The sequence below is a fragment of the Anas platyrhynchos genome, chromosome 3, assembly GCF_047663525.1.
Source record: "Anas platyrhynchos isolate ZD024472 breed Pekin duck chromosome 3, IASCAAS_PekinDuck_T2T, whole genome shotgun sequence".
Taxonomy (NCBI): domain Eukaryota; kingdom Metazoa; phylum Chordata; class Aves; order Anseriformes; family Anatidae; genus Anas; species Anas platyrhynchos.
In genome coordinates this window covers 114,799,660-115,376,375 of record NC_092589.1, presented here as the reverse complement: position 1 = coordinate 115,376,375, position 576,716 = coordinate 114,799,660, and the positions used below count along the sequence as shown (strand labels likewise).

Here is a 576,716-nt window from a genome sequence, read left to right as displayed (position 1 = left end):
TTAGAAGTAATAATGGGAATTTTTGCTAGAATATCTAAGGCATCAAGTGGAAACAACTGAGATGGAGTTTGGTTTGGTTTGCATTGGTTTATTAGCTGATAGCACATCGTTTCTGAGCCACCAACGTGATGAAACCAGAGTAACATGAAAGTGTTCCCAGGATGGAAGATATTCACAGCAAAGACATTTTAACACTGTTGTGTAAGATCTTCAATATTGCCTACTTCCTGGGGACCCATTTTCAAGAAAGATGGAACCATCTGTGGTGTTGACAGGGCAGATCAGGGGGTGAGCAAACCAGCTCTGTGAGAGCAGACTAGAGGGATGCCAATAAGTGGGCTAGGCTGGGGTGCAGAAACAGCTTCACCATGTTTGCAGGAAACTTTCTTCAAGATGATATCTTCCACCTGGGATGTGTCTGAATATGAAGTACCTCCTGCAGGATTTTGGAGGCAGATCTGTGAAGGCAAATCTCCACGTAGGCTCCCTTCCATTAATAATACACTTTGATGGAAATGCAGCAGTAACTTTCTGGCCTGTTTACCCTGCAGTTGTCCTCTTTAATGTGTCAGCAAAGTCTTCTGTAGCATCTGATACCAGTCACTCTCAGAGACGTGACAATGGTGAGATGAGCAGCTATTTCCAGTTTGGCAGCCTGGCAATTTTTGTTTCCCTGGGAACTGGCAACTGCCCACATACACAGAGCCACTGTGTAGGAATCCATAATTAATGTCACATTTGCTCTACCATCAGTCTAGACACATTTGTCTAAACTATTGTTTTTAAAAAAGAAATAAAAATATAAAAAATGTCAGTCCCTAACAGACAGGGAGTAGAGAATAAATAAAGCCTGGCAGACTCTTTTGCCTTTGATCACTTTTGATGTATTCCTGGTTGTCTTTCATAAGGCTTAGGCATAGATTTGCAAAAAGTGATTTCCCTTACCCACTTTGGCCTTAGAGTTGCCCTATCTTAGCTGGCATCCCACTACAGAAGTGCAGTTAGAGATAAATAAAGTACCCACTGTAGCTAGAGTTTAGCAGGGCTAAATTACTTGGGCTCTTTCTTTCTTTCTTTCTTTCTTTCTTTCTTTCTTTCTTTCTTTCTTTCTTTCTTTCTTTTTTTCTTTCTTTCTTTCTTTCTTTCTTTCTTTCTTTCTTTCTTTCTTTCTTTCTTTCTTTCTTTCTTTCTTTCTTTCTTTCTTTCTTTCTTTCTTTCTTTCTTTCTTTCTTTCTTTCTTTCTTTCTTTCCTTCTTTCCTTCTTTCCTTCTTTCCTTCTTTCCTTCTTTCCTTCTTTCCTTCTTTCCTTCTTTCCTTCTTTCCTTCTTTCCTTCTTTCCTTCTTTCCTTCTTTCCTTCTTTCCTTCTTTCCTTCTTTCCTTCTTTCCTTCTTTCCTTCTTTCCTTCTTTCCTTCTTTCCTTCTTTCCTTCTTTCCTTCTTTCCTTCTTTCTTTCTTTCCTTCTTTCCTTCTTTCCTTCTTTTCTTCTTTCCTTCTTTCTTTCCTTCCTTCCTTCCTTCCTTCCTTCCTTCCTTCCTTCCTTCCTTCCTTCCTTCCTTCCTTCCTTCCTTCCTTCCTTCCTTCCTTCCTTCCTTCCTTCCTTCCTTCCTTCCTTCCTTCCTTCCTTCCTTCCTTCCTTCCTTCCTTCCTTCCTTCCTTCCTTCCTTCCTTCCTTCCTTCCTTCCTTCCTTCCTTCCTTCCTTCCTTCCTTCCTTCCTTCCTCTCCTCTCCTCTCCTCTCCTCTCCTCTCCTCTCCTCTCCTCTCCTCTCCTCTCCTCTCCTCTCCTCTCCTCTCCTCTCCTCTCCTCTCCTCTCCTCTCCTCTCCTCTCCTCTCCTCTCCTCTCCTCTCCTCTCCTCTCCTCTCCTCTCCTCTCCTCTCCTCTCCTCTCCTCTCCTCTCCTCTCCTCTCCTCTCCTCTCCTCTCCTCTCCTCTCCTCTCCTCTCCTCTCCTTTTCCAATATCTTCCTCTGAAGTAGTTGTCTTGACTCCCATTATAATAAAAATCTTATCAGTATGGTTAGTGGAGCCTTGGTTACATCAATTTGACCAAGCGTTGGTCTCTACAGCAAAAAGAACCTCAATGTAAAAGTCACTGGCTGTTGGGATTAAACATCCACTGACTACAATAGGGGTCCAGATGCCCAGCACAAATGTAGATATGTATCTTGAAAGCACTTTGGGCATGATTCATCATACCCTAGATGGCTTACATGTAAATAAACCATTTACGTGGGGACTTCCAACTTTAATTTGATCTATAAGCTAAAAAAATCACTCTGGAAAAATGACCTATTCTCACTGTTATAACTGTCTACCAAACTTGTAACCTGTAAAGTTGCTGACAGTGAATTTTTTTCTCGAGATGGGTGTGTAAGAATGACCTAAGTATTGAACCCATTCTTTAGGGATCATATCTGCCTATTTATAATTCAAACTTCCTATCAACATATCACGCCAAAGCCTTTTAACTAGATATAGGAGAGCTAGCTCTTGTTTTTAATGCATCCAGACATTTATGACACCCTCTTTCTCGTGGTTTCTGAGCATTTAACAAAGAACATAAAATAGTGAACTGTGATAATCTGTATATTTACTTTCTCCAGGTTTTCCTTTTTATTTCTCTGGTAAGAAGTACAACTCTACAAAGTTTCCCACACAGCCTAACTATACTCCTGTAAATAAAAGGTAACATTATTATTAAATTTAAGGGAAAAGAGATACACAAACATCAAGTGTACATTAGCATCTTAAAGTGACTATAATACAAATAGTGTAAAATCAGGGAGAAGTCTATCATAAGTTTGTGCACAGTTTGCATGAGTGACTTTTTTTTGTTGTGTGGAACAGTCTTTGTACATTTCTGTCAGAGAGCATAGGTTATCGAAGATAAGTGAGAGTAAAGGAAATTTTAATGAAGAAAGATATAAAGGAGGAAAGTCAGGAGAGTAAGTGAATTGCAAGAAGTGTACTGTACAGAGATAATGTTTTCCTGATGCAAGTAGCCTAGACCACACCCAAAACACTGGCATAAAAATGAGGATCATTTGGAATAAATTATGTTTTCCCTTCTGTAGACATTTTAATAAAAGTATTGATTCAGTTCTGTTCAAAATTTATATTTTGTCTGAAGACCTCAGATTATTTTTCAAGACTCAAAGAATGCAGAATTTTGGGGCATTATTTTGGGAAAAAACAAAACAAACAAAACAACAACCAACTCTTAATGTGGGCTCAGTACTGTAAAACTGTTGCAAGCAACCATTTGGTAACCTTGTCCATACTATAGCTCCAAGACCAAACCTCAGGGACAGTGCTGAAAGGCCAGGGTGTATCTCCTAAATCTCAGTACACCACAGGCCTACAAACATATAACTTTCATCCAGGCATTTAAACATCTCCCCACTCTTCTCCCTCACATGCACACATGTGTGCTGGGCTCCTGCTCCCTTTCCCTAAGTGAACATCAGCAAGCAAACAATGACCTGCAAGTCAGTTGAGGAATGAGACATACAATTAGCAGTGAAATAAGAAACAGCTGGTGCAACTGAACGGCTGTTATTCTGAGCACATGAACCTGAAAAGATACTGTTTATTTTATAAGACAAACAAAATTTCCCTTCTGTTTGATCTAGGAGAGCATCTACCATTGGGAGCTGTCCATTTTCATTTAGTCTTTCTGGTGCCGGGGCCAACTGCGCAGAGTTATAAACAAAGAGCAGAAAGTATCACTTTCCTTGTTAATTTGACAGTAAACAGTACTAATTTGACTGTGCAGCTGTTTATTGATACCACCCCCACCCCAACAATTTAATATACAAAACGGTAGCCAGTGCACTGGGACTGTACTGTTTATAAAATTCAAGGAGCCAGAGTTGCCACAATCTCTTGTTGTAAAGCAGACAGGAGGAGGTGCTGTGATTTGTGCTTTTTGCCTTGCACCAGGGCAAATTTTGGAAATGCGTTCCTGAGATCAAGATGAGCAATTTTGTTTTTCCACTGATCTCTTCAAGACAGTGTTTCCAGAAACATTTCTTAATAGCTGTTCTCTGATTTCTGAAAGGTCAATGAGAGCATTACCATGTACTTCTGTAACATCTGCTCACTAGCTTGCAATATCTTGACACAGAAAGGTATTCTGTGTTTAATTATAAGACATTCTTAGTGCTAAAATAGATGAAATGATGTGTTGTATAAAATAGTGATTGGCAATGTTTGTGCAGAAAAAAAATAAAATGACTCTGAAGTCGCTCCAATGTTATTGTGAGATAAAAATGGAGGAATGGAGTCATTCATAAGCATATTTATTTTCTTACAAAAGCATACACATCTGGGACAGCAGGAGCAAGGCTACAGCCTTCACCATCAGCTCCCAGGAAGAATGTCCTTAGACCATCTAGTACTAAGGGACCATAAAGGCAATCCTTTCAGTCTTTGTTTGTTTCCTTGCTAAGCTCCTTCTGTTTAACAATGTTCTTTTGGTAAGATTTTAATCTTGTGCTGAAATGCTGAATCCACACAATATTCCCATATTCTTGTCTAAAACGTATTAAAATGGTGGCGTTAGGCTAGCAATCAGCTAAAAAAATACTTTTTTTTAAATTTTCAACATTTCTACAAGGATTTATTACTTTACACATAACAACTTCAGGGCTCAAATAGTTGCCTGAAAGTTGCTGGTAGATGGATTTTGAAGCCTGCACTATGCTAGCTACTACCACTTTCTATGCACCACAATACCACGTTTTTGTGCCTCTCAATTCATAAAAATTCTACATGCCCTTAATGTACTGGTGAAAGCTGAGTGCTCTTTGCAGCCTCTCTTCTGTATTTTTAAGGGCAAAATTAAGAGAATCACAGAAGTATTCATAGTTCTAAAGGGCACAAATACTGGTGAAGTATTTTACTTTTTCCCCTTGGTCCAGGCTGGTAAGGGTTGTTGGTTATTATTCCCAGTTGTATTTGCAATTTGTGTACTTGGTTGGAAGATAAGGGTCATGGAGGAGAACAAGTAGTTACTCCCACAACATTTTAAGAGTTCAAGTCCTGCAGATTTCATTCAGATAACAGGGGCTGTGAATGAGATGGAGAAGTCCCAAAGCAGCAGTTGGCCTCTAATTCTGTGTCTTCCTTTCTGGTTTTGAAGGTATGAGTTGATCAAACTGGACTCAGAAAACAGGTTTGAATGGAATGTTTCAACTTTAGTCAACAACAGTGGTCTGGGGCCTGTAGTTCACTTCAGCCAGCTGTTTCCTGGTAAAGTGAACACAATGTTTATGTGCATAAACTCACTTTTTAAATTATTATTATTATTATTATTATTATTATTATTATTATTATTATTATTATTTTCCCTTTCTTTTAATACATAGGTAGACATATGCTGCTATTTTATTGGCAACCTTTCCAAAGCAGAAATAGTCCACTAAGTAACTAAGTGACTATGGTGTCTTACATCTTCTTGATTGTGGGTGTTTTGGTCCTTGAAGACTGTGGAGAGTAAGGGGATCGCAGTGAATCAAGCCAGGACTGGACTGTTGTGACGTCTTTCTTGAAGAAAGAATGGAAGCTGAAGGGGGCTATTTGCAGTCCACACCAAGAGCTGGGGAGTGTGGATGGGTCAAGGGTAACTCTTCTGGTGGCCCCATGAGCAAGAAAACACCAAGCTTCCAACAGAGGGCATGCTGAGAAGGTAACTAGTTTTGCAGGAAGGTCTGTTTGGGAGGGTAGGGCTGGCGCTGAGGACAGCTTTCCCTCATAGTGGTGGAGGCTGCAAAGGCTCTCACCAGCCAAGGAAAACTTCCACCTTTTTTTTTTTGTTTGGTTTGTTTGTTTGTGCTTGTGGTTTTGGCCTGGAGCTAGCAGATGCTGGCAGAGATCTTCAGCATCCCCTAGGGCAGTAGGGGAGAAGTTACACAGAGATGCCATCTTGCTGGATTTATTTTCTTAAGAAGAATGTAGGCATGGTCTTTTTGTGCATGTGGCCACATCCCCGTGACACACTGCCAGGATGTAAAGCATTGTGCAGAAATGTTGGTGTCACCATTCAGACAATAATTAGCCCACACTGTTGACAAGCAAAAGGAAGCAACGTGGGCTGTCACATTTGAGAAGTATGAGTAGGAAAAACAGTTATTCCTTGCCTTCGTGCCTTTGAATGATTTTTAGTAAAAGGTTTTCACTTTTTCCTTTTCTTTTCTCTTACCTATTTTGCTAATGCTTCCTTGGAGTGATGAGTGATGCTGCATCAGCCTTTTGGATGAAGGATTGTTTTAAAGATTGAAATGAATGCTTGGAAGAATTCATACCATTTGATTACGCCAAGTTTTGATTGGATCACTCTCACTTGGCAAAGATGGTGATATCAATTTTGACTTTTTTTTTTAAATCACTGTTGCCCAATTTTCAAAGTCAACATTTTTATAATTAAAAATATATGTATGATTTTCACTGAACTGAAAGGGAATTTAAGTATATCCATAATACTCCTACATGCATTGATGATTTAAGGTGTAACAGAGAGATGAAAACTGCTTGCCACCAAATACAGTTACAAATCCACAGAATTCAGAAGAGCAACATAGGTGAAATATTATGAATTAGCAGCAGAAATAGTATGACTCCATTTGAATTGAAACGTTTCAGAGAAATTGAAAGAAAAAAGTCTTTAATGTCTGTATTTTTCCCGATATATATATGTTCAAGTATTTGAAAAAACATCCTGACACTCTTCTTGGTTTTCACTGCATGTAGGATCAAGGACTGCACAAATCTGACCTGTGATTTGTTGTCTGTGGTTTCTTCATCCTAGGTAGCTGCTGAGATGGTGCTGAGTTCTGCTGGGTCAGTTCATTAAAATTGCATCCCTGGTCATAACAACTGAAGAGCACTGCTAGTGCTCTCTGTGGTGGTGTGCTTTCAAACAGGTAGGTATTATATACACCCTGGATATGGTTGCAGTAGTAGCAGAAAATTTACAAATGTTGCTGAGAATTGTAGTTCCTAGTGAGCCTGAAAGAAGTCTTCTCCTCACTGAGCTTGGACAATACACTTTTCCTCCCCTTCTTTGGTTTGTATTTGGGTGGCACCACTGGTAGCTGTGCCCAATGATGGATCCTGTGTCTAACTGAATCCTGAAGCCAGTTCGTTTTATATTTCTGTCTTTTCCCTACAAGATACCACAACGTGAACAAGGGAGCATAGGTTTGAAAGGCAGAAAGTTGCCTAGAGCCAAAAATTTACTTTGTACTGCTTACCTGCTGTTTCCTACTACTTCATGAATCACTCCATATCCGTTGGATGGAGGTAAAGAACAGTAGCAGGAAAGCCAATGAGTGGTCAAAGCAGTGGTCTCATAGTTTATCTGAAAAAATCACTCATGGAGTCCAGTTAGTAAGCGAGAAAGAGTAGTCGAGCTCTTCTCTGTAAGTCACAGAGACCTTGCACATCACTTTCCACTCATTTTTCTTCTGTGTATGTTGGCCCATCTATTGGCTCCAGACGTAGACCAGCACTTGGACTTGGTGAACTTGGCTTGGGTTTGTCTCTCTCCAGGCTTTCAGAGGAGCCAAGGTCCATTGAGCATTTACATGACTGGGGTCTTAAAGATCTTTGCAAATGATAAATTAAATAGTTTTAAATACTTCTCTTTTGTTGTCCTGGCTTCAGAACCCAGTTTGCAGGTTTTCTGAGTTCCTGCAGATGGCAAGTGCAAGAGAGTTGTCCCTAGCTCTAAGTTAACATCTAAACTGTGGGATTTAAACTTCAGGGAGCCAGGAACAGGAAGGGTCCTCCCAGTTGAAACTAATTGGATCCATGCTCCGATATCCGTGCCTGTTTCCAAAAGGGTATAATGATTCCAGCCAGACTGTTTGCTCAGTGTCAGTCTGAATTTAACTCCATGCTACTTTGCTTTATTTTAATTTGACATTATTTTCATGTTTATTTTACCTAATAAGTGAATCATTTAACTATAAAAGACTCATTTTGGAGGGTTAAGGGTGGAATCTGGAATGGGTGAAGCTTGGAATAACCACTGACCTGCTCGATTATGCTGGAGTACGGCATGAGCAATGATGTCATATCAGGGAGGCAAGCCAGACACGTAGGGGTAAACAGGCCTGCCATTCTCCCTTCCCCATCATTGGCAATGTCAGTAGACTTGCTTGAAAGACAGATACGGTAGAGTTTATGATACAGATACCCTGAAGTCTCCACCAATCAGGATGCACTGATGCTATTGTAGAATTTCACTTTGAAAATGGATTTTAAGAGAAAACTAACGGCATTAATGCCTTGAAAATACCATTTCACTCAATCTGCAATATCATGATGTAAATGAAATATGAGACTTTGAATGTGGCTACTGATTAAGTAAACCTCACCCAAAAGATACACTGTTTGTGATTCAAAAAGTGTATTGTGAAATTGGTATAAGCTGTGAAAATCAATCCCTTTTATCATGTCTCAGACTCTTCCAAAGTAAGTTTTCAGTTGAATTTGAGATTCCTTCACTGTGATTTGAATTATTCCTGGTTTGCATTTTTCTGAAGGTATAATTTAATAAGATACATTAACGTCTCCTGACTTTAAGGAAATTTGTTTCTTTTGTTGTCACTTGTGATAGGATCTCATACAACTTCAGAAATCTACAGTGAGGATATCTACATCTAATGTAGTCACCCAATGTGTCTTTTGTAACAAAATGAAATAAATAAGATATCTTGGAGACTGCTTCATCTGTCTTATTTTTGTTATCTATATCTGGAAGAGACATATCACAACTTTAAAATGCTTCTCTCCGAAATTGACTATTAAGAGAGTCCAGCGTGACTAGCTCTGTGCAGAGATCTGTAATTTAGGTTTCTACTTATGATCAGGTGAACTTGGTCTCTGTGGTCTAAAACTGAAAACTTTGAAATTATGTGATCTGGTACTGGTACTGGTACAAGCTATTACAGTTTACCCCATTATTCCTGTCCTGGGGCATGTCTGGCTTCACAAAAACTTAAACTTTCATGTGGCTACCCATATTTTCCAGAAAGGCATTCACCATTAGTCTGAAGATCTTGTACACAGTCTGTACTACTTAATTCCAGAAGTAGATTTATATTTGGATCTGCTGAACTCTCTTTTTTTTTTTTGACTGAGATGAGGTTACTGACTGATCCAGATCACTTTGCATTGTGGCTCTGTCTTCATTTATTATTCACTTGGAAAACTTCATGTTATCTGAAAATTTTATTAGCAGCATTTTTTATGCTTGTTTTCCGAACAATGATTAAAGCACTGAATGACATGGCACATTATACCAATCCCTGCAGGATCCCAGTGGATGTACCATATTCAAAACTAATTTCCTGTTGACATTCCTATTCCTGAGATCTACTGGCTAATAATTTCTTAACCCGTATAAGATATGTGCTGTTGAGACTATGCAGTGTTCATGGTTGAAGAAGAATAACAGCACAGTCAATTGACCTTGCAAGAATGGACGTATCTCATATATGTTGGCAGATAGTACTATAGATCAAGTGTGTTATTTCAAAAGAGAATCAGGTTAATTTGAACTTACTGACTGGCACTAATTACACCTTATGCCTTAATCCTTTACTTACTGAATCACTTTTCTGTAGTCCTTTGATTTTGCCATGACCTGAAGTCAGATCTGATTAGCTGTTTGCATCATCTCACATTTTTTTCTTGGAAACTTAAACATCAGTCTTGATTCCACCTTCTGGAATTCTCCTGAATTTCTACAGATATTACAAATAGGCATCAACTTACTGAGTTTCAGGTAGTACTTAGATGCAAATTACCAAGATTTGTTGAATTAAAAATTTTCCTCAGACATTACCAGTCCATGTTTCCTGTAAGCAGTTTGTCTGAAAGCAAAACTTTTTCCAGACTTACAGGACGGGATTTATATGGGATTTATGCAAGCTTTGACTCAAATGCATGAGTATACGTGGTTTTTTGTTTACAATATGCAACACTTCTTACCTTGAAGAAAGTTTATGCAAGATCACTGTATTCAAGGAATAACTAACCATGAGATTTTATCACCTGAAAGAAACTGAACAAAAGAACCAAGAAGCTGACTTGCATAAATTCATATTTTGACCCTCTTTTTTTCCTTATCCATCCTACTCAAGTTCTGATCCCTGAAATCCTTTTGCAGGCACAGTAATGCCGTGGCAAATCCTGCCCTCATTAATACCGATTCAAACCCACAGAAGCTATTCGGATTGGAATAATTCAGCTGACTGTTACTTTTGGCCCAATACTGGCACCATGTTACTTATGTAAAACCTCATCAATTAGATTTTGGAAAATCACATCCAAATGTGACTCTGATTTAAGAGAAGGATGCTGTTGTGGTGAAGCACTAGAGTTGGACATAAGATTCATAAACTCAATTTCTGGCCATTTCATAGTCTTCCTGATTGATCACGGATAAGTAACACTGTGAGGGTATTATAATAATAGATGCTATGCATGAGTTTTGGATAGCTCTGGATCATATTTTAGCTGAGATAATGAGGATCTAAGTGAGTTAATTTACATTCCACAACCATAGCAGACCTGACAGAGTCTTTCATTCCATAAAAAAGTAGTTATTAAAAGGATAAAGAGGTTAAAGAGATAAAGGATAAAAAACATAAACTGCAATGTCTTGTCAGTACTTGATATCTGAGTAATAAGTAGTTGATGAACATTTAGTCTTTCATAGAATATCACTGTTACCAAGATTATTTTTTTTCACTGTGCCCTAATATTAGTAGAAAATGACTGTCATAAGGGGACAAGATGATTTTGCTATAAGGTTAATTTTGTTGAGGCAGAATATAGCCAAATAATTGCCTTGCTATTAAGTAGCAATATTTTCTTGTTGACAAGAAAACAAGTTTTTTTTGTGCGATCACAAAACCTGTGTCAAATAAACTGAGTTAGACAGATTTGTCTAAAGTTGTCTTGGACTCTCACCCTCTCCCCACCACAGTAATCTGATCCTGCAAACTTTCACAGTGAGTTTTTGGCAGTTGTTCCCCTAAGGTCCATGACTCTTCCGATAAAATCCTAGACACTGATCGGAAAAAAACCTTCAAAGCTAGAGAGAGCGCACATTATTACAGTGGTTGACATAATGACATCTGGAGGAAGACATTACCACTCAAAAATTGACCGTGGCGGTGTGGTGAGCACTGTGGCTTCTCCTAACTTCAAAGCTCAACATGCTAGTTAGCAGATGACAATACCCACTTCCTTGGGCCTTACTGAATTTCCTTACTGTGCTTCTTGAAAATTATCTTTTCTGCCACAGGAGTGACCAAAAAGAAAACCTCTAGAGAAAAAAAGTCATTAACATCTGTACTGTAGAGTCAAATCTATCCATGTTTATACAGGGCTTTGATGTGTGCAAACAAGTGCTGACTCCAGTTTTTGTGATTTTAGTACTGTGTCCTTTTTTTTTTTTTTTTTTCCTGCAGATTTTGATCACAGTGTGAATATGAAATCTGTTAACAGAGATTTAGCAGGTTAAAGAAACACATGCCTATGTGTATGCCTGTCCACCTGTTTAGGAGACTTCTGTCTTGTTCTTCAGTCTGTCCATCCAGGGAATCATGTAATGCCCACAAGCATAACCTGATTTTTCTGCTCTGTGTTGAGCATCAGTATTTGAGACTGTCTAGGTGAGAACGATGGGATTAGGTAAAGTGTCAGAAGTAGGATAGACTGGGAGAAGTCAAAAGGGAAAGGAAAGAAGGAATCAACCCTGGTTTTGTGCTCATTGCAACAAGTTCTAAGGTCTGGATGGCTCCCAGCATTTCTATTGCTCATTATTCCTTTGAAGTCAGTAAATGTCTGTGAAAATTACCGGTGAAGTTTTCTCATCTCAGTTTAGCTACAGTTGAAGATGACAGTCTATTCCCACTGCTGATTTCTCTCTTAGCTTTAAAAGTCTTTGGTCCATGGTCTACATCAAAAGAGTCCAGTCCTTCCCTTGAGCCAGGTGGATTTCAGCACGATGACACCTGATGGACAGTAGTAGGGGAAGGGTGAATTTTTTTCTTTTTGACTTTTTTTTTTTTTTGAGACCCATGATAGTACATTTAAAAATAACGAGATAATCCCAACAACTTGGAAAACAAAACAAAACAAAAAAAAACACCACATTTTATAGCTGTAAAATAAGCACTTAAAAGCTGATAAATGCTAGAATTAAGGATGTCAGTCAATGTCAAAACACTCCTTTTTGGCATTGTAAATTATGATACAGTCTTTAGTTATCTCATCACATACATTTTTTTCCTCAAGGTTCCTGTCTCTATTAATGCACATGTAGCAATAAAGAGCAGAAAAAAATAATAATAGTTGCCTATTAAGTTTGAATCAAATGAAGCAGAGCTAGGTAGAAAAATGGAGGTGCAGAAAAGGACCTATCAGCTGCAAAAAGGGAGTTAAACTGCTAATTTTTAGATCATAAATTTATGACAATTATTGTAGTGTTTTCCTCATGTCTGTATCTGGGGAAGTGCTGACTCTTTATAGCCAATAATCTAAGCAGTCATCACTTTGACAAAGTGGTTCCTCTGAGGCATAGCAGATTCTATGTTGATTGTGAAGCCATAGATGCAATCTTCACACCCACACAAACAGAAAAATTGTAGAGAGACATACTAGAATTTTTATTGTACCTTTACTGTTTTGACTGAGCCAAAATTGATAAGTGATTAAATCTCTGGAATATATTGCCTAGCAAACTGTGCAGTCCTAGTTTTTGTAAGCTCATTCATTGCTTCCTTGCTGATAGAAAATGTGATTTAAAGTTCATCTGTTTCAGAGGGTATTTTTGTTACAAAGAATCAAGGAATGTTGTGTGCATATACATGCAAGTCATGTACATACATGGTCCTCTTGATCTGTGATAAGGCATTCACATTGATAGTAGAACTGATGGTCTTTTTCCAAGCTGTGCAGAAGAAACCCAAATCAAAGATCATCTTAGCAAAGTCTATGATGTCTCTTTAGTCTCTTTGTTTTGTTATTCAAGGGCATTTAGTCTTAACATTAGCAGCAAGGACAAAAATGGTCATGTTTGTACCTACTCCAAACTAGTCTTAAATCTATCCCACTATAACAGCTAGTAGAATAAGCCTGAGCCTGATGAACAATTTTTTCTGTTCTGTTAGCAGATCCAGGCCAGTCTTTTGACAATGCATTGCAAAGGTGAGTCTCCACGTTGATCATAGCTTAGTTTTGGAGTAGAAGGCCCTAGTATTTAGACCCCACTGCTACACACTGGGCTACTGTAGTTCCTTCTGTCCCTGTTACATACACCAGATTCTGGGGCTGAATTTACAGTTCTGTATAGAAAAGCTCAGGCAGTATCCTACAGAAACCTCCCCAGCTTTGAAGTCTTGATCTATTTTCTGTGCTGGACATGCTTCTGGGATGGGTGATTTGGGAGTTTCTAAGCAGGACTGCTTACTGCAGGAGGATATCTGAGGGCCAAAATATGGACACTGTGGACAAACTGAGTCTCTCTTTGGAATTTTATCTGATGAATATTATTAAAGGACAAAACGCTGGCTGTCTTGCTGTGCAGGTACACAAGGGTTTAAAGGAAAGGAAAATCTCAGAGAAGTGCAAGTCTGGATTTTAAGAACATTTTTTGTAATCTTACTGATTCCTTTCTGATGTATTTTTATTTGTGTGCGATGTTTCAGAATTAAGAAATGTAAGTGTGGAAAAAAACTTGAAGATGACATCAAGTGGACATTTGTGGACAGTCGGCTGAATATGAGCCAGCAGTGTGCTCAGGTGGCCAAGAAGGCCAACGGCATCCTGGCTTGTATCAGAAACACTGTGACCAGCAGGGCTAGGGAGGTGATCGTCCCCCTGTACTCGGCTCTGGTGAGGCCGCACCTCGAGTACTGTGTTCAGTTTTGGGCCCCTCGCTACAAGAAGGACATCGAGGTGCTTGAGCGGGTCCAAAGAAGGGCGACGAAGCTGGTGAGGGGCCTGGAGAGCAAGTCCTATGAGGAGCGGCTGAAGGAGCTGGGCTTGTTCAGCCTAGAGAAGAGGAGGCTCAGGGGTGACCTTATTGCTCTGTATAAGTACATTAAAGGAGGCTGTAGAGAGGTGGGGGTTGGCCTGTTCTCCCATGTGCCTGGTGACAGGACGAGGGGGAATGGGCTAAAGTTATGCCAGGGGAGTTTTAGGTTAGATGTTAGGAAGAATTTCTTTACTGAAAGGGTTGTGAGGCACTGGAACGGGCTGCCCAGGGAGGCGGTGGAGTCACCATCCCTGGAAGTCTTCAAAAGACGTTTAGATGTAGAGCTTAGGGATATGGTTTAGTGGGGACTGTTAGTGTTAGGTTAGAGGTTGGACTCGATGATCTTGAGGTCTCTTCCAACCTAGAAATTCTGTGATTCTGTGAAGTGAGTCTCCCAAAGAAAAGACTGACCTTTTTCCATGTTGCTCTTGACATGTTTTCCCGGTTTGTTCTTAAACACACTTGGTGATGGTAAACTCCGCTTCTCAAGCAATTTGTTGGCTTAGCTCTAAAGATGTAGTCCTCTTGTCAAACCAAAGTTGTTCTTGATAAATTTTAAATTCGTTACTTCTCGTTTGTCTTTCCTTGCTCTTTGTGTGTACTTTGTGTCTCTAAACCCATAAAAATTGTGCACTATCCAAAGCAGGGTTTTGAATCCCTCTGTCTCTCAAAGGAAGTTTTAACTTCAGTTATGTGTTACTGTCTTGGAAGACATGGTCTAAAGGACTAGGATTTACACTTTGATCCTTGAGTACTATTTTTAACCCTGGTATTCATGGCTTGAGCCAGCTCTAGAAGAAGCTCTGGTCTTCTGCAGCTCTGGGGGAGGCTGTCCTGTGTCTCAAAGAGCAGCCACCCACTGCATGATGAAGAATTACTTTTGTGCTGAGGAAACTGTGCTCTAGTCCTTTCCCATTTAATGAGTAATTTCTGAATGCCTTCTTTCACCAAGGATCTCAACAGGCAAACCTTTCTCAAGCACTGTCCAGAATAAAAACTTTTGTCTTTACAATTAAAAAACACTTCAGACACTGACTAGTTCTTGTGGTGAAAGGCACTTGCCTAGAAAACCACTGTAGTGAAATTCAAAGTGAAAATCCAGCCACCTGCTGCCCTCTCTAACAACTACATAATAACTGTGTTCCTTTGCATATTCCCTGAGAAATTTAAAATATGTCCAGATCAAATCTGACGCTGTCTCATAAAGAACTATTTTCAGTTCTGTCTGCTGCCTCCACTTCTAAAAATGTTTTTCTATTGCTTGATGGGTTTTCAATTTTTTCATTTTCCATCTAATAACATTACTGAAAAGTGATGTGAGATAGATAAATCTGTCAGTTTCCTCTTTCATTCTCAGACTGACAAACGTAATAAGTAGAGTGTGTGTACAAAGTGGAGACAGAAAACAAAATCACAAAATTCAGGCACACGCTTTTTTACTTCTTCAGTGAAAACTGAAGGACCTGAAGTACCAGAGACCTGCAAGAATGCATGCTGCCACCAGGAACATGCTGTCATTTGTGGCTCCTCACACTTCCTTGACCACAAGAGAGCCTCAAGACAGGAATCCACCACCACTGAGGCTTTGAAAAAGCTGTATTAGGTTATTGAGCAACTGAATTCATAAAAGTCTCCTTGTTTTCTTATTTGTGGTAGCAAAACAGCAGTTTCTGACTGCATTTGTATCTAGTACATCGTGTATTTTCACACTAGACAGTCTGATGTCTGTCTTAACCCAGACACAAATTAGCTGGGAAAAATATATTACATGCATATGCATGCACATACACCCCTATGCTTCAAGAACTTTAGGTCACAAAGTCAAGTGAGAAATTAGGGAAAGTTTATTCAGCTTTTGCAACCTCAGTTTTCTTTCCATGTGCAGAAGGTTCATGGTAATGTCTGAAATGAAATGATCATGCCCTGTCTGTTCCATACAATCTGGGTCTCATCCAGTGCTTGGGATCATTAGTCTTGGGAGTGACTGAGGAATGTGTATGGAGCCAGGATCTGCTGTATGGCAATACTGTACCCCATGTGAGGATGTGGGAAAACAGAGCAGAGACTACAGGGAGAGGATGAATGGTGTAACAGGCCCCATCTGCTTTCTGGCTGTGATTCTGACTGTTGGTGCTGTGAACACTTGTGCTTATATCCCAGCTCTCCTGATAATTAGAATTATTTATTTTCTTCTAGCTGTAAATCTTGCATAGAAAGTTAATTTTCAATTTAAAACTGATATCAATTGCCAAATCTGGTAGCTGCAGGAAAAACCTTAACACACGACCCCTCCTCATTGACCTGATCAAACCCATACTCGAGGGTTTAGCTTTTTTCTTGTCCTGCTTATTCCCACCTCCCACCCACCTACTGGGCTGCCCATTGCCCTCTTGCTGCCCAGATCCAGCAGGAGGAGCAATGGGAGCATACGAGAGGTGTCTCCAGCTCCCCAGATACTGTGCATTACAAGCATCCCTTCCACAACCGAGAGCAGCAAATTATCTGGAAACTCATAGCTGGCTCAGGGCTAGAGGAAACTCCAAAGCTGTTAAACTTGAAAAAAAAAAAAAAAAAGTCTCTGTGGAGTGAGTGCGACCTGAGAGTTCCCAAAGGCTCATTTCATAGGATAATTTCACTGGGTAATTTCACCAGGGAAGGTTTTCACAGGAAAAGGCATGTCTCTGACATTAGGGTAAGCCCCTTGCTGAATTCCAAGTCTCTGCTCTGGAGAAGAGGGATGGTAGAATTTTTTAATGAAACACCTATTCAGGTTTTATTGTGTTTCACACTGTAAAACAATAGATAATTTTTATTTTTTTTTCCCTTGGGCTCTGTTTTGGGAACAGGTAAACAATGTTGGTAAAATTTCAGCCCAAATGGTTAAATTTACAAAATTATGAATAGCTATGAAGAGTGTCATAGTGGGAAGAAGTGCCAGGTTCTTTTATTGTAGGCAAGGAATTAAAGTCATGTATAGATATATAGGAAAGTGTCCTATAAACAACAGTATAGAGCTATGGGCTCCTGCAGTGTTTCCCCACCTGAGGATCTGTGCTCCTGTCAGCTTCTTCCCAGAGCTAAGAGGCTATGTGTTGTGTAGAGAGAGGGATACAGTTTCCTTAGCCTCTCTTTCCCCCCGTAAGAGTATTCCTGGACAGATGCAGATGAACTCTTAAAAGAGGATTGCAAGTATTTAGGGGTGCAGCATGGGTTATGCTCTTTGCTACTTAATGGTGTCAGGAACCAGGATTTGGGGCAAATGTAGGGAATACAGGTGATGGTGTCTTGGAAGCATCTCCAAGGTTAGGCAGGGATTTGGATTTCTTAGGAGCTTAGAGGGTTAGCGGGGATGATTTAAGTACCCAAAACATATTGTGGCTTTTACCCTTCCTGTCTGATCTCTGCTAATCCAACAGCTGTGTGATGAAGGTGAGCTGTGTGAAGTATATTGTTACAAATTGGGCATTTTGAGCTGGAAACCACTTTTAACAAAGCCAAGAGAAAAGGCTTGAAAAACTCTAGCAAATGCCAAGCTGTCACGAAGGAAGAACAAACACTGTTGTAGTCCACCTGGACTTTCAGAGCTGTTTCAGGGATGCAGCAGTGCCACATGGAGGACGTGACTGCTCAGAAACAGCACCGAGCACACCAAGAGATCCATACGTCGGTGGTCAGGGGTGATCCAAAGTGCACGGCTGTCACCCTTCAGCAAGTCCCTAGTGCACTGCTAATTACCTAGATGGCCACAGAGGCAGAGGCAGCTGGTCATAAATTACCCTGAGATTCCTGAGGCTGCAAAGGGCTGACAGGGCTGAGGTTGGAGTGCAACACGCTGGGGCTCTTCTGCTCTGCTCCACTGGGAAAACAATGAGACTGGCTGGGCGCAAGCCACTGTGAAATGGCAGGACATTCTTGTGGCTGGTTCCAGTATAATTTGCTTTGGAAATATTTTGGGCCTCTCTTCTTTGTTGGAAAGGGGAGGAGAGGAAGACGTTGAACCTTTAAACTCCGGCTGTGTTCCTACTGACAGCAGCGTGAGAGGGTGGAGGAAACACTTGGGCTTGGAGAAACAGCAGAGCTGGCCGAACCATTCACATCTGCTAAATGCGTTTGTTAATTTATTCATCTAAGGGTTGTATGCCAATGTCTTAGGTTTTCCTATTTCACTATCTCTAAAGAGCAACAGTTCTTTAGACAGTGTGCAGATTATAAAAAATAAAAAATTGGCCTCTCAAATGATTTTGCTGCATGCAAAAACTGTCCAACTTCTTTTATACTTCAATCACCTATACATGTTTTTCTCACAGGACTTTGGAAGTAAGGCAATACTGCAATAACAACAAATTATTTTTCAGCAACCAGCAAAAGTTTTTTATAGATAGTTATCATATGTATGATATTGAAGGGATTTGGGGGTAGCAAAAGACAAGAATTCAGCATTTGCTGCTCCTAAATGTAGATTTAACATAATTAAGAATCTAACAACAGGGAAAGCAGGATGGTGTATAGGGCGGTGCACAAAACTCGAACTGTAAGACCTAGTACCAACTATTTCACGTCTCTGTGCCTCAGATCTTTATCCTATAAACTAGAGTTAATTATACTTGTCAGCTCCATAAAACACTTTGAGGATTATAGGCAAAAATGACCATCTAGGAAAAAAGTGCTATTAATATTATTAGGGCTGATGACACGAAGTTAAGCTGTTCCAATTTTATCCAGCGACCAAACATGCTCTCCAGTTTTACAAATTATAGTGTGGGTTATCCAATTTCACAAGCACACTTGCCACTCAGTGCCACAGCTTTATCCCTCTGGCTCCACGGTTAAGGTGAACATGGTATAATCACCCCAGAATTTATGTCAATTTTGTGGAAATGTTATGATTATTCACAGCTGAGGCTTCAAAGGCATCTTTAGAGCACTTGATAGGTGCAGGGTTTCCTGTCCCGAGTCTCATGAGATCTACCTGTTGTACTCAGCACCAAGCCTCAAAATTTGCCCCCTGAACTGAAACCTGGCCCCACAAGGGGAGTCCAGCTCCTGTATTTGAGGGAGTGGGTCTGGGATAGCACCATTCACCTTTGCTTCCATGGTTCAAAAATGAAATTTTCTGGGTCTGTGCAAAGGGATGGACTGGGGATGGTCCATAGCCAAAATATATAAAATGAGGCTTTTCATATAGATTGCTTCTTTTTTTAGAAGTGTATTTTATTCAATAATAAAAACAAGCAGAAATGCCCCAAAGCTGGAAAACTGACTTCAGGTAAACCTTTGTACCCAAACTCAGCCTATGCCAGGTACACCTTATTGCAAATATTAGATCAGATTGATCCATTTTTTTTAAGCTGTGTTTTATGAAATACATAAGCACAGCTTAGTGGAACTATGATGGATCAACTCTTCCTTGAAATTACATCCATAAAAAGTATTTATTGAGACAAGTAAATTAATTCATTAATATCCTGGCATAGGATTGTATGGTCAAAGGTGCTCTCTGGCATGGTTTTGATGGATGCCAACATATGCTCACCTGGTCTGTACTGCCCAGCTACTGCATGATGTTCCTGATAGGCTGGGCAGGCCAGGATACAGGGGAATTTTGGGGAGTGGGGGAGAAGATGTGGACATAATCTATGCTGTACCATCTGTCCTCAGGACCAGCAAAAGTGTCCTGACCCAATTTAATTTATTTTTATAAATATATAATATTTTAATATATAGATGTTCTGAGCAGGATCCTTTGGACTCTCTGGTAACTTAAATCTTTAAATAGTGATTTTCAGGAGCAGAAAATTAGAAAATTGTTTAAAATTAACTAAGTAACTGAAAATGATACAAAAAAAAAAACAACAACAGTTTGTTTTATCAGATGTAAGCCATACTTTTAGAACCAGAAGTATCACAGATAAAATCTAGTCTGTCACCTTCCCTGTAGTGACCAAATTTTCTGCCCACAGTCTCGTGGTTGACTGGCAGATGATCTTGTTCATTTATCTGCAAGAACTAAGGTTCTCATAATTATTTCTATTGAAACCCAGGAAAAAAATCTCTGTTGATTGCAAAGGGGATCTATGGGGTAAGTAAAATGACATGAGGACCACTGGGACATTGGACAAAATGTCCCAAAACAGAAGCAGTGCACAGGAAACAACAGAGCAAATAACACATATAATTTAGCTCAGACAATTTATGCTTAAGCAATGACTATCTGCTTTTGGTGCAATTCGGTAATACCTATTTGAGAAAAAAATTGTGAATTACCATAGCGTGGGAACTTAATTAAGGTCTCAAATAACTTTTTTTTTTTTTTTTACTATGGTGAGGAAATGAGAGGTCTGAGTCAAAAATCAAGGTTTTCTTAAGCTACACGTTTTACAGAAAGAAAGGAAGAAGTAGGCTCTGTTGCTAAAAGATAACTGTCTGGAGAGATGAGATTACGAGCATTAAAATACAAGTACTGTTTTCCTTAGGTTATAAAAGAGGAACTAACAACTACATACATCACGCACAGGATTGAATATCAGTTTTATCTGAGATGAGAAACTTGCAGCTGAGAAAAAAAAAAAAAAGATAAAATAATAAAAAAAACCACCTATTCCAAAATGTTTCAACCACTGGAGCCTCTCCAGCAGGGTCTGATCCTCATGGCAAGGTAGGGGGATGTAGATGGCATTGTAGTTGTATCTGGTCACTGTAGCTTGGACAGTTTGATGTGAAAATGGATGCAGGTATAGATGTCAACTTCTGGCTTTGAGGTTGGCAGTCAGTTCTGGTCCAGCACTCTGTTTGCATCTTTCTGTGCCAGACAGGGAAGCAAGCAAGGTGCTGGGCTTCATTTCCTTTTTTTTTTTTTTTTTTTTCTTTTTCTTTAAATCTTCCAGGTGGTTTGTTGGTGCTCTCTGCTTTCAGCAGCTGCCTTCTAGGGCTTGCAAAACAGAGGGTGCTGCTAAATGCAAGACCATCTTCTTTTTCTGAAATGTGTCTGAGGGCCCTGGCTCCTAGCCACCAGGGGACTAACCTCCTCCTCCTCTGCTCATCTGCAGCACCAAGGTCTGAGAGCCTGGCAAGTGTCAGACAGGCTTCTGCTTACCTGACACGTCATGGTGCAACTCAGGAACCTCCAGACCACAAAGCCAAGCTAGAAGTCGTAATAACTCATATCCTCTGCAGGTCGGAAGAAAGAGGACCTGAAACTCAGGCACACCAGTGGCTTGACAAGCCAGATAACATTCTCAGAGCCAGATTTTGAGTTTTGCATTAGAATGAAGGTTTGGTGTTAAGCAAATAAAACACCTACCTTGTGTCAGGCGTTCAGCTGCATTTATTTTTTTCTTTTTTGAGAGGTGAAATGGTGGCTTATGCATTTGCAGCTAAATATGACTACAAGATTAGGTAAGCATGATAATAAGAGGTTATGGAAATACACTGACCACAACTCAAAGCGTAAGTCACAGTGTATGAGAATACACATGTTTGGGGGTTAGGTTTATGAGAAATAAAGATCTGAATGATGCTGTGCTTGCGAATCACGGGCCTTGTGTTTTCTTAATGCCAGGAGTGATTTATTTCTTGTAAACAGTTTTGCTCAATTGGGGCATCCAGTTACTACAGACCTTGTTTGGTATAAAAACTAACGACATAGATAAATATTGCTCTAGCAAGGTTTAACTGGTTGTCAGCCCAAACATGTGGCTGAACATGAATTCCACTGCTAGAAATATCCTCTAGTCGCTCAGCAACATCTTAATGTCAAGAGGAGATTATAGTCAGCGTTCCCGTTGAGCCATGACTCAGAGGTACTGTATGGAAAGAGGACATTTCCAGCAAACGCATGATATGGAAACTAAACACTGAAGTGCTGGAAATCTTCCCTTCCATAGAAAAAAAGAGATGTGAAAGCTCTTATGAAGTGGAAGTTCATCTGTTGCTGGGAATGTTATGAAAATACACATTACATTCATGGTTCCTCATATATAACTGTGTTTCACAGCACATTTCATCACCCACCTTTGCCCTCCCTTTCTTAATTCAGAAAAGATGCGTAAAGAAACTTAGCTTCTTAACAAATATAAGTGCAAAACCTTGGGAAGGTGACATTTTATTTTTATTTTTATTTTTACTTGAGAAGTAGGAACTCTGATAGCTTTAAACAGTGTAGTTTTGCTTGCGTTGCATAAAAGCTGGCTATTAACATACTGTAGATACTTCAAGAGGTATGGAAATGTTTAAAAAAACATGGACTGAAGAAATCGGCCTCAGTGAAATTTACATTTAAAAAAAACAACAACAACAAAAAAAAACACACAAGGACACATTGAAATATTCATAGTTTCCATTCCTAATCTTTCTCCCTGTAAGTTTCCTGATGTACATAATTCTCAGCTATGTTTGTGAGATGCCCAGCATTCTGAAGTTTGATGTGTATTTCTTGTTTAGATCCAAGGAGGTTATTCTAAATGTTTGGATCCTATACACACAATAGTAACTCTAAAATATACAGTTTAAAAGCCAGACACATACTCACATATATGCATGTAAATATTTACATGACCACGTGACAGAATCTTGGTGAGAAAAGAATACCAGGCGAGTAATTTGGCAGGCTTGAAAGGTTTTGATCAGTGGTGTGAAATCCATCTGGATGCCAGTCACTGGTGGTTTGCCCCAGGGGTTTATACAGGGAGCCAGAGCATTTAACATCTTCGTTAATGACATGGATGATGGAACAGAGTGGACCCTCATGAAGTTTGCAGGTGATACAAAACCAAGAGGAGTGACTGAAGGACCAGACGTGCTGCCATTTAGAGGGACCTCAACAGGCTGGAGAAATGGGATGACAAGCACCTCATGAAGTTCAGCAAAGGGAAATCCCAAATCCTTGCCCTGGGTAGGGACAACCCCATGCACTGGTACAGTCTGGGGAGTGACTGGATGGAAAGCATCTTTACAGAGGGTTCTTGGTGTCCATGAAGTTGACCATGAGACAGCAATTTTTGCTTTTGAAAACCCAGGATGCATTAGGAGGAATGTTGCTAGCAGATCAAGGGAGGTGATGCTTCCCCTCTGCTCAGCACTGGTGAGAGACAGGTAGTGTTCCTGCCAGGGCTGGACATGGGCATACTGCAGCATCTGTGGACAGGCTGAGAGACCTGTGATTGTTTGGCTGGGTGATGAGGAAGCTTAGGGGGATCTTACCAGTGTTTGTACATAGTTGATTGGTAAGAAAAAAGACAGAGCAAGATTCATCTTAATGGACCCCAGTGTAAAAATAAAATGCAGTGAACACAAACTGAAATACAGCAAATTCTACTTAAATGTAAGAAATAGCTTTTTCTCTGTGCAGGTGCTCAGAGACTGAAATGGTTGTCAAGAGAGGTTGCAGAGCTTCCACCCTTAGACATATTCAAAACCCAAGCAGACATAGTCCTGGGCAACCCGCTGTCAGTGACCCTGCTTTAAGAAGGGAGCCTGGACTAGGCAGTCTCCAGAGATGCCTTCCAGCCTCAGCGGTTCTGTGATTTACTGATTTTGTTGAAGAGGAGAACACAATTATTTCTATTTATCTAATGAATAATTTCCTCATTTGCTTTACTTCATAAAAGCCCATAAAAGTTTATAGGAAAATGAAATTATGGCACTTGTTCCAAAAATTAAAAACCCGCTCTGTTCATACATAACATATGTTCATTGTTGCTTTCAAATCAATTATTTGTTTTACGTCCTCAAGTACATTTGTTAATCTTATCTAAGAGTACTGAATTTCACAGGCTCACTATGCAGACTGTTAAAATACTCTTTCCTCTCATATGTTTGAAAGAGCTTCCTTGATATTTTCTTTCAACTTTTAATCCTTACACTGTGAGGGAGAGAAAATATGAAAACTTGGGTTTTGCCTCTTATCTCTAATAGCTTCACGTGAAATAGTGGCTATGCAAAAACAGTATGTGTTGAATTTTCCTAGCATTGAAATAAAAGTGTGAAAAAATAGGGTTAAGCAGCATTAAGTGTTATGAATGGAATACCCAGGTAACAGCCTTTGGATGAAAGTTTTGGCAATAAATTTTTGTTTGCAGCATTTTTCTTTTCATTTGAGAACTTTCCAGTTTTCTATGTGCAGTAATTCAGTTCCTAGCAGAGAATGGCCTGGGTCCAGTCATGAAACTAGCCTTAGAAATCATTTGAAATGAGAATCTGAGCTGAATTTCATAACAAGGAACAAAATTTATGGCTGTTCAAATCCTGAATTGGATATAAATTTTGTGGTTGGGGTTGTCTGAAATTGTTGTTGTTTTTGTTGCAGAAAATCTGGACCTCACTGTCTTCCCTGCACAGACTCATTAAAAGTGGTTTCTTCCATTAAAAAGCCAAAAGTCTGTCCCAGAGCCATTTAAATTTTCTACATTCAAAAGCCACCTATTCATCAGAGTAGTTTGGGACTGTCCATCTTTTAGGTGTACCAACACAGCGGGAAGTGTCTGGTGGCTGAGGGCTGGAATAAATCATCCAGATGGATAGAGCTGACCATGAGCCACCAGCTGGATGAGAATAAGTCAACAGACAGCCATGGAATTACAGCCACTGAGCTATTGCGAGCTATTGCTTCCAAGTATGATAGAGACTGGGAATATATATATATATTAAAGTTGGTCATCTTCAAGGACTATGGCAAAGGAGATATTTAAGGTGGGAATCAAAGTCATGATAACAGGGTAGGTGTGCAGATATTTATGGGAAATTTCTTCTAAATGTGAGAGACAGCCTGGAAAAAAGAATGAGGATGTGTGTCAGAAAAAACAATAGTAAATCAACAACAAAGATTAGTTTCAGAGGTAGCTCAAAGCATCAAGTTCCTACTGGGCGAAGAAATACACCAACATGATGCTAACTCTTGGAGAGCTGTAATTTGATTTCTTCAGCTGCAGTTTGGAAGAGAATCCAGGCTCTAGTTACTGTAGCGCTGAAGATACTATTAATGCTGGCGTAAACTGGAACCTCTTCCAAATCCAGATAAGCAGTGAGGGATGCACTATTGAATTATTCTGCCAGTTTAGAGGTGACCCCTCTGAAACAGGCTTGAGGCCTACATGTGCATGGCAATGTGGTGAGGTATATCCCACTACTGCTTTCACTATATCTTTTCTGTGGTTAGGAGAGGGCTTCAGCCCTTGGGGCTGTCAGCTGGGCATCTTTCCTGAGCACTAAATTTATTTTAAAAAGTAAATATTGTGGGGCTGATGTGTGCACTTAGCCTTGATGAAGTCATTAATGTGGTTTCCAGCAAACTGTTCATAAAATTCATGGCTGCACTTAATTGCTACCATGTTCTTCCTCCTTGCATATTCTTATACAAGTAAGAAAAAATGCTGAAATCCCAAATAAACTGCACATAGATGAGGAATGCTTGAACTGAAGTTAGCTGGTCATATCACCACAGATATGCAGGCCAGTTGTCAAAAGGGAGATTATGTGTCACTTAAATCACTGAATAAGCAAGCTGGCTCCAGCCCAGTTGTCCTGACCTAAATACCACCAGCAGACACACCTCATGATATCTGATGGATGGGAGGGGAGCAGAGGTGACTGTTGCTTCACCAGATCTACTTGAAGAGCTGTATCACCTTTTTTGTTGGTTCTCTACTCCTGCAACACTGAGCTGTGGGCTCACCAAAGAAGACAACCTGCCAACAGTCTTCTAGGAAAAGGTAGTGTTGTCTAGCAAGTGAAATCTGAAATTAATTCTTGAAAACTCGTATGTGGTGTTTCTGAAGTTATACCTCTGCAAAAGGCCAGGACAATGTCTGGGTGATGCCCAAGCCTGATTACTTTGGGGCTTTTTCGTGGCCATGTGAAAAAAGGGGAGCATGAGGCTAGTTAGCTGATACAAATACCAGGCCATTTCAGGTACCTGAACTCATCATTTTACCTCTATCTTAGTGCAGATTTAATTAATACAGTCCATCTCACCTAACTAACTCTACATGCTAAGTGTCCTTTCTAAGCAAACTATTTGGTCTCTCTATAGAGTCAGCAGCACCTTCAGAGGGCATTAATTCCCCCCCTTTAGCCTAGAAAGGAATATTTTAGCCCTTGGTAATCTCTCTATTCACGATCCTAATCCCTCCTTGACCTTTTCCTCCTGAGTGCAGAGGGAATCTCAATGACTAGCCTGGGTTAGGCTACTAAGTTGTGGAGAGCCAAAGCTAGGCTAGACAAGTCCTACCATCTGTGATTGAATTTCAGCCCCCCAGCTGTTAAGAGGCTTCAGCTAACACCTGCCAGGAGGGATTTCCCTGCACAGCCCCAGAGCCTGTGCTGCACAGGGTGGCAGTGCCTTGCAGCTAGGATTGCCATTTCTCAAAGTAGAATCTCCAGGTGGAGTTTGATGCATGACTCTGCATAGAGATCAGCACTTCAAGGGCATCACCTTGATATACCTACCTATGAGAACAAGGCCTTTTGCTCTGCAGGCATAGCACAACACAGTGAGATCAGTGGAGTTATGCCAAGCAGGCATCTAACCTCAAGTGTCTAACTTATGCCAACACACAGGTTGCTGGAGGACATTGTCAGAGAGCCAGGATCCTCCTTCAGCTGGGTTAGATGACTTTTCCCACTGCTGCAGAGTGTACCAATGTATGCACAGATCCATCTACCATAGTGGCTTTCCTTTTCATCAATCTTTTGTTCTGGCCCAGGGTTTTGGTTCTATGGATGGCCCAGCAGCTATGGCTGGGGGTTTGCCACTCTCCTGCAGAAATCATTTGGCCCACTACTGAAATTTGGCTCAGAAAGCATCTGGCTATGCATAACTCCACATAGCACCTCAAGACAACTGAAAATGTATTTTACCACTACCCACTATGGATGGAACAAGCTGTAAGCAGAACATAACTTTCTGGGCAAGATTTAGCCAGAACATGGGGAATGGCACCTTCAGTTTAAAATCACTTATTTGTAGCAACATAGAGGGGAAAAAAAATATTTCCCATCTCCCTCTAGAAGCTGACATTCAAAGCTTAGCAAGAGGCATCTACAAAATGTTTGAAGGCTAAACATATCACCATCTGGAATGGGATTGCCAGAAAGAGAGCGAGAGAAAGACTCCTTTTTCACAAGTAACTTGTTTAATAAAAATAAAATTCCTCTTACATTTCTGACATGGGACTGTAACCGCTCCACCCTAACTCGCTTTGTCATACTCAGATCTATGAAGTAAGAGGAAATTATAGAAATTTATCATGTCTGGGTTCTCAGGATTGATTATGACTTGCTGCTTTTATCTTCCAAACAGTCACTAAATCTAATTGCCTTGTTGTAATGGATTAACCCCTGTGGTCCACAGTAGCATTTATATTGTGTTCAAAGAGACTGTTACACAGTTAGGGTACTTTTTTGCAGCAATATACTTTTATAATATGTAGGCGTTCTTTGGGCATAACTCACCCTTTGTAGGTCTTGGGGGTCTAATTGGCTCTTTGCACTGCTATTCTGTAGGGGATGGATTTCACATCACTTTGAGGGCAACTGTAGATGGGTCAAAGGGCCATCCACAGCACAACTATTTCTTTTAAATTACAATGCAAGCAGAATTTAAAGCCCTGTGTATAAGCACCAGCATCTGTATTGTAATCAAAAACATTCCCTTGCTGATATTCATAGGATTAGTATTATTATTAGTCATAGCATCTTAGCCCCTGGGAGACCTGAACTCAAGGGTCAGGTCCCCAACAAGGCAATGTATAAATAAGGTCTCTACGTTAATAAAGTTACAGGCTGGCTTGCCCTGTGTTTGTTGAGGGCTATCAGCTTCCACATGGGCCATTTTGGTGGCTCGGCAGGTTTTGGTGACTCTCCATGTGGTGTTAACAAGACTTTGTACCGAAGCTGTAGGTGTGAGGCAAGAAACAACAGATAGCTACTGATAGTGGTGGCAAGGGAAGAAGGCAACTGCTGCTCAGTGTGACAACCAGTAGCCAAAATACACTGTCATCCTAAGCCTGACCTGTGTCTTTGGAGGTACAATAGGAGAAAAATGTTTTAAAGTGGGGTAGGACAGAGGAAAACACAGTAAAAATGAAAAGGAAATAGAAAATACAGAGGAATGAAGGAAAGGATCTGAGAAGATGTCATGTGTGTAGGGCCACCAACATTAGAGGAGGAACAAAAACATACCTGTCTGTATAAAGAGGAAGAACAGAGAGTGCTGTGGGACAGAAAGGGGTCAAGAAAAATGTCACTAAAAATGAGGGAGGTAATGTTTCACCTTTGGATACACTGGTGAGATCTGATATGGAAAAAGGTCGAGAAGAAAGGGAGAAGAAAGGGATGGCAATGAGTAAAATGTAGGGTCAGGTAAAGCCAGACCAAAGTGTTTGGGAGTATTAAGGCGTGAAGTTGTCTGGAAGTAGCTAAAAAATAAGTCACTAGAAGATCAGCAGAGTTACACATAGGTGTACTGGACAAGAGGGAAATCAACCATGTCTTGGGGTTACTGCAAGGGAGTCTCTGCACACAACACAAGGGTGAGCAAGAAGGAGTTGTGGGTGAGCCCCATACATGGGAAGCAGGGCGGACCTGACAAAAGTAAGGGTAGGAGCAAGGAAACATGGGCAGACCCCACAGCCAAAGCGGAGACCAATAACAGAAATGATAGGCCATACCTGGTGAAATCAAATCTAATGGGCATCCAGTTTGTAGAAGGGGAGAGGTGGTAAGGTGTGCATCTAAGGAGGGATGCCAGGACAGCAGGCTGATATGGAGAAGCATTTATATGAAAAGCACTATAAATGAGACTTAAGTTAGCTTTGAAAGTTCATAAAAGGATTTTTAATGGAATTATTCCTGACTGATTCTAGGGTGAACAGGAATGAGTTGTGATCCAATCTACAAAGTCAGAGTAAATCTGATCTAACACTTTCTCTTCTTTCATCATGTAACACCAGATCACAACCTCAAATCAGTGTAATTGAATATTTAACAGCTTCAAGCAAATGAATAGAGCAGGTGAACAATTTTATTTAAACTACCTTATTTAAAGAAGAGCAAATCACTTGATAACGTTTTTGTGGGTGCACAATTGCCAATATTATTAGTTTTATTTAACTTTTTACAATGTACTTTTAATTAAAATGATTAGGGAAATTCTTGTCTTCATCCGTAATGACATAATTTCTTTTAAATATCATATTCACTCCCAGGTTGGTTTTATATCCTGACTGTCATAGTGATGTGATTAAATTAAATATATTATGAAAACTAATTTTCTTTCGAAAATTGAATCTACTTAAAGCCTCTTAAATGAAAATAACTTTTAATTACAGCAATTACTATAAAATGTTTTCTCACTGCCTGTACAGCTTGAAAAGCATGGCTTAGTTTGTGCCTAAGTGGCTCGAACTGAACTTTTGTTTCACCTCTGAGTTTGGTACAGTGGTGTCCAGAGGTTAGTTGAGGAGACTGCATTATGGATCCCTCACTCTACATCTTTGACCCATCCTTAATTCTGATGTTTTCCCACTGTAGCAAGTCACGAGGATTCACACGAGCAGGCTGAGATTCCTATGTCTAGGGATACATTATTACTGTGGGTATAACCATGACATCTTTGCAAACAACAAACCTTTCTTATCTGAGATGAGCTTAACTGTACTATTCAGAATCTGTATTGCAGGATAATTTACAGCAGTTCGTCAGGACACAAGCTGATATAGAGAAAGAAAACAACATTTTTACATTTTCATGCACAGTTTTTGCAGGAACTGCAGCCTGGGTTAACTGTTTCACTGCCTTTTAAGGAAATGTGTTAATGAGTGTAGACAGCAGAAATTTGCCTGTTAGGAATGCAAATTCAGTGCTGTTGTCCACATGCACATATTTTTACGCTAGCTAAGGTAATTCTGGATGTTTCTGTGGTGTGCTTCAGCATCCACATTTTGAATATTAGTACAACCTTGGTTTCAATTCTATCTAGTGGTGACGAGTTCCCCAAGTTAATTGTGTGTAAAGGCTTTGGAGAAAGCATCAGCAGCACTTGAGAAACCTGCTTTTGTTTCAAAACCCAGGCAATGCTGGGCTGCTGGCTTCTCCATGGCTGGTAGCTTCTCTTTGGTGAGAGCCCTGAGCCTCGTTATAGCACCTTTGGGTGTGCTCCTGTACGGCGAACATGTTCATGTTGTAGACAAGAGCACTTAGGAGCAAACCTCTATGCACCGAGGACCTGACCTTTTCCCTGGAAAGTGGCCATGAGGTTTTGTGAGCATGTGTGCACATGTGTTTCTGTGTGTCAGAAACAGAATGTTGGTTCTGGTGAGCAGAAGAATTACTAAAATAAAAAAGAAAGAAAGAAAAAAAAAAGAACAACAACAACAAGGATAAATGTGCTGGGTAATGCACTTGGGGCAAAACAACCCTGTGCAATGGTACAGTCTGGGGGAAGAGTGGCTGGAAAGCTGCCCTGTGGTAAGAGACCTGGGGGTATTGGTTGATGGCCAGTTGAATGTGAGGCAGTAGAGTGCTCGGGTGGACAAGAAGGCCAACAGCATCCTGGATTGTATCAGAAGTGGTGTGGCCGGCAGGGCCAGAGAGGTGACTGTCCCCCTGTACTCAGCTCTGGTGAGGCAGCACCTCAAGTACTGTGTTCAGTGGACAAGAAGGACATCAAGGCCCTGGAGCATGTCCAGAGAAGGGCTATGAAACTGGTGAAGGGCCTGGTACACAATTTCTGTGAGGAGCGTCTGAGGGCAGGGCACTGTAGCTGTTTAGTCTGGAGAAGAGGAGGCTCAGGGGAGACCTTATTGCTCTCTGCAACTGCCTGAAAGGAAGGCATGGGGAGCTGGGGGTCGGCCTCTTCTCACAGGTAACCAGTGATAGGACCAGAGGGAATGGCCTCAAGTTGTGCCAGGGGAGGTTCAGGTTGGAAATGAGGAGACATTTCTGCTCAGAAAGAGCAGTCAGGCACTGGGACGGGTTGCCCAGGGACGTGGTGGAGTCACTGTCCCTGGGGGTGTTCAAGGAAAGGAAGGAAAGGTTGGATGTTGTGCTTAGGGACATGGTTTAGTGGGTGACAGTGTGACATTGGGGGTATGGGGATGGTTGGAGCAGATGATCCTAGAGGGCTTTTCCAACCCGAATGATTATGTGATTCTAAAAAAGAAAAAAAAAAAAGGCAAAATAAATGACTAGTCTCAGAATGAATTTGGCAGCAGAAAGCTTCTCCCATGTTCAGACATCTGCAGAAGGCCCAGGCACTGGCAAGGGGAGGATTTAAACAACAAACTGAACAGTAGAGTACTGTATTTATGTGGGACCAACATGACAAACTCTATTTGGGTTTTATACCAAAAGCTTAACCTTTTGCAGTCTGTGGGTTTGAGCTGCTCTAACAAGAAGCAATTACTGTGGTGGATTCTTTTTTTTTTTTTTTTTTTTTGCTTATGGGGTAAGGCCTCAAGCTTCTTAGTGTGGCTTCTCTCATAGCTGGCACACAATAACAGGGGCATATGCCAAAGTCACTCTTACCTCTCCAAGGCAATGAACCAGAAGGAGCTATGGTGTTCTGATCTGAACACTTTCTCTGTCTTTTGCTAAGCTGAAAAGCTTTTGAGTAACTAGACAGAAGTTGCAACCCCTCCTGTTCTCTCATGTATTCCACCACAGATAGCATATATACATATGTTTAAACTAAGCAGCTTGATGGATGAGGAGCTTGGTCACATACAAAGTGCAACTTGGTTTATTTAGATGTCTGCTCCTCTCCTGTAGAGAGCAGGTTACAAGGACAGGCAGAGCAAGCCCTCCTTCCTTGGTTGTTGTATCCCAAGATGTCTCAACACAAAAAATAGCTCCAATCACAGATTCAGAGAAAGTCTGAAGATTAGAATCGACAAAAGTTCAGATTCAGTAAGTTCCTAAGAACTCCTGAATGTGTCTAGGCTCTGTGCTTACCCTTGAATTCTCAGGGTTCAGTTCATGCTTTGGATTTTGTAATCTTCAGTCAACAATTAACCAGTAAAATAAAACTCATAACAGTGTAACAGCATGCCTTTACAGGGCAGAAAAATCTGCTTGCACACCAAGAAAAAGAACTGGAGATTCTGTGGGAATTTGTGCCATTTGGAGGCATCTGCTATAAAAATATTTATGTGCACAAAGATGTGTGCATGCATGTATTTGTGTGCAGATCCACGTATGTTGGGGTTTGGCTTCATTGCATGGATTGATCATGACCACAACAAATTGAAGGCCTAATCTAATATTCATTCACCTCAAAAGGAAGTTTTCCATTGGAGATACTGCCTAATGACTATAGGGATTGGAATGTTAATAGCCTGATTATTAAATGGGTACACATATATAGTACTCGAAGGCTCATCTCTCTCTTTCAGTAGTAATTGAATGTAACTGATGGTTCACACAACCTGACTGAAGATTTAAAAAAGGAAAAAAAAGATTTTCAAACTGTTTTCATGGAGATATAATCAGTTTGAACAGCTAGAAGATTCACTGTAATTTAAATCTATCCTGAGACTTCTTTTCTAGGGAAAATATTTTATGTAAGTTGCAATGTGCTATGTACAGACTTTTGATTAAAAATTCACACACAAAAAATGTAACCAGTAAATTTTATCACTTCTTTTTTTAAAATGATTTTTGTAAATGCTTCTAAACTCACTTGAACTAACTTGTCAGTCAGTTTTGGCTATTTTTTTTTTTAATTATTATTATTTTTTTTATGCAGGTGTCCACAATTTTCACAGTTTGGAAAATCTGTTGACATGACATGCTTGTACTCTCACTGAGTTATTTGCACAATGGGTGCAGCCAGGTATACTATGATGATGATGGCATACATTTTCTTTGAAAATTCTTAGATTTTCTTGAAATTCACAGCACTGGAGAAAATCCCCAGCAATTAAGCTTTTGCTAAGATATTTTGGTTGAATAAAAAATTAAACAGAACCCAAGCAAACAAAAATACCATCTGTAGATGAAATGCTTACATGAATGAATAGTCAGAATATAGATTGTTTGCTTGTCTTATTCACATTAAATGTGTATTACTTTGTGTGTGTCTGTGTGTGTGTGCTTCTAATGAATGCCTCAAACAAATACTTTAATGGTTTATAATATTCATACTTTGTCAGAGCCATGACTGAGTTTTCAGAATCTAATAGTTTTGCTTCAGCTTCATTGAGAAAGTATTCTATGATTTATTTATATATATATTTTTTTGTGGTTGTGGTGGTGTGGCTTTTTTTTGGGGGGGGGAGAGGGCAGACTTTTATTGGTAGTGCTTTAGCTCAGTACAACATTAACTGATGCAATGGAAGCGCACGTGATCCTGCAACGTCCACCTGATTTATCATTTATGAATTTCAAGTTTTGATGTGGGCATTTCACCTAGTAGCTCACTTGACCTACACCAATTTCAAAATATGGCACAGAGGAAATTCTGTAAATCATGGATACTATTCATAGCCAGCTAGCATCAATAGCTGATCTAGTTCAAATGATACACCTCAGGCAGAGAGTGGATCCCCGTACACGTGCTTTTGTGTGTTCAGACAGATGCTATTTCAGTTCTGCTATTTAAACAGCCCCCGTTAGGAATGTATGTTTTATTATAGTTAGTTTTACGACCCTAAAGATGAGCAGTTGCCATTTCCTTGAGCTAAATAGGCAATGGATCTGCATTTAGAGCTTGTAGCTGACTACTTTACTGCGATCTCAGTTCAAGGCAAGTTACAGCTCTTGTAATTTAGATGGGAAGACACTGCTCCACAAAAGGAAGGACCCATCTGCATGTTGATGCCTAAACCCAGACTATTATGTACACAGCAGCCAGGGAACAGCCAACACCTCATCCCGAAGCTGTAAGGCAGTTGGCTGCAGAGAGCTCCCAACTGCTGGCTGACAGGTTCGGAGCTGTCTGGAGACCTGAGATGAGGGGGTTGATCTCAAACTCAGGGGAGTCCAGGTGACACCCAGGGCTCTTCATAGATGTCTTCTGTGACAGGGGCCAGAGGGAAATGTATTCATTTGTGTTTGCAAAAGTGAGAAAGTGAGCACGTTTAATGGACATTGCATGCAAACAGAAATAGAAGATACCTCCAAGAGATGTTGCAGGTTTATTTTCTTAAAAATTGGTCTTTCAGTTTTTCTTCCCAGGTCAGGTTTCTAGCCATCCTTATCTCCATGCTGTCTTCTGGCTTCTTCCCACCCAATTTATACTTTTCCTTAAGCGAGGTATCAGAGCTGGATGTGCTACCTCAGCTGGGGACATACTGAATGGAGTGGTATGGGTGATCCTGCTTGGTGCTTGTCACATTTACCTTTCTACTCCAACATCATGATGACATTGAGTTGCATTCACTCAACTTCTGCTCCACTCCTCAACCTTTTTCAACACAACCGCCAGTCATTCTCCACTTTGTTCTGCCCTTCCTGAATTTTCTTCCAGCATGCACATAAACTCTGCCAATCTGCTGATACCCTTACATTTATTAACCATGATGTCCATTATTCAACTGATTTATGAAAATACTGAAAGTGCCAGGCCAGAGCAGAATTCTCCATCCGATTTATTTTCTGAAACGTGAGTTTGGTTTTGTGGAAGGAGGTAGGAGAGCTTCTACAATCAATAACATCAAACAACCATTATGATCTCTTTAAAGAAAGGAGAATTGGGGTGGCTGTTCATCATGCAGAATAATTTACAAGCTGATATACTGACAACCACTGCAAAACAAGGCACATGAGCAAGATACTGCCAGGCAGCTTCATTTTTGCTTTTCTGGTTGTCTAGAGTTGTAAAATTTCCCTTCTTGGAGATCTTCAGAAGCCACCTGGTCATGGTCTTGAGCTCTGGGTGGTCCTGCTTGAGCTGCAGGTTTAGACCAGATGGGCCCAGAGGTCCCTTCCAACCCCTTCCCTCCTATCCTGTCCTGTCCTGTCCTGTCCTGTCCTGTCCTATCCTATAGGATACATGGAACCATAGAAACCATTCTGTGATTCTGTGATTCTTTCTTCTATGTCTACCTGCACACACTTCTATTAAGTGACCAGATGGGTCCAAATCTTCATCTTGTGCAAATCTAGACAAGATTGTAGTAGTGTGCAGCAGCTGAGCCACCAGCTTCTTGTCTTTCTTTGTGAAAAAAAAAAAAAAGCCTTTCACACATAGAAAGATAAGTTGGAAAGAAAATTTCTTCACTAAACCCCATGAAGGTGCCAATGTGCCCTGGCACTCCAGAAGATTTTATTCTTTCTGTTTTAGAAAGATTTGTCTAGGTTAAGGAGGTTGCTTTGGATAATAAAATGGAATGTTTTCACCTGTGCTGGGTATTCTTCATGAGCTGATACTAATAGATTTTGTATAGTCATAAAAAACAGCAATGGGTTACAACAAAAATAATATCCATTTTGGAAGTGAAATAAAATCTTCAAGAAAATGTGGAAGAATATGTTACATTTAATACTGAAAAAGCTGTCTTCAAAATCTCAAGAATTTTTAGAAATTTATTGATTCCTTATGGCAAGTAAGTTATGTAAAGTTATGAACATTAGTGTAATTACAGTATTTTACTAGTAAAAAGCCCCAACTACAAGAAAACTTAGTATAAATATATTTATATACATATTTGTGTATTTCATAAACGGTTCACTGTAACATGCAAATTCCTTGGCTCTCAACACAGCTCTACACAGATGGTGAACTTTAGTCAGCTAAATAAGTGGAACATTTCACTACAAACTTTTCCTTTTATCTTTCACCTTTCTCTGCTGTTTCCCTTCCATCTTTTCTGCCAGCTACTCCTCAAAGAAGCCTGGGAACAAGTATAAGGCAGTCTCCTCAGATTGCTTAATATTATTTCTGTGAAGACAGCCTGAATTCAAAGGCTCGTTGTGAGAGACTGGGAAGATCTTCTTTTCTCTGTTGGCAAGGCTTTTACACTGATAAATAGCAGTTTGCTCTGCATATTTCAGTTTGGAGAGAAGATCTGTGCAGGCTGACAGCATTATCAGCCCCCTTCTTGAGCAATCAAAACCCCTTTCAGCTCATTTAGGGCACCACATACACTAGTTATCCATAACCTACATCAGCTTTTAAACTAGATCCATGCAACAATTACCAATATTAACACCATAATTCTTCTGTTGTGCCAAAACACCATGACTGTGTGCTGATTGTGCAAAGATTTGACCAGTGATTTTGTAGCTACTCAATGCTGGAATGGGGTACTGTAATACATTAATTGATTCAGAGAATTTAAGACCAAAAAAGTACTAAAAAGACATTTAATACTGTGAAGTACCTATCAAATTATCCACAGTAACCTGGTTGTAGACTCCAATCATTTTTGTTTGATAATGGAATTTTGTTTTGTAATGGATTTTGTTTTGTTTTGGCTAAGACATACCTTTGACCTTCATATTGTCCTTTGAAAAGTTCCACAGGTGAATATTTCAGTGCTTTCCTTGTTTGTGATAATGATCAATCAGTTTCATTGTCTTTTTTCTATTAGTAATTTTTAGGCCTTTCACTCCCATTATCCCTTTCACTGATAGATTGAAGAGCCATTGTTTGCGGGTTCTTTCCTCATAGAGAACATATTTATAGACCCCAATTGCACCCCTGTTCAATTATCTTTCTGATAAATTCCATGGACTGAATAATGTTGAGAGACTGAATTTCTCATTGACAGACATTTTCAGTAATTTGATATTTGCCTTCCAATTTTCCAAAGTCTATTAAAATATAGAGGCAGTGCGAGAATATAAAATACTCTAGTGCTGGCCTCACCTTGCGTTCTTGCTTACCACCTTTCTTTTCATATTTCAAGTTTGTCCTTATCCAAGAGTGTTCTTTTAGGAGTCAAGGTGAAGTAGCTCTTTGCTTTCAAGACATTGCGTTCAAGAAGAGAATGTCCCTCTCTGATCCTAGGCCAGACCTTTGGCCCTAATGGGATGGTTTTTTTTGCATTTATGTACAGTAAACTTGAGGCATGAAACTAATCTTTTTGTGAGAGATCTATGGGAAAAGTGGCACTGACTTAATGAGAGTTTTATTTGCCTGATCCCACATATAGAAACTATTCAGTTTATGCATCAGAAAAACAAAATAAAACAAAATAAAATAAATAAAATAAAATAAAATAAAATAAAATAAAATAAAATAAAATAAAATAAAATAAAATAAAATAAAATAATAAAATAAAATAAAATAAAATGGAGACTTACCTCTTGTTTAATTACAAAACAAAACAAAAAACACAGTGTTTTCTGTGCTGCAACACCATGTTTTAAACAGAGGTAAGCATAGGCCATAAGTTGGGTCTGAATTTGTATCCTAAGTTCCATATGGTCTGAACTACTGGGTGGAGAAGTCACTGAGAGACATTCAAAGGCAAACCATGTTGCCTTAAGTCTTCTCAAACGGTCATACAGCTGATGGCAAAGGTCTATGAGATTAATATGTCTGGAAAAGTGCTATTAACCTGACTGAGTCATCTGGGTATTTCCTCTGGCCTGAAGAAAGCTTGATATAAGTCAGCAATTTCTGTTTAGAAAAATAAATTTTTCTCATTGCATTTTTTCTTGTTGTTTTTACAAGCTCTGGGTGCATTTTCCTTTTGCTTTGGCAAATGGGTCAAACTCTTTTTCTTTTACTGCTTTGATTTCAGTAGCTTGATTACTACCAGTTGTTTAGCAGTGTAGCATGCGTAATGCTTTGCTCTGTGGGACTATACTTTATTGAGCATGGATGTTGGACTCTGGCTTTTGGCTGGGACTGACCAGCAGAAGAAAAGGAAGGAAGGTCTGTCTAGTTTATGATGAACAATGAAATTTCCAGATGTTGAGGTTTTTGTTTGGAAATATGCTCCATCCTATGTGTGAAAATACCCTAATTTGAAACCAAAGTTGAAAAAGAAAGATAACAGGCTGGTTCGTTTTATAATCTCCTTTTCTTTCTTTCCTTCTTTCTTTCCTTCTTTCCTTCTTTCTTTCTTTCTTTCTCTCTTTCTTTCTTTCTTTCTTTCTTTCTTTCTTTCTTTCTTTCTTTCTTTCTTTCTTTCTTTCTTTCTTTCTTTCTTTCTTTCTTTCTTTCTTTCTTTCTTTCTTTCTTTCTTTCTTTCTTTCTTTCTTTTTTTCTTTCTTTCTTTCTTTCTTTCTTTCTTTCTTTCTTTCTTTCTTTCTTTCTTTCTTTCTTTCTTTCTTTCTTTCTTTCTTTCTTTCTTTCTTTCTTTCTTTCTTTCTTTCTTTCTTTCTTTCTTTCTTTCTTTCTTTCTTTCTTTCTTTCTTTCTTTCTTTCTTTCTTTCTTTCTTTCTTTCTTTCTTTCTTTCTTTCTTTCTTTCTTTCTTTCTTTCCCTTCCTCCCTCCCTCCCTCCCTCCCTCCCTCCCTCCCTCACTCTCTTCCTTCCTTCCTCCCTCCCTCCCTCCCTCCCTCCCTCCCTCCCTCCCTCCCTCCCTCTCTCCCTCCCTCCCTCCCTCCCTCCCTGCCTTCCTTCCTTCCTTCCTTCCTTCCTTCCTTCCTTCCTTCCTTCCTTCCTTCCTTCCTTCCTTCCTTCCTTCCTTCCTTCCTTCCTTCTTTCAATTCATTTTCTTAATCTTTTTGTAGCTCATGTTAATTCCACAGATGCTGAGGGGAATGGCAGATAGACAAGTCCTGTTCATTTTCTTTTCCTTTGTTCTAAAGGGGGTAAACTGTGAACTAGGTGGTAACCCTGATTCCTGCCCTCTCCTTTCATTCTCCTCAGAGAAAAGCCTCCATTTTTTTACTTCCTAATCAGACATGGTATTTCCCTGTTTTTGGATCATTGCCTCTGACAGTGTGCAGGCCAAGAACCCACTGGAACAAATAAATACTCATTGATTGAAAAGGTGGTCGTCTCTGCTTCATTATAGAAAAAAAAAATCATTATCAACACATGTTGAAATCAGATGACAAGTGATGAGGGTTGCAGAAGGAGACATGTGGCCTGGTTCATGCAGATACATAATGCCCAGGAATGTGACTTTCCTCCAGTCTCTTTTCTACTTCCTTGCTTTCAGGCTCCATTAGGATACAATCTGAGCAGTTTCAACTCAGAGCTCCTATTTTAATAGCATTATTCACTGACCTGCTGCTCCTTGTCTGATCTGTGCTCCCTTCAGCCTACCCCCTTTGTGTCATGTATGAGTGAAGGAAGGTTCTTTTGAGATCTACACTTACTTTTTGAGGACACTTCAGGAGAAATTCAGCCTGAAGAAGGTGTATGGTGTGGAAAAATATTAAACAAATCTCCAGAGACAATTGAACACAGGGTCCTGTGATGAAAAATACCATGCAACATTAAGGCAGGTAGAACAATTCTAAAAGTATTACCTGAAGATAAAATCTGCTTTATAGGTTCTACAGAAGATACATCTGATCTTCAGAAAATGCAGTACCTTCTTTACAATCTCTTCTGCTATTACAAGCAAGATCCTAAAAAGTCCCCAGGTGGTCCCCCTCTACTTACCTAACTTCTTGGCCAGCCTAAAGTCGGATCTATGTCCAGAAAACTGAATCTCAAAACTCATGAACAAACAATCCAAGACACTATCCTGTCCAAGGTGGACTTTCAAATGTCACAAGTCACCAAATCCATGGAAACTGCTGTGAAGCCAGTCTGGTGCTGATCTATTTTACATACCTGGTGATGGGCACCAGGATAACATCCTAAAACTGATAGCTCTGACTTTTATACATGGTGAGAGCTGTATGCTGCCCTAAGGTTAACAGAAGTGCGATGTGTTCGGTTTTATTGATGTTGTGTTTCTTTTCTTTTCCAACAGTGAATACTGTTTAAATTACAGAAGAAACTTCCACAAGTCCTGATAATACGGGTGGGGGATAACCCTGGCTTATAGCTTGGAGTAATATATACCCCTCTTCCCAACACTGCAAGCTATTAGCTCAAGGCTTGTCAGCCTCTTGGGTTTTAATTAATGAAGTTCCTGTTAAGGACATTTTTTTCATCACTTGCTCTATTCCAACACATTTCTTTCATTTGAAACCTGAGCACTCTGCCAAGCAGGCCCACAATGTCAGAAGGGGAGGGAGAGCCTGTCTAAACTACAGTCGTCTCTCTGTTCAACTTGATTCAATTTAGAGGAATTTCACTTTGTCGAATGACAAGATGCTGTATTTTGACAGTTGCCTATTTATGCTAAAGTGGAGGCATAATAAAATCAGTTTGGCGTCTGGCTCACTCTATCTGTAGCTTTTACTTAAGAATCTGATGATCCTTCTTTTTTTTTTTTTTGATATTACTGTTTATTTTCTGATTTGTTGTATTGGAATGTTTTTCTGTGTGTGTGTGTTTTGCTGTTTTTTTTTTTTTTTTCGTTTTTTTTTTTTTTTCTCTTTTCTTTTCTTTTCTTTTCTTTTCTTTTCTTTTCTTTTCTTTTCTTTTCTTTTCTTTTCTTTTCTTTTCTTTTCTTTTCTTTTCTTTTCTTTTCTTTTCTTTTCTTTTCTTTTCTTTTCTTTTCTTTTCTTTTCTTTCCTTTTCTTTCCTTTTCTTTCCTTTTCTTTCCTTTTCTTTCCTTTTCTTTCCTTTTCTTTCCTTTTCTTTCCTTTTCTTTCCTTTTCTTTCCTTTTCTTTCCTTTTCTTTCCTTTTCTTTCCTTTTCTTTCCTTTTCTTTCCTTTTCTTTCCTTTTCTTTCCTTTTCTTTCCTTTTCTTTCCTTTTCTTTCCTTTTCTTTCCTTTTCTTTCCTTTTCTTTCCTTTTCTTTCCTTTTCTTTCCTTTTCTTTCCTTTTCTTTCCTTTTCTTTCCTTTTCTTTCCTTTTCTTTCCTTTTCTTTCCTTTTCTTTCCTTTTCTTTCCTTTTCTTTCCTTTTCTTTCCTTTTCTTTCCTTTTCTTTCCTTTTCTTTCCTTTTCTTTCCTTTTCTTTCCTTTTCTTTCCTTTTCTTTTCTTTTCTTTTCTTTTCTTTTCTTTTCTTTTCTTTTCTTTTCTTTTCTTTTTTTTCTTTTCTTTTCTTTTCTTTTCTTTTCTTTTCTTTTCTTTTCTTTTCTTTTCTTTTCTTTTCTTTTCTTTTCTTTTCTTTTCTTTTCTTTTCTTTTCTTTTCTTTTCTTTTCTTTTCTTTTCTTTTCTTTTCTTTTCTTTTCTTTTCTTTTCTTTTCTTTTCTTTTCTTTTCTTTTCTTTTCTTTTCTTTTCTTTTCTTTTTAAAATAAAAGCTTTCCTAAGAAACTGGCATTCTCTTCCCTGAACACACCCTTCCTCAGATTCAAATCTCAAAAAAGGAGACAGCATTGTTATAAGGAAGTTTTTGTGTTTTTTTATTTTTTCCTTTAAAACTTACTGTAAGAAGTTAGATGCAGCAAGAAAACGACAACAAAAACTGTTAAAGTTTGACAGCAACAAATTCTGAGGTTGTGGATAAGAAGTTGTAGGCTACTGAGGCAAAATTCTCCCTGGCTTTGGTATGAAGTTTACCTCATGATGGGCTATCAGATTGTGTGTTGTTGTGTTTGTATGTTCTCATGTTGAGCTCCCCAACATAACATGTGACTGCCTTCCAGTAGTCCATTCAGAGACGTGACTGGCATTTATCATCCGCTGTCTGGTCTTTCTCATACTTTCCCCAGGAGAGAAGTGTGTGCAATAGGGGATTTTGCCATTCCAAGGATTTTTTTTTTTTTTTTTTAATGTTCTGTGTTAGAGGAGATAGCTCAGAAGAGTACATCTTGCATTTGAGCAGATGATGATGAGTTTCGTGATATTTATTAATTCTTGGGGAATTTAATTCTATGTCTCAGCCGAGAAACTAAGAAATCTTTGTCCTGAACTTTTTTTCAGAAAATTCACTGGAACCAGATTGTTTTTGATTGCTTTTATTCTGATCTTTTTCTTGTAGCTTTAGATACCTAGTAGCATTTTAGGTGTACTGAATTGTAGTGGTTCCAGATATAGGATGGGGAACCCCAGAAACACCAAAGCTCTGCACTGCAACAGGTCTTACCTGATATGATGCACCAGCATCAACAGTTTTCTTTCATCCCCAGATAAATACTTCTGGCAGGGAAGAGCCACAGCTGTGTCAAATGCCAGAATATAATACTCTATGTTTAGCCCCGTCCTGCCATTTATAATCACAACACAATCCCCAAATTAAAAGACAACATATGGAGAGCTGAACCAAAAAGCACTTGTGTCAGGAGAGTTTCTGTGGTCCTCTGTACCGGAAGGCATAAGAATTTTCAGAAAGAAGAATTAATAACGCTATAAGGGTCTCAGGATTTCACTGGAAGAGAGAAAAAGATAAAACAGCTAAAATAGGATTGCACATTAGTAACTCCTCAGAAATAAAATATTAGCATTTCTATTTGCTGCTTGGGCAAGGTATTCTGTATCACTGTTTTGTGCAAGAGAAAGTGATGCAACTAGAGATGTAACAGACACGAAGACCAGGAGGTCCCCCAAGATTCTTTTCTGTGCACAGATCCAAATATCACCAGCCACATTCCCCAGCATTCAGTGAGAAAATCATATCTATTGCTCAAGAAAGCAAAGCAGGCTCCAAAACATTACATTTTAGAAGATGACCCTGGGAAAGACTGCTGTTGACAATGGTTTGGGCACCTCCTATGCAGGACACTGGCCACTGACAATTCCCAAAGAACTGAGCTAATGCACAAAATTATTGCAAATCTAATAATGAGAAAAGTGTCCTGGACCTGTAACTGATGAGTAGCTTAAATCTGAGTTTAGGAGCAAGAAGAAATTGAGAGGGAAGCAACACTGCACCTGATCTCATGTCCCATGTCAGACTGCCGCCAATCTCTGATGATTCTGAGAAAAGTAGGGAAAAATAAACACACACAAAAAAATCAGCAGCCAAGTTATTCATCAAAGGTGGGAAAAAAAAATCTTCCTGGCCTCTATAGGCATACAGTGGAAACCCTGAAGCATGGAATTAATTAAATACAAAGAGACATAATTAATTTAATTAAATGCAGTCCTTTTAAAAAGGGCTGCTCTGATTAATGCCTGCTCCTGCAAAAGCTTATGAATATATTTAGCCCCATTCCCAAAGACATCATTTGCAGGATCTTGATTAGAGCAGCTAAAGGTTCACTAATATGAGTGCAAGTGAAAACCTTACACTTATGGTGTGAAAGTAGACGCAAGAAATGACATTTTAAAAAGAAAAACAGCAAAGAGATCAAACCATCTCCTGGTTTAATATCTTCTGGGACCAGGGGGCACCACTCAGACCACCTAGACTGACTCTCTTCATAACGCCAACCACAAAACCTCAGTCTTCAATTCTCACATTATGTCCATCGGTCTCTGATCCAGTCAGATCCTGCCACCCATTTCCATAGCATAAGGTGTTTGTTGGTTGGTTTTGGGTTTGTTTGTTTGTTTGTGGGTTGGTGTTTTGTTTTGTTTTGTTTGTTTGTTTGTTTGTTTTTGATACATCATTTTCACTCTCTGATAGCACTTAGCAGCAGCTGAGCTCAAATTTATTACATAGAACCATTTCCCAATTAAGTGGCAGACCTTATCATATCATTGGTCTAATTCAGTTCCCACACTACAAAACCCACTAAATAAAACATCCCAGATGAAAGCTTTGGAAATGATTTTCAGTCACCTCCAACAGAGTTCGGGAAACTGAGGCCTAGAGACTGCTACTTTGCTGTTGTTGGGTGGTCATGTATTCTCCATGTGCCCCAAGCCAGAATCCAGTAGATCTACTGTGTTTCCTAACCTTGCAGATTAGGTAGAAATATCTTTTTTTTTTTTTTTTTTTTTCTTCTAGACTTATTTCTCTATTCTTAGAGGAATATTTTCCTAGTGTTTAATATCATGAAGTTATCTCCTCAACAAAGCTGACCTGCATCATCTGCAATTGTAAGAAGCTACAGCCTTCTGTATTTAATGTATTTGACCCATGAAATTTCGTGTTGTTAATTCTTCTGCTGCAAACAGTGAATATTAAAGGAGCAGAATTCATAACATTTCCTCAGTTTACCACTCAACAATATGAATGCTTTCATTTCTTACAAATGGGCTTAGTAAAGGTTTCAAGAATGAGAACTGTGATTCTGTAGAAAAATTGCTACTTTTCCACTGATTTTACTGCTCTGTGAGAGACAGTGTAAATAGGAAGAGACTCATTATTTTTTATTCAAGCTCATACTTTGGTGTTAATTCTTCCCTTTTTATTTTAGTCAAAAGCAGAAAAAATGCTAATATCCTCTACCTCCAGATAGGAAGCAGATGCAGGAGATCTTAGCTGTTCTTCCCAAGGCCTGTTATGAGTTTTGGCTCAAACGTCAACATGAGTCAACATTTTACTTTCAGTGACAGGTTGGTTTAGTTTCCTATTTAGTATTGGTTGAAACACGGTAAATCCCCCTTGGAGACAAAAAACTGACTGCTTAACAGAAAATTGTTCTAAAAGCCTTAGTGAAATTTTCCAAAGTATTTTGTGCGTTTTCTCCCCATTTCCTTAAAATTGCAACAAGAAGGAATTTTATCATCAAAGAGAGCAGAACTGGCAAGACATGAATGTGAACAAACCAAAGAGGCTCCTGATTTTGCCTGCTTTTGATGAGATCCATACACAGCACCTATGTGCTCCATCTGCAGGGATATCCCAAGGGATATCCCAGCTGTCATGCTGGTGTTTCAGCTCCACTCAAAATCTTGAAGAAGCGGCTAGAACCTGCACAGGTTTCATACAGTTCATTGGGTCATTTTTATGAAATCCTTAAGTGTTTGTTTGTTTGTTTTTCTATTTATTTTTTCTATTTTTTGGTTGGTTAATTTTTGCTTGGGTTGTTGGAGGACTAACTTCCACACAGGAACTTGAACCACAGGGAACCTTGGACCTTCTCAACATGAGCTAAGCAGATATAATTATTTTTTGTGAAAATGTATGAAAGTCATTGATGTGCAAGAAATGTAAGCAAACAGTTAGGCAACTCACCTCGAGAACAACAAAGTGAAGGTTCAAATTTTGGCTGTGAACTCAACAGAACATGGATTTCAACATAGATTTTGAATAACTCAAGAAGTAGCTGTGAGTGCTGGACAAAAAAAGTTGCCCTCACAAATTTGTCATGAAAATTTTCACCATTTTCACACAAAGCATTTCTGGTTTGGGGGGTGACAATATTTGTTGGAACAGTTATTTGCCAAAATTTTGGCTGATCAACAAAATTGTCAATGTATACTCCGCTTGTCAGTGTTACTCCTAATTCAACCTACACTATGCCCGTCTCACCTCAGTTAAGGTGGTGCCAACTCCAAGTACCAGCTCTGGGTACCAACTACATAACATACCAGAAAAAGGCTCCAGCAATACCCAACCAGACAGGACAAGCGGAAATGGTTTTAAACTAAAAAAGGGGAGTTTTAGATTAGATATTAGGAGGACATTCTTCACTCAGCGGGTGGTGAGGTACTGGAACACGTTGCCCAGAAAAGCTGTGGGTGCCCCATCCTTGGAAGCGTTCAAGGCCAGGTTGAATGGGACTTTGGGCAAACTGGTCTAGTGGGAGGTGTCCCTGCCCATGGCAGGGGGTTGGAACTGGATGGGCTTTAAGGTCTCTTCCAACTCAAACCATTCTGTGATTCAATGGTAAAGACTGTTTTAACCCTTCTTGGACCTCCTCGGACATACGAACACCACAACACAAGTTATCCTCGGATGTAAGCTAAAGTTATTTCCTTCTGCCCATGCTTCTGAGCTAAATTTCATTTCTTGTCAAGACCCTGATGCTAAAGGGAAATTTTGGATATCAGTCTATGCTATATTGCTCTACTTTCCACTCCTTCCATATAAGTGTCAAATGCTGAACTCTACTCTTCTTAATTCAGACATACTTGGGAGATTCTTTCTTTTTCATGTGTTATAAAAGGACCTTGCAAACATCATCAAAGAAGGGCTTTGACTTCCACAGTCTGCTACTCCTGTCCACAGGTGGCAATAGGGAAGGGGACTTTGTGGGGCTGAGCCACTGAGGCCAGTTTGAGCTGAGGACACTCCATTAATGTCACTGGGAAAGAAGACATATCTGTGCCAAGTGCCCTTTCAGCTTCTGCCAGGTGCTCTGACATCATTTGCCTGCCTGAAGCACTCAAAGATTCAATGAGTCTGAGACTAGAGACCAGTTTAAAAGAAAAGAGAAATCATTTTTCCTCCTAGCTGTCAAAACTCCATAAAAAAAAAATAAAAAATCAGGTTGCAGGAAAAGGATCCTGTTACTGTGTTGAATTTGTTCACTCTATCTTATGCTTTTTCCAAAACTCTGAGCTTTACGGGGTTTCTCTCCTGTTTTAAAAACAAGGCAAAGAGGAAAACTGGACACAGGCATCACATGGAGCTGTCGTCTGTCGTTTCATAAAATATTACAATGAACAAGATTTACTATTTCACAAAGACATCAAAAGCATCATGTCAATACCCGGACTTTGCCAATAAGATGGCAAGAACTTCATATTGAGCTCTAATCTCCAAACTAATGTGATCACAGCAGACAACAGACTAGCAAACCCACCAAATTTGCCTTTGTTTCATGTTTAGAGGCTCATATACACAGGGCAGTTTCTATGGAGTAAACTCAGGTGTGAGTTTTCAGCTCATGTTTTTTTTTTTGCACTGCTGTCTGAACACAATTTCTACAGTAAATGTGGAGTAGGTTGTTTTGCTGCACTTTGGGACAGGTATTGGGAAGAGATTTTCAAATCTCCGAAGGCTTTGACCAGTCAGGTTGCTTGCCTACATGAAGCAGGAGTCAGGTACGTCACTGTTATTTTTGCCAATAAATATCTGTTCCAAAATCTCAGCTCTATCCCTGCCTGATATAGCGCTCTTGGAAAACAATGAAAACATGGGATAAACTGAATAAATAAAATATGACTACAGTAAAGACTGTACTGGGATTAAAAACATGACATGCTTATCCATGAATAAGAATCAGATTTGCCATTGAACAGGCCACAGTGAAAATACATGAAAGCTTTTAAGAACATTTGGAAGCTTTTCCCTCAGTAATATATATAGAAAGTAGATACCGATTCCTAAATAATTACTGAGATGAGAGGTATATTTCAACTGGAAAACACAAAGTGCCTGAGCTGCAAATATGACGCATGGGAAAAATGACTCACTTACAAAAAGGGGTTGATTCGAAATGGAATTATTTACTTGTGAAAGAATCTATTTATGGGATAACATGAATGAAATATTGAAACTAAGGATTATAATACATTTACACTAAGCAGGAGTTTCAAGGACAGATGTTTGAAGGAGGAAGGAATGCATTACATAGCGGAGAGAAAGCTTTGTATTACTGCTAGAACATGAACTTGAAATCCAGAAAACAAATCATGATTCTGTTTGCTAAGGCTTTACACAGCTAAGACCATATGTATCTGTCTTTGGCTAAGTTTTTTTGCCGTACCTCAATTCCCCACTCTACAAAGTAAGATATATAATAATTCTCTGTTTTTAGGGTCATTGTGAAGATTAATCCATCGATTTTTGTAAGCACATCCTGAATTCCTCAGATGATGTCAGCATAAGAATTCAAGGAGGCATTGTTTTAGAGAAATAGTAAATAGTCAGGAAGTATACCAGTTCAAAGGAGCTGGAGGCAAATAATTTGAACATCCTTAAGCAAAATTTAGATGACTTCACTGCTGATGATAAGGGAGTATTCAACAGTTTTACTCTTGAGAGCAATCAATATGTTAAAGGAAGGCAGGATTTTTTTTTTCTTTTTTCTTTTTTTCTTTTATTTTTAACCAGTAAGCTGTATTGGGTCAGCATTATAAATGACAGTTAATTTTCTGAGCATTTATATAAAATAAAATAAAATAAAATAAAATAAAATAAAATAAAATAAAATAAAATAATAAAATAAAATAAAATAAAATAAAATAAAATAATAAAGATTGCTCTTCTCTAGCATAAATATTCAGAGTGTATTTTTATAAAGATAGCAGTATCAACACCAAGACATTGCAGTACCAAAGCTCTTATAGCCTGTTCCTGGGCCACAAAACCTTGTACCCAGATCGAATACACACTTCGTGTATGGCTTACAGTGGAGGATAGCTTTCAAAATAATCTTTTGCTTCTTGCAGTTGATGGAGAAGATATTTAATTTATGGCAAAGTTTTCACAAAAGGATAAGCCTGAAGAAGCAATATAGAAGCCAAAGGCAGTGGGTCTGAGATGATATTCCTTAATTTTAATCACAGCATCTTTCATCTGTGACTATCATTCAATATAATTTTCCTTCTCGAGTCTCCTTGTATCTGTTAAAGTATTAAACTAATCAAAAGAGTAAATATTCATAAATTACAGGGCCTGCCATATTTTTAAAGGGACTCAAAGCTAAGGAAAAATTAATTTATATGATAAAATATTGTGTGACTTGCACAAGCATTTCAGAGCCACATTAAGTTTCTCCAGGCATTCACTGAGGTCTGTTTTGGAGAGGCAGGTTAATGTTAGTAGTGATCACTGTTGTAAACCATTTTTCTCAGCTTCTAGTTGAGGTTTCAACTGCACAAGTAGTATACAGGTTGATGCAAATAAATGCTCCTGGTTCAGATTCATCCCACCTAACTGAAGTGCAGCATAGAAATATTGCCCTTTAATGCTTCCTATATCAAAAAAAAAAAAAAAAAAAAAAAAAAAAAAGATACAATCTGTTTACTACCTTAGGGTTGCTGATCTAACTACTCACATACCTTACCTTTGTAGATCTTGGAGTCAGGTGAGAAGGTCTGGACACAAGCACATTGGTTTAATGAAACTCTTATAAAGCTGTATCTATTCTTGTAGGACCTGACCTACTACCCAGTTAAGTCAGTGGAAAATACTTACACTGACTGAAAAGAAAGTTAAAAAGCCAGCAGTACCTTCAGCAAAACCAGGGGCATCTAAGTGATAGTTATGAAAAATTTTACAGGTTGAATATCTGTATGGTCAAGGGAGCTACCGTAGGTGAGGTTTAATTTGAGGCAGTAGGCTCTGAAGAATTTATCTCTTTTGAAATGTCGTTTCAGTGTTTTCTACTCTATCCTGAAGGATATTGGGGATTCCTGCAACATGCTGTCAGAGCTGCCAAGGAAGATTTTGGTTTATCCTGCTGTCTTGTGGCACATGTCCCAAAGATGAGGCTCATCAATCCAAAACAGCGTGTGCAAAAAAATTCTGCAGATGTGGGGAAAAAATTCATCGTAGCTTTTTTTTTCCTTTTTTTTTTCTTTTTTTTTTTTGAGATGATGTGTCATAGTCTTTCTAGCTAAAGAGCTTTCACAAACAATATGCTAAGAAACATGTGAAATTGAATATTAAAAAGTAGAAATTAAACATTTGCCTTTTAAGATACATAATAAACAGTCAAGGTTAATTAGTTTCAAAATAAATGCTAAGTACAGTCTACTAGTACTGCTTCCAAAATGAAAAGAAACCATGGAAAAGGTCTGCAAAGAAATGTGTTTGGCATCTGCTCTGCTTCTTGGAGTCACTCTTCATAAGTGTTCAGGGCAGGATTTTCTATGACATCTCTTTTTGTTTGCACAGTAATCACTCACTGAAATATGCAATCAGCCCTCAAGAAAACAGGAATTTCACTTATGCTGTGAACTCGAGATCATATGGAGAAGGACCATATTCAGTTCATCCAAGGAACATGATTAGATATCAATATCAAGCTAAGGCAAAGATATATACCCAGTATTGAAGTCACGTCCTGTTTAATATTATAAAAATGCATAGGCTTTTCATTATGTACTTCTGCCAAGGTCTACAAAAATCCTAGGGTATTTTGCCTACAGACAGACTATGGCTTTGTCTTGGCTTGTGGTCTATATCTTCTGTCTTTGGTACTTATTATATTGAATTTGTTGCTCTAGTACAATAAAATGTTATGATATTCTCTACTGTAATACTCTTAAGTCCCATTTTTAAGAAAAGAAACTGAAGTACTCAGCAATATAGCCTGACACAAGGACGCTATTACCAAGGAGTTACAGCCAGCCCTTTTTTATATAACTGAAATTTTAATGGAAAAAAAACTATCTTTGAGTGGAAAGAAATGCCAAAGTCTTTAATCTCCACACAAAGTTGTTATTCAGGATAGTGTGAATTTTAAGAAATAAAGATCAGCTTCTGCTATCCTTCTTTTACTATTTTGTATCCTGCTATTTTAATTCTCTAAGGATAAGGACTACATAACATGGTTATATGGAAGTCTTAATAGAAGAGGTCTTCAAATCAAAGATACTTAGAAGAACAATACAAAAACTCAAAGTATAAGGGATTAAGAATTAAGAAAGATTATTGTGGAAAGTGAGTGCATGTTTTACCTGTTCTTAAGCACCTCCCGTGATGGAGATTGTACAACCTTACTAAGCAATCCATCTCAGTGCTTAATTACATTTATGTTTACATTTTTCCCCAGAGGCTATCCTAAATCTTTCTTATTGCAATTTAAACTTCTTGTTCTACCAGCACTAGGCATGAAGACAGTTTACTCCCTTCCTCTTTGCTGCTAATTCCACATATCTGAAGACCATTATTGTATCTCTCTCCCTGCGATCTTTTCTAAAGAAGAAACTGAATAATCCCAACTCCATCAAATTTTATAGAAGGCCATGTTTTCTAGATTTCTTACCATTCCTGTTAAACCTTTTTGTGTCTTCTGCAACTGGCCTACATATTTCTTGAACTGAACATATTAATTCAATTTAAATTTAGCCAAGCCAAGTAGAGCAGAAAGATTACATCACATGTTTTATTAATAATATTCTCTATTGTCCTTGTCAAATAGCATCCTAGCTTTTCCAAGCCATTTCTTTATTTTGTGAAAATTAATTTAATTTTACTGTGCTCCCTGAATATACTTTCAGTCTTCATTTTTGGATGCCTGCAGAATTCACGATCCGTATATTTAATGAACTTTCTCTCTCCTCTATCACCTATCATTCATAAGGGCATTGTATAATTCCATAGAAGCACCACTGCAAAACTCTGCTTATGACATATTTTAGTATTGGCATACATTAGTTTCTCAGCAATTTTTTCTCCCATGTATTATTACTTTGACTTGCTCAATAGAATGTTGTTTAAAACAATACCAAAAGCTTATTAGAGGCAAGATAAAACATCAATGCTTCTCCCCTATCCAAAAGGTCTGTTGTTGTACCAGAAAAAAATAATAATAAATAATTAAAAAAAAAAAAAAGACAGAGAAGGTTTGGCAAGATTTCTTCTTAGAAACAAATCCACAAGACAGATTTTTAATCTTGTGATATTTTGCAGTCACCCTAATTCTCAGTTATCAAATCTGAATCATAAAGTCACCTGACTGGACTTTGGTAAAAGATGGGAGATATCAGCATCCTGATTTGGGTAACAAGTGCCCCACAGTCTATCCACCTTGACTGTAACAGTGTGAGCAGACTGGGAACCTGCTGTACATCTCTACATTTGTCTAAAGATGATGCTATGATAGGGAGGTTGCTTCAATATCATTTGCGGCACAACCTGTGGCTCCCACATGTAAGATTAATATTATTATTATTTAAATACTTACTGCTTTTCAGCTAGACCTCAGTTCTGTAGGGCTGGATGTAGCACCTGCCCTGCTGTTACCCCAGCATCTGACCTGGACTTTGCATCAGGATGGGTGCTACTAACAAGAGGGCTTTTGCTCCATCTCCCACCCCAGCAATGCTGGTTGTGGGGTTTTCTGCAGACAAATCTGCAGTTGCTCTGCAGCCACCAGCCAGCCCTGCTTGTAAGTTGTGTGGCTTCATTAGTGCAGTGCTGTGCCTAAACAGAGCTATAAGACCTGCTGAAAACATGGGGCTGCTCTAAGTGAGCTGCTTCCAGCTTCTGGATAAGAGCTGCTTCCTCTGCAGCCATGCTGTCCTCCACGTGATGCAAGTGCAGGTCTGTTCTCTGCAACAGGTTCTGTTAACACATTCGCTTTCTAACGATGTTTGACACTGGCTGCATCTTCATTTTGGAGGGAAAAAGAATCTGTACCCATTATTTCAGAAAATTTTACAAGACCATTTAAAGCACTTTCCCAATGTTATTCTTTCATGTCCCCAAAAGTCCTTTCAGGCAACTAACCAAGTGAGTGTTATTATCTTCTTTTTTTCCTAACAGATGAAGACAGTGAGGGGAAATGGTTCTCATATTCCAGGGTGATTTCCAGCTCTTTTCTCTAGTCAGTGGTCCTAAACCAAGCAACTGCTGGATCGTGGAAGAAACTCACATATTGGGATACTCCTGGGTGGTTCTCAGGAGAATGAGAAAGCAGAGAAGACAGCTCAACTAGCCTGCAGATATGTGGAAAACAGGATAGCCTTGGATTTGACCTTTATTTTAAATGAACACACGCTATAAGGCAGGAAAGTGCATGTTACCCACCACAGACCCAGCACAATAAGATGCTGGATTCCAAATCTCTTGACTCCAAATCACCAGGGAGCCACCAGATACTTATCACATACTTCAGAAAGACAGGGGGCACTCTCCAAAAGTCCTTTGTAGGAGGAGAAGCCAATGTCCCATTGCTTCCCTGCAGGATAACCTCAACTGGTTGCTCACCTGCATTGGGTTAACCCAACAAAGTTGGCTTCAGCTCATGGGGTTCTCTCCAGGTCAGTGATTTTGAGTGTCTAAGCATCAGTGTATCAAGGCAGCTGCCTGCCATAGGCAAGGCAGGGGATCCATGGCTGGGCAGCCTGCAAACTGTGTGTAATTCAGGAGGCTACATTGCCATCAAGACAATGGACAGTATGTCATTTGGCTCAGCATCCTTGTTGAAAGTAATTTCCAGTTTTTGTACTTCACATCCTCAGGTAATATTTTGCTGATTGACTTGCCACCAAAGCCAAGGAACAGGAGGGTGAGAGACTTCTGTCCATCATGCAACGGCTAAAGAACTGGCACTGCCTTAAACTCCCTATTATTAACCCCGGGATACCTCCTGTTTAATTCTCCAAATGTAAAAAACAGAGAAGGTATAATTCATGGTACATTTGCAAAAAAGCTCAGACTATACAAATAAGCATCTTGCAGCAACTGCAAGTAGAGGCAGGTTCCAGAAAGGGAAAAAATAGTCTGATGCATGTCATCTTGCGGTTTTTTGTTAGATTAATGAAAAGCCCACACAGCATAATTATGTTTACAATAAGCTTACAGGAGTTTTCCCACAAGGTAGACGAGAGTCATAGAGGGATCAGGTTAAACCAATTATTTAACCTTTACAGAGCTAAACTTGCAAGTGTTTCAGAGGGAGGGAGACTCAAGTTTTATTGGTTGCTTAGCACCATGTATTAAAATAGTGGTCTTCTTTTTTACTCTATCACATTGCAAGAGCATAGGCTAGCAGATCAATTCAGATGCCCGAGAAAAAAAAATTGTTGGATGCCTAGATGATTTAAATATCCCACTGCTAGCACAAATATGCTTTTAACTGCTATGAATGAGCCTCCTCATGAATAACCTAACATGTCTGGTAAGGCTCTTCACAGAACATGGCATCCAGATTGAGGGGATTTAATGACAGAGGGAACAAATAAATCAGTGAGCTTGACCGGGAGTTGTTGCATTCACTAAAATCAAGATTTCCTTTACTGGAGCTGGTCTTTTGGGCTTGAGACAAGTGGGCAATAGTGGGAAGCACTGAAAAGAAAACAATATAGTATCATTTATCAGGCCTTTTGCAATGTCAGCTCTCCATTGTTCTTGTTTGAAAAAATACATACTTCTTGGCTTTCCTAATTCATCAGAGAGACGTGCAGTTGTTCTGGTTTAGGCATTAGCATTTGTTTTGTTTATTTCAGTTCCAGTGGGCAAAAATCAAGTAAACCTGATTAATTCAATGGTCTACCTACAATTTTTCCAAATGATATCGCAAGATATGATAAAGTAGAGCTTGAGAAACACAGATATAACACCCTAGGGGCTAAATTCTATGGATATTGTTGACAGTGCATCTGTCTAAATGATCTTCTAGCTAGTGCTGGGCAAAATCTTTTTTTTTTTTTTTTTCTGACAATTTAAAAATGTGGGAAAAAACAACTGTAACTGCTCAAAATTCAAACACTTTCGCAAAGTGCATCTTGGGAGAAATATTCAGAACACTTCATGTGTTTAATCCAGATTTGAGACTCATTATTTTTCACTGAGATAAAAAAAAAATAAAAAAGGAATTTTGTAACAAATTGTCACTTGCGTCAAAGACACCAAGAGATTTCACTAAAAAAGTGTGAGCCCTCCTGAATTACTAGTTATAAAAACCACAGCCAGCACCATGATTTACATACATGTTAGATAATAATTTAGCTAGTATATGTGAAGAAAACAAACAAAATTAATAACTGAGTGGTCAGTTTGGGGTTGTCCAGCTACTTGCTCCAATGCCATTTGCATGGGTTCCATGTGCTGGCACTGTGCAGAGGCTGGGACCCACAGGGAAAGCCAGCCCTTTAGCTGCTGCGGAAGCCTCCAGCACGGGTGCCCCATCCCACACGAGGACTCATTCAGAAATGAGTAATAGGACCCCACAGGGAGACATTAACCTTTTCCACCTGTGAATGCCTCCTGGCATTCCTCCACTCCTCAGCTCCCTGATGTGCCTGCTTTGCGTATTGCAGCTCTCATTTGTATGGTGATTTTGGCAAGCAGCTCACGGGTCAGGGAGGTGCATGTCCTGGGTGTGCACAAACTGATCCTTCCAGCTCTGTGTCCTACAGCAGGTGACATTCAGAAAAGCTCTTTAGAAGGAATCCCAGTGGTGGCAACCAACAATAAATTCACTCGTGACTTATCATAGAGCTGTCTGAACAAGTGTTAAGGCATGAAGCTGTACATCATTGTAGTACTCAGATTTCTCATTGGCTTTTATACAATGTAGATGAGATAATGAACGCTTGAAGACCAAGGTCAACATTTTCAGTTACAGGGTTTCCAGTTCAGCAACTCATTTCCTATTTGGGTAGCTAAGAGGTGTAATTTTCCAGTTTTGCTAGTCAAGCACAAGAGATTTGTAAGATTTCACACCTCTGAAAATTAGGCCAATTATCTAGATACCATAATGGAAATGGTTGACTCAAGGTCTCATCTTGGAGTGGGAGTGGGAATAAATGTAGTAATGATCTGAGGTTTTTCATTGCATATATGTTCCTTTCCCTATTTTAACCACAGCAGTCAGAGTACTACCAAGACAAGCAGAGAGACTAAGCAATCTGGTAATGGATCACATTTTTTAATTCACCTGTATAGTTGCAAGTGAACTGTATCAAAGCATGGGCACAAAGTAACATCTTTTGCCGTTTTATCTCTAAGATCATGTCCTGGCTCTAAGAAGAACATATAAATACCCTTTGTAACAATGCCCTTTAACATTGCCCAACAACTACTATCAAAACACGCCAATTTTCAGTTCACTGAAACTTTCCCAAGATTCTGTGTTGAGACTGAAATTTTCCATTTTGGTTGCTAGTTTACAACTTATTTTTTTATTTTTTTTTATTTTATTTTTTTGGGGGGTTGGGGAATTTGGGGTGAAATGTCTGCCATTTTCAAGAAGGTTATATTAATTTCTGGTGTTAGATTCTGAGGTCATTTCCTTTGACTTCTAATGGGAACCTCACATTTTACAATCGACTGTCTGCTATGATGGGATGAATCTTGCATTCCCCGTGAGAATCTGCCCAGAGTTGGCAAAGTTTCAGGCTTTTGAAAAACCACAATTCACACAGTTTTAAGATGTCAAGCAACCTCCTCAAAGCTTCCCTCTGCCCAGCTATTCTGTTTCCTTCAGTGGCAGAAGTCTGAGAGGGTAATACGGAGTCTCCAGCCCTGCTGATGGTCCATCCACATGCCTGCCAGGATCAGACCTTCTGCAGAAATGTCCACTTCTCCAAGCTGACTTCTTAAGTATCTAGGAAATGAACCAATAAATAAAATAAAATAAAATAAAATAAAATAAAATAAAATAAAATAAAATAAAATAAAATAAAATAAAATAAAATAAAATAAACTGCAAAAGTAAGGAATTACCAGATTTAATAGTGCTTGTGTATCTTCAGTTTGGTTTCTTGAAGTGGTGTTCATGCAGATTTTAATGATTCAGTGACTTCCTAAACTTCATACTGCTCCCTGCCTAATCCAGTGCAATGAGGGTCTGCTTTGGGAACTCATGTTTTGGAAAAAGGAGTATTATTTTCAGTACAACTATCTCACTGCTTTCAAAGATTGGGAAGGAAAAGAAAAGAGTAGAAAATGAAGGTTACAGGAAAAGAAAGGATTGATTAAATTCTTTCAGCTGAATCCTCTTTTATCTTGGTGTCTGTTAGGCCCATCTTGTCACCGAAACCAAACTTTTCCCACAAGTCATTAACATTTCTCATTTTCTAGATATCTGATAAGATCGTACATTCTGATTCGCAGAAATGTTGATTGTTCTCAACTGCAACTGATTTCAGTGTGCAAGCTCAGGTCACGTATTTCATACCATGTCCTCCAGAATCTCATTTTTGGCATCCCAGTCTCCCTGTGCCTTGTTTCCTCGATAGACCAACGGGCATGGGGACACCCCCTCCTCACCATTTTGGGAAGGGTGATGAGTGAATGTTTGTAAAGCCCTCGGATCTTGTGGTGGGGAGCCCCACAGGAGAAGCCACAAGGAAATTAATAATTCTGTCTTCAGAATAAGATTTGTACTGTAAATAAGGCCTGGGGTCACACTTCAGATAATAAGCAGAGAACAAGATATTGAATTAGGAGTGCACCATCCATTCTGAATGAGGTGGTGGAAAATATACTAGGTGTTCTTTTAATTAAAGTCTTATATAATTCATACACGCAAGGGAAATGATTTAAGGTTCATTTCTGAGCTAAGAATTGATTTGCAACCTTAATAATATTCGTTTAAAACAGTGTGTGGGTGGCATGTATGTTTGTTATAGCCTGCCAGCCAGGTAATTCAGGGAAAGAGGGAAACTTTCAGCTTTCAGCCCCTGGTCATTTCTTATGGATAATTCACTACCTGCACATCCTTCCTGGAAGCTGCTACATGTATGTTACTGATGGCTTATAAAAACAAAACAAAACCAGAAAGATGTAATGCAATATTTATTTAAAATCCCTGTTTTGGGAAATCATTGAATCATGTCTGTCTTGAGGCATTGTGGTTCTTTTTCTAAATAACTTCTTACTGAAGACATTTGACTGTAAAACAACCAGGCTGCCCATTCTGAGGCCAGGGAAGAATTGTTTGTAAGGCAACTCTCAGCCTTTCAAAATTAGAAATTCTTTTTTAGAACACTATCTATTTTCTTTAAGATCAAAACTCAAACGTTATTTGAAGACATAGAGACATTATTTTAACAGGTTTTAAAAACTTGTCCTGAGCAAACGGGTGTGGATTACCCTTTTATTTTTTATTTTTTATTTTTTATTTTTTACCTGTATCAGTCTTCAGTCTCTACTTCTTTCTTTCTTTCTTTCTTTCTTTCTTTCTTTCTTTCTTTCTTTCTTTCTTTCTTTCTTTCTTTCTTTCTTTCTTTCTTTCTTTCTTTCTTTCTTTCCTTCCTTCCTTCCTTCCTTCCTTCCTTCCTTCCTTCCTTCCTTCCTTCCTTCCTTCCTTCCTTCCTTCCTTCCTTCCTTCCTTCCTTCCTTCCTTCCTTCCTTCCTTTCCTTCTTTCTTTCTTTTCTTTCTTTTCTTTTCTTTTCTTTTCTTTTCTTTTCTTTTCTTTTCTTTTCTTTTCTTTTCTTTTCTTTTCTTTTCTTTTCTTTTCTTTTCTTTTCTTTTCTTTTCTTTTCTTTTCTTTTCTTTTCTTTTCTTTTCTTTTCTTTTCTTTTCTTTTCTTTTCTTTTCTTTTCTTTTCTTTTTTCTTTTCTTTTCTTTTCTCTTCTCTTCTCTTCTCTTCTCTTCTCTTCTCTTCTCTTCTCTTCTCTTCTCTTCTCTTCTCTTCTCTTCTCTTCTCTTCTCTTCTCTTCTCTTCTCTTCTCTTCTCTTCTCTTCTCTTCTCTTCTCTTCTCTTCTCTTCTCTTCTCTTCTCTTCTCTTCTCTTCTCTTCTCTTCTCTTCTCTTCTCTTCTCTTCTCTTCTCTTTTATTTTCTTTCTTTCTGTGTTATTTTTATTACAGCAAGCAGTGTCATGGCTTTTGCCAGAACCTAGCTGAATCCTTCATGCTGATCCCACTTGCATCTTTAGACATATTCTGGCATTATGGAAACAGAAAATTGATGCTGCATTCTGAGGCTGGCATATAGGGAAGATCTTTTGGCTGGAAATGGCAGGGTCCCAGTTTGAGGAGCCTTATAGGGGGCTTGAACTGTGATGTTACTCTGAAGGGTCAATGTGATGTTAAGCTGAAGTGTCACTGGGGCCATGTGGGGACAGGGCTGAAGGAAGCATAGGAGGAAACATTTACATGAAGTGTTAATGCTCCACGTATGTGTGATGTGCCTTCCTGGAGTCAGGCACATGTCACCTGAATGGGACAGCTTAAAATGAGCAATTTTTATCTACAGCTAATAACATGGGCTTCTGGCTGCAATTTGCTTCTTATGATATCATGGAATTTTTTTTAGTGCAAAGATACTATGACAGTACAGACAAAATGTTGGGGCAGCTGTGGTCTACTGGGTACAACAGAGAAGTGGGTCCCAATTCTTTTAATTAGCTGTTTAAATTCACGTGAGGAAAATCTCCAAGAGACACAAGTCAAGAGCATCTCTAGTGTGACCATCTGGAAGCCAATGTAATTTTCACTATTTGCAGGCAACTAATGACATACTTTTTTTTTTTTTGCAAACACTGTCACCTCCTGTCAAACATCTACATCTGTTTTGTGAACAAGTACAATTAGAGCAGGCTGACAAAATAAAGCACATTGAGCCTCTGCAGGTCCAGCAGAAGTCTCTAAAAATCAGGGTTTGATCCTGTGACCTCTGACTTTTACCACTGATGGCAGTATAATGGGCTCCACAACGAAGATAACACTTTCCTGGCTTGGTGGTGCAGTTTGAGAATTGTGGCAAAATTTGATTATTTAATAGCAGATACAAACAATTAGAAGGCACTTTAATGGGTGGAAGAAACTGGTTTCTCACCTGAAGCAAAGCCTTCCCAAAACCTAGAGTGTGTGGCCCTCCAGTTTTCGGAAGGAGGGGGGGGGAAAGTCTTTTCCCCTCTGTCCATTCATTCCTGTTTCTTCTCTCCTTTACTGCACGTCTATTTTGCTCACACTAAATAAAAAGACAAGGTTGCTTTCCTGGGCCTGCCAGGAGAGTTTAAAAAAAATCCTAGAAGTGCCACCAAAAGGATATGTAAACATATCTGTCTCTTGGATTCAATTAGTAGAAAGAACTGTGGAACCAAGTGCATATTTAAGGCAATCTAATAGCCTGTGTCATGATGAAGTCTAACACGCCAGTTTGCATCTGAAAAAGAGAAAGGACATCTTCACTGTCAAAAAAAAAAAAATCCAGAGAAGGCCATAAATGATATTTTTTCTGTTGCCAGTTCATCAGTTCTCATTTAGCCAGCCAATGCAACAAAAGCTTAATGCAAAAATGTACTGCAACCTTCTTCTACCCCTCCCTCCTTCTTCTGCTCTCTCTCTTCCCCCCTCTCTCTCTCTGGGATTGGCTTATTTAAAAACTATATTTCTGCCTAGGCATTCAAAAATGCTGAATGCCTCAAGCAAACTAGTAGAATAAGCATGTTTCTCTACTGTTTCTTGGCAGGGTCCACCGCCTGAGTCCTGCTTTAAATTAAAGCACATGTGGCTTGAGTTTAGCATTATCATGAAAATGAAATTACCACTTTAGAAAAGTCAAGTTATTTTGGAAGTGAAAACTGCAGGTCAGAGCCCACCAAAATTCCAAAAACTTGCTCGAAAAATGTCTTGTTGAAGGTTCAGAGCTGCTGCCGTGGACAGTGCATCAGTCTGGGTCCTGATTTATAGTCTTCTCCTTCACGATTTCTTATACACTCTTGGGAAAACCTTACAGACCTCGGCTCTTTGTCACTGGCTCCTTCTGCAGCTCCTCCTCTGGAAAGGGAGAGAGAAAAAAAATCTATCAGAAATCAGCTGCATTGACCCGAGGCTCATCCTATTGTTTTGAAGTCCTTTTGAAAATTGCCCAGGCACTGGTAAATACAACAAAGCCATGTTGAGTTGCTGGTTGTTTGCTCAGCTAAAACCCCTCTGTACTGTTACATTAATTTTCTTGCTGGCAGCCTAGCACCGTGTGGGGAGCAGACTGGAGTCCACACTCCCCTGGCTGAGAATCAGTTCTCCTGTGCTCTTTGTCATGCCCAAAGGTTTGAGTGGGTGGCAGATCTCATCTCGTGTAGCAACACAGTGGTTTGAACAGGGTTTGGGTTTTATGCTTGTGTGTGTGCACATGTGTATATTTAGAGTTTGGTTAGTTAATACTTACATTAGCTACATATTTTTCTTTTCCTCTGGCTTGCTATCATTCAAAACTAAATATGTCAGGTCAAAAATGAAAACAGATATACGTCAAGTCCCACTCCTCCTAACAAGAATGCAAGAGAAGTGGATATTGGCATGTCACATCATGGTAGTAATGAGTCTGTCTATAAGATGCTGCTTGCCAGAATCTGAACGGCACCAAATGAGCTGGTTGTTAAAGGAATATTGTCAGAAGGGCTGGATTATTTTGCTCCACGACATTGATTTTATTTTATTGCAATTCCATTGACTTCAGTGGAGTGAAGCCAGTCTCTGGGTGGGTTGGGAGGGAGGAGGAGTCAACCTTCAACATGCCAAAGAGTTCAGCTGAAGTTGGAATGGCCAGCATGTTGTATAATCCTGTGGAAACATGTACGATGATTGTGCAAATGGAGCTGGTAATCTGGCTAAGAAGTCAAGCCACAATAACTCACCCTGTTCCCTACACACACAAGCATGTACACTCATACGTACAGAGAGAAAACTGTGTCTGGAAGAAAATAACTCCTCAGCCAACAGCTTTAGAGACAGTTGGAAGAACAAGGTAATGGTGGGTGCCAAGAAAATTTTCCCCAAGCTAAGAATTACTAATACTGTCTTGCCTTGCCTGTTGAGGTTTGCCAAAATGACTGAAATTGGTGGTGAAATGACTACTGATTTTCAGTGAATGTGGGTCAAGACTTCATCCCTTCAACGGAGCATTTAGGAATCCTTTAGTAAGTGCGTATCCTAAGTTTAAGCCAGCCCACCTACTGACCAAAGAGTTGTAGTTTTACCAAAACATTACTATAATTTGGTAGGCAGTCAAGGGCAGAGTCTAGAATTGAAGTGCCTTTGTGTTGGACTGTGAATACTACCACTGGTCTCATCTGGCGATGTACTTCTCCTGCAACCAAAGGACTGGTCCTCAGGCTCCTGTAGAACTACTTTCCCTCCAGACACATTCATTTTTTCTCCTACCTGTGTGTCTTCTACAGGGATTTTTAATAAGAGAAATCATGACCTGGCTTTCCAAATCACCACAATTACCAAAGGGAGAATTTTCTTTCACAGATGGATGCAGGGCAAGAGGTATGGTTTTGTCAATCACAGTGCCTCAGGGGCTGGAGATGAGGAGAAAGAGCATTCAAGAGGTGTGGAGGGATGAAATTCATGGATGGCGACAGCCTGGGGATAGAGCACAGGACTTCAAAGAAGCAAAGAGGCAGCTCTGGGGCAGCGGAAGGGAGTGACTGAAGTCGGAGGGTCTCAGAAAAATTGTTGATGGGCAAGTGTATGCTAGTGGATATAGCAATCACCTTACATTCAAATGAATCATGGCTGTATTTCATTTTGATCAGCGCATGTGGAAGAGCACCTATCTTGAGATTGGAGGGGATGGGCAGGTGAGGGATCCAGATTAAAGGCTACTGGGGCAGGGTGAGGGGTGGCAGGGAATGAGGATGCATGCCTGCGGAGGGGCCTGTAGCTTTGCTCTGTGGAGAAGGAAGCCCAAGAAGCACTTTGTTGTGGCACAGCAGGGATCAGTAGAAGGTAAGGAACAGATTAGTGCGTCACCATATGCCATGCCCCCATCTCCCTTCCTGAGCAATTTTCACATATTTGTGTGCAGGATCTGTTGCCCTAACTTGTCTCCATCCACTCACATCCCAGTGTCTATATTTACCCTCATGAGTTGAACATACTGGTTAGACATTAGGTAGTTTTCCAATGCAGTGGTTATTTGAAGCTAGGTGTTATAGGTCTCCTAATGCCAACAGAGCACTCCTATCCAAGTTCGTAGAGCACAAAACATGCAATGAGTGGCCACCTCTACTCAGGTGAACCTCAGATCAAGCAACCTGCTCCTGTAATAAGCTATATATATATACATATATATATTTATATTAGGTAAGGAAGATGTACAAGTTCCATATATGAAAATTTGATGCACCAGGTGGGGAAAAATAAAATTAAAATAAAATAAAATAAAATAAAATAAAATAAAATAAAATAAAATAAAATAAAATAAAATAGATCCTGCAGATAGTTATTTGAAAACAGGAGCACAGGTAGCAGCAGCAATATAAAAATTAAATAGACAGATAGAGCTTGCTAGCAAAGAACTAGAGTATAAGGCAGAAAGCATCACTATTTAACTTTATGGCTTTTTGGTCTCATTTCTTTAAAACTGCGGATTTGCTCACCTCATCTCAATAAAACCAGAAAGATCAGGAAAGGTAAAGGCATCTGACAGAGGGTTGCAGAACTGTGAGTGTTAGCAAATAAGAAACGATTGTTTTCTGCTTTGTGGAAGAAGAGGGGTAGAAGACACTACATGAAATCATCAGGCTGCAGGCTTGGAATAAAAATAAGTATTTTTCTATCAAAAATGTGATCTCCTCGTGGTCTTAGATACACTGAAAAGACTGCAGCCTCTACTTCAAGAAACATCTCTGCTGAATAGTCTGTAGGATGATGTGTGGGTATAGTAGTAAAATACATATATTCTCACCCTTCTAATTATGAGATTTAACACTTGCTTTATCACAGAAATAATAGGGGGTCCCCTTAAATATAGCTACCCATAGTCTAGTGCACTTAGAGTTAGTGTGGAAAGTCCCACATTTGAATCCTCTCCCTGGCTTTTGACTCAGTCTTCAGTCTTCTTTTTTTTTTTTTTTTTTTTTTTTTTTTTTCTCCCTTCAGAGTGCTGCATATCTGCTGAGCCATACTCTTCCCAGAGTACATCTACAGTGTCATGTTAGCTCATGCCTCAAATTAGCACTCTGCCCTGAACTCTCTGATCATCTGTGCCAGTTTTAAGCTTATTCCCTGACTCATGTCTGCAGTGAGCTAACTGGCTCTCCAGGCAGAGGAAATTCAGGAATTCAGGAGCGGGAAGGTAGGTGGGAGATGATCTTGTCTAGTGGTTAGTGTGTGCACTTGAAAAACCTGCTTGCCAGTTATGGCTAGTATATATACAGGAATATATATATATATGTGTGTGTGTGTGTGTATTCAATATATATATATCCTATAATATACTAACATAAAATATATGTAAGAAATATTTAAATATTTGTATTACATATTATTTCTTAAGTATATAATATATCTAACAAGGAGGAAAACTGAAGGGAGAGAAGAGTTATAAACTCTATGCCTCAAAATTGTATAGACCTTTTCCACAGCTAAAGGCCAGGTTTCACCTTTGCATTCCCATGTCACACTATGGAAAATGACACTAAACCCTAAACAGCCACACTGAGGGACAGAACTTCAACCTTACCTCCTTCTCCTGTGCTCACTTGGCTCAACATTCAAAGGCTCCTTAAAGCCACAAGAAGGTCATAGCTCTGCACACAGTCCTTTCTCTCACAGAGGGGCTGTGGGTCTTTTTCCTCTGAGAAAGCCGTAAATCAGAGGAAGTCAGTCCACCGGTGAGATCCAGCTTGTAGGCTGCTATGTAAAGCCAGTGCATAGCCCAAAGGCCTTGGAATTATTCTAGATGTCTGTTGGGATGGGATTCTGGTTCATATTAAGACATGTCAGTGTGGATAGCAACCTGCAAGCTGATCTCAAAATTTCAGTTATAGCTGACAGAGATCTCACAGGCAGAGTCTGTAAGATCAAAACAGTAATTCAGATGACCAGACCTAGGTATCTTGACCTGTAAACTGGCTCCCATCCTGGCTTTAGTGGCTCCTACATTTCTGAAGGATATATATGGTTTTGTAATGTTAGATTACAACACTAAAGCTCTCAAGAATCTAAATTTTGGCAACAGACTCTGGAAATTGCTTACTTAGGCTCCTTTATTGATTTAACCCTTAGCCTCTCTATCCTGTATTCCCCCCCTTTTTAATAAGGTGACAAGGTTACTTCCTTTCCTTTATGGGATGTAGCAAAGATAAATATAGAAACATTTTTTTTAAGCTTTTTAATACTATCATTCAAGGGATTTACTTTATGTAGATGTCTGCTAATGCTTGGAAAGGAAACTCATGCTGGCAATCCAAATTGAAGAGAGGTTAGCTTGACTAGGCTAAAAAGTAGACATAGGTACTGGATGAGATGCAAAAGAGAATGGTGCCCAGTTTTCCAGTGCACCAGCTGAGACTTACCCATATGCTTCTAGGTGATTATTCACATCTTGAGGAAAGATTCTTCCATCTTTGATATCAAGTTGCCTTCCAGTGCTCTTTGCAAGAAAAAATCTCTCTTGCTCCCAGTGAAAACAATGTAGAAACATACAACACTTTTCATTTACAAAGATAAGAGTTATATTTTTCTCATTAATCTTTTTTGTATGCCCCAGAATTCAACTGCTCTATCTTCATACTTATTGTGTAAGTGTGAGAAAGAAATGTATAAAGACTCCAGTATCTCTTATTTGGTTAATGCCCTACAACTATTTAAATAAGTCATTTGATGGCTCTGCTCTTCATGATTGGTTAAGCTATTTAACATACTTTATTGCTTCCATGATTTATTACCTGATGAGGACACTCAAGAAAGTCTGAGAACCTCTTTGGGGTTTATTGAGCTGGTACATATTTTATGCTTATTTCAAATAAATCAATGTCTTTTACAGAATAAAAAATGGGAGCATTGGAAAGAACATTGAGGAGAAATATTCCCGGAGCTTTGTATTCTGCTTCATGAATAAAGCATGAGGGCTTCATTAGCATGAAAGTATGTATATGTGAACCTTTAGGTCCCTATTAATCATTTTGGTGACTAATACATGAACTCAATGATTCCCATAAGCTTCTCTAAAAGGAACCATAACACACACACGCTGTGTGAGATGGTTCCCCGAAGGAGTGTATAAAATAATGTCTCAGATACCCTAAGTGTAAGAATCTTTTGACAGATACTTGTGTTGTTTAGCACATGCTTCCCTGCTCCACTCATTACATTTCACACAAGCCCACTGAGAAATAAGACAGAACATCCCCAACCCTTGTCTTGTTCAGCTGGCACCTTGGTCATTCATCACCATTTCATGGTTCACATCCCTCACAAGCTCTACTGTGGATTGAACGAGAACAGGCCTGAATTCTCCCTGAATGAGGAAAGAGAAAAATATATGATGTGTGTTGATCCAGAACTTCACTGTGAAGTGCAGTATACAAGTGTGAAGTGCAGGGTGCAAGTACTCCTGCAGACAGAGCTAAGGTTTCAGGATGATTAAGTCATGACTCTTAATCCAGCAATCAGTGGACTGTGAAGTCTTCAGGCACCATTGTGAGGATGGAGAAAAATAAGAATCCCTGATGCTCTACCTTGTGTTTAACAACAGCAGGGGTAGCAGGTAGAGAAGTGCTCCCCAGGTGTTTTCTGGAGTGGTCATTCTCAGAACAGGCCAAGAAGGACAACTCATGGTAGTGCTGAATCTTCTTTCAAGAAGTCATTGTCAGTCTCCTCCAGCCTTGTGTTGTCTGCAAATGTAATGCACCTACTCTGCACTTCACAGCCTGGATTGACCTCTGTGGAAATCTCTTGACAAGCAATATCTTCTGATTTTGGCAGGTTCCTACTTTCTCCACAGATACAATAATTCTGACAGTGTTACACCTAACCTAATTTCACCTGGACTGTATCTCTAGTTTGCTTTTGAGAATAACAAGTGAAACAAAATTGCTTATGAAACACTTCATTTTTCCCCAATCAAAAAGACCTGTTTTCCTGTTTTGAAAGAATACTAGATTGGTTTATTCTTGGCAAATCCTTACTGGCTGCTACTCATCTCCTTAGTATTTTCCATGTATAATAATTTGTTCACTTGCTCATTCCAGAATTTTTCTGAGAATAAAATGTAAGCTGACCGACCTATGTTTCCTTGGCTTTTCATCCCTTCTCTTTTTAAAATAGGCACTATTTCCAATATCAGTTTCTCATTTCTGCCAGAGACTTGTCAAAGATAATTGCAAACATTTGTAAGATTGCTTTACCCTGCTCTTTTCGGCTATGTCTGCTTGTGCAAGCACTGTGGTGCAATTCAAGTGGATTAGTTGTACAAAACAGTTAGTTCCAATGACCACACTCTGCTTCTTGTTTTTTTCTTTTTCTTTCTTTTTTTTTTTTTTTTTTTTTTTCCTCAGACTAGCTCTACTTTGGTGCCAAGGACTTTATGCTCATTAGCAGCTACTAATTAACACCCTCAAAGCATGTATTCCTGTTTAGTTTCATCATGAACTCTAAGCCTGCCTGGAAATCCAACCAGAGCATGGTAAATGGAACTGATTAGATCTTCTCTAAAATTGCATTCCCCATCCAAACTCACGGAACATGGAGTTTCATCCTCAGCATCCTAGACTGGGGTTCATCAGACTCAACCAATACACAGATATGTAAATAATAAATGTTCCTCTTTGTTGATCATCATTGAACTTTAAATGAAATCTGATTGAAAAGGTGTTAAGCATATCCATGTTGTCAGCATCATCTGACAACACGTCTTCCTCTTTGTTGGGTAATACAACAATTTTCCTTGGTTCTCACCTCACTGCTGATGTATTTATAGAATGATTTTTTGATTGACTCCATGTTTATTTCTACTTTAATTTCGTTTTGTATTTTGGCCTCTGTTTTTTTTCCTAATGTGTTTCTGCCCTTGTCACATACTCATCCTAGTAATGTGCCCTCACATCCACTTCCTGTATGCATCTTGTGCTTGAAATCTTCCAAGAGCTCGTGCTTTAGCCAAACTACGTACTCCTGTGTTTCTTATTGTTCCTCTGCATAGGCAGAGAGTTTATACCAGAGCATGAAGTGGGACACGATGATCACTTAGGATCCCTTCCAGACTTCTATTTACATGATACTATGATGCCTTTCTTTGTGATGCCATAACAATTATTTATTAATATTGCTGGTATATTGCTCCTTGGAGAATCATAGTCTGTTCCAGTAAGGCTGTTGCTTACGTGTGCAGGAAAGGAAGCAGATCATGAGCTGTGTCCAGATCTGCAACAAGACTGCCCAGAACATTTGGGTCATTCAAGAATAAAGTAGGATGGCATGTACAGCCACAAAGCTGTGTCTGCAGAACAACACTTCATAGCTGGTTGTGAATAACTATTTTCCTTTCCTTTCCTTTCCTTTCCTTTCCTTTCCTTTCCTTTCCTTTCCTTTCCTTTCCTTTCCTTTCCTTTCCTTTCCTTTCCTTTCCTTTCCTTTCCTTTCCTTTCCTTTCCTTTCCTTTCCTTTCCTTTCCTTTCCTTTCCTTTCCTTTCCTTTCCTTTCCTTTCCTTTCCTTTCCTTTCCTTTCCTTTCCTTTCCTTTCCTTTCCTTTCCTTTCCTTTCCTTTCCTTTCCTTTCTTCTTATATTTTTTCTGTACAGAAGTTGTTCTGAGGACACAAAGTTCTCGTCCAGAATCAGAAGTCATGTCTTGTGTTACAAGAGTACGGGAGAACTGGCAAGACACGCAGAGCCCATGAGAACAAACTAACAACACAATGGATTTGCAATATTTAATCAACTTCTTGGTGATCACAAATCTTGCAACACATTCCAAAACTACTAAAAACGCTATACAGAAACCAGCTGAGCCAATATTTAAAGCCTTTTTAATTTAACAGAACCCATTTTTTATAGTATCCAGGATATGTTTCTGGCTTTCCTACTTGTCACATGATCTCCTGTCCAGATGTGCTGGTGTATATCTAGGAGCGGACCAGCCAAACCACAGCACTTTCCTCCTGCTTGTAGCGCGTTACTGTAATTCAACCATACTTCTCCCAGCTACAGAAGCACTACATTAATATGTGGTATAACAACAATAACACAGGAGGGGATAAAGCTAACCATAACTTTAAGTATGTATCTAAAAATAAAAATAATAATAACAACAGAATGACCCTATTCAAAGAGGTTAATTTGTGTGCAGAGTATAACATCCAAATACACAGTTGTTTTGAAAACTTCCCCTTTTTTCTCACCTGCAACTGAAAATTTGCACTGAGGAGATGATTTCCTGCAGCTTTCTTCAGGAAATTAACTGTTCCCATTGTTTAGATCCCACGAACTGTACTGTGCACGCAGACAAACTCATGGGCAGCCAGCTCAGGTCCTGTAGGTTTCTGCAGCTGTTTTTCTCAGTGGCCACTGCCATGCAGGCCGAGAAGGGAATTCCAGGCTTGCGGGTTGATTATTAACTTGGTTAAGCGCTGGCAGCATGCTCAGAATTAGAAAGGAAAGGCCTGAGGGCTGATTCTTCCCTCCTGTTCATGGGATAACCCCTCTGGGCTGATGACGACCTCCCAAGGCAAGGGCCGTATCCACACTCCCCCATGGAAAGTTAATGGGATTCTTATGAATGGCTCCATTAGGAGTCGGATTGGCTCGAGGCCAAAGAAATCAGTGGAGTGGCTTCTGATTTACACTGGGGTAAGCATGAGGGTGTATTAAATCCATAATCCTTGTCCCCACAGCAGCCAGGAACTCAGCAGCTGGATCCTGCAGTGCCACAGAAAAACCCTGCTAGTGTCAAAAAGCATCAAGGGCCTCATCTGTGTCAAAAAGCATCGAGGATGCTGACACAGCAGCATATCAGGCAGTGCCGGAGATGAGGAAAAGCAGGTTCAACCAGCTTGGTCCTAAACTATAATTTCACCTTTGCATTCTCGTGTGCTTTCGTGGTTTGCATCACCCCAGGATCTCAGCACTTCATCTTGTAGATCATTACGGTGACTTCAGAAGGTGGAGTGATGTTATTTTACAGAAGTCCTAGTTCCTCCTGCCTGGCTTTTTACGCTCAGCTTAGATGGCAGAGGAGTCTAGCTGGCTTAGATACCTCCTGCAGTCAGTGCTGAAAGAGACCACCAGGAACTCAGCTGCTTTCTGTGGGCAACCTAAAGCAACCTAAAGTGCTGGAGATGTCCTGCCATGGACGGCAGGAGTCTGGCTAGTGATGCCTGGTCACCACAGAGAGGAGCAGAAATGTTGGAAAAACTCCAGGTGTCCTTTTCCCCACTAACACGCAGGGCCTTACATTGCCAAAGGGGAAGATGAAGCTCTGCAAACCAGGGACTAACAGGTTTCTACGCCCCATATGCCCCAGAAATACCACTCCCTACAACACCTGTCTGATTTAATTATTATTATTTTTTTTCTTCTCTTGCTCTTCATCTTTCCTGATTGGCCTCCATCAGAAAGTTCTCAAGTCCTATTCGGCTCCTGTCTGAGCACTGATACTGGAAGATTTATTTCTCTATTTTCCCATGAGGAGATGTCACAAAAACTCATTGTTCTTAACAGGGATTTGATGTAAAGGGAAAAAAAAAAAAAAAAAAAGAAAGAAAGAAAAAGAAAGAACACACCTAGCTTTTTGTGAAATCACTGACATTAAAACACCTCCTGGTTTCCATTTATTCCCTTAATAAAACAATTTTTAAAAGTCTTTCACTCACCATGCAGCATTAACCTTCAAGCAGGAAGGGGATCAACTGCTTTTATTATTTCAGCAGCGTTTCCTAGTTTGGCTAGGCAGCTAGTGCTAAGAGGGTGTGTGTGTAAATATACATTATAATCACATTACAAATCACTGCCAAGGAGAGCAAACACAGACTAAAGTATGTCTGCAATCAGAAAAATTGATTGTAGATCCAGATCCTGCAGTGCTGGATGGAGTCAATGGGAAGGTGCTTCCCAACTTCAATTTGTAGAAATGTATACAGAAAGGTGGCACCTTTGTGGCCAATGTGTCTCCATCCCTCCCGTTGTGCTTGTATCGTTACCTTTACCTGGCTGACCAGCTACATTTATTTATTTATTTATTTATTTATTTATTTACTTACTTACTTACTTACTTACTTATTTGTCTATTTATTTATTTATTTATTTATTTATTCGGCTTTACTGATGCACATGTTACAGAATCAACAAAGCCTTGGGAGAATAAACTAGAGTCCATTGTGCCTTTGTGCAACACTAATTAAAACACAAGTTAAGTTCCTAAAATAGAGTCACAAAGATTCTGAATTCATAATCTTTCACAAACTAGCAAAAAGTCATTGAAGACAAATTTCTGACAAATAATGTGGTGCTTTTCCAAGGATCTGAATTCAAAGATCTTCCAAAATTGATGCTAAATATTTTTTTTTTTTTTTTTTTTATCATCGTGTGGGAAGCACGGTGCAGCAAAGAGATGACATGGGATTTCAACTTGTGCTATAGCTTGATGTGTGAGGTAATTGAGCAGCCTGAGCTACACAGAGGAGACTTTGCCAGAAGAACCCAGAGACATCTCTGGCTACACACACCACCTCAGAATGTAATCTAGGTTGTAGCTTTAATTTCAGAACTGATTTTGCTCCTGATGGAAAGGTTTAGCCTAACCTTGAGTAGAAGTAGGGTAGCATGCAAATCATGAACTTCTGAAAATGAGAAAATTCATTTCTTACATCATCAGCCAGAGCATACTAGACACACAAAGGTTTGGGTGGTAGTGAAGGCATTTGTCATTGAGAGCCAACACCATGCTTGAAGACCTCTTGCTACTACATGACAAGTACTTCATAGAAACTGCTAAAAGTAAGGTCCTTTCCCCATAGAAGTGATGGTCCAAAGGAATGTCTCCAGGAAGGTGTCCACATGTACATTATGGAAAAGGAGAAGGGAAGGTGGAGAGCACCTTCCAAGACCCTGGTCATATCTTTTAATCATAATTTGTTTAGAGGATGGAGTTAAGGCTGTTGTGCATGGCTTAGGTAAGGGAAAGCTACCTTCTCTGAAATTTCAGGAGAGCTTCAGCTCTGTGGAGAGGGGTGACTTAGCACAGCAGGCCTGGGAAGAAGGCTGAGGTAAGGGGACAGCCTGGGAAATGGCATCAGAGAGAGCTTGGCTGTTGCTGTCAGCTGCAGCTGCTTTGGTGAGATGAGGGGGAGGTTACTTCCAGAGAGAAATTCAAAGGCCTGTGGAAGCTCAGAGATGATTTCTTCAGCTGCGACTTTTATTAGGATACCATGCACCCATAAATCTAGCCAAAGTAAGCGTTATATAAAATTGAATTAACAAAGCCAGCTCTCCCATACACCAAAACAAACCATTGTGCTGTTCCTTGGCCAGTTTCTCTCCCTTTTCCATCCTCCTCCACCTCACTCCCTGCCCCAGCTCCACCCCAGCAGATTGTCCCTGCACTGGATGATGCTCAAGTTCTCGAACAAAATCTTTCTGATGGTGAGTCAGGTACAGTGCCTTCTCCTGGCAAAACAGCCCCATGTGAACAACGCTGCTTTTGTTAACATTATTTTAATTTCCTAAATCCTACTATTAAAAAAAAAAAAAAAAGAAAAAAAGAAGATGGGTCCTAAAGGTATTTGAAGGACATCAGCCCTTAGTAGGAGATATTTCCTTACACTGTCTGAAGGATAGATCCAGTGAGGGTGAGAGCATGTTTCGAAGGAACTGAAGCAAGGGCATTACGTAAGGTAGGAAAAGGGATATCCCCACAGGATCCCTGGCTATTTCTGAAATCACTGAAGATTGCAATCAAAGGAGGACATCTTTGCAGATGATTTGAGAAACATTTATAAAATCTGTCATACTCTTTTTTTCTTTTTTTTTTTCTTTTTTTTTTTTTTCACTCTCTTTTATCCCACCCCTATCTCAAACTGTTTACATGTTCTGATAAAGTGCTCAACCAGCATTTCAAAATGACCTGCAAAATTACACAAGCAAGGGAGCAAAGCCGGGGCTGGCCGGGCTGCAGAGAGGCTCTCTGAACTGCTGAGTCTGTTTTGTTCAGGCACATGGTTCAGACCCAGAAATGAGAAAAACAACAGCAGGATCCCAGACCTGCCATGGTTTCGGCTTCTGCAACCCTTTGCTCTCTGCAAGTTGTGAGGCATGGGGGAATTGTGGCTGCAGGCAGTCGAAACTCTGTTTTACCAATCCAGCACAGTAACCAGCAGCCCTGGCCAGTTTGTTTTCCTGTTTGTTGAAACCCTAGCCACCTGAATTTCTGAAAGCTCCTTTTAAAGAATTTTGATGAATGACATTTACATGGGGGTTATTTCACATTTCACATTTGTGGGCACCTCCACATTCAAAACAAAGTATTTTCTTGGTAGTTAGAGGTAACCTTTATTAAGCTCTCCCACGAAAGAATATTCCTTCTTGTTCCCTGCATTTCTTTTGCAGTATGATCTCACTTTAGATTACCAAGGGAGCCAGATGCATCCTGGATAATTTAACTTCATACAAAGTGTCATTTCCCTGTGATCTCTATTTGTACCCAAGTTGTTGATACAGTTCAACATTATCCAGTGCTTAAAACAGGACCAAATCACATCTCTGCACTTGTGAAGACCCATTCTACTCTGGAAGATAGTTATATACAAAAGAGGCTCAATTTTACACAATAGATACCCTGCTCTGAATTTAATGATGGTGATAATATTCTTGGTTCCCTTTGGCTTTGCACAGGTGATGCTGGTGAGACCTGTTGGGAAACTCCTCCCTGGTACCAGCATGGTTTGAGGAACTCAATCCTGTTGATTGCACACTCTGTACAGTGCTTTACACACACTCTGACTCTGTCATGGTGCCAGATGCTCCAAATAAAGAAGATTTTTGAAAAAAAAAAAGTGAAATAGAGTTGTCATAGTGGTGAACTTAAAAAGAAAGGGTGATGAGAGAGGAAGGGAAAAAATCCATGCAAAATTTAGGAAGTCCCAATATCATGGTATGGTACGGAGTTTCAATAGGAATCAGAGATTCATGATATTACATACAGATGAACTACAGCCATGCTGTCGGGTCTGCACTCACATCTGCAGTGGTCTCTGTCTTTTACCAGAATTTTTACCACTTTCAGTGAACAAAACTGTTGATACCACAGTGAAGTGACTACTTAATTTTAAATGGTTCTTTCTACCCTCCTCACTGTACATCATGGATTTGTCTGCAGCCAAAAACACATGTTCTTTTAATTGAATTCAAAGTGGAGAAGGAACCAGCAAGGGTTTGAATTACAAGTGGAAAAAAAAAAAAAAAGGGAGTTTGCAGTGAGGCCAGTTCTGTGACTCTTACAACCCACTCTCCCAAATCCCTCACTCCCTCAAAAAAAAAGTTCAAGGGTTTCACTTGCCCCAGACTCCGCAAAGTTCAGCCCTTCCTAATTTAATCACTCAAACTCTGCTTAACTGCAAACTCCAGCATGTTCACAGCTTTCTGTAGATGGTTATCACATCCCCTTTAGCCATTGTTTAGCCAAGCTGCATACACGACATTCTTTTAATCCTTGTAAAATCAATGGAAACCAGCTATCATTTTTGACTGTGCACAGAAAAGCATCTTTTCCCAATGTTATCAGTGACCCACGACCATTTATTAGCTGTTTTAGCCATCCACATAAATCCAGTAGAGGGAGGCATTACACAGATGTGGTTCTTCGGCTGAGGAACTATCTTCAGATATTTAGGGTCAATAAAACGAAGTAAGGTCACAAACAACCAAAGCTCTGTCTGTTTTTGTGGCCAGGTTGGTGGGGAAAAGAGAGAAAGTTTTTAAAGAAGGGGAAACATGCTTCCTGGGATGGCAAAAATTAATCTCCCAGTGTTAGAGGTGTTAAAACAGGGATGAAATTACTGTCAGGAAGGGCACTTGGGGGAAAAAATAATCTCTGATTTAGACATTCCAGAAAATATGTGGAATAAAGCTTTTCCAGGAAATCCATGCATGAAATCCATAATGTCTCATGTTGATTTAGCAGATGTAACTTGTGTAACTCCACATGTAATTTTCTCACCCATATAGTGGCCTAAAAAAAAAAAAAAAAAAAAAAAAAGGTTAAAATGCATCCCTTTTACTTATTGCGCCTGTTCTCCTTATTTCTGCTCTACCAGTCTAGTTATAGCTCTGGTAGCAGGAAAAGTTGTTATAAGGCAGGACACTTACGCTGCAATGTGTATGCTCCCACTGGGAGCCCACAGAATCAAGTTCTCATTACGAACTCTATTTTCACCTCCCACATTGTGAGCATTGGAATAGAAAAAAAAAGAAGTCTTGGCCTGTTAGAATATAGAATTTCATCCTGAAGAGAAATGAATTGAAAACTAATTTTCAAGGAAGAGAAGCTTTCTATCAGCAATACCATTATTTCTTATTATTGGTTTGTATAGCTTTAGCACCTGGAACCTCCAGCCAATATGAGACTTTCTCATTGCTGGTTGCTGCAGGCTAACACGGGGGAAAATCCCCTACTACCAGGAATTTACACACTGAACAGGCAAAGGAAAGGAGCTAGATTTGTTCCCATTTTACAGATGGAGACCTGGAAAAGAGAGACGTTAAGGCACTTGTCCACGTTCACGCTGCCAGCAATGGAACCCAGATCTCCTGAGTTTGAGTCCAATGCTTTAACCACAAAACCCTCCTCTCTCCAGTTTCAGTGTTTAATTAATGATGATGATGTCTGCAGCTTCCTCTTATCAAGCCACCCTTTCATCAATGATGATATTGTGGTTATTCCCCTGCTATGTGTGTGGCTGTCTTCCAGTTACATTACCAGCTCCCGAAATCATGTTCACAAGCATAGAATTTGCTGATCTTTCCCAAGTCCCTTCTTAAATGTGAAGCCAAACTTTGCTTTCAGTGCACACTTATTCTATATTATTGAATAGCATAAAACAGTAATGGTAAAACTTCTTGGGATACACAGATTAACTGAGGTTTCTGTTACCATCCACATTACTGTCTGAAGTGTGAGGTCTGTCCCTTCCTTCCTATTAGCAGTTCATAATTGTAATCTGTTTTCTAAAGCACTTTAAACATCAGAGGATAATAACCTCCTTCCTTCATGCCATTTCCAGCTAAACTGGGAGATAAATATCACTTGGTCCTGAACGTTTTTCAGGCATTGGGGTGTGATTCTGTGCCTATTTTGTCAAGTCCCTTTACTTCATGTTGATATTTCTCTCTTCTTTGTGAGCATTCAGGACAGGGCTTTGTAGGGAAGTTTTCTACCACCTTTCTCTTGTCAAAACCAGCTTTGAGCTCATGAGACAGGTTGTAGACATCTCCATCAGTTTTGCATGAAGAGGAATACACTACAAGGGGTGTCAGCAACATTATTTTTACTGACATTGCATGAAGGTGAACAAAAGATACCTCATGGTGTCATCATAAGTGGCTTTGCTTCATTATTTAGCTTATTTTATTTTATTAGCTCTTTTTGGGATAAAACTGCAGTCTGTGGGGATGTGAAGAATGTGTGTCTGTAGCTCCTCTCAGTGAAACAAATGAAAAAAATTAGCAAAGTTCATTCCCCCATGCGTCACTCTGTGTGCTCATATGAATGCTTTTTACTTATACTCAGTCTCAGGTGCATCAGTAACAACATGTTATTTTACACCAGAAAGTAGATTGGGATTTAAAATTCATGAGTGAAGTCTCTTGTTACTGTATGAATAAATAAATAAAACAGGCCAAAGATCAAGTCAAGTGTCTGGGGAACATCCCACGAAGGCACAGTTCAAATAGTCTCCAGAGCCAGGTGTCCATGTCCAAACACCTGGTTGAGAAAGACCCTTGATCCACACCAATAATCAGACAGCAACACTACCTGTCATCATACTAGTTAGCATGGACAAAAGGCATTGTGGCTTATGTACTAACAATGTCACAATCTGGACAGTCATATTTCAGAGCTTATGCCTATTCTGTTGCCCTTTGAAATGCAATGACATAGTTTGTAGCCTCTGTTCCTCACCTTACCTCAGCATTCATTTCTGAGTAAGAGTAGGAAAGAGTGGGAAACTTGTGGACCTTAACTCAGCTATGAGAGGTCCTATTGGGTAGCACAAGGTAGAAGAGAATGTTCTCCTTTTGAGTGTCAGCTTCCTGCCTCTGTGCTCTAGAATGATCTGATTTATCCTCCATTGATAGGTAGCCAAGATAACTAATTCAGATGCAGCTGTATGCACACGATCATGTGGATTCCTACCCTTGTGCCTGGCTCAGACATCAAGATGAAGCAGCAAGACGTGTGATGAGGTGAAATGAAGAAACAAGGGAAGTGGCATCCTACACAGACATTTGTCCACCAGAGACCATTGGAAACCATTTTGAGGGCTCCCAGCCAAGACACCGGGCTATTCAGTGTTTCCGTTATTATAAATCTGCTGCTAACACATCACATCTTTTTTTTTTTTTTTTTTTTTTTTTCCTTGAATTAATGCCATTTAATTAATATATTCACTTTTTATGAACGGGAAATATTGGCTGGGGTTCCTATGGGAAGCATTCGGTTTCTTAAGGTTTCTAGGCTATTTCGTCTGAGCAATTTTATCTTGTAATTTTAAGAAAAAAAAAGGAGATACTCAGTCTGGCCTTCACTGCTGCCAACAACACCTGGCAGCCTGGTTGCATATGCAGAAAATCTCATCTGTCATCAGTAAAAAGTCAATGCTGCAGTCAACACTGGGGCAGTCTTCCTACCCAAGATACTAAGAATCCCTCCAGAACAAGGGAGGTAGAGCTGGGCTCTTTGTCAGGGTTCATCTCTTCCTGTGTATTGGTTTTCATCTCTTTTGACAGAAAATAAAATTTGTTCTAGTTCGTTGGCCATTTGATCATCAACTTGTGTCTAGGTCTGAGATTGGCTCACTCCCAAGGTTTCAATCAAAGCCAGAAGACTGAGGGAGAAGGAGAGCGGGAACAGCCCCTGTAAAGATCCTGTCATCCAATTTTGCAATGTTCCAGAGAAGGAAAAAATTACTTACTGACCCCTGTGGTTACCAGCTTATACCTTGAAACATGAAATTTGATTACCTTTCTCCTCTAACTGGTCATCAAATAATCCCACTTTTTTTTTAACTCCAGCCAAAGTATTTGACTCACTGGTCATCTACAGTATGAATCCATCAGTCTTGTCTGTCCTTCATATGTTTTTTGTACTTTTGCATCTGTTTGAGCTCCAATTTAATCTTAATGCACTGCTGCTTGGCAGCACTCGTGACACTCGATCGTGCATTAATTGATCTTTGGACATAGTCCTTCCCCATCTGCTTCACTGATTTGTTCCATTCAATTTCACCAAACACTTCTCACAACAAATTGTACCATAATTTCCTCTGCTGAAGTTCAGCATCCTTTGTGTTTGACTCCTGGGTCTCTCCATAGTTCTAATTACAAACCTGGAGGATTTAGCTGGAATTTTAATGGTAATATAATATTAAGTCTTGAGCCAAAAAAAGTACTCCATATTTTGGAACTACCACGAACTGAGAGGCAGATCAGGGCTTTAAACACAAACGTACAAAAAAATATTTAAGGAGACTTATCCTTAACATTTTTTTTTTCCTTGACCAACTCATTTTATTAGGGAATGTTTAATTTGTTAAATCAAAATGTTCAGATTCCTTACAGAGAAAAGACTCAAAAAATGCAGTGTGTATGTCATGCCAAAATGTTATTCCAGAGTTTGCCACCCATTTGTATTTCAGTAGAAATACTTGCCTCCCACTCTTTGGCACTGTCTCAAAACACTTTTTCTCAAAGGAGGTGCTGAAAAAGCATCTGAGTATTAATTTGTCTTTTGTGGGAGGTTTTAGTGTTCTAATAAATCACTATAAATCACAAATCAGGCTTTAAATGGGAGACTTCATAAGCCACTCTCACTGTGTAAGGTTGTGAAAATTAAAAGTTTAAAGCAAATGTTATCTTGATGTGTTGTATTTAAATGGCCCCTAGCAGACTTACTGGACTACCTTTGCCAGTGTCTGACCTTTTCTTCCAAATGGTGAAGGAAAGCTTGGTGGCCATCTTCTCCTACATTGATTGACATGGTTCAAAGCTCCATTTGTCGAAGGGAGCTTCTTCAAATACCACATTCAAATTTGTTGGGCAGTCTTTTCCACAGGGATATCATATCCTTACAAGCATTGTCAGTAACTTATCCAATGCCTGATTTGAATTTAAGATTTTAAACACTGCATCAGCACTTCTTATTCTAATATCAGCTACATAGAATTCTATACATGCAGCTCTGAGTGTTTCAAAACCCCAGCCAGACACATAGCAATAGTGTATATTTATATGGCATTTTTCTTTCTAAGGTATTTTTCTGAGTTGGATACACCAGCCATGTGTAGGTAATTATCAGTAATCATCACTAATTGTTTTTACAACTTTTTTTTTTTTTTCTTTCAATTTTGGCATCTACTTTGAAAGGGCAGCTTAACATGAGCTCATCAAAATGTAGACTTTGTGAAGACAACATTTCTGAATAGGCGCTGTATAGGGAGCACAGTGAAACAAAGCATTCCAAACTGGCGTGTGGCCAGGACAGCAAAGTCATTGCTACAAGTCATGCGATCTTTAATGCCCACAAAGTGGTCAGGACCTCCGCTGAGTTTTATGAGTGTAATGTCTCACCCGAAGAACAACTTCTTCAGCAGCACAGTACCCCATTGTATCGCACCGGACTCGTTCATGCGCAAGAAGAGCACCATTCAGTGAATCGCTCATGCCAACGCGTCCAGCAGACCAGACTGTCTTAGTGTGTCTTCCAACCCATCGGACCACCTGTCTTGGCTCACCACATGTGGCTGAATGCCAGTGGAAGATGGCATAGCTCTCGGCCTTCTCAGATAAAGACCTTTTTGGGGCCTCGTGGGATTTCTCTAGCTTTACTGAATTTTGTTCATAACTTCATGCCCTGGCCTGACAGTTTGCAGAGCAGAAGGGAATCCAAACAAGGGTTGGACTCCTCTTCCTTTGGGCCTACAGCAGCTGGGGTTAGCATCCAAGCTCTTGGGGCGGTCCAATGATAATAGACTACTGAAAAAATGCACTGAACTGGTATGTCTGAACACTGCCCAGGCCAAGCTACCTTTTACATGTAGGTCCATACTTCAATACACTTAAACTATCCACTCAGCTGCAAGGAGAAGCTGTGGACATTGCAACTGCTTTACCACCTTCACTGATATCTCAGGTCTGATTGTTTCTGTTAGTGTCACAGTCCTACTGTGAGTTCAGTCCAGCTGTGATGGACTGGCACATTTTCCTTAGAACAAGAAATGTGTGCAGCCCAGCATAGGTTAAAACGTGTGCTTTTGCTGTTTCCTCTGCCATTTACAGCTAGCCACAGCACTCTGATACTTGCTTCAGTGGCTTTTGAACATTTTCCTGCCCACATCCAACAGGATTACAGCAGCTCTATATAGCAAAGAGGAAGCCAAATTGAAACCTTTAGGTATGTGATGAATCTGGAGACTTGTTTTAAGATGTCAGAGCAACTGCTATAATTATGGGTCTATCCCAGATTCACTTCCAATAGTTCAACCCACTGTCCCAACCTAGCTCACCTCCACACACCATCAATTGATGGGTCTAGGAACGGAGGCTAGGACATTATTTCATACAAAATAAAAGGTGAAGGATTAGTTTACTATTTAAATAAATAAATAAATAAATATGTATTTCACATTTCCCTTGGGGATTTAGGCAGAGGTTAGATGCCTGTGTACGTAACTGAATCTTTATTGAAGTCCAGCCAGACAGGTCTTGGTGCATGCATATCTGAGCAGCTATTGATAAGAACCTAAGGAAATCTCAGGATAAAAAGGGAATTTTTCAGTGAATCTAAGTGATGGCTGCACAAGGCAGTCATGAAAAGCAGACTGGCTAACCGATTACTTTGAAATTTTTTGAAATTTGATTATTTTCAGATACCTAAATCCTACCAGCATTGTGATTTAGGTTGACCATATCCTGTCTGAAGAACACAAGCATCATACAACATGGATTGATATGGCTTAGCCTGCAGTTTCTCCAGAGAAGATCTGGAAATCACAGAGAATCATCTGATCATGAGCTAACCATGGTGCAACAAAAACAACAAAATACATGCAGACCCTGGATAGAAATAAGAAAAATTTCTGTTAGAATAGAAAATGGACCTGTTCTGGTATGTGCCTTGGTAGAAATCTGACAGATTCTCTTGAACTTTTGTGTCAGGCTCTCCTCTCCAGCCTTCCACAGTAAAGTAGAAGAAGATACATAGGGTTCAAAGAAGAACCCTGAGGATGTTTTAAGGATCAGATCAGAAGAACAGCTAAAGGATAAGTACTTCTCACAGTGCTCTGTGAGGAGGGCAATGTTACAGGTCATTTGACAACAGTCAAGTGGTGCCCACATGGAGAAGGGAAATTTGAAAGCAGAGAAATCATCAGTGTAACCAGCAAAATATTACATGTAAAACAGACTGGGGGTGGCAGTTATAGAAGCTAAGTAAAATAGACGTTGAACGTGTGGTATGACACATGATCAACCTTTAAGACCTTTGCTGGAATATCTTCACTGGAAAATCTGAACAATTGGGGATTTTTTTCTTTAAAAAAAAAAAAATCCTGTTTCAAATAGAAGTCTGGATTAGAAATGAGAGTAAAAAACAAACAAACAAACAAACAAACAAAGAAGTCCTGTAGACTGTAAAGATAACATAGAGATTTCCATGTCTCCAAAACACCTGAAGGACCAAAGGCTTGGGTTTGTCTTCTGTCATATAACCATACAGAATTCAGGTTGCAAGGGTATGAAAACAGGGATCCATCTAAAGAACGCTGTCAATAGAGAGCCCAATAGTTTGACAACGGGGCCAAAAATATGTTTCTGTAGCATCAGTGGAACATCCATGCAGCATGTTATCCATTTGTACACACTTTTGGAAAAACAGCCTGAGTGGGTGGGAGGGGGTGAGGAGAGGGTGGAGAGAAGGGAGGAAGGGAAGGAAAGTATTGTTGATTATAATTTTTACTATGGCTTGTTAATTTTGGCATGTGGGAGGTGGAATAGCTCCTGGCTTATCTTTTGTTGCGATTGTACTCTTTAATGTTGGCAAACACACCTGGAGCTGACAATAAGCATTTTTCAGTAGCACATTGTTATGCATAAACTAAAAATAAAATAATGAAGCGAAACACAAAACCGAGTGTGTGGTTATCTTAAAGTGACACCCTAAGGCTTTACTGTTGTACTTTCAAACTGTATAAACCTGTCACCCTGGCAACAAATAGATAAAAGAACAAAGATATATATTTACTTCTTGAAAGTGAGGAAAGCATTTGTAGGGCTAATTCCTGTGGTCTTTCTGGAGGTAGAAGTTCTGAGCAGTTTTAAGTGAGTGAGATCTAAGTAAAGACATCAGGCCTTGACCAGCCAACATACCCTTTCTGTTCTTTCTTCTCCCACTTACACAAAAAATAAAAATAAAAGCCTGTGGGGTTATGATTGACTGAAGTAATGTAAAGGAAGTAAGAGTGTAAAATAAGGAATGCTGTTGGGTGATAAACGTGTTCTTGAATAGTGCACATTAAGTAAATGCTGACATACATTATGTGTTCAGAGATATAACACTGAGGTTACTGTTTATAATTCCATAAACTTATGTCTTCATAAGAAGTATTTGTATAATAGTTATCTATACATTTATTCATATATTCATGCACACGCATACATACATAAGCATGTACATTAATAAAATGTTGTTTCTTGGAGGTAAAGGCGTCTTTGCTTAAGGATTTTCAAAGGCAAGATACTCCTAGCATTTAACCTGTAGATAAATTTGGAAGAATTTTCAAAGACGACATTGTTTTTTGCATTGGTTTGTTAAAATCTATGGGTCTCAGTTGGTTATTTCATGGTAGTAACTCATAAAGCAAGACAAAACTGAGGGGAGGGAATAACATGTACTCATTGATTTGGAAATGGTCCCACATTTGATGAGTATAAAAGATGAAAGCCACTTTTCTTCTGCTGCCTCTCACATTACTATTTCTACAAAAGTTCCAGGTTCATTTGTAAGTCCCAGAGCTCTGGGTGCACATCAGCCCAACAGACCTGTGTTGCATGGACTCTGGCACTGTGGAGGAGGTGCATATTTTCTTTCTGAATATTTGGTTAGAAGTTACAAATAGGAGGACGGTGGAGAAATACACAATACTGACTCCCAGGGTTGGCTGTCTTTCCCATTGCCAGGCTGTCACCATTGCACAGCTTCAACAAATAACTGATGATATGAAAGAAATATTTAGAAAGACACTGGAAATCGAAGCCAGAATACAAGACACCTTAGTTTTCCAAGTTTGGAGTAGAATATGGGGGACTGAAGATGGAATATAGTCCTGAATAAGCATTATTAAAGGAAAATTTGGAAGTTATTTGGTTCACATTTGAACAAAAAATATTTAATATGTGGTTGACTTCCTTAAAATGTATTTTATTTCACTGCAGATGAATAACAGCAGTGGCTAGGCTCCTGTAAAGACAATAAACTTGAGAATTTGCGGGTTTCTGGGACATGGGCACTCATATTTGTGGCATTTATTGATTGTCCTTAGGAAATTAATCCTGAAGAAAGAATCACTGCTTTTGAACAATATCCTGAAGACATGTATGTTTACATTCATTATTAACAGATGGCATCTGGGTCAAGACCACAGGAGAAGAATTTAGCAGGTGGTCTTGTGAGGTGACTCATATCACTTCTGCTTTCTGCTGGTAAGAAGAAGTGATGGAGGCTCAGCAGAAGAATAGCTTCTACCAAAGGAGTACCGTGCCAACAGGAAGCAGTACCAGTGACTCAGTGGGTGGCACACTCTCAGTTTGAGCCACTCCTGCTCCTTATCATCACCCAAAACGATGGTAGGAGGGTTTTGGTGACATGGAGATGGCATTTTTCAGACAAAGGGAACAGATCACAACTCGATTTCTCACGATCATTTTTCCTTTAATTATGTTTTTCCAGAAGACGAAGGGTCAGAACCATAATATAGAACCTATTCAGCCACCTCTCTCAGTGTGACATACTCTGTACTGCAGCCTTGATACCAATTAAACAGTCCCACAGTGAACTCACACCTGCTGACGTTCTTGGCTATCATGTCTGGGAACTGACAGTGCCTAGAATTTGATGTCCACTGACAAAACCCCTGTGAATTTAACTAAAGGACTCTACTGAGTTACTCTGCATCCCTTGCTATATGGGAGGTCTCTTCTCTCATGGCTATCTATTAGCAGCCAGATCTCTCTAGGTATGACACAAGATTGGCTCCCTACCTTAATTGTTCATGAGCCATTCAAAGAAGGCAAGTATCAGGTAGAGCAAAAGGGTCTAACAGGAGAGTAAGGCTGGGAAATGAACAAAATAGCAATTATTTATTTTTTATTTTTTATTTTTTTTTAACCTACTGAGCAAGGGTGGGAACCATGCAATCTCCTTCCTATATGAATGCCAGGTATACTGCGCTAACCAGGAGCCAGAAAGCATTTTCCTTTTTCTCTTCAACAGGTAGAACAGAGTGTGCTTGTTCTCCAATGCTCTAAAGCACTTTGGAGCTCCCGGGAGACAGGATCACTCAGGTGGAGCAAGGATGAAAGCTCAGCTTTTCTTCCCAGAAAAACATTTGGAAAGGTTGGGCATGGTGCTTAGGGACATGGTTTGGTGGGTGATAGTGGTGTTAGGGGGATGGTTGGACCAGATGATCTTGAAGGTCTTTTCCAACCTCAATGATTCTGTGATTCTATGAATTTGATCACCAGCTTGTTGTACAGACCAAAAGCCCTCTCTGCCACCCCATGTTGTAAGGATCCTCTATCCATAACTGGGTGCTAGTTGTGCTTATGGGTCCATGAAGAAATGTGCAGCCTGGTCTGAAGTGTGGGTTACGCACCAAGTTGCTTGGCCTTGTGAAGACTGGATGTGGGCAGATGTGGTCTTGAGATTAATTTTGAATAACAGAAGGGATGTACAATACTAGAGCCACCATTAAACAAAGAGTTTCAGATGTTGGAATGGCCACCTCTGTTTCACGTGTTTCCACTTTATTGGCTCTTGTGACAGGGCCAGGAAAAGGTCTCATTAGCCATGAACCTTAGCTGGCTCTCAAGTTACAATAATATCAGTTTCTCAGGCAGCATTGCCATTCCAGTGGCTTTGCAAAGTGAGGCAAAGTGGTTTGTTCCAAGTCATACTGCAAGAAGAACCCAGACTCTACCAAACCTCTACCCTCACCTAAGTCAGGTTCCTGACTGCTCCCTCATCCTGCCTCCCAGGCAGGGTTTGTGCCGGCTTGCAGTGAGGGCAATGGGCAGAGTGCTCAGAGCTTCCTTAGGAAGATTAATCACCAGTACTGGTAGGCCTCCTATACAGCTTTTCTGCAGCCTGAAATCTATTTTCCACTTGTCGAAGGGTTGTATACCCAGAGAGTTATATTCACAGCACAACGGAAAAATTAAAACGTACCTTTCAGAGGCTTGCTAAGATCACTTACAAAAAATCATATTGAAATGTGTCTTTTCTCCTCTTGTTTCATTCACATGGTCTCTCCACTGTTTGCTGCTGTAGAAACAAATCCTCTGTTCTCACTGCAATGTCTCCTCAAAACAATGCAGTTGAAGCAATAAGTAAGATGAAAGGGGATCCCCTGGGATTTCCAAGAAGTACCAGAAACCTCCCAGATTGTTATCTCTGTTTATGTGACAGACCTTTAGTCAGCACAAGTTTTCAGAGCTTCTTAGAAATCAGTGCAACTATAACAGGTCTATGCCATCACTGGCTATAACAATAAATGAATTAGTCAAAGAAAGCCAGGGCAATCAGTTTAGCTAATGTAAATTAGATTGGATACGTTGGCTTTGGTGCAAATGCAATGATTTGTACTGATCATGGATATGGGCCACAGTTTTTATCACGCCTTTCAGCCAGTTAAAGATGTTCAAGAAAGATCTTCCTACAAGTAGAAATTTCCTTCCAGAAAGCAGCGAGTGTTTTCTCTTTCTGCTTTCTTCCAGAAAGAAGCCCAGAGAAGAAGCTGGCCAAATGGATAGACCTTTACATGATCACAGTAAATATATATATTTATAAATTATTACACTGGAGCAGTTCCAAACTGTTTTTTCTTCCCAGAATGGTGATCTGGGATATTTTTGTTCACATCTTGATAGTTTTTATTGGGCGATAATTTGTAGGCCAGCTGATGTCAGCATAATCAGAGTTCAGTATGATTTTTTTTTTTTTTCTCAGCAGTGCTATATTTATTGGCCTGTTAGGTTTCATTTTAGTAAGGTGCTTTCTGAGCCAATGGAACATAACTTTGAAAAACTCCCGCGAATGGTGTTTCTCTGTGCACTTCATACTCCCCTTCATGCTTTATATTCTCATAATATATTAAATGATTCTAATGACTCCTTCCAAGAAATATCCAGCTTTTACACATAAATAATTTTTTAACAGGTTTGACTTTTTGAATATTTGTGGTTTTTACTTTTTTTTTTTTTATTTTATTCCCACTTTGTCTCCAAAAATGACAAGTTCAGGGACAAAGCCTGATTGACTGACCCACATGAGACATTTCACAACCATCTAAGCACAGTTCAGATGTCACCAAACCCACTCAAGAGGTCCCTATTGAGTTCAGCAGGTTATCATTTTCCTACTGATTTGTGGTTACTCTGCTTCAGTAAATGTAAAGAAATTAGTTCCCGGCTAGACAGGAACTGGTAAAATGAAAGTGATGTTGATAGAGGTGTTACTAACATGGACATTTTTTTTTTCCCCTGGAAGGGATATTTTTTCTGTCTTGTCCTAGTGCATTTTCCAAACAGTCATTGCTTATTAATTGCTAAGTTGTTTTTTTTTTTTTTTTTTTCTTTCTGTTAATGTGTTAATGTAGAAGTAAACACTTTCTCTAGAAGCCTTTTTAAACATCATTTTGTGTTCACATATCTACTTTTTACAGTCTGCAGTCAGCTTTCACTGAATACAAGTTTGGTCTACTGCCTCTCTTCCACGAAGTTGCTCTTTCATTGTTAGATGTCAGTGCAGTCATGCATGCACACAGAAGAGCAGATGTGAATTCAGACTACAGAGCTAAACACTGATGAAAGCTACTGGGAAGAAAATCTGAATCCAACTTGCACAAATTAAATCTATATAAGAAAAACTTCTTCTCCAGTCTTAGTCATCATACACTGAATATGTCTTATCATATACCTATTGTTTTTGCAAGAGATATATTTCAGGACCATATTTAAACTAAGAATAAATATCATGTCCTCAGAACTGGTATAAAAGAAAAGGCCCTTCATTATCAATCCTATATTTTCAACTAATTCCTGCTCAGGCAATAAATAAGTGAAAGAGAAATATATTTTCCTGTACTATGAGAATATTGATATTTTGAATTTCTTTTTGTCTTGAAATGTGATAAAAATATCCAGATACAAATTTCAGTGTAGTTGGGCATATTAAACCCTTTTTTTTTTCCTGAAAAAAGTTTAGTTATGACAATAGAGTTTTTTTTTTTTTTTTTTTTAACTTTATCTAGTTAAAATTTGAAAAGAAAGACTGCTTTTTAACAAAACCACCATGCTGTTTCTTTCAATAAATGTCTAAAGATGCCTTTTGGAGTATGAATACTTCAGAGTTTCTGCCTTGAGAAATGTAATGAAACTGTCCCTTCCCATGGAAATCTTTGGGTTTTAATGAATCAGCTTTTTAAAAATATTTATAAAACAGTCCTGTGAACTCTATCAGAAGGACCCTGATGTTCAAAAGTTAGAATAATAACTTTTCCTCATTACTGAAGAGTCACATTTTCTTTCACTGAAATAAAACTATTAGCAGAATACATCCATTCATTATTTTGTCCAGTCCAATATGGAAAATGGGTCCATTACAGTTTCACTGTAAGCTATTTTGTCATTTTAAGTTCAATTTTTTGCTCTGAAGTCTCCTGGTTTGATCCTGGGTGTCTGCCAATGTGTTAGCTGTCACATGGGCATCACCAGATGCTGAGAAAATCCACTTCTCTCTCTGGTTTCTGCGTAGCTTGAATGTGCCTCTTAAGTTGTGGCCAAGCAAACTTAAACTGATTCTCCTAGAGAAAAGTGCAGTATCAACTTAGTTGCTTCTGAGATGAAAATATTTGCAAAACAGGAGGAAGAAATCAGGAAAGAAGTGCACAGAAAAGCAAATCTGAAGAGTGGAAAAGGCATGGTCAAAAATGTTCGGAGTTGTCCCCTGGGTTAGTGTCGTAGGTAGCCAAAGGTTCCAGCAAGAGCAACCTACACCTGGCAGACTCCAGAGAAGATGCCCAGGGGTCAGAGCAGGGGTGCCTTTTACATCTTGAGGATTGGCTTCATGGAAAGTCTTCCCAAAACAGTACTGATGTGGCAGAACACAGGAGTCATGTACTATACAGTGTACCCTTGTAATGGTTGAGTCAGAGAAATTAGAGATGGAAAATATGCTTAGGTCACTTGGTCCATTCCCCAACTGTTTCAACGTTGCTCCCTACAATGTGTTCTTCATTGCTTTGTCTAGTCAGCTTCCCCCATTTCCCTGGGGGGACCATTCCACGTAGTAATAGACCTCGTTGTTAGGAAAATTTTCCTGATGTGCAGCCTAAATTTTCCTTGGCTCACATTCATCCCACTACTTCAGTTAAAACCTCCTAGTCAGCTCTTAACTTCTCTCTACCTCAGGCCCTTTTCTTCCATCAGAGGAAACAAATGAGTCTGATTGAGTCAAGCCCTGTATGTTTAAAAAATAATGACACCCTTACCTCTTAAGAGTGATAGTCAATACAGAACTGAAGTGAAATGCACACAAATTGCCCTGTTTTATAGGGAAGAAATTAATAAGCTCCTGGTAGCTTTTATCACATTGGTTGGCATGGCTTGAAAAGTCCAACATATGCCACCATTAACTAAAGCACACAGAGTCAGGGCCCATCTGGAATAGATCAAATTAGTCTGGCTGGTCAATCAAAGCTCAAAGTCCCATGGAAGTTTATATCACACATATACTACTTCACTGATGGCATACAGCACAGGCCGTGGGACACCCGGCTTGTGCCACCAGCTCTTTCACTGCTCTGGAGGATCTGGAAGAAACTGTGAGGTCTGGATTTTGGCTCAGAGATGGTCAAGTTAACTTCAGAATTCAGTGCATGCTGCCAGCAGAGCCACACAAGTATCTGGTGTTTTGATTCTGCTGACTGGGAGAAGAAATGTCATTTTCTATTGATCGCAAAATAAGTACTGTCAAAAAATGTTGAGGAAATAGATAAAGTAGCAGTGCAGATGAAATAAAATGCTTCAATTAATTCTTGAACTACTGACATGGTTTTAATATATTTAATAAAATAAATATAATGAAATATAGTCCTAGGCATTTTTCAAGCTTTTTCAGGGCCTCTTATTTTTGTTTTGTGACAAAAGCAATTTGTTGCTCTCACCATGAATCACCAAGTGCTTCAGCTGGCCCAAATACACATTTTTTCTGTACAAAATATGTTTTGAATGACAGCTATAAGCAGTAAAGCTCTTTGTGAAGGCTGTTCCAATAAGATCTGTCTCTGAATAAACTGAGATTTCAGCCAAAGTTCAAGATAAATGGGAAACCCAGACAGAATGGTAGATGGGGATGATGTGGATCACATCAGATGTCGACATTATGCGATGTACAGCAAGTGTCTGGGAACCACTTCCACAAGCAAAAGCAGTAGTGAGAAGTTACTGCTTCTGCCCAGCTTATTTTAGAGAGACAGCCTGCAGCAAACCCCAGCAAAAATTTGTGGTATACTTTTCTCTTTTCAACTTCTACATTGCTGAATTCCTCTTTGTTGGGACAAAGATTTCAGTTTCATGATATCATTCGCTATTAATAATTACTTGTGCCGTTACGGTGTTTAAAATCCCCTTCTACACTAACCTTTGTACAATGGCAGAAGAAAAATACAGTCCTTGCCTTGAAAATGTAAAATGTACATATCGAACAATCAATGAGGGCAGAGAGTGATCAGAGTTATGGAGGAACAGATGAACAGCATTGCTCAGCACCGTGGTCCTGGTGCACCTCGGAGAAAAAACAGAGTTTCATCCCTTCACACCTTCAGAAAACCTGGCCCAGAGTACGTCACCTTTATTTCCTTTGAGAGCAGTGCCAACAGCCTGGTGTCTCACAGCCTACCATTTCACAGCTAAGCAGAGAGCTCAGCTTTAGTGTCTGCCACACTTCAGCAAAAAAAAAACAACAACAACAACAACAACAAAAAAACATTTCTCATGGTGGGAAATTACCAGAAGCATCAAAACAAACACAAAATACTGTGTCTTTTAACTTATGTCATGTGAGAGCGAAGTGTCCCAGCTCAGCCATAGCCACTGGGGTTCCTTCAACTCCCATGCAATCTGGGAGCAATGCTACCTACCTCGGTGCTTCTCTGCCTCAGTGGTCTCTGATGCACAACCACTGTGCCTGGGACAAGGACAGCCACAGCCTCAGGATATCCTTTGTCATGTTGGCAGTGTAGGATCTGCCCCATGAGAGCAAAAGAGCATTTATCACCAAGCTTGCAGCTGTGGGTTCAGGATATAGCCTTGTGGTTAAGGGTGCAGCAATGCAACCAATATGCCAATACAGGTATCCTGGCTGACTGCTCACAGACTGAAATAAATTCAACAGAAACCCAAGTGATTCTACAAAATGCTGTAGTGAAAGGTCTGGGAGGATGCTGGAGGCACCCTGACCATACAGCTTTGTAGGCAGAGATGGGTCTCCATAGGAGCATTTGCAGGTGGTCCCTGCGTTTGGTGTCCCAGACAAAGCTATGCTGAAGATCTGTCTTGTCTGTAGGAAGGAGCTCACTCCCAAGCTCTGCATGCCACCAGCCTGCAGCTGGGTTATCACAAAGGAATACCTTCCCTTGCATTGCTTCTTTCTAAATTATTTTACCAGAGGATTCGAGTGTCTTTGCTGTGAATGTGTGTACAAATATTGGAAGAGCAATCTGTGCTAGAGAAAACAAAGTAAAAAACATCCCGGCCTCCTATTCCTCCTGGGTAAACCTGTGATTTCCCCCACCTTCTTGAGTTGCAGTCTCATACAATATTGTACAGCCTGCTGACTCCATAAATAATTCCTGCTGGAGCAGCTGACACTGAGCATATCACTCAAATGCTATAAAGTTGCTCAGCTTCCAGTCATGCATCCTGAGGAGTTAAATCTCTAGGAGAATGCAATGACCTGGGTGTCCCACTGGGTACTCTCCTGGCACAGGATAACTCTCCTGGCCCAGAATTGGAGCTGGATATTTTGCAGGGTTTCCAGTTTCACTGACAGTCCTATTCTCCTGGGCTCCCTGTTCCTCTCTTCCAGCTCCTCACACGTCTATCAGGGCTCTATTAATGTGATATCCCAACGCTTCACTAGTTGGAAGTGAACTGCAATTATCAAGCAGAGGATCCTTTTCATTTACTTTGAGCCATCAAGAAGTTAAGCACCTGGCTTAAATTTTTTGTCTATAATCAGGGGAGAGGGATGGATGCTTCCAGAAGGCAATTTATCCTCTTCATTTTAAATGCCTTTCTGAGGCTAGAATCAATCACACGCTGAGAACCCTTGTCTCCCCTTGTCTGAAGAGGAACCTAGAAAACCAAGTTTTTGATAATTAAAGTGTGGTGACATGAAACCTATCCTCAACATTTGCTTATAAGGCAGCTGTGAAACATGAGATCAGTGTGTTTAGGATTTCGATGGTGGAGACAGAAGGGGATGTGATAGTCACCCATCCTAACTCTAAGAATAACATCCTCACCTCTAGCTTTTAAGTTTTGCTCATCTGGCCTGTTTCTGATGATTTTACTAGAAATTCAGAGTAACATCTGTCAATTGTAAAATGAATCTTGCCCAAAGGATTGCTGCCTCCGTCCTTCACAAATAACAAGGCTGTGAAAGAGGAGGAGTAAGGAGAGACTGAAGGTGTCCCAGAAGAGAAGGCCATAGGAGATTTTAATAATTGAACCAGAGTGTGAGCCCATGATGTTATTTATACACAGGACTTTGAGCACACACACACAGACATGCACTAAAACATTATAAATTTTGGCCTCTCCAAATCAAAATGAATAGCTAAGAGAGGAAAGTCTCTTGGACTCTGTCTTGGGTTACCAGGCCACGTCACGTTGGAGCATGATGTGCAGGATGTGCCACCTCCACAGGTGCTGTGACACTCTGTGGGGACAGTGCCAGCTGCACCGGGGTTTCTGTCCTCCCCAGCTGCTCTGCTGCCCACTTCAGATGTTTTAGGAGACTTTTGCTTGTGAGCTGCACTCCAGGTTTCGACCATCGGAGTAGCATGTGTGCAGCAGCAGCTCAGCAAGGTGCAGCAGAGCTGGCAGCTCGAAGCCAAATCTAGGTGGTTGCAGATGAAAGCCAAGAAGAGCAAACAAAAATGATATATATATATATAATGCACTTTACTGAATGAGGAGCCCATGGGCAAGGTGGCCCTTTACTTAGCCCTTTGGTGCCCCAGTGGGACTGCCCTGGGACTGCATGGACATATCTGAGCTGGGTTTTACCCAGATGGCCTTGACACTGCCGCAGCCTGGAGCTGCACACAAACCCTACAGGCAAATTTGTAGAAGTGTATCCTGCAAACATCAGCCCTGGGCCTCATGGCACCACATTTTGGGGATCCCTACCCACGGGCAGCCTGCCTTGGTGGCTCTCCAGCCAGTGGCTGCACCCATGTGAGAGCTGGTGGTGGCTGCCAAATACATCTGAAAGTCTTTAGTGTTGGCTACAGGCACTGGTCCTGCTTTGTCGTCAGGATGCCACAGGACCAGACAGCTTGGAGTCTAGTCAGCAAGGGTGTTCAGCATCTAATATCTTTGGCTGTGGCACCAGAGAAATCTTGGTTCTTTTGGGAAGAGGGTAGAGAAGAGCTCTTTTCCTTCCCTGCCAGCTGGATTGCAGTCATGACATTTCTTGAGAATGAAGAGCACTGCCTTCACAGCTGAATGTCTAATGCTATTTGTAACTTTTCTGGGCTTTTTACATGTCATGTAAACTGTTCCCTATTTCCTTACACACCTAAATGAAGCCTCAGTTGATAAAACACCAGCAGCTGCACAGTAAAGTCTGCTGAAGCTGCCTGCACAAAGGAATATGTCTGCGTGTCTTTCACAGGTCCAGAAAACTCCACTGAGATTTTCATCAATTGAAGGCTGTGAAAGGTCGTTAACTGGAAAAAAAATAAGATAAATCAAGTAAAACTACATGTCCTTATCAGTCATATCACAACAAGAGTGGGAGAATATGCTGTTTAGTTTTTACCATGTTAAACTGAAGGAGGGAAAGCTGGTTGAAAATGAAAAAGATTCCTGTTCATTTGTTTGCTTGTTTGTTTTTAACCATGGAATTTTTCCCATTTTTCCTGTCCTGTATTGTCTACTAAAAGGAGGGAAAGTGAAAACTTTACTGTCTCTATTTTATTTTATTTTATTTTATTTTATTTTATTTTATTTTATTTTATTTTATTTTATTTATTTTTTCCCTATGGAAACTGCAATAGCCAAATCAAAAGCCAAACTGTTTCTAAGACATTCCTTTTATCTCATTTTCTTTGAAACACTGACAGGTAAGGAAGGCCATCTATGAAATGTCTTTCTTTTCAGCTTTTTGCCAAACACATCAGAAGAAAAAAAAAAATCTGATCAACCCTAGAAAGAAACATGATCGAACAGGGCAGTTGCTTTGTCTTTCAGGCACAGACACAAAAATATGGATAGGTTTATATATAAATATATATACAGTAACCAAAACCTCAAATTCAAATACACCTGAGCTTTGGGGAAGTTTGTATATTCATTCAATCTTTGTGGCTTAGGCTCATCTGCAACAGAAATATTTGCAGATAGACAGAGTACTTCCTCTTTAATCTTATCTAGTGATCTGTCTGTTTGTCTGGGTTTTTCCTGGAGATGGCCTCAGATCCTGATATCTGAGGGCTGCACAGCTAAATTAAGGCGAGCTCGTACCGAACTTCACAGAGGGCTTTCTTTTCTCTTGTTGCTATTTGTTCACTTTAATTCACTGGGATGAAAGCCTTATCAGCCACGTGGCCCAGCTCAGCCTCCACTGGCCCTGTGCTTGGCCCATCTTCAGGACAATATTTTATTTTGACTGCTGGATATTTGCTCTACAGGCCAAAATATTTTGCTGCCAAGCTGGGCAGCAGCCAAGGGAACCTCACCAGCTGCTCCTCAGGGTACAAATTTTGGAGGGAGGAGAGATATTGGTGCCCTCTTCCCCACATCTCCAGTGCCGACTATCCACCAAGAGGACTGCTTAAGGTTTCACGCCTTCAGTTCCACCTGTAGGCAAACCACTACAGCTTAGCAATAAGGAGAAACAGGTGGATTGATCCACATGTGCCTGAATAATTGGTGTAAATTAGCTTGGCCCATTAAAAAAAAAAAAAAAAAAAGGAAATCTGATAGATTCCAGCCAAGTTCTGCACTGCCTTCAGCTCAGGCTCTCTAAGGATGAGAAATTGAGGAAGATGTTTGGTTGCTCTTCAGAACAAATATGGCTGAGACAGCTACCTCACATTGTATTTTGGACAATTTATCGCAGCCTTTACCTGTTTTGGCAATTACAATTACCCTGAGATTTAAGGCACTGGGAAGTGCTCCAGCTTCAACGGAGCTGCACCACGCAGCTTGGCCTGAGAGAAACAGGAATTTATTTGCAGATTTGTATTGTATAGTTTCCTGTCCTGTCTATAGTTCCCATGCTGCTCTGAGGGGTTTTGTCACCTCCCTGAGCATTTTGTCGTGGGTAATTTCTCACCACTTTAGATTTTCCACTTTTTCTGTGCAAAACCTCACCAATTTCTGAGTGTTCGTGTGGTTAATGGATGAGAGGAGGGGAGCAAGCACATCTGAAAGGAACGCAAGAAATATAAACAATTTTATTAACAAGACCACAAAACTATTCTTTTTTAATATATGCAGCTGTTTACAAGGAGGAAATAAACAAGTAGGAAAAAACACAAACAGTCGGGTTTGTCACAGCCTGTGTCAGAGAGTGAAATGGAATGGCACAGACAATATGGGCAGGTTTGCAAAGTCCCTTTCCTCCAAACACCCCTGGTGGGGTGTCCCCAGTTAAAATCACCCCTGTGATGTCCTCACTTAATGTGACCATGTGCGGGGTGAGCTGGTGTGGGGCCAGGCACTATGGAGGTGGGGTGCCACACGCCTCCTGCTGCGGTGCCAGTGATGCCGCCAGCTGGGTCAGGGCTCGGGCGATGACGGAGAGATGGCTGTTCATGGTCCGCAGCTCTGCCAGGATGTCGCTCACGTTTGCCGATGCCTGCTCGGAGCTCGGGGGCATGGCGTGAGCAGCCGATGGTGGGGATGTGGTTTCTGGAGCTCCATCTCCTCCAGATGCCCCCTGGTGATTTCCATCCCGGGAGGGCTGCGGGGGCGTGCTGCTGCATCGTTTCACGCCTTCCAGGGAGCACGTCCTTATGGGTGGCTGGTCTTCCTCTTTCCCTCGAATGGTGGCAAGTGTGGCAGAGGCAAGGAAGGGCAGCCAGTTGATGAGGTGGGTGGTACCACCAGGTGGGACCATGGGCAGGTAAAGCCCAGGGTGCAGGGATGAAGTAGAGGCAGGGGGTGCAGGAACAGAATGGAGTCCAGCATGAACTGTGCCAGCAGAAGCTGATGTTGATGGTGAGATAGGAGGCGGTTTGGGATGTAAGGCTGCGACACAGGCAGGTAATGGCGGTGAAAATGATGTAGTACCAGGATCAGAGGAAGAAGAGGGCGATGTTGGAGCTGTGAAAGGTCCAGGATCTTCAGAAGTTGGTGGTGAAGTGGCGGCAGGTGGGGCATCTGGTGTGCAAGGCTCTGAGTCTGCAAGGAAGATACATCATGGGCATTGAGTCACACATATATAAACTGATGTTTGATTTAACTTCAGTGGGACCAGGCATTTTTGATGCACGGGAGAATTTCTGCTAGTGATACTTTCTGTAGGCCAAATAGACAAACTCTAAGCTAAGAGAACATTGTAGGTAAACATGCAGCTAAATAAATATAAATTATCCTTCCAGTCTCGTTCTTCTTAAAGCCTATGGGTGGAACTTCACATTGTTCTGACTGATATTTCATGGGTATGTATTAGATGGTGAATTACCTACTGTGTCTTCCTGGCCAGTTGTGGAGCTAGATGGTAGTGTCCTAACTGACTCAGATCAGTGCAGGTGTGAGGGCTGTGTGCTTGCTGCTGGAGCTGCATTTAATTGCTACTTGATAGCGGGTCCCGGTTTTCAGCATTATGATTTGATTGTACAGGTCAACACTAGAAGCAGCAAAAGCTAGTTGGTGGCTTAAACTCTTCAACAATTTTATTTTTTTGTGTGGAAGCATGACAAGTTATCCAATTCAATTTATATGCAGATCCCTGCCTGTAGATATTTATCAGCTTCAGCTATGTGAATCAACAAAGCAGAGGCTGAGAAAGAAGCTGTTGATGCTGTGCATCTCAGCCTGACGCCTATGCCAGTCTACAAGCAGCACAGTGGACCTCCTCCAACGTCCGCTGAAATCATCAGAAACATTCATGCTTGGACTGAGTCCAGTGTATACCGTGTAAGATGATAAAGTAGCCTCTGGGGGATGTGCAAAAACCTGGCAAGCCATTCTATGGTCCTAGGTGTTGTACCCACTGTGCCCAGTTGGTAAATACTGCATGGTAAGGATGATCTTACTTTTACAACGATTCTGAGAGCCAGAAACATATTAGAAAACATCAGCCTTTCAACAGCTTCAAAGATCTGCATGCATGGAATTACTATACCATGGCCAGGATCTTTATTTCAGCATTGGGAATGCATTACACAGGAGGTGGTGAGATGCTACAAGAATGGTCTGCATAAGACAGATGGATTTTAAAGCTACTTCTGATGCAATTAGGTGCAAATTTTGAAGTACTTATGTGGGTACAAAGACAAAAATTAGTAGATTTATCTAGGTTAAGACAACCTAAAAAAAGCCAAACGCTGAGGTGTTAACAACATACTATTATTATTTCTGGCATCTAAAAAATCTGATGCTGTGAGAAATTTGTTTTTATTACAGATTGGTTTGGTATTCCAGATAGCAAACTGAAACTGTGAGTCAAAAGCAAATGAAGGCTTTTCCTTGTCTTTCTAACACCAAACCAATTAGACATGCAGCCTACAAAAGTCCATCTTTGTTCCACATGAGACCACCATGTCTTCCCTAAACAAACACACATGTTGGTTGGAGGGGATTATGACACAAAATTCAGCATGCCCTTATGTCACTGAGATTTTTATGGAAAGTTACTGCAGGTTGCTTGAGACAGTTTCCTTCCTTTGTGTATTGGCTCTCTTCCCAACACAAAGCCACTGCCTACACAGGAGCTCAATTCCTGTTCGCTAGAGGTGGGCTGAGGATGCTGGATGTTGGTTTTCCAAAGTGTTATTGATTGGGTTTGGGTTTTTGAAAACAAAAACAAAAATAAAGCACAGTTCAAATCCAGGTGTCACTTCCATCCAAACCACCAAAGCTTGCAAAGAGTGAGATGAAAGGTTCAGGTTTGGCTCAACTGTAGTGTTAACCAGAGCAGTGTTTATGGTCCATATATAGCATTGCTAATCCCTGTCTACACTGGCCAAACAAACCAAATTAAGAGTAATGTTTTTCAATATGTTGGAGAGGAGAGGAGGCTCAACAAACCTTGGGATAATCTGGTCTAGCACTATGACAAATAAGTGTCACAAATGATTCTTAAATGGTTAAAGTCTGATCAGGATTAAAATACAAGGAGCAGTAACTAACACAGACAAAAATAGAGACAAAAATCTGGTCACCAAAGGCTCTTCCTTTTAGTTGCAGTCTTTCCAAACATAGCATGGCTTCCCTATCAGAAGCCACAGCCCTGTCATCTCCCTAATCCCCCCTCAAGATTTATTTATGCCATGTAGCCTTTTAAGCACATCTTTCTCAGCTTGATCAGGCTCCCATACTTCCATCTAAGAAATTCCACATGGGCGTCTGGGTACCCGCGCAGGGAGCCCGGCACATCCAGGACATGTGGAAGCTATTGCACAGCTCCGCTCAGCAGCCGGGTGTGCACGCAGCTGATGCAGTGCAGCCCGTGCACCCGGGGAGACTTGCTTGTCTGGATGGGATCTGACCTGACTGCTCTGCATCCAGCAACCCAAGCCAAGTACGAAAATTGTAGAATCACAGAATTGCTGAGCCTGAAAGCCACCTCTGGAGACAGTCTAGTCCAAATCCTTAAAACAGGGTCAGCTAGGGTCAGTTGTTTTTTCTCCATGGTCAAAATTGCTGGGACACGTTTGAGGAAGCCCAGGAATATGGAAGACCTAACCATGATGAAGCATGTCAGCAAGCTGACACAATTGCTTATCATATACAACAGCGTGATTCTGCATATTTCCTTCCCTTCCAATTTTGTTTGTGTAATCTGAATGTTGCAACTCATTACAACTCTTCTGTTTTTGTTTTTGAGGTATTTTTTGTACAGCTCTAATAGAAAGAGATCCTTCTTAACTGGAGCATTCAGAGGCACGCTCATATTCTGGCAATAATAGATTTACACCTAGACAGAGCTGTAGGTGAGCAGGGTTGGATTGATACCTGAAGAGAAGAGATATTCTGAAGTCAAGGTGCTCAGGCAAGTGTAGAGACCTCCTCTAAACATAAAAACCCAGCTGTGCATGATCCCTCAGTATCTTCCTGTGCATCCAGCCACAGATGCTTACAGTCTGCTTTGCTTACTCCCACATACAAAGACTGACTGTTCAAGCAGGCTTCTAGCTTAGAAGAAAAGAAAGTTTACCAGTGATGGAAATTAATCTAGGACCCAGAAAACTTGGGTTGGGATTCAATTCTTCTAAATAACTGAATGGTAAATGTCAATGTGAAGACATTCTCTGAAAACACCTACATTTTTTATGTTGTACATATAAAGTCCCCAAGAGAAGTCTTAGACATGTAGCCTGTAGCTCTCTGAATATTTTCAGAGATACTTCTTGCTGTGGACATAAGGGAGCTTGGTCTCATCCCTTAAGATTGGTTTACTGGAATGGGATTCATGTCATCTTTAGCTTCAGCAGTCGACAGCATAGCTGTCTACATCTCACCTGATTTTCTGGCCTTTCTTCTCAGGCAGTGTATTGAATAGTTCTGGCAAGTAATACATCTCATGATAAAGCAAACTTCTGCCAACAGGGCAGCTGAATCACCTCTTTATTGCTGGAATTAGAAATATATAGAGAATCATGGAACATCCCAGGTTGGAAGGGACCTTGAAAGATCATCTGGTTCAGCCTTTCACAGGAAAGGGTGCCTAGATGAGAATATCTATTTCTATTCTACAGAGGAATTCTGTCTAGCACCCTTTCTAACTTCATCTTTTATTCTCAGAGATGTATCTTCATCTCTTTGCTGACAATAAAAATGGGAATAACTTAGGATAACTAACTCAGCAATGGACACCATGTCCTGGAAATGCCTGAATTTCAAAAGATAAATTCTATGCCTAAAAATAAGATGATCTAGGATGGATCTCCCATAGAGAAAGCATGGAAGCTTCCCCACAGGGAAACAGGGAACATCTTTGTGTTCCCCATTTACAAGTAACAGGGAAATACTTCTACGTGCCACCTCTGAGATGACTTAGGATCCTCACAGGACTGTAAATAAGCCAGGTGATACAGTAATGAGAGGGAGCAGAGGATTTCCTGCTATGCTACCCGCCTATGATGATGGTTGTTACCAAAAGATTAATGGGTTGCCTATGAGAATGGGGAAATTAAAGTTATTTTAAATGTATTCATCTGTATGAGAAGAGCATGAGTTTAGCTTTTCAGGCAGTCTTGGCTATCTTAGCTGCTTTTGTTTGACTACTGATTTTATCTGCCTTGCAGGCAAATTGCTGCAAACTGATTTCTTAGTCTTTTGTCAGCTAACAAGGGAAAGGTCTGTGAAGTAGAAACCTTGAGGGAAAAGCAAAGGCGTGATTTTCCACTGACTGGCATGCTGCATGGGACTCAGCTCATCTGACTTGAGCCATTTATCTGGCATCTAGTGCAAGCCAGTCTTCTGGGTTCTTGCAGAGAAAGAAGCACCTCTGGGGATAAGCTGTCCCAGGCTATCAGGTCCCTAAGAAGGGTGTGACACACATGCTCTGGAGTGTCCCTTCCCCTCCAGCACTTCTCATAAATCAGCTATCTTAGCTGGGCTAACCAATTTCTAAATGGCGGAAATTGGGTGATTTGTATATCGATGTATGGAGGAAATTCCTATTGAATCAGAATTGTAAGTGGGTAGCATTGCCTCTGTGCTCCAATGGATGGCATAAAATCATGTAGCTAAGGTGTAAGGTGCAAGAGAGCAGAGGCTCAGGCTCCTGCAGTGCTTTGAGAAATGAGCTGGAGGTTTAGCAGGTGATAATCTTCCAAGTGAGTCAGCACTGATCAGACGACCTATTTCGATGATAAGGATGTTCAGATGCTGAAATGAGTATTGTGGTCACTCCTGTGATGCAGCAACTGCAGGAGGCCTTTGTACACCCTCCTTTCTGCTTCGGTTTCTGCAGTTGCTCTTGAGCTAGCGGTGTGCTTGTGTGTGCCCGCGAGCCTGAATGCGTGCACACACTCCCAATTCATATTGCAGCTGCTTCCCAAGAAAATCTAAATATACTCCTGCCTCCTCTTTCTGGTTAGAAGTGAAACTGAAGTCCTGGCAGCTTGTGGTAAATGCAAGTCCAATAGCAGCATTTGCGTAAGCAAGGGTGGTATTTCTTTTGCACGGACAAATTCCATCTTAGGAATCTGAATCTGGCCTCTCAAAAGCCAATCCTTTTGTGCTGCTCAGTTTTGATTTGGATACAGAGTGGTGTTTCTTTCCACTGCTGGTCTGTAGTCAAGCTTAGAAGGGCTTCATACTGTAATACAAGTTTAGAGGGGATGAAATTCCAGCACCAGATTAAAGACACTGCTGGACATTGCATTAGAATAGCTGTGAACAAAATCATCATTGTGAGCACTCCTGGTCCATGTCTACCTACGTGTGATTTCAGAAATTCAATCTGGTTCCAGACATTGTGTCAAGACCTTAATTTTCTAAGAATCCAAACAAATAAAGGCTCTGAACCCTGACATGTTTTTGCGTGAGGAGCTTAGGAGTGCATGTCTAATTCGTAAAAGTATTAGGCAAGCTTATTCTAAAGTATCTTTTAAATAAAGCAAATCACATTTCTATCCTAAGAATCTATTCTTCTCTGCATACATGGAAATATCCCAGATGTATATAGATATGCCAGATATTAAAACCCTTATTGAAAAAAAAAAAAGTGATTTAATGCAATTAAATATGGGTATTAAATCTCAGGGGTCTGGTATGAAAAATTAATTTGAAAAAAATGACACATCAATAGATCACAGCATTCAAAATCAGCACTGTTCTTCTAGTTATGAAACTCAAACTCGCCCTTCACTCTCACAATTTAAAAAAAAAAAAAAGAAAGATTTTGGAAATAATTGTGTTACCAGAACCATGCAGTAATGGAGAATGTGGCAAAGTCTGTTTCAGAGGCCAAGACCTTTCATCAAAAATACCCTGACTCTGTCTCTGTGCTGTGAGATTAAACCTGGTTGAGTCACTTCAGCAAGACTCCTTCCATTGGCCCTTCACTTTTTGAGCATCCTAATAGCAATCCTTGAGCTACCCTAAAGACTTTAGATCACTTATGAATTTTGGAGCAACAGAAAGCAACTTTGGAGCAACTTCATAAACTTGTGCAGTTGTGTGCACATTACTTGTGCAGTAATAATCTTTGGATTATTATTTTTAAAATTATTATTATTATTATGTTCTGCTAAGGGGGTCTGTTTCTCTCTCTTTTTTTTTTTTTTTCCAGGTACAATACATTAGGCCTAGCTTGATTGGCTTTATGTGACTAATCACATTATGACTCCTGTGGAGTTGTGCTGTTTCAAAATTTCTTGAGTAACAGTCTGTTATGAGTACATACTTATTCCCATGTCATGCGAACAAATTTGTTCTCACAATTTGTCATGGGCCATCTGCTGTTTCATCTTTGTCTCTGGCTTAATTTCAGTGAGACTTTATTCACTTCCTGACAAAATGTGCATTTTTACACTCATTTGGGACCAGATTTTCCAGGAACCTGAGGTCCTCCTTTGACACCTATGGGACAAATCCAGATTTCCTGAAGTGCTCAGCAGCTTCTGTTGCTTCCTACAACAGCAGAGCCTCTGCGGATGCCCTGACATCTCGACGTGGAGGAGTGGGGGAAGAGGAGGTAGGCACATTGGAGAGGTAATGCTGTTGGGCAGCCTGCGATTCCTCGTGACATTGTTCATTGCCTAACACATTTTTCCCGCTGTGCTCAAAGTGCTGCACAGACGAGTCGCACACAGGCTGCACTTTATGGGGGCCAGACACATGAAAAATGACATGCCTTGACAGGGCCCCTGGCAGAGCCAGGAGCTTTCATCTTCCCCATCAACTGACGTTGCCGACGCAGCCCTGCAATGGCTCCTTTACCCTACCCCTGTATTTATGCTTCTTCTGAAATTGGGAAAGCCATCTTTCTTTCTCTTTTGCAGCACAGAAATAAGGCAGAGTGGGGAAATCTGTTATGTATAAAGAGACTGCAAGGCTAATGTTCACTGTAGCCTTGCAAGGGCATTTTCTCTTCACCCTCACAGGTTCCCCTTCCCAGCAACTCGCTGAGGATGGAGAAGTGGCTGGAGAGAGGGTTTAGGTCCTCTGAAACTGAAATTTGACTGTCGGCTACTTCAAGAGAGATGGAAAAAAAGCAAAGGCAGGAAAGCATTGTAGCTGATCAGACCAGAAATCCCTCTGCTCTTGTGTTTTGCCTCAGTGAACGGTCAGTAGCTGCTGCCTCCAAGGAAGCTGCTCTCAGTTCTTCATTAACTGTAATGTCATGGTCTGCTGTAGGAAATTGCCCTGATGTTCCACCAATGAATGAGATTTTTTGGCCCCAAAGACATGTTTACACTGTCTAGGTCACCTTTTGTACAAGACAAACCAACAAATTTTATTTAAGATCATTAAAGAGGACTACAAACACATGAACTGCAACTGGAATTAGAGTAGATACTCAATTACCTTTTTGGATCTGTCCATTAGCTACACCACAGAGAAACCTGAAAGGCTTTTCCTATCTTCAGGCAGATAGCTCTTCCATCACGTTTAATTCTTCTGAGAGTCCTGTTTTCTTTCCTTAATAAGAACTATTGTATTTTTAAATGCCCTTATTATGCTCTTATTAACACTGTAAACTGCCCATCTCGTTCCTTTTTCCTTTTTTCCTTTCTTTTTATTTTTTCCTTTTTCCCTTTTTCCCTTTTTCTTCTTTTTCTTTTTCTTTTTCTTTTTCTTTTTCTTTTTCTTTTTCTTTTTCTTTTTCTTTTTCTTTTTCTTTTTCTTTTTCTTTTTCTTTTTCATTTCTTTGGAGAGGTTCTGGTTTCAACTGCTATAGCAATTAGTTTCCCAGGTTAGTTTTACATTACGTGATGAAGTATTTCCATTTACACAGCAGATTTTTGATACTAATGAGCCAGATAACACATTCTCTAAAACCACCTGTGTGGTGGTACTCTTCACACCTTTCTCAATACCACTTCCTGCTTTGTGTGGTCCTAGTATAAATTCATCAATCAGATGAAATTCAGAAAGTATTAAGAGATAAAAAAAAAAAAAAGAGAGAGATAGGAGATGTCTCTTTTGCCTTTAACCGAAAATCTGAGGTAACCAGAAACATTATAGAAACAAACCTGAAATTCCATACATTTTCTTTTCTTTGCTGATTGAGATTTGTTGATTTGTTTATTTTCTTTACATATATGCTCTGAAGCTTTCAAAGCAAATTCAACTGTTTATTAACCAAACGTAGTTACATTAATCTTTTTTTTTTTTTTTTTTTTTTTTTTTTCAGGAAAAGTATGAGACACAGCATGCAATCCTATGGTTTTTGTAGCCAGTGAGTCAGGTCTGGAAATTCAGTACACATGAGTCAATAAGATTTCAGGTTCCTAAGGACGTTGTTCAACTAGCAGTGGACAGGCCTCTGTTGCCTACGCTGTATGGCTCTTCTTGGGCTGAGCAATGAAGTATACTACATCCAGACTGGGGTACCCCGAACCTGTGACATGTTATGCTGTAGGTGGCATTATCATCAAGGGCTTCTCATGGCAGTATTTCCCTCTGAAATACAGAGACCATGTCTTTCACTGGTATTCAACTTCTGACTGCCTTAGCACAAGGCTTCTGCTAAGTTTTATAGTCCATTACAAGAATGATTATTCTTATAAGAATAGAATTATTATTCTATTATAAGAATTTTATATCATAGAAGACTGATAGTCTAGCAATCCTTGTCTTGTACCTTTTCTCAAGCTCTTGAAACAGTACCTAAATGCAAAAGACAATGAAAAAGAGTGTGGGAAGTCTCTTATCCAACCTTTAGCAGAACCAAGGCTGTTGGCCTTCACTGGTCATCAATATTCGGATGAAAGAGGGCGGCTTGGCATGAGGCTATGACTAAACATAGCACAGAAGACTAGACATGACTAGACATAGCATGTCTACAAGATTAGTTTGGCTGTTGTGCTGCCTAAGAGTCTGCAGGCCAAAACCTCCTTGTCAAGCTGAAGGTGGACACTTTGGCTGTAAAAAGCCCCTAGATCTGAAGATGATAAGGGAACGATCTTGACTTAAGTATATGAGAAAAGTAGGAACTAACTTGCAGAATCCATTAAATTTTCATATATTTCCCAGTATGCTTCATCCCCAGAGGGATGGTGCCGTTTTTAGGAAAATAATCTTGTAACAAAAATCCCCTGAAACTGCACAGCCTGAGGTGCTTTTTAGAGTGTTCATACAATGAAGAACTGCACGGGCTCTATCTTTCCTATAGAGTTCATCTGGATGGGAGAGAGTCATATCTGAACACCTGAATTATGCCAGTCTGGACATGAGTTATCTCCCGGAATGACCCTACTGCATCTTTTTGTGAGCTAACCAGAGTGTGTTGGGAGAGTCGGAGGGGAGGAGGCATATCTCACAACCCTTTGTATTTAGATACCCTGGGATTCTTTCCCAATCGCTTGTGTCAGATGTGGGAGAGCTTGTTTACTCCAAGGAAAGGCTTTCGGGAAAGTCCTGAAAGATTAGTTTTACTCGTGATCTAATCTGGGTCCTCAGTGCAGAGTGGGTGAGTGCCAGCCCATGGCCAGACAGGACACAGGGTGCTTGTTTCCCTCCTCAGGGCTCCTGGCCTGAACTGAGACCCCCTCCCAAGTCTGAATGAAATTTTAACACATGTCCAATGCAAGATGGTGCCCCGAAGATATACCTTTTGTCCTAACTTTCATTTCAGATGCTAGATATGCCCAGGCAATTGTGGCAGGAATCATGGAAATGCTGTCTTCACAAAGACATTTTGTCTCCAAGAACATTTTCATTTTACACCCAAGTCTAGCCGGAGGTGAATTCTTTTGTTTAATGAAGAGCCACAGCTCCTTTGGAACAAAATGTTCTCCTGTAAGCCGGGTGAGCCTCTGGTTTTATTGAAGAACAGTCCTGCAGACCAAGACAATGCTGTACTTCACTACCCTTTTTGAATTACCACTCTGTCATTTCCCAGAGGAACATGATCGGCCGACCACTAAACTCTGCTTTAAGATCTTATGCCCGATCTAAATGAGACAGAATGAAGCCCTGGAGAGATTTCAACCCTTGCTTTGTTGAAACAACATTGCTTTGTTTGGAATGTATTTGCCTTTGTACTGGGGAATGAAAATGTAACCCAGTGCCCAGTTTTGAAATATATAAATACAGCGCTTCCCATATATATAAAGAGGTCCATAGCATATGTTTTTTGTTCCTACTTTTTGTTCTTTTTTTTCTCTGAGATCTTCAATCAGTTTTGAAACCTTCCAACACTGAGCCTTGTGCAGCTCAGTGGAGGAGGAAGGTGTCATTTATGTGCTACAGCCTGGAACCCAGTTAGGAAATCTGTAGCAGACTTGAAATGAAACCCAGACCTGTTCTGTGACTACAGCCTTAGCCTTCCCCTACGTTCTGTTCGATTACACAAGCCAGTAGCTACCCAAATGAACGTGACACCTGCTCACGGCTTCAGCCAGTGGTCACCACCACTTGCTCCTGAGCCTTCTCTGCACTTTGCTTTATTACCCTCTGATTATGACCTCAAGAGATCTGCAGATATGACACACAGTCATAATGCCTTATGGCTGAATCCTGAGCCATAGTCCAATAGTTGGACCACTGGCACTGGATCTTCTCCCTGCTCCTTCTAACAAATTCACTGCCATTTTAATGCACCTTAGAGCATAGTTTTCATGAAACCAGGCCCTTCCTTTGCTCTTAATGGTGGCACAATGCCTTTATCAGCTGTGTACCAGCAGTCAAAAAATGGGGTGAGAAGCACATAATGAGGGTGGAAGAACAGTGCTAGGAGCTCCCCAGTCCCTTGACTATTTGCCTGCCCACCTTTCCTACTGCATGTCCTCCTGAATAACCGTCTTGAGAAGACATTCACCCACTCGGAGAGCAAACAAACACGTCAGCCCTACACAAACAGAGGCACTCTTGTCTCTCCATCGGAGTCCGCGTCCCTTGAATACCACCAGTGCCAACTCCCATCTGATATTTTGGGCTGTGCAGGGTGGGCTTGGACACCCGCTGGGTGGAGGGAGACACCTTGGCGGGGCAGGAAGGAGTGATTCAGCCTCTCCTCTCTCTGAGTCAATATTTACCCAGGGGCCCTGGGCTTGGGGCAGGGATAATCTCCCTCTGGGGACACGTTCCCACCCTCCTGAGAAAGGTAACCAGAGCTACAAGCCTGAAAGGGTGCTAGCAGCCTTCTCCTGGGAGCATGCCCTCTTTTTTTTAAGCTGCATTTTGGATGCAAACTGGCACGCTGTGGCTGTGTCTCTTTTTCTTGCCTTTTTTTTTTTTTTTTTTTTTTTTCTAATTGTAGTCTGGAGTTTTCCTTAATGGGACAGAGAAGTCTTTGAGACTGGAAATGTGCTCTTCTCTTTGTTTCTGGTAAGACATAACACTGGTCTCATGGGACTGCGCTCCAACAGGGATATTTTAGTTCTGCCTGGCTCAACTTCTTGCTGGCCCGCGGTCTGATTGCTATTTGTCACTGGGACTGCAAGCGCCCTGGAACAGAGACTGCCCTCACTGCGGCTGCTCTTCTAGACTGGAGCCCTGAATTTGGCTGGGCTTCCCAAGTGTTTCCACGAAGCAAATAGTAACACTAATTTCAGCTGGACACTATACTCCTTGCTTACATTCCTAAAGGGCTCTGTTGTGCTCCTTTTGCCTTCTTCTCCATGTTAAATGCATTGCTAGATTTCAGCCTGTGGGTAGTTGCATCCTGCTGGCAGATGGTTGTATTCTCTGTTTGAGAGATTGAAGATGAAAGAGCACTTTGAGATCTCTTTGATAGATGGCGATAACCTTCTGGCCCAGGCCCCGGCCATGCTTTTGAGAAAGTGTTGAGCATGTCCCATCCTACAGAGCTCCCTCTCTTATACACCAGCATGAAAGGAATAATTTCATTGGCATTAATGTCTTTATATCAGCATAATCATGGAAGAAGGAGAAGAAATAGCCCTGCAGGGTTTTGTTTTGTTTCGTGTGTGTTTTGTTTTTTCTTTTTTTTTTTTTTTTTTTTTGGGAGGGGGTGGGGGCAAGGGGGAAGACATGCTGACTGTAAAACCACAGCAAAATTATTTTTAAAAGAGAAAAATCTCCTTAAGACAGATCGGCCCCTTAAGAAGAGAGACAAATGGAATGAAATTCTACAGTTCAGAAAGTTCTGCGGTATTTAGTAAATAGGGCAGCTGGCTGCAAAGGGAGGAGCAAGTAGCCAAAGACAGGATAGCTGCAAAAAGAGAAAGACCCAGAAAATGAAGTTGTTTATGAATTACATTATCAAAACTTCTCATAGCACAAGAGATGAGATTGTAGGGGCACGTATATTCTCAGCATATGCATGGAAAAATGCAAACCTCAGTAAGAACCACTGAGTAAACCTGAGAAAAGAAAATGACTGTGCCTGGAAATGTTTAGGGGATGGTGTTTGTCAATTAAAGAAATGAAAAGCCACCGTTTGCAGCTCAGAACACAGCAAAGATGCAGGCAGGCTAAATCCAAAGAAGGAGATTTTTCTTTTTTTTTTTTTCCAACAAGATGAAGGCAGGGAGATCTTGCTCTACTTCATCTGCAAATGATTTTGTTGTTGTTGTTGTTCATAAAACCTGGTGATTATTGAAAGGAGAAAGTTTGCTCCATGTGGCTGGGCAGGGGGTCACAATTACTCAAGACGCCAGGTTCCAGTTTGCCTTCAGGTTTGTTGAGTTTGATGACAAGCCTTTACCACTCGGTTTCTTACTTGTGTCAGCAGCTTTCCCAACAGCGCGGCGATGCTCTTTGAGTTGCGCTGCGCAAACAGGAGACCAGCTCAAGCCAAAAAGCATATATTGAGCTCTGACTCCCAACTAAGTAACCTCATACTTTAACTATGTTTGGACTCAGACTCATGGTTTGGACTCATCTCTAGTAGAAATACACCAGTGTCTCCAATGATGTATTTTAATGGAAAGAGGAAGCTTTTTAAGGGCACAATGCACGCACCCTGTTGGGGATGGTTCCTCTATATGCCAAGAAGCTCCTCATTCCTGTGGGAGCTGCTTTTTTTACTCATGAGACTGCCTTAAAAAGGGGAGGGGGATTCTGGCAGCTTTGTGAACTTTAAGCATGCCATAAGGAGGAAAGACCAAAAGGTCAGCTGCCTTGTAAAAGGAGGGCTGCTTGATTAACTTTATGAAAAGAAACTGAGTTGTAAAAAGACAGCATTTTGTTGTTAACAAGGAAGCCAGGAACACAGCCAGCTGGGTAGTCTGTGCTAGGCCAGGAATATCAGGAGACCAAAGTCGGAAGGAGCTCAGATGCCACCAGGAACACAAGGGGAGCCGGACTGGTGAAGCAGTGATGTTGAAGAGACAAGGGGCAGCTGCCGAAGTCCATAAATGAGTCAACAAGCAAAGTCATGCTTTATCCCAGCTTAGAAGGGAGACAGTAAGGAATCCAAAGCAAAAAGAAAGAAAAACCCTGCATCCGTCTATACATCTGTTCTGTAGGTGTCAATTATACTGGAGACACGGGCATAGAGACAAAGAGTCCATTCTGAGAAAAAAATGTTGCTCAACTTCTCTGGGCATTATGAAAGTGGATACACCTTCAGAAATGATTACTAAAAGCCCATATAATCCCCGGATAGCTCACACTACAGCTAATACTTTCAATGTAATAGCAGCAGAGGTTTGGAATAAAATGTACAGTCCAACACATTGCATACAACGTCAAATGGAGGCACTGCTCTCAGCCAGTCCTTGTGGCATTATAATTAGAGATGGGGCTCAATCAAAAATCCAAATGTGGAGTGTTGCTGTGAGTCAGCCAAGATGTGCACACCAACATTGTTATTATCCTGAATTTTGTCATTTATAATGAAATCCAAGCACTGCAATCTTCAGGACGTTCAAAATTTTGGTCAAGAGACAACCCCAAATTTGGTATTTATCCTTTCTCTCCAAAGCCCAAGTTCAGTCATGTTTAAAAACATATATATGAGTCTACAGGATTTTGGAAGCTCCACTTGTAAGAAAAAAAAAAAAAAAAAAAAAAAAATCTGCATGAAGCTGAGCTTTCCAGAACTGAGATAGACCTCGGCATCTCAGGACCCCCTAATGAGCACACATCCCCAGTTCAAGCAACCCTAACTTGACCTAAAGGAAAAACACTGAAGTTCCGTGTCTATGTCTAAATGAGATAACTCTGATGAGAAAAGGGTTTCTTTTGTCACAGAAAAAGAAAAATCTTAAAGATGAAACTGACTAAAGTGATTTAAAAATACATAACCAAGTCATGGCAGATGCCTGTGAAACCTAGACTTTTGGGGTAAGATCTGCCAGTCCTGCTGAGCACACCATCTAGCACAGCTCCCTTCCTGAGCCTGTGGGAGTATTCTCTGAACAGCATCTTGAGCTAAAGGTGAGATGCGAACTGTCATAGGAAACATCCTGGTTCATATGTATTTCGTTGCTGACATGCCATATTTCAGTAAGGAAAAGTATTTTTGTAGCAGAAGTGGCTGGGGAGCACCACAAAGCAAATGCACCTGATTTAAGAGAAGTACAGTGGCACGGAAGCATGTTAATGTGCCAGGCACAGCAGGGGCAGGGACTGCAGCTTCTTGCTGGCCAAAAGAACATTCACAGGCAATGCTCTTTGGAACACTAACTTACAGCCAGGCCTGCCTGGGGAAGCTAAAAGTCCAGTGCAATGTCCAGTACCCACACAGAGCCTAGGAAGCCCATTGTGAGCACTGGTACTCTCTCTGCAGGTCAGTTCTTTTCATCCCCAGTCTTCCTGCTGCATTGTAAGGAGAGACACTGTCAGAAAACTAGAAAGCCTGACCACCTATTTGCCAAGCACCTTTTCCACTAAAGGCCAGATTATGCTGAAAAGATGAGAAAGAGCGTGAATTTTGGTTGAATTCACAGTTTTCCTTATTTGTGTGCTGCTGTGCAGAGATACTGTATGAAATGAGCCCTTCTAAGAACCATGGCATGAGAAAACACACTCTACAGTTCATCACATGTTTGTTTGTTTGTTTGTTTGTTTTACTTTCTTTCTCCATAGAAGCAAATAAAATCATCCAAACATCCCAGTTGCTTACTCCAAGCATTGCACATCTTTGGGGATGATCCATCTCAGTGCATCAACATCTGGCCTCTGCACCTCATTATCCAGGATTTCTTTTCCTTGTAGGCATGGCTAATTCCATATGCTTTGCAGACAAGTTCACAAGCACAGAGTCATTAACTTTTGCCAATATAGCATCTGCACAAAAGATAAGGACTGTGGGCATTCCCTCTTCTGGTCCTGAATTAGATTCACTTAACAAACACAATTCAACTTAAATATCTGGTAAAATCTATGGAAAGACAGATTTTATCCACTGTGGTAGGAGTGGTATCAGTCCCTGAAGTAACAAGTTTTAAGAAATCCCTGTGAGATACGTTGAACAAAGATGGACCTGTACTCTTAGCACCAGTAACCAGAAAGTGTGTTAAAGGGTAGGTAAAAAGAGGAATCAGGAACTCAAGTTTTAATTCTTGCATGTCTTATCAATTTAGTTGTATAGACTTGGATATCTGTACTGGAGTAAAAGTCACAGAATCACAGAATTGTCTAGGTTGGAAGAGACCTCAAGATCATCAAGTCCAACCTCTGACCTAACACTAACAAGTCCTCAGGTCACTGAGAGCTTTGTCTGCCTCATGATTTTGCTGTCACCCAACTTGTCCCTGTCTAAGAGTAATTCTTCCTTCCTGCTGGTACGGCAGTTTTTAGCTCCATGTGTGCAAAACTCATTACAAGTCTTGAATGAAACATGTTAAAGAAGAACAAAACAGATTTTCCACCTTTTTTATATGGAGAGGTTATGAGGTTTCCTATGAGTGTCCACATTTTTGAAGATCAGTCAGCTTTTCCTAAGGATTATGCAAAGTGAAAGCCTACAATAGCAGGAGGTTGGGATCAGTGACCCAGAAGGTTCTTCCAGCTCTGTTCCTGGAGGCTTTTCTAAGACATACTAAAGAAGTTAAAGACCACTTGTGTGGTCTGAACTTAATACCTTTGATACACACTTCCCACTGATTTTTTTGTGACCGTCATTTAACAGGGTAGAAGCAGGGGAGGCATAGGGCTTCTCTATGAAGGTGAGAGAAAGCATTTGTCACAATAATGACAGAGAGCACCTTACAAGCTAGCTGACAGCTCAGGAAACTGAAGTGGACATATATGCCAAGAAATACCTCAACAGATGCAAACAACTTCATCTCTCTGCTCTCAAGACCCCACCTCTAGAATCTTCACTCGCATTTCAGTCCTGGACCTCCTTTCTGAAACCCAGCAGCTACAGCAGTTATGATGGTGGTTTTGTGGTGTAGACACCTGTCCATATGAAACTAATCTGGGACCACCAAGCTCATTTTCCTGTGGCAATTTACCAGCTTACCATATGGCAATAATTTTTGACAGCCACTGTCTCAATCTGGATTAAAATTAGTGATACAGTAATGGAAGATGCCTTGGTCATGCTCTTAGCCAAAGCCCATACTTTACCTAGCTGGAAAGTAGGCAGTGGTGTTGCTTCCCAGTGTTGAGCAGGTATAGTCTCACCCCACCTCCAAACATAGCCCAACTCAGAAAACCAACAGTTCCTGATTTTCAAATGTGCTTTGCCAGCCAAAACGTCAACCGCATGCCACCCCCGAGAAGGCCACAATTCGGTGGTTGCACATCAGACCAATTGGCCCATATTTATAAAGTGCTTTGATATCCCAGATGAAAGGACAGTATATAAATGCCCCATTCATTTAGGTTACATACAGTAGCAGCAAACAGAAAAATCATTACCCACAGGGTTAGAAAGGCATATTCCTGTTTATTAATTGAAGACCACATAAAGAATGCTTGGTTAAAGTATTCCTTTTGGAGTGGACATTTCAGTGCCCGTCCAGCGAATGAAAATAACTGAAAATTTGCATGGGCAAATGGCATAAACATCAAGTTTGCACAACTCCTCAGAACAAAATCCTCTTTAAAAATGCAGATTTGTTTTTTAATATGGGACTACTCTTGTTCCCTGCAAGCCAATGAGAAGTTAGACAACTAGTCCTTTGCCAGGTCAGGACTACAGTGAAATTATTATCCTAGCAAATAATAATCATAATTATAAAAAAAAAAAAAAAAAAAAGAAGAAGGAGAAGAGCTATACTGTGAGCATCAGATACTCAGCAACTTGGTACACTTCACACTAAACCATCTATGGGTTCACTATGCATTTAGGTTTTCTTGTATACTGTGTTCCTCACTTTTTTCTCTGTGTATCTTTGAGACACATGACCATCTCAGTTCATTTGGAAAACTATGTTAAATAAAACCCTTTCTGCCTGTCAACTCTGTATTGAAGTGCTGAGTAGATACCCATTCACAGTCCCTGGGAGCAAGCAGTGTCTTTCATATATCATAGCCATAAAAATAAATAAATTACAAAGCAGAAAGAAGATAAGGCACAGGTTTAGGCTGCCTTTTGAAGATTTATTAAAAACAAACTGATATTTCTTATAATGTGCATGTAACCAGAATACATAATTGACAATGATAATCATTAACAGGTACTAATGTTATTTCAGAACAGAGGATGGAATGAGGCAGACTAAACCTCCATGCATGCAGTAGAGGAAATCCAAGCTGCGATAATTAAATGCAAATAAAGCCTGGGGGCAAAAATTCCTGGTCTCCCTAAGATAAGAGAAATGTATTTCTACCATCTATACTTCATTTATTTCTCTTGAAGACTCTAATTTGTTTTTAAGCTAATAGATCAAACATTCTTGTCACAGTTCATACAACTGTCTCAAATATGTGAGAAGTACCCGCCAGGCGAGGACCACCAGCAATTTTTATGATTTCTTTACACTACAAATATTTGGCAGAACTGAAATCACCCAATAAAATAAACCTGTGGATTCATCTGCAGTTTTAGACTCTCTCCAAGTATTCTTTGGACTCCTTCCCAAAATAACTGATGCTCATGATATTCCAATATCAAATGAAAATAAGTCCTAATTTTCATGTCTCACTACCACCATCTGTTATTAAAGAGAAAGTCTTCTTTTTCAGAGCAGGCCAGGTGGCTTGGTGACACCCATACCCATGAGTGAAGCCCTGGTCCAGCAGTGCTTCTGTTCCTTGATGCCATTGTGTTGGTTGGATTCAGCCATAATGCAAAGGCAGAACCATGGAGCAGTGGTGGTGAAAAATCATTTCTTCCAGTACCATCATCATCTGCCAGCTGGTCCCCTAAAATGCTGGCAGCACTGGCACATTGATGTCTCCATCTCTACAGGAGGGAAGCTTGGAATTTAATTATGGGCAAGAAGGGCTTTAGGGAAAGGTTTGGGATCCTCTTCGGAAATGCCTTTGGCAAAAGGTAAAAAAAATGCCATGTTTGAAAAGTCTTTTCAGCACTAGTGACACTGCAGAAGTCTTCCATGAAAGCCCCTACAGAAATCTTGCAGTCGCCTTTAAGAGACCAATCAGCTAATACTTCAGAAAGTCAATATCTAAGCTTTATAGACATTCAGCTCTTTTTACTATTACATCCATGCATTAAGTATAAGAGTAAAGTCTTCCTCCTCCAAACCAGCAATGAATTAATTTACAAACCTCCCCAGCCTCCTGCCTCTGCCTTTGACTTGGACAACCAAAATATATCACCATTTACCTACCCCAACAAGGCGTCCAGAGAGCCGTTCCTGAATGTCTGAGGCTGCTCTTCCCAGGTCCTTCAAATATTTTTCTGTCCAGAGATCTCAAGCTGTACTGTTTTACCAAGTAGGGCTTGCAAATCCCATAAACTACTATACAATCTGGTGCATGGTGTCAACTGAACGTGTTTTCCAGCAGAAAGGAAGATGACTTTTGTTTTTATCAGTCTCCTGCCTTATAAGTATTACTTGTTAAGGTTATCACCCACTCTGATTTTGGTAAAGCATCCTAATTTTATGTGACTTGTCTCACACCTTGTTAGACTTGCTGGCAGACTGGCTAATATTGACTAGTTAGCAGAAGAAAAAAATCTTTATTCATGTAATACTCAATTAAAGCTTCATTGTTTCCCATGGATCAAAATGGCATTTTGATTTAGTAGCATAGCTCCACGGCATTCATATCAAGTCAGGAGAATAGGCAAGTACAGCTGCTCAGAAACTTCCCATCTTGGTGTTTTTTTGTGGTTGTTGTTTTCTTATTTTGTTGTCATTTACTTGTTTGTTTTTAAATACCAAATTGTTTTGTACAAAAACAGTGCTGCTCTTAGGAAAGCTAGATTTTCCTGAAATGTTTCTATTTTCCATTAGGAGAAACTGATGGAAAGTATTTAACTTTGAGTTCATATGATCTAAATAAGATTCAGGTCAGGTCTAAACAAATTAAAATTTCTGTAGGTCAAGCCAGTTTGACATGAATCTACTTTAACATTATGTGTACATTCTACGAGCTTCATATCTGTTATGAAACAATGGAGATTCACTCCAGCAAGCAAGTTCAACCAATAAGATATGAAAGCCATAAGCAAATAACCTGGAAAAGGTGAATAGGCATTTTCTGAAAATACAGCTTAAAGTTGAAACAGCCCAGGCAAGCAAACAATTATATATATATATATATATATATATATATATATATATATATGTTTTTCCCTCACACTAACAATAAACATTTTTTTCTGTAAGCATCATGTTTTATAAAACGTTTGTAACAGTTTCTAGTTTAGGAAAATATAAGGATGGAAATGAATGTTTAAAGGCAGGAAACTTGTCTTTGTGCTAGTGGCATCTTCTCAGATACACAGAACTATTCTGTTGACTGTCAGGGAATACTGGATCATTTCCTATGTTTCCTATGTTTTCCTATGTTTCTATCCTATATATACTAGAAGACATTTTATGCTGTCGTTCCCATTCCACAGGTAGGAAACTAACACCACATGAGCACTGCTATGTGGGTAATATGGAAAAGACTGAGGACATTAGAGGATCTCTGTTAAGTGGCAGATTCAAGAAAAAGAAAAGAAAAACAAAGACATGCATCTTCATAAAATGTGCAGTCAATCTGCAGGGCTCACGCTGCAAGATGTTGTAAAAGACAAATGTTTCCATGAGGTCAAAAAGTGACCAGATATTGGCAGCTTGTGTAGACATGGGGTGAAGAAGAAAGGGGGTGTTTTTTTGAAGCCACATTGTTTTTTGTGATTGTCTCTGGCTGAACAAAAGTCCCTTAGGAGAGGAGAAGTCTGTCTGTAAGCTGCTGCCCGTCTAGATCTGTCCAGTCTCACTGTGTCTGCCCTGTTCTTGGCCCAGGTCGCTGGCAGCCCATCGAATCTTTCTTGTTCTCCTTCCGTGACACATCCCAGCTGCAATGCTAGGTCTTTTATTACAAGTCTGCAGATGGCTATAAGGGTTGGAAGCTGGGATATGTTGTGGCCTGGGACCTTTCTGCAGACACATCTGAATTTACCACCAGTGCACATTTGCCTGCAATATGAACGACTGGAAGTGGCGACCAAAATGGTCTCTTATAATTTTATAGTTCTACTCTCACGATCCCACAAATGTGGTGTCAGTCATAGAGGTCTACACCATGTCAGTACTTACTGTGAAGGGGCCTTTTCCAGTCCTGGTTAAATGCTGAAAAAAAATATTTCTTAGGGATTACTGTTCTTCAGGAAAAAGTCTCTCTATCCATCACCCACTGTCTACACAAGCTGTCCATGTCCTCCATGTGACAAGAAGAAGAAAAAACAGGATTTTGGAGCTCTCCTCTGTATGCAAAGGCTTTATGGTAGAGGAAAATCTCAGACATGAAGGGACATGGCATGAAGACCTAAGGAAAGCTGAAGATGTACAGAAATGGTCAACATTTGCTGAATTTCCAGCAGGTGCAGTCTGTAGCAGCCTACACGTTCAGCCAAAACAATCTCTCAGTTCTTCTGCTCAAGTTTTGGAAGAAAATTATTTCAGTGCCAACACTGAGACAGAATGCTTACCATGACTCAGAAATTGCAGATGGAGATGCTTCCACCAAATGCCCACCTGGAGCAACTCAGTGAAGACTAACCTCCTACAGATTGAAGCAAATAGACAAAACCTGGCAAGTGGGAACTGCATAAGTCTCAAATCCTCTACAAGCATCCTATAACCCACTCACCATCGGGTTAAGCTCCTATTGAACATGAGCAGAGCTCCTTACATGTTGTGCAACACAATGGAAAATTGAGACCATACCATAGATGAGGACATACAAGTTACGTGGTTTGCCTGAGGCCACACAGTGAGTCAGTGGCTAAATTATAAACTTGGGAGTCCCTGGCTCCAAGTCACTTATTCAATCTATGCTGCCTCTAAGGCATATTACATTGGGGGTATTGTATGGATATGGAAATGACATTAACTTTGAAGAGCAGTGTACAGTAGAAGCAAGCAAAGTAAGTGGGCTTTATTGTGGGCTGTTTTTTTCCTAAAATAAATAAATAAATAAAAAAGCATTAAAAAAAAAAAAGTGACATGAACAGTTTTGCAAGCCTACAGTGCAAAATGATTTTGCACAATTTGATTTTGAAACCTCCCTCCTGAACTAAAAAACCTAAACACAAAGTTTCAGGCAGCAATGGACTCCTCTTTTCACTCTTCTTTTTTCTTCTGTCTTTTTTTTCTTTCTTTCTTTTTTTTTTTTTTTTTTTCCTTTTTTCTGGCAATTCTGTTAACCCCCAAAAATAGAGGTTTAATATGGAAATGCTGACAGCTCCTTAAGCAGAGCATCACATTTGCAACACTGTAATTATGTCTACTTCAAAATGCTCCAAAGAAAACAAGATTTTCTTGTTCAAAGAAATCTTGAATGGTTTTAGACCCAGAATTAAATCATTCAGACCAAAAAGGACTGTGTTAAGCATGCTGAACCAGGGCTGTACCAAGGAGATGTGGAAAGAGATAAATGCAAACTGATTTTACAATATTTATGTAATTGGATCCACATCTCTGTTTTTCTCTGTTGAATGAGTAAAGACCAGATTAACCTTATTATTATTATGTTTATTTGATTGACTTAGGAATTCCATCTGGATAAAAGAGAGTCTAGATGTCTCTCTTCATTCACGCCCAGTGTGAAGCCAATCAACATGCCTCTCTCAGTAACAAATTTGTTTTATGTCATCTATCAGCAAGATACTACAATATTGGGTATAGTTTTAGTTCAATGCATGACTGCTCCTTACAGACCACGCAGTTTGGAGGTTTCCATCCTGCATTCTTAAGTCCCCGCAGAAAATTGCTTCTCAGATTTTCCATTCTGGTGAAGATGGTTGTAAGTAAATGTGTGGTGCAGAAAGTGTGCATGGCACATTTCAGTGAGAACACAATCAACATCTCAGCACTGCATTTTTATTTATTTATATATATATATATATATATATATATTTTGGTGGGGAATGTTTGCTTATTTTGAAAGACTTTCTTAGATCCCATTTCTGTTCTACAGAACAAAGACAGAGATGTCTGTAGGTACAGGATTCCTGTAGAGGTGATCAGGGAGCAAGAGAGAAAGGGGAGATTTCTTCCATCACTCATAATGTTTGATTGTTTTGACTATTTCATGCAAATAATCATTTCTAACAACATTTACTATATCCCCAATTAGCATGAGTAACATCAGATCAAAAACAAGGAGGAACTTGGTGTCAGCCTCATTTTATTAGTAAGGGGGAAAATGCTGTGAGTTAATAGGAGAAACCTTTGCAAATGGATTGTTACTTCCTTTGAAAAAAAAAATACGTTGTACTGTCTAATTAAAAACTACAGTCAAGAACCTTCTCCAAGTAGTTACCCTCACTTCCCAGAGAAGGATGATGTAGTGGGCTGAGACTAGGACAGGTTGGATTTATCTCCCAAAACCAAGACAGAGCCAAACAACCTCTATTATCTTCAGCCTGGATGGCAAAAATACTGATTTCTTCATCATTTTTATTTACTCAAGTTGCCATCATTTCTGGACTGAGCTCTGACTACGTGCAGTATGACCTCTCAGTGCTACTCAGGGGCACACGATTATTCCAAACCGATGGCCACTGGACTCCAATCGCCAACAGTTGTATCGTCAAAGTGGCCATTTTGTAACTGTAAATGGACATCTCGTGAATGTTTCTATTTTATCTGATTTTCCGTTTCTTGCTTTACAGGAACCGGCCATCAGACTGCAATCTGTATGAGGCTCTGTGTTATCTCGCTTGTAGGCTCTCTTTACCGCACGGACTTGCTTTTGACTTCCTCTCATGCATTATCACAACAGTCTCCAACTCACGCTCTTTGCTCTTCTGTTGGAGAAATATTGTGTAACTCACTACAGTTGCACAGCAACCCTTCCCCCACAGGGAAGTGAGCCTCGAGCCAAACGAAAGCTTTGATATTAAGAGCACGGCAATGCATAAACCTATAATAAGGCACTTGGAGTGCAGCTCTCCTTTCAGAAAACAACAAAACAAAACACTCCTAATTAAGCTATTGGCTCGGAGGAGGTACCAAGTCCAAAATGATTTTGACTCCATATGGAATTTATATGGAATGCAACATGCAATAAACACCAGCACACCCAGATGTGGATGTTCCCCAGCTGTCTGTCTGCTGCTTTGATGGCAAGCTACAAAGGTCCTTCCCTACACAGTCATCTCCGCAGGAAGCATGAGGTGACTCCGCCGTGCTCACGAATCAAAACGAGGAGTGGAAGGGAAACTTTTGAAAGTGAACATGTGAGCTTGCAAACTCAAACCTTGCACTCAGATTTCTTTTCCTCAGCAGGCTCTTACTCTCTGATCCCTCTCAAGCTGAGCAACAGGTCACATCGGCGAAGTTCTCATGAAGCACGGGCACCAGCTCAGAGCTGTCGGTGCAGATGTTATTTTTCCCTGCAGCTGCTGGGGGCAGTAGACAATCAGTCCTGGCTTTCTCTAACCTGCATGACCTGGGTGTGGATCATATATGGGCTGCATACGTGCTCTGATGCCGAACAGTTTTGCAAGCCAGCTGCTACATCTGGGAATATGGGGGAAACATGAGTCCTGCTTTGAGAAATGAGTATTTCGGTGGTCCCTGAGGTTGGACTTCAGCACTTCTGATCAGGGCCAAATTCTGCTCTCTCAACTTGCAGTATCATTTAGCCAATGCCAATTGATTTTGGCCAGAATTTTCCTACTTTCAAGCTGTAACTATATCGATTTTAGAGTTAGCTGCTGAATTTTTCTGAGTTCCAGGAGGTGAATTGTACATCCCAGGGTCAAGAAAACACATTTGTTTTGGACACTGGCAGGAGCCAGAGTGCAGGCAGAGACTAGCAAGACAAACTTTTGGAGGTTATTTTTACACTAATGGTTACCAGAGATTTTTTTTTCTCCCCAAAAACCCACCCTGCAGCCATAAGGCTTGCTGGGCACAGCCAGTGGTGGATGCCCAGTTACTAGCTGGGCACGCATGGAAATTTGTGTCAGGCTGCACGATGTGGGAAGGCTACTGTGCTGATGTACAGCAGGAATAAGGAGCCAGGTTCAATCAATGCAGCAGCCACCAATTATTATACATTTTAGCACATTGTAAGATTCCCTGCTCTGCTCTGACAAACATGAACAACTTTAGAAGTATTTAGAAGTCAACTCCACCCTCCAGCTCTCCAGCATTAGAAATCTACCTGACCTTCCCCTTTTCTGCAACCTTCCATCTCTTCTTTGCTGTGAAATATCCAAGCAAGAGTCACCTTTCCATAAAAACAGCACATTGACAGTTTGGGGCTTGCTTAAGCAAAGCTTGGGTGAGCTGAGTTAATGTTCTCAGCCCCAGCCTGAGACCTCTGATAATCCTCTCAGGTCCTAGTAGCTGTCCTAGATTTTTGTGTCTGTTTCTGTCTGCTTACGATGTTTCATTTGCTTCTTCCAATATGCAGCGAGATGAATGCAATGAAGAGCAGAGATTTGCATTGTAGCTGCCTGCACCTGGGTTACTAGTTTAGGCTTAGAGCCAATGGGGAGAAATAGCTACATTGAGGGCACAGCTCACCTTTCCTGAAATAGTTAATAAAAGAAGCCAGGTTTTGTGTAGTTTTCATGTTTTGTAGGAAACATCTACACTGTGTGCCTCAGCTTCACTTGTGGTTAAAAGTTTGGGGCTTGGGTGTTTTTTGTTTTTTTTTTTTCTCTAGAATACTTATACTGAAAAGTAAATGCATGGTTGCATACTGGTACCCCACTTTACCATACTGGGGACCAGCCAGAACAGCCCCGCCTGCCTCCTGGGCAGGGCTGGGACAGGGAGGTGGCTGGTGCACACCAGGGTCTTTCCCCATATAGGACTGCACCGTGGTCAGGTAATTGTAGATGTCTAGTACAACAGGTGCCAAGATGCTACTTTAATAAAATCATTGCTTTTAATAAGAATACGAATGAGGAGGAATGCCCAGTAGCTACAAAGCTAAGCCTTGATCCTGAAAATACATGCTCACGAGTAATTACATGCACTTAACAGTCCTGCAATGCTCTGAGAACTTAGGGAAGGTACCGATTACCTTTGGTTCCCATGGGCTGCAGCACAGACAGGGAGCCCCAGACTGCATGGCTGGCTTCACTCTGCATGAGGATGCTCATGTTCCTGGTTCTGACCAGGCTCAGAGCCCCAGCCACAAAAAAACAGCCATACTTCCTAAATATCCTTTTTTTGGACTTCTGTAGAGAAATCCCCAAAGCAGGCTTTTGTTATTTTACGGACATGGTTCAAGTTTTTCTTATCCTGCAACTTCCTGGCTTCCAGTCTGACACTGCTGACCTGTGTGACACGGTGAGGATCAGCTGGGTCTCAGGAGCTTTACCACGGGTTAGCGGTTCCCGTATCTGAGCTACAAACCCAGCCATGCCAATCACTTCAACCTCTCCATTCATGCCAGGAGGATACCAGAAGGTCCAGTTCACTTTTCTCTTAGATTTCACCTTCCCATTCAGACTTTTTTTTTTTTTTTTCTGTTTTGAATGATCATCCACAGATAACTGGATAGGGGATTATTTTAACAACTAAGCTCCAAAACTGGACCATTTACATTGCTTGCTTCTAGCTGGCCTTCTTGTCTACAACAGACTGAAATGGTAATCAAAACTCATAACATATGATATATCCAGGTGTTTCATACAGTGGCCATACATATTTCCTAGAATTATGACATTACTACAAACAGCATTGTTTAATATCTGTATCAGAGAACTTCTAGGAATAAAGAGATTTGACTGAAGGAAAATATTCTAACAAAGGTTTTCCTGTACAAGCAGTTGCCCTTTGACACAAACACAGCTCCTTATAACTTAATATTTTTAATAATGGGTTTGTGAGCAGGGCAATGAAAAGCTCCAGCCTGGAGACCTAACATTGCAGGGAAGCTCACAGAGGGTGGTTTCTCTATTCCACCCCAGAGGTAGCTGCATTTCCACTCCATGACTAAGCAGATGATACATACATGGGGTTAGACAGACTTATTTTACTCATATAATGTGGGAGCAATTCTCCAGCCTGCAGTGGGGCTTCTGCTGCTTTACAAGATGACTAGCACCTCACAGCATGTAAAGGACATTTAGTCTGAGTTGGTGAAGACATATCAATGTATTTTGGGAAATGTTGCAGTGTGACCCTTCCGTTTCTCTCCTTTGGGTCAGCATAGACTTGTCTTCTGATATTTTCCTCATTTTTTTTTTTTCAGTTCTCAGGATGGCAAAGAGATTCATGAGGGTATGTTACTGCTGTTGAAAGTGAAATGTAACCTCCCTCTTATTCTTGCATTTTGCTTAATAATCAGCATATAAAACAAACAATTAAAAAAAATTGCAACAACACTGAGCAGACATATTGCACTCAATCTTATCCATCTTATAATCGATACCAAGAACAAGTTACCACTTTAAATAACTTCATTCCCATTGCCAGAGCACCGACTGCCCAGCATGGAGCTTTTACCAAGCACAGCAGGCAGTGACCCTGCTTCTCACATGGCTCTCACAATCTCAGTGAGGGCTTTCTGCAACATCCCTTCCCCATGGGTCCAACAGCTCACACCTGCGGATTCCTACAGGGTTGCTAAATCCTCCTTTGGCAAATATCCATTTCCACATGTCATGTTGATTTCAAATTATGCCATGGAATTAACTCATGCAAATATTACAAGGGTCAGAAAATTGCACCTACAGACTGCCTGCATTGAGTGGGAGGTAATGGTCCTATCAAACATTCATTCTTGTCTGTATCATTCTGTGTAAAAGCTCCATCCTTCATCTCCTTATCTATTCATACCTTTTTATTGGAATTAACTTCTCCTCCTTAACATCTTTCTGCTCTTGATTTTAAAAGCACCAATCCTCAAAACTGCCATCAGGGAAGCCAGCCTCTGTTTCACCCTCCTCACAGGGGTGTGTGGGGCTGAGCAGAGAGGGACTCAATGGACCAGTAGATGCCCTGCAGACCTGTGTTTCTATGAAGAGTGGACATTTTTCTACTTGTGGGTTTCTACCCACAGATAGAGCTTGGAGGTAAGGGCTCAAAGTATTGTATAATTCATACCCACAAGGAGGGACAAGCCGTTGTGCCAGGTTTGAATCTTACTCTACAAACCAAAATTGCTTTTTTCCATCATTTCCCATTGTACAACCATTTCCTAGTCACCCATAACCATCATTACTAGTTCTTTTAGAACATTACTGTTTTTTCAGATCTCTCACTCTCCTATTAAATATCTGTGTTTTGGATTATTATTCCCAGATTTATTAGTTTGCCTTTTTCCAGACAGAATCTCATTCTGTTTCCTGCTCATATTTCTAACCTCTGGTTCCATTAGTGTTATTTCTCTGTCTTCACTTGGTTTACAGTTCTTTCCAGCACAGTGTCGTGTGCAGACCTAGTTAATGTACTCGGTTACACCTCCTTCCAGACCATTAATAAAAGTATTAAATAATGTTGCTGCTAGCACAAATCCATGCAGCACCCTGCTGTTCACCCTCCATCATCTTCAAGACCACAGCCATCCATTATGTGCACCATTTATCACTGGCAAACAGATTTTGCAAACTAAAGCTGTTCTGTTTGAATTACACTGCTAATTCTGGGTAAGGACAGAAAGGAAGAAATGTCAAGTGGCAGTGGCAGGAAAAGGTGGGACAAGGGCTGGATGATGATATCACTCAAACCTACTCCTTACCGATGAAGCCAAATGGACTGGTAGAGAGAAACGCAATCCTTCTCTGCATCCTACTGTGTCCTGTAGCAGAGTTTGTACTCTGGTCTGGAACTAGGGACCACATACTTGAGGAAGGAACCATAAATTATTCCAACGGTTGCCAATACACAACAGGGATAAAAGTCACCAGCTGAAGAGAGATACCGTCTGTTCCCACATCATTATTTCTGGTAAGAAAAGATCACATTTTCAGACATTAACTAAAATCAAAGAAGTTCAAAGGAGTGCTGTCACTCTGTTCACTGCAATGAGGGATGCTGGTGAAGCTGAAAATCAAAAAATCCCAGGCTGCAGCAGGCAATTACCTGGGGACTTCTACCATTTCTGAGCTTCTCTGCTGAGAAGGAGGCTGGCAGAAAGGAAGGAGAGGTACTCTTCAACGAGGATTCCTCTTTAGGAAAACAACATACTCCCCACATATTTGTATGGACTTGGGGCACATAGAGCTTGATGTTGGGAATGTAAGCATTGCCACACTGAATTGAAGACCTGAAGTCCAACAAGCTCGAAGTCCTGTCTCAGGTGGTGGTCAGCATCTCCCAACACACTGTTGGGAGAGGTGGAGCTGTCCCTCAGCAAGAAAAGCTGGAATAATCTTGGTGTGCTTCCTCTGCCCTGGTTTTAGGAGTTACTACCAAACCTTCAATAATGTAAATCTGTTTTAATCCCCAAAGCATAGCCCATAATAGCTTTTCAGACTGTTTGGTAGAGTTGTGAGAACTGTGGATTCCCTGGCTCACAGTGGAAGTGTCTCAGACTCATCTGTAGAATAATGAGCTCCCAGAAGTCCGAATTCAGTGGGAACAACAGCGATTAAGCCAATGAGAAAATCACATCCAGAGGCAACACATGTGAAATAGGATGGCTGCTCTGGCCTGACTAGTTAGTCAATAATCTGGGCTCCTGCAGAGATGCTTCTATTAGGAGAAGAAACTTTTGTGTTTCTTGAGTGTAATCCTAGTTAACTAAGAAATATGTCCACAAAATCCCATTTCTTTAAACACAGTAGAAAAAGAAAATAACAGCAAGCAGTTGCTTTGCTCTGAATATCCAAACTTGCTCCTGTAGCAAATTCAGTACCCCAAATCCCATTTGTACTCCAGAAACCCTTTAACAATGCAAATGAAATAAAGAAACTTGGAATTAGGTAGAATTAGAATTACAGAGCTAGAGTTTATCAGGGCAGCTGGCAGAAAAATAAATAAATAAATAAATAAAAAAGCCTTTTAAAAGAATATAAAAGTATTTATTGACTGTACACACATTTTTAGCCTTAAGTTGAATACACTGATAAATTTTAAAGGAATTGGTTAATGAGGTTACCAAAGCACTGGGAGTTCAGTTTTGAACAGCTATGGTAAATGGAAGATAAAGGATATAAGGAGGAAATGGAGGGGAAAACATATTGAAATCTTTGGTGTTTGTTTTTTTTTTTTTTTTTTTTTAATTAAAAATAGCAGTTTGAGCAATCCAGTCAACTTACATTTCATTGTTCAGATATTATAATTATGTCTATAATAAACAAGTCTGAACAGAAAGCAAAAGAGCAAGACAGCAGAGCATAAGGCTGAAAAGGGGGTAATAAAAATATGAGCTATAGAGAATATGACTTCAGTCAAATAAAAGCAGAGAATTTCTTAACTAAAACCTGAGAACTGCTGCGCACAGAGCTGCATAGACTAGAGGGAACATAATGAATTTTAGCGCGGTATTTGCAAAATAAACAGATAACTTATCACAAAGGTCCCCTGCAGCAGATCAGATTCCTGCATCCCGCACGCACTGCTCCAACCAACCATTGCTTCTGCCACAGTGCTCAGGCGCTCCTTGTCAGAGGATCTGCCCCTTTGCAGATCGTGTGCTGTGATCGTATCAGATCCCATAAACCGGCTGCTCTTGGGTGTGCCAAGCTACTTACATCTCATTGGAAATTTTTATCCCACGCAGGTAGGAGGTCGTATTCGTTCTCCTGGGCCTGAGCTGAGCTCTTGTGTGCCCCAGCATGATGCAGCTGGTAGCTCAGCACTGCTGGGCTGGGTACGATTGATTAATAATCAAAGAATAATTTTTATCTTTAAATATTTCCTTTGTTCACAGTGCTGAGCAATAATAATAATTAAAAAAAAAAGGAGTTGTTTTTGTATAATAATTTTAAATACTGAAACTGCTTGCATAAAAAAAAAAAAAAAGCGTTAAGTCTGATGCACTTCCAGTTGTGTGCTTACATTTATTTATATTACTTTAAGTACTTTATATCCCCATGCCATTTAATCTAATAGGGTAATAAATTTCACTTTCTGTCCTGAGCTATTGCAGAATTGTTTTCAAGTATTAAATAGCTGCTAAGTGCCCAGGACTTGTGGAATTGATCCTTGCTATTAAAGACATGCTTCACCATGCCCATAGCACAGACCACATGCGCTTCCATTGCGTTGTGCACCATCTCCTCCTCCTGCTGCAATCCTGTAATACGTGGATGGGAATGACAGCCCACGATGCCCACGATGAAGTTGTGCTAGGAAAATATTTTCTGCTTGAATTTCCTAGCAATATGGCATTACAGCAATAAAGATAACCTGATCTTTTGAGAGGTGCCAATATGAGCAAGTATTTCAGAGGGTACCTGGTGTCAGCAGCGAAGACAGCACAGTCATAGAAGTTTTAAACACATCTACCCTTTTAAACCAAACCTGACAATGACACTACCTTTTCCTACTTGGAACTAGGTGCAGTATATTTTGTCATTTTATTTCTCAATTAAGCAAGCCAAGGGGGTAAAGCCATTACAGTAGAAGAAGTTGCCCCTGCAACACCACACAGCCACCTCCTGCTCCCATCTGGCTGCTGACATTGGCTCCTCCATCTGTTCCACAACTGTTTATAATTAGCTGATGATTAAACACACCGATAGTGGGTTTCTCCCTGAGCAACACCAGGGCACATGAATCAAGACAGGGTTTCTCCTCCTCCTCCTCCTCCTCTGCCCCTGCCCAGCTGTCCAGGCTTGCCTTACGCCAAAATTGTGAGTGCCAAGAGAAACCCTTTGCCTCATTTTTGGATAATCTGAGGTTGTGTCTTAGGCTGTCAGTGATGGGAACCACAGAATCACAACATCACAGCATGGCTGAGGCTGGGGACACCCCTGGGTGCCCCTGTCCTCCCTGCCCCAGCAATGTGCCCAGGCCCACATCCCTGGGCTTGGGGAGCTCTCCAAGGAGCAGCGCTTGGAACCTCTCGGGGCAGCCTGATCCAACAGCAGCCCTTCAGGAGCAAAACTGCTGTGGAATTTAGATGTAAGCCTATTCAATCCCATTAGAAGAACAGGGACCATAAATGGGCACATGGGACAAAATGAGAAAGTGTTTCCTGCTGCCCATCTACCAGGAAAGTGGTTTTCTTCCATTTAAAAGTACTGGCAGAATGTGATCTCTTCGTGCAGGATGAGTCCCACACATTGTGGGGTGAATCTGCTTCTTAATTCAGATCTTGCAAGGTGGTATGCAGCTGGCAGATTTAATGAAGGGGCCTGTGCAGTTGCAAGAAGAGGTAAAACATCATTTCTTAAAACTATTTTTATATACTGCTCTCCTCCAACAGGTGTGTCCTTATCAACAGCTGAGAAGCCAGGCACATCCTACCCAACCAAAAAGAAAAGTTTGTGCAGCCACCAAGACTATCAGCAGAGCGACAAAAGGAAATCAGATATTTTAATGCAGAGAGCAGTCTGGACCTCTCCTTGCTGTTAGGAAACGTAAGGAAGGGTGTGAACTTGCAGTCGAGTAGAGAATTTCCTGTTCTCTTCTTGATTCCCCACACCTTTTGGCAAAAGGCAGGGTTAAGATTGTAAACTGAAACACAACAAAACCTTTTGTTGTTTTTAGCAAGAGTTTAGCTGCAGCTAACTTGCACTGATGTGGATGCAAATCCTCATTTGCACAAATTGCACTGAATTCATTGTGGCTACTCGGGAATATAAATTAACTGGGTATTAGATGCAAGATCTGGTTACCAATATATATGTTTGCTCCAGAGAGATTGAGAAATAATTACACCAGTTTATTTCTGAGAATGTACTATAATTTCTAATCTCAAGGTATACCATCTTTGAACTTTAAGAAACTATGTAAGACCCAATCCAGAAATAAGTTGGCTTCTAATTCCTGTCTTCATCCCAACTGATATCCCTGGAGTTAAATGCCTGGATGCTATTCAGGTATGAGTCTAAACTACAGTATTATTAATTGCATAATAACAACTAGTAGTATTAATGTTATCTAACTGCAGTGCAATCTTCACCCCTGGTCATCCTAGACCACTTATTCAGTCACAGGAGAGGAGCTGGCAATGCCCCATTTCTCTACAAAGCCGATATCCAAATTAGGTAGAAAACTCCTTCCAGAAGTGATTGCTTTTTTCTATGGTGAGTAAGACAGCCCAAATCAGTAGGGCTATTTCCTCACAGACTGCTCCATCCTTCTGTCTCCACTCTCAGAAGTGCCCTGGCCTTTGATAGACACCCATAAATTAGGACTAAGTCTTGGGGGAGGAGGGAGGGCTACAGAAACAGCTCAAGCAGTGCTATCAAGTTTCTGTTGCCACTTTTCTCAAAGGCAACCTCCCTTGGTTCAATTGTCTTGAGCAAATGGCAAAAAGACCTGTTGACTCATGTAGTACAGGTTTCAATGCTGCCCAGAAATGAATCCTTCCAAAGACGTTAGCATTACTTAACAGCTTAACCTGTGTTCAGCCAAGGCTTTCAAGAAGGATTATTATGGACACCACTACTGCTGGTGCTACCCACTTGGAGATATCTCCTGGCTTGGTTCTGTGATTACTGCCCACTGGCACCAAGAAACAAAAATAGCAAGATGTTACAGAGAGGGTTACTGATACTTATTCCTGCCTCATGATCTACAAACATTTGATATTTTTGACAATAAATTCAGCTACAGGACAAAAGGGATCTGATGTTAAAGCAGAACTTTTACTCGCTTTCAGTAATCAACAGAAGTTGCTTTTGTGTGATAGTCTTGGGTGAGGAATTTCCATCAGAGTAGCATTCTTTTAATGACTTCATTAAATCAGTATACATCTAAACAGAAACTCTTATTTATGTTTAGCTAGGCTAATAAGCTTACGTCAAAAGTAATTATGAATCAGTTTTTGTAATGTAACTGTAAAAATTAATCCCTAAGCAGTTTCGGTTAAGCTGAGAATAAAGTGTAAGAAACATACACAACAAAATGATTTAAAATGTAGATGGTTTTTCGTGTTGGTACTGCTGTAGCCTGCCAACTGATTTCATTCATTTTCTCTGTTTCTTCATAGCCCTCCTTGTAGAAAGAGCAATGCTCTCTGGTCAAGTGGAAATGCCAGACTTTAGCTAGGCACCCTCCTGGGCTTTCCATCCTACCCCCAGAGAGGCATCCAGTCTTGTGCCCGGCTCAGCCTTTAAATAAATAGCTATGGCTATTCTGTAATGCAGAGTGTTTAAAACCTTCCCATTCCCGTGGCGATGCTCTGTCTGCTCACAAACAGGGTTAGCAGAGCTTTTCTCTGCTCTCTGCTGAGTTCACTTGCTGCTCCTCCAAAATCACTGGCAGCACCTGGGCCCAAATAGACACTTCTTTAGATAAGTGCCAGCCTAACTCTTCCAGCTTCATATCAGCCCGAGATAGAAGAACTGGTTTTGGAGGAACAATGCTATCTAAATAGCTCCAAAAATGAGCATGATGCAAGAGGCTCCCAGAGGTATGTTTGTGTAAATGTAAACATCTGTTTCTGCATTTGTTTTCATATTAATGTTATTTTAGTATCTATTTCATTGCTAGCATTCGAATGCCATATACTGACGGTGCACATTACAGTCCTCCCACACAGATTGTTCCTGAACGCAGCGATAACACTCTTCCAGCACTTTATGCATCAGAAATATTTATTCACTTGCCTTCATGGGAATACAAGGCAAAGCATACTAAATCAATAGCTATGCAGAGGGTTTTGTTTTTCAGTAAGTCTCCAAAATAAAAATGACAAACTGATTAAACGGATCACATCGTGCAGTTCCAAAGTCTGCTTTATGGGCTAGGCTATCTTATTAATCAAATGCTGAGCCAAAGGAAAACATTGATCAAACCCTTTATAGAGAATAATAGAGTCAGACCCTTCACTGGTGTAAAATGGAATAATTCAGTATCTCTACCTCGGTTTATATTGGCTGAATGTCTAGTCCACAGACTTTATGCTGACAGCTCTTTTGAAAAATCTGTGTATTAGACACTACATATTTTCACTTTCCTATTCACATTATAGTAAAAGGTTTAGACAGCAAGTTCTTTGAGGCAGGGATTTCCACAGCTGTCTACAAAAGCACTGTGTGAATATGTAACTTCAAGCGACTGGAGGAGAAATAGGTTTTCCCACCCCCAGAAGGGTCTCTCTAGCTGAACGCACGAGTCCCTGCACCTGTTTTCCATTGCGCTGTCAGCGTGACGTGCTCATCGCTAACCGTAAAAACACGACCCCGAGCTCCTCAGAGTGAAACTGCTCGTCAGAGCTGTGGCCAGGAAGGAATTTCCCAAAGGTCTTAATGGCTTTTTTTGATAGCTTTTTTTTTTTTTTTTAATTCTTCTATGGCAGGTGGCACAGTTTACTTCTAGGATTGCCTGAAATGTTGCCAGCCTCCCCGGATCGCAAGCATCAGTGTTTACTCAACAGCTGTTCCTGCCACCTTTGGGTGTCACAGGCCACAGAGCATTTCCCCAAAGCCTAAAATATAGAACAGAAACCACAAGTACAAAGCAACAAGATGAGAATGAGAGGGATGAGGAGTCCGAGGTACCCGAAATAGGTACAATTTTTTCCAATTATGTGACATGCCATCCTATCAACAGGATGTCTACATCTGTGCTGTGCCTTTTACCAACAAAATCATAAGCCCACAGATAGCTGACCCCATGTGTCTGCTATAGCAAGCAATATGTTTTTAAAAAAGCAAGTGAAAGGATGCTATTATGGTCCAAAATCACAAGTAACAAGCCAGAAATCTAGATTTCCACCTGGCCAGGAAAGCTGACTGCCAGATTCTGACGTCTTTCCTTTTCCTCTTTTTAACTCCTTTTATAAGCCTCCTGCTTTGCTGCTGAACTGGGAGCACACTCATGACTCTGCCCATTAATGTCACATGACGAAATAATTTATATAGACTTTATATAAGTAACCCCAAAATGGGTCGGGTCTAAGATCCTTCTAGTCCACTGTCTTGCCTCTGACAGTGGCCAGCATGACTAGTGCAAGAAAAGGGCATCAGGCTCTGATATTTCCCCAGTATGCTGCAGCTGGGGGCTTTGGGACTCTTTACCGTAAGGACAACTGTGTGCTGAGTGAGTCCACATAAGAGGAACGGCAAACTTTGGGTTGCACCATCCCGTGCCAGGTTACTATTTAACCCTGAGCTTCTTATCTCCACTAAATCACTTGTATAGGGAGCCTCCCTATACAAGTCAGGCTTCCCAGTCGACCTTTGGTATGGTGGTAATACAAAATAGTTGCCAAAGTTAGGAAAAAAAATCAACAACCATTGCTACACAGTCCTGGATTCACCTTGCTAAATGATGGGAGACTGGGATCTGGCAGCAGGTGGGAAAGTCTCAGTGACACCATGATGGGATGCTTGATTTTGGGAGGCTCCTGGCTGCTTGCAGCTTCATGCACAAAGCCAAACCTATTACCACCTTGAAACTGAAGCTTAACCCCTTGCTTATGCTCCCTTTATCTCAGCCCAATTGAACACCTTCAGAGCAATAATTAGGAAGACAGATTCCCCTTCTAAACATTTGCTGCTTTTGTGTATAATTTTTCCACTTCCTAGCCCTGTGGGATCATGAGCAACAGAACAGTAAATCTTCAAGATCTATTCCCCATATGATGACGCTTCTCTGTACTTTGCCATGTTACAAGAAATATAATTAGGGGTCCTTCACCTGACAGATTAATGAGTCCAACAGCGAAGGTCAGATAGTAATAAACTAAACTCCTAAACACTGCAATCTCTGCACATAATACAATCATGAAATGGCACATCTTTTGTAATGCTCTCAGCTGTTTCAGCACATAAATTCTTTATAACATATCAGTTTTATGGTACTTTTTTATTGTACCTTGGTATAAATATTTATACACGTGGCTTGCCTTGCTAGTAAATATTTAGCATTTTATTCTAAATGGTGACAGCCTTGGGTGCGTACACACAAAATGCAGCATGGAGCCATCACGTGAGAGCCTTTAATGAGCCACCACGACTGTGCGTTTGGCAATAATCACCTTTTAGAAGAACTAACAAATGCTCAAGAAGCTGCTTGTTAAAGGCTGCGTGCCCTCAGACTCAAAAGACAGAGCGCCCGAAGTGGTGAAAGCAGACACATCCGTGGGGGCCTGGGGGCTTGATCAGGTTAGATTAACACACACTTGTGGAGGGAAGAAAAAACAACCCAAAACAGATCTGTGCTAAAGTGCTTAATCCTGTTTTAACAAGGAGTAGCCGGATTATGCAATTTTAGGGGTAAATTTAAGAACAAAAAAACAACAGATCAAGTCATTTTGGGCTTGCACTGCAGTTTTATCCTACTGATGCAGTTGGCAAAACTTAAGGGTTTTGTATGAGATTAGATATTGAATTTCTGTCCTCAGAAGGAGCTGAGAGTAAAAAAGTATAATAAAACTAACAAACAAACAAATATTTTTGCTTATTTATATGATGGCTATGTCTAAAAACACAGGTTAGGGCACTAGCTGATTTCTCACATACCTTAAACTTCCCCAAGATCTTACAATTTAGGTATAAAATGGGATGCCACAACCTGATTCAATGGATAATCTCAAGAGACGCTGCTTGCTAAGTGTGTAATAATTATAATAAAGACCTCTTCAATGCTCAGCTTTTCAGCTCTCATCTTTTACAGTGAGCTCCCAGCCCAGCCACACTCTGTGCGTGCCAGCTATCTGCAAACACATACCCAGCAACTCATTAGCTGCCTCCATTTCCTCACCATGAGATTCATCACACGTAATTAGCTCTCACCAGGCCAGTGGTCTGCACAGAGCTCATGTCACAGGTTGCCCTGACCGGTGGAAAGAGCTGGCCACTTCCCAAGAGCCATTGTTTTTCCTGAAGACAGAGGGAATGGCCCCAAGAAGGTGTGGGAATCCCACAGGGTCTTCAGCAAAAAACTGAATGGCGTGGCTAGGTAAGACACCTTGGCGTTAGCTGGATAAAGTTAGGTGAGAGAAGCCCAGCTTGGGGTCAAAGCTGATCCTGCTTCTCCATGTGGCCATCCCATTCTGCTCCAGAAAAAGGGTTTCCTTCAGGTGAGGCTCCATGTGGACGTTCCAATGAAGGGGGGCAAGGAAAATTTTGAAAGGAAACAGTTTACAAGAAAAAGACCTTTCCCAGCCTTTTCACAGGAAAAATAAATAAATAAAATAAAGTAAAATAAAATCCTTCAGACTTCTCAAAAAATCAGCTCAAGCATAGCATTTGATTTCCCATCCACTCAGAGGCAGGTAGCTCAAAGAGCGCCGTGAGAAACCAGAGAACGTGATGTTCCTCCACGTAGAGAGTGCAGCAGTTTGCTAAGGTTATCGTGCGTGCGGTGACTGCGTGTGTTGGGTAGACACATTGCAAAACACTTGTTCCAGCCCTGCTGACACTTATCATTCATCACCGAATTAAAATAGAGTGATTCTGCTAAAAAGCAGGAAGGTTGTGTTCGTGTTACCCAGGCACGTTACCAGCCTACATAGCACCACTGCAGCCTCATCTGAAGTCAGGTTAACCCTAGCACAGTGACAAAGAACCACCCCAAATTTTAAAGTGACTAAAACAAAACCCCAAGCCAGCTCAGCCCAAAATACAATTCAGAGGCACAAGACTGAACAAAGCAGTCAATAATCTTCATATCTGAATTATCCATCCGGTTTCAATTCTACGCAGGAGGCTTCGTTTCCTCTCGCAGACAGTTGAGCAATGTCATCAAGCGCTCATCAGCTTCTGCTGCCTTCTGCCTCCGAGATGGCCACCCCTCAGCAGTGGACAAAATAATGGAAGCCCCAGTTGCAAAGCTTGCCAGGCTCCTTGGGATGCTGCTGGTGGAGAGGGACAGTACAGCACATGAGCAACTGTGTGCGTGCTCTTTGCTGTTTGGGACGAGGGCTTTGGGCACTGCAGAAGGCTGTCACTGCTGTGTGTTTGCTGTCTGAGGCACTGCAGAAATACTCTGCAGCAACACAGCGGTGTGGGGAGTGGATGCATCAGGGCTGAATCCCTTTGGGATCAAGGAGGATGGATGCGTCCCTGTTTCCCCAGATGCCTGCCCAGGAGAGCTTTAGGACTCCACTTTTGGAGGTGCTGAGCTGCCTGCTGGGGTTGTCTGGCACTGAAAGACACCTGCCCCCTCCACTGATGTCACTTGACACTTGGGGTAGTGCAAATCTGCAAATCTGCCCTGCCCGAGAGCACGGTGAGAGGTGGCGGGGCAGGAAGTGGGTTCCCGTCCCCAGCCCCGCGGGGAGCTCGCTAACCACAGGGCGAACACCAGAAGCTGGAAACAACCACGCTGCAGCTCAGGCGCTGCAAACGTTGGGGGGGTGAGAGACAGAGAGGGGCCCCAAAGGCCTGGGGACCAAGAGAAGAGCAGCTGGGGAAGGTTTCACTATCGGAAGAGAAGCTCAGCAGACAGGACAGCATTGCCACGTCCCTCGTCTGCCTCCGTGCCCTGGAGAACCCACTAACGAGCATCCCCTGACGCAAAGTGCACTGCCACCCCCCTAAAAAACAGGCAGGGGAGGTGTTTATTGCCGTGGGTCACCTTTCTAAAGCTTCCTTCTATAAAAAGACCCTTGCTGAAATAGCAAAGGGTGAGCACCAGGATATTAATCACTCAGCAAAACCAAGGGCCGATGGGGTTAGAAGGAGGCCTGGAAGATCCCATTCTTCAGGTTTCAGGATTTATTCAGCATTTAGCTGAGCTCTTGTGAAACAAAACCCACCGACGAACGCACACGGGCCTACGGGGCGGCCCCCGGCCGAGCCGAGCGCCACCACACCAGAGCAGCTCGGGTTCTATTTTTCTCTATTGCCCTCCCCCCTTTGATGCCGGGATGCTGGCAGGGCAGGGGGGAAGGAGGTGCGAGACCGAAGGGGCCTGTTTTGGCTACGTCGGCGTGGGCGTGCGGCGGGGACCGTCGCTTTCGGTTTGCGTGAGCGTGTGCGAGCGTTGAGCCGCCGTGCCGGAGCGTGGGTGGCACCGGTGTCTGCGTGTGACAGACCGTGTGGGTTCGGGGCTGCACGGCTGCGGTGCGGACGGGTTTGTCTGCGAGCGTGTCCCGTAAGTGCTTCTACTGTTAAAGGCAGCGCCGAAGCCATTTCATAACAATAACAACAACAACAAAAAATTAGCGGCGCGGGCTGCTGGAGGCTCCACGCTGCTCCTCCGGCTCCCCAGCCTGCGCAGAGCATTCCCCAGCTTTAAAGACAACCAGAACGTGCAGTTGTTCCTCCCAAACCAAACGCTTGTGTTTTGAAACAAGACGAGCTTTGTTATATAATCCCAGCTTCTGACCTCGGACAGCTTTAAACCAGAATGGTTAGTAGGCTTTTCTTTTTGTTAAGTGCCAAAACCAAACGAAAATAATCCCGTTCTCATTTCCGTGAATGCGAAGAATCGTAAATTGTCCCCGCTTTTGGCCTTGTTGTTTACAAGTGGCAGGCAAAGTCAAGAGAGGGACTTTGGCTGCCCATCGGTGTGACAGTGGGTGTCTACTGTGTCTACTGGGCTGGGGTGCAATAAAACCTCTGCTGCCTTGCTGGACAGAAGGGGTTATTTTATTTCACCTCATGCCCAGCTGTCGAGAGGGGATTAAGACATAGCTAAGGAGAGTGACAGCCCCTGTGAGGTGGGCAAATCAAGCTTTCCAGGGCTGCTCGTCCCCATCTCACTGCCCCAGTAAGCTCCCAGTGCTGGCCATTTCATTGGGTGCTCACACTGGAAGCCGAGTTAATTCATAGAGGTTAAAGCAGATTGCTGAAACACCGAGTACTGAAATACGCCTCGTTTATCAGCCTATCTCTGTCTCCGTACGATCTACATGATAGGGATGAATATTAACTTCCTTTGAAGAAAATAAAGCGAAGCAGCCACATGTTTTACCTGGCAAACGTATTCAGGGGTGATTCATTCCAAGAACGCTCTGAAAAATCCCCACCTCACTTTTACCTCTAGGAAATTCCCTTTTCATGGGAATGAAAATCACAGCTCCCACGCCCACAGATCGCAGGGCCTTGGCACTTCGAAAGGCTGCGGACAGCTTGCCGCGGCCTCTCTTGCCGAGATTGCTCAGCTATAAGCAAAAGCAACGCTTTACCCTAGCTGGATCTTATGTATGTATATATATATATATATATATATATATATATTTTAATCGCGCATTTTTACGGTGGGTTTAAGCAGCTTCCTCTGCTCCCTGTTGTTGCTTTTCAATTTTTTTCCCTACATCGGGTGAAACCCCTGCAGGGGGAATGGAGCAGGAAAAAGAAAAAGAGAGAGAGAGAGAGAATAAATAAATAATGAAGAAAATGTTTCTCTTTCCCTCTCGATGTCAGGAATGTATGGAAAGCTTTAGGCTGCAGCAGTATTTTGACACTGCGCACAGTACTGCTCCCCTCCCCTATTCCTTTGAGGTTCATCTTTCAGACCACAGCTCTGTTCCGCTGCCAACTCGTTGGAAGTGTTTAGTGACTGGAGAACTGTTGCCTGCTCTCTTCAGAACTTCACACTTCATTTTTCCAGATCCCTGCGAGCAGCAGCAAATATTTCACCAGCCTGGTTTGCTGGCTACCACCATAAATCAGACTTAGAACCCAAAAAAATATCCAGGCCTGTCAAGGCATTAGGCTTTTATTTTCGGGCTGGATCCAGTGGTAAATGAGGGCTTGTATTTTCCTTTAAAACTGTAAAGGGATTTTAAGGATTGTCGTTGGACAATGGCCAGCTTCAAAAGATACAATGCAGAATGTAACTGGTTCGAGGAGATTTGAAAAAGTCTTAAGTATGAAAAATGGCTTTTCTTAAAGGTTTTTCAATGAAATGTGAAGCTGGGCTTGAATTTCATAAAGGCTTTGGCACAGGTTGTTCATGAGGAAATCGATTGGGAAGGTGGACAGGGGGATGCTCCTGAGCGATGGAGTGGGTGTAGCTGTTCCTGCACCTTCAGGTCTGCCGTAGCTATCCCATGTGTGACAGCGAGCAAAAATGGATTGGATGATTATTTGCTTGATACCAATTGCTTTAAAATGTATATATGAAATAGGAACCTATTTTTTGATTTTGGGGAAGTTTGTAAGAAAAAGATGCTCAAGAAGCTTGCCTTTAACTGTCCAGGCCAGCACTGGGTTGCACTGTTTTTTGAAAAAACAGCCTCTTGTAGCAAACAGCCCAAATTTCCTCAGTCTGCTCTTCATTACCCTAAACAAGCAATGAATAGAAACTAGATGGGGAGTCTAGGAGCAGGGCCTGACTGCCAGCATTGTCATAGGCTTGCTCCCCGACCTTGCTCCGCTAGGGTTCGGCAATCTGGTAGCTGTACACAAATCCCTTTTTTAAATGATAATAGCCAAACTGATTTGCACAATTTAGCTGTAAAACGTGCCAGGGAGCTTCCAGGCAGCAGCATCCTGGGCATTAGTAGCAATCAAGGCACCATGACATGTCCTATGCCTCAGTTTCCCCAGCTCCTGAGGCAGGAGGAGGAGATCTGACCCCGACAAAGTGACAAGAGGTGACCACAGTGCTGTTCCTCATTGCTCCCATTACATCCTGCCTTTGGGGCAAGCTGCTGAGCTGCAGAGAGCAGAGGTTTGTGCCCCTCTCTGCCACGTATTCCTAGTTATCCAGCACAGGTTGACTAAGTTTTCCTCCCTTGGAGGGACATCTGTGTCCTGCACATTTACAGGATGTTCTGGGGACAAGCTGATTGACACCTGCTTGGTGAAAAACCCATGTAAAACTCTAAATAAATCAGACACAGCAAAGCTACTGGGTGTATATATTTTTTCCATTGGGCAAGTAGCCTTCCCCCAGCCTCATTATTACCTACACCATCCTGTTCTGCAGACAGTAATTTTGTCTGTCACTATCAACCCACCACACCAGCACTATCCCCACTGTGCGGACACTGGAGCAAAATGCCTCTCCATCAGCCAAACCTCCGTGGAGGTGCCTCCAGCCACCCTGAATGCCAATTAATGGGGTTTAGCTCAGCTTTAGGCTGCACTGTATTGTGCCTTGGAGCTGTTGTGTTTGCCAAACCCCCCAAAAATGAGACCTGAAATACGGTACCGCAGAGGCATGCTGGTAGTGATGCATGTCCTTATGCTGCATGTCGGGCAACGGGTGTGCTCCGAGAACTCTTTTTTTCCGTATGAAATGACAGTAAAAGCACTGAATTCAATAGGACAGGAGTGTTTATGGAGTGGTACCTGGCCATTGCTGCTTTTTTCTCTCCAGGAGTGCCAAGGGGCTGGCTCCCAAGCAGATGGCATGCCTGAGATAACCTACATAATTTAAGATTTCTTTACACAGCAAAGATGTTGCTGTCTGCACCCACAGGAGCTCATCCTCAGGGTGTTCTTTGCATGTCCTGACCAAAGGTAAGGGCCCTCCTGAGCCCCCCACACCCCTGGAGAACTGGGGGCATTCCCTGCCGCAGGCACCGCCAGCCCGCTCTGGCTCCCCCAGTAAATACCAGCACCTCCCAAGGTCTCCTTGCCTTGTCTCCCATGGCTGTGGCTGAGCTGAATGGTTTCCTTTTACATTTCCCCACTGGTGCCCATATTCTGCTCAGCTTATTGCTTGCTACTCCTCCTGCAAAATTTCCCACCTCCTCTGACCTTGCTACCGCCGCGTCTTGGGTGTTCTGCGTTTGAGGCTGCTTCAGCAGTAGGCTTCGAGTCAATTAATTTTCCAAATCGCAGCTAACTCAGCAAGGCATTCATGAGCAGCAAGGTGGGGAGGCCAGCCGTGCACAGGGGGGGAAAGAAAAAAAAAGAAAAAAAAAAGGAGTTCAGTTTCCCAATTTAGCCTGGTGTGTAGCAGGGGTGGCCAGGAACCAGCGCTGGCTGCGGAGCGGTACAATTTTCCAGGTATGCCGAGAGTGCAGTCAAAGAGGAACAAAAGCACCAGCCCTTTCCCCTGCGGCAGGATCAGACCCCCGGCAAAATGACTTCCTACCCCGGGAGCTGACATAAGACTCCACACTTCCAGGCAAATAAACACCTCTTGGTCTCAGCAGCTATCTGACACGGGGGTAGCAGCAGGCAGGGCAAACCTCCTCTGTATTTCTAATAGCTACGAACACACTGCTCCTGCTTAAGGAACGTGCTCATTAATAGCTTTCCTGACTGATGAGCGTGAAAAGGTAGATTGAGGTGGTTCACATGAAACCAATTCCTTTGCCTCCAACACAGATTTTTGGGGTGGTTTGGGGCAAAATCCCTTGGTGCATAAGCAAGTCTCCCCGGTGGCAGGAGTCAGCCCTGCCACCATAACTGTGTTTCTCACCCTCCGACAGCTAGGCAGCTGGGAGCAGATCGTTCCTGCATGGAGATGGGACGGCAGCTGGCTTCCTCGGGGTAACAAGCACACACAGGTACGGTGGTGGAAAAAACTCACGCCCTTGTTTGCCCTGCGGCAACTTGTTTGCGTGCCCACGCTCCCAGCCTAGCAGAGGTGTGGCTGGAACATGGGTAGCAGCTCCTGCTGCTTGCCATGGCTCAGAACCACAGTGAAGACACGACACCACAATTTCCACCACAACGATGATTCAAGAAAGCATCCTGCACTCCACTTCTGACTACGTCTTTAGGATATTTGGGCTCGTTAACCTGCTCGGTGCCAGTTTCACCCGCCCCATCGCTGCGCATCAATGTGCAGACAGACACATCCACCTCTGGTCCCTCCCGCTTCGATAAGCTTAGCAGCACTCTCCCACCTACCAGATGGGTTGCAAAGATAAATGCATCACTGGTTGGGAAGCACTCAGGCATGCTGATAATAAGGTGCAGCTATCTGCTTTGGGAAGATAACAACAAAAAGGAAAAAATGCCTGGCCACATCAAATAAGAAAGGACCAGGGCCCATTCTTTGGCCAGAAGGCCAACAGGTGTGGCTTGGCTATGTCCATAGGATTCACTTTAGCCTTCAGATCGGGGTGATCATACCCATGGTGCCCACAGGGAAGGGGTCCTGGCCTGTGCTGTCTCCTGAGCAATGCCAGACATTATATTGGAGAGCCCAGGCCAGCATTGCCCAGGCCCTTCCAACAGTTCTGTTAGTGTAAATCCATGCTAGCAACAGCTGATCAATGTGCCCATTGAACTGCTTATTTATTATCATAAATACACCCTTTCATGCTAGCTTTCACCATTAAAATGCTTTTTCTTTGGATAACCATCTTTACCCTATTGTCATCTTTTCATTGCCTGTCACAACTCTTTGCTGTGGGCATTTGCAAGAAAATCTGGCTCTGCGTTCATATGGCATCAATTATTTCATGTAATCTCTGCCTTCTCTCCCAGCTGGACCACCTCGTTACCCCTTCTCCCCACCTCCATCTCTAATCTAAGGAAAACAAGAGTGATTTCCATCAAAGGACCTGGGAGTCTCCTGCTCCCGCGCCCAGGTTCACCCTTGCTCCACCTCATCCCAGACACCAGTGGGTGTAAAACCAGAACAAATAAGCTCTGCTTTGAAGGAACTAGCGAGACTCTTTTTAAAGCCTGTGCCACAGCAGCCATTGGCGGTGATGGAGAGCTCCCTCTGATTCTGAGAGCCTTAGCACCGAGCTAGAACACCACACAGGCCCAGACTCAGCTGAATCCTTCACACCCACCCCATCCACGTCATTCTCCCAAACCCCAGCTGCACAAGTTGCTTCAGGAGGCACAAGATATATTTTAACCCAGTTTGCTCCAATTTTCATGAAGTTGCAGGAAGCAGTTTGAGCTCTTGAACTCCGTGTGCTTTCTCTTCATTTTCCCTCACCTTGTCTCATTTATTCCACTTAAATGCATTGAGTTTCTTTAACATGCCCTGTGCTAGAGGGTTTTGTTCATCTGAGCAAAACCTTGATGGTGTTTTACCATCTGTTTCTGCAGTGGGCTCCTCAAGCCTTTGCCTTTGCTTTCTCAGAGTTGCCTCTGGCTTTTTCATGTGCTTGGGGTGCAAGACAGCACATCTGGGTGGCCATGTCCCTCAGGACTGCAGCATCCTTTTATCTCACCTCATCTGAGCCATGTACACAATCCTATTTCCTCTGAAAACTGTTTTTTGCATGATTTCCTCCAGGGTTGGGTGACTGGAAGAAGCATAGGGTAGTTGCAAGGTGCCTGCCCTGTTGTGGGCCTGCCATGTGAATTTATGGTTAAGGTGAAGTTCATTACTAGTAGGATCATCTCACTTTTCCTGAAAAGAAAGCACCTTTCTTTTATATTTAAATGCACAACATTCTTTAAAAAAAAACTCAGCTCAAACTGTCCACCTTGAGATGCCTGTCTGGGATTTTCCAAAACATCCCATCCCATCCCATCCCATCCCATCCCATCCCATCCCATCCCATCCCATCCCATCCCATCCCATCCCATCCCATCCATTTTTGACTTCTCTCAGAGTTGAGAATGGCAATATGTCCTCATCTTCAGGAAGTGTGGCAGGTCTTACATTCCAGCTGGAAAGCCAAATTCCCATACAATTTAAGCGAGCCTAGCTCTGTTGAGGTAGGTCACTAATGAGTAGGACATTTCAGGCTTTTCAGCACCTTCCTGCCTAAGTCCCATCACTCACTGAGCCCTTTTGCTGCCTGTAGCTCCCATCCTGGACATGACCTCTCCTTACAACCATCCCCAGTCTGCATCCTAAATTCAGCACCACTGATGGTATCTCTGGCTTCTCTAGCACTCCCAGCCCCCAGTAGCACACCCCAGGAACATGCCCAGGACAACCCTTGTATGACAACCAATGCACTCCAGTTAACAGCAAAGCCACGAGGAAGAAGAGGAAGAGGAGGAAGAAGTAAGGAGGAGCAGGTGTATTTCCACAGCAGATCATAGCACTGATATAGCACTTGATTCCTGGGATGGAGCAGTGTTGGTAGCAGATCTTTGGCAATACCAGGAAGCCCCAGCAAAGAAGCCAAGATAGAACTGGGACAAATCCCATGAAAATGGCTTCCCGTTGGAAATTGTAATTCAAATATTCAAATATAATTCAAATTCACTTTCACTTTTTTTTTTTTCTTTTTTTTCTTAAGACTTTGAAGATACTTTCCTGAAATAAAATAATTTCTTTAGGAAAAACTCTGCTTCAGAGCAAGAACGGAAAAAATGGGATTTGGTTGTACTACACTGCAACTGCTCTTTTCTTTGTGATGTTTTTTGGCAACTCTGATTTCCTAATGCCTCAACAGTGGTGTAAATACAACAGAGCAAGAGATGAAGTCATTTAATACTGTGGCAAGATGTTGAATAAGACATGGTATAGCAGATGAAATAACCTATTTATTTCATCTATTTATTTATGTATATCATTCCTTTTTTTAAAAAAAAATAAACATTAAAAGCAGCTGTTAGCACAAACAGAAGAGCTTGTCGTATCCCTTAAATCAAAGCCTATCCTTTCAGTGATGTCATGTAACAGTTTGCCTCTGACATGTAGTATTGGCATTTCCTGCAAAATGGAACTAATAAGGCCATGGGTTTTGCTGAGCACTTCCTCTACACGTACATAGACACGTGTTTCTCCTCCTACCTCCCCCCGTCTGTAATCACTGCTCTGATGAAGTGTGACCAATCCAGAAAACAAAACAAAACAAAACAAAACAAAAAAACCTTATTATGTGGGATCGTGGATTCAATGGAAAAACATCATTTATTTTCTACCCAGAAAAAAAAATCATTTTTGTTACTGCTCTTTGATAAACTATGGTTTGCGTTCTTTTCAGAAGCATTGACAATGGTAGCCTGTGCCTTTTCATCACTTGAATGCTTTTGCTTTCGGTCGCTTGGCCATAAATAGGAAAGCCTTTGTTCTGTCCCCCTTTGGATCACAGCTACAAACACGAAGCATGGAGGACACAGGGCTTTCCATGTTCCTCGGTCATCCTCCTGCGAGAAAGCAGCCACACAAACAAACAGGCTGCTTTGTTTGTACTTTCTCTGAAGTCGCAATTTCTTCCACTAAATGTTTACGCATTCCAAAGTCAAGAAACTTTGCCTTGCATCTTGGGAACCCAGTGCTGCTGGTGATTTTTGTTATTTGCAGGAAGATTTGGAGATGCAGATTTAATGGGTTTGGTGAACAAGGTGATTAACATGTTTTTATTTTCTCAAAGCTAAACTTTTGCTAAAATCAAAACACAGCTAGCATTTACTTTGGTGCTAATGGAAGAATTTTCATAAATATCAAATTTAGAGCTAGTAGAAGGATCCTAGCTTGGCAGATTTTCAGGGGAAGGGCTCAGTCCAAAGCTCTTTATGAATTCACAGTTTTTCCTTCTCTTTCAGCAAGTTTGGAGTCAGCTGCTCCATGTCAATGTAGACCATATAAGATCTCCCCAGTGTCCTCCAGCCTGACCTGGAGGACCTCTTCCTGGGGGTACAGGACAAAGATGATGTTAATGGTCACATCAGGCCCTGGTGTCCCAGCAGTGGGTTCTGCACTGAGTACAAGCGTCAGGCTGAGGACAGAGTTGGCTCCTGAAATTCTCTGCCTGCTCAGCACTGTCTTGGCATAAGACTGAATCAAGGAGCAAGAGGCAAGAAATCTGCTCTTCACACAGGTATTTGCAGGGTTGCCAGCCTCCTCAGTTGCCCATTTGTGAAGGTTTCTCCCACCTTGTTTTTATTGCTCTTGCAGCTCAGCCTCTTTCTCTTTTTTCTTTTTGAGTACAAATGAACTAAATTCTTCAAACCCATCTGCATTGCTATCAGACAGTATTAAAAAAAAAAAAAATCTTGGCATAATTTCTGAAGTTTCCCTATGTACACTTTCCTGTTCGTGTATTTCCGTCATCCAGGTATCATCACTCAATAACCATACTGTGGCTGTAATGCTTTTCACATGGAAGGAATTGTGTTTTATTGATGGCAAATGTTGTAATGCACTTTCATGTCAAGATGAAAATCTGAAAGAGAAACTTTTTATAGTGCATGCTACATGAAACCTCTGCACTGAACTATACTGTAGAGAGAATATATCCAAGTACACATATGCTATGCGTCTATACAGTAAATTAAACAGTCCTGGCATGAGGGAATGGGCACAGGAACACATCCCTACTGCAGGGGCACCATCAAGTAGCACTCTCCCAAACCATTACCAGGCAAAGACCAAGTATTAGCAAAGCCAAGGACCGCTCTGAACAGGCAGTTTGGAAGTGGCTGTTCTCTTCTAAAGGTTAAGAGCATTTAATGGCATGGTTCTGGCAAAAAGAAATGCCAAGTGGTCTCAGGGCCAGAGCCAGAGCCCAAGCACTGGTTCATGGGGCTGCAGGGATCAGTCCTGCCCTGGCAATGGGCAAGGGCATCTTGGGGGCATTGCTCTCCTCCCTGCCCTGATTTCCGTGATCACAGTGGGGACCAAACACTGCATGGGTCACATTGTGGATCTTTTTATTTGGTGGAGGGGTTCCTGTTGAAGCCCCAGCACCTAGAGGAGAGGGGTTCAGAGCAAACTGCTTCCCAGCAAACAGCCTCTTTCTGTGGAGGGGCAGCTGCTCGGTGTGCAATGGGAGAGGAAAGCGCAAGTCCCAGCACCCACTGCTGAGCTCCTAGACCAGCAGGAAATCAGGACAACATAGTCCAAAAAAAAAAAAAAAAAAAAAAAGTGCAAGAAAAATAATGGTAATCAGTGCTGGGGACTGCCTGGGCATCCCTGGCCCTCGAGATAGGGGATGTAAGGGCAGCCTGGTCATGGTGCCAACTGAAGGGGACCTCTGGATCCCAAAATCAAAGAGGTTCCCCTTCCAGCACCTCTGCCAGTACTGCCTCACCTCATTTCTGAGTGGAGCTGGTGCAAACTCTCTGTCTGGAAGGTGCACGTGCTGCCTTTGGTGGTGGGAACCAGCTGCATGGCACAGCCAGCTGACGCAGGGTGCCTGCTTGACATCGAGGGTCTGACGGCACGATGCAGCTGGGGACATCCATGCCTGCAGGATGGCATTGCCCCACAATCACCATGACTCTTGATGTCCCCTCCCTATGGAAGCCTGCAGAACAAAACCCTTGCCTGAGTGCCACCTGTGCCCATGACAGGGCTCCTACTACTGCTTTTGCCCCTTTTTCTGCCTCTCTCAACCCTTTCTCGACTTACTTGCCTCATTCACTGAGGGTTGGAGGGCATTTGGCGTTTCACATTGTGATCTCTAGGTTACTATTTTTATATTTCTGGTTGGGGCTTCCTGCTGAATGAGCACATGCAGGGCTTCCTCCAGCCTTCCTGCTCAAATCCAACACTGATAGCAAACAACTGGCACATTAATCTTACTCTCAGTATTTTGGGGGTTCCCTTGCTCTGCTCAGTACCACGACTGATGTGGCTGAAAGGCAGAAGACCCATCCCAAGACCAAGTTTCATCCCAGTTCAATATCCCAATGTCCTTCTCCAAATACACTCGTGTGGGCAGTAGACAAGTTTATTCCTGCAGCGATTTTAGTCCCACTGGAGCAGGAGGTTCAGACACCTCTTTGGAAAAGCCTCCTGGGAGGTTTCCAGCTTGTGTTTTCACAAACACAAAATGTTTAGCTATGCTTTGGGAAAGGCTCCAAGTCCATGGCTGCTTCTCTGAAGGACCCTTGAAACTTTTTTGAGGTTGGATTGTCTCTCCAACCCACTCACAATTTGTGCAATTACTTAGCATCAATGAATTTGTATCAGATTTATACACCAGAGCAGTAAGATTACCACTTGCACAAAATGCTCATCTCCTCCTCAGCTGATTCCTGAAGCAGTTTTCTGTTTGCCACTGAGATAAAAACTAGAAAACTCAACCTAAAGGCCAGCAGATAATGGGGTCAGATCTAGGCTCTTGCTTGGTCCTGTAGCTCACCAAAATCAATTCAAAAGCTCTCACTATTGTTCACAATTCCTGAGACACTGCTTGGGGCTGGCAATTTTTTACAAAAACACTTTCCTGTTCACAAATATTTCTCTTTCCCTATTTTTGTGGACAAACATCAATTTAAATGGTTAAAAAAGAATTCTGACTTCAACACCTAGAACTGTTTTACAACCAAAAGATATATGAGGTCTACTGCTAAATTGCCCCTAAGACCACGGCTTTTTGCACCTTTTCACATCCCAGATCACAGGGCAGATGCCTCTGATCTTCCTTTGCAGTCACAGAAGAGGAACAAAATTGGGCAACTAATCCAGTTCAGATCAAAGTGCCACTTCACCTCTATTGGCTATAAAGGGAGCAAATGAAGGGTAACTAGCCCAGATGCGGATTCAGCCTTGGCTTACATGAGCTAAACCCTGTCTCCTTGGGTTCTAACAGTGGTGAATTTTCAGCAGGTATTCCCAAAGAGCTCATCCCCACCTTGGGTTCTGCTTTGCCAGGATGGCTGCTACACATAAGCATCAATTAGTCAGTGATTCAGAGTAGAAAGATTCACACCTGGCAAAACCTAGGTGGAAATGCACTCCTCCTTCCTCCCAGGGGAACTCCACCGTTAACACACCTGCTCTCTTTCCGTTTTATTTTCTCACAGGCTTCATAAATCTTGCTTTCCTTTCCTCACCACAGCCTAACCTCGGGAGGTGTGAATGCTCCCGTTTGCTCAGCTAGAAGGGGGAAAAAAAAAAAAAAAAGATTTCTACAAGCTCAGCTTCACTAGGGCAAATGAACCCTGTGTTTTAGGATGTCAGAGCAATCAGGCAGATTCAGCTGGGGGTCCAGGAGGATGGCAGAAGTGCACAGGATGGGCTAAAACAAGCCCAAAGTGTGAAAACCTGTAGCATCCTGATAGGCAATCCTGATAAGAGAAAAGCCTGCTGCAAACAGCTAGCAGAACCAGGACCAAAGATCTACTCTCACTTCGTGTTATGTCCCCACCTAGAAGTTTGGGCTACAGCAAACTAAGTTTAGAAAATAGCCAAGACTAATTTAACAGTTGGTTGTTTTTCATGGACGGAAAGACAGAGCTCGACCTTTTCTCTGAAAACACCCCACCCGGGGTTCCTGGAAGTGGCTGAAGTCTCTTGTTTCTGGAGGTGCTGCCTCCTACCCAGGGCTTAGGCTGTTTTTTGACTTCTGCTTCAGTTCAAGCCTGCAGAAGATCTCAGGAATAACTCCAGGAGGAGGGCAGGGTCTGCAAGGAACTGTCACTAAGCACCACGAGCTTCACGTTCCAAAGGATTTGGAAAGTGGGAACTCAAATTGTTTTAAATTGAGCATCTTCCTGTCTTGCTTCCACACTGCTGAGACTTTGAAAAGACTTTTTTAAAACCTTAATTCTTTCTTCTTCTGCATTTTAAGGGTTGAGTGAGAAGAGTCATCGTTCCCTCCAATTTTTTTAGATGTTTATGTTCAACATCCTGAGTTTATTCATAAAGCAACGAGCCTGCCTTTAAAAATCAAGGCCAAATCTAGGTCAAATCTGATAAACATTTTAGCCTTTGCTCTGCAGAATCGGAGGGCTCAGGCACATGATCGTGTTACTGCAGCTCAATGAGCGGCACCACATCAGCTGCACGGCACCAAGGGGCCGTGCGCGCTGAGCCACAAGGGTGAGGCCAAGCACATTAGCCTGAAACCGCTTTTATTGAGGTTTCAACAAATGTGTTTTATCTCACATTTGCCAGCGGTAACCATTTGAGTTGCATTATTTCAGTGTTTGCCTGGGCCCTAAACCTCTTCAAGGGCTCATGTTTTTCTACTCACAATAATTTATTGCAGTATTTAGAAGAGAGGACCAGGAAACATGGCACGTCTGTGGCCGAGACTATAAATCTGGTCCTGGGATGCTCCATGCTGTGCACTGCTGGTCTTCCAGTTGTCCTGTTTAGGGACCCACTGGTGCACAGGGGGGGCTGTCCAGCCTCTATTTCCTTTGAGGGATAGCCAAATGCATAGAGGAATAGTGCACAGTCCAGTTTTCTCCCAACAAAAGAGCTGGGATATGGCAAGAGTGCACGGAAGCCAGAAATGCTTGGAGAGGAAAAGGGCATTACGGAGCACTTCCACTGCCTACTGTAGTGTAGTTGCAGCCTTTACTACAGTCCAGATATGAAATCAGCTCATCATGTGAACGCCAAAGAGCTGCTTCAGACCTCAGTAAACTCAGCCACCACACAATGAGCTCAGGAGGCTCCTGAAACTGTTTTCTACAAAAACCACATACACATGCACATGTGTGCACACAGGCACATGCAGACAGACACAACCAGCTACTGTGGCTCTGTTATCCTTTATAAGCCAAACTGCCAATTGAAAAGGATTTAGATTTGGGGATAACGTACATTGAGAAATACATCGTACAGTTGGATTCTAGGATGGAGTTATTCCACAGTCATGATTAAATCCTTTCCCACTCCTGTACCAAGCAGTAGTGTGTATGGGCGATCATGGCCACTGCTTCAGCTTGAAGCAAGAAGCTACTTCAAGAGAATCCTTGGGATGAATGTGAGGAGGTCTCCAAGTCTCCCCCCACCTTAGTTTAGGCCCAAAATTTAGGGTCTGTAAAAGTATGAAACAAGTAGAAATGCTCACACAAATTTTATGATGAGTCATTGCATTAAAAGCAAATGAGGCTTGTTGATGCCTGCTCTGATGTAGGATTGCATCTCTTGGTTATCCTCTTCACTGCATAATAAAAGTTTGCATCCTAACCTATCTCTGGACAAAGGCATCACTGCTAGCTGGGGAGACATTGTCGTGCAAAGTGTTTGAGTTCAGTATCTCTGAAGCTGCTGAGTTTCACAGAGCTGGGTCCGGCCACGGGATTCAAAAGCTAGAGGCTAGAGGACAGATAGACTTCACCATTGTCTAGTACGATCCCATTAGTTCTGTCTCCTTGGAGATGGGATTGGAAAGTTAAAATCTTAAAAAAATATATCTAAGTTAAACCTTTAAACTGAAGGGAAGATGTATTACTTTACTAAGTCTCTCACCTTGTTTCCCTGCGCTTTGTGTTTGTAGAGCTCCCTTCTCTGATTCATGGAAACAACTCAAAGCGGCAAGAGTTATTCATAGAAGTTGCTTCTACACATGAGTCAAACAAGGCAGTCAGGATGCAACAGCCCAGACGAAGTTAGGGCAAATAAAATGCAAATAATGAAACTAGATTCATGTGGTTCAGCCCTTTTCCTCTCCTATCTTCAGCATCTTTGTGACACCGCTGTGATGGCTGATAAGAAAACAGAGGTCAAAGTGTCAAGAAAACAGAGGCTGTTTCCTTTGCATCAGATATGAAAAGCAACATCTCCCAGCTTTCTCATGGCTTTGCCCAGCCCAGAGAGTGGCCAAACCTCATTCTGAAGAAACTGAGAGGTGCCTGCTGCAAGTGGAAAGTATCTGCACAAAACCATATTGCACCCAGTAGCATGCCTCAAAGCCTGGGACCCCGCATTTTTCCTGGATGCTCTGCTTTTCTGCACTGAGCAAAGGACTATACAATTTCTCCTACTCCAAGAAACAGATGTAAAAACTTGTCAGTAATGGTCAGTGCACCAGTATATCCCCAATTTATCTGCTGGAAAATTTCTCTGTGAAAGAGCTGCCACCTTACAAGCAACAAACAAGTAAGGTCATGCATCTTACCATGTTCATATTATCATACGGAGCACAGTGTCCGGGCTTCGTGCTGAGAAAAAAATACAAGGTCACAGACCTAAAATTCAAGCTGCTGGAGTGAAAGGATGAAAACTTCATGAAAGAAAAACAGTCAGGCTTGGGGAGGAAATAGTTTTGGGGCAGCTGATCAGACTGACTGATAAACTGTGAACTCCCAAAGACAACTGAAAAAGCTAAAGGCTACACATAGAGAAGATTACAAACTATGTATGGCCTCTAAGTCTTGGAAGAAGAAGACAAATGCAAGATGAATCTGGGAACTAAAATTCATAGTTGTACTAGAAAGTAATGACCGTGGTTAGCAGTTGGTCTAAGGGGATCCCCTTCGCAGAGCACATCTTGGTTCAAATGCCTTTCTGCTTGTCATTGGCATGGTGAAGGATATTAATTCTGGAATATAGGTATCGGAATTAACAGTCTGTGTTTCCTATATCGTTTGTTGAACATTTTTCAGGGCAATTAAGGGGTTAAATTCCCAGCCTAGGAGAAAGGTACTCATTACCCCCTACCCTGAGCTCACTGGGGGCTGTGAGGGGTCATCATGATGCTCTGGCAGGTGACAAGTTGGGAGGTAATGGCTGTTGAAGGCTCTACTTTCACCTTTCTCTGCATAAAAACTTTAGATGATTTTTTTGTATAAAAGAAAAATCAGCAGGATCTCATTCTACCATTTATTACCTGAAGTATTCCTCTACGTACCTTGCTAACAATGTTTCTATTTTTTTTTTTTTTTTTGTTATCCCAAACTAGAACAAACACCTATAACACCCATGGCAGAAAAAAAGAAAAAATCCCAAACCAACAGCTTGCCTTTTCTTTCTAACTGAGATTGGTATTGACCTATTAAGAAGAAATGTGCTTACTGGCAAGGTATTGGCCTGTTCCAGAAAAATGGCATCACGGGCTTTCAATTCTTTGAAATTTGCCTTGTCACAAATATTAACAAATGGGTACATATTTTACGAAGAAATACTGATTTCTTAACAAAAGTTGTAAGGCAGCCAAAAACACTTGGAATTAAACCAATAACTGCATTTTAAACTAAGAGAAGTAACCAAATAACAATTGCTTTTCCCAAACAGACCAGGAACTAGAGGAGTCCTAGTCAGATCAGTTCCCCTGTCCCACACATACTCTTTCCCATTTCTGACAATATTTTTAAAGCCATCCTTTACTTAACGTGGTGGTAAATGCAGAGGCTTTTCACCAATATCTGTCTAAACCATTACACAACTTTTATTAAGTGCCCATCAATTCTGGGCACTTGAGACGTGAGTGAGCTTAAGAAAACATTTTCAGAAATGAACTACTTCTCGTTCTGGGAGGCAGTCGAAAACTTTGTTTCCCCCACTTTCTCATATTCCATATGGGTGTGTTTCTGAGCTTCACGTCTTTCTTCTCTGAGGTTCAATTTCTTCTTTGCAGTTGTGGCAAAGAAACACTAAAGGAATGACTTTTGCATTTCACTGGCTATGTCTGAGGTCTGTGGTCATCCTTATCTCCTGCAGGAGACCTTTGCAAATAAAGTATTAGATTTTCCTCTGTGGGGTGGATGTTTTCATGGGTCTTGAGCAAGGAGCAAGCACTTGCCAGGTTGCTAAATTTTTAATGTATCTTCATCCACAACACCTGTGTGGGACTGAAAGATGCTGGCAAGTGCAAGGACACGATGGGATGGGAGAAGTGCACCAGAGATAGGCTTGGGCTGCACCCAAGGGAAAGGGATGGATCCCAGCTGGTGTCAGCCTCACGGGTCAGGAGGGTTTACAATGAAATTACTTTAACAAAGCAGCACCTGCAATGCCAAAGGGTCGATAGTGACATCAAAGTTAAAGCTAGCAATGTCAGCAAACATGCACTTCCCTAAAGCACAAACAGGTTCTGGGTTTAGCTTGTTTTTTAGGTAGAAAGAAAGACCCAAATGCAAGACATGAACACTGATCCCAGACCTCCAGATACTTCTGGGGCAGCTGGACCAGGGACTGACTTCAGGGCCTTGCTGCGTCCAGAGGAAAAACAGGATTTGGGTGTAGAGATTTGCCTTGGAGAGGGTTTTTGTTTATGAGATGTACTCATTCATCCACTTTCATTGGGGTTTCACTCCTCGGCCCTGCTGGTATGGGCGTGAGCCCCCGAAACTGGACTTAGGGCCGTGCCAGCTCCTCACAGCTGCTGCTTTCTCAAGCAGCAGCGGTTTCCCTTTTCCTGTCTCTGGGTCCTGTCACGCTGCACATGACCTAAATTACCTCTCTCTAGTTTTTTTCCCAGATGGGGAGGCCTGATGCAGTCAGGTGTGTGTCTGTGAGCAGCCAAACGCCCTCAGCCCTGAGCACAGGGTCCTCTCCATCCTCCACCGCCCAGTGCTGCTGATGCAGTGGGAACAGGGTTTGTCCCTCTGTGCCACACAGACCTGGATCAGTGAGCACAAGAGAAAATAACCAGGTAACATTGAGTTCACCAGCATGTTTTTTGTTGGTATTTTCAGCTGGCAAGCTCCCTTAGGCCAGAAATCAATAATAAACAAAGTGCCAGGCTTAACGTGACTATCCCGAAGAAAGTATCTTTAATAAACAAATGCGGAACACAAAGAAAAAAAAAACATCCATGTGCCCTGTTAAACAGAGTGACTGAAATGAGTTTCTAATTGGAAACTTATGAAAATAGCAATTGGGGGGGATCCTCTTTGTCAGGCAGAGCTGGGAAGGTTTGAAACGGCACATACTAAACCTTCACTCACTGGCAAGGAGAAGAGTTGCACAAGTTCTCTGTAAACATCTTTATCTGCAGTCATTAGCCGGCAATCCTAAACATTGGATGAGTTCTCCCCATCGTTTCACAATTGTGTTTTTTTTCTTTTTTTTTTCCTGATTTCTAGGAACTGTTTTCAAGGACTGCCATTCAGCACGAGAAAAAAATGTGTGAACATGAGGCACTGTCCCGTCTTTTTCCTCTTGGTCATTGCCCCATTGCAGAAATACGAGATATCACGTTACCTCGTAGCCTACTTTTCTCTAACACTTTCCATCCAGTACCTATAAGTGCATTACAACCATGAGTGATTTTACTGTGATTTTCAAGATCCCTGCCTGGAGGGTATCACATAAGGAAATAAGGAAAATATGATGGAACGAGTGGTATGAGGGGAGTAAGAGACATCTTTCTAAATGCCCAATACAATACCTTATAAAAAGACAATCCTGTCTTTATCTAGTAGTGTGAAGTACTCTCTTCCAGACAAATAAAACAGACTAAGGAAAGAAAATAGGGTGGAGGGGAAAGTAGAAAAAAAAATGGAACAAAGACGCCAATTTAAACCCCTGGCCCCTGTCCACCATGTTACCATTTCTGTGGCAAGGAGCATGTCAAGCAAACTCCTCATCGACTGGTCCTTTCTACAGCTTTCCTACAAAAGCCACAGGCTGTGGGCAAAATTCCTGCTAGTGCTGCTGTTTGTTCCTCAAAACTCGTGAGCAGTGCAGAAAAAATGCACCTTCACCCCCAGCATGGAGCAGCAGAGGGACAGAAGTAGAGGCTCGATATCAGTCCTGGTTTCGAGATCCAGCTGCCAAACAGGGGGTTACAAAGAAAAACCTCGGGAGATTTCTCATACTTTTTGGCTTATTCTTCTGGTGTTCATCTTAACAGAAATCAGCTGTTCTCCTTCTCACTTGTGCAGCATTTGCAGAATAGACGTTAGCATCTGGGCTGGCTATTATTAAAAGATGAGGACATCCTACTTAGTTAGGAGAACACCACAACTGGCAACGAAGGGAGAAAGATCCTTCACAGTCAGGTTTCCAGAGATCTGTCTGGGTTATTTGCTATTTGTTTTTCTTGTTCCCTTTTTCCCCTCTGCAGACAAAGCCACTGCTTTTTTCATGCCTTTTTCCTGGCACTTCCTAACCCGCCTCACATGCCATGGCACCCTGGGCAGGGATAAAGGCTGTGCTTTCCTGGGAGAAGCTACCTCACAGCTCTGGGATGCAAGAAATGGAAAAGCAAGTAGTCCATGGGGTTGACTACCTTGGTGTTTGTGTTTGGATTTTATTTTTAAAAGGGTTTTAAAGTCGGAGCCTCTCCAGGCTCCAGGCTTCCCCTCCATGAAGGGGTGGGAAGGAGAGGCAACCAAGCACTGGCCTCTTATAGACATGCAACAAGGTTTTAAAACCTGCGTCCCCAAACCCATAGGCAGGGAAAGGAGCCAGGGGAAAAGCCACAGAGTGGCTTTTGGGGTGGGTGGTGGGAGAAGAGTGTCCTGCCGGAACCCCGGCTCCATCTACCTGCTCAAAAGATTTCCAAGACTCACTGGACAAGGTGAGCAGATCTGGTGGTGGTGGTCCTTCACTGTGCCTCTATCGGACAGAGAGACCCACAGAGACTCTTTCCAAGCAGCGTTTCAGTGATCTTTCACTGATAACACTGACATGTGTGGGCTGAGAATTGCTGGCATCCAAAAACGCAGGGCTATTAATAGAGGGACTTCAGCTGATCGCTACTGGCGTAATCACCATCTGCATTTGGCCCGGCGGTCCCATTAATCAGTGGCAAGTTGCTGCAGCATATCAACTTTACCAGGGGTTGTTTGCTTTCCTCTAAGTGTTGGGACATCCCGCGAGCTCCAGCTGCTCATCCCGATAAAGCTGCCGGGAGGGAGCGGCCAAGCGCCGCGCTCACGGACCGCAGCCCAAAGCTCCTCTCTGCTTGTTTCCCTGCCCCACTGCAAATGCCGAGGAAATCTGTTGAGACAGCACAACTTGGCCTTAGCTCCGCATTGTTTTTTGACCAGATCAGCAGTCTGGAAACTGGGTCAATTTTTCTAAACATGTGGTTTAGAAATGTGCTGTTTCAAAGGACACTGTCCAATGGTGTGAGACCAAACATTGGGTTTGTAGTAAAAAGAGCTAAATAACAACAAAAAAAGTTCAAAGCTCCTATAAACAGTGAGTGCATGGGACACCCTGCTAAAGTAAGAATATAGTAAATTCCTAGTTCTATGTTTAGGGAAACTGAGGCATAAAAAGAGGTGTCCAAAGCTGCCTGGAAAATTACAGATGAAGCTGAGATTTCCCAGCTGCAGAACCAAAGGTAGTTTGTGTCATCTTTACAAGATCTTACAAATATAATTATAGGGGTTTTCTTTTATTCTCCCACTCCAGTTGTAACAGCATCTGGAGCACAGAGAAGTCAGAGAGTGCTTCAGAGAGCTGAGATAAAGAGCTCTGGCTGGGTAAAGTCTGGGAATTAGTATCAATGAGGGAAATTCAAGACCACTTGACCTTAGAAACACAGGTCGTATCCACCCTAAATAGTACATTCAATTCCTTTGCGTGAAAGCAAGTCAGAGCAGAAGTGATAACTTCAATTTTCAATTACTTCATAAGTCCCAAGTTGTTTTCTTTTCAATGCAACAGCTCACTAGACGCTTTTGGAAGTTTCAGCTCTCTCTTTGTATGCCCATGCATCCCTGGCTGATATTGGACCATCAGATCCGCAGGGAAAAAATACAATTACAGAATGCCAAAGACAGCCCGTTCAAATACCACATATTTAATTGTTTTTCTTTAAGCTCACTTTAAAGGTTTTCCTTCAAGATGTTGAATAGAAATGCTCAACGTGCTCCCAAAATGTTATCCACCACAGCCAGCACAATCACTCATCCACCAGTTATAGGTTTCTAGTGGATTTTCCCGTAATTATAACCTGTCCAATAACTATTTTTGGAGAATAGTACTCTCAGGGTGTTCTCTGCAAGTGTTTAATCATGTGCTGAGTGCCTGTACTGCGAAGCTGTTTCCCAGTGCTTCACTATCCCCTCTGCTATGCAGATGTGGGATCCAGAGAGAGCGGATCCCATATCCCATGTATATGGCTTATGGTATTGGCCATCCATGAACAGACCCCTAGGGAATGGATTTCACCCCAAAATACTGATTACTTCCCTCCTGGCCATGCAGGAGGTGACTAGATGGTTCATGTCAATCCCCGAATATATCCCCAGGTTATTTCCTCCTTTCCTCCACTAAGCAGTGTAATGAACTTTTTTATTTGGTGCCAACGCAGGGCTTGGTGCTGAGCTGTAAAGTCAGACCCCACTCCATCTCCCCTGTGTTCCTCCCCAAGAGCTTGTTTTAGGCACAGAAAAGACCGATTTAGGCCTGTGGCTGCCAACATGTGGCTTGCTTTGAGCCCCACCGGTGCTGCTTACAGCCACAGGAAATTAAAAAGTTAAAACTGAGGCCAAGAGGGAGAGGCAGAGCGGGATGTTGCCCTCTGCATGCAGCAAAAGCCTGGCTCCAGAGCTTTTCTGGAGTCCTCGTTCAACCCTCACAACCCAAAAGCAAGAGTTTGCTTACCGACACCGAAAGGTAGAAAAGACAATGATCATTATTCCTTGCTCGAAGCATCTTTAAATCATATTTCCTAACAATACTTGGAATTTGGTCTTTCCCCCTACTTCACTCATCTTCACATCGGGCAGTCCTCCAGGCTGACCAGCACAGGTCACTTTGCCTTGAAGGGGGTTCTGGCTAGGGCATGACAATGAGAGTGACCTCAGCGAGAGAGTAAATGACTCAAAAGCAACACCCCTGACACAATCAAAGAGGGGAAAGCATGTGGGAATCGCTGTCCTGGATCAGAGTGACGGTCTTATTCTTCCAGCCCTTGTGCTGACCACGTGTGCTGTAGATATCCCAGAGAAAAAGTGCCAGAAATCAGCAAAAGATGGAAGGATTGCTATAACTCCTAGATAGCCCATTTATGCAGGAATTTCATCCTCCCGAAGCTCATTTTTGGGGGTGTTTTTAGCTGAATACATTATCTATACAATAACATGATTGGCTTTTAGCTTAGCCAGCTACCTGCATCAGGGAGCACCCCCTGCCCATGGGGCCATGGGATAATGAGGCCTGGAGGGCACCACGGGAGGTCTCCAGCCCAACCTCCTGCTCAGACAGCCTCAGCTCCAGGGGCAGACTGGATTGCTCCAGGCTTCTTCCAGTCAGGCCCTGTAAACCTCCTAAGATGGAGGTGGCACGGCCTCCCTGGGCCTCCACTGACCGGCCAAACGGAGAAAATTTCTTTTTACGAGCATCTGGACCATGAAAGCAGGAATATAATGAACCTCCATCTGTGCTCTGACTAGCTGGGATGGGTTAACCTGTATATGGGAGGGCAGCAGAAAGGCTTAACACTAATATTTATAGCACAAGTCTCCCTAGAACTACTCGTACAGCAGCACACCACACGACATTGACTGGCTTGCTTCGTTCCTCGCTCTTGAATAAAGCTTTCCTAAAATAAAGACCCAGGTTTTGGGATAGGATAAAAGTACTCTCAACCCCCCAAAGAGTATCTCAGTCTTCAACCACCACGTAAGAAGTGTGTAGGTAAAGCAAACAGAGCTTACAAAATCAGTGTTAGTGACACTCCAGTTCCCTCATTAAACTTCAGAGTTAAGGGTTTCATGCCCCTCTGTGCTACTGTTCCTTTTTATTTTGCAGACTCAAGAAATAGCTAGAAAGGATATGAACTTACTATGAAACCAGGCACAAAGCTTGCAAACAAGTCCTGTCTTCTCCTCTCCTCCTGCAGAGAGCCCTGGGTGAACTTAACATCACCTTCATTAGCTGGATCTCCCCCTAGCACTGACACTAGGCTGGAGGAGAAATAGCCTCCTTCCCCAGCCTCCTCCCTATCCATATATCTTTTGCTGCTTGGAAACTATTCTCGCCTCGGGCCATGCAAATCACAAGATTATCTGTAACTGCATTCCTCAGGCCTGACCAGGAAGAGGTGGGGATAGTGCTGCCCCCATCCTGGAAAAGTGCCATAAACCCAAATCCCTCCTCCCGGTTTGGAAACCCATTCCATCTTATCCTTGTCCAAGCTCTGCTCACAGCCACACTGCACCAGAATATCCCTGCTAATGGCATTTGTTAGGTTTCAGAGTTAACAGCCTGGCAAGATGCAGTCTCCCAAGAAACATGGGTTTTCACAGTTTGCAGACTCGGGAAAAGGAGCAACAGTTGAGATTAGGTTTAGAAGGGTTCCTTTACCACCTGTAGACCTGGAAACTTATTTTTATTTTTATATATTCAGTTGAAAACTTAAGCAATGCAGAAATTGATGGGGCCACTACTGAAGGGCCAGTACCGTGTCCTACTGCATCCTGACTTTACCCGACCCTGCCTGGTCACGAAAATGAGCTGCATGGCTAAGAGGAGATAGTGTAAGAAAAAGAAGCAGAGCAGAACATTAACAAAAAAAGCCATTTTATTGAAAATGAAATTCAAACTTCAAATTAATATTACAATCATGAGAAAATGCCAAACAATTCAATTTACAGTTGCAACATACAATACAAATAGTCCCTTTGAAGTTGAAGTAAACTGATCCACAATCATCGTCTGTGGCATAAAGCAGAATGTGTTTGTACAATATGTGCATGAAAAGCAAATCTCCGGTGACAGCATTTGAAAAAATAAAAAAATTAAAGCTTGTATTTACACAAAATGCTACAAATATTTTGTTCCAGCAGAAATTCAAGACTGGTAAAGCATATTTAACAACAAAAAAAAAATGGAATGTCACTCATTACCTAAAACAAAAGTTACTGTAAAAGTATGGTTTTGGCTGATATACTTAAAAGTACTGCATTAAAAAAAAAAAAAAAAAAAAAAAAAAAAAAAAAGCAAAGAGTTATCTGTAAACATGGAAGTAAACAAACATCTAAAAAGTTCTCAGAAAATGTTAAAATGAAATGCATTATATTTAAAAAACAAGAAGAAATTCAGGGGTTCAGAGAATTGGGCTTCTTTGATCTTGTACTCATGGCTGGTCCAGGTTTTAATTATTGCTTTTGTTCATGGCTTGTTGTCTGCGTTCAACAGCAGGCTCCCCCAGCCGCGGCGGAGCTTTGCTTTGCTAAGTGTGAAAGTGCAAAAGTTCCCCCACTCGAGATGGCACCTGTCGAAACTGGTAAACCCTTGCTCAGGGAGCTGCTGGCAAGAAGGTCAACACTACGAAAGACACAGCAGCTGGTCTTTGAAGAGAAACGACAAATGCCACGCTAAGGACGCTGTCGGTAGAATAAATTGTTTTATCCTTGGTCCCAACCCACTGACACCAATGAGGTTAGCCTCGGGAGGATGGGGAGGAGGATTTAATCCCCCGTTCAGCAAAAAGGGACATCGTGCCTGTTCTGCTGGAAGTAAGTCTTTGGTAGGATAAGAGAGCTGGAGAGTAACAAAGGCAATTTTTTATCTTTACATCTACGACCAGTGCCAAAGATTGCCACTCAGAAGGGAAGGGCTGTCGTACCTTTCAGAGAAAGCTCCTTTCTGTCAATGCTAAGCACCTCGCAAAATGTCAAATAATCTCACAAGGTTAACTACGTAATGCATGTTTTTGGTTGTTGGTTGGTTGCTATTTTTATTATTATTATTGTTACTTATTTATATTTTTTGGTTTGAAATCCTGAATCAAAAGCATTTCCAAGTGGACTTGGAAGCATTTTCAAAAAGCTTTGATGTGCATTTCTGTGTCAGCCTGCACAATTCCCTCATTCGCCAGTCTGATGGACAGGGAGAGGTTTTTCAAAGGCACCACAAGGTTTCAGGAGCACAGGATCTCCCGAAAATCAACAGGCTGGTGCTCCTCCATCCATAAGTGCTTAGAAAATCCTTTCCATTCTATCTCTCTGCTCAAGCAGGCAGAGTCAGATATCTGCCTGCATGGTGTGATGGAAGCCCAGAGCAGGGATCAGGCATGTGCTCCTCAACCAGGTGGAGAAGACGTTTTGAACGTTTTGTCCCCAACGGCCCAGGTCAAAAACCGTGGGGACACAAGCAGAGTTCTGTCGGTACTGAGCAAAACAAAAGTCTGGTCTGTGCTGGATTTATCCAGAAACAAAAACCAAGTGCTTGAATTTTACAACAAAGTCTTAAAAAAAAAAAAAATCTGGGTTGCTGCCTGCAGCCACTCTAACAACATTTCAACACAAAAGCACCCTAAAAATTACTTAATATGCATACAGTAAACCTTAAAAAGCCCTTCTCAGCAATAACAAATAATGTACAAATATAGTACCTTTTATTAAATAGGAAACAGCTTGCACTGGCAGTACATCTTTTTCTCTTGCTTACTAAACAAAAAACAAAACTGAAATGTGTAACCAGACACTGGCTTTTTAAGTGCTGCTGAGACTAACAAACGTATTTTACAGTTACAAATAAATGGACAGTGGTATGCTTCAAGCTACCACAAACCAACAATAAATAGAATCAATTACAGCTTCCATCTTTGAAGGAAAACTATTAGAAAAAAAAAAAAAAAAGAAAAAAAAAAAGTGTCTTACTTATACTTTAAGCATACTTGGTATACAACCTTTAGAAGGCAAAGACTTTTTTTTTTTTTTTTAAGAGCACATAGTCACACAAATTGGAGGAATGTACCATGCTAAGGATGACTTGTTTTAGTTTAACAGCTTTGCTATCAACTAACAGTGATGGTGGCTGTGGTGTCCAACGAGCTCTTGGCTCTGTACGGCCATGGCCACCATGGATTTATTGCAATACTTTGGAGGTAACCCAAGTACAGCCGAGGAGCATCGTCGTGACTGGCAGCCCCTGAGGAGGATGCTTAGAATCAGAATCATTTAGGTTAGAGAAGACCTTCAAGATCATCAAGCCCAACCATCAACCTGACTGTTGGTTATGGCTATATGAAGGCAGGGGAAGAAGGGGGTGCTGGGTGCCAGCTGGTCACAGCCCTTTTGAAGGGTTAAGAGCAACACTTGGGCAACCCCATCAGCACGTGCTTAATGTTCCACCAAGGGTGGGCAAAATGTGGGCCCCTCCAATGGACACTTGGGCAGCAGACAGGTTGGCTATGGGGTTCGGGTGCAATTTGCTCTCCCTGTGTGGGTGCACCATGCCTGGGAGCCCCGGGGTGGCTTTAAGGTGACTTTTATCTTCAGCGTTGGGTTTGAGGAGGCGAGTATTGCTGAGCTTGTGCTTGTTTCTCTAGTATGGCAAAGTAAACACAACAGCTTTAGGAGTCTAGCATTTAATGCTAATGATGGGTAATTCCCTAACAGGATGGGAAGTTTCTGTCTCAGCTTTAAACCTTTTAATTCCATAGAATGGGTTGAAATTTCAGGGGGAGGAAAAAGTTACACCAGTTCTCCCTTACTCCCATTTCTGAGAAACTTAACAAATGATTAGTTTTAAAGTACAACTTTTGAAATGATTTTGATATTTCTTTGGAGAAAAAAGTCTGTCAGAGTTCAAATCGTGTTGTCAGAACATTTTAAATATGAAAACTTTCAAATTTTGAAGTTCTGCGAAAAATTCTGGGAGAAAAAGAAATCAGGGGAAGGGCAGAAAATATTTCATCCTTCCTACCATTTTTCCAGTGTCTCCACAATTACTGATTAAAAGGCAAGACTGTGTTGAAGGCAACCAGACAGATAATAAAATATTTTAAACACAATATTTCCTTCATAAGTTATATAAAAAGATCCTACATCCAAAGACATTTGATGTGGATGTGTTTGGGTTGGGTTTTTCATTTTTAAGTCACATTGTAAACTGGTTCACACTGGAACTGCTTTTCAGAGTTGGGTCAAGTTTTGAGGTTTACACCATCGCAGAAATGTGATGAAGTAAAAGAACAAACACTTTTAGAGACCGAAGTCGATATATCATTACATTAAGAAACGTTTAAAGGGTCCAAATGTCATTAAATAATTATAAATATTCTTTTAAAGTTATATGATGATTCATGTTAGCAAACAACCTCAAATTTTACACACTTATAATTTAAAAAAAAATATAAAAAAGAACATAGCCAAACACAAATACTATGTATACCATTTTGGCTCTAGTAATATATATTGCCATTTTTTTCATATTTTGCATAAGTAATAACATTTTCTTTTTGTTTTTTAAAGGTTTTGGGTTTTATTTTTGGTTTTTGGCTAATCGAAGGCAAAACAAATGGGCACAAAAGCAAAAAGGAAACCCCAGGGTTGTCTAGACTAACTTGAAAACTTGTTCTTGTTAAGTACCCCCCAAAAAACAAAACAGACTAAAAAAGCAATGAACACAGAGAAGTTCCAACTGTTATCTGCAGCAAGGCTTGGACAGAGTTTTGGGACAGCTACTTTCATCTGAATGTATCACGGCAAAATGGAAGCAACTTGATCTTTGCTTTCCTTTTTATGTGCACCAATACAAGCCAGTTGAATTGCACTACATGTGTGAGCAGGGTCCCGTACGTTGTATGATTGCAACTGTATCTGGAGTTCATGGTTAGTTGTTAAAAAATAAAAGGGAATGCAGCCTTTGCCTTGCATCACCATGTTTCTCCTGATAGCTGGGGAGTCCGTTCTCTCCTCATTGGCAAAAGAACTTGCTATTAAAACACTTCAGACAGAAGGAAAAAAAAAAAAAAAAAAAAAAGGTGGGGGGGATTTTTTTTGTGTGTAAAAAGTACATCTTAAATATGAAACAAGGTAAAATGGTTCCATGAAAAAAATAATATGTGCTTTGATCCACATAATCTGAAACATGGGTGGTGGTGTGTTGGTAACTCTCGTGTTATTTATGGCCATTATCATCCCATCTACACAGTTGCACATATCGGTAAAATCTTTCTTTTTTTTTTTTTTTTTTCTTTTTTTTTTTAGGAAAAAAGAATAAAAACAAAAACCAGGCACTTCGTAGTTAGTCGACCATTTGTTTTTTGGCTCGCGGAGGTCGGGCCGGGCAGAAGAAATCTCAGTACGGCCTCCAAACGGACTCATCCATTCTGCCACTAGAATTCAAAACGGTTGGGGAGCTGCTGTGGCTGCCATCCGCCTCCACACCGTCACTCTGGTTGGGCAAGTTAGGGTTTAGCAGCGTGCTGCCGTTGGCCGTGGTGGTGCACGGAGGAAGCATCCTGGAGGGGGAGCGGTCCCCTCCCGGCACCATGGGGAACTGGTATGATCCTGACGAAGTGCCATAGTAGAGATATGGAGTGCTGCTGGTCTGGAAAGGTCCACTTTGGTTTTGGGAAGAGCCGGGGTAGGGTGGTGGTAGGTAGGTGTGGTAGTGAGTGGTTGCGGACATACCCAGTGACATGCCTGAGGTGACTGGCGGTGTATAGGTAAAGGTGGCTGGATAGTGCATTCGTGGGTTGGAGAAGCGGCTCTCAGTGAGGGATGAAATGCTTGTGAACTGCCTGGGATCTGAAAATGGGCCCAGCTCTGAAGCACCTAAAAAATTATAACAGAAGACGGGGGAAAACAATTCTGTAAATACCATTTTTTGTATCAAGTGATGATAGATTTTTTTTTTTTTTTTAAGAAAACCCACTTCTTTTGGCCCCCAAAAGAACAGCAGATCATATCAAATAACACATTGCAAGGAACAGAGTCATACACCTCTCTTCTACAAGTGCTGGGCCAAATTCATCCCTAGTCTGACTCCCCTGATGCCAATGGAGGGAGCGGCATTGCCAACCCAAAGCGTTCCAAGGTCACAAGTCAGGCCCAGAAAAAAAAAAAAACCTCCTCAAAAATTGAGAGTTTGAAAAAGAGCCAAAAATAGAAACGTGGACTTGTATTTGATTTGCCTTCTGCTTTCTGAGCTTTGAGGGTGCGCTTGGGTCGCGTGGATCCAGCTGTTTGCTGCGGCCTCTCTGGAAACCAAGGTCTGGTTTTATGCGAAAAGCTGGGGTTCCCACCTCAGCACGCGCCTCCAGGAGCTGGGGTTTGGGGTAAAAAGGGCAATTATTGTGCAACTTGTAATAAACGTACGGCAGTTGGCAACACCGAGTGAGCTGCACCACTGACACCAGTGGAGTTACACCGGGGGTGACTGAGCCCCGCTTCTTGCCTCGAAGCGACTTATTTAGGTGGGGGCTGACAAATGGCATTTGCTGTGTCTCAAGGGTTTCAAAGTGGGCCCGGCCACTGAGCTGATAGCAAAGATGCAAATTTTACTTTGCAGGGCAGTCTGTGGAAAATTACAAGCCCAGCACTCACTTTGCTATTGAAAGAAGCTGTTTTCCTATATAGCCTGCGCAGTCTGGTTGAAAAAAAAAGACCACACAGTTTATGGCTACTGTAAACGTCTGGATGGTAACACTGCGAATTTGATTCTAACACAAAACAGGGATGGGTAAACTCATTTTGCCTAATTCCTAATCCCACATCAAACGGCCAAAGTTTAGGAGCAGAACTGGAAAGCAAACGTTAGCAGCTTGGTGATCTGCTTAGGAGACTGCGGGGTGGACAGGAGCAGAAAAAAAGGTTGGTGGAAGCTTGCGCCGCGAGCCAGAGAAGCGGGGAAACATAAGGGTGTGGGAAAAGGGACAAAGAGAAATAGAAAAAGCCCAGTGGAAAAGTACGGTGCAGAACAGAGGCAACTGCTTCAGCCAATATGCAGTAGGTACATGTACGCATATCTACAGAAAGATGGAAAGAGAGGGGTGTAATGAAAGGAAAAACCCACGACGCCAAATCGGCTCCCCCTGCGCTTCCCAGCTGACACGTCTACAGCTTTATGAGCCTTCAGATCCACCTCTTGCCAAGCTGCCGAATCTGATTTGCTTTAAAGGAAAACGCGGGGTCCTGTAGGTGCCAAACTGATGTACTAAGCACTGGAACACCCCTCACAGCCCTGCGCAGGATGTAGCACTGCTCCTCCTTGCAGACAGCTTTGGGAGCTGAGCTGCAGACACCAGCATGTGCAAGAGACTCAGCCCCTGCCACCTTGTGTGGTGCGTTTTGTGTCTTAAACCACAATTCTCCCCCGTTCTGCCAGCCCACATAGCCTACACCATCAATTCAAGGCTGTATCAGACAATATCTAAGCAGCAGCAGGGCAAAGCGAAGCTCCGGCACAGCCAGGATTCAGAGAGGAGGAGCTGGGCCGCTGCCAGCCAGGAGCCCGACTCCCGCAGCTTGAAACCTGGGGATTATAACGCGCCGTCTCACGAGACACCACGAGCACGGAGCTTTACATGGGCAGTAAAAGCCCGTTTTTAACTCCTGATGACAATGTGATTACTATTAGCTTTATCTGGAACCGAATCAGTGACCTAGGGGTGAATGGGTCTGTCTCCATCATCAAGCCCTGAAACCACAGCAGCGTGGAATGTAATATAACTTGTACCTTTACAGCAAACACTCCGCTGCTTGATGCAACTTCTTTCGTTCCCAACTGCAAACAATAGCCAGAGGCGATACCACCCAGATTCAAAGCTGTAATTTTGGAACACTATCCTGTATATTGTGAACAGGTCTGATATGTATCTGGAAATATAGGGTTAGAACATAATTTCCCCAGCTGCTCAAAATACCGAGTTTCAATCTGCTACTGCTTACTCCCCCCTCCTTTTTTTTTTTTTTTTTCTTTTTAATTGTTATTGCAACTCTCTCAACATGAACAGAGTTGCTTTTAGTTTACCCCGATAGAAGCTAAACAAGAATTTTACAATCAAAGGTAGACCTGTTATGAGCGCAAGGGTGTAGAAGAGCACTGGCATTTTTGGTTTCTTTGCAGCTGACACTTTTTTTTTTTTTTTTTTTAATAACAGTACTATCCACACAGTCTTACACATTAAAAGCCGATCTCTTTTTTGGGGCTAGATCCAAACATTATTCAGCTGGATGCTGCCCACAGATCATGCATGTCCTGTATGACCAGGACTGTGCGCACCAAATTTAAGCATCTCTAATATGGGGCTACAGACCTCCTTACATACTTAGTAAATTTATGCTTGTTTCTTTTTACTGTTTACTGCCTGTGCTAAGCACAATCCTATTTTTTTACCCAAAGGCCAATTATTAACTGTTGCCCTTTCTTATCTTATGCCTCATAGCTGTGTCTGCACCACTCCTGCACACTCAGGTCTCTGACCCACTTTTGCCAAAATACCTATAGCTATCTTCGTAACACCCTGCAACAGGTTTTGTTCCTCCCTCAGCCTTCTACATCGCCATTGTGTAAAGATATTTATTTTGGAGACCCGAAGAAGTTTTCTATGATTCATATTGTAAAACCTCTTTTCTAACTGAGGCTGGAAACTATTTAAAAAGTCATCTCTAAAAGTCAGCTTCTCGCCATCCTCACTGCTTGGCAATCTCACTGATGCTGTATCACCCTCCTCCCCCTCTTCTCTGGGCTCCCTCTTTCTCTTGTGTGAGGGTTGACTTTGGTTCTAACTTGCAAACACCAGATACATATTCATGTATGCATGGTTAGCTCTTTGCTGGACTGGGAACACAAGCAGCTTTTCTGGGTACGGCACCCATCTTTGTATATCTGCTCGTACCCAAGCAGCAGTGTTGATCGGCAATATAGTAACATGACAGCGCAAGTAAATAATTTATTTATTCCTCTCCCCGGCAGGATTAAAGATTTATGCTAATTTTTCCACTGTCAGAGCAAGAAAATAATTTGCATCTGTGAATTCCCACTCTCGTGATAGCGTATATTAAACGGGGGAAGCACAGATCCTCCGCCCTTCGCCGTGGCCGCAAAATTGTGAAACCACAGTGGTGTAGAAAGAATCGCCCTTCTTCCATGCTGCCCGAAAGAGAAACATGACAACAAGCACAGAGAGTGATCTTCTCTTCCCCTCAGAAGCTGATCAATTTGCAGCGTTCAACAACACAAAACCAAAATGTTTCACATGCAAAATCTTAACCTCTGAAGGAGCACAGGGTAAACCTTTTTAAAATCTAGATTCCTCTCTAAGGTAACCTGGCACTCAGGTTTTTTGAGAGATACATGCGTAGAGCAGAAACGTGGTAACGTTAATGTGCCAATATATATGCTCCGATACTAGATTCAAGAATACTTCACCAGTGTGTTTCATATTTAGAATAAGAACAATTAAAATTCCATGTGGTTTCACTTATTTTGATGCAGAAGCCTCATTAAAAACCCTAGACTTGGGGATTTGCCAAGAGCCGACTAAAATAGTTTTGCATTCGCCTTTAAAAGACAGTTTTACCTGTGGCAGCTTTGCAGCTCTGCAGCTCGGAGCTGAGCGAGTGCCGTGGTCATTTCGCTCTTTCAGTTTACAGGTGCCAGCTAATGCCAGTTAATGTTCACTTCTCAATTAATACGCTGTGCTTGTGGTTTGCAGAAAACAAGGCAACAAATTTCTGCCAGGTTTACAGCACTTTGGCCAATCACTTCCAATTATTAAAGATCACAATGTCCCGTGGATAGGTTAACTCCTTGTGGGCATAGTAAGCTGACGTCAGCTTTAAAGAGCTGTAGGATAAGTTTGTAGCTAACAAATATTGCAATTTCTTCGTCATTTCTGCAATTTGCTTTGTCGCTTTATGCTACAAAGTCATTAGCAAAAAGACAAAGGACCCCTTGGTTTATTTCGCATGTCTGACAGGGAAATGTCTAGCACATCGGGTCAATGCATCACAAGATGCAAGAAGACAGAGCGTGGTGGTGTTTTAAAGTCACTGAACAGACTGTCTCAAGGAAATTCAGTTCCATAAATATTTACCAGCAACTAAATGATCCACTTGTCTTTTTGGGGAACTTCAGTGCTAAGTCTTATGGAGTAGATATTAGATTTTATACTTTTTCTGTTCATTTGTTTGATTCAGGCTGGGATATAGCTCTAATTATTCTACCACAGCTTTTTTTTTTTTTTTTTTTTTTCTTTTTTTCCCTAACATTTACGTCTATGAATTGTATGTGCAGCTTGGACTACTTACAGCTGATAAAATCGCCTGGTATGAAGCATGCCACACACTTCACATTATGAGACGATTTTCAGTCTCGTACAGCTTTGCCAAACTTTAAATGTTCTGGCTGAAATTGTCCATGCTGGGCGTCTGTCTCGGGCTAAATTGTGATTTATGCATTTATTTGTTTTTAAAATTTCAGCTGAAACTCTTCTGCTGGGAAAAATATATTGTTTTACTAATCTTAAACTCTGAGAAGTCTCCCTTTGAAAAGCTGTACCAGTTCCATGCTTTGAAGTAAGGACTTGAACTTTGGAATAGGAGTGGCTTTTGTTGTGAGAGATGTTGCCACGAAAATCCAGCTAAATATGAACAAACTATAAGCATTCTGCCTAAAATGGGCAGAAGACACTGTGTCCCCACAAAGACACTTGTCCAGAGACTGCAAAGAAATTGAGGAGTCCTGAGTCTCATTTTCTGAAATGCTGGCAAGTATTGGTGACACACGGGGACATCCCTACCCCTCCTCACACCAGTCCTGACCAAAAGTCCTTCCCTGACTGCCAACGAGCTGGAATTGCAGCAGCCTGCATAGAAGGAGATAAATGATGGTTCGGGTGGATGTTTGTGTAATATTGCAAGGAAAATTTGGGCAGGGCTATTTGGGGTTTGCTTTTTTTTTTTTTTTTTTTTAATCTAAGAAACTATACACAAAGCCAGGACAAACTAAAGAATATCATTGAGGTTAGCATGTGAAGAATGAGAAAAGTAGGAAATATCAGCGTTCAAGTTACTTCTCCACATGCATTTTGAGACAGCACTGAATCACAGGGGAGCATGCTATTGCTTTTACACGATCCCTCCTGAAGGCAGCACACAACCAGACCTCTGTGGACGAGTATCAGAGCCGTGTAATAAAAAAGACATCTGTCTATCTCCCAGACCCACTGTTGAAAGAAATTAGAAGAGGGAACAAGACCAGGGAGACCTGACTATTTTTCTGAGCAAACGGGACTTTTTGCATGTTTCTGCCTCACAGTTCCAGCGTGACTCAGCCAAAATCTCTTTACATCAGATTTTTACAGGTGGTGACTGCCAGTCCTTTCCTTGGTTTCTGTGCCCAGCAAAGATGCTGGCTGCTGATTTGCACGTGTGCTAAATGTTCACAGCTGCAGCTGAAGCCCAAGGAGCTCAGATCTGAACGTTAAGTTAAATGCAGAAAAAATGTCATGCTGTAGGTGACAGAAAAAAAGGGGGAATGAATTACATTACACCTTAGAGTCAGTCTCAGTACTCTTTTTTAAGCAAGTTCAATCATTCTTGGGAATATTGCACTGGAACGAACTACATACAAATGCCATGGCAGAAATATTAGAGCAAAGCCCATCAAGAAATTAAAAATTCCTTCTTCAGAGAAAAATTTAATGCTCTGCAACAAGCAAAGCCTGGGGAAATGCAAAGAACAAGAAGAAAACAAAATATTGAAGAGCTGCTCATTAAGTTAGCACTGTCCATCCTGCACACTGAATGAGGCAGGAATCCCGTGGGAAAAGTATCATGTGATCCTGTAATTAAAATCTGTAATATAATGCATAAGCAGAATGAGGCTGATTTAAGGTTGCAGAGGCAATGTAAGCACTGACATTTCCCAATTTCTGAGCACTCAGTTTTGCAATCTCCAGAATTGTTTCTGATGTGTTTGCACGGGGTAGTGATTTTTTGGTAGCTGTAACTCCAAGTATCCTACTCCATCGGGGGAAGAGTTTTACTTCGCTCTTCATTTTGTTAAATTCTTGTCACCTGCCTCTGTGAATAAGCTTTCAGTGAATCACACACAGCACGATCCTGCTCCCAGCTCCTTCCAGGTCAATCTTTGGTTCTCCAAAGGCTTCGTACCAGCCTATGTCTGGATGCAACTGTGGGATGGAGCCTGGGACTGCAATTCCCAGGGACCCCAAGACATCTCCTCGTGCATCCATTCCTTGTTAGTCCCTGAATCCTACAAATGCAAGCCCCATGCCCGAGCTCAGAGATACTCCTCCCAAGCATATGGCTATGTGCCGCATGGGTCATGCAGCACCACTGAAATAGCACCCAGAGCTCTGCCCACCTGCTTTTGGTCAACTATTGGGTTGACTGTGCTTTGTTTGAATGCTTGCAAGCTTTTAAGGTCGGAAATTGTGTGTTTTCAAATGTCCTTTCCCACCCTTCAATTCAATAAAAATTTCAACATTCAGAAAAAAATAGAGGGGGGAAAGGGAGGTTCTTAAGTTTTTGCATTTTTTTTCCCACCTCGCAGGTCTCTCTGCAAACAATAGCAGCAGGAAAGGTGTGAACTGCCCCCCCCTCCTCTTTCCTTCACCTCAACAAGGTGTTAACTTCAAGGCCTAGTTGGGACCATTTAAACTGCAGCATTATTAAGCACAGCAGCCTCACAAAAGTCAGGCAAGGAGGGAACATTTTAACCCCTTCAGAGCCTCACACACAACACACGAGAACCTAAATCTAGCACATCTCCTCGGGCCGTCCCTCTGCACCTTAGCTCACACCTAAACCCATGCCTCCTGGTATTTAGGTAACAGGACTTTGGCACCTCAAATACCACGGATTAATTTACAGATAGAAGTTTTCATGGAGTTTATGGTGCGGCACCTAAGCTCTTTGCTGGGAGAAACACCCCATAAATAACGTAATTAGCATCGACCATTAAAGAACCACTCGTGCAACAGAAGGAGAGTGTTTCCCAGGCAGAGCTGTTACATTGCTTAATGTAAAAATGGATCTCTGCACTTCTCCAGCCTGGGCTCCACCACGGGAGCTGGACTCGGTTGGACTGGATGAACTGTGCAGAAAGGAGGTGATGTTCTGTAAGCACCTAAGCCTTGCTGGGTCACACTGCATGCCCAAACACAGGTCGCTGCTGTCTGTACCTCAAGAAACAGCTCATCTTAAATTTAGCAGTATGAATGGGTAGAAATTGCTCCCTTGAGCAGAAAAAAGCACCCTTGGATGGGCTATTAGGAGCAGCACGGCAAAAGCCCAAGTCACCTGTGTCTCATTTAAAGATGCTGCCAGTTGTGAAACTTCACTTAGCCAGGAATCACACACCTCTCTAAGGAGAACCACACGAGGGGGACAAAATGTCATATTAAAGAAAAACGTCCTTGGCTTGTGGTTGTGGCCTGCAAGTCGTGCATGGTGGGGAGCTTCTGAACCTCTCCGTCACAGCTACCTCATCTTGGTGACTTCAGTCTCGGGTGATTCACGCGGAAAGGAATTGGTAATATTGTTTAAAGTTTGTTTAAAGTCTCACGCCATATACGCATTACTTTGGAAGCAAGAAGCAAATCACATTTCCTGGAAATAAGTCTTTAGTAGCTCTGCAACGCTGCACGGCACACGCACACAGGCACACAGGCGTGCACCGCTTGCCGTTCACTTCTCCCCAAATTTTCCTGCCTGAATTTCAGCCGCTGCTGGTTTTCACAAGTCCCAGACAAAACGCATCAGAGGGAACATTTGAGGCTTTTCTTGGATAGCAACCTAAACAGAGTTGTATACATCAAGGGGGTGAAACCACAGGGCTGAGATCTGCGATGAATGTACGTACAGTAATGGAGAGCGTCAGCACAAGAATCCTCCACAAATCCAGTGAATGGGAAGATAACATACATTGGGGCTAGCAGTCGACTTCATTACTTTTCTTTTTTTTTTTTTCAGAAAAATGTGCCTTAACTATCCAGTATAAATATTTGTTTCCAATGTTGTCATGAATTGTACTTTTCCACTGCATGCTAGCAACTCAGAAATACCATCTGATCCTCGAGCAGACGAAAAGAAACTGTGTTTTGCAGGGGCGGGTGGCGGGGGGGGAAGCCCTTGGCATTTCTCTGTAATTTCACCCTTTAAGCCCCTCTTTTTCCTCCCCAACCCAACTTTCTTTTCAAGCCCCGTTCAAATAATACACGTCCCTCCTGAGGACGAAGGACAGAGGATCCCTTGCTGCTTCTTGATTAAGAGCTTTTAAGAATCCGGGAAGGAAGATATTCTTTGAAACTGGATCTACTGTAGGATGGGAGCCAGCACACAGGACACCGTGTCTTTCAGAAAGGGCCACACACAGTGCCACTCCAGTCATATGACTTCTCTGTCACATCCTGAAGCCATTTCCAGCTCGTGTGCGAGTTTGTACTCCCATTTAGAAGAGGATGGGATATATTGGGAACACACATATGGAAACACTTTCAGGGAATCAGTTTCCATGAAATCCATAATGAGCCAAGTGGCTTCAGATGTGGCAGCGTGCCTCAGATTAGCCAAAAAAAAAAAAAAAAAAAAAAAAAGGGGGGGGGGGGGAAAGAGAGAGAGAAAAAAAAAAGAAGGACAAATCTACCCTTTCAGCCCTTATTTCAGTTGCAAGGGAAGAAGAAAAAAAAAATTAAAAACCACTAATGACTTATGGCTACCAAAACAGGGAGCCACAAAAAATACAAATACCGTGAGCACTTCTCCCGCCCCCAAACGGCGGCACTGCTATCGGCGGCCCCGCAGCTCCCAAAATCCCTGCCAGCACGGGCGTGCTGAGCTGGCGTGGGGCGGGCAGGGAGCCTGCCCTTTGATAACATTAAAATGCAATTAAAAGCCTTTCCGAAGCTGGTGGTGAGCTGCTCGTTAAGGAAAATCTCCTGAGAAAGGCTGTGTTCAGGAGGGGCATCCTCCGGAGCAGCGTTGGTTATATGTGGATTGTATTAAAAATGGGGATTTATGGCTGGGACAATGAGGTAGGTGTTCGGAGGTGATGTCGGGATGATGTACATCGCCAGCCCCGCGTGCTCCAGCGGCGAGGCTGTGAAATTCAGGGGCAGCCCCCGGGTGCCCTTGCTGACGGCTGCAAGGGACGGTCCCTGCAGCGCCCTACTCATCCCAAACGGCACAGTGAAGGACTGGGAATGACAGCAGCCCCTGTTGGGAGGAAAGCAGACCTCTCAAGTGAGCTAGCATGATGCTGGGACTGGTTTGGGATGGCGAGGAAGTGGGAAGCACGGAGGAAGGAGCACAGAGCAAGTGGCAGGAGTTCAAACGGCGAGCGGAGAGATGCGACGTGCATCTCTACGACAGCTCGCTGCGTTTTTATCACGAGAAAATAACCAGGAATTTGGCTGCTAATTGGGGCCGTATCCTACAACCCCTACTTTTCCTGACAAACAAATTACTCCACAAATAGTCCCTCTGTTTTCAATAGGGTTATTTGTGGGAGGAGAGACCACCCAACATGAGAGAATCAGGCCCTCAGCTCCCTCCGTCTGGAGCTGGCTGAAACCTTCCTGAGCGAAATTAGAAAACAAAATCCTCACGAGCGGCGAAGCCTTTCCTTGCTGCTGCTGCTGCTGCTCAGCCCTGGACTCGAAACGCCGTGGCAAGGTCTTGTGTGCTATTAATACAATGCTCTCCACCACTTCCGCCTCCAGAAGTGGATTTGCGATTTGTTTCTCAGGCTGTTCTTTCCACTGGAGCCCGGCTCAGTAAACTAACTCGAAACTTCTGCATCAAGGAGAAGGTCTCTTTTAAAGTTTTGCTTGGCTTTGCTTTCAAAGCGGTGTCTGTATATTTTAGAATATGTAGAATTTTCCTTTGATTTAGACCTCGCTCTTAACAATAGACAAGAGAAGATTTCTCTACTGAGCGCCTTAAACAAAAACAAACATATTTTGGTTACCCAGGCCTTGTTCTCAAAATGCCTTTTTTTTTTTTTTTCTTTTTTCTTTCCAGAGAAAAATCAAACCCTACAAATTGTAACGCTGCTAGCAAAAAAACCCCTTAGCCTCACGGACATAGATAGACCGTTTTTTTCCCTTCCGACATTAACTAAACAATATTGTACACAGAGGAAGAAAAGGCATCTCCCCAGCCCCCAGACATTTACAAACGACAAAATCCCCTCATCTAAACAACACAAAACATGCTCTTCTCCAAAATAACTATTTTTTTTTTCTTTTTCAGGAGACGTCCCCAGCCTCAGTACTTGCCCACTTCCAGGGCCACGACGTTGGCTTTCCTCCTTCCCCAGGAAACAGCCCCTGTCTCCGGAGGGTGAGCAGACACACCTCGCCCTGTAGGAAGGCAGCTGAAAGCCACTGCTTGTTTTCTGAGCGGGAGCTATGTGCAATGTGCAAGACCACAAGAGCAGCAGCTCTGAGGCTGATTAGAGCGCTTAACACACGGAGAGCTTCTGGATACCAGAGAAATTATAGGGAAGACACTGCGCAGGCATTGCCATCTTAGGTTAAGGTTTTTAGTACCGGGCAAAATAGGCTGTTGGTGTGAAAGCAGTGGAAAATAACTCGCCCAGTGACAGTGAGGTTTTTTCCTTCCAGTGCTGGGACTGGTGGGAACACCACATTTCCCCTAAGTACCACTAACAGCTGTAACGTCAAGCCTTGATAAGATTTTCAGGTCCATCAGTGTGGCTCAGACCCAGAGGTCGAAGGAATTCAGGAGGCTAAGGGAGTGCTTGCACGCTGCAAAGGAGCCCCACGGGGCAATGCGGCACTGCCCCAAGGCGCTGTGCCCACTGCTGGACACCTTTGTGTATCAGGGACTGATTCGCTTTTTCTATTCAGCACCGCATCTCTTTAACAATTTGTGATTTTCAAACTCATGTTGTAAAACCACTGTAAAAACCTCTGTGTATTTTTTTTTTCATTTATTTCAAAGCCGACCTGAGTTTTTTTTACCAAGTTACGGAAAGCTACAGCAAATTAAGTTACAACCCATCCTGAGCTTGTCCACACAGCGTTTCCATTCATAAGTTGGGCTGAAGCTTCAACCAGCACAACTTTGAATGCTTCTCAATAGATGCTTCTTCTCCATAGTGTACAGTCTGAATATGGTTTTTATCCTCCCAGGAAACTGGTGATGAGAAAGAGAAACAGGCTTTGGTCTGTAATAGCTCACATCGCAAATATGCTTTAGGCTGTTTGCTGTATGGCAACTTCTGCGCTGCCACGAGCAGCTCAAATCACTATTGATGGTCTAAACTTAAAGTCAAGTTAACCATGTCTCAGATAAACCACAGTAACAGTCACATGCGTGGGCTGAGCTCATGGTAAATGCAAGATACGGCAATTCTGTAAAAGAGAATTAAGACTCGCTGCCTTGCACTTGACATAGGCTCTAAAGACACATTTCGACAAAGCCCAACTCCTGCCTAGCCTGTAGTTCAGTCAGGATAACTTGTCTCGTCTCTGAATTTCCTTTATTTCAATAAGAAAGTGGGATGACTTCTAACTAGGCTGGCAAAAAAAAAAAAATGCGCCATGGAGATATCGTACAAGATAGTTGCATATTGCCTTCCCCTCCCCCCCAAAAAAAAACAAAAAGAAAAAAAAGAGAAAAAAAAAGAAAAAAGTTATTTAGGAGTTGAGAAAGCCCACTTATCCATTAATACTGTTAAAACTGATGTCTTGTTTTCTGGCTCCTGATACTGATTTGTTTTGTGATCATGGGCATAAGATTTGATTTTCCTGGCTAAGGTGAATATTTAATACTTCTTATTAGCCAAGCGGCAAAGGTGAGTAACATGGTTTGGAAAACACTATGAAATCATTTGTTGGAAGGCTCTGCAAAGGTACAAAGATTAAAGGTAAACCTCATTAGACATATTTCTGACAAGCTCTTTAGCAGGTGAAGACGCACAACATGTAGAAGTCAGAGTGAGGAGAATTAGCTCGAAATAAACTTTTACAGGCAGTCCAGATAACTGAAATAACAAGAAGGCATACGAGGCCAGCCGGCATTACCATCTTCAGCTGCTGAAGCCTGAATGCCCCTCGGGCTCACCCGCACAGCCGGCCGCAGAGAGGCAGAGGCTGGCCCGGCTGAGAACCAGGCGCTGGGCTCCGGCTCCACGGCAGCTGGAACGGTTCCTCCGTGGGCAAGGAGCCTTTCTTCAAAACAGCTCCAAGCCAGTCTGGCCCACCTACGTTGGCCAGGGCAACGTAGGAATTGGTTGGGTTTGGACTACCCTTAAGCCCAGCTTCCTATCTAATTTTGGAATCTAATACGATGGGGCTCCTAATTAGGCTCCGGTGGTACTTAGATCCTCCCCTGCGCTCCTTTTCACCCATAAAAATAATCACGGGTTGGCTTTCAGCAGGAATCAAAATGAAAACAAAAACAAACAAAAAATCCCTTTCAAGAGAGATATTTGAGAGAGGAAGAGGGAAGAAAGGGGGAAGAGAGGTGCCTTTTTCCCATTGCCAGGATTCCTCTGTGGCTCCTCCAGACCTGCCAGTATCCACATCACAGTTCCCGGGGACTTCCTCTGCGGAGCTTGTGCGAGACGCTTCTTCCAATGAGCCATTTCATCTCGGGCTTATGTTGCACAGATTCTGGGTCAGCAGCCCTCCTGGTGTTTTGGAGGCACTTGCTTCCTTTCCTATTTGGTAAACCAGTCACCTTCTGCAGAAGGTCTCATTTTCAGTCCTCAGTCCCAAGTCCAGATCCCAGCTTTTGCTATCTGAGCCCTAAAGGCTGCCTAAATATTTATGCTCCTTGTTGCAGAGGTCTCTGCTCTATATGGTCCCCTGACAGGCTTTTTGCAGCTCTACATGTCCTTGTCAGTCAGAAACCATCCTGCAGTGATGACTCCCACTTTATGGCCAGCAATCTAGTTAAAGAGCTCGGAGGTATTTTGAATGTATTCATCAATCCCCATCACTTCTGAAGCATTGTATGCTAAAATTTTTTACAATGTTAGTTCTGACTTTCTCTGTTTTTAAGTTTATCTTTTAGCTGTATCGAAATTATTTATTTCAGCTTCAATGAAATTTTTTGGCTGGGATATTTCTTTCTGTGGGACATGGTTTTATTTTTGTTTTGAATGGCAGCGATACACATAACTAGCTGGCTACACTTAACAGGAATGACCTACAGATGTTCGATCCTGTTTCTGCACAGAGGGACACATATCATGTCACACAGTCGACGTCAGTCCATATAGACTACAAGCCTACAGACTTACAGGAGATAGAAGAATTGATCTAGGAGCTCCTTTGGGGTTACTCCCACCTACCTAAGGATAAGTAGATTCAGAGAGATCTCTCAACAGCTATTAAATACAACAATCCAGATACAAACCTCCAGCTTTGGAAACCCCTACAGCTCAGGGTCATATATATTCTGGATTTGCACTCTATGGGAACTGAACAACCACTTCTGGCCACTCTGAGAAGGCAGACGGGTCCTGGGTCTAAGTTGGTGGGGGTGATGATGAACGAGGATGCTGACCAACACTGCTCACCTCTCATCACAAGCTGCAACGAGCTGCTTTGTGCTTATTTTCATGCTGTCCCTGAAGCCAGGGAGGAGGTGAATAGCCACAGAGCTATCTCATTATCATCCTTCAAACCACACCCTTGCATTCCCTTCTGACTGATGATTACGGAAACTCAGCTCTACTGAGGCTGCAGCCACTGCGATCATGCTGAACAACCACCGCTGGCTCAATTCACATTTCCTTAATTCCCTCTTGTATTCTTTTGACCAGCATATCTTGTAACCAGTTTTATTGTACTTAAGAGTGTGAACTCGGAGAGGACAGGGCCAATCTCTCATTTTTTCCCTGCCTTTCTACAATTGTATAGTGCTTAGCACTACAGCTCATGGTTTGCAGCTCAGACTTTCCAACACTACCGAAACACAAACAAATATCAACAGCCGCTGCGTATTGTATGGTCAGAGGCGATTCCAGCACAGGCCCATTAGCTGCTCACAAATATAACCACTACTTTGATCATTGAGCTGCACCACCAGCAGTAGCCAAACTGCTGAGTGAGGGTAATACCTCGTGCAAGTCCTTGTCAAGGAGATTGGGTTCCAGTTCTTGAAATCTCCTTCCAACCCCACATTTAGCTTTCAACACAACAATACATAGCATAATTTCAGCATGGATTTAAATATAGGCATTTATCAGCTAAAAATGAAGCAGTTTATACACTTGGTCCTGTACCTGTGCTACATTGCTGCTTTCCAAGCAAGCCCATTGCTCAACCTAATAATACAAACTAAAACAAGGTGGACATACTGTTAGCTGCCAGATTCGTAATATCCTGCTAATATTCATAATATTCTAGACCAAATGTTAGTGTATTAAATAAAATGCTTGTTTGAAGGAAAAGGGTATAAACGGCACTGATACCTACGGTTCAGACAGTGACAGCCCAGCTAACCATTAGAAATAAAAAGTGCAAACCATGAATGTAGCATTGCCAGCACCTCTGAGCTCATGTATAGACTCTTTTCATCCCAGCTAAACGAAAGAGGCTTTGTGGTACTGCTCTTAATTCAGGTGTACTATCCTCCAGTTCTCAGCTCCAGAGAAATGTGATGCTAACAGGCAGAAAGATCAATGTCTCTGTTTTCAGAATTGACCCTTGTCTGAAATCAGCCAGGCTCTTTCTCTGCAGTGATGTTCCCTTTTCTCAGCACAGTTGCTCCTCTTTCTCACAAGAGCCCCGGGAGACTTTTTCTGGCCTTGCACACTCAGCTGGGTATCCATACTGTATGACAAAATACCATATTATGGTAAGCATTAATGGCCACCACAGGATAAAAGGTCAAGTGGGTGGTTAGAGAGACCTTTGGGAAAAACAGCCAGAAGGCTTGGAGGTGACGTGGCCCAGACAGGGCTGAAGAAGCAGCACACCAACCCCTCTCCTCTTCCACAAGCACCTCTAAAAGGTCACAAAAACCCTGCATAATGTTCTCTTTTACCAGAACTAAGCTTCTTCAGGAATGAGTGCTTTGCCTGGTCTGAATAATCTCAAGGGTTTAACGCAATTTCAACTCTCTTCTTGTAAAATTGCCCATGGGATAGGCATGAAAGTGGACAGCCAAGAGGCTGCTTGGCCATATACACAAGGGACCACAGTGCTCTGAGCTGAAGTTTTTCCTTTGCTTTTGACAGAGCAAATCCTAACTACAATTGTAGGGAAAAGCCCAAGTGATGATAGCTGTCTTTCTCTTAATGAAAGGTTAAAGAATTCCTGAAGGAACTGCAAAAGCCCACAAATTCAGTGAAAAATGCCTTCTCAGTGCTTTTTTTTTTTCTGGTGGGCTGGAAAAGCAGCTTCACATCAATAATTCAACCAAAACCATCTCCTGTTCATCAGATACCCTAGGAGAGGTCTGGCTGACTAGGGAAGGGAACTTCCCCTATTTGATACGGTGTAGTGAGCCTAGAGCAAAAAAAATCACCCAGCTATTTCTCACCCCTCCATCCTCCTCATGAGTCAAATCAGTTCTGCATCCCACAACATCCAGCATCCCTCAGACCCGCCGCAGAAACCTCCTTGCTCACCCACCTCCTTTCTGCGTCGGTCACTGCCACAACAAGACCTAAGGGAAACCGCTCGAGGCACCGAACTGAGAAACGGCGCTGCAGTCTGGCAGGCAAAGTTGCAGCAAGTTCAAATGAGTGGAAACTAAAGTTAGACAAATTCAGACTAGTAATGAGACCCACATTTCCAAAGCGAGCTTAATTAACGTCTGCAACCAAAGGTTGTGGTGGATTGTGCTTCCCTGGAAATTTTTAAATGAAGACCAACTGAGGTATCTTTTTGTTGTTGTTGTTTTTTCCCAAAGAGGTTATTCCTGAGTTCAAATGAGAGCTAATTTGAGGAAATCTTGCAGCTGGGTTCAAAGCAGATGATCACATGGGCTTTACTGTATTAATAACTTCTGAACCTATATATCTGTGCAAAGCCCCTTACAGCAAATATTTTCCCCTGAGCTTTATATACAAGGCTCCACCATTGCTAAAAGTCCTTTCTCTCCCCCAAAACTGGCAAGGTGAAGGACACAGCCCTGCCTCAGCCTTCCTGGGATGCTGAAGCACTGTGTGCATTGCCTTCCACATCAGTCTGGGACAGCAGCTTGCAGCAGGGCACGCGTGGGTGCCTGCTTCCAGCCAGTGGTGCTTGCTGGGACCCTCCACCGCCCACACACCATTTTTGTGGACATGGAGAACCTGTCCCAGCCATTGCCTGCTTTGATCCTTTCCCTCGCTCTTTTTGAGTCAGTCTGAAAGCAAATATGAAGAGATTTCTAGATTAGTATCCCCAAATACCCTTCCTTTATGCATATGAAACAGTTCCTTCTCCCTTAATAACATCCTTTAGGAGCCACGTAAAGGTGCACACCTTCATTTTATCTCATTCATCTTCCTCTTCTTCACTGCCTACATGTTTTTTTGAACAGCCAAAGAAAGCCTGAACCACTCATACGTCTCTTACCTTTTCCTTCTGTCACCAGTATAGCCCAATATCACCGGTATCAATGCTCTTTTTAATCTCACAACCAAAGTGGTTGACACCAGTTTTCCTTTTCTGCTGAAACACCCACCAAGAGTGGAGGAGGAGACTTGGAGAGCTGTAACGTGGGGCCACCAACTACTACTAAACCACTTCAGAAAAGTGTCGTGAGGCTCTGCTGGGCTCCAGCGTTCCCTCCCTGACTCAGAGCTGGCCAAATTCTTCATGGTCACAAATGCCAGGAAATTTCAACCAAAGACAAGGCAGCTTCAGCTATTTCTATCAGCAGCAGACTTTGCCTCTTGCATTGTATTTTTAGGTGTAAGGTTTGAAAAAAAGAGTTTGAAAAAATGAAAACCTTCACAGCTACGGGATGGTTTGATGTACTTTGATGTACTTTTCTGCCTCTCCTGTACCAACCCCAGTCACAGACCAAAGGACCAAATTCTTCCCTGCCTGTATTTTATGGAACCATTTCAAAAAACTCAACTTGTTCAACTAATTGAACAAAATTCAATGCAACAAAGACTCAAGGCCACAGAGAATTAAGGGCAAAATAAGTGATCCTGACCATCCTTATCTGGTTTTGCACATGTAACAGAGTTTCACATATGGGGTTGAATTCCCCCTCTGCATATACACGTGGTAAGGCATCAGTCAACACCACTGGCTCCATCTAATGAAATCCTACTGGCTGTGTGAGCCATGCACAGCGTCCTTCTTGCTTCACTGACTTCACTGGAAGTTACTCAGCGCTTTACAGGATCGGACCTGGAAGCTGTAAGTGACTTTGAGGAATAAAAAAAACCTCTACAAAATATTAATAGCCTATTTCTTCTAATTTTGGTTGATGGAGGTGGTCTTGGGAGGTGCATAGGACAAGGGAAGCCTCGCATGGCCTCAGTAATTCTTTAAATATGATGCTGGTGATAAAGGTGGGAGAGATACTACTTGGGTGCACACGTAGCCAAAGAATCAGCTGTCCCCATAGGTCAAAAACCAGCAGCAATTCCACTGAGAGAACAGAGAAATCATCACATGCCCTTGCACAAAGAAAAATCAAAGTGCTTAATCTCACAGCCTTCTACTAAGAGTTTATTGACCCTATTGGGAGTACACCTATAGGTAATGAGTCAGGATCTGGGCCTTAGAATGTCTGGAATCAAGCGTCCGATTGCTCCATTAACAATTAGCATTCTGTTTACAAAACCCAGCAGAGTCAGTAAGAATAATCATTACACAACATGCTCAGACTGTGATTCCGGTTTAAGTTAATATAATTTTAATGAGTTCTTCAGAAAAGGCCTGGCACTTATGGAAAATTTCCTTAATTAATATCAGACCCTAAATTAGTAATAAAAAAAGCCCTGAATATCATTTGGTCTCAAGCTGGAACTAAAGTATGTTTTGGCATCATTACTAACTGTTAGCAGCAAGTTCTGGAAACAGATGCAAATCTTGATATGTGTCCTAAATATAAAACACATTGCAAAAAAAAAAAAAAAAGCTCAGATAAAAATATATCTATACATCCACATATATTTGAGTGTGCTATTTCCTGCCTGTATCAGCAACAAATTTATTCCATTTAAAAACATTCCACTTGTTTCTTTTTGGTATTTTTAAAATCCCTTATTTCAGGAATAAAACTCTCTCCCTCTGCCTTCATTTTTCCTGTTTATTTCCTCTACGGACAGCAGTTTTAAGTAAATGAAAAGGGCTTAAAGACACGCATTATAATACTCAACCGTCTGGAAATCAGCCCGCTTGTTTTACCACCTAAATGTGGGTATAGGTGCCTAATTTGAGGCCACCCACACAAGAAGAATTTGGCCCTCATCCTTGAGGTAGGGATCATGCAACATATCTTCTGGACAACCGTTCCAATGAGAGATTCCACCTGGGAGAGACGCTGCTACTGAAACCCCACAGACGAGTGCCAAGGTGCTGAGATTCCCAGGTGGCACCAAGTGGGCAGGAGACTAAAAATGGAAAAGCTGCGGTAAACAAAATAAACAGTACCGCTGAAAAAAATAAAGAAATAAAGAAGAAGAAGAAGAAGACAAGCTACAAGTTGAGGTAAGGTAGCAAAATGAGCGGGTTGTTTCTGAAAAGAACAGAACTTTCCTAGCTCGCCTGAGTTCTTGCTTAGCCTTAACTCGGTTATACCTCGCAGTGGAAGCATGGAAAAGGAGCTGGGAGAAATGGAGACAGAGACAACCTTGAGTCTCTCTGCTTCCATTAAAAAAAAAAAAAAAAAAAAAAAAAAAAAAAAGACAGAGTGAAAATTGTTACAGTCACCAAGAAAAACATCACAGTGGAGTGAGCACACCAGAAATGGAGCTGGCTTCTTGGGTTTGCCAAGAGCCTGAGACAATATTGCTGAAGCGTGAACTGCCCATTCATTTCAGGAGCTGCTAACACAAACGCCTTGCTGGCAATGGCTACGGGATTAACTATTTCTCTGCTCCCCAGTGCACTTAGGGAGAAAGAGAATTGTATTGTGAAGACAGCTCTAATGTCTTTTCTTTATGAAGGCTCCAGTCCCAAAATGTGCTGAGTACATCTAATGAAGTTAGTAGGAATTAAGGGATTCAGGAGTAGCTACTTCATAGGACCACAGTTTTTATTCAGTTAGTGGTTGTAAAGTTTTCTGAGCTCCCTGGAGGAAGACAGATGACTTCCCTTTCTTCAAGTTAATGTTTTTCAAAGACCAAATCCAAAAAAAAAAAAAAAAAAAGGAAAATCCTTACTACAAAGATCACGCGTGCACATGACATTAAGTAAAATCCAAGGCAAACCAAATTCAGGCTTAGAAACCCAAGACGACAACCAGTAGAGGACCTCAAGTAAAGCCAGCACAACCCTGTGAGCCACTTCCTCATTAAGGAGCGAACGCCCAACCCAGAGGTTGAGGTTCAGCTGCAGCTGCCTCCCTGAGTCGTGTTCTCCTCTTTTATGATTTGTAGCCTTACAAGAATGAACATTAAATTGTGTAAAAGAGTGGTACTGTCATTGATTAGACTGCCCAGAATTTGCAGGGTTGGATTTATACTTGCCAACCCTCAATGAGCTGGGAGAACTGGAACATTTCTTAAATTTAATATCAGATTAAAGTCCAGGATGGTCCAAAATGATGCTGTGATATCCGCAGAATGGGACGAATTGATGGGAAAGTTTGGTTACACTGAAGCTAGCAAACAGCCCAAGGCAGGAGCCATTCTCTGGCTCTAGATCCAGCCTGTATGGTCTGGCCAGAGCTGTAATACTAAATCCTTTAAGCTTCCACAGCAGGGTAGCTGCCTACAAGCTGCCCATCAGGAATAGGTTCAGGACTGTGCTCATTTCCAAGGCAGGACCTGTTTGGTAGCATTCTGGCCAACCCTTCTCTGAACCAACCCCGCTAACAATTAAGCAGCCCAGGCCCTGCCACCATTAAATGTATCAGTCAACAGATTCCTTTATGGCCATTTTACTTCAGGGGACTGGGTCTGCAGACTTCTGCTCACAGGCTGAGCCCAGTGTGTCCTCACCTGTCTCAGCATGTCCCAGTTCAATGACATGGTAAATGTAAAGATAGAAAAGTTCACCCAGTGCACTGTGAGGACTCCAGTGCATGGGAAGGGCAAGGAGGCACAAAGCCACCATCTCCAGCCTGCGCCATTCACAGCAACATGTCCCAGCTTCACAAATACAGCTGTCTGTGAAGGCGGTCACCCTGGGGCTGGAAAAGGAAGCTCTGGTGATTTGTACTGCTATCTAGCATCATTTTTATCTTTCTTTCTTTTGTTATATAGGCATTTTTCAAATGCTGTTGCTTAGAATAGGCTCCTTCACAGCCAGCACTGGGTGTATTAATGTTACTGAGCAAGTCCTCCAGCAGCTGAAGACATTGACCCTCCATGTGTCTCTCAAAGGTGGAGAAAAAAAAAGCAAGATTTTGCATTTAGGCAGAAGCATGAGCAGAACTAGTATAGAAGTCTCCCTGCCTCCCTTCTCAGGAATATTCTCAACACAAAAATTCAAGCTCAAATCATGATATGGGCCAAGGTGAGGCAGAACCTGGCTGGGTTAATCCAGGACAGCGTAACAGTGCTGTGACATGGGCATGTTTATTGGACAGATAAACCACCGCTTCGGGATTCACCTCACCAAATGCAGACTATCAGATCAGACTTGCCTGTGCCTGAGCTGCTCATCTAGACTCACTTCAGAGCCGTGGACAGAAACAGGCTCCTGCAAGGCACCACCAGGGACCAGTAGACCTATCTGGTCAAGTGAATTGAGTCCTCCAAAGGCTGCTTTGTCCCCACTGACTCGAAAGGAAGCTCAGGGTGACTGTCTCAGGTACCCTATGGGCATCTAAACTCAGAGTAAACCCGTACCTCCTTCAGCCACTGCACAACAACCCTCTTGTGACTGCAGGAGCAACGCAACCTGTACTCCTTGCTCTGAACCTTGCATGTGCCAAAGACTTGTTGGATCAGTCCCAAAGCTTTATGTAAAATGGCTCTGATGTGTATTTATATGAATCATATACATTAATTACATAATAGACACTTATGCTCCCCATCCCACATACAGTTTGGTTATGCATAGGACACAAAAACTGAGTGCCTTCACTATGAATCATGCAATAAGACTACATCCTCCAGGCAAAACTCTCTCTAAAATGACCATGTTCACATATTCCCATGGTTTCCACTACAATATTATTTAATTAAGAATATTAATCTGCTAGGCCACCAACTTTCATTGTCTTTTGGGGAACTCTAGGCAGACAGGTATTTTAATAAAATACGGGGAATCCTGCTCTTTTTATAATTGAGTTGATGCAATAAGGTAAGTCAACTGTATGGCCTCGTGGGTTTATTTTTTATTTATTCTTGATATGAACATGAGACTTATACACCAGAGAGATCATCAGCCCAAAGGTTGCATGAGTTTTTCCAGCTAGTCTTTGGGTATTTTTTTTTCTGCTTTTCAGCTGTTGCTGTTGAATACTGCCCCAAGATGTGTGAAATATCATTAATTAGTTGCAGATACAGCACTGGTCCCCATTTGCAGAATAGAAGATGAATATTTGAAGTTTCACACCTACGCTGCCATGAGCGCTCATTTGCACGTGCCTGCAGCATGCAAGCAGACATTTCAGCTGTGCAAAGCCAGCAGGTATGCGTCTAGACACTGGCACAACCCGTTCAGCCACATTACACCAGCCTGCCCGAATAACGCCTCGGGATTGCAGCCTGCTGCCCTTTTCCCCTCTCTCATGGGACGGAGAAATGTATGAATGGGTTGGTAATCCCCTGTCAGCTCACTTCCCATGGCCCCAAACCGATTTTGATGCTCAACACAATGACCACAACTGTGGTTGAAACAGAGGTGTCCTCATTGCCGAGAAAGGCACCCATCCCAGGATGGGGAGGAACACAAGCGTTTTGGTCAAGGGATGGATGTGTTTCCAGTTGTGGCAGTACCTTCAAAAATAGCTCTTGAGGGCTGCCACTGACCATACAAGCAAGACCCACTGGGTTATAAACCACTTTGCTTTTTTAGGTGGCATGTTTTCAACACCTGGGTGAGCACAGCCTAAGCAGTGGTCTAGGCAAAGCCACAGTGGCTTGTAGAAAGGCTGAGCGATGCGAAGCTGGGGCAGGTAGGAAGTCCTGTGCCTGTAGGTGTGACATCCAAGGCCTAAGGGGGAAATTTTACCCATTTTTCCTCCTGCATGATGTTAAGCAACAGGCAGTAAATATGGCATTCATTAAAATTACCTTGTATATTTTTAACAGCCTTGATAATCAGATTTCTGCCACCGTCTTGGGAAGCAAAGTTTGTTTTTATTCAAGGCCTTGTAAAACACTAATTCCTCCCTTATGCACTGAGGATGCCTGAAGTTTTTTAATATTTTTAGAGTCCTTTACTAGTTATTTTTCCTCATCAAAGCTCTGTTCTCTTCTGAAAGATGTGTTAAGTAACTGAGTAGAGGCTCCTTTCTCTCAGAACGTGAAGGATAAACTGGTTGCTGTAATGGGCACCTCTAAACCTGCATTTCTCTCTACTTTATACACAAAAGGGACCAGATCCTGCCCTTTTGTCCTGAGGCAGTACATGGAAATTTTCTCCTAGGCAGAAACCCTGGAGAAGAACTGCAGCGTTTGCAATAGGGGCTGCAACACATCTCCTTGATGCCTGAGAGCCAGGGCTCACCCAGGAACGCTGTTCTATAATTCTGAACGTCAGCAAACACTGCAGACAACCTCTGGCACTTGTGTGGAAGATCAAAGCCCCTTTTTTCCATTCTGAATCTAATTGGAAGCAAGATCCCTGTGTTGGGAGAAGGTGAGAGCCGCATGGAGATGTTGGTCGAACCCCCAGAATATGAATGGCAAGAAGAGTGATGGCAATCGACCGTGGAGTACAACAGAAAAGTTCAGGCCGCGGCCACATAATGTACACAGCCAGGTCGTTTAGTCATTCTGCCTGTGCCCACATGCCAGGCACTCATGTCTGAATACACACAGACAAGCAAGGGCTGCAGGGCAAGTACGCGCGGTGCAGCTGCCACGGTCCCAGCCGAGCCTCTCCTGGAGGTATTGCCGGAGGCACAATTGCAAAAATAACTGATTCAACAACACAGACCATCAGGAGACTCCGACTCAAAGGGAACTTGTTTCGGGCCAAACAAAGCATTTCCTCAGCATCAAGCCAATCTAGTTTTCTAAACCAAGTCAGCGCATTGCATGGAGAGCCCACAGGAACCTGCTCCACTACCCCACAACCCTTGGCCCACATGGAGACGTTTGGCATCTCTGAAAATGCAGAGCGTGCTAGGACCACAGAGGCTTTTGCAGCTGTTTGTTTGAGAAACAAAGCTTCCCTCTTCCAAGATGAAAGAAATCAAGGAGTCTAAACTAATCAAATCCTACATGCCTGCTGGCTGAAGTTCAGCTTGTCAGTGATGCAGCTCAGTGGAGTGATCAACATTTCCAGCACTACGAGCTTGGTGGAAGGGGAAAACACGACAGCAAGAAATTCACCTGGCTGCAAGTCAAACAGGTGTATGGCAGCAGAATCCGAGATTATAATAATATCTTGCAAACATGGAAAAAATAGATGTAATAAGACTGATTCTTTGGTTTTCATTAATGAATCATAAAGGCTTTCTTTACATTACACATGCTTTTTGGCATACGCTGCTAATATTTCTACACTTGCAAGGTTGGAATTTTCATACTGAGCCACCCTCGCCTAAGGTTCCTCATTTTTGGCAAGCTACAGAAGGTGACTGTGTGCCATGACAGGCTCTATCTTACTTTGGGGCAATCAGATTACTTCACACAGATGGTTTTATCACTGAGACCACTACAGATGAATTGCACCGTATGTAAATGTACATTTGTTTGATAAAAAAAAAAGTCTCAGTTCTTAGCTGCTGTCTTGTCTATATTCCTAAACTTATTTCCTCTCTCCTGCATCATTCCAAAGCACAATTTGTCCAATCTTTACCCTAAAGTGACTCAGCTAGTTTCTGATAGGCATCTTAAGTACTCATTAACTAAGGAAATAGGCTTTCTTGAGTTACTGGATTAAAACAAGGGAGAATGAACCTTAGCCTTAACTACTGAAGAAATAAAGGCCTCTAACATCACACACAACACAGAAGACACCAAAAAAAAAGAATATCACAATTATGTTAAAACACGTAAGCAAACATCCTCTTATGGGGGGTTAGAAAGAATTTGATCATAGAACCAGGTTCACAATATTCACAGTAAAAAAATATTCAGATCTGAAATGAACCTAGTGACAATCAAATGATACATGCGCCGAGCAACACAGCAGCTTTTCCACTCCAAAAAGAAAGGGACTTTGACCCTCACCCTATTAGGGTTTGTCTGCAGCCATTTAGGCAGCTTCTGCCAGTCCTGTACCTATCTGCATAATTGTTTTAGGAGAAACACGGTCTTTACCTGAGAGGCGTCTGGGCACATCGGTGATGGCTGGAAGTCCTGTGCCTCGAGTGGAGGACAGGGGAGTTGTGGAGTGAATGGACGGTGAAGTCATCTGGCTCAAGTAGGATGGGTAAGACTGGTCGTAGGACCACGGCGGGGATGACTGTGCCTGCCTGGGGTCTGGAAAATAAGAGAAAGAGCAAATAAAAAACAAGGAAGAGAAATTTTAGGGCACCAACAGTTGAAATAATTGAAAGAAATGAGATTACTGAACATACACACATCAGTGCTACAAGGAATGAGAACGCAATGAAGCACAACTTGCTCCTCTAGACTCAGCAACTTTAAGATTTGCTATGTGCTTCTTCTTCCCCATAAGATTTTTCTGAGGAAATGAATGGAGCAGTGAGCAGAATTTAAGAAAGATCTAGCAGCTGTTCTGTAAACTCCTGATATCTCTCGTCCAGGCCTAAAAGAGCCCAGCACTCCCCAGTCCTCAGGGATGCAGACAGATAAACTGACAGTAAATGAGAGATACAAGGCATGCTGCAGCTGAGCTGACTGAGGAAGTGGACTTTATAGGCAAGAAGACTCCAAAGTCAGCACTTGGCACGTCTGTCAAGCTGTTATCCAGTTCAAACATTACACAGAAGTGTTTTTAGTGCTGAAAATGCTCTCCAAGAAGGAAAATGTCATTAATCTTATTAACATCTGTCCAAAAATGTCATATTTGGATACTGGCCCAATTACCTACAGCCACTTCAATTAGAACAATATGAACCCAAATTGTTTGGGATAACTATCAGAAGCTAATGATGCTTTTTCACGTATTTGTTACTACTCACTATGGAGGAAATTATTTTAAGGATAAATACAGTTTATTTTTTGCTGAAGCTCTCTGGTGGATTGCACCAAGTGAGAAAGGGGGAGGGATAATTTTACGCACTGGTGTTGGGATTCCCAAACCGTTTGTTCTCACTTAATATCTAGTGATAAAGATATCACCAAATTCCTCATCAATTAATGATTAGTTTTATTTCTTTATATTGATAAAAACAAAGCATTTTCAACCCCAAAGTGTTATTGGGCAATCCCTGATAAACAGAAATCTATTTCTGAACTGGTTCGCGGAAACTCTAGCACATCCCTCCAAATTCTCCCTAATATTTTCAGTGAAGCACATCATGTCTACTCAGTTTGGAGAACCTGCAATATCAGAGCACTGTCCTGAGACCCTGCTTTGTAGACAGAAATGTGATAGCCACATGGCACAAGCAAAGGCACTTTTTCAGGAAATTCAACTCTTTTTTTTTTTTTTTTTTTTAACTCCTTTCCCTGCTCTTCCACACAGCAAAACCTTGTAGTTTCAGCTACTCCTTGTTTATTTTTTCTTTCAGTCATTATTTGTTTGAAGAGATGTCTGGAAAGCAGATACTTCCTTGAAGCAAAATAACTGTATAGATTAGGAAAAAAAAAAAAAAAAGACTTTCCAATTTAATTTTAAGAGGATTTTCCCTGAGTTTGCCATTTATACTAGAGCTGAGTAATACAAATGGTTAATATAAACTCCTCAGAAATCTGAAGGACACTTGATCATTAAATGTAATGAACTTCTTTGTTTTAACAATTTCAAGGCTAGGGTTGTATAGATTGGCACAGGTTCAAATCTGACTGACTGCTCGTTGTTATATCTGATATCGACATATTTCTCTGCCTCATTCCACTACTATAATTCACCATTCAGTCAATGGTAAATGATCTTCAACTGGGAACGGAAAGCCTACGCTTGCTGGGAAAACAATCTTAAAATTAATGATGTGTCAGGAGCACAATCTCAAATCCAAGCTCCTTCAAGCTTTTCAATTTCTATTTCTGAATCCAGAGCAGAAACCCTTAAAGTTTTGATTTCAGGTCAGCTCTGGTGCTGGAAGGAAACTGTATAGCAGGTAAGGATTGAGCAAAATCACAGCAGAGGATGTTTTCACAGGATTTTGGACTAAGATGGGGAAAACATCAGGAAAGGAGCTGCCTCCTGGAGGTTCATGCCACTTCTTGTGGGGTTGTCACGGTGTGAGAAGACCTTGGGTGACCCTGGCACCCTCCCCTGCTTTGCACACCCACACTAGATTTGGTTTTCCACCTAACATCCTTAATTCAACAAGCATCAATGCCTTTGTGAGTAACAAGAAGGATGAAGAGCAAAAAGTGAACAGACTTTTGTGGTCTTTTGAAACAGTATCTCCTATGGCACCGTCAGAGGCAGAACATGGGGCTGGACGGACCCTCTGTTGACCCAAAAGCATTTCATAGATTCTTAGGACATTTAGCTTAATTTGTACACTTCTTCTACAGGCCATCCCCACTGCAGCACATTATCAGATTTCTTTTTTTTAATTTATACTTGATTTAAAACCCCCATGAATCCCAAACTGTGAGATTTTAAACTGCAAAGTATTTTCAAGAAAGGGAAGAAAGAGAATAAACTGTTAGTGAAGACACTTAACCACTTATAGCCCTTACACTGATCTGCTGTTGTACTCAGGTAATTCACCCAGCCTCCCTGTGATGCAACTTCTACCTAAATTTCAGTATAATAATGATAAATTATTCCCTAACTGTCTTACATATTTAGTTGGTTGTTTCTTTACGGTGCTGGCACCGAGTACCTCATTCACAAAATGGGGTGCTTATCTTGGCTGGAAGCTTTCAATCCAGATGTTCAGGTGTGAACCTGAGCCCCTCTGAAACTAGAGTGCAAGAAACTTAGCTCCAGGGAAATGATATCATGTCTTCTTATGGAATAAAAAATAATACCAAGGAAAATTTTCAACCGAATTGAAAATCAGAAGATGCCTGAGAGCTCACTGACTGAGGAAAAGGCCAGAGAACATGAGGCTGGAGGGTAAATATGATTTCTACACACTGAGGCAGGGCCAAGGTCACGGCTAAGGTGGGGAATTTTGCCCTGTGGCATCAAGCACTATCTTTGGCCTGTTGGGAAAGCGGAACTGAAGATACGAGTTTTACCAGATCCTGGAGTAAATACCCTAAAATCAGCCTCCACTCATTGATAACAGACACGGTTTGTAAGGACACGTGAGGAGAGAGCAGAGAAACACTTTTTTGCCCTCATTTGCACTGCCACCCCCCTGGAGTAAAATGCAGTGAAATACAGAGTGAAAGGCCACCCCAAAGGCAGTCATGGAGCTGGGTCACACACGGCACCATTTGGTTTGGTGAAAGGATGTTCCCTGCAGTGCTGCTGCAGCAGAGGATTCACCCACAGGCCCAACTTCGCTTCTGGCTTCCTATCCCTCAAAACCAAGCCTGGGAGGAAGGAGGCTGCCACGCATGTTCCTTGGAGGTGCCTGCTTCCAGAATTTCCACTTATGAGGTAAATCTAAGGGGATACCAGAAGGAAACACAACAAGATCCTGGGCAAGGTCACTTCCTTGCTCTGGCACTGAAGGGGTGGTGTGGCCACTTGGCACACACCAGTGAGGAAGAAAGTACGAGCAGATTTGCGAGAGGTTTTCCTTGGCCTCCTACGTGCGGGACAAATCTTCCCGATGGAACCGACTGGAGGGCTTGTGTGTGTTTGCCAGGCTATCAGGCAGCTCCCGGGCCTGCGGGCCAGAGGCTTTGGGCTGTCGCGTGAAGCACCACGTGCTCTGGCAGGCAAAGCACCTCTTTCCAATCGCTAAAAGCCCAGAACATCTGAGAAACCCCAGAGCTCCGTGGCAGAGAAAACATCAAATCCTGCCGAAAGGAATCCCTAGAAAATAAGGGAAAATGCGAACACAAAAGTACACTGAACGGCTCGGGAGAAAGCCCACCCAGCTTCCAGCCCTGGAAGCCTGGAGAAGGGCTGGCAGAGCGTTAAACAGCAGCAAAGGGGGCGGCAGGCTGCGCTGAATTTGACTTTGCACTTGAAAATTTTGGAGTGATTGCTAAGAGCAGTCCTCCTTCTGTAAACATTTTTGTTACGCCTGTGTGGGTGTGAAGAAAAGTGCAGCTTTCATAATACTCGCTCGCAATGGAGCATTTTGCGTACGCGAAGAAGCCCTGGGTGCAGATCGGCTGAAACAAGTCAGCGGGGCGAGGTCTGAGCTAATAGACAAGCAGCTCCTTCCTGATTGTGGTGCCAGGTAAACCTCGATGAAGCAGGAAATCATGAGCAGTGCAGATTATTTTTTCTCTGGGTTTTGCTGCCACATGGACAGTCAGCGGAAGGTTTGCTCTGTTCTTGTTCTTTGCTGTCTGCGATTGACTGCACAAGCTTAGAGAACGAGGAGTGTTTTGAAAAATCAGCCTGAATTTGGGTGGATTATATAAACCTAAAACAAGAGACTGAACAACCCCCTGTGACCCAGTTCTCCCACCGAGGACATCGGCTCTCCAGCAATGTAACTTCTCTTCCTTCCATGGAAAAGTGTCAAAAAAGAGAAGAAAAAGCCTATAAATAGCCCTGAGGAAGTAGTTTTTCTCTTGCTTTGGCAGTAATTATGAAGCACACAGATTTACTATAGAAAGAGATCAATTTTCCATTTCCCAAGCTGAGCTGCAGTACTCAGAGCATACTCACAGGCTCGCAGCTCCTCAGCATACAGTCTATAAAACCCAAATGTCACATATGTGCATGCACTTTGCAAAAACACTTATTTAAATCCAGTCATCAGCTCTAGCACTGGTGGCTGCTGACTGTATTAGTGCTACTGTCGATGCTAAAAAACAAGCTGTCTGGAGCTATCTTTGGTAAACACTTAGAGCAAATATCTTTGGTTATGATCTTAACGAAGCCAAGATGACTTTCTGCATGAGTAAACACGCTATTGTTGTAAGCCCAACCCCAGCAAAACAACAACAAAAAATGCAACCTCCTCCTCTTCTCTGACTATTTCTTAGGCATATTTAAAAGCCCAGGGCTTGATCTGGATTGCCCAGTTCCATCAATGAAGTCCAGTCCAGCGGCGTTACACCCCAATGGACACTGGTGTAATTGAGACCAGATTTTGGCCTCAAGAACCTCTCAAACCATTTCTCCTCCCTCCTCCCAAGAGTCACATTTCTAAAGGGGGAAAAAAAAAATAATAAACTGAACAAGTATTGTCAGTAGGACAACTGAATTGTAAAGGGAAAAAAAAAAAAAAGGTTAAAAAAAAAAGAATACTTTAAAATATTTTAACAGGAGTGACACAAACACAAACGTTACCAAATGGAGGTTCACAGTGGCAACCAGCCAGTTGCCCCAAGGATGCAATCAATTTGCATAAAACAGAGCAGACTGCCGCCACCCTGGTGTTAATGGCAGAAGAAATCCCAGCTCCTCCACCTTACACGCTGACTCTTGTAGCTTTTATTCTATGTTACAGTGTACTGAAGGCACAATTCACCCGGTAAACCTATTACTCGGGTGTTTCCTTTCTCAAGGCTCTTTTCCAAGCAAGCATGTACTTTGCCTGGTGCACTCAGCAGGCTGGTGTGCACCAGCTACAGACTGATGCATGCTTTAGTGTGCTGCTGGTCCCAGGTAAGACACATGCAACCCATGGGAGGGCACTCACATAGCGCCAGTCTAGTAACACCTGGTTTCAGTTTCAAACCTGTCCTGCAGCCGATGGTCTCAGATAACAGACACTGGCAGTATGAATCAACCTGAAAAAGACCACGTGAAGATCTCTTGAAACTATCGATGACGGCTTTAAGTTACCTATGAGTCTTCTACCAGGGTAAATCATCCTCAGTAAACAAAGACTTCTCAGAAGCTGCGTAGTGTCTGCTTCACTACGGTACTTTCCCCCCCCTCCCCCCCCCCCCCATTCTGGTCTTTGAAGCATTTGCTTGATGGCTTCATATTCACACCCCATGATGATGCTGTGATGTGAGGAGCTTTCTGACACCTCCCTGAGTTTGCAAAAGGGCAACATCCAGCCTATTGCCCCACAAGCCCTGAAGAGGAGAATTAAGGGCTGGTACCATTTGGTACCATTCTCAGCTTCCATCTGGGGAGCCGAAGGCACTGTCTGCCCACAGTCTTCCCATCAGAGTCAGGACCTGTCCCCACTTGACAGCTCAGAATTCTTTAAATCTACTTTCTACAACCCTTAAAAATAGATAAATGATCAGAACTGGAAGCGCAGCATCACTGAAGAGTGTGGGAGAGGGGGAAATAAAAAAAGTAAAAAGAAATCACAGGACCTGCTTTCTGAGTGCTGTACTTTCAGTGCTGAAAGTCACAGATTGCCTATAGATCAGACGGTGCCACAGTGGTGATGGAGCATGAAACCTCACTTAACTCCCACTTCGCGGCCCCTGCAGCCCTGCGCTGGGATCCCAGCCCTGGCGCTGGCCACATTCCTGCCATCCACCTCGACAGAAGCTAAACCTCACCGGTTGCATTTTAGAAAAACAACAGTTTTCCTCATTTCATACTGAACCACTGATGCAACAAGCCAGTGTCTGAATGGGACTGTAACCTGACCCGCTAGCAAGTTGTTCAAGTGCCATTAGGGAAAGGGAAAAGAATAAAAAGGCAAATATACCAATATCCAAATGTGAACAGACAGGATTCCTGATTTACGGGCAGCAAACAGGGTTCAAATTGAATCTGCATTGCCTCAGCAAAGGCATCTGCTTATTGGACGATTTGTTTTTTAATGACCCTTCAAGGTTGCTTTTGCAGAATCCTAGTTAAAATGCCATGTTGAATAAGGGCAACTCTGTGCCTTGTACTGCTGCAGCCCGCTCCTGTGGTAGGTTCAGGACTGTGCTGTGATTTGTGAAACCTGTACTCTGATACTCCAGCAAAATAAACACAACCCAGACAGAGAAAAGAAATATAAGAGTGAACCCCAAAGTGCTGAGTTCTTTCATACTCAGGTGTGGGCCTGCCAGGCTTTAAATATTATTTCTGTTTAATCATGCAATAGCTATGCAAGACCTCAAGTGGAACGAAACAAAACCAGTTTATGGGCTTACTGGTAATAATATGGACTCTGTCATAGGAATGCACTATTTACTGTTAAAGTTATTAAGAATTAATTATTTCCCCTAAATTGCTAGGTAAAAAGATTAAGAAACAAAGGTATTTCTAAAGGAATGTTTGATTAATTCCCATAAAGGTAATAAAATGTCATTGTATTTCGGACAAGCGTCTGCACTCCTTTTAACACATACCCAAACCACACCAGCCCAGTGACCACGCTGAGAAGCCAGTGGGTACTTCCCGCTGAAGATCACACCACAACAAGGAAACCGGTGGAGATGGACAGCACAAACAGCTCATGCCTTATTACCACACCAAGCAGGCATATGTTTAGCAATTTCCCATGGTCAGCTAGCACCTGATCAAAGAGGTGCCTGGTCTGAGGCATCCACTTTGCCTCCCATTGGCACAACTTGTGTGGCAACGAGCATCCATTCATCCCATAAGAACTCGGAGGGACTGTCCGCAGAAGCATCCCAGCATTTTGGTTGAACATCAAAGCACGTAGAGCTTTACAGATTACAATCAACATCCTGAAGAGCACAAAAAGAGCCTTGTGGGGAAGACAGTGCAATTCACAGAGTTCACACCGATGCAACATGCTCACACTAATCGCCTTATTAAATGGGAGGGCTACCAGAAAGCTAACAAGTAGCCTTTGAGGGCTGGCTATTTGGCTTTTCTAAACTGAGGAGGAGACAAGAATGGGGAATGGCAAATACTGTACTGGATCACAATAGAGACCCTTATTCATTAAAAACTTTAATATGCAGTGGAGTCCTCTTTGCTCTGGGGGAAATGAGAGCACTTTTGGGTTCTAAAGTATCCCATGACTATGAGTTTAGCTGTCAAGAAAAGCATATAATCCGTAATAGATGGGAAAGTCAGCCTGCCTTTCTTGGTTCAGCTCACTTCCCCCTCTGCCCTACCACCACCACTTCCCTGTCTGGATGAAGCCTCAGCTGGACCAGAGCTCCTGGCTTTGAACTGCTGAGTCTTCAAACTGCAGAGCAGATAGGGAACACCACACAGCTTTGTCTGTAGCCAGGCTTATTTAAGCCTCATCTGAAGTTTTCACCTCTCGGATCTGTGAATGCTGCTGCTGATTCATAACGAGGCAGAGAAGTACTCTATTAATCAAACCCAGCAGAACATTTTCTACAGGAGGCATTTATGTGAATGAGAACAGCATATGAGGTTACACTTAGTGAGGAAGAAAATTACAAGGGGATCTCAGTTCTCGTGCTTCGGGGCATAAGCTGATCACCAGATGGGGTCAGGAAGAATTTCCCCCTCCTTCATACTTAGATATACTGTTGCACAATAGGTAAACTATGGGGGCACAAGGAAGGAAAAGAGAAACTGATTATAGCCCCAGATTTTCCCTCTGTTTTTTGGGGGACTGTCATGTCCCCAGATACTGTCAGACAGAAGACAGTAGGTTAGAAAAAATATTGGGCTTCAGTCTGGCAGTTCTTACCCAGAAAATGATGTGCACAAGAGTCCTGACTTCACAGGTCCAACTAATAAAATGCTAAACCCGGCCAAAAAAACTGCTGGTGGGCAGCAGGTACTGTGCAATGAGTGCTAGCAACATATTTAATATATCGTAAACATGTCATACTAGTTAAAGGTAGACTTCTAGATCTGGGAGTACTTTGTCACAGCTCATGGGAACAATTTTTTGTTTCAATTCTATGAGTGCTTTGGGTTCAAATTAACCCACTTACTTCTCTTCCTTACTGCGAATTAATAAACCAGTTGAACTTTAAAAAGAAGAAAAAGAAAGAAGAAGAAAGCCACAACACTTTGTTAAAACCACTAAGTTTCAGCTGGTATCATGTCAAAACCACTTGAAACATGAAACCAGAAATCTTCCTAGGTTGACTCAAAGACTATGTCTACACTAGGAGTGCTTTACCAGTAAAGGAATACTGGTGTATTACATTGGCAAAGGACTCCGGGTGTTAGACACAATTATAGCAGCAAAACTGAGTTTTAAACCAGTCTAGTACATTGAGTCGAGTTTTTTTGCCAAACTTGCACCTAAGTTAAGTTCTCCAACAGTTCTAGTAAGTGAATTGGTCAGGGCCAACACCTCTTCACATCCCAGACAGACATGAATGCATCAGCAGAAGTTGTGAGTGCAGAAATGTCCAAAATTAGATAGAGGTTGCTTTGAAACTCTTTTGAAAAATATAGACAGCTCTGCATTTAGAAAAAAAATATGACAAAATCAGTATATTTTGTAGGCTATACAGTTTTGTTGCAAACTTCTGGCATAGCTGCAGTTAAACATCTTATTTCAGCCTTATAATCTGTGACATGTGGTATTTTATGATTTCTCTCAACACATTGAAATCTGTCTCTCAGCATGCAATCATAAATGTTGCATATAACCCTCATAAGCAACCTTTGGAGATTTCTCTCTAGCCCAGTTCGTTTATTGTAACATTGGTCAGCACCAGTGCTAGAACGAAACTGTCACATGAGAAGATTGTGTTATTGTTCTGACAGAAAGACCATTGAGTTCTGGCTGCTTCACTCAACACCAGTGCAAAATAAAAAGGCTGAATAAAAATGTTCATTCTAATAATGCACTAATATGTCCTATTGCACATACAGAGATAAAGGCAGAGCAACATGACAGAATTTCACTAGATTCCTACTCGATTTACCCAGATTGACTATTTTTGGACCTATGGCAAAAAGATACATATTTAAAAAAAAAGACATTTTCAACTTCAAATGCTATAGAAGAAAACTATTCCCACCTAGCTTTGCCTGGAACACATCTCTCACTATGTAACAGCCTCTTTTTCTACAGTTGAGACACAAATATCCATCCATAAGCAATTACTACCATTGCCTGTGCAAGTCAAACCTATGGTTCTGTCTCTTACCTGTAATCTGACTCTGTCCTTGTGGATTAAAAGGACTTGGTGCAGAGTTCAGAGAGGGCCGTGGGCTCTGGGTCGGGACCCCTACTCTCATACTGGGATGAGGAATGCGCCCTAAATCACTGAGGCGTTCAGAGAACAAACTAGGTTTAGAGTCATCAAGCTTCTGTCTGTGCCCTGGAAACAGTAAATCATAAAATAAAAGCGTTAATAACAAGATTTAGTAATTTAACATACCAAATAAAAAATAGAAAAGGCCTCTAAGGACCTGTTATTAGATTAATGGACTTCGTAGGTATCACAGCTACCCCGTATCACAGCTACCCCCAATAACACAGCAACATCGGTGGGGGGGGGTGTGTTTTGGACATGGTTGTGCTGGTGAAAGCCTTAACTAGCACAACTGTGCCCATACAGATACGTAACATGTTGTAATTTGGATCAAAGTAAGCACTTATGGACACCCACACAAGGTCTTTTTTTTTTTTTTTTTTTTTTCCTTTTTTAGCTATACTGATAGTTAAAGGGGCAAAACTTTTTTTTTTCCAAGAGCAAGCCTCACATGTAGGTAGAAGTTAACAAGTGGGACAATTATTCCATGCCTGGTTTATATGTTGTTGTGGATTTTTGCTAAGAAAATGCATGTTTTTCATCTCCCCAACTTTTTCTCTCTTTTTATTTAACTCTGTCATGGTTAGTTATAAGCTTCCATTCCTCTGTAACTTGGGAGCTTTTCCAAACAGAAAATAGTCATTTGAGAAGGGCAGTATCACAAGGAATACTATCAAAGCTTCTGGCAAGGACTGGGTCCTACACTGCCCTTGCATGGTCAGCCTTCCTCCATGCTCCTACTTCTCTCCAAAAGGATGTTCGCTGCCTCTGTGTCATAGGGCTGCACTCGGAAAAGTCTTTTATGGGTGCTCAGTTGTCAAATGTAGAGGGGAAAAATTACAAGAGCAACAGGATGCACCAGCTGGCAGGTTGTTACTCTTCATATTGTCATTTAGATGTTTCAAGAGTAAAGGTTTTACTTCTCTAATTGTTGTATTTTTGCTCCTAAGTTTAATTACTTTTCAAAGTAATTATAGATGCTTGTCGCACAATGGTAGCTTTGGATGTGAGGCACAGAAGGTGTTATTTCTATCGTTCAACATATGGAGAAACAGGCACACAAAGAGATTAAGGTCAGGACTAATTTTACTTAACTTTAGCCATTCATAAATCAGGCATCTAGTCTAAACTCTTCTAATGTAGACTTCCTCTAGAGTTAATGGAAAGAAATAGCTACTTCCAGAGGGCAATTCATCTCATTTGTCTCTGACACCAGTCTTAAAACGGGATGATTCACCTACTGAATTTGCTTTCTCTTCCTTCTCTGATCAGAGAGGGAGCCCACATGACTAGTTTAATTAGACACCCTCACCATTAGTCAACATTAAATGGAATTAATCTTACCCTAAATTAACAACTAAGGTCACACGAAAAGCCCCTGGCAGAGCTGAAATGGGAACCCAGACCCCCAGATTGCACAGCTGCCTCCATCCTTGTAAAGAGAGCTGGGGTATCATCACAGGCAACAACTGGGTAGGATATTTTTATGCTTTTAACGTTAAGAAGGGTCCCTGGTATGATTTGGTGTTGAAACATTTGGTGATCTCCAGTGGTTTGAGATAAACTGGATTATCCCTCAGCAGTGTGAATGCAGCCCTATGCTAGGAGGCTATGAGTTCAGCTTTGCAGACACGGTCAGATTGCCCCATCAGTCTTAGGGCCACAGAGCCATCTCTGGCACTGCTTAATTTAACTGTATTAAATGACGCCATGGAGCCCCGGGATCTAACTATCAGACCATCACTCTTTATAAAATGCAATTTAATGGTGTCTGTCACTACAGAACTGATGTACATGAGTTCACATCATCTAACTGGGACCATGGTGCTCAAATATGACTGAAGGCAAAGTGATTTCTGTAATAACTAGCTTTTAACTAGATTTAGAGAAATCAGTGTTCTAGATTGTAGAGTCTCCCTCCTTGGAGATACTCAAAAGCTGCCTGGACAAGGTCCAGGGCAACCTGCCCTGGGTGTCCTTGCTTGAGCAGGGGGGTTGGACCAGATGGACCCAGAGGTCCCTCCCAACATCAGCCATTCTGGGCTTCTGAGAAAACTGAAGGATTCAGGTCGGGAGATGAGAAGAAACTGAATGGAATTTAATTTTGGATAAACTTTTCTAGTAATTTTAAAAAATTAATTAGTTGACCCATTATTCTGTGCTTTGAAGTATGATTTTTCTCCCCCATGATGACTCAATATAAAAACACGGGGTAGGTGGGAGCTCTCTCATTAAAGAGAAGGAGCTGCTGTATGTCAGAGACCTAGAGAACTACCAGCTAACACAGGTGACTCCTTTCTTTAAGAGGTATCGATCACTTCAAATGGGGAATGATTTCTGGTGGGCTTGTAATAACTCTATAATGGCAGCTTAATTAATAGGATAACATCTAGCCTGTTAGTCTTTAGCATTATCTCTTCCATCTATGTAAATTACAAGTTGTACAAGCTGGGTGCTGCTAAATCTAAAGAAATAACTTTCACACACACAGTCGGTACTCTCTTGGGATTTGTCCTGCATCTTTTTTTTTTTTTTCCACATTTTTTCTGTTTTTGGCTTTCCATTTGCCAGTCACATTTTCTAGTCTGATTTTTTTCTTTTTTTCTTTTTTTTTTCTTTTTTTTTTTTTTTTTTTTTTTTCCCACAGAATCCCTTTCCCCTCCCCTTTTCTCTTTAATTCATTCCTAATTGCATTTCAGCAATTTCAAGAGGGTCCAAAATAAGGCAAACGCTATTAGCCTATCTCTGACCTTATGCAATAAGGCTGACTTTACCTGGGAATGAATCTATCCCCAAAGTGAATTTGATTTTGAATTTTGATAGAAAAATCCTGCCCCATGTTTATACAGGGTCTTTTTTGCTAAAGAATTATAAAATGCTTTCCTAACAAACCAGTGCACAAACTATTTGACTGTCTTCTACACACTTACTGAACAATCACTATATAGGGCAGCACTCCTGCATCAACCCATACCCAGCAACCACCAGCTTTGTTTCCATCACACTCATTTTGCCGATAGCTTTTCTAGAACAGATATTGTGTTTAACTATGTGTATTTAAATGAATTGTGTCTATCACTGAAAGATAAAATTCAACAGGATAGCAGCGCACTTCAATGTAGGCATGGGGGTGGGGAAGAATAAGAAAGATTCCCACATCTGTTTGAACTGAAATAATTGAGAGATGTGTGGATTTAAGTGTTGTCATCACCACCATCCCCTCCCCTCCAAAAAAAAAAAAAAAGTAGGGAAAAGAGATCTGTGCACATCTGGAAGACCCCAGGCATCAATGGAACTGCAAGTCCCCAGAAACCAGCAAGGGGCCAAAGACAGACTTGCCTTCCTCTTCTGGTCACTTAAAATTTAGGGCTGTAACACATAGTCATGTTGTTACAAAGAGACCCGCAAAGAGCCACATTCCCCCAAGCGAAATGTCCCAGTAAAATGAGATTACACTACAACGTTGTATGCTATGGGTTACTGTGCTTTCATAAAAGCTGATGTGCCCACATTGAAAATAAGTAGGAAACTCAACAAAAAAACTTCATATTCAGGAGGTGCTTGCAAAGAAATGTAGGAAACTTAAATAGTTCTTTTGCCCTGATTTCTGTGAAAGAAAAAATAATATCCTATTAAGTACAGAACAGCCATGAAGCATGGGCTGAAATACTGGTAAAAAGGCCTTCTAAGTAGCACATAAGCAGCAGCAATGAAATATGCGATACATGTTTAAAACTCATTCCACAAGCTGCTTTTCATCTCTCATTGATATATGTGCCCGTTGACAGAGAAATTCCTGATCCCAGGGGAGTGCGCTAAGAAAAGCTGTATTCCTTGGTCTCAGTCATGAGGCATAATTTTATTTCAGGAAAAAAGATTAGGGTAGTAAGTGTGGATAGCTCAGTGAGAATCTGTGATCTGCTGCAGCAGTGATTACATTAAAAAGCAGTATGAGGCTACACAGAGGATAGGATAAACTAATGTTGCAGCTATCCCAATGCCAGGACTTGGCGCCTAGGATGGTCCTGCCAGCAACACTGCATTTAGTGTTGGTTATTCTGTTACAAAGAAGATTTTGTGGGATGGCTTGGGCTTACTGAGAGGGGACAAGATAATTAGGGACACAGGCAGCCTTTGATAGGAAATGCAATCAAAAAGACTGAGGCTGTCACATGAAGTGACACCAGATAAGGATGAGACCCAACAGCCACTGGAATAGAGTGGGTCACAGGAAAGAAAGTGGAAAAGAAATGAGAATAGTGTGGAGTTAATAGACAAAAGCTATACGGACAGTTCTGGCTTGTCTGCTGTCATAGCACAAAACGTGTGCCGAGCAATACCCAAATCTCTCTCCACCACGTTCAAACCAAACACCAATATGAATATCAGTTTCTGGAGACAGAAAGCATTGCCATTAATCTTCCTAGCGCCAATTTTGGCCGTTCTGTATGAACCGACCTGGCAAATAGCACTAAGGGGGTGCAACAAAGTCGGTGCAAGCCTCAGCCAGCCAGCTGGGGCCTGCACCCACCGCCTCGGCCCGATGGGCCCCGACAGCCTCAGAGCGTGCCAAAATAGCACCTGGGAGCTGCTCTGTTCGGTTACCACATTCCAGCCGTGGCAGGAGATGTAAGAAGGCTTCATCTCCAAATTAATCATTCCAGTTTAAATGAAATGAAGGAACGTCTTCCAGATCAAAGCAACGCAATCTCGAGTCGGCTGGATGTGGTAACTGGAAGGGGACGCGAGCTCGTCCCTCAGCCCTGAGCTTCCACTGCACCGCAGGAGAAGTCAAGATGTAAATCGGGCCGTGGAAGAGGCTGACTTGCAGAATGTAAATGTGGTGTTGATGCTTGAAGATCTTTCCCTCCTCGGGGAGGAGGGGTGTGCGTTTTTATCTTTCAGCTTGTGGGTGTGGAACTGAAAACTAATCAGATTATGCTACACGTGGCCTAGCCAGATGCTGACATTCAGGGACACCCTTTCTTTGTACCATGTACACCACCCACCGTATTTTTGTTTTTGTTGATGGTGGTAGGGTTTTTTTGTTGCTTTTTTGTTTTGTTTTGTTTTTTCTTTCCTTCTGGTACCAAAGAGATCTGGTTACCAGATTGTCAACAGATGTTTTTATCACTCTCAAGTGGAATAGCTATTTTCGGTCATCACCCATTTCTATCTTTTTCGTTTCTGCTGTAGCAAAAACAAAAAGTTGCATGGGAGTCAGGTGTCTCTTATAAAAAATTCCGAGGGATGTAGAAAGGTCACAAAAGCAAAAAGTTGGGCCATCTCCTGCTGGGGACACATTTGCTAGGATGACGGTCAGACACAAAATAGCACCACTGTTGGTGTTCTATGTTGTGAGCGTACTCAGCACCAGCAGGACCCAGGGGAAATTTGGAGTGTCACTCCATGGAGGTCTACATCTTGCAATCTATGAATGCTGAGGCCAGTAATCAAGGCTTTCTACACAGCAGTGGCTCTGGGTTGAGTGTTGAGATTGAAAGAGAAGAAAACTGCAATGGAAAAGGGTCTTACTTTAAGGCTAAGGGGTAACACAAATAAGGATCACCTAGATTACAACCTATAAATTACAGCCTATACAGACCAAGCTTTCCCTGACTTCAGAAGAAGGACATCTGAGCCCAAGAGCTCAAGTTTTGATTATTCCCACTGTTCACTAAAGGTAAAGCTCTTTAGAAATCTAAAGAATGTGTATATATTTTCCTACTAACTTTATAAATAGAGACATCTTAGAGACACTCTATTTTTTAAAGTTAATACACTAGTGACATACTTCTGTGTACACACTGTAGAAGACAAATTCACATCACAAAAAAAAAAAAAAAAAAAAAAAAAAAAAAAAAGTTACATGTCCTGTGAATTTCATCACATTTTTTACTTAAATTCTCTTTGGACATGTTTCCTTTGATCCTATGGATCTGATGTAACTGGAAGATACTGATTGTGAATTCAGCTACAGGCTTGTAAAGCTGAAGTCACATTTAAGCCACGGTAAGAGTTCAGACCTGAGCCTAAGGCTTCTTAGCAGCTGTTGCACAGGGACTGAATAATGCTGCATATTCAGCATGAAGCAAAGACGTTCATTGTTCTGTTACAAATTTCAGACAATACATCATTTCTGCAAGATAGCACTCCAAAGCGCTGTCAGTCTATGCTCTGAAGGTAAAAATAAGAGAGCCATCAATCAGCAAAAGCCCAGAAGACTCACATCAGCTCTTCGCAAGCAAAAATGTGTGAAGCAAGTCACAAGAGTCCCACTTGTGACGAACCCATCCTCCCCAGGCTGGCTTCCCTCTGCCATCCCCTGGCCCACTCCTACCAAACACACACAACCCAAGGTTCATGAAAAAGAAAAACAAAATGCAAGAGAGCCAAACAATTTTTACCCACGAAAGGGAAAAGCTTGGAACCCTTCCAGTCTCTTGGGTAAAGACACAATTATGAGAAGAAAAATATAATCTACCCAAGAGACATAATTACATAATTAGGCCATAGGCTGTGCATAGGAAAGGTTCTTATAATTCATATAACAAGGATCTACATAGGTGCAGTAACTGCATTTAATTCACTCAATAGAGGAAAAAAAAAAATGTTTGTTTTTTAAATAGCTGAGGGCACTGGTTTGCATTAGACTGGAGAGTTTATTCTCCCAGCTGTACACAGAGCCCTATTAGTGTCAACAGGAGTCACACAGGCGCAGGCAGAAAACACGACCCCATCTCTTTTTGTTCTCAAAAAAAGACATATTTTCTACCCAAAGCAGGCAAGGCCTGGACCTGAAGCTATTGCTGAGAAGTGAAAATAAGTAGCAAACAAGAACATATGCTGTGGATGGGCTCCGATCCTGCTCAGCTGATCTAACGCAGCCCATTGGCAAAATCCCACTGAACTTCTTGCCCTGACCCCTGCTCTCCCAAAGGTCTGCGAGGATTGCTGGTATGGCTCCAGAAGGGCCAGATCCAGCTCCCAGGGGAATCAGTTATGCTAAGACCTTCCAGGAGCTGTGGCTCAAAGCCAAGGTGAGCCGAGGCAGAGATAAGTTTGAACGTTAGTTTTTCCCATGTTGAGGTCAAGCCCTGGGAGCATCTCTGGTGTCAATGGTGATCTCCCCATTGACTTATTGGGAGCTAAAGCTCAACTTGCAGGCTGTCCCCCTAGTCTGGAATGAATTAAGAGCTTCCAGCAGGTTAAAGGGAGGAAGGGGCAGGAAGGGTGAGGGGAAATTATCCCATGGGTGCGTACTCCGTGCCCCTGAGTGCCCATGGGAATAAGCCTAACTCAGTCCTTGAAAAGCCTTTGGGAATATAAAGTGTGATCAATGCTTTTTAAAATTCATCTGGGGTCTGTGAAAAGCACATATCTGGCTGAAAGACAGACCCAGAGGTCAGGGTTTTTCAGCAATTTGCAACAGCTGCAAAGTAGCCTCTTGCTCCCAAAAATTCTCTATGCAAGGAGGCGGGAGCAGGGCTCCGAGAGCCCCAGGCTGCTCCCAGGACACACAAGGGACACGTGGCAGGGACCGAGGTGGCCGGGAAGCTCACACAGGGAAAGCTGTGTGAACAGAGCAAAACTGGAAGATTTGATGAATGAAAATGGAGAGGCACTTTGAGGACAAGGACAAGAAGAGCAATAAGGTGCTGGAGTGTCTGCTCTTGCTCTGGTTCTCCCCAGCATCTCAGCTCACCCCAGTGATGCCAGGTCCACTTCTGCCCCTCTGCTGTGCCACCCCTCAGCTCTCTAACTCGCTCAACAAAGCAGCAAGGTCTCTCCTCACCATGGGAGTCCCCTGAGTTCCTTTTTTTCTTTTCTCTTTTCAAGTTTTTGAATTTTGACTTGTATCCTGAAGCTCGTTCTGCACAGCTAAGCAACATCTCATTGAACATCATCACAAATTGGCTGGCTGGGGAGGGAGCAGGTGGGAACCCCTCGCACCACAAGGCTCTACCTTCACCTTTTCCATCGTTCAGGAACATAAAGGAATCTGTGTTCACATGTGCCAGGAAACCAGCTAAACACTGCTGGCATCACTGCTCAGAGACATTAAAGACAACTCATATAAACAGAGACTGTCACGCAAGTCTCAGTCCCTGCCTTAATTCCCTTTACATGCTGGTATCTGTTACACTCTCCCCCTTCTCCTCCCTCCTTTTTCTTTTTTTTTAGCAGAAGGGGGGAAGGAAGAGAGCAAGGGCCGTACTGCAAAAGTGCAAGAGCTGCTCATCTCAACTTTACCATCCTCATGCTAACCCAGCAATATCATTAAGGAATAGGAAGACATTCCTCCCCCCCCCCCCCCCCAGAGGTAGTCATCCCAAAAAGAGCCCGCCAACTTCTGCTTGCTGCAGCAAACAGCAGTAAAGATCATAGCAATTGAAGGGGGTGGGGGGCGAGAGAAAAAAAAAATCTCAAGCTGGCCTCCCTCCAGCTGGCAGGAGGGGTTGGTTTTCTTAATGCTTGCGAAACCTGATTACTTGAAAAGAACGAAAAGGGGGCGATGTAAACACAACCATTAAAACAGATTTAAGATGCTTAGTTTAAATCTAGCCTCAGAGCTCTCCGATGCTGTGCTGCCCTGCAACTCCCTGCTCTCCAGACATCAGTAAGGTGCATTTCGGGGCTTTGGTTTTGTTTTACACCCCCAAAACCAAGAGCGTACTGCAGACGGAGAGCTGCGGTTACAATGGGAATTCAGGCATGGAAGAAACAACAGTTAAGCAATAATAGATGGATGTGTGTGTGTTTGTACTGTATCTTTCAACAGATTGTTTTGCTGCATTAGAAGACTACTGTGTTTATATCCATGCAGCAGGTTTTAGGCAGATTGTTTAAACTTGATTAAAGTGGGATATTTCTAAAATAACCTTACTAATAAAACTCAGATGGCTAAAGAAACCTGAAAACGTGGTTAAAAATAAAAAAGATGCCATTTCAATCCACGCTCGCCAGGGTAACATGATATAAACTCCAAAAGAAAACAGTCTTTACAAGTTAGACTTGAAGGATTATCTTGTGTATCAGCACCCTCTGTGGCAGCGTAGCATTTATCCACGTATCCACCCATGTTAATGCTGTTGCACAATTTACTACAGCCTTGATAGACAGATAATTGCTTTATCCACCCAAGTGTAATAAACGGAGTCTACTATGTTAATCCTTGTATTCTTATTGTCTGTGAATGCCAAGTGAGGGAGAGACTTACACCAAAAACCCTACCCTCTCATTCCAAAACTACTGGAGTTTACTCACCCTCAGACCTGCTAAAGTGTTCTCATTACATTCCACTCCCCTGCCTGCAGTGCCAAGTATTTTGAGTAGTATCAAGTTATTGTTATATAAAGGGCACCTACAGTCAGGCTAGATGGAGGCAAAAGCCAGGATGCTTCAGACTTTGGGAAGAAAAGAAAACAAACCACCCTGAAAGATCTTTTCCCACTCAGTAAGTAATACAGACCAGCCATTATTTGTTCTTGGGCATAGCAAAGAAAGTAATTAACCTGTCCTTCTAAACCCGGGCATCTATTCGGTTTGTGTGGAGTCTGTCCGGCTGTTGAGAAATGTCATTTAGCTGCTGGCCCATCAGTGTTTTCCACAAAAATCTATAAAGACTTTTTATTTTAAATGTCAAAAACAGGCGTATCCTTTGAAAGGTTTACAGATTCCTGGCGGCTCCACGAGCTTAGGTTTGTGGCATCTAATTTGTAATGACAGTTTGATGGATGTCTCCCTTTCTTCCTTCTGAAAGGTATAAAGAATTGGTGGTTGCCCCAGCAAAAATTATGCTTAGCACCATCTTTTGCTCTTATTTGCACACTCAAAAGCCCATTTTAAGTGGCCAAAATATAATAAAAGTCTGGTGCTGCTGGCAGCGAGTGGGTTTATTGGGGCAACTGTCATGTTGGAGAAGGTGTTCGGCTTTCTGGGTAGTCAGAGCACTGGCACAAGGCCGGCACACTGCACAAGTTTTGAAGTTGGACAGCCTGAAGCAGCTCATAAATGATGCACCCAGGCTTAACAGAGGAAATGTCCTCAAGATCTTGCCAACAGTCCTGGAGGTGACTCGCAGTTTTGATCCCTTTGTTACGCTCCACCTTCATCTGCTACTGCCAGCAGGGGCATTTCTGCCCGGGTGAAAGCTGGGGTGGATCTAGCTCTGCTCTCAAGCCTTTGAGGGAAAGGCAGGATCATTAAAGGCTAAAGCACAGCAACAGGATGCGTGAAGTGGCATTACAGGGCTGCCCACTGACTATTGCTATGAGATCCAATTGGGTTGTATTTTAAGCATCATTTTGTCTTCAGCCAATTAATATTTATTATTTTCTTGAATAATTTGGACGATGCAATACAAAGCAGGATTTTAAAACCTTGAGGTAACACGTGGTGGGGAAGAGTCCTTCAGATTCCGGTGAAAGTAGTCCGAATCCAAAAGGATCTGAGCAAATTGGAGAAATGACTTCTGCCAGATCATTGATAAAATAGCACGAAGTAAAATTGAAGTACATTGCACTAACACTTGGGATTTAAGAAATGCACCACAACAAACAGATAGAGCAGAGCACTGCTGAGGACGATCTGGGGATAGCAGAGAGTTGCCAGTTGAATGTGAGTCAATAACAGAATTCTGCCTTTAAAAAAATTAAGCAGATGCAGCTCTGGGAAAGATTAATGGTTGTGTTGCAGCAAAGACATAGAAGGTAACTATTACACTGCTCAGAAGTGGTGAGACATCAGCTGGAGAGCTTTATCCAGTTTGGGACACCACCCTCTAAGACAGATACAGAAGAATTAGAGAGAATCCAGAGAAGAGCACCAGGAGCGATAAGAGAGTTAGTAAGCATAGCCCACATGGAAAAGTTGACGGAAATACATTTGTTTAGTCTAGAGAAAGAGAAGAGTGGGAAAGGACATGATAAGAGTAAAATGTTTCCTAAAGAGAATGGCAATCAATTGGTCTCTTTGTCAGCAGAGAAGAGAACAAGAAAAAGCTGGCTTCATTTGAGGTGGAGGAGATTTAAGAGATTAATGTATGATATTAGCAACCTCCTTTTTAAGTATGAAAGAAAAAGCACGAAAACCAGACTTGGTAAGTAAGTGGAAGGCACAGTACCGGAGGATTTAAGAATCTGGACAGATGTCAGTGATGATCTAAGTATATATAATACTTATCTGAGGAAAAACGGACTAGGTTGCCTGAGGTTTCTTTTAGGCCCACTGTCCTAGGACTCAGTGAGCGTTTGTGCTTGGTTAAGTCACGTACACAGCACTTCTAACACGAGTGTATCAAGTCAAGCAGCTCAGGCTTTCTGTGGGCCTGATGCTACAAAGCATTCAGCATCTCCAGCTCCCGTGAAAAGGCACAGTGAGATTCAGGCTGTGTCTGCTTGGGTATTGCAGTCCACAAGAAACCATAGATTGGAAACGCTGGTATTAACCCATAGTTAATTAATTAATAGTTAAGTGCCATAGTTTCCTTCAGCTCTAACTTCAGAATAACTTTGACATCTCTTTGCCTCACAGTGGATATTGCAAAATTAATTTCTCCACAAATTTAGCAAGCATGACTTTTAGTTTCCACTTATTTTCAAGGGAGAAAAAATGAAATAAAACTAGTATTTCATGCCCAGTGCTCGAGAGTGTTCCCACATCCCCAGGTGAAAGTCCTGGAAATCATTAACATGTTATGAGTCCACAGTTGGTTTTGGCTGTTGCTTTCTTGTTGTTCATTTGCCGGTTATTCAAAGAGTGATGGTCACACACAGAGTAGCCTTGGCCATCCCCTTCCGCTAAAACATGTGTTTTAGCAAAACCTCCTCCCCATGCCAGTAAGAAGAACAAAACCCATCAAAATGACAAACGTCTTGGGGAAAAAAATCCCTAAGCAAGGAAGCAAATGTTTTGTGTCTTCTTTGAATGTAGGGAACTCCTCGACACAGTGAAAGACTACAAAATGCTGAGGTTTTCCAACCAGACAGCCTCATTATGGGCATTATTTGTTTTTCGTTGTGCTTCATTTCCATCCACCTCCACTGAACTTTTTGTTTTTTGACAATCGTAGCAAAGACTGGTAGAAAGCAAACATAAATCCATGCTACAGAAACTCTACTACAGAAGCTATATACATTCATTTCACATTAAAACTCCCAAGCCCTAAGGCTGATTGCTGCTGCCCCAGACCAGCTGTTTAACAACATCACGTCCGAAACTCAGCAAAGCACCGTAAGCTTATGAGATGCAAGTCCCTAGCCAAAGCTTTGTAGGTTCCTAATTCAGTCCCTAAGCCAGAGTCAGGGCATTTAACCTGCTCAGAGGTGATGCCTCACATCAAAACAGAGCCAAACCCCTGGGGAGACCAAGGGGAAGGCGACACAGCTCATGGGCTGTGTTTGGCCACCAGGCACGTCATTGTTTTTGAAGGGCTCGGGCAGGGGGCTGACCCTATAGCCTACGGTTGTAAAGTTTGTTTAGCAACAGGGAGCCTCCCGTGAACTTAAAACAATAGGAAAACAGAGTCCTGGAGAATAAATCTCGCCAGCCGGTTGCCTGCGAGTTTGGCTACCAGAAGGTAACAAATCCCGAGGAATGCGGGCGGCGGGGGGGACCTGCCTGCGAGAGGCCGCTGGAGGGTGTCCAACACAAGCAGAGGGTGATGCCAGTCACTGAGCAGCTCTCAGAGCTGATCTACACCCAGGGAGAGCCTGGGAAATGCTGGGGCTGCCACAGGAGAGGATTTCCAGTAGGATTCCCTCATTGCTTTGTCAAGGGGTGGGCTCTTGAGGCCCTGGGGGGCTGAGAGAGGAGCTCATGAAAACCCCAAACACCGTTCCCACTGCTGCTAGCAGCATCCAGCTTAGTGCTGAGCGGCTGCTCCTCAAAGTGTGGCAGAGCAAGTTGCTCCAAACAGCACCGGAGTTTTAGGGTGGAATTGGTGAGTCTCCCCTCTCCTGTACAGCAGGGGAACTCAGAGGACATGAACTTTTTGGTCACTGCCTCCCTGGGCTGGACAGGACACAGAATGCTGGACGTGGGAAACTCTGTCTTGGTACCAGCACCCTGAGCTCCCACAAGGTTCAGTTTTTAAACCAGATCAGAGTTCACGGGATTTGCTTTCACATTACATTGTGGGTGCAATCCTCTGAAAACAAAACAAAACAAAACAAAAACAAAACAAAAAAAACACGAAATTCAAAGAATTATTTGGAAATTGAAAGAGACAGAAGCTGTAAATGCCTAGTTATAAAATTCACAAGTCACTCAAGTGGGCAGCTGTGAAGTTAACAGCTTTCAAAGCCGTACAGCCGTACACAAGCACGCTCATACAGCCCTACCTATACGTAAGCCTCTAGTTTGGAAATACGCGAGAGCGCATTGGTTCATCACTGGCACGCGGTGCGAATAATCTCTAGGTTTTTTTATTATTATTTTGGTGAGTCATGAAGTCTGGATGCCCACCACAGTGCACCAGTGGAAAACATCTCTGCAATGCAAGAGTGACAAGGCTATTTTATGCCGTTCTCTTAAAACATTCCAAAATAACACTGAAGTACTTAAATTCTGGAAATACTCATCATCCCCATGCTATTAATATAATCGCAATAGCTCATTCTATTTAAAGCAAGTTTCTTTCCTTGGGTTTCATTTTGTGGGTGGCAAATCCTTATTTAATTCGCAGGATAAAAAAAAAAAAAAAAAAAAAAAAAGAACCTACAGTTGGAAAAATGGGACCGTATGGAGCCCAAGGTTTCAGCCAGAGCCACGAACAGAGGTTTTGCCACAGTCTTCAGTGGGAGACAGACTGGCCCTGAAGTTTTTAGAGCTTGCAGAAATTTAAACCTTATTATTCACTTTGTTTTTAATGTTGTATGACTCATTTTAGGAATAACATAGCTGCTTCCACTATAACAGTGACAGTTAGGTGTTTGATCCCTTTGATATGGGATTTTAGATACAAGCTGTGTAGTCTACCTTTAGCCCTACTGCTTTTTTTTTTTCCACTGATGAAATAAACATCCAAACCATAGGCACCATTTATTACGGGATAGCACATTCAGATGAGATATTCTTTTTTTCTTTAAGCACAAACTTGATTTAATTCCATCAAAGAATAATGGAAAATAGAACACAAAGTGCTGTTCCCCTTTTGTCCAAGAAAACTAAAATAAGCAATGCTGGTGACGCTGAAGAAATGGGATATATTTGAGTGGTGTGTCGCCTTGCTTTTTTTTTTTACAAGTGAAACTCATCTGTCTTAACCAATTTGAATGAAGTAAAAAGGCAACAAGAGGGATGGAAAACTTCTTCCAGTTTCAACACAAACTGCAAGGAAGTAAAGGCTTAAGAAAAAAAAAATCAAATATTTTTACGTAAAAGTCTACAGAAAGCTCAGCACTATGAGAAAGAAATAAATTTCTTTTTTTACCTCTTCTCCAGGTAGGACGGCTGTCCTTTCACCCTAGCTTCCCACAACACCCATGGGATGATTCCCCTTTTGGCAGCAGCAGAGGGGTTTGGCTCTCAGTGTCCCCATCACTGCTCCTTCTTGCAGTGACCAGTTTTGATGCCCAAACAACTTATTCCTCCCTTGACAAAGGGTCGGTGTGCCAATGATTCCCTTTCACCAAACGACCAACACCGAACCCAGTTTCTAACCCTTGATGGATTTAGATCGCCAAACTATGGCCAAGGGTATCCCCCAAGTATCTGACAGGATGGCCAAGAGGACATTGGTTTAAAATCACATCTCTTGCATAAAGTAAGGAAAATTCATTCCCTTCTCTGTGTCACTGTACATTTGTACCAAATTGATGTAAGAGGATGCTGAATTAAAAGTGAAAGTCAAGGCACGCTTGCTTGCCAGTTGAGAAGATTGTAATTCTACCAAGCTCTGTGGTTTTCACACCTTCGTGTTTAGTGCTTGGATGTTTCCTTCTCTGCTTTCACAAAAACAGCGACACGAAAAACGGGCCAAAACATGCAAGCAGTTCCCTGAGCAGCTCTGGGGTGGGTGCGGGTACCGGGTAGGAGCTGCAGTGAGCGCTGCGGTGAGCATCCTGAGAGCACAGAGCAGGGCGCTGCCCGGCCACAAGCTCAGGACCACAGCACAGCAGAATCGGAAGCGTGAGTGCATTAACAAGAAGCTAGCCAAGCTCTCATCGCTTCAAACCAGGGTAACCCCTGTGTCACCTGTAAAAGCAGCACTGAAATGAGCATGACACGTGTTTTTGGTCTATCCTTCCACGTGCCCAGTGATAGGACGAGGGGGAATGGGCTAAAGTTGCAGCAGGGGAGGTTTAGGTTGGATATTAGGAAGAACTTCTTTACCGAAAGGGTTGTTAGGCATCAGAATTGGCTGCCCAGGGAAGTGGTGGAGTCACCATCCTTGGAGGTCTTTAAAACACATTTAGATGTAGAGCTTAGTGATATGGTTTAGTGGAGGACTGGTTAGTGTTAGGTCAGAGGTTGGACTCGATGATCTTGGAGGTCTCTTCCAACCTAGATGATTCTGTGATTCTGCGTTAATGGAGTTTCTTCACTATGCAGTTTGGGTATGTGTACATGGTGGCACATTTCTTTGAGGTCTCTGACTTTGTTCAGAGGCAACATCATTTATTGTTGCTTCAGTAAACCGAAATGAAAGCTTACATGGGTATGCAAGCACACCAGCACCCTCACACATGCTAAAAATGAAATTTCTGTGTCTGCTCACAAGGAAAAAAAAAAGTATTAATTATGCACAAACATAACAACTTTCTCTAACTCTGCCTGGAGATCTGAAAGAGAAGTGGCCCTGTAATCACATCTCTTCTGAGAATACTGCCATATGGTTTTAACAGAGGTTTATTTCCTGAAGCGAGAGAGGACTGCAGATTCTCAATCCAACTAAAATAATTATGCAGACAATTTCACTCCATTACTTGCAGTGGAACCCAAGCTGTGTGGTCCTCACATGCTTGCTGACACCTTTAAAGAGACATTAAGCCATTTTTATATAAAATTCCCTTAATGGGTGGGATGTAGGATGAATTTCCTGGAAGATTAGCACCTGTCACAGCGCATAAGGCTTGCCTCTGACTGCTGCTTTAATTCCCTTTGGTTGGAAGACAGCAAAACTGAGATCGAAGCCTCCAGAATACACAGCAGCAAAGCATCAACCTGGGGTAACCATATCTTTACAAAGGGAAACTTCTCCCATTGCTGAGGTTTCCTATGCAATTATTTTACCTCCCACATTTGACCCTGAAATAGCACAGGCCATATACAAATGTGTGCCCCACATCAAGTACAAGGAAATTTAAATATAGCCTTAAATTTCAGCATGTGCTTCAATTCTTTGTTGAATTATGCTGTGAGCACAAAGCGGAGACTTTGCCGAGAACATTTTTCCAAACCACCCTGGGCTGCTGATCTTTCACCTCAACTAGACAGACCGGAGGGCAAAACTTCCAATCTTTCAATCAGCAGTGGGTAAAAGTCCAGGCAAAATGAAACTCCTTCAACTAAAAACAATAGAAAATGTATTAAAACATCACCTATCCAACTCTGAATGTAAACTACGGGAATACTGTAAAAACAGGGATGTTAACCAAGACACACAATGATTAAAGGAGACTTTAAAGGGAGAAAGGAGACCACCCTTTAAGTATGGAAATATTCCTTTTGGACTAAAATGCAATCTGGCTTTTTTCGGCTATTCTGTCTGATTTTAGTTACAGTAGCTAGTTTATGAAATTAGCAAACATGTTACGTTTCAGACTAGCAAATCCAATTAAATCCAAAGAAAGCACACACATAATCCTAGTGTGCCAATCTGCCTGTGCTATCACAAAGCCCTAATTCCTGGTAGCAAGAGGGTGAAGGAAGGGGAAGGTCTGCTGCAGGATTGGAGGATTTTTCATTGAGCTCTTCTGAATTCAATGTAAAATACCCATTTCTCCAGATCAAAAAGAAAGAAAGCAGTGGCTGGGACATCAGCTCAGAAATCAGACACACACCAGTAAGCAGGGCAGAACCGAATGGGTCATGGCCTTGTTTTCTTGATGGGTTGCAAACCTTGCTGAGGTGCAGTTTGAGGCTCCCCAGTGAGCACCCTCCTCGGCCGGGTACCGCGGCTCTGCAGCAGTTAATGGCACGCTCTGTGTCTGTGTGGCCTAGCAGCGAGGAAACTGTGCAGGAAACGTGTTTCTAATCTTCTTCTAGTGACAATTTTCAACATTATGCTACAGATAAATTATGGTCATGTAAATAGTAAAATCCATCTCTTCAGCTCCGTGTCCTACCACAACCTTAGGCTTCTGTATGTGGGGCAGGAGCAGGATGCTCTGCTACAGGGTGGAGGATTGATGCTCAGTTCCAGATCATGCTAGTTCCTCCCTTGGACTTACTGCTTTCCACGTTATCCATTCACCTTGTAAGCTCTGGAGAATTTTCTCCCATTTCTTAAATACCTTAAGTGCGGGACACAGAGGGATTTGGTCAACTTCTTTTCAGTGGTTTGTGGGACCAGGACAAAGGGCAATGACCACAAAAGGGATCACAGGAAGTTCAGCACCAACATATCAAAGAACTTCTTCATGGTGAGGGTGATGGAGCACTGGGACAGGCTGCCCAGGGAGGTTGTGGGGCTATCTCTTCTCTGGAGATATTCAAGGCCCATCTGGATGCCTACCTGGGCAACCTGCTCTAGGGAACCTGCTTTGGCAGAGGGGGTGGACCCAATGATGTCTTGAGGTCCCTTCCAACCCCTACAATTCTGTGATTCTGTGAAAATGCTCTGAATGAGCCTTTTGACACACCAAAGAAATACTGAAAATGCTAGTGACAGCAGAGCTACCAACATATTTTTGTCCAAGCTAGATTGAACAATGCTCTCTCTCTCCCCCAAACCTTCTGTTTTCGAAACAAAACCTAAATTTTGGGCCAATGTTTCCTGTGGTGATAGTTGTGGTTAGACATTATTTGTGAGCTTTGCATGCTTGATAAGGTCTCAGTACCGTGGAAAAATAATCGGGTGTCAGCTGAGGTGTGGCAAATGGAGGCAGAGGTTTGAGAGATGTTAAATGGGGCAAAAATGGCCAGATGCGGTTCTCTGAGCTCACGGCAAAACTCCCACTTACTTTAGAAGCCAGATTTGGGCCAGTACAGCTATTCCGGTTAGCGTTTGGTTTTGTGGGGAGTGGGGTGGCAGCTTTTCCTGTGTGATTCGCTGAAACAGAAGGAAAATGCTCTCAAGGATAAGAGTGCCTGGGTTTGGCCAGCTGCACCTACGCTTCACGCTACATGCCACAAACGTCTAAAGTGGATCTTGGGGAAATAACCCATCGTGGTTTTGAGGTTTTAAGTAGGGACTAGAAAAAGAAAAAAAAAAAAGACAGGAAAACTGCACTTGAGCACTGATTCACTCTATAAATTGATCTAACTTTCTGACAGATGAACTGAGTTCAAAGAGGCAATCCACTTTATTTTAGTAAGATGCCACTCCACGTTGAGATTATTAAGCCCAAATCTCACCTTCTTGCTCAAGAGGCAGGACCATGCCTGTGTCTAGCAAGTCAGATTTCATTTAACAACAATATGTAATGTCAGGTAATTTGGGGATTTTGAACAAAACTCAGGAACTCAGCAGTCACATAAAATATTGCTTATCATACAAAGCAGCAACAGGAACTCATACTCACATGGCTCTAATGGCTGGTATCCGTGGGCCACTATTAATGTGCTTGTGAAAATACAACGAGATCTCTGATCACAAGTGATAACATCCTTAGTTTTATGCCACTCCCTAAAGGTAAAACTTCTGGAAACGCCATCGTTCCCTTGGCCTTTTCAGAAATGGCATGGGCTGTTGGTGCAAGAGAAATATCCTTCCTTATCTTGATGGGGATTTCCACCGATCTCAGTTTCTTGCGATGGAACTTGTGAAGCTTTGTTCCCCATGCCTGAACACATGGGATGCCTGTTTACCTGACTACTATATGAAGGCTTAGCCTCACTCGTCCGTGTCAAACAGGGCAGCAAGTGTTGGTAGTACGTGACTCATAACACCCCAGAGTTAATAGGCAATACTTTTGGAGAACTAAAACCCTGTCAAGCAGGGAAAAGAGCCACCCTGCCCTATGTTGAGGTCTACAGGAAACTGCCAACACTCAAAATAATTATTTCATGGGGCATCTCATCAATTAGTCTTGAAATTATGGGCTTGTTAGAGATCATTCTCTTCCCATCAGCACTGTGCAGAGTTTATTAGCAGGTTCTGGAGCACTCTTTCCCATGCCTTAGAAATTACTGAAGATAAACCAGCGTTATTAATATGATCATCCAAAACTTGCTGGCTGCTCAGTTTTCAATGGAGCAACTAAGAAGGAAGCAATTTATCAGCCAGCAGGACTAATAAATAATATTTACATGGTTCTTTCCCTGTCTTTTTCCTTCTTTGATTCCTTTTAAACAAAATCTATTTTTTTTTGTCTTCCTCTTTGTTATTCTCTGGTGGCTTCTTCCAAAAACAAAACAAAACAAAACATACACACACACAAAAAAAAAAAAAAAAAAAAAAAACAAAACAAAAAAAACAGAGACCAGCAAACATTTCCTCTTCTTTCTCTCCCATTCATCTTATTTTTCCTTCCTTCTATTACCATTTGCTGCACATGTATTTGGGGTGGTTTCCCCTGTTTGCATTCACTAAAAGCTTTCATTGCTCTAGCTGTAGTACCATTAGATATTGAAATTTACTTTCTTAAAAATTATAGTTTTACAAATCTGCTCCACTCCTCCATAAACTGCAAGCCTTTAGAGACAGGTATGCTAGTAGAGAAGCTATTTATTTCTTGGCTACTCCAGGTTCCCTTTATTTTATGGTTGCACTCTGGATTACACGTGCAGAGCAGCAGAAGCATGAGCTACTTGTGTCGGCACAGCTGCAAGTATCACAGTAACTAGAGGAAAGAATTCACCATTTTTACAGCTTTTTCTTTCTACCTGAGTTTTTCTACATCAGCACTGCAATGAACAGGAGGGACATGCCGAATGGTAACACATAGAGGAACACACCTGGCATCCCAAATTGCTCCCATGTGCTCAGTCTTGCTAACGAAAGGCAGGGTTAGCAAATATCAGAGGCTCCATTGCAGAAATATTTATATGGGCAGCAAGGGGAAGTGACAGAAAAGCAAGTTATTAATTACAAAAGACAACAAAAGAGGTCATTGCAATACCATGAGCCAAAGCGAAATGGGATTTCACAGTAACTGCTTTAGTACTTTGCGTTTAGAAATGCAACAAGCCAAGTGTTTCACAAACAAATTGACAATTTATTACTGTCTGAAATGTAGACATGAACTGGGAAAAAAATGGCCAAAAAAAAAAATAGTTTTTCTCATTAACATCAGGTTGCAGAATTACGGATTAAAACAGCCTGAAGGCTTTCTCCCCTCTCATACAACTCCATTATTTTCAATCCCTTGGGGGTGAAAAACCCAACCAAGTTGTGCAGGAGCAAGTTGATACCTAGTCCACTGTCAATATTTCCAGGATAATGTCTGTTTTTAGGGCTTTCTGACATTGTTGTAAAGCTCACTCTGGCTAACATCTCCTTTGCCTACCAAACTCCATAAAGTTTTAACTAATGCTTCAAAAAATAAATCTTGCTTAGGCACTGGGCTAATGATTGCTGACTTTTTGGGAGCTTGCTCTCTGTTCCCAGAGCAGAAGCTCACTGAGACCTTTAATTGAAACCTGGTCACTGTCCATGTTGCAGGGCTTACACATGTCCCAGGTTTCCTGGAGGCCTGCAGGGAGTATAAGGAGCCTATGGCAGATGCCTCCACTCCAACACCTCGCCTACGGTACTTGAGGTAGGGTCTGATATCAGCTTCCTCTGCTGGAGGGGGCATGAGAAATGGGCTCTCAAAGGAGCTCAGGGAGTTACCCATTGCTGACCCACTTTTTTCTCTTTTCCTCCCTTAGAAAAATCTTATCTTAATCGAGAGGGAAGAGATGGGATCTTCCCCATGGACATGTATATTTATGATTATCCACGGATTGTCTGTATCTACATATAATAAGAACCAAATGTTGTTAGGGACATCAAATGTTAGTACAGGGACAGGCACCACTTCCTAGAAACTTACACAGACACAGAGTACAGAAAATGGCCCAGAGGATCCACAAGATAAGGAGCTAGAAATCCCATCTGTTCAAAAGGGTGGAGAAAGTGGAAAAACCAAACCCACTAATTTCTCAAATCCCTTGTCTAGGGAGGGTCATAACTTGCTGAGGAAGAACAGATTGAAGAGATCTTGTTATAAATCCAGAGGTACGCGTTTAGATAATGTACTTTGAGCTGAAATGACTAAATGAGTTATCACTTGTGCTTGAAGTCCAACGCCATGCTCAGCTGCAACTTACTGCGTGTGGCTGATGGTTTGCCCACTTTCACAGTGTAGCCTTACTTCCTAGCATGGACCTCACAACCATGCTCTTTGCCTACATCCCATAGAAGTCCTGCAACTTCACCCTCCTCAGCAAGCAAGGGAGGCCACAGGAGATTTCAAAAGCAAACGCCTTAAATTGGCCCTTGGCTGTTATGTGCTAAATCCTGTAGACTGTGGGAATTGCAAGGCAAATAAATGAAAGGTATTTCTCCACATTCAGAATATGTGAAAAGTCAAAAGTGGTGCAATTCAGGGTCTAAAATACCTGTTAAAGTCTCTATAAAGATGTCTTTCCCCATTTAGGCTGAGGGATAAATTCATTAATGTTTTGAACGAGTCCCTCAAAACAACACTGACACAGTTTCCTCTGCTGCTTTTCTGTGATCAGCAGTGCTTGGGGGGCTGAGAGAAGGAACTGGAACCAGTGTTTTTACACAAGCCAACAAACCCAGCTATACTAAGGGACTCAACGACTAATTTTTAAAAGAGAATGTAAATGTTATCCTAAAAAATTGCCTCGACTGTTGCCGATACGGAACCATAAAGATACAGAGCCACTCTCCTGGGGTGGAATAGGCTACTGTGTCCCGGAGCTGGATGGCAACCATCTGCGTGCATGCTCTCTGGCTGCCGCAAGTGTGCAGCGATTCTACTTATCTTAAGCCTCTTTTATTGAGGGCTAAGCTAAATCAAATCAACTTCCATTCACGGGGGGCCAGGAACACCTACCGGGCAGCTGCAGTGGCTCAGCTGACATGTGGTAACACAGTCATCCCCTGTAACTCGAGCATGTGTCTAAGCCCTGAAATTTTCTCAGTATGGACTCAACTGGAGGCTGAAATTAAGTGCAATTTCAGGTCTACCTTCTTTCAGACTCAAGTGGTGCACAGGTCTAGTGGTAACACTTCACAGCAGAGCAAATTCCGTGCATACATACCAAAGCTATAATGATTCTGTACGTTAGATCTAAACAGTTTTGTTTGTGGTTAAATATTTGATCATCTGTCTGCAGCGTTGCGAGCCCAGCTAGTAGAAGTACGCTACTGCACGAGAATCAAATGATGATAATTATGGGATGGGAAAAAACTTCATGATAGACTGTTTCATAAGCATACAGCATTATTATATACACATATATGTATAAGTATTCATATAGCATAATAAAAGAAAATGCAAAAATCTCAATAAACACTAATAAGAAAAATTTAAATGTTAAAAGTTTGTCTCATTGAATAAGTGAGACTGTGGTTGGAAACACAGCAACAGACATTTATACTCGAGTCTTCAGCATTTCAACTCTCTTAGCAATGTAAAAACAACAAAAAACAATGGTGCTCTCATGAAAAGGCCAAATTCACAATGCAGACACTGCTCCTCCCATTCAGACAGGGTATTCATTATTATTTTAAATGCGCAGAGTCTAAAAAGCTATAAAAATATTTGAGCGTGGTGCGTATCCTTTTAATTCTGCACATACTCATTTTGTTGTTCCATCAAGCACTTGGCATCAAAGCTTTTCTTTATGTGCAGGTGTGAAAGGTGTGTGCACAAATTAAGTAGCTATCTCACTAGCTATTCAGTCTGGAGGAGCACATGAAAGAGCCTGATTATAACGACCCAAGGGAGTCATTTTTGCTCTGAACTAGGATTCCCGGGCTCCAGAGCTGCTCCTTTCCTCTTTGCACATCCCAGACACACGCTGCCTGCTGCGGGACTTTTGCAGGAGTCCCCATCCTGCACAAACCCTCCCTCGCTGCAGAAGCGGATGCGAACGGCTACGTCTGTCTTTTCTATTAGTAAATATCGTCTGAAAACGTCAAAAGCCTTTGGAGAGATTCGTTTGTAAATGAGCCGCACATCCTGACCGGTGCAAGCGATCTGCTCCAATTTACATATTTTGCAGCTCACATGCTGCAGTCGCCTTGCCCCCGCAAGGTTAGGTTTGCCAAGGACCGTGCCTTCGCTGCAGCTCCAGATGGCTGCGACTTCAGTCCTGTACTCTGGCCAGTAGTCTCCAGGCTGGGGTTAAACAAGCAGTTTGTTCCTCTCTTACATAAGCACCGAAAGACAATACTACATTCGAGCTCATAAAAATATTTTAATTGGTGATGATTTCCAGACAACTATGTCAAAATTAACTCCGAGTTGATGCCCACTCGCTTAAATTTCATTCATCTGGGTTCAAATTATTTGCTTAAAAGAAGAAACATTTCCTTTTATACACACTTTGGTTTCAACCTCCAAAACCATTGCTAGAAATTAGTCCTAACCACCCAGTCGGCTGCCTCAGAAACCGAGCTCAAATCCATCACTTTAATGACATCAATAACAAATACACAATTTTAAACCCTATTGTGAACAGTGGCATACCAAGGAGCATGTGTAGCTGTCATCTCGTTAGTCACTAGAAAAACACCAATGAAACCGAAAGAGCCTAACCATGACAAATTATTCAAGAGTTTAACCTGAGACACTAATGAGCGCTAAATAGCTTGTTTTCATGCTCGCTTAAGGAGATTTGTTTAAAATCCCACCAACCTCCCTTGAATGTCGCTTGGCGAAGCAGTTCATTCTTGTCAAGCTGGTTTTCCCATCGCAGCTAAAACAGCAGGTTGCACGTGTTTGTTTAAGGATGCCTTCCCTCCCCACCCTGCAAGACACACACGCGCGCGGCCGGAAAGCTGCCTCCCCTCGGCTGCACGGACCGTCTTCGTCTCGCTCCCCAGGTTCACGAAGCGTAGAGCTGGCAAAAAGCACCCGCACCTGCCTGCAAGCACATCAGCAGCCAGTGGAATGATGCTGGTGTAAAGTGTGGGGAGGGTGGCTATCCCGTAGGAGTTTCATCTTTTCAGATTTTCTGTTTTGTCTGGTTTTCGTCTCGGCAGCCTGTACTAGAATAAAGCTTTCCTAGAGGAAGGATCCTAAGCAGAGCCTGGCGCTTGCCATTCTCTGAAAGCAGCAGCACTTATTTAGCTCTGAGTAAGGGCTGATGTAATGAGAGGCTCACACCTACGAGCCAACCTTTACCTCCTGCAATGCCTTCAAGGGGTTGAAGGAACTGGAGTTTGCAGCCTAAGAGAGCTTCATTGTTCTGACACGGTAATACAGAGCATGTCTGTATGCTGGGAGCTCAAAGCTCACAGCATGGAAAAAAAAAATAAAAACGCTTCTAATCTTGAGGATGGACTAAAATAAAATAAAATAAAATAAAAAATAAAATAAAAATAAAATAAACTATGTTTTTATTTATGAAGGGAAACTGAGGCTTTCCAACTCACGTTGTGATATGCCCTGTGTGGGAATATGCCTTAAAAATGTTACTCCAGTAAACCAACACCTTGATTCATACTTCACACGAGAGGAGCTGAGACCAAAAGAATGAGGTATCCAGTGTACAGTGATATCAGTACATTCGGACATCTGCTTTTTTCGAATACACCAACAAGAGACACATGAGCAGAGGGGATGGACCAGGTGACCTCCAGAGATCCCTTCCAACCTCATCTACTCTGTCATTCTGTGAAATGTCACAAAGACATCAGAGGCAGATGACAGACCTGGAGGACCCGTGTGCAAATGTCTCAGCCACTGAACCGTCCTCCTACACCCCTACCTTAATCCTCTGACCACAGAGGTCTGGTCTTCAGAACTTCCTGACATGAGAATGAAAGGAAGAAAAAAAATGGCAAAGGGTAGGTGTGTTCTGTTCTCTTTAAAAAGAAATTTTTCTTCTGACAGACAGCCTTTACACTGATGTTCCAGATACGTTAACGTTGGGTTTTGCTACACGCAGTCTAAATCGTCATTCAAACAAGACATGAGCACGCTTCCAAAACAGGAGCAGTCTCAAATGCTCTCCAAAAAACTGCATTGTGATCCAATGTAAAACTATTCTTCAGTCCATATGGGAGATCTCAAACATTTGCTGGGTCTGGCTTTACTTTTAATGGAATTTATGTTGGAAAAACCATTTTATTTTGACCAGATTGTTTTTTATGCCAAAACTTTTTTTTTCCTTTTAAATTTTGGGCCAAATTTCACTTGACAGTATCCTCTTTGAGGAGGTGATCAAATATATGCAACTGTTCCATATTGCATATGAGCCCTAAAATCTAATCTCTCCCCAAACTCATGTCCTTATAAAAATGTGAAGCCTTCTAATAGCTTTAAGTTGTTCTGCATACTGGATGTAAATTAAGTGAGGGCTTTGGAATTTTTTTAATAACTCGTAAAGTTGGGAAGTTTTCAGCTTGGATTCTGGAACCAGAGCTCAGGGCACACTGAACTAATTTAAAAATGTAAATGTAGAAAGATATGACCCATAAGTGACAAATTAAAGAGGGAACGTAAATGATTTTCGGAACGTGCTGCCTTCCACCACGGACTGCTTACACAGTGCGGCCACTCTGGGGTCAACGTTTTCTGGCAGCAAGAGACAATAAAAAACGCATAAACTCAACTCACATGGTAAAGCTACTGTATCTGACATAACACTAACGCGGAGGCCCAGAGAGGTTACTGAACCCTGGCTCCCAGCTGCATCAATCCATGTTTTAATCACTCTCCTGACAACACTTCTCTTTCAGCCCTCAGCTGCTTGGCTCCTAAGGACGGGAATACCGCGGTAGTAAAGGAAATGGGAAAAAGCTTAAATGAAGTTGTAATAGGGAGGAAAATAAAACTGCTGGTGGGGGTACCTTTTGCCCAGCACTGCAATCTATCTGTCTCCAAAAAAAGGCTATTTTAACTTCTAAAAAGTACCAAAACCCACAACAGACCAGTCATTACTAAGCCCTGCTCTAGTGAACGACAATGAGATAAGCAGCAAGCTCCCTGCAGCACAACGTCTTGCAGCAGCTGGGTTTTCCTGCAGTGTTTCTCACTGGCCTTGCTCTCTCTTTGACCAAGCTGGAGCTTGTTGAAAGTGAGAGATACCATGAAGGACATGGTCTCCTCATTTTCTATGGCCCATGGAGCCACAGACAGCTTGGAGAGCTCGACCAGCACTGTAAGACAGGTAGGTCCCCTCCTTTTGCTCTGTTTGCACAGCCATTCGTACAAACACAGACCCAGCCATCACCATAACTCCTATCATCACCTACCATCTGCAAATAAGAGCCTGCATATTTTAAACAGGAAGGAAAGATTTCTATATAGGAGCAGATCTCAACCATGAATTGCAACTCTGGATGATTCTGAGCAGCTTGTCCAATCTACCAAGATGAAAACTTATTAAAACAACTCATATCACTGGTTTTAAACGGACCCAGCATCTTCACAACTCTGAGTCATGCAAATCCAAAGAACGAGAAGGCAACTAAAAAAAAACCTTCTTTCAGTAGCTTACATCAGAGTATACAAAATACAAAAGTCTGTGCCTCTGGATGTGCCTATTACCAAGGAATGCTCTCCTTACTTCTGCAGAAGGGCTGGTAATTTGCCCTGGGTTTCACACAGCTCCACACCCTCCCCAGGAGGCTCTCAGGTGCCTTTCTTCACATGCACTGACTGGAACTGGTCTTCAGTGACAAAATTGGGTCTGTATTTGGCCCACCTTGGTGTTTGGATGACGACCGGGGCCAGGCTGTGGCTGCCCCTCACCCAAACTAAACCAAGCTTGTTCACCAGCCCAAATCCGGCACTGGAAGTTATTTAGGGCAGAGTTTGGAGTAGTTTTTCAATGTTAATTTCCTGTGGTTGTTGTTCTTAAACAACTTTTTTTTTTTCCCCTAAAAAAATTCCTTGTCAGAAGCAAATAAAAACTGACACCGCTGCGCACACTGGCGCTGCGGAGGGGCTGCAGGAGCACTCGCAGCCAGACCTGGCTCCACACGCCAGGCGCGCTGGAGGAGTCACGGTCTACTGCACAAACTACTCGCATTGCGGGTGTGTTCCAGCCTGCAATGTCTGCGTGGATTGTGCCAATTCGGTTGAAGTGTATGCGCACCAAATTGCCTCTCTGAAGAGGCTCAGGGTGGGGAAGGAGAGTCCTGCCAAATGCTGGTGCCTGGAGGCCTGGTAAACCCCAATGCCACCAGAGGGCCTGCAGGCCACAGTGGCCCTCGTGCCATCTTCTCCAAAGGACACCACTTTCTCCGGCATATCCTTGGCACTTAGGAAGGATCCACATCATGCTCGAGTTAGAGATGGAGCCTTGCTCAGCGCCTTTTGGTCACCACCAAGGACCTGACCTATCCAGGTCAATGCTGGAGCTATGGCAGACCATGAGGAGAGGCTGCCCTATACCAATTCATTCCCTACACAGAATTTCCATTGCATCTAATTAATTGTTATAAAGTGCAAATTAATAACATGGTAGATTAAATGTTAGAGATGGGGCCCATAGAACTGCCTGTGGTTGAAGTTGCCCAAAATTAGAAGTTTTCTGCCGCTTGTGACTCTACTGAATCTTGACTGTTTGGATTCACTTTTTTCTTGCATTAGTGAGAAGCATATTCCTTCAGTTTTGATCAAAATGGCTGAGAAATGAGTTAGCAAAGGGAAAATGCAGTGCCTCAAAAAAATTTTTGGCAATAATTTCTTGAAAGAGGTTTTTTGTTGCTGTATTTTGGAGTGGAGAAACTTGGCTCGGCAGGTTAGCACTTTTGTCAGAAATATGCAATTTCCATGGAAATATAGTCAAATTTGGTAAAATTTGACAACTTTGAAAAAACTTTGAAAAATAAAATTTCGTACAATGGAAATTCATTGGGTGTTATCACCTAAGAGCTTTGTTAGCAGCTTGGCAAAGGTAGCTATTGCTGGCCCACAGATTTTATGCTCTCGCCACACGATTTCTTGTTGTCACAATAGTTCAGTTGCTCAAAGCCAAGTGTTCACACATTGTATTCACCATGTGCTCATACTTTTCCCAGTGCCATATATGAGACCTTCATGTTTGCTCTTCAGAAGCACCAACCCAATCCAAGAGCTGTGCTTTGAACATATAAAGCACTATATATTGTTAAGAGCTCTGAAAAACATTATCCTGTGCATCTCATATGGGGCACTCTGGATTACCAGATACTTTTGGATGGAATTCTTTCAGCAATGGAGTCATGTGAAAAAATAAGGAATGGGATCACAGTAAGTGGACATGTTCTATCCCATAGGACACTGCTGTCCGACGGATAAACCAGCACATGCTCATACAATGAAGGACTCTTTTGCCATGCATACTTGAGAGGCATGAATTAAAATTGCACTGATAACCATAATCTTGGCATTTCCAAATAATGTGTACTCAGACATGAACTTTTCCTACTGTAATTTTTGTCTGTAACGTATGCATAAAGCAAGACCTAAGAACTTGAGATATCTGCCTTTTAATCCATAAAATCTATTTCTTTTATGTCAACATGTTATTATTTATCTGACGTGTAACTATCCCCTTGTTGCCTACCTTAAATCTACTGTTTATACACTTTTACACCAAGTCACCACAGAAAAAAGTAGTTCTCAATTTAATTCTTAATGTGGTATGGCATGTATATATTTAGTGAGGTGTTCACTTCGTACCTCACACAAAATTAAATATCCTTCTCAAAAAGCTTCCTTCATCCTTGAGCTGTAAAGAACAGTCCCTATTATATGGATTTTGGGAGCACTGAGTCCTTAGTACTCTCATACCTGTCTATAATAAAGATTCTCCACAAGCTAGCTGCTATCAGGTTTCTCATTTGCTGCCATCTGTGTCTTGCAGGAGTAGCAGACATCAAGAAGAGTGAAATTAAATGCATAGGTTGCTAAGCCAGCATACATGCAGAGCACAGACCCTACATAAATACAAAGTCTGCGCGCCCTTCATATGTTGTAATTCCGCAGTCCTAATTCTCAGGGATGCTCATGACTGTGTGCCATACTGCAGGCAATGAATACTGCTGCGTGAGACTTCACATCAGTAATAAGCATACCCTGGGCTCATTCTTCCAAAGAAAAAGATAAAGGTTAATTAAACCGTCTGACTCCGCCGTGAAGCTGAGGAGGCTCCCATATGAAAGCCAGATTACTGCTGAGCTGCAAGGGCCACAGCCTCTGGGAAAGGAAAGCAATAAGCACATCAGCATGGAGAAAGGGAACATTTCAAACCAGGGTGGACATTTCTGCAGACTGACTGAGAGTTTCAAGCAAGCAGGCATGGAAGAGGAAAACATGAAAGACTACACACTGGTTATTTATGTCTAACATGGAGGGGCTCACCAGTATCCTAAAATATACTAAAATGTGACAGACTTCAAAGTATAGCCCTTCAATGTAACTTTTGAAAAAGCAGGCTCTAAAGCCCCCTTCTAAAAGATTTAAACAATAGTGTTCACTTACAGAGATCTGCGCAACCTGTGGATATATAGGGTAGGATAAATCAACCTTTAAACATACCAGTTTTTCTCTTCTGACCACAATGGGCCACAGATGACTAGCTGGGACACCATATCTAGCTTTTAGACAACTGCACTTGAAAACCAATCCACGCTGCGTCTCTCTGAAAATTTTATCCATATGTCCCTTTACAAAAATGATTTTCATTTGGATTGCTTAGGTGATGAATTAAAACACTGAATAAATTACATTCACAGCTCTAACACTGAGCCCTCTTCTGTGTTCAACACTTCTTTCTACAGAGGTGGTAATTTTATTATAGTGCTGTTTTTACAGACAATTGTTCAAAGACATCAAAAAAAAAAAAAGACTAAAAGTGTAAGTGGACCCATAGCTCAGATCATCAAAGCCAAGAAGTATCCAGTGTGAAAATTAAAAAAACAGGTTCCACAAATCTAATGTTTACTGTAACAAGAGATCCCAGGAACAAAAAAAAGTACATTATTCGTAATTTATTTGGTGTCCTAGAAGCCTGGAAACAACATTATTGCATTTCATATGTCTACAGTGCTTAATAAATTCACTTCATAAATTGAATTAATTGCAGTATATTGTTCTCTAAGAATCTATATAAAAATATGGGTCTTGTACAAATGTGGAATGTATGCCCAGAGAAATTGTAGGAAATGCCCAAGGCCAGGCTAGATGGGATTTTGAGCAACCTGGTCTAGTGGCAGGTGTCCCTGACCATGGCAAGGGGTTGGAACTAGATGATCTTTAGCTTCTCTTCCAACTCAGAGCATTCAATGATTCTGTGATATATATGTAGTCTCTGCAGAGTACCCTCTATATTGTCTAACCCAGTAAGTGTGTTGTATGTCCAGGTCCCTATTTTCCAAACTCTATACTAGAGAGAAACACAGGTTTGAAAATATGTATTTGAAAATATGTCAAATAACTGTGAATACCATCCACTTTTGATGGGCAGTCTCTGAATTTCTGACCCTTTTTAACACTGCCATTTAAATTTGGGCTTCTTTTGCAGATTTAATCTAGGATTTACCATGTGGAAACAACCATACTACAACATACATACATCATACATCATACAACATACTACAACCATACATACAACAACCATACAACACGTACTACAACGGTGCCTGCTAGTACTTCTTTCCAAGAAGGCTCTGCAACAATGTGAAGATGCTGTACAGAATTGTCTGCCTGACTTACTAACTTACTAACTTGCTCTTAGAACAGTGAGACAAAATACCACAAGTGCCTCTGCATGCACGTAACATTTAAGACCATGCCTACTACTGCGGGAAACCAGGAATGGGCAGGTATAGTTCCCCGGTATTCTTTGTAGGTAACACCCATAAGGTGTATTATAACCTTTACACTGTTTCTAACATGGCTGCAATATTTTAATTAGGGTGAGAATGTTACTGAACACTATGCCAACCGCTAAATAACCTGAGCTTTAATCTCAGCAGTTCACACAAGCCAAGCTGAGTAGGACCTGAGTAGTACCTGGCTACTTAAATCCTGCAAGAAGTGATAAATGATGTAGATAGCAACATTTTTAAAGATGTGTCTGTATGGCACTCATTATGGCAGCTGTACTGATACTTCAAAGGCAGCTTTAAACAAACCCTTATATTGTCAGAAATGTAGCATGGACAGTTCACAGTTCGTTAAAAGACAAAACATCCACCAAAAAGCTGGGAAAATCCATGCTGAGCTCAGTATCTGTGGCTGTATGGTGCTCACTACTGGAGCTACCTGCTTTAAAGCTAGCACAGGCTGTCTGAATTTAATAGCAATGATTGGCTACACCCTACAACTATAATATCTCATCATCTCATCTGACTTCATCCACCTCAAAAACAGGGCGCCTAGTCTAGGCTAGTCATCTAGCCTCCATTTATAATCAATGGAAAGGGACGGACACCCCTCAAGGGCAATTAATTCCACTTTAAGATAGGTATTAAGATAGGTGGGATGAATCACTCGCTCCCTGGAAGTGCCTGGATCTCTTCATTCACTACAGGAGAAACCTACCCTACATTTCTAGTTTTCAGAGAGCTGAAAGCTGTCTTCAGCCAGTAGTGACCACTGTCTTCTCCAGGCAGTGACAGAACTGTGCTCAGTTAGCAGGTCTACAACATGTGAGATGTGTAATAATGGATCTGAGTAGACATACGCATTAAGGAACCTGGTTGTCTTCATAAGAATAAGGTTTCTGGCACCCCAAACATGCTGCAGCATGAGATCATTACTAAGTTTCTTCCCCTGAAGTTTCAATTAAGTATGATGTTCTTCCTCATTTCCTCTTCTGCATTCCTTGTCTGGTTAAATCAGCATCTGTGTCTCACTTCTGGGATGACCATGTTTCAGTGGAGAATGAAGTTTATGCGGAGAATAAAAACAAATTTTATATAAAATGTATAAAGAAATTTAGGACTGCTATCAAGGAAGACCTGTGTAAGTGCTCTACTTACACCACTGTGATGCAGCCTCTCCCAGACACATTTGCCCTGTTCTCTTCTTCCCAACCCACTTTCTAGAGTGGAAGGAGGAAAGAGATGATACACTGAAGTGTGAGAAAAAAATGCTGATATTAGAAACAATGAGCTAAAAGCATTTCAAAAGTGAAGGTGTACAAGAGTTTAAGTTCTTGTGGGAGGAGAGTATCGAGCTAAGTGGTCTGGGAAAAGCTTCTTCAAAGCCTTTTTTCTACCATCTTCTTCCACAGTATCTGTATATAGTGTCACAGATATAAAAATCGCTTTCACTTTTCCTTTCCTCCTAGTTGTGCCATATGGAGATGCAAAGTGCATTCACTTACTCTGCTGACTTCATCTGTTTGGTTATAACCCCTTTTTCCACATGTATTTTCAGTGGAGGCTGTAAGCTATTCGGAGCAAGACTCTTCTCATACAGCTGTGTGGCACAATAGGGCCACGATTTTGTTTGTGGCTTGGAGAGACTTTTTGAATACAAATGACAATAGCTGCAATGTATCAAAAACTACCATAATGGTCATCCTGCATGCCAAACGTACTAGGACAAGGCTGTTTGAAGCCTCTACAAAAGAATGGAAATTATCCGTTTTCAGTTGACAAATAGAAATCATTACCATTGGTGAGCACATCTTAGGGAATGGTTTTAGGGTCAGGCTTGCCCACTTGTTTTACATCATCTTCTAAAAGTCTTTTCCCTCTCATTCTAATAGGGAATCCACAGTCAGCTGCCATCACAGCAATGTCCTCTTATGGTGAGAGGCAGCCAGTGGATCACTTAGTCCCATAGGATCACTTAGCTTTCACAACTGCATTATAAATTCAAGCCGTGAGTGAACCAAGTAGGTTTCGCTTTCGTCTTCCCCTACGCACTACACCAGCAGATGAAAGGTGTGATCACCGGAAAAGACACGACTTTGTCTTAGACTTTTCCTCAAACTGTGAGTTTTCTGACCCAGCCCCTGTCTAGCCGCAGTGGAAAAACACGAAGCTGCTAGTCCTTGGGATGTAGCTACCATCCAAAACAGCAGCCTGACGTCAGCCTGGTCACCTTGCTCCAGAGGCACGCACCACAGTCGGGGTGCTGGAAGCCCTGATCTGTGGGTTACACACCTATCTGAGACACGAATCTAAACCACTGGCATACGTACTGCCTGCCACGTCTCAGGAGGAACACCTAAACCAGCCCTACAGTTTCTCACAGCCTCCGGAAATGCCCAGGAGCTCTTCTCCAGACCTGAATTAATGAGATTTTGTCAAATTCCACATTAGCAAAAATAAACCAGCAGCAAATGATACCGAGTGAAACTATGTCTGGCATTTACACTGCAGAAAGGGCCTGGTGCTGCGCCCCTGGGACCAGAAACACTGAGGCTGCTCACGGGAGCCCAGGACCACCAGCCTGCAATGCCCTGCGGTTCCCCACTTGGCTCAAATATGGGAATTATATGCATGGTGAAGAACCTAAACCCCACAGCACAGCCACGCCAAACATTTCTTGGGCCGTATAATCACATTCTGCCTCCTTTCTTACAAAGGGGCATTGTAACGCAAACATTAAACTTTGCAGAGTCATTTAGAACAATTTACAAACCACCAAAGCGCCCACTGCGCTCCCAGCAAGGCTGGTAGAAATCTGGAATAACCCAGCTGATTTCAGTAGAGATGTGTCACCATGAAAGACACCAGCACAAGGCACAGATTTTCTCAGCTCAGTTTAGATGAAAGCTTGGGACTTTTTCATCGTATCTCAGGGTGTTTAGCATCAATTTTAAAACCTCCTGGCTGTGCCCAAACACGTGCAGATGCAAACTTCCATGTTCAGTTTCGGCAATGGTATCGCTTGCAGAAATTGCTATGCTGCAGTTCTGGTGCAAAGCACATGTGAGGAGTACAACCTGCTTGTAAAATTTCCTCTCCTGCAAACTATACCTCTCTGCACTGCACAAATTCACCGCAGTGAAAAAAATTCAATATATTCTTGGGAAGGAAGGGGGCTGGTGTAGTGGTTTTTGAAGGCAAGCCAGAGAATATTCTAAACTGGGGACACACAGCATGCTTTAACTGCTGTGATAATTCTGGATAAAGAGATGTTAAGGATCTAGCTCCTTGCTGTAGCATGCCATGTGTCCCTGAATAAAATTACTGCCATGCAGGCTGTTAGCGAAGGAATGCGTAAACAGACAATGTATCCTTGCATCAGTTCCACAAAATGTTGCACAACACAAATGCCTCTCGATGTGTCATTTCCTGCTTGGCCACCAGCCCAGCTCCTGACAGTCAGTCAACAAAAAAAAAAAAAAAAAAAAAAAGAAAAGAAAAAAAAAAAAGACAAAAAAAAAGTAAAGAAAAAAAAAAAAAGAGAAGAGAAGAAAAGGAAAAAAAGAAAAAAAAGGAAAAAAAAAAAGGAAAAATGAAAGAAAAAAAATACTCAAAGATTTAAAGCTATTCTACTCACAAGCACATTCCACTAGCCCCAGCTTTATCCCTCCACCCTCTGCCTTTGAAAGAAAAGAGAGAGAACTTCCTAAACACTGTTATGGTTTTAAGTCTAGGAATTTCAAAAATCTCAATCGCTTATCTGCATTTTATAAGTCAGCCGGCCAAACAGTTAATACAAAGGCTGACCAGAAGCTCTCGCTTCTCTTTTGCTGTCTTTTGTACTGCAGGGACAAAAAGGCAATGTTTGCTCATACCTTTCCTCACGTGTGCACCTTACAAGCTAGGGCGGCAGGGAAATATTCGGGAGCTGAATGAAATGCAGTAGTTTCCTCCCACCAAAACATCCTAGTCCAAAGCTCACAGATACTTTTCCATTCATGCTGATAGACAAAATTGTGGTCAGTGACTTCCGAGACTATCTTTAACAGGAGATGAACTGAAGTCCTTGGAAGCCAGGCAAAATATAAAAATATATGCACTTCTCCTCCCTCTTTCCTCATGATTTCCCTACTGACTGTGTTTGCAGAAAAAGCAGCCAGGAAGGAGGACTTGTCTCCTGTTTCACAGGTACCGCCATGGAAGGGCAAATCACTATTTCTGTGTTTGAAATGAGGGATGGCAAAGCATTAAAGGGGATTTAGGTAAAGGATTTGTTTTCTTTTTTCTTTTCTTTTTTTTTTTTTTTTTCCTTGTAATTCCTTTACAGTGAAATCTTTCTATCTGTTGGTCAGTTATGAGCTCATGACAACTCAGTTCTCCAGAAAACTTCTTTCAGCCCTCCCAGCTGGAAGGCAGCTCTGCTGGATAAGTTCTGTATATGGCAGAAGTTTTATATGGGATATGGGGAGAAAAATAAATATCTGCAGGATTTCCCAATGATTCCCAAAAATCTTATACAATCCAGTCTCTTGACTCCATCATTCAGAATGCAATGCGCTGTCTCAGTTCAGCACAGACACTGTGCAACACAGTACATGTCCCTCTTTGGTAATCTAGATAGACTAAAATAATTCTAAAAAGAAAAAAAAAAAAATCTTTTCCTGGGAGTAACCATCGGTATACCTTTTCTCACATAGAAACGGGTAGGTTTTCCTAGCAGAGCAACCTGACATCACTGTCTCTATTAAAATATTTTAAAATAATAATAGAGAGGTAATGCAGCAAGCTTCTACAAGCACACGTTTAATACAACTAAATGGCATTTACATTAAGAACCTGACTTCCTGAAGTGCTGAGCATCCAAAATACCAACTGGAGTCACTGCATGCCATGACTGTTCAGCGTGCTTAATGTCAGGCTCTAAATGATTGTGATATCTGTCATTGTCTTGCTGCTGCTCCTGCTGCTGCTGGAAAACATGCAGCATTTATTTGCTCGAGTCAACTTGCCAGCAGAAGGTCAAAGTGCTTTGCCTATAAACAAGCCTTACAAATTCATGATCTTAAGCATGATGTCATGTCTTAAAATGATAAGCTGGCAACAAAGTAAATGACATTTTGTAAAGACGTGCATAATTTTATGTTTACGCTACTTAGAATGAAGGTTCTAATAAGTCATTGGTTGTGTTCCTTTAAAGGGAAGTTTTATAACTGAGATGAATCACAACTGCAAAAGATCAAAGTTAAAAAACATCAATGATGCCATGGGGTACTTTTTAATCTTGTAATGAATGATGATCATGTGCTCTTATGAAGTTGGTCCAACTGCCAACGCCAGATGTGTATATTAAGAAAAAAAGTTGTTTGTGATGTGACAGCTCTGGTTGAGCTGCCAGAGAGAAGAAAACTCGGATAACGTGCTTGAGATGTCTGCGTGAAATACAGATCCTGGCAGAGAGGGGCACTATTTGCCGATACATAATTTGTTAAGAAAAACACATTTGCTATCAGAGCCACTTGTAGGCTTGAATTCCTCCTTGCCTCCAACCACCTAATTTTCCTTTTGCAATGTAAATGCCAGATACACTTCTTGAATGATTGCTAGCAAAGAGTAATAAGTCTACACGAGTGCAGGGGCTCCCTGAAGAAAGCAGAACTTCAGTGAAACTCCCACAGTACTTCTAGAGCTACAGTTTCCCTGAAAACTCAGTTTAAATAGCTGGTCATTCTAGAGGCATCACAGATGACGGCATCCAGCTGAAATGACAGAACTTGAAGAACCAAACTGACTCGAGCGTAGAACTTCAATATATAGCTGAAATACTAAGATTCAAGGCTCCTTAAAAAGGGCTTTCTCAACAAATAAATAAAGACAGCAAGAAGTCCAGACAGAAAGTCCATCTGGACTACAAGAATTGATTTTGTATGTTACTAGGCATTCCTAGTTTCGGCTGAAATCCACGGCAATAGCAGATAGGTATCATGTGCAGAGGCTTTCTTCCAAGACTAACCTAAAAAACTCAGGAAGAACATGGAAATCTTATGAAGTTATATTAACATGGCCTCACTTTTAATCCACAAAGCCTCAGAATGGTTTAGTCCCAGTCTAAGGACCAACTGCAGGTTCCCTTTCTGTGCCACACCGAGTAGCCCACGCTGTTCTCTGTACCATTTTCAAATCACTCTGCTCTGTCACAGCATTTTTTAATCTCTGCTAGGAGATTTCCTCTCCTGGAGATACCTCAACACCTGAAAGCAGCTCAAAATGGAAAAGGCTAAATGACAGGTAACTTATTCTCTGGGTTTTACACCGTGAATGCATTTTGCTCAGTGTCTCCAAGCAAGCTGCACGCGACAACACTTGTGGGTGAATATCAAAAAGGGTGCTGCTTCAGCTAGGGAGGGACGGCAGAACAGAAATCCCCTTGCTGGGACAGACAGACACCTCAGATGTCAGTGGGCAGCAACACAAGTATCTACGGAATGAGATGCATCCACAGCTATCTGTTTTCCCTTATCCGTTACTCTAGGTGAGACACTACAGCCAGGCAGCTCTTACAAAAGGCATTTCAGTGGCAGAGGAGATGGCACCACAGCGTGTATTAGCACGAGAAATACTTCACTGTGTGAATCCTCTCTACTTCTGTCTTTGTGGTATTTCAGCTAAACTCCCTGAAAGCTCCTTAAAGGTCTCATTTGTATGTGCAGATCAAAGGCAAAATAATTATTTGAGATGCTTCCATTACAGGGATTTTTTTAAGTGTGGTTATTCATCAAATAATTCTTAATCTCTACATGTAATTTAAATACAGCTATACCTAGGTAATCCAATCAATTTAGAAAGAGTTGTTCTAGTCAGATTAAGAAAAAACTGGCTCATCAGTGATATCCATAAGATGTGAGACTGGTTACCAGCTAAATGTGTGAGACAGAGAGACAAACCAAGAAATCATGATGGATTAACCAGACTTGACTGTATCTAAAAGCAAATGCCATCCACAAAATTGCTGGAACATGGCAAAACACACTTGTCATAAAAATGTAGCCAGTAATCATTGCAAATATATTCTTAGTAAATTAGAAAGGTGCACTGCTATGAGGTTAACATGCTGGGTGAAAATCTGATGGACTATGCTTAAATTAAATATACTTTCTGTGCACAAATAAGAAACAAAGATCATGCTGTTTATACACTGCTTTCATAGCTTTCTTTGGCCCCCAGGGTTTTGTGATGAGTCCACAGCCGAAAACCAATTTCAGGTATGATGAGATTAATGAGGTACATTAATTATCTGATGGCAAAAGAATTTAAGGGCAAACAAAAAGGCACTATATTATATATTTTCTCTCTGTGCTAGGACTGATCCTGTAAGATCAGTCTGCTATTGTGTTCTAAACGTCTCCAGTTTGAAGCTTATGGGAGTTTAGGGAATTCAGCATGTTGCAGGATTGCATCTATTATGCCTAAATCAGATTATATATAAATACCGTGGGTTTAGTTCTCATTTACACTGGCAGATAATGTATCAAGACCTTGATGTGAATGAGAATCAGGTTTGTGATTGCCCAAATTCAGCCAAGCACTTAAGTGTGTGTTTAATGCAAGTATGTGTGTGGTCCAATAGACTCCAAATTAAGCATGCGCTTACAGATTTTGCTGAGCAAGGCCCAGTGTTTGACAAAGATATATATTTCATTTATGGGTCTCTGTTAAACAAAATTAAGCAGGCGTAAGTGTAAAAATAAGAGCATAATACTCACTTCTTGGCTCCCTTGGCCCATCCACTGTAACCTTTATAGCTCTGTGGTATGTAGCGACTTGGGGGGGATTTGTCAGGACAGTTATTGTCAAAGTAAAGCTCTTCCCTACAAAGGGAAAAAAACAACAAGGAATGAGTGATTACAACATGAAAACAGTCACATGCATGTTCAGTAAAGAATCAGAGACGTTTAAAATTATTCCCTGTCGTTACCACAATCGTGAAAATTAAAAACATAACTGACCATAGGAGTTTTCCTCCCCTTCAGTTTTACTCTATGTCAAGAATATGTCCATGTGTTGACAATCTAAATGTTCCTTATTTAATAATGGGTCATCATACAATGACAGAACAAAAGTGATTCACTGCTGAGGACAAGCCAAATTCTTTTCTGTATTGAAAGTGGTGTAAATCCAAAGCAAGTCAGATAATTTAAAAATTTACTCCAGTTTTGCAGCTGTGTGACAGAGAGCAGAATGTGGCCACATGTTATTTACTTCACACAGCTTTATCATTTCATTTGTTTGACTCGACTACAATAAGATGAGGAAAGACTGTATTTTCCTCCTGGGAGTCATTTTAACAGGGAACCAGTGTCTCCTGTCCTTCATATGCCAGGGGTAATGTAATGATATCATTATTACTGGAACAGACTTTTTTTCCTTACATATATTCCATCTATTAAACACTAAGAAAGCCCTCGGTTTTCCAAAGACAGCAAGAAAGCCCTTTGTGCACACACGCTTCCCTCCTAAGCCTGCATCTTTACTTTTCAGAGCTCAAATTCACACAGATATTGCACAAGCTCATCTGGAGCCTTCGGCTGAATGAAAATGTTAAAAATAAATAAATGAGCTGAGCTGAGTGAGCCCGAGCGCACATTCTCACAAGCCACTGGCCTCCGTTCGGGGGACTCACTGACAGTTGTAATCTGTTAGATATGCAACGGTTAGTCATGTCAGATAGTCAAAACTGAAAACTGTTTCAAGACAGGAAAAGGTGGGCGTATAACAGTGACTCAATAAAAGTCAGCAATCTTGGGCCTTCTTGCTCGTTTAAACTGCTACTTTACCAGACTCTTAAATATTTTTTTTCTTTCTCTCTGTCTATGTGCATTTTTGTTGCCTGTGCTTTTCCTCTTGTTGAACTCCAAAGGCATTCGATCAAGACACAAATCTTCAACAATATGTAGCAGCACAAACTTAACGCAGTTTTTTCAAGCCTAATATAGAACAGCTTATATAAAAGGCATAATACAGAACAGAGCTTTGGCTGTCAAATCTAGTAATTGGTCTTTCTTTCTGGTCCAAGCTGTATATATGCCCCAAACCTGCCTGAGACATGCATCATTTATTATCCAGAGTGCGACTTCAAAACGTCTTGGCTATATTTTTCATGAATCAAAATGTGACAAGGATTTATTTTTTTTTAAAGGAAATATAACTGTCACTTGGAGTAAAGTGATTTTCCAGGTTTAGCTGCGCTCCAGCTGCACCCACCTCTCCGTGAGAGTGGAGGTCAAGACGCTGGCAAAGGTGTAAAAATCTCAAGAGGCTCAGTTCGGCCTCGGATGCCAACAGAGATGCATGGCTGAAGGTGGCTCCCCCCAGTTCCACGGGGAAATGGGTTATTTCACACCACTTTTCAGAATGGCCACCACGGGAGAGTAAGGTGTTTGTAGGATGTCCAGTCTTTCAGTCCTGCCTGTCCTCAGCCCCCCCATCTAACCTGTTTCTTTTGCTGGTGCCGGCATGCACGCAGGCAGAGCTCAGACGTACAGCAGCTTCCCTAATGAAGCATACAGTGCCTGCATGCCTGCTTGTTTAGGTCTGAAAGGCTCTGAGCCTTTTATCCCTATCCAAGCAGGAATTCAGCCTATTGCCTGGATACCTATAAATTCACCAGGGACAGACTCAAGGCCTCCGTTAGCACTAGCCTATCGTGTCAAAGAGCTCGTATGAAATCATACGATGCCGCCATGCAGACCACAGTTACCCATATAAAACGAGTAGAATACTATTGGCAGCTGCCAAAGATGCTAAAGGGATTTTCCATACACCTCGGAATGAAGAATTTGGCCTTCCAACGCTACCGTTCCTACTTCTGTGCCAAATCAGTACTGAAGTCTATTACAACTAAAAATTAGCCCAGCAAAACATACTATTTCAAAGACTCTGTAAACTCATTCTGTAGAAAAGCACTGCAAGGTTTTCTGCACTAAATATATCCTCGGATGATACAGCAGCCAGCAAATACACACTCCTTCATAAAGAGCTGCGTTTCGACCTCGCCTGTGAGCACTTCATTACTGCCTCTCAGCCAGCCCAAGTTGAACAGGTAAGCACCTAATTTGAAAGGGAAACTGGTTTTGTTCCCTAGCTGGTATTCTAACACACAGAAGCATTAATGAAGTAACATTCATGAAGCCCCACCGCACTCAGTAAACAATACATCGCTTTATTGCAGGGCGCTGCACAGCCCTGCCAGCACGCTCAGGTTCCAGAGCTTTCAAGAGATGATTTACATATTACAGGATTAAGAACAAAATAAATTTTTAAGGTCACACGTTTCAATGATGCCTATGCTTTCCACAGATAGATGTAACTGATTTCACAGATATCCTTCCTCTGCTACGAAATCCTTTAATGCACTTTTTACCGTTTGCCTTTATGCCCTTAGTCATTTCAACTATCCACTTTCAGAAGCTAAAGACTAATTGTAGTACTCTTTTATTAAATTCCCTAGCCAAGCAGGCATCTGGCACTACTGCTTTAGTGTGTCTAAACTGTGCATTCTTTGTTATTCACACATGTGAGTCTAGCCGACACAGAAAAGGACGAGATGGACATATGTTGAAGCACAAGGCAAAAAACAGAAATTAGCTTGAAAGGAGACTCAGCAGCTTGTGTGTGTTGCATATTTTTTCAGTTAGATACTAATGTGATTAAAGTATCAGGAGACAACAAAATTAAGGTTATGATCCCCTGCTTATTGAAGACAGGAATTCTTTCTTCTCTGCGCTGTGGATAAGGCTTGTAAAAGTGAGCTACTGCCTCAAAACCACATACAAACAACTTCTGCATTCACATAAAGAGCTCTGGTTACTTATTCTGATGAATCCAGAAAGGTGTTTAAGAGACATTATACAAACAAAAGCGTGAAGTCAGGGCTTCTGCCAGGCAAGCAGCATTAATATGTATAAAATTCAAGTTTCTCCATTGAGCCATGGGAAGCAAGAAAAAAACGTGGGAGAGAAGGTGAAGTGGTAAGTTGATGATTCAGACTTCACAATCAAATTTAGAGATACAGAGATCAAAGAGCAAGCTGTTTAGAAAGATGTAAATCTAAAGTCAGGAACAGGTGTGGATTAGCTTCTCGCCACCGAAAAAAATGATTTCTTTATTACTTTATTTTTCCTGTTCTACTTCACGACCTGCATCTACCGACATTTGTCTATGTAAGTAGCTTTCTCACTTCTGTTTGCAACTACTGCTTTCTTTCCTGCTATTTTAAGCGGAGTTATAAAAATCTATCATTAATGATAACTCTTTCTCCTTTTCTCTCTCTCTCTCTCTCCCTCTCTGTTCTAAGTCTGGAAGACAAGTCTGGACCAATTTCTCCATCCTGCCTCTGGCAGCAGAATGCAGCATTTCAGATCCTCCACCGAGTCCCGGCTGCTTCAAAGGAAAAGCCCTACTTTCTTCCGTTAAGATCATAAGAAATATAGGGGGAGGGGGTCAGCTCTGTTTGGACATAATTACACTTCATCAAAAGAAGCTTTCTTCATCTTCCATGCGTGAAAAGTCTGCAAGCAGTTAAGTCTGTCTTTTTTCTTCCTTTTTTTTTTTTTTAAATATAAAAATTGCTATTTGGGAAACTAGCCAAAACTCAGAAAGCCAATATAGTAAAACAGTGCACACCCTTTGTTTTTCTTTGAAGTCTCTTAAATAAATATGTTGAGGGTTTGAAAAGTACACTATCGCTTTTCCATAGATTCTACCCAGACTGATCAGAGAAAAGTTCTATTCCAAATCTACTAGATACCAATATAAATTAAATTACTGGAACAAAATTTCAGAAGTTTTGTGTTTACATGTGTCTATATCTATAGCCACTGAGGTTGTAGGCTCTCTAGTTCATTTCCTATGTTTTAATAAAAAAGTATATATCATACATTTCAAATGAAATTCACAGATCAGAGGTAGTACATCATATCTCAGTTCTTTTTCAGCTCTGCTGAAATACTGATACACTGCTGAACTTTTACTGTAAGGCAAGCATTAGTGATGGAGCCAGGGAACCTTCAAACCTAATCCATCAGCAGAATAACAAAGCAGGCTGTTTTTTCAAAGAAAGCAAGACAAATGGAAGAGGAAGGTAGCACCTTATCCAAAAGGGCAGTGAAGTTTGCATTTATACTGCATTACTTCTGCAGTAGTTATTCTGCATTTTGAGTTATTCTTTATTATCAATAATTTTCAAGTTGTAAAATAATTGTTTAGCCAGGTTACTAAAATAAAAAAGTAGCCACTCAAGCCACACTTATGGAATCACTTTCACAAAACACCAGTAATTGTAAAAGCATTCTGACTGACTTAAACTATCTAGGCCTCTGTCATATGTTTGATTTTTTTTTTTTTTTGACAAATGTTCTTTCCTTACCTATGATGAATTACAACTGCTTTTTTTAAGGAATACTATTGTAAATTAGCTTTATTGCTAATTCCCAGCACAGACCGTTCAGCTTTTATTTCTTTGTTTCCCTCCATGCAGGGCTGGTTTAAAAATGAATAATTACTGTGAGTACGTAAAGCAAAAATATTTAGGTTGAAGCAAGGACTGATATAACAAACTCCTCTGAGGATTTCTGCAGCAAAGACTGAAGTGCCAGCTTCCTTCAAGCGATCCTTTCAATCATTACCTCAAATTTTAAGGCAGCTACAAGAATCTTAAATTCTTTTCCGGCTTGCAGTGATTACAAAGGCTTTCTATAACTGCAGTGTGCTTCCCAGGTTACAGGAAGGTCCTGAACAGCTGGAGGACAATGACAGCACTCTAAATCTTCAAAAAAATTGAAAGTCACCCGCCCTGACATTTAAAGTAAAGGTTAAATTTCGTTCAAGCCAAAGCTTATAGCAATTCATAAAAAAGTCAGCCAGGTTACTAAAAAGAAAAGTAAGGCGTATCTCTGCGGGTCATATGTAGTTTGATCGTAAAGGGCAGGGAAGTCACTAGAAAGCTTTCTACCAATAGCTGTAAGCCCTTAAAGAATATAACCTATAGCACATGTGATATGCAAAACCGCCTTAATTATAGCTCTTCTGCAACGACTTCAGAAGAAGCTCTGCTGCTAAAGGGAATTCTGCGTCTCTCGTTACCGTGGCCTGAGATGCACTATCTGACTGTACAAAACTCATCACAAATATCCTCACTTTCTTCCACTTTTGCTGTTCAATTAGAATAGGGAACCAAGGTACTCTGTGAATCATTTTTGTAAAACTGGTGTCTCAAAAATGAACAAAGACGCGGCAGAAAAACTTTGCGAGGGAGAAAAACACTTCACTTGGTTGGACAAAGTTTGCTGAAGCTTGCAAATAAAAGATGCATTCATAAAAGGCTGACAGCGATTTATTTACACGCTAATCTGTATTTCCTTGTGAAATGAGTCTGATGTCTAGACTTTTCTTTTGCTTCACTATGAACGCGTACAGCGCAGTGGCCTACCTCTTCCACTTCTTCCCACAAATCGTAAGTCATTGAATCTGGCCACCTGGTTCTTCATCACGGCAGAAGCGTTTCGCAGCTCTGCAGAGTAGTTCTCATCGTTTCCAGCCATGACAGTGACCACGGTCCCATCGGGCACTTCTCCCAAGGCCACCACCTGTTAAAACGGGAAGAAAAACCACAGCTCGTGAGACAACCCTCGAAAACGCGTGTCGCCGTCCCAGCTTTGCACCCGGCCATGCTCATGACGAAGCTCTGTGGCAGCTTCTCCAGCCAACTGTGGTGAACAGTCATGTGTTAGCTGAACACAGAACAAAGTGCCACATCAAACAAAGAAACATCATGTATTGTCTCCCTCTCTCACAGCCTAATAGGGAGTTACTTCTTTGTTACATTTCTTCTGAAACATTCAACAGCCTTATGTAGAGGGCCTGGTTTAATACTTCCTGAAGGCCAACTTTGTTCTCAGCAACCAGTGTGCAGCAAGAAAACACGAGGCAGGGCTCGTAGCCATAAATTACACACGAGAGCACATTTGAAATGGAAAGTCGGGGATTGCTATCAGCAGCCACAGCACTCAGGCTGGGTTGGTGGTGGTCGGGCCCAGCCTCCCAGCCTGTGGCCGCCTCACGGGGCCACCAGCAGCACCCGCAGACCCATCGCGACGGGTGGCACCGGGGTGGCACCGGGCACGGCTCAAAGCGAGCTGCAATGGAGCACTCCGTGGCTGCAAGTCAAGCTCTTCAGATGCAAGATGAAACAAAGGCTGCATTTCCTCGCAGGCATGTAAATCTTCAGAGCGCTCGCAAGAGTCGCGTGTGGTTAGCACCGATACCCCGCTCAAATTCCAGGATGGGTGAGCAGAATAAATTAAAGTGTTTCTCCCTACGTTGCAGCTCCCTGATAGTCCCACTTCTATGCCTCGGCGGTTCTGTAGTGCTCTAATCTATGATGAGATAAATACCCCAGAGCGGACAGCCACTATATTTTAATTTGAAAACACCAGTGATACCTAAGTTATTGCAACACTGTGACTTTTTAAAGCAAAAACAAAGTTAAACAGGAATACTAAGTTACTAGGAAGAAAACATACACATTTCTTCACACGGTATAAAAAAAAAAACAACTCCACAGAAGTGGAAATAATTTCCTGTTGCCCAGTTAACTAATACTGATGCTAGAAATGCATTTACAACAAAAAGAGGTCCACAAATACTGCACAGCTGAGCTGCAACTTCAAAAAAAAACATAACTTTGAGACACAAAACCTGTTCTTTTGCAATTTCTACCAGTTTACATGGTGAGCTATGATTTTTTATATAACTCATTTTATTCTGTCTCCTGAAATATGCATGACATTTTGTCATAAGCCCTGCTTGAAATGTTTTTCCCATAAATGATCATGCCTGAAACTAATAATTGAAGGTTGCACTGTAATATTAATTAAGTAAAAAGAAAGAGTTCTGAATATATGTGGAGAGCATTGCATGGCCCAGTGCACTGTAAAGTGTTTCTACATGACAACAAAAATTAATGACAAAGGTATACAAAACCTGAAAACATTTAAAATAGACTGTGTTATTGAAAAATGGGGTTCATCTTCTTAAGGGAAAGCATAAAGCAAAGCTGACTGAAAAAAATAAAAATGGATTACCCCGATGCCTTTCTGTTTTTCCACAAAACACCAGGTAACACCACCCAAAATTGAAAACGGAGTCCTGCCACTAACTGCTGTGAGGTCTACGTGGAAGGATTTGACTTTAAAGTGATTCAAATGTCCCTGAGCATGAAAACACAAGAGCCACCTTTGTGGATAAGATCTGAGATGCCACCAGCTCCCTGCCTTGGGTCTGACAGCAACCAGGTCCGAGGGCTTCAAAGCGAGGTGTAAAGAATCCCACTGGAGGCAAATGGTAATCACATCACCAATAATCATCGGCTGAGCAGAGGGGCTGACTCGAACCCTTAATAAATGGCTATCAGCTTAAAGTTTTAAAGTAAGGGGCTGCTTTTAAAGCGCTCCCTTCTCTGTGACAGTGTGCTAACTCTGGGCACTCTTGTTATGCACATTAACGCCCAGGGTGGTTGCAACCTCTGCTTTTTTATTTGTCACAAACAAAAAAAATCGCATTAACTCCAGAAATGCAAAGAAACCGAGAGCACGGGAGGAAGTGCGAGTCTGTCGGGGGCCTCAGAAGAGGGAGTGAAATGACTGCATCCCCTGCTCACCTCCGGCTGCCTAGGAAGCTGGGGCACGCAGCGGGCAGCCTGCAGCACCCCTTGTCCCCAGCTGCATCGCCTGGGCAAGAGGAAGAGAGGCGAACGGGACTCAAAGCCTCTAAAAAGGCCCTTCTGCACCCCTGCCGGTACTTCTCACAGGTTTCTTTCCTAGCTTTCCTCTGTCGATGCTGGTGCAGTTTGGCAGCCCAGGTGGTGGCGTGGAGCTTCACGTGCCGCTGCCGGGCTGGCTGCGCTATCACGCCTGATCGAGGACCGCATCCCGGCTGCAACGCACCGGCTGCTGATGCAGCATGATGCAACATCTCCGGGAGGCTTACGAGGAGAGGGCTGGAGGAAAAGGCGAGCTGAGATCGGGGGTGAAAACACGCAACTTCGGCTATTAAAAGAAAGTCCTCTTACACAAAAAGCTCCCCTGCTATGCTACGGGAGTAAGATGTTTGTAATTTTCCTACTTTCGTGTCTTTTTCTGTCACGAAATACCAGAAGATTACTGCACGTGTAAATAACAGCACTGCCTAGAACAAAGCTTCTTCGCAAAACAAATTTGAAACCTGGGGAAATATAGATCACTGAGAATTTTAAAATGTAACTTTACACATTGAAAGAATTGCATAAACCTTGATTTGGTGATTTTATGCCATGTCTCAATCAAAAATTTTTTGAATATTCATAGAAAATGGATTGCAAGTGCACTGTGAAATGAATAAGAACTAAGTAAAAATTTAAAGATGAAAAGAGCCACAATGCAAGTTTTTTACCTATTCTTCAAACATAAATACCTCCACCATTTCATAGCATTCATTTTCCATATCAAGCTACCTACACATTTTGATGATTAAAATTAATTTTGCTTTCTTTAAAACTCAACATGATACTAGAACTCAGACGAAACCACAAAATAAAAACAAACCTATTCTTACAAGACAAAAATAACTATGTATTTTTTTTGCATAGCACAATTCTCATCTGGTCAGGCAACCTGTTTGCCCGTTTTCTGTCCAGAGGGATTGAAAATTGCCAAAGAATGTATCCTAAAAGATGGAAGCTATATGCATGAAGCAGAAATACTGAACAGGAGCAGGTACTGAGGCTTTCTACAGAGTGAAACGCTTGTTTCAAAAAAAAAAAAAAAAAAAGCTAGTGTACTTGCTAAATAGCTCCCCTCAGACATTGATACCTATCACTTCAATAACTCCTCTTGCAAAATACCGAATTCAAACAGCCTCTGAATGTCAAATCTTCCGTAGTGAGAATGTCTTTTCCAGAGATTGCCAAAAGAGCATCTGATACTATTAAAAATATTTTAATGTTCTATAACTTAAAACAGAATAACTGATTTGCACTACTTTTTTGTTTAAAAATACACATCTGGGCTGACAATTTATACACCAGGTTTCAGCTTGAAGTTATTTAAAACAGCTGAGTTATAAAGTCTGAAAACTGGGGTTTGGAGTGGAAATGCTGACAGACCCTGAACTACTGTGGTGCTACTGGGAGAGATGGTATATATATACCTCACGTCAATTTTTTTCCTGCCTTTATGTCCACTAAGGTGCTTTACTGTTACCAGCCTCATGCAAGACAACATCCAGAAGCCTCTCGTAACATCTAGGGTGGCAATTTGGGTCTTTATGACTTCAGTAAAAACTCCCAGACAGCAGCATAAACAGAGGGCCAAATCCTGATGACTGTACGCAGATAAAGGGCGGCTGGCTATTAAGAAACATCAGTGAGTAAATATGATGTGGATCCCAGTGCACAATATCCATTCCTTTTCTGCTTGAATATTACGAGATTGTGAGAGCTCTGTTAGGAAGTACATGTTTAATGCTCTTCACCACAAAAACAGTTTGCATTAGCAATCTTATTAGTTAGTACATTCAATGCGGACTCCCTCCCCAGAGTGTGTAAATATTAATACTTAAAATTCAAATGTAATACTTAGCCAACATTATTTCACAAAATTATAATCAAACCCAGCACTGTTTATAACATACTTCCTTTCCTGCATATGATTTATATCTGTTTTTTTCTTAAATTAAAACAGTGCTATATCCAGGGTACTTTTTAACTGGAGATCTCTGCGAGAGAATTATGACACACTTAACGCACCACTCAAAACATTATCATCAACATATTATTTATTGCCAATAAAACTTCAAAAAGTGTGTTGTCTGTGAGCCATTTTACTTTCAAGTTACTGCTTAGCCGAGATTTCTATAGCCCAAATCTGTCTCTTTTTTTTTTCTTTTTCTGCGATAATTCCCACTCTGCTGTATCACATCAAGTGTTTTGCTGCAGCTTCTTTGGTCTAAAAGTACTGGGCAGCTGCAGACAAGCCGCATTTGACAAATGACATACAATTTTAAGAATTGTCAAATTTATTTCAACTGAGTTTCTAATTAATTCACCAGTAAGTAAGGGCATATATATATGCCATATTTGAAAGAGAACAAAGTACGGATCGCATGCTACATGGGAAAGCACAGACGTACCCAGAGCTGGAGGGACAATTCAGCAATCGTGAGGCATCAGTAGATCGGTCAGACCCATACCTGCCTGTCAGCAACCCCACTTATGACCCAAATACAAAACACGTAGAAGTACATATGAATATTAGCAGTTTGGGAAATGCTCTGATCCTTTTTCAACCCCTTTATCGCATGGACGTAGTCTTATTGGGGTATCATTCTAAATACTTTAATATTTAGTGTAGATCTCTCCCTTATTCTAATGAGCTGCGACCGCATCCTTTGAATCGCCGTAAGGTGGGAGAAGGCTCGGGGTTTTCAAATGAAAACAGAAATACGGATACGGTAATGTGAGAGCTCCCACACCGCGTCTATAGAAAGCGGCTACAATACCAAGCTAATCTACTACTGAATTAAATCACAATCACGGCCCTGGGAGAGCTCCTCCTCCTCCTCACACCGCAGCCCCGTGAAGCAGAACCGCTCCGTGGCCCACGCCTGGCCCACCAGCACCCACCGAGGCACCGTTTTTCTGTTATTTGCACTCAGCCTGACCCTTGCCGACCACAAAAGCAGGCCACGTTCGGAGCCGTCCTGCACCTCAAAGCCTGACAGGTTCCTTGCCTGTACCCGCAACCTTTGGCCTGCCCTGGCCTGCATCCCTACTGCCTCCCATCAGCATGGCACCGTTACTGACAGCCCCTTGAGAACCACTACGTTTAGCCACTTTTAACAATTTTCCCCGCAAAAAGCGGTAATGCCAGTACAGCTTTCCAGCGCACGGCCTGGAAACGCTCAGACCCTTTACAAGCCCAGCTCCCTTCCAGCCCTCCACGGGCACCCCACATCCCAGGCCGAAGCCGGGCAGGTGTCCCAGGACACCCGTCCCTCTCCATCCCCACCAATGGCCACGGGAGAGGACATCCAAAGCTAATGCTGTCGGATGCTGCAGGGAAGGAGGAGGGCTCGCTTTCAAGCACACAACCGGTGCTGTTGATGGAGCAGCCAAGCAGCCCTCTCCTCGCCCGAGGTGGGGATGCAGCGGGACATGGCATCCGTTTCTCCTCAGGCCTTGCTGAGGAGGGAGTGTCCCAGGGCCAGGCACTTCCCTGCTCCTCCATCAGGAGAAGCGAGGGGGTCCCGGCCTCCCCCCTGGGGTCTCCCCACCCCATCTCGGCCCGCGCTGCCTGTGGGCCACAGGGGGGCTTTGGGATGGGGGAGGAGGGGTGGCACTGAAGACCCACTCCCGTTCTCCCACCCCAGCCTGACCCCCCCCAGGGACCCCATCCCTTACAACACGTCTCACAGCACCCCCCCGGTGTGCACCCCGCCAGCCTCAGGACGGGGATAGAGGCAGAGGTTGAAGGGGGGGGCATCCATTTTGCACCCAGCTCTTGCACACGAGTAAATTGCCCATTCCTCAATGGGGGGGGAGGGGGATTTAAAAAAAAAAAAAAAAGTGGGAAAGAGAGGATTTGGGCTGGGGGTGGCACACGGACAGAGGGAGACGCTTGAGGGGGGGGACACCAGTTCTGCCCTGTGGGGAGAGAAATAACAGGATGACCCCCATAGGGTGGGAGGTGACGGGGAGGGGGGGGTGACCAGGCATTGCAGGGGACACGGGAAGCACAGCGGGATGGGGTGGGCACAGGAGACAGCAGGACAGGGTGGGTACAAAGGGCACTGCCAGGCTGGGGGGGTGCAGGGGGTACTGAAGCACGAGGGGGGTACAAAACCCCTATAGGCCTGGGGGGGGGACACAGGAGGCACAGAAGCTCCTGAGGGTCAGTGGGACACGCATACACCAGAGACATTGGGGAGGGGGAGGAAGGAGTCAGTGCAGGATGGGGGTGGGAGGGGGACACAGGAGGCACTGGGGGGGCACAGAAGTCACTGCAGGACAGAGGGGACACAGAAGTCACTGCAGGACGGAGGGAGGGGGGCACAGAAGTTGGTGCAGGACGGCAGGAGGACACACAGGAGGCAGTGCAAGACGGGAGGGGGGGGCACAAGAGGCACAGCAGGATGGGGGGCACAGAAATCAGTGCAAGATGGGGGGGGCTCAGGAATCATTGCAGGCTGAAGTGTGTGTGTGTGGGGGGAGACAGATGCAAGGAGGGAGGGGGAGCAGGAGTCATTGCAGGACGGAGTGGGGGGGCAGGAGACACTGTAGGGGGGGAGCACAGAAGTCATTGCAAGACGGGGGGGACACAGCAGGCACTGAAGGATGAGGGGGGGACAGAAGTCATTGAGGGGGGCACAGAAGTCACTGAGGGGGACACAGAAGTCATTGTGGGGGCACAGAAGTCATTGCAGCGCTGAGAGGGGGACACACGGGGGGGACACGAATCAACACAAGACGGAGAGGGGGCACTTCAGGATGAGGAGTGCTGAGGGGGGGGGACCCCATACACACAGCAATGACTCCGGGAGGGGGGGGGGGGGGCACGAAATCCCCTCTGCCAGGACAGCATCGGCGGGGAAAGGCGGGGGGGGCGCCGGGGGGGCTGGGTCTTGAGGGTTGTTGGGGGGGGGCGTTGTGGGGGGGGGGGGGGGGGGGCTCACCTTGAATGCCACCGGGAGGGTCTTGTTGCAGCGCCAGTGCGAGGGCAGCACGGAGCACAGGAAGTTGGGGCTGTCGGTGCGGACCAGCTCGGCGGGGTGGTCAGCGATGATCTCCACCATGGTGCGGTTATCGTGGGGGCGCAGCCTGGGCACGGCGGCCGCGGCTTCTTGCTGCTGCTGCTGCTGCTGCTGCTGCTGTTGCTGCTGCTGCTGCTGTTGGGCTACTACGACCGGGCTGACTTCGCTCATCTTGCCGGGCTGCAGGCTGCTGGAGGGGGGGCTGAACCTCCGGCTGGTGCTGGGATCTACGGGAATACGCATCACAACAGCCACAAGTTAGCGAATTGGGGGGCGGGGGGGGGGGGAAGGGGGGGGAGCGGTGAGGGGGGATCGCTGGAGGAGGCGTGTAGAAAAAAAAAAAAAAAGGGGGGGGGGTAGGGGGTTGTAAAAAATAAAAATTAAAAAAAAAAATCGTCGAAAAAAAAAGGGTGAATGAAAAAGTGGAGGCGTCAAGATCAAGGGCCAAAAAGCGAAAAAAAAATAATAATAACAATAATAAAAAAGCCAGCAGATTAAATGCACGAGGAAAAAAAAAAAAATCTCAGTCTGTTGTTTTTTGGTTTGTTTGTTTGTTTTTCTCCGAGGCAGCCGGACGGGGCGGGGGGCGATGCGATGCCGGTCTGGGGGCGCCTGCAGCCCGCAGCAGCGAGGAGGGCGACGGTGGGCTTGGGGCCGGGGCTGCGGCTCTCAGCAGAGCCCGGCTGGAAGCTGCATGGTCCCGGCTGCACCGCGCCGCTTCTCCTCCTCCTTCCTTCCTCCCTTCTCGCACAGTCTCTCTGCTCCTTTCCCTCCTTCTCGCCACCGCTTCTTTCCTCAAGTGCTTGAGTTTCTTTCCTTTTTTTTTTTTTTCCTTCCCCTCCCTCCCAGTCCTTTTTTTTTTTTTTTTTTTCTTTTCGGATTTTCTAAGGTTGGCTGGGGAGAAGAGAAGGCGCTGCTGCCGCTCGGGCTTCCTGGGCTGCTGCTGTGCGCGGCGGCCAGCAGAGGAGCGGAACTTTCAAGGGGGGTGTCGAGGGGAACGTCCCGGTTTCCTCCAAAGAAGTCTTCCTCCTCCGGACAAATAAACAGCGAAAAAAAGAAAATAGGAGAAAAAAAAGGAAAAAAAAAAAAAAAAGAAATACGGACGAAGTCCCGCTGGGCTCCCCCCGCTTCTTGCCCTTGGCTTTAGGAAGCCGGGGCTCCGAAAGGCGCTCCCGGAGGGGGGGGGGGGGTTGGGGTGAAAAGAAAGTTTTAGGGGGGCCGGGCCAGGAGGGAAGTCCCACAGCTGAGAATGAGAAGAGAGGCTTTAGCCGGTTCCTCTGGGAGGCTTCGGGGCTTAAGAAAAGTTGAACTTTCGGATTCCCAGGGAGAAAAAAAAAAAAAAAAAAAAAAAAAAAAAAAAAAAAAAGCGGGGAGCGCAGTTTGGGGAAAAGAAAAAAAAGGGAAAAAGGAAAGAAAGAAAAAAAAACAGTTCTCTTTAGGCTGATTTCTAAAATATGCCCAAGTAAATTCTGGGAAAAGGCAGCCTCGGTGCAGTCCGGTCCTTTTAATTAAGTCGCTGCTGGATCCAAGTCCGTTGAGTTGAATAGGCTAACAAAAATCTTTCCTTTTTTTTTTTTTTTCCGCCCCTGATGAACAACAGCAGCAAAAAAAAATCATTAAAACGTCGGTTTGTCTGAGTTATTTTTCTTTCTGAAAATCGTTTTGAAAAAAAAAAAAAAAAAAAAAAGCAAAGCAAAAACAACAAAACTTCTTTTGGGTCCCAAGAAGTTGAGGTCGGGGAAGATGAAGGAGCCGAAAAAACACGCCACGGTTTTTTGTCCTGAATGTGGTTTTTGGAGGCTGGGATTTCTAATGATTAGGTTTTTGTGGTTTATATATACAGGACTCTCTGGCTAAGGCGATCATTATGCTGATGAGAGTCAGCAGCACGTGGTGCTTCAGTCCTCAGACTTCTGCAGCCTTCAAAATAAATAAAACAATGTGCATCCCCCACAGGAGGAGAAACTCTGCTCCGAGCCGGGCTCACCCACGGGGAGGGGGACGAGGACAGGGAAGGGGGGCAGCGGGACACGGTCTCCGAGCTCCACTTCTCGCCGGGTTTTTTCCATTAACACTTTGGGGCTTGTTTGTTTTAAAATATATATATATGAAAAATCTTGTTTAAAAAAAAAAAAAAAAAAGTAATAATAAGCTGGTGCCAAAGTTTTTTTTTTTCTTTTTTTTTTTCTAAGTCTCCGGTAGTCTAACGCCTAAAACATTTCCTTGAATGAATGAAAGCTATAAAACCCCCCTCAGACTATTAAGGTAAAGGGAGTCTGGTTTGTTTTCTGCCTTAAAAAAAAAAAAAAAAAAAAAAAAAAAAAAGAAAAAAGAAAAAAAAAAAGGCAGATCTTATTAAAAACAATTTACATACCCAATAGTAAAAAAGTGTAACCGCCTCCCGGGGCAGATAAGGACCTATCACATCCCTCCCGCTAATTTCTAAGGTTTTGCTCCTTCGGGCTCCTGCCACCTTCTTGCGAGCGGCCGGCGTGGCGGGGGGGGGGCCGTGCTGGGTGTCCCTGGGGGGGTGCCCATGGGTGGGGGCCTTGGGGGGGGTGTCCTGGAAGGGGGACCTCCCTTCCACGCATCCTTTACACCGAGCCACCCTCCGTGCAGAGATGGGCTGGCGGAGCTGAGCCCCCCCAGGCTCTCCCCGTGCCCTCCCGCCGGTCCCCTTTTGATCCCCGCCGGGGGTGGTGGGGGGGGGGGGGGGTCACCGTGTGTCGTCCCCACACCCCCGGGGACCGGAGGGGAAGGTGGGGCAGCAGGAGCCGGGCGGCCCCGCCGCGGCGCTCGGAGGCCGAGCTCTGCCGATCGGTCGCAGGGGAGAGCTCTCGCTCCGCGCACCGCCGCTCCGCGCGGCTCGGGGGGGGGGCGGCGGCTGCCGGGACCGCTCCGGCCCCCCCCGGGGTCTTTCCCACGGCCACATCGGGGGGCGACAGCCCCTGCGCCGCCGCCCTGCACGCAGCTACACCCGTTTTCACTCTTTTTTAAATTTTTTAAATGTATTTTTTTAACTTTTTATCTTTTTTTTTTCATTTTTTTATTTTTTCCCTTTTTCCTTTTCCTTTTTTCATTTTTCTTTTTTTTTTCTCCTTTATTTCCTTATTATTATTTCTTTATTTCTATTTTTTGTCTTTTTTCTTTATGTTTTATTTCTTTATTATTTTTATTTCTTTATTTCATTTCTTTATTTTTTATTTCTTCGTGCTTCTATTTGGTATTTCTTCATTTCTTTATATTTTCTTTATTTTTTATTTATTTTTATTTCTTTCTTTGTTTCTTCATTTTTTTATTTATTTCTTTATTTTTATTTCTTTATTTATTCCTTTATGTTTTACTTCTTTTTTTTTTTTCATTCCTCTTTTCCTCTTCAAATACCAGAGGGGATGGGGGAAGTTTCCTACCCTACTGCACCTATGCAGTCTCTGTGGGTAAGGAGCAAACCCTCCCTGAGCTTGCCCCCCCTCCTGCAGCAAGGACAGGGGGCTGCTTTCCCCCAGGGGCCACAGGCACCTCCAAAGGACCATCACACTCCACCGAGAGCACAGGGGATATTCAGAAGCTCCACCTTACTGTAGTTGCAATACCGAAAATACACCTTTTCATAATTATTTGAGTAAAATGTTTGTGACCACCATGTTTTATTAATTTATTCCCCCCCACCCCCCCTTAGCTGGAAGGGAAAAGCTTTCCATTAGAGCTATTCCAAAGGTGCTAGAAAGAAGGCAAGAGGATGTCTTATACCCAAATGCTATATATACCTGACAGTCATTACATTTCAAACAAGAAGATACATTTCCACTTTTAATTGGCCACACTAAAAGTTTTACAGTCGCCTCTCTTCCTACTAAAATAAAATAAAAAGTTAATTAGGATAAACCCAAATATGTTATTGGAAGCTACCAGTGTAAGGTCACTTAAAATAGTCCACGGTTATTTATAATCTTGAAAGAAAATTTTCCACTGAACGCCCTAACAAAGTTTCAGGTATCTGGCACAGCTGATTTTCAGTCTCCAAGCAAAAATATCTTTCTGCTGAACATTTACACATTTAACAGGAACTTACTACAGCCTGGAACAGATCACAGCTCAGAGTACTAGCATTTTATTTAAATGGTTATGGACAAATTAATAAAAGTACCAGTAATGTTTATGGACTTGCATAAAAGCTGGACGGGATTTTTTCAAAATAGTAATTCATGTTATGATATATATAATCTGGAACTTTGGCTGGGATTTGGCTGAAATGGAGAGCAACCCTGCTGCTCGGCTTTCCTCGGCTTTCATTTCAGAACTTCTCGGAATTTTAGCCCTGGTTGCAAAATGGGTCATATTTTAAGATGTTAGAGAATTGCAGGAGGGTTAGTGAAAAAATGTGCTTGCACTGCAAATTATGTCTCAACAAACACCTTCAGATCCACTTTATAAAATAAGATTTTCATTAGTACAGCTACGATTGCTGCAATTTTGATTGTCTTTCAGCTTTTTCCCTTTTAATTAAGTTATGGATGCAGCCATAATTATATCGCTTTTTGCCAAAAAGGTAATGTTTTAAACAGCACAGGGTTTGTTTACTGTTACTTTTCTAAAACCCGGGCCTAGCGCGCTCACGTTGTAAGTATCGTATGCTCGAGAGGAAAAATAATTGTCGAATTTGAAAGATGCAAACCTGGATGATGTTCCCTAAATAAATAGTTTCGATGCCAGTTTGCCGGGCTGGAATGTGCTGTAAATATGATGAGTACAGGATTTATTTTGAGCTATAGAAGTAAATAGCCTTTGTGAAAAAGGAATAAGTGAACGGGTTCATGGGGTTTGTTATTGCCTTGGATATTTTTAGTTGGAGTGACTACAGCAACGTCAGCAATTATTACTATAGCTGAGGACGTGCCAATATTCTCTTTCCAACATCTACCTGCTAAAAGTTTTTAATTAATTCGTGAAAATGAGCATCAGGTCAAAATGTGTCAACTTCAGTAAGCTTAGTGCTACAGAAGGGATTGCCCAAATTTCCATTCATTTCAGCAGGGGCAAGATAAGCTCCAGTGGCTCTTGGCAGTGCTTTGCTTTCGCTTTGGCTGCGAATTGACTGTTTGCCCAGCTATTCTTTGCACTTTTTTTTTTTTTTTTAAAAAAAAAAGACAAATAGTAACTCCAGATTTGCATGTTATTTGGTCTGTTAAGTAGACATGTGGTAATGGGTTCTGTAACTACAACGTTCGTATTCAGACTCTGGACAACTCTGGTTTGTTTAACTACTGTGTCCCTGTCCCCTTGATTTACGGCCTAGATAAAAGAACACTCGTTGTGTCCTGAAATTAGCTGACACCATTTAATATTTCAGCACCACACACTGATTTTTAGTATTTCTAGTCCCCAATACAAATATAAGCACAGAGGTTCAAAAGTCAGGTTGGAAAATGATCATATTAAGTAAATAATAAATAGATAGACAAATAAATAAATGAATTCCAGAATATTACTTTTTTCCACTAGGTTTTTGGTAGTAAGCAAGGACTGATGGCTGAAACTTGTGCGCTCTGCCTCCGGATTTGATGCTGACTGGCTCTGGGGCAAGTTTTGCTTCAGTGTAGAAAGGGGTACTAGTTATTAACACATGCTTCCAGATATAAGAAATGCATGTAAAGTCCTCAGAAGTCAAAAAAGTAGCAGGGCTCTGCTCCCGTAAAACATACCAGTAATACCAGGAGATGAATTCAAAAAGCTGGTAAGAAACCTGCCGTGTCACTACTGAAAAATGGTTGGCTTCTCCGTGGCATGCAGCGAAACGCATGTTATGCAAACAAGAGAGTAAACAGTTACTGAAGTCTGGATTTTCTCCTAATGATTTATTTTCTGCTCCACTAACAAGCACAGGCTGCAAACCTGGCTCTCAGTCCTGCCGTAGGGTTCTTCCATTCCCCACCCTGTCTGCAACCCCAGTGGGACAGCATGATTTTCAGTGAGGTATCGAGCAGCAGGTGGCCATGCCATCGTTGTGAAGGAAAAGGAAGGAGGGCCAACTTCCCACCTTGTAGCAATATTTTAAAGGGAAGGTATGGCCTGTCTGGCAGTAAAAAGCTGCCAGCATACTATGATCAGAAAAAAAAGTTTGGCCCATCTTTTTCAAGTAAATTATATTCATCTTCTTTGCTCGTAGCATGCGATCTGAAAATCTAACTGAAGAAAGTTGTTAGGGTCCCATAGTTAGGGACAAACTTTTTCCATGGCAAGATTGACTTTGTCCCTTTCCATTAAGCCCGGTCACAAATTCTGTGTAACCAATTCAAAATGAGAAAAAACAAACTAACAGAGAAACCGTCTTGAACAATTTCAGACAAAAACAGCACGTTGTTTTAGAGACATAAAGGCTAAAAAATGAACTTTTTTTTTTTTTTTTTTTTTTTTTTTCTGTTTCTGTTTCCTTCTTTCAGCATATATAAAAGCAGCATGAGCCAGAAACTTCACGGTTATTTTTTCTGTTGACCTCAATGAAAACTGGTTCCCTTGACTAACTGTGGGGAAAGTGGGTGGTATAACTGTTTGTAATTAAAAAGGGTTTATACATTTGGAACCTTGCAGAGTCCCTACGTTTTGCATGCTGGTTTTTAAGAGACTAATGAAGTGCACTCTGGCCAGATACAAGCTCCATAAAGCTCCCGGGGAAGATCCTCCATGAGTATGTCAGACTCAGGTAGCAGAGGTAATTTTTAATGCTCCCAACCACAAGAATTTCAGATCCTTGCATTTACCCTCCTAGTGTTGCAGTGGTGAGGATTCCCGTTGGAAATCTATTCTCAGTAGCACGAATGGCAGAAATAATTGTTAGGCAGATTTTTTAATATCACGAACCTAGAAGCTGGAGGAATAGAAAGAAAACAGTGCAAAACTTGCTCTAAAAAGGGATGGAAACATGCAGTATTGAAAGAGGTAGGGGCAGCCTACAGGGGTGAAATAGAAGATCAAAGCACTGAGTAATGGTAAATGTGAAGTGAACATAATGTACGTAGTAAATCAGCTATTTGAGGAACTAGAAAAATTAGTCTATTTTTGCCCTTTCTGTCTTGATATTCCTTCCAATGATGAACTGAGCAATGTCAGGCCAGACCAGAGGATCAAGAACACAACTATATTTGTGATATAATGTAATCCAGAAAATGCTGAGCACGCTGTTCACGTTTTAGTATAAAACACCTGCACCCCTCATTAGGTGTGGTCTTAAGGCCTTTGGTGTGTGGAGAGAAATATAGGATCACTCCTTGGCCATCAGCTGGGGCATTGGCAGCCGTGTCCCAGAAGACAACAGCATCAGTCCAGAACCAGGCCTTGAGAGCTAATGACAAAACATTAAACATCACAGGAACAAGTCTCTCTAGTAATAAAAGACAAAGATCTGGCAGAAAAAATGTTATAGGTGAAGCTGCCAGGAGTATCTGCAGTTAAGCCTGCCTACCACTTTCCAGTGTAAGACCTTGTTTTCACTCAGGTAACGTTGCCAAATTTTAACTGTTCAGGATGAGATTTTCAATCCTGAGTCTGCCTCAAGCTGATTTTTTTTGGAACCCTCCAGCAGGAATACTTCTGTTGCTTTCTAGAGCGGTGGTAAGACAAAGCACATTGTTTCACCAAAGCTTAAACATTTCTTAGAGCCATCCCAGTGTCTATTCCGGAGCAGCAATGGGAAGTTTTACCAAAGAAGAGAGGAGCAGGGACAGAAAATCAGATAAGTTCCTTTTGTTGCCCTTGACCAAAAGGATCCACCCAAACTTGGCTGAGCTGTAACCTTCTGAAAATTGTTGAGGTTTTCTCCTGCGCGTGCGCAGTGCAGACAGAGCAGTTGGCAGCTAAATTCTGCAAAGCTTCCGTAGCAGCACCGGGCTCGCTAGACTGGATTGGATCTGTAGTCAGTCTCGTCTGACCGCTGTTCTCCCTGACAGTAGGCTGCACGAGATGTTTTAGAGGGAAGGATAAGAAACCCTAGAGTCAGCAGCGAGATATGGGATGTGTTCCTCCTTTAAGGTCTCATCCTAGTTAATGGTAGCTTATAAAACATGATCAGAATGACTGTCAGCAGTTCGGTTTTAAATTGTGTCTTTTAGAAGTCTATAATTCAACCATAAAAATTCCTTCCAGGCTGAAATCTGGCTTATGCTGTCAGTTCAGAAGTCAAAATTCTTTACAGATTTTTTAAAATAGCCTGTTTTGAAGTGATAGAAAAGAAAAATAGTCGTGTACAAATTCTGGACGTTTCTGTTCTAACGCACTTCATAATTCAGTGATGATAAGTTTCAAGATACTTGTCTCAAATATGGTCAGGCTCCTAAAGTAACACGAGTAATTAAAATTTTAATAATTAACACTAGCCTTTCAAATGTGAATAAGATTCTCTGAGGTCGGAATATTAGGAGTATTCTGACATTAGGAGCTTATGTGATATAATACCCAAACCTGTTATTTAAGTTTCTTTTATAAAAATTTTATTTATTAAATGCATAAGTGTTGAAAAGCAAGAGAAAATCCTTCTGTCTTCTCATGACAAAACTCATAGTGAAGTCAGTCAGTCAAACATTTTCCTAATTTAAGCAATAATAATAATAATAATAATAATAATAATAATAATAATAATAATAATAGCTATAACCTGGAAGCATCCAGGAGGAACAAGTAAGAGGTCCTTAGAGGGGGCAAAGCAGAGGCAAAACCTTTCGTGTACGACCACAGCAGCTCTCATTCCTACCAAGCTTCCCTTTGTAGTGGAGAAGATGCAGCAGCTCTTCCCATCCTTGGAAAGCTTTCAAACACACTGTGCTTGGCACCCTGAGGTTAGCGTGATTTTGAGCAGATAAAAGCCCATTACATGAAAAGGCAGATCCCACCCTCTGTCTTTTTTTTTTTTTCTTTTTTCTTCCCTCCCCCCCCCTTTTTTTTTTCCCTTGCTAAGTAAGAAAGAAAAGCCTTATTCTGCCTGCAGTCCCATTGATTTCAATGGGAGCCTTCATGGAGTAAGGTGCTGCTTCACATAAGGGAAGTGGAGGCAGGCCTTTAGGTAACTGGCTACTTTGCATTGTTCTCTTATCCTTTCACATTGCTATGTCTGAACACTGACGGATATGTAAAGCCTCTCAGTTCTTCGTTTCCACTTAAAGAGCTGGAATATTTCTTAGTTTTAGGTGTGAGAAGGCTCTGTTCCACTGTTTTCGACAATTGCAGTACAAGGACTGAGGGAATCAGAGGAAAACTGTTTACTAAACACCACATGGAGATTGCCACTGATAGTTTTTCTAACGAAATTTATGACCTGTGTGAAGTAAATAAACTCCCTTTTTGGTAAAGAATCTGCAAGCCAATCATTCATGCTTGCTTAGAGACATTACTGTTCATGGTGCTTTTATGTGGAAGGCTACAGCAAAGGGTGATGTTATGTCTAAAATAGACAGTTGGCAGCTCCAAATAAAATAATAATAATAATAAAAAAGCCATTCCTGACATTTACTTATCACGAGATTCTTAAGAGATTATGGCACATTCACCCTGATTCAGGAAAGAAAGAAAAGATAATGATAGGACAATTATAATTCTTGTAACTAATACGTTATCTTCATGCACACACTTGCATGCCTAGTTGCATTTACTGGCAAGTTGCAGTGTTTTATGCATCTGAAATAAACAGAGAGCTCTCAGTATGTTCAAGATGTTTAGTAAGTCTGAAAACTGTCTGGTCTGCAAATCTGTTTGCTCTATATCTTAGAGTAAATTAGAATCGGACAGACACTTCTCTTCTCCTGGCTGCCCACCCTGAAATCCTATCTTACACCCCTTCCCTGCTCCTTTCCTCTCCATTTTATGTTCTGGATCCACTAGAGACATAGCTGCTCAAGACAATCATGAAAATTAAGCGAGGAGAGGGAAATTCAGCAGTGTCTTTATATCATATTTTCTGAAATACTGAAGTGTTTCTCATGCATAAATAACTAAGTGTCTTTCAGTGGTCCACATCTTGATTTACAGTGGTGGGAGAGGAGAACAGGACTGTCAATATTTGTGATGTCCGCCTAATGTAATATATGTATACAATATATGTGCTTATTTTCTTTACCCAATCATATTTGAAATTATCAATACAATCTTTAGTAAATGCTATTCTACCTGTGAAAGCACTCTGAGTTTAAAACTAGTGAGTGCCTCCCTGAGTGATGATCCCATGTCCTTACCTCACCCCATTGTATTTCAGCACATATGCTATGGAATGTCACCGGGGCTTTGTTTTCTCTAGAAAAATGACCTGTTTTTGAAAAGGGGTGTCAAAAATAGTTTTCCACCCTCAGGTTCACTCAAGCAGCAGTAGAAGTGGTTGCCTCACTCGTGCGGACAAGGTCAGGTAAGTTCATTGCTTTCTGTAGCAAATCATGCCTGTCGAGGGCTCACGGGAGAACTTGCCTGAAGAAGGCAAACAGGACTTGAATCAGTGTCAAGAACAAAGAATTTGTTACAATAGTTGTTGAACTTGGTGGCTTTGTCCACACTGGAAGAGAAGTTGGTTTCAACGCTACTCCAAGATGTGTGGAGAGCAGGCAGGTGCTTTGACAACACTCATCAAAAACACATCATTTGTTTGGGGTAGTACATACCTCCTGCTCTGAGATACCAGCAGTAGAAAAGTCACAATTCAGTAAAGCTACAATACTGCAATGTCTACGGTGTCAACATGGGTTGAGACTTTCTTTGCCAACATATACTTGCAGAATATCAGATGATGACCACTTTTTTAATACAGTGTTATTTGTCATCTTCATAAATATAACATGCAAGGCCACAAGCCAATCATCCAAATTGGATGATTTTTAAGATTATGCAGTCAAATTTAAAGAAAAAAATGACTTTGATAGAACAGTTAGTAGAAGAAAGCACCTAGGCTATAAGCAAGTGATCAATATTCTCATCACATGAAGCTGATGACACGATGTATATTGCTGAATCTGCAGACACTTCATATACCATTTTCTCTTACGTACTCTTATGTGAAAAGGTATGCTGGAAACTGGTTTATCAAACAGAACCAGACTGAGTATCTCTGCCTCTGAGATGCTTGTTATTAACTGCCCAACTCCACGAGAGCATCATGAAAGAAGTGGATTATTACATAAGTTTCCTTTTCCTTTGCTATTTATTCCTACAACTGGGCAAAGAAACAGGTAGCATACAAGGAAGGAAACTGAAGCAGAAGTTTCTCTCAACCTGATTACATACAATGTTATTTTGTATGGAACAACTTCTAGTTGACCTTTGCAATGAATGCCATAAAATAGTATTTTGACTAGAAATGGAACAACATTTTTAGGATTACTGTTTTATCTGTCTGTCTGTCTGTCTGTCTATGGAGGAACTAAAGGAGCATAGCAGCTCACTCTCACTTATAACTTCAACTGTAAAGCTTTAAAAACTGTGCAAGATCTTTCTCAACTGTGCTGGATGCCATTAGCATTAGCATATTGCCACAGAAAAAGAATCTAAAATAGACAGTGAAATTCATAAAAAAATCTTCCAAAAGCCTTCCATTCCTCAAAAGCTTTAATCCCCAAAAAGAACCCGACTTTCAGAAAGTCCTCTAAAATATATGAACTGTTCAGTACACTCACAGAGTTGATAACAGTCAGAGTATTTTTTTGATAATGAGAAAACCCAGAGCTATATTTAAGATGGGAAAAAGTAATTTTTGAGGAATTTCGAGAGTGGTCAGTCACTGGGCTTGTACTTTTCTTTCTTTCTTTCTTTCTTTCTTTCTTTCTTTCTTTCTTTCTTTCTTTCTTTCTTTCTTTCTTTCTTTCTTTCTTTCTTTCTTTCTTTCTTTCTTTTTCTTTCTCTCTTTCTCTCTTTCTCTCTTTTTCTTTCTTTCTTTCTCTCTCTCTCTCTCTCTCTTTCCATTTTCTCTTTTTCTCCCTTTCTCTCTCTCTCTTTCCTTTCTCTCTTTCTCTCCCTTTCTCTCTTTCTCTCCCTTTCTCTCTTTTTCTCTCTCTTTCTCTCTTTTTCTCTCTCTTTCTCTCTTTTTCTCTCTTTTTCTCTCTCTTTCTCTCTTTTTCTCTCTCTTTCTCTCTTTTTCTCTCTTTTTCTCTCTCTCTCTTTCCTTTCTCTCTTTCTCTCTCCCTCTCTCTCTCTTTCTCCCTTTCTTGCAGCACTGTTTCTTCTTTTTGGCATTGCTAGAGGTTTTTATCAGACAGCATGTCCTATGGTTTTCACACAAGATTGCACAAGTACCACACAGTCATTCTTTGTCTTCCCTGGTCCTGGATGCTACGTGATTGTACAAATACAAATGAACTTACAAATAAAATGGGTACTCAAGAATCTAGGTATTTTACATTATATCTTTGTAATAGAGGGATAAAGAAGACAGCAAGAATATGGAAAGGATTTCTTCAGATTCAGGCCTTCTTTACTGGCACTGTGTCTCAATTCCTAGAAAAATGCTTCAGCTGATCTCAGCTGTAATATTGGTTCATTGGAAAGAGTGACCAGATATGTTCTTTGGCTGATCTGAACACATTGCTTGTAGGTTAAAATCAACACCTTAAATTGTTTATAATTAAAAAAATATATATCTAATTCATTATTCCAAGAGTATCTTAAAATGTTTCTGTATTTTCTGCCACGATGCTAACTCAAAACTAGCAGAGTGGAAATTGGAGAGAAGTAGCAGAGAAATAAAAACATATCCTACTCCATGTCCCAGCTACGTAACTGATCAAAGCTGTCAAAGGAGCACCTTATAAACAAAAGAAAGACTGTCTAGAGAAGGGGTAAGAGTATTCTCAGGAGCTCTGCTGAAGGCAGTGCTTCTTATCCAAAAGAAAGACAGAAGCATGTAATTGTACCCTTTAAAAGTAGGTCTCACCACTTTGCTGTGTGTTACAGATCACACGTTATTTCACACTGGAAGCTTAGTGCTAAAATCTAAAACATAAGGGCCAAGTTCTGCTCTTAGATACACACACACAACTCCAATGAACTCAAAGAGAGCTGTGTTCATATGTTTAGCAATGGAATTTGGCCCTAAATATTTAAACATTTATTCAGAGAAAAAAAAAAGTTTCCCTGATACATTTGTATCTGTTATCTTATGTACACAGATTAGCACCACTGGGCACCCACATTAAAGACCAAAATGTTTTGGGGAACCATAAACTCAGCATTCTACCTGCTCTGCATGGTCAAATAACATTAATTTGTTCCAGGACGTTGAGGAAATTAAATCCTTAGCAACCTGTGGCTGATGTTATTTATTCTGCAATTCGGGAGTAATGTGATGCAAATTCCTGGCACTATTCCTATATTTCAAAAAAAAAATACTGCTTTGGGTGTACCTGATTCTGGAAGTTTTCATTATATTAATATGCAATCCAGAAAGAACTAATGCCCTTCTCTGCTCACATTTCCTCTGCAGAGGAAAGCTCAGTGTTCGGGTTAATTCTCACTTATCTTTCAAAGGCTAATGACAGGAGTCCATAATAACCTGAACATGTAATTTGGAAATGGTTAACCTGAGGATCCCACCTGCCCTCTGTGCCACAATGGCCCCAGCTGTATTTTTGTTAGGGATACAAAGGACTCAGAAACCTGCAAATTTTCTGTGAGCAACATAATGCTTTGATTTGTATGTCTAATATGACTAAACAATAACTATATATAATGCTATTTTCCTTGGACAACTGACAGCTGGAGGAGAGCTGTGTTCCACGTTCAGACACCTGAATTTAGTTGTGTACAGTGTAAAAGTTTACATTTAAGCTCCCATTATACTCAACAGTGACCTAAAGGTCAATTCACTTGCCTATAATTAAGTATCCAGTGCCATTAGAGGTGCTTTGGGTTGCCTAAGAAATGGGGCTGGCACATGAGTCAGGACCTGTGGGAGGCCATTCGCTCTTTGGAAAGGCAGGTAGAGGCCAGACAGCATTGCCCAGAGCACCTGGCATAGAGAAATGCAGTCAGTGGCTTCTGGAGAGCAATTCTGAGGACCAAGCATAGGTGTCTGCTTTAGGATGAACTGAGCTGGTCCCTTGCTTGCACTGACATTGACTGGGTTTCCATTGACTATAACAGCAGCCTAAAGGAGACCACATGCAGACAGCTAATTTTTGGGGATTACAACTGAAACCTACTCCTGACATCCCAGTTGCCAGAATACGTACTGGTATTAGTACAGTGCTTTTGGTTCACCAGAGTTAAACTACTTCGGTTGTCTTTTTGTGCAGTAAGGTGGTTCCAGTTAAATGTTGGCAAGCAGGAGTAATCAGCAGGGGTAATTACATGGGTGAGGAATCTCTCGTCATGTTGCTTTGCTTCACTGAGTTCCCTGAGATCCAGAGGGAAAATGTTTAGCTAAGGCTGCTACCTGCTCCCTAGCTAGGGGAGAGTCTCTGGCTACTAGCGACGGCTTCTCCCCTTGCTTGGGAGAATTGGAGCTTTGCCTTAATTTCTTTGACTTAATTTCTTTCATTAGGACAGAACTGGCTCTGGCCTGGAGCTCTCTAATCACAGGGGTCACCCCTGAGTACTTCTGGCTGCAGAGGTGCAGTGCAGGACGTGCCAAAATGCTGTGGCCATTGTAAGAAGTAGGTAAGAACAAAAGCACATGTAGGCTTACTAGTGTGTTACTAAATCATGGAAACTTGGGCCTTGCACTTGGGTTTTGCATCAGAGCTAACAAGGTAAGTTATGAACGATCCAGAACCAAGAAATTCTTTGCTGGTACAAGTCATGATTTTGGTTTGCTCTGCTGGTTATCTTGGCTGGGATCAAACCCCAAGCGTTACTTCAGATAATATATAAAATTATTAGCATGAGTTTCCTTGATTGTGTGTGGAAACTCCTAACCTCTTTTGTGGAAGCCATGGTTTTGAACAGTGCACAATAAACCAGAGTTATTTAAAAGACTCTCTCAGTTAGGGCGATTGATTGGGCTGGCTGAAGGAGTCGGTAGCAAGGAACAGGACCCCCCAGCAGCTTTTCTTCAAGTGAATTCACACAGATCAGTCAGGAACAAAACTCTGCTTTTATCCTATTTTCTATTTCATTAGCACACTGCTTGCACGAGGACGTGCTCATGGTGTTGGCTCCTGATAGGAGTGCGAACATGTGTGCAAAACGACCATTACAGATTGAAGCTCTTCATCAAAACTGGATTACACTTCACAAATTTCTATCTTCAAGATCATGATGCTACCTAATTCTGTTTCTCTAGGTCTTTAATCTCCAGGCATTGGAGTTGCCTCAAATCCATTTTGGCACAGAATACATCATTATTTTCATATTGTACTCATCTACTCTCCTGCTTTTATCCATATGAGCCAGGAGTGAATAAGAGTTGGCAACTTCATACTCGACTATTATATTGCAGAGTACACTTTAATCAGCACCCTAATAAATAGCACGCCCAATTAATTGGGACAATTGCCAGCAAACCAATTCAATCCCTACACTTCAGTGGTTGTAAATGATGAATAAATAGCATGCTTGCTGTTGTCTGCAAGCATATTTGTTGTAATTAACAGGTATGATTTGGTGTTTGCTGGTGTATGTTTCCTCCACAGTGTTCTGCTCATTTCTTGAGCATGTTCCCTGTTCCAGTGCAGTTACAAAAAGTAAAGGACAGATTTCTCTTTCAGTGTTTCCTTAAATCAACTCGGTGCTCTTCTATTACATAAATAATACAGTATAATATAACTGAAGGGGCTTTCTATGTATTGCATTCCTATATAGTTTTGACAATAAATGTGATAATTTAATTAGCATGTTTCTGTTTTAACATGTATAACAAATAAGACTTCGCCATAGCATGAAATAATTTAAAATAAAGTGAATGATTTTTGCTGAAGCTTTTTAACCCTATATATTTATTTATTTATTAACCAGGGATTGCATGATGGTTCGCTTTATATTGGCGATTCCTTTTGGCAGACCTGCAGAAGTACAACTAGAACCGGTACGTGCTATGATTTACTGTATGCACATGACACTTTCTCTCATTTGGACACCCTTTGCCAGGGAATTACATAAAATTGAACACAGAAAACCTTTCTAATCCCTTCATTCCTCAAAGATTGCTTTTAAGGAGACTGAAAAAATATTGAAAGTAAATGAATATGAAAGGGGAAATGGTACTGCGGAAATCTCAACAAGGGATCTTAAAAACCAGGATGGCTATGGATCAACTGAGGGTAGAAACATTTGTGTAATTAAAGGAGAACATCATTTGTGGGTTATCGGAAAAGAACAGTCCATGTTGGCATTTACTTTGACTTCTTGGCAGGAGGAAAAGAAACCACCCTGTACCGCTGCATACGGTTCCTTATTAGTTGTGGCTTCTACTGAGGCTCCGTCTCTTCTTTGGAGCATGGAGGATTTCTTTCATTACATAATCTGGCTACACTCTTTTTTTTTTTTAAATAGATTAAATTTTTTTTCTCTTGTGTGTGCAAATTCTCTTTGCACCAACGCTTCTATACTGAAGTTATTATGCCAAAGGAATGCAAGCGTCTAGAGTAACAATGGTTCATTTTCCTTTAATGACTTTGTCGACAGGATGGAGACATTTTTGTGGTGTGATGAATTCACTCGGTCTCCCGTTGTGTTTTCTCCACATGCTTTGGAAACTCTTTCTCTCTCTTTCTCCGAGAATTGTGGCCATCCACTCCAGCAAGAGCTTCATTACTTTATATTCATTGTATTTAAATGACACCCCAGTGGTACTGACCTCCTGGGATGATTGATGTAAATTATATGCTATGTAGGGGAAAATAAAATCCTTTTCTGACTTTTTATGTTCTGCAGAGAAATAAAAGTGAAAACAAATGACAGAGAAAATCGGGCCTATTCAAAGAGAAACTTTGTAAGCATTATGGTTTGAGCAGACTCCAGTTTGTAAAAGTGCTGAGACAGTTTATAATGACCTTATGATCTGAAAGGTGACCTGAAAAGGAAAAATAATTCTGTTTGTGCCCTTTTTTGGTTCTGTGTAATGCATAACAAAAGCTTGATCAGGTTTTTCTCTTGTCTCTATGAAGTTTTGTAAGAATTCTGACTCAACTATGGAGCAGCTACAGCACTTTACCAACTACACAAGCACACGGTATTGTAAGGGACATAATGTTCCTCAGTCCTCTTTCCTACTGTCTTCTACTAATTTTTTGGGGATTGATTTAAGATTTCATAACCAGTAAGTACTTGCCTTGCTCATCTGCTCTGACAGAAGTTATCACCTATAGACACAGCAACACAGGGAATGTTCTTTCATAAGCCCAGCCCATTGCTGGGCTCTAATTTAAACCACTTCATAGCCAGTAACCTCTCACTGTGAGCAAAAGCATTTTGCGCAGCAACAAAATTTGTCAGTAAAAGTTCTTTCAGTGCTTTTTCAGGCACCTCACCAAGTTTCATTGCTTCTATTCAAGCTCCTGGAAATTATGTAGTTCACATTGGACATACTAAACCATATTATCACAGTAACTACCTTATTAAAATTACCACAAGGAATTGGCATAGTAACTTCTCTAACTTATGTGTTTTCACATTAGTCCATCTTACCAATTCGGATATATGTAAAGATATGCATGGTGCGTATCATAGAAATACCAGCAATATGCTGCCTTGCCTTCCTCACTTTAATGTAAGGTTTTGGCAAATCACAGAATTTGGCTAAATACTTGAGTTGTCTCATGAAAGACTGCAGTATCTTTCATAACTTGACAGAATACTTTGATTTGCCTTTTGGCCAGGAAAATGCTTATCAGTAATCCTGTTTTAGCTGGGGTTGTCCAGATGTTTTTAAAATGTGTAATAGGAAGGAACAGCTCAGGTCATCCTCCTTGCAGCAAAAACTAGAATTTGCTGTAAGTGCAAGAATCAGCAGCATGAGGCCTCTTGTTCTCTAGGATGTTATCTTAGCTGCTTGGTGTTTTGCCCTGCTGCTGTCAGTGCTTAGGCTGGTATCAGCTTTACTTTCATAATCACAAGCAACAGAACGGAGAGCAGCGAGCAGCAGAATCGCCTCGTCTTCCTAGTGCTGATGTGGGAGGCAGGAACAGAGGAGGCCACCAGGAGAGAGCCCTAGGGATGGAATGGTTTGGGGATTGTTTGGTGTGTGGCAGCAATGCAAATTCAACATGGACTGACCAGGGCACAGCAGAAGACTTAAGACTGTAACTTTGGCTGTTATTCTCTCCACAAACCTTTGGAAAAGCAAGATTTTTGCATTGGTCATGAATAAGACGAAGTACTAACAATTACTCAGCGTGCCTCTGTTGGTCACGTTTAATAAGTCCAGTTTATGCGACGGTACAAATTAGCCAGTCTCCTGACAAACCCTGCAGATGAGTGGAATGACCGAACTGAACGCACAGAACCCTACAATCGAGGTGTCAAGGATGGTTAAAAGAAAAAAGGAAAGGTTAAAAAAGCCTGGGTGTCTCTTAGTCATGCCCTTCACCTTCTGCCTGCTGGACTGAGAGCACAGGAGGAGGAAAGGAGCTACTGCTGTGAAACACAGAAAACAGGCCCTGCTTGTGTGTGGAAGATAAACTTAAGTATCTCAACACATTAAACTACCACAGCATGTTGCAATACGTGTTACATTGTAGTAAGGATCCACAGCTAAAAACCCATTTGCCCGCAGTTTGCTGTTTTTCACCGTGAGGTGAAAGCACTGCTACTTCCACACGTCTTTACAGCGCTGTCACAGCGGAGCCAGGAGCGCAGCGCTACCTGACTGAGGCAGCAACCCAAACACCCGCATAAATCCAAGCTCCGGGGGGGACCAGCCTCCTCTCCCCAAAGCCTCTCCGGCCTTTAACACCGAGAAAAGCCCCAAAATCCTCCCTCAGCCTCCAGGCCGCACCTGCCCGAGGCGGGCGGGCGAGAAAGCGGCTGAGGGGAGCGGCGGCGGCGGCGGGCAGGAAGAGGCGGCGGAGGAGGGAGGGAAGAAACCCAGCGGCTGCCGAGGGAAACGGCCCAGAGGCTGCCGAGGGAAGGATCCCATCGGCGGCCAGCTCCTCCCCGGTCCCACCCCTCGCCCTGGGAGGCCGCGGCTGCCACACAGCAGATGGAGGCGGCGGCGGCCGCTGTGTGGCGGAACCGGCCCCTCCCCCGCGGGCGGCGCCATTTTCCCCCCCGGCAGCCCTGCGCCGGAGAGCGGCTGCTGCTGCTGCTGGGGGGGGGGGTGGGGGGAAGAGATATTAGCCCCTATTTTCGCCCCTCTCTTTTCTCTCCTCGGTTCACGCAGTGCCTAGAGGGGAAGGAACGAGGTTCAGTTCCTGCCCCTCGCTTTCCTGTTTCGGACAGCAGCACACGGGGGGGGTGGTGTGGGGGGGGAAACTGGGCACCACCAAGCCAGGCTGCTCCTACCTTCCTTCCTTCCTCCCCCCGCTCCGCACACCTCAGCCTCCTCCTCCTCCATCCAACCATCCATCCATCCATCCATCCCCGGGGGTGAGCCTTTGAGTGAGTCACCAGCAAAAGCAAGCAAACGATGCCTTGCTGTTAACCGACTAACTAAGCAGGGTCGCTCCTTGGGGCGGGGGGTGGGTGGGTGGGGGGCTTTAGGAATATTAACCTCGCTGCCGGGAGGGGGTGGTGGTGGTGGTGGTGGGGTGTTTCTTTTTTTTGGGGGGTGTGTGCGTTGCCTGTGGGTTGGGAGGTGGCTGCTAACCCCGGGGTCGTGCAGGGGTTTTTAACATTTCCCAGGTCGTGCCGGGCAGCACAGGGTGCCCCGTGCGACCACCGCCGGGCTGGGTGGCGAGCAGCCTGGGCACGGAGGGATTTTCCTCCGCAGAAAGCCTCCTGCGCTGCAGCCAGAGCCGAGATGCTCAGAAGGGGTCCTGCCTTCACCCAGGGCTGTGTGGTGAGGGCTGGTGCCCGGCTGCCAGCTCCCCAGCCCCTGGGTGCTTCATAAAACAGTGCCAGCCCCTGGGACTGCTGCAGCCAGCTGCCCTCGCTCTGCTCTTGCATGGCTTGTGGCCTGCGTGGTCGCTTGGTTGCCTTGTCGCTTTGGTTGTCCTCTAGCTAAGTTGGGAGATGGTTCTGGATTTTTTTTTTTTTATTATTGTAAACTTAAGGTTATGTAACCCAGGTCGGACTCTGACCTGCCATGTGCTGCCTACTGTGGGGTGCAAATAATTTCTCGTCTCTCCAATGCTGTGAAATGTCAGGCGTTTGTAATATTTCTCTGGAAGGAGTGGATTTTGTTTATTTTGCACAAGCAGGCATGGTGGTTTGTTGATAGAAATCTTGTGTTATTCCTTAAGGAATTCATTGGTTACTGTTAAATGCTAAAACCTAGGGATAACTGCTGCTCTGAAAGAACACTTCTCTGTGTAGACTTTAAGTGGTTTTATTATTTACTAACTATATTTTCATATGTCCTATGTTCAGATCAACTGCTTATAAGTTCCTAGAAATTATACAAATGAATTCTTTGCAGTCTATGAATGCAAAGCAATACACATGCAAAATATTTATTAGTGTGTACGCGGAGGGGAGGCAAGAGCCTGACGCTGCGCGTTACCAAGTTTGCTGTGTGGCGTTAGTGTTAATGGCTTATTGTGAGACATCAGATTTCCTGAGAGTGAACCTGTTTCCAAGTTTGCAGTTCTGTTGATGATATGCTTAAACTTTCTTTTGAAGTCTTTGATCTAACTCCCACGTCATTCTCGTTCTCGGTGCAGGCCTCTTTTTCCTTTTGACTTAAGGCACTGCACCCAGCGCGGTGCTGGCTTACTTGGCAGGGTGCAGTGCACCCTCCCTTTCATCCCTTTTACATATTTTTCTTTATTGTTGTCCAGATCCAAACGGCATGGAAGGCTGTGTCACTCTTTCTGTTAACTTTGGTGGACCTTGCGCTGGCTCATGCGCTCATGTTACTAATATGCAAATCAGATTTTATTTTGGTGACTTTTTGTCCTTCGTATTGTTGCTTCGTATTGTTGTGTACAGATATGAATGTTGATATTGCAAGCAGCATTTCCAGTTTGTATGGCTTTCTGAAAGTCCTGTCTCTGAGTCTTGTGAATGTACAAAGTTGTTATGTTTCATTTACGTACCGGAAATTGTGTTGATTCTGGAGAAAAGGTTGACATCTAACCAGAATATGCTAAAAAGCCAGGAGCAGGAAATCTCAGAGACATGACTTTGGAGCAGTAAATGAGAAATCTCTCTGTGCTTTAGTGGCTTTTTACTCATGGGTTTTGATTATATGGATTTGGAAACATGGCCTAAGGTTTAACAGGATTCAGTGGCCTCTAGATTATTTTCTAAGCCTCTGAGCGTCATAACCAACAGAATTGTTCTCAGGGACTTAATGGTGAATAACACAGAATGGAGCTGTCTGAAATTTGATTAGTCAATTAGAAACTCGTCAGCATAAGCAAGTTATTATTTAGTAAGCTACAAATGTTTGAAGAATTACTTACTATATAATAGTCTAAGGTGACCCTGAATGCTGTTTGTGTTGTTATTGCTTTTCTGCTGTGATGCCCTCAAGCCGTGAGACCAGCTAGACAGTGTATTTCTAGGTCATTATTGCAAGGGTGTTTTAAGGCATGGGGCCAAACCCACTCATCGTGATTATCCCAGAGAAACTAATTGAGTTGACGCTCTTGTTGCAGTTGTGAAATACCCAGAAGTGTAGATATATCAAGTATGTAAAGAAAAGGAAGCTGGTTAGGCTTCATATTCTCATGGAAGCAGGCAGCAGTGACTCAGTTATGAGCTTTCTGGGGGCTGAGCAGAAAGCTGCGTGTCAAAGGTACTGAAAACATTATTGATTAGATCAGTAATTTGTGTCTGGGATGCTTGGCATTCATAGTGCTACATGTAATCATTATTAACTTGAACTACCCTAGGTAAGCGATCATCTCCAAGATCACTCAGTATAAAGTTCTATTTATAAATAAGCTTTGGCTTTCCACTACCCCTATATTTTGCATACGTTTGAAGTACTGTGTTTGATTACAATCAGGTATTTACAGAGTCAACTGTAAAGTTTCTAGCTCGCATGGCTTGCTGTGCTGCCACAGGAGAAGTAACAGTAATGGTAAAAGGGGGCCAAGAGCTAGCCTGGAAGGGGAATCTGGAGCACCTCGGTGTTGGCCTAACTCTGGCAAACATCGCCCATGTAAACCATACTGGATCTCTCTCTTGATATTTCTTAATAGCTTTTAAAAATGATACACTTAATAATGAGGGGAAATGTATGTTTTCAAGAAAGGAATATGTTTTAGCAGAAATCTATCAGAAATCATCTGTGATTGTGAGATTTCTGGAAGGGGACGTTACTGACTTACCACTAGACCTAGTTTTTGCAACTGTTAGACCTACTTCTTAGGAACTAGGTTTAATATAAACTAAAATAATGAATATTACTAACTAATAATGACTCATTTACATTGGAGCTGTGGCTGTTATCATTTTAGTTTGCTTTGTGTTGGTTGTTGTGCAAATAAATAACAACAGAGGTAAGCGTTTTCTGCTTTAGGGAATTTAAACTTATGATGGCAAGCAGTGATCTCAGAAAGGAGAGGAACAGATCAACAATAAAGCCAGAAAAAAAACTTATAATCTCAGCCATGTACTTGACTAGTGTTGCTTCATTTTGGTATACTTGAGGGCAGCAATGGGGCAAAGTATGAAAAAATATGCCAGAGTATTCGGCTATGGTCAGGGTCAACTGTATCACAAAATGATTCTAATTGTACTCTAAATAGAGAATTAAAGACAGCTCAGGGTGATGTCGAAGGGGAGGATCAACGTGATGGGTTGTGGAGAAAATGCCATCCTGAAAGGAGTTGAGCAGGTGGAAGTAGGTGAAAGAAAGATTTGGAAAGAGAAATTCTACAGAGGCAAGAATAATTTAAAGCTGTTGCTAGGAGGCAATAAAGTTGATACTGCTTTTCAGAGAATCCAGCTGCATTCCTGAAACCTTAACATTGAAGTTACTTTAGATGGAAGTGAGGGCAGATGGGAGCCAAGATGACTGATGGATTTGCTTGTTGGCTGAAGAGCAGTAAAGCACACTGGTAGAACTGGGTTGAGGTCTATGTATTCATATATGGATGTTTTGCTCTTCAAGAAAAGCGAATTATTGAGTAAATTACAGGTTGGGGGCAGTTCTTTGTGTGCTGGAATCATTTTGTCAGTCCCAAAGATTCAAAGCCAGTTCTTATCACAAAATGTGCAAGCTATGGTTGCTTCACAGAAAATTGGCAGGGTTTACTGCAGGAAGATCCTGGTCATTAAATTGCGTGTCTATGCAATAATTAAATAATTAGTACAGAAAATCTAGAATGCTGCCAGTATAATGCATTTTGGAGAAACAAAAAAACCTATTACTAGTGCAAAGTTATGGCTACAAGAGCTGGATTCTGGAAGCTGTGGAAATTTGGTGTCTGAAGGAAGGAAGAAGAAGTCATTGGCGTTTAATTTGCAGTGCCAAGAGCTGCCAGAAGTGGCAGATTTTTGCAAATCTGCTGCGTGTTCGGTTCAGGGGGTAAGCATATACATGAGATTAACTTTCCCTGTCTTCTTGGTAAAAACTCACTTCTGGGGAAGGACAGAGCTCTGATTAGACTTCAGTTAGAAGCTCTGAGAGAAGTATTTGTAAACAGCTCCAGATGTGGAGACATACCTCTGATGTAAGATTATGCTGTATGTTTCTCAATCTCAAATAAAATAGTTACATCTGGGTATTAGTATTCGTTCAGTAGTCCAGGCCATTCTGTGGTCTGTTTCTGAAGAGGCTTAAATAACTGTCATGTCTAACTCATGGATGGACAAATAATAGCTTAAAATATGAGCACATAGAGTCATTTCTAGTCAAATGCAGTGGTTACGGCGTAACTGAATCAAGAGGTTGTGCTTTAGTCTGTAGTAGGTTAGAGGCTTTCTTTCTCTACAAGTTAGTGAGAGAGAGTCGTGCGTGTTCATTGCTTTCATCTAAGGTCTTCAGTAAAATTAATACACAGATAAATTCTTATCAGGTGTAGAAATGAACATTTCAGATTATTTTCTCTCTAGGCATGTGGTACAGGACAGTCGTAAAGATAAGATCAATGCGATACAGCTTAATCTCAGGGGCAAAACCAATGGGTACGTGTATTTGAAGATTTGTTTTGCTGTTTGTTTTCAGGCATGCTTGCTTCTTGTTTCATTTCTAGATGGGAACAAATGACTGAGTGGCCTTTTAAAGGTAAAGGGGGAGAATGATGTCCAGTTGTGAACTGAACACATTCTTCTGGGCTTTCTGAACATGTTTTGCTCCAAGAAAGAGAGTCATGGTTAAAAATGAGATGCTGATTTGTCTGGGTGACGAAATTGGGGCAGCACCTTGACAGCCATAAGATGAGTATTTCATTCTGTTATTCACTTTAAAGTAAAGCTATTGTAAGAATCGAGTCTATCAGGTAACAAAAGGAAGCAGCGATAGCAGATGTAATGTGTTATCCTTAGCATGGATAGTGTATGCGTTCCACTTTGTGATACTTTGTTGAGTAATTAAAAAAATGGAAGAAAGCTCATATTGCATCCCTAGCTTTGAACAGCATTATTGCGTGCAGACCTGACACAGATGTATCACTGCCTGCCCACACGCTTCTCATCCTGCATTTGATCTGGCTGTTCCTAAAAAAAAAAAAATTGTCCCTTTGCTTTATCTGCTTGGCTTTTAAGAGGCTGTGTTCAGGGAATTTGGAAGTCGTTCGCCCTATTGCTTATTTCTTATTTGTTACACAGCAAGTTGATTGTGACCTGGTAGACCTGGATTTTATCAGGTAGACCTGATAAAATAATTTTGTTACAGATTTTGAATTGTTGCTGCGAATTCTAGGTCATCCAGGCATTGTACTTATATGAGACCTATTGCTTAAGACCATTTCTGGTTCCAGTCTGCTTGAACAGCTCAGGGGAACTTAATATGTTTTTGAGTTATTCCATGCTACTGGAGGAGTGGATGATCAGTGAAACAATACATGTACCAGCATTTGACTATGTTTCTTAGATTTTTTCATCGTACACTTACAAAGCTAGTCTTGCATGTGTTCAACAGGGTGTACAGATTTTTATTTATTTATTTAAGAAATGCACTAACAAAAATCTGATTTCCTGTAGTTAATTAAGTTCTCACATCTCCAGTCCTAGAAGGCTGTATCTTCTGCTCTCTTGTGTGCTGGTGAGCTCGTGTATGCAGTAAAATCCTTGGTGGTAATAGTCTAGTTAACCTAATTGCTCTGAAGTAGGGGGTGTGAAAACACAACTGTTCATTTTAATTTTGTGTTAACTCATTGTCGTCTTGGCATTTATTTCCTACCTGTTTTGCTTGGATTCCTATAGATGAAAATCTGTCAGTCTTTACATTTCTGCACGGTTTGGGTTATGTGCAAAATGTATTTATGAAAGACAAGAAAAGATGACTGGTGCAGTATCCACAATGGATGCATGTTTGAATTAAGTCATCATAAAATCTACAGTAATGTATTTACTGTAAGAATTTGTGCAGGATCACTGTGTTTTTTCAGCAGTACCATGCTTTACACTGCCACAGACATAAGAAAATTTACAAAATCTCAAGGAAATATAGAAAGGTTAGCTACGTGACTTGATTTTGCAAACACTTTGGGGGACTGAAAACAAATATAGCCAGTGACTTTATACATTATTGAGTTATTATACACTATTTAATTATATATGGATTGAGTTTTACTCAAAACTCTGTTAGGCCTTTCAGCTCTGAATTTCCCTCCTCTGAGAAACACTTTTGTTTTAAACTGACCCAGCTAAGATGCTCATTTGTCTTTTGTTCAAAGTGAAAGCTGCAGAGATACAAGTTTGCTCTTCCTGATTACGTTTTGATCAATTCTTGAGCAGATATATCGGAGGGCTGGCAGCCCTGAGATCCTCACGCGGCAACTTGGCCGTGGTGGCTGGTGGAAGTATTTGAGAAGTATTTCAGAATAGAAGATGGAGGTGTGGACAGTATCTTTTTTTTTCTTTTTTTTTTTTTTTTTTTTCCCCTTCTCCCCAAGGCTGCTTATGTATTTTCCAAATTAAATTGAGCAGCTTGGAGATTGGTGCTGTACAAGTCTAGCCTGTGTATTAAATCCCAGTTTCAGGAGCACTGGAACTTGATCTCTCAACTAGATCTTGAATAAATGCATGAGTTGTACGTGTGGCTTATTGATTGAACAACTTTAAGTGTGAGTTAGTGTTGCTTGGGAACTTCAGTTGGATCCTATAAAGGATGGCTCTGAAGTGCAAGTCTGCCTGTCCGTTTTAACTCGGTGAAAAGGATGGGTCTACATTTGTCAAGAAACATCTTAGAATTGGTTTCCCCCAGCCAAGATTTCTTTTCTTCTGCTGATTTATATGGAACAAGTGCTATCTTCTATTGTGACTGCTTTATGTGACAGATATCAAGGTTACACTAGATGCTTTAAAATGTGTATTTATATTAAAGATTATGTATTTTTATTACACATACTACTGCAAGATTCTGATTATGGGAAAAGAATTTGTAAAAGCTGGAGCTGTCTGGATAAGACCTCGTAATTGCTAGTTCCAGCTAGCGTTAATCAGAAGTTATCTTCTCTTTGCTAGAGTTCATGATTAAAATACGGCATGTTGAAATAATCTGTGACCTAATCTGAACATCTGAATTCGTTTTGTAGAATATGGCAAACAGCTGCATTTCAGTTTGGGGCTAAAATAAATACAGTATATTGACCCACTGAAGATTACAGTAGGCTTTTCAGTTCCATGTTAGCTGTACTTATTGAAGAAAATTGATTTGAGAGTGCTTCTGCTTTTGAATGATTTTTTTTTTTTTAATGTCCGGAAGAAAGGAAATAGAACATACGGATGATGGGACTTTGATGTGTAAAGAAGTTAATTATCTAAACCATCAAACAAAACATGGGCTGTGGAAGTAATTATTGTGAAGGGTCTGACGAAGCCTGACAAGCTGTTGGTTTTATGTCAAGAAAATGCTGTACACCTGCTTGATTTGAAAGTTAAATCATTTGGTTGCAGAAGGAAGACCAGAGCTCGCAGGGAAGCAGTAGCTGATAAGCTTTCAGCTCCTAAACATACTGATACTTGTACAGATGTACAGCCCCTCAGTTTTTTGAAGGAGACTGTTCTAGTCCATTGGAAGCACCTTAAAAAGTATTTACTCCAAAACAGGACAGCTGTGAATCACAAGTGTTATGCTGAGGTGGCAATTGTGGAATTGCCCCACGTTTTGGGGGGGAGTTCTGTATGGATGCCTCGTTAAATTAGCAGAAGAGACTCCACGGATAAAACAAAATGTCTGTACTCAATGTTCAAAGAAAATAGCCATGTGCTTTAAATGATCTTGATAGTTGAAAAAAAAATCATTCAAACTTATACAGGGGGTCGGGATTTTTTTTTTTCATCACTCAGTTTTGAAACTTTAAGGAACATACAAGTGGTATATTTCAGGATTTTTTCTAAAGCCATTTTTGGGGATATTAACAGAGATGTTCACCTGATTGCTCTCTCTGGGGTCTGGGTAAAATACCAAATATTACAAGACTCGCTGTTGCCCATGGTGAGAGCTCATTGGCAAAGACTAAAAGGACCAGTTGTAGAAACATGATACATGCTTTGGGTCTTGTTTGTGTAATGAAACACTATTTGCCAAGTGATAAAACCAAATAATCAAAAAATAAACTAATAGTCTTCATTCTGCAGATGATTACAGGTTTGGTCATATACGTAGAAGGCAATGGGTGTACTGATGCTTGCAATTAATACAGATGAAATCAAATGGAAAATGGGTGTGTTATGGGAGTTTGGTGGGCAGAACAATTTTGTTGTCCAATGTTTGAGTAAGAGTTTCCATGGTTTTCAATGAAACTTTAAAATAATGCATAGTCCCACGAGATTGACTGCATTAATTTTTATTGAGGAAATACTGGTACTGTGGTATTGAATATAAATGTATAGCTACTAAATGTATCACAGTGTGTCTAAATGAAATAACAAACAGTAAAATGCAGATATATTTCCAAATTTTTTAGGCTGTGAGTATCAGTGCAGCTTCCTCTTTATTCCCCTCTGTGTGTACACAGAGCTTTCCTAGAAACAGTCAGCTTCCTTCACGTTAGAGAGGCATTTTTTCCATTTTTTTGGTGTAATTCACTCGTTTGACAGTTGAGTTTCTATGGCTCTTTGGTGACTGCTGCCTATGGCAGGATTCTGCCAGCACTGAAGCCTGGTGTAACTGCTCTTCTGATTAAAATCAGACTGCAGTGGGAGTAAGCATGTGATTAAAGTTACACATGTGCATAAGTGCTTGCAGGATGGGGACCTAAATTAGAATCTGCTTGAAGATAAACAGAAGTCTGTTTAAAATCTACTTGAAAGCACTAATAAAAATGTAAACTTATATGTAAATGCATAAACTTCTTATTATATTTGTTGTCCATCCATAAGCTATTATATCCTCAGCCTATGAAAATCCTAGTTTTGTTGTTCCTTTTTGAATGTGTCTTGCACTCCTTATGTAGTGTTAAAATTTTTGTAAACCAGAGCCTAATATTAGTGATTGATCACAATGTTTTTAATGGCATTTAATATAACCATTCTAGGTTATATTTTTAGAAAAAGAAATCCATCTTAACTTTAACATTTAAAGTGAGAAAAGGTAAAATCTTATGGCAAAACAAGTTAGCATCTGCTTTTCATTATCAGTGCTACTACTAATAGTACAAGGAATGATCAGTACAACTGAGATGATACTAGTGTGCAGCAAACTGGTTAGAAGAGGTAAAAAATAGTGGAAATGTGTTCTGTTTGTGAGAATTATTGCTTAGTGTGTGCAGTTCTGTGCTTAAAAAAAAAAAAAACCTTGAAGGGGAAAAATGAAACTCCCTATTCTATGGCTATGGAATTTTCCATAAATAAGCTTCAATTTCCCAAACTTGTAGTAATTTAAGATATATTATAAAATGAATTTGCTTAAAGGCACTCAACATTTTATTAAAAAGGAAAATGTATGTGTGTTAGTTTTACTTCGTAGAATAAGAGGAGAACTGTCCCTGAATTGTTTTTTTTTTTTTTTTTTTTTTTTTCTTTATAAGAAATATGCATGGCAAAGCTATAAAATATTTTGCATAAAGTTATACCTCTAGTTCTGGAGGTATCATGAAGATGTGCAGGTACCACCCTTTCCTTTTACAGTGCATTTCTGTTTTAAAGACTTAAGGCTGGTTTTGTAGTCCTGCTGATGAAGAGAGGTTGAGGGAACTGGGGTTGTTTAGTCTGGAGAAGAGGGGAGACCTTACTGCTCTCTGCAACTACCTGAATGGAGGCTGCAGCAAGGAGGGTGTTGGTCTCTTAGGAGACAAGTGATAGGATGCGAGGAAATGGCCTCAGATTGTGCTGGGGAGGCTTAGATTGGATATCAGGAAGAATTTATCCATGGAGAAGGTGGTCAGGCATTGGAACGAGCTGCTTACAGAAGTGGCAGAGTCCCCATCCCTGGAGGAATTCAAAAGATGTCTGGACGTGGTGTTTAGGGGAATGGTTTAGCAGTACTAACTTGTAGTGTTAGGTGTGTTTCAGAAAGGAACTTGTGATAATAGTGCTCATCAAATTTTACCTGGCTTTTTCTAATACTCTGTTTAATTCTTCTTGGTCTCAGTGGAAGCAGCACAGACTGATTTACCACTGCCTGTGATAGCACAGGACTAGAAGAGCATGTTTTGGGTAGCAAGACATTAGCGGCAATGAATATCATATATTCCAGAATAACAGTAATTTTAGTCTAATAATTTTCTTCGGTGCTTTTAGGGTACCTCTAAATGGGTTCCTGAGAAAATATGTTTAAAAATAGCACACACTTCCAATTTTTCCTGAGGTTACAGTAAGCATCTACTCTCTCTTATGGTGTCTCAGGCATCTTTTTGCATGCAGAGCATTTATGTTCAAGTCCACCCTGAATAGCTTGTCTTCCCTTTTGAATATCTAGTGTGGAACATACATAGCAGCCATTGAGGTGAACTTCTTCTACAATTATTACAAGTTTCTCTTACGTGTTCAGTCACTAAAATGAAAAATACGCTTTTTCAGTTGGCTTTCTTAATAGCTTTCATGTCATTGCTGCATGAAAGGCATTGTGAAGTTCTATATGAAACACAGAAGTAGGCCTGGAATTTCTAAGGCACATACACTTTTATGAAGGGATACATAGTTGTTACTGTTCTTCCATATGTTCTCTTTTAAAATATATTTATAAGTTTTGTGTTTCTTTTGTTTACTCAGATGAGCAGCACAGTGGCTAGCCCGATGTCAGCGGTCGCCTCTTCGAGCACTGGAAGAGGGACAGGAAAATCGACAAGCTTTACACCTGAATTGCAAAGTATGATGTAAGTAATAAGTCAAAATACCTGGTAATATCTGCCTTTTGTATACTTCTTCTAGCTAGATCTTAGAATGTGTGTATAACAGGCAGGGGAGAGCGGGTATTGGTGATGAAACTTATGGATTTTTCTGGACTCTTTTTTCTGAATGGATTTTATTTCTCATTTGGAAAACATTCAAAGATTAAAAAAGCACAGACATATAAATAACAGAACACTCCCTGTATTGAATGGAGAGAGAAGTCTTGCTGATTCTATGTATCTTTAATGTTACTTTAGACATAATTTAAGACCTATGTTTCTCAGTCCTTCACCAAAGAAAGCTGTTCCTGTTGTCCTTTTGCTTATTTAATTTTTCTTGTGTTAACATCTTCCAGTGCTAACGTAGAAAGGTAGACTGCCGAGATCATAATATTGCCCATGAAATTAAGATATGGAACAGTTGCAAATAACTTATCTTTGTAACAACTTTACTTCATATCAGCCAAAAAACATTTGTTGTTGTACTTAATGAGACTTCCAGGCTGTTATGCTGCATGATTTTGTAGTTTACTTCTAAACTTTGGATGGTATATGAACAGGTGGGCTTTGTCAGTCTCAAAGGTACTTGCATAATCAGAAGGGTTCCTTCTGGAGAAGTCTTTATCTTGGCTAGTAACCTATTTCACTGGGCTGACTGCAAATCTTCATTTGGTGGAAAGCAACATATTCATCAAAAATGTGGCTTGCCATTTTTTCCCCTTTTTATGTGTATCCAAGACGCTGTACTGGTGGGATGGGGGGTGGGAAAAGTAATGAGCTTCTTCCATGTGGATTTGTGCTCCTGATTTATCAGGAACTTTAAAGAGTATTTCAGCTTAGAGCTAAAAGATATCTAAACTCAGATAGAAAACTAGGCTGTAGTGGCTCGTGTCTAAATTGTGCATTTTTCAAGATATATGATTATGAATGTTACTTATTGAGGGGGAGAGGATGCACATTTGCCAATTGCTGAGGTCAGCTGCACATAAAAGGGAGCTTTGCTTTATGAAATCTTGCAAAAATATCTTAAAGGATTTTTCCCTATGTTCATTTGTCAAAGTTGAAAACGAAATGAAGAAAGCTAGCCCCAGAGTACCAAAACATAAATCCACGTTCTCAAAAGATAGTGGTAATCATTGGCTCTTTTCACTAAAGTTTGAGCTCTGGAAGACTGTTCAGGATGTTGTTTAAGATAGGGTGAGTTAAAGTAGGATGGACTTAAAAGGGAATTAATTTTGGGCTACTGATCTTTACTTTGTCAAAGTCATTGAAAACACTCAATATTTGAAAGCTTCGTCATACTACGTTGCTTCATATTTTACTTTTTAATTTATTTTTCGTAAGCTATATTTCAGTAAAAATAGTCATAATGTTCATCTTCTGACCTGTAGGTGAGTAACTACATTTTAAAGGTAGAGAAGTTTTTCTGTATACAAATTATGGGTGCATCCTGATGGTTTTTATGATTATTTAATTATTTATTTACAATATTGTCCTTTTGATTATTTTACTTCAGGTAATATAGTTGAATGTGTACTTAATTGTATACGTGTCAATTTTTAGGTAGTTTTATCTTAAATGCTCTACTCTCACCCTTCCAGTTTCCATGGTGTTAGAGCTGAATGTAAGAATAGGATGAATGTTAAAGCTTTATTTGTGTATTTATATTTACAAATATGTAAATATTTTTCCCTAACAGTTGTCTTCAACCAGAAAGAAGTTAAAGTATCTCAGGCCTCTACAGGTTATAATGATTTACCTGGATAAAAACTATATTTGGCTTTTTGACGCAATGGAAATACTTGACATCTTTAGTATTGCTCTATCACTTTAGGTACTCTCCTTGTTTTTACTTCTTTTGTAGTTGTGAAGGAGTTCAGTCAGGAATTAAAAGGTGTCTCAAGTCACTTCAGACTACATGTGAATTTGCATTTTTGTTTGTTTTGATCAGCTATGGACATGAGGATACTATGTAAGAAAAATGGTAAATTTCTTCCATGTCACATGCCAAAGAGTCAGGTTCTACAAAGAGTTCCCTGTCAAAAGCAAAAGATGTAACTCATTTTCATTTAAATCTCATTAAGAGACTATTAGACTGTTGTAGGTGGAGCATGGGACACATTCTGTTAGAGTATTTTTTGCTATAATGTAAATGAGATAATGAACTATTTCCTGTGTATAGCTTCTAAAGGAGATGAGTGCTTTCTTACAAACCCAGTGATTTGCTGTACTGAGTTCCTTTTCTGATAGGAAATGTAGGTTTTCTCCCTCAAAAGAATCCTGTTCAGTTATTGTTCACATCTATAATAGTCATGTACACTGCAAAATGCATCTGTTGTGCTTTGTGGAGAAAATAGCTCTAACTAGGCTTAAAAACAAAAGAAGAGCCAGGAAGCTTGGAGTCAAAGGAGGCTGTGCATCTCTTTGGGTCAGTATCTGAGGAGCCTGCGTTTTATTTAATTGTGCACTTCCTGATAAAGTATTTGAAACTACCCTCCCCGCCAGTATACACACGATCCTGTCAGAATGTAGAAGTTATTGTTGGCCATATAAATGGAAGAAATAGACATTTTCCTTTTGCTTCAGAACTGGTGAAGTTATACTTCGAGAGCTATACAAACAGCTCTTCTGTGCGTGAAACGCTTTACACAAACAGTTTCATTTAAATAGTAGCAACTGAAGAAATTCCCTGGATGTAACGAGCGTGTTGAAAATCGCATTTTTTTAATTGTTTGCTTGGGGAAAAAGAATTGGGAGTCTTGAAATGATAAAGTGCCAGGGATGAACCATGTGGAGAAAAAAAATGACAACTGTTTCTTTTGGCCTGTGCCGCAAAATGAAGTTACCACTTTAAAAGAACTTTCCAGGCTCTGACAGAAGCTGACATTTTTTATAAACTACATAATTTAGGAAGTTACAGATTCTCCCATTTAGGCAATTTATAATAAATCCATGCTGTCATCCTAAGATCCTGGGAAATACTGAAGGCTGGAGGATTACAGTACAGAAAAGGTGACATCTTTCTTAAAGGAAAGAAAATAGAGGTGGTAGCTGCATGGTTTCATTGTGAGGTTGAGGAGGAGCACCTATTTCACACAATTCATATGGAGTAATATGAAGAGTACCTTCATTTTGTCCTGCCTTTCTCTACAAAAAATGTGAAAAGATAAATTTGTGAGAAATAAGTCATGTTAGTGACACTGGGTGCTAAGCAAGAATGGCATTTAGTAGTTGCTAATGTTAAAAAATGGACTGCTGGATCACGAGGACTTAAATGGCAGAAGAAATGTAAAGGAATTCTATCTTCGATGTAAAATATCGCATTCTGTTACAACCCTGCAGTGAAATCTGTAAGTCTGTGTTTAGTAGTGCCTCACAGTCTGAACATGGTATCTTGTAAGTTTGGAACACGCAGCACCTAAATGTTGAGTAAAGTTTTGATTCTCCAGAAGGCTTGAATTTACCTGTAATGTTAAGCTTGTGAGTAATCCCCTTTAAGGTGACGAGGTTATATGCATGCTATGTATATCACATATGCTATGCTTATTTTTTTTAACCGAAGCAGTAGAGAATGAACTGAATCCTTCTGGGAACTGTGTTTTTATGATAGTCTCACAAATATTATTTCTGATGCATTTGAGGAAATGTACAGGGGTCTTGAAATGAAATCACAAAATACTGCAGAAACTTTGTCTTAAAACGCATAAATCAGTTTTTCATAATATGTTTATATATATATATATATATGCACTCACTAATAAAACAGTTCTGGTTTTTCTATTGACGATTAAGACTTTGTTTTTCAGAATAAAATCTGTCTAACGTCTAGTGCCCTCATGAATAGCATTAAGTATAGCTGGGGATAGCACTTAAATGCTGATTACTTTTAGAGGAATAGAAAGTTAGTGCCAGACTGTCACAGACTGCACGAACGCATGTCAATGTACAGGTGCCTTTTACCTGGGTATGTTTGTCTTTTAATTGTTAAGACCTTGCAATTATTTGCTATTTTACATAATCATAATTTAAAAGAACAAAATGCCCTGTAGATTTTTCTTTGACTCCCACATTATTTATTTGTATTTAGTTATCTGGTTATGTTACTGTAGAATTATAGTAGTAAGGTGTTAAAAATTAAAAAAAAAAAAAAAGTTTCAGCAGGTTTCATGTATTTTTCTGAGGTTTGTTTTAGGTGGTTTCATTTGGCTGATATACAACTTGTTTCCAAACTAACTGCTAACCTTAGGTCAGTTGCACTTAAATTATAGTTCTGCCCAGAAGGTTCTCAACCATGATGATTTCACAGTAGCAGCTAAAATTCGTAATTTGGTTGAAATCATGTGTTGTAATATAAGCACTGGTTATACAGAGAATTTCTAGAAACCGTGAAGTTCTAAATACTAGTATAGAGCAATTTGCAGATGGAGGGTTTTTTCTTTCTGTCAATAACATGCCTTGAAATCAGAGCTATTTTAACTGTTTGCAAAAATAAAAAATACTAATTATTGTAACCTGAAGTCCATTCAGAAGTTGTTTTTATTGATTCAGTCTATTTTTTTGAAAACTCTTTAAACAAAGGGAGAATAGGCTATGTTCAAGATTAGTTTGTTACCAACAGAATAATTTTAAAAATCACGTGAGTAAGAATTTTACAATGGCAAATATATATTGAAAACTAATCTGACACATTTCAGTTCACTGTATCCTACAGCTTCATCCCGTAGGTGACCCCAGTGTTCAGTTTCGTGTGCTTCAGCGCTTATATATCAGCTAAAAAGTTGCAGAATTTGGCTCAAACTTGATGATAAATCTTGGAATTACATAGTGCTAGTTAGTTATGCTTCATTATACTTCATTATCAAAGAGTGTGTTTGTCAGCAGCATTCTCAGTGCCACCACATGCAGTGTCATTGGTAGTGGTAGCCTGTATTACCTTATTAATGCAAGCCGGTTGAAAATAATGCCTTTTTTGTGAATTCTGTGTTATTTTATTTTCAGACTCAAAGTTGTCCCTCCCCCTATCTACTTTATATGCAATCTGCAACCACGTATTTTGTCTGAAAAACAGCTTTTTTTGTCAACTGTAACATGATTCTATGTTTTCTTTATAACAGATTTTTTTTTTGTTTAAATGAAATGTTGAAAATGTGGTCCTTCAAAAACAAAAAATTAAAAAAAAACAACAACAACAACAAAAAACAAACTACTTTCCGTAACAGAAAAGGCCCTACTTTCACTACTCTGTTTAGTCAAAGCTGCCTATTTTTATGGATACCACTACAAATGGATTTATTTTTCAGGACTAGCTCTTGGGTAAACATACCTCGTGGTGCATTTAAACAAGGAATTCTGTCACTGAGACCTCTCTGTTGGCTTGTTCGTTAGCTGGATGTGTGGCTGCAGATTGTCTTGCTTGAGAAGATACAGATACACATTTTCTGTAAAGTTTAACTCTTCTCTTTGTTTATGTTAGAAATTGGCCTTAATGCAGGGCAAAATGCAAATATGTGAGAACAGATTTATTTTGGTTGTTCTTTTGGCTTCAGTATGTAGTGTGAAGACCATCGTGATATAGAAATATTTAGGATGATGCTAGTTAGCTGCACAGAAGGCCATGGATAGGCACTACATTTGAATTTAGAACAACTTTAATTCCATTTTTAATAGTTTATTTTTCAGGTGCATATAACTGCCTATGACTCCAGTGATGAAAACAAACAAAAAAACCACCACCACCACCACCAAAAAAAAACACACAGTATTTTATGCTTAAAATGTAAATTTAAACATTTTTTTGCGTATTTGGTTCAGCTCAGAGTTACCAGAGCAAGGAAAAACACTGTTGCCTAAGTGCTTTTTATAAAAATTAAAAATAAAAGTAAAAACTTCTAACTCTGTAGATCTGTGGGACTGCTGTGGAAAAGTTGCATTGTTATAACTAACCAAAACTCAAATCTCAGTGTAGTGACACTGTGTTACACCACACCACAGGCAGTAGCTGGATGCTCTGTGTTGACATAGGAGGTCAAAAACACGATCCCTGAACTAATCTTTTGTCCCACTAATGTATTTAGATAACTCCTGCTGACTTGAGTTGGATTAGAATTTGTTCAGCACTGAATGCCCGGGAAGATTTTACTGGTGTGTCCCAGTACTGGGTCTTAAATTTATTTTCAAATAGAAAAATGCAAATGTTGTTAATAACGAGTGCTTTTGTATGCTAAAATAGCATTTCCATGTCAGTTTGAAGGTTCAAGGAACTTGTTTCTCAGTGCTGAAGAAATGCATACCATATATAACATGAAAGGACTAAGATGCATACAGGTGTGTTTTGCCACCTAGGTTTTTGTTTATTTATCCAGCTCCAAGTATCAGAATAATTATAATTAAATACAGAATAATTATAATTAAATACTTCATTAAGATTACATGCTAATTAAATAAAAATAAATATGCATTTTATGCTGTTTGCAAGACTTAACTCCCTGTTGAATATTCTACCTAAAGTGTTTTGTTTTATGAATTAATAAGAAAACTTTTAAAATATTCTCTATCTGATTTCTAGCTTCTGCTGCTACTTGTTTTTTGATAAACATCTAATTTATTATCCTGGTCTTCAAAACTTTGTTTTTTATAATTCTATTTGTGATAATGGCCTTGATTACTTTGTGAGTCTTTTTTTCGTGTTTTTTTTTTTTTTTTTTTTCCTGTTTTGTTTTGTTTTCTGTTTAACACCCAAATGTGTAAGATGACTGGCCCTTGTGAGCAAGCATAAACACCAGAGCTGCCATTCCCCTCATGCCAGGTTCCTCAGGAGGTTTCCCCTCATGCCAGGTTCAGTTCTTCCCCGGGAGAAAGAAAGTTTTTAGAGTGTTGCCTTTCATATATCTTAGGTTTCTTGGAATGCGGAGTGCATGCGGGCCCTGATTCTATTTGAAACAAGTAAATGATTATGGTGACTAGGAAGTTATGCTGAATAGACAGTCCATGTGATTGTTTTTAATAAAATGTTGCAGGATCCATACAGCATGCAACACCCAATAAACATGTGCTTGAGTTGAATATTAATAATAATTTGTTTTATCTTACTGTAATGAGATATGATAGTGTTCACAGAACCCTTTTATGACTATAACCTTATGACTTCAGTCGTTCGTGTGCCTATCCCTCTTTGCTTTGAAGTTGATCAGCGAAATCATCTGACTTTGGATAGTTCATTTGGAATGATAGTGGAAGAAAACAGCAGTAATGACCTGGCTTTGGGAGCATTCTGGTTAACCAAACTGTAATTTGGGATTGTAAAGAATTTCTCTATTCTGTCCTGTACTTGTTTACCATATCTGAACCCTGAATTTTGCTGAGATTGCATTGTTCAAAAATAACCAGTTTAGCCTACTGAGCTGAAAGCCCTCTCTGCAGACTTTTTTTTGACCCTTTGCTAAAGAGGGAATGGCAACAGATGTGATTGGAACTTATTTACCCAACAGTGTTTTTCTTCCTGTGTCTACCTCATCAAATACATCAGGCAAGAGTGGTACGAGATAGAAAACTAGGAGCAGAACTAAGTTTTTCTTTCACAGGTAGGGCAGATTAGAGGAAGGACATTCCTTAGAGAAATTGCTGCAGATCTTCCTGCTGCTGAGGTGATCAGTTTATTTTTAAGCTTTAAAAGGCAGAGTTTCTTCCGTATACAGCCAATAGCACAACATGATTTTGTTGAGGAGGCCTGGTAGGGTTCAAACAACTGATGCTAAAAGACTCAAAAGCTGAAAATGGAAAACTGTACCACGTTTCTGTACAACATTTTTAAGTATAGTTATTTTAGATGACCCTTTAGTAATACTGAAGTTACATTTTACCATTTAGTAGCAGAATTCACTTAAATGATACCTCTCAAACATCATGTCTGAAATGCGCTCTATCTCTTGCCTTTCTCCTTTTTCTGTTGATTATCTTGTCTTTGCTTATGAAGGGGCAAAAGGATCTTTCTTAACGTCCAGTGCCCAAGCAGCCTCTTACATGGAGAAAATGCAGTGCTGTGTCTCTTCACAAACTGCTGAAGGAAATTTCCCGTAACTAATTTCAAATTTGCACTCATATTCAGAATGTTTGCAAAAGAAACACATGAAGGATGTTTTTATGGGGAAAGGCTAACGGGCTTAATCTGGACAGCAGTTTTTACCCTGAAGAGAATTAGCCAAAGTTTAGCATAACGAGATGCACAAAACCCAAGTAGTTCTGCTCTACTAGCGCTGCATTTTTCTCTTGAAAGTTCAATGTTAATGTAGGTTTTGCAGTTAATTTGTGAAACCTGTTTTTATAAGCACAGGAAGAGTTCCTCTAAGGAAGGTTACAACATGCACGGTTCTACTTAGTTATTTGTTCTGAGTTGCATACAACTTCTCAAGTATGTCCTATGTCTGGATTTTTCTGTTTGGTATGGAAGTACTTTAAGATACACGATTCCAGGCTTTTGAAATGAGATTCCTGGAATTCTCTGGTTTCGGATTTTGGTAAGTTACTTTAACATATCTTCTAATAGCAAAGTGAAAGATTTTTAAATTTGGAAGTGAACTGTCCTTCTGAAGTGAAGACATACAGTTGGTATTGTAACTGAATACCAATTAAATCATAAGCTAGTATGTTAATTGAGTTCAGTGTTTTCTACTTGTTTTCTCAAGTGTAAAAAAAAAAAAAAAAAAAGTAATACATTGGTTCTAGCAGAATGAATCTGAAAATCGAGTTTAAGTACAGCCATAACCATAACTGGTGAGTGAGTCGTTTCTTAACTGCTGAAGTCTTTAAACTGCAGCTGTATAACTTGTAATTACAATTTATTTGTTCTAGTCGCATCTAATTTGACAGTACAGATTGTACGTGTCAGTACGCAGCGCTGCAGTAGAACATCATTTAGCTGTACAGAACAGTAGTGGGATAGATGCTGTAATTATTGTGTGTGTGTTTTTTTGTTCTGCTGATGTCATTGCACTCTGCAGAATTGTTTATGGTTGTATCAGGTAAGGAATTGGAAGTTCACAATTGGAATATGTGGGAGCAGAGTCAGAAGGAGCAGAAGGAGCCTCTGCAGACTGCACTGTATCTTAAGTAGTTGAGTCACAATATTCTTCTCATCCAGGTGCTCTTTCTGCTCCTTCAGCTGTCTGCCATGGCTTTGGAGAGGAATATTTCTGTTTTTATTTATTTATTTATATTTATATTTTTCCCTCTGAGGCACAAAGGCTCTATAATCCTTCCCAGCTTTTGCTTGTCTGGTGCTGATGTCTGCCACCCCTGGTAGGGAACTGCCTCTTCGGAGCTACAAGATATCCCTTAGTGGTTAGAGCAAGGTGTTTGTGTTTTTCTCTGTCATTGCGATTGCAACATAGTAATTTAGATTATGACGTTCTCCATAAATTGGTCTGTAAGGTGATTAGTTTATCCTCAAATCCCACACAGGCTCTGGGACTTGCAATAAAAGAGCTAAAGAGTGAGAGTTTAATATCATCACTTTTTTTAATACAAGTCTCCAAATGGCTTTATCATACCTTTAATTTCCATTGGATGACTCCCTCTGCTTACTCTTCCAATTGACTTTGTTATATATAATACATAAAATTAATATATAATATACTGCATATTAAATGTTGCTGTTCGTTATTTCTAATGTGCTAGATTTGCTGAATAACTGATACTGTTTCTTTTAGCTTGGCTTTAGAAATGGTATAATAATTTAGCAGTTGTGATATAATTGGATGGTAGAAACATCAGTAAGACTAACGGCGGAGTGGGAGGAGGGTGGAGACAGGACACGTACAAGAATAGTCTAATGGCAAGTGTTAGGTTTATTCTACAAAATAGTATTGGCAGTTTCTTAATATGTTAGCAATGACGTGCTTTTTTGACTTTAAAATAATCCACTGCCCCAAACACGTAGTTTATGCTTAAAGCTCTTTTTTTTTTTTTTCATACAGAAAATGCTGAGCAGACAACTTACTTGCTCTTCTCATTTGATGATGGTGGCTTTGTGTTTCTACTTGGGTTTTCGAACAGAAAGCTGTAAGCACTTTATGCTGTTAAAAAACAGCAGCTTCTGACCTAATGTACCCTTGTCTGAACGATAATGTTTCTTTGTTACTTATTTTTAGCTCAGATTGTTTTTCTCCCCTTTCCCCTAACATGATTTGTACAACCTTTAGAAAATTGAGTAGTTGTGGTTTTGAATCATCCTCCATTTCTAGACTCAGTGAGTATTTCTGAAGAAGCTCTGCTTTGCTTATGTGTGGGTCTTTTTCTTACTTAAAAAGGCAACAGCCATGACACAGTCTTACGCCTGGAAAATGAAGATGCAATACTATAGAAACTCAGTAGGCTGTGTTGTGACCCTGGAAAGGACAATGTGTTAAACACTCATTTAAGTTTTGAACCAGTGTTGTATCACTAGCAGATGGCTTGTTGTTCTCCTTTAACTATGATTCAGAGTCATTTGGATAAAATATCTTGAAGGAGTGTGTTTTTGGTCCTGAAATAAAGCATGACTATCCATTTTGAAACTATAGTGATACTTCACTATGAATCACTCAATGTTCAGCTTTTTGTTTGTCTAAAGCCTTCAGCATATCTAGTCCAAGCCTAAATCCTGTTTGTGCTTTTGGTGAAGTACAGCAAGATAACACAGACATTTGATATGTACACAGTGATATAAAAGCCTTACAGGAATACAGTTGAGTTCTGCCAAGTATTAATACATCTGGCCATTTTAAAACTGGGGGAGATGGCAAATAATGAATTTCATGATAAACTATACTCTCTTATTAAAAAAATTAACACTTTAGCATTAGGAAAGGTTCCTGGCATTCCACAAATAAGGTAGCTCTCCTCTCAACCATACTCACAGTTCTTAGTTGTTTAGCTTTTTACTCTGAGTTTTTCATAGGAAATCAAGAACCTGAGGGATAGGTCTATGCTTTTTTTTATGTGATCATACAACTTGGGTTTCTGTTTAAATGGGTACACACACGTGTGCACATACACACTCATTATCAACAGATTCTGCACCAGTTAAATAATAAGACCATAGAATGGAGTCGTGCAAAAAGTGAGTTTGGAAGGGATGTCTGGAGGTCATCGGGTCCAGCCTACCTACTCAGACTGTATATCGGATTGCTCCACAACTATATGAGGAAACTGTGTATTTATTTTATAGCCTGCTTTGTTTAACTTCTGTGACCTGCAGTAGAAAACTGCTTTATTTCCAGTGTATCTAAGCTAGTGTAACTACTCCGGAAAAAAACTTCTAAATGAACACTAGACCTTAATATTAAACAGCATCTAAAGTTACGAAAGAATTTTTAATTTTGTGGAAAGTCCCTTTCAGTAGCCCAGTTAAGAGCAGAAAATATATAGTCCTTATGGAAGGTATGTATCAATGTGGTTTAATAAGCCACTATGGCTGCTTTTTCTGCTAGACTGCAAAGCTAGTGGAGATCTATATTTTAAAATATAAATAAAGTAATTCTGCATATTTCCCAGGGAAAAAGAAATAAATAAAGTTAACAAACTCTCCCCAGACCCCAAACACTCTGTTATCTGCCCGTAGTTTTGGGGGAACTTATGCAGAAAGTATTGGAAATTACTGTTTCACTGACCAGTTATGACAAAACATACTGGTAACATTGTGTTACTGGTAACACTGTGTTACTGGTAACACTGTTGTAACTCTTAAACCTGAAGTGTATTTTGCATTACTGCTATAGTGCTGAAATTTATTATGATTTTTTAAAAAACGTTTTTCAAAAAGCTTTAAAAAGTTTGAGCCAACTTTGAGATTGTATCAGTTATTTGGAAAAGATGGAAAAATATCCCTCCATTCCTCTCTCTTACTAAAAAAATGTGTTATTTTTATTAAAATAAATACTGTCTGCTTCTTTGTTTGCATGTATGTATCTGCAACATTTTGTTGACCTCAAGTTAATTTTAATCTGTTTGCCTAGCTATCTAGGAAATATCATGGGAATCAAAATGTGAGCATGCAGGAAGAGATTGATTTGTTTGAATGCATTTTCTTGAACCTCCTGCTCCTCAAAAAAGCTACCTAAAGAAGTCAATGTTTTGCAGCTCTTGGTAGCCTTAAACTGAATGTCTAACTGGTTGGTGGCAGGTTTGTGACAGGCAGATCTCTTTTCCACAAGTACATTTCATCTAATAGTTAAGTAAGGAGGTGTAGTCAATAATGAGTTATTTGGCAGCCTGCATTGCTGTTTTTTGATTTGCAGTCTTAATAATGAGGACTTCACTGTGGTATACTGGGTAGTATACAAAAATATATGCATGTATATATATTTAAATGTATGCATATTTGTGTGTCTGTATACAGACTTGAGAGAAGAGCAAACATCTATTCATAGCATGATGCTGATATTAGGGGCTGAATAAGACTACCATGTTGTCTTTTTAAAGGTTGCATAGCTTTGAGAACCATAGAACTGCACAGGACTTTGCTTGCTAATATAAGCTTTGATGCAAGTGAAACCATTTTTCACTATATCATCTGCTAAGAGGGAATGCGGACTCTGAAGATGATCAGAGTAGTCTTTTGTGTTTAATGCAGAAAAATGCTACAGCTGTTAGACTTCCTAAGCTTCTGCTGATGCCCTGACAATTCCAGTTTTGCTTTTTACAGCAGACAGATCAGTCGTGGAAATCAAAGCTTGTGCAACTCTGAAATGCAAATCGAATGTGTAATGCAAATTGTGTAATTAAATCTATCTGTATGTAAACTACCTTTTAAAAACTGTAGGTTTATAAATGTTGATCATTCTGTGTGCTTCTAGGTCTGTTTGTGCTTTCTGAACTGAAATGGCCAGTAAGTAGCCCTGTGTAGGGGATGCTGAAAAATCAAGTAAACTGAACCAGCTTTAATCCATGCTGCACAACCAGGCTAGATGCATATCTGGTGACTTTCAATTGGAAGGCTCTGTAGCTAGTTGGCAAGCTTCCTTCTGCTCTGTTTCTCTATTAAATGCCAATCTTATACTTTCAAGAATGAGACCTTCTTTGGAAAGAAGTGCATTAAAACAAACTATGCCTTTGAGTGTGCACTGGCAGGATTTTCCACGCCACCTGCCCAGGCAGGACCCCTGTACAGACGTACTGCTCTCGTTATAGTGACCAGCGCTGCCTTTGACGTGACATTTCATTGTCTGTCAGGTCCTTTTATGCTTCAGAAGAATGAACCAGATGTGTGTGATCAATTTATGGAAAAAAAGCACCAGCGTTTCATCTCTCTTTCTAATGAATTACAGAACTATTTCTGAAAAATGGGCAGCTTTTGAATAATCAAAGTCATGTATATTTCTGGAACTGGGATTAGGATGGCAATATTTATCTTTGAATTCTTAAGACAGATAAAAATCAAAAGTCCAAACCACCAGCTATTTTTGTTAAATGTTTAGATTAATCTAGAGAAATCGACTGAATCTTTAAAATTGCTTATTCAAATGTGTATTTAAGAACTTTATGCTGAGCATTTCATTTCTTTCTTAAAAGACTTCTCTATATGGCAACATAGCTTTTGAGGGAAAGATATTATTTGATTAATCATTATGATCTTTTTGAAACAGGCAAGTCATAACACTATTTTCTCAATTGAAAATTGAGGCCTTAGGCAGAAACTTCTGCAGACCATTTAAAGTTTTAACTAATACTTTTGTCTTCTCCTTAGCAATTTCAATAAAGCTTTCTTTATTCCGACAGCTGATGCTATGAAATGCATTTAATATCTCTAAGGATGTCTGACTTTTTTTTTTTGGCAACACTATTTCCTTCATTCACACTTAAGTGAAGATAGTTGTCTGACTGAGTAGAAATAAAACAGGAATTAGATTTATTTTTTTTTCTTTTTGTGTCATTCTTTGCTACTTATTAGCTTGCATCATGGTTTTCCCTGCATGCCAAGTGTTTCCATCTACTGTTACAGACAAGTGTTGGTTGCTGGTACCAATAACAATTCATATCCACTCTTCTGAAAGGCTAGCATCCCCTCCAGCTGATGATAGCTGTCATTGCTATGGCTACTTTGATTGTGTTTTGTTGTTTTTTTTTTTTTCTTCTTCAAATGTGGGGTAGTGAAAGCATGAAGAACAGTTGCTGCTACTTTACAGAGGTATCACTGAGTTTATTTTTGTGGTAGGTGAAAGGCTTGTATCTTTCCCTATATCTCTGTTTTCACCTACTAAAGAATGTTTTACTGCTGATCACAGAAGCATAGCTATCTTTTATGCAATTGAGACTTTAAAAAAACAGCCTATATACTACAGCCAAAGCTGGTGAAAAATCTATTGTGGGGAGTTTTAAACTTGGAGGAGGGAAATGATGTTTTGGACTGAAGGAAAGACTATTAAAACTCTGCAGTTGGCGATTGTACACATAGTGAAGTAGTTACAATTTAAATTTGATTAATGAAGCCTTCTTGATATGTTTGCTTATAATTTATACAACAGCTTTTGTTAAGTGATCTTTAATGAAAAGGCCAGGTATTTTTTTCAAAGAGGTGATGATGAGTGACTTGATGCAGTCTTCCTTTTCACCTCGTCAATATATTTCCTTTCTTATCTTTTGAGACTACTGGCAGAGAGATCTGTATAATTGTCTTTATATCTTCTTAACCTTTTTTTTTTTGTCATCAGTCTTGAATTAAGTATTACTCACATCTCTCAAGTCTTTCTCAGGTCCTCTATCTTAAGTATTCAGCTTGACTTGTAAGTCAAAGTGGGTGGGCTTGGACACTTCAGACTGTCTTTGAGTTGAAAAATTTGTTTGCAAAGATGTCAGTTTCCAGAAAACTCTACTGCTTTGTTCAAATTAACAAGGGATAATCCTTTACCAAAAAAAGAAACACAGCATTTTGATTAGGTATGTTTTTCCAGGAGGGGGTTCTAAAATGTATCTGAACCAAACCAGCACTGCTCTGTAGTGAAGTCTGTCAGCTGAGTTCCCTAGCCACTTGTGCTATCAGACTGTTAAAAAATAAAAATAAAAATGGCAGCTTAACTACCTATTCAAGGCACATTTGCTGCTGCATATTTAGCTGCTATTTGCTACTGAAGCAGTATGAAGCAGCTGGAGCCAGCCAGTTAATTTGTCTGAGCTCCTTTTAGTAATATTTTAGAATATACAAAAAAAAAAAAAGAAAAAAAATCCACTGTTTATTATATATTATGATTAGCATGCATATATTACGATTAGCATGATTTTTTTTTTCTTTGCTGAGTCAACATTCAGATGCTTTAAGACTTGCCTGAAGTTATCTTGAACAAATCTGAATTTCACTCTCAACAGGAAAAACCATCTTGTGGAGCTGATTCCTATCCTCATAGTTTGACTTCCTTGTTGCAATTACAAATCAAAAATGAGTTGGGCATCACTTATCAAACTCTGTAGTAGGATATGGATACGAGTTTTTTTTTTTAAACATATACTTTACATGGGTTATCGGGATGATTTGAAATTTTGAGATGGATATTAGTATCGACTTTGCTGGGACTGTCAAAAAAGTAGTTGTGTGTGTACTTAAGTGTTTCACTAAGTAAGGCCTATTTATAAATAAAATCTTTCACTCAAATGTTGTCAAGCCTAGTGATTTTTTTTTTTAAGTCATATTCTGCTTGAATTTGGGCATGCAGATTTCCTGTAGATAAATGAGGATGTGAGCTTATACCAACTTACATACTCTGTCATACTCTTGAGTATAAATGCTTTTACTCTTATCAAATAGAAAGTTGTTCTTTCCCCTTTCGTTCAGGAGTAATAACTAATTGCAGAATAAAGGTGGGCATCTGAACACATCCTTCAGGAGTAGCTGAGTTACTGCAAAGTTTCCATCCTACCTTTTCCTCTGGAAAATTAATTATATGTAAAAGCCTTTACATGTGTTCAATGACTAACAAGTAAAATAATCACTGATAAAAGATGTTTGGGACTGGAAGGGAACTACTTTCTCTGGTCTGGGTCACTGAGGTAGGACAGCAAACTGTCTCACCTGGTACAAACTGTAGCGAAGGGGAGTGTTGGACAATTTTCACAGGGCTTTTTTTTATGCTTGTAGTTCCTAACCTGTTCCTCTAAGGCAATGATGACTGTGATACCTGACTCCTCTTGTTGCACAAGGCCTTGCACAAGGAAGAAGTAGGACTAGTGTGGACGAGTAGTGCTAGTGACCGTGGATATAATGTGAAAATATGTGGGATGCGAAGGACATACATGTTTGAAATGCTGCTTTAACCTTTTCACATAGATCATGGCTTCTAAAACTGTTATTAACTCCTTATTTTTGATCAGGTAAAAAGTTTTCTAATTGAGCTCTTAGATTCCGTATATCTTGTCATTATCTCCTACATCTTCTGGCTATATGTCAGTCCTGATAGTGTCTGTAAGAATGACTTGAACACCTGTCCGCTTAGTTTGTGAGCCTTCTTAATTGACAGATTTTCTTCCATGTTTCCTTTCTTCAGGTTAGTCACCTTATAATAAACAGTTGATTCTCTGCATTTTTACTCTTGTCTGATTAATTTTATACTGCTAGTTTCAGACTTTCTTTAACTGATCCTTTTCTCCTCAAACATTTGAGAGCCTTCCAGCTTGATGTCATAGTAAATTCCTATAAGTATTCCAATAAATACTGTTCCTGTTCTCTCATCGATGCTGAATATATTAACCTAAACAAAAATGGGCACAGGATCTCCCTGTGGGACTCTTAAAAATATCTTACATTTTGTCATCGATATGAATTACAGTTTGCAACACTTCCTCCGTAGTGTGATACTTATTCTCTATTCTGAGTTTGCAAGTTCCCATGGCGAATAGGTTGGCAGCATTGACATTTTTTTCTGGAGCCAAGTTGCATTGATTCTGATGCTTCGTCTTTATTGACAAAGCCATTTTTATTTCTTTCAAGTTAATCGTCTGGGTTAATATGACATCTATTTGTTCTTGATTAATCCATTTCGATTGTCTTCCCACCTTGGTACCCTACAAGTGTTTGTAGGTTGACCGTTTCAATTTGTTCAGAATCTCAGGAGTAGCAGCGGGTTGAGCAAAAAGGATTGATGTAGGAGGACCAGATGCAGGACAGTGCTTTGTGTATGGTGTGAACTGGGCTTTTAGGAAACTGGCCTAGAAAGAACGGAATAATCGTGTTTTGTTCTCAGAATCCTGTGTGGCGTTGTTGACACAACCAAGTCTCGGTCAGTGAGGTTTGAAAAAATCATAAATGCTTTGAATTTTTTAAAAAATACTTAGATGCAGCCAAAATCAATTTTCTAGTTGAATACCTTCAGTATCCTATCCAAAATAGGGAACAGCTATATTTGGTGATGGCACGATTGTTAACATTGCTATTTTCAGGTTCAAAATATGCTTATGCAAAGAAAATGGAAGTATTTTGCTGACAATATTTGCTAAGCATTTTTCCAGCAAGAACCAAAATTACCAAGTCCTGCAGATGAGTCATCAGTATGCCTTTAAAAGTTATTTATTTATTTTTAAGGACAGACTTCTCAAATGTTCATCAGAATAAGTTAGCCTAGAGTAAAGCTGTCTACTTCAAGGTTGAAAGAAACAGATGTTCAGTGAGGTTGAGCTGCTGATGCTATATATAAAATTTCTGCTATTGTTATTTATTTAGGTTTTCCTATTGGAGTTGTAGCTATGGATAACTATTTTTGTTATGGTAGGCACTGCACAAATGTATATTAAAAAACAATCTTTGAAGTTCCTGCTAAAGAAATGAAAGATGCCAGTTGGTTGTAATGATGCCTGGGATTGCCAGTTGGCTCTGACTCAGAAGCAGGAGTAGGACTTCTAGAATGCGTATCAGACACATTTCACACTGCTGTCTGCAAATAAGACAGCTGAAAGAACTTTATTCAGGTGATCACGTTCTTTTTAAACAATTTTAAATATAGAATAATGTAATACTAATAATAAGAAGAATATGCTATATGGACGAAATATATTCAAGTAAATTTGGAATCAGCTTCTTGCAGGAGTTATGCCCCATGCTATAAGGAAAAAGAAAGAGGAAATAGGAAGACAGTGTCAAAGTCTAAACACTTCTGAAAGAAAGGACCATTGACATCTGTCTGGCATTTGAAAGTGGACTCTTTACTTTCAAGACCGGAGGTAGAGAAGGTTGGAAGTATGAGAGGTGGGTAGTAAATTGTGAAGAGACAAGCTTGCCAGAGTCTGACTCTTGGCTGTGAAATGAGAATCTTACAGTATTTCTAGTATTTGAAAATGTGGGGAGAGTCGTTAAACCAAAACAATCAGAAATGGGGAAGAGTTATGGGGAAAAAACAATGGGAAATGAGGAAGAGTTATTAGAAGTGCCATGAAAACAAGCCGAGTTACTCAAATTATACGTTGTCAAAATGTATGCATTGCCTGACCTGTAATACTTCCATCACTCTAAGAACCCGTATGTCATCAGGGATAAGAATTTTTGGTGCTCCTCTCTGTTGTATAATGCCAGTCACATGTCAGATAGATAGCCTGTCCTCATCTGTACAATTTCCTTTTTGAGTCCCCATAAAACAGCCTTGCAAAATATGTTCCCAGAGCCCATTGTCTCCTCACTTTGTATTCCCCTATTCAACCCATTGAAATTAAATTTTAGGGTTCCAAAAGTATCACAATTGCTCCTCTAATAGCTTGCAGGCTTGAGTAGTCAAGTATGGAGCTTTTTATATGCGTGCATGTGTCAGTGTGTATACATGTATGCGTGCGTATGTGTGTGTATGTTAAGACTCCTTTATGAGCTGGAAATCTGGAGGCAACTTTTCTGTGGCAAACCTGTGTCGACAAACTTAGAGAGCTGCCAAGGAGGCTGGCACTCCTGAAGCTGCGAGGGCACGTGTGCTGTTCCTGCAGACCAGAGCAGAAGGCTCCCTACCTGAGTTTGTGGGAAGGCTGTGGGACGACCCTACTAGGTTAGTAGTCAGGAAAGTTTACAGGTTAAGATGGAGTTAGTTTTAGTTTTCCATCTGACCTTCCTTGCCCGCCAGCACAGAGCAGCTTTTCTGTAGTATCAAAAGATGTTATTGTTTGCCAGGATAACGATGCTAATAAAGCCTCTTGTACAAACATATCTAATATCTATTATGTTGCAAAAACTGAGTACTACTATAAGCAGTTTTATTGCTGCTAAAGCATTTAAACTAGGCCTTTTTCCATCACCACTGTCTGTGAGGACAGCTTGCATTTCTAACATTCCAGTATTTTTCAGTGTTACCTAGGTGCTTCCTTAAGGTGAACTGTAATAAAAAGCAAAAACGGTAGTTTTCTACTATAACTGTAAAACTGGAAGACTCAGCACCAACCTATTAATTACAGAGACTTGCAAATGTTTATGAACCAAATTATTTATTTCTGATCTGTCAATTGCTTTGGTTCCCTCCTGCTCCATTTCCTTTTACTCTACAGGTATAAAAGCTGAAATCAAGTATGCTCTGATATGCTTTAATGATCTTGTTTGAAATTATTAGGTATTTATTCTTTGATTATTGTCCTTGGTCTTCATGTGGCAACTGATGAACGCTCTCAGTCTACTGTAGTACAGAGCAAACTGGGTTTGCATAAGGGCAAGCACTCATCTGGTCAGATCCCTGATATGCAACATGAACAAAGGTAAAACTAGGCTGTCCTTATAAAAATCCTTGATGTGTATCACAGTAAGGTCTTGAATTTGTCTGGTTTAGCAAAACATGAGGCTCATGTCAGAGGGATATTTTGTGTGTGAATATTGTATGTTTGGGTATGGAATTACCTTCAGAATATTTTTTAGGAAAAAATGTGAGAAGAGACAAAACTAGTGATTTATTTTCTGAAAAAAAAAAAAAAAAAAATCCAGGTTCTTATTTAAAACAAAACAAACAACAACAAAAAAGGTAAAACAATTTGCAGGTGTGTTTTTTATGGTAAGTCATATATTCTAGTTAAACTGATTTCTTTGTAGTAACTTTACAGGCTACGTTACAGTGCAGATAGCCACTTATTTCACTAACAAATTATTTTAGTATTTTTCTCTTTGTAGGGTTGCTACATATTTCTCTGGAGATGAATGAGACCTTAATATGGTCTCCAGACAGTAATGTCTTCAGAGAAAAAGTAGAGAGAAATTGTATTAAAATAGGTGATCTGCAGTACAGTGTATTGCCCACCTAAAGTGTTCTTGGCTATGCTTTCTCAGTTGAGAAGACTAACATACTAGATTTTTTATTAGAATTAGAAATAGGAATAATTTTCATTACCAGGTTTTCTCCATTTACTTGTTAACCAAGTAAACAAGAAAAAAACCCAAAACACCAAACAAAAACCACCTCTGATTTTCTTTAAAAGACACATAACTAATATAATATGTAACACGAGAATATTTACTTTTGTTTGACTGACTTCTCAGACGGTTTTCATGTCTGCTTTGCCCTGTTAAGGAGTCTACCATAATGAGCAACTCCGAACAGTTCACTTTCTGAAAAACAAGTGACTCGTGGTAATGCTCAAGTGTGGTTTGTAACATTCAAAAGAACAACAAATACTAAAATATACATTTTTTTTCAAACCCGAGCTTAAAAATAATAGAATATGAATTGTGACATCAAGATATACTGATTTGAAATATATACGAAATAGATTTCTGATGAAGAGGGAATTTAAGAAGTGCTTCTTTAAGAATTCTGGAGAGATACACAAACCACCTTCTGTAAGCTCTCTGAACATAACTAGCATGCTGCTCAGTTTATTCAGAAAGGACTGTAAATTCTGGAAGTTTTAACTTGATATGTTTGCAGGTAACATGATTGATGTGTAATTCTAGAATGAAAGGAGTATTTAGAGTCTTGGCTATCAGTTCAGCAGTTCTTATTTCTTAAACAAAGACAGGTCAGATATTCGTCTTGTCTTCTGTAAGTGTTACAGTTTCTGATTTTATCCTATGAATACGAACACATACAAACTCACAAAATAGTCTAACACGAATGCCTATCGATCACTAGATCAGAAAAACGTAATAGTGGAAGGGGGCTAACCTATCTGTCATAAGATTTTTTTTTCATAACTTCTCAGAGGTATATCATATTATAAATGCATTAGAAATGTTTTGCTCTGAGGATATGTAGCATTCCTATAAAGGTTAAATCAATAAAAATGATTTGGCCACATTCCTAAGCATGGCTAGAACAGGTAGCCCGTTGTTTAAGGTACCCTTGAATTTCTGGATCAGATTATTATGGTGCAGCAAAAAGGCTTACTAAAGGCTTCTTACTGTCTGCAGACGTTCTGTGTTTCTATGTGAAGATATCATCAGCCTAAAAAAACCTTCAGATTTTCTGGGCTACTGAAAAAAAAAGAATATTTTTATGTATATAGGTTTCAAATGTTGTGCTGTGTGTGCTCTAATTTTTAAAGGAATTTTTGCAGCAAGAAGGGTGAAGACACATCAGTAATTGATAACAACCAGGTATGTAAAGGAGAAAAAGAGAGAAGTCTTTTAAATCAGTGTTGAGACTAGTAAAATTATTGCCCATCTTAGTATCTTTATAAGTTTGTTTGGCTTATTTTTATTTAATGCATATCTGATCAAATAGAGTAACCATTATGTATTATGTGTATTTACTATATGTAGTCAGCTCTGTAGGCAAGCAGGATTCTTAAATGTGATGGTAGAAGACTTCAAACAACTGATAGTTCAAATTCTTCTAATTTTTTACATAGCCGATAAAATTTAAACCCCATTAAACAGTGTTTATTCAATACATCTGCTTGGTTCAGTGGACAGTCTTGAAGTTTGACAGTAGAGTATTTTTATAGATTTTTAGTGCATTTTAAAATCTTTCACGGACATTGAGGAGCTACTGTATATTATTGTTACAGGGCAGATTTGTCTTACATTGCATGCATGTGCTATGCATCTACGCTCCTGACACTTTTATATAGTTTTTATGGAACACAAGCTTACTGTAAGAACATGTCAGTAAGACTAGAGTTTAGCTTCTGCGGGTGTTTTAAGTGTATTTCACACAGTCTCACTCTGCCCTTTAAGAGTACTGGAAGTGCAAAGCAGTGCCTTTTCATCTTTTTCTGCGTTTCTTCCTTTTTATTTTGTGTGCGTGCGCGTGCAGAAGAGGTCCTAAGATGCATCCTAAAGCATACAATCAGTTTACACGCACTCCTGGCAACTAGGACTATGTCTTTCAAGATGTTTTTCAGTTGTGAAAATTTGATCAGTGAATTAACCGCACATCCGGCTACATACATCTTTGATCAGAATTAGGACATTCCAGCTCGTGTGTGTGTGCATGTAAGCAGGCTGCATCGAGCCGATTTTACACATGTGCAGTACACATGTGCCTCAAAATTAGTTAGTAAACTAATATTATAATTTCAAGTAACAAAATTACGGTCTTCCAAGCCTTTGTTTGCTATTACACGCCCTGTAATAATTTATCTTTCTATCTGGACAAGGTTAAGTCTTCATTTATTTTAAGATGTGCTAACACACATTTAGATGGCTCAGCCGTAATTAAGATTTTGCTTGTGATTTTTAAAGGTAATATTAAAATGTTATGTTAATGAGCTTAGAACCCCAAATTATCACGAGGTCATGACTGAATTAATTGCTGTACAGAATAACAGAGTAATTTTAGGTCCTCTTCCTTAAATACTGTAAAATTAAAAGTAGTTTGAATGTTTGCATATGCAATACACAGTCACAGTGTTGCATTAGAATGAAATTGTTCTTTCTGCAGTACAAAAATGCTTCTTGCTGTGGAAGATATATTTCTGCCCATTTGATGCTAAATTAGTTTTTTTCTTGCTACCTAGATTGTGTTATTTTATTATCCACAAAGGACTGGATTTTTCCCTGAACGTTGGTTTTTTTAATAAAATGGCAGTATGAAGAGTGTGCCCTCTGAATTCGTTTTAGTGTTTCTGTTTATGCCTTTTAATCAGAAAGGGGGGGAAATAAAAATATACTGAATAGCAAGAAAAATATAGTACTTAGTTTTGAATGTACAAAGTTGGATGTAAGAAGTGTGGGAAGGAAGCAAAGTGAATGCCCTTTATGCAAAAAGTCCTTTTGGGAAAAGAGAACATTTTTACTGGTGTATACTAAGGTACACCGCCTAAGTAAATAGTTACTGCTTTCTGGTCCTGTCAGTTTTAAATAAACCATTCATTGTTATGGCTTGGTTATTCCACAAATAACCAAGTGCAGCTGAGTTAAACTTTTGATACCACTGATTGGAAAAATGCAGATGAAGAACTCTTTTAACGTGAATTTACACTGCTGTTCTTTTCTTAGAGGAAACAAGTTTTGCAGATTGTGTTAGGAAATAAATATCCTGCAGACTTTAAATGCTCTATTACAAAGCTGCTCCTGTGCTCCAGCATTATACAATAGCTAATAGCATTAATTTGTCAAACTCTTATTAATAAAAGCGTCGCTAAGCTTGAACATACGTGTCCCTTCAATATTAAAAAGCAAACTTGACACTTTTTTTCCCCAGAAGTTTTCTATTTAAAGGGACAGGATTCTCGGTGGAAAAGGTGATACATCTGAAGGAAAGCAGTTACACGTGGAATTCATACAGTAAATTCAGCAGGGCATGGGTACTGTATCAGCTCAGTGTTATGGCTCACCTAGCCTACAACTTTTTGAGACATGATAAACTGAAATAGCATATTCTGGCACAGTCTTTGGAATTAGGCTTTTTGTTGATCGTGTCTTAAAATGCCCTTTTTTCCCCCCCCATTGAATTATAACTACTTAATCTGTGTAAAATTACTCTTGCTGGTCCTTCTTGAAGGATGGTATTTATAGTAAATTCTTGATGTATTACAATATTAATATAAAAATAATATTAGGGAGTAATAATTCTTGGCTGAACAACTCCGTATTTCATGTCAGAATTATTTAAAAGCATATACAGGGTGCCTTATTTGTTTCATCAGTTCCAGAAGAAAAACTGCACTGTGTCAAAAGCAGCAGCTGACCTACAGATAAAAGTACATGTATGGTTTCACTTTGAAAGTTGAGGTGAGTTATTCTGGTCCAGTCCACTGTCCACAAAAACAGTTTTTCCCTTCTTGGGATTATGGGAATAAGGAAGAAGATACCATCAGGCTTACTCCCAAGCATCTATTTTCTCAGATATATTGCCAAGTATTCTGTAATACTTGCTTTTGCAATGCTTCTACAATCTATTATTTCATTACTAGCACTAACGCTTCCAATTTATGTAGAACATTACAATAGTGTTAATAGGTGTTCTCTTTTACAAGTATAAAGGTGAGACCCTTGCTTCAAATCCCTGTACTGCCTATTAGCAAAGGAGAGATGTGAAGTGTAGTAAATGTTCTTTGGATATTTGTACTGCTGGGAAATTGGAATGTGATAGCAACTTCTGTATTTGTGCAACCTCTGTGTTAGGTTAAGGACTTTGTACCAATACAGATGTTTTCTAAACTTACGCTATCACTCTGTTTTACTTGAAGAAATTCAGCATTTTAGAAATACGAATCAGTAGGAATTAAAGATTGAAGCTATATACATATGCATGTTTGCACATACACAACTCATTAACATTTCTCCCAAGAAAGAATACCCTGTTCTAATACTGCACATGGCTACATTAAAATATCATGCTTTTTTTTAACTCTGTGTTTTCTGATCTGTATTTATGTGAATTACAGATATCCTTGGAGATTAGCACTATGTGGAAGTGAAAGTATTTGCACATAATTACTTGTCTATATTGATTTCCTTAAAAATAAATAAAAAAATCATCTCTATCTTTTACTTATTAGTGTGGTGTCATTTCTGTTAAGTGTGCTTGACAAAGAAATTAAATTCAACAATTAATAATGATGTGTAATGTCACCACGCTCTAACTTGTTATGCCAGACCCACTTGCACCCAGCGTATGGTCGTCAGCATATGTGCATCCACATGCACATCGATGCAACCACGTCTCGCTAGTGCTGCAGTTAATTGGCTTTGTGACTGAGGTTGGGTCCTTTTCTCTGAACAATAAAATATTATGTAACTGGCAAGGGCTCTGTCTTTCTGTTTCTGTAAACCGCAGCGTGGATTTAGATGTGAGATATCTGACCATGAGGGATAAGTAAACAATGGTTTGGCATGCTTCAGGTTCAAATAAATTCTGGGCAAAATAAATGTATGTAAGGTCATCAGAATTTAACTTTCCTTCTTCGAGAAAATGAATGATAATAAATTTCAAGTCATTATGAAATACTAGCAATTCTGATGAAATATAATATGTGAAATAAGTTAGTGTCTATCAGAAATACAGTAACCATATTTGGATGAATTCCTGCCAAAACATTTTTGCCACAGGGGTTTTAGCTAAAACATATTAAAACTTAAAGCTATTGTTAATTCCAGAGCTGCCTGACCTTAACGAAAATGACATTTTTAAAAGACAGGGACAGCAGAAGAAACTGTTTTCAGCAGTAAAAATAAAAGTAGTTTTATCAGAGATGGAAACTTATTCTTAGAGAAAGCTGTTAGGAATACAGTAAGTATAATATGGAAATACTTTATTTTTTTTTTTGCAGTACCACATTTATTTAAAGGAAAATGGAGCCATTTTCCCTTTAATCTTTTACTATGCTAAATTAATTTTTATAAATAAAAATGTTTAATAAGGAGTGGGTTGCAGAGGATAATTTAATTGCTCTGATTAAAATGACTTCAGCATTTAAAGTGAGTCAGTAGAAAACCTATGTCTCTTTTCCTCCTGGGGCAAGTTCATACATGAAATAGGAAACTTATAGCTACATGAGGAAGGCTAGAACAGTACACAGTATGCTAACAAGCAGAATAAAAAATATATACAGGAAACAGATGCATGAATAATGGATTTTTTTATTGGAAGTGTTAAACTATTTTACGACGTAGTAACCTGAGTTTATTTTGTCTTTGTGCTCATCTTTAAAATACTCTTTAGGGTGTGCTTTTCCCTATGTTAAGTGGCAGGTCTTATATTTATTTGTAGAAGGGAGCATGTTTATGTAAGGAAGCGTGCTCTTAGATTTAAGCTTTATTAACTTAAAAACAAAAACACCTGAGAGCAGAAGATACACCTCCTCAGTCTGTTCCCCATGAGCCTTCAGCAGTTGTTTTGAAAGACGTGTATACAATAAGAATTAAAGGCATTGTATACAATGTCAGCAAAAATGTATTTTGTTGGTAACAGTAGTTTCTTGTTGGGGTTCTGTGGTGGAGGAGGTAGATGTTTTCTGTGTTTTGTGGGTGTCTGCTGTCTCCGGATGAAAATCTGTGGTTAATTCCTAAGTCTGGCAAAATTTACAAGGAAAATCTCTTTGAAATAGCGCACAGTTTACTAATTTATTTTTGAGTACACTTATCAAAATAAATGTTATATTTATTCCTTTTAGACAAATTAACATTTTATATTTAAAATAGCACTTGAATATTTTTTTTATGCTGCATTTTCTTAACCGGTTGTGCGAATCGTGGATTCTCTCAGTGCCTAAGCTAAGACCTTAAAATGCTTCAGGTTTTACCATCTTAAACTCACTATTTATCTTGAGGCTGCCTTAATTAAAATATTATATACTCTAGGGCATATTAAACATGGCAATTTATTGTAATTCTTATTAATGGAGTGTATTTAATGAGTTTTCAGAACCAACTCCATCACCTCCAACACACAATGTTGATTTTTATGAGGTACATAGAGGAAAACATGCACATGGCTAATTTTCAAGCAGTACCGAGCACTGACAGCTGCTGCTGGAGCAGCCTAGCCGGAGAGATGGGGGTGCTCAGCACCTCTGCAGCCTGGCAAGCACGGGCTAATTCTTCCTTTCCCTCCGTATTTAACATCCACCGAAATGGACTGGATTTGTGCATGAAAAAATGCAGCACTCTGCTTGTGTTTTCAGTCTCCTGTGCTTAACCTGCTGTTTTAGCAAGGTGTTCTGCCTAGCTGCTGGGAGAGACAGCCACCCATGGGTGCATGCCCCAAGGTGTGACATGGCCATACGCAGAGCATGGATGGCTGCCCTTTTGAACTGTCTGCATTGTGTAGTTAGCATCCTTTGCAAGAATACCTTACCGCTTTGTTTTTCTGCTTATACTTAAACAGATCTGATTTTAGATCTCTGCTATTTACTCGAGCCTGCACTGAGCTTCTTGTTATTTGGAACGAGCACAACTGAGTCGTGAAAAGCCATCAAGAGAAATGAAGGTATAAGGTGCAATTTTAAGATTAGTATTAGTCTGACCGTGAGCAAGAAATCACACTGCTTGAATTTCGGTATTATTGTTATGCTCTTAATGTGGGGTGGCAGAGCCTTTAAATATTTCTGGTAGAGTAGTTAATACAGCATGGAAGTTTGATATTTGTACAGTTTGTAAAGGAATTTGAGGTGTTACCCTATTTTGACTTCAGTTTTCAAGTATGCACTGGTGCATCATTAATCATAGGAAATGCAAAAATAAATAATATAGTCCCTTTGGATTTTTCATGTGAATACTTACCTTTTCCTTTTTTTGTATATACAGTTGAGGTATTTAGGTAACCCCTAACCTTTTGCTTCAACAAGGAGGTACAGTATAAAAATATTACCACAGTCTTCATATGAGCAGTTCTCTCTAAGAAAACCTCTAGATGAATATTTATTGAAAAAAAGCAAAGTTGCAATACAGAATGACTTAGCTTGGCCTGAATATTATATTTTAGACCACCAGTGAATAAAATTAAAAGCACATGGATTTTGAATAACTAGAAAAGGTTGTAATTGATTAGCACTGCATGAAAGTATTGAAGTAAGTAAGTTTTGATTTGTGAATGGTTCTATTCAATAGAGATTAATCCTGTATGTTTGATAAAATCTTAGTGCCCCTAATGAGTTAGGTGGTTTTTTTCTCAGTTTATTTAACCATCAGATATTTCAATGTTCTTTTAACAAGCTGGAACATTTCTATCTTAGTGAATTTTGCATCAGCGCACTGGATTTAAACAATATTGGTTATTAATAGTTAATTTGAGACAGATAATTAAAAAAAATCAATGCATTTTGCTGCCTAAGAATTATAGAAATGCTGCAGTGTAATTCTGCATGTTTTAGGGGTTTAAGGTACCGAAAGCCTGAGTGAGAAGCTTGCAGCTTTCTTAATGCAAATGAGAATAGTCATTCCTGCATTCCTTCAGTATTATTTTTGTAAAGTCCCAGTATTTTGAATTACGTTTATACAGACTAGTGATCGCTGAGATTTTGCTTCACAATCACAGGAATATGTTAAACAGAGCAGGAACATACAGAAAAGATCAGCTTTATAGGCATAATCAGAAGGGATCTGTTTCTCTCTTATCAGTATCTTAAGCAAAATAAAAAACTACGATTCCTTGCCAACTGATAAAACAATTTAGAACTGACAGCTAGAAAAGGTGCTTTTTTTTTTTTTTTCCTCAAGAGTAAATGAGAATATTCTAGCGAGTATTTTCAAATAAGCAGAGTAAATTTCTTGCTGTTAACTTGAAGTATTTCATGCAGGTTTATCACATCTGTCTATAGGGATCAGTTACCAGAAGTTACATGTTAAATAGTCGATTAAATTATCAGCCAAATCCTGATCTAATTTACATCCTTCAGTGAAATTCTCTTACAAAGATGCACGGAACACATTTGAAAATGCTTTTTCTATCATTTGTAACTATTACAGGAGGCATTTCAAGAGTATTTCATGCTCTAAAGTGTCTTGCACAAATAATGTTTACCAGATTTTCTAATAAATATGCTATTCATTTTTTTTTCATTGTATTAGTTCTGAGATTTTTTTTATTCTTTAGGTGATACGGATACAAATATAATGGTTGAAACGAACGCACTGATATTTAAAAGCTTAACCAGGTCACTCGCATAGGCAGAACGCAGTCAATACCTGTCTATAACACACTTAACACAGAAATAGTCTGGCTATGAAACAATAGCAAGTTAATTCAAATGCTCTGAACTGTAGAGGAATACATGTTCCCTGTAATTAGGAAAGGGTCCTTTATCTTCACTACCGTTATTCCTCGCTTCCATATGAGTTAAAAACACACAGAAAAAGTAAGTGCAATAAGAATTTTCACAAACGTTAATCATCACAGCGCTGTTTTCCTTCCTATTATTACTCATCATTATGTGTCTTAATTCTCTAAGAAAAAAACTAATCAAACTCAACAGTCATGAAAGGACTAAGAGATTGCAATAGAAGGAGATACAGTATGAAAAGGAATAAAAATAGATCACGCATTCTGACATCCTGCTGCACCGGTGGTAGGAAATGGTAAATTGATGAGTAACTTGGGTCCTCTGGCTTTTGTTCTTTTTTAAAATGTACTGTGTATCATTTTTTTAAAGTTTTCTTTTGGTTTTGGTATTAGATACCAGTTACATACTAAGAATTGGCAAGATTTCGTCGTTCCTTGCATTTGTTGCTCGTGGCCAGAGTTGAATTTGTGTCCCCAACCCGATTTACTGAAGTTTGGAAAAAAGTACATTTCGTGCTGCGGTACTTTCGCCTCGCTTTAAGAATGATCAAAAGTAGATAAATTAAGCAGTCACCACTCCGTGTTTTGATAATTTTAGCCAACTAAATTTCTTCTAATCTCTTTTGGAAGTAAAAGCAAAAGAAAGTCCCTATACATGTAAACTGTATTTCCTGTTGTAAACACTGGGATAATGTGGTCTGGCTACACTTCTGCTGGGCTTCATTAAGACAGCAGTTTTAGTAGAAAAGCTGCTTACCCATTTTTGTGTTAGCATTTCAGCTCACCGGTCTGCCTAGTCCAGCTACAGGAGCCGGCACAGGTTCTGTTATTACTTCTGCTATCTGTAGGTCATAAATTAAACTGCTCCCTGCTCTGTGAGAAGCTATTCTTCAAGGCTTTTCCCGCACGCAGCCTTACAGCTTATTCATGTGCTGAACTGGGAACCAGTCAAAGCGCGTGAAGTAGGAGGGGTAAAGGGAACTCCGGTCCTCGGTTCCTTACAATACGAGCCTAATCGGGATGTATACACTGAAAACTGTCCTAGCACTGTTGTTTGTCTTATAATGGGGACAGGGGAGGAAAAGAAATAGCTTTAGCTACAGCCCCAGCCTAGTTTCAACATGATGGACACCATTAAGAAAATCCTGTAAGTTTTCAGATTTTTTTTTCCTTGGTCTTTCAGAATTTTCAGTTGCGTCAGAAAAAGATGCTTTGAGAGAACTGTTGCATATGCTTCTTACCACCGGTCACGGGGAACTAGAATACTGCATTTTCCATCACAATTTAAAAGTAATTTCATCTTGCTTGCAGAGCAATCACTTAAAATCAGATTTGGTTATATTCAATTCGAGCGTGAGGTGCCCTGCGCTGATTTTAAAACTATATCTGAGAGGAAGAAGCTTTTCTAAATAAGCCATGATAGAGGTGTAATTTTATAGTGCATTTATGATTTTTTTATGGGCACGTGTGTCTGCAGGACATATAAATAACTGCCTCAGTCTACATACATGATTTCTTAAAGGAACCTGTGTTTACAGTTCTGAATATTGAAGCAAAGATTTGGCAGTGCCCTTCTACAGAGTTTTTTAAACCCCACTTTCAATTAAAGCCTAAATTCATCAGCATATTAAATTGCATAGCTTCATTTCATAGGTTAATATTTTTATGCCTGAATGTTTCGCCCTGTTCACGACAAGTGCAATGAGGAGAATTTGCTTTCAGAAACAAGCCCGTTAAACAGCACCCTTTGCTGCGAAAGGAGGGCGAAGGACTGCACGTTTCTGATAACTTCATTGGGCACATATGCTTAAAAATAAGATGCCTGGTACAATGATAGGGCAGTTAGGGATAGAAGAAGCTGCTACATGCTGCACGCTGCTCATTCCATCAGGTCTAAGGAAACAGAGCTAAATCCTGTAATTCCTTCAGAATAACTTGCATTAAGCAGTCACGTTGGATGCATTGAAGGCTTACGCTTTGCACCGGTTCTTCCTAAGCTATTCCTTGCTGTCGTTGGCTGTTTCCCTACCTACCTGGTCCCTTGTACCTGCGATAGGGCTGGGTATTGTGCTACACCCCATCCCACGTCCTCGGCTGCGGCCACCTCGCGCGGCCCAGCCGAGCACACCTGCTGTCAGAATTGGCCACCGCCGACCTCTTTCTGCTCAGCTCACAAATTCGTTCATAAATCCGCAGAAACTTTTTATGATGACTGCTTCTTCCCCCTTCACCCCCCCGCCCCAAGCCTGCTATGCTCTCTCCCCACCCTAGCATCCCATTCAGCAAGTTTTTTGTTTCCATAACCATCCCCAGCATCGTTAAGCAAACCCCGAGCGCAGCAAACGGGAGCTGAGATGTCGCAGTACTCACCCCAAAAGAAGTTTTGCTGACATGGTGTCACTGAACTGAACAGGCTGTTTGATGCCATAGTCCCTCTCGTTTCACGCAGAGCTTTCACCTCCTGGTGTAAATACTTCTTGGATCCTCAAACTGCAAACACAAACCATAGCCAAACCTTGGTTTAGTTTTACAGTGCCCCTGCATTGCATAGACCCTATAGTTGCTTTCTTTTTTTTTTGTCAGAAAAAAAAAAAATTGTTGTAGCACTGGTAACATGTGAAAAGCAAGGAAACAAAACAAAAAAAAAAGAGAATGAGCAAATATTTGAAGGACCTACTATTACTGCATAGACTGTGGTTAGAGAGCACTTACTGACTCTGTTGGTCTCAGTGGCTGGTAGTGACCTGCGGAGATTAACCATTTAAAACCCAGAGCCTCCTCTGCTGTCCTCCTGGAGAAAGTTTGCACCGCACTTGTGGTTCTGTGGTTGTTTGTGAGGCGAATGAAGCATTCACACAATCCAAAAAAGCAAAAGCTTTAAAACTCCTTTTTTTTGCAAGCACTGTTACTGGAGAGAGAGAATCATGTGGCTTGTGACATCAGAGGACTCGCAGAGGACTGCCTACCACTGGGGCTTGTTCTTGCTCTCTCCTTTTTTTTTTCTTTTTTCTTTTTTTTTTTTATTTTGACAAAAGGCCCGTGGTAAGGCCCTTCCTGGCATCCAGAAGGATATAGCTTTTTAATTTTTGTGACTCATGAGGATTTGGAGAGAGTACAAAATGCTGTAAGAGCCCAAACTTCTGTACAGTTAAAGCATATGGACAGCAGAACTTTATTTGTACTCTCAGTTCAGGTTCCCCCCACTCTTCTTTCCCCCTCCTTTTCTTTTTTTTTTTTTTCTCCTCCTTTCTATTTTCTTTTTCTTTTCTCTTTCCCTGCTTCGTTATTGTGTCTGAGGAAAAGTGAGCAAAATTGGCACAAGTGGCTGTGTGAAATTCTGAACAACAGTGATGATTTACAATAATTTACATCTTTGGATTGTATCACGATCTTGGGTCTGCTTCAGATTTGCTGGGTGGCTGGATTCCTTCTGTTTTACTTTTTCTCCTTGTCTTCCTCTACTTGTGAATCTGTAACTCATTGTAAGAAACTTTACCTTGCCGAAGGTCTAGTAGCAGCCTGCTTGTTGGGCTTGTGTTTTTTTCCTGTAATTGGCTGTCACACAAGTGTTAGGCTGGGGATTCCTTTGCAAATCTTAAATCATGTCTGCCTTGCTTTACATGCCTTCAAAACTAGTTGGCAGTTTTATGTAATGCAAATTAAGGGCAATTATTTTGCTTTTATATTGGGGGCAAAGTATGTCATTTAAATAGCATAGCCAGTTGTGTACTGCCTTCCAAGGGATGCTTTGGAGTGCCAGTGTTGCTGGGATTTAGTACAGACACTGCAGAACAGAGTGAGCTGTGAGACTGTGATTGCGCTTCTGTTAATTGCTGCTTATAGTTTCAGTGTTTAGGAGAAATAGAACAGTCTTTGGCTTTTTGGGAGACCATAAATAACTTCATTCACCAGTTAATGTTAACACTTAGTTTTAAAATGAAACATAAATTTGATGCATATGTAAGATTTAAATGCTTAATATCATATGTGTGCATGTGTGTGTAATATTTTTTATATACTCAACATATTGTAACTTTGACTTTGATTGTGTAATATAAGCCTTTACTGTACCAGTACGGAGTGGGTTAACAAAAGCAGTATTTTTTTGTTTATAATAGAGGCTTTGAAATAAATTGCAAAATGCTGTGTGTAGTAAGGAATAATGTGCACAGACAGTGTGTATTAGTAGTCTTGATTTGCTCACTCAGATTCAGAACAAAATTGGAAACATCTTGGAGAAAGTATCTTATTTTTTGCCTCTTTGGACATTATGTCTAGAACTTTTCTTATTAGCCTGATTGTATCACAGATGCACGGGATTTTCTAGCTTTTGCAGGGCGATTTTTGTTGTTGTTTGCTTGTTGTTGTATATATTGCTGAGAGCAGAAGAATTGTATAAAAAACTTTCTAAATATTGTTCAGCTTTTCTTTGTAAAATAAAAGACGTCTCTTTGAAGCTGGCAGCCCTCTTTTTTTGTTTTTCTCTCTGTCCTCAGCTTTCCCAGCAAGAAGCTGGCCAGCAGTGGTGGGAGATGGAGAGCTGGAGGTGTGGGTGGAGAGCAGGTTCTCTGCTTTGTGGGGATGGAGAGGAAATGGGCAGGGAGATTGCAGTAAGAAATTACAGCTGGTTCCTTCTTTTTTTCATTATCATGTATTTATCAAAGCAACACAAATCCCTATACATAAAAAGTACTTTTATAGTATTTATAATAAGGTAAATAACATTGTTCTTCATTCAGTACTTTGGAAGTTATTAGATGCTGATGTATCTGTAGAATTCTGTCTTTAAATGAAAAAGGAGCATTCTGCAAATCACCTATCTTTTACTTTTGTATGAGTGCTATTTAATTCTTCTAGTGATGGATTCCTTTGTATTTCTTTATATTTTCATAGTATGGATAAGAACACCAATGGAAAGAAGTTAAGTGCATAAAAATGATGAAAAGATTGGTAATCACTTCATATAAACAAAATATGTTTGTGTGAATTCCAGATTTAATCAACTTCTGATGCAGCAGAAGTCTTTGGAGGTTTCTACCTCTGTTATTTGTGGAAATCTTAATTGTAAGCACAATGTTCCTTCAACTACATCAACTTTTATATGATGGTAGGTAACTTCAGTGCTTCTATGTAATAGATCACTTATGTCCTGAACTTAGATACTTCTTTTCACTTAAATGTAGTTGATTATTATTTTTTTTAAACTTTGGAATTTTTTCTCAGTTACATCTTTAATATTTGAATATTGAACTTCCTCCAGGGGTCTGACTTTTTACATTCCTTGCCTTGAGATGTAGTCAGTCTTTTTCTAGAGTGGGTTTTAATGCTGTCAGTTGTGTATGCAGAGCTATTCTCTGACTTGGTTATTATGTTTAGATTTGATAATTTTGAGCTTTTTTTTTTTTGTTCTGTACATACTTTTTCACCTGTGATATCAAGGTCAAGACCACTACAGTGAAGTCTTCTTCTAGTAAGGCAAAATGCATTAAAAATATATTAAAAGCAGAAGAACAAGTTGTTTAATTTGGTAAACTAGATGTAGTTTGCAAAAACCGACAATGAAAAACATTATTTTTTTTTTACTAGGCGGTATACAGACATTATAAAACAAAATTGTATACAGACCTTATACCTGTGAAACTGCTGGTTTCTTTCAGTATAGTTTGCACTTTTAGTGAAGCAGATACACGAATCCTAAAATTCACTGTGCTAATGGTGTCTTGATTGCAGACTTACTCTTGGCAGCCTGTTGCTTAAAAGGTAGATCTACAAAAATCGAAGTTCACTTATGACTTCCATAGGGGATGCTTTAAGTCACAATTACACTTACAAAGGAAGTATTATGCTAAGGAATTTCTCTGGTAAACTATAAGCTTGATCTTTGACGACAAATGGAATCTTATTTAAAGTCAATTGTAATGCAACACTAAAAGATAATTACATCTTTCACTTTTTTTCTTTTGAAATTTGTTTTGAAACTTTTAAGCCATGCTTTATTTCCAAACATTTTGCCTTATGTCACTCAAAGTTCATGCAGCATATAAACAGTATGATCAAGTTTATTTGTACTTAAATGTTTGTTTCTGTGCTACAGCTAGAGACGTATAAATATGCTGCGTGAAGTAATAGGATGACAAACTTGTTAAATTGCACTTGCTTACAAGTTTTACAGTATGTACTATAACAAGACACTGATTTTTATAGTGCAGAAAGTTTTAGAGCAGTTTCCTCAGATGCAAGTGCTAATTGCAGGTGCTATTAATGTATCTGTTTCTGCTAGAGCAGCATTTATTTTGTTTTATTTTTATTTTTTAATGAGAGAAATGTCTCTACTTAGCTCTGGTTTTCATAACTCAGTGAGAAGTCATTGCACATTTTAGAATGATTGTACTGTATTTTCGGATGGTTCTTAGCTAATAGATTTAATTTACCATGTGCATTTAAAATGTTTGCACATTTTAAGGAACTTCTGTTGCTTGACTTGGGTGTCTTGTAGACTTCTAGCCTCCAACATCTCTGCAGCAGCTTCAAGTTTGCTGCTACCATGCTACTGACCTGTTAGAGCAAAAAACTGAAACTGCCCATTAATAAAAATAAAATATAATAACATCAGGGTTATTTCAGTACTCATTCCTTTAAAAATGCTACTTACCGGTGTCTGCAAGGAGTTGTGTGGAATGTCAGTTGTTTCAGCCTTTTTATTATGATTTTCTGTTGTCTACCTTTTTTTTTTTTTTTTCCTAAATACGATGTGGTTTGAAGGAGATGGGAGCTGGGACCATGAAACAGAGAGAAAAAAAATACGTCTGTGTTTATAGTGTAAGCAAGCGTTGCATGTTTTCTGTACCAGGGAATCAGGCTACTAAAATCAAATTAAACCTTAAACTGAACTGTTATTTAAATTAAAAGGATGCTCATCTTCTCCTAATCAGTAAGTACATGATTTAATAGCAAGCGGTTTTCATTCATCTTGAGTTGCCAAGTCTCTGCCCTCTGATCAGGCTCAGACTGATCATATAAGATATAGACTAAAGGTCTATATCTTAATGGTCAAATAGACCTTGTCTTGGCTATTTTTGCTGCTCAGACATTTTTTTTCTGACAAGTGTTACTTTCCTTGTGTTCCTCCAATATGTATTTTGTAGACTGTAGGGTAATTGAGAGATCCCTTTTGATTTGACATCCACCTTCTAAACAGCCATCATACAGTGCTTAATATCACCCTAACCTTTTAGCTGTTTTCTCCTGTCTTTTTTTTTCCCCTTTTTATTTTTTTTTTTGAAGTCAACTTGCAGAAAATATGGGAAACTTGTCTCATATAACAGCTGAGGATGTGGCTAGGTTAAGGCAGGAAACTGCTACCCACAATGCAATGTTACATACACTACCACTTAATAAAATTTATTTCAAACATGCTACTGACAAAACCAAAGAAAAATAATATCCTAACTATGCTAGTTAGTACACTAAATATATCTAGGGAAAAGTGAAACTAATCTCTCTAGAGCCTTTCTTGCTTTTAGGCTACAATGCCACCAGTAGTTAAACCCGAGCAGATCTCAGCAGTTAAAAGCAGCGACCTATTTTTAGAAAATATTCACATCGCTCTGGAAATTAATGATTATATACTTTTTAATAACAGCCAAAGTTACTTTATATAGAGAGAAGTCCGATAAGCTCTCTCCCTAGGTTTTTCTGGTCGTCAAAATATCCTCTTGTGTAGTTTTACAGCTGGCAGCTTTGCTTGCTTCATCCCATGTCCACTGAATCCTACCTTTCCCGTAGCCAAGCAGCCTTTCATCTTTCCTTCCCACTTCATCGATTTGTAGGCTGGTCTCAAAATATTTTCAGTGTTGTGTGGGAAAGGAACCGAGGAGTTCATCTTCCTAGCTTCTACGAAGAGTTAGAGGGTCTAGTTCTTTTATTTGGTTGCCTGCAATCTAATAATCCGTGAGAAGTACATAAATTTAGTTAATTTCTAAGGTATATTTAATAGGCTTGAATCTTTTGTGAGCACTTTGAGACATCACACAGAGAGATGTATGTGGTCACTGATGCTGCTTTGCCATAAATGCCCCGAAAGTCTTGTTCTAGATGTATTTTTGTCTCTGTTTGTTTTTAAATGCACGTATATTAAGAGTGATCCTCTTACAGAACATTTTTGAAGTATTTGCCTCTATAGTTAGAGAACACTTATCAAGACCAGCTGCTGTAGTGCTGTGGATCCTATCCATGGACTCATGGTGGTCTGCTGAGCAACGTTCTTCAAGTTTGACAGGTGAGACAGAGACTCTCCAGTGCCACTGCTTTTGGATGAATCTAGCTGTGGTTGGAGAAAGTGCATCTTGCCAAAATATATGGGTAAGACCACACACAGTCTTTAAAATAGTTATTGTAAGCTTATTTTTAGGCAATATATGTCTTGACAGTTCTTTTATTTGCATGCCAGTTTCACTGCTGCTTATAGATTTTTCATTTATTTTAGTAATGGCAATTGCAGATTTAGATCTATGTTTGTAAAGTTTTTGCACAACATTTACACTGGAAACATCCAGACTTGCTGCTTTCAGACCTCAATCAAGATTAGAGAACAGATTTTAGAGAATATTAAAGCAGATTATTCACGCTCTTCAGTTTTGGTGTCAGTGTTTTCATATAAAACCCCATTTTCAGGGGCAGAGTTCAGCAATAAAGATTTGCTTCTGGTTTTAAAATTATACCAGCTTCAGTAGCTTGTGTAAGTCTGTAGCAATGTAGATTTAAGACATGAAATTAGTTCAGTAAGTAATAAAAACGAAATGTTTTTTTTTAAATTGCATAGTTATTAAATACCGAATTTAGAATCTGCATTTGATTTATGCTATAATTCCTGGACAGTATTTTTCACGTATATTTTAACGTGTAGAATATTCTTCACATTCTAAGTGCCTGCTTCAACATTTGGCTCCGTAATGTGTATTTAAAATAGTGTATGTTTAACTGACAGTGTGGAAGGGGGTTGCACCCTGTAGAATTTCTGCGTAAACAATACCCGTTCGGTAACTTTCAGAACAGATGTTTTTTAAATACCCCAAGAGAAATTAAATCTAATACTGAAATGGAATATCATAAACCATTCATTGGGTAGTGATGCTTTAAAGGTAAGGATTCATAATGACATGTTTTTTGCCCCCTATTTGTGTATTTTTCAGATAATCTTGCATAATTAATGCATGGCTGTTTCTCAACAAAACATTCCTTTTTTTTCTTTTTTTATTATTTAGCATTGCATTACCGTTGCTTATAGCAGTGGACTCTACAGACACTTAAGGAAATAGTCACTGCACTGAGGAGTATACAATTAAATATATGCCTTTTAAGGAAAAAAAAAAAAAAGACAAAGGGAAAAAAAAGATCACCTTAGAATGAATTGTATTAAAAGTCAGTGGTTTGAAGAATTTCATGGAGAAAGGAGAGTTGTCGTTTTAAATTTTATTATTAACTTTCTCTACAAATCTAGTATGAAGAATTTCTTGTGTTTAACTGACTGATACTATAGTTTACTTGAAGTTGAATGTGATGCCTGGTCACTGCAGTTTCTTCTGTATAACACCATGATCATTTCTTATGTAATGTGTGCAAATTGAAATACTTCTCTGCTCTTTTATGTATTTGTGTAAGTTTGAGATCCTCAGACCTATAAGTGGTATTTTTTTTTTTTAGAAAAAATAGTTAAATTAGATAGTTTAATGCTTTTTCTCATTTATCTCTCCACATCCATTTTTTAAATTAATACCTGTCTCTGCTTCTTTTCCTTACTTGTCAAAAGTCTAAGTGGGCTTTTGGTGGAGAAGAGATCTGAAGATCTTTCCTGAGAAAGTGGAAAAGTTAATAAGAGGGAATGGAAGAAATAAGATTGGAAAGAGGACAATATAAAACATTTTTGTTGTTGTTAATGAGATTCTTTTTTTAACAGTATGGCTTCCATTTTGTGTAGAAGGATATACATATAGAAGATTATTGAAGGTGAGGAGAAATGAAGAAGCTGAAACAGGATGAAGAACAAATAGCATGCATCCCTTTTCACATTGACAGTATGCACAGGAGGGAATTGCCTGGGAGTTTGGAGTGCAAAGTGAAAACCAGTTTATTCTGAAAGAACCGGTTCAGATACTGGAAGCTGCCTGGATGTATTCAGTGTGGCATTGAGCTCATTTGTAGTGAGTTGGGTTATTTCTGCTCAGCACTTAAAATGGCACGTATAGGTATGCCTACAGATACTGGAACAGAACCAGACTTCAGTGATGCTGGGAAGAGTATGGGAGATGCTTATATGAAATTTCTGACATGTGATGTGTTCCATGCTGGAGAGTTGGTTGGTTGCTCTGTCACATCTGCAGGAGAAAGCAGGCAGTGTTTAATACCTGGATCTTACTTTTCCACACTTTTGAAAAGTCTAAGCTTTCCCTTGTAATTAAAATACATTGTGGGTTTTTGGTGGAGAAGAGATCTGAAGATCATTCATATGGAGTTGAAAAGAGGATGAGAGGGAGTATTCACTGATGTTCAGGTTAGCAAATGTCAATTCTTTTGGATTTTTTTCCATACTCTGCATAAAACACTGCTTGATAACTGAGAAGTGGTGATGAAGCAAAAATATAAAAACAAATTACAGCCATTCCTCCCACTTATACTTCTTTCTTCTCTGACTTTCCCTCCCCAGAAGGGAGGAAGCAGGGCTGGTTTTCAGAGAGACCCTGCAGTTTGGTTGCCAGAATCCAAACCTATACCTTCTAAGATAAGTAATACGAACTTTCATGGAATATTCTGTGTGGATGAAACAGGATGTGCATTATTTATTTTTAATACTTAAACATTTTATTTCTTTAGTTGATTATTTCTGTACTGTTTGTATGCATAAGAAAGAAGATACACCACCCTAACTGTTAGCTCCACAAGGGAAGTCTCTCATAGGCATCCAAGCCAATTTGTTCTGCTGAGTGTAGCCAGTAGGGTGAAAGGGTGCTCTTAAGTTGACGATCAGCCTATAATTAAAGGAATCATGTGTTTCCCTTTCAGCCAAAACAATACTGGCAATACTTGGCATTATAGTAGAGTTTGGGGGAGCGGTCAAAGGTATTGCTAATCTGGAGTTTTTGAGGGGAATCACAGTTCTTTCTGTCAGTAACATGAGGAGGTTGGAGTCCGTGCGTAGGGCTAGGTATAAAATAAAAATAAATTAAGACTATTTAACCTCTGGTTGATTGAGACTTGAGTGAAAAACGTGGCCTGACTGGCATTTGTGAAGCAGGATGAAATTCTGCATTTTTTTTTTTTTGTGTGTGTGTGTGTGCTGGAGGTGGTGATGACATGAAAAGATGATAGAGGACAGCCTAGAGAATATTGGGCATTGCCAACTGATTAGTGTGTGTGGGGACAGACCATAGCAATGAAGGGACACTTAAGTACCCAAATTACTTTTGGATTCATATGGACAATTTTATTATTAGTGATTGGGATAAATCATTGGAACATGAACACTGGAACAGGAGCACTAGGCTAAAAAAAAATCTTGTTCAGAAATTTGGTAGAGTAGCTAAAATTGAACTGTGTTGTAAATTTGTTAAAGACTTGAACACACAGGTTTGACATACAAGCACATCAAAAGTAAAGAGCATGTTATGTTCTATGATAGCATCATGTTGTATGATTCTGTGTTGATCAGCTAATATTTGCATGGAATACAGAAACTTCGTCCTGGTTTGTAAGCTTGTTACTTTACTTGAAACTGTATTTTAGGGTAGTAGGATGTCCATTGTAGATTAATTTGTATACCACCAGCTTTGTAACAAAATCCATTAGATGAGGTCAGTTATAACAGATATGTTCTCTGTGATGTTTCTCTTCTTTGGATTAGATCTCTGAAATTCTTCTGCCAGAACAACTCATTGTAGCCAGGCATCTTTGGGTATTTGGGGGAGCCCGTGGGGATGTATGGATCTGCACTACCAGATATTTCTGTAGGAACAAGCAGTGCTCTGGGCAGTTTTGCTGCTTTGCCAAAAACCCCAATGCTGAAGGAAATGTGGCTTCTCAGGATCCAGAGTTCCTTCTTAGAGCATGTGCTTTAAGATGGGGGCCCTCAGAAATGACTATCTGCTCTGTATAATATAAAATGAGCTAATATGACCATTATCTTTCATGTTTTGTACCTTTATTAATAGAGTGTATCTTTCAATGTTTTACAAAGGAATTTCAGTACTTGGGATTTGGGATAAAGATAAAATATGCAGTTTTATTTTGCCATGTTTATCCTGCTTATTTTGTAAGATCTGTAATTGTTCTCCCTTCTTCAAAGTTTTTTTTTTTTTTAGGTTTTATTTTTTATGAAAGTCTAAATATTTTCTTGCTCTTTAAGTCCAGTTTTGCCCAGTGTGGGTTTGAAGCAGCTCTGCAGCAGAATGTTTATATTTCAGTTTCAGGAAAAATGATACTAGTCTGTTCAGAAATGGACTATTTGCAGTAGTAAGTGGCATCTTTACAAGCTAAACATAATGATCAAAGGGTTGAAGAAATAACAAATTTAGTTGTCTTTTGGACAAAATTACAATGGAATAGCATTTGGTTTGTCATTTAGCTTCAGCATGATTTATTTTTCTTCTGTTTTAATTGAAGAATAAATCCAATTCATAACTGAATGCAATTCAATCTTCTCATTTTGTGATGTGGGTAGAAAATATCTGTTTTATCTGTGTATAGGAGCTACAGTAATTCAAGCTTATTTTTCCTTTTGAGTGACTGAAATAAACTGAAAGAGTCAGACATTCATTACATGACATTATTATGCCCAGACACATTTTTAGAATCCATGAATTGTACAGAACACTTTAATTCTTTAAATGCTTCCCTTTAAACTCTCTTTAGTAACTATCACTAGATTGGACATATGACAGATAGGCAACTGAAATAATAAAGATTACCTATAAAATAAAATAGTTTACCTATTGAGAGGTGGACCTTGAAGAACTTGCAGAGAGAACTGTTCCCAAGTGATAGATTTTCTTCCCTTAAATCTGTGTTCCTCTGCTAAAGAGGTAAGTTTACCCAAAGTCTACACTGGAAGAATAAGTTAATAAAACTATAACAGAAATGCTAGAATTAATCCAGTGATAGATAGTACAGCCCTGTTGCACATGGCACATTATAATACAGTGTTAATTGTTTGATTTTTCTTTTTTTTTTTCCCTCTTTCCAGCACTCCTGATTCATTCTTTGCATGGAATGAATACTACTCACTTCAGAATTGGTTATTCAGTGATTTTCTTTTTATCACTTATTGCTCACTGTGTGGCTGCCTGCCATCTTCCCTGCCCAGTATTCAAACCCTATTGTGGAGCAGAAGAATTACTAACTTTCATGTGCACTTCTGTGGCGCATATCACACCACGAGAATACTTAACAAACATTTTTTTTTATTTTTTTTTTCCCCTCCGGGCAGGGGTATGTTACTGTCTATACCAGTTACGCAGTGGTAGTATAAGGAGACTGAAATTTGGAAGTGAAAAACAAAATCTAAACTTCTTGACTGCTTTATAGTGCTCGCTTAGAATGTACTTTTTTGTTAAAATTATTATTTATTTTTTTTCTGGGATAAGGACTAAAGTGACTTCTGGATGTTGCAGGTATGTGCCAGTTGTGATATCCCAGTGGTGGACATAACTAAGTGCTGAGGATAAAGAATTCCGTAAACAGCAAAACCATTGTTTCTGTGAGACTGTGGGAAGAATGTTACAATGGTGTATACTTTTTTTTTCATTTCATCGATGGTATAGAGCCATCAAAGCTATACAGCATAGTTCTCCTTTTCCAGAATACTCATATTTGTGTGGAAAGCGGGGAAAAAAACAAACACATAAAACAAAGGGAAAACGTTTCTTCCATCTTCTGTATTACTGCTTTTCACTTTGTTAACTAACAGGGTATTTATTAATGGAACTTGGTGTGGTCCATGTTTTCAGATATTATTAGCTCTTATATCCTCCTTCATGTTTGTTTAGGAGGTAAACAACTTAATTTGTTTTACAAATGACGTAATGGAGGTACAGACAGATTCTGGGTCTGAATTTGGGAGTTGGTAGTACCTGCTCTAAAATAAGTCTTAGATTTACTGTTGAAAATACATGGTTGTGTTTCCTTCTTTAAGATGCCTACAGTCTTGCTTAATTCATTAACATACTATGTATAGTTTATTTAAAGATGAAAAAATACTAAAATATTTTGATAGAATTCTTGTGTAGCATTATTAAGTAAAAATCTTTATTAGATATCTAAACATAGGACCTTACAAGTTTCATTCCAGCTTTGACCAATGTTTTTTGTTGGCTTTGGGCTAGTCAGTTGAACTTGGCGTGCATTTTTCTTGGCTTAATTTTTCCTTTCATTTACCCATAATTCAGGAGTAATTCTATTGAAGTTATTGCAGCTTTATAGGGATAAGATAGCTGTGAAAGAACTGAGAGAATGCTTTAGTGGCAAATGGCTGTAGTCTGGTGCTTGAGATGTACATATAACTATGGGGTTGAAACATAGACTTCTCTTTTCAAAGTTACTCTGCAAAGTTTGTTGTGTCTTTCAGTTCCTCGTGTGTAAAGGGAGGAAAACTCTTGCTGTGTTTAATTTAATTTTAATACGTTTAATTAATTTCATTTCAGGGAAGTTCACATACTAGTGATGAAGGTCATGGGAGTACCAACATGAAGACTGAGTTTGTCCCCATTGTGTTTAATGGAGTATTTAGTCCTCAGCTATTTCCCAGAGTTATGGAGAAAACTGCCTGATGTTTTATCATAAAAGTGAAGATTTACACTAAGTTGAAGTGCTAAGTAATATTATGATTTTTTTAACTTTGTCTACTGGTCATCACTGTAATTTAGTAGAACATTAGTATCTTGTGGTTGATTTAACTCCCTTAATGGAATCTCCTACAAGTAAATGCCATGTTTTTTGATGCATTTCTTTCTACTACCAAAGTTAATATCTTGGGAACTGCTTCAGTTAGCTAAAGAAATTGCTAGTGACTATAGTACTTTCATATTTATAGATTTATGTCCCTACTGAGCCTGTAACTTGAGGGATTTTTAAAATTTTAGGAAGGTGCCGAAAATAGGCAAGTGTTACACTTAATCTTGTCTATTAAACATCACCATAAAGTCATCAGAGTGCAGTCATTGCCTTTCCTTGTGCTTTTCTCAGTATAACTTATTGCTTTGTTTAAAAAAATAATAAAATGAGGGCACTTACAAATCTTTTGTAAAACTAGACATTTCAACTGAGATCAACATTTTGTTGTTCAAAACAGGATAACAGCTGTGACTTTGTAAGCTACTGTTAGTGGTTTTTAGAAGCTAATTTGTCAGCTAGCTGGCAGGCTGAGCTCATTTGCCAGAAGAAGTTGATGTCATCTCCCATATCGTTCTTTGTCAAAGCTCAGCGTCTCTTTTTCTTTAACCAGTGGTTCTCAAATAAAACGTTACAGAATGGGGCTGTTTGCCAGTGGCATTAGTTTTCTGTTTATGTAACTTCAATTTAGATCATTCATGGCTTAACACAAAATTAAGTTGTCATGTGAGAGTTGATCACCCTTTTTAGTATCCCATATTTGTAATATGTAGCTCTTTTTTGGTGTGCTTTGAATATAAAATAGGAAGAGCAAAAATCTATTATTTTCAAGTATTGTTACTTAATTTATTCAAACTCTATTCATCGTAGTTTATTATTACTTGTTCTTCATTCAGCAGGGAATAAGGATTTATTTTATGACTACCTATTGATTAAAAATAAGGTTTCTTGGAAGAATGAACGCATATCTAAAACTCAGTGACTATCAATTAAATGCCACTAATGCATGTTGTTTCAGCATAAAATTAGTTATAATTTCTGTTGAACAGCTTGTCTAGAAAGGATCTGCAAAACTGCATATTTTCAAGTCATAGTCTGTCTTCTTGCTGAGTAAGGAATTGAAACACTGGCACAGAATTTGAGGGAAACCCCATTAGTTTTAATCTCTTGAGTAAATTGTGTAGTAGATATTTAGTCTCAATAGTTTTACAAAAGGTTGTGAGATACAAAGAAGAGATACTTTTACAATATGCTAGCCAAATAAAAGATGAGAAATTAAGGATGAAATTATTTTATTTTCAAACTAGAGCAAACTTACTTGCAAGATCTACCAAGGACCTTGGAGAAGAGAGAATACTTGTTAATGGCAAAGTTATTTAGAGTACTGAAATCAAATGCTGACCTGTGTAGAGTCACATAAATACTTCACAGAAGTGAGAGGGTAATAAAATTGGATGAAATTCATTGCTGGTAAATGTGAAGTCAGGTGCATGAACTCTGTGCTCTTTATTAAAAAAAAAAAAAAAAAAAAAGAGATTTCAGTAGTTCTCAAAAAGTGATTGTATTTTTGAGGGAATTGAGAAGATGTCTGCAAAGGAGTGTTATGAGTAGTTCTGCAGTTGTGCTTTTACCCTATTTTGAAAACAACAGTCTAGAATTTAAAAAAAAATAAAAATATTTGAATGACTTCCATACAAGGAGAATTAATTGTGTTCTAAAGTTTGGAAAGAGACAACTGGGAGACGATGTGATAAAAGTGAAAAATTATGAGCAGTGTGGAGAAAGTGAATGGGAACCTAGTTAAATTATAAGATGGCAGGCTTAAAATGAACAAAGGAAGTAGTTTTTTAACTGTGTAATTAAATAGCTGAATTCATAAATTCATTGCCACAAGGTATTATAGAATCCTCAAATTGTCGAGGCTTAAAAAAGCATAAGGGAAGATCATGGAGGTGAGGTTTATCTATAGCAATAAAACACAGTTGTCTAGTTGTAACCTTAGGCTAAACTTGAGGTGTGTTGGAGAGAAAACTAAGTAGGGGCTTTCCTTAAGAATTCAATACTTGCCTTTTTAGAGAGTACTTGATCTCTCTACAGATCCCTATTCTTAAGTTTTTGTGTGTAGACAGGCTGATAAAAGTATCTCAATTATAGTACAACATACCGTGTAACAGTGTATTACCACGGGGAAAAAAGTCACAGAATCTTGAAAAAATTGATGTTAGCATATAAAAGGGTACCTGGTGTAAAATCAGGATGGAAAAAATTGAGCTTTAATTGCTTATGCTTGTAAAGGTAAGTAGGCTGTAAATTTGTACAATTATTTTCAAAAGTATATAACCTATGGGGTATTAATTTTGATTTGTAATTTATTGGTCAATCAAACATGAGTATTTCACTATTAATCTTTATAAAAATAAGGTATTTTCAAATTTTGCTCTATTTAGGTAGTAAATCTGATGCTTTTCATATTTTTTTTTCCTATTTAAATATCTTTATTGTCTTGATACTTACAAACTGGGTCCAGAGGAGGCCCCGAGGATGAGCAGAGGCTGGAGCCCCTGTGCTCTGGAGCAAGGCTGTGAGGGAGCTGGGGGTATTGGAGAGGAGAAGTCTCCGGGGAGACCTCCCAGTAGCCTGCCTGGGCCTGAGGGGCTGCAGGAGAGCTGGGGAGGGACTCGGGTCAGGGTTAGGGACAGGACAAGGGGGGATGGCTTTAAACTTAGAGAGGACAGGTTTAGATTAGATGTTTGGGAGAAATTTGTCACTCAGAGGGTGGCAAGGCCCTGGCCCAGGCTGCCCTGAGGAGCTGTGGGTGCCCCATCTCTGGCAGTGCCCAAGGCCAGGCTGGATGGGATTTGGGCAACCTGGGCTGGTGGGAGGTGTCCCTGCCATGGCAGGGGGCTGGAAACAGATGATCTTTAAGGTCCCTTCCAACCCAAAGCATTCTGTGATTCTGTCACTCTGGAAAAAAAAAAAGGCTTTATTAATTGCACCTTAACCTCGTAGGCCATTTCTAAAGGAGGTAGCCCCATAGAAAGCTATGTGATTACCCATGATGTTAAAGCTATTGAAATCCTATTCATTTGTCTGAAATGACTGACTTTTGAGAGAGATTCACTTGCATATTTACTATTACCATACTTTTCTAAAAGTGTGCTAAATGAAACCCTTTGGGCATAAACTCAGTTCCGTTCCATCCTTAGGTAATATTAAAATTAAGCCTTAAGGTGTGTTTACTAATAAAAAAAGTTCCAGCAAAATATCAAAATACAATATTGTAGCTGATAATTTACAACAAAAAATATAATTCATAATAATTGTTATCATGATAGGCAAAATACACGGAAACCATAATGTGTGTATCTGCTTTTAAACACTTAACTTGAGATTTTATTTTATTTTTAATTCCAGTTTTCAATCCAGCAGTTATCATCTTAAATTTCAACCATGCTTTTATGTATGCCTGAGGGTGAACTTTATACATCTCTTTATAGATTAGAAACACAAAATGTTATCACACTGCCATCTGGACTGATTTATCCTTATATTGTCACAGATTTATGATGATTATATTCAAGCACTTAATGTTTTCTTTTTCAAACATTTCAACACAGTAGACTAGTAAATCAGGACTTCCTTTGGAAAGATTGATTGGTGCAAATGTATCTAATCACATCCGAAGTATTTTCAGAACTCTATTCAAAAGCGTTGATACCATTTTTTTGGATTACAGGAGGACCACACATATTGTATGTGGTTCTTTAATGGCTGCATAAAACTCAGCCCTGTTTTCCCTGCATACTGATTATTTCCAGAGGTAGAAGGTAAAAATTTCTAACTTCCCCTTCCCCTTTCTCATCTATTAAAGAGTTTTGTGAGGTAGCAGATTTTGGCCCGGCTGTTGGTTTTTGCCTTGCTATGTGATAATTGAAAGCCTATGCGTGTATCTGTATGATAACAACGTAATTGAGGTGCTTTTCCTATTTCATGTATGTAAAATGGATTGTCTGTAGTATGGCATCCTTAGATGCTTAATTGTGGATTTCTCTTTCTCCTGCTACTCCCCACCCCCAAAATCAGTTTTTTACACTGATCTGATGTTGTTTGTTTTTTTTTTCCATGTGACACTGAACATTCAGGTCAGCAGTTCTCTAACATCCTTTTATGCAATGAGAAATGCCTTTACTGGGATGAAATTTTAGGTTTATGACAACTTTTGGGCATTGTGTGTATATGCTTATCTGTAGATATTCAGCAAAAGCAGACTGGCATTATGATGTGGCTGCTCAGGATCAGCGTGCAATAGACATTTGAGGTGAAACTACTCTTTTTTTTTTTTTTAATGAAAATAACATTCCTCTCAATGCAGACTTGATTCAAGCAGCTGATGTTACTGATAATGTGTAAGACTAATAAAAAGAAAAGAAAAGAAAAGAAAACCAACACATTTCTCTGTTAAATAACAAATTAATTTTGATTTTGTCAGATGCCAGGTACATTTGCTATTAGTTTAATTGTTGTAGCAGTGTGCATCTTTTGAAAGCACAGAAAACTGGTAACACTGTAGCCAGATGTACATGCTAAAAGTCTGGAATATGGGTTAAGCAAAGCAAGTTAGAATAATTCATGGCATCGTTGCATCATTAGTTGTTTCAAATACGTATAAAATATAAGTTTGTGTATATATATTTTTTCCAGTAGTAGCATAGAAATAACTTTGTTAAAATGTGAACAAAATGCTTTATAAGCAGGAATTTATTTATTGTTATAAAAAAGTAATATCATATCTCTTGTTCATGTATTTCAGTATTTTGTCTCACAGTGCCCAGAATTCATTACTATGGGGGAAAAACAGTATAAGGACTGTGAAAGAGGACAGCTGTGCAATAGCCTGCTCATATGGAGGAAAACCAAATCAAACCAAAAATAAAACAAAATGCCCAACCATCACTGATTGGAGTTCCTTGAAATACCAGCATATTTTGTAAGATATACATAACAGGAATTGAGGAATTCTTTTAATTCAGCTTTAACTTTTGATATTGTGTTTGTATTATGGCCATCACCACATGTTTTAAAGAAAGATGAACAAAACATTGCAGTAGATACATGGGACAATCAGTTTTCCAAATAGGTTCTCACTGAAATCCTTAATACTTAGATAGAATTTTTAACCTCAGATCATGGGGTTTGTATTTCTTTCAAAACAAGTTTGAATACCAGCTCTTAAGGGTCCATGACTTGTTTGAATGCTAACAGATTTGTTGACCATGTAGGCATGCAGTTATAAGCCCATTGAACAAATTATTCAATGAACTTATTTTTTTGGGTATTTGAGTCCTTCTTCTGTCTTGTCCAAAGTTCCTGCTCACTTCTTTTCTGCTTTGATCTGTCAGGAGAATTGGATCACAGCTGACAAAAAGACTTTGCCAAGTCTTTTTTTTATTTTTATAAAACTTCTACACCCTTTGCCCATTGGCCCTTTTCAGCAGAATTTGACAAAATTATGAACGATGGGACAGTTAGATGGCAGGGCCGAGTCATAAGTGCATGAGCCTTGTTTCCGTACTTGAGAAGCAGTGCTGGAAAGGGATTTTCTGAGGCTGGTAGGTTCATCTTTCCTTTTCAAATAGCAACTTTACTTATTATTGGTAGATATTACACTTGTAATGAAAGTGAGTGGACATTTTAGTCTCCCATCTTTTATTTTCCTAGTTTGTCTTCAACAACATCAGCTGCAAATGAGTTATGCAATGTCAGTACGTTTCTGTGCAAAGTTTATTTTGTTCAACCAGTGGATAATCCAAGAGATACGGGGTACATCCTTGAGAAGCAGGAAATGAGCATGTACATTCATGGGAAGTGAAGAGGCTCCACGATGGCTTTCTGCTCTCTGTCAGGGCCATCGCATGCAGGTGATGTGTGATGATATCGTTTCTCATGGTTCTGGTGACACTGTCAAAAGATTCTGTGCTGACAAAGGGGATAGATCTGTAACCCCTCTCCTGTTGGCCTGTGCCAAGTCTCATGTTGACGTAATGATTCAGTATTTTACTCACCACACAGATATATTCTCTCAGATGTTTCAGATTGGTTATTGCCAAATTAAAGATTTGCCTTAAAGACCTATGCTGTTTCCAGTAATTAAAATTATCCACAGGTCAACAGGTTTTGTTCTGAATTCCAGCAGGAACATCTGTGTAAGAGCAGGGCTGAGCTCAATCTTGGGATGAATGGAATAGTTTTAATGTATTTCTCCTCTTCTGTTACCCTCAACACTATAAACCCCTGGAGCTGCAGTTTCAGGGGAACACTTTTATTTCCAATAACTTTTAGGTCTGTTGGTGAGGGCTGCTTTCCCTGCCTTCAGTTTTGAGGAAAGGATGCATCTGAACTTTGCTAGTTTTCATTACAGCATCCTCTGGACAGGATGGGTCACACTTATATGCATGTCCCTTCTGGTGGGGAACCTCTCAGTGGTGACAGAGACTTTTATTGCAACTCTGAGTAGATCTTGTTTTCTTATCTGGTGTTCTCTTCCTGTTCATTTATGGCTAAATAGTTGCTGCAAGAGGAATTCATTTCATTTCAGGTCTGCATTGTGAAGGTACACATCAGAAATAGCATAATCCTTTTTTTATTTTTTTTTCTATAGCCAGCAGAGAGAAGTAAGCAATTACAATAAGAGAGTAACTTTAAAATATTTGTCCTAAAATCACCCAGATGGCTCCCAACATGCTTGTGTCACTGCCTGTGCAGGAAGCATGGGTTGACATGGATGTAAATTTTTGTCTTGTGGATTTGTTCCCTACTCTTAACATGCTGGGAAGCTAAGGTGCAGTCAGGTGCTTGGGTGCTCCTGTGAGAAGCTGTGTTACAGAGGCGTGTTGCGGGACGTGCTGCACACTGTGTCACTGGGACAGGTCTGAGAAGTGCCACATGTGTATGGTGAGAAATAGTGGTATTGCTGACATTAAGGCTTCTCTTCTAAGTTGTGTAGCTGGACCTGATTCTCAGATATATATGTATATATTTTTTCCTTAGCATACATCCACTTTCTTATATTTCAGTTCAAATTAACTGTATTCTTCTATTACAGTTCTGTGTGATGTTTGTGTTACTAAAACATCTCAAATCAGCATAGCTAAGAATTTTTGATTTTTTCTTTGCACACTTCATATTTTATTTTTTTTCCTTCCTTCAGCAATTAAGAAAAACAAAGACACACACAGAAAAAATCCTGTCTGTCAATGCTAAGGTCTCTTTTGCATTCATCGTATTTCATCTTTGAAACAGATCCTGCAAACATTTTTTTAAATCAACATCTTGGCTTGTGGAAATGATTCAGTGAGGCTTGGCTTTGGTAGGATAATGTACTGTAGGTATTACCGTTGCCACAATGGAGAAACTAGACCTGATTTCCATTACTTTAATCTGTCTTACTGGAATTTATGATTTTGGTATCACACCCTACATTCTTTGAAATCTGGGGAGGATCTTAATGGTAGTGACAACAAATATTTTAATTAGAACACGTTCTGCTTGAGATAAGAAGCGTGAGCTTAACTTTACCTCTTAGTTAAAAACAAAAAAACAAAAACCAACCACCCTACCTTTCCCCTTAAACCTCTCCCCTGTTTTTGACTGTTGACAACGTATTCCCTATTTCCCAGGCTTGTGATTTAGATGTCATCTTCAATTTCTCTGTTGCGAAGATTTACTTCAGGGCAATTATGGCATGTCTTCCTGTTAAACAATTTGCAAGATAACAGTATATTCTTCAAACTGCTAAGTCTAATTTTAATGCCACATGGTTTATTTTAATTAACTCTGAAGGAAATAGGTTTCTTTTTCTTTTCCTTTGGCATGTGAACTCTTTGAAAATGTGTCTACACAGTTTTTTATTACCCTGTGATTGAAGCATGTAGGTAATCTGTGCTAATATAGCTTACTGTCCATTTAAGGAGGAAAGAGAATAGAATGTAAAATAAAATACATAATCTAGGTCAATTGTGTGGATAAACTTAAACAAAATGCCTTTTTTTTTTAGTGTAGTTTTTTTTTTTTTTCTGACTTCCCATTTAAAATTGAATTTCATATACATTGAGTTACATGCATAGTCATCGCGGTATCAATTGAAACAGTGAATTACAAATGTAGAAATTTTACTTCTTCTGGGAAAGAAGAAAACAGGTGATGTCAAACATTTTGTCCTTTCAGGTAGAACTAAAAGAAGTAATAATACAAGTGGGTTTTGCTTCTAACCCCTACAGAGTAATTGTTGAAAATCTATATTTTGAGACAGTTAATGAACTTTATCAGCAGACTTGCCTTCTGTTTGGTCGAAGGGCTCTCTTCAGTCATTCTTAGCCAAAGCTGAGAGTAATCACTAGACTCTGCTGCTTAAAAGGGCAGATTTTTTTTTTTAATTTTTTTTTTTTTCCTCTAAAGAGGAGGTTCATGTGGACTGAATTCCCTTTTACAAAATGGGCATGTTTCCCAGGGAAAACATGATACTTCTTCACTAATCAGGATGGAGCCTTATCCTGCAATGGGACCTACATTTTGGTCTTTTCGCCACATCATTGCTGTTTTCTACATGGACAAAAATAGATATAGAGTAAACCAACCCAAAAAGTCAATTATAGGGTTTTATAGTGATGTACTGTGAAAAATTTGGTCGTGTTTTTCATTATACAGAATGTTCTTTCCGAAGACATAAACAGAAAAAAGCACATATGTTTGATTTTAAAAATAACTTTGCTTAGCTGTTTAAAAATGCTGGAGACGTTTTGGATAGTTCTAAATGATCAGCATCGTAATTATATGATAAAACTTCTGTGTAAAGACCTATCTGGTTTATAATTATTTAACTGTTGGGATTTTGGGGTTCAAGAGGTATAGTTTGAAAATCTTCTCATACATATCTAAAAAGTCTGGGGTATTCATCTTCCTCTCCTCTCTAATCAGGAAGTAACTGTTAAATCTGTGATGTCAGTTTAGGGGGAATGATTTAATTTAAAAAGTATTTACATGTGAAAGAAATATTGGAATGAATGAAAACAGTTTGGTCCACTGACATTTAAACCGGTGATTATCCTAAGATAGCATAGTGTAGGAGAGATCCTGAAGTAATAACTACAATCATAGTATCAAAGCAATAGAAATTAATATCTAATAATAGAATTATAAATGAAAGCCGTGTTCTTCAGTTGTGGGTGACTGAAGTTGAATAGTAGATAAATCAGTATTTGGGCATCTACAGAAGTGCAGTAAGACTTTCATAGGTGCAGAGATCTGGCACTGTTTTCATTGCAAATTGGAAATGACTGCACTTTCGCATATGAGTCCAAATTCATCGAAGTTTCTAAAGACGGGCACAAATATTTGAAAAACGAGGAGGATTTAAAGATGGTAACAGCTCTATAAGTAATAACTTTTTGAAGAATAAATTCTGTTGCTTGGTTTGTTTGTTTGTTTATTTGTTTGTTTTCATGTTGTTTAATTTAAATCGGTAGATTTAATATTTGCTAGATGTAATTTGGGCCTGATCTAGTTGCTGATAAATTTAGCAGGAACCTTCAGAACTTTGTTTATTTATTAATTGTTCACATGGTTTCTGGCTGAATTTGCTTCCTGATTTACTTGACACTGAAATTAAGCAAACAGTTTACATAGGTGTATATGAAAAGGCTTTGCTTTAACCTTACTTTTTTAAAGAAAAACAAATTAATAAAAATTACTATTCCTTGAGATTAACTATTATATACAACAAAATTATCAAATACCTAACATAATAATAGAGATACTACTAGGTTGATGGCTACTTTTTCTAATCTCCAGTCTATTTTCAGTTTTCAAATGCTTTGTCTTTCCAATGCGATGGCCACAGCCAAAGAGTACCATTACACGACAGCAGTTCTTTTTGCTTATGTTGAGTTGTCCTCCTCCTCTCCGTTGTCACTCTGCATTGTCCTTTTTATTTTTCCACAGAAAGCAGACCCTACCATCACCTTTTCATTCAGTTGCCGTATTTATGAGGTGCTTCCTCTCCGTCTCCTTTACGTGTTCTGGGTAACCCAATACATATTTCCTCTTGCTTATTTCCTCTCTACAGCTTGATTTCCCCAAGCGGTGCCATATTTCACTTCCTTGAGCCTCAGTGTTGCATTCATTCCAAATGTCTTCTAATTAATCCGTGCATCTCTCAGCCTTCTTTGCACTCTAGCTCAGTCAAACTTTTCTTCCACAGTGGAATCCAGACTTGATTTAAAATATGAAAAGCTAGTGAATCTACCACATCTCTTGTATTCTGTTTAACTAATTAATCCCTTAATTAAACAGCAGTTGTATTTGAGTGTGTCTGGTGTTGATTTCCAACCACTTTGGCTTACCCCAATCTCTTGTGCATCTTTCTTCAGGAAATATACCTTTCTTAGGATATTGAGTCACCTCCTGGTCTCTCCCTTTATTTTTTATTTTTTTTTTGCTAAGCGAGACAAGTTGGATTTCCTCTGTCTTTTGCTATAAATATATCTTCTAGTCAATAGCTTGCTTCTCTTCTCTTGTTTTAAAATTGGATCCTGCGACTGGGCACACGATTTTAAGATCAGTATCATAAATGAGGCATAGAGAGGTGGAATAACTTTCCACTGTTACATCTGGTGATCTCATCAAACATTTTGGGCTCACTATTGTACTGGGTATTCCTACTAAATTGACTGTCTGCTCTAAATCTTAAATTCTTCTAAGCGTTGTCTTTGAGCAGATTGTCCAGTTCTGCAAGTATGGTGTGATTTATTTATTTTTTTTCCTGAAATATGTAACATTCCTTTGGGACCTGTATCAAGTTTTGTTTTGTTTGAGTGGACTCCTGCTCTTCAGGTAATCAAGATGACTTCTTTTTTTGTGCTGGAACTGGCTGGGGGTCAGGGGAAGGCGAGTGGGTGAGAGGCTGCTGGCAGGGGTGAGTTCATCACAGCTCTTTAAGATTTTCCTTTTTGTCAGCTCATAATCTTTGGCTGAGGTTTGTAGACTTGTGTAGATGAAGCAAGCTGAGAGAGATGATCCAGGACTGGAGTTGAAGGCAAGAACTGAAGAACAGAAAGGAAAGCTAGACAGGTGGGAAGCGTTGAATAAGATGTAACAGGAAGAGGAGAAGGTAAAGTAAAGGTGAAGGGAGCTCTGAGAACAGCCAAGGTTGCTTTGTTCTTCACCAGAAAAGGACCAGAATGTGATGAGGAGGTCTCAGTTGTATGGTCCTCCAAAATCTTACCTTAACAGCTATCTAGTTAATTAGGTTGTTTATCTCAGAAGCACAACAGGATGAGAGGTCCTTGTGATGAAGGTAGTACAGGAGTTCCAAGGGCAAACTAAATTGCTCTTATGTATGCCCATGCATACAGCTTTTGGGTTTAATGGAATCAAATTGTGGTTACAATAAAAGGAACTTTGTTTACATTCTCTGGATACATGTTATGTAGCTAAATCTGAGTAATATTTCTTTTAGAGGGAACCTCCCATACTTTAAGCCTGGGCCCAGCAGTGGAACACAAAAAGTGTGTGTGACTAAAGTATTCATGAAATTCACTGTCAAGTATGTGCTCAGCTCTTGTAAATTTCCATAAAACTTACAGTTTTGATCACAGCGTCATTCAGTAATACGGTGAGTTACTCTGGCCACCTGCTTTGATAACAACATCAAAGTTTCTTTCAGGAAAAGAAAATGTTTTCATTTTTCTGATTGCTCGAGAAGGTCAACAGATCTTTATTTTTTGTTCATGTGAACGAATGCATTTCTTGGTGGCCAGAAACTAAACCTCAGATAGTGTCTGGCATAGAGTAAATTATTGTAAAAGTGAGAGGATGCATTCTGATCATGAGCATGTCATAGCTCACATTTTTGTGTAAAGGCATGTAATAACTGATGTCAGTGGAAGGTCAGAGCAAAAACAGGTGTAAGGCAAGCTTGTAGAGAGAAGACCTTTTGTGATGGCCCCTTGCAGTAAGAAAGTGTTCTTGTAAAGAGGCAAATACTAGGAGAGTAAAATAAGTTTCTGTAAGAGTTACAGATGGCTTCCTTCTCCTTGCTATGGGAAAGTTTGCTTACTCCTGATCCTTCCCAAGAAACATAATCTTAAGGCATCATCTCCTCCTTTATTTTCTGAGCTCAGCTTTTTTTTTTTTTTTTTTTCCTTGTTGTCTGATTTTTGAGATTCCTGTATATTTCACAAAGAAATCATTTGTCATTTGTTTTCTAGTTTGGATCATTCCTGGCTTTGTAAGTAGCTACTGTGTGTGAGCGCTGCTGGCCCTGTTTCTCTTCCAAACACCTTGGGTTTGTGGTGTGGACCAGAACACAGTTGTGTGGGTCTGTGAAGCACCCGGCTACTGTCTAAAAGTAAGATGAGCTGAAAGTGATGGATCTAGGCAAGTGAACTCTTGTACAAACAAAATACAAAGCTTTGTTGGTTAGCCTGACAACTTTAGGATTCAGCATTGTAGCAATCAATGTCAATTTTCCTGAGATTTGTTTAAAAATGGGTTTAGGCAAGAACTTTTCATTTTAAAGAGAAATAATGAAGTAACTTTGCAAATGTTTATGATCACAGTTGTTAAATATTTGATTGGCTTTTTATCAGAGCTCATCTTTTATTATATTTTTCTTCTTCCTGTGGTATCTTGTTGCTAATTGTTTTATGCCTTTAACCTTAAACCTATTCTACTGGTGCTTTGCACAGGGAGAGTTTTTTATTTTCTCTTCTGCTTCACAAAGAAAGGTCCAAGTGTAGGAACCCCTCTAACCTTCAATAAATTAATAGGTGCATTTTCTTTTTACTCACAGGAATCAGGAAGATCTTTGTTTGCTACCCCTTTAAAGAAAAGTCTTGGATGGATTGTACTGCAGGTACCAGGAAGAAATTTAGGATCTGTGCTACCTCAGTTAAAATTACTGTGTTCATTACAGCTTTATGTCTTCCTGTTTGTTCCTTGAGATGTGTAGCTCCAAAAGTCTCCTCTTGAACCTTTGAACCTTTGGGGTTCAATTCAGCTCTTAGGAGGAGCCAGAAGATCAGGAATGTGTTCCTTTATCTGTGTTTTGGTTCCTGTGTCTTTGGTTTTAGCTTTAGCCAGCACTGAGTCCCAACTGGTGGATGCCTGGGGCAGCCCTATGGCTGCAGCCAGTACTGGAAGCTGTGCCCTGCTGCTGGTGCTGTCGTGCTGCCTTGCATGTTGTCCTGCTTGAACATAGTGTCCCTTGGGATTAACAGCTCCAGAGAGAGTGAAGCCTTTCTTTCCAGTGCTCTTGAGGAGTCTCCCTGTCTTGTTTCGGTTCCTTGGGATGTGCCAGTGGACAAGAGTCTGTCAGTCCGTGCCTCTGCGTTTTGCTGTCTGATCTGACATCTCTGCAAGGTCATAGAGCTTATTTTAGGATTAAGTGAATCACTTGAGTTGCTTGTCTTTTCTCTGCTGACACTTAGCATTTAGTGTATGTATATATATAGACAGATAGGCTTGTGACATTTGTCTGTTGGAGTTTGGGCAGGTGACCCAAAACATGAAAATAAATAGCACAATGCCTGCCTTAGTTCTCAGAGTTCTGTTACTCTGAGAGATCTCTTGGATCTCTCTCTCTCTCTCTTTTTTTTTTTTTCCTAGCTGTTGATTTTTGGTTTTAAACTGAATTGTACAGGGACTTAACTTTGTTTGGGTCTTTTACCTCTTTAGTAAAACATTAATGAGATTGTGGGCAGATAGACAATATGGTAATATAAACCTGTGTATGGTCTTATTTTCATAGAAAATTAAGGTAAATTTGTTAAAGGTGTAGCCCAATGCTGATCTTGAGTCTGAATGCATTAGCAAGTTGTAGAACAATCTGGAAAGACCTTAATATTTGGAAACAATGGCTTTGTAGGTAGAAGAAATTTTCTGAAGAGTTTTGAACAGGAGATAATCAACTTCATCTTGAGGGATAAGCAGCATGTCCCCTGAAACATATTTGATAGCTAAGTAGCATCAGACTGGAAAGAGAACGATTTGTCAGTGTAGTGGAATCAATTTGGAGCAGTACTTGAGTTGCAACTTAATGTTTTGCTGAAGACAAACTCTAAACATTTGCTGAGATCTATTTTGATCTAAGTTGATGTTCACTACCTTGAAGAACAGTGCAGGCAATTAATGGTAGCAGACAAATTTCATCCACAAATGCTTCACTGAGAATGGTCTTTCAATTAAGCTTGTACGAGTTCTTCACTTTTTCAAGGAAAAATAGAAAGGTAAATATATACTTACGTAACTTTCTTCTTTGAGTAAATATTAATTGACAAAGTTAGTTGACTTTTCCCTTGGTAACAGCTAGGTAACTATGGTTTGCCTTCTTCCCCAAAGCATGACCCAGTGGGTAGGTGCTGGAAATACTATGGTAAGAAATACTATAAACAGAAGGGCTTTTGATTTCAGAATATGCATTCTGTTGTTTGCCTCATGCAAAAGGCATGCTTTTCTTTTCTTGAAGAAAACGTTTGAGCAACATGCCAGAAAAGTGGTGTTATTAATTTTCTAAAAACCCAGCATTCCTTCAAGAATTTTATTGTTGATGCTTTCAAGGAGGTAAGTCAGGCTTGTCAGCCAGTTCATTCATTGCACCCTGAACTGTATTTACTTAATGCCGTTCAAGAACCTACCTGGCTACTACAAAACATATAGCATTGTTCCACACCAGCAGTGATTCTTTCTGTTTCCAGCATTAGTTTTCTTGTATGTACTACTCTATTTCCAATATTTTGAAAAGGAAAAAAAAAAAAGGCAAATTTCTATCCATTCACCATTTTAAGTTTCAGAGTTACCCACCTGTCCTTTAGTGCATTTGCCAGGGACTCTATGCTTGCTGAGCAAGTGGCCCATGAATACTATCGAGGAAACATCAGGGGTGGTATCTCCTAGTGGTGACATCTAATTAATACTCAACATTTCTGTTAGCAGTTGCTCTGAGAAATCTCAAATAATATTTCAGGTGAATAAATGGGGTATTAGGAGGAAATGATCCACTGAATGAGAAGTGCATATAAGAATGGAAGAGAAAATAAATGCCACTGAGACTTAAGAATTATATTTTAGAAGTAAAAGAGGTAAGAGAGGGAGAAAATTACTTCTTCATGCCGTCACTTTCTCACTTCTGATTTGTACACCTGCATACTTCATACTCCATACTTCATACATACTGCATACTATGCATGATGAATGTATTTGGGAGTTTGTACACTTAGGAATGGCCTGGTTCCCTTCCATACTCATCTTTCTCAGCAAATCCATTTTTGTCCAATGTGTCTTAGGAACAGTCTATTTACTCTATCTGCCAGACAGCTGCTGCTTGATTTCTGGGAAACACCTTGCTTCCGTGTTCCTGAGGGATTAGTGCTCTTGCACTATACTTCAGCAGCTTCTCTGGGAGCATAGGGCTCCTTCAGGGCCAAGTTCTGAGGTTTGCACTTGAAGCTGTTATCTGCTGCTCTGCTGACACCTGTACAAGACTTGTCTTTACTTTTTTTTTTTTAATTAATAGATTTTTTTTTGCTTGAACACTTAATACAGAACTTTCTGGAAAGTATTTCATCACATTTTCTTTTCTGATATGTCCAGTTTCTAACTGAATCAGAAAAAGCAGGATCCAGAGGCAGTATTTTTCTTCTGCTTGTGCTCTGCTTGTCAGGAGCAGAATGCAAGGGGCATCCTATTTTGACTGTCCTCAAGGAGTGAAAATATCCCAGCCAGTAGAGCAGTTGATGCCCTGCCTTGTACCCATGAGCCCAGCATCTTCCATGCTGTGTGGTGCCTGTGCTGGTGCTTTGCTGGCATCCAGCAAGGGACCCCAGAATCACAGAATCATAAAGGTTGGAAGAGACCTCCAAGATCATCTGGTCCGACCATCCCCCTACCACCAGTGTTACCCACTGAGCCATGTCCCTAAGCACCACGTCCAACCTCTCCTTGAACACCCCCAGGGATGGTGACTCCACCACCTCTCCGGGCAACCCATCCCAATGCCTCACTGCTCTTTCTGAGCAGAAATGTCTCCTCATTTCCAACCTGAACCTCCCCTGGCACAACCTGAGGCCATTCCCTCTTGTCCTGCCCTTGTCCCTCAGCAGCAGTGAACCCAACAGCACCGGCATCTCCTGGGGACAAACCAGGCTCTTTTCCACCAGCAGCTGCAGCAAAGTCTCCACACAGTCTTTTGTCTTCCAAACTAGAAGCGCGGTTGTTGGAAGTGTTTTTTATTTTTCATTATAGTTTTGCAATTTGGCGATCTTTTGAAGACATGTAACTCACAATGAAAAGGGTACACGATTTACTTACCACAACATTACGTGAGGTTCGGGTTAATTAATGGCAAAGCCCTTGGGTGGCAGCTGTTGACCACTAACGTTGCAGCGTACTTGTTATGCAGAAGCATGAGGGAAGGAGGAAAACCCGGAAGGTAGAAGTTCATAGAGAGTTCCTAACAGCATGAAGCAAAGAGCATCTAATTCCCTTCCCATAACCAGCATCAGAAAGGTTGCGCTCCTTGTAGCTGTACCTTTGGACCAACAGCGAGGGAGTGAGAGGTAGATCACTAATTTTAGACTATTGGTCCATGTGATCACTTTGAATGCACAATCTAGTGAGAAAAAAAGATCATCCTTTGTGTAAAGGAAAGTATAAACTACTGAGATTTGTATTTGACAGTTTGGTCTCAGAAATACTTTTTAACCTTTGAACTTTTAAGACCGCTAGGCTGAGCAGGAGAATGCTTTTCCCTTTAAAGCCGCTGTATCTTTACATCTTGTCCCAGTGAGGTACTTCTAGTCGACGTGAATATTTTTCCTTTTGATTTTCTGGATTCATAGATGAAACTTTTTGGATTAACTGTTGCCCTAAGACTTTCAGAAAGTTTATGGTGGTAGTCATTGCTAATTTAAGGAAGGCGGTATTAAATATTTATATTTATCCTGAAGAGCTTTTGATCGTTGCTCCATCCCACTCCATCTCAGAAGCCAGCATTTTTCTCCCGTCTGTATCAACAATCCCAACTTCTTAGAAGTTGGAGATCATAAATAAGTATTTAAAGATATCTTAAATCTATTTAGTTCCACAGATTGCTCTCTCTATTACCCTCCTTCATGCCACACACATGCACGCAAAGGCAGAACTTGGTGGCCCCATAAAAACTCAATATTGACCCTAAGGCCCTCTGAAAACCCACTTTGAAATCTTGGTTTTATTTTCTTCAAGTTTTTAATGTTTAAAGTTCATATTCACAAGTATTTAAAAGGTGTGGATCGGCACCTTTTTTGCAGCGTTATTTAAAGTTTTTGGTGTTCTCAAATCTGCTCTGAGTATTTTTTTTCATTGGGTTAATTTTAGTGGGATTTTTTTTTACTTTAATCAAAAAGTATTTCTTTGTTCTTACGTCTAAATCTTGAAAATTCCCAAGAGAGGAATTTTCACATTCTGGAGTTTAGGACAGAGTTTTGCAAGACGCCTACTGTGTTTGGCTATTTCGATCTTAATAAGAAGGGCTTTATGTCTACTAAACCACTATTTCTACGTTTTTATGGAATTGGGCAGTGCCCAGTTCCATAAAAAGCCATTGTACCATAGCTGTAGCGGCTGCATTTCTGCAGATCATCTATGTGAAGCAGTCTGTAATCGTTTATAAAAAAAACCAAAACAAAACAAAAAAAAAAACTTTAAAAATGATTATAGAAACTTATGGAGAGGTATACATATATATTTAAATAGAGGGTAGCCTGCAATTGATTAGTTTTTTTTTCATGTGATCTTCTGATCTACCTGGTATATTTATTATGCTCATTGTCACTCATGCATCTCACAGAATGAGAAGATGAGGAAAAAATTGTTGATCTGAAACTGAGTTATTATAATATTTTCTGAATTACTGCTGAAATATTTTGAAAAGTAGTATCTTCAAGTATGGAGTAGCATCTTGAAGCTCATCTTGAAGCTCACTTTTTTTTTTTTCTGTAGGTTGCAGTTGCTATTTATTCATTTCTTGTGTTTATGATCTTTTTATTCTGAATGTTTCCAGGAGCTTTTGATGGAAAGGTGGTAATGAAGGAAGGTTTTTGTAACTCTGTTTCATTGCTGGGAAGTATATTAGGTAAAATTTGGTAGCTCGGCAGTGTCTCTGGCACCTGTCACATCTCAGAACTGTTCAGTGCTTTTTTTGACTCAAACATCCATACTAATCCGAGGAGATGATGTGATGCCATGCATCCGTCCTAATTTCTGCAGCCTATAAGTATTTTTAAGGCTGTAGTTTCTAGCTTGATTTTATTTGATTAAGGTGATTGTACAAGTCTATACAAAGCAAATCAATATTTTGGTGTGCCAATTTTGGAAAACATAGGGATTTGTGAATTGATTTTTTAATATTTCCCAACTAAATTTGAAAAAAAAATATATGTTAAACTCAGTAGCATAGATACCTAGCAATGTTATCAATGTTATGAGGACTGCTGTGTGCTGGATTTCCATCAGTACAGAAGATAAATTGGTAGCTCGTATGTGATAAAGAATATTGTGAGAGAAATCATTAAGAATTTCTGAGGCTGTTAAAACTACCCAACAGAAAGCAGAAGGGTGGTTGTGAAATTTAGTCTTAACACAAATGAAGTTTCTTCTGCAGCAGTTTTGTGTTTATTTTATAGTGCATAGAAGAATATCAGCCTACGAACAGAAACTACTCATGTATCCAATAGTGGTTTTAAAAATATAATAAAAACGAGTCTGTTAAGCCCAATTTGTTCTTCAGCAAGATTTTTTTGTACATTACATGTGTAGGTTTGCAAGAATGAATTTCTTGTAAAATCCATTTTATAGAAGTTGGTTTCCTTTAGAAATGTTTTTGATCTGGTTTTATAAATGGTGTTAAGTATAAATGCAACATGTGTGGTACTGTGAAACACTCATGAAAGTTTCGGAGAGATTTTGATTTTTGAAGCTCTTGTTTGAATGCTGTTAAAATCCTCCATGTGAATATCTCTCAGAGACTACTGATATGCATCTTATAAATCCAGGATGGAGCATTTCGTCTTGTAAGTCTGGGATGGCTGGAGGTAGGGATTGTCAATGTTTTGTTGGCATCCTTGTGCAAGACTAACTGATCTCAGTCCCTTTTAGCACTGCTCAGAGCAGCTACCTGGTGGTAAGAGCTGAGCTGGGCACAGTGCACAGTATCAGGAACCAAATATATGTTGTTGAAGACAGTTTATTTTCTTAATTTCATTATATTGTCCTTGGAATTCCATTATTATTATTATTTTTGGTAGTGTCTTAGTTTCAGGATTATTTAAATACTGTTTGCTGGAAGAAATGGCAGAACTGAACTTGTTTTTTTGTCTGTTAACTTCCAGTGTAACCAATTTCTTTATTAAAAAAAAAAAAAGTGAATTCCGCATTCAGTTGGTGGAAGATGCATTATCACACGCAGGCTACTAGCCATACTGACTATTGCAATTGACCTTGAGAAAGGTACATGTTTCTTCTGAAATACTCTATAGTGTTGTGTGATTTTGTAAACTTAAAATTGTCATCTTAGGTAAGACGAATACATTTTTTTTTTTTTTTTAATTTTTTTATTTTTATAAATATGCCAAGTATTTGTCTGCATATAGCACAAAGTATCCATGCCAGCCTTCTGAAAGCATCCTGCTGAACTTAAGGAATTGCAGGGTATGCAATAAGCCTCAGTTATTACAGTGAATTTACTAACTGTGTTTTTATCAACTTAAATATTACTTAATTATTGCAGTTTTTGGAGGAGAATCAAATGAAGATAAAAGGACAGCTTTTATGTACCACCAGACATAATACTTAGGACGTTTAGAGAGCTCTACCTGTTAATGATGCATTCCTACATTTTTACGTCTGTTTATACTTTGTACCTGTTGAAGATACTGCTGTTTAAACACAGATATGCTATTGAAAGCTACTTTGGATCTTTTTGATCTAAGGCAAGCTAACACCAAATATGCTTTGTTTTTTTCTTTCATCTCTTTTTCCCTTTATGTCATAGGCAGCTGATAAGTATCAGTGCTAACTGATAGAATTACAGCTGTTGGGAGAGGAAAAAAAAACTATACAGGAAAAATCTGAGCAGTTTTTAAGTATGGGGAAAGTGTATCTTTTATTGTGTGACTTGTACTGCAGGTACAAGTACTTGGCTTTTCATGTCTGTTTTGGGGGACAAGGGTATTATTGCGTCTTGCTGATAAAAAGAAATAACTTTTTTCACATTTGAATTGGATAGGCAAATTTGCCTTCGACTCAGAGGAATGGTCATTCGTTGCTCAAGCACAAAAATATGTTTGAATTGAACTCAGCCAACGAGAAATGAAAGGCACTGTTCGTCAAAGTATACTTAGTCATGAAATACGCTTTCAGATTTCAGACACAACCTTGGGTTTTGTTTTCTCCTGCTACTGCCAGTTGATAGCAGAAATGGAAGAGGGCTTGGTTCGGTCACAGGGAACATGAGGCCTGATGTCTGCCTGCTGCCTGCTCCGAGGCTTCATTGATGGGCCAGAGTAACGAGAGCTCTCCTTTACTGGCAGCCAGTAGGCAAGGTGTTGAACAGGGCCAGATCCAGTACTGACCCCTGGGACACACCTCTTTTTACTGACCATAAAGCAAAAACTGTGTTCCACAGATGTGAACATACAGAAACACTTGTGTATTGGGGAGGTAATGTTCTTTTTGTCTGTGCTCCTTTCTTAAACTTTCTTAAAATTAAGTATCTATGCCTACTGCAAACCTGAATTGTCTGTATTCTTCTGTCATTGTGTTTTTTTTCTACAACATTTCCATGCTTTACTGTGCTTAGTAAGTACTTTTGACCTTGTTTAAACAAAAAAGTTATTCAACCACCTTGCTCAGTATTTCCAAATTTTATAAGAACTTTGAAAAATAAATCAATTAAGACACAACACATAGGATGCATACCATGCACTAAATGATCTTTTCTGGGGGAAAAAAAAAATCCATATTTTTTTTGTAGCACGTCTAGGTGGGATCAAAGAAGAGTTGCGGTTGGAAGGAACCTCTGGAGATCCACTGGTAAAAAAAAAAAAAAAAAAAAAAAAAAAAAAAAAAGTAACCGGTCAACTCAGCCTTTCCAGAGCATACATATATTCAGCTAGAGGAGGTTGCTCAGGGCTGCACCCAGCTGTGTTTGAAATATCTCCAAGGATGGAGATTATTTAAAGCTCTCTTAGGGTGGTCAAACACTGGAACAGGTTGCTAATAGTAGAAGGTTTTTCAAGTATTTATGTTTAAGCACCTGACCATATTCAGCTCAAGATGAGTTTTGGCTTTCCTAACCTCATCTCTGCGCACTTGGGCAGTGTCTGTACTCATGGTTCACATATTCCTGCTTCTACATCTTGCATGCTTCCTTAATTTATTTATTCTATTTTTTTTTTTTTTTTTTTTTTTGAGTTAAGTTAGAAGCTCCTTGCTCATCCAGGCAGGCTTCCTGCTGCCTCTACTTTTCTTGTGTATTGGGATCAGCCATTCTTGAGCCAGCATTCCTGAATCCTTCTTCTCTCCAGGATCATCCCATGAGATGCCTCAGCAGTCTTGTGTCCCTGACAAAAAGATTGTGAGCATTATTCTTGCATTCTTCTTTTTGTCCCCAGTACAGTTCTATTTTTTTTTTTTTTCTTCAGTTATAACTGGCAAGGCCTAAGCTTTCCTTGATTTTTTTTCTTTTTCAATCATGAATAAGTTTCAGCTTGTTAAATTCATATTGTAAAACTAATGCTGTTTCCCAAGCCTTGGGGATATCCTGCCTGTGTAATTACAGGTTTATGCTGCAGCTATGCAGACGCGATTATTACCAATAGTATGAATAATTGCGCCACTCGGCTGGTTTGTGGTCAGGCACTGTCTAGTACCTAGATGTGGAACAGTTAAAATAAAAGAAAATAAAAGTTGCAGAAATGCCTGTCAGAATTGCTCCTGACGGCCAGTTCTGTTTTCTCTGGTTGTGCAGGTATGATGAGACTTAATAGACAATAAATCCTGCGAGGTTACAACTTCTGGATTTTGTCCTAGGTACTGGAAAGAAGATAATGGGGTGGGGGAGGCTCTTAATTGTTAATTGGAAGCAGTCCTTTCCCACTTTGTCTAGAATAATTAATCCATATAAACAAATGCAAAAAGGACTGTATATCTGGAAGTTAATTCTGATTAAGAAACTCTGCGGGAACAGAATTGGTGATTACCTGAACATTAATGCTGTTATTTGTTCCCTAACATTGTTTAATGCTTTTTGTCATGTTTAAGAAGTGACACAGTCTTTTACCCATCCCTCAAACAGGACTTGACTTCGTTACCTTAAAATTCCTGTTCCTGGGAAACGGGAAATCATTTCCTTTTTTTTAATGCCCCACCCCCCCCCCAAAAAAAAAAAAAAAAAAAAAAAGGGAAGCTTTATACACAGTTGGCTCTGTATAACATATCATGAACATGTATCTGGAAAGCCTTAAATTTTGAGGTTTGCTTTTACTCTCTCAGATTCTAACAGAGATAAAGAAAATTAGCAGTAATTGGAAATAGGATTAGTACCAGTTAAAAGAGCTGTTGGCTGTTAATATGTAATGTATAACATATCAGTTTTCACTGAAACTTTTGCAAGTTACCTCATGTTTATAGGTACTTCTTTAGTGACATTTCAAACTGGGTAATTACTGTGAGGGGGTATATGGTCTTTTTGGAAGACAATATTTATTTCCACATAAATTGTATGTTTAAATCACAGTGCTCTGTTTTCTGGCTAAGCAGGTGGTAAGCCCAGCTGACTGGGGCCAACAGAAAAATAGCATTTCCAGTATGGGAGCACTAGTGATAGCAAGGTGAAAATGTCTTTCTGGCATAAGTAAGGGTTAGAGAAGAAGAGGAGATTTTTCAGAGGGAAAAGGAAAAGGAATCAATCTGTATGAATACAAGTGCAAAATCTTGATATGTTGTTAAGCTGACATTTGGACTGCATAGATTTGCTGCAAAAGTTTCTTTTTTAGTAGCATTTATATGCATAGTTTTCCTTTCATTTTGATTCCCCTATTTCATTAATTCTCAGCTGTCTTGCCTGTGTTCAGTTTCTCAAGGGTGAGTGGCAAACACCAGTAAATGGTGAGTACTATCCACGCAAGCTCCCTTACAGGTTCAGGGTAGTGGGGAGAATACCTGAATCCAAAAAACATCAGAGAATGTGGCATTATGTATAAAATCAGATCTGAAAATCATTATGGGGTAAGGGTAAACGTCCTTCAGAATATATGGTGTAATTATCCCAAAGGCCCATGTAGAATCACAGGACCATGGGACAGCCCAGGTTGGAAGGGACCTCAGCAGGCCATCGCGTCCAGCCTTTCATGGAAGATGGAGCCCAGATGAGGTTGTCTTGCACCCTGCCCAGTCACTGCTTGGAAACTGCCAAGGGCAGGGATGCCACCCATTAGATGAGGTTACCCAGGGCCTCATCCAGCCTGGCCTTGAACACCTCCAGGAATGGGGCATCCATGACTTCTCTGGGCAACCCATTCCAGTGCCTTACCACCCTCTGAGTGAAAAATTGCCTCCTAACCTCTAATATAAATCTCCCGTCTTTTAATTTAAAACCATTCCCCTTGTCCTGTCATCATCTGACTGAGCAAAAAGTCTCTCTCCATCTTTTTTTATAAGCCCCCCTTTAAATACTGAAGAGCTGCAATAAGGTGGGGAGGGAAGACCGACTGATGTCCTCAACATCTTATGATGTTGAACGCTGTGGGCCAGGTATTGATCCCTGGGAGATCCGGACTTCTAGCATGAGTAAAAACCATTGATCACTACCTTCTGCATGCGGCCTGTAGGCCAACTTCCTACCCATCTCACAGACCACCCATCCAGTCTAATCAAGCCAAGGAGGTTGTGTGATACGGCGCTGAATGCTTTGCTGCAGTCTAGGCAAACAGCATCCACTTTCTTTCCAGGTGAACAGAAAGTATCCTTTTGTTGTAGGAGGTGATGGGGTTAGGCATGAATTGCCTTCTATGAAAAATATTACAAACCCAGGATGTTTGTATCAACCACATTTCTTTATATATAATCTTTAAAACTGAGAAAAGCATAGGTAAATTAGTGAATGTGCAATTTTAGTAGGTTAGGGGCAGCTTAGGTTTGGAATAGCTCTGGTCCCATGGGAAAGTCCTGTGTTCTTTTCCAAGAATTTCCTCTTTCTAATGAAACCTGTACCTGTAGTGCTACCAAGAACAATAGAAAGAGCGTTATTTATTAATTCCTGTAAAGCATTGCACGCTTTTTTCCTCTTATTGTTACAGAATTTCTCCTCAGTAGGTGAATTCCATCATTTTCTGAAGAGCATTTGAGGAAGGGAAACAGCACATTGTGATTTGCAGACAAGTAGGAAGGAAAGATGACAGCTAATAAACTCAAAGTGATATTCTCATGAAAACAAATGTAGTAGCAAGTAACCGTCTTTTTAATCTTCATTTTTGTGGCATTAGAATATTCAGTATTTTAAGAGTAATGTGAAAATCTCAGTTACACATGAATGTTTAACTGATATGTGAACTCTAAAGCTTTGGTTTGTGATTAGTCTCCAAAAATGGTGGCTTAAAAGAAAGTGTTCTAGAGTGGCAGATCACAAGTACGTGTTGAAGCTTAAAATGTTTTTCTTTGCCCTTAGTGGTGTTTTTTCATCAGTTTTATATATATGTCATTAGTTATTTTTGCTAAGGGTTCATTCAGTTTACCACTTGGAGAGAACAGTGCTCTCAGAAATAACAGCCACTTTCTCATGACTCAATTTTGTTTCTTATTTTAAAAGTAATTTTAAGATTGTAGACATGCTAATGCCATGTGAGAGGAGAGACTGCTATTTTGTAGGTTCGTGTAAGCACAAGTGGAAGGCTAAATGAGGTCAATCACATTGACTCAGGTTCCTGCTGTAGTTGGCATAACCTGCTCCACAAGTGTGGAGAGTAAAGTAAAGTAAATAATTTAACGTAGATTAATTGTAGATTAGGTTTTATTTTCCAATTTCTCACTTTTAAAACCCATATTGGTACAGCACAGTGCTAACCTATCCTTTATTACTAGGTTTTACCAATATCTGGAAGGAATCTTGTATGTAATATGAAGAAGTCTGGTTCAGCTCTTTTTTTTTTTTTTTTTTTCAAAACTGGATACCAAGTACCATGAGTTGCTGGCACTGGAATTTATTCACTTGAATGCTAACAGTTTTTAGTCCTGCAAAGTGTCACGTGCTCAATGTGGTGCTCATTCACACTACCTTTAACTCTCATCCATGCCAGGCTGGTATCAACATCTTGGGCATTTGCAGAGTAGTGCTGTTGGTTCTCTCTTGCCCTAGGCTGATGCATGGGTCCTGCACTGTGGGTCCCACACTGTGGTCTCTATTCAGTACCTTTTTAGGTCATTGGTGTCCCACCACAGTCTTTTCCATGTAAGGTGATCAACTACACGTGAGTTCAGCGAGTGGTTGTCCTAATGCTAACTCTGTCATGCAGTGTGCTGACACGTTTTTTAGACATCAGGCAGTCCTTTTATTTAAGTCCATGTTTATGGGCAAGAAACTCATATCTGCAAGCATTCTCAATTTGGAATTTTGAGCTACCAGCTGCACCTGTAATCCTCAAAGGTATTTTTTAAAAAAAGTCTACAGACTTTTGATTTTGAACAGTACATCACACTGAAGAATTAAGAAATTCCCTTAACTCAAATCTGCAAGGTAAGAGTCTCAGTTGAGTAATACTGGATGCCTTGATAGCTGGGGTGCAGACTGGGCTGAATCTGGTGTTGCTATCAAATTGCTGTGTCAGATAAAGAGAGGAATATACTTTGATGCTCATATTTGGAAAACTTTATATATTTAATAAATGAAAGATTCTGTAGCATGTAGCAAATAGTCTTAAAGCATTTTAACAAATAAAATTATACTACAAAAGTTTTTTTGATGCTAGTGTATGAGGTTTGTTTTGTTTTATTTTTTTTTTTCTTAATGCAGCATAGTAGATATCTCCAAATAGCATAAATGGTGGTGACCATTTGTACAAGAATGGGATAGCCTATCAACAAGCTTATATTACAAATACATTGTGAGAACAATGTAAAGCTTAATAATTCAAATGTAGGATTAGAAATTTAATGTTTTATTCCTAAGGCTTTCCAGCTAAGAATATTAAAAATTGTGCTGGGTCAGACTAAAGGTTCATCCAACCTGTTATGTCATCTGTTGGCCAACAGTGGATTTTAAGGGAAGAATATCTGAAAAGGACAAACATGTCGGCATACTTCCACAGCATGCTTACGTAACTTCTCACCGTGGGTAACTGAGACTTCCAGAGGCAGATGTGTCTCTGTTTTAGTAGCTCTCAATTACTCTTTCTTTTGTGAGTTTGACCAGCTGTTCTTTGAATCCATCTAAAATTCAACAGTAACTTGCAGCAAGTTCTTTTCTTCTCTAAGCCTCCTCTTACTGCTTATAGAGCATGAATCTTGACTATTATAAAAACTCTCAGATCTTTGGGTAGGAGGAGTGGTTGGACAACTTAATGATTTTTTTTTCTTTTCTGTTATTTCTGTTGCATGGTCTAGTGACAGCAGTTGTTCTATTTGATGAATGATAAATGTAAGTAACTAGAACTTCAGTTGATGACCTGATCAGTAGAGACTGTGCATGTTTCTACCTGGATTTTAGTAAAACATTTTACATTGTTTCCCATAGTGTTCTCCTGGAGAAACTGGCTGCACATAGCTTGCATAGGTGTGCAATTTGCTGGGGGAAGAACTGGCTGGATGACTGGGCTTGAAGAGTCCCAGTCTGAAGAGCTGAATTTGGTTGGTGGTTGGTCACCAGTGACATCCCCCAGGGATCATTTTTGGGGCTGTTTTGAGGTTTTTATTATTGATCTGTTTGAGGGGATTGAGTGCACTCTCAGAAAAAGTTTACAGACCACACCAAGTCAGGCAGACCTGTTGATCTGCTTGAGGGCAGGACATCTTTGCAGGGGGATCTGAGTAGGCCAGGTAGATGGGCTGAGGCCAAGTGCATGGTGTTCAACAAGGGTTAGTGCTGGGGCCTGCACTTGGGTTGTAACAACCCCATGCGATGATATAGATCTGGGGAAGAGTGGCTGGAATGTTACCTGGCAGAAAAGGACCTGGGGGTGCTGGTCAATACCGAGCCAGCAGTATGGAAGGCCAAGGGCACCCTGACCTCCATCAGGAACAGCATGGCCAGCAGGGCCAGGGAAGTGACTACCACTTTGTGCTCGGCTCTCTATTTGAGAAATGTATGGATGTGGCACTGAGGGACATGGGTTAGTGATGGATCTCGGTAGGCCAGGTTGATGGTTTGACTTGGTAATCTTGAAGGTCTTTTCCAACCTAGATGATTCTATGATTGTGGTCATATAAACTATAATCTTTATTCTAAAGATTCCAGAAAGTAATTTCCTTCATTTATCTCCAGTTCTCTCTTGGATAATATTAGTTTTTAGTGAAATAATAGGGCTTTCTTTGCCTATTGGATGCAAATTTGATAATGTAGTTAGGATGGAAGCCAGAAAGGCCTACCAGAAAGGACAATTCGAAATAGATTGTATTTCAGTAGGAATGGGATTGTGAAGGGTGCAAGAGAAAAAGGACCTACTGACCACTGAATGAGTTTCAGACTTTTGTGCTGTTAGAAGCAGTTAGTTTCCAAGCGTTGTACTGCTTTTTTTTTTTTTTTTTTTTTTTTTTTTGATTTTAGATTTTAGTCTTTACTCCTGGACAGTAGTTGTGGTAATTCAAGCATGTGGTGATAGAGATATCATGGTAAACCCCTGCTTGTTCCCTGTGTATGGTTCTCCGTGCTGTGGTGCTGAACCACAGAACCGAGAGCTGTGAGGTGGTGATGCTGAAGAGGAGCAACTGGAGTTAAAGCTAAATAGATCTCAGCTAGTGACATGGTGCAATCTGATGTGTGTGCTACAAATTTATTGCAGGACTTTATTTTAAACTTTATAGATTTTTTTTTCTAAACAGACATAGTTTAGTTGAAAAAATCTAAATAAAAGAAACTTTCTTGCAATGTTTCCCTTTGAAGGCTATGTAAAATCTGTTTTGCTAACTCAAGCGGCTTTATTTAGCATAGCTTGATTGTGTTTTTCCATTCTTTTTGTACTGGCTGTTGGAGACCATTATATTTTATACATATCAGCATGTTGGTATTTAAAAGCTTATTCAGAATTTCCATTCTTGGATCATTATCTGGAAAACCTTTGCTAAATTTTAGTTATTTACATTTTCCTTATTCCCTAAATTTTGGCATTCAATAAAGTCTTAACAAACCTGTAAATAGGCTCCATCAGGATATTTGGAACCACCCTGTAAGCACTTTCAAGTTTTCTGTTCATTTTTGTAGTTTGAGATAATAAAGAGTGGTACTTTTATTTTTATGATGCTATTGCATGTTTCAAGGCCGGTATTTATTTTAAGTGGATAATAGTACATCGTGGGTTGTTAGTTTTTCCCCTTATGATGCTGAACAGTTGAGCGTGTTGGTCAATTGCTGATGGAAATCTCTCTTTGATCAAACTGTATATGTGGTGAATTTTGAGACAGAAAAGGTACTCCAAAGTAAAAGTTTTCCTTTCATAAAAAGGCTCTTGCTCCGTAAGATATTGTGTGAATCTTCCCGATCAGTTAGCATTAATATTTCTTTTTGAATATCTAGCTCTCCATGATAGAAACAGTTTGGAGCCCAAAGTATTATACAGGAATTAAAAGTCCCATAACAACTCAGGTAGACTCGAGATGGTTTTGATTAAATATTTAATACATGAACATTTTATTCTGTTGATCTGAAATACTAGTTTTTGGTTTCTGTAGGTTATACCAGAAAGCGTAGATGCGTATAAATATCTGCCTTAAGTGAAAATTGTTGTTTAATAGCTTTGTTGCTTTTTGTAGCCAGTGAAACGAGTCAGCATTGGGAGACTTGGGGAAATACACGTGATGGATTATAGGAAGTTCATTTTCTGTAAAACAATAGATACTGATCATTTTCAGTATCTTCTGGCAGTTTCATGGCTGCAAATTAAATATTCATACTATTTTTCAAAATTTGGTGATCTTTTGCAGCACCTGCGTTTCTTGCATTTTTATTGAAGCCTTCTGTTAAGGAAAGTAAAGGGTTATTTTATTGCAGTTCCTTTCATTCTTTTAATGCTTACAAGCATAAAAGACAGTGTGGATACAAGAGGGACATCTTTTCATATTTTGAGGATATATCCTCAAAATATCCCAACCCAGAAAATGGTGTGCAATTTAAAGGAGCAAAACTGTATTAACAATGTATTTTAATGTATACTACAGGTAATATAAGACATTTTCATGTATTAGAAAAACAATTATAAACTAGAAACACTGCTTAAAGTGCTTCTTAAATGCTCTGCTTACCTATAGTTAGCATAATATTGCTATAACAAGTATATATAGCTGGAGGAGAAAAAAAAATACAGTCCTGACTTTCAAATAACAAGTGTTCTTCCACAAAAAAAAATCGTGTGTATATGTATAATTAAAGTCTCAGTAAACATCAGTATTGGTGTATTTTTTTGCACAGGTATAGTACCATACTTTGGAAACAAATGGTATGCCATATATACCAGGGATATATTTTACTCTGTAGCACCTTGTAGATCTTAAATATTTCATTTTTGTGAAAAGAACTCAGTGTGATTTTATATTCTCATAGGTGTGTGTACTGTATGAATAAATTTATACCTTAATAAAAAGCTCTAATTTATTCACAGTATCTGTAAAATAAAATTACCTGTGGTATCTTCATGCTATCTTTGACTTTTACTTATTCTTTGCCATTTAGATTTGAAGTGGTAAGTTCATTTTAAGAACACTGGAGAAATACAGGTTAATATATAGTCTTGGCCATTAAGAGCTTGGCATCCCACTCAGATGAGGGAAGATAAACTGTAATTACAACAGTCAGTGAAACTGTGGTTCTCCAAGAACCATATTTCTACATAATGAAGGAGACTTAAGTGGAAGAACAGAAGTGTTTTGTGAAATAGCAAAACGATCCAAGATTTGTAGTGTGAATGAAAGGATGGCATTTGAAGTGGTAGAAAGTGGCATAAAGTTGCAAATGGTAGGGAGTGTGGATATTTATAAGCGTAGTTCTTAAAGAATTTAAGTTTCTTTCATTCTTTTAGCTGTAATGCCTAGGGGCCACTGCTGATAGCAATTACGCGGGTAACGAGATGTGATTACTCCTTCATTAACAAATCTGCTTGTTTCACAACTATTTCCACCTACCCATCTGTCTTCTCTTTTATGGCCGTTTTCCTATTATGGTTTATCTTAAACATGTATTGTGGGCTGTTGGAGCTCTCTGCGCATGGGCTATCTTCCTGCTTGCTCATGCTCACAGTGGTAACCACTTGTCCCTTTAAGTCCATAGGTTGTTGCTGTAATAACAACAAAAATCAAATTTAGATGTGCTGGTTTTGGCATTTTCATTAACGTGTTTGCAAATTTGTATATACAATACCTTCATCTAGGTAGAGTTACAGTTACTTCAATGTATTTTGAGGCTGGTCTGTGTGATACGCTGCTAGTATGCATATAATAACTGTGGTGGTTTTTTTTGAATTTCACTTCTAATGAAATTTTGTAATAACATTACAGTACTTTCAGTGAAGATTTTTTTTTTAAAGTGAGAAACAGTTCATTTGTCCTCATGTAAGTGTCGCTTTTGTAATGGCTGGCTTTTCCTGGTCCTATTTCTGGCTTTTGGATGTTATCAATTAGGATTTTTTATTAAACACATTTATAAAACACATTTATAAACTTCTGTTTGTTTAAATCGTTAGACTGTTTTCCTTGGTATTTTTCTTTTTTTTTTTTTCTTTCTTTTTCTTTTCTTTTTTTTTTTTTTTTTTTTTTTTTTTTTGCCACATAGCCTGTGTGTGGTCAGAAAGTTTTGAGATTTGTTGTAGGAAGTACATTACTTGTTTCTAAACTTGTGTATACTTGGGTGGTCATTGAATGGCTAGATACTGTCGCTATGAGCCATGCTGCTCATTTATACATAGCTTTATTGTTTAAAATCTCTTCCTGCAGTTAATTGCTCTCATTATATTGACATTTTTCTAGGTTATAAAGGTTTAATTTTCAGGTTTATAAAGTTTTTGACAGCATGCTGTTGGCTTGCTTAAATTTACTGTGTTACAACAAAATTTAATTTAACAAATTATGTTAAGTAGGATATATAGCAGTATGTTTTTCATACATCTTTTGGCAGCATCTTTTCACCAGCCATGCTTTTCAAGTGATTAGGAGGATTCATAAAATCTTGCCCTTTTGTACAGCAGTAGATCAGGTTGGTATTTTAGATTTAGTTATTTTTTCCTCCCCCTGCCAATTTCTCCAGTCTGAAAACCGGGCCAAAAAGCAAAGGGCACGTCTGTGTACACTGTGCCCTACCATGATGCATGTGGTTGATCTCCGAACCTTGTTTGTTTGGTGTCTGACTTACTTATCCACGTTTCAAAGGAGGACATGTATACTGTCTTTTACAAGCACTTTCAGATTTGTGGTAGGATGTTCTTTATGCGATATAACGTTAGGGTGGTTGGTTTAACATTTGTTGAGATGTTTTTATATATACAACTCTTAGGTAGGCTGAGCATCATCCCAGCCTACTAGTTCTGAGCAAGTCAGGGAAAAAGTATGAAAAGGAAACCTTAAGGTCAAAGTCTCTGTGTCGCACCATCTCTTTGGTGAAGCATCTCTCTTATAGCTCTTGTATTATTTATTATCCTTATTGTCTTAGAGCTTTATTTTAACTACTGGTAAACCTGGTGTTTGAGTTTTTCAGCATGATAAAAATGTGAATCCCAAAGGATAGTGGGTTTTATGTTTTATAAATATTGTTCTCTGTATGCAAGAGTATCTTTCAGACATGGTAGGGGATTTTGAGTTCTCTTTCTGCACTCTGTCAACCATCATGATGGCAATTGGAGCTGGCCTCTTCTTGCTTACTTTCCCTTACACACTTACATTGTGACTATCTGCAAAGAGCTAATGCAATCAAAAGTTAGTTTAAATTACCGTTATAGTCTGTGGCCTTCTTGGGGTGGGGGGGGGGGGTGGGGGGGAAAGGACATACCTTGTTCTGGAAGGACTTACTGTACAAGCTGACCTAGTAGACGAGGTCAGCCACCTATCAAGGGAGCGTGGCTGGTTAAGTCTGCAACGTGTGGAAAATGTAACACTCTGTGGTAGGAGATTGCAGTTTCATAGTCTTACTGATTCATCTGTACATGACCTTCCGAAAAACACACGTAGTGTTGCTTGATGGAAAAAAATAGTTTGTTGGAGGCAAGGGTATTGTTTTTGACGATGTAGGAGGCTTCATGGAAACGGTGAGTTCAGGCTGGCCAGGGGGGAAGGAAGTGATAAAAAGTTTAATACTGGAGAAAGAATAGGACAGAAAGGTGTTGAGCAGGAGGAAATGAGTTGCAAGTTTTAGTAGGAGCATAGTTACAGCGTGAGAGTTAAATAAAGAAAATTTGAATTTGAAGGTGAGGGTAAGCCATTGGTAAATCTTATGCTGAAACTTCGGAATATCGAGGATGTCCTGAACTGATAGCAACATACAGTGCTTGTATCTGCACTTAGAAGAATTGCAGTAAGAGAGCAGGCAGAAGAGAAGTTCAAGGAGTTTAGTTGGAAAATCCATTGTGTTAGGTTTGCTAGTAGAGATATAGACAGATTTATGGAATATGCAAATTGTTACCATGCTCTATTGGAAGTGAAGGTAGAACATAACATTGCGGCTGCGTTAGTAGGTGATGTTTATTTGCAGTGGCAAGACACTGGACTGTACAAGTAAGTAGGTTTCTTTTAATGGCATTCATAAAGAATGCTTAAGGCAGAAAAAAGGGATTTAAAATATATGTGAATTTATGGATTGCATTAATGAAAAATTAACTCTCCATATTATGCAAAACTTAATCTGCCTGAGCTGAGACTTGAACACTGAAATCCACCTAACGCTCAGACAGTGGTAAAATCCTGTAAGCTCCTGGAGACTAGGTAGTCTTTTATATAACTCGTGTATTTTACCACCACCCGTATTTTCAGTGGAAATTTAGACCAGATGATGATCAGAGGTCCCTTCTCTCCTAAGTTATACGTTATATGATTATAGTTGTATTTCATATGGTACTTTACAGTGTACTTAGCTTTACATCCTCAACATCTGATCAAAAAATGCCTGTTCTGGGGAAGTGGGCATCTGTCTCCCAGCCACAGACAAGTTTAGGAAGGCAGACACTTGAATTCTGCCCTATTATTCCAGATCCCCCATATTCTGGATTTGCTAGCCCTGCCTAAGCAGAGGGGTTGTGCCAGATGGCTTCCAGAGGTCCCTTCCAACCTAAACCTTCCTGTGATGCTGTGAAGAAGTTAAATGTAATATGGGCTGTGTTGCAATTATTGCCCATTTTTTTCAGTGTCTCGTGCCCCAGGGCAGTACCCCTGAATGGACATCAGACCCCAGAGGGCCTTACTGGTCTCTCTGGGTCCTGATCCTGCTGAGCTGCACCAAGGTATAGCCGGGAGCAGAAGTTGTAGGAAGCAAATATAGAAACTGACCTTCCCCGGTTGGCACAGTTAAGCAGAAACTGTGAAAATCTTGAGTTGTTACACTTATTTACAGTGCTGCTTTTATCCAACTATGGTTTTACAGTGATTTTTTAAAATTCTTTTAAAATATGTATTTCTTGAATGTGTTTTCTAGCGAGTTGCTTTGGAAGTGGCTTCCACCATTTCCCAACTAAACCTCCTATCCATCTGTGCTGGTATGGTTTGGGAGTGGTATTATCTTCTTGGTGTGGAATTATCAGAAGTCAGAAAATTATTAGAGGAAAAGATAGAGTAAATGAGCAAATGTGGCACAGGAATATAAGAGGCAGCTGTGAAAAATACAGGATTTTTTTTTTGTAGTTTAATTTTCTATTGGGTAATGGCTCCTTGTAAAAGTTAGTCTTACTGTAAATTCTGATTTCTTCTGAGATGCTACAATTTAAAAATCATGGGGTTGCATGTTTAATAGTCAAACACACCATAATTAATGCTGCAGTCTGATTTATAATGGTATTTATTTATAATTTAATTTTAAAGCTTACCTAGTGCATGGCATCTCTTTTTCCTTTTCTCTTTAAATACATGTTTCATTTAGTGTCTACGGATCTTACTTCAGTGCTGACTATGTGAAATCTTGCCATGATTTGAATTGTGGCACTGTAAATTAAAGTCCTGAGAGGTTACCCATTTTATTTTCCTGCCTGGGAAATATACTGCAGAGAAAGTAAAACAAATTTAACAAATAGAGAAATTTAAAATGCATAGGTTCTTTGCTGCTAACGTAATTTTGAATGTGAGTATTGAAGGGGAGACCTTCTCTTCAGTATATTGACGTTGGAAAATGAAGAGTCTGTGTGGTGACTGAATTTCCATTGACACTTCTTTTTGCCATTTCTAGCAGTACTTCAAACATTGAACGTTTAGCCCCTGTTATTTCAACTGTTCCCTGAAAATGGCTATTTCAAATCAATATTAAAGCTACATGTCTCATGCTGGCCTGTCACGTGATAATGTCATCTATTTTCACTCTTAAAATTGCTGATCACAGTGGAAAATAGCTTTAAATACATTTTTAGCTATTTTATTATATCTATAGGTATTTTTACAGCTTAAGTCTCTTAAGAGGTGCAAAAGAAGAAACTTATTTATTCAAGTACTGTTTTATTCTTTGCTTTTATTCATTTAAATAGTAATGTATTTTTCTTAGAAATGTAACTGTGAGTTTAATGTGTTTTTATTTTAAATTAGACTTCATAATATATTTTTTTTTATTTGTTGCACAATAGAAATAAACTTCAGAAGTAAATTATGATTAGAGTCTATATTAATCGATATTCAAAAATGTCTTGGTTGCAATTTTTTTCTTTGTGGTTCACTAAGAAGAAAACTTATCTAATGACTATTACAAGGTAGAAAAGCAAAATTAAGATTTGCCTTGGCTTTCTAAGATGTCATTTAACTGTGAATTTAAACATTTTTTAAATGTAATTTGGAAAAATTTGGGGAAGTGGTTGAAGCTTAAAATTACAGAAAAAATATGCTTATCCTTTGGAATAACTTTTTGGAATTTCAGTGTTTCAGCAAAGTAGAATTTCCAGGTACTGTTTCTTGTTATACAGAAAAAGTGTACTAATTTCACTTTAGAGAAAGGACACCTCAACTTGTTTCCTCTAGTCAATATTACATATTTTTAATATGGCTGTAACATTTTCTGTCTTTACAGTTTTTGCAAAATATTCTAATGTGTTTGCAGAGATAATTTGACTTCATTACACATATCTCTGCAAGTACCCACACAATAATTCTGTAATAAATCAAATCCAAACGTGGGCTGGAATGTTTGCCAGCATTGCAGTATAGAAACAACTGTTGTAAAGGATGCCCCTTTATTTTGGCATTTGGATATCAGTTTCAAATGTTGCCTAAAATTTATAGAAATGGTGACGTGGTTAGCTTAACTTTTAAGTGAAAGGTTGTGTGCATGGAAAATGAGAAACAAGATAAACTGATGAAATGATTTTGGAATGTCATTGTCTTTATGAGCATTTTCCAATCACAACTTAGTAATGAAAGCCTGCTAAAGTTACAGGGTTACTGAACTGGCTAAAAATCTGTATAATTTTTTCAAATTGGAAATGAAAAACTGACATGCAAGCTACAAACGCTCGGGGGAGTGTCCTCTGATGAAGCTGAGAATCAGCACACAAGTATTTGTGGAATACCTGAGGGAGCAGATCTCTGTTATTTTTAAGTTAATTTTCAAATAAGGTCACCTGTGAAATAAACTGTTATTTGGAAGATTTAATCGTTTTTTCTCCTGTGTAGACTGGCAGTAAACAATATGGAATTTATAATGCTTTTAAAATTGAAATAAGTATCTGCTCTAGAGGTGGGGAGCCCTAAGAAAAAAAACAAAGTGGAGCTTTAATATTTCTTGGGGTTGTTTCTCCTTTATACGTTTTCATATGATACAACTCTATATCCCCTCATATTGTAAAATTTCAAGTGTGGCATTTGAAATCATTCTTCTTTATACAAAGCAGAATGTCAGAACAGTGGAACTAAATCACAGCTTATTTGAAATCTGAAAGCAATAAGAGCGTTTCTTTGACAGTTAATTAAGCATTTCAGATTGCTGAGTGACTGGGCGTTATGAGTTGGCATTTTTAGGCTGTGCACGATGAGCTCAAGTAACTGACAGAGTGTATATGTTGATGTATGGGAGGAATAGCTCATTTTCCATTGTCACATGCCAGATGAATCAAGCTCTAAAAGAAGAATGTTATTAGTTACACGTAATTTTATAGTTGTCTGAAAAGAAGCTGCACGTTTACATAATCGATCTGTGAGTATAAGTATATGGTTCTGAGCAATGTCCTTTGCTGAACGAAATTAAAACAAGAAACTGTAATCTGTTGTACGTTCAGCTCAAGGCAGTTTGCTAGAAGTTAAATAACATTAATGTTTGAGTTGGAACTGATGTAGAAGAGGTATTATTTTAAACGAAAATGAAGTCTACAGCTATCTGGTTGTGAATGTCTCTCAATTACAGTGGCGTCCGTGGATCTTGGATCTGAATGAAGATTTGGCTAGAAATTCTCCACATCCTTATTCTGTGTTTTCCTCTGAATAAGAAACAGCATGTGTGAATTACATTTACTATAATCCACTCCATACAGGAGAAAAAAAATCTGTGAAAAATGATTATGCATGGTTTGAAATTATTTTGATTGCAGTGGATAGATTCCTTTTTAGTTTAGCTAGTTATAAGCTAAAAATATTTTGCAAAGCGATGCTGAAGGGCTAGCATTTTAATATTTAGCAAAACACAAACCTATGCATAAGAAGTGCTTGCAGTTGCAGACAATCACATTCCAATGGTGGTGTAACTTCCTGCATTTAACCGAACATGAAACATTATTCAGTGAAAAGGAAAAATACTCTTTTTCCTGAGTGTGCTACCCAAGCAATTAGAATGAATTGCTACTACTGTAAAGTGGGAGTTACTGAATGAGATAATCTGTATTTAAGCTTCCCATAATACAAGCCTACGGAATAAAAACATGTTCTCTTATGCATCAACTTAAAATATTTTCTACAGTTGTAGCTATTGAGTTTATAAAGAGTTTTCTCCGGTTTTCATAAAAACTCAACTTTTTTGTGTTATGGAAATAAACTTCTCTTCAACTGCTGAAGATGCATACGCAATTTTTATAGGACTCACTAATTCTGGAGTTATAGCCAGTTCCTCACTTTCCAGCTTCTGTCAAAACAGAGGAATTTTCTCCCACTCATGCAGATATATTAATACTACCAAGGTGAAGTGATGGCTGCAGGGGCATTTTCAGGGGAGACAGAAGATCTCAATGAAAAAATCTGTTTCTAAAATTTTGGAACTAGCAGTGAGTAATTTTTCTCAAATGCAGCAGGAATAATTTTGAATACAATACTGTTAAGACATAGAAAAATATATGCTGCATACTTAGTGCCTCTTTTCCAATTTCTTGTTCTGTAGGATATCATATGGCCTTTGTGTGGAAATTTAAACTAGAATTATAATTAAAAAACATTTTCTCAGTTTCTCATCTGGAAATGGGAGAAGGGACTGTCTGCATCTCACATAGTATAAGGAATATTCTGTAAACAACAAGTTTGGATTAGTTTGATTTTGGAATATATATTATGAATAAAGTAATGATTGAGTTATAATTATTCATAAGTCCTGTTACCAGAAAAAAAAAAAAATAATCAGAATTTCTATTTGTCTTCATTCATATGGACTCACTTCAGATAAGGATGAAATTCAGTTTGTAAATGCACAGTTTGGGTTGTTAGCTGAAGAAGTTACTGCAAGAAAAGAACATACTATTTAAGTTCAGATTGTAATTCATGCAGAAATGTTCCTTCTCAGATGTTATTTTGGAATTAAAAAGGCTAAATTGCAGCTTTGCCTCCAATTATCTGCACATCTTGGCTGCTAGATCAATGAGGTCTGTCTTACGTGAGAGGCCAGTATCTAAGAATTGGAAAATCTCTTGTGAATAAAAAACTGCATAAACTAATATAAAACATTCAGAGAGAAAATATTCACACTAGCTAAGAAATATCATTTTTGAGGTGCTGTTTCCATGTCTCCCAGCGAATTAAAGAGGTCAAACTCCTGGCAGCTTGTAAAACAGAAACAGTTAGCCCATGGCCTCACATAAAAATGTAGCAAGCCGTTGCTTATATTCCACCTTTGCATTTAAACCAAGAAATAACTGCTATTTGTGTTTTTAAAAATAGATGTCTGTTCACTTTGATTAAGCAACCTTGCAAGTTGCAGATACTTCTGACCCTCCCACACCTTTCCCATATTTTTCTTTTGTCTTTGGTAGAAGTAATGAGTCTCCTGGATTGTATTTGGACTGTCAGTGGGATATAATATAATTTACTTTACTGACTGGTTCCCTTCCAGACGTCTACATGGGTTGAAAACTGGATTATGGTATTTAAGATACAAACTGTCTGCCCTTACTTGTCACAGAAAAATACTTGTCAGTTAAGCCACAAACTCATATAAATAAGACTTTGGTCTTAGAGCAACATATTTCTTAACTGATCTTTGAAAATACGAATTCAAAAGCTCTGTTCTGCAGAATTTCTGATTTATATATGTTTTATATGCCTAGCAGATAAAAGTGTTTTATTTATGGAATAAAAAAAGATATATTGGCAGAGGGAAGTGGAAGATGTTACATATTTCATTATTAAACAGGCAGCTGTAGCTGCAGAATAAATAAGAAATGAATAAATGTATGGTAGAATTAGTTAAAGAATAGAAGACATTGGTCCTAATATTTAGCCAAAGTAGATTTTACTAGATGTATAACACATTCAATTTATAATTTATTCAAAGTATAAAGCATTGTTCATACCTTACCTCTGCATTTCTCTTTACAATGCTTCTTTAGAATAGTCAAAACAAATTTAAATGATTATATAGTTACAACTTTTTTTTTTCTGCATTCTGACTTTTATGTTGTTAAAACTGATACATACTTTCACAGTGTATTAATCATTTAATGTGCTCCATAATTTCTGCCATTCTCAGGGAAGCTAAAAAGTTATAGTTTGCTGACCTTCGCAGCGCTTTAACAAGATACTTATTTTGGAGTATTTCTGTTACTGCATTTTATTCTGTGTCTCTGTGTGGCACTGCTTTCAGGAGAATTCTCTGCATGGCAGGAAGAGTAAACATGATTAAAACGTAATAAAATTACCCAAACATCATTTTTTGTTCATCTAGTTAAATCGTTTTTTCTAAGTCACACCAAGGAGTCCGGGTTGTTTTTACCAAGCTATGAGATAAGTAACTTAACCTTACTTCCGAAATGTGTTGTGTTTATTGTTAAATTATGTAAAAGAGCAATAATTCTGAGGATGGGAACACATGCATGCATTTGTCCAACTAGCAGAGTCGTGGTGCAATTATGGCTCAGACCAGCACTGCGTTAAGCTGTAGTAAGGTTCCCTAACGTTTCCTGCTAGGATTCCTCTATTTCAGTGGCTTTGTCACACTCCTGCTATGAGAATTGAAATGTCCAGTACAGACAGATGTTCAGAAAAAACGCTGGCTGTGCCTGCTCCCTTGAAGGCTTTCAGGTGGGCAGCAAAATTATCTCGATACTGCTATAGGCAATGGCTTCTGCTGGTGCCAGGACCAGGGAGAGAGATCAACACGATCACGTTGCTTAAAATGGAGGGGTATTAAAAGCAGGCAAGGCAGGCTGCTCTATGGGGAAAGGGACCACAGACAGTAAATATTAAAATTGCTGGAGCAAAACACTTTGTTTGAGGCAGAGCATACTTCCCCCATAACGTGGGGCAGAAGCCGGGGTTTTGGCTGAAGTCAGGATTCTCATCATCTCTCTGCTGTAAGCAAATAGTTGGGAAAACCAGAGAGAGCCTGGGGGGTGAGCTGTGGATTGGAGGGGCCAGGAGCCCGCAGCTGGCTGGAGGAGGGGGATAAAACCCAGCTGAGGGGCAGAGATGGGGCAGATGGTATTTTACTTAAATATAAACATCAACCCGGGGCCCCCTTAGTGGGATGGGGTAGGGGAAGGTGGCCTCCGAGTGGCAAGGGAAAAAACAGGTCTTAAGACCAGCAGTCCATCTTCAGACTGCCATTTCCCAATTTATGAATGCAGGCTTTTGCAACTCTAAATGCCGTTTAATGCAGTTTTTGTGTGTAATTTTATTTGTTTGTGTTGTGGTAGCGCTCAAAGAAGCCAGTCATGATTATGGCTTCTTTATGCAGATAGGAAGACAGGCTGCTCCAAAGGGTTCGTACCATAAAGCCAGGCGTATGCCAAGCGTTACGCGCAAAAGTAGTTCCTTTTTAAGACAGTGGGTGTGCTTGCATAGCTCGAGTTAAGCAAACTTGTATATGTTAGCAGGGTTTCATCCTTAAGAGCGAGCTGAACTGAAACGCCTGGAGGCATGCCAAGTTCTGACGGGCTCCTCGCTGCGTGCCGTGCAGCCCTCTGCGAGTCCTTGAAGGACGGGAGCCCACGTCTGCCTTTGAGTTTTCCAGTGAAGAAGATGATTTTTCGTTTTTAGGATAGGGTCTTGTTAAAATCAGGAAGTATGTGCGTGCTGCCCGGTATTAGAATGGCAATGCTGTTTCATTTCAGGGGTTATAACATTTCTAATACTGGTCGTGCACATTCAAGTGCATCAAATTTAGGAAATAATTTATTATGCAGAAGCTATGCCGATGTTCAGCACCAAAAAAACTCCTCAGTGTAACGTATACATTTCATTTATTCAGCTTTTTCAGATTTAGCTTCAGTACCGTCCTATTGCGTCTCAAGAATTTGCTCAGGAAATTTTGAAAAGTATTCAAGGAAAACTATATAACTTATTTTCTTAAATTGTACATATTGCTGACAGATACTTACTGTATCCAGAGAAAGGACTAATTTCTCCTACTGCCTGCTTAGTTTAAGGGGGCATATTTCTGAAAACCAAACACTTGGCTATTCCTACAAGAATGGAGATTTTTGTTTTGTTTTGTTTTTATTATTTGTTTAGGGTGATTTGAAGGGAATGATTGGATTCAATAATTTTCTCCTTTAACGAAAGAAAAACACAACTTAGTAAGTTTAACAAATTTAAATTTTGAGTTTAGAAAGTCAGCTGGAAAATGGACCACAAAAGCCAACGCCTTGCCCACCTGTTCTGTCTCCCATCTGTCTGTAGTCTTCCATCTCCTTTTACTGGCATCAGCACCCATTTACCTACTGTACTGGTCACATACCATAACTTCTCCCCTGCTTTCCACTAAGAAATAAGGATAAAAAATACATATATATTTTCCCCTCTGGGTGATATTCCCAGTGACATTATACTTAACTGTTCTGCTATGGTATTTCTTCCAAAGAATTTTTTTGTAATTAAGATATGTGATGCTTGCTATGTTTGTCATCTTCCAATATTTCTTTGCATAAAGTGTATGAATTTATGTATCATGCATTTCTAGTAGGCAGTTTATTCACCTACAGATTGTAGAATAAAATGTTTTCTTGTATACAAATGCAGTACATTACGGGTAGAATCATCACATTTTTTTTTGGGCTCAGGTTGTACCTTTCAGTGTCTTTAAGATTTTTGTTTTTCCATAGCATTATTAGATTGTGGTTTACAAATGTAGTTTATCCTAAAGTCCTTATACATGGGCAAACATTTTAAATTATTTTTTTTTGGTGTGTGTTTGCTCTACCACTGAAGATGACCTTCAAGAAATCATGTATTTAAATATTATTCTTAACGTAAGTGCAAAAGTAGGTACTTAAATTCTGAATGTGTAGATATTAGTAAACTGGATGGAGTATTTTTTTTAAATGGAATTAAATGATTCCTTTAAATAAACTTAATCAAACATTTATTAGTGCTGTTGCCATTATTTGCTTCTCTCAGATCATTTTTCCTTTTAAAGTCTATGTGTAATATTGCAAAACCCTTTTGGGTGGCAGGTGCAGTTAACCACATCACAGTATTTCAGTTCTATATTTACAACAGGAATTTTCCTAGTTAAAATTATACTTCACAAACAGTTTAAATTTTAAACTAATATTTTTCTTCTAATGAGTAGTTGGGAAAGGTTTTCCATCACAAAGCTTAATATCCAGTGAAAAATTCTGTATTTCTGCAGTAATGCACTGCAAAATGATAAAAGTGCACACCACTTTATTCTTAATTAATTAAGAAAAGGGCTTGTGATGTCTTAATCTTTATTTCTGCAGGGCATAGTTTTATCCTAAAATATTAATGTTAGCTTTAAAAATTAAAGAAGTTAGAGGCTCTCTATAGAAAGGATCTTCAAGTAAGGCCAGAGAACACAGATAAGTGCCAATTCATGATTTCATTTCTAAATTGACTTTTTTTCCACAATATATTACAAACTAATCTGAGAGCATGAAATCGCTATGATGCGTTTTTAAGTCTTAATATGGATATAAAAATATTGAGGAAATTCAGTCATACTCGGCTCGTGCCTCCACCTCTGCAGCGACTGCCAATCTCAGGTCCTGACCCTGTTCCCATTCCTATAACCAGGATTGTTTGCAGGCTTATGATACTCATTTCACTTTTATTTTGAGACTTCTCTCTCCTCTCGGGGTTTCAACTCCGAGTTTGGGATTTTTTATTTGGGCCAAGTACCAGTAGGAAATAGAGTGCAGAAGCACTTTATCCGCTTCCCATTTTTTGGTGGGGAAAAAAAAAGTTAGCAATGCTTTAATCTAATTGTCCTACTTACGGTCAGAAACATAGTATTTCAGACCTGGCACATTGGACAGAAAAAAATAATCAAGTCAACAGCAAAAACGTATCTAACATGATTTAATATATGTGGCTTTTATCCAGTGCATTATGGCCCGTTAGGCAAATATTTCCTACATAGGCTGACTGTGATTGTCTTATGCACAACCGTTTTTTTATATAATGTACCTGGCAAAATCATGGATACGTGTCTGCAATTCACTCGAGGTTACTAGGAAGTAGATTTCTCCAAATACACAAAATACCTACTCAGGCAAAAATTCAGAAGTGTATGGAATTGTTTTAAAGAACATAAATATATGCCCGTGCCTCCTCTAAATGGTGTGGTTAGGAAAGCCTGTAGTAATAAGGAACCTCTACCAAAAGAAAGTTGTCCCAAATCTTAAGGAGTTGAATCTGTTTTTCACTTGTCTTTTTAGCTTCAAGTCATCAAGAAAAAAGTAAAATAGTCAACATTATTCTCTCTATCTTTTCCTAACTGTATACACTTTAAAATATATATATATACACTTAAAAAAAATAATATATATATATATATATTTGGTGTGAACTCATGGATTTTGGCTTCCTTGTGTTGTTGTTGTTGTTGTTATTGTTATTATTATTATTATTATTTATTATTATTATTTAGGACTGTTATACCTCAGAGATTAGGGTTTCAAGTGATTTTCCATTGATAGAAATGACCTATTGCTATAGAAACCACCAAAAAGCTGTTTCTGATGAGGGGAAGGAAAAGAAAAAAAGGAATGTTACCTGTTTCTACTTTTAGGTGCATTTATGTCAGGATAAAACAGTTCATAAATAGCACTCAAAATAGTTATTTTCTTAGTGATCTCACTTGAATTCTCACACATTACGGCTGAAATCTCAGCCCCCAGGACTTTAAACTCCCATCAACTTCCTTGGGATCCGGACTGCTTTCAAGAAGTGTACTTCAGACAAAAAAATATTGACATTTCCTTCAGGTTTTCATGCTTTTGATGTTCATAAAAAGAATGTAATCACATTTTTTAACATTTCTACTGTTACCTTTACCTACAAGATACTTTGCCATTATGTGCTGTGTTTCTTGAAATAAATCCATGTAAAAGTATGATATTATTGGACTACTTTAGCTTTTAATAGAAATATGCATGTAAAGCTCCAAATATATGCAAGTATAATTTTGAAGGCTTGGATTATTTTTAAATGACCTGTGAAATTTTGGGGGAAAAAAATAATTTGTACATTTCATTTACTGATCGTCATTAAAATAATTTCTTTTAAAAAAAAAAATAGTAATGTGCCTGAGAGTATTTGAAATTAAACACACTAATGCAAGAGGATATCTAAGGTGAAAGATGTTTGTGTAATGCTAAACATAACCAAAGAAACTGTGGTTTTAGCAAAGGTACCATGCTCTATTTTATCAAGTGCCAGAAGTTGCATAATGAAAGTCTTTCAGTTAAAAAAAAATATATATATAAGTAAAGAAAACACAAAAATGCCACCCAGCTGGTAGAGATCTTCCTAATTTTTACCTGATTGTATTTCTGAAGAAATATGGCAGGGCCCTCGTAAATTTTCAACATGAACTGCATTTTTGTTGCCAATTTCCATATCCTTTTAAAAGTGCTGAAGCGTGCATTTGCTATTTATGTTTGCAGTAGACTGAGTACACTTTTACTATTTGTGGTTTCAGAAATTGGAAACAACCAAACAGTGGTGCTATGGTCTAAAAAAATAAATTTTAAACAGCTGTGGGACAGTATTTTTAGAATGGTAGGAGTCCTTCTGAAGACAGACTTGTAACTGTCTCTCTGTACAGGAACGCCACAGATCAGTTTTCCAAATCAGAATGGGGCTGTCTTCACACCTTCCTTGGTATTGTTGGGGATAATTTTACTCTCTGTCACAAATGGGATGCCTCTTGAAGGGATACCTTCACCTCACAAATTTTCCTGTTCTCCATATGAACATTTAAATTAGTTGAAACATTTTTTGTATCAGTTTCTGTATATCCAGTTCTCTCTAGCTTAATCTCCTTATAAATGGCATACAAGCTAGACAATTAACTATAATTATAGAGATGATATAAGTGTTTAGGGACTAAGTACCTTGTAGTAGGCCAGAAATCTAGTGGTATAATTCAGGCATGCCAATTCTACTTGTTCCACAAAAATTTTCCTATATAGTGAATTAATTCTATAGACATACTTTTATGGCAATATTTAATGTTACTAATAAATAATTTGATATTCTTAATTTCTTTATCACTTATATGGTGAATATATGCCTGCCATGCATAATACTACCCAATGTTTTGGATATATTGCTGTGAAAACAAAACATGCTTCAAATTTTCCTTTGTTTACAGAATAATAATAAAGTCTTAAAGATAATTTTGTCTCATGACATTTCAGAAATAGCGCGCCTAAGTTTTTCATTTACTCAACCCAAGTGATTAATAAAATTACATAATTAGTTTAGATTATAAGCCTAGAAAGAGTCCAAAATGATAACATGGTTTAATCCTCTCTATAAGGCAGTGATTACAATGTGGCGGCTCCTGTGTGGAGGCTGATGAATTTGATAACTGAATCACCAAGTATATACCTTGGTTCAGTAATTTAATTGATTTGCTATATTTGATTTTGGTTGTAACCAGTCTTTTGATTTAGAGCTATCGAGTACCTCATAGTGTTTCTTGGACATTAACTGTAATTACTTAATATAACTTTAAAATCAAATTTTCTGAGTTTATATCAACTTTTTACATTTTATCTCTTTCTACAAGTCAAAGTACAACTCTGTTCTCTGAAAAGTCCCATTTTCTGCAAAATCTTTTCCTAATGTGCAGAAGGAAGACGGTTCTGCTTAAGAGCTCAGCGATGCCGTTGTGTTCCGTGCTTGCAGTGGTGCTGTCCTGACCACGTAGAGCTTTCATCCGCATCCTGCAGTCCACTGGCGTCCTGTTGCACTCCTGAGTTGTGTGGAGTTGGAGGCGTTAGCATCCAGGCTTTCCTCTTTGATACTGGGTGAATGTACTTCGGTTTGGATGCAAGTCTATACGCTTGCCTCATGACTTAAATGATTGATCTGAACACATGATCTATTATTGCATTTTGGATTCCACCACCAGTTTTAAAATCATATTCACATTTAATTATACAAATATCGAATAGCAATTGTGTCAAACTCATTGTGTGTAAAGTACAAAGATAAAGCATAGCACTAACAGTTACATTCAGAGGCTGTAAATTACAGCACTGTAGCGTAACACTGTATATTCATTTTAAGCTGCCATTCATTGTCCAAGTTTATCTCAGTACCAAGAAATAGAGTGTATGTTCACTATATTTGCTGTCAGTGTGATATGAAAGGACAAATTGCTTTTTTTTTTTTTTTTTTTTTTTTTAAGAAACATGATTTCATGTGAATTGGAGCACTTTGATAAAGTCACCTTTTTGAAAAAAAAATATTGTTTTCAAAAAAAGCAATGACAAACATCTGTTCAGAAGCATTCTAAGTAGAAGGGGATTATTCCTACAAACTCTGAGTAGGGTCTCATGCTACTGTGAAGGTTTCCTCATAACCCATGCTACTATGAAGGTTTCCTCATAACCCATATCACCAGTAAGCCCTCATAAACTGTATTTCGTCCTATCTGATCTTATGGCACTGCTTATAGTACTTGGCATCTTCTGCCTATCAAAAACTCTGCTGCCAAAAATAATGCTGTAGGAATACACTTAATAGTTTCTGTTGGATTTGTTTTGTCAATGAGCATCCTCTTTTTCATTAAGTTGGTATTGTCGTCCCCAAAATATTTAAAAATGTTCCCAACATTTAAAGAATATTTTATCTCTCATAGGATTTGGAAACTCCCAGACTGTAGGAGTGTATATACTGATCAAGGTGTACACATATACATACGTGATATATGTGTGTTTTGTGTTTTTTTTTTTTAATATGTTTGTTGTTTTTTTTTAATATATGGATGTGCAATGATGAAGACTAATTGAGACGTTAACTTTTAAAATGGAAAGGTGCTTTAGCTTAACATGTTAAAAATAAAGCATAGCAAATATATTTTATTCAAAGATAATATAAATTATTCATAGATGAAAATGAAATGATAACAGAAGGACAGAAAACTCTCTTCATGGTAATTCAGGTAAATAATGGCCAGGTTATCAACCGTATTTTGTACTAAATGTATATTTGGTGTACCACCTTTAGAACTTTTTTATAAAACATTATTGCTGCATTTTCAGGAAGTTATGTTAATGTCTTTTTTTTTTTTTTTATGACCTTTCAGATAGTCAAATATGAAAATAAAATTTAAAAAAAGATTTTGGGGAGATCCACAGCTGTGTTTAATTTGTACCCTGACTTGAATGCCAAAATCCAGAAGGGTGGAACATGGTCTTGAATTCTGCGGACAAAACTAAAATTTGATTTTGAGTTAAAGGCATGTCGTATGTAAATGGGAATACACCTTCCGTATGAAAAGTGTATATCAATAGTATATCAATTAATATTATTAATTGATATAATTAAAAAATCATTTTAACATGATTTTTCAGTTAATTGGTAGATGATACACTTTAGAAAGTTTAATGAAATGTATGGATACAAGATAAATATAATCATTATAATCAATTTCTCATTGATAAGGCATTCCTGTTTAATTAAGCTTTGTTCTACAAGGTCTAGATTATGTTATACATTGCGATTTATTTATTTCTCTATTTATTGCCATGTCATTGATTCCAAAGAAACTCTAATGATCCAGAACTCAGTAGAAACTCAAGGAGTGTTTACGTCTTATTTTCTTTACTCCTCATTTTAATTGCCTGTTAGTTATGTACCTGGTATTTAGATTTCTGTTGCAGAGAGTTGGTACCTTAATAGGATTTGTATATTTTGGGTTAATACATAGCTATCAGTTATGGTGCAAGGTAATCTTTATGAAGAATGGATTTTATCCTACTGTTGCAGACCAGGCACAAATGTCACAGTTTGCCAGGTGCGTGATCCTGACAATGACCCTCTATCAGAGTTCAGCGTGAACGTTTTTACTCGTAATTGCCACAATATATGATGCTAACCTATTTTGGTCTGGGCCTTCTTTGACATTAAACACCAAGTGGACCACTACTTCTGTCTTCCCTGTGAATAGTAAGAACTGTTGTAGTGCTTGAAAATTGACCAAGTTCTTCCCAGTGATGTCCAGATTTTCTTTAAGTGTTGAAACAAACAGTATTCCAAATCCTAGTCTCTGTCCTAAGATTTCTACTTAAGTCCTTCTTTGTATTATTATTTTTTTTAGTAGGCTATCTTAAATCTGGAGCTAGCAAGTCTTATAAATCACAGTGATCTCAAAGTTGTTCTTGTTTGGGCATATGTTCTGTGACTTGTGGTATTACTTTTGGCATATTCACACAGATAAGATTCAGAAGTGCGCTGAACATTGGCAGAATCCAATGGATGCTCATCTGTAGTGTATTTATTTATTTATTTTAAGGGCATTACGTTGGCCGCTACTCAATAAATATAAAGTGTTCTATTAAGTCTACAAATTTCTTATCTTCAAATTCAGAAAGGTATTGAAGATTCAGGCTAGTCTCATATCTGGGAAAGGGGCTGAGCTTTAAGGACCTTAGTTAGACCCACCATAGTTTCTTCTGGAAAGAGTGCTGTTTTCTTTGGTCCAGAGGACTTCCTCTCTAAATTTCTGAGCTTTGACCAGTTAAAATGTCTTTGTGTGGTCTGTTGCCTGAGGGTTTGAAAAAAAAAGACCTCGCCCTTACTTTTTTTTTCATAGAAATAGAAACAGCAGACTTCCCTTTTTCATTCCCATCTTTTTAGTTACTTGTACATTTTAACCAGATCGTTGATCATGGGTCTGAGTCGTAGGATCTTTTCTAATAGCAACGTCTAATTTTGAATTTGCTTAAATTAATAAACTGATATGATAACAAGCAAAAGTGACTGAAACACCATTGGATTTTGAGCTACCTATAGTTATATCTGAGTCTTATTTTAACAGTTGAAACCAAACTGTGAATTGATTAGGTGAGATACAATCGTGTTTTCTTCAGTTTCAAAAAAAAAAGTGAGTCAACCTCCCCACCCAACTGTGCCCTTCTCCAGACTTCCTGTAGGTGAAAACAGGGTTTGGTACTGAAGTGCAGAGCAGGAATCATTTGCTTGTGCAGGGTCCTAATTTTTCACCTGGCTTCCCATTTTGCTTAGACTTCAGATTTAAAAGAATGGTTAGTTAACACACTGAAGAAATTCATGCATTGAGATAATAATGTAGTGTCAAGGGACAGGACTTTGTAGAAAGAGAAAATATAGGAAAATATGGAAAATATAGGAAAAAAATATTTTTGAAATAAGTATTTAGGATCCAGCTTCACAGCCTGTGAAAGTAATGCAAGCATGGGAAACTTCAAATAAAACCTTATTTGAAGCTCAGCAATGGGAACTGCTACATAGGAGGCAAGATGATGTATGGTTAGAGCAGTGACCTGGCTGTCAAAAGAACTGATACTCAGTCATTTCAGCTCTGCTGTTGATGTTAGTTGTCATTTTCAACAATTCTTTCAGCTGTGCTTGTCACAGTGTGCCTGCATCTCTCAAGTAACTTGTAAAGTAACTAGGTGTCATGCTTGAGCAGGGGATTGCACCAGATGATCTCCAGAGGTCCCTTCCAGGGCCAACCATTCTGTGATTCTGATAATATTTTTTATTTTTATTACTGAGTGTTGAAATTCTCTTTTGTGGACATGGATTTTCATTCTGACGTGATGAACTCCTCTTCTTACTTATTGCATGCAGTCACACTGTCTTTCCTTGCTAATGTCAACTAAAATCATTGGTGTATTTCAAACACATTTAACTGAGTGATGAATATACCAAGGATCCTAAATTCCCACCGCATGGGTACAGTGTACAGGCAGGGAACAGTTTGTATGGCTCAGCAGAAGCTGAGAGGTCAACAGGCATCCAGCAGCCAAGCAGCACCTTGCTCCCCTGTGGTCTACGTGCAGGACATGCTGATCTTGCCTAGGAGACAAAAGGTAAGGGGGGCACGTGGCATAGCTGTTCATGCAGCTGAAATGTTTGAGCTATTAGAGGAATAGAAGCATTTGTAAAACTTACATTATTTAAAAATTGGTTTTCATCACTTCCTTGCTTTGCCTCTGAGATTGATCTCTGTGATGTAAATAAACTCCATGGAAATTATACTTATCTTTTTTTCTGTCTTTAGGATGTTTTCTCAAATTATCACTAATACATTTCTAAGAGACAATAATTCTTCTCTAATCTAATCTATTGTCCCTGAGGACTAATTTACCAAAGGTATTGACCATAGAGTAGAAAGTTCCAATATGTATCTGTGGGAACTGTGGTACATTCAGTATTGAGTTACCAATCTCAGAGATTATTCATCTTCAGCTGTCAGTGGCGAAAGACAAATTTTGAGGGTGGTCAAATACTAAGCAGGCTGAAGGGCAATTTGGAGATGTTTACATCTCTTTCTTAATAGTAGGTAGAAATGACCGTAATCAAATTCCTTATCTACATGTATAGTAGTTACATGTGTAACATAAAGTCATAGATATTTGGTTACAGATTATTCATCTCAATAAAATAAAGAATTTCAGATTGATGGATTCTAGAAAAAAGACTAAGATGTGGAAGGATGGGTATTACTATTTTGCTGTACATGTGTAGAACTTGACACAAACGTTTCAAGTTCTCTTTTCTAGGTGTTTGTTTATTAGAGTTATGGTATTATTGAATAAATGCATGTAATCATGAAACAGCAATTCATAAAATTATAGAGTCCCTGAACTGGAAGGGATCCACAAGGGTCATCAGCTTGGGTAGGGCAGGGATGGTGATGTTCTAGCACTTGTTGACCTGTGGCTTTGCAGCCCCTTTCACTGTGTTTGGGCCCTGACTCTGATACAGATGAAGCTTAAAAATTCTGAATTGATAAAGAACATATACATCTGAAACTAAAGTTAATGATTCAAATGTTACGCTACATGAGTAAATGCATCTCATTTATCCCAAGTTTTTTTCTTAAAAGCCCAGGAAATTGAGAATTTAGCTGGAATTCAGAGGAGACAAAAATATTTAACAGTGCAAAAATATGAAGGTAAAAATGTTACCAATACTTATTGAAAGGATGACAAAGCCTTCCAGGTTCTGCATTGAGTCAGGGGATGTCTCATGCACGTCCTATCTTATATAAGGGCTCGTGGGCTCATGATGTGAAGATTGGGTTGCACTTGGTGAAAGATAAATGCTCCATATCGTTCAACAAGCCTGTCTTACTCAGGAGCTGCTGGGCTGCCTTCGAGATCATGAAATCATAGAGGTCTTTTCCATTCTAAATGATTGGAAGATCATCAGGCCCAACCTAGCACTGCCAATCCTACCACTAAACCCTGTCCCTCGGCACCACATCTACATGGCTTTTGAATACCTCCCAGGATGGTGACTCAAGCACTGCCCTGGGCAGCCTGTGCAATGCTTCACAACCCTTTCAGTGAAGAATTTTTTCCTAATGTTGAACACAAACCTCCCCTGGCAGAACTGGAGGCCATTCCCTCTGGTCCTATCACTGGTTACCTGTGAGAAGAGGCCGAACCCCAGCTCCCCACCCCTTCCTTTCAGGCAGTTGCAGAGAGCAATAAGGTCTGCCCTGAGCCTCCTATTCTCCAGACCGAACACCCCCAGTTCCCTCAGCTGCTCCTCACAGGACTTGTGCTCCAGGCCCTTCACCAGCTTCATAGCTCTGCCCTGGGCATGCTCCAGAGCCTCGATGTCCTTCTTGTAGTGAGGGGCCCAAAGCTGAGCACAGCACTCGAGGTGTGACTTCACAACCCCACCTCTGGCACCAGTTCCTGCATGGTGGGCTGGGAGTCCATCTCTGCTTTTTTCTTGTGATGGGCAGCAATAGATTTAACCAGAACTTTACGGGAGGTGAAGAAAAAAAGAGCATGGATCATGAATGGTTACGTTAACAATAGTGTAAAAGGCATCTTAAGAAATGCTTATAATTTCATACTGAATTTGGTCATTTTGCCATTCCCATAATGGCCTAAAAAATTAGTCACAATCATGGCCTATTTCCAAAATTGTGATTGAAATAAATTAGGTGAGTGACTTAGGTGATCTTCAAATCCTTACGGAGACTGAAATAAGTGAAGCAGGATTTGTAGGCAGAGGTGAATTATTGCTGACCTGAGACAGCTGGATACAAGTGAGAAGGTTTTGCGTTTTCAGGCTTTTTTTCAGGACTTCTTCACGCTGTTCTCTGCAAAAGCGTCATGATACGTGACGAGTGATGCAGGTTATGAGCTGAGAATAAAGATCTCATTGAAGAAGCATTCTGGGTTTGTTATCAGTCTGGGATCAGGCACGGGAACATGACATTTTCCTCCCTATTTCCTCCCTTTCTTACTCCAAAGATTTTGAGGCTGGCATTTTTCATTCTTCCTAGCTGTAGGATGATGCCTTCTGATGCCTTCACTGATGTGCATCTACACTATAAACTTCTAGGAATCAGGTGTTATCATAAATGGGTATGAAAAATTCTCCAAATCTCAGTCTCTGAAATTAGGAGTCTCACTGGCTCTTTAGGGTAGTCAGCAATTTATAGAGGCGAGTCTCATGAGCTGCTCTGGCTGTGGTTGCGTGCCTGTAACAGCTCACTAGCACTTTCTTTATGACCCTCCCCTAAGACCATCGCTTTGCTTCCTACCCTGCCACTGTTTCACTTTGTGCTACTTTCACTGCTCTGTATGAATTTTGGTTTTAGAAGAATTATGTGCTGCAGATACAGAAATGGATCTGAAATAGCTGTGGCAAATTTGAGGAACACATGCCGATGCATAAGACCTATAACAAAGTCATTGTTGCCTTTGTAATTGTCAAAAATCAATAAGGATGATCGTGGGAGAACAATCTGGGAAACGCTTTATTTTGAAGAGTATGGGATATTCAGTCAAGCAGTATTATATCTTCTGTTTTTTTTTTTGGTTTTTTTTTTTTTTTTTTTTTTTTTTTCTGATTATGCCTCTGCTTTTCTGGAAACAATAGAAATGCTGGAACCCTTTAACACTGCTTGGTAGTTGTGCGAATTTAGGAAGGTGCCCTTCTAAATTTGAATTTGAATTTTGGAAGTCTTGCAATGACTTCTGAAGTAATCCAGGGAAATACTTGTTTCACTGCACCGAAATCAGCAGCCTGAATAATGTCACTTCAAAGTACATCAGCACAGAGGAAGCAAAGGGAGATTAGCTCTAAACTATGGGCAGTTAACAGTTGAAGCCTTGTAATAATTTGCCGCTCAGGTAAGCTTTAGTGAAAAGGCATTGCCACTTCTGGGGATACACAAATTTATTTTCAAGCCACTGTCCCATTGAAGGTACAAGCAACATGTCTTTTTTACGTGTAGGTCTGCTTTGGATTTTGACAGTTCTATATGAAACAGTTTGCTTAGACAAGAAAGTGTTACTTAAACCAAAAATCTTAAATAAATTTGGGCAAAACAACATATTGTGAGATGAAAAGTGGAGTGTTATGATGGATTTAAAAGTGAGGCAATTACTGGAATATATATATATATATATACATTTTTTTTTTAAATAAAAGGCAAATCTTTATTAGGGAGGAAAACAAAGTGTTTTTGAGGGACACCAAAATGACATCTTTGTAGTAAATCAGACCTCCTGAACATCATTGCTGACCATTATGATTTATTTTTGTTTCCTCTGTTTACAGAAAGTACATCGATTATTGATTGTTTTATAGAGCCTTAATGGCTTTCTGCATACAGTGAAAAAGTAGAATTCAAAGGGAAATTGAATTCTGACTTTCAGACAACCTTTTTATTGCTCCTCTTATGTAAACTTTGAGCCAAGGGTGCTCAAATCTTGCAAGTCTTGTGTAACCTCGCACTTTGATCCTATGAATCTTTGATACTTAATTCTTCATTAAGCACCCGTAGGAACTTTACAGGTAAGGATTTTACAACATGAAACTGTATTGAAAAAGGTGAATCCACTTGTGTCACTCTGCCAGTGTCTGTCTTGTAAATAGTGAAATGTGTGCGGTTTTATTGCAAATCATCTACTGAGCCAAGACATCTCTTGAAACAGAGGTGTGAGTTATTCTGTCCCCTTGGTAAGTTTTCCATTGGGAACTCTGAATCAGTCGCAATCCTGTATTTGCTGTGGATCCAAATTTCTGGATGGCTCCTGTGAAACTCCTGTCTCCATCTGAGATGTTTCTTTAGGGCCAGTCCCCATTTTTCCTTAAAAAATAACTCCTGCGCCTCTTACTGGATGCTTTACTGGAATTAGGTGTAAATAAGCTGTTAAAAATCTTGTCTGTCTTGTGCATGCTGTATGTTTTGCTAAGGAAACATGTTTTGGAAAATGGGTATTACTTGCAATTAAACTTGTTTTCCTTATTATTAAGTGATCTTGAAAAAGATCCCTTAGTTTCACAGTACTTTCCCCATACTTTGCTACAGATAATGATTGCTTACCTGTAATAGGCAATTTCCTAATTTGTGCAACATGATTGAAATGTTAGAGTCACTACTGTTTCCTATTCTTCGCAGGGAAAAAAAAAGGAGAGAAAAATGATTTTAACTACATAACCTAATAAAATGTAATAGTTGCCAAGACTTGTGATTTTTGTTTTGAAAATAAATTTTCTTTATAGCACCAGACATAGAATTTAAAAATATGAATTTGTACCATCATTCAGAAATTATAGGAGGCAGTCAGAAGCTGGTTTAGTTATAAAGTTACATCCTTTAAACTTTGGAAGTTTGTGGAAGCTAAATTATGAAATGGAAGATTAGGATTTATCATTAAAACACATCTGCCCTTGGTTTTCTACAACAGCATTTCCGTAGCATTTGTGTTGATACCAAATTAATTATTTTGTCAGTAACTGTTTTTATCTTTTTCAAATTCTGTTCTTCTCACTCAGCTTCTGAGAGAGGACAGAATCTCCCCTTCCCCAGGAAAAGAAACAACACACACACACAAAACGACCCAAAAAACTGTTCATTACTGAAGCTAAATTACAGGCAACAGGAAAACCCACCATAATTCACTTACATATGCAAAAAGTTTTGTTTTCACCACCTAAGATAATATTTTTAGTTTCCAGTTCTGCTGCACTCTGCAAAAACCACCAGTGTTGTTCTCATCCATTTTTGAAGAAATGCTTTACATCACGACTTTTGTTTATAGAAATCTGATTTTGAAGTAAATTGAAACTGCATGCTTGGATATGTGAGTTTGCTGTGTTTTCCCCCCTGGTTTTATTCCTTGCTTTAGAACATTTGGTCTATGCTACAGATATAAAATAAATAAATAGTAAGTATGTTAAGAATGGACTTCACATTAGGCAGGTTGTTCCTGGTAAGAGAAGCAAAGCAGATGTAGATGTAGATCTACAGATGTAGAGTATTTAAAGGTTATAGACGGTAACAAAAGAGTCAGATGATGCAAACTAACCTGCCTATAAAGGCTGGATCTGCGCTGTGAATTTTGCCTTTGGATTCAAGCTCAGTTCTGAACTTCACACAAAAAGAAGAGGGCCTAGGTAGCTGGCTTTGTTGTTCTTACTTTTATATACATGTACATATCTGTTTTTTTCAAACCTGAAGTTTGATTCCACAGGGCTGTGCTTTGGGCTACGTGCTGATTTCCATCACTTTCCTGTGTAATGGTTTAGGTTTCAAATGCAATGTGTTATATATATATGTGTGTATATATATATGTGTGTATATATATATATATATATATATTTATTTATTTATTTATAATAGGTGTCATTTATTTATTTATTTATTTATTTATGCCTTTCTTTGTGTTCCTAAACATAAGGTAGAAGGAGTTTGTGGATGCTGTGTTCTTGGCATAAAGCTATCAAGATGTGCAAATGCATATATTTAGACATGGCAGATGCAAGATTAGTCCGTCTCAGACTTCTGTTGACTGTCAGTTTGGGCAAAAATCTCTGTAATTAAGATTTCTTTTGCTCTTCAGTTTCATTCAGTTATGAATAAGCAAGATCTTATGGAGTTTTTAGATTGTAAAAGTGAAGTAGAAATTCTGGCCTGTCCCAGAGAATTGTTTGGGAAGTGGGGGGGCACTTTATGCCCTTTATGTGTGCAAAAGGTTCAAAAGCAAGTATATTAATATGTAAATTCACAATTCATGAGTTGTCTGGCATTGGATTGTGAGGACTTTCTTCCTGGGCAGTTTAAGGGTGTGGCGAGCATCAATGTGCTGTAAGTTTCCCTGTAGTTTATTCTTCTGCAGTTTGTCCAAAAAGGCAAGCAAAGAAACTAGTAGATTATATTTTTAAAAAGTAAGAATGTTAAAGGGATGTTGAAATAAGTCACTTGTATGGTTATGTTGTACGATCTAGATCTAGGATGTGGCTGGCCAGAGAGCAAGTTTTAGAAATGTGAGGAAAGCTTGTGTTAACAATCTTCATACTTTCATTGCAATTTAATGAGTTTATAATATATCATAATTACTTTTCCCAGGTTAAATTATTCTTTAGATTTTTTTATTTTTTGAAGAAATGTAACCTCTTAGATTTTTTGAGTAGTTTAGCTACCCAAACTCAAAATATTATAGTCATTCAGGCAACTTGAGTAATATTTTTAGCATAGGGTTTTTTGTTTGCTGTTTATTGCTTACCAGAAATGACCATGTTTGTGTGTTCTCTTTGTAAAACGGACAAAAGAGTTGGAAATGTATAAAATACATCTATGTCCTTAGCTGGAAAACTTTATACGGAAGAGCTATTTTGTTTCCAAGCTAGGATTGTGGAAGGAGTAATTTTTCATTTCATTACTTTTCGGGACACAGAACTGTATTCACTTCTCTTCTTAAAGTATGTGAAAGTAGCAGATAATGGTAAGAATTAAACATTTTTTTACTCAGCAGAAGCTGTAATCACGTGTCGAAGGTATGAACTGGTGAACATTCTTCAGGTCTAGGCTGGAAACTATGGAACTGGACACAAACATCGACAGTGTCTGAAAGAGTATTGAATATTTCTTCAACTTCTGTGGTATAACCCCAAGGCTCAGGACATTTTAATGGCACAACTCCAGTCTCCCTGAGCTGTTATGACTGTGTAGGCCTCTTCTAGCAACTACTCCCACAACTGAATCCATTCAGTTTGCTGGAGCTCTGTGCCTAAATTACCCTGCAGTCTTGCATGTCCGTGCCTTGGTACTTACCTGAAGCATCATTCCACCCTGGGAAATCCTAAACAGAAGGCTGGGAAAATCCTGCAGCAGTGGGCTGGAGTATGAGGGAATTGTAAGGATGTTCTTGTAAGGATGTTCGCTGCTGTGAGCTTTTGCTACCACCACCTACCTCTTAGGCTTTTTTTTGTGGAATTCCCTCATTCCCCACAAACTAGGGCACTTTTCAAATTCCCCAGCAGAATTGCATGTCCCACTTACAGAAAAATGAGATACTTGGTTAGATTAATGTGGAACTGGTGTACCAGCTACAAAACTGCTAATTGGAAAACCAGCTGTGGGTTGCCATCTTTATGTACAGTCTGTGAAGAGGAGGCCTTGCATATCCAGTCTGGGTGTCCCAAAGTAAAGTGCAAAAAAAGACCGTTTTGGACCTTTGAGAATAAAAAATTTAGCTGTTTCATCATCTGATCCTGTACATTTCTCAACATTTATAGACCTATAACAGATGAGATTCAAAGTAAGAATCTTTGAGGTTACTTTGTGAAAGCAGAAAGAAACCATGGATGAGACACTACTGTGCCATGAAAGGAGAAACTGCATGAAATGAACAACAACAAATCTTTTCCAGTTGTTTTATTTCTCACAAAATACCCCCAAATATGAAATTGATATTATTTCAGAGAGATTTCTTTCTGAGTTTGGCCCAATGAAACAAAGCTGTGTATTTCCAGGTTGTTTTTCTCTTGTTGATTTTCTTATAAAGCTCTGTATTAACTTGTTCACTTTGACTAAAACATTTAAGGAAGGATTAATAGGCACTAAATGAAGGCTGGTGAACATTATTTTAAATGGGAAATACAGCTTGTGTAGTACTATATATAGACATCAACACAATTAAAAAATACATGCATTGAGAAACTAAGCAAACAGCTTTGTTGAAACAAAGTTTGGAAAACTGAATTAGCTAAAAGATAAAAATAAACAAACAAAAATCCATTTCTCTAACCATATTATACATTACCCCACTAGCAGGATTGTACAGGTTGCTATTAAAAGAGAATGCTCATCTTTATTTGGATTTAGCTAAAACACTTTTAGCATGAACTGAGTGCAATTCCTCAAATTTATTTAATTATTTGTTTGCAATTGCTACTATGTTCTGAATTTCAGGCTGAAATTAATATGCTTCAAAACATTCATTTTAGAGATGAAACATCCCACAATTATTTTTAGAAATTAAGCTGGATGTGGAACGAGAGATATTATCTATAATGTGTACTTTGGGCAAGCAGAAGTCTTTCTCGTGAAAGTTTTTATAGCTTCTCTGAAGGCAAAAATAAAACTGAAGAACTTAGGCAGGCCAAGTAAGAAAGTTACTTGAAAACATGAAATACATTGATGCATTTGGATTGTTATTGTTAGATTCTTATTTGCTCTCTGACCTAAATGATCTGCAGTAAAATAAAGCTCAACTTCTCTTTTATTTTCTGAATGTTTTTGAATCTGATTCTTTGACTGTGTAACAAAGCATAAAGGTCACTTTGCTGTGTTTTGTTTTTGCAAGAAAGTTAACAAAATACTATATATTTTGCAGTAAAATGTGTGAGGGCTGACAGAATTTGCCACCATGAAAACTTTTTTTTGGCAACTTCTGTTTATAGTCTTTGAAGTAGGAGCTAGTAACGTATACTTTATTTGCAAAATTTATTCAATCAGGCCAATTAAAAGCCTTTTTTTTTTAATACACATTAGCCTGTGCATTATAGACTGATGGAGGGTATAATGCTATGTGTTTATATCTGTGATTTTTAACCACAATTTCTTGTATTTTGTTCATGAGCAACCCAGTAGATTCAGAAGTTAAGGAACTTCTGAAAAAGAAGTCACTCTGTTAGCAAAGCTTCTTAACTTTCCAGAAAGGCCATGAGAAAATATAAGTTTGTGTAGTTTTTCAAGCTATGAAGACTAATTTTTAATCCTTCTTTAGAGCTTCTAATTGTGTACCTCCCTGATGGATGAAGCATGGAAGGAGATTTCATTAATATTCCCTCTTCTAAATACGTCATGTTGACTGTGTACGTAACATACGTGCACCCTCACATCCATCTCTTCCCCAGCAGTGCGAGTGAGGTTGCGTGAAGAGAGTAAAAGATGAGTGTCAGTGAGTCCTAGGATCATGTAGTGCGTTGAGAAGTCAGATCACAAAGTCAGCATTTGTCTTCATGAAATCTATCCTGCAGAAGAGTAGGTGAAGCTTGTGCTTTACCCACCTAACAGTCCCCTCTTTTAAATATGATGGTATGGGAAAGGAAAAGAGACACTAATTTTTTGCATTACTTTCATTGCAGCAAAGGTCAGGAAGGATGTAGTAACTTTGTTATTTAAAAGCACTATACAAATTTTGAGGATGTCCACCTGACATTGGTAAATTTAAAGCACTTTGTCATCCTGTTTGAAGAGTTAGCCCAGGTGCTGCCAGGCTGTGGCTTAGGATGTGGGTTTCTTCGGGCTGGCTACTTCCAGAGGCAGGGGAAGCAGCTCAGGTATGCAAAATGGGCAGTGGTTTGGAGCTCGCTGGAGTTGCACTATTATCTTGCATACATTTTGGACATATGACCTTTGTGGCTTGTCCTGTTGTGACATGGCAACATGAAGTTTTCAGGCTCTGTGACGGTGCTATTAGTGACCAAAAATGAGTTCTGTTGGGCAGGTTGTAAGAGAAATTGTAATGTCCAGGTGTGAGGGTTTGGGTGCATTTGCCTTAGGGGCAAGAACTTTTCTGTGGTTTGACATGCTTTTTATTTTGTTTCACACATTAGGTAGTGTTTCTCAATAGTCTCATATAATTACCACTGAATAAAGAATTATACTGCAAATAGAAAATACATATAAAATGTCTTCAAACAGCTTTGTCTGAAAGATTCAGTGAAATCAATTCTTTGCCAGAATATAGGACATTATGGGGCAAAATTTGTTGTAGGTATCAAGTCTCTTTCCATTTCAGCAATTTAATGTTTGATGGCAGTTTAGTTGTGGTTACCTATACCAAAGTGTTTTGACATGAGGGCATTTAAATGGAATTTAAATGAAATTTGGAATGCCTTCTCTTTGTCCTATCTCCGAATGTAAAACCCTTAGTTATCATGAAACGTTTTCAAGCGTTTGTGGTGACATTTTCATGTTCACTGTACACCATGTCATATGATTTCTGTATGCCACAACTGATTTCTGTGGACTAGATGCTGATGAAAATTATTTAAGATTTTTTCTTTCGCTGTATCAGAAGAGGGTTGAAATATGAAAGGAAGAGGAAAGAATTTTTTTTATTTTTCTGCACCTGAAAGTTGATATTTGAAAAGTTTCATCACCAGAGACAATGTGAGGATGGCTGCATGATTGCCTTCTGAGAATGATTTTCAGGTCCCAGCTTTGCAAAGGGGCATTTTGGTGACAGAGCTGCAGCCTGTAACTTTGGCTTGCATTGCAAAGGGCTTTAAAGCTGCATTTGCAGCTTCTTTTTCCAAACTGAGTTTTCTACTGCGTTTCCAGAAAGTGCAGAGCAGAGTGCTGTCTTGCATTTCATCATGTTGTTACCTGAAGAACTTGTTAAAAGTCATTGCAACAAGAATTCTGCAGAACAGATGCAGACCCGTGTGGGTTTTCCTTGACGTTAGCTAAACTGTGAAGTGAAACAAACTTTTTGAATAATCTCTTATGAGAAAGCTGATGGGGACAGAGGGAACTTCCTATATTGAGTAAGGAACAAGCAAGCACAAGTGGTCTTCGGGGCATGTTTGCATAATGTGTTCTTCATCGGGGCTTTAAGAGAGATTCCACAAGAACACTAACATCTAACCTGAATCTTACTTGCTGTAAAGCTTTTGTAATGCATCTCGTTCCTCTCTGGTAATCCACCAGAACTTGGGCCTGTGGGTTGTCAGCGTGTTCCCTCTGGTGAAGTGATTATAGGCATTTACATTGCATATTGAATATCTGTTCTTTTTGGCTTTGGTCAACAAGTTAGGATAGTTCTTTTACAATTTTTTTTTGCAGTTCCAGGCATGGGAACAAGGTGCTCATATATTATAAAGTTAAAATCATACGGTATTTTGTGCCAAAGCTTACTTTGCTAGGGCTTGTTGGTTTCTCATATTAAGCTTTTCAACTCTAGCACATGAAAGCCTCGCAGATATTCTAAACACCCTGAATCTCTACAGAGATGCTAATGAAACAGTAGTTATGAGATTAAAGGCCTTTGGAGTGTACAAACTGGATGAAAACCAAGTCAAGACAGGAACTAAACGGTCCCCTTGTATCCTCATCTAACCTGATTTCGTTTTCCTAGTTGAAAAATTCTTTGTGATATTCGGAGTTTGTGCATGCTTCCCTGCTGTTAAGCCTCAGAAACCACAACAGTAACTACAGAAGTTCATTAATGAGAATTTTTTTTCTCCTCCCTTGTATTCAGTTTAGTAAAGTATATTTTTGACAATCTGTCTAATGGTGATGTCTGCGATTCTTCATTTTCTCTATTTTCAAAACATGTTGGCAAATCTGGATTAACACTGCTCTTCTGATTTCTTCAAGCTGTATACAGAACATCTAGGCTTGACCACAGCAAGTTTTATGTTTTTAAATATCTCTTGCCTTATACATGCACATGCTGAATTTGTAATGGTAGCCATACTGTTTAAAACATGGCTTGGCATATATTGAAAGATGATATGTTTTTCTAGTTCTAGAAAGTCATTCATATTAGGTTACAAATAGTAAGATCAGTTGTAACTTAAGTGGCTTACTTAAGGGATACTGTCAATATTTAGAATATCTGATGCAATTTAGGAAGGAAAACTCAAAAATACAGTAAGACTGTATTTGGACGAGTAGGGAAATATAGGAAGAATTTTGGGGAGTATTAGTATGTTAACTTAAAAAACAGCACAATCAACCTCATTATTTACAGGAAACATAATATGTGATGATTTTTTTTCCTGAAGTTATTTTTGAAAGTTTTAATTGCTCATTTAAACATTCTTTTACTGCATGCAAGACTGCACCGAGTTTTCATGGATCCCCCACAGTCAACATGACAATACATCATAATTTTTTGTTTGGGTTTTTAGTCCTTAATTTTTCTGCTGTTTCGTTAATTGGAATATAGGAATGTTACAGGAATATAGGGATGCAATTGTACAGTAATCATAGTTGTGCATTGATCATTCTCAGCAGAGGTAGTCTTGTCATTTTTCAGTTGGTGAAAAGGCATCTGAAGTCACTTAACCATCTGTCCTACACGCTATTTTTCCCAAGCAAAGCACCTCTGTTTCTTTTGTTGTACAACAAAATATAGAATTGAATTCATATGTAAGATCAGTGAAGATTAGATATTTATCTTGCCCTGCTTACAGTTTTATAAGAAATGATAAAAATATTATTTCCATAAAACTCAGAATAAAGTAGGGTGTGTTGTTTCAAATTTGAGTAACTCCTGTTAGAAATAAAATAACAAAATACATTAGGTCCCTCATTCTTACATGATTCTTTTTCAAGATGAGTTATCAGTGCGTTAGAACAAAGGGCTTTATATTTTCAAAAGCATTATAGGCTAAGTGCATATGCAGCTTGTGATGATGTGTTGGTAACTAAGAGTAACATCCAGAGTCAATTTGAAATGTAAAACATGTAGGAGACATGAAAGGTACCATCAAGATTTTACTGGTTATAGGCATCTGTGATATATTAAATATATTATTTTTCATTAGGGTACATGAAAAGATTACTATCAGTGACATCTTCTGTATGACTTCTTATGTATTCATCATGCATTATGTGATGTTTGTCATTCGTGTTGGTTAACATGGCTGTCAAACTACAAATGCTAAAAAATCTGTACCATTGCATAGATCACATTATTTGAAATGCCCTTGAAGTGTTTCAGGTTTTAACATGTTATTAGTTGTTGGCACGTTACATGTTTTTTGTTCGGTATAGTAGCTCAAAGTATAGCTATCAGACTAATGACATGAAATTTATTTTGAGTGGAAGGTAATGACAAGAGAGTAGAAGACTTTGATTTTTGGCACTGGGTGGGTGGACTCATATGAGCAGTCTGTATCCTAATCTAAGTTCCTGCCCTGTTTTGGGGAACAGAAGGATGTTCTGGAAACAGTGATTCCAGATCATTCATTAGTTCTAATCTCTCACTAGGTGTTTATGAAATAAAACGTCAAAAGGTGCTTGGCCACTGTTAACATGGAAAGTTAATGTCTGTGTTTAAACAGAGAAACAGTGTTTAAATTCAGCATCTAATTCATAGAATGTAAAAGCCTTAACTTCTTTTGTAGCTTGTGGAGCCTGGAAATCGCCTCATATTTCCATGATGTAGGCTTTATATTTGGTCAACTGAATGGCTGCCTGGATTCTGGTGACTGTATCGACTAAATCTCTTCATTATTTTAGTGTTTGATCCCATGTATGTGATAAATACTGCTTGGAAAATGAAGCATTTTTTAAGTGAGATAACCAGTCAGTGAAATTATTCAGCAAAGGGGAGAAGTGGTGGGTTCTTCATCTGCCGAGTCTTTGTGGTCAGGTATGAGTAAGTCTTAAAAAGCAGAGCTGAAAAAAAAAAAGACTCCTGCAATTATGAAGTGGCATCCTCTCATTAACATGTCAACCTTTTGCCTTTACCAGCTCGAGGTCTGCCTGATTTTCCGGAGAGATTTTTGTCTTTCTGTCTTATCAGTGTTACCTCAAGTGGGAGGAGGTTAAGCCTGAAGGCCGCAAATCTGTGGTGGTTTGTTTTGTTTTGTTTTAGAAATGCACTCCCCTTCAGAGGAAAGGCTTTGCAAGAGGCCTATTTGTCTTCATGCTCCCGAGCCATTTTGTTTCCAGGATTCTTGTGGAAAGTCTGCGTGTGCCGCGGTCACTGAAAGATTTCCAGTTGGGCTCAAGCAGCCAAGATCTCCTGGGTATTTAAAGGCGCGCTAAAGCACGGTTAAAGCTTGGTTTGGAAATGGCACCTCCTGCGCTCCTCGCTTGTGGGATTGTTAGAAACTGATGGGAGAAGGCTTGTCCTCAAGTGTTGGTTTCTTCGGTTTTGAGCTGGGGATTTTATTCTCGTAATTTTGGGTACATTTAATATTGTAGTTATCTTCATTAAGGGCAGACGTAAACCGTATTTTATCTTTTGAAAAAGCAGATGAATTAATAAACACTGAGCCTTTCCTCTGAACTAGTTCCTCCAGGACAAAAATCTCATGGAAAAACTTAAGTGTGACTAATATTTAGCTATTTTTCAGTTTCTGTACATGTAGATTAGGGGTCGATCTGCTCTTATTGTACAAGATCTTGCTGTTAAGTCTTTGGGAGATCTGCCATCAGTCCTGCTAAGGGAACTGTGGACAGAGACAATTCCTGTCAGAGTCCATGGCAAGCCTCAGTTTTGTCTTGATTCAAGTTCTCTGTCTGAGGAATTGCAGTTTTCTTGAAGAACACCCACACCATTTTTTATCTTTAAGTGCATCGGGGAACATAAAGCAACACTAGTAAGAACCAGAGGCAGAACAGGAAAAACAGGCAGAAATGATGTTGACAAGAGGACAACAGTAACCTTGCTAGTGCCATGCAAGTTAATATCAAGCCATGGAAATGTTTGTGAGTTACTACAAAATACTCCTCCATCTGGAGACTGCGTTCAGATAAAAGTATTCATATATATCCATTAGGTGGTTTCAGTGTAAGCCTCACTGGAAAGATATTTCTGTATCATAAAACCACAGCATTTTACAGTATTCTGTCTTTGACAAGCCCGTAGAAGTGTTATTGTCAGTAAGGAGTGTGGGAGGTTGTCTGTTTTCTGACAGTATTAAAGTCTGCATTTTTGGCAGAGACCTGTTTATTTTTATAAGCACCTGATTTCCCTACAAAGCCATTTGAGCTTCACTTTCTTGGGCAGCATCTCAATCAGATTCTTAAAAGAAAAACCCCAAGCCCCACATTCCCTCCCCACTCAAAAGACAGAAGAAAAACTTCTCTTTTCATGTGATGAAATGCCTGTCAACATCAAAATCTCAAATCTGGACACTGCTCTGATAAGATGGAGTCTGCAATGTTGCATAATTCACTTTTCATTCATCCTCTCCTTGCTGGAGCTTCTATTTCCTTGGCTCAAGGACAGAGAGAAAGAGAAAGGATGCCATGATTTGTCTGCAAAACTTACTGATAGAAATAAGGGGCTGAGGGAACTTAGGGAACTAAGTTTTGTTTTGCTTTGCTTTGTTATGTTTTATTAATTAATTATTATTATTTTTTATTTTATTTTTCCCTTTTCTCCTTTAAGGTATGATGTCAATTTACAATTATGCCTTCTGATTCCAAATCATTTGAATACTTTCATCCAACTGAAGTTTAAGCAAATAGCTTTCTACAGAAAAGGAGGACCTACTTGTATAATGTGAAAATCTTTCTGCCTCCATAAAATTGACTTTGCAAGCTGCGGTTTACATACACAAGCCATTCACACACATGCAGGAAGTTTTCTTGACTTTTGCTAACTACAGTAAAGTCAATGAAATTAGAGAATAAATGATTCGTTGTAAATATTTAGTGAACTGTGACTAAGCACCTTTTAATAGAAAGTGTCAGTGTTTCAATTCCAGAGGCTAGACTGTTTATGAATAGTTATATTTTATAAGGTACTTTGTCATGGCTCGCGAGATATTTACAGCAAATCTTTTTTTAGTGACTTTTTTTCATTAAGAAAACTCATGAGAATTTCCTGAACGTACAAAGCAGGCTCATGATTGCACGGTATGTCACTGAAAACAACTTTCCCTGCAGTTTGTATTTCCTTCTATCTTGATGGATTGTTGCTTTAAAACTTGCGCTGTACCTATGCTGACCATTTAGATAATGCTTTTGTGGGGTAGGAGAGAAAGAAGAAAAAAAAAAGACAGAAAGTGTTAGCATAGAGTAAACCATGTTTATACTCCCTACTTTTATGTACCTGTCCGGACAAATGCCAGAGAGAGTTCCTACCAGTCAGGCTATACGATCCAATGTGTTTGTTAATGTTCCTTTTCTTTTTTAATTAAAAAACAAACAAACAAACAAAAAAAAAACCCAAACCTTAGTTATATTACTCTTGTTGCTTAATTTTTAAGCATTACCTGCTGCATCATCTCAAATTGATAGAAGATCAGTCAAATTATGATAAATCTTATGGGGAAAAAAAGAAAAGAAAAAGAAAAAAGGGAGGAAAACCCTTATACATGGAAGTGATTTTTCCATTTCAGTTTTGTGCAGTTTTGTGTCTTTCTCTGTCAGCTATTGATGACCAAATTTAGTCTGCCTAAATCCTGCTTAAGCTGAGGTTTGGGAAGGCTCTCAGATGCAAAGTCGTGGAATGTGATTCACTGAGACTGCCCCACTGAAGTCTTATACGCACCTAAAGCCAATAAGGGATTCGGTGTTTTCAAAGCATCAGAAGCAGAAGCTCTTGAACACCCCACTGAAAAACAAAACAAAACAAAAACCAAACCCACAACCAAAAATCCCACCACTTACTCTGGAGGAAGGAGACGTTAGGAGTCTGAACTCAGCTGCATTTCAGAAGGAGGCAAAGACTCCTTTTAATACATAAAATCCCCATCTCCAGGGGCTCTTTTCCTAAATGAGTCTCTAGTACATAAGCATCATTGTTAGAAGAAGGTACCAGAATTCAGAAGCTGAATACTTTAATTTGTAACTTCTCTAATATTTAGTATATATTTCCTTATACGTAGTATAAAGCATGCTTGCATGATTACGATCTGACTTTTTCTCAGTTGTACCTTCACAAGCAGACTGGAGTCACTGTAGTTTCACGGACAGTTAAATAAGAATGAAAATAAAAAGTATAAAAGGAGACTTTTCTTTGTTCGGCAAATGTTCTCCATTTAATATTTACCCATATAATACCTTTTAAGTTGTCTCCAATTGATTTGATGAATCTCTTTTGATTAGTCAAAGGCAAGATGAAAGTAAATAACTATGGAGTAAGGCAGCAGAGGCTAGCTGGGAAATACATTCGAATCAGAGAAACTTTTCAATTTGTGTCAAAAACAAATGTTAAAATAGCACACATCTGGAGGGTTCTGACCAAATGTTTTTCAGATTTTTTTCTACTTTTCAGATTAGCAAGGTAACTCTGCAGGCATTTATATTGTGGCTAGTAATCTCCAGTTATTATAAAGTTAAGATTTTTTAAATGTATAAACCGGGAAAAATCAAGGCCAGTATCTTCTGATATTTTTAATTCTATTTGTTGTTTTCACACAGCTCCCTTCTAAGTCTTGTTTGTAAGTTTAATTAGGCAAGTGAATATGATTTCATGTTAGTGTTGTGTTTTTTTCCTTCCTACTTCTACTTCATAGCAAAAGTCCAAAAACTTACTTGTTTGTTTGTTCCTTTGTCTTCAGTAATAATAATGCATGGCAGCAGAAATGTCTGAGAGAAAAAAAAAAAAAGAAAAAAAAAGTTCATTCCAGTGAATGGAAAAATATCGAGGTGTTCAGACTGTGACTCTTGGGTGGGTTCCTCCACCCACTTTTTCATGAGGAGATTGTCCTGTGCATCTTCTCCCATTCACAACTGCAAAGACCACCTCTTCTCCCACTGGCTGCTGAATATCACTTCTGTTGCCATCCCTGGTAACCACACTAATTGCTTACATGGAAAAGTAATATTAGGAAAATATTAAGAGAAGCTAAAAATACATTAAACATGATATGGCAGCTGGAAGCAGGGAGAGCCAGCACCTTCCACCAGCCAGATCTCCACGGACCACCAGCAAAGTGCTCCAGGGACCACTGCAACCGTGCAACCACATAACGTGCTTTGGAACATTTACATCAAATATCACCTTCTGCTTTTTACCTTGACCTCAGAAGACTTCCCCAGCAAATGATAAACAATGAACTTACATAGTGTGCCCAAGAGACTTAGGTTCTAAATAACCCCTGTATGATGCCACACATTTTCGAGGAAGCAGAGCTTACCGGAGACCACACAAATCTCAGCCACCAGCACCATTGCTTGTGTGTTGAGTGATGCCAAGCTGGAGCTCTAAGAAGCGATGACTGTGCCTGGATATAGAAGCACAGTCAGGATGTTTTAAAAAAAAAGAGCCCACTGCAGAATGCCTCGGCGTCTCATGGCACCGCGAGCAGCTATGCGCTCAGCAGCCTCTTGCTCTCTCTTCTCTGGCTCCAAAAGAGAAAGCAAGGAAATGAAAAGTGTTCTGCAAACTGCAGCACGGATGGAGACATTGATTACTCTCCTCTAACACATCATTCTGATACCAAAAATTGCATTTACTTTTGCCTCTGTAGTGTGTGATTCAGTGAATGGAAACCACATTTTTTTTTCTTTTCCTGGGGAGGATTCGGTCTTTCCCTGACACCGACTGTTGCTTCCTTGGCTTGTAAGAAGGAAGAGAGAGGGGAGGACAGGATGCTGAATACCTTTCCCTCAAGCATGGCACTTCCTGACTTCTGTCTATAGAGATTAATTCTTATTTTGGAAGCACGGTTCTTTTTCAAATCTTCTTGCAATCTGTTGGTATTGCTTAGGATGCAGCACGTGTACTTTATTTTTACAATATTTTTTCCTTCCGCAGTCATAGAAATGTGCTATAAACCTTAAAACCTAGTGAAAATAAGGAATTGCTAGTGAAAATAAGGAATTGAAAGTGTTCACTGGAATGACTTTTTGACTCTCTGAAATGCTTCTTTATTTTGTCTAGCTTATCTGTTGAATAAATAAGAGAAGAAGGTTTTTATGTGATATTATATCACATTATGTTTTGCAGATACAGATAAGAATGCAAAATACACAAATCCGTGATCCTAATTTTCTTACTTTGTTAATTCACATGCTGGATAAAATGCTGGATAGACCGTATATAAAAAATCCCTTTTTGAATACATATATTTTGCTGGTTTGTTCTTGAGCAGCCTAAAATTAGTAAATTGAAACTGTAATTTCACATCAAGATATTAATTCCATCCAACTATAATTTTATAGTAAATTCTCTTCTAATTACCAGTTTCTCAAATCTAAATGCTTGTGAATAAATAGCAGTAGTCATGCACATTTTTCCTGAATTTATAGCATAACTCGTTTGTCTTTTTAGTGAAAAGGGTCAGAAAATTGACTTCATTGACTTCTTTTGAGCTATTATCATTAAAATGAAACAACTACTCTTTTTTTTTTTATGTGACATTTTGTTGAGCCATACCAGAGGGATACTTGTCCTCGCTTTTTGTCTTTTATTCTTGACTCATAGCATGTATGTTAACTTCATATGTTTGGTTTTCTTGTCCTTGTAATATTTCTTAATTCTTCCTAAATTCCATCTTATGAAAATTTCTTAATATGCTTTTATTATGCAGCCAGTACATATTTGTTGTTCGTGAGTTCTCTTCTTCCCTTTGTAAGCTAAATGTTTTTCAAATTTTTGAAAATTCAATTTCTGAGTGAAGCTTTTCAAGCACTGTTCTGCATCCCAAGCTTCCTTTGGAGAAAACCTTTCTGAAGTCCAGACATTTCACATCCTGTTTCATGCTTTCTATTGAAGAAAAAAAAAATAATTCCCATTGGGAAATCTTAGAAAGCTGCATCCTATTGCTTTCTGATCATCTCTCTGTATTGAAAGGGATCATTTAATTTGTTTTAATGCAGAAAGTGGTTCAGTGTAGACTTGCTTTTGCATACACCCCCATCACTTAATCCTGGGAGGGAGCTGGGGTAAAAGAAGACAGGGCAACCATCTGTACATTAATTTGGAGATAAGGATTCATCAGATTTGATCTATAAGTTTTCTACAGATTTGATCTATAAATTATATGCACAGGTATCCCTTGCCTTAGTTTTCACCCTTTGTTTTTTTTAAATCCCGTATGTTTCTTTAAACAATTATAAGTCAAAAGTAAACCAAGGAAAATAATTTGAGTTTTTAACGAAGCATTGATTATCCAAGTGATGATTTAGCACTCATGCTCAGTATAACTGCTAGAGTGCACATTTTGGACAAACTGAAAAACTACAGTATAATTAGTAGACACGGATGTGGTCATCTTCCAGAGCCCTTGCTTTTGTTTTTGTAGCAAGTAGATCAAGACTAGGGTGACTGTAAAACATCAATATTTTATAAAACTCTTCTTTTCTTGTTCCAAAAATTCTGCCAAATTATACTTAAATGAAGTCTTCTGAGGAAAAAGCCTGTAAGAGTTCTTTACTATAAATACATTTTTGTGATTTTAAGAAGAATGGGGTATTTATAATGGATTGAACCAGAGCTTCTCTGCTCTGTGTTATCTTTATAATGTTTGCCATAAAGTGCTTCCAGGCGACATCTTGACTTCTGTAATTTTTTTCTTCCTTTTCGTTGGTGCCTGGAACAGATTATTGTGGGTTATAACATTTTAAAACATTTAAGTAATCCATTTGAAAGCAGGAAAAGGAGCACACCATTGATATGAAATTGCACTGACTTTCCAGAAAAGATTTTATCACAGAACTTCCAGTTTCTTACTCTAGGGAGAATGTTGCATAGTTTGATTTCTGAAATAAAATATATTTTTAAAGCACTGTCTTTTTAAGGGAAAATAACGTGTACATTTTATGGAAGAATTTTACCACCTGAAGGAAAAAAAAAAAAAAAAAAAAGACTTTTAGAGTTATTCAGTGTATTCTGAAGCTAAATCTAAGTTAAACCCAGGTATTTTAAATAATTATTCTATGATTTTAATAGATGTGCATCTTCATGCAATAGAAGTGGACGTATTTGATCAGTGCTTAGTGGGGAAATATTTTTTATTTCTGTTATTCACTCACAGTTTCTGCTTTTCCCAGTTCAGGTTCTACTAACATGGAGTAACTGCTGTAATGGTTCAGAGTACTTTTGATTTTTGGTAACTGGGAGGTTGTGTTGCTTCTTTAGCTGTAGAAGGCATGAACATGCATTAACCTTAATATAACTGTGATTTAGAGCACAGATTTCCAAGCTGAACCAGGGATAATCCAAAAGTCAAATTAAGTATTTTACGTTTTTTTTTTTTGTTTTTTTTTTTTTAGTATATGTAACAGCTAAAAAATATAATTTTAAATCACAGAATCTAGAAATACTGCAAATATTAATTTCATAGTTAGGATTTACAGTGTTCTTGAGAAATGCTGAAATTGGTAATGCACTGTTGGTCTTAAGCATTTCCATATTTTTGAGATAGATCCTGCTTCTCAACACCTCTATGTACATCTGACAACAGTTCTGCAAAGGTGGCTAAGTAGGAATGCATACATATATGCTTAAGCAGAGTTTACAAACCGTTTTGCTTTTCTATTAAAATTAGGACCTTAAAATAAATGGAATTTGCGAAGGCTGACTCGTCAGCAGAGCACTTGTTCCACCCAGCAGTGGGAAGCGCAGGGGGATGCTGTGGCTTTCTCTGCCGCAGCCTCACAGGGGACAAGTTGCTTCTTTTCTCCAGGCATAGATTTCAGGAAAAGTAGTAAAGGAAGAAAACTGATGTTATAAAATGTGTTGGTGTCAGATAAGGAAGTTGTGTTACTCGAGAATTGGCTCTAATTATCGTCATTGAACACTCAAAAATCTCACTCATGAAGTTGTGAAACAGTTTTTTTTAAACAAAGAGCAAGCCAGAATGGTCTTGACATCTTGGAGAATATAACAAGAATAATATTATTTCTCTAAAAATTAACATAAAGCATTCATCCTCGTTTATATTTTGTATCTTGTGGATTAGTTTAAATTGTCTTGTGGTTTTAATCTAGATTTAAAATAGCTAGGGATTTCCACATTTGGTTAACACTTATAATGTATATATACAGTGAAATTATGTTTTGACTTCCTGCTCTCCTCATCATTTTTTCGCCCTGTCCTCATGAGAGCAGACTGAAAATTCATCTCTCTTGGCTTTGTTAAATTCCATTTGTGTTTGGGTATATTGTTGAGATGAACTTTTTCCTAGAGCAGAAATGACTGATCATAGTCCAGTCTGCATAGTCTAGAAAGACAGTTGTCTCATTTATTTCCTGAAAAACTGAAACCCTTTGTGAATGAGCAAATGGAACGTATTATGTTATACAACTGGAATAAATTATATCTTTTTCCTTCGCCAGTCATAAGGATTTGTAAAATTAATTTATGTTTAAAACGCTTAACTGCTAGAGTTTGGTGTATTCTGATTAGTATACAATGGTATTGAAAAGGGTTCTTGCCACAGCTTTGTGCTGGGATAAATCTGCTGATTTGTAGCAGTTAGAAAGTGTTTACAGTTGTATAAGGGAAAACAAGCAAACAAACAAACCAGGGGGAAATCAGTTGTTTTCTTTAGTAAGGAGGACTTTATATGCACCTAGGTAACATTTTAAATGCACCTAGGTAGCATTAACTTTATTTATTTATTTATTTTATTTTTTAGATCACACTATTCTCAGTTCATGGATATTTATTTACAACAGTTTACAAAGAGTAACCAAGTGAGTTCAGTGAAACCATATGTAGAAAGGTTCTTCTACAGAGCTTTTAGCAGAACTTTCTTAGAAACTTAAAGCTTTGATGTAATTTACATGTATTCATCCTGACAGAGATGTGCCTATGTGTAGTTTGTTGGAGGCAGACCTGTACAGGCATCTTGCTTCAACACTGACAATGTTTTACATACCAATAATTCATAAAGCAATAAATAATGTGAATAAATGGATTTGACACTATAGGGAGTTTATACAAGAGCATTTTCTAAACTGTGTTTTTGTACATATGATTTCATTTTTATTTCTTAAATGTAGCCATGAAAGTTTAAGAACAGATAATCTTACAACATGTTCTGCTTGAAATCAGAGTTTAATTCACAAGTTTATTCTTTCAGTAACGTAATATAAAATAATCTGTTTGAATTTCAAGCAAGATCTTACTCATGAAGAGAAGTCATGGCGACTGGGGAAAGTTCCTGAGGGGTGGAAGAAAGCGAATGCCACTTCTGCCTTCAAACAGGACGAGAAGGGGGTGACAGACCAGCCAGCCTGGCCTTGATCCCTGGGTAGGTGATGGAGCAAATCATCCTGGGAAACATTTCTGAGCCTCTAAGCATAAGGAAGTAATTCAGAGCTGTCAGCATGGATTTACGAAGGGGAACCATGCTTCACCAACCTGCTAGTCTTCTGTGGTGAAGTAACTGGTTTGGTGGATGAGAGGGGAGAGCTGTGAATGTTGTTTAGCTTGACTTTAGGAAGGTTTTGACACTGCTGTGTAACATCCTCATGTACACACTGATGAAAGAGATAAATGGGCAGGGAGGAAGCTGAAGTGCCACGATCAGTGCTTGGTATGAGCAGCATGCAGTCTGTCTGGAGGCCGGTCACTAGTGGTGTACCTCAAGAGTTAATCCTCAGGACATGGTTTAGTGGGTAACGTTGGTGGTAGGGTGACGGTTGTATCTGGTGACCGATTTTCCAACTTGATTCTATGATTCTAAGTGCAGTGAGAGGGCTAAGATGATTAAAGGACAGAAGCACCTCTCCCATGAGGAGCGACTGAGAGAGCTGGGAGTGCTCAGCCTGGAGAAGAGAAGGTTCAGGTGGGTCTTACCAATATCTATAAGTAGCCGATGGATGGCGTAAAGAAGACAGAGCCAGGCTTGTCTAAGTGCTGCCCAGTGGAAGGATAAGAGGCAATGAGCACAAACTGAAATACAGACGTTCCCACTTACACATAGGGAACAAGCTTTTCACTATCAGGGTGGTCAAACGTGGGAACAGGCTGTGTGGAGACTCCATCCTTGGAGATACTGAAAACCCAAGTGGACACAGAAGCCTTTTCTGAGCAGTGGGACTGGGTTGGGTGATCTCAGCATGTCCCTCCCAATAACAACTGTTCTGTGATTCATGGAGTTGCAGTGGTACCCATCCTACTTTTCAGTCCTGCAACAAAATCACCTTCCAGGTGTGAGTGAGAATATATCAAGGCAAAAATTTGATGGAAATTTCTTACTGCACGTATGGTAGAGTATTTAAAGAAACATTAGCAAAAAATGCCCTTTTTGAAGAGGAAAGCTGTTGTTTTTTGTTGTTGTTGCTGTTTCCACACATTATTAAAACAATTTCAGTCTCAGCTAAGTACATGACTCACGAGGTTCATGCTTAAAGAAAACACTTTACTTAGTCAAGACAAAGCGACCTCCCATGGAGCTGGGAGTCTTTAGCATCTCTGAAACTCATTCCCAGAGGATTTCATGTTATTCTTGATTTATGGTGGTGTCACTGAGGACAGGGCTTCTCTTTTTGTGAGAAAAATCAGTCTTTTCATGCGGCAAGCTGTTAGACATTGTTAATCCTGCTGTCTGGCAGACCTTGCCATTTAAAAACTCATGGTTTAAACAAGATATTTCCATCTTCAGGTAAATAAAGTTTTTCTTCCAAAGGTCTTCCCTTCTTTAGGTCTTACCTCAGTGGGGCAATGGAGTTGATTGGTGTCTTTGGATGTTGCTTTCCAGCAAGGTAATTGAGAAGTATCTGTAGTTAACACTGGTAATCATTAATAATTTTTCAGTAAGCTCAAAATAAATATTATTTGCTAACTCGTTTCCTGTTGTTAGAATGTTAATAATTATATACAGCAATGAAACTTACTTCAGACGCCAAATATGGTTTTTGGTGTATTTAAGGAGCTCCAACAGCCATCTGTTGGTTGCAGGTGACATACCATCATAGAATGTGCTCATATCTCATTTTCAAGTATTTTAAGTCACATAATGACAATTTCTTTTTGTGTACTTGTCTGACATCACAAGACCTGTGGTTCTTGGCTGAGCTTAGTTTTCAGTATTTCCAGTAGTGAAACTTTTGTTCCTTCTGAGATTGTTACAGAGGATTTTAACTTTTGTTTTCAGATGTTTTCCTTCTAATTTCCTCTAAATGCTCCTTTTCTAAATTTTATCTCTTTACTTGATCCTGTGTCTCTTTGAATAATTAAATAATGTTATGTAATGTTTCTCTTCTTGATGTTTATGCTTTTCCAATATCTACAGACATCATCAAGGTCTAATTTTATACTGAAAAAAACAAACAACAACAATAACAACAACAAAAACATTTTGTAGTTAATATGTTTCTTCCCATGCTTTCTTTTCTCACTGCCATATTGCCATATACATACAAACTTTAGAAAGGGTGTTTTGCTTAAGCAACGAGGCTAAGTTCCATTTAGTAAAATTCAGTAATTCAGTAGTCAGATTCTTAGGCTTACTATTATAGTATTTAAAAAAGAGAATAGGATGTTTCCACTTGCTGAATAAGTAGATGGTAATTGATTTTCAATAAGATGATGTAATTTCTCTTGACTTCATAGACATAGACTTCATTGACTTCTTAGAGTTGCTGCTATTCATACCATCTGGGTAGGGTTTCTCTCAAGCATTACGGAGGTAAAACTACCTAGGATGAGGGGGGAAGAGAAAAGAGCTATACATGTAGAGGAAGTTACACTGGAAGAGACGTTGAAGTCAATGCCAAGTAACTCAACTTTGTATGCAAAATAATGTAACACTGTTATCCAATTACCTAAATAACACTGAGCCAGGTTATCTATCTGCCTGTTTATATTCAAATTGTCTAGACTCTTCACCATATATGTGTATGTATGTACATATATTATATACACATACGTTATATATTATGTGTATATATATATACATACTGGGCAGAGAAAGGTGTTAAAAATGGAGGACTTTTACTGGAACTAACTTCAGGTATTGAATTTAGTGCCTGAAATACAGACAATTCTGTTCATATCCACATCTTTTCCATCAACTCTATAGGAAATTTAGGCTTTAAACTGTTTTGTTCTGAGATGTCTTATTGACCTTAACAATGTAAAAGTCTGCAGTAGTTTATAAAGCAAATCCATACGGTTTGTCATTGAGGAAGTACCCAGATTTGGACAACAGAGAGTCTTCCCAGGTCTTACAGTTCATTTTTTAAATATATATGGCTATATGCAGTTTTATGTGTTTATATATATATATATATATATATATATATATACACACACATATATAAACAATATATATATATATTTATGTATATCATACACCTTATTGTTTAAATGTACTGTATCGAGGACTGCTTGAAACTGGGGACTGTGGGCCCCATACAGTAATTGTGGACATAAGAACAACTATATAGGTTTAGGTATGTTAATTTTAAGAGGCAATACAAAAAGGTGGAACTTGGGTCTTCACATTAGTGAATTTGTTTCTTCTTGTTTTTTATGATGGTCTGGTTGCATCCCAAAGAGAGTAGAGTTACATGGAGTAGCTCAGTGCAGCCTAGGTTGAGGGACCTTAATGTTTGCCCTTGTAGATCTTCAGTTAGGACAAGAAAGAAGGCTATCCTGGAGTAAAATGGTCTCGTAATATCCATAGTCTGTTTTTTCAGCTGTTCTTTTTCTGAATATGTAAAACATCTGTATGCTTTATCTTTATGCAGTTTGGGACTTTAATTAGTACATTTCCATAATGGGTGCAACCTTTTTGAAAGTTTACAGCAGACCTGCATTAAAGAGTTGTGTTTCCCAGTTTCAGTGTAGACTTTGCTTGATTATGAAGCATATGGACTGCACCAAATGAAGTCTGTGGTATAGCACAAATCAGCATTTCTGGTTTCCTCTTCACATCTGGGACAACTTCCATAAGTACTGAGAGCAGATTCAGCATCTGAAAATCTGAGCTCACGTCCTACGGTGGTAAACTCTCTGTACAAGTCAAAAGTCATGGAGAAATGAACCTCTCCCACTTGATCCCCTTCTTCTGGTAGACCAACTGTCTGGTTGTTATAATTCTCCCAGCCATATCTCAGTACATGCAGTGTAGTTTGCCTCTAATCTTGCCCAGTGTGGTTGATCTGCCGTTTATCTCAGTGGGGTTGCAGTGTGCACAGCAATTGGCGTTAAGGAGCTCTGGAGCCATGAGTGTGTAAAGTGTAGGCAGATTATTTAGAAGTTGTAACATAAGCTTTTTTAAATGACTGTTTGGTTATTACTGATGCATCAGAGAGCAAAATATTCTTTTTTACTCCCCGAGAATTGCTTCTTGCAAAATGCTAACGTTTTCTTCCACATTTACCAATGAAGGTCTTGACAAAAAAAAAAAAAAAAAAAGAAAAAAAAAAGAAAAAATAATAACCTTTATTTTTGTGATCTATGTATTGGAATTATTGTAGCTTTTGAGTGCTTGTTTTTATAGTAATGTATACATGATTTTTCTAAACTTTATAGAAAAAGTTAACACAGCAACAACTTGCAGTTTGACTTCTTATCTCATACACTTTCACTAAGTCCTGGTGAAGAATTACGTTGACATGTGAAACCTATGTAAACCTGATTTCATTAATTCAAGCATGCACATGTATTAACTATGAACTCTGATTGGAATTAAGATTCCCTTTCATTTTTAAATGGCCTTTGATGGAAGTTACCTGATGAGCACATAAACATTTAAATAGACACAGAATTGCTTGAGTAGTTACTCTAATGTGTTTTCAGGTACCACAGGTAGACTGTGCTGGTTAATTAACAGAGTTCAAGGCTTTAATTGGTTCTTCTTTTCTTAAGCTAAAGCAATAAGCAAGCAAGCTTATTTAATTTTTAAATGAATATCCCTATACTAAGTTCACCGATGGTATTATGAAGGAACGTTGCCTATAAAACAATGGTCTGTTATATCATCTCCATTATGCAATGTGTCTTAACATAAATACTTTTGAGACTACAGTTGAATGTCTATTCTCTTCCTACCTTGTTGTTTATACCTTTTCCCCTGCTGCAATCATCTTTTTTCTTTGGCAGTTTCCTCCTCCCTTATTTTGTTCCTTCTTCCCTCTTCCACTTTGTACAATGTGTCTTCCTGTGCGTGTCTAATCAATTTTCCACTTTTGCACTAGACATGTCTTTCCTTTCAGACTCTGATTCTTCCTAATTTGTTCAACAGCAGACGTGGCAAACAAAAGGGAGAAAGAAGTGCTCAAAATCCTTGCTTTTTTTTTTTTTTTTTTTTTTCTCTGAGATCTCTTACAATGACAGGCTTATTCCTATGCTCCCCAAAAAAGGAACCTGTAGTTTCCCAATTTTCTGTCATCACAGGGACCAGATCTCAATATTTTTGTCTTTATCTTTAGAGTCAGCCTCTCACGGCACCAAGCAGAATTACTTCAACATATCGTATTACTGATTTTCCAAAGTTTGTTATTACTTATTTATAGTGATTTGTAATCTCTCTCCTTCTGGTATTTGAATTGCTGGAAGTTTTCTGGATGCTTTTATGCTCAGTACTGCAAAACTGATTCTCATTGCCACCACCTGACCATCAGGTCTGTAATAATTCATATATTTAGGAGGACACTTGCTTTATAGTATGAAAGCATCTCTGAAAATGAATATGCTATGTATTCCAGATGCATTCCTGCCAAGCAGCTGACAGAGATTTACTGTGTATTCTTGCAGTACTGAGGAGATGAGTCCAGATATTATCCAGTCCAAATATGTTCTTCTTTTGTGATTTTATAGGATCCTTGTCTGTTTTTAGATTTTGTAACAGCAAATTAGTTAGCTCTATATGTAGCGAGCACTTATATCTTGATCACGTTCTGCTCAGTTGGTTACTTAAAAAATGCAGGGTGGGAATTGGCTTGCTGACTGACACACTCCAGTTCAGCTGCCTGCAGAGTAGTTGTCTGTGTGAATTCCATCTGTAGGTTTGTAGGTTCCCATTCTGCATCAGCCTGAGGTGAACACCTTCCAAGCTCCTTTGATATTTATTGAATTTTAATTGATGATGCTCTCTCTGTTGTATATTTTTGGTATGTTTCTCTATGGGCAAATACTTCACAGACACACCTCTTCTGAATCTGGTTCTTCAGCACATGCACCCTAAATAAGGAATTGCCAAATCCAGTAGCTTCAAGCTCAGTTATTCAATACTGGGGATTTTCAGTCCTCAGTCACAGAAACACATATACAAATGGGTCTCTCATTCAACCAAAAGGCTCCCCAGTCTGCCCAGCAGCTGGCCTGGACCCCCTGGTCCCTCCAGCAGCCAACTTACAGACCCTCCGGTCTCTCTGATATCCAGCCCAAATGTATGACCACTTTGATATGTGGACAGGCTGGACATGACCAGCACACTGACTGTCAGCTCATTTACAACAGCCCTTTTTATTCCCATCTCCCTATACTCCTCTGTTCTTCCACATGTTCCTCCCTAAATTACCTTGACCCCTCCCTTTTCCTGCCTATGGTCCTTACCCTAAATATCCCATAAAGAGTCTTGGGTAATCCTGAGGTGCTCTTTCCCTGATGAACCTCCAGTCCCTGTAGGCAGGAACCCCCCTCACTCTGCAAAATGCTCTGGAGAGCTACCTCTGCTGGCTGTCACCCCTGGACCATGGGGCTGAGGGTCGTCTGGGCTATCCCTGTAAGACAGCAAGGAAAGGGCTTGTTTCTCTGATCAGGTTATTGAGGGTCTTCCAGTGTTCCTTAGTGTTTAGAATCATGGAATGCCTCATGTTGTAAGGGACCTACAAGGACTGTTGTGTCCACCTCCATGTTCCACACAGGACCACCCAAAACTAGACCCTCTGTCTGAGACCATTGTCCAAACATTTCTTGAACTCCATCAGGCTACGTACTGTGACCACTATCCTGTCCCAGTGCCTGACCACCTCTGGGTGCAGAACCTTTTCCTAACCCCCAGCCTGACACTCCCATGTCCAGGCAATAAGAATGATTGTCAGGTCTATGATGGGCACTGTGCGTGAATCTCTGAAGCTCTCCTCTGTAATTTGAACTAGGAAATCAGGAAAGAGAAATTATTATTTCTTTTATTTTTTCTGCACCTGAGAAATCAGTTATATTAGTTTTGTAGTGGTGAAGTTCATTGCTTCTCCTAACTATATTGTATCACATTCCATTAACTGGTCTTTCAGGGTCTGCTCATCATAGATTCCATGTGCTGGGGAGGTCTATTTGTACTTCTTTGGTTTTCTTGGAGATGTATTTTCTATTGCCTCTTTCCTTCCCTTCTCACTGTAGCAGGAAAAAAGTTGTTGTGCTAGGTAGATGAATAGACACAAACAACTCTTGAAGCAGATGAAAAATAAGTGTTACGGAATATAAGTGTATCGATGGGAAGCAACTGAGTTGGGGTATTACTGGGAAACAATAGTGCTGAATCAGGCTGGCAGGTAGCAACAAATAATACCTCTGGGCTGCAGAAAGGTATGTCCTATGTGAGATTTTCAGGTACATAAAAAAAAATGAAGTCTGGAGGGACCATCTCTGTTCCTGTCAAGTAGAAACAGAACAGGAAAATTTGATAGGGATTTCTAGAAAAGAAAAAAATGCATATTTCCCAGCAGCCTACCTCACTGCTTTTATACTTTTCCTAGGTTAGATTCATCAAATTTATTCAAGGTGGTAAATTCCACATGAGTTGGGGCAGCTTTGTTATGGTATAAACTCAATAGAAGTCCCAGTAAAGGAAACTATTTATTCTAGCTTAGTGCACTCCCAGCCACCCTGGTTTTACTTCCTTTCTGGCCAGTATAGCTTTTCAAGTCTGTGGAGGATGGGAGATTGCAGCAGCCTTCTGTCTCCACAGTCTACTCTCCTGGTGGTCTGGCCACCTGGAGAGCTCTGCATCAGGGTTTTTGAAGCAAGTCTGTGCTGTGCCTGGCCCGATACCTTTGCAAGCTTTTAAAACCCCAAGAAATGTAGCTTTATCTACTTCTGTAGCTGCCCAAGATTTTGAGGCTCTTCCAACGGAGGTCTCTGTACCATGAGTAGATGTTGTGTATTAGCACGTGCCAAGTCTATATATACGTGCGTGTGTTTACACATAGTATGCCATGATATTCCACTTATTGGGTTGGACATTTAGCCGTTTTGATGAGCCAGGAAATATCATTACAGAAACTTAAATAAATTAGAAATAAAAGCTAAAAGTAAACAATAAAAGAGCTGCAGCAATCTTTTCTTTCTCCATGCTACTATTTTAATACTTCTGTGAAAACACGCGTAAGCTGATCACCCCCTTGTAAAAATGTTTCCTTAGAACAGACAAACCTTTGAAATTGGATCATCTAAGAAAGCTTTACTTTACTGTATGACATGCATAATGGGTAGATGCTTCTATTGTCAGGACAGTCTTCCATATCGATTTACCATTTTGATGAACCGCTAATGTATTTTACTATATTTCCTCGTCAGTATTTACCTGTGGAGAAACTGCTCTTTTCTATTTTCAACAGAATTTGTGTATGGTTCGTAGGAAGACTTACTTATATTTCAAGCAAATGGAAAGTTCTTTTAAGGACTCTCTAACAAACAAACCATTAAAAAACAAAGCAAATGTGAAATGAAATTCATAAGTTATATTAAAATACCAACTTTAGTTTCAGTCACCAGAAGCAAGGGCACCAAATTTTGGTTTCCTTTTTTTCTTTTTTTTTTTTTTTTAGGATTTTCCTTTGGCTCTTAACGTACCTCATGTTCTGTAACTTGGCAAAAATCTGAGCTCCTGATTCTTCAGTCAATGTTTATTCTGCTATGGAAAAATACAATGAGAAATGTAGGGACAAAAACAGAAGAGTTTACTACTTTACTGCTTGTGAATTTGCAATTACCTCCATATTGCGTTATTTCCAGTAGCAGAAGGGGTTAAAAAAATCCTTTGTGTTTTGTATTTTAAGATAATATACATATATTATACTATGTATAGTATATACAATATACTATAAACATGTTAGAATATAGAGCTGATGGTAAGAAACATATCAAATGCTTTGCAAATGTAATTAGCAAGTATCAAACGCAAACCTTTTTAGCATCTAAAAAATCCATTTTCTTTAAAAAAAAAACAAAACACACAACACTAAGCAGCTGTGAGGAGGTGTACTGGTTTTTGCTTTTTGCTGAGAACACATCTAGATTTCAGCATCTAGATTTCTGTATGTGGGAAAGGAGTTGGCAGAAGTTACATGGGAAAACAGTGAAGGCAAACCGAGATACAAATAGCTTCTGAAGTCAGAAAGAGTGGAACAGACATAGAAAGAAAGTAAGTGCACCTGGAACTTGATTTTCAACTTGATTTTCTATGTAAACAAGTATTGTATTTTGTTATAACTCTTTTCTTTGTGTTCCAGTGCAGAATTTCAGCATCTCCTAACATCTCCTTTGCATCAGAATGGAGCAAAAAGATTTGGTGTCAGTCAATATTTAGTATCTTGATTGCATCTCTTCTACATTTCATGCCATGTTTGGAGCTGACAGTTACCTCTGAGAGAGAAATGCAGACAGGGAAGGTATCTCAGTGTAGAGTCAGTACTCTGCCTTAAAAATAGTTTTGTTCTTGTGCTTTATTGTTTTCAGAAAAAGAAAACCAGAAAAGCTTCCCTTTGCATGGTTGTTAATAAATCTATGAACAAAAGTAATTGATGTTCAAGATCATAATGCTAGCAAACAGGCATTTACCACTCTCTTACATATATATTTTTTGGTTTGTATTTTAAATTTGTAAAGAAAAATAAATGATTTAAAAATATTAAAGAAAAGTGAGAATGAACAACATATTATGATTGTAATGGCTGAATTCAGTTCTTGTATGCATGGTGTGATTAGAAAAAAACATTTTTTTCTAGCAATTTACATATGCATAACTCATAAAAATGAAATACTTATGCTTTATCATTTATGAGCAATTGTTTTAAATCTGTGACTTTTTTCATATTATTTTACATTCCAGTGTAATATCGTAATAAATATTTCTACTTTTATATGTATTTCCTATATAATATACAGGTATTTGCAGTTTATAAAATATTTAATAGGATCTGGTCTGCTGTTCTGTGCTTGTAGTCTTAGGAAGTGTCAGACATTATAATTCGTGTATGCGTGCACTCCTGCATAATGGAGAAGAAAATTACTGAGTTGTCCCTACTTTAGAGATGTTGTACAATACGTTATAAAACATGAGCATCTCTTTAAATTGCTGATAGTCTAAATAAGAGACAAATGATAGTGAACAAAGATAGAGTGTAATTTTCTCCACCTACAACTAGCGCAGAACAGTGGGGCACGCTTAGATGTTGCCTGAGTGTTTGTGCTGTGCTCTTAGAGATGTCAAGGTGAAATTGAATATCATTAAAATTTCAAAAGGTGTGTGAGGAATACTGGATATCATTTCATTACTAGATAAAGGAAAAAAATGCTACTGTGTACCTCTTTAAGTACTGTGATTCCATAGTAAAAAATAAGTTGTTTGTAAATAAAGTATTGTTTTATTTTACTGCAGGAGAAGGAATTCATCTGTAAGAAAATAATTGATATAACCAATCACCCATGAATATTTTAATCTTATAAATAAAATTAAACTATTTTAATAAGAAACTGCAATGTTACTTTTGGCCTGTAGCATTTCAGTTACAGTGAATATATTTTCCTGCATATGTTTTCTAATTTTAAAAGCTCATTTTTGGGTGGAAAGAGAGCAGGGCTTTTTAGAAATGCCCTGAGGCAATATTTGAAATCACCAAGTGGTCTTTCACTGCCATACTGAAGTAAGACTGGAATAGCTTTTTTATTTCGATATTCGTGGAATGATAAGGTATTTTCAGTGAGCCCTTGTTGGGCCCCATTGCAACCGCTTTGGAATTAACAGCTTTAAGTTTTAAAAATAATTTAGCCAAAAGTCCGATATGGAGCGACTGGAAATAGAGCAACCAGTCAGCCTTAAGAATGATTAATGACTTGTGTTTCATGACTGCCTTTGATTTCTGGAGACTTCCATTGTTGGAATAATTTTATTTCAAAAATATTGTGCCTGCTGAAGTCCACTTAGACACCAGATTTCAGCTGGTTTGTTCTGACTGAGAGATTCAGCTTTTAGGAAAGCTGTGATGTGCAGGTGTCCAAGCAGCTGCAGACCACAGCTCTGGTCTGCCTCCCAGCACTGGCAAGTTGCTCTGATCCTTTGTTCATAAGTAGCAGGACAACATTTAATGCTTACTCTGAAAATGCTTGAGTCAGTTTTTAATTCTGTTCATCACAACAAGGAAAAATGTGTCCTTCTTTTTTATGTTAGCAAAAGAACTGAGATAAGAGAAAGTGAAGGATTTGGGTGTTCTTGAATCCTCTGTCATTTACAAAAATGGCTGAGAAAGCAAAACCAGAGTTACTCACTTATAGCATCCTTCTTTAGTGAGTAGTATGGTTGATACATTAACACATTTTTTCAAGGCTTTGTTTAGCATTAATAAATAAATAAATAAATAAGGTGGTGGTGGGGAAATTCTCAAGGCATGGAGAATCATAGCTAGGAAGCTTAAATACCCCATATCCACTACATGGCACTGAAGTGAAAACGTAGGGGTTTGGAAGCGAAAAACAAATAGTAGCCAGCTAAAGCAAATAACATCTTTTTGTGCCTTATGTGATAAGGGAAAACTACATAGAATAAGAGCCCTTTTCCTTCTTCTAGATCACAGTTCAACTACCCAGATGACGGTATCTGCTTAGGGAGGAGCAGACAGCTCTCCAGACTCACTGACCTTGAATGGTTAGGAGGGAACTTTGGTTGCCATCTACGGTCATTTTGGACACTAAAAGACCTTCACTGGGTCATCAACTGCCTCTCTGAAGGGTAACAGCTACAAGTAATAAATCTGAAAGTCTAGATGGATGTCCTGAACATTTCAATTTAAGTGCCCTGGATCTGAACCTGAAGCACACCATCCACGCTGAAGATTAACAGTTTTGTAGGACTTCGGGGGCACTGTATGGGAAAAGCACAGGCTCTGGAGTGAGCCAGAAGGCTTTCTTCAGTACCTACAATCTTTACCAGAAAGCTGGTAATGGCAATGTCTACTACCCATCTCAGAGCAAAAGAGTATCCCAGCTCTAGCTGAGTGACTAGCAGTGAAGGCAGGTGTAGAGAGCAAGTTCTGTTATTTATTGGTGAAGATAGTCTTGCAAAAAGCCTATCATCCCAATCTCCCATGTTATGTTCTCTATTCCAATTGCTTTGCCTTTTGTTTGTGATGGTATATGAACACTATCATCTCTTCTTGACTTCGAGTCATTTAGTCTTGCAATACAGACTGTAAGAGCTTCTCATATATTAGTATGTAAAAAATGTTTACCCTCATTTCAAGTAGTTCTTTCCATATCTTGTCACTAACATGTAGATATGGGATAAAATACCTGGTAATAGTTTACCTATTAACATAGTTATTTGGTAATTTTGTAGGTGAAGGGGACTGCAAATACAGGCTGCTAGCGGAGCCCATACTACAGCTTTGCCTACTTCTTTTTTTTTTTTTTTTTTAATGCTTTCCTTAACGAACTGGATTTTCCTCCTTTCTCCTGCACTTTTCAGCTTTTTTTCGCTATGTATGTTCAAATACATTCTTGCATCTCTTTTGTCGCTACAATCAGATTACTCACTTTGATTTATATTCCTTGCAACACAGGCAGTGATCCATTTCCATATGGTATACAGGTGTATTAAGCTTGTTGTTCTTATTCAGATGTTTTTTATTTTGAGACCACCTACTTTGTTTCTATTTAACTCGTTTTCATAACCTTGCAATAAATTTAATTCTTTCAGGTTTTCCTTAGGAGATGCTCGCAGGCCGCTCCATGAGTCTGCAATATTGGTGGAAGATATCGTCCACACTCAGCTGATAAATCTGGTAAGAACATAACTGCTACAATAGTCTCTGCTCTAAAACTCCTTGCAAAAATATAAAAATTTAATGATCAAATGACTAAAACAGCTTGTTCTGGTTTTAGAAACAAATAAAGTACAGAAACTGGGGGTGTTGTTCTGTCCGTGATAATCTGAAGAAGCTACTTCTAGGCTTGCAGATAGAGAGGGCACACTTTGATTATGGTTATACACTGTATTTCTCTGATATCTGCAAACTCACCTAACATCGGGAATAAAGCTGATGTATTTTTATTCTGTAAAAAATACTTCTTCTTAAAAAGAAAAGCCTACAAAGTCATCTCAAGATTTCTTCGGTAATTTTTATGTCTTAGTATTTGTGTTAATGCATTATTATTTGCTTAATATTTATGTTTAAATATTTTTGCTATTGAATGTTTTGATTTCTGTCAAAAATAATTTGGTAGTAAATATTTTTCTTTATTGAAAGCCAATGAAAGTGTTGAATAAATAATCTAAAATTACTGAAAAAAAAAAAGGTGGAAAAAAATGAGGTAGTTTTGAACTTGTCTGTAATAGCAAATATAAAATCACCATGTTTTTTTATTTAGGATCAAAAGTATTTTCTGATAAATGAACGTTAGCATTTTACACTGTGGCACGAATCTGCTGCCTGACATTGTGTGCATAAAGGTGTGCTCCTTTGTGTCGCCTGCAGCTTGGGAAGTGTAACGATGTTGGGTTTCTTCTTATAGTGATTCTTCAAACGAAATTACCAATATGTATGATTAGGTATGCACGTTGTATGAAACTAATGTGTGCAAATAATGCTAATAGATATTGTACCTAGTATTTATATTTGATGATTCCTTGGGTCAGCTAGAGCGTTGAGCCACGAGTTCCTTGACGTTTTCTTTATAACGAGCTCCTTCAACAATCAGACAGGTTTTTTAAATTTCAAGGTAGGTTTGTTAACAACATTAACGAGATGTATAAACTTTTGTAAACTGAGAAAATTCAGAATGGGGCAGACCACAGACAGAGGCGATTATAAATAAACCTCTCCCTGCCCACTCTTTGCCTGCAGGCAGGTGCTTTCCTTCAGCTTTGCACTTAATCCAGCAGCCGTTCGGTGGCTTCCTGCGTAGCAGCAGACACTTCGGGGGCCCTTCCAGCTCTGTGTAGCTGCTTTGTGTTCACAGCTCCGCAGCCCAGCAGTGCGTATCCCTTTCCCTGCATCACCCAGCGGTGCTGTGGATCCTTTGCTTGTTATGCTCCTCTCTCTCTGCCTGATCCTGCCCCGAAAAGGGGAAGGAACAATCTCTCCCCCTCTCTCCAGGTTTCCCACTGGTTAAGCATGCTGCTCCAGGGCAGATATCTGGATTTTTTTATTCTAGCTATAATGACCAAATAATAAATTATGAAAACCGATGGCTGTGGCTTCGCTCTTCCTTTAGCAATAATGTGGTGAAGCATCTGGGCTTTTACCTTCCACCAAGGCTCAGCAGACCTTTACAGCCAAATGTGCATTTTGAGGAAATGCAACCTGCAGCCATGTGGTCTTCGTACTTAAATCAACGCCGGGCAGTTACTGCGGGAATGCCCATGACCCAGGGTTAACCCTGAGCGTGGCGTAGGAGCATGTAGGATTTCCTGACAGAAGGAAGAATGGGAACAGAGCGGCAGATAAACAGCTTTTCTAACCTTTCACCTCCGAGCCCAAGACAGCACTTTGTTTCTGAGGAAGTGAAAGTATCTTTAATAGCTCATTGTTTTGACCTCTGACATTCGCATGCCGGAACTCTTAAATCATGGGCTTTTTACATACTCTGGACTTCTGATAGGGATTTTTGCACATTTAGCATCCCTTATAACCGCACATCCTTGTCGAGCTGTCACGATGCATTTACACCGAATTTTCACTTTAGAGGTCCGTGTTGGTGTGGGTATATACAGCACTAGAAAAAAAAAAAACTAGTTTTGTAATTGAATCTGGCTGCAGATGAAAATTTATTGCTTACTGCCTAGTTTTTGCCATATTATTCATGTTAATGGACTACATAGTTATCATTATGTAATTTAATGACTTCTCAAAATTCATGTCCATTTTGTCATTCATAATACATGTATAAGGCTAAACTGTAGAAATTAGTTTTATGCCTGAAGTAAAGCTGGCACGTTGCACACATCTTTCATAGTAAACATTTGTAAGAAGAGAGCATACTTGTTGATTAAGTCCAGATTTGAGCTTCTGAATTCAAAAATAAGTTGCCAGCTTGATTACCTTTGATTGGTTGACTTTTGATATCTCTGAGGTTTATAGTTCTAGCTTCCTATTTTCAAATTTGATCTGAACCCTATTAAATCAGGGGCTGATCTGGACAGATTTATATGGTCACTATTTCAACCCATTATATACTTTATGAAGTTCGGCTGCTGTAGCAGATGACTGCACTAACAAGTCAAATTCTTGAAAAACAGACTTCTCTTAGTCTGCATCACATTTTATGATCAATCTTTTTCTGTTTTGAACAATATGTAATAGGTTGTATACATCTTCACGTAAGTTAAATTCTGCTAGAAGTATATAGCACTGCATGGAAGGAAACGAGCATCTCCAGAGGGTGATTCACATCATCCTAAAATTAGTTTCTGCATTAGATGAGATGAATCACCTCTTGAGGAATTTATTTTCTCGGCTGTCTAATAAAGGGATCCTTTAGCAGTTGTCTGGGGTTTGAATATCTTGGAGATAGGCATAAATGTTGAGAGATTAATTGCATCTAATTTGCGTCAGAATACTAAAATGAGTTTGAATTTCTTTACATATATTTAGTTATGCAAATAGCAAAACTTTGATTATATCAAACAATATAAAAACAAAAACCCAGTAGAATGATAAAGCTCTGTACCTATTTTGTTCAGGCATAATTTAACACAATGAAAGTTTTAGTAAGTTTTAGTTTGAACTCAAGTATTTGTTCAATAACTGATATGTATGGATGTCTTAATATTAACCCTTAAACTATTTATGTATGCTAAGACTAGAGGTTCCAAACAAGGTTGTAATGTCTTTTATGGAGAGATGCAAGTAGTAGATGTCTTTGTTGCAAAGCAAATTGTGCCTACAAAAAAGGGTTTGACGGGGAATTGAAAAAGATATTAATCAGCAGGGGACAAGTCCGTAAACAATTTACCATTCAAAGTGGAACAAGCTCTTTTAGTTGCACATTCTATTGTCTTTTTTTCATTTTGGTAAAGTTGGTTTAAAAAAAAAACGAAATTCTTAAGAATTCCTCTTTAACTATGTATTGTATGAAAGCTGGGCTGAATCAATGGAAAATGTAGTAACATTATACTGCTATTAAAAAATAGTTATCTCATCCCCTCTTGTTAGGGTCAGAGCTCCATGTTGGTGCTTCAGATGTCCTCTTTGAAGGCTGATGGACAATAAGATGATGATGTGCTACATAAATCAAAAGCTGCTAAGGAGTTATCTGCCTTGTGCTGGGAGCATACTATCTGGGTATTTATTATCAGTCAACTACCAGCAGTTAATTCTCTAGACATGATGACTATGGTAGTAGTACTAGAGAATCTGAATTTCAGTGCATTATGTTTTGTTTCTGACATATTGGATGGCTTCTGAGAAGACAGTAGATTTTTTTTTATCCCCAGTGGAAGACGTTTTAGCAGTAGCAATGAGTTCACTCAAGGGACATGAAAAATTACACATATACACACCAAAAATATAAATGTGCTTTTCAACTGGAGAACTCAGAAGTCCCAAGTACTGGTAAGTAACCTTATCTATCTATGAAAGACTGCCACAGCACATCGCAGCAGCCTTGGACTACATCCTTTAAGTGTTTTCTCCACTGGAATTCTTCGTAAACTGTGATAAGTCATCACTGAGACTGTCATGAATGACAGAATTCATGTTAATGGAGTTGTGGTTTACTCCCTGTCAGCTGAAGTGTGTCTGCTAGGAGAAGGACTCTGATCTCTTCAATTGATGTCAAATGATTTAAGTCAAACCTACTCAGTTGGCTTTTTTAGAATGCAATAATGTCAACTTAAAGGGACTTCACTTGCCCCAAATCATGTTGTACATTATATCTGTTTGTTGTTGGTGGTTTTTTTCTCCTATCATTTGCCCTTGTCTCCCTATGGAAGACTTTGATTTCACATAACTTATGCTGCTATCTAATCATTACTAATATTCCACTCCTGCTTCCTTTTGAATTTGATTTAGCTTTCATGTTATATATATTCATATAATGAGCACTGCATATAGGCATAGGTAACTTATTTTTTTCTGGTTTATTACTCTTGAAAATTAATTGCCTTTTACACAGGCAGTGTACTTAATTGAGAATCTGTCCTTTGGTCTGGACCAAAGCACAGAATACAAGTTAGCAGGTGGATAATCTATGCTGGGAGATTTAGATTTTTTAAGCCCATGGCATTATAGAACACCTACAGTGAGTTGCAAAGATTCAGCCATACATCAACTCCTTAGCAAGTCCATAATAAACTCAGAGTAAGTTGTTTTTTTTTTTTATAGTAGGGTCTTAAAGATTAAGTAGGTTACCACAACTGGAAAAAGGGAAGGTGAAAACGCAGAGCAAGTGTAAGGACGGGTTTCGTGATGTGAAACGTGAAGTGTTGTAACATGAGTGGTGTGAATTTTGTGTTCTCAAAGGGCCAAACATATTCTACACAAACACGATGTGCTGTCTTTGCTTCCCAGCTTGACTGCTGCCCCTCTTAACCATTTTTTTAAGAAAGGAGAAAGAGGGAAAACACCTTCACTTGCCTGTCCAGAGAAAAAGGCACTAGCAGTGTGAGAGAGAAGTAGGAAACAATGAGGATTTAAACAGAAACAAGGATAGGTATTTTGGGGTTCTTTATGTCATAATCCTACAACTTTTTTTAAACCTGAATTGCACTCATTATTCATTAGCAAACTGGATTGTAATCACGCAACTGTGCTGTTCTCAGATATAGTTTCAAGTTTTTTTACTGTGTTTTTGAGCTGTTACACTTGTAACCTTATATGTGTAATTGCAGAATTTCTGACATTCCTTTTTAAAAAGAAAGAATTGAAAACAGTGCATTCATTAACAGCAATTGCCCACTGATATAAACAAGCAGTGTGAAGCACTGTTCACTCTTGATCACAAAGTTATATGCAACTGTCACTTATGCCACCCCAGTAACGGGAAAAGTCCTTGTTTTATGAGTCTGTTTTAAAACAGTAATAAAGTTTCCTGTGCAGGACATTAATTAGAGGGGTTATCAAAATAAGACAAACTAATATAATTTGTGATTGTACAAAATAAAGGAAGTTGAGGGTACCATAGGGACCTAATGAATCACAGGATGGAAACAATCTTCTGGCTAACTAAACATTCAGACTTTGTACTAAGTCATAGGGTGTATATACAACTCAGCAAACCGGAACACGCTGTGTGTTTACATGAATGGGATAAAGGAGTTCACATAAACCATCTGGGAAAAATCCTTCCACCATTCATTCTTCTCCTACTGTAGAGTAAATTAAACAACATACATGCATTTGCAGCAAACACGTGGCACACCTGCCCTGGAAGAAATCAAATTGGAAAATAAGTTTGTAATACAAAAAATTCCCTGAGTGGCAGCACTGTGAATTTGTTAGCACTTCTCACATGTGATGGAAAAGAGAAGGGACTTTTCCTCTAGTAAGTAGTTTTTAATTGTTATGTGTGCATTTACTTTTAAACGTGGTTATCATTTACATTATGGTAGCGCATTGGTAGGAATATTTTTTCTTTTCTGTTGTAAATTGCATCTCTGACATTAATTGCTGTGGTTGCAATTCTCAAACTTGATTTTGGAAGTTTTGTATTGTTTGAGTGTTTTTTGAAAGATTTTTGCATGACTAAAAACAATGGCTCCTTTAAAGAAAAAAAAAAATTGTTCAATTTACATAGTAGAATAGGTTTTGTAGTTCTGAGTATGCATTTTTTCCATAAGACTAAAAAATTTGAAAAGTCTCAACCTGTTCTAGAGATCAAATGCTCTTACTGCTGTACCAAACAAGCTCAGTGGCAAAGTGTCTGTCATTTGGGGGTGAGGAATGCGCTGGTTTAGAAGGGCCCACCTTCAGGCATAAGATTGTTTTATCAATTTCTTATTTAAAAATATTTTTTTTTTTCTTTTTCTATGTCTCGATTGTAAGACTTGACTTTAGATTACTTGAGAAAATGGGCAGTATTTCATTTTTAATATTTTAGAATACTAGAAAATAGCTTTAACGGGGATATTTTACAGAAATTTTAAATTGTAAATGATGAACTCTTTTCTGACTTTTTATGAAAACTTGTCTTTTCTTCAATGAATGCATGAAAAACATCAAATGCATGAAAAGCAGTGTCCTGCGTTTTCTATTCTAACATTAGCTGTTGCTTGTTCACCTTATTCAGATGTATTTATTTTAAGGCACAGAATCTACCTCATTTAATAATTTTATTTTCTTTCCCCAGAGAAGAGTTGAGATGCTACTTTTAGGTATTTCCACATTCAACAAAGCCAAACAGTAGAGGGCAAATTTGGAGCTACTCCTCTAGGACGGTCACTACAAGTTAAGGAGGTTATTGAAAAAGAATAAATAAATAAATTAATGTAGCAAGAGCTGCTTAGTACCAGAGGCATAGCAAGCATGCTTTTGAGCAGAGGTCTTCTTTGTACCTCAGGAGCAAATACACCATTAGGAATAGTCTGGGAGTACCGGTTTGTGTTTTTGCACATTTTGTGCCCTTTTCTTAGAATGAGAGCACTTGATCAGATGTTTTCTTTCCCATAAATCTTTCTTCCCCATAGTTGACATAGTAGACACAGCAACCACTACCTGGTGATACAGAGATGCTGCTCAGCATCTGATTGGGATGGATCTCACTGAGTGGAGCCTAAGACTCAAATCATTTATCCAATGTTGTTCTTCTGGCTGTGTGAAGCTGTCAGAATTTTTTAAATGTTTTGCCTGCATTCACTTTCAGGAAAACCAAGCTGTGAAGTGATATAAATCATTATATATTTGTTTTTATCTGTATGTTCATATTGTGGTACAACATGTTCTTAGGGTAGTCTGAATCATCTTAGAATAACTCTTGTTATGACTATGATGTACTTTTTCTACAAAGCAGCCACATTATTTATTTGGTGCATATGATGCACCTGTTCTGGTCCTGAGTCTATGCTGTATAGTCTTCATGACTTATTTGTTTCAGAAGATAGCACGTGCATTGTAAATGAGGAAACAGATTTCAGGAAGGGAAAATATGGTTTCTTTTAAGCATTTTGATATTATTATTTTTCTGGTCCCAAAATACAGATAATGCCTCTACTTTTCACTTGGAGGCTGAGAAAATGTTACCATTTGTGAAAGACTAAGGTACCAATATTAAGAATCCTATAGAAAAATAAAAAAAAAAAAAAAAAGCAGAAGGAAATGAATAATTATGTTCACATAATTGTAGCCACATGTTCAATAATGAAGAGGAAAAAAGCAAACTGTTGACTAGATTGAATGGAAAAAACAATTTGATCAATGGTTACAGATTGTCTTGTAGTGCTTATAAAATAAAAAGAATGAAGGTAGTGCAGGCAGCCACTATCGTGGTGTTTCCTGATTTTCGCTGTCAGTCTTTGGGCCTTTGATACCAATCACATAGATTTATGTGTTGTTCATATATAGGCATCTATGTGTCTCTGTACACAGGTCTGCTTTTTACATCCTGAACACAACAGCTTCCTATTTAGGCTGTTTAGTAAGAGGAATTAAATATGTAAGACATTTCACTCATGGGTCTTCAGAATCAATTGCATTCCTAAATGTGTATGTACTCAATTACCTTGGCTTCTGGAGCTTTTATATATAATAACCTGATAAGCTGATCCCAGGCTGAGTTTCCAAAATGCAAATAGATCTTCTATTTAATTTTTATATGTGTTAGGAGTATGGTATAGATTGATAACTGTCAAAATCTTGGCTGAGCAAGTAAACAGTAGATTGTTATTACACAATATGATGTACTCTGTTAAATCAATGTTTTGTCAATGGTTTTGCTCTGATTTAACAGGCTTTTGCCAAGAGTATTTTTGACATAACCTAAAAAATGTCTCAAATCATTTAGCTGTTTCTGGATTGGAATGAAGGAGCAATCTTTCTGTCCGTGGAAAGATCCTAATTACATCCCAAGTTTCAGATGTCAAATAGAAAACTGATATTCAGGGTTTCTTTCTTCCTTTTACTTTGTATAGACGTATTTTATATATATATAACATACAATGAATATTGTATGAATGTGTAAAATCCATACAAAGACCCACCTCATCTCATAGTCCGATTCTGGCAACAGCTAGTCAGTGTGAAACTCTAAAAAGAAATCTAAAAAGAAAAGAATCTGAAATTTATCAGTGGTGTGAATACATGAGTATTTGATTAGGAAGATGGACCTTGGGTTAATTTTGAAAAGCATCTGTGTATCTTTAAAATCTGCTTCAGAGTCAAATAAGCAAAGAATTTTTACTACTATATTTATCATTCTGCTTGCTTTATTTCAAATAATTGTCCAAATATGTTAACTGTCGGTGATAGGGTGGTAAAATTCCTTCTGCTTTTCCTTGTTGATCCTGACTGAATTCATCTGAACAAACAAAGGCAAACAAATGTATGTATCTGTACCTGAGATAATCACAAGAAATTATCTTTTGTGTCAGGGGAGATAAATGAGCACTTTCAGGATGTGACGATGTGAGTTCAAGAAATGTTTGGACAGTGCTGTCAGACGCATGGTCTGATTTTTTTCGGTGGTCCTTTGGGGACCCAGGAGTTGGACTCGATGATTCTTATGGGTCCCTTCCAACTCGGCTTATGTTATTACTTTGTGATTCTATGATTCCTCTGCTAATGCAGTTATTTAACAGTCTGCCATCCATATAAAATCTGGATTTCTGGAATGAAGTGACTTTCATGACTTCCACCACAATTTTGACAGCACTGGCTGTATTGTTTGATTTTTTGTTCTTCATTGATTTTATCAAATAAAACTGAAAACTTAAAGTTGCAAATGGCACAAACTGATTTGTAGATATCTGTGGCAAAAGAAGAGTAATGTTAAATTCTGCATGGTCCCGAATGTAACTCATAGAACGTAAAGGTCATCTCAGAGAGTTTAACAGAGCAAATTCATTGTAGATTTTAAATCACCTTATCTGATTTCAAGCAAACCTGATAGGTTCAGAATAACTTTTTTTAGGAAGATTGGCTTGTTAACAGTGTTATGCAGTTACAAGGAAATGTGGTCACAGCTGGTTCTGGTTTCTTAGCTAATCCACCTGATTGGAAACAACAGGTTTTTGATATTTTTCCATTTCTTACACTGACACCTAGTGTTCAGAGTTCTTGAGTTTTCTAATACTGCACTTTGTTATTAATAGATAACAGCTAATACTGATATTCTACACCTTTGTCAAAATCCTCTGCTTCTGTTGATCTTAAAAAGAAAACAAGAACTGAAGGCAAAGGTGTTACCAAGAATCAGAAAATTTTTACTTTCGAATGACACCATTGGAAAATTAGCTACAAAAGCTATTTTTCTTCTTGAAGTGCTGCAGATTTGTTTTCTTAATATTTCAGAGCTTTTGTTTTGGCAAATACAACCCCTTTGTGTCTGTAAGTGTCACTGGCCAACAAAAACAGCGATAACAGCAGAAGCTGTTAGATCAGTATTTATTTAATTGTGGGGGATATCAAACGTGTTTTATTTCTGTGTTCTTTTATCTTCAAGCCACAAGTTCAACCTGATAGGAGTACTGATGGCAGCATAGTCCTTGAGTGGACAGAAAAGGAGTTATACACAAAAACCGGCACAAACAATCTTTTCTTATCTCAGACTTGCTGCAAATAAATGCAGAAATCACAGTATGGATTGTAACCCATTTCTGACAAAAATGACACCTGACAGAGGAAAATGTATGCTTTACCTCCCACACTTGTGATTTTACTATGTGTTAACTGAATATTTTTTGTCATATAAGGTGGAGTGTATGAATTTTGTGTAGCTGTATCTAAAAGTATAAAGGAATGTTTAAGTTTTATTGATGGGTTCCACAGAAAAGTGAAAAATATTCAGGTGGAGAAAATGCATTGTAAGCTTATCCTTGATCCTTGATTTTAATACTTTACCTTTTTCTTTTCATGACTTTCCCTGTAAGTGAACCAAAACCCCACCTTTCTGCACCAAGGAATAAGTGTTTTACATTTCCTCACATTCACTAAGTTGCCTCTCAGAAAACCAGGCGGCAGTGACAATTCACTAAATACACACCTAGACAATGGGTTCCTTTTGAGGAAACAGTTGATTCTTACCCAATTCCCTATCAGGTCTGAATGTGGCCATAAAAACATTCTCTTCATATAAACTTTGGTAAACTTTATTCTGCAGATTTCACTGTTCTAGGCTGAAGCTTTCCCTCCAGGGATGTTGTCTTCCTTCCAGACCTATCGACTGCGCAATCTTGTCCTGTTAAGACTGAAAATTAAAGAAAAAATAATTGGTGTTTAAAAACGCACTGTGACAGGTACAAGACAGTTTACCATGATGTCATGGAAGAAGTGGCTTGGTCAGAGGGGAGCTAAAAGGAAATAAAATTGAGAAAACATTGTAGAAGCTCTGTAGCAATTGATATAGGGATGGTCCTCTTAAAAAGCATATGCTTTACAGCCAGCCTTCTCCCACTGGATTGTTTTCAGAACTGCTTTTAAGTACAGTAGGGTAGTATGTATATATACACATATATATTCCCAAACTAAAATACTTATTTTCATACATTGTTCCTTGGACGTGCAACATTTAAGGTGTAAGTTAGGCTGTCCATTTTCTTATATCTAGGGTAAAGGCATTGCACTTCTCTGAATGCAAATGACATATTGGATACTATGCTGCCAAGTTGGCTATCAGTAGTTTATATTCACATCAGCCAGTCGTAGTGTGTTTATCAGACGAATAATCAGAGTCAACAGAGAGAAAGGATACTTGTAGAATATCATTTATTTGACTTCCTTCAGGCGTTTATTTTCAGGATAAGGTGAGTTTGGTTGCAGAATGGTGATTTGTCTCTAGTGACTATACGAGATGCCTTGATTGACTGTCTTATGTATGTAGACATCCCTGTTTAGCCAGGTAGCGGCCACCTAAGAGTAACAGACAAAAGTCCCTTATGACACAAGTACTTCTATGACAAAAGTCTTGAAGCTTCCAAAAACCAGGAGGATAAATTAAAGTTCTCTGATGTTAAAAAAAAAAAAAAAATAGTGTTAAAAATGGTGAAAAACTCAGAGAAAATAAAGACTTTGAAGGCCCAATTCTCTGACCAGGAAGAGACATGTAGTGTCCCATATATGAATAGTCTCAAGGGAGGAGGGGATTTATGAAAAGTCAGGTTGGAGCTGATCCAAGACAGAGTTAGAAGAGGGGAAGTCTGTGCGTTAGCTGAAAACTGCATGTTCTGTGTTGTTTTGTTTTGTTTTGTTTTGTTTTACAGATTAAGAGAGAGAGACAAATGGGAAAAGATTTGGAGATACAGGTTGCATTGAGATATGGGTTCTTTAGAAGAGAGTGTAGGCTGAGAACATCTGTACACTGTGAGCAAAAGTGCCAGAGAGCAATGAAAAATGGAAATCTAAGTAGGCAGGATATGATGCATGTACTGAGGTGGGTCAGAGTTGGGAAAAAGGCCAGAGATTTATGACAAGGGAAGGTGTTCAGGAAGGAAAACTAGGTGCAACTTTGTGGGAATGCATATATTATCTGTTGTAGCAGAAAAAAATAATGAGCAAAAAGAGGAACTAGGATTGCAAATGACGAATAGGAAGCGTAAAGTTCCTCAGAGGGTTGTTTAAAGAAGTGGAATAAAGATGAAAACAAACTTGTAGTGGAAGGAGTTTGGAAGAAGATCCCATGACCTTCTCTTGAAATGTTCTTTAGCAAGAGAGTGGGAATGCATGCACTGAGAGACAGGAGGTTTGAAAGAGAAGCTCTGGTTGGTGCATTGAACCTCGCCAAATCTTCTCAGGTTTGGAGAATCAGTTTGGGAAGTAGGTTTGCAAGAAAATAAGTACTGCTGACAAGAATATAATCAATAAATTGAATAATAATCAGCAGAAACGTTGAATTGCTAATGAGGCCAAATAAAGTAGATGGATAATGATGCAAGAGGTGGAATATTGCAAATATTGCACTGGGAACGAGAACACATGAGCAAGGAGAAGGGACAGACAGTTTTTACATCCTGGTCAAAAATCCATGGCAAAATGGAAAGTCTTATAACAAATGTTTCATCTATGGACATCACTCTACACATGCAAGTCTGAATGCGTGCATCTTTGCACAGTCACCTACTTGCATACATGTATGCATATGCATATATATATATATATTATATACACATATAGAATGAGATTAATAATGAGTACTTTTATAGCGATACGCAGCCTGATGTTAATGTATCAAATACAATGTACTCACAAGATACTTTTCCTAGCAACCCTTCTTACAATACTCAGTAACTACATATTTTGTAATCTGTGATTTTAGAATATACTTTCACATTGCTTGTCATTTTCATCTTACATTCTGCCACCATCATTCCAAATTAGGAAAAAAAAAAAAAAAAAAAGGATCACTTTCCTGATGAGAAATTAAAGTACAAAGAAGACTAAGTGGATTTTCCCAATGTCATGAAATAAATAAATGGCAGAGCTGAAAAAAGTTGACGAGTTATAGCTGAGAGGGAAGCTGTGCAAAGTTATTTTATATTGATGGACTATGTCTCAGCCAATTGGATTTTTATTTGACAATCCAAAGGTGTAATAACTTTTATTGTAAGAGGAAGAAAAATACACCAAGGCTAATAAATAATGGAGGACCTACTAGGGATATGCATAAATGCGTATCCTGTTCCTATGTATATACAAGCTTAATTGTGTCTCTTTTAATTTTGCTGTTTGATTCAATAGGATTGTCAGGTAATCATCCTTTTGAAAGAACAGAAGAGGATAAAATTTCAAATAACTTTGTTAATCTCTTCTGGCTGTTAAAAGAAAAGATTTATTGGTATCAAATTTTATTGCATTCTTAGAATTTACGAATTGATTGGCTGCTAGTTTAGCTTACTTGTCTCTTCCAGTTAGAAACCCAAACACAACAGAAGAAAGACATCACATTGAAGCTGACATGCAACAAGTGAGTGAAAGTTCACTTGGCTTTTTCTCTCAGCACCAGGTGCAAAAATTGGCTAAAAGTGCTGTGGCAGGCAGTTATTTTAAAGCAGTTTCTGGTTTAGTGTTTTATCAAGCCCAGGAGTAAAATATTCTGCAACTACTGCAGTTTCACAAAGCTACTTTTTAAGGTAGAACTCTGAATTGTTTAACTAATTAAAATGGCCCAGTACAAACATTAATCATACCATAACCATTAATGAGAGGGTTTGTGGGATTTATGGAGGGCTGTATAAAATATTTTAGAAGTGTGTATCATTTCTTTGTTTAATACACAATTCATTTGCATTATCCAAATATACCAGAGGTTCTTGAAGTCTTCAGGAGTGTTTGTGATTTCCTACATCCGATCTTAGGAGTGATGGAGTAGATATAGTCATTTCTGGGGGAAAGAAGAAAACTCCAGCAGTGTCCTTGGCTTTCTGGCAGTTGTTTTTTGTTGAATAGCTGCTATGTACAGCTGTGCATTCTGCTTTAAAATAATACTTCTCTAAACTGCAGTTTTCTCAAGGTGGGAAGCTGGTGGCTCAATGATGACATAAACTCCAGAAGTGTAGAGTTCAAGTGGTTTGCATGTGGGACTGCCAAATAACACAGGTTTGGTTTGTTTTCTTTTTATTACACCGATTCTCCTCCCCAGATGTCTTGGATTTCTGTGGTACCCCCCTTCGCCTTTGATTCTTGTTCCTTGTAACTAACGATTTTTATTAGTCATCCTGCTAATACTCAGCATTTTTACTCAGCACCTGTTGTCTTCAAAGCACTTTTGAAATAATAACTGGTTAATCCTCACACTAGTCCTGAAAGGATTTCAGTCTCATTCCTCTTAACACGTGAAAAGTGAGCTAAATGACTTGCCTAAAATTGTGCAGAAGTTTTGACACCTGCCTTAGGACTTAGTCTGCCTGTCCTGTGTCTGCGTGACCCAGGCCGATCCTCTTGCCTCTCCACACGCTGAGTTTGTGGCACACCAGTTACAAGCGGAGCATTTCCTTTTGGTTAATGACACATTTTTACTGTGATTACCCTGGAATTTCAATCCTGATCTTTGCAGAGGAACTGTGCTGCAAGAAGCCTCAAAAGGTCATCTGGGCGATACCTCTGCTCCTGAACTAATTTCTGCCTTTGTTCATGAAAGACCTTAAATCTCTATATATGTATGTGCATGTATGTATGTAGATGCATATATACATGTATACACAGATACGTACAATTATTTGTTGAATCAAGTCCCATCTTGAGGAGACTTGTGAATAAATGCCTCCTCAAAGTTTGGTGTAAGCTACCAACAATTGCTTTGAAATGCTTGCACGGAATATCTTGAATTGATATTCCCGTGGGAAATACTAGTATGACCAAGAAATTTATTCTGGGAAAGATGCTGTTGCTAAATCTAGTTCTGTGAATTCGGGAAGTATTGCTTCCTTTTTTTTTTCTCCTTTTTTTTTTTTTTTTTTTTTTTTTTTTTTTTTTTTTTTTAATGGGCCTGTGGCAAGAAATCTGTTCACTATCTCAAGTGAGGAAGTGATCTTGCTTCTGTAATAAATGCTCAGATAGTTTCACCATTCTTGGCCTGCCCCATCTCAAAGCTACCACTTTATGGAAACAGAATGAAATAAAGTGTTCTCTAATACGTCACAAATCATAGTTAAAACTGGAAATCCAGTCTGACACTATGGTCTTGATTTGTATAGTTTGCCTACTCTTTTTTATTTCTGCAAAGCAGTATATGTATTTGAAGGTTGGAGTTTCAGCCAGGATTTTCAGTCTTAACTGTGAATTTCCTTCCTTTAACAGGTTTAAAGCAAGCCTTTCAGATTGCTTCAGTATAGCTTTTAGTACTTGAATTTCCTTTGTGTTCATTTTGGTCTTTTTCCAATATTTAGGCATGCATTTAGGAAACTCCCTCAAATCGCTGTGAATGGGAGCGGTTACAATAGAAGGTGGTGGCATTTCTATTATACTAACTTTAGACTTGATTTAAATGATGCCTAATTTTGAACTCAATCAAGTCCTGAAAGTTTAAAATTCAGGTTCTTGCTCAGGCGTTAAAGGGTTTGTGTCCTTCTCAGAGGTGCCCATTATTACCATGTCTGGCTGGAAAACAAGAATTCCATCTCCTGCAAAATTTAGAGGTTTTGACATTTGCTTGACTTTTGCATCAGAACAGAACTACAAGCTTTTAACATTTTTGCACAAATCTACTGAAATGAGGAACCTGATCTAGCCAATAGTTGGAGAGGAAAGACCAATATTCAAGCCTCTGTTCACTACCTAAACCCCAAGCTGCATCCCCCACATGCCAAGTGCCATAATATGGAACTGGTGAATACATCTTTTAATGTCATTATGCCTCTCTCTAATCTTAACCATGGACCTGTGAAATGTTACTGAGTGTCTGTATCCAGAATTGTTTGTTTCGATGAATAGGATTTTTCCAATGGAAAAATATTTCATTTAATAGTACTGACCAGTATTCATGATTCAATATGTCACATATTTCACACATGCATGTAATACAAAATAATATTTAATAGTGATTATTTATAGCTCAAAAATTCAACTTCATTTTAAAAATATTTTCCTTTAGCTGTAGCTGGAGTGTCTCATAGAAGCTTGACTATTTTGGTTTACTTGTTTTTAATGGTAATTTATTCTTATGAGTGCTTAGCTTCCTTATTTACAAAATATAACAAAAATAAATTTGAAATCTTTTGCAGATTTAAACTTCTTGCAGTAATATAATACTATAATGAATTCAGCAAAGTTTTTTGTGATCAGGTTATATGAATCAACATTAGAAATACCTATTGGTAGTCTGATCAAGTGATTTATTTTTTTCTTAACACATACAATCTTTTGATATCAATTATAAATGAAGAAAAATATTTCAGTGGTTAAGGAAAGCTACTTTCTTATATTAGGACAGTTTTTTAAAAAGTCTTCTTAGATAAAACTTAACGTGAGAAAGTTAAATGTAAAAAATGGATGTTCTTTATTTTCAAAAAAATACTTGCTGCATCAGTGTTATTTGTTTTCATGGATAATGTCTGCTACAATTCTCTGCTATCACGAATTGGCGACCCCAGCTCCATTTCAAAAATACTGTCAATCATAACTTCACCATTAAAATAAACATGAATATCGTGAAGTATTACTCCTATACATCCTTATGAAAAAAAAAAAAACAAAAAAAAAACAAACAAACAAACAAAAAAAACAATTTAATTACGAAAAGTAAATATTGTCCTCCTTCAAACTCTTGCTGAACTTACCATCTATTCTAACACCTACAAAACCTGGCCATGGTAGCTGAATTTCTGAGAGTATTGCTATTTTGTTGCACATTATGTGTGCCTATCTGTCATTTGCTATCTGTCGTCCTGGACTGCAAGCTGTATAGAATCATAGAATCACAGAATCATTAAGGTTGGAAAAGACCTTCAAGGCCATCTAGTCCAACCATCACCCTACTGCCAATGTCACCCACTTTGTCACAGCCTCCTTCTGTTTCACATGATTGTATGATGGCCAACCTTTTATACCACTGACCTATGAACATCAGTAGCATATTGTTGTTGGCCTCTATGATACAAATATTAAATAACTACATACTAAATCTAATAAATTAGTGGGAAAAAAAAAAAAAAGGATTAATTGTTGAATTTAACATCTTTAACATCTTCAAAGAAATTAGAATTTCAACTTAAGAAAGTCGCATGGCTCTAAATTGAGACATTTTGGTGTAGCAATGGTCAAGTGTGATGGAGTTGCCTAAATTGTGTGTTGCCTAAATACGTGCTTGCAGTACTATGCATGACTGAAACAGCTGCTTAAAATCTTGGTAATGAAAGATGGACATTTCACCATCATGCATGTTGTTTGCATAATATGTGTATCTATGGTCATGAAAATGTCTACACACCTGTTTTGGTGAACAGGAATATTCCTTGTTCTTAGGTCTGGTAACTTCTACTCCTGCAGACCTTGTGCATACAAAATACGCATAAGAGATAAAATACCTCAAGTCAAGTTCCCATATCAAATCCTTCTTTATCAGATAATTGGGTTTGCTTTGTTTTGTTGTGAAAGCAGCTAGGCTCTTCAGTTCTAGCAGAGACTTAATGTTGCCCAAAACTGTTAGATATGGAGCAGTTATGGAGGATGGTTAACACAAAGCTTGTATCTCATGCGCTGCGGGAAATGGCGTGTTGTTACGCAGTTGTATGCAGTGCATTTCATTAGTGTTGGAGACAGCAGGAGGCTATTTTGTGGAAATGTTTCTGTCACTGTCAGTAGAAACATGCCCGTCTGGTTGAAAAATGGCCTACGTCTTGCCAGTTCCCTACTTCTAAGCAATTGCGGTGGGAGGATGTTAATCTTAACCTGTCACAACCCCTCTCAAATCTAAATTTTTATTAAGCTTCCAAATGCCTTAGTAATATAAATAAGGAAGACACAACTCTGTTCTTATGCAAGAGCTGCTACCATTCTCAGACGCAGGAAACCTTTTTATTAGTATCAATTGGATTTCAGTCATTAAGGTGTGCTGTAACTCACAACCAGGTACTGCAAAAGAATGTGAACCCCATACGGCAGGCTTCAGTCAAGTCAAGATCATTGAGTTACAGATTTTCTGTCTGTTTTACTGACTGTAGACTGGCAATTGCATGCATTCAAACAAAATGAGCTCTGCTGCATTTATTGTAGACACCCATGCCTTTTTGCAGAGACTGTGTACACATCTACTCTTACAGTGGTCAAGACCCTTTCTGGGAAGATCTAGTTGCCTAATGGAAAATGTAGTTTGTGACAGCCATTGTTTATTCTCTGAATTCATATTTTTGTGTCCGAGGCTTTTTCTGTGACCCCAGATTCATTTCTTTTTGTGGATTTTTCTTTTTCTTTCCTTTCCTTTCCTTTTTTCTTTTTTTTTTCATTCATAGTTTAGGCCGATGATTACAACCTAAATTTGGTAGATGGGTTGTTGGAAATGTATCTGGAATTAGATGCTTTGTGTGCTGTTTGGCAAAAGAGGTATACATGTTTCCTAATGCAGACAGAAAGACACGATCCAGGTCTGGATATAGTCTCTATGCATGCATCATGGCGACTTGACTCTGTAAACATCTACTGTAAGTCACTTGAGGAGCCCCTAGACTCTCCTTACTACTTTGGCTAGATTTACACTGCCTCTAATGAGAGCTTAGACACCTGGCCTGTGTAAACACACACAATTTGAGGTGTCAATCTCCAGCTGAATTTTGCCCCGAAATTTTCACGGCAAACCTCTGAAGTAAAAAAAGCGTGTGTTGGATTGTGACTTCGTTCTCATGTTTCTTCTTTCTTTATATGTATTGCTACTATTGCTATTGAGCAAAGCCTTCCTTCAGCCCTATAAAACAAGCAGTTATCATTCTCTTATGATTACAAGTGGGTGACAGAATTCAAGGGTGCTTTGTAGCGGTAGGAGGAAAAGCAGCATCTGTACTGTGTCAATGCCAGATCTCTTATACCTAGCTGTGGTGCCTTTCAGACTGAGTTGATGGCATCCATACGTAGACCCAAGTTCCTGAGAGACTCATTGTAGTGAATGGAAATCTTCTTTCATCTTAGGGTATCTAACAAATTTGTTCCATAAATGAGCATATTTTTTTTCCACTTACGTATTCAGATACTTTTTGAGAGAGAAAGTCATGAGTGATGATGAATCATGGCCATTAAGTTAAACCTGTAGATTTGCCTGTTTTCTCAGTAATTGCCACTCAAATTACCACCTTGCTCTTGTGTTTTCAGGTAACCAGCCATAAAATGCCACGCATAAGCAGTTCTAGCTGTAGGAGCATTAACCTTGAGCTACTTTGCCTTAACCAAGTACCCTGAGCACAAGTGTGTGGGGTCATTCTCACTCTTAATCTCCTTCAGATCCAGCAGATGGGATGGTTGGACCAGATGATCTTGGAGGTTTCTTCCAACCGTAATGATTCCTATGATTCTGTGAATTTCAATTCCTTGTGTGCAAACATAGGGTCAGGAGAGGGGTGTAGCTCTACATCCACAGCCCCACATTTGGCACCAGGCTCAAGACCTACCCTGAGGGTTGTGAGTCGGATTTGAAACTCTGGTGGCTGGAGGATGGAACTGAACCCATCTTTTTGGTGAGGGCTCTGGTCCACATGAGCTAACACAAACGAGACTGTTTTTGCCTAAGTATGGTCTTAACTGAGTTGACTGCTGAATTTGCAGAACTGGGATCTTCTGGTGTAAATTGGGGATAGGTTGAGGACTACGCCCTGCCAGGGAGAAAGTCATTAGGTGACAAGCCTGCCCCAAGCATTTCAGTCCTGCTAAAATGATGTCACCGTGGCATACAATTTTAGACATGCCTATAAAATACAGTGGGCATCCCTGGTGAAAATATAGGTTCTTAAATTCCTTCCATGTTCCACTTGAGGAACAACGAGATGTTTATGGATAGGGGCTAAATCCTTATACTGAATTATGGTTTCTTGCCTGAGTTGTCTCTCTGGAGCAGTTAAAGGAAGGTTTTATTACCTTCCTTTGCTCAAGCCATCAGAGCAAAGAACTACATGGTATCCTTCTGCAAGAGCCCGTGAGCTGTGTGGGCATTTAGCGGCTTTTCCATTTAGAAATAGATACTCGAATGAGATACTGAGATAATGATGTTCATCAAACAAATCTTCTGGTGTAACACACAAGGAATGCTTTCACCGCTTCACTGTGATGCCTTAGCTGGAGCCTCTATTTGTTACCTTTGCTCTGAACTAGTGTAACTATTTACTCATGCCTGAATAATAAATTTAAGATGCTTAATAAATTTAAGATTCCTCCCTGTCAACCAGCATCCAGGCAAGGAAAGCTCATTTTTTGTTGCCAAGCTGTACTCGCTTCACACATTGCAGCATCATCGTCCTGATGAAATTGGTGTTGACTGAGAAATTTCAGTATGGGACAGGGCTGCAGGAATAAGATCTAACAGCTGGAAAATTGTACAATTTAACTAAAGGAAGGAGTTAATAATTAAGATGATATCACTACTGTATTTGGTATTTGCTAGAGCCGAGCAGTCAACATAAAGCTGTCTGAAATCAAGACGTTTTTATGCTGTATGCTTTGGGAGTTCTCCATAAGAATACTGGAGGCAAGCTGGAAAAGATGTGTCGTGCCACTGAATATGAAATGACATTAGAAATTTTTTGCCAAGGTGCTTTTTCTTCACAGCATATTCCTTATGTTATTCCTTATTCCTCATGTTATTAAGCATGATGTTCAGGGAAAACATCCCATCTGGATAGCATTACCTGTAGGATGTGCAGCTTGTATGTATCTTCTGGAGGTTAGCGTCTAATGTTAAACAAAGGAAGCTGATTAAAAACATCTGTAAAACATTTTCATAGTTCATATTTTATACAGTGGGTATTGAATTACCTTGCACATGACTGCATGTCTGAACTAAAAATAATAAGGTAAATCTTTTCCTTTTATTAAAATTAGTATAATATTAATTTTATAGTTAAACTACATTTAACTGTTTCCCTACTTGGCACTAGAATTTAATGCTGCTGACATCACTACGTATTTTACATGCCACTGAGAAATAATTGTTCATTTATTGATGCAGTATTCTACAATAAGCACATTTTAGGTGCAGTCAAAATATAAACATTAGATTGAAATACAATTTCTTATGTAAAAGTGTGGCATTTATTAAATGCTAAAGGAGAGGCTTGCCAGCTAAATGTGTAACGTTTCTGACCATTAAATAATATTATGTGAAATAGTTATACAGAATATATAAAATGATTGTAGTACTGCCCACTTAGGTATTATGTTGATTTATGAATTCAGTTAGAGTCCCTAGTAAATACCAAAATTGCTGATTCTAGGTCAGTATTTATTAGGTTGGTAAATTTTATGGAGAGGAAGGATTTGTGCATCCCAGAACTGACAGAGAAAGGTGTTATTTATGTAGTTAGAGTGAGAATGCAATTGTAATTTCACAGCTGAGCTGAAAAAAAAAAAAAGGTTATATACTTTCCTTCATATTCTAAATTACTTTCTAAAATAGCTTATAAAACCATGTGTATTACAATAGTAAATATTATTTCAAGATCTAAGAGGCTAATGCTCCAGATTTACTGTTCAATGTCATGAGCAAAAACCTCTTACCTTTCCAAGTTTGATACAACATACTGACTCAAAAGCACGTATCAAAACAGAGAGCAGCAAACATTATTCTCTGGGAAAATATTTTGAAATTCAGCAAGTGTTTTGAAAATGATTATCATTATTGTTTATTGTAAGTGTTCTGAGATTGTGAAAATGAAGTGTTGCTCGTAAATACCACGCAGGCTGAATGGCCAAGGGCAGTTCTCATCTCTAATATGCAGACTCCTACCCGAAGCAGTTTCATCCAGCTTGAGTACTCGGTTTTATGATGTTTTTACCAAAGTTCATAAAAAATGCAAGTGGAGTGAAAAATGTGGTATGTACATACAGTTATTTTTATTCAACGAGACTGGACCAGCACAAAACCATTTTTTTAGAACAATATAACATTAACAGTTGCCATTTCATCAATTAGTGGCCTTATCCCTACAGAGAAGTGTCTGGTATCTTATCTGTGTGCTGAAAAGGCAATGAGCAGTTTTATCATTGGAAAATTAAAAAGACATGCTGTACCATGGCAGTGAGATTTACGGAGTTTATCTTGCTGTGCTGTTGGGAATGTATGTTTCAGCACTGATAATGTAGCACATTAGATGGCTGAGAACAAATAATGCTTTTCCGTAACTCTATCTTAAGACAAAATGTCTTAAGATCATTTCTTTTGCTCACTGGGAGCTGAATATTTTTGCCTGTGTTACTGAGGTGTTTGGCGTTGCCCAGTCTGGTAGCTGGGTAGAAGTGAGGCTGCTGCAGCTGCACATCCCCAGGTCCAACCAGGATCAGAGTGAAGGTGGCAGTGGAAAATCCATAGATATGAGCACATAGATACATGTGTAAGTACATGTGTGTATGGATATATAAAACCACAATGGATCCCTCCAGCAGCTTGGCTTACACCCTCATGCCACCAGTAACTGGTCACAGGATCTCCTGTGCCTCAGCCACCCTGAGACCAGTGGCGACCAGGCAGTCTCTCCAGCAGCTGGCCTGGATCTCCTGCTCCCTGTAGCATCCCACTCGCAGACCCTCTTGTCTTGCTGATATCCAGCCCTGATTTATGGCTGCTTCGATGAGTGGTACCCAAAGCTCTTATCCTGCTCAGGGGCAAGTCCAGCTTGATGTTTGCAGGTGACTACACACTGACATGCACACTGGCACAGAATACACTCACTGTGATCTCATAATTTTGGAAGATTATCGAAGCACTAACAGGAATGTGAGGAGATAATTCTTTTAAAAATACAAAGGGCAAAGTTGTAATCAGATAGTTATTGCACCTTAGAGCTGAAACTGTCCCAGACTCCTGTCCTGTGAAGGTTTAGGGGGAAGGATTTGGGGGCTAGGTTGGGAAAAGAAATTTTCAGTAGGTTTGGAACTGTATCAGTTCACCAACTGTGTGTCTCTGCTGTGTAAAAGATACTCCCCCATCACACAGTGAGCTGGATGATTGCTTCAATTGGAGATTTTATGGCCAAAACCAGCAGCCTGAGGCTCCAGTGTCTTTATCACAAACTGCACTATATGAAGTGCAAAGCTGCAAAGTTTACTTGACAGTTTGAAGCCGGAGTAATTTACTTGACCGAGACCTTAATGCAACTACTTATAGTACATCATCATCATTTGAACAGAAGGGATGTGCTTTAAACCAGGAATCTGTGGTGTTTGCCAGACGGGGCTCCAAGCTAAATGCTAAATGAAGAATTGCTGTTACCAAGTTTGCTTACTTTGTAATTGCAAGTGCATTGGGGATACTGGAAGAACTGTTTAAGAATGTTGGAACACCTGCATATGGCACAGCACCTTTATTTTAACAACCCTATAGGTGCGCATGCAGCAAATTATCACCCCAATGAATTCCCTTCATTTTGACTTGAGTCTTTGCCAAACAAAAGACTCAGCTGATAGAAAGCTGGCTAAGGCACAATTGGTTTTGGATTATAACTCTGAATTTAACAGCTTGGGTCAATGGATGCCTTTTTTTAAAGATGCCATGGTTACAAACTTGTTAAAAGCTGAATTAATTTGAGATTAAGCAAAAATGTTGTTAATCACATCTTTTTAAACTGTATTAGGATATGTCCATGATGGTTCTAAGATTACTGCTCACTGTCACACTGAAAATTATATTAAAATACTAATGCTTTATTTATGTACACGACTTTCATGTAATTCTTGACCTGTGAAGGGGTTATCTTATTTCTTACTTCACAGGGCATTTTTATTTGTTTCTTCCTGAAGTGTGAGCTAGATATATCACAGATAAATCGGACTGAATAATCTAGAGTCATTGCTCAGTGTGTTTTTCAAAGAAAACCACACATAAATCACAGCTGCTAATTAAAATGAATAATTTTAATTAAAAATCTAATCTTTGCAGGTGCCGAGAGGCTAAAGATATCACACGTATGCCATGTTTCTACACCACTATAGCTTGTTTTTTGTAACTTTTTTTCCTCCTTTGTGAACTTTCCTGTTACGATCTCCCTCCTTCCCAGTATGCCTATTCATTACTTCTGGCTTCATGGACAGTCTGATCCCTCAAGGTGCTTAACGGAGTGTCAGCTGATGCAAAGACATTGTTCTTATCTCAGAATGCTCTGTTAAGAGATACAATTCTCAGATTTAAAATTCTTAAGGTAAGGGTTTACCACTTTATTTGTCCTTAGAAGATAGATATCTCTGTAACAATTGAATTCTCATAAAACAGCCACCAACAAAACTATTTGAACTATAATGGGAGGGTGGAGACAACTTGCCTGCCTATTGAAGTGCATCTTTCATCATGAGAACAATAGCTGGTTCTTTTCCCTTGTCAACTGACCATCTTTTTTCCTTCCATTAAATAGCTGAGATCTTGAACAATTCTGTCCTTGGTCTTCTGCTGTCTGTTCTGATAATCCCTCAGGATACTCGGGATAGGATGACAAATCACAGGGAAAGATGTTCTGATTTTTGTTTCACTGCTGATGAGACAATGCTGTGTCTTGTACGTATGGAGAAAGAATCAATTTCCTGAGTTTTGGGCTTTGTTATTTATCGATTGCATTGATGCTCACAGATTACCCAATGCCTCTGAGCTGCGTTTCTAAGTCTGCAGAGAGGACGCTTTCTACATCTTAAACTATAAATAAAAATTATATATATTTTACGATTAAACATCCAGGCAGGAGGGGACACCTAATATGTCTCTCCCACCACACTTTTCATATATTCCACTCAGATGGCTGCTCTGGGGGGCAGAAAGGGAGGCATTGAGAACATAGGAAAAAAAAATTATTTCCCTTCTCATTTCATGTGCCCCATGTTACATACAGCTGCTAGGGAAAGCTTTTAGGAGAAACTGTAGGGGAAATTCTGTTTGATTTCCAGCCTAGATGGAAACTTTGTAGACTTCGCTTCTGAATTCCAAACAATTATCCACTGGCATGTGCAAATACAGTTTTTCATAAGGCCAATCAACCACATCTGGTGGCAGATTTTTCTCAGGTATTGCAAAACACTTCTTATGAGAGCAACATTTTATTCTGCAGAATAAAGATGTTTATCATTCTTAAAAATGATCAGTTTTAAACATTTACCATAAACACTTTTTTTTTTTCTTAATTCCAGTAAAGTAGTGAGCCATTTCTGCTGCACTTTATCTCAAGTGTTTTAAAGGAAGAGCGCCAAGCCTGCAGACAGACATCCTTACCTCCGTAGCCTGTAATTTTAACAGATGACAAGTAATCCTTTCTGGGCTGTGAATTTGGTGATTCATCATTCACATCTCTGTGTCTAGAGATGGCAAAATACTTGAGGTAATAAAGCTGAAGAAGGCAGTAATTTCTAAGAACCCAAGGAAGATTTTTGAGAACTTTCCAACCCATGTAGATAGATTGAGGGATCCAGGAAATGCATATCTATGGGTGTCATTTATTGTGAGTATAGAATTTACAGGATGTGCATTTGATGATGCTTGATGGGAAAAGATGGTGCAGGAGAACATCAGATGTAACTGCGTGTATGTACATCACTGACTGAGTGCCTGTATATGTCATTGCATTAACAGCAAAAAATTAGTTTTTCATTTCTTCCAGGCCTGAGTTTTGAACCTCAGCAGAAAAAATATATATATATATATTGCATTACCTTTAATATCTGCATTTTGACTAAGCATACTGTAGGAAAGTTATTTCTTATCTGGAAATAACCTTAGAGAAGTGAATTAATCCATGTTTCCACTGAAATTTAGCAATTATCAGACCTAAAGCTTATGGTATGTGAATTTTGGAATAATAATTATTGTAAGGCTTGAAAAGAAATCTGTTCTGGATTTGAATGAGATTAAAACACCTTGAAGTTCTCTTTGAATACAGAAGAGAACCTCACCTGCCACAGGCATCAGTGGTGTGCATAGTTGCCTAGCATACCTCCTGGTTGATAATTCAAGTTTCTGCTTGATTTATACAAGGGAATTTAAGGGAGAGAGCTTTTGCTCTCCTAGGTGAGATCACAGTTCAATTCTTCCTTGTTCATTTTCTCCTGTGTGAGCTATCTCACTTTTTATGAAGATTTCAGTGTCTATTGGCCAAGCAGAGTGAGAGGGACCACGTCCTCAGCCTTCCAGAGCTTGGTTGTTCACATGTGATGTGCTTCCAAACAAAACAAAACAAAAGTTTGTTTCTTGAAGGAGTCCTTCAAACAGAGAGTGAAAAGGATTGCCCATGCCCTGATGGTCAGGTTTTTGCCATCAGCAGTGATGGTTGGTTTCATTTGGTGGCAAACTCAGCCTGTGCTTGATTTGGCCCTTGCTGATTTCTATTTTTCTATTTTACTATTTTCCATTTCCATTTTACCTTATGCATGCTTGCGTATCTGCTTCAGTTTGGCAGTTTATGCACTCTCCTAGCAAAGCTCTTGGGCTTTGCACATTACCAGGATATTGTAAGCCCAAAGGTACACACATAGGTGTGATACTTGTGCTTCTAAAAGCACAGGTATCACACCTATGTGTGTCCTCCTGTGTGTGTTATTCATGTGCCCTGGAGAGAGCTCTCTCTTGAAGTGAATTCTGGACAGAAGAATCATAAAATCATAGAATCATAAAGGTTGGAAAAGACATCCAAGATCATCTCGTCCCCCTACCACCAATATGACCAAGAAGGTCAAGAAGAGAACCAGTAATACTAAAAGACCAGGAAAATGTCCAGACCTCCAAGAAGACTCTGAACAACTTAAGAGATGGAGGCACTTAAACCCACTCTGGGTGACTCACTGAGTGACTGAAGGAGGTAGGTGTTACTTTGCTAGGAGATACGGTTGCTTCTCTGACAGAATCCATTTTCACGTGTGCATCTAGCTCTAAGGTTGGTCTTTTAAAGCTCGAAGTCCACTGAATGATACGAGAGGTTTTTCTCTCTTTCCTTGTACTTATTCTTTCCACCACTGGGCAAAAGTGGTGTATGTCATTTTTCAGAGTGCCATATTTCACACTTCGGTTTAATTTGGCTGATAATGATTTGTTAAGCAAATGTAAGTATGTAGAGCACATGCTGGCTCTCACACATAAAGCGTGCAGTCACTTCAGCAGCTCTTTTAAAATCCCACTCCTGCCTTATAAAAGCTGCAGGTGCAAAAGAGTTTGCCTGTGTACTAGCTCAAACAGAAGATAAAGGTAATATATAACTTTATATTCAGCATAGCTCCTTGGCCATTATAATGTAAGAAGGGGACCGGGTTGGTAGTTTCCATCAGAAATACATATTTCAGTGAATAGCCTTGCTCTTACCCCTTGACATGTTTAAGAGAAAGGACAACTGATCATGACACACACCAAGCCTGTGACAGCTAGCGAGCATGAGCAATAGAAAACATGGCTCTTCGCCTTACATTTAGAGGGAAAAGCTGTTTTTGAGATTCTTTTGATCTCTGGTCCCCTAACTATAAGGAGATTCTGCTCTCAGAAGTTACATCATTTCTAAATCTTATTTTAGAAATGGAGGGGGAGGGGGGTTTCAAGTCAAGGAGAAACACCATATTCTTCTAATTTTCCTCAACGTCCAGTATGTATTTCAAGTTATCTTTCAACAGAATTTTCTTACTTTCTTCAGGCATCCCACAGATTTCTGTTCTTATCCCATTTCCTTTTCATCAGTGAGCTTTCCAGCCTCATCTGCTCTCGCAGATTCAATATCATCCCAACACTGGTGTTTTGAATTTTTCTCTTTCCACTCTTAACTAGTCTCTATTTACACATTACTGCATCGCAGCATGTTTCCTTTCTTTATCCACTGAAATTCAGGAAGGACAAAACCAAGCTCCTTACTCTGTGAAAGCTGCTGTGATATTCCCTGTGACCTAGGGCCTTCTGCCTGGCTTTTCTCTGTCTCTTAATTCTAGGCCATGCCTAAGTCTTGACACTTTTTCAATGTGATATTTCAGATAGCTATTCTTCATATCTGTATTACCAAACGTATGAACTGCTTCCATGTTTGATATCGTAGGAGTCATTCCTGTTTATGTTTTCGGTGATACTTGGCTAACAGTGTGTTCTCTGCTTCAAGGATGAAGGGCTTTATCACCATCAGTATGGTGATCCAAATCATAATTGCAGTTGTAAACACAAGAGGCAATTTTCTAGCCTCTTAAAGAAAATGTTAAAACAGGAAAAAGTGAAAATTTAATTTAAAAAACTACTTTTTAAATTTAATAGTTTTTTTTGTTTGTTTGTTTGTTTTTTAATGGCAATTTTCGCTGCAGATTTACCTTTTCAAAAATTATATTATTTTGAGAACTTAAAAATATCCATAAGTTTTTTGAAATAAGAAACTAATTTTCATTTTGGCTAACCTGGAAATGACCAACTGGATCATTTTTCTCATTTATTCAAAGAAAAACATATTTTATATTTTTTATACTAAAACTGGGCACAGAACATGGCAAAACAAAAGATAATTAGAGAAAAATAAGTGAGAAACTGATTTATAGTGAAATTTGCATTTGAAAAGTTAATAGTGCATTTTGAAAGGTAAAGAGTTTCAGAATATTAAAAATATATATTTAAACATGAAAGAAAATTCAAATTAAGCTGTCATATGAGTCCAGTCACACACAGCTGTGCTTCTTTTTTTTTGTATTTTCTTTAAGGAGCAGGGGTAAGGAATTAAGGAATGATTTTGAATAGGGATTATATTTTACTGGCCAGCATTTCTGCTATGGGAAGAGATACATGGAGGAAAGGATTGTAGAAAACCTTGAGACTGCAAAACACAGATGACCTTTTGAAAATTAATATCTCATGTTTTGTGGAAACTGTACTAGCAACTGGAAGAACTATGTTTATGCAAAGGTGTGGGATAGAAATGCAGCTGACTAAAATGAGAAATTTCCCACACTTCCTCACCAATGACCTCAACCCTGGCTTAGGCTTGGGCAATAATTAAAGCTGTGCCGGTCTTTCCCTGAGCACAGGCTGGCAAGGATGTCAAACTGCAGCAAACCATGGCCAGGGTATTTGGTGAAGTGTGTGGCAGCAAAAGTTCAGATGCTGATTTAATGTAGTATGCTAGGTCAGGTTCACGTTGTGGTCCAGAGGTTAGAGGGAAGCGTGCTGCTCATTTTGCCTATAACCTTACTCATTATTTAAGCAGCTACTGGCTGGGAGGTTGGAACACAGGCGAGGAAAGAAAAGAGGGTGGATAAAAATAGAAAGAAGAGCTCTTCTTTTTTTCACCTATTTGCATAAAACCCATTGCAGTGGGTTTTATTTGATAATTTTCCTTTACAGAGAGGTAAATTGTGGGACACATTATTTTTCTTTTTTTTGATGAAGAGAAGGGTGCACCTGAAATTATGGCATATGGTTATAAAATAGCTGTTCCAACACACTGCCACCTACACCAACATTAAAAAAAAAAGTGAACTCTCACTAGAGCAAAATTTATCAGAAACAGCACCTGCATAAGATAATTATGCAGAAAATACATACAAAGTGGAAGGCCAGGCCAGGAAATCTTTTCAGTGTTTAGCTCAGCCAAGAGGAAAGGATTTGCTTCCTACTAGGTAAGTGTGGGTTCAAATGCATTGCTCGATTGCAGGAAACTCCTGACATAATGATAGAGCCTGAAAATGAAAGTAATATCTATGGACTTGCTTTAATACTTGGTATTTATGCACTGGAAGTAGGTGTGGAAATTTTGGGAATGAATGCATATTTAATTTTGCTAGGGCGAACATACACACAGCTACTGAAGTCAGAAACGCTTCTGTATGCATTGAATGGATAATGAATGCTATTAGTAGAAGATGCTCTTTAATGAGCAAGATGAGGGATTTGCCACTTTTCTTCAAAGATAATATTCCTAATAACATCAGACCCACTGCTTTGGTCTGTAATTGATGGAATACAACACTACTTCTACTCAAGTTAAAAAACAACAAACAACACCTTTCAAAGTTATGAGAAGCTATAAGCAAAATTCCACTGATCCTTTAAGGATATATTTCCACTGAAACTAAGCTATAGCTTTTCAGACTAGTAGGGACTACTTCATCCTGTGCCTGGTCTTCTGTAAAATTTATGTCAAAGGAATTCACTTTACTGCTCCAACACTCTCTCGTACTTTGTGTTTGGCCAAATGTCATCCTACACAAAATCATTTAGTCTTCCTTTGAAGATAGATCTGCTGCTTTTGTTGAATACAGTGTTCAGGAGAATAAATATGGATTCGCTAAACACCCTGATGTACATCTTAAGCGAGTATCATGTAGCATAGCTTAATGGATGATGTGTTTCACTGAGACACGGGAAATGTGAATTCTGTTTGTGATTGTCTCTTTGTTCGCATGGGCTGTGGAAGCCTGAACCTCTACAACTGACAGGGTGTGAGAGAAATGGGAGGCACCCAAATGCACGATCTGTGCACTGTGAGGTGCACCCCAAATTATCTTTTTATATCTAATTCCCGACATTAAATGTCATTTCACAAAACATCCAAGGCTCATCGACTGACTGAATCTTAAATATGACTGAATTTATCATCAGGATAACAAAAGGTGGACAGAGTGCTTTAAAGAATTATTTGTAAAGATTGCAGTCCTACTGATTAGATTGAAGATAATTGGAGGGAGGTATTGAAATGTGGATAGCCTCTGAAGACAAGGCTAAAGGTGGATAAAAGTGTTCTCTGGTGGGTACCACTCAGGAGGGAGTCAAGTAGTGAAATAATGACCAGAATCAGAAAACTGTAATACGTCCTTAGGTAAATTAACTTCTGTTTCTGCATCTCAGGTTTTAAATTAGAAAAATAAGGATAATATTACTGTGTTTCCCTGTAAAGTTTTCTGAGATTATTAGAAAAGGGCAGTACAGTATATGCATTGTGTGGTATATTGTGTTTATTTACAACCTGAAATTTGTCCTGCAGTGGGGAGCCTCAAGCTCATCATCCTCACCACCGATTTCACTTCAAGTGTCTGTAAAAAGCAGGAACAGTCTTCGTTGCTGCCTCCTCATGAGATAGATGTCCTCTTTCATTCGTTAGCTGATATATCATGGTTTATTACATCTGTAAGATATAAAGGCAAATATATCTAAAGAGAATCTTAAAAAAAGCCAACAATGTTAAGTTTATTAACAATGGTAACTCTGGACTATATATCACTGTTTACATGAGGCCATTAAAATGGCCCTGATTCTGGAGTCATTCTGTAAAATCTTGTGTTAGGCCTTTAGGATTTAGTTTACAGCGTTCTAAGAAGGCAAATCTTAACTAGATGAAATTATAAAGTTAACTGTGAGGTATGAGCTCAACCACTCTGCGTTTTATTATTAGCTGCAGTACGTGGCTGAGTACACAGAGCAGAGATACTCACATCTGTAATGAATAACTATTTTTTTCTACACGAAGCTCAAACATATATTAGCACAGCCTATTTATCTGAATGAACCAAAGCTGCAAATAATTAAGGAATCTACTCTGGGAATACTTACACCATCATAGAAGCTGATTTTCATTCAAGATGTATCAAAAGAAACCCCAGCAACCTCGCTCAACTCATTTTACACACAAATGCCATTCATCAGCCTAGATTACTTGCTGCAAACGGCCCCATTATTTTTATGTGCTTATTCATCCTTACTGAAGGAGTTAGCAAATTTCATCTTGTCCTATGTCTTGTTTGGTGCACAGGGGGGCTGCTGGTGAGAAGACTTTATTTCTTTTACTCCATATTAGCAGTGCTGTTGTGTGCTTACCTCGTGATTGATAGGCACTGGGGAGCTGGTTGCAGCCGAATTTCTGAGCCGAGGGTTGCAGTGGCTCAGCGATCTGGTGAGGTTTGTTGTCTCCACCTGTGTTCTCTGTCTCTTGCAGAAGAGGCCTCAAGGACTGGGTTTCTGCACTTCTGCTTTGATGACACAATATTTTTTATACCAATTGTAATTTTGGTTTAGCAGAAGATAGGAAACCATAATCCAAATGGGAGGGAGGGTGACTGTTGTGCTGGAACCTATATAAACAGAAGAAAATAAATTCTTTTGTCAAAAAACATCTGTAAGAATATATGAAATTCAGATGAGAAAGGAGAAGTTCAACCTCTGGACACATCTAATTCAATCCACTCAACGGGGCACAGTCACCAGCACTACTAGATCTGGTCATCCATGGCCTTGTCAAGCTCCACGAAGCTGGAGGTTTTGGAAGCTCCAAGAATTTGGAAGCTCTTGCTTACCTGCTGCAGTGCTGAGCTATCTTCCCTGTGAGCAAGGCTTTCATAACGTCCTACCCAATCACTCCAAACTGTATTTTCTGTCTGTTGCCCCTCATTGTATCATCTGAAACTACCAACAAGAGTTTGGATACACCATCTTTCTAATTGCTCCTCAAGTAACTGTGGGCAGCAGCCTATAGTTATTTGCTCCCTTTAGCTTCCCAATGTTTATGTAATTTATTTGAATATTAATGCCAGCAGACTTTTGGTTTCATCTACAATTCATCCAGGGCTGAGATGCCCAGTGCTGATGACTGGAGTGCAATAAAATCTTTGAGTTTTACTTCTGTTAAGTACACATAATTTGTTTCCATATCCCTCATTGGAGTTGTCTTACCTTTGGTCCCATGGTGAAAATCTCAGTTCTTCCATATGCTCAGAGAAAATATTTGCCCATTTTGGAGCCATGTTTAGATTTTCCATCTCTATTTCATTCTGCACAGAGTATCTACTTTCTTTCTTCATTCTGTTTTATGTCTGAAGACTCTTTTGCTTTGCTTTTTAATTTGACTTGCAAAGTTAATTAAGCTTAACTTTTGGCAGTTCTTTATTCCTATAGTTGTTGACCTCTAATAGTATGGTTTTACTGCATGCTGCAGATCCTGTTCCTCCACAGAAAGCCAGTGTTTGAAAAGTGATTTCTTGTGAATGTAAGGATTTACTTTTATAATATTCTAGGTCCAGGTTCTACACAGAAAACTAGTGACTGTGCTGACATTGTTTATGCTAGTGTCTCTTAGTTTTATATTAAAATGACTGATACTATTTGTAAAGCTTTATGGAGGTTTGCAGGTTTTTAGTTTAAATGTTTAGTTGGGTTTTGGTTTAAATGTCACTGAGAGTTATGATTATATATGATATAAGGCTGGTGCACTTACTCTAAATTAGAAAAGAAATATATTGGGCACAGTTTTTATGGTTGCATGTCTGCTAAATCACCTCTGCATTTCAGAGCTCTAGGCATTGGGAAATATTTATAGTTTTTGCTTAGGAGTTTATACCAGATTAGATATGAAAAACTCTTAAGTTAAAGCTCAGAAAAGTTTGTCGTTGTTGTTGTGCATTGTTTTGCAGATGTTTCCCATTGTGCTAGAGAAGAAAGGTTGGACTTGGTGCTTAGGGACATGGTTTAGTGGGTGACATTGGTAGTAGGGTGATGGTTGGACCAGATGATCTTGGAGGTCAATGAATCTGTGATACTGTGGTTCCAAGACTCATTAGCAGTGCAGGAAAGCTGCTAATTGGCTAGCTTGACATGAGCCAGCAGTGTGTGCTTGCAGCCCAGATGGCCAACTGTGTCCTGGCCTACACCACCTGAGGTGTGTCCAGCAGGTGGAGGGAGGGGATTGTCCCCCTCTGCTCTGCTCTTGTGAGGCCCCACTTGGAGCACTGCGTCCAGGTCTGGGGGCCCCAGCACAAGAAGGATGTGGAGCTGTTAGAGCAGGTCCAGAGAAGGGCCACAAAAATGATCAAGGGGCTGTGAAGACAGGCTGAGGGAGCGGGCGATGGGGAGAGGTTCAAGATCAGGTTAGACAAGGCCTTCGGCATCCTGATATGGTGGGAAATGTCCCTGCCCATGGCAGAGGGGTTGGCACTGGATGGTCTTTAAGGTCCCTTTCAACCTAAACCATTCTATGATTCTGTGAAGACGTTTAGAAGTAGGCCACAGACTAAATGCAGTACTCAGAGGAGACCATAGAAATCTTTGATCTAGAAAATGTTTGCAAACAGTATTTTCAATAGTTTACTTTAGCCCTGTCGAAACCTCTCTGGATCTTTCCTCAAAATCATCATGGCTTATGCTCACCCCCTTCATGTTACTCATCCTTCAGCCTTGAGAGGTCAGTCCAGTCTCTAGGGGCCTATGAAATGAGTCTCCTTTGCCTCCAGGGTAGCTTCTTCAAATAATTGCTTTCTCTCATATTCCTGTAGGCTTAGGAGGAGCTTTCCTGAACAACTTCAAAGATATTTTCCATTGTTCTTCAAATATCTCGTTATCCATAAAGTGCAACCATATTTTTAGAATATTTTAGTTTTGAGAAGAAAAGAGTATTTCCATGAAAGGTCATTTCAGAGCAGCTCCATGCAAATCATAACTTTAAATTATATAAATGATCATATCTCAGTGTGGACTCTGTACCAATTGCCAAGTTATCTGTTCCAACATTTTAGAATTCAGCTTATCATTTTATTATAGTTTAAAGACCTCCCATTTTTTTATTGCCAAAAACATACTTAAGAAATAAAATGCTTTAACTTCTCCAACAGTTGCATTTAATTTGAAGGATCTAGTAAACATTACTGAAGCACAGCTAAGGGAAATCCCTTATGGCTAATAAAATATCGGTAATAAGAGCAGATAAATTTTGGAGTTTTCATAATAGATTATCTAAAAATCTCCAATGCAAAATGTAAAACAAAGTAGGCCCAGAAGCTACTGTATAGTTTTTAAGCTATCTTCGGATTCTAGGGAGAATCTGAATAAATGTAATGATTTTCAAACTATTGATGTTCTGGCAGAAACGTTGCTACTTCTTTATCCTATTGTTACCAGTATTGCTGTTAAGAGTTTCAGAGTGCATTTGGTAGGTTTTTGTACATTAGCTAGAAGATCTTCTTACCTCCCAGTAGTTCAATTTTAACCATTTGGACAGTTTCAATCCATTCAAACTGTCTTTTAGCAGGAGGAAGTGTAGTAATTTATTCTTACAGGGATGTTGTGACTCCAACACTCCCTTCTCTTCCTGTTGCTTGATCCAATGTAATTAAATAATAGATTTCATTTCATAACTTTGCAGTAGCAATAAAGAGGAAATTATGTTCAGAAAGCATGTTTATTTTTTTTCCCCAGCCTTTTCATGGCTTAAAAGTGATTCCTTCTCTTGGTGCAAAAGTAATGTGAAACAGCCTTTTCAAACTTATGTCCTTGGGAGATGAATGTTAATTAAAGAATGAACATTAAATAAGAGTTAGGAAATCAGTGCCATTTTTCAGACACAAATATCTGTTGTTCAGATTCTACATTTGTGCTGCTTTGTGTTGCTTGCTTTTCTTTCCCTGAGCAACAGCTCTCTTCTTTTTTCTTTCTTTCATCTTCCCAAGAGAAATATCTGTTGTGTTCATGTTATCATCTGTACAACTTGGATTTTTGAAGCTTAGAGAATTACAATTCATATAAGTAAAAATAGTAATAATAATAATAAAAAAAGGGAAAATACAGCAAAACAACAAAACAGAACTACAGAAGGAACTTCCTTACCTCTTATTTTTTTACATGAAAATAGATATGCCTTGGACTGCACCTATTGTTTTTATGAATTTCTCTCTATTTTTTTCTTTATCTTGGATTAAATTATTGGGAGAAAGATGCTCTAGATTTAGGATTTCAATGTTATTTTGAAATGACCTGGAGGGAGATTTATTGAAATGAAAAAGGAAAAAAAAAATCTTAGAACTTGCTCTTTCTCTTAAATATTTTATTATACTTCTGATTATACTGTGTCCCCATTGGCAAATGTTTTTCCCTAAAATTGAAGAAGAGGCTAAGACTTTATCTAGTGCCATAATGTGTACTCCAAATATATTTTGCAGTTGGAAAAGCATTAACGTTAAATTATCTTTTTTTTTTTCTCTATTATTGTTTTCCCTTTCTTTTGATATTTTGGGCACATCATGCATGATATACATTTGTACGTCTGTCAGAATTCTGCAGGCACTTTAACTTACCTTAGGCCTAGTAAGACTTGTCCAAAACACTCAAAATCCTGTAAACCAGCAGCCATCACCATGCATTATGTTTCTCACTGCTTATCAGAGCAGTCCTGTAACATTCTGTTGCAGTCACCACTCAAGCTAATATGCTTTTATTTGGTGGACACATTCATTTGATCAGATGTGAATAAAAATAAGGAGAAAGACCAATATGAATAATTTCAGGTAAAATCTTTTCACCTACAGTCTGCTACCAATAACACAGTTTTTCCAAGTAAGAATGTAACAGCATGTCTCTTTAGGGCTGTGAAAAATTTTAGAGTTTTCTAATAGGAAAAGTTGCCATTTTGCATTTTTTATTGAACCTGAATCCCTTTTTTCCCCCTTCTGTCTGCTAGTCTAGATTTTCCAAACAGTGTCTTACTTATGTGCTTTATGGGATTAATTTTTTAAAGTATGTATTTGTCCTTCATTTCGAGGTGTTTGAAGAGATTTTTTTTTTTTCTGACTTTGCTATCGGTTTTGCCAAAGGATCAAGGTCTTGTCATCTCTATATTCAGAGCAGTGATGGGTGCCTAGCTCTTCATAGACTTACTTGCTTTGCAGTTCTTTCATTAGCCTGAGGCTTGTTCTAAGAACACTTTATCTCTGTGCCTGGAATAGGTAAATATATGTCTTATTTTCCCCACGACAAACTGTGAAGCCTGATTCCAATTTGCTGTCATGTGGAAAGGAAGAGTATTTATTTAGTGTCCTGGTGAAACTAATATAAGTCAATGATTATTTTCCTGTGTGAGCAACGTAAGGATGCAATATTTAAACAAATGTTAATCTGCAGCAATGGGAGAAAGAAACCTGTTTATATTAGATGGTCTCTCAATCAACGGGGAACAGTCATTTTCTGCTTGCAGCATTGGAAACTGCATAACAATAATCCTGAATGGTGGTTTGTTTTGGAATTTGAAACCAAAGGACAGGAAGCTGTGGGTATAATGTAAACCTCTGCTGGTTTGCATACTACAGGAGTATTGGAGAAAGAAAAGGAATAGAAATAATTGGTACAGAGGAAATAAGTCTGAGTTGATACACTAAATATCAGAAAACTAATAATTTCTCCAGTTCTTAAGGGTAAATTCTAATTGTTGGTTTGTTTGTTTTCCCCAAAGGAACAGCAAATGCATTTATTGCTAAAAAGACTACACATTCTTATTTTTCAAAAATAATATTTTATAGCAAAAAGGCATTGGAAGATGTAGCTTAAATTGAATTAATACTTAAAATTGAGATTCGCGACTTAGTATAGCTATAGAGATACTTCTATAAAAATTAAACAACTAGTTGTGAAAGTTTGAATCCAAATGTAGTAAGTTTTATTGCAATTTCCTCAGAAGGACCAGTATTTATTTAGTTTTCATATAGGCAAGTTTGATTCACAGTTGTTTCTCAGCAATGCCTCTGGTTCTGCAGAAGACTATACCATCGTTTTCCTTGGATGGTATTTTTCAAGCCGATTTTTTTCTTTCCTATAATTAAAAACAATCAACCAACCAGCCAACCAAAAAAACACACTAGATTAATGGTTTTGAAGTCTGTTTTCTTGTCTGCTGTTATCAACAACAGTGAGAGAGCATCAGCAGTGGTCATCTCCAGTAGGATACCAAGTTTTGAATTAGCAAAGCCTATGTAGCTGCTGAATAATTTGACCATATTAAAATTGTATTCAATGAGTCTAAATGCTTTTCTGCATTTAGAAACTTTATAGTTTTAATGCTGTTTGTATCATTTCACTTAGTTTGGTCAGTACAGCCTACTATAAAAATCAAGTGTGCAATAGAGCTTCTATTGTTTCGTGGAGGGTAGAAAAATTATAAATATAAAATCCTGGCCCAACATGTTGATTTTGGAGTCAGCATTGAAAGAAAGAAAAATAGGAAAAAGTCATGCCTGAAGCTTAAGTTGAAATGTAGTTATTGTTCATAAATGCATTAAATTATTTCCCTGTGTGATAGAAAATGCAACAGCAAGATCTAATTTGAGGAGATGAGCTTACACTATTTATGAAGCAGAGATTTTTTTTTTTTTTTAAAAAAAAGAAGACTGCTTTAAAGATTATCTTTTTCAAATAGCAGTATTAATTTCACCATTTACTTGGAAATTTCATTTCTGTATTCAATCTACTTAATATTAGTCTTATAATCATACAGTCTTTAATAGATTCAAATCTTCACTTTCTGTAGCAGGGCCTAGGCTATTGGACTTTAAAAATAAGTTATCATTCCTCTAATAATTGTACCTGTTTATCTTTTAAACAAAAATGGTTCAGAGTATCAACAAACGGTGAAACAAAGGTGATCTCCTGCAGCACAGTGTGTTTTCCTGTCTGCTCCATTCCATGGGCAGAGGCTGGACAGATTTCTAAAAGCTGCGTACATTTTTCTTGTCTCTGTCTTTTATTTTTATGTACTTAGAAGGATCATGTTTGATACATGGAGAACATCAGCACAAACAACAAGGTATGAAAACAAGGCCCAACCGTAAATAAATAAATAAGCAAACCCACACAAAAACAAAAACAACGAAAAAAAACTCCAACTTTTTATATAACAAAACGTAAGCATGTGGATTGTCAGTAGAATGAAGACAGATTGTAATGTCCAAATTATACTAGATGATTAATTTGAACAAATGGGAAGAACAACAAAATGCCTTTTCTTCATCATGCTGCTTTTTAGAAGTTTCTGATAGCAGCAGTGTGGCTAAGAGGTCCAGTTCACAAATTCAATCTGAAGGCAACTGAGTAAAGGGCTGTTTTCTCCCATGAATGTTAGACTGCCTGACTTTAGGTTTATACCTTTCGTTACCTTTAATGTCAAATCGGCCATTGTGTATTGGACCTGTAGACAATAGGTCCAACCTGCTTGTTGCTGGAGATCCTTTGGGGATCTTTTGGCATTTCCAGCTCCCAGCTCTTTGGGCTGCCCGAACGCTGCGAGCCAAAAGCCATCGCCACCTGCTAGAAGGCAAGACGAGGCAGTTGAGCGTGCTTCAGATATTAAACAATAAACTGATTTTGAATGAACGAACATAACAGATGGCACACTTGAAAGCAAGTTCTCTGAATTTCAGGGAGTGAATGGTCATGGGATATGAACTAACATTTTCTTACCCTCATGATCCATATATACCAAAATACACTGTGCACTAAGTAAGACAATGGGATTTTTTGAAAATTTTGAGGCTGAAGCCTCAAAATGGGATGCAAAGGTAAATCTGCTTCAGGTCACTCATTGTCACCTGGTGATGCATTAAATGCTCTTCAGTAAAATATACCTAGACCTGAAAACATACCTAAGGATGACAGAATTGATAGTCTTTTCATGTGCAGGTGATGGTTTTATGCTTTAGACAGCTTGAGGTGATTTAGTCATGCTGTTTAACCCTTGAATGGTGATCCTAAATCATTGCCTTGTAGAGTGCTCTAATAGACTCCGTAACGTGATTAGCCTCTCAGGATGCGTGAAGTGCAGAAAGCTTGTCCCTACACTGACCTTGAGGAACAGAGTTTGTGTTTTTCCTGCGTATGTCAGGATTAGAGGGTCAGGTGTCAGAGCCAGATGTATGTGAGATGTTATAGGGAAATATTTAAGTGAAAAAAATTAATCATATGTTTAATTACTTTCAGAGAAGTATTGGGACATTTGGCTTAGAATACATTTACAGCACTATACCTAAACTCAGAATTTCTATTGGTATGTTTATAGTTGCATACTTTTGATATAGAAAAGATTGGGGAAAAAAAAAAAAGGCTTTTAAATGCACATTTAATAACAAAACAACCTTCCTGCCTCAGAGAAATTTTCAGCCAGGTGAACTATGTTCTAATTTTCCTCTATAATAAAAACAAAATCATAGCTCTTGAAGCATTATTCTTGGCTCTCAGCAGCTTGAAGGCATGCAAACATTACCATTTCGTCTCCATTCTACAAATTAACTGGAAGGATTATGTCACAATGTAGCGTGTTTGTTTTCCAGCTTTTTGTCTGTTTGTCCATCAAGACGTTTTTGTAGAAGTATCAGTGATTGTTGACTTTGGAGGTAGGGGAAGAAAAAATAATTAGGAGAAAAAGCAGACAGCGCCATTGAAGTAACTGTGCTTCTGTCATAGGAGAATGAATGCTCCTTTCAACAAATCTATAATTTGCAAAAGTTGCAAAAAGAAAATAGCCGTAAGGTGACTGTTAACATACTTCAGTTCATCCTGCCAAGAAAGTTAACTTCATAAAGTCATTAAACCAGTGATTACATTTTAAAATATTATTCCCCAGCCATTTCTTCTTAGACTTTAAAATATAGTTACTGTATATACTACTTTCTTTGTAATGTGAAAAATTGTAAAATACACTTATTTTTCATAAACTCCTAATTATTAACAGAGCTATTTGTGCTCCTATAGTGAAAGTCATTTCAACACTTCCGTTATTTAAACTTCATTTTTAGGGGTTCATAATTTGGCTGTAATAAAAAATAAATTCAGACTCCGGGGTCTGAAATATTGTTTGCTGGTACTGGGAAGTTTAGCCTGCTTTTCTTTAAGAATCTAAGAGATTTGGATTGCTTACTCTTCTTTAAGATAATCCAAAATAAGGTATTTTCTGGACTAAATAACGTTAGTCATTACAAAATTTAGGAAAAGCCACAGAGTGTGGTGGAACTGCTGCTGCCCTGTATTCTGGGACTGGTGCTCAATAGAACCGAGGCTCAAAAAAGGAGACTTGTGGGACCTTCTTGCCATGTCTCCACTGTTGCTGTTCCAGAAGGGTAGCTGTAACAGCATGTGGGGAAAGTTCCCTCAGCCCTGAGAGAATCGTTTGGAGTCCCTGGCAGTAGACCTACTGCTCTTGAAGAAGGAGCCCGCAGTGCTTCCACTGCAGCCACAAGCCAAAGACCTATGGACGTCAAGGTCGCGTAGCTGAAAATTGCTTTCCTGTGATGCTGAACGCTCAAGTGCTCCGAAGTGGATCATTTCTTTGGTGCAGCTTCCTCAAGTCCCCCTTCATCACATAACACAGCCGCGGTAATGACTCAATGAGGCCTTCAGCTCCGGAAATTAAGGAATCGGGGCTTATTGCATATTAATGGCAACTCCGGGACAGTCAAATAAGACAGTTTGTTATAATACTAATTATAGCCAAGCACTCATGTTGTGGTTTGAATGAGTCAATTATGTGTGTGTTAAAACTATAAATACATCTTCCCCCCAACCTAGACTGTGTGGTACGTAATTTTTTTTTAATTGCCTGGATACATATTTACCTGAGCGTATCCTGGTTTCCCAGATAAATATGTGTACCAATGCAGAACTCATTATGGTCTGTTTGGATAAATAATCCATATTTTATAACTGTACAGGAAGTAATTATTTTCCTATTTTGCTTTCTTTAAGCCAAAGAAATTAAATGCTGTGGGTTCATTACTTAAAATAAAATAGATGCAAAAGTCGAGGTAATGTGAGAATAAAGTTTTCATTGTTTTGGTAGAAACTGAGAATATTATTCCAGATTTTGATCTTGTGTTTAGCCCAGAATAACTCCATTAAAATAAACAGTGTTATTCAGGATTTACTTAGATGCAAATGGGACGTGAATTTGGCCTCCTATCCTTAATCCCCCTTACTTCACTGGGAATTCCTGCCAGTAGCTTGCACACGATCTTTGCTTTAAATGACATTGTCAAGTATTTATCATTTGGAAAAATAAGGTATTTCAGCTGCATGGAGAAATTAACTGTTATGAATTATATAACAAGAAAATTAATGTCTTGTAATATGGTCGTATATAGAATTATAGACTTGCAGAATGGTTTGGGTTGGAAGGGACCTTAAAGGCCATCCAGTCCCAACCCCTGCCATGGCAGGGACACCTCCCACCAACCCAGGCTGCCCCCAGCCCCATTCAGCCTGGACTTGGGCACTGCCAGGGATGGGGCACCCACAGCTCCTTGAGGCAGCCTCAAGGGGAACTCACCACCCTCCTTCCTTATATCCAATCTAAACCTCCCCTCTTTCAGTTTAAACCATTAGTTTAAAGCCCCATGCACTAGGAAAGTAGAACATACTTTGATGGCGGCTATTTCTGCCATTGTTTTATCTGGTATTGGGAAGAGTTGTGTTGTGTTATCACTATGCCAAGGTCAGTTTTTGTAATTCTTTTAAGCTTAGTGGAACCAAAGTCAGCCTTGGCATAAATCCATTAACTGCAATAGATTTACACCAGAGATGAATATTGTCTCATTCTTGGAAAATTTATTTTTATCCAACTCTTTATATTTTATGTTAGAAATCTAAGTAGCCTGTGTACCCTCAAACTAATCAGAATAAGAAACAGTTTTGCTTATGCCAAAAAATAGAACTATCATTTTTCACATTCTTACATTTTTCAAGTGAGTTTCAAGTAAGATTATATTACTGTGACTTCTGAATTCCTGAAATCTCTCTGGTCTTTGTGACTGCAAGGGCCAACAGTGTTTCAAGGGGAAAATCTGAAACTCTTCCTGCAGTATGTTTTGTGTTGTGCATACTAGATACAGTTCACATTTTGTATGCATATGATTAGTGTGGAAAAAAATTAATGTAGTCCAGTATTATGATTTATGGACTGAATCTTTTGCCCACTGAACACTTGCCAAAAAGAAAATCTTTCCCCCCCTCTCCTCCTTTTGGATATTAGAAACAGCTACTGTTTTTGTTGATCTTTTTAACTTCTGAATAGGCCTATTTCAAGCCATAGCAGCATGGGAGCTCAGATTAATAATATACTTATTCAGCCAGTGATACTGAGTGAAACCATTGCTAGTGTGAGTACGAGGGGTAGGATTTCTTTAAATTATTTTCAGGTGCATTCATACATTTCTGAAAGAAGACTATAGAGATATTTGAAAATAAATGAATTTTCTGTTTACTGTTCATGTTACAGGTGTGTATGAGTTTTAATATCAAGAATTTAAGATGTCTCTTTTTGATAGCTTTTGTACCGGGATCACAGTCATTCCATCCATCAGATGGTTAACAGGGACAAGAGCAAAGAAATGACCAATTCCAACCTTTTGCACAATGTTTTTAAACCTAGAGGCAAAGGTGAATTCCATGGTGTGAGGCATGCTTTCTAGAGCGCCTACTCTACAGCACCATCTTGAGTTAGCACCAAAGGATAGGGAAGGAGCAAATCCCATTGACTTCTCTTCCAATTTGGGTTTGACCTCCTTAGCCCAGCACTTTGATAAGCATCACCTTGTGCAAGTTTGGTTTCTAGTCTTGGGTTGCGCTGATGTGGTATGTTTGTGTGTAAGTGAGCCCACCTTCCTCTAAGTCACCAGCCCTGCACCTACTGAAAGCTGAGTCCAAGGCTGATGCTTATCAAAGTCCCCTCCAAAGAGATTTTTGCCCTTTATTTTTAACAATTTGAGCGGTTTGGGGCCTTCAGAATCATTGCCATTCTGACCGTCACGATAGAGGTGAGGACACTTCTTTGCTTCACACTCGTTTTGCTGCCACTCATAAAATTTGGGGGCATTCATTGTTCAATCCCATTATAAATTTACCTTTTTCATATCTGAATGGCTGGATCTGCTCAATAGGTGTTTTTTCAATTATTTTAATAGAGTCAGTGGTTCCTATCAATTCATTTTCTTTCTCTCAAATGAAATAAGAGTATGTCTAAAAACGTCTTCATGTGGGTATGGTTTGTACTAATGATAAGTCAAGTGAGATAGAGTTTCTTTCCAAAAATACTTAGGTAAGCTGTTTAAAATTAGTATTTGTTATTCTAAAAAATTGTGAGAGGGATCAGCCATCCTTCAACAGTTGCAGATAAAGTGCTATGGCAAGAATTTGGCATTTTTACATTGCCTGAGAGAATTATATGTTCATTTTCTGGGCTAATGTGGTTCAAGGAAGAAAAAAAAAAAAAAAAGTAATGCAGTGCTTTTCAAAAGTGATCATTTTAAATATAAACAAAAAAAGCTTTTGCTTGAGATTTGTCAAAAGTCTTTCAGTCTTTTCGTAAAATTGTTATTCCATTTCCCACTAACAAGAGCAGAGTGAGTGACACCTTTGAGAGTCCCAGCTTGTGTTTAAGTGCATAGCTTTATTTTGCTATGTACAGCCGTGCAAAAATATTATCTGAACTTATTTTAAAAACCTAGTGATTTTTTTTTAACACAGAAACAGCCATCCTAATTTATTCGTTTATTTTAGTTACAGCAAGCAGCTGAAGTTTCTCAGCTGAGAGGAGCTCGAGTCATCTCTGCTGAAGATCTCCTGTTCCTAATGCGCAAAGATAAGGTATAGTAATAAGACAGCATTTTCTTATTTGACATAGTAAGCTCCTTATCTTGTTTTAAAGTGTTTGCTTAACCTACATGAAAGGAATCCATGCTCATGAATAGCTTCATTAAAAAGTACAGCTGCACTGCAACTGTATTTTGTTCTACATAGTACAATAATTGCATAATAAGTTAATTAATTCTCTTTTTTTTCCAGTAACTTCAATTACAAGTAGATTTTCTCACTAGCATTTGGAGTGGGTAATATACATTAGAACTCAAAACAATTTCTTAATAACAGTATAAAGATTGATCCTTATCTTTTATATTCCTTTTATGTCTATAAAAAACAATTACTCTAATTTCCTCCTATTTATGCAGAGTGCAGATGCAGGTGTCATGTTTGACAGTGTAACCGTTACATTTTCTTTGTCTATATTGTCAGTAAATCCTGTCTTGCTTTTTCTTTTAAATATTCTTCCTGCATCTCGCTAAAATCTCCAAATTTAGGTATGGCATGCTTTCTGTGTGAAATATGTAGAATAATTTAAAAGTAGTAATTTTCCATAAGAACATTAAAGTCATTTTTTTTCTTCAAATTTCAGAATTATTCAAATATTCTTACTAGCTGTTTTTATCAACATTATTCCTTCTTCATCTGTCTTGCCTTGTCCTCCCACCCCCTTTCTTCCCCACTTTTGTTTTTCTTTCCTTGTTTAATGGGTGAAACCAAATGACCAAAAACATATCCGAATAAATAAAATCCTAGAACATGAAAAACAGTTGTCATTACTTTATCTGACATGATCAGTAAGGGTATATTGGAAATAGCAGGTAATATGGATGTCAAAGTTCATGGAAGTATGCATTTGTAGGTTTGAATTTCCAAACAAAGCAAATATTTTGGAGTGCCCTAATGAAGCCTCAATTTCAGCTTTCTGAAAGTGAAACGCATTGCTTTCTCACAGTTGGCAAACAAGGTACCAAGGAGCTCAAAGAAACACCTTGTTGTACTTGTTATATATGGATTTTCTGCAGAATTAGGAATTATGAACATTATAAAAATATATTTACTGAGTATCACATAATATATTTGCATATTTGTGTTATAAGTTTAATCTAAATTAAAAATAAATCTTTATGATACAAACTAATATTTTTTTTTCTCATAGAAAAAGCTTAGAAGACTACTGAAGTACATGTTTTTTCGAGACTACAAATCTAAAATTGTCAAAGGCATAGAAGAAGATGACATCATTGAAGGTAGAAAAACTACTTAATTTGGGAGTGGGCTGATACTTTATAAATGCCCATTTGCATTACTTCAAAGTTCAGTTTTTCCATCTACTATCCAAATTATAAGTAACACTGCTTAATGTTTTAACTCTGTTGAAGTTAAGAAACTGGTGCTGATTAAAGGGCTAATTGATTTCAGCATGTGCAATTTAAATGTGTCAGCTGCTGTGTGCAAGGGGGAGCTGCAATTAAATGGACATTTGTTAAATAATTATCAAAAACTTTTTTCATGTTTTACACAATATACCGTAACCTGAAGTCATTTAATACAAAAGGACTTGGCCTTGGTTCTGGTATTGTTAAACATTTTATACTTCAAATCTGTCATTTAAAGACTGGGAAACACTTTTGTTTCCCATTCCATGATGAAGTCATAGTTTTATAACCAATGCATTTAAAGGCAAAGCTCTTTGAATTAAGAAAAGTATTAATTGGTATCATTGCATTTGCTGGTATAAATTTATGCCACTGAAGCGAAGTTCTATTGATTTATATTAATAGAAGCATTTAAAGTTAAAATTTATCACAGTAAATCTAAATCTTACCATATTTTTATTACAGTATCCAGCTATATCCATACAACACTTTTGTATTTAACTTATTTCCTTTCTCAGAGCCTTTTCATTTTTTTTCTCCTTACAATGAATTCCTTGTGTTTAGTTCCTCTGAGCATCCACGTTGATGTTAGGCAAACATTGTACTTCTTACTCTAACTTGGTCAATGTGTAGATAAGTTTTTGTCAACTCATTTGAGATTTAATTTGCCATTTTATTTTCACAAAACATGAAAGTATATTGTTTCATGGAAGCAATCTGGCAGTATAGCTTCCTACCTGACAGCTTTATTTGTAATGCTAAAGTTTATGTCACCAGTTAAAACAAATAAACAATTTTCCTAAATCATTTAGATGCTCATGAAATGCTTCTAAAAACATTTCATCTGGGAATTAAAGATTGCAATTTCTAGCAGGCTTTGGCAACTGAAGCCATCAATTTTGTCATGTGAATCTAGTGTCTTTATAGCTGTTACCTTGTTTAGAACAACAGAGATCAATCACCTTGCCCAGGGTTCTCTAGGCTTTACTGTTGAGCAATGGTCCATCATCTGTGGAGCTGTATCTTAATGCTTGTGTTATGATTTGCTTTAAGTTGTAGGTAATTAGTGTATTTTGGTGTTTTGTGTGCTTATGAGAAATCATGTTTCCTCCATACATTACATTATATGAGTTTTTATGCAACCAAAGAATAGTGGTTTCTTCTGCAGCACTGTGGGTTCTTCAGTGCAAAATAACAATACATGAGCTAGGTTTTCCTAGATCACTAAAAACATTAGGTTGTACTAGGAAACATTGAAGAGGAGTTTTTACTACAGTGCTCCTGGACTACAGCAGTGACTTCATCTTGGTCAGGTAGCACAGGGTATATGGGGAGGACAGTAAGAACAGGCCTTTTCTGTATAGTGCATCTAATTCTAAAAAATGTCCCTTCTAGGGGACGTTTTGCAGTAGCCAAATAACTTAGGTTTGTTGTTCTTTGTTTATCTTTGTTCAGACAAATTCAACAGCAACAACACAAACAAACGGCAGAAGCTTGCTCAAGACTTTCTCAACTCCATTGACCAGACAGGAGAGCTCTTAGCCATGTTTGAAGATGATGAGATTGATGATGTTAAGCAAGAGCGGATGGAGGTAATTCTTTTGTTTTACTGATATCCATCTCCAGCAGAGAAAACTGTGAAATAGTTCATACATCATGCTGGTCTGATGTCTTTTTTGTGCTGCATATTGTATCATTGTTATGTTTTTTCCTTTTGCCCAGATGGTCTAAAGGAATCCTATTTCCATATTTTTCCTATTCCTTCAAATGTTTCCTGATATCTAAGCACACATGCTGAGAAGGAAGATTATGAAAGGGTAGTTATGGATCTTTCTGTCTGCCATGTATTTGTATTTCCTTTCTGCAGAAATCAGATTCCATTTAAAAACATTTCACATGTATCTTTCACAATTTCTTCTATTTTTCATTCTTTCTCTCATTAGAAAATTATGCCTAAATAGAAGTTGAAGATTCTTGTCATATAACACAGTTTTCGGAAAAAATGAACAAAAATGTGTTTCTGTGCAAACACACTTCAGTAAATGCTCTTATCTCCCTCTCACTTTCAAGACCTATTTTCTGATCTATGTACATATGAAAAATGATGTCTACATTACAGAATGCAGTACCATATCACACTTAAAAAGCTAACTTGGATCAAGAAGCAATATTTATTATTAGCATGGAAGTCTGCAGTAATGGTTTTGGTACCAGTTTTGCTTGGTTTCACTGAAATTTATCTATAATGTCAAAAGGCACCGCGTCATAGGAAGTTGCTGCATGGACTTTGTGATCCCTATTTAAGGAGCATCTTCTTGAACGTCGCTTACTCTGAAGTATTAGAAAGATCCAAAGCCTGTATCTAGACTAATTAATAAGTCAGCCAGGATCAGTTCTCTGGCCCTGAAGGCAGGTGACGTTGGCTGGCTTGGGTTCCTATGGTTCAATTCTCTTTCCACACAGAACAGGCTGGCCCTGTCCACAGTGAATATGGAGAATGCTTCATAGCCCTTGTTCTCACGCAGTTCCTAATAACGGCTTGTGTGGGCAACTTGTTGTCGAGGGCAAAACGGTGCAGAAAGTCTGCTTACAATTACACACTAGTGCTTGAGCCAATTTCCATAGTTTTTAGTCAGAGGTGTAGGATGCATGGCTGCTGGAAACTTTCTGTTTTTAGAGTGCTTTTTATGCCCTTTCAGCACTAGAAGTTGGGTACTTTTCTATGATGAGGTGGCTGATGCATTCCGTAATATTTGTCTATTTAATATTTGCCTATTTAGGCCACATTTCACCGTAAGGATTCATGGAAAATTCTGAGTAAGAAATAACCTGATTTTTATCCTGCTCTTTCTGGGACTTACCCAGTCATGTTTTCCTTTCCTTCTCCCCATTACGCTTACTCAAAATCTAATCAAAAATCCATTCTATCTTAGCATTTGGTTTAGGAACAAGTCTCGTTTGTCCGCAGCTGAGAATCAGTGTTGTAGAGCAGTTGTTCCCAACCACTGTTTGTGTTTTGGAAACTGATTCTTTGCTTTGCTTTCATACATATTTATTTGTGCAAAATGTTATGTTTTGCATAAATGCAGGCACATCCTTTGAGATCATATGCACAAAAATACATAACAGCACAGTTTTGAATGAGTTTGTTATGTGCTTAACTTTCTGCTATTCTTTACATTCTCTTCTGTCATTCCAGTGTTGTGTTTTTTTGTTGTGTTTTGTTGTAAGTTTAAAAAACTACACAAGTAACTAGAAATATGAAGTTCCCTGTCCCAGACAAGGACACATCTCACTTTCTGACTTTCTGTTTGTCAAAGAATGCATTGCTGTAATAAAATATTTCTCTTTCATCTGATTACACATCTTGTTTTTCTTCACGTGAGTATTATTCATGAATTGTAGGGTATCTATATTTAAAAGTAATTCTTCTCTTTATTCTTTTACTTTATTACATTTTGTGAACTCTTGATCTGTTTCCATGTTTTTAAAAAACATCAAGATCTACTTATTTTAGAATAGATCCATAAATTATATACACGTACGAAGTCAGTACTGTGGATTTTCTTTCTTATTAATTTTTCAGTGACAAAACATGAAACATTGCTTGAGACATGCTACTCCAAAAGTTTAATATATTTTTGGCTTTGTTTTGTTTTGGATTTTGTTGTCACTTTGAGGTGGGTAGAAAGGAATCAAATATAGTGGGAAATGTGATCCAGTCCTAAAGGAAGAGTTGTTAGTGGATGGGCTAATCTAGTGTATCTTACTTTCTTTGTGCAGTAGATTATGTTTAATCCATGCTAAGTTTTGGAGGAAATCCAATAGACACTTTAAAAATTCTAACAGCGTTCTTTAAGGAATTAGTATACTTAAATCATGAGCTGTGATCTAAAGGCAATGTTCCTTTTAGGTATCAATTACCTCAGAAATGTGTGGTTATCTTGGTTTGGACAACTGCAAATGATTTCAGTTCCACTTTGCCTTGGGCCAAAATCATGCTAAGTTGTCCAGAGCAGATGATAAACATATATTTCTGATGTCATTATGGGCTAAACAGGATATGATTGTTTAGCAGTATGGTTTCAGTTATGATACAAAAAGCAAATATTGTTTATACTTATTTCTTTTAAAACATTTTATAAAATTAGACCTAAAACTTCATGGGAGTGCTTGCAGTTTTGTGAGGTCCATTCCCTCTCTGTACCATGGAGGAGTAAGCAAAGCTCCGAGACACTTTCAAACATTAAAAAGGAGAATGTGAAATTCTACAGTTTTGACTGAAAAACACCCACTGTCATATTACAAGGAAAGGACATTCTTCTAGGATTACTGATGCACTTTTGCACTTAATGATGCATCCTGTGGCTTTAATTTGAAGTGAAGGAACTATTTCTGAAACAGTAATAATAGCAATATACAAAGGAATGACAATTAGTCTTAAAATACAAAGCAGACATTAAGAACAAAACCCACATTCTTTGCCATAATGCATGATTATATTGTCAATATATTGTGATCAGATGACTCATTAGAAAAATATCAATAATAGCAATGAATAGTAATAAATCAGCCAGCTGTACTGGCAAAACCAAACCAAAATAAAAGCTGTAATGGCAGCACAGTCTCACTTCATAACAGCAAGTAGTATGCCCTCCTAAGACAGCAGTCAAACCAGTGATATGCTGCTCCTCCAAGTAAGAAAAGTTGTAGATGAAATAAAATATTCTGGTCCATACACGTAGTTGAACTGAGCACATGAAGGAGATCACAGAAGCTGTCTTCATAACAGGTGACCATCTCCTGAGAATAAAGCACATAATGGTGATCTACCTAACATCCCTTTATTATTGTACAGATTAGTGTCTCCTTCTTCACTTTGGAATATCCAGGGTTGGTAGTGTTCAGGGATTTAATTTCCACTATTTTGCCTTCGATGGCTGAATCTACAAAAATAAAACATTCCACATGGATTGCAATTCTGCTTTCCTCTGTGTCATAAAAATCATTTCAAGAGAACTGGAATTCCTGTGGGATATGGCTGAATCAGAGTGATGGAAAGGTGTATGTTTATTTAAGACTGTTACATTTTTCCTTTTTGTGCAGTTTGGGTAGAGATGCAGGTTTGAGTTTCTCTGTCCTTATGTTGCTACTATGAATCTCTCAGGTGACCTGTCCGTACTAAAATGACCTGCAGCTTTGGCTGTGATTTCTTGAATGGTAACTCCAGTTCTGCTAAATTTTTGTATGAGAGCCTTTATCAAATTTACTATGCCTTATTATTAAAATCAAGCAAAGGTGTTTTAAAACTTCTTTCATCTTAATGGCAAAGCTGACTTCTAACTCAGACTGTAAATGTCCATTTTTTATCATCTGTTTTATGGTGCCAATACCTCCCCCACTAAGAAAAAAAAAATCCCATCAGAAATCTGAACTGCCATACAAAGGAATGCTTAGAGCATCACACTGTGAATGCTCTATTTCAGTTTTGTTCCCCTAGGACTAAAAGAAACACCATTCATCTGTCACTCTGACTGCTAGTTTAGGGATATATTTCCAACACTCAGATGTTATATGGCAATAATTCAGTTGCAGTAGCTACCATAATGCTTTCATAGTACATTGCAAGTTTGAATAAACAGTGCAGGGAAAGTAACTTCACTAGAAGATTACAATACCTTGAAAGCAAGCTAGATGACAGCAAAAGGTAAAACTAAGCTACATCCCTATCAAAAGAGATTGGCAGGAGCTTTTGATTCTTTAATGTATGTTGACCTATGAATGATATTATAGATATTTAAAAATTGCAGCTACAGATTACTGTTCTTGGAAGTTCATTGTGGATGTGATTTTTGCAGTACTGCTCAGTAGTATGTTTCTGTTGGTGGGAATTTGTACAAAGTTCACAGAAACGGAATGGGATATGTGCAAAACACAATACATTGCAATAAAGTGTAGATGTGTAGTAAAGTGTATTTATCCTTCATTCACATGAAATTAAATTGCTCCATTTGAATTTAATCTGTGTTCAGACATGATACATTTGTGCCCATACAAGGCAGTGAAATGCAATTAAATGCACCTTGGACAAAATACTCTGGAAGTATTATATCTGGAACTCAGGAATAATACTCTGGAAGTCTAGTCATAGAAATCGGCATTTATTTGCATCTGTAGTAGTAAATTAGACAGTAACCAAGAAGATTCCTTCCTACTGATGATCATCTACATTAAAAGTTTGAAGAAGTCACACTTTGACCTGGACTGAGTAGCAGTGTCCCAAATAATTCCTGGGCATAGTTGGGGAGTTAGCCCGGGCCAGATCTTGCTATGGCATGGTTTTGATGTGGCCGCTCTCTTCAGAAGGTTTGGAGAGCGGGAGTATGGATACGGGATGCTCCATTGCTGCCCTTGGAGCTAGGGTATGGACCTGACATTTTTTAGTTGAGAAAGCTAAACCTTAGTGGTATAATCAAAAAACAAACAAACGGAAGCCTATGAGTGCTTATGTTCAGGGAGGATCCAAAAGATGGTGTTGAACTACTCAGATTCATTGTGCTAATTTAGAAAAGATGTACAAAGAAAATAAGCAGGAAGTGATTTAGAAAGAGCTTTGAGGCCTTTTCTAGTACTACTGTGCTCATTTCACTGACAAAAATTATGCCAGTGTAAGTGCTGTGTGGGGTCATTACTCTTTAGGGAGTATCTGTTCATGCAGGGTGTATCAATAACAAACTGGAATTTGATTTAAAGCCCATATGGAAAGCTTAGTGCTGTAGTACAGACAACACATACTTAATAGAAACTGCATGCGAGAAGACAAACTAAGAAGTTTTATGTTACGAAGCATGAGGGCATTGTTTCTCAGAGCACATCTTTCTTGATATATAATTTTTTTAATGATAAACTTATTTTTCTGTTTCTCCAGAAAGGATTATTTTTAACTTTCATACTGTTTTCAGATTATTCTTGATATAAGCTATCTTTTGGAACAGAATCTTGCCATTTAGTTGAGGGGATGACTTTCATCTCATGATACAATGCTTATATCTAGTAATTTATTAAGTTTTTAGAATCACAGTTTATAAGCACTCAGCCTCCTTAGATTTTAACATCTACAACCTATAAAAGAGTAGGATAGCATTCAGCTACAAATGATTTTTTTTTTTTTTTTAATTTTGTTTTGGATGTTTGCATGTAAATTTTCTCATCTTCCACTGCAGTTCCTGGAGACCTGGTCAGTACTGGATAGTGGGGTCTGGAGAGCTATTCAGCTGATCAAATGTTTGTATGTTCATTACAGTGAGCTCTTGAGACTCTTTGGGACATATTTATCTTGCAAGGCATTTATGAGTGACCATTTTTTTTCTATCCTGGCCAGATTTAGGGAGTGAAGGCTGAAGGACAAGAAGTATTACAAGTGGAGAAGGCTTAAGTTTTGGGAGACTGGTGTGAAGTATGCCTGTGAATTATGTATGGTTGCTCAGGTTCGTGCGAGAATCGGGATTTCAACTGATGCATTTTTGTGTTGTCTTTAAAAATACTCTTACAGATCTGTCTGTAAGACTGATAAGGAATAAGTTTCTTTGTTCCTTACCCAACATTGTTGAAAATGAGCTAAGGGATCCCAGTGATGTGACACAGTAGGAGAAACCATACCATTAAAAGCCTTATGTCTTACAATACCTCTTATATAGACCAAATAGTTGCAGCCTTAAATGTAAAGTAGTACGCCAGTATCATTCTCACTCATGTGTCCAGGATGAAAAAAAAAGAGGAGATTGTCTTGAATTTGAAAAGGAGCTTGTGATGTACTCAGGTAGGAGTGGGAGAGTTGCTGCCTAGGTTCCTGAGACACTGTAAGAAAAAGCCAGTATTCTCCTTCTTTAACCTGCTTTGACAGCTCTGTGATTCACTACCACAAGCTGGGCTGAATTTCACTTAGCTGTATGTGTCTAGAAGCTTAAACATTTTAGGTATTTAGGCCTGTTTTTGTACTCAGAAATGAGAGAGAAACAATCCATGGGGAGGTTCATTTCTCAGTTAAGAGAGAAAAATGCTTTAGGTTTATTTGTTTTTGTTCAAAAACATTTAAGTCACATTTACATGGATTTCATCAGATGTTAGGAAAAGTTCTTCTGTTGCCTTCAGGGTGGTTCTTTCTGGAGAAAAAAGTTCTGTGTATGCAGCCTGATCTTGGTGATATGAAAAAAAAAAAGAGTGTGACAATGATCTCTAGTAGTCTGCTAGGTCAGAACCAGCTCCCTGTCTACTGTCTCCTTCTTTTGGTATAGATAGATGGAAAGACTAAAAAGAGCACAGATGGAACATCAATCAAGACAAATCCCTTTATTCTCATATTTTTCAATGTGGCAAAACAGACCCTACCAAAGTTAGGAATCCAAATATAGAGGAAATTAATTTCTCCATATCAGTCCAGTGTTCCCAGATGAGTGCAAAGATGCTAAAACTAGTAGTGTCTCGAATGTAAATTAGCTGTCTGGGCATCAAAGTGTTTGTGACCATTATCCAGTGTAAAAATAAGCCTGCTGCTATTAATGGTTTCTGTGATTACACACTGCTTGGGAATGTTTGGGATACTGGGAAAACACTATTTCTCTTGGGTAATGGCTGAATTGGTTAAAAGTAAACAGAAAATAAACAGAAACCATTTTTCATTATTATCTATGTGTCTGCTAATATGATGTCATTCTCATTAGAATTGGGAAAAGCCATCAAATGGGAAAAGTTACTTGCTATAGCCAATAATACCGACAGACTTCTTACACTGGTACAAATTATTGGGATTATTAGGGTTTTCTGACATTGGGGTTGATTGCTATGGTTACGTGAAGTGTGCTATTTGTTTGGGTCCTGGTAAAATTTTGTTGGTTTTAGAGCATTTCAGTGAGTGTTGCTCATACTGCAAATTTAGGCGGTTTTGCTGGGAGGACAAGGTGTTCTTTGCTTTTCTGTCTTTTAGTTCTTTGAATATTTTTTTGCCACTGTTTGCTTTTTCTTAGGAAGAGGAAGGTTCTGGGCTGTTGTATTTTGTATTTTTGACACCCAAATGACTGTGTTTTAACTTAAGTTTTGGAAAGAAACTTTATATATATATTATTTATATCTATAATTAAATGTAGACACACATACATTTAAACACTATTTCCACAGAGCATTTGATTAGGAGCCAAATGTAAGACTAAAGAAACATTCTCCAAGTGTATTTTAATACTATGTTTATTTGTGATCTTGTGTTTAACGGGTTTGTTGCTTAGATATACTAGTCACCATATATTGGTACTTACAACACAGTTACTGTTTATGTAAACTTCGGAGAATTGGGAACAAGGACTGATGTTGAAGTCTGACAAAGGTGCCATTGGCAGTAAGGGTATTGAAATTGCTGTCATGATTTAAAGCAATTAAACAAATCTGTGTTGATAATGATTAGTATTTCTGAGGTTCATAGAACCTCAAAAGAATGGTTGAGGCTGGAGGGCACCCCTGGGTGCTCTCCAAGGAGCAGCCCCTGGCCCCTCTCGGGGCAGCCTGTGCCAGGGCTCCGGCACCCCTGGGCCCAGCAGTGCTGCCTGAGGGGCAGGGGGAGCCGCCGGGGCTCCAGGCTGGGCCCGGGGCCTCTGGGCCTGGCCCTGGGCACCGCTGAGCAGAGCCCGGCTCCGGCCTCTCCGCACCTCCCTGCGGGTACTGACGGCCATGGGGGAGCTCCCTCGGAGCCTCCTCTGCTCCAGGCCTAGCAGTCCCAGCTCTCGCAGCATCTCCTCACAGCAGGGGCGCTCTGGGCCCTTGATCATCTTGGTGGCACTACGTTGGATTCTTTTCAGTTGTGGGCCTGAATTTTGGACCGCTGGCCAGTGTCAGGGCAGTTGTTTGACCAAGCTTCTTTGTGTGCTCCCAGGTTTCTGTCTCCTTCCCTTTAAGGATTCGTATTGCAAAAAGCCTTCTGTGGAAAGGAATAAGCTCTTTCCACAACTGAAGACAGTAGAGGAAGCATGCCTGTGGGATTTTAATGGAGTTCTATTTCAACTGCTACAGAAGAGGGAGAGCTCTGAGAGCCATTCTGGATTTAACAGCTAGGTGACAACATTCACAAGCCAATGTCAGAGAAAGGTTCTTTTTCTGACTCATCCACAGGAGGCTGAGGTATGCCTCTTGACCTAAGGTAGTGCCAACTGTGATTTCATTTATCTGCTATTTCTGGACATTACAGATACAGTAGAGAGAAGGTCCTTTTTTCCTGTCCTCATTCTATGTCATTGCTAAGGGAATGACAATGCCTTTCCCAGTATCAAACTCCAGCCAGGAACTGAATCCTACTTTTAATCATGCTCATGGGTCAGCCTTGCCAATACCTTCTTCAGAATTACTAAGGATCTCTGTCTGTTAAATTGGCATTTACCCTCTGCTAGCGGAATGGGCAAGCTATGTGTCATAACAGCCTCTGCATCCACGGGCTGTAGAATACAGACAAGATAGAGGAGCATTGAAAGGCATTTTCAGGCTGCATTCCAGCAAAATGTAGCTAAAATGTGCTCAGAACTATTGAATTGCACAAGTGAAACGGGAAAAAAGCTGTTGAAGGCTATTGAATACAAAGGCGCTGCATTTGGCTAAAGAAGTGCTTAAGCCACAGATCACCAGCTACTTTTGTGACTATTCAGGGAAAGAATTATTATAAGCATTATTGTAAGAATTATTATAACTTCTAGTTATACTATTTCCTAAACCTCCATGGCTAGCTACTGTTGGAGCCTGGGCTAAATGGAGATGTGCATCTAGAATCTGTGTCCAGTGTTGTGCTCCCAAGTACTAGAAGGACTGTGACAAACCGAAGCAAGTTTGGCAGAAGGTCACAAAGAAGTTTTGGGTACTGGAGCACCTGACATATGACAAAAGGATGACAAAATTCAGCCTGAAGATGAGAAGGCTAAAGGGAAATTTTATTACTGGTGATAATACGATGTAAAGGACTGAATCTTAGATTCATTTAGATTAGAAAAGACTTTTAAGATCATTTTTTAAGGCCAAGCATCAACCCGACACTGCCAAGTCCACCACTAAACCATGTCCCTAAGCATTAGGTCCACATATCTCAAATACTTCAAGGCATGTCAACTCTACCACTTCTCTGGTCAGAGAAATGAGGAACTTGGAGACTTGCAGAATATCTCCAACTAAGAAATATTTCAAATGCGGGTGGTCATGAGCCACTTGATCTAACTGGACCTGTTTTGAGCAGCAAGTTGAACTGGAGATCTCTGGAAAGGTCCTGTGGTTTTTCCAGCGTAAATTATTCTGCCATTCTATGATTCTATTATGAAGTTTCCCATTTAAGATATTAAAGTGGCAGGTGGAGTAGAAATATAAGAGCTTTTATAAAACATATAAATGATAAACCATCTCAGATTTCTAAAAACTGTTTAAAAATCTAGGTAGCATATAATTGGACTTTCCAGCTTCTGCACTTTCTGTAATCTGTAACTGCTGGTATTTCCTGGAATAGACTTTTTATGTATACAAGGAACAGGGTTTTCTGTCTTTCATTTTGTCTCAGTCTTGTGGTTTATTTTATCTATAATGTTGCTTGCTGTATTCTTCCGTAAGAATATGATCTGGCTGCTGTGCAAAATTGCATTCAGTGATAGCTTCACACATGTGTAGCGGCTATGGAATCAGAAGCAGTAAGATTTAAGCATTTTAAGTGTCTGTTGAAATGGTAGAGTAATGTAATTAAGCTCAACATGTTGCAAAATGCGAGACGCATACTTACCCAATCCACTAAAAACAGACCCACAACATTCCCAGCAGCACAGCAGAGGTAATAACCTGGCATAGTTTGTTAACTCTGCGGAAGAGAGCATAATGCCGTTAGTATGAGTCGCTTGTATCTTTTGCCCCCCAAGCTTAAAATTGTATTTCCTTGCCTTTCTTTCTTTTTGCTCTACCATCTTTGATTGAAATTGAAGATACCTAGACAGTTAAACACTTCCACAAATTGAATCACAAGAGTTTATTTTAATTTGGGTATTCATAAAAATGGGAACAGTTCTCTTTTTCAGGTAGCTACCTTACATAAATTCCTCATGGAGTTGAACATGCAGAGTTTAATCTTTTAATACTCTTCAGGTTAGCATTTGACCCTTTTAATAGCCTGGGGCTTACGTTTAGTTAACTTTAAAGTGGCAAGAATTAGGCCATGCCGCCCCTTTGGATTGGTGAAGTACATCCAAAACCAGACCTTTATTTTCAGGGAGGACAAGACCACAATATTGTCACTGGAAAAAATCTTGATTTTGCATAGTGAATAAATTTGAGAAATGGATTTATGTGAATTCAGTAAAGTCTTCATCAGGTGGGGAGCCACAGGTTTTATTTTTGAGTGAAAAAGCATTCTCATTTGAACTTGTGGGTTTATGGCTTAAGAGGTAGCTCTTTTTGCTTTTGTATACAGGTCGCGTCAGGCTTTTAGTATTTCCTTGGCATCTGTCTCACATATACTGTACTTGAGACTTCAGTTGATTTTCTTTCAGTGTTCTAAAAGAAACTTCATTAACAGCAAGAAAACAGCATGAATTGGTAACATCAAATACACATTAAGATACATAGACTTTATTCTCAAGTAATTCTTAAGCATTTTTTTCCAGACCGTTCTTTTGAGTGACATGCAGAAAGGGCAAAGACAGGGACTCCTTGGTGGCGGTGTTAAGCGCTATAGAAGCTTTGGCTATGGAACTTAGGAAGCAATCATTAAATTTGGTTTTCCATTTGATCAAACGAAAGAAGGATGGGTAGTCTTTGTCAGGGGGCTGGATTTTATTTCCCAAGGCTAACAGCCATTTCCATGACTTTGTCAGACCTACTAGGAATTTTTTCTACCATTGTCAGATGGTATTATTTAAAATCAGTTCATCCACTTGTGTGGGATTCATATCCTATATCATACAGTGACTCTGACAAGAAGATGCTTTTACTAGGAGTGTTATTCAAAGCACTGTTGATTTTCTCAGGCTGCAGACATCTGCAGAAAAAGCTTGTAGAACATACGGCATCTGGTATCGAGTCCTAGCTCCTTACAAACACCATATCAAACAGCTTAGAAACGGAACACATACTCTACATCCGCTTGGAAATAATTTTTTTGTGTTTACTTTAGATGTATTAGCTGTCAGCTCATATCATCAGCTAATTATTTTATATCTGAAAATTGTAATAGCATCTTCAGATGTCCTGAACTCAAGCAGATCTCCAGCTACTAATCACACCCTTCTTAAAATGGGAATTAACTCTTGATATGCCTCAGGGCTGGAGATCTAAATTCTAGTTCCAGTATTTGAAGAAATATGTAAGTGAGATGATTGCTAACCTTGTTACTCTATGTTATATTTTAAAGAAAGAGACAAAACTGCTGTTGAGACATTGACATCTTTGATGAATATGAGATGTAACTTGAAAAATGTCAGAAAAAAAAAATCAGAAATCCTAAGGAATCTGAGCAGCCACCACTGAAGAGTAAATTTTGTCCCACAGTGTATACGATGGCATGAGAAGCTACAGCAACTCCTAAGAGCACAGTTGAGTAATTGATGCCAAACAGTGGTAGTTAACGGTGCTCTACTTCAAGCACGTTTAACACTGAATAGACTTAAGCCTTCAAAGCTACACTTCAAAATCTCTTTATTAGAAGTCTTTTTCTTTACATCCCAGCTAGATTTTGTTGTTGGCTAACATGTTTTGAAATTAAGGTGATTTTCCATTATTCTGTGACTAGGGTTATGTGATTTATTTATTTATTATTTTTGTCTCTGTAGATTTTTGAATCACCCTCCACAGAAGAAAAACCTTAAGCCTTCCATTTCAGTCAGTCTAAACCTATAACAAAATCGATATAAAAGGAGATAAAATCTTAGAAATGTGAACAAGTTTCAACTTTTCCAAAAATAAGTTATTTTCATGTTGAATTTAAATTTACATAACTATATATGTCCAGAAATAAAAATACCAGCTTGAACTATAGCATATATTCAAAATCTTTATTCCTGATTTTGAACAGGAATCTGAGCTGTGGCTTCCTTTTCAGAAGATTGTCCTGGTAGTAGGATTCTGGGCTATCTGTTGCTAAGCTCTTGATTTCAGACCTTTCTATCATTTAAAATAATTTGACTAACCACAGAATAAAAGTAGAATCCAAATAATAATAATTCTATGTATTTTTAAATGTTTGTACTTTCTTCTTTTGTAAATGTCTGAAAGTTTGGCATGTAGAATTGGTCTGTGGTAATGTTCTTGGAAAGCATAGTTTTGATTGCAACCAATTTTAAGAATATGTGCAGGGAAGAGTCTCTTGTTATATTATTTTCTGTAACAGGCTGCCTGGCTGAATAAGTACTATGTGCGTAGTTATTACTAATGCAGCACTGCATTATGCCTGTAAATGAAGAAGACTGATAGTCAAATTCCCCAAACTAGACCTTTTTGTTTATGTCTTATGGTGTGAAAACTCTATATCCTTTTTTAATTACTGATGTGAAATAAACAGTAGTTTCTGTTTTATGATGGGACTCAGAGGAGCTGTGCTGATTTAGAACGGAAGATCTTAGCACTTGGTTTAATAGTGCATAATTGAATTTGCAAATCAGATATATTTGAATGAATTATTTTGAAGTGGTTTTAAAATGACATATTTCTAAAACATACAGTTACAACAAAGAATGATGTTGGTTTTAATTATTATTGTATTTTTATGTAAGCGATTCAGAATACTTCAAAATATTTTCTAGTTATTAATCTCTCTACAAATGAGGAAAGATAAGTGTTTTCTTAAAATAAATGTTTTAAAATACTGGTAGTAATGCATAAAATTGTATATCAAATTTCATCATAATTTATAATTGCAATACGCTGGTAAATATGACTTTTGTGGATATATACATCTAGTATAAAATTAGATTTACACCTCTAAAAGAAAGCTCAGTAGCCATGTATTTAGACAGTGCATCTAAATTCTTTTGGAGCTAAAACACCACCCAGCATCCCTCTATCTAACATGGTTATCATGATGTGTAAAAGTGGAGGTCTGGGGTACTCCGTTCATACAGCACAATATATGAATTAGAGCTGAGGTCTGGTTGAGTATTTCAGCAGTCATTGACATACAGCATTCAGATACTCTCTGAGCAATATCAAGATCTGTCTTCAATGAATTATGTCCTGTTGCAAATGAAAGGAGTTTTGAAACAATTGCATGTGCAAAATACCGAACCACAGAAGAGTGCTGTAGGGTTTAGCTAAGATAGCGTTAACATTAACATCAATATTTGTAAGATTCTGATTATCAAGGGCTGTTTCTCTGGAAAGCTGCATAAATTCATTATCAAGTTAAACCATCAGTATAAGAACTGCCTTTGTCTTGGAAATATAAGTAAAGACTTGTCAGTAGAATATGAAGATTCTTTACCACTCTACAAGTGAATGGAATGTGCAACAAAGGCTGTAAAAGTCTGAAATTTCAGCTGAGCATATTACTTTTGTGGAGTAGCCTATACTAAAAAACTTTAAAATGTTTCACAAAAAATGTTTCTTCTAATGTGTTGTTTTAAATTCTATATTAGTTAAGCAAATATTTAAATATTATATTAGCTTTTCTGCATACTTGACATGAATATAATTCTGCCTTCCTGCCAAGTATGTCAAAACCCAAATTCACTTTCATTTGCCAGGGTAAATGTTTATTTTGTTTTCCCACATAATGTGCTCTTTAAAGTGTCACCAGCGTAGCAAATCTGATTGCTTTTTAATAGAGACACGGTGGTTTTTTTTTGTTGTTTTCATTAGGAAACAGGGTAAACTATCAGTAAAGCTTATGGTAATGAATCCATATACAGTAGGTGCTCTTTGCAGTCACTCCCTAATCTCAGGATTAAAAACAAAATCCCATCAAAACTATTGTCATTTTTATAAATACATTAAGGGTCAATAACAGTAAGGGATGGAGGGGACAATTGGTATTACAGAGCAGGAGACGAGGATACATAGGTCCTGTTTCTTCTGTTGAAGGTAATTGATTCATGAAAACTTGTAAAACAACATTTTAATTTGTTTTGCCACAAATTAGCTGGGATTATATAAGATGTGATTTATTGGAAGGATTCTGTTTTTTCACTAGTACAAAACATCTACATTTTAGATATTAAAAGCTGCCAGTATATATTGACATAGTTTTTCACAAGGCACTAAGTTTCACTTTGAATTTCAACCTTCAGAGAGTCTCAAAATATTCCTCTGCTCTTAACCAAACTAAAAAATATCTGGCAATTTTTGTTAATAATTCAAAACTTTCTATTTTTAAATGAAGTATGAGTAAAGCTTGATTTGAATGTTTCAGTTCCTCTTCTTACACAAATTAAAATGTAATTAGTTTAAGAGTTATTGTGAAAATTTTATACAATTCAAAATTATATTTTTTGAGATTTCCCGTTTGTTTTTTGTTTGTTTGTTTGTTTGTTTTTGTTTTGTTTTGTTTTGGGGGGGGGGGGAAGGGAGGTCTGGTTGTTTTGTGTTTTTTTTTTTTTTTTGGAGGAGGAAGAGGGAATGGGGATGTTCATTAAGAGAACTCCTGGAGTGACTGACTGGTGGTGATTGTTTTGAATTAATGACAGCATATGTTTCTTTGGTTTTATGTAAACGCCTAATAATTTTGTGGTATATTTATCAATAGGCATGGTGTAAGGGCCTAAATAAATAGATTGTTCCAAATTAGCTGATGGCTCAAATTAACTTACTTCCAAATGCTAAATCATTTTCTTAAATCCTGAACTTTAACATTTTCTTTTTCATCCCTAACGTTAGAAAAAGAAAAGAAAAAGTCAATAAAAGAGAAGCATTTGCAGAATAAAACATTGCCTTGGGATAATTGTCTTTTTATGATTCGACTTCTCAGCTATATGGATGGAGATAATGCTCATAGAATTCTATGAAGATAAATTTTCCCATGTTTACAAAAATTGAGAAACAATAACAAACAGCAGCATAGAGTATTTTGCATAGTTAAATAAATAGCAAGTGTCACACAATCATCAGCATTTGACTAATAAAATATTCACACTGGCACAGATTTTGTTCAGTGTCGTGAATGATGTCCCATAAATAAATAATAATAATAAATACACCAGTGCTTTTGTTCCAAGCCTTTCAATTCAGACAATGAATTTTTCGGGTCTTGCTTGTGCAATTTTGTTTTTTTTTTTTTCTCCCTGACCTTCTGCAAACTTTGCAACTGTGAAACAAGCCTTGAAAGGTGATTCATTCAGCCTTCACTTGCACTCTGTCATGCTCAGAGATCAAGGCAGTGGTAGAACTGAGGCAGGAGTTTTGGATATTGAAATCCTGTTCTTTTTCTGGTGGGGAAGCCTGAGCTGGTCAAGAGGCAGCAGGCAGCCAAATGTAGGCTGTGAGGCTGAGAGAGGTCTCTTATCAGCTATTTTGGGCTTCTTAATGAGAAAGTTACTCTCTCTTTCTAAAAATCCATGCAGATTACACATAGCAGTCACTGTTTTTTTCTGAGGGAAACATTTTTAACTCTATGTGTGACTCACTTATTCCCTGAATTTTATGATTTGATTTCTATCTGGAGCTCCATATCTTGCAATTCTCAAATTAGAAAGACTTTTCTAAAAAGAATAAAAGTCTGACCACAGAATTGGACCCCGTGGTGTAAGTGCCACAATCTGAATGTGAAATGTCCATGTGCATACTTCTTTTGTTAAAGAAGTCAGAATACATATTTGAGTACTGCTATTTCTTGTTCTCTGATTACAGTCTCATACAAATCTGATTTTTTCTCATTTACTTCAGGTAATTGTGGATGTTCTCTAGTCACATGCCAAGGAGAGCACAACAGCATACCTGCAGGACAGTGTACTTCAATTTCAATTAATTTACTTTTACTTTTTCAATTAATTTACTTTTACTCACAGATATTCATGAATACACTTCTTAAATAAATTCCTCATACAAGTTTCTAGATTAGGATTTTTCATGGAAAATGGATGAAATAAATCGCTTTACTCATAATTAATAAAATGGGTGCATTAATGAATTAGAGGCCTCCCTTTCAAAAACCTGATCAGTGTCTTTTACAAAATGCATCCTGTAGCTCTTAATCTCCCAGTAAGGACAGCATCTCAGTGTTTTAGGAAGTGCGTTCTAGCTCAAAAGTCAAAACTGTCATGAACTCATGGCAGAAACCAGCCTGCTTAGCAGCAGCCAGGCTCTCTCCAGATCCACGCTAGCCCATTTTCATTCCCAAAAACCTTTTGAGTTGATTTGCACAGTTCCTTCTGAAAGTGGAAGGCTTTAGGATATATTGCTACAAAATTAATATATGGAGTCTAACTTGGATTTCTAATCCTGAGAGCACATCAATAAAAGGCTATTTCAGCAGCAGTGTCCTGTTCTGCAAGTCCATTTTTCTGCTTTCCTTTCAGAGGAGGGTGCTGACCATCTGCACCAGATGCAATACTAAGTTAGGCGAGCTGTTTGTAGGGTGAGGTCCTACAGCTGTTGAAGTTAAATAAAGTTTTGCTGTGGACCCTGCAGAACCAGGATTTCATTTATGGATTGTAAGACCAGAGTCAGTCTTCTGAAGTGGATTGCTATAGGGCACAACAAATAATTATGCATATAGCACAAATACCGTGTCTTGAATTTATTGATTTTATGCATGTATATTCTGCTATTGTGTTGGAAGTTAGAGTATTGTTTAATGTAATTTCTCAAGAAACAGTTTTTCAATTATAATATCTTTGGAGGGATGGTGACATCCCCAAGAATGGCAGACACTGTGACAATTGGCTGTTCCACTGCAAATAAATAGATACCTCTTCTTACTGATAGTAAGGCAAAAGACAGAATTATGGTATTTACAAATTAGCTAAGAGGACTGAAATGAATATGTACTGCCCATGTTGCCTGAAATTTAGTCCTTTAGTCAATCAGTTATTTAAGTTTCTTCTACTCAAAATTGTCCTTAGTTGTCTTATGCACCTACTTTTAGTGTGGACCTCCAGAGGATTATTCAGGAGGGCATTTTGCAGTACCTGTCAGCAGGCCTGATACACAAAGAATTACAGAGATGTGCCTTGCAGAATAATGAAATTTATCACAAGTATTATTTATTAATATGTACCCTGAGTTTGCTGTGCTTTCCTTTCTTTTCAACATAAGGGCGCAAGACCTCAGCTGTTCTTGAGGACTTCTTCATTTTTTATTTAACATTAGCAAATTCTGTAGTCTATTTTTGGAAGCATATTGATACCAGCTAGTAACAGGCCAGAAATTTCTGATGCATGTTTTTTAAAATTAAGCTGGTTTTCTTACTTCTATTCAATGATTAAAACCAGTGGAGTGCCTGTCCCTGGCTTTTCCTGAATTTACCTACTGTCCAGCTTCATTAGCTTTACTAGATGCATTGCTTAACAGGTCATGGCTGGAATAATTCTGGACATACTGGGGGTGAGTGACCAGGCAGAATATGCCTGGGAATTCAGTTTCACTGAGGCTAATTCTGTGTAGGGTCAATCTTCCACTGGTGAACTTCAGGTTGAAGCAGCCCCTTGTACCTTATACTGTTCCATTCAGACTAGTAGGAGCAGGACTGGATCCTCCAAGGAAGAAGAAGAATCTTCTTCACCCAGCATGGTGAGCAAGTGTGCATGGTATGTTGTGCACGTGCCACTCCAAGCCAGCCTCCATCCAAGACCACAAACAGCCTTTAAGCAAAAAAAACCCTCCATGAATTACTGCCAACAAGACTGAACAAAACATCAGTGTAGCGTGGGGAGGATTTCAGTAGCATGGAAGAAGTGTAGATTCAGGGAATCATGTTGTCAGGCAGCTCTTGAGTTGTTCAGGGCTACATTACCGATTCTGGATGCAAGTGGCTGTACCTAAATTGAGTTCAAAACCAGCCTATCTGCAAATAATGATGGTGGAAATATCATGAGGGTGAGAGTTACAAAAGGATTTTTGAGGTGGGACATAATGGTAAGACATTTGCATAGAATCCAATTTAAATATTACCTAAATACACCTTTTAATTTGAGTTTTTAATCTGTCTACCCTTTTATTTATCCATCTATCCATATCTCTAGTGGTAGCCTTAACAGAAATATTTTTGAAGTTTCTCCCAGTTTACAATGTTTTGCTTTTGCTTAAAAATATAACCTATCAATGTTGTATTATTTTTAAACTGATTGTGATTTTGACTGTAAATTTGAAATAAAATGTAAAACTCATTATACAAAAGGACCTACATTGCTGTTTGTATCTCCCAGACTATGCGGTGATGCCTACTTTGATGACTGACAGCTTTACTCGTGAGCTGCTAAAGCTGGTTATATTAACCTCACATATTGATACAGAGTTAGGATAAGTGTTCAGAAGAATGCTATCCAGAAGACATACAAGTATCCTAATATTAACCTGACAGAAGGCTTTTGATGTACAGCCAGATGAAAACCACAGAAAGGTGTTACAGTGTCCTCAATCACAAAAGTAAGGGAATATAAGCCTTTTTAATATATTAATAAATTCCACATAACTTTTTAAGTTTGATAGCATATTTTATCCAAAAATATTTTACGGGTTTTGGAAAGCACTGGTAGAAGATAGCCGTAAATTTAACATGTAGTTTTACAAAATTCATGATGTCGTTTATAATAGCAGAAAAAAAAAAATCTTTCTGTAGAAATCAAAGGTATCTCAAGAACTGGAAATGTTTTGTTTACAGGTTCCAGCTCCAAATTTCAGACCAGTAGTAATAAATCTAGAAAAGGAATTTGGATATGATACGGAGCTGGTTCAAATAAAGACAGTATGTGAGGATTTTGCTTATGTTCAAAGTCAAAGTGTTAGAGCAGTGGTGAGTTCCTATCGGGAGACCGGTATTATTTATTCCTTAAGCAATGAGATCATGACTACTGGGAATTAATCCATTCATTTTGTTACTGCCTGCACATTTCCATTTGCTTTCTTTCTTTAAAATCTCTTTAAAATTTGTACATAATCTTAAATTGTCTTACCAGCTCCCTTCCTCCTACTTATCTGCTTTGTTAGCTTACATTTTTAAATACTTGGAGGAAGATGGAGGGAGTTAATGAACGCCCAGGATACAAAGATGCTTCTGTGGAACCAAATTTCCTGAGTCATTCTTTAGTCTTGGCTTTTGTGTTGCCCTATTGGTGATGATATCCTTCGATCATCACTCTCAAAGTAGGATTCCTCTTGCATTTTGGAGGATGTTTGTAATTTGGACATGTAGACCTAAGCCAACGTCCACAGAACTCCACTGCTGTTGTCCACTGTGGATGAACTGCAGACAAACTCACAGAAGTGATTAGTCTGACTTATTTTGAACATCTAGTTTAGGAAAAAGTTGGTCTCTGAAAGCATCTCAATATCTTTTTGATTATAAATATACTTTAGATGACTAATTAGCACACTGTAGATGTCTAACTTTGTCAAGTGAATCCCATCTTTTGTCTGTAGACAGTAAATATCCATTTTTCTATCATGAAAAAGTATTATTTTTTTTTTAAGAAAAGCATATTTTGATATATATTTATCATCATCCACAGCTTGCTCTCATTGGGGTTAAAGTAATAGCACCCTAGCATCTCTAACAGTTCTTAAGATTTTAAAGGTTCTTAAGATTTTAAACTGTGTTTATTTGGGAGGGAGGAGAGCATTAGTAATGTATAAAAAAATAAAAAAGAACTTTTATTACTAGTTATAACTGTACAAATACATTAAAATGGAAATCTTCATGGTCTACCTGAAAAAGACCTCATGTTTTCTTCTAGTAATGAAGATATGAGGAACTTTGTACTAAATGCAGGAACTCTCAAAATGGTATTACATCAAAGGCCTCAGACTTGTTACGCAGACTTGTTCAGATTAATGGTTACTGAGAATGCGTGGTATGTTCTATAAGAGGTGGGTAAAAATGATAAAAATCTCCTGTATGTCTGTGTTTTATAGCCAAACCAAGTATTACATTACAAAAGCTATTGATCTTTCCCCAAGTGACATTTTTATTTTCTGTAGAAAATTCTGAGTAAGCTTAAACTTTGAAAATGCTTACTCTTAAAATGCCTCTTTTTCTTTGCTTACCAATTCAAGTCATCCTTAGAAGAGTAAATACGTTTTTCCTTTATGTAACAGAAATCTTCAGACAGTGATAACTTCAGATAATTTCAAGATACAGAGAATAAAAATGTGTTTTTGTTATATTATGCAAGCTTTTCAATATTGAGCTACTTTGTGCTTTGCTTCACAGATTATAATTATTTTAGTTTAGGCACTTTTTGACCTGCAGCATGTGAGCTGTTATTCTCTAGTCTAAATGAAAAAAAAATAAAAAATAAAAAAAATCACATGCAGAGGATAATCTATGTATGCTTCATGGCAACTTACAATTGAAAGCAGTGGCATCTCTTCTAGTAATATCAGCCACTGCAGGGCAATTTTGTTTTTCTTTCTAGACTAGTCACTCCTTTGAAACCATGATAGGTGCACAGTGAGAAGGTCTTCAGCAAAAGAAATCAGGAAATCATGCCACAATATGAATATGCAAACAGCCTGAGAAGCCAACATCTTAATTGTTGCCAGCCCAGGGATGCCCAGCCATGCTGTGTGTGCTTTTCAAATGTTCCAGTTTAGCAGCTACCCAGCACATTTCCTTCAAACACTGAATAGTCGGTAAGCCAGTTAACATTTGGCCTCTTCTTCCCAAAAGATGTCAAGTGTGACAGCTTTGAAATGGAATCCAAATAAGATTCTTTTCATCCTGCATGGCAGGTGACAGTATTCATTTCTTTACCTTTTCTTTCTATTCCTAAAATTTAGTCTTTTTTAGTTCTTCATGCTGGAAGAAAGATATAATGCAACACATTTTTGGAAGACTATGCATACATCTAATGTGCCAGGTCCTATCTACTGCATCCTTCAGCATGTTCCAAGGAAAGCATGCAAAGTATTTTAACTCTGCTGTACACCACATAATTCAGCTTCTTAACTGCTGTGAGGGACTAATACTACTGTAAAGGGAGTGAAAACTCTCTCTCTATATATATATTTAATATATTTTGATGAACCAGTGGGACGGTGCCATTCATGTCATTTATTGTTTCAAGCTGAGATTGCTTCAAGGCAGCATGGCCGTAAGGTTTCAGTGTTTCATCATGTAGGAAAGACTCAGCAAACTTGTTTTTATACTGATGAAAGAGGACTTCACCTTTGTTGGAATGACTTACTTCTCTTTCAAATAAGACAATTTAGAAAATTTCATTTGAATTAAATTTAAGGTATTTCTTATTTAAAGTGTCTGAAATTATAGTTGGAAAAAAAAAAAAAAAAGACTATGAAAAATTGCAAGTGGGTATTCTACAGATTTAAAAGGAAGCATTACATAGAGATTATTGAGTTTTCACAGTCTTTCTGTGCCTTGCCCAAAGTTGAATGCTATTTCCTTTAAACTCTTCTGCCCCAGAGTAACTGTGTGTTTGCAGTAATATGCACAATCTTTCTGCTCCCATTTTATCCCATGCTATTGATTCAATTTGAGTTTATCAAATATACCTTAGAAATGTGGAGATAAGAGAACATTAAATTCTTCTAAAGCAGGGATGATGTAAGAGAAGATAATTACAGTTTGTAATCTTGAGAAGTGAAGGAGAAAGATGACCTGTTCTCTTCTGCTTTGCTTTGAAGATCATATACCTATCCTATCTATCTATTCATTTTTTCTGCATTTGCTGGTTAATTGTAGACTATTCTAAAACTGGTAGGACTGATGGAAAGGCTGTGAAGTCCTGTGAACTGTGAGTTTGCATGCCATGATATGTTTTGTTTTTTGGAGTGTATTGGGAAGAAAATATAGTCCAGATATTTATGTGAAAATCTGTTTTTACTTGACTGATTCAACATCAGGCTGAATATGAGGCAACAGTATGTTATCATCATAGCTAAAACAAAATGCACAATGAGCAACAGTAGAAGATATGTGCTTGTCAGACTGAAGGAAGTAGTTGTTCCCTTCTGCTTGATGCTGTTGAGGCTAAATCTGGAATGCTGTGTCCCATTTGGCACTCTTCAAACCCACAGAAATCCTGAGAAACCGGAAAGGTTGAGCTGAAAGCTAGTGAGAGGTGGTGAGGGCCTTGGAGCACATGTCCTGTGAGAAGACGCTGAGCTTACTTAGTCTTCTTAGCCTAAGAAGAGGGGCCTGTTGTAGGTAACAGCCAACAACAGCTGAAGGACAGTTACGAAGATGGTAGAACCAAAACCTTCCTAGTAGTTCTGGCTAGAATAAATAAAGAATTGAATAGAGGATCGGTGGGTCAAGAGCCACAGGTTGTTGCTTGGCAGGTTCAAGTAGGGCATCAAAGACATTTAAAGAGTCCAGTGGAGGGCCACAAAGATCATACAGGGCCTGGGACATCTTTTCTATGAGGAAAGGCAGAGAGACTTGGGTCTGTTCAATCCTTGAGAAGAGAAGACTGAGATGGGATCTTATCAATGTTTACAAATATCTGAAGTGAGGGACACAGAGGGATTTGGCCAAGCTCTTTGCAGTGGTTTGTGGGGACAGGACAAGGGGCAATGGCCACAAAATGAAGCCCAGGAAGTTCCACACCAACACACGAAAGAACTTCTTCATGGTGAGGGTGACGGAGCACTGGGACAGGCTGCCCAAGGAGGTTGTGGAGTCTTCTTCTCTGGAGATATTCCAGGCCCATCTGGATGCCTACCTGGGCAACCTGCTCTAGGGACCCTGCTTTGGCAGGGGGGTTGGACCTGACGATCTCTTGAGGTCCCTACCAACCCCTACAGTTCTGTGATTCTGTGAGCAAAAACCTTTTTCACTATGCAACACTGGAGCAGGCTACCCAGAGGAGATACAAAATCAAGGTTTTCAAGACTTTGCTAGAGTAAGCCATGGCTGATTTGATCCAGTGTAGGCAGTAGTCCTCTTTCAAAGCAGAGATTGGGCCAGAGACCTCCAGAGTGAGGATTGCTGAAGTCGGATCTCAGGCAACACTTCTGTGAGCCTGCACATTTCCATGTGTAAAATTTCAAAACTTTGTCATATTTAGAGAAGTTCAGTCCATTTGATTACCCACATATGGTTAAATTATTTCGTTGTTATCTGGCAGTACCCAACTAGTAATTTGTGACTGGCAAAGGCACAAATGATTGCAGAATTTAAACCACATTTCATAAAAAGTTACCATTTAAAATAATTTGAAGAAGATATATCTTAATATGTGAAATATTTAAATCAAAAATTAGATGTATTTCAACAAATATAGTAAAATTATGCAAGAAATTCTAGAACCGCAAAATCTAGTATGTATTATGTGAGAAGTGTCTTGTGCTATGCAGAAGATCAGATTAGATGATCCTGGGGGTTCTTTCTGTCTTGAAAAGTATAGCTGAATTAATTCTGAGGCAAAGCAGATCTCTGTTCTGATCATGGTGGATGAGGATTGAAGTTATTGTGACATTTTTTCTTAAAGGATATAAAATAAATTTAGACTTAATGTCTTGATAGAAGAGATTGCTGTTTCAGATAAGTAAAAATTTTCAGCCAGATCCAGAAAATGTAGTAGAGATGCCGGAAGGATGCATAGAAGAGGAACAGAAAAATACTTAAGTAGCAGTTTCCATCCTGGTGATTAAGAGTCAAAATACAATAGAAATGAGTGGCTGGGTAGAGATGAAAAGAAAGAAGGAATATCCAAGTATGTTCTTGCACAGTCAGTCATTCAGTTCACTGCTAAATTGAATGTGTTGTCCACCACCACCATCTCATAATTGATGGATTGGAGTGCCATAAAGAATGACCTAACAGAGAAGAAGAAACTGTGGTTTTGAAGTACTGATTTTTCTTTTTTTCTGATACAAGAAAGTGTTAAAAAAAATCGTTTTGTACAACCAGTCTTCAAATACTCTCATTAACAGCCCTGTTCTTTTCCAGTAAACCAGGTTAAAGAACTCTGCAATTTTGATTTTACCAGATGTAAAAGAGCTTGGGAATTCACAGCAAAATTTGTGTGTGTGTGTTTTGTTTGGTTTTTGTTTGTAATGCAAACACGCCTTCTACTTTACCTTCTGTGTGCATGATGATTTGAGATGTGTGGGCTCCCTGCAGTACGGTCTCAGTGGCATCAGCCCCTCCTGATAGCACTTTGAATCCTTAGTTATAGTTCTGCTCTTACCAGGTTTAATGTTTTATTTTATGTTTGGAAGATAGTTGTATTCCTTTCCTTGACGTGTAAGACAATATGCCTTCCCTGTTTAATAGACTTGATTAAACTGTCTGCTTCTGAAAAGGATAATCATTCTCTTTAATCTAACTACCACTTCCTGCCCCTAATATGTGAAGGATTTAATCTCTTCTAGAGACCAGATCCTTACCTTGTGAAAATGAACTCTGCTCTCTTGAAGTAAACAAAACTTGGGCATGTGCTCATTCTTAGACATGTACTCCAGTGCTGCTTCAAGCATGATTCAGTTACAGCATAGTAATACACAGAAGAGGCTGTACGTAATCTTGACTTTTTTGAAATACAGGCTTTTCATTTACACTTTAATACAGTAGATAACATTTTAAAACATTTTTCTTAAACTCTATTTTTTGTTTCTTCTCATTTTGGTGTTTAGAAGCATGAAAAACTAAGCATAGATTAACAGTGAAAGAAACCAAGACATACACATTTAACAGTTATTATATTATTTACCACTTATGTATTGAATGTCTGTATGGGAAGGGGTACTTCAATATTCTTCTCTGTCTGGTGCACCTTTAATGTGATGTAATTTATTAATTCCAATGATGATAATGCTCCCATCTTAAAAGCACACAGTTTTGGTTCTGCTCAGTGCAGGATACATTGGCCTCAGTCTAGGAGAATGTTTTATTTTTCTGGTCATCTGCAAACATGTAGGCAGACTGCTCATGTGCTTTAGTCTAAATTGTGCATCTCGATGTTTAAATGGGTGAGGTCAAGAGCGCTCGGCACCTTTCCTAACAACCCCGTTGCACTGTCTTAGGTGAGGAGTGTGCAAGCAGATCTTTAAAATGAGAATTGACACACTCCTCTGGGAAGCATAATGCACAAGGCTAATAAGCAATCTGTGGTTTATATTTCTGCATCTGAAACTGTTCAATGCATGTTTAATTTGGGGGGTGGGGGTTAGTTGAAGGTTATGGCAGGGGTGCTGTGCTGTGCTGCTATAATTTCTGTTGTGAATGCAGTTCTTGCTGGAATAAGGTACATCATGTACTTCTACTCTTTTGTCAGAGAGCAGAAAGACAAACACGAATGATGGACTCAGTCCAGTATGCAGAATTTTGTGAAAGTCGGCAATTGAGTTTTTGTAAGTATTATAACGTCTGTATTGTAAAAAGATGTTAAATTATTATTTCATGTAATAGAGAACACAGCAGAACCTCATATTCTTTGAAAGCACTTTTGTTTCATCCACAATAACAAAACTTTAAATTCTTTGTCCTCATAGCTCCTGGGACCGGTTAATTTAGCATAGTTTTTAGGCTGTCTGGCAGAGTATTTTATTTGACTGTTTACCAGGCTTTCTGTGTGCTCAAATACTGTGCTGGTGGGGACTGCTGCAAAGATAGAACTTGTAAAGAGTTAATGGATTAAAACACCCGTACTTGCCTGAAGTCTGTCATGGTGTTGTTACAGTCAGCACATTAATAAAGTTTCATGGTTGCAGGTTCTTAGGAATGCATCTAAAATTAGGGAAGAGCAGCAAGTTTTGCTTTTATTTTTGTATCCGCAGAGACACAAAGAACTTACTAAAGAGTCTTTTTCTATTTTAAGCTGTAAGCTCCTGCTGTGGAATTTATTCAACATTAGCCAAATTCATCAGTATACGCCATTCCAACACTAATAACATGATGACAGAATTAGGGCTTTACTAGCACTGAAAACCAACTTACTAGAAGTACTTGTGGGCCACAACTATAATGAGCTGTAAATTAATGGGCTTGATCATGTAGCAAAACATCATTACAGAAGCAGTTAAGTGATGACTAAGGTTTTAGGTCAAATGTCAGAGAAAGTGAGGTGAGGGAGCCAGTAAAAGTCATGACAAAACAGCACATGATCCTACAACGCAGGCTAGAACACAATGGTGTCTTTAAATGAGAGACCTTATCTTGTTCTTCCTAGCAGGACACTTAAATTCGAAGAAAGAGTGAGTCATTTATGGCAAATAAATGACACATTCGAAATACTGTTCTGTGTCAGCAAATGTTAGAAAACATGTTTTGTAAGCATTTCTTTTCTTAATTCAGTATGTTTTGTAAGCTTAGATATAATTTGGCATCATACATCTGTGAGCCATTAGATCAATGATAGCTCAGTTTAGGGTGACTTCAGCAAATGAGAGGTTTGCGATAGAGTCGTTTTTAAAACCCGAACATTGTCATCTGGAGACAGAACAAATACAAATCTTAAATTTGCAAAATCACATCAAACGTTGCTGACCAGTGGACTGTGATCTATAAAAACACCCTTGATAGTGTTTTCATAGTGTTTTTAAATAGCTGTATCTATACAATTCTTTTTCACTGACATTTAATGGCATTAATAAATGATAATTACAGTGCTTCGAAAATAGTAGAAAAAGAGACTCACTCACAAATTTAATTACATAATTTGAACTCAACTAGATAGCACATTCTAAAGGCCATGCAGAACATTCGTTCAAAACTAACACAAAGATGATTTATGCTTATTTTCTCATTATTCTATTAAAAGTTTAATTTATCAATAAAAAAAAATATATTGTATAAAGTAAAAAATCCTTTTTATTGTTATATAAACCCATGAGAACTGGGTCACAAATCCGGGACTCCAAGAGATCTGTTCTGACAATATATATTCCTAATTAGAGCACCACGTATTTCTGTGTGGTTTTAAAGACAGGCAAAAGGAAAGGTCCATCAAAGGATCAAGCACCATAGGATCTCATTCCCTCCTAAAAAATAATGATTATTGACATTTGGTTTTCTGCTTTTTATTCTTTAATGAAGGAAGCTTCCTTTAAAGAAACTGTTTCAAATGGTTCTCCCAGCTTGTATTTACTACATTTTGTTTGTCCTGTCTTCACAAACAGCTCTCATTAAGACCACTGTATAACTGGTTTCTTTCTGTGATCAGCTTGTCTGCCACTGCCTTAAGTAAGATCATCCTTTTTTTTTGGTTCTTCTGTGAATTTCCATGATGATTTTTCTGTTCCATTTTCATATCTCTTGTTCTTCCTTTTACTCTCTCAGCAAGTCTCTCATGTTTCTTTGTTCCATATTTTTCTCTGTACTTTCTCCTAAGTGATCTCATCCATTAGCAGTGTGAAGTTCTTGTCTGAATGCTGATCATTTACAGATCTACATCTATCCTTATGTCTTTATATCCAACACACATTTTAAAAACACTCCTCTACAAATCATTTTGGCTGGCTTGTCAGCACCTAATCCCTGCACTGTTAACACAGAACTTCCCAGTTCTTCTTCTGTCCTTCTTTATTTGTCTTTGCTGTTGTTAACTCAATTATATAATTTTATCTGGGTTCCAAGCCTCAGATTTGTGTTGAGTTCTTCTAGTGCCTTTTTCTGTCATTCATCAAAAATGTGACGCAATCCTATTTACCATTCAGTACATTCAAGATCAGATTTGTCCTATCTACTGTCCTCTGAGGTAGACTCTTCCTTGTTCTGAAATCTCTTGTGTGATCGATCGTCTCTATTTTTCTCTTTCCTCCATGCTGCTCATGGGTTTCCAAGATGTTGTGTATGAAATAATCAACTTTCCTCGGTACTTCCATTTTGAATTCCTTCCCTGGCCGATCAAACTGCATTAACACTCCATGTTTAACATTGGCAGTATTTTCTGTGACCGGAAAAATGCTTTATTTTGCCTCCCTGTTGCTAACATTTTCTTTTTCCCTTATGATTTGAACTGACAGCAAAAAAAGCATCCAAGTTTCGTGACTGGCTGGATTGTAGCAGTATGGAAATAAAGCCAAATGCAGTTGCAATGGAGATTTTGGCGTATTTAGCATATGAGACTGTGGCACAGGTAAGGAAGTATACCCTACAGGTTGAACTCTAGTTAAACAGTATGAATTGGTAACTCTTGGACGTACTTCAAACTCAGGTGACTGTGTTGTAGGCACCTTTGGAAGCAAGAAGTTAATAGAATTCCTATCTATCTTTCAATTTACTATATGACAGATGAGTGCTATACCATATTCATCCATCTGATGCACAAATAGAAATGTTTTCTAATGCTTACAGAAGGGAGCGGAGTCCAGCACGAACTTTATTCAAGTCCAAACTGAAACCACATACTTTGCTATGTGACCTTTGGCAGTGCGCTGAGGTTCATTAAACCCTATTGCACAATTGGATTAAAAAGCAGGATTTCCTGGAAAACAAAATGTTACCTTAGTGCCAAGCCAAGCCCTCTTGGGTAGATAAATTACTCCATATATTTACAAAAGTGGAAAAGGACAGTTCCTGAGGCTAAAATATCTCAGTAATCTTGTTTTCTACTGAGAAATACTGAGAATAATGTGCCTCAACCCACAACTCCTATCTCTCTTCTTTGTTATAGTTGCATTCATAGTGAGTACCACGTCAGTAAGCCTACCTATTTAATATTAGCTCTTTTTCCTCCTGCAGTTGGTAGACATGGCCCTTCTGGTTAAACAGGACATGGTTCCTAAGGCTGGTGACCCCTTCAGTCATGCCATATCTGCCACCTTCATACAGTATCACAACTCAACTGAGGTAAATGTTGATTTCTCATGTATTTATATACATGTAATTATTATTGCAGGGGTGTGAGAATAAATGCATTTTGTATTTTAGTATTACATGTGTTTGGTAGTCTGTTGCATTCAGTGTAGGTTACCTTGAAATCTAGTTTTGGTATGTTCTTCTGTTAAGGAGTTTACTAACATTGAAGTTACAGATGTAAGAGGAAAGACATTAAATTATAGCTCCAAAAATTAAATTCTTAGCAGCATCTTTACATTTAAATGTAACTTCTCTTTCCTTGGGTGGAAATTCCTTCTCTCTCTGTTGCAGATTGGGACATTAAAGCTCACACCCATACTTGTCAGCAGTAGGTGACAAGTACAATAGGTGACAGTACAATATGTGCTGTATGGCATGCATTGCTGCGATAGAGATATTACAGTAGTTGCTAGAATTAGTGAACTTAATGCTTCATTGCATCTCTTCTAAGAGTAAATCTAAGAAGACATAACTCTATTTTGTGATTTGATTATATAACAGCTGTTTGACATCTTGTTTTGATAGCCACATCTTTTAGGGCAGGCTACAAGTGTGAAAACCAGTCTTGATTCTCCTGAAAATACACCACCCCCTACGCCTACTCCCCCTGCTCCAGCAGGACAGCAACATCTTGGGAAAACACCATCAGGAGCCCTGGGGAATGGAGGAATAGGACAGGACTCTACCAAATCCAAACAAAGGAAAAGAAAAAAGGTATTTGGTGCAGAAGTATGAAAAAAGACAAAGAAACCAAAACATCTTGAGGATATGATGTGTATCATTTTAAATATTAATTCACATTGATTTTAAGCTACATCACATGCTAACTACTGATGTTATAGTATGGACAAACATGTTCAATATTTTTTCGGTCAGAACTTAGATAAGACTACTCTGTGTTTTGTTGAGGTGACAGTTGCTGCTTCTAAGACAAGCTATTCCTCTAAAGCTGCAGTAGAAGACACCAATCCAGATAACCAACCCCTTCTCTGACAGTAGCAGCTAGAGTAGGTTTTGAGGCTCAAGGTATAAACAACGTAGGCGAAGAGGTTGTTCCGATTGTCTTGCTCTCTGCAGCCTTAGGCAGCTGCTTCCTTTGCCTATGACAGCTTTGCCTGATCACCTATATTTTTATGCCAATTGGTTGCATTCAATCTAAATATTTGTTAACTTTGCATAAAATATGGACGTCTCACATTCGGTGTATGAAAAGTAAATATTACAATTCCTGTCTTCTGTTGTAGGTCCTTGGTATTCTATGTCTATATGTACCTTAAAACCACAGGGGAAATAGATTTGATTAAATAAACTGGTTAGGAAGCTCTGTGTTAACCACTTAGAGCTCTTTTTTTTTTTCTTTTAAAGAAAGAAATGTGATGGCAGCAATCGTTTTGCTGCACAACAATGGAATGACTTATGATTTTTTCATGTGTGTTATTCTTTTACAATCAATACTTATTTTTCACTGAATTTTACTAGTAATTTTTATACTGACAGTTAGAAAAAGATTTTTCTCCTTCAGGTGTCATCAGGGCCTTAGATAATTCCAGTATGTTCAACTTTGTCTCTGCTGCTCTTACATTGTATTTAGAAAGCCTGTAGTGAATCCTAAAATCTTTCTGAATACATTTAGACTGCTTTCTCCTCTGCTTTCTCCTCTTCCTTTTTTTTTGTATTGTATTTGAATATGTTTTGCTTCTCTGGGCAATTTCCATTATTATTCCTAGGAACAAAAATGTAGATGGGGATTAAATTTTTGATACATTGTATTTCACTAGTTTTGTGAGTTTATTTAAAATTTCTGTTGTTTATCTTAATGTCTTTTAAAATAATTAAATTCTAAGAAGTGCACAATTTTAATTAAATGTTCCCATGACATATCCAATTTGGTTAGGTATGTACTAGATATAACTGAGGCATTGAGACAAATGAGTTAATTTGGTGGAGAATGTTATTTTTAGTCCATGAAGACCCATTCCAGCAAAAAATATTTGAGTTTCACATTCCGTTACAAATGTCAATCAACAGGGAAGAATCCACCATCTTATTATGAATAATTCTGTATGTAGGTACGTAGGTTTCAGTGGACTCGGCACTCTAGAAATTTCTTTTGTAAAAAATACCCCAAGTTTTAAAGCATTAACATGTAGTGTAAAATATATGGGGAAAGCTGGTACATGTGTACATTTAATTTCAGTGTATAACGTAAGTTTTTGTTCTTGGTGCATTCACTAATACTATTTTCATGAATTTATTACCAAGCAGACATCATTCTGGTAAGTCACCTGAATTCTGGCAAACAGCCATGTCTGGATGAAGCCTAAATGAACATTACCATTTGATTAGAAAGGGGAAAAAAGGAACTTTTTATTTTAAAATCTTGGGGATGCTTTTGTAAAATCAGTGAACTGGTAGCAGTGAAATCTTATTTTTCCCATTCAGGGCTCATCACCCCCCAAAAAATTATTTAAAATTTGAAAACATTCCAGTTTGAGATAATTAAAATATTTTTTCATCCCTCTAACATCATAACGTCACATGTTTCATCTTCAAATTTCAATCTGATATTACTCAATGGTGATTTTGGTGTCAAATTGCTTTCCACTTTGGGTACTTGTTCAATATTTTCCCCACCCCTTGACATCATAATGAAAGCCTGAAATGTTTTAAAAATAGTTTCTGTGGTTATTGCAGTATGACTTATATGACCCTTTCATTTTAGTTAGAACATTTGCTGCTCTTTTCAATTGCAACATACAGCAGCACTAGGTGAAAGATTTAAGAGGACAAATATGGTGTTCTTTGGGTCTCTTAAGCAAAGTTCATGTAAAAGTCCTCTTTGATTTGTTAATAGCTTTTTTTCTCTAATGTAGTGTGTGGCAGCAATGATGTGTATCCTCAGGAAAAAAAAAAATTGGTCCATTTTATAAAGGTTTATTTTCATACTTTATGCACTGTAGGTCTGTTGTGTGTTTTTGATTTAGTAACAATTTATGTGTTTTTCTGTTGCAGAGCACTGCAGCCTGTGGTATAGAGGCTCAAAGCGATGCCATCCAGCCCAGCCACATCAGAGAGGCCATTCGACGCTATGGCCACAAGATTGGCCCCCTTTCCCCATTCACAGTACGTAATAACAGAGTTATAAAAAGTTATATTTATAATCTTAAAGAACTTTGATTTTCAAGTGGTCAAATGAAGAAGCTTTGGAATTGTTGAGAGCAATTTGTGGTGACTGTAATTTTCTTTATAAAAGTGGCATAATGCTCTTGGGAAATAAAACTTAGTAATTTCTGTCTCTTTTTGGAAAGACAAAAAAGTTTTTTTTTTCTTTTAAATATTATTTTCTTTCAATTACAAATTATGCTTTTTTGTTAGTGCTTGAATTTTCTGTTTTTGCAAAGTTTAGGTTTACAGTTATTTTAAATTATATGTATTCCAATATGGTGAGGAGCACTTTATATTCTAAAATTAGTTGTGTGTTAGATACTGCTCCTATTGGAAGCTGAACTCTCAAGTGACACATTTAGGGTTGGAGAAAGAAGAGATTGGTTTCTTTAGACAACTTTGAACCTCAACTAAAATGTAATAGAACTGAGCTTGTGGTAAAACACTGATGGAATATGAGGTTTTGCCATCATTTTTTCTATGCAAATGGCAATTCCATTGTCCAGAGCAGTCAAACAAATTCTTTATTTAAATTTCTCACCTGATAAAAATGTGTAAGTTGTCTGTCTCTGATGTCATAAATTAGGATTATTTTTCTATGAACTATTGTTTTATGTGGCATATATTGTTATTTAGCTTAAAAAATGCATTTAGAAAAAAATGAAGCTCAAAGTAATTATTATAGAAAAAACACACTTGATCTCAGCTTTGAAAAATTAGGAAGAAATTTTCCATTTTTGCAGAGGTTTTAGAAAAGAAAAATTATTCTGAATCTGGAGGAAATTCATCTCCATGAAAATTATATGGAGGAGCATAAACATCAAGGAAACAGTAGTACTTGACCTCAAAAGCTAGGAACAGAAAAAAAAAGTAAAAGAGCATGTGAAGTTATAATTTTCTTACTGTTAAAACTAAGGGCAATACTTTTATGAACGGAACTAGATGTTTGGGATATTATTCTCTTTACATAATTTTACCTCTCTCCTTTGCCACTCACAAATGCCAGACTAATATCATGTGAAGCGTACAATAGAATTTCTAATCCAAAATAGAGAAGAGCTTTTAGCAGAAGTTTGCAAGAGATAAAGCAAAGAACATGGTTATAGCTTCTGAAAGCAAATATATTTGGTTTTATTTTATTTGGAAAGAACTCTTATAAACAGTTACAGAAAGGTAAGTCTTCCTCCTCCAACTATCACAAAAAGGCAGCTTAGTTATTAACCAAACTATGATTGCTTTGCAACCACAAGATATAGTGAAATACTCTAATTTTTTCAGTGTCCTGCTAACTTGTGAATTTCCCAAACTATACAGCTAACTGAACAATTTAATTTGTTGACACTATCTGCTGTCAGCGTGGTTAATATGATGATTAAATCTTGTTCTTTCTAAACAAGCCAAGAGACAAGAAATCATGGATAATCTTGTAGATGCATACAGATGTTGTAGAGCTGTAATACTGTTCTTTTTTTTTTTTTTAATAAAAAAAAAATCAGGAAGAGCATTATGAAAGATATTATAGTGTATGCATTTAGATTTGCTGATTTGCCCATTTTTCTTTTCACTGCTATCAATCACAGCTGTCCGAAAAGTAACTACCCCAAACTTCCCATAAGTTCGTTACAAATGCAGAAAGCGTGAACATAGACAGATGCTTCCTTTGACCCTACCTTTTCCTATTGCCAGACTCTCACTGTTGATTTAAAAAATACTCTACCTAGCCATTTTGAGCAGTGCTGCGGCAGCACTTCTTTTGAACTAACTTCTACTTTCTCCAATTGCCACTGCCTTCACAATACTTTCTTTATATATTTGCGTGACCTCGTAGACTTGATGACAGAACCAGGAGGAAAAGTGGCTTTACTCGGTGCACTTCTTGTGACACTTAACAAACTGCAGGTTTGGTGTTTGCAAGAGCTAGAACACAACCACAGTTCATGCTGGTGTCCATCCTGTCCCATATTTTCCCACTTAGCATGTAAATGAGAAGTCTGTTTTTGAGTTTAATCCTCTGTCTTTTATCCATTGTGTTTTATCCTCTGAATTCTATTGTTAAATCAGATTTATTAGATAATTCTAATATTTTTGATTCTGTAAAAGGTGACTTTGATGAGCATCTTGGCTTGAGAGGTTCATTTCAGAAGACTAGTAGAATCAGCATAGGATTCCTAATTTTCCCATCGTGAAGAGGATTTAGTAGGATACTTCAGAACTGGTCAGAACCAGTAGTAATTATCTGAACCTTAGTAATTCGCTTTCTGAAAGTGGACTTAAGCTCAGAATATTACCAATACAGATAAACATCTGCTTGTAGAAATGGCTGAAGACTCAACCATGATTTTATTTAAACTTAGGTTGCCAAACTTGACTATGCTGAAGTACACACAAATGAGTGTTTGAAAGCACACCTTCGTAACTGCATTGTGTAGACTCAAATTGCCATTGTAAATTGTTTCTGAAGTCTTTTCCCCATTTCACTGTTGAGCGCAAAGGTGCTCAACAGTGAAATGAGAGGAGGGAGCTGGAGCCAGTTTTTGCCTCAAGAAAACTTGATGGTTTTCTTCTCGGATTCTGACTTTTTCTGAGAGCTCTTCAGGGTGATGTCTGAGCACTATCTGAGGTAGACTCATCAGACTTGATTTGGTTGCTTAAAGACAGATGCTGGAATAACTTGTATGGTTTGCATTTTTAGCCCAGGAGGACCTTCTTCACGATGCTTGTCATATCCATTAGGCAGCTACAGGTGCCTTATTTAAGACATCCCATAATATCTCTAAGCTTAGGTATCTGGATCTTTAGTATTACCCGATAGTTCTCTTGCTACTTTTTTGAGAGAGCAAGAAGTAAACAGGAAAAACAAGAAGAGAAGTTATTCTACAGAATTTAGAATATGGAAAGATTCCACCAATCGTCAGGAAAGCTAGAATTGATTTCTGACAGTGGCATTCATGACTTATGTGGCATTATTATGGCATCAGGCATAATACTTAGAGTGGAATTTAGTCTAAAACCTTTAAAGCCTAATTTTACAAACGGTCACTTGCATTTGTTCTGGATGCTTCAAGTTCTCAGTATCCTGAAAAAAATGAGTTCTTATGGGTCTTAAACCGAGACACCAAACCAACGATGCCTATTACAAATCTAGATCTTTCTGCCTCTGTTTTCTGTTTGACAGTGAGGATTATAATTGTTTGGCACCAGAGTTTGTCCAGAGATAAATTTATATGATTATTATGATAAGGCAATGACATGTCTGCCAAAATATTTTTTATTATGGAAATATAAAGAAATTTCATTCGGTGAAGCTGACTTTCAGTAAATAAGACTGAATTTAACACTTGTTGAGTAAGACTGGCATTCATCTACTAAATGATTAAGAGAAATACTGAGTTTTCATCAATAGCTATGTGTCATTAGATTCAGTGAAGTCAGGCTTTCAGCTGTTTCCACCCTAAAAACTAACCCTAAAGTCATGTAGACAAGTTAGGAATAATTTCTTTATTATTATTATTATTTATATTTATATTTATTTTTTAACCATATTTTCTTTGATTTCTCATAAGCCTGCTTATCTTTCTTCCACATAAGAATTTGTAATTAATAGGTACTATAAAGCTGAATACAAAAGCATTGCTAGGATTCCCTCACAGAGTCTGTTGTGAGATTTTTCTTCATGTACAGATATTTCACACTAAGTTTTCTGAGATTGGTAAGAAGAAAAAAAGAAGTGCAAATATGTTTTTTGTACAGGGAGAATGTATAATCAGTCCTAGAATCCTGACTGTGAACACAATTACCTGAAATAACTTAATAAGTTAAGGAACATACAGAAAGTCTCATAACAGGATTATTGGGCAAAATAAGTTACTCAAAGCATTCAACAACAATTTTCTTAAAACAAGAAGCATGTTATTCTGAAAAATTCTTAGATGTATGTCTATTCAACATTAAGGAGGATTTACAGAAGAACCTTACCCTCACTTTAAGTTAGTAAGAAATAATGGACAGCCCAAGACTATTTCTTCATTTTAAATAATTCCTATCTCATTGCAGCCAGTCATATGAGGCAGAGAGCAAACATTTTCATTTGGGAGATTATTTTTAATTTAAGTAGAGTTGGCTTTTGGCTTTTTGCCATGCTGCCTAAAGTGAGGCATTCAGTGGTCTCCCTGAAATTCACTGCGTATCGTTTTTAGTGTTTATGATTTAACAAAATTGGTTTTAGAAAGACTTTATCATCAGTACAAATGGATTTAGTTTAAATCTCAGTACATCTGGAGAAACAACTTTAAAAATCTCGTTCTGCAAAATATCTGATAATACGTCTCGATTTAAGATTGTGAGAGACTAAAAAATCAGTGTTCTATATGAAAAATCCTATTCAGATGATAGCATTTCAATCCTAAAGCAGATACCATTCTCACAGCCTTTCTATAAACATGCAGGTTTTGTCAATACCAGTCTTTTGTTTTTTCTCTGCCATATACATGTAGGTTTGAATCTTTTTTTTTTTTTTTTCCTCACCTGTTTACTGTTTCTGAAAGTGGAGCAGCAAGCAGGCTGCTTTATTGTACTCTTCTGGCATTTTTAAATCCTTTATCACTTGTGACCTGACTTTATCCTGCCAATATTTTTTATTTTCCATTTTTTATTATGTGACTGTGCCATCTTTAAGGGCAGCATTAAGCTGTGTCACACTCCCAGGTTAAGTCCCATGTCTTGAAGGAGAGGAATCTCAGCTCTGACAAGCCAGGACTCTGCAGTTCTTAGACTAAAGCTAATTTCTGCCCTGTTGGAAGGTCACCCTCATCAGTGGCAAGACCCTTACAGGATTGCAAAAACATTCTCCAGGTTCAACATCAGGCTCCAAAAATGTGAAAAAGCTCTACCTTTGTTCTCCTGTGTGGGTTACCAGAAGAGACCTGCCCTTCTTTAAGACATTAATAACACGGTCATCAGCGATGGTTCATTCATATTTGACCCAGATACTCTCCAAAGGTTATTTGAATCACTTCCCATAAGAGACTCTCATGCATGGACCTTGATTCTGCTTCTCTGAATAAAATTCACTTGTTTCCTTGGAACAGCTCAGAAGAAGATCTGAACGGATAAGAAAATGTTCTTCTGCTCTTACCCTACAAGCCCTCATTGCAGTGTGGGTTGTTCGGCTTTTCCTTAGATTGTTTTTCCATTCCTCAGTCGTTCTGCTGACAGCAGAGCAGCCAGGTATGCTAGATCAGGAGGACCAGGAGCCTTACACACATAGATGTTGGTTCTAATTTTGTCTTGGCAGCAAAGTGTTTTTTCATCAAGAAATTTCTTTGGATGTGGGACTAACTTTGGGATGGTTGCATTCAATGTGAGGTTCAGTTATGGGCAGGCTGAATTCTTGCCTGAGCACCATCAGTCATGGTATCGTATTGAAGCATCATATTGGAGGAGACAGATGAGTGGACCTCATAAGGTTGGTTCCATTCCAGGAATTTCCAAAGTCAACTTTTGTATTTTAGATTTAAACAAGAAAGCAGTTGTTTATATCCAGGATCCCTCTCAGATCTCTTTTGCTGGTGTAACTCGCTGATGTTGATGCAGACCTTATCTTCCAGGTCCTCACATGGGATTCAGGAAGACAAGTCTTCCTTATACCATCTTACAAGTAGGGCATCAGATTGTTCTCAGTGCTAGGGTTCTCATTGTTTAGCTTCATTGTCACTCTTCCTACACACTACTACTCCAAATGATTAAAACAAATGAGTTTAGTTTTCTCAGCTCATTCAATTAACCTTTGTCATTCTTCAAATCTCTTATTTTTAAAAGAGGAAAGACTTTCTATGAGTAATGTTGTGGTGCAATTCATGGCTGTCTCTTCACGTCACCCATCTTTGGATGTTTTCAAAGTGTCTGATAAACTTTGTTTTTTCTTCTAGTTAGAAAACTAATTCCCTGGCAACTTTGGTTCAAGTACTAACTTTCTGAATGCTGCAGGACCATGACGACTGCCAGTCCCTCACTTACTATATCTGTCCCTGAAAATATCCCTTCTAGTGGCTTCAGTAAGGTCAGGGGAAGGTTTAGATTCTGATACAGTTTTTCAATATGACACCATAGAGAATATGACACCTCAGACTTCTGTCTAAAATTATTTTGAAGTTTTGCGCTATCTAGGAAATATACATACCCCATGTCAAATGGTTCCTATTCCTAAGATCTGAAGAATTGCCCATATAGAAAGCATGGTTATAGAAAGATCAGCTGGAAGATTGCTAATATAGCTCATCCATGTTTGATTGGACAAATGCCACAGACCTCAACATCATTAAATCTTATATGTTGTAGTAGTTTTTTAATATAGATTACAGGGGGCTACTGAGTGCTCCATCTATATTTTTACCAAACACTACAAAAATTAAGGGACAGTGGTCATTTTAATTGCATGAAAACTCAAAGGTCTGCTGGTATGTCTGGGTAGAGAACTAATTTGTTGAAGCTGGGTACTGTGTGAAAAAGCCCTTGAAGAAGGAGAGGTTAATTTTCTGTAATTTATTTGCATATATTTTGGTTGTGTATTTTCCCATCTTCCCATCTCCTAATTTCTTTCAGACTACCAGGTAGAAGGGCTTTTGTGGCAGTTTGGCCAATGCAAAAAATAATGAATTATGACTAAGATTTCATTTGACTGGGAATAATAGCTTCACAGTACATCAGAAAGGAGTTCTTCCTGCATACACCAAGAGTCATTTCGTACTTGGCATCCAGTGTTTTACTGGGTATGAATCTAAGATTGCTGTGTGAGGTTAGTGTGGTAGAGTCCTGGTGTGCTTTGCATCTTGGTTTCCCATGAGAATCCAGGTACATTTCCTAAATGCAGTCTTACTGGGTTAGTAAGACTGTTTAGACTGTTTAGCCCAGAACCGGTGATGTCACTAACTGAGAATTAATGTAAACTGTTCTGAATGAAAACAAAATAAATAAATTAAGACTATTAGCTAATGATTAGTTTTGTTAGATGGATGTTTTTTAAAAACATAGAGAGATTGAGTATTTTCAATTATACCAGTTATAGAGGTGAACAGTACTAGTAGCAGAAATAGTTGCTGTGGTACTTAGCTTTTTATAACATCATTGTTACAGACTCCTCAAACTGTTTTTTGTTGTTTTGTTTTGTTTTTTTTTTTTTCTTTTTCCTGTTAACATCGATTCGAAAATTCACTTGACTACTTGACTTTTCTGGGGTAATATCTGATGGGCTGTGTTTGGCAATTTTATTTGAAAGAGTCTCAATGCAGTGTTTCTTAGGTCTTTGACACCAGAGGGAGAGACAAGAGAGAAGGAAGGGCAGAAACAAAGCAAAATTTCTTTGAATATTCATCCCAGGATGCTGTTGACTGAGAGAAACCCATGCCATATGGAATTCGTCAAAGAACATGTGGCTTGTGGATTTGCATGTCAACTGGCTGGTCATGCTGACTGATATTGGTAGTTAGGAAACTGAAGCACTTTATAGGATAATGGATGTTCCATGACTCATGCTTCTAGGTGTATGAAAGAAAATTTGGAAGCTTACATCCAATATCACAATTGCACAGTTTTTAGGTTCTCCACCTGAAAGTCTAGGATTTTAATAGGACTCCTGCCAGCTTCATTCTTTGACGTTTCAGAATGAGTTGACCCTCGTTGACCTATATTCAAAATGTTCCCAAGGGTTTGCAAGCCTCTGATTTTGTGTTCTGGTGCAGTTTGAGACATATGTGCTAGAACCCTGCTACTGCTGTGTTGTACAATTGTGATTCACGTTCTGTACTTGGTTTCACCGAATCTTGCTGGTTTTGAGTATGCGAAAAACTTTTTTTTTTTTTTGGTAGAACATTTCAAAATGCTAATGTTACTTCTAAAATGGAGAACCTGATAGTAAGTACAAACTTTATCATTTACTACTACAAAACTCATCCTCACACATACAGCATTGCGATTATATCCTTGATTATAAAATATATATATATATATAGGAGAATATTTTGTAACAAAAAGTACATAGTCTTTTGGGATTATTTTCTCAAGGTTATTGTGTGTTTGTCAAGCACCAGCAGTGGCATTTTCTGACATCTTTTCTTTGTTGTTTTGTCATGGTTGTCCTTGCTCTTCCATCCAAGCTGGTGATAGGTGTTCCTAATAAGGCAGTTTTGGAAGAAGAGTTTGGCTGTGTAATTTATTCTTTAGGAGCATTTGATGGATGTTGGTTTGGACAAAAAGAGCACTTTGAAAGTTTTATAATCATATGGTAAATGGGAACTAACATTAAACTAGTGAAAATGATCCGTTTGCATTTATTTTGACCTTAATAGCTATGTCAAAATGACTAACGTAATTAGAGTAGTTAGGTTTTGTCTCCAAGTGCAAGCCACAATGGAAAGCAGCAAGTGTACTCTAGATTCTTCTGTATTGTATCATGTCTAAGGTAGTCTAGACATATATTTTATCCGCATATTCTCTTTTGACATTATTGGGTGGTGCTTATTGTTGACTACTTTAAAGCATGGCCCAGACTTTCAAGGAGCAGAGATATACATAATGAGTTTTTAAAATAGCACTATGTAATTTTTCAAGACATGAAAGAGAACATACGTAACTCTTCATCATGTGGGATGATGCAATTCCGTCTGTTGTACCTGAGTCTATTTTTCTGTACTCTGTGTATTTAGCTTAAAGAAGACATTTTGTGGCCATTAATTCATTGCAGGTTAAATCTTACTTCCTTGTTCAAGCAAAACCTAATAGGAAGTATGCCTACATTAAGATGAACGGACTTTTCATATTCAAAGATGAATTTTTGTGTGGCTATAAAATTAATTGATAAGAATGGCCTAATGCTTGGACATAACCTCTATTATCAATCTTTTACACACATTCTTTTTCTCATAATTCATCTAGATATTAGAGGAGTATAATAATACTGACTGTCTGGTAGTTAAGCATCAGCACAGTCTGTCCCAAAAGCCCATGTAAATGATGTTAGTGTCACAACCCTTTACATGGAGAATATAACCATATGATTAGGTTATTTTGTGGCTCATTCAGATGAGTGGTCTAAGTATTAGGTACATTGAAGTGTGACCTAGAATGAAGGGAGAAGGAGGATTGTTTCTCTTACGTGTAGAGAACGTTCAATAGGAAGGCAGTGAAAAGTTTTTTTGAGGAAAATTTACACTCTCTTGTAGCATGATGTGCGTCTATCTTTGCAGGATACCTTCCTTCTATACATCCTTGCAGTGAAATTCCTTCACAAAACTTTGGTTCTGGACTCTTAATTAATTTAAGCCAGGGCAGCATCTGTGATTTCAATAACATTAAGATTTTAAATGAGATCAAACTCAATACCAATCCAAATTCTAATAAGCTAAGTGTTTCTATAGACTGGTGAATAATAAATAAATAAATAAACAATAAAAAATCAAAGCAAAATAATAATAAAATGTTAGTTTTAGAATAATGTAAAAAACTGACTGGTAAACTCACAGTGAAAATGTTCTGTGGTCTTGACTGGATTTAGGTATAAGTATAACATTCATCCAAATATTTTTCTAAATAACAATATTAATTATGCCATTGTGCTCACAAAAATATCAGATGTATATGTCATGTATTTCTTACAAGGAATGAAAGCACATTTTCTCTAAAGAACTTACATTGTTTGAATCAACTTTATTTCTAACACTTGGGATAACAAGTAGTAAATTGTTAATCAAAAATATTCTGTGATCAATATATAGTGATTACCCAAAATCTTGATATGAACAGTTATTGATTTCTGAAATGATTAAACTGGTGAATAACACACATTTGTAAATAGTACTTGTGACCATGGGAAAGAACTCTAGTCAAAAGATAGCATCCTCTGCTCTGAAATTTAAAAGAAAGTTGTCAGCTACAGCAGCGCGAAAAGAATAGGAAAATGTTTCCAAAACGGATTCTTTGTCCCCTCTGGTTTATGCCAGTTCTGAAATGAAGTATTTTCGATGTTTAGCTAAAGAGAAACTGAGATTATAAATGTAAACTGTAATACTGCACAGACCTGTGGAAGACAGTGGCCATTATTCAGCAGCGTAAGTGTGTGTAAATGGAGCATAATGAATGAACAGAGGGTATAACCAACTTTTGTTTGGGTATTTACTTCTTTGGGGAAAATACTCCTTCAGGCCCCAAGTAATTTCAGCATGAAATGACTTGCTAGTCTAAACCTTCTCTTGTTAAAAATTTCAGCCCCGTAAAATTGCATAAGCATCATTAAACAATGAATATTTACAAAGCCACATTTATGATACTGCTTGTGACATTCCCTGTGTGAAGAACATGTAATGCCAGAGTGTGCTCAGAGACTTGCATGGTTTGGGCCTCACACAGTCCTGTCTGTATGCTTATAGGTTCTTAAATAATGCATGCAAGTAGTCCACGTGAACTTCAATACTTTACACATGCATGTGAATAGTATAGCTTCATGATCAAGTGATGTCCTAAACAAAGACCTTTCACTTCTGGTGGTTTTAAAGTGTTCATTATTGGACCTGACTGAGCTCAGTTTTTAACTGAATGCTTAAATCCGTTTTTGGGGAGAAAAATACTAAAATTCGTCAAAGCCTTTGATAATTTCGATTCAATAAAGATTATATTAACTCCACTGATTTTCTCTTGAAAACAACGTTTATGGAATAGGATTAGACACAGCAAAGCTGAGCTTGATACTAAAAAGTGTCACACAAGTAAAGTGGAAAAAAAAAAGAGGGAAACATTGAAAATATAAAAGATAGTGTGACAGTATGATGTTTGCAGAGATAAACAAGTAAATAGAACAGAAAATTCTGAAAAGCATGTTTATTTTAGGTGCCTTAAACTTAAAAAAAAATAACCTTCACTTCTGGTCTGCAAGTCACTCTTCTTTACTGAAAGGAATTTCTTTCTGCATCCTTCAGACTAAAACAGTAGTGAAAAAAGTTTTGCAATACAATCTTCAATAATTGTTTCAATATCCACAGTGTGGATGTTACATCTAAATTTTTCTAATGCACTTGAGTGATACAAATTTTTGAATACTGTTCCTGAAAGAAATTAGATAGACTGAAATCAATTCAAATGAAAAATCTCTGATATTTAGGATGTTGTAAATAACATACTGCCCCTGTTGATAATCAAAATCAATTGATACTGATTTTGAAGAAGTCAGGATTTCATTTTTCATCAGTTTTCAAATATGAAATTATGTATTTATGTCAAAAAGCATTTGAAAACTTTTCCTTCAGTTATATATTCAGTTTCTGATATATAAAAAGTCAAAATGACACTTTTTTCTTGTTTCTTCTCATTTTGAAAGCAAAAAAATGATTTTATTTCATTAAATGATTATACACTTGTAAAGTCTTTGTCTATACCTCAAGCTATTGTCTGCCGTTATTTGTTATTCTATAGTGTTAACACTCTGTTTGAAATATATGAGTTATGATTCTATAAAAACAGTAGGAAGTCAAATCTCAGTTTGGAAATCTTGCTCCCTTCCCTCCCAGCCCCCACCCGAAGGTTCCTCCTTGCAGATTTATGAAAGAAAACATTTCTTTCTGTAAAAGGTTTTTGTATGCCAGCATCTGGAAGTGTTTATTTCAGTGGCGTGTAATCTATCTGTGGATTTAGTTAGCACCAGACCCCCTTTTGTGTACTCCCGACTTAAAATTTTTATAAATGATCTTGTTGAATTTGTGCCAGTGTGCACATGGTTTGGCTGATTGCTGCATATATCCTTTACCTGCCAGTCACCTTTGATTTATATTCCTTCCCCTCTGCTTTTGCCTTCCAAAAATGGTGCCACTGAACTGTCCTCTAAATCATCTTATTGGATAAATTACTCCAAGATGAGATGGTACGGTTTAGGCCGACTCCTAGACAGAAGGCATTCCTATAATCCATCCTCACCCGCTCTGTGTAGGACCATTCAAAAACGAGAAGGACCAGGGGAAATCAGGCTCTCTCTTCCCCTTCGTCCTGAGCACTATTTCTTCCAGTGCTATTCAAAAATGCAGAATTGGACGTTTGATTTATATAGCTCTTAATGCTGTTTGAAGGCACATAAACAGTTTGAGAATCTTTCCGCATTCTCTCCTAAATTAAATTCTTCGTGATATGAGTTTAATCCTAAGAACATGGTTATATGGTTTTCTCCCAGGAAAATTAAAATGTAAAAGAATAGCATATTTAAGAAAATTTTAAAGCATTTCATTTGGAATAGGTTATACAATATGCATGACAGTTCTTTCCATGATAAAAATCCCTACTGGTTTCCTTAAACTAAACAGCTAATACTCCTTCAGAATAACAACGGTTCTGTAAGCTTTACTTAATGACATTACTAATTTGGAGAGTTTTATGAAGTTTCCTGGAGAAAAGCAGGTGGCTTGGCAGTAATTTAAAAGGTTCACAATTTGTGGTAGCGGTTTCAGGGGGTTTCATGTTTCTAAAGAGGGAGACCAAACTGCATATTGCTTAAGAGTGTCTGACACAATGATGTATCATTTTGGACTAAGTTTCCAGAAGTTCATTGGTCATTAAATGTGCTGCTTGACTTTATATTGCAGTTTCCCAGCTGTCTCTACTGGGGGTAATCCTAACGCTCAGGCAGAATTTATTAATGAAGGCATACGCTTGCAATCCTGATGAAACAGTAAGTTGCCCAGATGAGTTTATTAAACAGGAACACAGATTTTTAGATAAGACAAAAATGTCATTTAAGTAGATTTGAAAAGAACTGGCTCATTTTCTGCAGAGCACTGGGAAAGTATTTACAAACGGTCTGGATAGTATTTGATATCCTGTGGGGACATTTAAAATTCTTGGATTGCACATACATCAGTGTCTTACTACACAACACAGTACATGAATTGTTGCAAGCAGCATGCTAGACTTTTAGGCAGTATAGATGTGGTTCTGTTGAGGCAGGAGACACTGGCATGAAATAACTCCGCTAATTTAGTCTGCTGAACAGCGCTGAGGATTGCTTCTCCATTGTGGTGCTGCATGAGATACTGGCAGTACGAAACAACACCCACAGCTTGCTCTGCATAGGAGCTCACAGCATAAGATGTTCTTACTTTTCATGTCTCATAATGAAATGTACTCTGACTTGACAAAACAAAATAGCTCTGTTAGTGAGAAGATAATAAGTAAGCTCTGAAGTTTACAATTAACTGCATCTCTCATATAACACAAAGCAACTCCTATTCTCATAAACCCTATATAATTATTTTTTTTTTCTAGCTGTATGTCCAGATTGAAATAGGTACTAGAGGCTTTTTATACACACTTGTACTGATGTAAAAGGATCCTAGGGTAAGAATACAATATGTTTTAAATGAAACATATGTTCTTATATAGCTCCTGAGAGTTTTAAAAGGCCTTAGTATAAATGAGAATGTATACTAATATATACTTCTGGTACTTTGCCCATGGTCATCTGAAAAGTAATATGGCAGCATAAATATCTGTTTCAAGGGTAAGGTGAGCAAATATAATTTTGCAGCAGATACTAAGGAAGAAAGAAGGTAACAATGAACTGTTCTGAGGCACTATACAGAGGGAAGATAAGTAAACATTCACATCTTAAATAATTCACACTATTTTCTGTATTGTATTTTTTGTCCCTACATTGCATCCATGTAGCATGTAGATTCTGGTACAAAAGTGTTTTTTTTGTTTGTTTGTTTTTTGTTTTTGTTTTATTATTATTATTATTATTATTATTATTATTATTATTATTATTATTATTATTATTATTATTATTATTATTATTACTTACCATTACAGAGAATAAAAGTTCAGCTCCCTGTGGTTACCATATTTTTGTGGGTCTGTTAGATTTGGGGCAAAATTATGTGCTTACACCATTATACAATGCAAGAGGAGTTGTATTCTGTTCAATTCCTTCAGGTTCCCCTTGATAATGAGCATTCACTCATGCTTATTTTTCTCTCTGAATGATTTAAAAGTGCTTTATGAGCTAAAACTACTTACAGTTGTCAGTTCACCTACAACAGGGACTCAGACAGCTCAAATGTGAAATGCAGCAGCTGTGTAAGTCTGCAGCAGTGCTGTGCAGCTTTGTAGGACAGGATGTGAACTGTCTAGATGAAACATTATGAGAACTTTAGGATCATGTAATATAACTGTTTGAGTTGGAATTAATGTATAGGAAAATGACATGGAGCTTTTAATTTCTTGTGAACAAGATAGCCATTTTAGATGTTATTTTTATCACTGATTTTAGGCAGACTTGTGCTATTGCACTGAGCTTGGATAGAAGCTCTACACTTGGTCACCTCTGGCATCACTGACCTGTACAAGAAGAATCAGACCTGTACAAGAATCTCTAGAACAGAACCGTAATCCTGGAAAGTAATAAAATATAACCTGGGAATACTGGTACCAAATGGAACAATTTTTCTTGCAGTTCTTATTAACTGTTATTTTCCACTCTAGTTGCCTGTTTTCTCCTTCATAAAGTCCTCTAATAACACTCAAAGTAGGCACCTGTGGAGCTAGGTATTGTACACAGAAGACGTAGGATTTCTGAGGTTTGAACGGGGACTTCACATACTGTTTCTGTCCGTTTATCATGCCTATACAGTGAGGTCTCGGTTCTCAATTAAATCTTTGGTACCACTAATAAAACTGAGAGTTGTTTAGTGAGCAGTAGAACAAATGAGGCTTGATTTTCTCTGTCTTCATGTCCTATGAGGCATTAATGCCTGTTCTCCCCTTGTCCCTCTGTTAAGCCTCTAGGCAGCAAAGACATCACTGCTGCAGATAGGATTCCTAGAAGATCTATTCAACACCTAAGTTCTCTTTCTCTCCAAACTGGACCCATTTCATTGAGCCTGACTGCGCACTGGTTATCACTTGCAAATATTTCTCCAGCTGAACCAAATGAAAGCACCAAACTTCAGGCAACTAAACACATTTTATGAATTTCAGTTTGGGGTTTTTGTGTTTTTTGTCTTCCTTGAGGTTTTGCATTATTCCAGCTTTCTGACTTTAACTTCAAGGTCGTATAAACCTCAATTCAGCAAAGCAATCATCTGCTTAATTTTTAAACTATACCTTCAGTCTGACAAAAGCACAAGCTAAATTGAGGCTTTCAGTATTATTAGTAATATATGTTTTGATTCATTTGTTCTATCAACATCCTTTTTATTGCATGTAGGATAAAAAGATGAAGGAGGATGCATGTGGGAGGAAAGGATTTTCAGAGAAGTAAACAGAGAGGCAAAGAAATATATATGTATGGTATCTATATCTGGATCTATGCTAGTAAGCAAAGCTAAGAAAAGAAAGACTTTCATATACTTATTTGTACATAAAGTGATTTTTCCTGGCTTCCTGATTTTTGTGGACATTTAATTTAGGGTAATTCTTTTGCTGACGATGGTGATCTTAAAGAAACCAGTAGTGGAAGTGATAAAAAAAAGACAAGATGTAGACATTTCTGATGCTGAGAAGAAAGTTAAAATGTTACAAAAATATGTTAAGTGGAGAGAGATAATATTTTAAGTAAGAGATACAATGAAATTTTGAGATTTTGTATGTTTCATTTCTGAAAATATTCATAGGTATTGATAAATTTTCATAGGGTAGCTGAAGAAGTGCAAGTTGTGTGTCTGTGCATACTGTAAAGGTAGGTGCCAGAGTAAGAGAAGGTAGGTATTGGTCCTTAAAAAGCACTAGCAATGAGCAGAAAATGGGACGAAATTAAAATTGAATCATTTATTCTGGCCTTGTAACATTTACTTCATTCAAAACTTTTGAAAGGTGCTTAAAGGAATTAAGTTTAAGCAGGATACAGCACTGGAGCAGTGTTGAGTTGTCAGTAGAACTCAATAAAAATCATGAAGTAAAGGGAAATTCTTGAAAGGGACGTAAGAATAGAATAAAGTTAATCAGGCAGCAGTCATGTTTTTAGTGCTGTGTATTACTGTACTAATGTCTGTGACTGTAATGTCCACTTTATGATGAAGCTTCAACCAGTGGCTTTCAAGTACATCCCTGGTATCTACTGTTCCACAGCAGCAAAATTTCAGAGTCAGGATGATTTTCCTGCTTTTAAATTGAGAGCTTCTTGCTTCTATTTATATCACTGTAAATAATTCAGATACCTTCTATGTAAGCAATTTCTTTAGTTATGTAATGTTAGAAATTATACCCTTTCCTCCATGGCAGTTACTTTTATAGGAGAGAGAATATAGGGAGGGATCTTTCCTTGGTGTGTTACTCTTCAGTTTCTCTGTTTGTATATTAGTTAATGTGCACATGTATAAAAATGTAAGTTATTGCTCCTCTGTGAAGATTCTGAGCTGCTCTTCAAAGCCCTGAGAACTTGTGCCAAATAGGATTCCTTCAGATTTCGATTACTAGATAGCTATTGAACCTGGTGTGTACCTGAGTGGTTAAAAAACTGTGGTCGGCTTTACCAGTATGGAATGAATTCCATAGTTCAAGGCTCTGACTAAGAATCTCGTGCCTTTAATCTCAAGTAATTTAAATTCCAATATTGCTAGTAGTCACTGAATCAACAAGAGGCTAAACTTTTAAGTTTGGCACAGTGCTGGCACAAAAAAAGTAATCACAAAATAAATGCTGTGCAGAGGAAAAGGACCTGGGGGTGTTGGTCGATGCTCACCTGCACGTGAGCCGGCACTGTGCCCAGGTGGCCAAGAAGGCCGACGGCATCCTGGCTTGTATCAGGAATAGTGCAGCCAGCAGGGCCAAGGAGGTGATTGTCCCCCTGTACTCAGCTCTGGTGAGGCTGCACCAGAGTGCTGCGTTCAGCTTTGGGCCCCTCATTTCAAGAAGGACATTGAGGTATTGGAACATGCCCAGAGCAGGGTTACGAAGCTGGTGAAGGGCCTGGAACACAAATCCTGTGAGGAGTGGCTGTGGGCACTGGGGGTGTTTGATCTGGAGAAGAGGAGGCTCAGGGCAGACCTTATTGCTCTGTGCAACTGCCTGAAAGGAAGGGGTGGGGAGCTGGGGGTTGGCCTCTTCTCTCATCTAACTAGTGATAGGACTACAGGGAATGGCCTCAAGTTGTGCCAGGGGAGGTTCAGGTTGGAAATGAGGAGACATTTCTGCTCAGAAAGAGCAGTCAGGCACTGGGACGGGTTGCCCAGGGAGGTGGTGGAGTCACCGTCCCTGGGGGTGTTCAAGGAAAGGTTGGATGAGCTGCTTAGGGACATGGTTTAGTGGGTGACATTGGTGGTAGGGGGATGGTTGGACAAGGTGATCTTGGAGGGCTTTTCCAACCTTAATGATTCTATGACTTTATGAAATATTTTCAGAGTTCCTAACACCAACAGGTAGGTGGGGAAGGGGCTGGTATCCAGCCTGGAGATGCTCTGTTGTGCTAATGCAATATTTCAGTCTGAGTGCTGGCAAAGGTCAGACTTTAACTGTGGTGATGTCCTGACAGGACTACCATTTTTGATGGTAAAGTATTGAGACAAAAGAAAAAAACAAAACTCTCTGGAGAACTACATGTGCTAGTTTTACTGCAGAGGGTGATAAAACTGCTGGAAGCAAGTTGTCTCCATGCAGAATTATTGCAATACAAATGACCTGGAAGTGAGACATATTAATTTCACCAGCTTAATTTTGGTTTGGTTATTTTATTTTGCAAGAAAGGGGACAGATTGTTACTATGTACCATCAAGAAGGCTACAGTTCTAATTGTTGTGTAGATACAATACATAAATTACCATCAAAAGATACAGTGTAGGTTCAGCATGTAGATTATGTGCTTCTGAGAAAAAGGGGTTTTTTTATGCATTTCTTAACAACAACCTCACCATTGTGCATGGAGTTCTCTCCCCTTCCCCCCCCCCCCCCCCCCAAAAAAAAAAAAAAAAGTGGAAGGTATATGCTTGTTGCCACTTTGAGCAGCTTGCGATTGAATAGTATACCAGATAGATGAAGTCCATCTTTGTCCATAATTTACCACCTCAATATTTAAGCAATAAAAAGAGGTAACTAAGTACAAAATATACAAAATAGAGAAACTGGATGGCTCGGCAAATTGATGAAAAGCTATTAATCCCAACTCTTTAGAATATGTAGAAAGCAATTCATATAATAAAAAAATACTAATTTTGATACACTGTTTTATAAACAGTTTCAAGTTATCAAATTTGGTTAGTAATTTGGAAAGCTTAGCCTGAGATATGCAGGAAAGTACTGTCTTTATACTGTCTTTATTCTTTTCTTTTTTTTTTTTTCTAAAAGTGTGTGATGGCATTTCCTGAAAGTAGGATTTTTACTTGGAATCTCAATTTACACAGCAGAAGCCAACTTTTGTCATTTTATTTTAAAAAAGGTCATTTAACTGAAAATCGTCATTTCACTGGAAAAATACTTATTACTAACGCTTTTCAGTGTAAGAACGTTAGTCAAGATCCATCACTCCTGTGTTTGTATATTATTTGTAATACACTGATGCAAAACAGAAGTTAATGGTGGCTCAATAGATTTTGCAATATATATAGAAGACAAATATCAAGATATGAAAAGATAAACAGGAAAGTAAAGCGAGATGCTGTTGCTCAGCTTGTGAGGAAGTTGTCTCAGTACATAAATATTTGTGTAAAATTTGTGTAAGATTTTTTCTATAGAAATCATAGCACAAAAGAGTTGCAAGAATTAACGGATGGTGGGTGATGAAGTTTGTTCCTGTTTGTTCCTACCAAAATGATGAGGCAGGAGATGAGCTGACTTGAAAGTTTGGTATGTGCACAGCAAGGGGTGGTTGAAGTCTGACATTTGGACAGCGAACATGCTGCTGCACAGAAGGAGGACATGTCTTGAAGAATGTGGCAAGTGAAAAGTTGCTTGTAATTATGCACCTGAAAGGAAGATTCAAAGCAATGGGCAGGTAGAATCACCTTTGTAGGAACCTTATGTCTTGGTACAAATGAGAAAATGTATGTGGTTTGTTTTGTTTTGTTTTTCCAAGTCTAGACTCATAAATATTTCTGTAACTTCCTCAGCAAGATTACATGTAGAATCTGGACAGAGTAAAGAAGGCAGTTATATGCCCTTAGAATTGTAACCTGGAAAGAAAAGATGAAATACAGCTGTAATCTGAGTACAAAGGCATAGAAAGCATGCATTATTGGAGATGACACCCCTGCTAGTTGTCTAAATGATGATGATGGCCAGAAGGTCACCATCATCATTTAATGAACAGAGGCAGAGAATTTGGTATTGGCGAGAGATGAACTCCAGTTTATCCAAATTCTGCTGGAGCTGGCAGCTTGACATTAGTAATCTCAGAGGAGCATGAAAAGGTAACTAGCCCTAAGTTATTCAGCCAAGAATCTTTATCGGTTGTGTTATAGGTTAAGAAACACTTCCTACGATGTCTGTGAGCAAAAGGTTACAATGTGTAGCATTATTTCCTTCCCATAATTTATTACACACTTCTAAGTTCATCAAAGCACAATTTCCTTTAGGTTGCTGAAGCAACCCTTTATATTTCTTATTTTTCATGGGGAAAGAAGTAATACTCAACTTCATAAGCTTTACTTTAAAAAAAAATGGAATTCAAAGTTTCTAGTAATGTGTTTTTTTGTTTTGTTTTTGTTTTTGTTTTCCAAAAACAAAAACAAAACTTTAAACTGATATGTACTGAGTACATATCAGTAAAACTGATTCAGTATTCAGTTGCCTGTAGTCAGCAGCAACCTTTTGGCTGTAGTTCTTTTTGCTGTTGACTCCAAAAACATGACATGGTGTTGGGAAGTTCTCGCTTTACCATTATAACTCTGACCCCAACATTGTAATATCAAAGCAAGAAACTTTTCCCAGAAGTACAAACCCAGGATAGCAAGGTTTGGATATTTTCATCCATGTAGTCCTTAAGAGGAAGCTTTGCACATGGGAACACTGAAGTATTTTTTTAAGCCACATGTCAGTTGAATTCAACACATACCCTCTATTTCATGCTATGAAGACACAATTCCTGTAGGCAGCCCCCACATCATTATAGGTAGTTTGAATTGAAGCAGACACAAAATTATGCCCTGTCTTAGGTGTCTTTGGACTTCTTGTCAGGGTGCAGAAGAGGTATGGAGCCAAGTGCAGTATAACTATATAAAGGCAATACGACTATGTTGCTTGGCTTGGAAGTCCTTGATGTTGCTGTTTATAACAGCAAGATCTAGGTGAGGTAGCTGGAGCTCTGCATTCATAGTGTGTGTTGCAGATTTGGAACATTTACATTGCAAGCTCTTAAACTTTCCAGTTGTCCAAGTATAGTTTATTTAGGGTTTAGTTTCCTTGTCAAATATTTTTAAGAAAAAATTAATTGGGGACTGTAAAGTAATGAAGAGGACAAGTTAATGACAGAGAGTTACTGAGTTACCATTTGATAAATGGAGTGCAAGCAAACTATTTTTATTCCAGAAGAGCCAGATGTTCAGTGTTTCATCTGTGAATTAAGAAAATTGGCTATGTTTATAGACTCTGGGGCTGTGTCTTGCAAAAAAGTGATTTTGAAAGAATATCTTGGAGTCCTGAGAAATCAGTGGAACTCAATGAACCCACTACAGTGCTGTAGCTGCAAGGCTTGATGCCTTGGACAGACAGGTGGGGGAATAGGAAAGAGAAGAATTTTCTTCTGTGTTTAGTTTTGGTGTTTGTGTCTTGACAAATTGGAGAGGGCTCAAACATCTAGGAGAAAATTTGAGACCAAAAAGTCCTGACATGGAAATACACACAGTGCTTGATCTCTGTAGTTTATCAAACTACATGAAGTGTTGTGGAGTCAGTCTTTAAGGACCTATTAAAGGAGAAAAACATCATGTTTTAGGTTTTTTAATCCTAGCATACAGTTATACAATATTCAGCATGGGATTCCTTCTGGCTAGATACAAACACCTGTATCTGAGCAGATTGACTAGATTTCCTTTATAGTCAATTGAGAGAAATAAGGTGAGTTATTCAGACAAGAATTATAAAAACAGGTCTTTATCTCTTCCTAAGGCAGATGTTTAAGAGGAGTCAAATGAACCATGCTGTAGAAGTGCCTATTTGTGTACCTTGCCAGGATGATGGGTGTAGGTAGGTTAGGTGAGAGGAGTCCTTCTCCTAGGAGCCAACTTGACATTTAAGCTAGATGAATTCAAACTAGAAATAAGGCATAGATTTTTAACTACATAACTAAGTGCTGAAATAACATAACCGATGATTGTGACAGATTGTCCATGACTGGAAATTTTAAAAGCAAGATGAGATGTTTCTGTAAAACCTATGCTCCAGCTTAACCACAACTATGAGATCTAGAGACCCAATGCAAGAAAAGTTGTGTGAGTCGTGTGATGAAGCAAAGTTAGATTAGCCTAAAATCTGTAGCCCTAAGCCCTAAGAGCTATGAGTCACACTTCACAAAGTAGAGTTAACTCTCCAGTGCTTCAGTAGCCCTGTAGAAATGCAAATCCACTTTGAGTGCAGGTCAGTAGCTCACTCAGTTTGAATTCCTAATAGACAGGTGCATAGTTTCAGAGGAGATAATTTCAAAATTTGTAATAACTAATTTTTTTGAAATATAGCAGTTTTGCATCAGAATTTAAATTGTTAATGCCTTTTCATTATTTTTTGTGTTATACAACATAGTCTGTTATTTTTTCTAAAATATATTACAACTGGGTAACATATGTTTTTGAGAGGAAGCCATTGATCTTGTCATTGTGACTTTTTTTTAGAAACAGGTTTTTTTAATAGTTATTAGAACAGATAAACCTTTTATTTCAAACCCTTAGATAACTGAAGTCATCATTTCTATGTACAGTATCTCTATACATTCTTATAAATACTCATATTGCTTATATATCGTGAATAAAATGAGCTAAATACACTACTTTAATTACAGTAGTGGAAATAACAAGTTATTTCCATTCTTTGAATGTCTTTGGCAAATTTCCATTGTGTCAACATAATTAAGATATATTAATATTAATCAGGTAAGTACTGTAACTTTACATAGTGGAAAAATAAAATAAAATGGACCATGAGAACATTTTTCAATATCAGTTTCGATTTTAATACTTTATATTGTTGTGAAAAGTTATAAAAATGTGTTATTATTTTATTACCCCATTAAGAAAACAACGCAGCAACAGATGCTTGTTACCCTGATTTTCTCAGTCTGTTTATGGGGATGTTTTATCAAAATGGGTCTTTTAAAAGTTATAAAGATGTAATACTCTCCTAAATTAGGTCATAAATGCCTAATGTGGAAAACTAATACATTTTATTATTTTTCAAGTATGGGTTTATGTATATTAAAATATGCAGCTGTTAGGAAGTCTGGAGTGTGTATAACAGAAACATATTGCATTACAAGATGTTAGTGTCTCTCTCTGAGTATGTACATTCTTTATGCATATACCCACACAAGTTTTTGGCATGTGGAAGAGACTACATTAACATTGTGGTTCAGTATTATTTTCTAATATCATGGATCATTTTTTATGAATGCATGTAAATGCTGGATACACAGAGTACGTAAATGTATTTTTACTCTGTATTTCCCCAAATCTTTCCTGCAGCCCTATATGCAAATTAAGCAGGTAGTTTTAAAATGTGTATATAAATAACATTAACCTCCAACATCAGCAGTTGTGTGCGGTGTTTCTGAAAAATGGCAGATGTTCCTTGTTCCTTTACCACGAGATGATCACCTAGTTTAAACCTCACTCTGTCCTCCATGCCAACCAGGTGGATTGGAATTTGCAGTGGACACAGAGGGATTGTTGCAGGTAGCACAGTGACTGTGGTTGCTTTAAGAAATGGTACAATTGGAAGGATTTTCAAATTTCTCCATTTGAGGTAAATATACCAGAAGTCAAAGGTACAGTTCCCAAAATTCCTACTTCATGTGTCCATCGATAGAAGCCTGTAATGGTCACAAAAACAGTGTGCACCAAATTTTGTGGTAATGATGGGAGTACACAAAATTAAAAGGGGATCGTTACCCCCCACATGTGTATCCGCTCCCTTTCTATTTAACATATCTGGGAAAAATAATTCTATATATAGAATTATTTTGTTATAGAGGAGAAATAGGAATGCATATTTTTGTGACATTTTATTCTAATCATTGCAGCCTTTTTTGTCCACTTACACTACTTTGTTAAAAATCAGCGACCAAACAAGAATCTTCATGGTTTGTCTTATTTAGGCCTTTGTGTGTGTTAAGCACAAATACACATCTCCAAAACTATCCTACTGTCCTTCAAACACTTCCTTATTTACACAACATTTATGAAAATCTTGTCAGTAATTATGTTGTCAGTGTACTGATATCAGTCATACTGGTGCATGTTTTTTCTTTGCATATCCATTTCTTTTTTTCTTTTTTTCAATGTGTAACTTTAACCCTCACATGCAGATAACAGTAAATCTCAGGAAGAAGTTTTATTTTAATATTCCTCTGGTACTTTGGACATTAGGTTCATGGGCTGTGAGTAGAACTCCTCAGCACTGCAGCATTAAAATAAATGCTGATGAATGTCATAAAGTAGTAATTTAAATGAAGATAAATTAGTAGGTACTTTGAATAAAAGCAATGTGAAAACTCAACCTTGAAGCAGGAAAACCAAGTTAATGTCTAATATTTGTAGCTTCATCTTTGATGTGTTTTACTAATATCAAAATAAGAAAACAAAGATCTTGACCTTGATGTGAAGGAAAACTCTTTTGCTATAGTTATAGGCTTACTGTATGCTATTTCCTATAACACTGAGTAGATGGAATCATTGCAGATCTTATCATTGCAGACCTCTGTCCATACGTACTTGCTTTTAACTTCACTTTTAAATGTTCCTGTTTGTAAGAAATGATGAACCCTGGAACCTGATTTCCTTCATATCCAGAGGAATTTTCCATTTGGTGCACTACAAGTTTGGATCTGCACATGAAACCCTTCTTTCTTCAAATCCTTGAACATTTGGGTTTAAGTTTTAGTTTGGGTGACATGTGATTCATACTGGTCTGTTCACTTCTATGCCTGAAGTTTCCACAAGTTTAGAGATATCTGGCCCAGGGTTTTCCTTTTGGCCCAATTTTCATGCTGGTAAATTTCCATCTATTTTTTTTTCTTTGATATGTTTTTCATGAGGATTGGATGGCTTGCTGCCTTTTCTTACTTAACTGGAAATACTTATCCTGTTGTGTTGAGGCTGACTTACTTGGTTAGGCCAGATATGCCTGGTTGGTGTGGCATGGTACTGTGCTCTGGGTGGATTATATTAAGGCTTTAAACCTATCTTGGATTTCACTGCTGCGTATGCTGTGGGATATTTCCACAGGGAAGCAGCTCAAAAAGGAGTTTTGCAGGAAAGACCCTTGGGGGTCCTGGTGGACACCAAGTTGACCATGTGCCAGCAAAGTTCCCTTGACAAAGAAGGTCAACAGCATCCTGGGGTGCAAAAGGCAGAGCATTGACAGCAAAGTGAGGGAGGTGATCCTACCCATCTGCTCAGCCTTGGTGAGATCCATCTGGAATGCTGTGTCCACTGCTGGGCTCTCCAGTACAAGAGACATGGGCATACAGGAGCAAGGACAGGGTAAGGGCCTCAGAGATTAAGAACTTGGAGGAAAACGAGGAAAGGCTGAGACAGCTGGGATTGTACCACCTGGAGAAGAGAGGACTCAGAGGGATTTTATCAAAGCCTATAGATAACTAATAGGGGTGAGAAAAGAACACAGATCCAGGCTCTTTTCAGTGGTTCTCAGTGAGAAAGAGGCAATGGGTGCAGACTGAAATACAAGAGGTTCCACTTAAACATAAGAAGCAATCAATATCCCATCCCTGGAAGTGCTCAAGGCCAGGTTGGATGGGGCTTTGAGAAGCCTATTCTGGTGGGAGGTGTCCCTGTCCATGGCAGGGGGCTAGAACGGGGTGGGCTTTAAGGTCCTTGACAACCCAGACCATTCTGAAAGTCTATAAAAAATAACTAAAATAAAAACAAACAAACAAATAAATAAAAATAATAAATGAATAGATAAAAATAATAAATAAATAAATAACAATAAAATAAAATAAACCTTTTTCTCCTTGAGGGTGGTTGAACCCTGGCACAGGCTGCCCAGTGAGGTTGTGGAGTTGCCATGTGCGGAGATAAATATACCCAGCTGGACGCAGCCCCGAGCAGCCCACTGTAGGTGACCCTGCCGTGAGCAGAACGTTGCAGTAGACAATCAACAGAGGTGCCTTCCAGCCTCAAGTGATTCTGTGCAGTGTTGTTCAGATCATGTTTAGTGGTTGCATACTTTCAAGTTTTCCATCTTTTCGTCATTCTCTGCATTCATTCAAGATCTACATTAGTCTACAGACTTTTATCCAAGAGTGTGGAAGCTCATTTTTTTGAACTCTGGCTAGGCCTGGTTTCAAAGGGCTTTCTAGATGTACCCATTATAGTTAAATAATGTAACACTTTTCACAGAATCATCATAGAAACATTAGGGTTGGAAAAGTCCTCCAAGATCATCTGGTCCAACCATCCCCCTACCACCAATGTCACCCACTGAACCATGTCCCTAAGCACCACGTCCAACCTCTCCTTGAACACCCCAAGGGACGGTGACTCCACCACCTCCCTGGGCAACCCATTCCAATGCCTGACTGCTCTTTCTGAGAAGAAATGTCTCCACATTTCCAACCTAAATCTTACCTCCTTCCTAACCATGTTAAGAACTGCACATGAAGCCTGCATGCTGCATACTTTTAATTAACCTAATTGACTACAGTAGCAGTGCTGCCAACCACCAATGTGTTGATAGGACTTCACCAGAAGCTCAGCTAGTCTGTCATTGTCTGGTCTCACAATGTAGTTAGGCTGATCCTCCCCTTTCAGAACTGTAAGTTTTTATGAAATCTTAAATTCAAGCCACTGTGCAAAATGCTCCATTTGTTGCCATTTGCTGCTTTTCCAGTTTTGCAAATGAATGACTCACTGGAGTCGTCTGGACCTAATTCACATGAATGAAATAGATTTTATACAGACAGCATAAAGTATAACAGCTTTGCTACCAGGGATTCACAGTCAACAAAGAGTTTAGTCAGTCCTTCTGCCAGGAGTTTGTGCTTCAGAAAAGATCAGAGGTGAACGTTTACAAAATTGAAAATTTCAGACGTGTTTTCCTGAGTGAGTTTCAGAAGAGGCTGTTGTTCCTGGTGGCTGGATATGCCTGTTGCTTCATTACAACCTGATATCGTATCTTATGGCCTGCTTTTTGTTGAGGCGCATTTCTTAATTTAGCCCTGAGTTAAAATGTTCATAACAAAGTGAAACAGGACTTGGTAAACAGTTATTTTATGGCTTCAAGGTTGTTTTTGAGATATCTTTTATGGATGAAATATTTCAGAACCAATTTGGTTATCTGTTTGTCATTTCTTTCTAAACCAAACTAAGAGACATTAACATTTAGTTGTACACTTTTCTAGGCCTGAGCTTTGTTAGTGGATTATATGTTTTTTTTTGCCTTTTTTCTCTGCTTCATATAGCCCAGTTAATTTTGGTGCTCCAAATACTAGTAATACCAATGCTAGGACTGTCAGAGGAGAATGCTGAGAATAGCATTTTCTGAACTATAAGGTGTGATGCTGATCCTGAGAAGGCAGATGGCTCATCCAGAAACACATCCTAAAACTGGACCAGGCTGCAGGGCCACCCACGTGCTCTTCTTGCTCAACAGGGACCCAGATGGCTGCAGCTGTACCAGTTTGCTCATGTTGTAGGAGGGTACCGCTGAAGATAATTTAAACATTAAATACATTTTCAAGAACAACATTATTTGGGGGTAGCAAAGTGCTGTAGGATGCACGTACATAACAGAGGGTGAGGTCTGGTGACTCAACTTGAATATACTATTGTGTGGTCTAAGAAAGCCACAGCAGTTCTCTGTGTTCACTTTATACCCTCAGATTTTATAAATGTCACGTTTTTGTCATCCTATCCCTGAAAGAAAGGTGCATCCTTTTCTGAACTGTTTTCATTCCAATCCATGTGTGTGAGTTCAGAATGGTTATACTTTGAGTTTCTCCTGTTTGTAAAAAGAGGGCTGTGCACTCTTGTTTCACACTCAGAACTCCCTGTTTTTAAGCTGCAGGAAGTTGGATGGGTTGCTTGTGTGACAAGTCATTCTGTTTCAGAATATTGTTTATTCAACTTTGCAGTCCTTAAAAAAGGGAAAAACAGCTTCAGGAGTTTCAATTAAGGGTCTGATTTGCATGGCTTAATAATTAAGAGAAGCCCATAATAATTTACCATTTGATGAAAATGCTACTCTTTTTTCAGAAAGTTCAACTTTATGCAACTTGCATGAATGAAATGACATATACGATCAGATAAATTGTGTCATTTTATATGGTTAAAATAAAGAAGTTCAGATTTTTTAAACAGTAAGTTTGGAATTTATTTTACCACATGTGGACATATAGGAGAAGACACTTGGAGAGATGTATCTTCTTGTAAACAGAATATTTCTCTGTCCTGGCTATAAACAGAGATGGAATTAACTAGATCAGATTGAGACACATCTGTGGTCTAAAATGACAAAAGTTAATTGAGATGAAAGCACCTTAAGTAATCAGAAAAGATTTTCAGACTTTTAATTCATGCAGAAGGTGTGATGCATTAGAAAGCTCTGTAGCGAATTTATTGTAGAATTGTTAGATGGAATACAAAATTTATGGTTGTTTGATTAAACCTAAAATATTAATATTTCATGCCATTTTATATTCAGACTATTATTTTCAGATTATTGTTGCATGTCTCAGTACTCACTAGTCACCATAAAAATGTTTTTTGATATCCTTATCCCTCTAATTTTCTTACTGATTTTCTCACATTTTATTATTTATGTAATTATAATTTCTTTCCATTCTCCATGGATGGATGACTTACACAAACACTGATTAAAACATGGAGGGTAAGAGAAGAGCTGGAACTTACTATATCAAAAATATCCTCAGTTTTATTAAAAGAAGTAAAAGAAATAATAAGATATTTTTTCTTTCGCTTACATCTATGAGAGATCTCACTTATAACAGTACGTATTTTAAGATATAAGTTGGGCATTCTTTATTTTTAAATTCCTTACTCTGAGGGCAGTGAGGCACTGGAACAGGCTGTCCAGAGGAGCAGTGGATGTCCCATCTCCAGAGGTGTTCAAGACCAGGCTAAACGGGGCTTTGGGAAACCTGATGTAGTGGGAAGTGTACCTGCCCATAGCAGGGTTGAAACTAGAGGATCCTTAAGGGTCCGTTCCAACCCAAATGATTCTGTGATTTTATGATTCTGTTGTTTTTTTCTATCTCATGTTCATAATAAGTATTTGAAAATCCTACATAGCTGGACTATTTTATGTTTCTAAATACAACATATTAATATTTAAAGCTTTTAAAATTATTTTAAAATTTATTTTGAACTTATTTAACAGCAGCAGATACACTATGCTGTGTTATTGCATCCTATTCCTTTAAACAAGTTATGTGTCAAGAACTACATAGCAAAAAAAAAACACAGTTTACATGTATGCTTAATAGCATTCAGATTCAGTGTTACAAACAAACAGATATTTACTTACAAAGCAAATACCTAAATACAGGAAAACATAGCACTCAGAAATTTCAAGTAACCAATGGATTTGAAAATTTATAATAATGTTGGAGATATCTGTTATTTTTTTGTTATGTCTGTTAAAAAGATGCCCAAAGGCTCCTCATGGGAATTTGAAACTTCAATTTGAAACTTCATTGAACTAAGCACTGTGTGAATGTGAGTTTCATTTTAGATGTGTGAAGTGGATTAAAATGCAGAAGTTTGTACTTGGATCTGTCAAGAACAATGATGGAGAGGTAGAATCAGACAGAGATGATGAAAGATCAGGCCAAAGGCAGATGTAAGCGCTGTTGGTACATGTCATTTGCTCAATCTGGCACAACATTTAGCTAAAGATAATACAGAAGATAAGTGGATGAAGGCTGAATTGCTGTTGGTCTCAGAGAAAAGGACCAAAGAAGCAGAAGATCCTAAAAGGGTAAGAAGGGGAATGTGAGGAGAGGATAAAGTCATGACTGCTATAGCAGTTTTTTGAGGATACACAAATGGCTATATAAAAATAATAAACCTGCACAAATAGGCTGTGAGTGCACCCATGAGTTTCATAGTACAGGCACCCTTATGTCTCTTGGTGCAGGTGCCTGAGAGCTGTAGAGGTGGCAGCTGTGCAACTGAAAGGAATTTCTGATAGAATTGAACATGTAGGTTTGCTGCTAATGGGCTGTACTGACATGAACAAGGCTTACTAAATACACAGACATAACTGTTCTTATTTATATGCATAATATAAATTTCACATTGTATAATAGCTGTAAGACAATCCAGAGCATTTCCGGGGGATTATTGCACATCTCGGGTAGTTTAAGTCATCCAACCTTTTGGCTTCATGCCTTAAAACACTACCAGAGACATGTTATAATCGTCCAGAAATGCACTGCCTGTTGCAAATTACAGTTTAAGCTGTGTTACACATACACCCAAAGTATACAATTTAACCAGGTAATGTGATGTGCATTTAAAAAAAAAAAAAAAAATTAAATATGAAAGTGTTCAGTATGCTTTCCACAAGCTAAAGTGAGAATTTCCCTGCCTATCCAGAACCACTCCAGAAAGTCCTTGCTAGTTGTGGTTTGTCATTTGCTCTGCTCTTTAATGATCTCATCATAATCTTTGACCTTTCACTGTTTTCCCTTCTCTTTGGCTGCTTCTTTCGTGATTCTGCCATATCTGGCTTGTTTGGGCTCTGTGTGGGATCCCTGAAGAATCCCGTATGTTTCCAGGCATTCAAGTGTGGGATATAATTGTAGCAATGAGGTGTTGAGGATGTCACAGTGTTCAAGACTGAGCAGAGAAATTGAAGCAAAAAGATATAATAACTAAAGCTCTAGCATGATCACTGCTTAATTTCCCAAAGTTACACTTCACAGGAAGAGAATTTCCTATAGTGGATCTATACCTGACCTAAGTGTTCATGTAAATGTCAGTGTTAAGCTCAGTCATAGGATTGTCATCATTTTGTTGTCTTCTTTTACATGAGAGACTAAACAAAATATGCCTATTTACCTTACCTTCTCTCTGCCTTTTTTTGCTTTTCCTCCACTCTCTAAACCCTGTGGTCCTGGGCTATGCTCTCTCATCCTGAGCAGATTTCTCAGCCTAATGCTTTTATTGATCCTGTCTTTATCAGCCCTACAATAGCTTGCTGAATAAAGCAAAGTATTTCCAACAAGAAAGGGTTAAGATGAGGGCAGCCATGCACACCTTACATTGTTGCCTTTTCCCAGCCTACTTGTTTTTGTCAGATAGAATCACAAGCAAAAAGCAAATTACAGTGTTTTCAGATATTAACTGTAATATTATGTCTTCTTCCTTGTGGGCAATTTAGCTAAAAATGGCAGACTGCCCATTCTAATGCACAAGGACACTGCTTTTCTGGGAGGCTGTGTCAGATAAAACAGTTGGGTTTGCTGAAAGTGAAGGCTTTTTTCTCCTCCTCAGTGGAACAAGAGCTTATCAGCACATAAACACAGCCTGAATGGCAACACAGATACCTGTTTTGCCTCATATTCTGCTTCCTCAACAGAGCTTATTTCTCATGTGGATATTAAAATAATAGCTTTCAAGTTAGAAAGTATGCTCGCTTGTGCTGCAATTATTAAATACTCAATTAGGACACTTTTCCAGCTATCTGGGCTGAGGTTTTCGGAGGAGCCTAGGGAGTTGACTGCATGAAGCTATGTCTGTACCTGTAGATTAACTGTGTCTGTGCTCTCTGACACTGAGGCTAACAAGCACGGAGTGGCCCAAGTCCATATTATCCCATTTTATTTTCCTCCAAAATGTCTCTAAACCACCTATTGTGAAAGGTTTCTGGCCTGGTGTATCCCTGAGCTGTGACCTGGCCTTGGGGCACAGTGTTTGGCCTGGGCCAAAAACGTTTCTGGGGCTAGTCTGACAATTCAAGTGTAAAGGGGATTTCTAGTGTCTGGGAATATTCCCTGCCACTGCTTTAGCTTAAGGTCAAGTCCTTAGCGTTATGGGCTGCTCTGAAAGCTGAAATCTTAAACTCTGGCCTGCAGAGCAGCTAAACACTGGGTCTTCACAGATCAAACCACATGCTGTTTGATCTGGGAAAAAGGTCCCTTCCACGCAGCATCCGTGTGTGCTCAATTGTGGTTTGAAATTAATTCACTCTTGAGTATTAATTAAAGTGCTGATGATGCTGTCCTCTTCAAGAACTGCACAGCTCTGTCATGTTAGACCGCCTTCAGCAGCATGCAGTATCTGATGCATCATTTTATAGGATGCATATTTATAATAGTAAGAATAATAAGAAGATGATAGCCTCTGTAGGGCCCAGCCTTACATAAGGTTGCCTTGTCTTATTGCATGCTGCAGCTATCACTAATGCTTAGCTCAGGATTGTGTAAACTGCAGACATTGGTGATGATGCTGTCAACAGGATGCTGTGAGCAAGGAGGATACAAACAAATCCCACAAGACAAGAATTTCTTTTATGTTCTTTAATGCCATTAGTGGGGAGGATTGATATCAAGCCTTGCTTTGAGATCCCCTGAGGAAACACAGTATAGCTGTAACTGCTGTTTTGGCATTCCTCAGTGTGCTCAATATGTTTGCTATATGTCCCTGATAGTCAGAGACCTGCTCCAAAGCTTCTGTTGGGTTTTGGTTCAAGCACTGGATAGCTGTGTGGACTGGTAACATTTTCGCACAGTCCTCCTGTGTTCTGTGTACATCTAATGAAGTCATAATGCCTGGTGTGTGACATCAAAGTCTGGTGCCACAAGAATGAGCTTAATCTAGCAAACAATGATCACATTGTGTGAGTAAGCAGGGAAAAGAGAAGGCAAGTTATAAAGCTGAACCTTTTTTTTATTTACACAGCAATGTTTTAATAACCAGCAGATTTTTGGAAAAGGGCTGGAAAAATAGTTAAAAGATAAATGTACTTATGTTTCGATGTTGGGATTTTTTAGCAAGTACAAAAGTTCATTTCTAGATATTAAAATAAAAAATACTCTTGAATCACAGGCAGGATCCTAAGAGAGCTGTTGCCATGCCCAATCGATGCTTGTGGAGATATTTTCTTTTTTCCCCCAATCTTTCTATGGTACTATTAATACTAACCTCCTTAGCTGCACACTTGGAGCAGCCTGGTGCGATAGCTTTACTACAAAGGGCTTCTGTGTATTTCAGGAGCCAGGATATAGCACTCTTCTGACAGAAAATGCCCTGTAATGAAGGTGAAGCTTAGACATTATTTATTCCAAATACAGAATCTTTCCATCTGTGAGTTTATAGAGGCCGAGAAATTGTTGAATTTGGAGATTTGCAAATACAAATTACAAGCTTGACTCTGAAAATATTCCCTTCTGGAAAACAAGCCCTATTCCCTCTTGTGGGCATTATCCTCATGCAGCGCTAGATCGGTACAGAAGGCATTTTTAACGTGGATAGCCCTGCTAATAAAGACACGGCACCACCCTCTTCTGGAACGAAGCAACTAAAACATTTTGATCCTGTACTTGGGTACCTCGAGAGAACAGACTGTCACTTGTGTTGAATTACGTGGAATATTTTTGTGTCTCTCACCAGGTACACTTTTTGGGCTGCAGCAGGTTAAAGTTAGAGCTGTGCAAACTTTTGAGAAGCCTAAATCCAAATTAAGCCTGGCACACTTCCAGAAATGGCTGGAGCTGGCAAATTTAAATCATTTTCAAGTCAGAGCTGTTTTTTTCCTGGGTTTTATGTCATCACTTATGAGTTAAAACTGAGGAAAAACCTGGTTGTAACTGATTTAACCTCTTTTTGCCTCCTGCCTTGGTCTAGAGTCTTTTTTTTGCTGTATGTGTGCCTTGTTTGTTAAGAACTAACCACTGATGGGATTATACAATGTGTTGAGTCTGCGGAATTGCCTATCTAATAAAACACGGGATTTTAGAGCTCAGATTTTGAACACTAATAGAGCATCAGTTTCTAAAGTATCTAGAAGGAAGTGGTTCTTTAAACATTTTCAAATAAATAAATGATCTTTTTCCTTCATGTTTTTAATGCAATCCAGGCATTAAATGACAATTTTAAAATTGAATGTCACATTAGGTGTTATGCTTCTGGCTTAAGATTATTAATAAATTAAAATTTTCTTAGCATTTATGTTTTCTGAATTACTCCTGTGGTCGGGGGATAATTTATATACGTAATGAGTTTACTGATAAAATCACTCTTGAGCCTCAAATCAGAAAACATCAAATGGGTTCCTAACTTTACGTGTGTGGATGGTTATTATGATCTGAGAGGCTGTGGAGAAGAGGGTCTTGATCATATAATGTGTATCTGAGGAAGCAGTTTACTTCAGTAAAGAGCAGGTGCCTAGTTAGGATCTGACCTTTGCAAGAGCTGTCCAAACATTTACTCACTCTCACAACACCCTCATGAAGTAGAGAATAAATATTATCTCAGTTTTATGGAACAAGAAGGGGAACACTAAGAGAGTCGGGATTAAAACTCAGGAATCTGTGGCATGCAGTTGCTTGCTTAATCCATTAGGCCACAGTGTTTGGGCTGTCACTAACCCTGTGCTTTATAAACAGGACAAAACCTTTAAAATATCAATTAGTTTAAATAGGCAGGAGTTCAGTTCTCTTCGCTTAAAGCGGAGATGAAGCCATTCCACATCACGACAGCCAAACTTGGTGAATTCATTCCACTTTCATCTTAAAGTAAGGATCTCTCTTGAAGATAGCAGTATATTGAGCCCTTCTTCTGGAGGAAGGGAAGCTCAGAAGAAGGAGTGGTATTTCCCTTTGATATAGCTTCTTGTCCTGCAAGTGGCCAGCATGCCATTTCTGGAGTTGAATCAGGCAGTTACCTTGGTAGGCTTGCTAGACGGGGTGATATCCCCATGGGCTTGTAGCAGTTCTGAAAAACTAGGAAAGACAGTAGATATTAAGAAACATTACATTTGATATGGAAAATGAGAAGAAATAGTATTTTGCAAATTTGCATTGTGAAGTTTATTTGAGGTGGAAGAAAGGAATGATCCCTTTTGTTCCTAGCTAATGCTTTTATACACAGATATATGTGTATGTATGCTTACATATAACCCTCTTCAGCTTTATGAAAATATATGCCAAAAATCTATCCCATTTAAAACTAAATTTTATTTAAACATCTGTATAAATAGCAGGCTCCTATAGCTTTTCTGTGGACTCCATTGACATGCCTAGCTGTTAAATGATCATTAAATTAGCCTTAAATTACCAAAGCACATCGTTAGGGAAGCAATACTGTACATGTAATTATCTTGGTGAAGGGTTCTATCGTATTTGCATACAATGACTTTACGGTTGTTTTATGCAAAATAAATTTTGTAAAGCATTTGTCTGATTTATAGCAAGTCCTTGTGATGCTTTCTGTCACCCATTAGTTGAAACAAAGCTGGAAAGTTCTGTAGGAATGACAAAGGCTATGACCAGCATCTATTCCAAACTGCAGTGGAACTTAAATGATACAGGACAAGAGGGCAAATGTTGAGAACTGGAAAAATAGAAAAACAGAGCAGCATGAAATGTCAAACCACATTTTTAAGGCGCTTTTTACTATATTTCCATAAATGCATGAGGGAATTATGTTGCAAATACTTGAAACTGTTTATTTTCATTTTTGGCTTGATTTTCTAGCATTGAAAAAACCATGTCTAATGATCTTGAGCATTCTTAAAGAAAAAAAAAATTATATTTTACATAATGGTTTGCATGTGTGAGTTCCCTCTGGCAGGAGCACTATAATTAGCCTGTCGTCTCTCAGAGAAGAGACTATCTGTCTTAAAGATGCAACAGCGAGTCTTGGCTGCTAGAGCTAGGAGCAGAACATTGTGATTTTGTTAAAAGATAAACATTATCCCTTTTCACTTATTCATCTTTCTCCTCTTCCTGCTTCTCTGGCTCAAAGCTGGCCTGGAGACGCAAGGACAGCTGAGTACAAACAGTTTTCTTCCTTCCTCATTCAGCAAACCATGGCGAAAGATCTTGGCTTCTTGACATCAATAACTTTGCTTCAACTTAACTTGGAACTGTTTGGGCAACCTTTCAAAAATAAAAAGGTACAATAAAAGGGGACTGAACTTCCTGTTTTACTCATAAAGTAGCAGATTCAGCTAAGGCACACTTTCCTTTGGGATCGTCCATATACTAACTGGGAGAGTCAAGGATGTGGAATATTATTTCTTTGCACAACTTTATTGTAGCTATTAAAAGACAATCAGCTAGACTAGGGTGGTGGCAGACAGTGTTGTGTGTTTCAGTCTTTTGTGGTCTTGTTACTAAAGGAGAGTAATTTTGGTAGAAAGGCTTTGCTGCTTTTGGGTAGCCATGTGTGTCCTTGATCAGAGGAGGGGGAAGGAGAGAAGGAAAACTTAAAACCACCACAGAGTCAGAAAAATGTAACTGGTTTGAGCTGGCATAGCGTCGCTGGTGTGTGTTAACTCTTGGTATTATCGTGCCTGAGGTTTCGTTTCCAGCATCGACAGAGAAAGCTGTAATACAGGAGATGATCACATGTGGCATTGTTCCAGGCCCAGCTGGTTACATTAGCAGGGACTGTAGGAAGGTGAGGTTTCCAGCGGGGACAGGAGTATATTAGATTTCATTCTGAAGACTGTCATGTATGTGTGCCAGTCCATCAGAGAATGTGTTGATATGTTGGTGAAAACTAACTGCAGTGGCAAGGATGTTTCTCCATGGATAATGCTATATGGACCTTGTTCCTTAAAGGTACCCATTGGCAAATTCTTTGACTTGTGCCATATCCACTTATTCTTGAGCTTTCTTCATGATCCCTCAGCTTGGTGCTGTCCTTCTGCCCCTAGTCTATGTTGTGTAATTTGTCTGAACGGTATAATTTTCTTTTCTTATCCCTTACAACCTTTCCCTCTCCACCCCTCTGCTTTCTTGATACTTTCCTTTGCCAAATAGTCAGAGATTTTCTCAATTCTGAGTTCCTATGTAAGCTATAATTTTATTCTATTATGAGTGAGCACTGCTACTGCAGGTCTGGAACTGATTACTGTTTGCATATATCCAGCATCACCAGCCAAAGGGTCAAAGACCAAAGCAACTTCTCGGAACCTACAAAGGTTTTAAAAATCACCTTGTTATTCTTTTCAGATTCCCCCTTTTGCTGGGAATTTGTTTTTCTTTCAGTGGTATCTGGAATTCAAAGACCGAGTATATCTTTTGAAAAGTTCTTGTAGATATTGGTTACCCTTCCCAACAGTCCCAAACTTAAAATCTGATTTTAAATTAGCACCTATTTCTAATCTTGGACACCCCAAAAGGTTATTGATCAGATTATCATGAACTCTGTCTGCTCTTATGTGAATTGTATTTCAGAATTCTGGATTCACAGACATTTGCTGGGAGGCTAAGAGCAAAGATTTTGTGTGGCCTATGTTGGTACTTGCACCTCACTGGAGCAAATGTTTTCTACCATTTTTATTTGGAATATTTCAGTACTTTATTTCTTCATCCAAGAGAGGAGAAATCTCAAAAATGAAAAAAATAAAAAATTGAAATCAATCCCTTGAAAAGCTGGGAGTAGTAGATGGAAAAGAGGAGATTTATATATATATATATATTACATATATATAAATATTATATATATATATATTATATATATAATATTAATATTATAATATTAGTATTATAATATTATATTAATAAATATAATATTAAATATATATATAAATCAGAAGAAAACGTTAAAGAGACATTTGTGCTCTTCTGAAATTTCATGCTGAAATTTCTAGTTTCTCCTGTTGTAAATGGGGATACTTCTGAAGAAACGGGATAATTAGGATTTGTGACATAGAAGAGGTTGTACTGGACAAGCTGGTAGCTCTGGCAATGACTACTTACAGGAAGGGTGAAAACCATGGTGAACTGAGACTGAAATAGTTCTTACTTTTGCTGTGTCATCAATTCCCTACAGAGCTCTGTAATAAAATCTTGGTTTGCCATGAAAGTCCCTTGCATTGACCTTTATACTCTCCAGGAAGATTCCTCAACAAATGTTTTAAAAAAATATGTTTTGAACTGACTGTTGGTCTAGCATCTTCTTACTGCTCTTCGCTCATCTCTTGGTAGTCTCACACAGAACTACTTCTGAGAATGACACTGCTCATCTGGAAAAGTTAGGAGCCACAAAAAAAAAATAAATATTAAGTGGTCTTGTTTGGAATTACATGTGTCATTTCAAGTCGTCTGTAGCATAAAATGTCTAACTGACCTATATGTCTGGACTGGGTAATTGGATGCAAGTTCTGAAGGTGAATTCCTATTCTTTCTCCCTTGGGCAGTGGGCATTGGACATCACTGACAGGAAGCAATGAATGATGACCACTGTCCTCACAGGCTCTAAAATGTTGTGGAATTCCTGAACCATGAATGTCCTTCTGTAATTTATTAGGTCAGATTTGTTGTCTTTACTCCACATTGGTGTCTCTCCTGATCTTTTCCTGGCACTTCCCCTAGCTGCCATTTGTTTCCAAGCTGGTCTTCTCAGGATAGACCAGGTGAATTACTCAGCAGTATCTGTTATTTCCTAGACATAAAAATATTACTGAAAAAAAAGGAACTCTTTTTAGTGGCCATGTTACCTTCTGATAACTAGTATCCTCAGGTTATGCATTAATAGCCATCTATTCTTCAACTAAATTCCCTCCTCCAATTACTATTTTCCTGAAATTATTTGTTAAAACATCCTTTCCCTCTCTCTCTTCTCTGCTGCTGCTGGCACAAGGCTCGGAGGGAATTAGGCTGTGCCTGCTTTTGCAAGAAGTACAAACAGGAGCAGATGTGTCAAAAACAAATGCGTGGTGCTGACCCGAAATCCACACTAAGAGCATTTCCGCGGGTTGTGCTTTCACTCTAGCACTAGGTCTAGCCTGGCCCCACTGACTGAATGCCTGTTAGTGGTTGGAGTGCAACTTTTGGTTTGGTTTTACCCAAAAGGAGTCCAGTTAGTGTGCTCTGAATTCATGCCATGGTGCAAATTGATGTGCAGTAAGTGGGGCTGAATGGGAGATTTGTTTCAAAACCTGATCCAAACTAAAATGCTTTTGTAGATGCATCCTTTTGTACCTGACTCGGACACAGCACCAAATCCAGAAATGGGCTTACCTGGCTCAGCTGGTGCTTAAATATTTCTGTGCCTGTAGCCAAAATGTTTCTTAACATCCTGGTTGGACATGTTCTTTTCACATTAATGCTGCTATTATCGTAGAGACAGTCATAATTGCCGTTCTTATAACTTGTGTTTATGTAGAAAAGTAATACCAGAGAAATTCAAGTTAGAAGTAAGGCACAAGGAAATTAACAGTGGAACAAACTACCAAGTGAAGTTCTGCATTGTCTAGTTCGTGATGACTCCAAATGAGGGTCAAATGAATTTCTGGAAAATACGCTTTTGTTAAACTGGTTACTGGCCCAAAATAGGGGCAACTGGCTGAAATTCTGTGGTCTGTGGTACACAGGAGGTCAGACGAGATGAGCTAATTTTTCCTTCTGGCTTCAAACTGTATGAATGTGAGCAATCGCCCTGATTACAGGACACTTCTGGCCATTGTAAAGTGCAGGATCAAGCTGTCATTTACCAGTAAAGAACAGTGCTATTCTGCCGTCAAATTAATTTCTTAATTTTAGGATATCATATAACAGCATTGTTGTATCCTGGTTTATGATGCAAAGAAGAGCTACGTGTAAGGAAGGGAAAACAAGGGGGAAAAAGAAAAAAAAAAAAAAAGGACCTATTGCATGATTTAGATTAGGGCAGCTATGTATTGGAAACTTAGCCTTTGGTATTGCTTATCACAATTCAAATTCAAAATCAGAGCTGAAACGGGACTTTGTTTTAGAATTTCAGTGCCAAGAAGGTTAACGGGTTATTGACAGCTTTAGGAATGAAATGTCAGGGAGGAAATTAGAGCAAACATGCATCGTGAGCCAGCACACAGCATGGCTGGTTTTAATAGACACGGCAGATCTTCTGTAGTAACGCCTCCATTAATAGTGTAGTTATCACTGGTTCCAGATGGTGCAATCATAAACACAGAGAGCTTTTTCAGGGCCCTATAATTTATCCTGATCTCTTCCTCCTCTGGATTCACCCAGAAGGAAGGCAAGTGGTACCACAGCCCACCCCAACTGTTCTCTCTCTTTTTTTTTCTTTTTTTTTTTTTTTGCCAGGAAGTGTGGGGTGGGGGCAGGATTACATATGGGGGCCCATGGAGCCCACCAACAGAGACTGCTATGAGGCTTTCTTGACTGAGAAAGAACATCCTCTGCCTTTCCATTGCATTCCCACTTCATTGCTCCACTTGTACTGGGCTGATCCATTCCTACCTTCTGGTATGGAAGGTAGGTTGCAGCTCCTCTGCAACCATTTTAGACTGTCAATCTGGCTCTTTCCTTTTTTTTTTCCTTTTTTTTAATCTTTTTTTTTTTAATCAACATTTTAAATCAACATTTCACTAACCAAGTGCACATTTATTCTCAATGTTTCACTGAACTGATGTTTTAAATTATTTTTAACAAAGAATATTCCTTGAAAAATTGATAAACTGCTCTGGTCTTCACAGTAAGTATGGGTCTGAATACATTTGAGAAGTAGAAAAATAAAGGATGGCTCCTAGAGAAGAAAACTCCATCAAAAATACATTTTTCTCTTACTATCCACTACTATACAGATACAGGACTGTGAAAAATGCATGTCACAAAATATACTGAAATGATATTTTGTTCTTTCCAAAAATCTCAGATTTTAATGTTTCTAAGAATTAAGAGGTGCAGATGGCCAATTTTTAAAATTTCCTCACTTGAAATGAGTTAAGAAATTTTACACATCTCAGTTTAGATCATTCTGTTAACCAAGCAATAAATGTGTGAAAAAAGGTATCTTATTTTGTTGTATAATCATGAAAAAAGGAACAATGTACATTACAAGCGTATTTCTTTGTTGTTTTGCCATGTCTGTCTTACATGGTTTGGAGGAAGGAGTGGGAAAAGAAAGAAAAGTCCAACTTCTACTAAGCTGTGTGGTTTAGAGCTGTTTGGGTATTTCCAAAAGTCAACTCTGGTGCCTTAAACCCTGCTTTCATCAAGAAGATGGTAATTCAAAATAGTTAACTAAATTTTGGTTATTGTAGCAGCAGGTCTCTTCATATCTTGCTTTCTGGTATTTGTAACTAAACACACATGATTTATAGAATATTTTATTTCAGTTATTATGACTTTGCCCTTCACCTCTTTGACCTAGAAAATCTAGAGTGCTTTAATAACCAATGTCCTTGTTAGAAACTTATTATGTGGCTCTTTTTTGGAAAGAGAAGTTGAATATGTGGCATAGTGTGAGGAATTTTGATGTAATTTGTTTAGAGAGGCTGTTGCTTGGCCAACCTTTTCTGAGCAGGCTACGTGGTAACTGAGAAATTGAAAGTCTCAGGGCTGGATGGGATAATGGACAATAGATGCTTTCACTTCTGTTGCCTGTTTGAATCCAATCTGTCAAAAATTGAAAATTGTTCCCTTTTAATACTGGGCAAGTAGCCTGTGAGTAATTAGTTGGTTGACTCTGCCTGGTGCCTGATTAAAATTTGCCCACAAGACAAAAACACCACCCCAGTTGGCACCCTGGCCAGTTGTTTCAAAAGCCAAAACTGAATCAGCAGCTGGTTTTGCTACGTTCTCTTCCAGATCAGGACCAAGATGTTTCATTGTGCAGTGTGGACAGGCTCGTACTTCATTGCCCTGAGTTTTCTTCTCTGTGAATGCAACACCTGTCATAAGCACTATATGAAACATAGCAAAAAAGATTTATTTCCTTGAGGATGGATGAATTCTACCCCCTAGAGAGGGCCAGGATCAATGGTTCACCCCATCACCCCATCACAGCACCCCTTCAGGAGGAAATACCACCCAAAATACTCTGCCCCACAATACATCTACATTTGCTATGAGCTATGTGAGAAGTCATACATTTTCAGTTGACTCATGCCCAGCTAAAGACAAAGGGAAGAGAAATACTGCTAAGTGACACCGATTTTTCAGGAAAAATAGAAGCTTTCTAGAAATTAAGGCTTGCAAGTTCAGCTGGTGTCTGAACTTGGCTAAGCTAAAGGGCACCATTTCTGGGGCAAAAGCCCCAGGTTTTCACAAGTGGAACTTCTCCACAAATGTGAGGTATTTTTTATCAATTTCTTCAATGCACTAGGCACAAACACACTTCCCTTTGACATCAGGGTGGCATGTGCCTTTTTATTTTTTTCCATTTCCCTCTTGCTTTCTTTCCCTTAAGCAAACTTAATCATCACAGCCAAAAAAAAAAAAAAAAAAAAAAAAAAAAACCTCCATGCTTCATTTATATTTAATATCCAAGATTGAACTTAAGCTTGTGGGAAGCATGAAACTCCCTCAAGCTTTTGAGGGCTCAGTGCCTGGGATGCGAATAGCTGGCTGCTCCAAATTGGTGTTTATGATCCTCCTGCTCCTATACACAAACACTGAATTTCTCTTAGCATGCTCTATGTACCCTTTGGTACTTACAAAATTCTTCCTCTGTCCTACAACTATCATAGGCAATAGCTCTAATTTTCTATAGTTTCTAGAATGACTGTTAATATAGTTGTAGAGCCATAGGCTAGTCAGGAGAGAATGAAGTAAGTTTTGGGTGGAATTTTGTCAAGACAGAGAGCCCTTCACTTCTTCACAGAGAACATGATGTCAGAAGGTGACAAAGATCTGCAGAAATAAGGTTGGAAAGAAAAAGAGTAGTGAGAGGGATGCAAAGGTGAGCCAGAATGATGGCTTACGGAAAGATGGGAGAGTGGGCTGGGAAGGAAGGGACAGATAAGCAGAACTGAGGTGTAAAGACAGAGATAAATAGAAGGAATGACTTAATTAAAGTGAAGGAGAAGAGAGTTGATAATAAAGAATGAGAAAAAAAATTCTGTCATGAAGAACAGAGAAAGAGCAGGAATATATGAAAGAAGGAATGAAAAGATTTCCGGTTATTTAGAAATATCTTGTAGATTTTAACAAATGAGTCAATAGTGGTTCATGTTTTAGAAGAAAAAGGGAAAAGAAAAGAAAAGAAAAGAAAAGAAAAGAAAAGAAAAGAAAAGAAAAGAAAAGAAAAGAAAAGAAAAGAAAAGAAAAGAAAAGAAAAGAAAAGAAAAGAAAAGAAAAGAAAAGAAAAGAAAAGAAAAGAAAAGAAAAGAAAAGAAAAGAAAAGAAAAGAAAAGAAAAGAAAAGAAAAGAAAAGAAATATGAATATCATTTAAAGTTTATTTCTGAGCCTTCTTAAAGTTTTAGCCACATAGCTCCTAGTGAAATGACCGGAACTGACATAAGACGTTGGCTCTCAAAATTTCTACATTGGGGTGTATTTTGTAGATATGTTAGAGCTTATATTGTTATTATGTGATAATATATGATAATCATACAACTGTAGGGCAAAACCTAAAAACTAATATAAGTTACAAATATTGGCTAGCATGACGAGCCGTAATGGTCCAGTTGCACACTTCATACCGATTAACATAGACTAGTTCCATGTGTTGGATAAAGCCAAAAGTGTAGGGAAATAGGCAAAAAGAATTTTTTGCTCACACTCCTTCTTTGTTTTGGTTCTTTTTGATTCTCAAGCTTATTACTTTTGAGATGAGATAATTACATATTTTCAGAAAGGGTTATTTGAGATGTTTGTAATGCCTCCATTACAAACTGAACTTGTGGAAAGTCACACCTGCCTTCAAGACTTGATTAACTCCCTTCCCATTTAGGTATCCAAAAAAGCATTCAGATTTATGAAAGGACAAAACATACTGAGTGCACCTAACAAGCTCGTTTGAACCAGACTGTAAGCATGGCAAAATGGTGCTTTGGAGCTCTAAGATATTTTGAAGACATTGTTCCTATTACAGGAAGGTAACATTTGGAAATACATCTCTACTTTCTTTAAAGTCCAGCTGTACATCTGAGTCCATTTTCACTATAGCTGTTACATAGGAATGAGAGCAACAAAAAATATGGGGCAGCAGATCACTTCTTCACCCAACTGCTCTGTTATATGGGTATACCTGTGATGCTGTGTATGTATCAATGTCTAATAGGTCTAGCTGAGTAGAGGTGCCTCATATGCTCCTGCTGTTAAAACCATGATCTTGTAGGAAAGAGAATTTTCCTTCTCACTCAAAGGATTTGAGGGAGAGGTTGAATGCACCAGCTGATGCAATGTAATAATCTTCAGTGATCTCTGCCAATTTAATTTATTTTTTCCACTTCTTTACTTTAGCATCAGAAGCCTAATCTGGCTTCTCTTGTCCCCTTACTAAAATATTTGTGCAGCATGCTGGTAAAATGGGAAGCTGAAGAGTCAAAGTCTTTACCATAAACAGGCTACAACGGTGCATATTCCTGCCCTGTACAATGAAAATCAGCTTGTTCGTTCACAGTACGTGCTGATGGAGGCTTCTGTGGAATATCATTTACAGCCGTGTTGTCTTTGTAGATGCCTTCTACGATGTGAGAACACTGATGAGTGGAGGGGGAGGGGGTCAACCTTCCGCTTCCCAGATGGAAAACATCTGTAGCTGGCAATACATCTCCCTTGAAAGAAATGTGTTGCTGTTTCATGGTTTCTTCAAAGTGTTACAGAGACAAAAGGTATCAACTTGAATTTTTACCAGTGTTGACTGTATCAGCTTGAATTTTTAGCAGTGCTGACTGCCCCAGCCCCTAGAGCCGTTTACTGTAATACCAAAGTAGTCTTTTAAACAAGACAGGCAATAATGCTTTACAATGTCTCACACAAAAAGAATGTAACATCAACGGGAAAAGTATAGAGTAGTCAAAATGCTCCAAAAATAAAACAAAAGAAACAATATTATGTCCTTTTATTGTGGCCCCTTAACTCCAGTCCTCTGAGAGCAGTGCTGATTGACATTGGTGATGCAACCTAAAAATTAATGTCAATTACCCAAAACAACATGCACAAAAATGATGTTAAGGGTCTGATTTCAGTCCACAAAAGCCAGGAAATTCAGAGCTACTGGAGGGCTGAAAACCTGGGTTTGACATTCCCGTCTTACCAACAGCCACTCTGCTGGGGGTGGAAGGAGAAACAAAGAAAAAGGGGGTTACACCATTACAGTAATTAATGTGACCAAGACAACATACTCTCTTTGCTGAAGTCTGGATCCACTGCATGCTATCACCTTTTAAGACTAGGAACTGCAATATGTTCTAGTTTTGGTGCTCAATAACTCCCCTACCACCTTTTTTTTTTTTTTTTTAATATAAACTCTTATTACTTTAGTAACAATACCGTTTAATGAGACCTAACTAACTCTTCATTTACAGTAATTGTTTGTTGTTTTTGTATATCCAGCAATGAGAAGCAGGGAGTATTGCTGTCAGCATGATTAGTGCATGTTATGTATTTGATGTAATAATTCCGCATCCGAACAGGATCGACCTTGTGCTCTTTGATAAATGAACATGCAGTAATCGAGCTGTTCTGGTGTCAGCATGCACACAAATCAAAATGTTATTCCATCAAAGAGTACTTATGAAAAAACTTTCATAAAGGATTTAAATATTCTTCAATGTTATTAGAAAAATATGGGCTGTGATATCATGAAAAGCCCTTGATGGAGATACAAGCCGATAATCCATCTCCTTACTCCTAAGTCTATATTTAATGATTGAACAGTGGCAATCAGCCAGAAGAATCTTATGGCCTGACCACTTTGTTTCCAGGCGAGTATCATTTTTGTAGATGTGCATATAAACGTACGTCTTCTGCAAAATAGGGTACAAAAGAAAAAGGCAAGAGAGACAGTGGTACTGAAGAAGAGAACTGTTGATGTGATGGGTCAGATGGATGAGATATTCCTAATGGCATTGTTCTGAACTAGCAGTTCAAAAGAAATTTATTTTTAGTAAAGATTGCCATAGCAAGTAACATATATAGGAGGGTCTGTGGAGAAGGAGAGGAGTATGAAAGTTCAGAAACAGTCTAATTATTTTTCTTTCAAAGTAAATATTACTGCTGTCTCCGCAGACCAGTCAATCAGAAATGAATGAAAGGGAATTTTAGTCAATTCTAGGAAAGACATTTTAGAATTCTGCTATTCTGAGCAACTTCCCAGTATCTCCATGATGGGCCATTTTGCCAAGATGTTAGGGAGGTACAGAGCAGACAGACAGAAGGACATTTGGAAAGTTCATAGGTAACTTGAGCCACTCCTTAGAAAGACTTGAAGTCCATCTTCTGTCAAGGAGCTTTTCCAACATTTGAAGATGGGTATAGTGTAATTTTAAATGTATAATTTATAATAAGAAAAAGTCCTGGCTGTCCTTGGGACCCCAAGTTTCAGCTTATATCTTGCCACCTCTTTGAAGGTACAACAAGGACTCTTTTACGCTGGTTGCCCTGCACATCAACCTGTGGGGCTTTGAGCCATCTTGGCATGCTGGCCAACGTGCTCTTCGTGGTCTGTAGAGCCCAGTGCAAGTACGTGAAGGAGTCTATCCGTCCTGCAGGCAACCACTGTTAGGAACGGCCTGGGGGAGACCCAGGACCACTCACCTCCGTGGTGAGGGTTGGAAACAGCAGGACCAGTCACTGCAGCTTGGAAAGCTCCAGGCCTGCGGCATGGGTGGTGGTTGGAGGAGACTCCTCTGTTTACGTGTCCCCACTTGCTCATTTACAAAAGAAGCCACCCACAGTCGAGCTCTTAATATGCTCGGCATGTTTCAGTGCTGAGATCCTAATTGCACGCTGTCAGGAGATAGTGAGCAGGGCCGCTATCATACAGACCACGTCCGTGATCTGTTATTATTCACAGATGACCAGATCATTCCTGTTAACGACTGTTTCCTTCTCTTATTCACTTTGCATATGCCCAGTAAATCTGTTCTTCATACTACTTTCCTTTCCACATCCTAATGGTTAGATCTTGTTTGATGGGATAAATGTGTCATTGCTTTGACACGGCTGGCAAAGTCCAATACTGAAATGAGTTGTTATTTAGGGTAGGAGGATCTTCCTGTGATTATCACCAATTACAAGTAAAGTGTTAACTGCTCAAAGGAATTAACTGCTCTGCTTTATATTTTTTACAGGCACATTGCGTTCTCTGCACAAGCAGTAGGACAACTTGCATATCATTAAAGAATAAGCTTTAATTTCCTAAATTATAAGTGCTTCCTGTCATCAAAAATCATATATTTGTATCAATATATGCCCGGACTAAGGTTCAAATTAGAGATGGAGCTTTGTTTTGAAGGATAAGTGTGTTCAGCTTTCATGCACCATTTTTTAAATTTGGATTTGATCCTGGTATGTGGAAGTTCATGAGGGACTAGAAAGCATATTTTGATTTGGGGCTATTTCTAATATGAGTGCCATAAAACCTGGTAGTGTGTAATAATTTATTCTGCTGCTAAAGTATTGTTTTAACTGGGTAAACTGTCTCAGCATTGAATTTTTTCTCCAGAGTGCTGCAGAAATGCATGTGAAAGATCGATTGGATGTCACTCTAAAGCGTAATCCTAGGTAATTTATTCAGTTTTACCTGAGAGAAAGCTCCAAATATATGTTCTTCTGTTTTTAATCAGTCCAAGTACAATTGATTCAACTTTTGCCTGGATAAAGAGTGAGTAAAAACTGAGCGAGAACCTCAAGATTTGGCTCTTATTCATTAACCTCAGGGCAGACTTCATTTTGTATGATTTTTAAGCTATTAAAATGTTGGTTGGCTTCCATTTGAGCTCGAATTCCTAATATCACCAAATAATTATGTGTAGATGATGAAATGAAAAAACAGGCATGTAGTCTCCGAACGCACATTTCAGTCTGGGTGGCTGAAATGGCTCATAACATTCAATGCATGAAAATGGGGTGGATTGAATAAATTAGCAGAATCACAAAAGGAAACCACTATAGGAAATAGTTTTACACGTGTAATCACTGAAATACTCTAGTGAATGTGTCAATCTGTACTAAATAAATATATTTGTTTATAGACATGCTCTGTATTAGCTTCCACTCTTTCACAGCACTTTGCCAAACAAAATCCCACTAGAAGTAGGATGTTCGCACCCGAGTAGGAGTTTCTTGGATAAATATTTTTTCTATATTGAGACCAAAACCACTTCTACAAATTTCAGACTTTGATTGAAATAGTATATTTCTTTTTTTTTTTTTTTTTTTTTTTCCCTCCCCATCTCCTCCACTGGCAACCACTGATGCATTACCTTAATTCCTCTTACCTCCCACTGCTCCGGTGAGCGGGAGCCGGCTGCAGACAGAGTGCATCAGTCAGTCGGTGCACGGGGCTGGGAGGGCCCGCACCCAAACGCCGCCACCCGCGAAGGACCTCGGAGCCTGAGAAAATTCCTCTGTTTACAGGGTTTCCGCCCCGCGTTGTTGGTTGGGTACTCATTTCCCCGTGAAGATGTTTTGCTGAATCAAAAGGAAGAGTGCAGATGGTGTGCCCTCTGAAGTGAGCATTCACAGAATATTTTCAGGGGTGGGGAAAGAGAAGTATGCTGCAAAAGGTCATTAAATGCTCCTTTTGGTGCAACAATTTCAACAGTTTCAAGAAAATAATATAGGTGAAATATCTTTTTTTTTTTTTTTTTTTTTTTTTTTTTCCCCAAATAGTGTATTGAAACACCCGCTCCTCCTATCCAGTACCTGCCAAGTTCAGCATCCATTTCTGTACATCTGGTGTTTTGGCCACTACAATGGCCAAACACAACGTAATGCGAAGAGACATAACATAATGCAAATAATAATTATTGAATAGCATGCAGCATTTCCAAAATACGATGTATTAGCTCCATAATCAATCAATCCTCAAAACAGTTCTAAGTGAGTGGTAGTATTTCTGTTTCAAAGACAGGGGAAGTTGAAGCACAGCAACATTAAGTGGTTTGTCTGAGGCCACACAGCAAGTAAGTGTCAGAGCTGGGAGCAGAGCCCAGCCCTGGCTCCTGTCCTTGTGCTCAGACGACTGTACCACACCATGTTGTTTCCAAATAAATTCGCTAAAAATCATATGCTGAGTTCATGCGCAGTGGTGACATGTAGGAACAATTTAACCCTCTGCTTTCACTATCTACAGAGAAAAAAAAATAAAATTAAAATTAAAAAATTGACCCTCTTCCTCAGCAAAGGGAAACCTTACAAGGTCAAGAAAAGCCATCCTTGGAGAGGGTGAGCCATCCAGGCTATTTCATGCTCATTATGCTGTATTGCAGTTTGAAAGAATTTTTATTATTAGTGGTAAATTTTCACATGGGAGTGTAGTGACTAAGGATCTGTGGTGTGCCCTGAGTCATAAACCAGAGGTTTCAGTATCTGACCATACTTAAAGTCTTTTGCACATATGTCTCAAGGCTTCTAGCTTTAATTTAATTCTCAGACATAGCAAAATTGCCCATGCATATTATTGCTACCCCACAGTTAAAGCAGCAAATTGAGACACTTCAGAAGAGGAGACATTAGTCTTTGGGCAGCTCAAAGCGTTTTGACCAATGTGACGTAAGGTGGTAAAATTATTAATGAACTAATTACGATGCTCATGATACTCAGGAACCATGACCTTTCCATTAAGATGGGGAATTTCCACATTTCCTTTACAACTGGGTACATCAGGTTGTATCTATTGAGGTCTTCTGTGCACTTTGCCAGTGGCCTGTCTGGTGCTGTGGGCCATTACACCAAAGCCCATGCAAACTTGCTCCCCAGGAGAAGGCAGCCTTGCTCCCTCAGTTCAGGAGATGGGATTCAAGAACCCAGCCCGGGTTTTGCAGCCCGAGGGAAGTAATTCCTCTCCCTGACACTGAACCGAGCAGCGCTTGAGTCTCGGTGAAGACTCAGAAGAGGAAATTCTTCCAGCGTGCTAGGCAGCGTCTTCTGTTCTCTTAACAATTAAAAAGGGTTTCTTGCTCTCAGACAAATACAGCCTATTAAAGCTGGTGGCAGTGATGGGAAGAGCTTTGTGAAAATATGTTTGTTTTGCAAAGCTGGCTGCCAAGTATTGTTTTATGGTTCCATTTTTTCCTTCTTTCTCCACTGTTTACAATACCCTCTGAGAAACTTAAAATGATCTTTCTCTCCCTACCAATTTTGTTCTTTTTTTTTCTTTTGGCAGACGTTGGTACCCCACTCCCACACCCCAGTTCTTGCTGCAACAGAAGCCATGATCCTTTTGCCTTGTTTTTCTTTCTTATAATATCGGCCCAGCCCTGTGAACAGCCTTTGCTAGTTTACTGCGGCATCACAAATTTGGCAAAAAGAGCTGAAGGGCAATAAAAGCCCTAAATTTTGTTCTCCTTCCACTGGCGGTATTGCACAAAGGTGTCTGAGAAATACATTTGGGTCCTGTTTTTCAGAGCTCCTGTGTTTCCACCAGCCTCGGGAATGTCATTATTCCCAATAGCACAGAACAACAAAGAAAAAGTTGGGTATTTCAGATTTAGACTATGTTCTTTAACAGACTTGGATGATCTATCCTGGATATATCCCATTCCTGGATACAACCACACCGTTTTATGTGATTACTGAAAATATTTATGCCATTGGCAGATAAAAAGCAAACTGAAGCCCAGAACTGACAAAGCTGAAAAACATTTTGTCACAGACCATTGAAAGGTGGTTTAATGGGGCAGTGCTTTTATCAGTGCTTGATGTATGCGTTCGCCTACGTACAGTGTACTGATGATCTGCGTCCCCTTTCAGGAGAGCACCCAGTACTCACGACACAAAAGCCACTGCTGTAGCTGGGGTTCTACTGGCTGGGTGAAGACTCAGAGAACAGACCCGGACAATTAAGTTGTTTTATTTGTGTTATTTAACACCTAGCTGTGGTTCCTTGGGGCTAGCTTAATCACAACAGTGGTTGTGCTTCAAGGATGACCTTAGCTGTATGGGTAAACGGATGCTGGAGCTTTCAGCACAGCTGTCTGGCCCTTCCTAAATGAAATCTGTGTGATTTCATGAGGACAGAAGGGAGATCATTTGGTGCATTGTCCAAATTCATAATCAACTAAACCTGGGTGTTTACACATATATATTTGGGATTTGTTATTCATTACTGACCATGTTCTAGACATTATATACATAAAAAGTTCCTTCACTCTCTGAGTAATATCAGACATCTGTGCTTTGACTACTGATTAAAGATGGGTTTGTAGAGCTGGAGCCTCCAATGCTATTGTTTTAAATTGGAAAGAGAATTATCCATTATATTTCTTTTGTAACATGTATATAATTTTAATAAGGAGAGTTTATATCCATACAAATTTATTTAGACCTAAACAGAAGCAGCTAATTCTAAACAACATGCAGATTTTCTTTTTTAAACAATATTGCTTATGCTTTGCCTCCTAAACTAATTATTATTTTAATCTGTAAATAAGCTGACACTTCTTTGCATGTGGTTTGACTATGCAGGCTGGGAAAATTAGAAGAGTAACCTTCTAATCACAGGGTTTTTAATGTAGATGCTTTTATGTAGAAAGAGCTATGAATGTGCCTAGAATGACTTGCTTGATATTATGGCGGGCTAATGAAATTTTAAAGTTAACATTCCACAAATAAAATGGAAAGAAAACACAGGGAGAAAGGGAGCAGATTTAAAATTAGAGAATCTTTGTGTTTTATGGGTTCCAGGTTATTTGGAATGGAATGAAAGTTAATGCTACATCCTTTTTTCCATTCTGCCAGCCAGTGTCTGATCCAAGAATGTCTCTTATTTAAAGGGCAGGGCTCCCTCCACTGTTCTTAAATAAAGGCTTTCACTGTCTGAGATCTAATCCTCCCTGATTTTCACAGTAACACTGTAAGACTGCACGAAGAAAATTATTTAATGAAAAAACGTTTTGCATATGATTCCCCTATCATAAGCCTGTCTAAGTCATATGGTTTGATTTACATTTATGCAAATATCAGAGAATAGAGTAAAATTACCAAAGGAGGAAAGGACCGTGGCATGTCACAAACATGATGTGCCTATTTGTATTTATGTTTGCTAATGAAGTTCAGCCAGGACTTGCTCTTTGATTTTGATGTCTCTGTCTGCCATTCCACTTCATGCATTGTAATTAAACCACTTGCCCACACACATACACAAGGACAGCAAGAGACAGATACTTTGTTTTAAAAATGTTGTTTGTAACTTGCTTATAGAGGACCTGTAATGCAGGATTTATCATCTTTAAATGATAAAACAATATATTATCTGGTGGTACAAAATTCTGTTTCATCTTCAATGCAAGCAGAACCCGAGCATGAAACTAGTGGAAGATTTGGCCCAATAGACCCCCGTGTCTGAGATGTCCACTGGAGATGTTTTACCCTACACTTTCCAAAACTTATTCCAAAAAAGAATTTAATTCCTATCAGCCTGCTCAAAAGTCACAGCTGTTTCTTTCTCTTGCCAAAATTATTCTTTATCATCATGCTACAGCTGGGAAGTTATGCACTACTATAAATTGTTAACTGGAAACCATTTCTAGCTAAGGTGCCTGTTCAGAAGTCTTAGTCTTCAAATCTGGTATGCTCCAAAGTGGAGGAGTACTCAAATCTTTGGATTTGGCTGGTGCTTGTTTCTGTAAATCACAGCTTCGGTATGTCTGTGTTAAAAATGAGGTGACTTTCTGCCCTATAAATTGGCCTTATAAGCTCTTCACTAAAGAGTTTATATGACCTGCTTTGGGGACAGGAGTTCTGCTGCCCTCTTCAAGGAGCAGTTCTTTGTTGTCCATCATAGCATCCTAGCTCGTGCTACTACTACAAGAGGGACATGGGACTAAAAAAGAGAGCAGAAAGTGGATGAGTTTTCATGAAATTTGAGGAGTTTCTTGACCAAGGCCTTTTATTACAAATTGCCTTCTTAAGTTGTTAGTTTTGCCTTCTTCCACCAAACCAAGGACAAAGCGTGATCTTGCTTTTAGATGGGTGATAGAAGTGAGCACAGCTTATATTTTCTGCTGCATTGCCATTCTTTTCAGACTGATGATATAAACAATATAAAAGATGAGTAAATTATGGTAGTGTTCCCAGAGAAGCTTTCCATATCAGAATCCAATGTACTATGATAACCTAAAGGCACAACATTTTCAAGGTAGGCTTCCTAGTACAGTAGGCAGGCAGATGATGTCTGGTGTAATGCAGTGCAGAGATGTAACTGACATGAGTTTGCGATTGCTGTGTTACTTGCAAATGGGAAAAACATAAGTTCTTCAGATTGCCTTAAATGAAGAAAATGCATCCACATGCTGCCTAGTTGGGCTCGGGTCGGGGCCAGGAAGTGGAGTGCTCAGCAGCAAAATCATCATGCCTTTCCCCCAAACAGGGGCATGTGGCAAGAGTGGATTGGGCAAAATGAAGGTCATATTGCTGCTTTTTTTTTGGGTCCAGCCTGCTTAGGTTCTGGTTGTGGGTTGCAGCAATCTGATTTGCTTTTAACGAGGTCAGAAAAGAGGATGCAAAACCTTGCCATATGATAGCAAGAAACCAGAAGAGTTTCTGTGAAGGCTAAATGGGCTAAATAAGGTTACATCAACTTTTCATAGTGTGGGATCTGTTCTGGGAAGGTAGACGGCATAATTTGTGCCAAGCTAGGTGATTTCCCACATCTAAAAGGTGGTCCCTTGACCACCCGTGCACAGTGGGTGCGGTAACAGGCTGAGGGACCTTCAGCCATGGCAAAGAGTCAGCCCACAGCAGGAAATGTCAAAGCACATGCCGGTAGACTGCACATTTTGAGAGAGAGAGCACACACAAAAAAATGTGGATGCAGTAAATGTTTTTCCAAACTGGGCTCCAGAAGGGACGGTGGGCTTATGTTATCTCCTGATGTTGGGATGTTGCAGCTCTGTACCAGCCAAATGGATTCACGTATGGCCTGCCATTTTATTTCCACATCAAGAGGCTGCGCTATCCTCCGCGTGTAATTCTGAGCCAAACTGTCCTTTTTTAAACAAGGTTACTGCCAAAGTGCCAGATAGCACCCAAAAATCTCATCCCTTTTCATTATATCAAACCACAGTGAATAACTGTCATACACGTACAATCTCTCTTGTGATGGCCCATGCACATACAAGGTTTATAAAAAAAAACATGCTGTTTCTCTTCAGGATTCTTGGCATGTGCAGATATGTTTTTTAGTATCATGAATTCAGCTGTATATATCTTAAAGATAAATGGCGTAACTTAGAACGAGGGGGTAACTGTAAAATAGCTTTGCTATGCATAAAAGTATTTTGGAGGTTAGGCTATATTATCTGGTAGTGTATCAAAATAAGAAAGAAGTGTTATCTTGTTATGGAATGGGATGAATCAAACTCCCTCCCATGAAAGACTGATTTCCAAAACAGTTGCCTCTAAGCTGAGGTTGAAGGTAAAGATTGTTTTGGGGGTGAAATGCTTCAATTAGTGTCCAAATTCCTTAATAAAATATGCACATATCAGAATCACTTTCTCTGGCTTGGGACGGAGAAGTGTGTTGTTTTCATTATTGCTGAACTTCAAAATGGCTTAAGGAATTTTGTTGGCCCCTTCCAACAAAACTGAATTTCGGGCAGGGATTAAAGCAAAGGAAATTTCAGCCCAAGGGCAAATGTTTCAGAAAGTTTAAAGTATGTGAAACAGGGAGTTAAGTAGGAAATAGTTTTCAACCCTAACTATAGCCACTCTAGCTATAATATATTACTAAATATAGACTGGTGGGTGTGTCCAGCTTTCTGAAGGTGTTATCCTTCCTCCTCTGAAGCTTGCTTCTAAAATGACCTTTTCAGGGTTATAACTAACCGTATAATATTGCCCATGTTGGAAAATGTTAAGCTGCATTATTTCCCAGGTAAGCCCAGCCAAGCCCAACTTTGCTTTTGCGACCAAAATTCCCTTCATAAAATTCAACCTTTTATCTTTCATGTGAATCCAACTTTATACTTGGGTTCATTTATCTCCAAGCAAACTGCACAATAGCCCTGAATATTTAATTTATGTGCTAAAGGTTGACACTTGGGTTATAAACCTCTGTAAAAATACTGGGGTCAAGGAGCTAAAAACATTACTTTTGCATTGACTTCAAAATGCCAGCCCTAATGGTTTGGGCAAGCTGCAGATCCAAACTCCCTTGGACTTGCTGCTTGTGGTTGTGGGAATATATTGGATCCTTTCAAAATTATTGGCTAGTCTGTTTTTGTGCATTTCATGTTTGGGTATGGAGTTTTTGGATTTATTTTCTTTGTTTGTGGTGATACTGTCATGTCTGATGACTGGCTATATATCCCAGAACTAATATTCCACTCTTTGACTCTAATACCATATGCTGCTCAATGAGCATGTTGAAGTATGGTGTTAATGTAAGGGATGCTGTAATGAACATCTTGTACATATTTCCTTTTGCATATTCAGTGTCTGTAAATGTCTCTCTGAATACACGCTTGCTGTTTTTGAAACTATTTCCTTACAATTCAGTACAAATACTATTTATACACAAAGTTGTTCAAGGTTATCCTTTTCAACTGTCTTTATGATACTCTTCTAGTCTAAGAGAGGAGAATTTGATCTTCCTGAGATTAATTAGGAAATTGCTAAAGTAACTAAAAATGGTATATGAGGCACTTCCTAAATGCATGAACCCTAAGAGGTACAAAATACATCTGACAAAGCTCTAGCTGTACTTCTATAGATGACTGTATTTTCATTTTCAAAACTGGATGACTGCTGAAGGCGAACCAAATAAAGCAAAAGTATTTGAGCCCCTTTCCATTTTGAAGGTATCATTAATATCTCAAAAGAAAAATAAAATAAAATAAAATTAAATTAAAAAAAGAATATCCCCTTAAAATATAGGATTTCCAATGTGCCTGAGTTAAAAAGGCATAGCTTCCTATATTGATTCCGAAAGAGATGTTAAAAATGCATGAAAGATATTTTAGTGAGGCAGGGTCACAGGATCTTTTAAAATTCTTTTCTCAGATGCTGTTTAACTCTTGTGTTTCTTTATCATTGGAAATGCTCAATCCCGGGTTACAATGTGTGAGATATCAAATTATTTTATACTGACCGGAATGTCTTTAAAATGAGTTTGGTTTGGGGAGTAGGGATTATACCAGTGTCTGTTTACATAGCTGCAGACTCAGACTGTAAGCTAGGTTTGGAAAACTGTAATGATTCAGTAATTTATAGACTATTAGGATAGTTAGGTTAGAAGCGATTCTTGAGCATAGTGAATAGAGAACACATGCTTATAAAGGACAAACAGATTCAGCATAATAGTGTATTTTTGGCCTCATCTATTTTGCAGGCAATTAACAAAATAGGATGTTACATTTTTGCATATCTCTCACTCTCCTGAAATAGAGTCACTAACCACTTGTTAACCACACTGATTTTTTAATAGACAACGTGGTTGCTTATAGCTTCCCCACCAGAAATGTTCAGATTAAGCACACTATTAGATTGCAGCCAGAATAGTCTACAAAACAGGAAGAAAGCCTTGCCTTTCTCTCTGCCTTCTTCCCTTGTTTAAGTTGACGTGATAATTCATTACAGATTTTCTCTTTCTTTGACAGAGTGCCTACCGCAGAAATGGGATGACTTTTCTCGCCTGCTAATATGGATGTGGCTGCAGCAACAGGAAAGACAGTGTTATATTAAGGTGATTTTCTTTTCCCCTCCATGGAAGGAAAAAAATACAAGCTCCAATGTCTCTGTGTACCAGTGAGTGGGCTGGTTTGTTGTGACTATCTGCTGGCTGACTCTGTCTCTTTTTCCAGCCCCCTCAATCGTTATTCTTGTTTACTAGCTGGAACATTTAGCTAATTAATGGCAGGATGTTTGGGATAGCGTGTAGGTGGACAAGAATACGGATCACACAAGTTTGAAGTTTGCAGGGGACTTGCTGCTGTCAGCCCCTTTCAAAAATGCGCTGTCATTTTTATTTAATTGTTTGGAAGTCTGTGTTTTAGTAGTGATGTTGTTTTGTGAAGCAGGATGGGGCAGAAAGAGGCCAAAGATGTTCTAGGCTATGTAGGTTTTCCTTGTCTTTTTTACAAAAAGGAAAAACTATACTGTTATTCAGTGATTTCCCTCAAGTCATTTTTAGATAGCATTCAGACAGTATAACCCAGTTTAATCCAGCAAGGGAATTTTTAAAAATAGTGATACCTAACTCAAATCCAAATGTTTTCAGATAAAAGTTCAGGTAACCTATACCTCTTTTTTTTGGTTAAATACTTGTTTTCTTCACACACCCCAACACAGTGAAGTTGTCAGTCCCAAATCCTCAATATTGCCATGTTGCATTCCTCCCCGAAGGCCCAAGCTGTTGCTCTCTGAAGTCAAGGGAAGTCTCTGCAGTGATTTGGCACAGAATCTGGCCCCTATTCAGAAAATGTATCCTGGAGTATACAGAATACAGCCTGACCAGCCGTGTCCATCTCAGTGACCCTGGAAAAAGGCTTAATGTTACGTGCTGGCCAGGTGTTGGCTGCAGGAGGCAGATGTTGTCTCTTTTGCTGACAAAGGCAGTGTTAATGTTGTATTCAGCTAAAGACAAAATGGGCTTTTTATTGCCTTTTTATATTTTAGTTCACTTTGTTTGTTTTCAGATTTGTTTTTTAAATCTCAGTCCCTCCTTCGATGGTTCTTTCCGTCCCCCGCTCCTCCAGCCTGTGCTGTCCTCACAAACGTATTCATTACTTCCCATAAAATCTGTACAAATATAGAGCTAACCACGATGATGCTGAACCAGAGAAAAGGGCTTATGCTTCAGCCCATCACCAGGATCTGCAGGCATGTACTGCCTGTGTCCCTGGGGCAGCTCATGGGTCTGCTTTAGCCGCTCGTAGCGCAGGCTTGAAATCTAACTTAAACCTCAAATTAAGACAGAGCACTCAAGGGATCAAGAGGAGATCAGCAAAATATTACTTTTATGTAGTGCAGCCGTCCTCCTCCTTTGTGCTGAGTATGTGAGGTCTTAACTTTTACTCCCACTGCATGGTATTGTGGTCATTTGTAAGTGGTTTTCTTGCCCTGCTTTCCTGGACCTGCTTGCGAAAGCTTTAGAAGCATCTATATTTTAAATAAACAGAAAAATGTGTCTTCTCTTTGCAACCAAAATATCCTAAATGTGAACTTTGTACATCAAATGTTACTGCCGATTATGAATTGTTTTTTAATTTTACCTGCTCACACTCCTGTTTTCTGGAATTAATCTGTGTGCAAAGGACTAAAAGTAATGTGTACACTGCCGTATATTAATTGGGGGGGGGGGAGGGAGGGGAGCTTTCTGATGTTCCATCTGTGCTTGTTGAAATATATGATTAAACTTTTCTTTTTATCATCATTCTTATTTTTGTTGGCGTCCTTAATCATGGAAAATTATACGCTTGCTGTAAACATCCAGACTTTTTTAAAGGACACACCAGCATTTATTGTATTTGGTTTCGATCTGCAGGCATATAGACAGAAGAGACCATTTCAGGCACTGGGTAATGGAATCAAAATTCCTTCCGTAGCTGTATCTCTCCCAGATTTTACATTTTAAAATATGCATAAGCAGAGAAAATACTGGCACTTATTTTTTACTGGTCTACTTGAAGTCCCAGAGAATGAAGACTCAACATACATTTCTCTCGGAAATATGACAGATCATGTTTTTGTTGGTCTGCCGTATGTTTGTCTATCTTGAACAGCCTGACAGGCAATTATTTATAAAATCTGGGTTTGCCCAGTAAACCCATATAATAACCTTTCACTTCTCTACATAAGCCATGAGCTGAATTGAGAGTAAAACAAGGTAGGTTATGTCTCCCTCCTTGAACCAGCCAAGTTATTCTTATATTGGGAAGGAATAGCTTTTTCTCAGAGTTGCCTTTCTTTCTGCTTAAAGCTCAAACAAGAGCACTCGGACCTATGCTGGGTGCAGAGCCTGTCTGAACCCCACCTTCCATGCTGCAGAGATGGGCGTTCAGGATGGCACTGTGCATTTTCTCCTCAGCGTTTTTTTCTTTACTTTGCATATAAAAATCAGTCTGAGGTGGTGGTAATGGCTGTGCCTGAATGGCTTTGTGCTTGTGTAATTTCAGTTTACAAATAATTTTGATTGTTTGTGTGGGTTTGTAATTGCTGGATTAGGTTGTGCCGATGGCTTGGCATGTTATCGGTTACCCGGTGGGGAAAACACAACCAATTTCAACAGGAATGAGACTGCACAGGGGTTTCACTCACACCTTAGTGTCTACCTGGCCATGGGGTTATATTACCTTATTTTCCAGTTTCTTCACCCATTGATCTGCAAACAAGGGGTACTAATTCAGCTGGAGGTCGCCAGGGGTGAGGGTACTGAAGCATGACCCAGATTTTGAGTCAGGGTTCATCTCATTTCCCATACTGCCTGTCCCATCCTTCCTCAGGCTGCATTCTGAGCAAACACAGCCCTGTAGGAGGATCTTGCCATTGTCTTGAAATGAGGAGACGCTGTCAGAGCCCCATATTTCCCCAGAGATGCTCAGGACCTTGCTGAAATCAGCCTCCCTAAGTTTTCAGAGGGCACTCCTCTTTGTCAAGGGAAGATCTTGCTGGAAAAATAAAAATAAAAATAAGCATTTCCTGACACTTCTTGAATTTAGATGAACCTTAGCGTTGTACTAACATTCGGCCATCGGCCGTGTGCAGATCTCGTAAAATATTTTATAGCTTCCTGTCTAGCTTATACAGAATGTTTCATGGAACATAAACACTTCCACTAATAATTTAAGAATAAATAGATAGTGACATTTGTCGCAAGTCTAACCACTAGTTGAAACTTACACCATTACAGGTTTGTTTGGTGTTGTTTTTTGTTGTTGTTGTTTGTGTTTTGTTTGTTTGTTTGTTTTCCTAAAAGTGAATCATCTTGTCCAAGGTTTGGCTTTTTATACCTCCACAATATATCTATGCAGAGCGGCAGTACAGCCAGGGAAACGCGGTGGCATGCATTAAATCCAGAGCTTTATTTGGAGGGCACAGAGCCAGCGCAAAGCAACAGAGCCATCCCTGAAGGAATTGAATGTAAATTTGATGGTTTAAATAAGGCCAGATGCCTTACAAAATTATTTTGAAAGCTGTATCTTCTAATGTAGCTCTTTTCTTTTTTTCCCCATGCTTAAGATAATGATGTTGCCTTTAAAAATAATAAGAAAAAACAGCCCTCGTCTATTGTGGGGAGACTACAATCAGATACTTTAGCTTCCATAAATCACTGAAATGTTGGCAACTGAAACAAACTTTTAAAAGGCAGATGACTGCAAATTTGAAGGAAACCTTCATACTTTATTGTTAAAAGCCTTTTAACTGTCTAGAGAGCACTCTGAAACACTACATTAATAGCCATTCTCAGTAATCAAGCTCCACTATACTTATATACTACTTTTCCTAAACAAGATAGATTAGTAGTGGAAGAGAATTGGAAAGATAAATAGGGAAAATCAAGAACTAAAATTATAATAATACAGTTTCACTTTACATTTTATAGCTCTCTTCTATATTTGTGATTGATAATCCATCTTAATTCCTATCAGACAGAAATATTGGCACAAGAGTCTTATACAAATATCCGTGTCTTTCTGGAGTAGTCTTCATCCAGATGCTTTGCAGATTTTCTTACTGATTCTGTGAAGATGTGAGTTGTCAATCTTTAGAACTACCACGACTTTGATGGCTGTAATATATTGGAGTGCCCCGCAATCTTCTATGTATTTATTTATGCCTGCACTACCGCTTGGAAATAGTAGGGCGCTGTTATCTCCATCTCATCTGGGGCATGGAAGGGCTAAATTGCTGGAACTGCAGTTGGGGAACCTGGGGTGGTTCAGAAAACCTGGATTTTCCAAATCTATACTGATGCTCTCAGCTTTCAGTCATCTTTCCCCTCCAGTGAAAAGGATACGTGTGTCATAAAGCACATGACCCAGCCATGCAGGTTAGGACAGAAAATGGCAAAAAATGGTGTCCAACTGGACCTACAAGAGGAATTTGGGGAGGAAGAACGCACTCCGTCCATTTGGACCCAATCCAGGACTCAAAACTTAAAATCCTTCCTGCTGAAACATGCCACAGCTCCCTAATGGCCTAGTGCAGAAACATAAACATCAAGTTTCTGCCAAAACATAGACTATGGACACTTGCCCTTCATCCAATGCTGGATTTCTGCATCAGGAATCACCGTGAAGGGAGGTGCTCATTAAAAAATCCTACCTGACCATTACCAGGGTGCACTTGATCCCTCACCAGCCTCCCTTTGCTTCATGCATGAGAGCTACAAGAAATAACAGGAGAAACACGCTTAGGAAACGTGAATGCCCTCTTTTAACTTGGGCAGCAGCTGTGGTGGGCGTTCACATAGATAAAGCAGAGCATTAGACTTTAATAAATGAACTGGATCTGAATGTAATAAAGCACAGCTGAAGTGTGGTGGCTGATCTACACCTGGAAGGAAAGAAGGTGTGAGGTACCTGAAGCCATAGCAGGATCCAGATAGGCAGAGTCAATAAAGCAAGTTGGCTCAAACCGGTTCTGTTTAACTCTCATTTCCATAACTATTTAATTAATCTTAAAAAAAAAAAAAAAAAAACTATTGCATTTCTTATACTTCTTGTACTGACATGATTTCTTCAGATCTGCAAATGAAATGGCAGCAACTGTGTGTCAAGCCTAGGTGAAAACAAATCTGCAACATCGCTGCAGAAGGAGAAAGACAACTTTTATAGGAGCAAGGTTCCAGGTGAGCTTCTTTTCCTGAACTCCTTTGCTCAGATCTCCAGGCATCTGCTGTGTGTGCACAAATTCTGCATCAGCTTCAAGTAAATCATTTCAATAAATTAGGTGTGATCTGTCTAGTGCTCCCCATGTTACCTCTGCCTTGCTTTATTGTAAAAGGATTGATGTTCCTCTTTTGGAATATTAGCAACATTTTGCTAGTCCTAAATTTTCACCGTTCATCAGAATTTGGTGTAGGCAGAACACAAATTCAAGCAATTATTATTAAGGGGTGCTTTTAGCACCTGGGAAAAGATGTCTTTGAAACTCAACTTCTCCACGGAAGGTGCAGCCCTTACTCTTTTCTCTTATTCTTTGGGATGGTGGCAAAATTGATATATGGCTTCTGTAGGTCTTGAGCTTGTACAACTAGCAGTGGAGGTCAGCCTGGAGGTCTCCCTCAAACTCATGTGCATCCCACTTGTCTCCTCACTGTGCAAATTAGGCACAAGCCCAAGAGGAAAATCATGACAGATTCTTCCAGTGGAAGATCATGAACTCCAATGCTTTTTATTCCAAGGCATGGTGAAGTGAAATAACCTTGGTCAGACCAGAGTCAGCTAAATACCACTTTAGATTTTTTTTTTTTTCTTGTTTGACAGTTACTTAATGATTATTTATGCACTTTGGTCATTGGAAATTCAGTCTTCGTGTGTTTGGCAGTGAAATAGTTAAGAATAATGTGCGGTCAGGTTTCAAAGTCAGTAGGGGAGCAAACAGCTGTCTGTCTTTCTGCAGCTGTTGTTTCTGAGAAGTGGGTTAAGAACCTACCACATTTTAAGGGCATTTTGGAGCAGTTTGTGTTGGTTACTTTATTCATGGTACCCCAATAGGTGTAGCTGTCTAAGCTAGTCTGCATTGCTCAGCAGAGGTGTCGAAAAGAGAAGGAGGATGTGTATATTGTCCCTACTACAGATCACCCAGAAAATGGCCAAAGCTCCAGCCACACTCGGGTTGATGGGAGAAGTAGGAAGATTATTCCACCAGGACTCTGGAGTTTCAGTATCTGTTAGTCTCTGTGCTCCAATTAAACCGCTTTGGGCAGGTGAACCTCTGTGAAGCAGAGGACTGTATCGTAGTGTGTTTGGAGGAGCTTGGGAATAAAACATACACTGCTGTCAAACTAAATGAGAAGTAAAGGCTTGGCTATTGACTATGGTGTAGCCCTGCTTGCAAGTTACAGTCTTCTGAAATGTTATGGTAATGAAAAAATAAATAAATAAAATTGGAATAAGCAGCCAAACTTTTGATTTTTTTTGGCCAACGTCCAAACCTTCCCAGTTTTTGCCATTGCAAGTTTTTACACTTTTTAATTTTTATTTATTTATTTTTAATGGTGTTGAAGTTGGGCTTCTGGATGATGCTCAATTCATTTTTATTTTGTTGAGGCTTGTTTTATTTGCACTTTGGTATGTATTTATGGCGCACGCTCTGAAGGGATTTTGCATCTTAGCAGGTTTCTTTGGTGGTCCTACAGGCAGTGCAAAATTAATGCAGTACTTAAAGAGAATGTTATTAAAACTTTATTCATAGGTGAGCAGGAGAGGCATAGAAAATGTGTTCATTTATATGCTTATACATTAAATATATATGAATATATACATATATATTCATGTTTTTTCAAGAAGGCTGAATTCCAAAACCAGCTCTGGTTTTACCAGTCTAAAACCAAACTTGACCCTGTTTTGGTATGTCCCTCTTTCTGCAGTGCAAGTAGATTTATCCTTGTAAAGGTAAATATTTTTACTTTATGAAAGTAATTTGATTGTAAATTTTGTTTTCTTTTCTGCCTTTGTTACTCATTTTTCTCTTGCACAATGTTTAGTGTAACGATGTTGGATCTTTAAGAGATCATGAAGCCACACAACATTTTAGAAAAATCATTTCTGACCTGTATAAAAAGGGCATTTTTGAATCTGCAAGTATGTTTTACTTATTTATTTTTAAAAGTCCAATAAAATGTTACTTGAGAGGGAGAGATCCCATAGGGCTGGGAATAAGTCCCCAGTTTATGCACTGAGGGCAAGACCAGGTATTTTTATAGCACTTGAATGTTGAAGGGTGTTGTCAGAGTTGAACACTGCAGAGATACCTCGCTGCTCACTGAAATTGTGTTTGAAATTTTCTTATATTTTATTATACATGAGTTGTGCTCTTGGCTGCCATTTCCTTCCTTCAGACTCCCAAAGGTGAGTGGATTGTGCCCTCTGGGGGCTCTCTACTGCTTTAACTTAGATTTAAGGGTTGGGTTTTCTTTTTCTTTCTTTCTTTCTTTCTTTCTTTCTTTCTTTCTTTCTTTCTTTCTTTCTTTCTTTCTTTCTTTCTTTCTTTCTTTCTTTCTTTCTTTCTTTCTTTCTTTCTTTCTTTCTTTCTTTCTTTCTTTCTTTCTTTCTTTCTTTCTTTCTTTCTCTCTCTCTCTCTCTCTCTCTCTTTCTTTCTCTCTCTCTTTTTCTCTCTTTCTCTCATCCTCTCTGTCTTTCTCTCTCTCTTCCTCTCTTCCTCTCTTTCTTTCTGTTTCTCTATTTCTCTTTCTTTCTCTTTCTGTCTTTCCGTCTTTCTCTCTTTCTTTCTTTTCTTTTTTTTTTCTTTCTCCCTTTCTTTTATTTCTTTCTTTTCTTTCTTTCTTTTCTTTCTCTCTCTCTTTTCTTTCTCCCTCTCTTTCTCCCTCTCTTTTTTACTCTCTCTTTCTCTTTCTGTCTTTCCATCTTTCTCTCTTTCTCTCTTTCTCTCTTTCTTTCTCATTCTCTCATTCTCTCATTCTCTCATTCTCTCTTTCTGTCTTGCAAAATATCACATTGATTTCCACCCCCCCCCCCTCCTTGTGTCTTATGAAGGAAGAAATTTATGGCCTTTTTACATCAGGAAGTCTAGCTTTTCCTGACGTTTTATTGCTTTGAATATTTGAAACATTTCAATCCCAGACAATAAATATTACATGATTATTGTTTTCATATGGATAGGCTATTTCCCCCTGTTTTTCCTATCCAACTTTTTACTAGCAAGTGACACCCAACAATTTATGGATACTAAAAACATTACTATTAAACTTTCCTAGGAAGGTCAGAGATAGTCCCTCAATTTGCATGCAATACATAGGGAAAGAAGTTAAAATCACCTTCTGTGTTTTGAATCCTGAAGCGACCCAATCTTACATCAAAACAGTGCTCAAATTAGTGGCTTGTTTCCACGAAATTAAGCAACAGTTCTTGGGGTTTAGGTGGGAAGAGGAGTGAACCCCAACTGAGCACCTTCCAGGTCAGCAATCGATAACCTGCAGGTGCAGGATGTAGGAGTTTGCTTGGAGTTGGTGGGATTGTGGGTTTTCTGCTAACCCAGGTCAGTGTCTCGTTCTTGTGGTACAAAAACTTTTTTGTCAAGTGGGAGCTGTGAAATGCAATCTGAGGCTATTTTTTGTGATACTTTTTATTTGGGAAGAGGCACCTGGTTCTGTGCTGTTTGGGACAACACTTCTGCATAAGAAGCTACAGTGACCAAGTGTATTTTGTACTCTCTGTTTTGATTTGACAGATAGCAGATAAAGCGATGCATGAAAACTCTGGTCAAATAGGTTATAGGAATGTAAGAGGCACAAGTTCTGCTCAGAAGCACTAGACTGACTTGTTTTTGTATATTAAGTTTTTCATGAATATTGGAAAGGACCCTGATGCTCATGCTCCACTGACCATTGTGTTATCAATGGCTTCATCTTGATCTGCGTTGCAGAACTGAGTCCGTGATAACCAACAAATTTGTCTCTTTATGTAGCTCTGGACTGAGTGTTTCATCCAAATTCATTGATGAGGTATATATCTATTAAGAGTGTAATCCTAACAGGTTTCAGGAGTACTCAAGGTATCATGTTGTGCAAACTACATGTAAGTATAGGTCTTCAGAAGTTTATCTTCAGAGATCACAGAATCACAGAATTTCTAGGTTGGAAGAGACCTCAAGATCATCACGTCCAACCTCTAACCTAACACAAACAGTCCCCACTAAACCATATCCCTAAGCTCTACATCTAAACGTCTTTTAAAGACTTCCAGGGATGGTGACTCCACCACTTCCCTGGGCAGCCTGTTCCAATGTCTAACAAATGTATCAGACCGCTCTCAGGATGGATCAAGGTTTGGTGCAGAGAGAAGAAAAAAAAAAATAATAATAAACTATCAAAGCTCTGAACTGCAGCAATGCCCATGACCCAGTTGTGCTTTCTCTTCTTGCCTTGTGCAGACAGGGAACCAGTCTAAAGCCATTGAGAAAGAAACCGTAATAAGTATTTTTTGAGAGTCGTTTTTAAGTGTTGTTGTGTCTTTACTCTCTCTCCTGTCTCATCCCCATTTGGGAATGTTGAAAATAACATTCAGTTCTGTACTGCCTTTGTCTGGCCTTTTCATTTAGTAAACACGGACTTCTCCCGCCCTGTTTCTTACAGACTTTCAGCCAACTCAGCTTTTCCTGTTTACTTCCATGTAAAAAGCATCATTGGTGATATCACTCCAAGTCCAGAAACAAGGGATTTTTTTTTCCTAGCTGCCTGCTGCCCCGTTTGGTATTATATTGATTTTACATCGTATAATATTTGGCATATCACATGATTTTTTAATTATTTTTTAAGAACATAGAATTAGTTTTTCTCCCCATTAATAGCTCTTACTGAAGGTGAAGGTACTGAAATTGGCTTCTGGAGACAGGGGCTCCAATCCAGACTTCTCAGAGCCTTAATTCACTAAATCTGCGAACCCAGTCTTTCTAAAATAATAATGATAATAATGACAAGCCCATTGACCCCAAAAGTCAAATGAAAAGATGTCATTGTGGAAGCTGCAAGAGCTCTGGTACTGAAAAGCTGACTGTGCCTGAGTCTCACACAGCTTTGCAAAACCTGTTGTCATTCTTGCACAGATGGGGATGAATGCAGCCAAGCAGCTGCTTCATCAAGTGCCATGTTTATTTCTTCTGATTTGGAAACCCCAACTATTCCAGTGCCTCGGGAAGACACTGAGTCCTGATAAAAGTAGCTACTGGCTCAGAGTTCCCTCTGCAGTTTGGACACAATTCTTATATTATACACAACTGAAAGAAAAAAAAAAAAAAGTGTGGTCTCACGTAAAACCTCCATGGTTGTCAAAACAGGCTCCGATTTCATTTCTCCATAACTGTGACTTGCTGCTGAACAATAAATGTACCTTATGTAAAACAGGATTTGAGTTTTCTCAACTGATGCTTATTTGCAAATGTACAGCAACCAGCCTCACCATTAAAATCACTAGCTTCATGGCTGAAATCAGACCTTCAGGTTTCCAGGTAAGAAAGGAAGAAAGCAGCTCTCCTGCTTTCAGGGCAAAGCTTAGAAATGGGACCTGCATACAATCAACTTACTGAGCACTGCCTGAGACCATTGGCAGCTTGAAACTATACCTTCAAGAGGAAGAAAGTAATCCATTTTTCTGAACAAGGTATTACAAGGACCCATTTCTCCTTGAACCCCACTCAGATTCACCCTTAGCTGTAGGTACAAGCACATGCTGCCCTGTCACCCTGAGTGCACCAACAAGGACCAGAAACACATTGTGCCCCTGAGGGACGGGGCAGCCTCTGTCACCCATCCAACATGAGGCTGGCCCGATACTTGGTTTAATCAGCCATGATTTCAGTGCTGTTAGAGCTCAAAGGAAGACTGTAAATAGGAGCATTTTCCTGAATTGAGGTCTTACATGATCAGGAAAGAAGAAAAACAAAAGCTCATGGACCAAGAGGAAGGGAAATAAGCAACTCTGTTGTCTGATACTGAAGGCATTTAGCTGTGCTGCTGGAGAGTGGTGATCTACAACCTCCAGTGAGTCTTGCTAGCTAGAGCTAATACCCTTACCCTTGGGTCCCTCGCCATTTTATGGCTGCTCTGTAACAGGATGTGCAACTGCTATGCATTAATACGTTATTACAGATTGGCTAGTGTAAACTCCAGGTGTTGAGAACATGATTTATTCTATTAGTATAAAAAGGTGTTTTCTATGGCCATATTAAAAATTATACTAACTGTGGGGCTTGCCACTGCTCTGTGTGTGGCACATGCCAATTTAAACCTGTCATTTCCTCTAATTTAAGGATATGTCCTCAGAAGATCATTAATTTGGGGTGGAGCTGGGGATCGTAGTGCAGCTGTGGCCCATTAACCCCCACCTGGCCGTTAATCCCTGCAAAGCACCTTCCCCAAACATGTCTGCTACTACCATACAGTCACTGGAGCAGAGACTGGAGAAAGTACATTTTAGGGTGTATTTTGTACTTAAATCTATTTTATAGACTGCATTTTTATTTTGGAGTGAATTCCACCCATTTTGTGATGTATGGATCCAGTAACTGATAGTGCTGTTTTGTAGTGAAATCGCTATTTAGTGGACTACACAACTCCAAAAGGGCTAGGATCTGGGCCAAAATCTGTTGAACACTATAGTAAATGACAGACTGGGTGAGTCCTTACTGGGTTCCCCTGGGTTTATCCCAAAGCAGCACATATCCTGGCAAGCACAAATGCTGATCCCAGTTGGGATGAGCACTCAGGGCTCATACTTCTCCTAATTGCTCTATCCCAGTGCAAGACACAGGAGCCCAGGTCGCACATTTGACTGAGCACCAGGCTCAGTCTCAGTGGCATGTTTTGTTTGTGTGTATGCAAAGGGCTGAATTCATACCTGTTGCCCACACAGTTCTGATATAATTCCTTGCTCAAAAGCAGGTTTGAGGTGGCCTTGGGGAAAGCATAATGAAAAGACTCAGGGCTTCATATGACTCAATCTTGTACACTTGGCTTAACTGCTATATTTTTTTCATCTGCCCATGTTTTTCCATTGCACAACCACAATCTTGCCCCAGTCTTGCCTATAGCAGTTCAGAGGTTTTTAGGCATCTTGAGGCAGGGGTATCTCTGCATGTTATGTATGGTGCAGTGAGCTTCCAACAGCCTATAACCATGAGATTTGGATGCCCAAAGCCCAGCCTGGAGCACGTCAAGCTTCAGAACATCATTCAAATGCACACAGAAAGCTTATTGCGGTTTCCCACCTTAATCAGGGCCCATTAGACCTGTTTTTCGTAGCAGGAGTTTATCCAGCCTGTGTTTAAAGACCCCCAAGGACGCAGATTTCCCTGTCTTCAATCTAGTGATGTTCTTGACCCTCATAAATTTTTTTCTTATCTGGTTTGAATTTTTATTTGTAGCAAAGTAAACACACCTCTTGTCATACCAGTGAGGACAGATCATACCAGTGCACTTTGTAACAGTCTTTTCTGTGCTCAGGGGCTGTTATCCCATCAAGACTCTCTCTTTTGGCTAATAAATGTAACTTGATCAATCTGTCCTCCCAAGTCGTGTTTTCTGGATTTCCAGCACCTCTTCCTGTTTTGACAATGAACCATTGATAACTGTTCTCTGGGCACATATATCTAAATCCTTGTCCCCCGCCTCCAGCAGTTTTATCTAGACCCATGTTTCCCTCACCTGATTAGGAAAGTGAATATGAGACAGTGTCAGAAGCCTGCAAGTGCTGGTGATGAATCTATTGCTTTTTCCTTCACTATAAACCTTGTTACCTGTCACAGAGATCCCACGGCAAGAGTTCAAATGGCTATCAAAAGTCTACACTCTGCCTACACAAGAGCAGAGAAAGGATCAGTTAAATGAGGGGATTATTTGACCTGTTGGTGAACCGGGTGGCAGAAGCATGATGGCACCAGAGTCCTGGTGAGGGGCACCCTGACCCGCAGCTAGATAGGCAGTTGGCATCACAAGCAAGAATTGAGTAAAAAAAACCTCCAAATTCCCAGGTTTACCAGGTAGTGTGTTCACACCCCTACTCCTGGTCCTGTGACCAGCTGGTGAATGCCAGTAAGGAACAGTTTCATTCTTTGCTGTTCTAATTTGCAGCATGAAATAGGTGTTATCGTCACCCTGATAATCAGATATTTTCCCTGACTTAGTTCAGCAGGTGAAATTGAATGAATAGCCCTTACAGTGAAGTTCAATTTATTTTTAGTGATTATCTAATGGCTTTTTAATTTTACTTTTTTATTTATTTTTGGCTTTGAGTGTGTTATTACTACATGCACAGAGTGTTTCCATGGAATCCTACTACTGATCTGGACAAGAGATTCATCAGTTTAATTTCCAGGTTTTAATTTCCTGCATCCTGTTCCTCATGAGGCCTTGACTGAAAGGAGCTTCATCCCACAGAGAACATACAGGAATGGGAATCAAGACTCATGGATGTCTTCATTTCCAGGTCTCCCTCCATCTTCACTAGTATTACCAACACCTCTGCATTCCTTGGTGAATCTGAAAAAATAATATGAAAAAATAATAACATCTTGCTTGGTTCATCCCTAGATCTCAAGGCAGTTTTCAAAGGAAGAAGTCATCATCCCAATTTTATAGATGGAGAAACTGAGGCCCAGCAAAGGGAACTGTTGCCATTAGTTTCCTGCAAGGGCCCATGCCCTTGGCCTCACAGCCCCTTGCTCAGGGGCTGGTCCACCAGACCAGACAAGTGCTGGAGTGGAAATAAATATTCTCCTGATGACTGTGGTCTCTGTGGTCAGGGCTGAGGGTCGAAATGTTCGCACAAGGCCTGCACACAGAAACCACAGAATCCCCCACAGCTCCACTGCACTTTATTAAAAGTCACTGCTTCTGTGAAAAATGGGTTTTATAAGAGTTAGGTGCCTTAATTATAAAGTCATGTGCATTTGAATGACTTCTTCCCGGCTAACCGTTTGTGACAGCCTACAAATGTGAAAAGTATTACCAAGCCTATTTTTAACGTGGCTTTGGAGAGGCTGCAGTTCTGGAAAACCAAATCCTATAGGATCCTAATGAGAAATACCAGTGATTCTTTAAATGGTTAGTGTTGTCTGAGTTTAGCAGTGATGCCATTCCTATCCAAAAGATGGGAAGCGCAGGAGACTTTTCATAGCAATTGCGTTAAACAAGCAATAGGAGCAAGTGATGTACAGGGCTGGGGCTTAATTTTTGCCTTAGATGTGGCTGAATGACCAATGTGTGGAGATAGAGAAAAAAAAAATAATCTGAGAGGTGTTCGTGGCCCATTTCAGCAACGTACTGCTCTTATATTTGTTTTCTACAAAGCTGCTACCTCTCAAGAAGCACCTTCCACCCCTTCTCTTTACTAGACAAACTACCTTTTAAAGGGACACCCAACCTGCTTGGGGTTCTGTGGTTTGCTGAACTGGGTCCTTAATAGGGCCTCTTTGTGCATTGCAGCAGATTTGGGGCCCAAAATCTCATTTGTCTCACTAACTCTCATCTGTAGGCTCTGCAGGGGAAGAGGAAAGCACACAAGATCTCTCCGCCAGTCTTATTGCTGCACTCAGTACCAAGGGTTGCAGCCCCTCTTATAACGGGGCTAGACACTAGGAAAGGAGAGCAAGCCAAAAGCAACATCAGTGTTAAAGCAGTAAGTGTCAAACTTGGTTTGAAAGGAAATGAAAATGGTGAAAAGGAAATATTGCAAATAGGAGGAAGGGGCGAGAGAGAATGCTGGTCTTTTTCAGTTAAAAGACAAAGAAAAATGGTGGGGAAGATAGATATCCACAGAATACATACCTGTGGATACAAGATTTATTGTGGGTTAGGTTTATGACTGGTGGACACTGTTGGGAATCTCCTCTGATCAAACATATAACTCCAGTTTTAGCCTTGACACTGTGCTTCTTCCTCCATCCATGACTTCTCACATGATTAAAAATACTTTAATTTTAAGGTCTTTAAAAACAGTTCTTTGTGCCTGGATAAATCATGTTAATGATTAGTGACAGTATAAAAATTACACTTTATTTTTAATCAGCATTTTTTGTTCTTATTTCTCCCCCATTTAATTATATTTTGAATGATGAGTTATCTCCCCCTTCCCTGGTATCATAAATATTCTTCCCATTTAGCCTGCAGTTAAGTTGCTTTTTAACTGTTTCTTAAATAAATAGAAGACTATATTTCCGTAGTCAAAGGCAGGTTTTCTGAACTCAAGTTAGCTGTCAGGAGTCTGTGAACTCTTCTAATTTCATCAACATTGGATTTTTTTTAATTTAATGTAATCACAGCAGAACTGGATGCAGCTTTACAAAAGCTGTCTCACTCATACCATGGGCAATGGTAAGATCCCTTCTTTAGTTGTACATTTGTAGAGTTGCTTTGCATACCTCTTAGCCATCACTTGGCTTTGAGAACCCCCAACAGTATTGTGGACAGAGATAAGCAATAGTGGGGCTTATTCCTGGTGGCCACCAGCTACATCAATGCCATTACCCTGAGCATTGACAACAGCATGGTCACACCTAAATTGCCTGTTACTATGGGCTCTGAACCATACCAACTCCTAAATTGTTATTTGCATACAAATATATACTACACGTGTTTCTATGTGTGCAATTTATACTTAGATATATGTGTTTACATTTATAAAGATAATATATCTGTATGCCCAGGAATGAGATGAATAGATAGCTATGCACATATGTACACTCACATAGATATGAATACAATGCAATGCACGCATACACACACCAGCATGCTTGTTTGTGCTGTGGTTTTTCTGGGGGGGTGAAGGTGGTGGAAATATTAATAATATATTAATTACTGTTAATGCTCTAACAAGTTACATTAACTATTTTTTAGACAAAAAAAAAAAAAAATCTTGACTCATAGCTGGCTTGACTAGGAGCAAATCTGGTATGTCAAGCATTTAAGTCCCTATGATGTCGTAGGTGACTAGCTCTAAAAAAAAAGACCCTAAAACACAGTATTGGCAATGCAAGGCTTTATGGAATTAATTATTCATAGATGCTTCAGTGACTGAAACTTTTTTGTTGCAGAAAGCCACCAAAGAAACTATACAACGTTATGTCTCCTTATCTTTTGTAGCTCAGATTTAAGTAGGGCTGAGGTCCAGAGCTGGCCTTCCTCAGGGGACGATTAACAGTATCTGGATTATTAAAGATGATTAACCTTAATCCGTGTCTAACAATAGAAATCCGTTCTGGGATCGCTGTTCCAAAGGCCTGGATAATGTCTCAAAGATGAATGCCTTACAGGTTCCCCTACCTTCTGATTAATCCAGAGTAGAGACCATAAGCACTTCCTTTGCTCCAGAGTAGGAGAGATACAAAAACTGGGAAAAAAAGAAAGTCAATATCCTGTTTCTCTGCTATATTTTGTTGTTGTTCATTTCACCCTTAGGAAAGGCATGTGGTTCTTGATACCCAATGTAGTTCTTATATGACCCTACAATGCAACATTACTCACAGGATGTGTTTCTACTAGTCTAAGGAATAGCAACGTGTTCTTAGCAGCCCAAGGAAAAATAATCTTTGTGCAATATTTCTTAGTCTCTCATTTAAGCAAGGTTTTAGAAGTTCTGGACTAAAATAACAGCTTATTTATTTTTTCTTATTTTGGAAAGTGAAGATTGGATCTGGTTGTTATGACTTCTTATATAGCACAATAAAAAAAAAAAATCATTTCTTTCAGGCCTTTTTCATGTCTTTAGTTGGGCACTAGGAAGTGCATCTGCAAAGAACATGTTTTGAACACAGGCTGAGGTTGAAGCACACCTCATTGCTTGAAGCAGACATTGATACCAACCTGGCAGGACACCACCTGCAGTCAGACGTAGCAAAAATACAAAGCTGGAATGAAATCTTAAATATCTAACCTTTGGTTAACTTTCAATGGGAACCTCTGCCTTTCCTCTTTACTTTTTGCATTAATCTCATATATCTTTCAAAATGCCAATGGTAAATTTATCAAATCTTCCAGTGGTCTGCAATAAACCCCTGTGGCTCCACAGCTAAGATTGCAAAGGAGTTCAAAGCTGAATTTTTATTCCTCTGCCAAATCCACTTGTGTAGGCATGGCATACATTGGCTTAGCCAGTGATTTTTGTTTTTTAAAAAATCAATTAAAAATTATTGAAACTTCTTGGGAAAGTAAAAATTGGAGTTAAAAATAATGATGAATAATGGTATGGTAATGGTAACAGACTGTAAATGTACATTGGGGGATATAAAACACCCACATTGCGGCTATAAATCTAGGGAGAGTAAGTGACCTAATGAGTGCAAATTTGTGCCTAATTTATCCCGCTCATACTCCTTGCAGGATCACTGCTGCTATTTAAGCTAAATCTCTAGTTTTTATGCTAGGTCTTTCCTAGTTAATGGACAAACCACTGAGGCACATCTACACCTTCCTAGAAACACATTAAATGGTGACAATTCAGAATGTCTCTGTGTCACTGGCAATGTGTGCCCTGCCTTGGCTCCAGCCCTGCCCTGCCTTGGCTTCAGCCCTGGTCCTTTGCTCCTACATTGGAGCAGCAAACAGGTGGGATTTACACCTCTCTAACTTTTTTCCAGCTGCATTTTGACAAGGAAATAGAGCAATTTTCTCATTGGATAAAATGTACATATTTTGCTATTAAACCATGAGGATCTGACATTTTAAGATCTAGTGTTGGAGTCCAGGTTCATTTTTATTACTTTCTTATATGGTATGTGTTAGACCCAGGTTCTCACTGCACTAATACCTGTGTGTGTCAGGAGTTTGTCTGATATCTTTGTCATGGCAAAATCTGCAGTCCATCTGGAGACCCAAGGACTTGGGGGGAGATAAGTACTTAAGGGTATATAATTGAAAAAAAAAAAAAAAAAAGGTGAAATTTGGAAAAGGAGATGGGAGATCATGATCTGGTGGTTTTATTTCCTTTTTTTTTTTTTTTTTCCCCCTTTTCTTCTGTTACATGACTTACCTGGTCATGTATCCCTGGTCATCTATCTTTGAAGACCTTTTTTTTTTTTTTTTTTTTTTTTTACTTTTTTTTTTTTTTTGAAACCCTAATGGGAAGAGCTTTCCAGTCTGAAAATGGATGAGATGGAAAAATCTGCACTGTGAAGGTGAGGCACTGACCATAACAGATGTTGGCTGACAGAAACAGCCCCTGATTACAAAGTTGTGTTTGTCATTGGATTCCTATTCAGGCTGGCTGTGGTTGTTCACTGGAGGCGCTCCTCTTCTGAGTGACTCAAGTTTGAGAAGTTGGCCTGGAAATCTTCAGTCTGGCTTCCTCCTCCCTGCTGCAGGCTATGAAGCTGGCAACAGGGATCCAGAGCTGCCTTTCTCACAGCATTGCCTATGTTCAAACACAGCATGGGAGAAACCCCTGGTGCAGAAAATAATAATAATAATTTGGCAAAATAATTAAAGAAACATTCCAGAGAATGCATCTGGTTGGAGAAATCAGCAAAGGTTTGGCAGCTGTGGTATTGTTATTTACACCTCCTTAACAAGTTGCCTGCCACAATCTGCATCTCTTACGGGTATAAGAATTAAATGCCTTCATTGTGCTGTATATCCATTGGCCAACCAGGATAATAACATGATGCTTAGATGCTTTGTCAAAGGAGGACAGTCAGTCCGTGATGATCTGCAGTCTCCCCTGAGCCTCCTATCCTCCAGACTAAACAACCCCAGTTGTCATCAGTCCTCATAAGACTTGTTCTCCAGACCCTTCACCAGCTTCGCTGCCCTTCTTGAGACACGCTCCAGCACCTCAATACCCTTTTTGTAGTGAGGGGCCCAAATGATCTAATACGACCTCTAGGTCTTTCCAAAAATATTTTCATAAGCTTTTGGTGATCTCCATTCTGCTCAGAAATTGCCCAATACTATGATCCCATTAAAATTTGGAGCTTTTATGTTTTTAATCACTTCTAGCTTGATTAGTTTCATCAGATTCATATCATACAGAATCATCTATCATTGGTTTATTCCTCATTACACCTTTGGTGGCTACACATTCTTACCTACCTACCAAAATATTGGGGGAGGGGGAGGTAGTATTTTGTTATTTTCTAAAGAAAGCTTTAAGAGTTTGGCTGTCCCACATTGCTTAGGTTTGGCCACATCATGATCATTGGCCACTTCTGGTTTCATACTCCATGCAAAATGAGACTTTAGCTGTACCTTCAGTGTGAAGTTCACCCCACACAGTGTTCACACATCAGCTCCTTGCCACACACACCCCTTCCAGCCAGCGGAGAGAAATAGGTGCTTTCAGGGGGTGATTAATCCTACCTAGTTTAATTGTCTGCTTCAACATTAGAACATTAGATAACCACACCTTAAAGGCACTTGTTTATTTGAACTGAGTACAAAAGGAGAGTAAATGTAGTTGTCAACATTGCAGCCATCTGCACTCGATCAAATGAATGCTGCCCTTCGAGCCATATTAAGATTTATTTATGGTGGGATGCATCTGAACAGATGATGAATGCTTATGTATAACTGGATGTTTAGAATCTCTTCATAGTCAGTACAAATAAATAGATCTTTTTTAGGATGGGATCTATTCCACATGATAGTACATATCTAAAATGCCTTAGATAAATTGCTGTTGACTACCAGAGGGAGCCCAGCACGACTAAGTTTAATTCTTTGGTTGATATATACACCTATAAAGTCACATGAGATTAACCTATCTCAAGGAAGGAGGCAGACCTTTTTTGTAGCGCAGAGCATTCCACGACTCCTGCCAAGAGCAGTGGGCATTGAGCATTCTGGATGAACATGTTGCTCATTTGCATGCATAAAGGTTAATTCAGGAGTCTAACTGGGCACCCACACTGGAAAATCTTGGTTTTCTGTCTAATTTATTTAATTATTTTGTTCCTTTGCCTAATACATTTTGGTATCAATGTTGGAATTTTTTTTAAAAAATACAATAAAAAGCCAAGAAACAAAAAATGCCATCCCTTTACTCACAAGATTATTTTTGTGAAGCCAGTCCTCATGAAGGAAACTTGTGACATGGGTTTGAAGTAACTGTGTTACAAAGTAGAAGTAGACTGCAATTGCAGACTTTTTATAATTTATATATATATATATATATATTAATCAGGGGCATTATCATTGCAGTCATAAGTAGCAGGGGAATGAAAAAGAGAATAAAGGAAAAAAAGTAGGATGAAGACTAAACCTTCAGCGTAGGGTCATCACCAGATTGAGCCACACCACCAAGGTTTGTGAAGAGGAAGCTAGGAGTAAACCTACTCTGTAATTTGGGGTAGATTAAACCCAAACTGCAGCTGTGCTTGTGGGGCAAACCTCTCCCTTTCTCTCTAGCAGATTATGCCAGCTGTTCTTAGTGCCAATTGAATGCAAGTGTTGTTTCCAGTTATTTCCCTTGTGATAAACAAACACATTATGATCTGGTCAGGGGGATTGTAGCAATACCAGACTTTAAGGTCTGCTGTGATTAAAAAAAAAAATAATTATATATATATATATATATATATACTTTTTTTTTTTTTTTTTTTTTTTTTTTTTTTTTAAACAGATGTAGGCCAAGATCTGAGTGCACCTGGGCCAGTTTATGGTTACAGATGAACACTGTGTGAAACGGAGTGATTTCAACCTGAAACCAGGCAAAACACATTGGCTTTGGCTTGCGTTGCTCTGAGTTATGGAGTTCATAAGGAAACCAGAACTCAGAAGGGGATATGCCCACACAAACCAAAGCAAAAGGAGAGATTTGCATGAGTGCTCACAAACTGAGCCTGCACAGTTGGGTGAGTTACTCCATGCCTCACCTCCCAGCAGCTTGGGCGTTCAGGAACCGGCAGTGGCTGGTGGTGCAGCAGAAGTTCTCGGCTCTTTTCCTGACCATGCCCAGGAGTTTTCCCCCTTTGGTGTTTCATTCACTAGCATAAAAGACTGTTTCAACTTCTATGAAGATGAAGTAGCTTTTAGGTTTTCATTTTTCTCTGCCCACATCTCTGCTTCTCCTCATTTTGCTGCCCTAGTCTTTGTGGCACTTGACAGCTTGATTCTGGTCCCACACAGTCATGTAGCAGTAAGCTGCAGAAACTCTCTTGCACTCTCTCAACATTGCTCATGCCAGCACAAGACAAAGGCGTTTGTGTCTACACTTTCACACAAGCCTTCTCTAGAGAACTCAGAAATAAAGCTGCTGCAGATCGATGCTAATTTAAGAAGTCCTTATATTCCACAAAATAACAAATCAAAATTTTTCTAACAATGATGAGGCTTGCTCTGCGTAGTGCCAAAAACTCACTGCTACTACAAGTAGCAAGTATTTCTGGTTTTGTCCACAGATCTATTCATGCATAAATTTGAAAATGTTTTTCATGATTCAAGTTTGCAGCGAGCCTTGCTTTTGTTTGCAGCATCTCTGTAGCAAACGTTAGCTAATATATGTTTGTCAGATAATCGGATTCATTAAAAGTGATGTTTAATTGTTGTTTCCAGCCACAACAAATTAAGCAAAGACACAATATGGAATGAAGAAATTTCTTATGCATGCTACATAAAAATCAGGATAGAATTATGATGACTATAGCTAATGGAATAATTCACCATAAAAAATTTATTCAAATGTAGCCTTTTTTTCCTGCTGAGGGAACAGCTCTGAGCTAAGTGCAGTTTCCTACACAGTACTTGCTTGGGCAAATATCATTATGAACTTTTTTGCCCTCTGGCTTATTCATGAATAACAACATTTGAGCTGTGTTGGTCAAGCCAGTCACATGGTTCTATTCCTGCTCACTTCATTGAAAAATTGCTCCAAACGCTTCCAGTGCAAATACCCAGGTGCACACATTTAAGACTCTGTTCCTCTTGACGCTCTTCCATTCAACCCTGAAATGTTCTGTGCTGGCTTGTTTAGGCCTGTAAAGTTCAATCATAGAAATGTCCAGATGGAAGCTGAACACAATCAATTAAGAAGCTATAACAAATATTCACCTAATGAAAAAAGAAACCCAAGTCCCAGATTTATAAATGTGTGGAAGCTGCCATATCCCATACTGGTCATACTGAATTGAAGTATGAAGTGTCAGATCAATTATTAATGTTCAAATTTTACTCTTTACTCTAAAAAGTAAGGTGAATTCCATTCTTAATTCACTTTGTTGTGATGGGCATAATCTTACATTTCTTGCAGAGCCTGATCTTGCATTGTACATACATACCAGATGGACTATAATGCCATTCTTCTTCACAAGGGAGGATTAACAGTGCTGTAGCTATTTAACTGTGAAATTTCAAGTCTGATATCATCAATCATCAGCGTATTACAATGCATACTACAGACGGGGCTGGTTGCCTATTATTAAGGTTGTCTGACACTTCCCATTACAAGACTCTGTTTTCAGTTGCTCAGAGCTTTGCCAGGCCTTAACCATTTGGATTTAAATTTTTCATGCTGAGTGTCTGCCTCAGGCTGAATAATTTTAGAAAATGTCAGGCAAAATCAGAAAAATGCATAAAAATTCTGACAACCTTTATTTGAACAACTCTTTTGCCCCCTGTACTATGCAGAAAGGGCCTGACGTCTGGCAAACAGACTGACCTTTGAGTCAAGGATGAAAATGCAGTGAAAGTCTTTATGAAAACTTGCCGAATCCCAAACTTACTAAGGTCTCAAACTTTTTCCCAAGCTGCAAAGTGCATGGCTCAGGTGAGATTTTGATTGCATCTACACTGGATTCTGCTGTTGCAGGGTCCAAAAATGTTCACTGTCATCACTGAATAAAGAAAAACAACCCTACTTTTTCTGTCATTCTCAAGTCTGTATGTACCTCTCTTTGACTTTACTTAAGCTATGATTGTTCCTTTTCCATCCATATGGCCAGAGAGAATTATTTTTATTATTTTCATTATTAACCATTTGAGATGATCCATGCCTCACTCCCAGTTCTCACATTATTCCTGCATTACTTGTTTACTAAGCTAAAGTTATTGTCCTCCATTCTGTAAGCAGTCTATTAACTCCTAACAGTCAAGTCTGACGTTCCAATTTAAGCCCTGACAACAGAATTCAGTTTTCAGCCCTGATAATGAAACTCAGCAGAGCAGAGTCCCCTAACAGTAACTTTATATTAGTTAGCATAGCACTTAATAAAATGCTTAAAGTACCATTTATATAAATCGTCCTGCAGGCATCTGAAGCAAATATGGCATGAAGGACAAGAGATCATAGTGGTAAGCCACTTAAGTGGCCTTCTTATAAAATGGCATTTTTGAGTAGGAAAAAGAGCGTCACACTTCTATGGCATCCTTTTGCCATGTGGAAAATTGTTGTATTCCTGATATACCCCTTGATTTTCCAGATCTTGCAATACTCCTGAAGTACACATGAAGTTCAATAATAAATTCAGCTCTTTTGTGTAAATCTCTGAGCTGGACAAATTGCAAGTGATGGAAGTAAAAGTCTCCCAGCAATCAGTTACGAAAAGGATGATGATTACAGCTGAGATTCCTCCTCTATGAGAAAACCATCCCTTGGCCGACGGCACGGCTGCATCTTGAAACATCAAACACGGTGTTTATGCAAATCTCAGTGTTCTGCTTGTTCTGCTGCAAAAGCCATTTTCGCAGTGACACAGAAGGAAATCCAGTGAGACAAGGTAATAGACATGGAAGGCTGCTAATGGAAAGATTAGGTCTCTAGGCTGTCAGACTTGTCTCTCTTAAGCACATGTTTATGCTTTAAGTTAAATAATACAGTGTGCTTATGTATGTGAATATATATATACTGTACATGTATATGAATATATGAATGCTAAGATGCTGTTCTGTGCAAGAAAGTTGCATCGGAAACTGGTTTCACATTTTTATACATTACATTACATTTCATTACATATATATTACAATGTAAAAGGTTTCTCCCTTTCCCCAGAAAACACAATCTTAACATTCATGTACTCATGTTGAACAAGCCTGTACTTACAAGGGATCTTGGAGACCAAGTAGTTTTGGATGTGACTAGAATTTTCTTATCCTGCAGATGGTTTCTGTGATCCCTAGCTCTGGGTGAAGCATGTCCTTTTCATTGAAGTGAATGCTTCACTGCTGAACTCAGGTCCTGCTGTCAGAAGCAGCGAGTCAGGGCATTTAGTACTCCAGGTGTCCTTATTCTTTTGTTCCATAAAAACATTTTTTAATGTATTCCTGTCACTGTACTTAAAAATACAAAACAAACTAACCAGCCAACCAAGCAAACAAAAGAACTGGCTATTCTACTTTAAAAGTCTTCCTCCCCCCCCCCCCCCCCCCCGCCCTTTTTTTTTTCTTTCCTTTTTTTTTTTCCATGCACTTTGCAAACCCTGCTATTACTTGCAGCAACTCCTACTTGATGCAACACATCTATACCTAGAGACCAGGTGTCTCCATAGGTCTCTTTTTTGTAGGAATAAAAGTTTGCTTACTGAATTGAGTCTGATCACATTGGAACAGAAATTGCTTCGTGCATTTATTTTCTACATCAGGTTTTGTAGGGCATATTTTGTAGTCCTTAACAGTAATGGCATGGCAGGAAAGAAACTGTTTTTTCTTCAGCTTCGTAATCATTGTTTTCCCACTTCTTTTTTTCCTACACTAAACAAAGAGTTCATACCTCTCCCGTTTTAGAGCACTATGAAGCCTTTACCTGATAATGTGCCTAATCTGATGGGTATTTGTGGAATCAATGCACATCAACAGCTTTTGTGGAATCACAGAGTGGTTTGGGTTGGAAGGGACCTTAAAGCCCATCCAGTTCCAGCCCCCTGCCATGGCAGGGACACCTCTCACTAGTCCAGGCTGTCCCCTGTCCCATCCAGCCTGGCCTTGGGCACTGCCAGGGATGGGGCATACACAGCTCTTCAGGGCAGCCTGGACCAGGGCTTCGCCACCCTCTGAGGGAAGGATTTCCTCCTAATGTCTGATATAAACCTGCCCTGTTTGAATTTTAAGTCGTCCCTCCTTGTTCTGTCCCTACCCCTGACCCCGAGTCCCTCCCCAGCTCTTCTGCAGCCCCTTAGGCCCGGGCAGGCCGCTGGGAGGTCTCCCCGGAGCCTTCTCCTCTCCAGGCCCAACACCGCCAGCTCCCTCAGCCTGGCTCCAGAGCAGAGGGGCTCCAGCCTCTGCTCCTCCTCAGGACCTCCTCTGGACTTATTACAATAGGTCCATGTCCTTCTTGTGCTGGGGATCCCAGAGTTGAATACCACAGCTCAATACCACAGGCTGAGTTTACATGTCCTGATTGCATTGCATTGTTTTGGATAAGATGGGAAATGCTGACATAAGAAAACAGAAACTGAAGTATTGGGCTAAAATAACTGTGTCCACTGATCTAATCCTTCCCTAACCAATTTACCTTATATTTTTTTCTCTGCCATTTTCTCTATGTGAGCCTTTCAGATGAGATTTTACAAACCAAACTGTTATCTACTCTTCGGGTCAAGAACAGTTCTACATTGTAGAAGAGCGGAAGGTGTTCGGTGCAGAAGGTGTTTAGAGCAAATCACAAAGTTCAGCCAGGCTGGGGCTGTTTTTTTGCTGAATTCACCTTTTTGTGTCCTGCAACTTGTGGATGAAGAAAGTGTCACTCTCCCTTTTCTTCTCCCTGTAGGCCTGGGCCTGAAGGAGGTGAACTACCTGAGACCTACCATGAACTACCTGAGCTGCCATATTCACAGGAGATGTGATGCAAATCAGGCCGGCTCTTATGAGCAGCTTATAACTGTATCTACACGTGTGCATTTTTGTAAATATTTTAAAGACAGAGCTAGAGAGAGAGAACTCTAAAAAACAGCTCTTTCTGTGTCTTGGGACAATAATGGCTGAATTTACAATGAAACAGTGATTGATCTAAACATGATGCAAAATAAAATATTGACCATTCCAATAAAAAATGTTCCTAAGTCTCAGCAGGTTGCTTGGTTGCTTTCAGGTTGTAGTTCTCTGTCTCAGCCACAATCTAGACTGCCTTGCTTAGTTTAGAGCTACATCAAATTACAGGGAATGTGTTGTTGGCAAAATCCTACTTGGATCCCCAATGCTATTTTGTTTTTAAACAGCTTTTTGTTGCTTTCAGTTCTTTTTGTTGCTGTGTTCAAATGTTAATATGGATTCTCAGATGACCAGGGAGAGTTGGAGACAAAAGAAAAATTCCATCAGAATTATAAAAGAATCTGATATATAAAGAGGCAATTTTCCATGGCATTTGTATTAAGTGAATTAAGTAAATTAATCATGGTCAACACTGTGTAACTGTGTCATAGACCACTGGCTAAGAGCCTAATCAGAAAACAATTTACAGCTGAGTAATAAAATGGAGTAATTATTGCTTTGATACTATTGTCATTACTCATGATATTACACTGAATGGTATTTGACTTCAGAGGGGTTGCTTGTTGGCTGAGGCATGTCAGGAGTTGATGTGAGCATGATAACCCCATCGGGGATCTATCAATCAGAGCAGAGCAATGCCCAGGAGTTCCAAATGACGGCAGAGTTGGCCCGCTCAAGGCCCAGCAGTGTTTTTACTAAGGGAGGTGAAGGTGAGGAGATTGGAAGAGTCCTGTTTGCCTTCATATTTGACAAGACAAATAACTGGGAATGTGCTTGGAAGTGGCGAAAGAAAGCTCTGCAGGGATTGTGGGCTCATTCTAGCTAGAAACTGAGTTTTTTTAGAAAAGCGAGGGATGCAATCAAAGCCAGGGTTGGGTTTGTTCCACTAAAATTGGGTTGCAATCCCTGCTCACTTGAGGAACTTTATTGATGTGAGTAGTCCCATTGAGAGTATGAGTATTTATGTAGCTGAGAGAAGCTAATGAAATGAACTCAAGTGAAAAAGGGATTGTTCGCATGCCCAAGAATTGTATGACGAGGGCCGTAATCCAACCATTGTGGTTTAGCGATTTGCAAAATTACTTATTTTTGCAGTTGCATCTATGTCAATTTTGCTAACTCTTCACACATTCCAGCCTCTCTCCTGAAATCTACCTTGTTTGCTCTGACTGTCTACTTCCAGGACAGTCATAGCAATGTACTGACCTAATTCTTCAGGTTGTGCAGCTGTGTACTCGCTGTTTTAGGAGATAAATGAACAACAGTCTCCCCATTCTCTGGTGTAAATTGACCAAAACCTCTTCAAGTCAATGAAGCAACATGAAGCTGGCCAAACTAAAAGCCTGAGGCTAGATGCTAGCTCCAAAATAAAAGGTAGTCCTTGCATAGTACTTGTGTAGAACATGCAGCATTTTCAGGTAGGAGAGGGAATCTCGTTAATAAAAAGAACTATGGCTGGGATGAAAGGACTTTGTTGCTAATTTTCACAGATGTACCACAATAGAGATCTTGTGATGCCCAAGGTCATCATACTGTTCAAACTGATTTTTGTCAGAAATGATATTTTCTGCCATTCCAGCTATTCACTTTTTATCAGGGATATATTTTTGAAGGTGTCTGTACTCTTGTTGGCTGCTGGACAGCTGTATCACAAGGATTTCCCTCTGGTATAAAACACAGAGCTCTTCTGTATCAGTATGGAATGCAGTAGCAAATCACTGTACAGTGGCCCATAAGGATACCAGCTACCCTTATAAACTTTTTATAACTTAGGAAAATAAACATGTGGTTTCTGGGCTCTGCATAGTCAGTACTAACTGAGTTGGAGCTTGCTTTACAGAACTAAGAAAGAAAATATTGGTAGAGCTAATAAATTTCTGAGGGAATCAGCGAACAGTATTCTGAAATGTCTGAAACATGTGATAGTATGTGGGTAACTTTGTATTTTATCTCCTGGCGCATCATCCAAGTCGAGCACTAAAGTGAAGTGTTGTCCATAACCAGATCTAGGAGTTCCTGTGGGACACCAGCCTTATGTCAAGCTATCCACAGAAAAACCTGCTAATCCAGGGGATCTGATGTGCTCTCTGCAAGGCCAGCAGATTTATCTCTCTTGCTTAGAGTAAAATAACTGGTCGTAGCAACAGCAAGAAGCAACCAGCTCTATATATATATCTGGTTAATCCTTTTATTTTTAAATAACCTTTACTTTTAAAAACCCTTCTAATTTAACATTGGTAGTTATTGGGGATGATGATAATTGAAAGATGCAAACTGTAATAACAGATGTTTGCCATCTCTCCCCAGCAGGCTGTATCCATCTTTTTGCAGTCCCTCTCCTGATGTGCCAAGTCAATTCCTCACTGCAGGAAAAGGGCACTCATGAGGATTCTTTGATACATGGAAAAAGCGGAAACCAGGAATAGAAGAAGAACTCACACTCAGGTTGCATACCGCCAACTCTACAAATTCTAAAAGTTACAGATGTAGAGAAAAAATGAGAAATGAAAATATGAGGGGCTATAATCCCCTATGATTTCCATGGGCCCTCACCAACACAGCCACTTCAAGTACTGTATGCTTGGTGTCACTTTCCATCCCTGAATGCACAAAGTTTTCATGATGAGGGTGGTAAGACACTGGAACAGGTTGCTCCGAGAAGTTGTGTGTTCCCTCTCATTGGAAGAGTTCAAAGTCAGGTTGGCTGGGAATTAGCAACATGATCTGGGGAAAGATGTTCCTGACCCCGGCAGGGGGTTCGACTAGATGGTCTTTAAGGTCCCTTCCAACCCAAACCATTCTGTGATTCTATGATTCTGTGATTTTGGTTAGGGTCCATGATCTTTGTGCATGTGTGAGCTGCTGGATCTCATTGGAGCACCCTGAACCCCTTTCATACGGCAGATATAATAGTTGGAGCCCAGGTCACATGTATTTTGGGCACAGTCATCTGCAAGATGCTATGGGTATAGGTTATTTATAACCTAAGCCACAGACTAGGATTTCTGGTCCAAAATCAAACTTTATTTTTTTGTTTCCCAGGAACTGCCTTTTAGTTTGTGACCCTGTCTTCACAGCCAACACACCATAACAAGTCTTGGACAAATTCTGAAACAAGAGGCATGCCTTTTCCCTGCCCATCTGAAAACTTGAGCTAGCCAAAGGCATGACCCAGATCCTTGGACACTCAAACACTGCTATGTAATACAGTTCTACATTCAACTGATCAGCTGACAGATATCTTTTACCCTGGAGACAAGAATGGCAAGGGATGGAAAAAAAGAAAAAAAAAAATCAGTTTGTATATGGGGAACTGAGGCACAGAAGGATTAAGTGACTTGCCTGAAGTCATGCAAGAGGACCATGGCAGAGCCAGGAATAAATCACAGGAATCTGATTCTGAGTTTAGTGCTTTAACCACAAAATCACCTCTACCTCATGTCAGAACATCCTTTGTCACCACAATCTGAAGGTAGCAAGAAGTGGGGACAGAAGGGCTAGAGGTCACAACGGTAAGAACATTGTTCTGTTTAGGTGTGTTCTCTTTCTGATAAGTCCATTAAAGATATCAGTGTTTTCATCTGGAGGTGAAAGGTTCTGCATTCTCACTGTCAGTCCCTTGGGTCTCTGTATATTTCTTTTGAAAAAGCAAAGCAAGAAAGTTACAAGAAAAATAACATTCATAAAAAAAAAAAAAAAAAAAAAAAAAAAAAAAAAAAAAAAAAAAGTAATATCAGAACTACAGTACAACAAGGAGGTGAAATTAAATTTGGATTTGTAGCCTGCAAATGGCTGTGTGAATGCTGAAACATTAACTCTGTTGTTTAGCTCAGATAAAATTATTTCTGTGCCAGTAGAAAATACCTTTCTTCAGGAAGGTCTTCTGGGCTCTAATTTGGAAATTCCAAAAGACTCAAATGTATCCAGTTGTGCACTTGTAAAGAGGTGAGAGACCTGCCAATAAGTGATTTACAGTATGTTTTCCCATGTTTTACATTTTGGTAATTTCATGTTGCAACTCAATACCTAATAATGTAAAATCCAGCTTCTCCAGCTAAGCCAGGAATGAACTCATGGAAGAGTGTCCCATAGGGAAGGGCATATACTACATTACATGTCTGTGTGCCAGCACCGGAGATGCAAAAACAGCTCCATGGAGATTTGTCCTGCAAGGTCAGCCTACAGGATTGAAAGGGTTGGATGAATTCCCCTCTTGCTACTGACTGACTGCAATTCCCAGGACTCAGACATCACTGAAGAGTCTGCTGAGGTGCGGCTGCTGAACCCCGGGCTCAGTGTGCCTTTGGATGAAGCTACCCGTGAATTAAAATTAAGAGAAACCTGAAGGAAATTTGGATAAAAGCCCCCTTCCTCTAGAGGCTGGTCCAAGCACAGTTGCTATGTCAGGATGTTCTAGAGAGCACAGCTCCACATCTGACCCATAAGATGGGATGTGAACTGGGACTCTGATCTGAATGTCCTATTTTATGGATCTCTGCCAACTTGTGCGTTGCTTCAAGCTGGGACATGACATCTCAGTCATGCCTTTGATTTTAAGAAGCATAGAGAAGATGCAAAAAATGACCTGAAAATAATTTAAGGACAAGAGAAAATGTGTTTCAGTGGAAGACTTGATTTGTTGAGCTTTTGAAAAGCAGAGTTGTGAAGTGGCTTGCTCATGTAGGATGAGGTATATTCCTAGAGAAAGAATAGCAGCACTGAAGAGTTCCTCGTCAAGTACACAAAGACATAATAAAAATTAGTAACAAAAGCTGAACCTGGACTCCAGTTCTGATGAAGAACAAGGCCCACAATTGTAGTAGTTGAAGTAGTTAATCATTAGGAACTCCTAGCAATGCAAGTGGCAGACTTTACATCTCTTTGGTCCTTTCAATCATTCTGACATTTGAATTTTCACCTCACAACTTCTCAGGCTGTTGAGCAATGTAGCCCTTATTTTTGATGGCTGGAGTGTAGAGTACAAGCTGCTGCCCTTGCTCTCTAGGCAGGGAGCTGCAAGAACTTTACTAGCTAGCAGTTGCCCATTTCACTTTTTCTAGAGCTCTCAGAGAAAATTTTAAGTAAGTTAAAGCTATTTATCCCTGTTTTACAGGTGACAAAACAAAGATGAAGTGTATTAAAGTGATTCACCTAAGGCCATATTGCAAAGCAAAGAGATATGCTGAAACAGACTTTTCATTTTCCATCCCTACATCCATGAGTTTTTGGTTTGGCCATATCACACAGCCACACAGCTTAGAATCATAGAATCATTAAGGTTGAAAGAGACCTTCAAGATCATATGGTCCAACCTTTGCCCTGCTACCTATGTCACCCTGTCACCTCAGTATTTCTCGTTCTTCCTCACAGAGAACCTACTGTTCTTCAGACTTGTCACCCAGTGGATTTCCATCC

General features: G+C 39.4%; 2 protein-coding genes and 3 long non-coding RNA genes across 9 annotated transcripts; 3 read left to right on the top strand and 2 right to left on the bottom strand.

The window, feature by feature from the left end:
* Window positions 1-57,780: 57,780 nt before the first annotated feature.
* On the bottom strand, window positions 57,781-66,300 carry LOC140002045 (uncharacterized). Its single transcript, XR_011807902.1, has 2 exons — window positions 64,675-66,300; window positions 57,781-60,142 (listed from the first exon to the last, which is right to left on the bottom strand). It is a non-coding gene; the product is annotated as an uncharacterized lncRNA (long non-coding RNA).
* A 27,997-nt stretch (window positions 66,301-94,297) lies between these two features.
* On the bottom strand, window positions 94,298-311,650 carry RUNX2 (RUNX family transcription factor 2). 4 transcript variants are annotated; one of them, XM_038176219.2, is made up of 8 exons: window positions 311,515-311,650; window positions 311,173-311,292; window positions 249,198-249,502; window positions 241,921-242,077; window positions 236,198-236,302; window positions 197,219-197,392; window positions 187,349-187,510; window positions 94,303-95,276 (listed from the first exon to the last, which is right to left on the bottom strand). In XM_038176219.2, the coding sequence occupies exons 2-8, from the start codon at window positions 311,228-311,230 to the stop codon at window positions 94,594-94,596; spliced, it is 1,644 nt and encodes a 547-aa protein (XP_038032147.2). In that variant the 5' UTR covers window positions 311,231-311,292; window positions 311,515-311,650; the 3' UTR covers window positions 94,303-94,593. The 4 variants fall into 4 exon arrangements, with proteins under 4 accessions (XP_038032150.2, XP_038032147.2, XP_038032151.1 ...); XM_038176222.2 differs by lacking the exon at window positions 197,219-197,392 and having other exon boundaries at window positions 94,298-95,276; XM_038176223.2 differs by lacking the exons at window positions 94,303-95,276; window positions 197,219-197,392 and adding an exon at window positions 157,608-162,612.
* LOC110354367 (uncharacterized) lies at window positions 126,150-128,540 on the top strand. Its single transcript, XR_002406217.4, has 3 exons — window positions 126,150-126,471; window positions 127,047-127,200; window positions 127,543-128,540. It is a non-coding gene; the product is annotated as an uncharacterized lncRNA (long non-coding RNA).
* LOC140002264 (uncharacterized) lies at window positions 206,451-221,182 on the top strand. Its single transcript, XR_011808603.1, has 3 exons — window positions 206,451-206,783; window positions 218,097-218,193; window positions 218,306-221,182. It is a non-coding gene; the product is annotated as an uncharacterized lncRNA (long non-coding RNA).
* SUPT3H (SPT3 homolog, SAGA and STAGA complex component) lies at window positions 268,407-547,102 on the top strand. 2 transcript variants are annotated; one of them, XM_072036526.1, is made up of 12 exons: window positions 268,407-268,760; window positions 279,606-279,709; window positions 409,735-409,819; window positions 454,023-454,109; window positions 455,263-455,353; window positions 456,938-457,074; window positions 482,866-482,941; window positions 485,555-485,667; window positions 486,273-486,380; window positions 486,915-487,103; window positions 489,402-489,512; window positions 545,374-547,102. In XM_072036526.1, exons 2-12 carry the CDS (start codon window positions 279,606-279,608, stop codon window positions 545,413-545,415), a joined length of 1,143 nt encoding a protein of 380 aa, XP_071892627.1. In that variant the 5' UTR covers window positions 268,407-268,760; the 3' UTR covers window positions 545,416-547,102. The 2 variants fall into 2 exon arrangements, with proteins under 2 accessions (XP_071892627.1, XP_038032153.1); XM_038176225.2 differs by having other exon boundaries at window positions 268,408-268,772.
* Window positions 547,103-576,716: the final 29,614 nt, after the last annotated feature.

Coding starts and splice junctions, on each gene's coding strand:
- SUPT3H (XM_072036526.1), top strand. CDS start 279,606: ATGAGCAGCACAGTGGCTAGCCCGATGTCAGCGGTCGCCTCTTCGAGC. Junction 482,942..485,554: donor AAGTCGGCAATTGAGTTTTT/GTAAGTATTATA, acceptor TTGAACTGACAG/CAAAAAAAGCATCCAAGTTT. Junction 487,104..489,401: donor AACAAAGGAAAAGAAAAAAG/GTATTTGGTGCA, acceptor TTTCTGTTGCAG/AGCACTGCAGCCTGTGGTAT.
- RUNX2 (XM_038176219.2), bottom strand. CDS start 311,230: ATGGCATCAAACAGCCTGTTCAGTTCAGTGACACCATGTCAGCAAAAC. Junction 187,511..197,218: donor AGGACAGAGTCAGATTACAG/GTAAGAGACAGA, acceptor CTTATTTTCCAG/ACCCCAGGCAGGCACAGTCA. Junction 95,277..187,348: donor TGTGCCCAGACGCCTCTCAG/GTAAAGACCGTG, acceptor TCTTCCTTGCAG/ACTCAGAGCCTTGCACACCA.